This window comes from Drosophila novamexicana, unplaced genomic scaffold (assembly GCF_003285875.2).
Source record: "Drosophila novamexicana strain 15010-1031.04,08,12 unplaced genomic scaffold, DnovRS2.1 tig00000434-arrow-pilon, whole genome shotgun sequence".
Lineage (NCBI taxonomy): Eukaryota > Metazoa > Arthropoda > Insecta > Diptera > Drosophilidae > Drosophila > Drosophila novamexicana.
Genome location: NW_020824802.1, coordinates 4,518,582 through 5,084,451, shown reverse-complemented (window position 1 = coordinate 5,084,451; position 565,870 = coordinate 4,518,582). Strand labels below are relative to the sequence as shown.

At 39.1% G+C, this 565,870-nt stretch overlaps 7 protein-coding genes, 3 long non-coding RNA genes and 1 other non-coding gene across 30 annotated transcripts in view; 5 read left to right on the top strand and 6 right to left on the bottom strand.

Annotated features, from left to right (window-relative positions):
* Positions 1-71,146: 71,146 nt before the first annotated feature.
* LOC115760403 (V-type proton ATPase subunit F 1) lies at positions 71,147-80,429 on the top strand. Its single transcript, XM_030701702.1, has 4 exons — positions 71,147-71,271; positions 71,369-71,450; positions 80,071-80,276; positions 80,338-80,429. The coding sequence occupies exons 1-4, from the start codon at positions 71,218-71,220 to the stop codon at positions 80,368-80,370; spliced, it is 375 nt and encodes a 124-aa protein (XP_030557562.1). The 5' UTR covers positions 71,147-71,217; the 3' UTR covers positions 80,371-80,429.
* A 7,300-nt stretch (positions 80,430-87,729) lies between these two features.
* On the bottom strand, positions 87,730-88,218 carry LOC115760378 (transcription elongation factor 1 homolog). Its single transcript, XM_030701673.1, has 2 exons — positions 87,968-88,218; positions 87,730-87,902 (listed from the first exon to the last, which is right to left on the bottom strand). The coding sequence occupies exons 1-2, from the start codon at positions 88,081-88,083 to the stop codon at positions 87,770-87,772; spliced, it is 249 nt and encodes an 82-aa protein (XP_030557533.1). The 5' UTR covers positions 88,084-88,218; the 3' UTR covers positions 87,730-87,769.
* Positions 88,219-151,735: 63,517 nt separating this feature from the next.
* Positions 151,736-151,818, top strand: LOC115760424. The gene has a single exon (XR_004017649.1). It is a non-coding gene; the product is annotated as a small nucleolar RNA Me18S-Gm1358 (small nucleolar RNA).
* Positions 151,819-151,976: 158 nt separating this feature from the next.
* Positions 151,977-152,833, top strand: LOC115760393 (60S ribosomal protein L15). Its single transcript, XM_030701693.1, has 2 exons — positions 151,977-152,303; positions 152,468-152,833. The coding sequence occupies exons 1-2, from the start codon at positions 151,995-151,997 to the stop codon at positions 152,771-152,773; spliced, it is 615 nt and encodes a 204-aa protein (XP_030557553.1). The 5' UTR covers positions 151,977-151,994; the 3' UTR covers positions 152,774-152,833.
* Positions 152,834-161,661: 8,828 nt separating this feature from the next.
* On the bottom strand, positions 161,662-168,907 carry LOC115760345. 4 transcript variants are annotated; one of them, XR_004017601.1, is made up of 5 exons: positions 168,804-168,907; positions 168,696-168,710; positions 167,818-167,944; positions 164,437-167,762; positions 161,662-162,147 (listed from the first exon to the last, which is right to left on the bottom strand). It is a non-coding gene; the product is annotated as an uncharacterized LOC115760345 (long non-coding RNA). The 4 variants fall into 4 exon arrangements; XR_004017600.1 differs by having other exon boundaries at positions 164,491-167,762; XR_004017598.1 differs by lacking the exon at positions 161,662-162,147 and having other exon boundaries at positions 164,365-167,762; positions 168,804-168,904.
* Positions 168,908-169,158: 251 nt separating this feature from the next.
* LOC115760343 (calreticulin) lies at positions 169,159-171,020 on the top strand. The gene is made up of 4 exons (XM_030701623.1): positions 169,159-169,289; positions 169,345-169,449; positions 169,512-169,984; positions 170,370-171,020. Exons 1-4 carry the CDS (start codon positions 169,205-169,207, stop codon positions 170,919-170,921), a joined length of 1,215 nt encoding a protein of 404 aa, XP_030557483.1. The 5' UTR covers positions 169,159-169,204; the 3' UTR covers positions 170,922-171,020.
* Positions 171,021-228,710: 57,690 nt separating this feature from the next.
* On the bottom strand, positions 228,711-230,082 carry LOC115760375. Of its 3 annotated transcripts, none has more exons than XR_004017615.1 (7): positions 230,002-230,082; positions 229,782-229,944; positions 229,666-229,709; positions 229,540-229,590; positions 229,280-229,463; positions 229,204-229,224; positions 228,711-229,146 (listed from the first exon to the last, which is right to left on the bottom strand). It is a non-coding gene; the product is annotated as an uncharacterized LOC115760375 (long non-coding RNA). The 3 variants fall into 3 exon arrangements; XR_004017616.1 differs by having other exon boundaries at positions 229,309-229,463; XR_004017614.1 differs by having other exon boundaries at positions 229,204-229,463.
* A 2,420-nt stretch (positions 230,083-232,502) lies between these two features.
* On the top strand, positions 232,503-514,989 carry LOC115760348 (autophagy-related protein 2 homolog B). Of its 6 annotated transcripts, none has more exons than XM_030701631.1 (20): positions 232,503-232,733; positions 243,373-243,694; positions 275,308-276,437; positions 278,098-278,372; positions 279,990-280,152; positions 308,895-308,974; positions 310,788-310,927; positions 326,595-326,715; positions 359,321-359,625; positions 371,394-371,557; positions 388,230-388,334; positions 401,225-401,307; positions 423,355-423,487; positions 437,922-438,506; positions 461,838-462,064; positions 469,163-469,996; positions 491,542-491,669; positions 495,656-495,810; positions 501,104-501,247; positions 514,697-514,989. In XM_030701631.1, exons 1-20 carry the CDS (start codon positions 232,569-232,571, stop codon positions 514,925-514,927), a joined length of 5,490 nt encoding a protein of 1,829 aa, XP_030557491.1. In that variant the 5' UTR covers positions 232,503-232,568; the 3' UTR covers positions 514,928-514,989. The 6 variants fall into 6 exon arrangements, 5 of the variants coding, with proteins under 5 accessions (XP_030557491.1, XP_030557490.1, XP_030557493.1 ...); XM_030701630.1 differs by having other exon boundaries at positions 310,788-310,933; XR_004017603.1 differs by lacking the exons at positions 469,163-469,996; positions 491,542-491,669; positions 495,656-495,810; positions 501,104-501,247; positions 514,697-514,989 and adding an exon at positions 459,250-460,808 and having other exon boundaries at positions 310,788-310,933; positions 461,838-461,911.
* On the bottom strand, positions 239,365-242,160 carry LOC115760349. 5 transcript variants are annotated; one of them, XR_004017604.1, is made up of 4 exons: positions 241,970-242,160; positions 241,676-241,914; positions 239,645-239,809; positions 239,365-239,581 (listed from the first exon to the last, which is right to left on the bottom strand). It is a non-coding gene; the product is annotated as an uncharacterized LOC115760349 (long non-coding RNA). The 5 variants fall into 5 exon arrangements; XR_004017608.1 differs by having other exon boundaries at positions 241,676-241,788; XR_004017606.1 differs by having other exon boundaries at positions 241,738-241,914; positions 241,970-242,159.
* A 13,174-nt stretch (positions 514,990-528,163) lies between the features above and the next one.
* Positions 528,164-529,995, bottom strand: LOC115760359 (acetylcholine receptor subunit alpha-like 1). Its single transcript, XM_030701648.1, has 3 exons — positions 529,939-529,995; positions 528,464-528,766; positions 528,164-528,387 (listed from the first exon to the last, which is right to left on the bottom strand). The coding sequence occupies exons 1-3, from the start codon at positions 529,993-529,995 to the stop codon at positions 528,190-528,192; spliced, it is 558 nt and encodes a 185-aa protein (XP_030557508.1). The 3' UTR covers positions 528,164-528,189.
* A 10,514-nt stretch (positions 529,996-540,509) lies between these two features.
* Positions 540,510-565,870, bottom strand: part of LOC115760416 (acetylcholine receptor subunit alpha-like) — a 405,819-nt gene continuing 380,458 nt past the window's right edge. For all 6 annotated transcript variants that reach the window (XM_030701721.1, XM_030701719.1, XM_030701722.1 and 3 more), the window contains 2 exons: positions 542,095-542,341; positions 540,510-542,018 (listed from right to left, as the gene is read on the bottom strand). In XM_030701721.1, coding sequence (XP_030557581.1) covers positions 541,821-542,018; positions 542,095-542,341 — 445 coding nt within the window. In that variant the 3' untranslated portion in view covers positions 540,510-541,820. The remainder of the gene's footprint in view (positions 542,019-542,094; positions 542,342-565,870) is intronic.

Below are 565,870 nucleotides of genomic sequence, written 5' to 3'. Positions count from 1 at the left end.
TCCAACTATTCAGAGGTGGAGTTATATTTAACCCTTGCACGATTTCGGTTGCATAAATATGCTTTGACAGCCGACATTTCCTCCGCCCCCTTTTTGGCCATACGTTGCATATTTTAACTAGCAGAACTCTACGCAGAATCTCACCCAATTGCTTCTCATGTCATCAAAAACGATTTTTATGTGGATGATATGCTAATAGGGGCAAATAGTTTACAAAAGCTCGAGATTATTCACAAACAAGTTGGAGGTGTCTTAAAACTTGGGGGTTTCAAGTAAGCCAAATGGGCCACAAACCACAAAAGTTTGCTGGATGGAAGTAGTGAAGAAAAGTCGCTAGAGTTTGATCCTTCGGCATCTGTTAAAACTCTTGGAATGAGGTGGACCCACAAAACTGATGCGTTCCATTACTCTCAGGAGGACTCGTATAATTTATAAAAGCCAACTAAGCGCAATATTCTCACAGTTACATATCGATTGTTTGATCCGTTAGCATTGTTGTCTCCTTTGATTACTAGAGCAAAAATTTTACTTCAAGACTTGTGGCATATGAAGTTGAATTGGGACGAAGCTATTCCCATAAGTCTACACATAACCTGGGAAAAATGTAAACAAACCCTATTAGAATTATTTAAAATTTCCATTCCTCGATATGTTTTCTAATCCAGAACGTACAAATTCATGGATTTGCGGATACTTCTAGCCCCACGATATGGGGAAAATAGTTGCGAAGTTATTTACAGCAGAGTCTCGTGTGGCTCCCCTTAAAACCAAGTCGATTCCACGACTAGAATTATGCGCTGCTCATCTGTTGGCAACATTGTGGTCTCAAATCGCTTGTCTCTTTAAGGAGTATGAGGTGGTGAGCGTTAACTTTTGGTCAGACTCTTAAGTCACCCTTTATTGGCTTAAAAGAGACCCCAGCTCATTAGCAACTTTCGTAGCCAACAGAGTAGCAGACATACAAGAACTTTCTGTTGGTGTTCACTGGCGGCATGTGTCATGCGGCATGCGAATCCAGCTGATCTAGTTTCCAGGGGCAGAGATGTGGACGATTTGGTTGGTCCGCTCTGGTTTAATGGTCCTGAATTTTTACGACAATTTCCAAGTGAATGGCCACAACTCTGTCAATTTGAAATATCACTGGAAATGCAATCATCTGAGAACAATAAGACAGTGACAGTACATTCCGTAGCATTGCAGAACTCTAAACGCTGATCGAACGGTGCTCCTCGTTCACTAAATTGGTGCGTATCATGGCATACATCAACCGTTTTCTTCAAGCCAAAAAGCTGCGACTCGCCTACTTAAAATTGACACAAGTGGTGCAAACGTCTGAGCTTGGTTACGAAAAACCTTAGCATCTTCGAAACATACATCTAAACAATTACCATGCCGGCGTTAAAGTTATGGTCTTAATTTTAAGACAGCAAATCTGGCTCATTAACGCTTGAGAAGCATGCAACATAATTGTTAAGGGATGCGTGCACTGCTACCGATTCAAGCCAAAACTGCAAGGCCAAATTTTGGGCAATTTACCAGCTGATCGACTGTGGGAAGCTCGCTCATTCTAAATTTCTGGCGTAGATTTCTGTGGCCCATTTTATGTGAGCCTTAAGATTCGCGGAAGAGCCCCAATCAAAACTTATGTAGCCATTCTTGTTTGTTTTGCGTCTAAGGCAGTTCACCTGGAACTTGTTGCTGATCTTCCCACTGGCTGTTTTCAATCCATATTTAAAAGGTTCATCGGTAGACGAGATCTCCCTCAGAAGGTCTACAGCGACAACGCCACCAACTTCGTGGAAGCAGCGAACGTCCTGAAGGACTTCCAGGCGGCATTCAACGGCCAGAAGCAGTAAATGCAAAAATACGCAGCGGATCGAGGTGTCGAGTGGGTGCTCATCCCACTGAAGGCGCCCCATTTCGGAGGGCTATGGGAGGCCGCCGTGAAGGCCGCCAAGCATCATCTGGTTCGAGGAGTCGGCAATGCCAGATTTACACGCGACTAGCTGGCCCTTTAGGCCTTCAATGGGGCCGGAATGTCGAAACAGCTCAAAACCAAGTAACTAATAAATAATGCAAACATGCAGAGTGCAGCGATAGTTCACGCACGCACTTAAATAAGAGACGCTCTTAACAGTTGATCATAATTAATGTAAAGAGCACTGTTTAACGTTGATCTTGTCGTTGCTCATCTTAGCAGCAGCAAGCCTCTCCGATTTTTGTAAGCAGCAATTGTTTTCGAGCTCTGCAGAAAGGCAGAAGCAATAAAAGTGTAAAGGAAATAAGATCGTTTTCTTGTATTTGTCACCAGGAAAGATAATAGTTAAATAAGTTAACTAATTAAAAAATTGTTGGATTATTATCCGTGACAACCCTCGCGAAATATTCATTATGTTTTACTGCGCAGTTGGATGGGGCGCAAATTCCAAGAATTTCTGTGTACATGTAAACATACCATATTCATGCGAGTCTGCCTCGATTCGATCAACAGCACTGCAATTGCGATTGTTTTCTGTGCTGATATTTTAATTCGTTTTTTTTTTTGTCAATAAGACTAATTATTGGTGTGGCTGCTGAGCAGAGGCACAGCAGTGCGGTCTGCTACGAGTTCGAGCCCTACCGAGGAAACTTTTTTTTGTGGCTAGTCTGTCTGTTAGGTAGAATCGTCAGCAAGTAACGCGGCCGACAGCCGATGAGTTCTTCACATTTCTGGAAAGGCGTAGTCAAAGACTGGAGAACGTGCAACATGTCATGTCATCCCATATAACCAATTATCAGGTGGGTAAATCCAACCATAAAACTAACCACAGCAAAAGAAGGCTTGTAGCTGAGACTAACCAAAATGGATGCAGTTTTTGTGATGCATCTGGTCACGGGATCTACACATGTAGTAAATTCGGAGATTTGTGGCACAAGGAAGTCAAGAAACCTTTTTTATAACTGCCTAAGGAAGGGACACCAACTCGGTCATGCAGTAGTAGTCATTGTCTCACTTGTGGAGGAAGGAATCATAAACTGTTTCATTTTGCTACTTTAAGAGAAGCTAAAGCGTCGACACCATTACATACATCAACTGATTCGGGCGCCGCCACTTCTACAAATTCTCACTCACTACCTCTCTTGCTGTCCAAGGTCTTCAGTCTGGTGTTGTGCTCCTGGCCACAGCAGTGGTACTGGTAAAGAATAGTTCTGGTTTCTTGATTCCCTGTAGGGCCTTTTTAGACTCAGGCTCGCAGTTGCACATGGTCACATCCCGTTTCGCATAGAGACTTCACTTAAGGAAAACCAGGTCGTCGACAGTCGTCATGGGTCTCGGAGACACAAGCATCTCTACTGAAGGATCAGGATTCACATGAATTCATGAGACTCAGATTATTCAGCCAACTTTGATGCTCTTGTGACTCCAACAATTACCGATAGTCAGCCCAGCTTCGTCATCGATACATCTAACTGGAAAATTCCATCGAGCATAAGGTTGGCTGATCCTGCGCTTAACAAACCACAGCGAGTGGATCTCTTAATTGGAGCGAGCCTCTTCTATGAGCTTTTGTCTGTTGGGCAAATTGTGCTTTTGCCAGGACTACCTCTTCTGCAAAAAACTCGTCTTGGCTGGGTCGTGACCGGGGGTTTTGTGAGACTGCGCAGTACCTCGTTGTTGGCTGCCGGCCTTACTCCTGATAGTGAACCTGGTCAGTTGGACGACCGTCTGGATGAGTTGGTTTGGTGTTTTTGGGAAGTTGAAAGCTTTGAAGAGCCTACAGTAAAAGCCACCAAATGAGAGTCGGAATGCGAGCAGCATTTGCCAATAACTTCTCCCGCTTACCATCCGGCGAGTATTCAAAGCGGTTGCCTCTGAAGCGGAGTGCAGAGCTTCTAGGAGAGTCTTATGGCCAGGCTTATCGTCGATTTCTCAGTCTTGGGCGAAAATTGGGTCGGAATTCTCATCTGCAGGAGCAGTATACGGCATTCATCAAAGAGTTTCTGGATCTAAATCACATGTCGCGAGTTAGTCCAGAGTTGTGTGGCCGTTGTAAGTACTTCCTCCCACATCATTGCGTCTTGAAGGAAGGCAGCACCACAATCAAGTTGCCTGTTGTGTTTGATGGCTCTTAATGATGTACTGATGGCGGGACCAATCATTCAACCTAAGTTGTTTCATAATCTGATTCGCTTCCGCACATATCATGTTGCTCTGACAGCTGACATTTGCAAAATGTATCCCTGTGCCCGAGTGCCTTCGCCTGATAGTTACTTCCAGTGCATCCTGTGGAGGGATTCGCCTCAGAAGGACATCGAAATCTTTAAATTGGATACAGTAACATACGGGACCAAATAAGCATCATTTCAGTCCGTGCGCGCAATGCACCAGTTGGCCTTTGATGAGCGTGACGCATTTCCAATTGGATCGGATGCCATCAAGTTTTACGTTGACGATTTCATATCCGGAGCCAACTTAGTTGCTGAAGCAAAAGAGAAAATTCGTCAGACGGCCGGGATACTGAAATTTTAAACTTCGAAAGTGGTGTTCTACTGTTAAACCCTGCAGGCGATCAGTTCTTTTTATTGTTACCCGTTTTTATGATCCGCTTGGACTTTTGTTACCAGTCATAACTAAGGCAAAGATATATCTTTAACAGCTTTGTAAGGACAAATTAACTTGGGATGAAAGCTTGTCGATTGGACGTGATACGACCTGGAGGAAGCTATGCAGCAGTTTTCGCAGCATTCGCCGTCTATCGTTTTCCATAGTGGTGCTCTTCAAAGGAGCTGATGTTGAAATGCATGGATTTTGCGATGCAAATGTGGAGGCCCATGTAGCCTGCATCTACGTGGAAGAAGTCCACTAGCCACAAGTCGTATCCTTTGCTCCAAGTCTCGAGTTGTGCCATTAAAAACATTGACTGTCCCAAAACTGGAATTATGTGGAGCGAAGCTGTTGGCTAATCTGATGCATGAAGTCAGGCGCACAGGCATCTTTGTCAGCCAGTTTCATTGCTTGTGCGATTCGTCCGTTGTCCTATCCTGGATAAGAGATGAGTCCTTCAAATTTAACGTTTTCGTGGCAAATCGTGTGGCTGCCATACAAGAACTCACTGACAGTATGGAGTGGCGATATGTTCCGACGGATAGAAATCCAGCTGACATTCTTTCTAGAGGCACAGTTCCCGACGTCCTAGCCCAATCGGAGCTCTAGTTTATGATCCATCGTATCTATTAGATGGTCGCCTAAATTGGCCGGCGTCCTGTCTGCCTGCAACTCCAACCATTGAATTGAGGAAAAGAGTACCATTTAATTAAGTCTCCACATGCAGATTTAACTCTGGGATGCAAGTACACAAACTCATTTGGATCCATGTAGCGCATATTCGGCTATGTGTACAAATTCATGAAACGTATAAGGCATTATGGACTCACTGTTACAGACATCAAGGAGATTCATTCTCATGGAAATGTGATAAAATTTAGCTCCTTTGCATCTCTTGCACAATTTCTGAATGAAGGTGACCTCCTCCATGTGGGTGGACGGTTTTGCAATTCGTCCCTGGACTATGGGTGCGCAACATCCCATTATACTGCCTCGGATTGAGAACAGTCTCTAAAGCAGTCAGCAGATGTGAGAGGTGCTTCAGAGAGAGGTCTATTTCCGTCGACCCTGTGAAGGCAAGTCTTCCGCGTCTAGAAGTCGTTCGGGCTTTTACCGTAACTGGAGTCGATTATTACGGACCTTTCTTCTATAAGTCGGATGTTTGTACGAGGCCGTGTATCAAGTGCTACGTCAGCGTCTTTATTTGCTTCACCAGCAACGCAATGCACCTAGAGCTAGTCAAGGACCTATCGACTGCTACATTTTTGAGTGCCCTAAAGCGATTCATCGCCACGCGTGGCAAACCCAGTCAGATTTGGTCCGACAACGCAATAAACTTCGTTGGATCGAAGAATGAGCTGGTTGCTTTGGTTCTTGCTTAGCGATCCCCAGATGGAAGCAGCTCGGCAGTTCTGCTTCGCCGACGACATCGATCGGAAATTCATCCTCCCCCGTTCTCCGCACTTTGATGGACTATGGGAGGCATACTCTTCGTACTCTTGCTTTCCAAATCAAAGCTATTGTTAACTCACGCCCATTACTCTCGCTTTCAGATAACCCAGCAGATCCAGATTTCCTGAATCCTGCTCATCTACTGCTTGGTGGTCCTTCAAAAGCAATCATCGAGCCAGACTTGACCAAATTAAACTACGACTGTTTGGATGGCTGGCAGCGTGTGATGCAGGTACAATGGGTGTTCTTGGCTAGATGGCGTGAAGAGTACCTCACCTTACTACAACAGCGAGCTAAATGGCGCACTCAAAAACAAGCGTTGTGCATCAACGACATGGTGCTCGTTAAAGACGAAAATCTGCCTCCCATGCGGTAGCCGCTTGGTAGGGTAAATAACTTGATTCCTGGGAAGGATGGAGTAAATCGTGTGGCTGATCTGAATACCACGGCTAGAATCATCCGAACAGCCGTAAACAACTGTGTCTGCTGCCCCTTAAGGATTCTGTTGAAAGTCAGGCTTTAAACGGGGGGAGTATGTTGGATTCTGCAGCAGACGCATCAAATCAGCATAAGCAAACATTCATGTAAACATAAGAAGAGTTCGTAATCTAAGTCTAGTGTAACAGCTGTTTATTATAAACAAGGTTGGCAAGCCTCTCTTTTATCCCTTTTTATCTTGGTCAGTTGTTTGTTATCGATCGAGGCGAAGCGAAGAACTATTTCTATTTAGAGAGTTCTCAATTGAGAGGGATTGACGTGTTTTACTTGTGCTCCAAGATTTTTATATATTTTTGCGCTTTAATCCTGCTTTTTATTTATAAATCTTGCATTTTTTGGTGCTTAATTTAAAAAGCTTTTATAAACTGTGCAAAGTGTTATCTGTTGTGCAGCGTAAGTCTGTTAATTATTGCATTTTATAAAATCAGTTCCGTGTTGTTGTTATTGCCTGTTTTGATTCTTTTGCTTTGGTGCTCCCCTGTGCATACACTTGTTTGTGCGTGTGTTCGCTGCTGGATATTTCCTTTCCTTTATCTCCTGCTTTACTTCTTGGAAGGTGATTGGTAATAAAGGGAGTGCCGTTTGGAGCGGCGCCTCAAGGATTTGCGCGACTCGCTATATCCTTCTATGCGATGCGGTCTCAAACGGGTTGAAACGCTCCTCCAGGTTACAGGCGAAGGCTTCGGCTCTTTCCATTGGCGACCTGGCCCAGGTGCCATCGGGAAGTCGAACGGGAAACTTTGGTGCAGTTTGCCGATTGTATCGACTGGTAAGTTACCACAGTGCGAATTTGCAGCTCTCGTCTGCCGTTGCTTCCTCCAGCACGGTGTCTGTGGCTTTTCTTCTCAGTAAGGTCAACATCTTTCTGACTCTGTTGGCGATACGACGATAGATCCTATCGATTATGGGGTCCTGGGTCCGGACGTACTCCCTCCTCAGTCGCCTTTTCAGGCAAAGAAGGCCTTCAACGATGGGGGGAAGCGTCCTCGTAGGTTGGCTTGTAGGCGTAAAATACATTTGTGCTGGCGCAGCGTTTGCAACCGCGGTATGTACTTGATACAGCAGGGTTTGAACTGCAGCGTCGGCATCCTCGGCTGTCAAGATTGGCATGCTTAGATCAATCATGCCATTTAGTTCAGCTTTGAAGCGTTGTATGTTCGACTGGGGGGTGACAAGCCTTCGCTTTTTTACAGTCCTTTGAGCAGACGTAGATAAAGTTGCAAGTAGTGGTAGATGGTCGGATGAAAGCTCATACTCTTCGCGAACTGATATTAAGCTGTTGGGAATACCCTTGTATATATAAAAGTCAATGCACGAAGGAGTACTTTGCCTGTTATACGGGAAGTGGGTAGGTCTCCCGTTGGCCAAGACCTGGGCTGAGCAGCTGGTGAGCGCTTCATGTAGCGCAATGCCTCTGTTGTTAGCTCTGTAGCTTCCCCACAGCCGGTGTTTGGCGTTGAAGTCATCTCCAACGATGAATTTATGACCAAATTGATCAAGGAGAGAATCGAATCCAGCTCGGCTCCAGGATAGATTTGGTGGTAAGTACACTGCAGCTACAGGTATTTCGCCCAAAGGAGTCCCCACCATAATAGCAGCCATTTGTGTTGCGCTGGAAGTCGCCTGAGGTAGTTGGTAGTGCACCAAGTTCTGCTCGCCTGAGGTAGTTGGTAGTGCACCAAGTTTTGCTTGACAAGCACCGCAGCACCTCCTCTGGCTCGATTTGCTGGGTGATCCGCACGGTCGCAAACATATCCCTCCATGGTAAAGTACAGGCCGGCGTGTAGGTTGGTTTCTGAGACAAGCATGATGTCTATTTCATGTTTTCTCAAAAACAGTTTGAGCTCGTTTGCATTTTGTATGATGCTGCGAGCGTTCCACGATCCGAGGCGCATCTGGGCAGCCATTATTTGCGGTAAGTGGGAAGACCGAGATGTGGAGCTTGCGCGTCCTTCAGCTCCTTGATGCTGACCAGGATACTTGTGACTGCTGCATTAAGTGCTGCGATCGACTGCTGGAGTCCTTGAAGGATACTTCCGAGGGACGTGTCTTGCCCCTGAGATCCATGCTGGAGGTATTGGGGCTGCATTGTTGTAGCGGTGGGCTGATTGCACACAGGGGGTTGGCATGCTTGTGCATTTTGCTGGTACGTGTTGCGTCCTGGCCGCAACGCGTCAGCATACGACAGGCCTTGTTGCACAATTCGGGAGGGCACGAACTGCGAGTTGATGCGCCGTGCAGGTTGCTGTTGGTTGTGTAGTGCCGGGAGGGCAACATTGATGGCCGGTTGTCGGGCATTCAAGCGCTGCTGGAATGCTTTGCATCCTTTATAATAAGCAGCATGGTTCCCATCACAGTTTGAGCATCGCAGGTCTGCCACCGTTTTGGCCTGACATTGCTCCGAGTTCGTCCAGTGGGGTTGGCCGCACCGTCCACATATTGGCTTTTTGAGGCAATAGTTTTTGTGTGGTCGAACTCATAGCAGCGATAACATTGCCTGACGCTTTTATTTTTTCTCGGAAGCTCAAATTGGACCCATTGACGACCAACCTTGCTAATTCGAAGCGCGTTCCTGTTGTTTGGGGCCTGCTTAAGATCTACGAACCAGTAGTTGCGATTTGGCGAATCGTTTGCGGGGTCAGCATCAGCGTCACTTGTAGGTAGCCTGGTCCCCGGGTTGTATAGATTTTTTACAACGTGGCCGTGCATTGCAAGGGCATTTTCGATTTGGCTTCTGGGAGTAGAAGCGGCCAAGTTTTTGACGACTACGCGATATGGTCTGTCCTCCTTGAGACAGAAGTGCGTGAACTGGACCCTGACCTCAGTGAGTTTGCGAATAATGGCCCTATGAGTGTCGGAATCTTTCGCGTATATTCTCAGCGTGCCGGAGGGAGAGACCTGTTCCGTTGCGACGATGTCGTTAACTCCAGGCAGTGTTATGGGCCTGGGCTTAGGGACCTTTTTTGCTGGATGAGGTTCGGGACGAGCTGGCGGAGCTTCGTCTGCAATTTCTATCTCGTCGTCTTCGATGTCAGAGGCTTCTTCCAGAGGCGCAAGTGGAGCATATCTCTTCCCATTTGTCAGGGAGGCACTGGGAGCAGTTGAACTTTCTCCTTCCCTTTTTTGAAGGCTCCGGCCTTTAGTGTTGTTCCTTGTCGTTTTTTTGTTTTAGTCGTTTGCCAATTGACCAGCGCTTCTTGCAAGGCTGGCATATTACCTTTGCTCTTTAGAGGGTGCAGAGCAGGGATTTGGCTGCAAAGAGCGCTGCAAGACGCAGCTGCCGGGAAGAGCTCTGGCCACTATATGTTTCTACCGGGATAAGCTGGAAAGCTTCATTGGTGCTTTTGCGGTGTGTTCCAGAGGGTTCCAGAGCGGCACAGCTTGCACCATTGGAGGCAGAGGTCCTGCAGCCGGGGACACGGTGGTTGTAGTTGTTGTGGTTGCTGTTGTGCACACAATGTCGTGTTGTTGTAGTTGTAGCTGGTGCGACTGTCTCCATCCCTCAGGAGTGTACATGTGAACCTCGTTCATGTAATCAGGTGAAGATCTACTTGCTACAGTGAGCGGGGCTAGAAGACCGTGTACTTGATTGCAGTTGACTTCGGGGTTAGTTGGCGGTGGGATATTGCTAAACACTGCATGACTGGAGCAGGTGTTACTGCGTGTGTTGTATGCATGGGTGGCAAGGACGTCATCGTTTTTTAAGTTTTTATTTGCCATGGAAGCCTGAACGTTGTTTAAACTGGGTGCTATTTTTGTAGGCAACTCGGCATTGTCGTTGGCAGCACTGGCTTTGACAGGGTATAAGGGTATATTGTATATGTGCAAAATCCAAATGAATGTAACAGGCAGAAGGAAGCATCTCCGACCCCAAAAAGTATATATATTCTTGATCAGCATCAATAGCTGAGTCGATCTAGCCATGTCCGTCTGTCTGTCTGTCCGTCCGTCCGTCCGTCCGTCCGTCCGTCCGTCCGTCCGTCCGTCCGTATGTATGAACGCAAGAATCTTAGAACCTATAAGAGCTAGAGAAATTTTAGATGTAGATGCCCCTAGTTCCCGCGCAGATCTAGTTTGTTTCCGATAATCGATAACTTACTCCGTTTCCAAGCAATCGATAAAAATCGATATCGACATCCTGTATTTTTTAGCAAATTGGTTAAATAATAGGTGCTAGAGCCACCAAACATGATATGTTGCTTCTAGAATATTATAGATATTTCAAGTATCTTTCATTTCATACCTATCGCCACCTCCCCGCTACCACCCCACAGTTATAAATCAAGTTAATAACCCAACTTTTATTGCCAACCAATTTAAACCACAATTTAAATGCAATTGACTTTTTCAGAATACACAAATATTCTATGGTACAATACTGTATAAAATTTCATAAAGATCGGTTAAGAAAAACCAATTGCAACTGCGCAATTGAATGGGGCAGCAGCTTTAAAAATTTCTGTATACATGTACACACACACATTCATGCGCGTCTGCTTCGCATTCTAACAGCATGGTAATTGCATCTTTTTTTGTAATGTTATTTTAGATCCTTTTTTATCATAAGTTCTTAATTGTTGGTGTGGCTGCTGAGTAGAGGCATTGCAAGTGGTGAGGTCTGTCGCGAGTTGGAGCCCTACCGGGGAAAGTTTTATTATTTTTTTTTTTTGCTGGTATGGCTGTTGAGTAGAGTCGGCAGCAAGTATTGCGGCAATATAGGCTGCCAATGACTCAGAAGTGGTGTCCGACGAAAGTCGAGACACAAAAACTTGCCTACGAGGGGCAACTACCGTTAAAGTAGGCGCTGATGGGGCTGTAGGTAATACAGGAGTTGGGGGAGCTAACGAGGCACAATGATTGTTTTTAACAATCTGGGCAAGATTGCGCGCAGGTCTACCTTTGCGGCCAGGAGCTGATGGGGCTGAGGCAGTTTGATTAATTGGGACGGGATCAGGTACGGGCTCTACTACGGGACTAGTACAGGGGTTGAAACAGGGGTAATTGGACAGTCGCTTGGAGAAGGCGATAAAGAAAACATTGGAGATACATCCAAGTTGCTAGGAAGGGACAAGAAAGGCGTAGGTGTCTGAACAGACGTAGAGGGCAATTGCAAAAGTTGAGGCTCCAACCGGCGATTGGTTGGGGACTCAAATTTATATTTGCCAAGCAACTCGAAACTCGAGTCAAAATTACTCGAGAGCTGCTTAGCCACATTATTTAATTTTAAGAATTGATTTCTCACAGAATTATACATTCTGGAGATATCAATTTGCTTGTCGATGCGTTCTGGGCACGACCAACGCAAGCCACCACAGCCCTTCTTGGCAATAGCAGCGATCTTGTCGCAATCACGCCCAGTGAGACCTGCACATTAAGCATGCATCATATTCTCACACATCCAGCAATTAACAAATTGCGGCAGTGCAGAATCACGGCACGTGCACGGTTTTTTACAGCACGACATAATTATTAAATGCGTATGCAAGTTGCGAGAGCGCAGAGCAAAACGAAAACGGTGCACAAGATAGAGCAAGTAATCACTCAAAAAACAATTATTCGTACACAAACAAATTGCTTGAAGCGAAAAGCAATAGACAAAATTTGCGAGAGCTCGATGCACAAGCAGAAAGTATGCAGCGAACACACGCACAAACAAGTGCATGCACAGGGGAGCACCAAAGCAAAAGAATCAAAACAGGCAATAACAACAACACGGAACTAATGCCGCGTTTTATAAAATGCAATAATTAACAGACTTACGCTGCACAACAGATAACACTTTGCACAGTTTATAAAAGATTTTTAAATAAAGCACCGAAAAATGCAAAATTTTGAAATAAAAAGCAGGATAAAAGCGCAAAAATATATAAAAATCTTGGAGCACAAGTAAAACACGTCAATCACTCTCAACTGAGAACTCTCTTGCGCGTCTGCTTCGCAATAGCATAGTAATTGCAAAAAAAGTTGTAATGTTATTTTAGTTCCTTTTTTTATCATAAGTACTTAATTGTTGGTGTGGCTTTTGAGTAGAGCAATAGCAAATGGTGCGGTCTGTCGCGAGTTCGAGCCCTGCCAAGGGAACTTTTTTTTTATTAATTTATTTGGTGTTGGAATAAGAGGGTTCAGGGTATCCCCTAGTCGGGGGCTCCCGACTAGAACCTCTTACTTGTTTTTGTTTTGTATAAGAATTTCACCTTTGTTGTTTTCATTTTATTGTAGTTCCAGCTGTTTATGTTGTTAATTTATCTGTAGTTCTAGATGTAAAATGCTGTTTATTTTTGTTGTTCGCTTTTCTATAGTGTTGTACAGATGTTTAAGGTAGCACGCTGATATTGATGGTGCTGACTGCAGGCCAGGGATGGAATTACCCCTTGAGAACCGACGAGCCAGACGGCGCGGTTTCTTCACATATATAATGCATATTAATTTCAATACACGATGATAAGCCGATATACAGTACTTCTTTTAAACTTTCTTAAACACTCTAAAAGACATAAAGATAAAGATAAAGATAAAGATAAAGATAAAGATAAAGATAAAGATAAAGATAAAGATAAAGATAAAGATAAAGATAAAGATAAAGATAAAGATAAAGATAAAGATAAAGATAAAGATAAAGATAAAGATAAAGATAAAGATAAAGATAAAGATAAAGATAAAGATAAAGATAAAGATAAAGATAAAGATAAAGATAAAGATAGATAAAGATAAAGATAAAGATAAAGATAAAGATAAAGATAAAGATAAAGATAAAGATAAAGATAAAGATAAGATAAAGATAAAGATAAAGTAAGATAAAGATAAAGATAAAGATAAGATAAGATAAAGATAAAGATAAAGATAAAGATAAAGATAAACGATAAAGATAAAGATAAAGATAAAGATAAAGATTAAAGATAAAGATAAAGATAAAGATAAGATAAAGATAAAGATAAAGATAAAGATAAAGATAAAGATTAAAGATAAAGATAAAGATAAAGATACAGATAAAGATAAAGCTAAAGATAAAGATAAGATAAAGATAAGATAAAGATAAAGATAAAAGATAAAGATACAGATTAAAGATAAAGATAAAGATAAAGATAAAGATAAAGATAAAGATAAAGATAAAGATAAAGATAAAGATAAAGATAAAGATAAAGATAAAGATAAGATAAGATAAGATAAAGATAAGATAAAGATAAAGATAAAGCTATAAAGATAAGTAAGTTAAAGATAAAGATAAAGATAAAGATACAAGAAAAAGATAAAGATTAAAGATTAAGATAAAGATAAAGATAAAGATAAATATAAAGATAAAGATAATAAGCTAAAGATAAGATAAGATAAAGATAAAGATAAAGATTAAAGATAAAGTTAAAAGATAAAGATAAAGATAAAGATAAAGATAAAGATAAAGATAAAGATAAAGATAAAGATAAAAAGATAAAGATAAAGATTAAAGATAAAGATAAAGATAAAGGAAAGATACAGATTAAGATAACAGATAAAGATTAAAGTAACCGATAAAGATAAAGATAAAGATAAAGATCAAAGATAAAGATAAGATAAAGATAAGATAAAGATTAAAGATAAAGATAAAGATAAAGATAAAGATAAAGATAAAGATTAAAAGATAAAGATAATATAAGATTAAAGATTAAAGATAAAGATAAAGATAAAGATAAAGATAAAGCTAAGATAAAGATAAGATAAATAAGATTACAAGATAAGCTAAGCTAAAGATTAAAGATAAAGATAAGATAAGATAAGATAAAGATAAAGATAAAGATAAGATAAAGAATAAAGATAGATAAAGATAAAGATAAAGATAAAGATAAAGATAAAGATAAGATAAAGATAAAGATAAAGATAAAGATAAAGATAAGATAAAGATAAAGATAAAGATAAAGATAACAGATAAAGATAAAGATAAAGATAAAGATAAAGATAAAGATAAAGATAAAGATAAAGATAAAGATAAAGATAATAAGATAAAGATAAAGATAAAGATAAAGATAAAGATAAGATAAAGATAAAGATAAAGATAAAGATAAAGATAAAGATAAAGATAAGATAAGATAAAGATAAAGATAAAGATAAGATAAAGATAAAGATAAAGATAAAGATAAAGATAAAGATAAAGATAAAGATTACAGATAAAGATAAAGATAAAGATAAAGATAAAGATAAGATAAAGATAAAGATAAAGATAAAAGATAAAGCTAAAGATAAAGATAAAGATAAAGATAAAGATAAAGATAAAGATAAGATAAGATAAAGATAAAGATAAAGATAAAGATAAAGATAAAGATAAAGATAAGATAAAGATAAAGATAAAGATAACGATAAAGATAACGATAAAGATAAAGATAAAAAGATAAAGATAAAGATAAAGATAAAGATAAGATAAAGATAAGATACAGATAAAGATAAAGATAAAGATAAGATAAAGATAAAGATAAAGATAAGATAAAGATAAGATAGATAAGATAACTAAATAAAGATAAGATAAGATAAAGATAAAGATAAGATAAAGAAAAGATAAAGATAAAGTAAAGATAAAGATAAAGATAAGATAAAGATAAAGATAAAGATAAGTATAAAGATAAAGATAAAGATAAAGATAAAGATAAGATAAGATAACAGATAAAGATAAGATAAAGATAAGATAAGATAATAGATAACGATAAAGATAAAGATAAAGATAAAGATAAAGATAAACGATAAAGATAAAGATAACGATTAAAGATAAGATAAAGAAAAGATAAAGATAAAGATAAAGATAAAGATAAAGATAAAGATAAGATAAAGATAAAGATAAAGATAAAGATAAGATAAAGAAAAAGATAAAGGATAAAGATAAAGATAAAAGATAAAGATAAAGATAAAGATAAAGATAAAGATAAGATAAAGCTAAAGATAAAGATAACAGATAAGATAAAGATAAAGATAAAGATAAAGATAAAGATAAAGATAAAGATAAAGATAAAGATAAAGATAAAGATAAAGATAAAGATAAAGATAAAGATAAAGATAAAGATAAAGATAAAGATAAAGATAAAGATAAAGATAAAGATAAAGATAAAGATAAAGATAAAGATAAAGATAAAGATAAAGATAAAGATAAAGATAAGATAAAGATAAAGATAAAGATAAAGATAAAGATAAAGATAAAGATAAAGATAAAGATAAAGATAAAGATAAAGATAAAGATAAAGATAAAGATAAAGATAAAGATAAAGATAAAGATAAAGATAAAGATAAAGATAAAGATAAAGATAAAGATGAAGATGAAGATGAAGATGAAGATGAAGATGAAGATGAAGATGAAGATAATGATAATTATTTGATCGATGAGAGAGCTCTCAGTTGAGAGTGATTAACCTGGTTTACTTGTGCTCCAAGATTTTTATACCCTGAACCCACATTTATGCAAAATCCAAATGTATGTAACAGGCAGAAGGAACTATCTCCGACCCTATAATGTTAATATATTCTTGATCAGCATCAATAGCCGAGTCGATCTAGCCATGTCCGTCCGTCCGTCCGTCCATATGTATGAACGCAAGGATCTCAGAACCTATAAGAGCTAGAGACTTGAAATTTTAGATGTAGGTGCTCCTAGTGCCTGCGCAGATCGAATTTGTTTCCGATAATCGATAACTTACTCCGTTTCCAAGCAATCGATAAAAATCGGTATCGACATCCTGTTTTTTTAGCAAATTGGGTAAATAATAAGTGTTAGAGCCACCAAACAAGATATGTTGCTTCTAGAATATTATAGATATTTCAAGTATCATTCATTTCATACCTATCGCCACCTCCCCGCTACCACCCCACAGCTATAAATCAAGTTAATAACCCAACTTTTATTGCCAACCAATTCAGAATACATAAATATTCTATGGTACAATACGATATACTGTAGAAAATTTCATAAAGATAGGTTAAGAAAAAACCAAAGTTATATGCAACTACGCAATTGAATGGGGCAGCAGCTTTAAGAATTTCTGTATTCATGTACACACACACATTCATGCGCGTCTGCTTCGCTTTCTAACAGCATGGTAATTGCGATTTTTTTCTGTAATGCTATTTTAGTTCCTTTTTATACCCTGAACCCATTAAAAATGGGTATAAGGGTATATTATATATGTGCAAAATCCAAATGTATGTAACAGGCAGAAGGAAGCATCTCCGACCCCATAATGTATACATATTCTTGATCAGCATCAATAGCCGAGTCGATTTAGCCATGTCCGTCTGTCTGTCCGTCCGTATGTCGGAAGGTCCGTCCGTCCGTCCGTCCGGATGTATGAACGCAAGGGTCTCAGAACCTATAAGAGCTAGAGAAATTTTAGATGTAGATGCCCCTAGTGCCCGCGCAGATCTAGTTTGTTTTCGATGATCGATAACTTACTCCGTTTCCAAGCAACAGATAAAAATCGATATCGACATCCTGTATTTTTTAGCAAATTGGTTAAATAATAGGTGCTAGAGCCACCAAACATGATATGTTGCTTCTAGAATATTATAGATATTTCAAGTATCTTTCATTTCATACCTATCGCCACATCCCCGCTACCACCCCAGAGCTATAAATCAAGTTAATAACCCAACTTTTATTGCCAACCAATAAAAACCACAATTTAAATGCAATTGACATTTCAGAATACATAATTATTTTATGGTACAATAAGATATACTGTAGAAAATTTCATAAAGATCGGTTATGAAAAACCAAAGTTATATGCAACTGCGCAATTGAATTTGGCAGCAGCTTTAAGAATTTTTGTATACATGTACACACACACATTCATGCGCGTCTGCTTCGCATTCTAACAGCATGGTAATTGCATCTTTTTTTTTGTTATGTTATTTTAGTTCCTTTTTTATCATAAGTACATAATTGTTAGTGTGGCTGCGGATTAGAGGCATAGCAATTGGTGCGGTCTGTCGCGAGTTCGAGCCCTACCGGGGAAAGTATTATTATTTTTTTTTTTTGCTGGTGTGGCTGTTGAATAGATTCGACAGTAAGTAATGCGGTCAGTTGCAAATTCGAGCCCTGCCAAAGGAACTTTTTTTTATTAATTTATTTGGTGTTGGAATAAGAGGGTTCAGGGTATCCCCTAGTCGGGAGCTCCCGACTAGAACCTCTTACTTGTTTTTGTAATGTTTTTTTAGTTCCTTTTTATCATGAGTACTTAATTGTTGGTGTGGCTGCTGAGTAGAGGCATAGCAAGTGGTGCGGTGTGTTGAGCCCTACCGGATAAAGATTTATTATCTTTTTGCTGGTGTGGCTGTTGAGTAGAGTTGAACCTGTTACTCGTTATTACTAAATTTTGCATTTCTTGGTGCTTTAATTAAAACGCTTTTATAAATTGTGCAAAGTGTTATCTGTTGTGCAGCGTAAGTCTGTTAATTATTGCATTTAAAAAACGCTGCGTCAGTTCCATGTTGTTGTTATTGCCTGTTTTGATTCTTTTGCTTTGGTGCTCCCCTGTGCATGCACTTGTTTGTGCGTGTGTTCGCTGCTGCATATTTCAGCTTGTGCATCGCGCTCTCTCAAATTGTTGCTATTGCTTTTCGCTCCAAACAATTTGTTTGTGTATAATTGTTTTTTGAGAGTTTATTTGCTTTATTTTTGTGCACCGTTTTCGTTTTGCTCTGCGCTCTCGAACCTTGCATACGCATAAAATAATTATGTCGTGCTGTAAGAAACCGTGCACGTAAAAGCAGGCTGATCTCATTGGGCGTGATTGCGACAAGATCGCTGCAATTGCCAAACAAATTGCTTTCTCCAGAATGTATAATTCTGCGAGAAATCAATTCTTTAAATGGAATAATGTAGCTAAGCAGCTCTCGAGTAATTTTGACTCGAGTTTTGAGTTGGTTGGCAAATATAAATTCGAGTCTCCAACCAATCGCCAGTTGGAGCCTCAACTTTTGCAATTGCCCTCTACGTTTCCCTGTTTCAACCACCACTTCTGAGTCATTGGCAGCCTATATTGCTAGCAAATCTTCTGCTAGCGTGTCAATAACCAAATTTAATTTCTCCACCCCTCGTGAAATATCATCATTCAAAATAAATGTTTCACATAATATGTTCCCAATTATTTGTGATCCCAAATTTTGGCCTCCACACATGATTGTTCACGAGTTCAAGCCTAATAAGCGTAACCAGCCTGTCACCCTTCCAGTCCCTTCAATACAGGGTACCATTTCTGCCCCAAAAAACTAGCTTCATCTTCTGACCAAATCTTTATTCATTATCAGAATGTCAGAGGTCTCATTTCAAAGCTTAAAAATCTTTTCATGGCCAGCACTTCCTTTGATTCGGATATAATAGCATTTTCAGAAACATGGTTAAACTCAACCATATCTGATTTTGAGATTTTACCGAATAACTTTATTTTGTTTAGAAATGATCCGCCGACTCGAGGTGGTGGGGTGTTAATTGCCATTAAAGCCACTCTCCAGTCTGAACTATTCTCTTTTAGTACGCCTACTGACGCTGAGATTGTCTCAGTTAAGGTGTCTTTTCCCACACGGAATATCTATGTAACATGCTCTTATGTCCCACCTTCTTCTGATATTCAAGTTTATATGAAACATATTACTTGTATTAAAGAAGTTTCTTCACACGTGCGTGATAATGACCTATTAATTGTGTTGGGTGATTTTAATTTGCCGAACATCTCTTGGTCATTATTCACTGCTGAAAATTATCTAGTGCCCTCAGCACACCACGATTTTATTGACTGCATGCTTGATCTTTCGTTGTTTCAAATCAATTCAATTTCTAAACATTTGATTAGAACACTTGACCTTGTATCTGTTAATGACTACCTTATTTCTAATGTGTCTAGGTCCCCTCCTTTATCTCTTCCTGAGGATGTCTATCATCCAACTTTAGAGATTGCAATGCTAAATTGTAATCCTTTCATTTCGTGCTCATCAGCCAATAAGCCCCGCTATTGCTTTCGCAAAGGAAATTATTCTTTGCTGAATCAGCTTATTTATTCAACCGATTGGTCTTTCTTATATGACTCAGTTGATATGAATACAGCCATTAATTTTTTTTACATCATCCTTATCTCCCTCATAGATGTGTGTATTCCTAAGTCAATTCCTTCGACTACTTTTTCAAAACCACCCTGGTTTACTACCAGATTATCACATCTAAAAAATGTAAAATCCAAATATTTTAAAAAGTTTAAAAAGTCTGGTTCGTATACAGACTTGGCTTAATATTCCATAGCCAAGTCGAACTTCTTTCTTCTTAATTCTCAATGCTATGAGAATTATCTAACTCGTTGTTAAAGGCAATTTGCCCGAAATCCGTGACAGTTTTATAATTTTGTAAACTTGAAGCGTAAATCTTCAAGTTTGCCATCTCTTTTTTTCTTGGCTTGGATAAAGCTAGCAATGACACTGATTCTGCTAACCTCTTTGCTAATTTTTTCTAATCAACTTACTCTTCAGTCTGTCATAATACTAATTCTTACCCTTATACTATTTCTTCCGCTATTTCTATACCTCCTCTCATTATTTCACACTCCTCTCTCCTATTAGCTATAAACTCTTTAAAGTCTTCTTACTCTCCTGGGCCGGACAATATTCCTAGTTGTCTACTCAAGGAGTGTAGTTATTCCCTTCTTTATCCATTGCTAAAGCTTTTTAATCTATCCCTTGTCTTTCCATCTCTTTGGAAAGAATCTTATATCATTCCTCTTCACAAGAAAGGTGGGAAATCTGATATACGAAATTACAGGGGCATTGCAAAACTGTCCGCTATTCCTAAATTATTTGAAAAAATAATCACTTCGAATTTGCAGCATTTCTGCAAATCAGTTGTTTCCCCTGTTCAACATGGATTCGTAAAGAATCGGTCAACTACGACCAATCTGCTTGAGTTTACTTCCTTGGTAAATGATGCTTTCCTTTCGAAAATGCAAACTGATGTCCTTTACACTGACTTCAGTAAGGCGTTTGACTCTGTGCACCATGACATTTTACTTTTTAATCTTGACCGAATAGGTTTCCCTCTGTCCCTTTTACTTTGGATTAATTCTTATTTAAAAGGTAGGACCCAAAGAGTAATACTGAGGTTGACTACCTCTAAAATGGTTCACGTTACTTCTGGTGTTCCTCAAGGTAGTCATCTTGGACCTTTACTCTTTACTCTTTTTATAAATGATCTTCCCTCTGTTATATCACATGCCCGTGTACTCATGTATGCGGACGATGTCAAACTTTTTCTATCATACACTAACCCCCTACATCATTCTCGTCTACAAGACGATTTGAACGCTATGCAACTTTGGTGTTCGGCCAATCAACTGCATCTAAATTGTTCAAAGTGTATGTTTATGACATTTAATCGTACTACACCTTATCTTGTCCGTTATACAATCGTCAATATCCCTTTGCAACGTATACTAACAGTAAAGGATCCAGGCGTTATTTTTGATTCTAAACTCTGTTTCAATCTTCACATAGAAACCATTGTTACTGAGGTAAAAGGTGTACTTGGATTCATTAAACGATGGTCTAAAGAGTTTAACGATCCTTTTATAACAAAACTTCTGTACGTCTCTCTTGTTCGCCCTATCCTTGAATACTGCTCTTGCATCTGGTCTCCACAGTATAACAATAGCCAGGATCGTATTGAATCTGTTCAGAAGCAATTTCTGCTTTTTGCCTTACGAGGTTTAAATTGGGACCCTAATCTTCGGTTGCCGTCCTACTCCAGCAGACTGCTTCTTCTCAACCTTCCGTCGTTAACCAACCATAGGACAATTCTCGGTGTTGTCGTTCTACATAAGTTGATTATTGGCGACATAGATTCTCCTTTTCTGCTAGGGCGTCTTCAATTTTCTGTTCCGGCTAGACCAACCAGAAATTATCGCCCCTTTTTACTATCTACGTGCACAACAGACTACGCTATGCACAATCCTTTTCGCGTGCTATGTAAAAATTATAATAGTTTGCATTACGTTTTCTCTACCGAACTGTCTCTACCCCTAATAAAATCGTTGCTTTCAGGATACCTTCGGGAAGTCGCTGACCATTCCCAGCTATGAGCAGGGGCATAGCTTGCCGGACAGGCTGAAAAATTTTCCCCCACCGGGTCGGTGATTTCCCATTACTTTTCTCTTTGTCCTATCTACTTAACACTCTTTATCTAACTTACATTGCTTTACTTTTTTAACAATCTTCTTACTTTCATTTTTCTTATTTATTGTATTTTCTTTATTAATATAGCAAATTAAGATTATTTTAATTTTACTTGAGAACACTTTTTTCCTACTTACAACCTTCTGCTTAGATGTAGGCTCTAATAGCGTCACTGACAAAATTAGCTGTAAAAAGAGGCACAGATGCCCGGACTGGCAAATAAAACACCTCCATCGGTCGGTGATGCTATTTAGAAAATTGTATCCTTTAACTAGGCTTTTAGCATATAATTCTATTGTATAATCTATTGAATAATGAGGAAGACACGCGTTTTGTCGACCATTAATAAATAAATAAATAAATAAATAATTGTAAAAATGAATGTGTGTATACAGAAGTTCTTAAAGCTGCTGCCTCATTCAATTGCGCAGTTGCATATAACTTTGTTTTTTCTTAACCGATCTTTATGAAATTTTATACAGTATTGTACCATAGAATATTTGTGTATTCTGAAAAAGTCAATTGCATTTAAATTGTGGTTTAAATTGGTTGGCAACAAAAGTTGGGTTATTAACTTGATTTACAGCTGTGGGGTGGTAGCGGGGAGGTGGCGATAGGTATGAAATGAAAGATACTTGAAATATCCATAATATTCTAGAAGCAACATATCATGTTTGGTGGCTCAAGCTCTTATTATTTACCGAATTTGCTAACAAAAACATAATGTCGATATCGATTTTTACCGATTGCTTGGAAACGGAGTAAGTTATCGATTATTGGAAACAAACTCGATCTGCGCGGGAACTAGGAGCATCTACATCTAAAATTTCAATAGGTTCTGAGATCCTTGCGTTCATACATACGGACGGACGGACGGACAGACAGATCGACTCTCTAGATCGACTCGGCTATTGATGCTGATCAAGAATATATATACTTTATGGGGTCGAAGAAGCTTCCTTCTGCCTGTTACATACATTTGGCTTTCGCACAAATACAATATACCCTTATACCCATTTTTAATGGGTTCAGGGTATAAAAAACACTATTCCGGTTCGGACGATTCCCTCACTTCGTCGTCGCCCTCATATTAGCCACTTGTTGGTCTACATCAGCTGGTGTCGGCAGTCATGCCTTCTTCTCCCCGTCAACCGAACATTTCTTCTTTTCAATATTGGCGTATAGTTGATTGCATTATCTTATATTAATTGACAATATTAACTTTCTTATTTACTTAAATTTTTGTTTGCACTAAAGGGAAATAAAGAACCCACATAAATAAATATATACGTATATGTGCCAGAATGATCATGTAGATGGCGTGAAAATATGCTAAATCGTTTAATCTACCTAACCCCGCCCAAAGATCTCTCTGAGGTTGGTGAAGGGCGATGGTGAAAATGTATTTTTGTGTACATATGTATATTAGTGTGTACTGCTCGTGTGCATGACATAAAAATATAAAAGTTTTTATGTTATTTGGCCGTGGCAATAGCTCTTGGGGCGTTCCCTTACAATTCATAAATTATTATACCCTTGGAAATGAAAATGTACATTTACATAAAGGCATATAAAAAAACTAAATCTAGTAATTTATTGTATGCGTTGCAGGAAAGGAAAAGCGCACTGAATCGGAGAACTCTCCGGGCTCTCTGACCTCTGGATTTAGCCTTCGGTTGGAATGCACTCACTTGGTCTAGGGATTCTCGCTGTCAGAGTCCTGCCTTTTGCCGCTCGCGTCTTTGTCTCTCCTGTTGCGACACTTAGGCTTGGTTGTACTTAGGGTTCCTTACGCGTGGCGCGCAGTCATTCCTCTTTGGCGGTTTAGAATTTTTTTAACGATTTAAGTTTCCATCGTTTGAATTTCCGGCATACGAAATAGACGGTTGCCTTCAGTGCATACTTTTATTAAACGTTTTACACTACTCATTATCAACAAAATTTTAGTTGTGGTCAAATATCGTTCAAAATGTATAAACGAAAATCTACGGGCAGTTTAGTTATACACCGAACCAAAGGGTATAATGGATTTGTGCAAATGTATGTAACAGGCAGAAGGATATATTCTTGATCAGCATCACAAGCCGAGTCGATCTATCCATATCCATTTATCCGTCTGTCCGTCCGGCCGTATCTATAACAGCAAGGATCTCTGAACTTATAAGAGAGCTAGCGACTTGAAATTTTAATTGAAGGTTCTCCTGGTGGTCGCGCAAAAGTTTGTTTCCGATATACAATAAATTGCCCCGCTTCCAAATAATCGATAAAATTCGATATCGAAATCCTGTTGTTTGAGCAATTTTGCTAAATAACAAGAGCTAGTGTCACAAAACCTGACATGTAGCTTATAGAAGAGTATATATATATTGAGTATCTTTCATTTCATACCTATCGCCACCTCATCGCTACCACCGAAAAGCTATAAATCAAGCTTATAACCCGACTTGTACTGCCCACCAATTTAAGCTACAAATATTCTATGGTACAATAAGATATACTAAAGACAATACATTAAGATCGGGTGAGAAACACAAAAATGTATGTGTTTTGGATACGCACGTGTTAGCAGCAGCCAGCGCAACTTGCAAGAATTTCTGTATGCATGTACACATTGCTTCTTCTTTGAATTCCATCAACAGCATTGTAATTGCGATTGTTCGTTTGGTTGGTTTGGCGCCAAAAATTGAATTTGGCTTAGTAGAAATATAATATAATTCAAATAAATTTATTAGACACTTCTCAGTGTTCGAAGTGAACGGACGTACGCTTTGCAAGCCCGCACAAAGATTGCTAACGCCTCTACGCCGCCGAGCACCTCAATGCTTAGCAGTCGCTTAGCAACAGCTGCCAATAAATTCTCCGCGCTGATGTCTGCAAGAAGTACTTCAGTCTCACCTTCCTACCCTTTAATGGACTCCGAAGACCCAGGCATCAGCCCACGTGCTGATGCTAGTGTGAATAGCCGAGCTATCGAGAGGTTGGCAGAAATGCAACAGCCGGTTTCGGGTATGCAACAGCAAATCCTTATTCTTTTAGCAGCGTTACTATCCAAATGAACCCACCACTAAAGGTGCTAATCTGGAATGCCAATGGCATTTCAGGTAAAGTACTAGAGCTGGAGGCGCCGTCCTCATCCGGAGTAACTTGGTTCATTTCCCGCATTTGAGTATTGCTAATCGTGTATACCAATATTCGACTGTGGAAGTCTCTACTGATGCTGGTAGCACTATATTGCGCTTTGGAGCACTCTATTGCAGGCCAAATGAGCAGACGTCAACTAATGATTTCATCGTCATACTCGACTCGGCTGGAAGCAGATATCTGGTGGAAGACGACTGGAATGCACATCAGTCTTCCCGCACCCTTTTTTTTACTTCTTCATTCGAAGTCAAAGTCAGGACAGCAATCTCTCCTGTTCGCAATATGAAGGCGGGTGTCCCACAAAGCACCGTAGTGGGCTCTTTCTCTACAATTTGTACACGGCAGACATCCCCACTCCGGATGTCCGAGCAATGACGTGGCAATATTTTACTCCGCCCACTGTGAGTACGAAGCCACTGACGGGGCCCAGGTATACATCCACTTGCTTGAGAGCTGGGCACGCAGTTGGAACATCAAGCTCAATGCTTCGAAGTGCCAGGCGGTCAACTACACACTGAGGCGTGGACAGGCTCCAGCAGTCCTGATAGATGGCAGCCCCCTTCGCCCTGACATAAGTGCCAAGTATCTTGGAATTGTACTGGATAAGAGGCTTACCTTTCGTGTCACTTTAAGATGGCTACTAAACCCAAACAGCCCATTGCCACTTCGCTGCAAACGGGAAGTTTACAACGTCCTGGTGGCGCCAGCTTGGAGATACGGTATCCATGTTTGGGGCATTGCATCTCGAACAAATCGAAGACGGATTCATACACTCTAAAACTTAGCCTTGGACAGAGACATCAAAATGGAGACTATTGACAGCCTGGTCGCATAATTCGCCAACCGATACAACAAACGCTTGCAACGACACTGCAACCGTGTAACAAGAGACCTCGGTGGAAGGTGTGTAGTTAGGAGGCTCAAGAGAAGATCCATCAAGGACCTGCTCCAACCGTGACATAGGAGACGCCCCAGAGCGCCCCGACTACCTACGTGACGATGCAGCCTTATTAAAAGAAGACACCTTTGACTATTGTTCACGATAAGGCCTGAGGACCCAACCATGCTTAACGAAATATCAACTAAGTCAATTGTGTTGTAATATAATTTGATTCCATACAATAAACATATATAAGTAAAAAAAATATTATTATTGTTACTTACTTACATTATTATTACTTTAGTCATTATTATTATTTAATCTATGGGGTTCTATGAGTTGCGATATAAAAATATTTTGATTAATAATTTAATTTAAGGAAACACATTCATATGTGAATAGTATTCGCTAAACACAAATTTGGGATGGTTAGCTCTAGAGAACTAACAAAATTTATTTCTTTGGCAGTAAAAGCCAGTGCAGTGAATAACAATACATATGCCTATTCGCATTTTGATGTTCGCATGTATAGTTCACACATACAAACATAGGTGCTTGCATGCTATTGGCTGAGACAAGAATTTCTTATCAGCATGCACCGTGCAAACATAAGTATAATCAATTTACCTTGGCTATTTTTTTAATATAGTTATTGCACAAGGTGCGCTTTGTGATAATATTATTTAACATTTAATTTTCTCAATAGGACTTAGGGCAATATATTTTTCATATAAAGCATGCATATCATAAGTAAAGCAAAAGTACTATGCGTCGATCGTAAATTTAAAACTTTTTCGCTTAATGTATTTCGATAATTAAGCGACTCAAAGTATCATCAACCGCTTTGCTGAAGGCAGCCTGCCTACTAACTTCGTTGCTCGTGTCAGCATAAGCAATGTGCGACTTCGGCATTCGTTCGCCTGGCTTTTGCAGAGCAAGCAAGCAGTCTGCAGGCATGTCGTGTGAATTAGGAAAAGTCAGATGTGAAGCCAGGATAGAAATTTTATGTCGCATTCAAATTTATGTGAGTTACTCATCTTAGTGTTTTACATTGTCTTTGGTTCAGGGAAGCTCCCGACTAGAGCATCTTACTCGCTTTCTCATAAAAAGCGCGGAAATTGCTATGATTGCATACATGTGGGTATACATACACGCATACATACAAAATAACTGCATAGGCGTGCGCACTGATGGAAGGAAAGAGAAAAGAAGACAAAACAATAATAGCCTTTGAATTTTGGGCAACGGCCTTAGTAGCTGTGGATAGCCGGATTTTGTGTTTGCAACCTTGGTATCTCATCAAGTATTTTGCAAAAGAGCTTTTGATTCAAAAGCCCTCTCTGTCTATTTATATATAATATATACATAGATGCTTCATATGTTAGAATAATCGAAACATGAATTTTGAATGCGATTGAGCCCTATGACTGCTTGCGACCAATTTGTTAAAGTCTCAGCAGTCGCTGAGAGTGGTAGCCAATCGCCGGCCTCGAGAGCCGAACAAGAATATATGTACATATGTTTGCTTTAAGTTCCATACACCCCACAGAAATATGCGTGCATGCATGTGCAGAGTGCGTCTCGTTCACACTAATTGCTTTCTGCACTTGTGTGCAGCGCATTCTCCCTGTATAGCTTTTGGAGCACTGACAGTATGTCTTCGCTTTCGAGTAAGCAGTTGTTAAAATTAAAATTAAAGACTTTAATTTAAATGTGATAAAGAAAAAATGCAATTTGATGTATGTATATATGTAACAGGCAGAAGGAAGCTTCTCCGACTCCATAAAGTATATATATTCTTGATCAGCATCAATAGCCGAGTCGATCTAGCCATGTCCGTCTGTCTGTCCGTCCGTCCGTCCGTCCGCCCGCCCGTACGATTTTGTTGCCGATAATCGATAGCGTACTCCGTTTGCAAGCAATCCATAAAAATCGATATCGATATCCTGTTTTTTGGGCAATTTTGGTAAATAATAAGAGTCACCAAACTTGACATATAGCTTCTAAAATAGAATATACTTATATATACTTATATATATATATTTGATGTTGGAAGAAGAGGGTTCAGGGTTTTCCCTAGTCGGGAGCTCCCGACTAGAACCTCTTACTTGTTAGAATTCTTTCACAAGCCTACGATGAATTATTCAAAGATTATTATTTTCAAAGATCTTTGTGAGAATTTATTGGATATGTTCTTGGGTGGCAAATGCGGGTTAAAGGATTTAAAAACGAAAGTTTATTTTTCAGCTTCAACATTCTCACCGCAAGACTAACATGGGCGGAAACCGTGATTCCAACACTTCGTTCTTTATTCGATGCATTCGACATATTTTTAGCTAGAAGAGATCAATATGGCTAGGTTTGTACTTAGTGGAGCGCTTATATCTAAAATTGTTGGCACTAGTATATATATAAAGAAAGATATATATATATATATAAATACACCAATTTTCGATGATTTGCCAAACATTGACGCATCGTCAAACATCGATGCATCGACTTAAGAAAAAAGTTGTCGATTCACGATGTATCGATGTTTTTATACCCAAAACCACTAACCATACAATCACTAACCAAACAACATATAGACTGGACATCACATACTGGGAAAGTGGGCAAAAAAATATCTGTGGCATCTGGTCCAAAATCGCGAGTAAGGGAGTAAGATATACATATATGATGTATATCGCTCGCACTTACTCTCAGTGCTCTCTCATGCCGATTAGCAAAAATGCGCACAAATTAAATTTTTCAAATGTCGCATGCATTTTTACCCTTTTGAAGGCACGAGTAATATGAAATAGAGAAAGGGCTTGCCACGTCTCTCATTTTAGCTCGTTATCGTTGGTAAGGGTAGCTAAGCTTGACATGTGTGCATTTACGATTATTTGGACTTGCTGTATTCACGCACAGTTGCTTATTTTGTACATGAATAGAAGCATTTATGTGCATGTGTGCCTGTTGCTTGTCTGCCTGTCTGTCCCCGATGCAAATTTGACAAGATGACACACACACACACACACACACACACACACACAAATGTCTGTGAATTTTTTTCATTTTCACTACCTGTTAACAAGGGTGTGCCTTTTGCAGCCGCAGGCATGCCAAAAAAAAAGACCGTGTCAGTCGTCCAAATTTACGCACACATTGATGAAAATATCTGTGTCTCACGACAAACCATTGATCAGCTAATTCGCACACATTGTGTGTGTGTATATATGTGTGTGTATCCAACTCGAAATTCACAAATGCCAAAAACTTCAAATCTTGTCAAATTTGCATCGGGCAGGCAGGCAACCAACCAACAAACGCATAAATGCTTCCACCCATATAGAAAACTGTGTAAGTGTGCGTGGTTGGCCGACCTGACATGCACACATGCCAACGTTCAGGTTCCCCTACCTTCACAACAAGCATGGAAAATAGAAATTTTGCACATGAACAGGCCAAACCCTTCAATATTATCACACAACTGCTTACTCGAAAGAGTGTGCGTCAATTTTTGAATGACAACGAATTGCCCTTGCAGAAATACGACTTAGATATTTTTGTATTTTAAGCAATTAGTTCAATTAATTGTGCATTAAATAAAATTTGAGTGCCTATTGCTACCACAGGCACACATTGAAGAAATAACCTCTGGCTTGCGACAAACGCCGTGATCTACTTGTGCGCACATCCACACAACACAAACATATGTTTGTCAACACATAAGAATTTTACTTCATATTTAGGTAATAAGAATGCAAGAATGTTGCAGTGCACTTTGCTTACATTGCGACTTTCTGCTGACGCATAAGTTCAGTGCCCGGCCACTGCGCCAGCAGCGGTAACCTGACACTTGCCTATGTCGCAAGCGACAGTGTTGGCGTATGCTGATTCGGCTTGCCGGATATATCAGCTGAGACTTATGCGCCTAGCCTGAAACTTATGCGCCTAGCCTGAAACCTGAATTTAATTCAAACTGCTGAATACAGCAAAAGTGTACTGTAAATTTATATAGCCATTCTTAAAAACACAAAACCACATATAAATGTTTACATTTGTGCTTCATACTTAAGCGGTCTATGTTAATTAGTGCATTTCGCGGCAGCATCAAAATTTCGTTGTAAACGAGAAGCGCATATGAGCTGGTTAGAAGCGGTAAAAAATATTAAAGCAGAGTGCGACAGTGAAACAGACTGAACATAGACTTTAGTAATAGCCACACACAACGCGAAATGAATGTAAATCATGTACAAGAGCTAGTGCAGAACGCTGTTAGCCAAGCATTGATGCAGCAGGAACAGAGATTCCAGCCACAGTTAAGTGAGATGAGCGCAAGAGTTAGCAATTTGTGCATTCAAGCGTCACAAGTGGAAGATTATCGGAGAATTTTGGTGAGCTCAGAAATCATATGCGATATTCCTCTCGATATAATAAAATTAGTTCCGAGTTTAGTCTGACGAATAGGTACCATGGAGACAATCCACCGTAGACGCGTACGAGCTGTTCAAACCATTTAATGGCAGCTGCACGCATTACCAAGCGGTAATGATCATCAGAAATAAATTAGTGGCGCAGCTAGGGCAGTGCTGGTGTCTCACAATACAGTCCTTAATTTCGACGGAAACATAGCTAGCTTGCTTAATCAATTTCATCAATTTCCCAAGGCCCCAAACAGGTGGCGAACACGCCCAAAAAGGCCAAACACGTCAGATAGGGTAACAGGACCAAGGCGGCAGCGACTGAACAACGTTGTTCAGAGCGCCCCAGATTCGCAAGAGACAGAATATCAAAGGTCGGCGCAGGCCGCTGCAATCGAAATCGAAGACGACAACGAGATGGAGTCCTATCCCAAGAGGGCAGACCTATTTCCATGATTTCACGCACGCTAAAGCAAAGCGAGACACACTACTCCATGAATGAGCGAGAGTTGTTAGCTATTATCTGGGCTCTAGGTAAACTTCAAAATTACCTCTATGGGACAAGAGAAATAAATAAATTCACTGATCATCAGCCCCTTACTTTTGCTGTATCAGATAGAAACACGAATGCAAAAATCAAACGATGGAAGGCATTCATCGATGAACACAACGTAAAAGTGTTCTACAAACCAGGCAAAGAAAATTACGTGGCGGATGCCCTGTCTCGTCAAAATGTAAACGCATTACAAACGATATACAGCCAGACGCTGCAACGATTCACAGCGAAATGTCATTGACCTACACGATCGAAACAACCGAAAAGCCTTTAAACTGTTACAAAAATAATACTCTTTGGCCAAAAACTACGCCACCTTATAAACTTCACAGACAAAAACACAAACATGGTTCCAAAAGATACGCTATTTTGACACCAGCCGACAACAACGAAGACATGGAGACTGACGAATCTGAGGCCGAGCAGATAAACTCAGCCCAAGAAGGGAACTTGCTGCCTCACTGACTCCTCAAGTTGGGAGCGGTAGCCAGCCCAACGCTGTCGCCCATGCAAGCACCAGCTCCTCCGTGCCAGAAAAAAGGGCCAACAACAATGCCTCCACTGGAGAGACATGAAGGACATGAGCCGAGCTAGCGAGAGGTTGGCAGAAATGCAACAGCAGGTTTCGGGTATGCTACAGCAAATCCTTATTCTTTTAGCAGCATTTGAGTATTGCTAATCGTGTATACCAATATTCGACTGTGGAAGTCTCCACTGATTATTCATATGTAAATAGTATTCGCTAAATACAAATTTGGGATGGTTAGCGCTAGAAAGCTAACAACATTTATTTCTTTGGCAGCAAAAGCCAGTGCAGTGAATAACAATACATATGCGTATTCGTATTTTGATGTATGCGTGTATAGTTCACACATACAAACATAGGTGCTTGCATGCTATTGGCTGAGACAAGAATTTTTCACCAGCAAACACCGTGCAAACATAAGTATAATCAATTTACGTGGGCTATTTTCTGAATATAGTTATTGCACAAGGTGCGCTTTGTGATAATATTATTTAACATTTACCTTTAAAATTTCTCAATAGGACTTAGGGCAATATAGTTTTCATATAAAGCATGCATATCATGAATAAAGCAAAAGTACTATGCGTCGATCGTAAATTTAAAACTTTTTCGCTTAATGTATTTCGATAATTAAGCGACTCAAAGTATCATCAACCGCTTTGCTGAAGGCAGCCTGCCTACTAACTTCGTTGCTCGTGTCAGCATAAGCAATGCGCGACTTCGGCATTCGTTCGCCTGGCTTTTGGAGAGCAAGCAAGCAGTCGGCTGGCATGTCGTGTGAATTAGGAAAAGTCAGATGTGAAGCCAGGCTAGAAATTTTACGTCGCATTCAAATTTATGTGAGTTTACACTGTCTTTGGTTCAGGGTATCCCCTAGTCGGAAGCTCCCGACTAGATCATCTTACTTGCTTTCTCATAAAAAGCGCGGAAATTACTATGATTGCATACATGTGGGTATACATACACGCATACATACAAAATAGCTGCATAGGCGTGCGCACTGATGGCAAGAATAAGAAAAGAAGACAAAACAATAATAGCCTTTGAATTTTGGGCAACGGCCTTAGTAGCTGTGGATAGCCGGATTTTGTGTTTGCAACCTCGGTATCTCATCAAGTATTTTGCAAAAGAGCTTTTGATCCAAAAGCCCTCTCTGTCTATTTATATATAATATATAAGTTAACACATAGCACTTAATATAGGATATTTCATAAGTTATAATCAGCCCTCGCTATCGCGTGCTTCATAAGTTAAGGAACAGCCCCCGCAATTGCGACACTGCATACTTTGTATCAGCGCGCAATAGCTGCAATGGTCAGCGGTGGTAACCGGACACTTTTGTTTTGCTACAAGAGTTTCCGTTATTGCCTAAGATTTTGCTGAGTCGGCTTGCCGACCATGACATTGTGGCGTGATGCGATTTTGGCTTAGCTTAAGTAAAATTTTGTGTGCATTAAGTTTTCAGTTTTGTATTTGACGTTTAAGAATAAACTTGCACTACTCCGGCACGCTGCCGTAAATATCATTTGTTATATATTACAAAAACATTGCTGAGCCACAAGGCCAGTGATTAGCAAAGAGAGTGAAGTCAAACTCTCCACCATAATCGTCCTAATTATCATTGGACCAGCAAATCGATTTAATTGGCGCCCAACTAGTGGTCAGACTCCACAACCAAAACAAGTAAAACAGCAGCACAGGAGCTGCAACAACCAACAACAATTAAGACAGCAGCGCGGGAGCTGCGAGTGACCAATTTTATAAAGAAAATTTTTTTGTGTTAATTGAATCATGTAAGTGGATACTCTAGCCAAAATTTTTCTTCAAACACAAATTTTTTTTTTTTCTTTAAAAAATTATTTAGTACTAGTGAGTATTTTATCTTGCAACAGATCATATAACATTTTTTTTTTAAAATAATAATAATCAGAACCAAGTTTCTGAAACACGTGAGAGTGACTGCTTCGAGAATTTTAGTTAAAACAATTTATCACCCAGATCGTTAATAAAATTACTTTGTGTTACTTTCTATGTGTCTAAAATTGTGCTATAACAATACATACAGTTCTCGTGGTTCGGAGCTGCGACATAATTCGACCCATCTTTTGACGGCCCGTTTTATTTTTCGCAGCCACTGGCCTGCGCATGTCACGGTTCAGCCAATATAGAAACCCTCGCAAGCAGTCTAGCGACTCAGATTCCGACTGTGACATTCGCATCAGAGTCCCGGCTACAAGACTTCTCCCTGCAGTTCCCCCACCATCAAGTAAAATGGATCCAGATCAGCTTAGCGAAGTAGTAAGGACGGCTATCAGCAATGCTTTAGCCGAACAGGCCGCTGCAAACCAGCAGAGGGAGCAAGCGTTGACTCAAAGAATTAATGAGTTAGCTGAACAAATAGCAGCAGCAAACGTTGCCGCCCCACAAGTAGTAGCATATGCTGCTATAGGAATTAGAAACGACATTCGCTGTGACGAGCCGCTAGATGCCGTCAAGTGCTTACCTGAGTTTGCAGGAGTACAGGAATCTTATGTATCTTGGAGAAAGGCAGCATTAGCCGCTTACGAGATCTTCAGACCACATAATGGCAGTTCTCGTCATTATCAGGCTGTTATCATCATAAGAAGCAAGATTAGGGGCCCCGCAGACGCGGTGCTGGCCTCATTTGGTACTGTATTGAATTTTGATGCGATAATAAATCGCCTAGATTTCACATACAGTGATAAGAGACCAATTCACGTCATTGAACAGGAATTAGGTACCTTGAGGCAAGGTGGCCTGTCCCTGCTTCAATATTACGATGAGGTAGAGAAGAAACTCACTCTTCTCACTAACAAAGCTAACATGTCATATGAGGCGGCTTTAGCAAAGGCCCTATGTGAAAAATTCCGCGACGATGCGTTGCGTGTGTTCATATCGGGTCTCAAGCGCAGTCTTACAGATGTGCTCTTTGCAGCAAAGCCCAGAGATTTGCCTTCAGCGCTAGCTCTCGCGCAAGAAGTCGAGTCAAATCATGAAAGGTGCGCATTCGCGGCTAATTTCGCAAGAAGTCAAGAAGACAAAGAGCGCAAGCCACATGGAAAAGCGCAGGGTCACCAACAGGAGAGGCATTCGCAACAAGCCGAAGCACAAGCTATCGGTACAAAGAATCCGCACTTTAGCAAGCAAAGCAAGGCCCCAGTGCAGACTGACCAACGAAGCAGCAGGCAGCACAATAATAATGGCGCACCGGAGCCCATGGAGGTCGATACTTCCTTCTCAAGGGTCTTGCAGCCCACTCAGGCCCCTGCTTACGCGAATAGGAAGCACCCCGCATCGGACCGCACAGGCGGTCAGAGAAATCAACAGAGGTTGAATCACGTCACGCAAGACGCGGGACAGGGGGCAGAGGCGTATGCTAATGCCGCCTCCAGCGCAGCGGCACAAATCAATGACGATGCTAGTTATGACTCTGATGCCCTCAATTTTTTAGGAGCAAATCCCTGCTGCCCGTCATCAGACGAAGAGTAGTAGGGACTCACATGCGATTCCTCATAGATACGGGCGCGGCCAAGAATTTCATTCGGCCACATGAAGGGTTGACCGTCCGCTCGGTAGAGTCCCCCTCCAAAATTCATTCCATTCACGGCGAGACACAAATTACACACAAATGCTTTATTTCAATGTTTGGGTTAAAGGCAACCTTTTTTATTCTGCCGGACTTGTCAACTTTTGATGGGATTGTAGGCCTTGACCTGCTAAAGCAGGCAGCTGCTTCGCTTTGTCTAGCTTCAGAAGTGGGGTACGGAGGTCGAACAAATCACCTTCCACACGTGCAAAAATGTAAATTTCACAAATGTAGACTGTGCAGAGGCATCCCCATTAGCTAGAAGTTCTTTTTTGAAAATGCTAAAGACCAGACAAAAGGCCTTTGCAGACCCAGACGAGGCGTTGCCGTATAACACATCAGTCGTGGCTACCATTAGGACCACAGATGAGCAACCGATCTATGCCAAGCTTTACCCATATCCAATGGGAGCAGCGGATTTCGTTAATAAAGAAATCAAGGATCTGCTAAAAAATGATATAATTCAAAAGTCGGTCTCTCCCTACAATAACCCAATATGGGTAGTAGACAAGAAGGGCACTGATGAAGCAGGCAATAGGAAAATGAGGTTGGTAATGGACTTTCGTAAACTTAACGAAAGAACCGTGCCTAACAAATACCCTATGCCTAATATATCAATGATATTGGGGAATTTGGGGAGAGCCAAATTCTTTTCAACATTAGACCTCAAGTCTGGTTATCACCAGATCATACTCGCTGAACGCGACCGTGAAAAAACCTCTTTCTCTGTGAACGGGGGGAAATACGAGTTCAAAAGACTCCCCTTTGGATTAAAGAATGCACCAAGCATCTTCCAAAGAACCATCGACGACATACTGCGAGAGCAGATTGACAAATCTTGCTATGTTTATGTCGATGACGTAATCATCTTTTCAGAAGATGAAGAATCCCACATTAAACACGTGGATTGGGTCCTAAAAAGCTTACTCGAAGCAAACATGAGGGTCTCCGTCGAAAAGTCACGTTTTTTTAAGAAAAGCGTGAACTTTCTTGGTTTCATAGTCACCAGCACTGGCGCCACGACGGATCCTGAAAAGGTTAGGGCAATACAGGAGTACCCAGAACCTAAAACTCTGTTCGAGGTCAGATCATTTCTAGGCCTCGCAAGTTATTACAGATGTTTCATTAGGGACTTCGCCGCGATAGCAAGACCCATCTCGAACATCTTGAAGGGTGAAAATGGAACAGTCAGTAAGCATAGGTCCAGAAATATAAAGGTTCAATTCTCTGAAGTGCAGCAAAGGGCGTTTCAGAAGTTGCGCGATATTTTGTCATCCGAGAATGTAATGCTCAGGTACCCCGATTTTAAGAAGCCATTCGATCTAACGACCGATGCTTCGGCTCACGGCATAGGTGCAGTTTTGTCCCAAGAGGGTCGTCCTATAACAATGATTTCAAGAACATTGAAGGACAGCGAGGCTAACTATGCAACAAATGAGAGAGAGTTATTGGCCATCGTATGGTCACTTGCCAAGTTAAGGCACTATTTGTATGGGGTGAAAGACATGAATATCTTCACTGACCATCAACCCTTGACCTTCGCAGTTTCGGAATCCAATCCAAATCCAAATCCACCAAAAGGTGGAAAGCGCGCATTGACGAGTCTAATGCACGTATCTTCTATAAACCTGGCAAGGACAATCTGGTTGCGGATGCCTTGTCAAGACAGCAGCTCAACGCTGTAAATGAAAAAGAAGATGAGTCCTGCGCAGCAACGATCCACAGTGAGGTATCTATCACCAACACCATTGAGACAACAGACAAACCCTTGAATTGTTTTCAAAACCAAATAGTGCTAGAAGAGGCGCGTTTCCCCTTAAAACGAAGTTTTATTCTTTTTGGAAATAAGAAACGCTACCTGATCAGCTATACTTGCATCGAATCGCTGCTAGATGAGCTCGAAGATGTAGTTTCACCCAAATGCGTAAATGCTCTCCACTGTAATTTACACACGCTTGCAATGATACAAGATGCATTGGTTCGAAGATACCCGGCCACAAAATTCTGGCACTGCAAAATCCGCTTAGTGGACATATTTGCGGTTGGAGAAAGAAGGGAAATCCTCACAGCCGAGCATAATAGGGCCCATAGGTCTGCACAGGAAAATATTAAGCAGGTACTCTCGGAGTACTACTTTCCAAAGATGGCAAAAATAGCCAATGAAATAGTACAAAATTGCAAAACATGTGCTAGGGCTAAATATGATAGACACCCCAAAAAACAAGAGCTTGGGGAGACACCGATCCCCTCACATGTAGGAGAGATGTTACACATAGACATTTTCTCCACTGACAGGAAATACTTTCTCACTTGCATCGACAAGTTCTCTAAGTTTGCTATTGTCCAACCGGTCCCTTCAAGAACCATTGTGGATCTGAAGCCAGCTTTAATGCAAATAATGAATTTTTTTCCAAAAGCCAGATCCATTTACTGTGACAATGAACCGTCATTGAATTCAGAGACCATCGTGACTTTGCTCGCAAACAACTATGGGGTCAGCATTTCAAATGCACCACCATTGCATAGCATCTCGAATGGACAGGTTGAGCGCTTTCACAGCACTCTGTTAGAACTAGCCAGATGCCTAAAGATCGATAAAGGCATAAGTGACACCGTAGAAGTCATTTTACTGGCTACAACGGAGTACAATAAGTCGATCCATTCGGTCATCGACCAGAGACCAGTCGATGTGGTTCAGGCGCACCCAGATGAGCCACAAGAAAAGATACAAGAAAAGATCAGAAAAGCTCAGACGACGCTCAGAGCTAGGGAGAACGCAAATCGGCAGAATAGGGTCTTCGACGTTGGTGACAAAGTTTTGGTCAAGTCCAACCGACGGCTCGGAAACAAACTCACACCTTTATGTGATGAGAAGGCCGTGGAAGCAGACCTGGGGACCGAGGTCCTCATTAGAGGGAGGGTGATCCACAAGGACAACCTAAGGTGACTCCCGTGTTTTTTCACACCTTTTTTTTAGCCACTTGGCATAGTTTTTATAAAACATTTTTGGTGGTGGGCAAACCTCTTAAAAAAAAAAAAAAAGAAAAACAAAAAAGTTGCTAAAAAGAAAGAAAACAACTTCATTTCACAGGTTTGGATCCATATTACTCCTTTCCTTATCAGTGGCTTCGGCTCATGTCACCGACTACTCGCGTGCCAAGTACATTCCCATCGTCGACGGTGAAATCTTGGTATGGGAAGAATACGCCTATGTTAGGCACTCGGCAAACCTCTCAGAGTACGTGCGAATGGTGGAAGAAACGGTCAAATTAATTGACATGTTCCCGCTATCCCACATGAAAAAACTTCTAAGTGTGGACACGGCACATCTACAAGACCTATTAGAGGCGTTAGGCACACACCATAGAGTCGCCAGGAGTTTAGATTTCCTAGGATCCATACTGAAGGTTGTGGCGGGTACACCCGATGCCGGTGATTTAGAGCAGACTAGGTTCACTGAAAGGCAACTAATAAATGCCAACAATAGACAAGTAGAAATAAACACTAGAGTTCAAGACCAGCTTACCCAGCTAACAATCACTGTCAATAAAATTCTCAAGATAACCAAAAACTCACAAGTTGACACTAGCCATTTATTTGAAATACTACTGACTAGAAACAGAATGCTGATGATGGAGTTGCAAAATTTAATGCTTGCTATTACTCTTGCGAAGGCTAACATTGTTAGCCCAAACATTTTGGACCACTCAGATTTGAAATCAATTTGGCTAGAGGAACCCACCAACACGCCCATAGGAGATCTTATGTCCGTTGCGTCCGTAAAAGTTCTTCAATCCATTAACACTATACATTTTATTATTAAATTCCCAAAGATTAAAAAAGCTTGCAGAAAAATTACGATTTATCCTGTCGTCCACAAGAACTTCATATTGCGATTGTTTGACAACGTCATAGCCGAATGCGATGGCGAAACCCACACACTGCAGAGTTGCGCCGCTTCACCTGGAGCCACATTTTGTCGTCTGGCATTAGAGAGTTCATGTGCCAAAGAGCTCCATGCAGGTGGCACGGCACACTGCGAGATCCAGCCGAGCAACCTGGAAATAATCACCCATGTAGATGACGGAATCATCATCCTCAACGACGGGTCCGCAAGGATTCAGGTGGACAACGGCACTGAGATCCAGGTACAAGGCACGCATCTCATCAGCTTCGGAGACCGAGTCGCAATTAACGGGACTCTGTTTTACAATCACAACAACGTACGCAATAGAGTCCCGGGTATTGCCAATTCCCCCTTGCTGAACATTACTGCCAGCCAAGATGTCCTCAGCCTCCCTTACCTTCATCGTTTGAGTGAACGTAATTTGGAGGTGATACAGCAATTCCAGAAAGACGCCGGAACTGATCAAGCTTATCGTGTGGCATTCATCATTGGAGCCATATGCTGTGCTTTAATCTGCATTGGCCTCACTCTTCGGCGGACCATCGACGCAAAGAAGTCTGCGAAGCAGTTACGAGAAGTCGTCGCCGGGATTGGGTCGGCCGAGGACGGCCTTATAATTGAAGGGGGAGTAGTTAACACATATCACTTAATATAGGATATTTCATAAGTTATAATCAGCACTCGCTATCGCGTGCTTCATAAGTTAAGGGACAGCCCCCGCAATTGCGACACTGCATACTTTGTATCAGCGCGCAATAGCTGCAATGGTCAGCGGTGGTAACCGGACACTTTTGTTTTGCTGCAAGAGTTTCCGTTATTGCCTAAGATTTTGCTGAGTCGGCTTGCCGACCATGACATTGTGGCGTGATGCGATTTTGGATTAGCTTAAGTAAAATTTTGTGTGCATTAAGTTTTCAGTTTTGTATTTGACGCTTAAGAATTAACTTGCACTACTCCGGCACGCTGCCGTAAATATCATTTGTTATATATTACAAAAACATTGCTGAGCCACAAGGCCAGTGATTAGCAAAGAGAGTGAAGTCAAACTCTCCACCATAATCGTCCTAATTATCATTGGACCAGCAAATCGATTTAATTTATACATAGATGCTTCATATGTTAGAATAATCGAAACATGAATTTTGAATGCGATTGAGCCCTATGACTGCTTGCGACCAATTTGTTAGTGTCTCAGCAGTCGCTGAGAGTGGTAGCCAATCGCCGGCCTCGAGAGCCGAACAAGAATATATGTATGTTTGCTTTAAGTTCCATACACCCCACAGAAATATGCGTGCATGCATGTGCAGAGTGCGTCTCGTTCACACTCATTGCTTTCTGCACTTGTGTGCAGCGCATTCTCACTGTATAGCTTTTGGAGCACTGAGAGTATGTCTTATCTTTCAAGTAAACATTTGTTAAAAGTAAAATTAAAGACCCGTGCTTTAATTTAAATGTGATTAAGAAAAATTTCAATTTTTGATCGTTTTTAGAATTCTTTTATAAGCCGACGATGAATTACTTCAAAGATCTTTGTCAAAAATCATCTTGTGGATGTTTCGCTGTTATTTTTCGCTGTTTATTTTTCAGCTTCAACATTCTCACCGCAAGACTAACATGGGCGGAAACCGTAATTCCAACCCGTCGTTCTTTATTCGATGCACTTAAAACATATTTTTAAATAGAAGAGATCAACATGGGTAGGTTTGTATATTTCACGGGCGTGTACTTAGTGGAGAGTTTTTGGCACTTGTATATATGTGGGGTTTTATTTTGGATAAGTTTATACAAATATTATTGGGATGTTTAAAGTTACAAATAGTTGAATTAAGTGATAGAGTCAGCAAATCGTCGTCTTTTCTCGTTTGGGAAGCAGTTCTCACAACCTTTCTAGTCTAAGGCCGAACTCCAACTCCCGTCTTCGTCGTTTTTGGCACGCTGCTCTTCTTTGCATCGTGCACGTTTTCGTCTGCTGTTTTAGCGGCTTCGCCGACTGGTGAATTCGCCTTCGTTGTGTCTTGAATGGTTGTTGTCTAGGGATCTCGTTGTTGTTATGAGTACGTCGATGTGGACAATGGCCTGCCTTGAGTAATACACACCCACATTCGGCCATCCTGCTTATGTATTCGCCTCGAATACATTGTCGTCGTCATCGTAGTTTTCGGGAATCGACCATGGCTTTAGATACTCTGCACAAGTCGAAGAGTTATTTGGCCATCGGAATTACCAACTTTTTTTACATCATAGGCAATGTTGTGCTTTACTTTACGGTCCCCAAAAACTTTGGTTTCAATTTGAGGCCACTTCCAAATTGTGTTCGCTTAATGGCAACTAAGTCGCCAACGTTGTATTTTCTTGCTGCTTTCCGTCGTAAGTTATACGTCTTTTTATTTTCGGTTTGTAGATTTAAAATTTTTGTTTTCGCTTTGGCTCTTAATTCGTTGCGGACTTCGTTGAATGCAATTGTGGACTCTTTTCTTAACATTTCATACAGTTGGCGATCATCTTTAGTTCGCATCTTGACCAATAAAAAGATCAAAAGGAGTGGTGTCAATGCTCCTGGTATACGTCGAGTTTATAGCCCTTTGCACCTTTTCTATATGTTTATACCATTTCGTTGGGTCTTTGATACTTAGTTTTGACAGTACAGATATAATAACTGCATTAAGTCGTTCCACTTGTCCATTCACTCGGGGTAGTCCAGTAGTCAACTTGATGTGTTTGATATTTTCTTCGACACAGTATCAAAAAGTCTTGAGCTGTAAATGCTGAGCCGCGGTCAGAAATTATACAGGCTGGATTTCCAAATACTACGCTCTGGCAGCGCAACTTCGAAATGACTTCATTTGCTGTAGTCGACTTTGTGGGATAAAGCCAACAAAACTTCGTAAAAGCATCGATTACAGCTAATATGTGCTTATAATCCTTTTGTGTCGATTCCAATGGACCCAAAAAATCAATGTGATATGTTTGCAATGGGACATCTTCTTTTTGCAGTGGATGTAACAAACCTTCTTGTTTCCCTCGCTTAAGATTTGTAAGAATGCAGGGTATACAGCAGTCAATATATTTCTTAATTTTTTCTTCAACATTCGGTATAAAATACTCTTTGCATATCAACTCTTTTGTCTTTTTTATGGCGAAATGCCCTCTATCGTGAGCTTTACTGATAATTTGTCTTTGCATATCCCTTGGAACTACCATGAGTTCAACATCGTCGACTAGCTTGTAAAGAATGCCTGCCTTTATAAAATAATCTTCATAATTCTTCTTTTCGTCATCGATTATTTTTATGATTGATTTCAATTTGTCATCTTGTTTTTGTGCATTCCCTATCCGAATGGATATGCTTTCATCATTTATTGACATTATTGGATATCTCGAGAGCGCATCTACATGTTTCATGCGTGATCCGGGTCGGTGCTCGACTTCATAGTTAAACTCTTGTAAAAACAACACCCACCGGGCCACCCTTGTGCACAGATTGTGCTTTTCTAACGTCTTTGTAAATGCATTGCAGTCTGTGATCAACTTAAATGGGATGCCTAAAGGTAAACTCGAAACTTGTTTAACGCTTCGATGGCAGATATTATCACAAGCTCATAACTTGAATATTTTCGCTGTGCGTCCGTCGTTTTCTTACTCAAGGAGTATACTGGATGCAACTGTCGATCGTCTGGTGACTTTTGCATGAGCACAGCTCCAAAACCGTCTATTGATGCATCAGTATGGACTTCGGTCTCGTATTTTTGATTGTATATAGCTAATACTGGGTCAAACATTTTTTCAGGGCTTCGATAGCGCTTTCTTCTTTAGAACCAATCATAAATTTTGTGTTACATTTTGTCAAATCTGATAAGGGCTTTGAAATAATGGCATAGTTCTGGATAAATTTTCGGAAATAACCAGTAAGGCCTAAAAAACTTTCAAGCTGCTTTAGTGTCTGTGGCGTCTTAAATTTTGAAACAACTTTTTGAATTCTATAATATGACCCAAAAACTGGATTCTGGTTTGTAAAAAATGACACTTTTTTAAATTCAGCTCAAGACCGTACTCTTTACAGGTATTTATAACTTCTATCAGATTTTCCAATGCCTCTTTTTTGTCTTTAGCCGGTATGATTACGTCGTCTACGTAGGGTAGTGCAATATTTCTACGAGATAGCGTTCTAAAAATTGCATTAATGTGCCGTTGGAATATTCCAGGTGAATTTGATAAGCCAAAAGGCACTTTGCGGAACTGATATTGTCCGCTCTGCGCAACAAATGAGGTGTACTTCTTACTGTCCTCGGCTACTGGCACATGGAAGAAGCCATTCCTCAAGTCGATCGTGCCAAATATCAAATATGCAGGCGATCGAGCTGATCATCTATTAGCGGCAATAGGAAATGATCTTTTATGATTACCTTATTTATTCTTCTGTAATCGATACAGAGTCGTGGTGTGCCATCAGTCTTTTTTACGAGAACCACTGGACTCGTAAACTCCGAATCTGACTCTTCGATAATACCATTTTTCAGTCATTCATCATTATCATCATCATTATCAATTACCGCATTACACCGTTGCGATTAAATGATATTTCCGCATACAAACAAAGTTCTTCTCCAATTATTAGTTTAACGTCCATACAACTTTGCGTTACCACGTAAAAATTCAAAACATACTCATTTTTATCAATCTGAACCGTATAATTAATCTGCCCAATCGGCTTTATTTTATTCGCAATACGAAAAACCAAAACCAATCAAATACACGTTACAGTCTTTTAATTTTGGAAGGAAAAGTTCCTTATAAAGATCTTCACGTAAAACATTAAACTTGTATTAAACGGTATCAAACAATGCTAAGCACTTCTTGTTTTTAAAAAAAAACTTCTTTTGACGTTAGCGCAGTTTTGTTCTTTACAACACGATATTTGATTTGATTTCATTTTGATTATCACATTTTTCCTTACAATATTTCGATATGTGTCCGAATTGGTTACAATTAAAACATTTTCTTCCTTTTTGTTTATTCATGCAATTGTTGGCTAAATGCCCCTTTTCTCCACAACTAAAACAATTGACTTTTTTTTTCTCCCTGTGCGTACCACTGTGCATCATTTGCACCTTTTTCTCTTTGTCAATTTTATCACTTTTCTTATTTTTCCACTCAATTTTTCATAGTCTTTTAATTTGTTTTTAAACTTGTTCATGTTTTTTGCACCATATAAAATCGATTTGTTATTGGAAAAATCATCTATACCATCGATCACGTATTGCATTAGTGCTTCGTCCTCCACATTTCCACGAGATGCAATGTCTCTCATGCGATAGAAATATTCGTAGGCGCTCTCACCATTTCGACGCTTGCTCTCAGTCAACTGTGAGTGTATTTGCTTGCTGTTCACTCCAGATTTGAATTCGCTCAACAATGCACTCTTCAGAGCAACCCATGAATTGAGATGCTTTTCGCTCAAAACAAATAATTTCGCAATGCCTCGCAATGATTTCTTTGCGAAAATGAGCATTTGCAAATCACTCCAACACATAAGCAAAGCTTGTTCTTCGAATTCTGCCAGCCATACTTCTATAGACATTTCTTCACTACCATCAAATACTCGAACGGTCTCTTCCACGCCGCGGAAACTTATAGCAAAGCGTTGTGTTTGCAATTCGTTGACGCGTTGTCGGCAATCGTCGTTCCGCTTTGTGTTTCGAGCTGCGCTTGCTCGTTCGTTTTCAACTGTTGCTTCTTCTGCTACTTCTTCTTCGTCGTGTGCGAAATCGTCAAATCCCTACGCGCCGCTCTCAAGGTCTTCATTTTCTTCATCGCTGCTTCCCTCGTCTGCGTTATTGTTGTGCCGAAGCAGTTGTCCGGCGAGCAAATTTCGAAAAATATGTAACGGAATGTTTTCAACGCTGTGGTTTATTCCCAACACTGTGCAAATCGATACAAGGTCATGCTCAGACAATTTTTCTTGTATGTAAATTAAGTCTTCCGTCGTAACTTCGTTGTCTGGCGACGATGTGTGGTTGGTCGGACGGTGGTGACTTCTTCTCTTTGTGATGTGGTGATGAATTCAACAGGTGATTCTTCTCCTTGTGAAGTGGTGATGAATCCAACAGGTGACTATTGGAACGATGTGATTAGGTTGTGGGAACTTTCCCAGTTGCCCGTCTTGGACGTGGTCAACTATGATTAATAACCCAAATAATGTTTATTGACGGCAGTGCCGGAGTTTAATCATTCACTCGTCTTATAATGTTGCGATCTAGATTGAGACTAAAGGCTACAGAAATGTTCAAGCTTAAGTTTGCCAATGCATCACGCCATACGCTAGAGTCGGCATGTCGACTCAGCATTCTTGCGCAAGCAGCACGGGTGTCCGTTTTCAGTTGCTGTGCGCAGAACTCTTGGCAGCGGGTCAGCATTGTTTACAAGAATACTACTTTGTTGCTGAGGGCAACCAAAATGCTTAAGGCTGTGTGTTGTTGTATTTGTTGCTCAGGGCAACCAAATACTTATGATTGTGTATTGCGTACTTAAATGTATGACTGCGAGAGTGTATCTTATATGTTTAGTTGTTAACTACCACCCCCCCCCCCCCCCCCCCCCCTCAGGATAATGGCCGTCCTCGGTCATATTAAAGTTGTCCAAAGCTTTCTGTATCCTTAATGTAGCTCGCTTTCTCCTTAGTGCCATAAAAAGGACGAATGAGCCAATTAGTCCGACGTTCAGGACCGCACCAACCGCGAACCAGAATTTAGGCGAGCCAGCCGCAATTACCTCCTCCTTGAAATCTCGAATTGATTGCAAGTTGTTGATGTTCATACGATGCAGGAGTGGTATGCTTAGTGCCGGGTCATGTCCGATAATGTTTAGGAGCGGTGACCTCACGGTGCCAGGCTGCTTGCTTGGTGATTTGCGCAAGTTTACAAATTCTGTGCCATTGATAGCTGCAGACCGTTCGAAAGTTATTTATTTATTTATTTATTTATTTATTTATTAATGGTCGACAAAACGAGTGTCTTCCTCATTATTCAATAGAATATACAATAGAATTTTATGCTAAAAGCCTAGTTAAAGGATACAATTTTCTAAATAGCATCACCGACCGATGGAGGTGTTTTATTTGCCAGTCCGGCCAGCTGTGCCCCTTTTCACAGCTAATTTTGTCAGTGACGCTATTAGAGCCTACATCTAAGCAGAAGGTTGTAAGTAGGAAAAAAGTGTTTTCAAGTAGCATTAAAATAATCTTAATTTGCTATATTAATAAAGAAAATACAATAAATAGGAAAAATGAAAGTAAGAAGATTGTTAATAAAGTAAAGCAATGTAAGTTAGATAAAGAGTGTTAAGTGGATAGGACAGAGAGAAAAGTAATGGGAAATCACCGACCCGGTGGGGGAAAATTTTTCAGCCTGTCCGGCAAGCTATGCCCCTACTCATAGCTGGGAATGGTCAGCGACTTCCCGAAGGTATCCTGAAAGCAACGATTTTATTAGGGGTAGAGACAGTTCGGTAGAGAAAACGTGATGCACGCGAAAAGGATTGTGCATAGCGTAGTCTGTTGTGCACGTAGATAGTAAAAAGGGGCGATAATTTCTGGTTGGTCTAGCCGGAACAGAGAATTGAAGACGCCCTAGCAGAAAAGGAGAATCTATGTCGCCAATAATCAACTTATGTAGAAGGACAACACCGAGAATTGTCCTACGGTTGGTTAACGACGGAAGGTTGAGAAGAAGCAGTCTGCTGGAGTAGGATGGCAACCGAAGATTAGGGTCCCAATTTAAACCTCGTAAGGCAAAAAGCAGAAATTGCTTCTGAACAGATTCAATACGATCCTGGCTGTTGTTATACTGTGGAGACCAAATGCAAGAGCAGTATTCAAGGATAGGGCGAACAAGAGAGATGTACAGAAGTTTTGTTATAAAAGGATCGTTAAACTCTTTAGACCATCGTTTAATGAATCCAAGTACACCTTTTGCCTCATTAACGATGGTATCTATGTGAAGATTGAAACAGAGTTTAGAATCAAAAATTACGCCTAGATCCTTAACTGTTAGTATACGTTGCAAAGGGACATTGTCGATTGTATAACTGACAAGATAAGGTGTAGTACGATTAAAAGTCATAAACATACACTTTGAACAGTTTAGATGCAATTGATTGGCCGAACACTATAGTTGCATAGCGTTCAAATCGTCTTGTAAACGAGAATGATGTAGGGGATTAGTGTATGATAGAAAAAGTTTGACATCGTCCGCATACATGAGTACACGGGCATGTGATATGACAGAGGGAAGATCATTTATAAAAAGGGTAAAGAGTAAAGGTCCAAGATGACTACCTTGAGGAACACCAGAAGTAACGTGAACCCGTTTAGAGGTAGTCAGCCTCAGCATTACTCTTTGGGTCCTACCTTTTAAATAAGAAATAATCCAAAGCAGAAGAGACAGGGGGAAACCTATTCGGTCAAGTTTAAAAAGTAAAATGTCATGGTGCACAGAGTCAAACGCCTTACTGAAGTCTGTGTAAATGACATCAGTTTGCATTTTCGAAAGGAAAGCATCGTTTACCAAGGAAGTAAACTCAAGCAGATTGGTCGTAGTTGACCGATTCTTTACGAATCCGTGTTGAACAGGGGAAACAACTGATTTGCAGAAATGCTGCAAATTCGAAGTGATTATTTTTTCAAATAATTTAGGAATAGCGGACAGTTTTGCAATGGTTCCTGAGACGGTTACCTCTGCGCCATCATCTGTTCGGCGCTGTCGCTTCGTTGATAACCACGACGCCGTCGTCTACAGGCATTATCGCTTTCAGGTGGCTAGGTTGAGTGTGCCAGTTGGCGATGTTTCTCGCGTGAAGGGAGCTAGCACAGGTTTCGCGCCGTGCTCGTTCGCAGAAGGTGTTATGCGTAGTTACGGTGCATCCAGTAACTGCAAAGGTATCTTTTTCGCATTCCGCCAACGTGACTTCGACGAGTCGCAGAATGGTTTGTTGGTGTGAAACGGGGTACACGGAGACCTTTTGGCACCAAAACTCAACTTTAGGGCAAGCTATTAATATGTGGATAATATTCTCGGACTGAAGGACCTTAATCTTAGAAGCTTCTATTAAGGTTGGGGTATCTTGTTCGATAAGTGATTTCAGATCGGTATGATCAAGGATTGTAGGATTTACTATGTTTGCTTTTGCCACCGTTATGGTGAGTATTAAATTTTGAATTTCTGTGTTCAGTATTCTATTTCTTGCCAACAGTGTCTCGAATAAATGAGGAGTGTCAACCAAATCGCCTTTGCGGGAACTGATAATTTTATTGATAGTGTCCGTCAGTCTGTTTATTTGTTTTTGAGTTTCGGAGCTTATTAGTATCTGTTTGGAGTTAGCCTCCACCAACTGCGTCTCTGTAACGCGGACCCTTAGGAAATCTGAAGCATCAAGGGTGCCAGCAACAACCTTCAAGGCAGTGCCTAAGAAATCGAGGCTTCGTGCAAATCTGTGATGCACTTGAAGAACGGACAACAATGTTCTAAGGTGATCTGTATCTACGTCTAGTAGTTTGCGCATATGCGACTGTGGAAAGGAATCGGACAGTTTTTCCGTCTCGTCTACCATACTAACAAATTCAGAAATGTTACTTGAGTGCCTCAAGTAGCTACGTTGATCGAACACCAGTACTTCCCCGTCTAAGACCGGAATGTAGTTGGCATGCGAGAAGTCAGAGATCCGAGCATTTACCGCTGCTAGTGCCACAAGCAAAGTGAGTGCAAACCTGAAATGGACGAACAATATAAGACGGTGTTCTAACTCTAAGTTGGCTTACTAGCTAATTGTGGAGGAAAACTTATTTCAGGTTGTCCTTATGGACCACCCTCCCCTTAATGAGGACAGACGTTCCCAGGTCTGCTTCGACCTTTTGTTCTGAGCATAAGGGAGTTAACTTGTTCCCTAGCCTCTTATTGTTCTTCTGGAACACCTTTTCTCCTACCTCGAAAACGCGGTTTTGCCTGGATGCATTGCACCTTTTGATATTGTCTTGCTGTGCCTTAATTAGCCTGTCTTTGACGTTCTCGCGACGATCATAAGCTGCGGCATGGACGACCTCAATTGGTTTCTCGCGGGTTACTGAGTGCAAACTTTTGTTGTACTCTATCGTAGCCTTTAAGATTAATTCTGTAGTGTCGCTGATTTTCTTGTCTAACTTGAGGCATCTCGCAATTTCGGTCAGGGTGCTATGAAAGCGCTCCACCTGGCCGTTTGAGGTGCTGTAAAGCGGAACCGCATTCACAATGCAAATGCCGTAGGCGTTTCGGATCATCGAAGTGATGGTCTCGGAATTGAAGGCCGCCTCGTTATCGCAATAAACTGTCTTGGTTGCGGGGAAAAGGTTAACAATTTGCAGTAGAGGGCTTGTGACATCGATTATCGTTCTGGATAATATCGGTTGGACGACTGCAAATTTGGAGAATTTGTCTATGCAGGTCAAGAACTGTTTCTTGTCAATATGCAACATTTCAATATGCAACATTTCGCCAGTATAGCTTGGTATAGGCGTATCCCCGAGTTCTTGTTTCTCCGGATGCCTATCGTACTTGGCTTTAGTGCAGACCCTGCAACCACTTCTTTGGCCAAACTGGCCATATTAGGAAAATAATAGTCACGAAGTACTTGTTTAATGTTTTCCTGAGCTCTGTGCGCTCGATTGTGCTCGGCAGTGATGATTTCTAACTGCTCGTTTTTGTCCGTTATATCTTGCACAAGATTTTTGCAATGCCAGAATTGGGTGGCAGGGAAGTGCAAAATCAGGTCGTGTTGGAAACTTGCCAACGTGGGAAGATCGCAATGTATTGCATTAACGACTCCAGAATTCACAACTTTTTTGAGAGTTTTGAGAATTGTGCTCTTGTCAGTGTAACTGATTAAGTGGCGTGTTTTGCTGCGAAACAGCAACAAGTTTCGCTTTAGCGGAAAACGCGATTCCTCTAGGACAATCTGGTTTCTAAAGCAATTTAAAGGTTTGTCTGTTGTCTCGACCGTGTGGGTCAGGGAAAGTTCGCTGTGAACGGTTGCAGCGTCCGAACGGGGCCCATCTTGCAGAGCATTAATGTTTTGCCTTGAAAGGGCATCCGCCACCAGATTCTCTTTGCCCGATTTATAAAACATTTTGGCATTGTGCTGTTCAATGTAAGATTTCCATCTTTTAATCTTGGAACTCGTGTTCTTGTCCGACACAGCGAACGTGAGCGGCTGGTGGTCCGTGAAAATGTTAATTTCCCTAGAACCGTACAGAAAGTTCTGCAGTCTGCCTAAAGCCCACACAATGGCCAGCAATTCTCTTTCGTTAGTGGCATAGTTTTGTTCGGCCTGTTTTAAGGCGCGAGAAATCATTGTTATTGGCCTATTGCCTTGGGAAAGAACCGCGCCAATTCCACTGGCCGAAGAATCAGTGGCTTTAACTTTTTTGGGATCGGATGTTGCTCAGTCTTTGGTTACAATGAAACCCAGGAATTCGATACTTTCCTTGAAGAATCGAGTCTTTTCAGGGCCTACACGCATGTTGGCGTCGATTAGACATTTTAACACAATGTTAATGTGTTGAAGGTGTTCCGTTTCGTTTTAAGAAAAAATTATGACGTCGTCTACATAGACAAAGCAAATCTTTCCTATATGTTCCCTCATGATATCGTCTATTGCCCTTTGGAATATGCTGCTTGCATTGCGCAGGCCGAATGGTAGGCGACAGAACTCGTACTTGCCGCTGCTTATTGAAAACCAAGTCTTTTCGCGGTCATGCTCCGCAAGGTAGATTTGATGGTACCCAGACATTAAGTCGAGGGTAGTGAAGTATTTCGCCTTTCCTAGATTTGCTAAGATCATGGGGATGCTCGGCATAGGGTAACGGTCCGGTATGGTTTTTTCGTTCAGTTTCCTGAAGTCGATTACCAACCTTTTTTTTGGGTTACCGTATGAGTCAGTGCCTTTTTTATCAACCACCCATGTTGGGCTGTTGAAAGGCGATCTGGAGGGCCTGATTATGCCATCGTCCAGTAATTGTTTGACTTCTTTGTTTATGAAGTCAGAAACACCCATGAGACTCGGGTATCTTGAATACACAGGCTCGTTGTCTACTGTTCGGATTGTAGCGATGACAGCAGTATTAAAAGGGAGAGCTTCATCTGCATTTGAGAACGCTCTTTTGTTTCTGAGTATCATGTCCCTAAACTCTTTCTTTACGGAAGGGGGGACTACGATGTCGTTGACATCGGTGAAGTTCACATCAGCACATTGATAGTACTGGAGTTTTTCGGATGTACTCTGGTATTCCAGAGTGTTTTTTGCCAAGTTCAATTTGACTCCGGCTTGTGTTAGCAAGTCGAAGCCTATGATGGCGTTGAAAGAACTTAGGGTATCGAGGAGAAAAAACGGGGAAGTATGTTGGAAAATATTCATCAAGCATTTGCGCTTGATTTCGGTAGACCCGTGGATCGAGTTTACTGAGAATGACTTGGCGACCGGCGTTATGGTCTTTAGCTTTGTTAAGGGCTTCACATAATTTTTTGCCGCGCCAGTGTCAATCAACGTCTTCAAAGTTCTCCCAGCCAACCGTCGTTCAATGTACGGAAGCCGGGAGTGTTCCCTAAAAAATTTATCGAGTCGTCACCAGGTGCGTACTCGTTCTCACTCTCTAGTTGTTCAACTGCCTTTTTGGCCGCTTTCTCGAATTCTGTTACGGCTTCTTTGGAATCTGATTGTACGACATTGCTAACGCGTTGTCGTCTTTGACCTGTTGAACGGTCTGACGAATTCTTGCGGCTTGGTGCGTTGGACTCGTTAGCCTGACGCTTGCTGTAGTCGGTTTTTTGTCTAAATCTAGAGGAAGAGTCAACTTCCATGGGCTGTGTAGCCTCGGTTTGATTGTCTTTAGGGGCCTGGGGCTGGGGACTGCCCTTTTGGCGTTTCACAAAATGGGGATTTCTCTCCTGATTTTGCTCATCTTTGTTAAATCTGGTTTGTTTGCCTTGGGCACGGTTTTTGTTACTTTCAGCAATTTGCACTCGGTCTTGCAAGGCTTTAGCGTAAGAGTTCGCGAACATGCTTCTCTCAATGCTAGCTTCTGCCTCTCTGGCAAGGGCCAGTGCGGATGGTAGATCTTTTGGTTGTGCCGGGAACACAACCGCTCTCAACGGCTTTCTAAGACCGAAGATAAAGGCGTGCAAGGCGTCGTCTCTGACCTCCCGGTTGAGCAAATCGGCGCCTTCTTGGTTGTGAGACATTACAATTTTGTTAGTTACGAGCGTGAGTTTCTTTTCGACGTCATCGTAGTATTGCATTAGGGACATTTCGCTCTGCGTAACTAACTCCAAGCATTGTCTCAACAAGCGCAAGGATGTTTTATCCGAGTATGTGCAATCTAGCCTAGCTAGCGCTTGTCAAACGCAGAGGTAAATTTTCATCAAAAAACAATAAAAATTGTGTACCATTAAATTTATAATTTTCGTGAAAAATTAATAAGAAAAAAAACAACATTGAGCCAAACAACATTGGGCATGGATGTTAGTGCATCCACGCCCTCTCAACCGAGAGAGCTGCGACCAGAATTCGCTAAAATGATGAGAATTGCTGGCGCTACACCTGCGGAAATTCGTGAAATGATTTCCCTAAATACTGTAAGTGCTTCAAATACTGTAATTAAGTGCAGTAGTAGCAATTTTGCAGCAACGACATGCACATTGACGTCGACAAACTCCAACTACGCGTCTACCTACACTGTCACAACTTCAAGTGGAGGAGTGTGCACCATCCCAAATATTAACTACAAAAGTGTAGTTGCAGGCGCATCAGAAAATAATATCAATGAACTAGGAAAGTCATCAGCGAAATCACTCAGCTGGATGACGACCAAAATAAAACGTAAGCTGCCTTCAAGCTTTCCAAAAGCAAATGGTAAAAAAGGGAGGTTAATTGCATCTCAGATATCGATGGACAGACGTCTAAAGGAGATCCCAATAAACTCAAAAAACCAATTTGCAATACTGGATAATGAAGAAAACGATGATCCTACAGAGGAGGAAATAGCCCATGCCGAGGCACTGGCAGAAGAGATGGAAGTAGAGCTGAATGCGGAAAAAGAAGCCAGAGTACCCAGATCCAGGAAGCCACCCCCATCTTCATTGAAAATGTAAACAATGTGACCCGGATGGAGGCAGAGCTTGATACAGTCATTGGGTCAGATAGTTATACCCTCCACGTTGGAACACAAGGAAAAGTAAGAGTTCACGTTGAAAACTCGAATTCATATCGAAGCCTAGTGCAGTTTCTCAAAGAAAATAATGCCCATCACTTTACATACCAACTGAAGGAAGACAAAGCCTTCAGGCTTATCGTCCGCAATTTGGCTAGCACCACCCCTGAAGATAGCATTAAAGAGGAGTTTATGCGATATGGACACAATGTCCTTCGTATCCACAATCCTCGTCCTCGTAAGGCCCAACAACAGGAAAACGGTGAAGCTATTGAGGAACTAATACAAAATAATTTCTTTTTCATTGATTTGGCTCGCGAGCCTAATAATAAGGATGCGCTGAAAATCAAGCAAATAGGGCGACAAAGAGTCTTGGTTGAAATACCAAAGAAAAATTTGAATGCCATCCTGTGCCACAGATGCCAAGGATTTGGACATACAAAAAACTACTGTATGAGGCCTTATACCTGTGGAAAGTGTGCTCAAAATCATCCAACAGCTCAATGCAAAGAAACCTTGGTTGAGAATCTTTGCTGTATCAACTGCGGTGGAAACCATGAGGCTTGGCATAAGGGATGCAATGTGTTCAAAGCTAGAACGCAAGAAAGAAGACCAAAAGTAAGTCTAGGATTTAAAAGTAATGTCAGTGGCAAAAAAGACCGTCAGCAACACATTCCAGCAACCTTAGTGCGAGGAAATATTTCGTACGCCGATACTCTGCGTACTGGGCTGGAAAAGTTCAATAAAGAGACGTCAATTAGGAACCCTACCCCCAAGCACCAAGATACTCCACCCCACAATAGTTCAAGGCTGGAGGCTGCAATAGAAGCACTCACTGTGAAAGTCGACACTCTACAAGCTATGTTTAAGGAACTTCAGGAGACGAATCAGTTCCTAAAACAAATGTGTCTGAGTCTATTGAACGCCAAAAAATGATGCACAGTTCACTAAGCCTCGGATTGTGGAATGCCCGTGGTATCTCTGGGCATGTGGAGGCGCTTAAGCACTTCCTAACTGAACATAATATTGACGTGATGCTAATTACAGAGACCTGGCTTCAGACCGGTGTATCCATCTTTATTCCAGGCTACAAAATTCACAAAGCGGATCATCCTAGCGATAGAGCAAGAGGAGGAGCGGCGGTGTTTATTAAGCAGGAGATCGAATATTTCCAAAATGAACCGGTAAGGATGGAGAAATTGCAAATGGCCAGCATCCAGATTGCAACTAGCAGGGGTGAATTAACCATTGCTTCGGCATATCTCCCGCCGCAACTGTCGTGGTCAGCAATGGAATTCCAGCAACTTTTTAGCGGACTAGGAAGAATGTGCCTTATAGGAGGCGATTTTAACGCCAAAAACAGATGCTGGGGTTGCTTTAGAGCTAACGCAAGAGGCACCTGCTTACTGGACGCGGTGCAAAACTCATCATCTGAAATACTAGCGACTGGGCAAGCCACTCATTTCCCGTTTGCCCAAAGTTACACGCCGAGTGCCATTGACTTCTTTATTTATAACGGACTTCACCCAGATGGCTTAAGTATAAGGCCTGAGTTTCAGCTATCCTCTGATCATATCCCACTAGTAGTTGGTTACGACTGTATTCCAAAGGGCATTAAAGGTCGTCTGCTGCCTCCTGGAGCCAACATTGCTGCTTTTCGACGAGATCTAGAGGAAACTGTAGACCTAAACTTGGAAATACTTGCACCAGAAGACATCGAAGATGTATATGCGCTATTCCTGAACAAGGTTCACTCGGCAGCCCTCATTTCTGCGCCAGTAAGCCGATCAGAAAGCTCACGACCACAAGTGAGACTTCCGCCAGCAATCCATACACTACTGCTGATTAAGAGAAGGATTAGAAGGCAGTACTGTCGAACCGGAGATCCAATTGTGGACAGGATCTACCGTAGAGTGTCGAACCGTGTCAAAAAGCTGCTGCAGCTGAATAGACAAAGGGAAACCGACCGTTTTTTGGAAAATGTTTCTCCAGATGAATCCTCAAGTCACTCCCTATGGAGACTGACGAGAAGGCACAAACAGCAAGTGTCCCCCAAATTTCCGATCAGAAAGCCTGATGGATCTTGGGCCAGATCCCCAAAGGAACGGGCTGATGCATTTGCCGAAGACTTGGAGGATCGCTTCAAGCCTTTTAATACAAGATCGGCAAGCATGAACAGAAGGGTTCAACTCACACTGGAGAGCCCAGGCCAGCTAAGCCTCCCAGTTGCTTCAATCACTGTCAACGAAGTATCAGACCACATAGCAGCACTTAAGACAAGAAAAGCTCCTGGCGATGATGGCATCGACAACATAACACTAAAAGCATTGCCGGTCAGAGCAGTCCTATTTTTAGTGTTAATCTTTAATGCGGTATTGAGATTGGGGCATGTTCCAAGCCAATGGAAAAAGGCGAGAATATGCATGATCTATAAGGCTGGAATGAGCCCCTCGTCCCTAGACTCATACAGGTCTATTAGTTTGTTGCCCACGATCGGAAAACTATTCGAACGTTGTCTGCTTACGAGACTGCTGTCTTTGGACAGAATTAAAGAAAAAATTCCGCCCTTTCAGTTTGGGTTCCGAAAATCTCATGGCACACCGGAACAGCTAAATAGGGTGGTGAATTTTATCCTCGAGGGTTTCGAAGCCAAAGAGTACGTAGTGGCAGCGTACTTAGACATAAAACAAGCCTTCGACAGAGTCTGGCATGATGGGCTACTCTGCAAAATTAAGCCCTTACTGCCACCTCAACTATATTTAATTGTGCAGAGTTATTTGACAAACCGGTCATTTTCGGTAGTACTCGATGGAGTTGAGTTCAACATGAAGGCCATCGGGGCTGGCGTTCCTCAAGGGAGTGTGCTAGGGCCCACGCTCTACACCCTCTTTACATACGATATGCCCACTGGCTCTACAATTGAAGTCGCGGACCCCCACGACCTTACAATCGCCACTTTTGCAGATGACACAGCCATCTTGTCAAGAAACGAATGTGTCTACGAAGCTACCGACGTCCTGCAGCAATATCTCCACCAATTTGAAATGTGGGCCAAGCGCTGGAATATTGGCATTAATTTAAATAAATGCGCCAATGTGACCTATGCGCTACGGAGGGACATGTGTCCGGGAGTTTTCTTGCGCGGCCAATTGGTGACGCACTTCAACAGCCACAAATACTTAGGTGTGCACCTAGACAGACGCTTGAACTTTAACAAGCACATCACAAGTGTTTCAGTAACCCTAAAGAACAGAATAGGAAAACTAAGATGGCTTCTGAACAGTAGAAATGCGCTATCTTTGAAAAATAAAGTCACCATTTATAAATCCTGCATAGCTCCCGCCTGGCGTTATGGTATCCAGGTATATGGCATTGCTGCAAAGTCCAGTCTTTCAAAAATCAGGGTGCTCCAAGCAAAAACGCTCCGATATCTGTCTGGTGCCCCCTGGTATATGAGAATCTCCGACTTGGAAAAAGACTTAGGAGTGCCCAAAGTCGGGGACATAATAAATATACAGGCCGCAAATTATATAGCGCGACTGAGAAGTCATCCTAATCGACTGGCTAGGCGTCTTCTGAATAGGCGCAGAATTGGAGGACTCCGAACGCGGAGGAGACTACGAAGGTCTCACCCAATAGATCTCCCAGATCGATTTATATAGTTGACACTGTAAATTTGTATATAAGACTTACCAGTAGAATAAGTAGATTGTTCAAAAATCAGGGTGCTCCAAGCAAAAACGCTCCGATATCTGTCTGGTGCCCCCTGGTATATGAGAACCTCCGACTTGGAAAAAGACTTAGGAGTGCCCAAAGTCGGGGACATAATAAATATACAGGCCGCAAATTATATAGCGCGACTGAGAAGTCATCCTAATCGACTGGCTAGGCGTCTTCTGAATAGGCGCAGAATTGGAGGACTCCGAACGCGGAGGAGACTACGAAGGTCTCACCCAATAGATCTCCCAGATCGATTTATATAGTTGACACTGTAAATTTGTATATAAGACTTACCAGTAGAATAAGTAGATTGTAAATATTCATACAAATTTAATTTAAGTTGTTCCAGATAATAACAGAAAAATTAAAATAAAGCTAAACTTAATAATAATAGGGTCATCTCTTAAAAAAGTAGATTGTAAATATTCATACAAATTTAATTTAAGTTGTTCCAGATTATAACAGAAAAATTAAAATAAAGCTAAACTTAATAAACTTAATAATAAAAGGCTAAAAAAAAAAAAAGCCTAGCTAGTATTGCATCGAAATTTAGGACAGTGTTGTGAGACACTAGTAAGGCTCCAGCTGGGCCTTTGATTTTGTTCCTAATGATCGCTACCGCTTGGTAGTGTGCAGTGCTCTTTGGATATTTCTTGAATAGTTCGTATGCGTAGATGGCTGCTTGCCTCCACGCTACATACTCATCCTGTACGCCGGAGAAATCCGGCACAGATTTAATAATGTCTAAGGGAATATCGCATTTGGCGTTAGGATCGTCGGATATTTTCTCGTATGTGACGATTTGCGGCGCTTCCACCTGCAAACTCTGTACTTGTGAAGCTAAAGCGGTTATTTGTGCTTGAAACTGATTTTGTTGTTGCGCTAAAGCTTGCCTGATGGCACCCTCAATGAGAGTCTGAACTTGAGCCGGCTCCATTTCTTCAGTTACAACGGTATCTGCAGGAGTAGGATCTACTGAGCAATTGATTTCCCCCTCCCAGCTATCGTCACTATTATATTCAACTTTTACCTCCCTATAATTCCAACTCATTGCCTTATGGTTGGCACTTTTCAAAACTTAGGCCGATCGAGAAAGATCGGCAGGTAAAGCTGTTGGCAATAACCGAAACTGGTGTATCTTGGGGTATGCAATATTTATTATAAAAAATTGTTAAGGGTATGCAGCAAAAAATATAATGCTGCCGAAAGTATGCAATAATTATTCGTTTAAGGTATGCAATGCTTTATTGACAAGGAACGCTGGTAAAAGTATGCAACAATTTTTATTAAAAGTATGGAACAATTTTTATAAAAGTATGCAATGATTTAAAGGAATGAAATGCTGGCAGAAGAAAGCAGCTATATTTACTTTACTTAACACTTTTTTTTTTTTTATAAAAATCACACGTATCGGTACGTGGCGTTCGTGAAAAATTTCTTCAAAACTGAAATCACTTATGAACTTACATGGTATGGGTTCCTATTTATTGGTTGGGCGCCAATTAAGTCTTCCGTCGTAACTTCGTTGTCTGGCGACGATGTGTGGTTGGTCGGACGGTGGTGACTTCTTCTCTTTGTGAGGTGGTGATGAATTCAACAGGTGATTCTTCTCCTTGTGAGGTGGTGATGAATCCAACAGGTGACTATTGGAACGATGTGATTAGGTTGTGGGAACTTTCCCAGTTGCCCGTCTTGGACGTGGTCAACTATGATTGATAAACCAAATAATGTTTATTGACGGCAATGCCGGAGTTTAATCATTCACTCGTCTTATAATGTTGCGATCTAGATTGAGACTAAAGGCTACAGAAATGTTCAAGCTTAAGTTTGCCCTGTGAAGCCAATGCATCACGCCATACGCTAGAGTCGGCATGCCGACTCAGCATTCTTGCGCAATAAATGTAGATATATATCGGTCAAGCCGGAGTAGTGCATTTATTACAAGATTATTCGCTATACGCTTGATGCAAACTAAATTTTCAAACATAATAGAATTGAAACTTAAGCTATGGGCGGAAAAGTAGTTGGCTACAAAATATCATGCCATGAAGTCATGGTCGTCAAACCGGCATAATCAACATAACCATAATGACAACTCAGCACTTGCGACATATGCAAGTGTTTGGCCATCGTTCCTAATCGTGTCAGCATTGTGCACGAGGGGTTTATTAACACATGGCGCGAGAGTTGCTTATTAACTACTCACCACTCAAGATCATGGCCGTCCTCGGTGGTGCTAAACTCATATTTAAATATAAAGGCACGGAAGAAGAGGCTGACTGCAATTCCAATTGCTCACCAGATCAATACCTGGTCGTACCCCTTGATATTCAGTAGGGTGCAGCCGCGATGTCTGGGACTTTGCCTATAGCTTAATGATGGTTCAAATATATAGTGTTCTTTATTATGGCTATGAGCTCAAAGGTGACGCTGCGCGTCAATCATCTTACTATTTTCAAAATCCGAACCGTACCTAGGAAATCCAACTTCTGGCTATTCTATGGTGTATCATTAAGGCTAATAATAAATTTTGAACATCTTCTATATCTACAACTAACATTTTTCGCATAAGCGATTGGGGAAATAATTTGGAGATTTTATTATAATAGTACAGTGGCTTTGAAGTCGGTTAAGTTTGTCGAATGTCTTACATTACTACGTTGTTCCCATACTACCGTCCAACAAGTGGATATAATTTGCACGTGTAAAATCGGTGATTCTGGCAATTGTTGCGGTTAGAAGTGTGATAATTATTCCAATAAAGCCGGCAGAAGACAATTAAGCCAATCTATATTATTCACTTCCGTCACTAATTTTAAAAGAAAAATAATATCATTGCATTGGGTAACCGGAATTATTTTTAACTTGGTTTTTTGTGGTTGGTTGGTTGGTTGGTTTTTTTTTTTGTGATGTTTGTTACCATATTTTTAAAGTGTCAGAATTTAGTTTTTGGAAATTGTAACTTGTAACTCCTGTTAAAAAAAGGCCAGAGTTGGAAGGTCACAATAAATCGCATTTACAACGTCAGGGTTCACTATAGGTTTTGGTGTTTTTATGACATTGTCCGTGGATTGTACTATGTGGTGAGGCTTACCACCAATCATAATGAGTCTTCACCTCAAAGTGTAACATGCCTCTTCTAGAATTACATGATTTCTAAGGCAATTTAAAACGTTTTCGGTTATGCCAATTGTTTAGGCCAAAGAGAGCTGACTGTGAATGGTGGCTGCATCGATCTGCAGTTCGTCTTGCAAGGCATTGATGTCTTGCCGGGATGGGGCGTCTGCCGTGAAGTTTTCTTGCTTTCAATGAAAGCCTCCACCTATGCGTTAGTGTTCTTTTTAGACACAGCGAAAATGAACTGTTGATGATCTGTGAAAATGTGTAATTCTCTGGTAAAAAACAGATAATTCTGCCGTTTACAGAAGACCAATACATAGATAGAACTGCTCCAATACCACTCGCGGAACCGTCAATGGATAAGTCGAAGGGCTTTTTAAAGTCCGTACAGTAAGTTCCAGTAGGGCCAGTATGTTTCTTTAACGCTCGAATGCTTCGCGTTTTACCAACCGTCCCATTTTCACTTTTCAATATGTTGGTTAAAGGTTTTTTGGCTTAACATAATATTGGTTCGCCTTGTATTACTGCTGAGAGTGACAACTAAACGCCGAGCCTCGAGAGCGGATCATTCGGTAGAAGGATATATCTCGCACAGTGTACAACGTCGCTGCGGCTGATGTTCTTTCAGAATATATGTATGTTTGCTTTGAGTTCCTTACAGCCCACAAACATATGCGTGTATGCATGTGCAACTCGCTCTCACTCATTGCTTTCTGCACTTGTGCGTCTAATTCTGCATATCTTTCAAAAAAAAACCCGAAATCTACAAACATACATATGTTTGTATTGTGTGGATGTGCGCACAAGTAGATCACTCGCAGGCCAGAGATTTTTGCTTCATAAAATACCTCAGAGCATATAAGTTTTTTGCTTCAACATATTTATGGATCGCCTTGACCTTTGAGATTGGTTTTCGCCCCTCCTTTAGTTACGAAATAAATACTCATTACTTTCCTTAAAGAATTTCGATTTTTCTTTAAAAACTCTCCTGTTAGTGGCGTACAGGCGCTGCAGTATTTTTTCAATGTGTCGGACATGTACGGCTTCATATTCTATTCTACGTCATCTCGTATACATAATATATCTTGCCAAATTGTTCTTGTAGAATATCGTCCATTGCTCTGAGAAATATGTTCCCGTATCCTTTCAGCCAAATGGCAAATGACAGAATTCGTATTTTTCGCCATATACTGGTAACGACGTTCGCTCGTTTAGTTTTCTAGTCAATGGCGATTTTCATTTGTTTGAATTCATACCTAACGACAAGAAGGACTAATATGTCATCGCCAAGCATAAAGTTCAAGTTGTTACAAAAATGGTGTTTCAGTGGTTTTGATATGTTGCCGTACAATATTGTTATTGAGTAGATCTAATATAGCAACCGCCTGCGTTCGCTGATAGATTCAAAAGTATCGATGGTGTCTAAAAAGAAAAATGCGACAACTTTTCTACAATTTTCATTTTGCATTTCTCTTTGATTTTACTGACCCCACAGACACATGCATGAATACATGTCTCGCTCGCACTCATTGCTTTCTGCACTTGTGTGCATCGTATTCTCCCTGTATTGCTTTTCAAAAAGCCCAGAGATCTATAATCTCTATATATAAAACTGTTTGTCCTGACTGACTGACTGACTGATTAGTGATCAACGCACAGCCCAAACCGTAAGAGCTAGGAAGCTGAAATTTCATACGTATGTGTGTATTGTGCAGATTTGTGCACAAGTAAATCACGGCGTTTGTTGCGAGCCAGAGATTTTTGTTCAATGGGTTGGCGTTTTCCTTCGGTTTTTTGAGACAGTTACGTGCCTGTGGTAGAAAAGGCACACACATGAAATATTTATACTATATATTTTAATTTTGCTTGCTGAGGGGACTTTTTTCGCTCAAAAAAGGGACAGCCCCTTTAAAAATTTCACACACCTGCCCACTTTAAAGCGAAGACATACTCTCAGTGCTCTCATTGATATCATATCAACGAAATAAATGTTTGTATGTGTGCGTGTGCACAAGCAAAGCGCAAAATTTGAAAATTTTTAATTCTTGTACTTTTGTGAATTGTTCAACAAACCAACGATTCGTTACCCTTGCAGGAATACAACTCAGTAGTTTTTTAATTTTCAGCAAAATAGGTCCCCATATATTCTGAAAGAACATGAGTCGAAGCAACGTCTTGCTAATGAATGCTCGGCTCTCGAGGCTCGGCGTTCGGCTACCACTCTGAGCGGTCTTATTCTCTCTGTACACAGCAAAATGGTCGCAAGCACTCTTGGGGCTCACTCTCATTAAAATTTATTGATTCGATTATTTGTACGATTGAACCCCCTATATATTGTATGCCTAGTGGTGCAATCCAGTCTAGCAATAATTGCGCCAAAGTTAAGTACTGTGCTGTGACACGTTAGCATGGATCTTGCTGCGCCGCAAACTTTATTTTTTCATAAAATGTAAACAGCTTCGTAGTCAGCTTCATTGCTGAAGTTTTCATATACATCCACGGTGGACTGCATCCAAGATACATATTCGTCTTGAGTTCCGTGAAAAGTTGGGACGGAGTTCACAATGTCTAACCTCACTTCACACTTAATATTTGGGTCACCGGTTACTCTGATACACTTCTACTCTTGAAGTGCCAACTTGATTACTCACCGACTCAAGTTCCGTAGGAGATTCTTCTTTAAAGCGAGGTTCTTGATAAATAATAACGCTTTTAGGAGTGCCGGATCTATTTCTGTATATTTTAGGTTTGGGGTCAGAAACATACCTCTTGGCTTTCATCGCCAACGTACTCGGTTTTAATATCCCTATATGCCCAACTCTGAGGAGAAATTCTAGTATTTTAAAACTTGCCAAGTTGTTCAGCAAATAGTTACGCCCAGTATTTTATTTAAATTTCCCATCACAAACGCGTTTTCCTTAATGTGGGGCTCAAGAAAGATACACAGCTGCAGCCTATGTTGTCTTTCTTTAATGGTAACGACGCGTCCAGCTGAATTCTGAGCTGCGCAGCAGTGACAGCCCTAGTTGGTGCCAGCCTGTGACGACAATTGCGCCAGTCAAATTAGTAGAAACAAGCAAATGGCAACACAAAATTACACAGCAACGCTTAAAGCAAATGGAAAATATGCTTGCAGTTACTTACGGAACAACACTATTAATTACAAAAACAAATCCGACCAGTTGCAGTATCATTACATTCACTTCACAGATGTGAATGACTAAATAGTGCATGCATACGTCAAAAAGGAATTCAAGAGCATGATTTAAAAAAAAAAGAATAAACGTGTTTTCGACCTCTAACGAGGCGTTCCCATTCAATACCTCAGTCATTGCTACAATCACAAAATTATACCCTTACCCAATGGGAGTTTCAGATTTCGTAAAAAACGAAATTATGCAGTTACTTAATATACAACATACAACAGCCTAGCATGGGTTGTTGACAAAAAAGGACTTGACAGCAATGGCAGCAAAACTAACTATTAGTGATCGACTTTAAGAAGCTAAACGAGCGAACTATAGCCGATCTATACCCAATGCCGAATATTCCATTAATTCTAGCGAATCTAGGAAAATCAAAATTGTTTACGACTCTAGATTTAAAATCGGGGTATCACCAGAAAACGTCATTCGCAGTGAACGGCGGCAAATATGAGTTTTGCTGTCTGCCTTTTGGCTTGAAAAACGCAGGAAGCATTTTTCAAAGAGCCATCGATGACATCCTGAGGAAACACATAGGAAAAATATGGTACGTTTATGTGGCTGACGTAATAAACTTTTCTAAAAACGAAACTGACCATGTGTTACATATTGACACAATTTTAAAGGCCTATGCCAACATGAGTGTAGCACAAGAGAAAACCAAGTTCTTTAAAGAGAGCGTGGAATTCTTAGGCTTTGTTTTGACCCAAAACAGGGAAAAAACTGACCCTGAAAAGGTCAGGGCGATACAAGAGTATACTGAGCCGAAAAATCTGTTCAGCCTGCGATCATTTCTGGGTCTATCTAGTTACTACAGGGGGTTTATTAAGGACTTCGCAGCAGTAGCAAGGCCTCAAACCAATGTTCTCAAAGGAGAAAATGGCTCGGGGAGCAAGCATATGTCCAAAAAGGTCACGATTGAATTTGACGAAAGTCAATGTAATGCTTTCGAAAGACTGAGGAATATCCTGGCATCAGAAGATGTCATACTTATGTACCCAGACTTCAAGCAGCCCTTTGACCTAACTACTCACGCCTCAATGGATGGCATCGGTGGAGTCCTATCCCAAGGGGGAAGACCTATTTCCATGATTTCACGCACGCTAAAGCAAAGCGAGACACACTACTCCATGAATGAGCGAGAGTTGTTAGCTATTATCTGGGCTCTAGGTAAACTTCAAAATTACCTCTATGGGACAAGAGAAATAAATAAATTCACTGATCATCAGCCCCTTTATTTTGCTGTATCAGATAGAAACACGAATGCAAAAATCAAACGATGGAAGGCATTCCTCGATGAAAACAACGTAAAAGTGTTCTACAAGCCAGGCGAAGAAAATTACGTGGCGGATGCCCTGTCTCGTCAAAATGTAAACGCCTTACAAAACGATATACAGTCAGGCGCTGCAACGATTCACAGCGAAATGTCATTGACCTACACGATCGAAACAACTGAAAAGCCTTTAAACTGTTTCAAAAATCAAATTGTTCTTGAAGAAGCGAAATTCCCATTGAAACAAGTTGGCCAAAAAATACGCCACCTTATAAACTTCATTCGAAACAATCATGCTACTCATGAACACACATGCGGTAAACGCAATACACTGCGATATAACAGCACTAGCCAGTATACAACATGATTTGGTGCTAAATTTTCCGGCAACCAAATTTTGGCACTGCAAAAATATAGTGGCCGACATTACAGATAAAAATAAACAAATCGAAATTGTTACCACCGAACATTAACGCGCGCTTAGAGACTCCCATGAAAATACTAAACAAATCCTTCGCGATTATTATTTTCTTTTATTTGGCCAATGAAGTAGTAATAAATTGCAAAATATGCACTAAGGCAAAGTACGATAGGCATCCCAAAAAATAAATACTTGGTGACACACCAACTCCATCATACGCTGGAGAAATACTCCACATTGATATCTTTTCAACTGACAAAAAAATATTTCTTTCTTGCATTGACAAATTCTCGAAATTCGCTGGCATCTCGCACAATAATGGATGTAAAACCGCCCATCATCCAGCTGTTGAATTTATTTCCACAGACCAAGACAATTTATTGCGATAACGAAGCTTCTTTTAATTCAGTAACTATCAAGGCGCTGTTAAAAAACGGGTACGACGTCGACATTGTGAACGCGCCACAACTACACAGTTGCTCAAATGGCCAAGTCGAAGGTTTATCAGCACACTCGCAGACATAGCGAGAGCATTTAGCCTAAAAAAAATGTCTGACGATACAGTCGAATTAATACTAAGGGCAACAATCGTGTACAACCGATCCATACATTCAGTCACCGACCAAACACCCATCGACATAATACACGCAGCGTCTAACGAACTTAGGGAGGCCATTAAAAATAAAATTGCAAAGGCCCAGCACGATAGCGTTGAAAGATTCAACCCGAATAGACAAAACAGGGTATTTGAGGTAGGCGAAAAAGTTTTCGTAAAAAAAAAACAGAAGTTTAGGAAATAAGTTAACACCGCCTTCTTATTAGAGGGAGGGTGGTCCATAAGGACAACCTCAAATGATTGTTGCTCTCAAGTAAAAATCACACTAGCATTTTAAGAGCTTAAGCGCACAACAATTTCCATTCTTTGCTTATTTTATTTCTACAGGATTGGACTTGCAATTCTACTGGTGTTAGGAGTAATACATGGTCGGATTATCGACTACTCCCACTCCAACTATATCCCGGTAATCGACGGAAAGGTACTGGTATGGGAGCAACGTGATTTTCTCAAGCACTCAAGCAATTTAACAGACCTCACTAGCATAGCAGATGAAACAGTAAAATTAACCAAATTATTCCCTCAGTCGCACATGCGAAAACTGCTAGACGTGGATACAGAGCATATCAGTAATCTATTGTCCGTAGTAAAAGTGCACCACAAAATGGCAAGAAGAAGAAGAAAAAATTTCACTTCATATTTAGGTAATAAGAACACACTTTTCTTTATAAGAACACAAGAATGTTGCAGTGCACTTTGCTTACATTGCGAAATTCTGCTGACGCATGAGTTCAGTTCCTGGCCACTGCGGCCAGCATCGGTAACCTGACACTTGCCTATGTCGCAAGCGACAGTGTTGGCGTATGCTGATTCAGCTTGCCGGATATAGCAGCTGAGACTTATGCGCATAGCCTTTGGGTTCAGATCCAATTCAATGTTCCAATTCCAGTTCACTTTTGTATCCAACTTTGTAAGAACAACTTCTTCAAATATACTGCTCCGGCACTTGCCGTCATCAATCCGTTATACTAATTGTTTCATTGCTGAACCACAAGGCCAGTGATTTGGAAAGCTAGTTGCTTTCCGAACATAATCTACAAGGAATATTACCTTACCAATCCAGCACCTGTGACGGGGATCTGAATATACATCAACATTTACAACTGAGAAACCAAATAACTTGTATGTTTGTAGATCTCGGGGTTCTGTGGGAAGCTATGCAGAGAGAAAGAATGTACACAAGTGCGCAAAGCAATAAGTGAGAGCGAGGCATATGCATACACAAATATGTTTTTGGGTAAGGATTTAAAACTAGCATAGCTTTATCAAAAAAAAGCATCAGTCGCAGCGACGTTATGCGCTGAGCGAGATGCGGCTTCATACTGTACGTTCGGCTTTCGAGGCCGACGTTCGGCTGCCACTCTCAGCAGTCTTGCTCTGTTTGGGCACACTAAAATGGCCGTAGGCACCCTCGGGGCTCCCTCGTTGCAATTTATCGTTATTCGATAAAAATGCTGTTTGGTATGTCTGTTTATGGTACATTAGTTATACTGTAGAACATTTCATTAAGATCGGTTACTGCGCAAAAGAATGGGGCAGCTAGCGCAAATTGCAAGAGTTTCTGTATACATGTACACACACACATTCTTCGAATTCTTTCAACGGCATTGGAATTGCGATTGTTTTCTGTGCTGCTATTTTAATTCGTTTTTTATTGGTATGCGTTCAGTTGCGAGTTTGAGCGCTGCCAAGGTAACTTCTTTTTTTTTATTTTATCTTTATTACTTCAAACGAGAGCGTTGCGCGAACTACATTTGGTGTTGGAATAAGGGTTCAGGGCATTCCATAGTTGGGAACTCGCGACTAGAACCTCTTACCTATTTGTAATATGAAATAGAATACCGAGTGTTCAGGCTATTCATTTTACCTTTCCACCTCAAAACGGACCGTTCGGTGTCCGTATGTCGGTGTTAGAGAACCGTTAAACTGTTTGAGGTCGATATTCAAACGCCGCTGCTTTCGATGATATAGATGTATTTTGAGGTAGCCGGTTCAAGGTTAGTGAAGATCACGTGGCAATAAATGTAGATATATATCGGTCAAGCCGGAGTAGTGCATTTATTACAAGATTATTCGCTATACGCTTGATGCAAACTAAATTTTCAAACATAATAGAATTGAAACTTAAGCTATGGGCGGAAAAGTAGTTGGCTACAAAATATCATGCCATGAAGTCATGGTCGTCAAACCGGCATAATCAACATAACCATAATGACAACTCAGCACTTGCGACATATGCAAGTGTTTGGCCATCGTTCCTAATCGTGTCAGCATTGTGCACGAGGGGTTTATTAACACATGGCGCGAGAGTTGCTTATTAACTACTCACCACTCAAGATCATGGCCGTCCTCGGTGGTGCTAAACTCATATTTAAATATAAAGGCACGGAAGAAGAGGCTGACTGCAATTGCAATTGCTCACCAGATCAATACCTGGTCGTACCCCTTGATATTCAGTAGGGTGCAGCCGCGATGTCTGGGACTTTGCCTATAGCTTAATGATGGTTCAAATATATAGTGTTCTTTATTATGGCTATGAGCTCAAAGGTGACGCTGCGCGTCAATCATCTTACAATTTTCAAAAGCCGAACCGTACCTAGGAAATCCAACTTCTGGCTATTCTATGGTGTATCATTAAGGCTGATAATAAATTTTGAACATCTTCTATATCTACAACTAACATTTTTCGCATAAGCGATTGGGGAAATAATTTGGAGATTTTATTATAATAGTACAGTGGCTTTGAAGTCGGTTAAGTTTGTCGAATGTCTTACATTACTACGTTGTTCCCATACTACCGTCCAACAAGTGGATATAATTTGCACGTGTAAAATCGGTGATTCTGGCAATTGTTGCGGTTAGAAGTGTGATAATTATTCCAATAAAGCCGGCAGAAGACAATTAAGCCAATCTATATTATTCACTTCCGTCACTAATTTTAAAAGAAAAATAATATCATTGGGGTAACCGGAATTATTTTTAACTTGGTTTTTTGTGGTTGGTTGGTTGGTTGGTTTTTTTTTTTGTGATGTTTGTTACCATATTTTTAAAGTGTCAGAATTTAGTTTTTGGAAATTGTAACTTGTAACTCCTGTTAAAAAAAAGGCCAGAGTTGGAAGGTCACAATAAATCGCATTTACAACGTCAGGGTTCACTATAGGTTTTGCTGTTTTTATGACATTGTCCGTGGATTGTACTATGTGGTGAGGCTTACCACCAATCATAATGAGTCTTCAACTCAAAGTGTAACATGCCTCTTCTAGAATTACATGATTTCTAAGGCAATTTAAAACGTTTTCGGTTATGCCAATTGTTTAGGCCAAAGAGAGCTGACTGTGAATGGTGGCTGCATCGATCTGCAGTTCGTCTTGCAAGGCATTGATGTCTTGCCGGGATGGGGCGTCTGCCGTGAAGTTTTCTTGCTTTCAATGAAAGCCTCCACCTATGCGTTAGTGTTCTTTTTAGACACAGCGAAAATGAACGGTTGATGATCTGTGAAAATGTGTAATTCTCTGGTAAAAAACAGATAATTCTGCCGTTTACAGAAGACCAATACATAGATAGAACTGCTCCAATACCACTCGCGGAACCGTCAATGGATAAGTCGAAGGGCTTTTTAAAGTCCGTACAGTAGCCAGTATGTTTCTTTAACGCTCGAATGCTTCGCGTTTTACCAACCGTCCCATTTTCACATTTCAATATGTTGGTTAAAGGTTTTTTGGCTTAACATAATATTGGTTCGCCTTGTATTACTGCTGAGAGTGACAACTAAACGCCGAGCCTCGAGAGCGGATCATTCGGTAGAAGGATATATCTCGCACAGTGTACAACGTCGCTGCGGCTGATGTTCTTTCAGAATATATGTATGTTTGCTTTGAGTTCCTTACAGCCCACAAACATATGCGTGTATGCATGTGCAACTCGCTCTCACTCATTGCTTTCTGCACTTGTGCGTCTAATTCTGCATATCTTTCAAAAAAACCCCGAAATCTACAAACATACATATGTTTGTATTGTGTGGATGTATGCACAAGTAGATCACTCGCAGGCCAGAGATTTTTGCTTCATAAAATACCTCAGAGCATATAAGTTTTTTGCTTCAACATATTTATGGATCGCTTTGACCTTTGAGATTGGTTTTCGCCCCTCCTTTAGTTACGAAATAAATACTCATTACTTTCCTTAAAGAATTTCGATTTTTCTTTAAAAACTCTTCTGTTATTCTTATTTTCTCTGTACACAGCAAAATGGTCGCAAACACTCTTGGGGCTCACTCTCATTAAGAATTATTGATTCGATTGCCTAGTGCCTAGTGGTGCAATCCAGTCTAGCAATAATTGCGCCAAAGTTAAGTACTGTGCTGTGACACGTTAGCACGGATCTTGCTGTGCCGCAAACTTTATTTTTTCATAAAATGTAAACAGCTTCAGCTTCATTGCTGAAGTTTTTGTATACATCCACGGTGGACTTCATCCAAGATACATATTCGTCTTGAGTTCCGTGAAAAGTTGGGACGGAGTTCACAATGTCTAACCTCACTTCACACTTAATATTTGGGTCACCGGTTACTCTGATACACTTCTACTCTTGAAGTGCCAACTTGATTACTCACCGACTCAAGTTCCGTAGGAGATTCTTCTTTAAAGCGAGGTTCTTGATAAATAATAACGCTTTTAGGAGTGCCGGATCTATTTCTGTATATTTTAGGTTTGGCGTCAGAAACATACCTCTTGGCTTTCATCGCCAACGTACTCGGTTTTAATATCCCTATATGCCCAACTCTGAGGAGAAATTCTAGTATTTTAAAACTTGCCAAGTTGTTCAGCAAATAGTTACGCCCAGTATTTTATTTAAATTTCTCATCACAAACGCGTTTTCCTTAATGTGGGGCTCAAGAAAGATACACAGCTGCAGCCTATGTTGTCTTTCTTTAATGGTAACGACGCGTCCAGCTGAATTCTGAGCTGCGCAGCAGTGACAGCCCGAGTTGGTGCCAGCCTGTGACGACAATTGCGCCAATCAAATTAGTAGAAACAGCAGTTCGTTAGCGTGTTGCTGATAAAAACGGCTTATTGGAAAATGTATTTTGCCTTAATACACAAAGAGCCAGCGTCGAAAGTTGAACAGAGCATGAGTGGCTTCGAAGCGTTAATACGTACATTTTTGGGTATTGACAACTACCAAAGACAATATAAACACTAAGATGTGTAACGCCATACAACAAAATGCTAATATGCAGTTTGAGGAACGAAAACGAAGTAGCGTCATTGCGCTCTTACAGCTGAAGAGCGAAAACGGTAAAAATAGAATGTACTCTCAGCTTCTTTGCCAGCACAAGCTAGTGTAGTGGATAAAAACACATATACATATATGTATCTCGAACCCGAACAAAAACAAAAACGACTTTGGACCTGCCTACAAAAACAATGCATGATCCTATTATTTTACTCTAGTTGTCCAGTCTATATATTCTATGGTTAGTGATAATCGTTAACTTGCAGATTGGATATTACAAAGTCCCGTGTTTTGCTGCATTTTCGTCCGAAAAGAAAGCTTTATACAAATTTTAGTCTTTAAACTCTTACCAAGAAATTTCCAAGGCTTGAAATCTTGATTTCTTTTAAATTTGGCATAACGGTAATATAATAATATCCAGTACGATACGTACATACTCAATAGTATTACATCTTATCTCGATTCTAATAATACCGTATAGTATTCATCATGCATTAATTATGGTCAACGTACTACGCATTGTTTAATACCAGCCCCTAGGGGGACCGTGTATTTTTTATGTGGTAAGGCGTTTTTAGGTGTTTTTATGTTGTCGTCTCGTGACTTTCGTCAGCTGACATTTTACTTGATGTAAGACCTTACACTGATTTACTCACATTAAACGTAAATAAGTATAATGGCTTTGCATTCGGCAATCAAAGGAAAATTAATCTCTGTTATAGGGGACGAGGTGAGCAAATAAAGTTTTTAAAGCCCTATGCAGTAGTAACTACATTTGCATATGTGTATGTACATATAATAATATATGTGTTTAATTATTCTTTCAGGACACTTGTGTGGGATTTCTTCTTGGTGGCGTTGGTGAAATCAATAAAAATCGTCATCCGAATTTTATGGTCGTTGATAAAAGTAAGCAAAGTGCTTATATACATACTATGTAACACAATATTTTGTATCGTGACTTTACTTATCGATAGAACATGCTCAGGCACATCCATATGTAAGTAAGTTATTACCATTTTTTGGTAACAAAAATCCTTCCGAAAATCCATATAGAGCTGTTCATTTCCTACAAAACTCACTGAAAATTTTGTATCTAGCTTAATTTTAATTTTTTTCAATTATTGTATAACAACCTCCAAACGTTATCTCATGGAAAAACCCAACCTTTTGGTCATTTCCTCCCCGATAATTCTCCAATTTTTCTGCAATATTTTCTGCTGTTTTATTGGAAATGGACCGTTTTTCAATAACCAATATTCAAATTGGCTTAGATTGAAGATTGTATGCTAGCCACATTTTAACATTATTATTTGGTTTTGCGACACATTGAAGTCTTGCCATCTTTCGTCAGATAACTTTGCAGAAATGCCCCTTTCTGTTGCACGCAGTACATATGTCGGAAACGGCTCGATCGGACCACTAAATCATATAGTGGCATAGGAACGATCGGTCGAAAAGTAGGTTCTTATATGAAAAACTTTTTTGTTTATATATCTTAACCAAACTCGCCACTTATTAGTTTTTCAATGCTTCTCATATATGTATATGCAAAATTCTATCAATATCCCACCACTATATTATATAGCTGCAATAGAAACGATCGGTCGAAAATTAAGTTAATGTATAGACAAGTTTTTTGTTTTTCTATCTTGACCAAAGGGCAATTATAAATTTTACTGTTCTCTCTACATTAATGCAAAATCTTACTTACATCGGATCACTATATCATATAGCTCCCATAGGAGTGATCGGTAGAAAAGTAGGTTTTCGTATGAAAAACTTTTTGTTTTCCAAGATATACAAACCATACTCGTCATTAACTATTTTCCCTGTGCTTATTAGATACATTCAAAGCATTATAAATATTATGAAAAGGTTAGATCGGCGTGCCGAAGATAGCCCACTCGTTTTATGTATTTTTAATTTTCGCGGGGACTTATTTGAAGATTTCCGTTGATTATGCAACCATTAAATTATTTTTCGTTAAGATTCCGAGGTTTCTTTATGCTTTGGACTCACATTTCACATTATTTATTGTTAAGGCCACAAAATGGAATTCTAACTTAATAATTATCTATGCTAATAGCGTTTTTACAAAATGGGTAACAACTATAAAATAATTCGAGTAAAAACCTTATTGTGCCAGTAAATTGTCATATTTTATTTAATTAATTTATTAAAGTTACTAATTCGCTTTTATTACTGAGTTTTATAAAAAATTAGTAGGGTAGAAAAATGATTTCAGAAGTTTGCTTGTTACCGAATAAAGACGCAAAAATGGATGTAAAGTAGAAAATAATTAATGTGTGTGCCTGAAGATGGAACATAAGTATAAAAAATTAAGCACTTGTTTTTTTTTCGTGAGACAGTCCCTTACCGTCTAGCGAAATTTTCCTTTTTCTTGACATATATGTCCATTTTATACGCTCAAAACAATTTTCGGCACAGCCACATAGCTCCGCCGACATGTCTGCGCCCACTAAATTTTGCCGGCGTAATTATGTCGCATTTTTTCTGACGAAAAGTTTCCATAAACCCAATTGAAAATTTGTGGGCTTTCCTAAAGAAGGGCGTAGGGAAACGGAGCCCAACTAATAAAAACGTTCTCATCAAGGCCATTCAAGAAGAATGGATAAAAATACCCGAAATCTATGACCTAGATAACCTTATTCACTCAATGTCACGTCGTCTGCGGGCTGTAATGGATGCTAATGGCCAATATACCAAAAATTAGTACCACCATAGCTATAGTTTCCTAGATTTAGTTATGTATATAGTAATATTTTGCATTTTGCAAAGAATTAATTGACAGCGCAAAAATTGCCTCATTTTAGTTTTGTCTGTTTTTTTTACATTTGCGTTTTGAATTTTGTTATGTTTGTGCCTTATATCTATGAAGAATGCTTAGAATAATAATTATATGCAAAAAAAATTAAGAAGAAATAGTTTAAATCTGTAAAATATAAGTTTAAAAATGAATTTGTGTGCTGTTTTTCATTTTGCAAACAATTACTTGACAAACTGTATGTATGTATATTCAAATTTATGTTTGTATTAGTAAATGTTCATATGCAAGTAATTACGATCGTAGTTATTGTGTTTTCATTATACCCTGAACCCATTAAAAATGGGTATAAGGGTATATTGTATTTGTGCAAAATCCAAATGTATGTAACAGGTAAAAGGAAGCATCTCCGACCCCATAAAGTATATATATTCTTGAACAGCATCAATAGCCGAGTCGATCTAGCCATGTCCGTCTGTCTGTCCGCCCGTCCGTATATACGAACGCAAGGATCTCAGAACCTATAAGAGCTAGAAAAATTTTAGATGTAGATGCTCCTAGTTCCCGCGCAGATCGCGTTTGTTTCCGATAATCGATAACCTACTCCGTTTCCAAGCAATCGATAAAAATCGATATCGATGTCCTGTTTTTTGGGCAATTTTGGTAAATAATAAGAGCTAGAGTCACCAAACTTAACATATAGCTTCTAAAATAGAATATATATATGCATTTGATGTTGGAAGAAGAGGGTTCAGGGTATCCCCTAGTCGGGAGCTCCCGACTAGAACCTCTTGTTTTTAATTGTAAATAAAAACATTGCGTATTGCCTCTTCCACTTCTAGTTTACAGCTCGCACACTTAGGTTTAGTTTTTTCATTTAAAGAACCATCTTTTGATTTACACAAATATTTATATGATTGCATGGGAGAAACAAAACGGACTTTAGGATGTTTAAGTATACATTGCATGAATTCATTCATTTTAACAATTGATGTATCGGACAGTTGACTTAAATTTAAAGCATTCGAGAAAAGTGTGGTTGAAGATTTCAATTCCGACGACATTCTAGAAAATTTGATTCAGCATCATTGTCTAAAACAGGTCCTGCTTTAAAAATCGTACGTTTGGGAAACAGAGCGTGACAAAAACCCCTTTATATCGATTTCCCCCTTGTCAAAAAGAACTATGGCGTCCATGTTCTTGTGTGAGCAACCCTGATAATTCAGTATCTCTTTTGAATTCATTGCTGACGGTCGCACTGCACTAATTACGAAATCAATCACTGTTGTTGCTCTTTTTTGCATCTTACTGTGTGTTATCTTAGCACACGTTCTAATTTAGAAGATTGTCTTCAGCGGTGTCGGCATCGGTAGCGCGGAAACTATAGCACCAAATAAAAAGCTGCTGTCGATAGTGTTGTGCTTGCCCACTGGTCAAGACAAAAGCTCTGTGCGCAGTTCCATACGTGGGGTAATAAAACTTTGTTCAATGCTTGTCGCTTAACCTCTTATCAGCAATTTCATAGTTGGTTTTGGTTGCGCTAACGATTGTTCGCAAAGGCAAACTAAAAGAAACTGTAGCAAGCGTTATGATCGCTCGTAAACCATGTAAGAGACAAGGAACATGCGCATGTTTCGATCAGTTGTTAGAACGTTAACTCAACTAAATTGTAAGTTTTGGCACCACCAGCTGCGGGATGATAAACCTTATAGACTGGTACTAAGTACTTTTAAAGTCACAATGTGAGTACCAAACGAACGTATTCCCGGCTGCAGTTGTCCAAAACCACTTTTCTTAAGCTGACATGGCAAGGTCAGGTAACTTAGTATATAAAAATACTGCAAAGAAAAATGTCCCCACAATAAATAATCCCCTACGCTTAAAAGAAGAAATAGATGATCGAGGATTCAGTAAAAAGTTCCACTCATATGAGAAAAATTAATTCAGGAGACGATGGAAGCAAACAAAGCTTTTCGTGACCTGGTTCAGCATCTTATCTATCTAAAATCCAAATGACCAATCCGCATGAGTAAAATTCTTAGAAGGATATGTAATGCTCCTGGTATATGCGTACTATGGAAATCGTGAGAGACCTAGGAGCTCCCAAAGTTTCGTCTCGCGCCTTGCTTCTACTGGAAGAATAAGAATTAGGTGCCCCATTACTGGAGTTTATTTCTCTAGGGAAAAAAAGAGAAGATTTCAATGTGCCATTCACAGGATCTACCTAACAGGATTCCATAAGACATAAATCATTGATAAAATATATAATATAATAATTAGCAGAATAAAAAACTTTTCGCTTAAAGCCTTATCCTTTTACACCTTAGACTAAGTAGTAGTAAGTCTTGTTAAGTTTGTTTTCCCTCATATACAACTAGCTTAAGCAGCCAATATTGGGTAGTAGTGATCTTGTTAATAATTAAATATATATAAATTTAAAGAAGAAAAAATATTTGCGTAGTTCATTTTTTGTTCCGTGGTCGTGCAATTATCCGCACAGTTTGAGCAAGCAAAATCAAATCATATCAACCAAAAACGAAGATCAGTGCAATGCACCTCATTTTTGGCACGCGCCCGGGAAACTATGACTATTACAAAGAAATAAATTATCTATGTACAAATTTTATCAGTCCGTTTTTATTTATTTATTTATTTTTTTTTTTTGAGTACAGCACAGATTAACTGCTTTTTTATATTTTAAAGAATACTAACTTCGTTCATTGTTACTTAAACATTTTATTAGCTATGATGCATAATAGCCTACAAATTTCTGAGAGTGCATTTACCATTTAAGAAACGGCCGAGAGTAAAGAAGTATTTTGATAACGAAGAATAGAGGAAAACTCATCATACAAAATCAGTGGTTGTTAGATCAAACTATGTGTGTTGTAATTTTTTTACAGATTATCTAGTCATATGCCAATCCCTAAATAAAATATTATATTTATTTTAAGCATTGTTAAAATGTGATTAAGAGAATCTAAATCAGACATCTTTGATTTTCTGCGAAATAATTAATTACTGTTTAACAAATCTGGTGACAAATACGAAAAGTAATTTGATGGGGTCTGTCATACATATGAATGTATGCAGATATACAAATTCGAAAGGAATTGAGATGGACAAGGGTATATATGTATGAAAATACATACATGCATATGTAAGCTTGTGCATATGAGCGCACAAGCGTACATATATGTACATACGTCTGCAGAAGCCTAATGGGTAACAGGAAAATACATATGTGCATTTTCTACCCCAAATAACAATATTTGTATTTCTTCTATTTTTTTTGGAGGTTTCGTCTGTATTACCTTTATTGGGCATTGCTAAAATTAAATAATGCAAATTAATTCACAATCCAAGTTGCGAAGCTCCGAAGTTACATACGTATGTAACTTCGCCGTCTAGAAACAACAAATATGCATATGTATGCAGAGATATGAAAACAACATAACTCCGCCGTTGATCATGGCGAGATTATGTCGTTTTAAAGCAACGTAACACCGCCGCTCTACAGACGACATATCTCCGTGTGGAAATTTAATGCCGAGATATCTGCCCATAGACAATCGGTTACTTTTAATTATAATCATTTCAATATTATATTACTAAGAAAGTTTTTGCATAGCCCGCTTAGAAATTCTAACCCAGCCTCCTGAAAACAAACTTTATTATTTTTTTTTAATAGACTAGAAATTTACTATGTTCTCTTGAGCGAAAGTTAAGGTTTTTTATACCCTGAACTCATTAAAAATGGGTGGAAAGGGTCTAATGTATTTGTGCTAATGCATGTAACAGGCAGAAAGAAGTATCTCTTATCCCACAAAGTATAAATATATTCTTGATCACTATCAAAAGCCAAGTCGATTTACCCATGGCCGTCTGTCCGTATGTATGAACGCAAGGTTATCAGAAACTTAAGAGCCACAGAATGTAGGACCTCCTAGTGACTGGTTATTGCATTCGGAACAGGAACATTTTGCGAAGATTACATTGGAATCCAATATAAAAAAAGAATGAGGTTCTAGTCGGGGGCTCCCGCCTAGGGAAAACCCTGAACCCTCTTATTCCAACAGCAAATAAATTGAAAAACAAGTGAGAGGTTCTAGTCGGGAGCTCCCAACTAGGGGATACCCTGAACCCTCTTCTTCCAACATCAAATGCATATATATATATATTCTATTTTAGAAGCTATATGTCAAGTTTGGTGACTCTAGCTCTTATTATTTACCAAAATTGCCCAAAAAACAGGATATCGATATCAATTTTTATCGATTGCATGGAAACGGAGTAAGTTATCGATTATTGGAAACAAACTCGATCTGCGCGGCTCTAGGAGCACCTACATCTAAATTTCAAGTCTCTAGCTCTTATAGGTTCTGAGATCCTTGCGTTCATACATACGGACGGACGGACAGACAGACGGACATGGCTAGATCGACTCGGCTATTGATGCTGATCAAGAATATATATACTCTATGGGGTCGGAGATGCTTCCTTCTGCCTGTTACATTCATTTGCATTTTGCACAAATACAATATACACATTTTACCCATTTTTAATGGGTTCAGGGTATAAAAATTAATAATTATATCAAACAAATTAAAAGTTTTCGAACATTTTAATATATTTCACACGAACCACACTTGCTTATTTCATTCAAACGCTACAGAAAGCTTGCCATTTTCTACTATTTGTTTAAAAGTAGAAAAGAATGAAGCAAATAAAATAAAGCGACTTTCAATAGGTGGGGTTTTGACCTTTCAATAGGTGGGGTTTTGCTTCAACGTAAGCGACAATGAAATATGGAAATAATGGAAAATCGAATCTCAACATCATATTAAATTGCGTATGTTTATATAATTATATATTTGTATGATTCTATTTCTTATATCAGGTAATCTTACTTCTTACTTCTTCTTCGCCCGATGCCATAGTTTCTTATTGGCACATAATAAGACAATTATTTGAAATCGAGACAACAAATTAAATAGAACTTTGCCCCAAACAACGAAGTATCCTTTAGTATCAGTATCCTTTAGTGCACCCGAAACAAAATTCAGCAGTGCCGTTCTGTCACACTCTTTTGTTCTCTGAGCAAACTTCCATGTTGCCAATATGACCACACACATCCTTTAATAGCTTATGTGTTTTGTGTTGTGTAGAATATTTACAAAAAGAAAAAATCCTGTAGTTGCCATTTCTAAAAAAAAGTTTCGTTGTTGATTTACATCTTTTACATGGAAATGGGAAACTTATACAACGAAGATGTGTTCTTCTACGGCGCCACATTACACTGAACCAAAACAATGCGCAGAACTATCGCCCAAACTACTGGTGGGGTCAACTGTGCCGTCAACTCGAACTGACAAAAATGACATGAATTTCGCGAATTGTGGTTGCCCTTCCACATCGGCCCATTGAATCTCCCATACAGATAAACGAAAAACGGACATGGCTACGAGTGCTCTTGCACATAGTCATTTAGCACTTTATAATTGACTTCCGCGTTGGCTAATAATTGCACTTATAGTGCTGACACAGCAAATGTTTTAGGTAAGCGTCCTGATCACAACGGTTAGCGGCGGTAACCAATCATGCAAGAGATACATGTGTTGCAAGAGCAGCGTTATTGCTTATGCTAACTCGGCTTTGCGTATGTAGTTTTATAGCTTATCCTTCTGTGTTGCTTATGCCTTTTTGGTAGCTTATGCCTCAGTTGGCTGGTGGCTTCAGTTTTAGTTCTGTTCTGATAGCTTAAGTCGACATTCGACCTGTCAATAAACGTGCTCAGGCAATTTCCGTAAAATCATTATTTTCATCGATTCACCATGAGAGCCCACCACCGGGAAACCAACATCAATTAATTGAGCAATGGATTGAATATTTGCTTGTAGGCGCACACTGCATAATTTATTGCTGAGCCACAAGGACAGCATTCTACACAAGTGAAGTCGAACATCGATTCACACTGAGAGCCCAAGGGCGGGACACCAATACCTTTGGATTGAGAAAGAAGCCACCGACGCTCGCTATTGGATTCATGGTAGAATAACCTGAATAATTAATACGCAATACAATCCCAATTGAATTTTAAATAGAACCCGCTCATATAAATGTATGTATGCACATGCATACAGAAAATATCTGCGCTTTAAGTTAGCTGGCAATATAACCGTTTACTTTAATAACTTCCACTAAAGAACACAGGGCAATGAGTGAAAGCGAACTACACTCTGCACATGCATATGCTTCCATTAGAATTCAAAAGAAAACATTCTTACATACAGCAAGAAAATCAGCCATGCCAACGTTGTGCTCGAACGGCGAAACGGCTTAGGCTCTGCGTTCGGCTGTTATATTGCTCTTGCACCTCATAAAAAATTTAGAGCAAGCTGGGAAGCTTGCTGGACAAAAAACAGACAGGTACTTTTTGTCGATTTGACTCTATGTAAATTATGCTTATATCTATGCGAATAGATTCGTCAAAATGCATACATAGCGTTCATATGTACAGCGAGACAGACAGACGGGCATGACTGAATCGATTCGACAATTGATGCTAACCAAAAAAGTTAATACTTGAGCGGTTGGAGATGTTCAGTTCATACTTAAAGGTGCATGACAGAGTAGATGTGTATTTCTGTAAATGTATATGAAGAAGGAGGGTATCTCATAGCGGGTCTTGCTGATTACAGTTCTATTGCTTAATGTTTCTATTTTTCTTGTTTTATTTAGATACTGCAGTGAGCGAAATTGAAGATTGTTTTAAGCGTTTCTTAAAACGTGATGACATCGACATAATCTTGATAAATCAAACATATGCTGAGCTTATTCGTCACATAATCGATGCACACACTTCACCAGTACCAGCAGTTCTTGAAATCCCATCAAAAGATCATCCCTACGATGCCAGTAAGGACTCTATTTTACGACGAGCACGTGTAAGTTGTTTTTTCTCGAAACTTACCATTGAAAAACTTATTTTTTTTTTGTAATTGACAGGGTATGTTTAATCCTGAGGATTTGGTGCGCTGAATTGTAGCGCTACATATATTTAAACTTGTTCAATGTTCAATAAAACGTAAAAAAATAAATTTAGTAAATGTGTGTTTATTCTATTGAATAAAAAAACTGATACCGACGATGTAGGACCGCACTAATTTTATGGCTAAGCTGTCCCATCAATATGTTGTATGTTGTATGGAAGCTGACACAATACAATTACAATCGGAATTACATATAAATGAATGTGTGCACATATTTACAGAAATTTATGCACATTGCGCTAGCTGCCACGGTGCTTGACAACATTTTCCTTGATAAATTATGTGTCTGTGTCTTCTATGGGCTCTGTGTTCAATGCGTTGTTACATTCGGAGAAATGGACAGAAAGTAGTAGGACTATCTCCCATGTTTGGCTTAACTGATAAAATCTTTTAAATTTTATTGAGCATTAGGATATTCACAAAAATCCCCTAGTTGCCATTGCTAAAATAGTGTGTTGTCTCAGATCTCAGCTCATTGCATTCGGACGTGCGCGCTTGACAAGTTAGTTTCGCAAGTGATCAACACAATCTCTTTACCTCTTATCTCTTTGTGCTCTTCTTGCACTGTTTTTAGCCACTGCTTGCGGTGGCGGCAGCTTATTGCGGTACTTTACCTAAGATAAGCCAGACTTAAACGGTGCTTAGTTTGCCCCTCGCCCTGCGCGCTGCGCAAGCGAGAGGTTGGTTCCGTTAATTCTTATCTTTTGATCTGGAAGAGTGGACGACAATTGCATTATTTGACTCTAAATAATAACAATTGACGGTATGGACAATAACTCATGGAATCAGTCGCTACCTAGTAATAGGCAAGCTGTACTAGAGGAGATGAGAAAAGCAGCAGGGGTAAGCCCTGAAACTCTACGCTCTCAAATCCGCGGTAGCGTAGCATCCATTTCTGCAGAAAACAACAGCTTATTGCCAAATCGGGTGATAACTGGGCCGACAGTAACAACAAGCACTGATACCAGCGTTACCTGCACTATCTCTATGTCGCAAGCAAGTTTGACATCTACATCTATGTATACTGTAGCGGCAACTGTGGGGCCTAACATTTCCTCGACTACGTCACTTGACAACACATTAGGTGAAATCTTGTCAGCTGCAACTCGTAAGACGAAGTGCTCGTTTCAAGACTGCGGCCTGCCTGCTAGTAAAAAACATAAAGGAGTTATAAACACTTCTAAATCTATACAGAAAGCTAAGCCGAAGCCCGCTGAGCTGCACAAGGAAGTAGCCAAAGACACGGCATCCACCTCGACTGCAGCAGCACTGAGTAAAAACAGTTTTGCAGCTCTGGACGAAGAAGCGGACAACATGATGGAGCAAGGATTGTCAGAAAGCGATTCTGACGGCGAAGATGAAGCTCGTGCTGTTGGCAACGGAAACAAACAATCCTCAAAAACGCTCTCAAAGTCTCCAGCAATATGTGTACCACAAGTCAACAAATCCTCAGGCATGGAACAAGCACTAGACTCGTGCGTGGGTGCCAACAACTATAGCATTCGCACCTCTAAGTTCGGCGTATCACGGATATACACCGCAAACTCTGACGCTTTCCGAGCAGCTGTAAGACATTTGACAAAACTTAACTGTAAATTCTGGCACCATCAACTTAGGGAGGAAAAGCCTTACAGGGTTGTCGTCAAGGACGTTAATGCCAACGTCCCCAAACCACAAATTGCGCAAGCTTTTACTGACCAGGGTTTCGAAACTCTCAATATATATTGCCCAAGAAAGGCAGATTGGCGTAACGTTCAGGTCAACGAGACAGACGATGAAGCGACGATCAACTACAAGACTAGGCAAAATCAATTTTTTGTCAATCTAAAACAAGGACCCAATGTGTGTAATGCTTTGAAAATTACACAACTCGGCAGATACAGAGTCTCAGTGGAGCGTGCTCCTCGCAGAAAAGAAGTTCTACAATGCCTGAGATGCCACATCTTTGGTCATTCCAAAAATTATTGCCTTCAGGACCCAATCTGTGGCAAATGCGCTGGCTCTCATATGACTGGTTCTCTGCTTTGCACGAGTGAAAATTTCCTGTGCGTCAATTGCGGTGGTGATCGACCGACAAAGACTGCCCCGTCAGGATTAAGAAAAGCAAACAAATGAAACCGATCCCAAGGCTCCCTGCTACTGGCAACACTGCCAGGCCAAAACATAACCAAGGCCCTTCACGTGGATTCATCCCGGCTGAGACTGTCAGATGCAGTATGTCTTACGCCGACGTTGCTCGGCCCAAAAGGGCGGAATCTGGTCCAAATGCAAGTTGGTTCAAGAGACTATGGAGGCTAACAAGGCCTTTCGAGAATTGGTCCAGGTTCTCATTTCAAGTATCCAAAAATGATGCAACCGATCATTAAAATCGGATTGTGGAACGCACGAGGACTAGTTAGGGGCTCTGGAGAGCTCCGGCTGTTTCTTAGTGCAAATAATATAGATGTAATGTTTGTCACAGAGACACACATGAAAGAGGGACAGCGTGTCTTCCTGCCAGGCTACTCCACCTACCATGCCTTCCACCCCAGCGGTAACAGCAGAGGTGGCGCCACAGTCATTGTGCGCTCCAGCATGTGCCACATTCCTCAGCCTCCCATCTCAACAAACAACATACCGCTAGCAAGAGTGAATCTGCAGACATCGGAAGGGCCCGTCGGTCTAGCATCTTTGTATCTTCCTCCCAAAGAGCCTTGTACTAAAGCGGAATTTGAATCCCTGTTTGCCATGCTAGGTAACAAATTCATTGCAGGTGGTGACTACAACGCCAAGCACTCATGGTGGGGCAACTCAACAAATTGCTCCAGAGGCAAAATATTGCAGGATGTAGTGGCGAATGATCGGTACCAAATTCTTGCCACGGGTGAGCCTACATACTACTCATCCAACTCCCTAGTGTCAACATCAGCGCTAGATTTTTTTGTTATTAATGGTTACGCAATGAGCAGGCTTAACGTGAAAACGCTTCATGATTTACACGCCACTCCGATAAACAAGTCACAGCGCTCTTGTTTACTAGCACGCGGTGCTGATATAGAAATTTTCAGGGCCCATCTGGAGCAGCTGATTGATCTAAATATGGAAATTCAAGACGCAGATGATATTGATAACGCAATCGATATTTTTATGAGCAAGCTGAAAGATGCTGCAACAAGTGCCGCTCCTATGAATCAACAACATCTGCATGGAGATAGATCGCCTCAGCTTCCTTCTATAATCGTTGAGCTCCTGCGTCTCAAGCGTAAAGTAAGAAAGGAGTATGCAAGAACAGGAGATGCCCGAATCCAACAGATTCACAACAGGCTGGCTAATCGTCTTCACAAAGTTCTGGCTCGCAGGAAAAGAATTCAAACTGACAACATGTTGGAAAACTTGGGTTCCGATGTTTCTACTAATTTCTCTCTGTGGAAAATTACTAAGAGTTATAAGACATTGGCAACACCGAAATCGGCTATTAGGGACCCTTCAGGGAGCTGGTGCCGCACTAGTCTTGACAAAACGGAAGTATTTGCAAACAATCTCGAGCAACGATTCAGGCCGCACTACTTTGCACCTGAGAGTCACTGCAGGATAGTTGCGGAGGCATTGGAAACACCGTTTCAAATGGCTTTGCCTTCAGATACTGTGACACTGGACGAAGTGAAGCAGCTGGTGTCAAAGCTTAAACCCAATAAGGCCCCTGGCGAAGACTTACTCCATAACAGAACCATAAGACTCCTACCAGATCAAGCACTGTTGTTTTTGGTGCTTATTTTCAACAGCGTCCTACGTGAGGGATACTTTCCGAGAGCCTGGAAGTCGGCAAACATTATTATGATCCTCAAGCCTGGAAAGCAACCAACTGATGTGGACTCTTATAGGCCGATCAGCCTTCTTCCTTCACTGAGCAAAATAATGGAGAGGTTGATTCTAAACAGAATGCTGGACCTCGAGACTGTTACCCTTGCGATCCCTAAATTTCAATTCGGATTTCGCAAGCAGCATGGCACTCCAGAACAGCTGCATAGAGTTGTCAACTTTGCGCTAGAGGCCATAGACAAGAAAGAGTATGCGGTCGCTGTCTTCCTAGATATACAGCAAGCTTTCGACAGGGTGTGGCACCCTGGACTTCTTTACAAAGCCAAGAGACTCTTAACCCCCGAGCTGTTCCAGGTTATAAAGAGCTTCTTAGAAGGGCGCACATTCCGAGTGGCTGACGATGGGTGCAAGTCCTCCAATAAATCAACCGAGGCTGGAGTTCCCTAGGGCAGTGTTCTAGGCCCCACACTGTACTCGATATTTTCAGCGGATATACCAAACCATATGGCAATCACCTCAGTCGACAAAAGCGATACTCTAATAGCGACCTACGCCGACGACACTGCGGTGCTCACAAAAAGCAGTTGCATACTACTAGCCAAAAGTGCACTGCAGGAGTTTTTGGACGCATTCCAGGAATGGGCATCGATATTGAATGTGTGCATAAACGCAGGTAAATGTGCAAACATGACTTTCACAAATCGAGTGCAGAACTGCCCAGTCGTATCACTCAATGGAAGAGTACTGGATCATTCATTTGCGCACAGGTACTTAGGTGTCATCGTAGACAGAAGCCTTACCTTCGAAAGACATGTCACGTCACTGCAGCACTCATATAGAGCCAAATTAAACAAGATGTCCTGGTTACTCTCCGCCAAAAACAAATTGTCGCTGGAGAACAAGGTCAAAATATATAAGTGCATTTTAGCTCCCAGCCTATTCTATGCCATACAGGTGTACGGTATTACTGCCAAGTCGCACCTGAATAAGATCCGTGTGCTACAAGCTAAGACCTTAAGGATGATCTCTGGGTCTCCATGGTACATAAGGACACGTAACATTGAGCGCGCCCTTAAGGTGCCCAAAATAGGTGACAGAATTCAAGTGATTGCCCAAAAATACACGAAGAGGTTAGGAGCTCATCCAAACTGTTAAGCTAAACGCCTAAATACTGCCTGTCACCGTACAAGAGTAAGGAGGAGACTCAAACGCCATCACCCTTAAGACCTCCTGAACCGGGTCTTGACATAAATATCTCATACTAAAATTTAGACGATCTCCCCATTATCACCCCTTAAGCCTCCCCCTTATAAGTTATCTTTAATTCATTGTCATGTTCTATCATGAATTATTTTGTTATTTTTAGTTTAATTTTCTGATTAGTTTAAGTTGCCTTGCAGGGTAGCAGCACACTTATCTTGTTAAATAAATTTCACTATTACCTTTACAAAAAAAAAAAAAAAAAAAATGGTGTATCGTTGTTAATTTATATCGATAACGGTAATTTTTGTTATACACAGAGAGAGTAAGACTGCTATGAAGTTGCATCTCGTTCAGCGCACAGCGTCGCTGCGGTTGATGTTTTTTCTTAATATACTTATGTATGTTTATTTAAAATACTTACAGCCCAAATACATATGTGTGTATGCATGTGCAGAATGTGCCTCGCTCTCACTTATTGCATTGCGCCACTTGTGTGCATCTAATTCTCCCTGCATAGCTTCTACAAACAAACATATGTTTGTGTTGTGTGGATGTGCGCACAAGTAGATCATTTAATAAAAGCTTAAATGACCTAAATGAAATATTAATATATTATATTTAAATTTGTTTTGTTTACTGTGGGTACTAGTTCGTATATCTGCAAGGGTAATTCATCATCGACTTGTCGAAGAGTTCTAAGAAAATTCTTAAAATTGAAAATGTTTTATTTTTGCGACTTGCTGCAAATTGAAATTGTTAAAGGGTTTGGATTGTTCATGTGCATGGTATTTTCCATGCTTTATGTTAGTAAGGGCAAAGACAATATAAACACTAAGATGAGTAACGCGCATACATTTGAATGCGACGCAAAATTTCTAGCCTGGCCTTTCATCTGGCCTTTGAGGCTTCGAACGGCATGCCTGCCGACTGGTTGTTCGTTCTCCAAAGACCAGACGAACGAATGCCGAAGTCGCGGCTTGCTGATGCTGACAAGAGCTACGAAGTTAATCGCCAGCCTGTCTTCAGCAAAGCTGGTCGATGCTGCTTTGCGTCGCTTCGTTTTCGAAGTACATTTTAGAAGTTACGAGCGACGCAAAGTGCTTGTGTTTTATCCATGAAATGCTTGCTTTATTTAAATGATGATACAGGAAAATTGAAGAACTTTTATAATTTTTACACAAGGCGCTTCTTGCGCAATAACTATGTTAAGAAAATAGCACACATAGATTGATTTCAGTCTTCTTTTTGGACAGTGTATTGTCGAGAAAAGTTCTTGTCTCAGCCAATAGCGTGCGTGCACCTTTCGTTGTATGCGTGAATTATACATGCATAAGAACTATAAAGTATGTATGTATGTGTTGTTATTCACTGCTCTGGCTTTAGCTGGCAAGAAATTAATTTTGTTAGTTTTCTAGCGCAGATCATGACCTATCCCAAATACATAAATATTTGCATCGACTTAAAAATACATATTTTGTACGGAGCCAACCTCAGTACACAAAATGCATTCATATATCAACAGATATTTTGGGTAGGCCGTGATCTCTGCTTAAAAACCTCGAAAATTGTTTCTTTGCCAGCCAGAGCAGTGGAAAGCAACACATTCAAATATGCTTCTATGTATGTATATTCACACGCATACAAACATAATTGCTTGCACGGCCCTCATAGAGCCTAAGCTTAGAGCACATTCTATTTTTAGCTTTTTCGTTCTCTCGGCTGTGAGAGCGCAATGCTACATATTTCGTTTTCGTTCTCAATTTTCAAAAAATCAAGCTGTATAGTAGCATTTTGTTGTATGGCGTTACTCATCTTAGTGTTTATATTGTCTTTGGCTTAACATTGTAGCACTTGCCTCTGGCAATGCAATAGGAAATGTGTGTTCAAACATATTTAAAACGATAAATATCCGCTGTATAAGACTATGTTATATGGTTAGTGGTATGATTAATAAATACCGAGTTTGCTCAAAGTAGCTTAATTAACAAAAAGCTTTTTCTTACACCACTATAACTTTCGATCCATCGCTTCTATAGTAGCTATACGATACAGTGGTCCGATATTATTTAGGGAGCATAGTAAGCCTTAAATTTTAGTCAAAATATATTGACAAAGTTTTTCATATAAAAACATAAATTTCGACCGATCATTCCTATGGCAGCTTCGTAATATATTGGTCAAATCAACCAGTTCTTACATACATACATATGTAGCGCTTCCAACAGAAATACAAACCTTTGCAACGTTTCAAAATAGCTTTAAAACTAAGAGAATAGTAGTTGGTACAGGCAGACATGGCTATTACAAATTATAATACCCTCTACACGTGTATAAATATAATATTTAATTGTTTTGCCTACTGTATTTTAATTGTTTATATAATAAATTTAATTTGCGGTTTCACACGCATCCACCCAATCGTTATATACATCAATAGGCTCCGACAGAAAGTTTATCCCAGTTTGAAAATCCTCCAGACAAACGCGACATGTTATTTTAGCAGTGTTCCGTCCTTTATCCCTGAAATAATTACATGGAGGCATTAAAAGAGTTGGACAATTTCCGAAATCATACGTACAAATTACATTTTTACTTCACATGACTTTTCATGATTACAAAATGGGCAGTTAAATTGTTGATCCAAAGGCTCAATATTTTTTCTTTTAGGTGGAGGTTTTCTTTTAGATTTTCTTCTTCCCATATTTAATCAGAATCAACAACTGGATATTAAGATCGGCAAGAACTCGAATTGTGGATTATTTTAGAAATACATGAGACAACAAGACATCAAAAGACACATTTTTTTAGACGACCACAGAAACCTTTGGTGTTTGCGATGAATTGACAATGTATCGATATTTTCCGATAATTTCAGTCACCACTGTTTTAACACTTATGTTGTGACACATACATTATTATAAGTATGCTCATAACAATTTTTTTTTTGCAAAATACCTATAAGCAATTTAAGAAATAAAAACCTAGTACATAATAATGTTGGTTACTCAAAATTGGAAAAATGTTCAAATAGCTTTAGCACTGCTTATTATTATGGAAACAACAAATTTCTTAAATTGTATCTTCACATATATGTCGGAGTGCGAGTATTATTATTTATTCTATAAGGCTTCAGAGCGAAGCGAGTTTCGATGTGTACGCTAGGCGTCTTCGGAAGCAACAGAACTCAACGTTCCTTGTCCCTTTGTATCCCATCAAACCATCAAACTCGGCGACATTGTCGCCTCGCCTTGGCAGTTGTAAGCAAAGCGACAATAATGCTTCTAGAACAGTCGCAACATACAACTTCATTTGCCATTCCCAATCATTGTGAACTACCAAATATTTTGACATTCTACGTGCAACCACACAGACATTCCTTACATCCCTGCGTCCACATATACTTTATGTTTCTTTTTTTTTAATTTACCACGTATGTGTCTTTAAGACAGAACACATAGAGTCAAAAGAATCGGTTACGAATTTCGGTTACTTTTGGAACACACCATCGGCTAACCTGTAAATATACATAAGGTGAACCTCTGTTAAGGTTCACCACAACGGTCACCTGCCAACACCCAAATCCTGACGTGCACCCGCCTTACACCCTTATCTCACCCACCAATAACTTGCTACTTCAATTTTACTTACGCAAATAAAATAATAAATTAATACTTATCATTATTAACAATTTCATATTACTTTTCATATAATAAGTAAATATGTTATAATATTATCTTTAAAAATAAATATAAAAAATAAATAAGTTTAAGTTGGGCCCGCTTGCACTTGGCCGCTACCTTTAAATATTGACAATTTCCTATAATTAACAATATATAGTAATAATATATATATTATTCCAAATAATAAAAATATCATATGTATAATATATCACTATACATATAATGCATAAATACGTCAAAATCCGAATAATTCAAATATGATAATCGAAACGCGATAAATCGCAATGAGGGAACCCCAAGGATGCCTGCGACCATAATTGTGTGCCCAGAGAGAGTCCGACTGCTGAGAGTGGCAGCCGAACGCCGGCCTCGAAAGCCGAACATTCAGTATGAAGCCGCATCTCGCTCAGGGCACAACGTCGCTGTGGTTGATTGCCTTTTAATAATATATGTATGTTAGTTTCTAATTCCAAATTATGCATGTGCAGAGTGCACCTCGCTCTCGCTCATTGCTTTTCGCACTTGTGTGCTCTTTTTCTCCATGCATAGCTTCTCAAAAAACCGCGAAATCTACAAACATACATTCATATATATATTTGTATTGTATGGATGTGCACGCAAGTAGATCACGGCGTTTGTCGCGAGCCAGAGATGTTTCTTTAATTGTATGCCTTTTGAACCCGTTGATAATTGTGCATATGTAGCAAGTCTCAAAAATGTGGGTTCCCTCGTTGCGATTTATCGCGTTTCGATTAAAAAGACCGATTTCCACTCATGTTTAAAGGACAAGCATCTAAGCCGGAGTGTGGTGTTACGACCAGCGATATATTATAAAAAAAAGAATTCTACAACAAAACAATTTGATGTTGCTTTGATTGCCCACAGATGATGGGCATCGATAAATGAAGAAATATATCGATAGATTCAAGGCGTGCGCAACTATTGGAATCACAGGTTAATAAGTGTGACTCTGGGTATTTTTAAAAAAGAGAACGGTGTTTGTTGTAGTGAGATCAAAAAAAAAATAAAACAGAGCCAAGTGCAAACCGACTGCATGTGAGAAAATTAAAACTAAAAAAAAGGGAAAAAAGCGGTAATTTAAAAAAAAATATATATATTAATCTGTATAAATTCTATCAGGTACTCCGATCTGCGTGAATATATATATATGATCGCGTTATAATTACACCACTGCTGTAGTCGTCGCGTTTTGTTTCACTCTCAGCCAGACGAATTTGGAAAAGTGATCAAGCTCTATAAAAGGTGCGGGTCCATATACAACTTTTGTATTGTTCTTTCTGTGTTGGCATCTTTACCTATAGTAACATAGTCGTGTGTTTTGTCTTTTTACAGGTTCCGCAGTTGGTGATGCTTTTTCACTTCATACGGTCTAGACAACACTCTTGCCATAATATTGTCTTTGCGATTGCGATGTTCGATGTTAAAGTTAAATGCTTGAAGAGCTGGTGACCACCGAGCGAGTCTCCCACTGAGATCTTTCACTGTGATAAGCCACTGCAGACTGGAATGGTCCGTAATTACTGTGAACGGCATCAGTTCTACATATGCGAGGAAACGTTTGACTGCTTCGGCTGCCAAGCATTCCTTATAGTTACGCTAAAATTTCGTTGTGCTCCATGCATTTTGGCTCGTGCACTTGTGAGTGCATTCTTCTTAGGCAAGAACTAGCCTCGTATTCAGGACAGAAAAGTCTCGGATGAATTCGCTGTACCATCCCGCTCTCCGTAAAAGTCCATCTGCAGTATGGCCGGTAAGGTCGGTTCGCTGTGTACCGTCTCTAAACCCAATAGTTAAATTTGCATTTTTTCAGGCAATCGCTGACTTCTTTCAGCAGCTCCCGGTGCTTCTCAAACGTTCTCGGGATGATTAGTAAGTCATCCGAGTAGGTGAATACTCGATTGAACAATCATTGTCAATCTGCATAATCTCTGAGCAGCGAATTATAGCCCTTATGCCCGAATCATTCGGAACTGACAGAGAGGCATGCCGGTGAATGCTGTCTATTCGCGACTCTTGGTGTCCAACTCTACCCGCCAGAGCGCATGCTTCAGATCCATGCTACTGATGTATATGGTGCCGTCAACTCTGTTCAGTGTTAACACGGTGTTCTGCAGCGGGTATGCATCTTACGGGCATCCAGACAAAGTCGGTTCTTTCCGGGCTTCCTATTGAGCGTCATTTTCTTGTTTCACGAACTCTCGCGCGGCTCGATGACTCCCAGTCTGACCAAGCATTCCACTTCTGCAAGCTATAATTGCTGCACTGCTCCAAAAATAGGTATACTCGCTCTTTGACTGGGACTGCATCTTCCACAAGTTGAAGAGTTTCCTTTTCCATGCTTGTATGCCCCAATCCTCGACACCTAATCGTGTTCTTTCTGCGGACTCTTTATAGATTATTCGTGCTCGAGTTTTTCATATTCTGCTTCACTTCTTTCAAGTGGCTTACGTTCTGTTGATATAATGTAAATATTTCGTTTTGTTTTACTTTTAGTAGATTATATTTAATAATTTGTGGAGGCATTTAAACCGTATAGTGGCGGCTTGGAGTGCGACTCTATTGCTTGCGTTAGGCTCTTCAGGCTGATTTCTGCCTAGCAGTTCGAATATTTGGGAAGCACAGCGCGTGACAGACCACATTTATAACGAAACCTTGGATTCGCACTCCCAAAATGTGTGTCCTCTCTGGGCACATTTCCAACAGGTTAGTTTCTCGCTACCTCTCTTGCGCAGCCGATAGAAAGCCTGAAGTCGTTCCTCCTGTTGCGCTTCGAATCCTGGATCTTCATCCAACGCATATTTCTTATGTACTTGGTTTCTGCTTTTGACTTGCTGTGCCTGATCTTATGCCGCATTGGCTGGCTTCCATCGCGTTTTTAGCAGGCACTCTGTATTATGGTATTATGACACTCTTCGAACAACCTTTCCTTGTAATGTATATGGGGTACATAATTTTGGAACTCATTTGCCTGACTCTCAACTAAAACGTGGAAGTCGCACAATACTTCTCTCCATGGAACCTGGTAAGTCTGCATGCATGCCTGCATGTACTCCAAACGAAAAAAGAATTCGAGAATCGGCATACTCCCCCTACTTCAGACGATCGATAGGTTGGTTTCAGGTGGTGACAAGTCTATTTCTACTGATGTAAAATTTAAACTATTACTATACGTTTTCATAATATTTTTTGCAGATCGTCTCCTGGCTATAGCAAAGGAACAATGCTGGAAAACGATTGCATGCGGCATTCTTTTTTCCTTGGCAGACCGTTATTGACTCCAGGCTGGGAGTAGTTCAAGCTATTCATTTCAATCCGCTTTGGTTTCTTTGAATTTTGGTTGCTCGAATTTTTCTGATGTTTTATGGTCGACATTTCAGTCATGAGACTATAAGATCTTTTCAACGGACAGACTTTACAAAACAACGTACGACTATTGCATATTAAATTTATAACTGTCTGTACACTCGACTTCACACAGAATCCCTATTTCCTTTGGCCGCCATTTGTTGCGATCCGACTTGTTCTTTTTCGATGGAGCTGGTGTGCTGACGTCGTGTCTCACACTTCGACGGCGTAGATCCAGATAGGCGTCAGCATCGGTTTTATAAGCAGTGCCTTCGTAGAGATTTACAGCTTGCTTTGCGATTTGAATAGCTAGTCGAGATTTTGAAGCCGTTTCATGCAACTATATGCGCGTAGCGTGAAGGTGACGCAGCCAGTCCTGCACCTTGTAGGGACTCATGCGAATCCAGGACGGCCGCATCAACTGCGAACGTTGCCACCAGCAGCCTGGAAGTTCTGATGGCTCCGCTGTTTTCTCCTAGAATGCTGAATTCGGCCGCGCACAGCGTGTACAGCACACTGCTAAGGAACTACTACTACTACAACTAGGAATTGTTTGCCATTTAATCTGAGAATTCCCACACACACGTTCATTTCAATCAAAGTGACAGCATCAGCATCGGCAACATCTCATTCCAGGATGCTGTCTAGAAGCTTTGGGTCCGCCTTGACAAAATTTTGTGGACGTATAGCCTCTTCAGACGCGTTTTGTCTGCAAGGAGACTCCTGACTTCTGGGCTAAGTAGGGAGCTCCCAAAAGTCTGGGTGGGTGGCGGAGTTTGTGGAGCTTAACGGAAAATAAAAGTAATTTCAGCAAGCTTTTTACCCGGAGCTCTTCTTGCCTGAGTCCTTTGTAAAGCCCGAAGTCGAGTGGATTTGCAGTAGCTTTTTTTGGATAGAACGTTGCCTATGTTTGTAATTTTAATTTGAGTAATTGTGGATCAATTTAGTCGAAGAGGACTTGAAAGTGGGCTTTATCACTCTCAAGGCCGGTGGACTATAATGTCCGAGACGGATGGTGGGACAATGACGACTTAATCAGCATTGCTGCTCCTCCATGTTGGCACTTGTCTGGGTGGTTGGCAGTGTGGACAGTGTAGTCTGCCACTCTGGTGGTGAGACGGAAACAGAAGTGGGTCTCCGTGAGTAGAAACATGCCGATATTGTGGAGCTCGATAAAGGCACAGATTTAATTCACTTTCGGGAAGACTGCGCTGGCATTCCATAATGCTACTCTCGTTACGAAAGATAATTGGTTTATGGGCAGCAACTGGATAGAAGCGATTGGCTGTGTTCCTTCTGCGGGAAGAGGAGCGAGCTCTTGACTACCACGCAGGACGCATGAACAAGATTGTTGACAGTGAGTGAAGCTGAGGGCAGCAGATGTTACTTGGAAGCAGCTTGCGTCTTAACCATTCCTTGCGCTGGTTAGTCTGCTGGAAGATGTACTGCAACTATGAACTCTTAGAAGTTTACTGAGTGCGATTCGCCACAGTGATAGCCACACCTAGCGTCATGGTTGCCAAATGTGTACCCCCTCGTTGGATGATTGTAGCTATACTCCTTATACACATAGTGTCTCGAGCTGTAGAGCTGCACTGTGCCTGACGTCTTGCGAGGTTTTTCCCATGACACTTTGTATCTGCTTAATACACTTAACGACTTTATAGTGTTTTTGTTGTCAGCCTTTTTCAGGTAAACAAATTTAAATTTTTTGGGATTCCTGAATTTCTAGCTCTACATACACAGTGTTTTTTATGTTTTCATGCTTGGTTGGCTGAATGCCCGTTGTGAGGTGCGGGTTGGGTTATATTCCCGCTTCTTTATTAGAGCTTTGAAATTTAATTTTTAAATTATTTTTTGCTGGTCATACAATTGTATAAGCGATCATTCACTTGACTTTTATATGCAAGTGCAAGTGGGAGCCAAGCGTTCTCCCTTTCTGCCCAACGGGCTGCTGCAGGTAATAAGGAATCAACAGTCAATTTCCAATCCAAGTCCGAAATCATAAAAAACACAAACTCCCGGCAGTCACGTGCCGTAGCGAAATCCGCATTTTCCAGCCACTGGCAGCGCTTCTCAATATAGGCTGTAAGCCGATCACTGGATGATATGTCGTATCATCTTCCCAGCTAGCTTGCGTCTATCTTTTGCAGCAACATGTGTACTTTGATGCAGTCCGCAATTTGTATCAAACTGCCCATCGATTTTAGCGCAAGTATGTGAAAGTCGCACTCTTATCCACCCTTCAGAAACACAAAATCTCAGCGGTGTGTGCGTGAAAAATACAACGATTTTTATTGAAACGTTATCTTTAATAAACGTTATCGTTAATTAGCGTTTGACATTTATAATACGCGAATTGTATCCAGTGCTCTTCTGGAGTTTGTGCTCGAGTTTTTATTATTGGTCAAACCCGGATCCTTATCAATGACCGTGCTGAACATGCTCTGTGCAGCCTCTACTCTGATAATTAAAGTTAAGGCTGTCGAGAATAGTTTGCAACAACAAAATTAGAGCGCGAATCACCGGTTGAGGCTGAACCTTGTTCCGATTTCCGCGTTCAAATAAAATCTAAAACCTTATTTAAAGAACAGCAGCTTGGCTTGATTGGCTGATGTCGCCTCTACATTGCACTTGCACTTGAAATTTCATAAAACATTATAAGCACACACAACAAGGTTCAAACAGCCGATCTACATTGCAATTCTGCTGGTTCGTTATTTAGTTGCGCAAGTGTTAACTGCAATTTTGATTGCTACGTTAGCAAAATAACAAGCCTAACAAGCCACTTGTTTACAGAAAATAAATATTTGTTGAGGGGCGCAGTACTTAAACAACGAGTTGTGTGTTTAAACAAAAGAAATAATAAAATAAGAAAATATCACGTCGGGTTCCCCAAAACATGTAGTTGCAAGCCTTTTTTCAACTCGTATTAATTATGCCTAAATTGCGATCAGCGAATTACTTCTTTTTATACGATTCGTCCGTCCGTCCGTCCGTATGTATGAAATTTTAGATGTAAATGCTCCTAACTCCCGCGCAGATCGAGTTTGTTTCCGATAATCGATAATTAACTCCGTTTCCAAGCAATCGATAAAAATCGATATCGAAATCCTGTTTTTTTTTAGCAATTTTGGTAGATAATAAGAGCTAGAGTCACCGAACTTGATATTTAGCTTCTAATATAAAATATATATGCATTTGATGTTGAAAGAAGAGGGTTCAGGGTCTCCCCTAGTCGGGAGCTCCCGACTAGAAACTCTTACTTGTTTTAAATCCTAACAGCCCACTCATTGCTTTGCGCACTTGTTTGCATCTCTTTCTCCATGCATAGCTTCCCACAAAACCCCGAGATCTTCGAACATACATGTTCCTGTTGTGTGGATGTGCGCACAAGTAGATCGCGGCGTTGGTCGTGGGCTAGAGGTTAGTTATTTAATTGTGTGCCTTTTGTGCCTGTGGTAGCAATACGTACTTACATTTAAATGGTCTATCATGTATTTCTTCGTCCAGTCAGGCATAATGAGAAGAATTCTAAGAAAGACTAAAAATTGACGCACACTTTTTCAAGTAAGCAGTTGTGTGATATTATTATTATTCATGTGCAAAATTGATATTTCCCATGCTTGCTGTAAGGGTAAGGGTACATGATCGCTAGCATGTGTGGCGGCTTCATACTGAATGTTCGGCTTTCGAGGCCGGCGTTCGGCTGCCACTCTCAGCTCTGTCTGGGCACACTACAATGGTCGCAGGCACCCTCGTTGCGATTCATCGTTATCCGATAAAAAGGCCGTTTGATATGTCTATGCATTGTATGGTTAGTGGTTGAATTTACATAGGAAGAGCTCAAAACTGTAAGCCCTCTACCCAGCCACAAACAACACAACTTTTTTTACCTAAATAGTAATTAACAAGTAAGAGGTTCTAGTCGATAGCTCGGGAGCTAGGGGATACCCTGAACACTCTTCTTCCAACATCAAATGAATATATATATTCTATTTTAGAAGCTATATCTCAAATTTGGTGACTCTATCTCTTATTATTTACCAAAATTGCCCAAAACACAGGATATCGATATCGATTTTTATCGATTGCTTGGAAACGGAGGAAGTCATTGATTATCGGAAACAAACTCGATCTGCGCGGGCACTAGGAGCACCTACATCTAAAATTTCAAGTCTCTAGCTCTTATAGGTTCTGAGATCCATGCGTTCATATATACGGACAGACAGACAGACGGACATGGCTAGATCGACTCGGCTATTGGTGCTGATCAAGAATATATGGGGTTTATGGGGTCGGAGATGCTTACTTCTGCCTGATACATACATTTGGATTTTGCACAAATACAATATACCCTTATACCCATTTTTAAAGGATTCAGGATTCAAACAAAAGAAAAGAGCTTTCTTCCTTGCAGACCCAACTTTTAATGCTTTGAAAAATATTCAAATAGCTTTAGCACTGCTTATTATTATGGAAACAACAAATTTCTTAAATTGTATCTTCACATATATGTCGGAGTGCGAGTATTATTATTTATTCTATAAGGCTTCAGAGCGAAGCGAGTTTCGATGTGTACGCTAGGCGTCTTCGGAAGCAACAGAACTCAACGTTCCTTGTCCCTTTGTATCCCATCAAACCATCAAACTCGGCGACATTGTCGCCTCGCCTTGGCAGTTGTAAGCAAAGCGACAATAATGCTTCTAGAACAGTCGCAACATACAACTTCATTTGCCATTCCCAATCATTGTGAACTACCAAATATTTTGACATTCTACGTGCAACCACACAGACATTCCTTACATCCCTGCGTCCACATATACTTTATGTTTCTTTTTTTTAATTTACCACGTATGTGTCTTTAAGACAGAACACATAGAGTCAAAAGAACCGGTTACGAATTTCGGTTACTTTTGGAACACACCATCGGCTAACCTGTAAATATACATAAGGTGAACCTCTGTTAAGGTTCACCACAACGGTCACCTGCCAACACCCAAATCCTGACGTGCACCCGCCTTACACCCTTATCTCACCCACCAATAACTTGCTACTTCAATTTTACTTACGCAAATAAAATAATAAATTAATACTTATCATTATTAACAATTTCATATTACTTTTCATATAATAAGTAAATATGTTATAATATTATCTTTAAAAATAAATATAAAAAATAAATAAGTTTAAGTTGGGCCCGCTTGCGCTTGGCCGCTACCTTTAAATATTGACAATTTCCTATAATTAACAATATATAGTAATAATATATATATTATTCCAAATAATAAAAATATCATATGTATAATATATCACTATACATATAATGCATAAATACGTCAAAATGCCGAATAATTCAAATATGATAATCGAAACGCGATAAATCGCAACGAGGGAACCCCAAGGATGCCTGCGACCATAATTGTGTGCCCAGAGAGAGTCCGACTGCTGAGAGTGGCAGCCGAACGCCGGCCTCGAAAGCCGAACATTCAGTATGAAGCCGCATCTCGCTCAGGGCACAACGTCGCTGTGGTTGATTGCCTTTTAATAATATATGTATGCTAGTTTCTAATTCCAAATTATGCATGTGCAGAGTGTACCTCGCTCTCGCTCATTGCTTTTCGCACTTGTGTGCTCTTTTTCTCCATAGCTTCTCAAAAAACCGCGAAATCTACAAACATACATTCATATATATATTTGTATTGTATGGATGTGCACGCAAGTAGATCACGGCGTTTGTCGCGAGCCAGAGATGTTTCCAAGAAGAGACCAATTTCCACTCATGTTTAAAGGACAAGCATCTAAGCCGGAGTGTGGTGTTACGACCAGCGATATATGATAAAAAAAAAGAATTCTACAACAAAACAATTTGATGTTGCTTTGATTGCCCACAGATGATGGGCATCGATAAATGAAGAAATATATCGATAGATTCAAGGAGTGCGCAACTATTGGAATCACAGGTTAATAAGTGTGACTCTGGGTATTTTTAAAAAAGAGAACGGTGTTTGTTGTAGTGAGATCAAAAAAAAAATAAAACAGAGCCAAGTGCAAACCGATTGCATGTGAGAAAATTAAAACTATAAAAAGGGAAAAAAACGGTAATTTAAAAAAAATATAATATATGAATCTGTATAAATTCTATCAGGTACTCCGATCTGCGTGAATATATATATATGATCGCGTTATAATTACACCACTGCTGTAGTCGTCGCGTTTTGTTTCACTCTCAGCCAGACGAATTTGGAAAAGTGATCAAGCTCTATAAAAGGTGCGGGTCCATATACAACTTTTGTATTGTTCTTTCTGTGTTGGCATCTTTACCTATAGTAACATAGTCGTGTGTTTTGTCTTTTTACAGGTTCCGCAGTTGGTGATGCTTCTTCACTTCATACGGTCTAGACAACACACTTGCCATAATATTGTCTTTGCGATTGCGATGTTCGATGTTAAAGTTGAATGCTTGAAGAGCTGGTGACCACCAAGCGAGTCTCCCACTGAGATCTTTCACTGTGATAAGCCACTGCAGACTGGAATGGTCCGTAATTACTGTGAACGGCATCAGTTCTACATATGCGAGGAAACGTTTGACTGCTTCGACGGCTGCCAAGCATTCCTTATAGTTACGCTACAATTTCGTTGTGCTCCATGCATTTTGGCTCGTGCACTTGTGAGTGCATTCTTCTTAGGCAAGAACTAGCCTCGTATTCAGGACAGAAAAGTCTCGGATGAATTCGCTGTACCATCCCGCTCTCCGTAAAAGTCCATCTGCAGTATGGCCGGTAAGGTCGGTTCGCTGTGTACCGTCTCTAAACCCAATAGTTAAATTTGCATTTTTTCAGGCAATCGCTGACTTCTTTCAGCAGCTCCCGGTGCTTCTCAAACGTTCTCGGGATGATTAGTAAGTCATCCGAGTAGGTGAATACTCGATTGAACAATCATTGTCAATCTGCATAATCTCTGAGCAGCGAATTATAGCCCTTATGCCCGAATCATTCGGAACTGACAGAGAGGCATGCCGGTGAATGCTGTCTATTCGCGACTCTTGGTGTCCAACTCTACCCGCCAGAGCGCATGCTTCAGATCCATGCTACTGATGTATATGGTGCCGTCAACTCTGTTCAGTGTTAACACGGTGTTCTGCAGCGGGTATGCATCTTACGGGCATCCAGACAAAGTCGGTTCTTTCCGGGCTTCCTATTGAGCGTCATTTTCTTGTTTCACGGACTCTCGCGCGGCTCGATGACTCCCAGTCTGACCAAGCATTCCACTTCTGCAAGCTATAATTGCTGCACTGCTCCAAAAATAGGTATACTCGCTCTTTGACTGGGACTGCATCTTCCACAAGTTGAAGAGTTTCCTTTTCCATGCTTGTATGCCCCAATCCTCGACACCTAATCGTGTTCTTTCTGCGGTCGCTTTATCGATTATTCGTGCTCGAGTTTTTCATATTCTGCTTCACTTCTTTCAAGTGGCTTACGTTCTGTTGATATAATGTAAATATTTCGTTTTGTTTTACTTTTAGTAGATTATATTTAATAATTTGTGGAGGCATTTAAACCGTATAGTGGCGGCTTGGAGTGCGACTCTATTGCTTGCGTTAGGCTCTTCAGGCTGATTTCTGCCTAGCAGTTCGAATATTTGGGAAGCACAGCGCGTGGCAGACCACATTTATAACGAAACCTTGGATTCGCACTCCCAAAATGTGTGTCCTCTCTGGGCACATTTCCAACAGGTTAGTTTCTCGCTACCTCTCTTGCGCAGCCGATAGAAAGCCTGAAGTCGTTCCTCCTGTTGCGCTTCGAATCCTGGATCTTCATCCAACGCATATTTCTTATGTACTTGGTTTCTGCTTTTGACTTGCCGTGCCTGATCTTATGCCGCATTGGCTGGCTTCCATCGCGTTTTTAGCAGGCACTCTGTATTATGGTATTATGACACTCTTCGAACAACCTTTCCTTGTAATGTATACGGGGTACATAATTTTGGAACTCATTTGCCTGACCCTCAACTAGAACGTGGAAGTCGCACAATACTTCTCTCCATGGAACCTGGTAAGTCTGCATGCATGCCTGCATGTGCTCCAAACGAAAAAAGAATTCGAGCATCGGCATATTCCCCCTACTTCAGACGATCGATAGGTTGGTTTCAGGTGGTGGCAAGTCTTTTTCTACTGATGTAAAATTTAAACTATTACTATCCGTTTTCATAATATTTTTTGCAAATCGTCTCCTGGCTATAGCAAAGGAACAATGCTGGAAAACGATTGCATGCGGCATTCTTTTTTCCTTGGCAAACCGTTATTGACTCCAGGCTGGGAGTAGTTCAAGCTATTCATTTCAATTCGCTTTGGTTTCTTTGAATTTTGGTTGCTCGAATTTTTCTGATGTTTTAGGTCGACATTTCAGTCATGAGACTATAAGATCTTTTCAACGGACAGACTTTACAAAACAACGTACGACTATTGCATATTAAATTTATAACTGTCTGTACACTCGACTTCACACAGAATCCCTATTTCCTTTGGCCGCCATTTGTTGCGATCCGACTTGTTCTTTTTCGATTGAGCTGGTGTGCTGACGTCGTGTCTCACACTTCGACGGCGTAGATCCAGATGGGCGTCAGCATCGGTTTTATAAGCAGAGCCTTCGTAGAGATTTACAGCTTGCTTTGCGATTTGAATAGCTAGTCGAGATTTTGAAGCCGTTTCATGCATTTGGTGTGGTTGCTGTGATGTGGAAACCCCGATGAACCTGCGGTCGAGGTAGAAGCCAAGATGCAGAGAGCTTATGTGCTCGATGGTTCCTCCATCGAACCGTAGTCCCTAGCAACTATATGCGCGTAGCGTGAAGGTGACGCAGCCAGTCCTGCACCTTGTAGGGACTCATGCGAATCCAGGACGGCCGCATCAACTGCGAACGGTGCCACCAGCAGCCTGGAAGTTCTGATGGCTCCGCTGTTTTCTCCTAGAATGCTGAATTCGGCCGCGCACAGCGTGTACAGCACAGTGCTAAGGAACTACTACTACTACAACTAGGAATTGTTTGCCATTTAATCTGAGAATTCCCACACACACGTTCATTTCAATCAAAGTGACAGCATCAGCATCGGCAACATCTCATTCCAGGATGCTGTCTAGAAGCTTTGGGTCCGCCTTGACAAAATTTTGTGGACGTATAGCCTCTTCAGACGCGTTTTGTCTGCAAGGAGACTCCTGACTTCTGGGCTAAGTAGGGAGCTCCCAAAAGTCTGGGTGGGTAGCGGAGTTTGTGGAGCTTAACGGAAAATAAAAGTAATTTCAGCAAGCTTTTTACCCGGAGCTCTTCTTGCCTGAGTCCTTTGTAAAGCCCGAAGTCGAGTGGATTTGCAGTAGCTTTTTTTGGATAGAACGTTGCCTATGTTTGTAATTTTAATTTGAGTAATTGTGGATCAATTTAGTCGAAGAGGACTTGAAAGTGGGCTTTATCACTCTCAAGGCCGGTGGACTATAATGTCCGAGACGGATGGTGGGACAATGACGACTTAATCAGCATTGCTGCTCCTCCATGTTGGCACTTGTCTGGGTGGTTGGCAGTGTGGACAGTGTAGTCTGCCACTCTGGTGGTGAGACGGAAACAGAAGTGGGTCTCCGTGAGTAGAAACATGCCGATATTGTGGAGCTCGATAAAGGCACAGATTTAATTCACTTTCGGGAAGACTGCGCTGGCATTCCATAATGCTACTCTCGTTACGAAAGAGAATTGGTTTATGGGCGGCAACTGGATAGAAGCGATTGGCTGTGTTCCTTCTGCGGGAAGAGGAGCGAGCTCTTGACTACCACGCAGGACGCATGAACAAGATTGTTGACAGTGAGTGAAGCTGAGGGCAGCAGATGTTACTTGGAAGCAGCTTGCGTCTTAACCATTCCTTGCGCTGGTTAGTCTGCTGGAAGATGTACTGCAACTATGAACTCTTAGAAGTTTACTGAGTGCGATTCGCCACAGTGATAGCCACACCTAGCGTCATGGTTGCCAAATGTGTACCCCCTCGTTGGATGGTTGTAGCTATACTCCTTATACACATAGTGTCTCGAGCTGTAGAGCTGCACTGTGCCTGACGTCTTGCGAGGTTTTTCCCATGACACTTTGTATCTGCTTAATACACTTAACGACTTTATAGTGTTTTTGTTGTCAGCCTTTTTCAGGTAAACAAATTTAAATTTTTTGGGATTCCTGAATTTCTAGCTCTACATACACAGTGTTTTTTATGTTTTCATGCTTGGTTGGCTGAATGCCCGTTGTGAGGTGCGGGTTGGGTTATATTCCCGCTTCTTTATTAGAGCTTTGAAATTTAATTTTTAAATTATTTTTTGCTGGTCATACAATTGTATAAGCGATCATTCACTTGACTTTTATATGCAAGTGCAAGTGGGAGCCAAGCGTTCTCCCTTTCTGCCCAACGGGCTGCTGCAGGTAATAAGGAATCAACAGTCAATTTCCAATCCAAGTCCGAAATCATAAAAAACACAAACTCCCGGCAGTCACGTGCCGTAGCGAAATCCGCATTTTCCAGCCACTGGCAGCGCTTCTCAATATAGGCTGTAAGCCGATCACTGGATGATATGTCGTATCATCTTCCCAGCTAGCTTGCGTCTATCTTTTGCAGCAACATGTGTACTTTGATGCAGTCCGCAATTTGTATCAAACTGCCCATCGATTTTAGCGCAAGTATGTGAAAGTCGCACTCTTATCCACCCTTCAGAAACACAAAATCTCAGCGGTGTGTGCGTGAAAAATACAACGATTTTTATTGAAACGTTATCTTTAATAAACGTTATCGTTAATTAGCGTTTGACATTTATAATACGCGAATTGTATCCAGTGCTCTTCTGGAGTTTGTGCTCGAGTTTTTATTATTGGTCAAACCCGGATCCTTATCAATGACCGTGCTGAACATGCTCTGTGCAGCCTCTACTCTGATAATTAAAGTTAAGGCTGTCGAGAATAGTTTGCAACAACAAAATTAGAGCGCGAATCACCGGTTGAGGCTGAACCTTGTTCCGATTTCCGCGTTCAAATAAAATCTAAAACCTTATTTAAAGAACAGCAGCTTGGCTTGATTGGCTGATGTCGCCTCTACATTGCACTTGCACTTGAAATTTCATAAAACATTATAAGCACACACAACAAGGTTCATACAGCCGATCTACATTGCAATTCTGCTGGTTCGTTATTTAGTTGCGCAAGTGTTAACTGCAATTTTGATTGCTACGTTAGCAAAATAACAAGCCTAACAAGCCACTTGTTTACAGAAAATAAATATTTGTTGAGGGGCGCAGTACTTAAACAACGAGTTGTGTGTTTAAACAAAAGAAATAATAAAATAAGAAAATATCACGTCGGGTTCCCCAAAACATGTAGTTGCAAGCCTTTTTTCAACTCGTATTAATTATGCCTAAATTGCGATCAGCGAATTACTTCTTTTTATACGATTCGTCCGTCCGTCCGTCCGTATGTATGAAATTTTAGATGTAAATGCTCCTAACTCCCGCGCAGATCGAGTTTGTTTTCGATAATCGATAATTAACTCCGTTTTCAAGCAATCGATAAAAATCGATATCGAAATCCTGTTTTTTTTTTTTAGCAATTTTGGTAAATAATAAGAGCTAGAGTCACCGAACTTGATATATAGCTTCTAATATAAAATATATATGCATTTGATGTTGAAAGAAGAGGGTTCAGGGTCTCCCCTAGTCGGGAGCTCCCGACTAGAAACTCTTACTTGTTTTAAATCCTAACAGCCCACTCATTGCTTTGCGCACTTGTTTGCATCTCTTTCTCCATGCATAGCTTCCCACAAAACCCCGAGATCTTCGAACATACATGTTCCTGTTGTGTGGATGTGCGCACAAGTAGATCGCGGCGTTGGTCGTGGGCTAGAGGTTATTTATTTAATTGTGTGCCTTTTGTGCCTGTGGTAGCAATACGTACTTACATTTAAATGGTCTATCATGTATTTCTTCGTCCAGTCAGGCATAATGAGAAGAATTCTAAGAAAGACTAAAAATTGACGCACACTTTTTCAAGTAAGCAGTTGTGTGATATTATTATTATTCATGTGCAAAATTGATATTTCCCATGCTTGCTGTAAGGGTAAGGGTACATGATCGCTAGCATGTGTGGCGGCTTCATACTGAATGTTCGGCTTTCGAGGCCGGCGTTCGGCTGCCACTCTCAGCTCTGTCTGGGCACACTACAATGGTCGCAGGCACCCTCGTTGCGATTCATCGTTATCCGATAAAAAGGCCGTTTGATATGTCTATGCATTGTATGGTTAGTGGTTGAATTTACATAGGAAGAGCTCAAAACTGTAAGCCCTCTACCCAGCCACAAACAACACAACTTTTTTTACCTAAATAGTAATTAACAAGTAAGAGGTTCTAGTCGATAGCTCGGGAGCTAGGGGATACCCTGAACACTCTTCTTCCAACATCAAATGAATATATATATTCTATTTTAGAAGCTATATCTCAAATTTGGTGACTCTATCTCTTATTATTTACCAAAATTGCCCAAAACACAGGATATCGATATCGATTTTTATCGATTGCTTGGAAACGGAGGAAGTCATTGATTATCGGAAACAAACTCGATCTGCGCGGGCACTAGGAGCACCTACATCTAAAATTTCAAGTCTCTAACTCTTATAGGTTCTGAGATCCATGCGTTCATATATACGGACAGACAGACAGACGGACATGGCTAGATCGACTCGGCTATTGGTGCTGATCAAGAATATATGGGGTTTATGGGGTCGGAGATGCTTACTTCTGCCTGATACATACATTTGGATTTTGCACCCTTATACCCATTTTTAAAGGATTCAGGATTCAAACAAAAGAATAGAGCTTTCTTCCTTGCAGACCCAACTTTTACTGCTTTACACGTATCTTAGAAGCACGGCTTAAATGCTTAATGCAGAGTATGGTTAAGAAATCTTTTCCATTCAACAATTTAATTTTCCACCGATCGCTCCTATGGCAGCTATATGATATGGTAGTCCGATGTAAATTAGATTTTGCAAAAATGTAGGGAGCATACTAAAACTAATAAATGCCGAGTTTGGTCTAGATATCTTAAAACCAAAAGTATGTTACAAAAAAAGAACTTAAATTTCGACCGATTGTTGGCAGCTATATGATAAAGTGGTCCGATGTTGATAGGATTTTGTCTATATAAGTTAACAGGTAACCCTTGCTCCCCAAATTAGTCGAGCAGACCTCGCACTGATAACGCTGACACATCAAATACCAGCGTTCAGTGCCGTGGTCAGCGCGGTAACCTGTAGCGTGTGCGTACTGAGGAGATAGATTTTATCTCGCCTACTTGTGCATAGCGGAATCAGAAGTCGTGCACTTCTAGCCTTCTTCTTTATACTTAGCTCGTCGGATGGGGTATGGGTTCTTTCTTCATCCTGCTATGCTACATACTAGCACAATGGTAAGTGCACTTTCACAAAGATAAAAATACAAGTTAAAAAAAAAAAAATGTTGAAATTGGGAACGGTAACCGGTATTATGTCAGTCGTTGGCGGCTCAGTCGTTGTGGGGTAACAAGGATGTTAATTTACCCCACGGTCTGTACCCACCCTACCTTGGTGGCACGGTGAATGTCACGGCCCCCCCTTGTTCATTAATTTACTGGTTTGCACATTTTTAATTTCTTAAGGTTCTGGCGACGAACCATGAAAGTTTTTAGTTAAACATATTAATTTCGATTTCCATATTATTTATTGCCTATTTGTTTCGTATAGGACATGTTTATGTGGAAAGCACTAACGATCAGTCAAAACTGTATCAGGGCTACAAGATAAACTATATAACTGATTATAACTCTATAAGATAATAAAAAAAATAACACAGAAATCATACTGCCTGGCAACTGATAATGGGCTTTGGAGACGGTACATTCAAATTACATGAGATTCCTATATCGGGTAGTGCTGAAGGCTCGCCGATTTACAAGTATCATTTTATACTTCAAACTCTTCTGCTGGCTTATGTAGCCATTGCATACTCACAAATTGAAACAAATAAATTTATCGATGCGTACGTTGGGCCCATCGTCAGCATTGTGGTAATATCTGCGGAGCACTTAACATTAGTTAATCTATTTACAAATAATTTGCGATATACCGTGCACTTGTCGCCTAATTCTCATGGCACATAGATTTCAGTTTACTTTAAGTTTAACATTCTTACGTTAGCAACATATTTTTAAAGGTTATCTTTCAAAATTACAAAATAGCTTGGCTCTATTGTTTTGCCAAAGAAAGGAAGTTTCTAAGACAGTCGCCTTTCATACTGTTATAATTTCATTTAAGCAAAGCAAAAATGGTTTTTAAAATACTAATTGATTAGCATTTAGATCGACGCGGGTACACAAAAGAAATCCAACCGAACACGTTCACGCTCACTCAAAGTGCGAACTCCTTGAGGCCATTCCCTTGGCAATTTGTATTTGATCTTGGTATGCGGACACCTAATCGGTTCAATTCCTTGCCAGCGACACTCCGTTCATCGGGCTGGAACGGTAAGTTTGACCAGGAGGTAACTTGGTCACAAATGGATAAGTGCGGGGTGCAGGCTCAGCCGCAATGTACTGGTGTGGCCGCAGCCTTTGTTTGTAGCGATCCCACAGAAATCTTAAGTCCTCTTGACCTTCTCCACTCCCGTAGGGCTGTCGCTCCCTTGGGCGGACGTATGCTTTAAAAATGTCCAAGTTGGCTATGACCGACCAGCCGCGCTGAATTTGTATGTATATATATATAAGAATACACTATGGCGGAAAACTTCTTAGCGTGGAATTATGAACACTGGAGACTTGAAATTCGTTGGGCTTAATATGCCCTAAACAAGCCGAAGCTGTGTACAGCCTCTGCCCTTTTAATTAGTAAAACTTATGCGCACTCAAAATATGCGTCTTGCTTGTTCTGCTGTCAAACTAAAAAGAACGCAGCGTGGCAATCGGACCTTCTGTCGAATTTCATATTTCAGCAAGAGCACACCTACAAATACAATTGTATTTCACCACATCTAAATTATAACGGTGATATGGCCTGATATATGGAGCATTCCTTCATTCTCGCGTTAGTGCGAGCGAAGCAACGCACCGTCGCTGAGATAACGCATTTTGCAGCATCACGTAAAAGCAAAAAGCGATTACCATGGGATGAATGCATACATTTCTGGTGACTTTTCTGACTCTTAACGGGTGCTGGTCCCTACAACGCAGTTACGTCGGCTAAGATTTTCTTTAGAGGACGTTAACTGAAAAAAGAGCAGCTGGTAATCCAGACTCAAGTTTGTATATCCTTAAGATGATATACACCCAAAATTTTTCCTGACTCATTTCCTAATTCATAATAAGACTGACCAAGCTTTCGAACAACTGTGGCTCTATTAAATACAGGTGCTAATTTACTATTGAATTTCTTTTTGGCATTGCTCTGAGCAAAACACTATCTCCAACCCTCAGTTCCTTAACGCGACTTCGCAAGTTATATTTGCCAGCATTCGTATCATGGGTTTCGGCTATCTTCGATTTCGCTGCCCTACGCGCTAGCTGCATCAGACCAGTCCGATTTAAAATGGTATCGTCGCTCACCAGATTCAGTTTACGCAAAAGTGCGTAGTCGCAACCGTCTAGGATCATATTCTGGCCGAAGCATTAGAAGTATGGCGAGTAACCAGTGCTACGGTGTATGGATGCTCTTAAGGAACCGCTTATCTCATCAAGATGTAGGTCCCAATTTGAGTGATCCGTACCTGTGTACGCTCGAATGGCTGCCAAAACCGACCGATTAAGACGCTCACATGCGTTGGCTTGTGGCGAATGTATAGCCGTATAAAGTTGCGAGACACCAAACCGAGTCAAGAATGCCTTAAAATATCCGGACTTAAACTGCGATCCGTTATCCGTCAGCACACTTTCTGGAACCCCGAAAGTGTAAAATATAAACTGTTCCAAATATGTACAAATCTGAGGAGCAATAAACTTTTTCAAAGGGTGCAAAAAGAAATTTAGTGTTGTGATCAACCACAATCAGGAGCCCAATATTTCCATTCTTGGTGCGAGGGTATGGCCCCAATAAATCTATATACAGCTTCTGAAAGGGTCTCTCAGACGACATCGGTTTACCCATAGGCGGTCTCAAAACACTATTTGGGTTTTTAGTAGAACGACAAACTGAACATTTTGACACATAGCTTCTGATTTGCGAAACCATTCCTGGCCAAAAGAGAAATCGTTTGAGACATCAATTTGCCAGTTCCGCGGTGTGCCGTATCTGGAGGATCATGTGCACGCTGTAAAACGTCAGCCACTAGTCCAGAGGGTATCCAAAGTTTCCATGAGCCCGATTCTTGAGCTTCATCTCCTTTCGCATGCTCCAGTCGTTTATATACGAACTTCTCTACTATTTTAGATCCTTGATTGATTTTGCTCGACTTGTTCTATCAATTTAATGTACTCCTGCGATTTGAATTCAACAGACGATAAATCTACGATCTGACCAAGATCTGAAAGCTCATCGACCGCAACTTCATCGCGTCTCGACAAGGTGTCGGCGACGATGTTTTGCGAGCCCTTGCGATGTTTAATCAAAAATAAAAAACCTTGCAGACGAATGGACCATCGCGCTAGACGGCCAGAAAGATCTTTCTGTCTCATTAACCATAACAACGATGCATGATCGGTAATGTAAAGTCTTGTTCTTCTATGTACGCTCTAAACTTTTGGATGCCTTTAATCACCGCCAAGCACTCCAGTTCTGTCACTGTATAGTTACGCTGCGCTTTCGACAACTTCACCGACATATATGCTATGGGCATCTCCGAGCCATCATTGCTTTCTTGAGCTAAAACGCAACCAAGTCCATGTAGACTTGCATCACATATCAACAAAAATGGCTTGGAGAAGTTCGGCGAACTTAAGACAGGAGCCGAGGTTAACTTTGCCTTAAGGTGGTCAAATGCGTGCTGAGCTGAACTATTCCAAACGAAAGGCTTGCTTTTTCTCAATTAATCAGTTAGCGGCTCGCTAACACTAGCATAGTTCTCTACGAATCGACGGTACCATCCCGAATCTTCGAAGCTGTTTTACTGTCGAGGGAACTGGAAAGCTTTGAATAGCGCTGACCTTATCAGGATCAGTACGCAAATTTCCATAGCCGATAATGAACCCCAGATACTTAATCTCTTTCATGCAAAATTTTGATTTAGCAAAGTTGATGGTCAAGTTCGCTTTTCCAAAACACACAGCCACTTCGGTTAGAAGACTAATGTGAGACTCTAAATCATCAGAAAGGAGAAGCAGATCATCTAAGTAGACGAAAACTCTTGTTCGAAGGTGAGGCGGAATGACACGATCCATTAAACGACATAGCGTCTGCGCGGCGTTGCACAATCCGAACGGCATCACCCTGTACTGATACAGCGGACGGTTCGGGATCGTGAACGCCGTACATTCGCGAGACTTTTCTTCTAAAGGAATCTGCCAAAAAGCATGCTTCATATCTAGCCCCGTAATGAAACGAGCAGGAGGAAGTCTGCTTAGAATCCCGTCGATATGCGGAAGCGGATATACATCTTTTCGAGTGAATTTATTGACTTCCCTAGAATCCAAACATAGACGAACTTTTGCTCCTTTTTTAACCAGAACACAGTTGCTGCTCCATGGACTTTTGGACTCCTTAATGACTCCAAGAGCCAACATGTGGTCAATTTCTGCAAACATGTCCTTCCCCTTAGCTGGAGAGACTGGCCAATGTCGCTGTTTAATGGCGGTGGTGTTGCCAATATCGATTTTATGTTCGATCAAATCAGTGCGCCCTAATCCTTCCTTTTCGAAGGATGGTATCTTGCATATAGCATTCATTAGTATTTGTTGTTGATGCTCGTTCAAAATGTGTACTTTCGGTATCTCTTCCTCATCTCTACCAACATCAAGTTCTTGTATGTCCCCGCTATTGTCCATTATCTTACTCAACAAACCAAAATTTTTCCAAAAATCAACGCCAAAATATACGTCTTGCTTGAGGTCAGGTATTATGTAAAAGTCGATTACTTTAGTGATGCCGCGATATGTCACGTTTGACAGAAGACGACCCACTACTAGACACTCTGAATTGTTTGCGGTTCGAATACGACCTGAACATCTCTTGAATTTTGGATGCGTCACTAACTGTTCCGCAGCCTTAGCGCCTATGCAACTAATCGTAGCGCCGGAATCTAGTAAAGCGACATAATCATGACCTTCTACGCAAATCTGGGTGAAAATACGATTGTCAGAACAGTGTAGTATTGAAGACACAAGTTTCTCGCGACTGGAACGCATCTCTTTCCAGAATGATCGCATTCGCAAGGTAGAACGTCTAGGTGGTTTGAATTGCCTAAATTGACTAACTTCTCCAAAGATTCGATTTCGAGCAGCCATGTACTGCGCTAGCCGAATGTGGTAAGGTAGACAAAAATTATTAGTTGGCTTAGTTTGACCAACAAGGTTCCGAAACGCCGGTGCGATACGGAAAACTATTCTTTTGGACTGGCAGCTTCTGCTGTCTACAGAACGGCTCATGGGTGCGTATTTCCTCTCTCAAACGGGATAGGGTGCCAATGCCCAGGTGCATAAGCTCATATCTAAGCGAAGTTTGCGCATTCCGAATTAAGAGTCGGACTATCGAAAGTTCGGAAATTGAATTACGCAACCTCCCTACTAATAATTCCACAGAGAATTGATATTCTTCAAAGGGTTCTTTCTCTCCTTGCCGTTTGGAGTTAATCAATTCCCAGATATCCATATCGGTATCGCTGTCTTCGAATTTCTTACGAAAATCAACACAAAACTGTTTCCATGTGAAGCTTGGATTGGCTTGGTTTCCAATACCAGTCGTTTGCTTTGCCCCCAAAAGAAGATGCAAATGGTCACATAACAGGCTATAATCTCCTTGCAAATTCTGCTTAGTCAACGCGCGAATCCTGTAAAGGAATTCTTCGGTCAGGAGACCGTCTTTGGAACCTTCAAATTTGACACGCCAGCCTTGGATAATATTACCAACTTTCTCAGGTGGGATGGGACCGCGACTGGTGGTGTTTCGACTACTGTGAGCAGTATCATTAGTCTGCCCTGCTACTTGAGCTCTGGCCAATTGACCGGATGGTTTAGCCTGTCCCGTTGAGTCATTAGAGTCCGAACTCCTAACTTGACTCGTGGATAGCTGCGTTTAAATCAAGGACGTCAATTGTTGCATCAGTACTTGCTGTTGATATTGCACAGCCTCTTGAACGATTTTGGTAATCTCGGCTGGTCCTGTTCACACGAAATATTTACTGATCTATTGCCAGTGGCAGCGTTGTCGCTATTATTTGCCATAAGACTTCTATTAGTATTTCTAGTCGACATTCCTCTCCGTAGACTATTCCATTTACTCCGAGTTTCACTTCTACTGCGGACATTTCTACTGGAAGTTTGCATTGGTTGGGGATTCACTGATTGTCTTGATTGAGCTCGTGAAACTGTAGGCGAGGTTGTTATTGGACAGTGACAATTGTTGTGCCGTGCAGGCTTGCTTGCAAACAGGACAACTATTTGTACTTTGCAGCGCCTCTGTAATGCAACGATGGTGGAATTTGTGCTTGCAAGGTACACTGCCGTGAGAACATTAAGAGAAATAATTTTATAGCAAACTCCGCAAAAAGATTCTTGCTCCTGAAGAGCGGTAACTAAATCTTCACTACTACGGTGGACTGCTATCTTTTCTTTTCACTGTTTTTAACAAATTTCGAATTTTCGAGTATAAACTTAGGTTCGTCACTTTCCCCAAATGAAAGAAAATAATGTGCAAAACAATAATCGAAACTCTTTACCGTCGTCGGACTGACTGATAGGCTTATCTATTTATTGATCTGAATTAAACCCTGTCAGATGCATTGGTCAAGCTCCCAAACGCTTCTCTAGGTGCTTGCAACTCCAAATGCGAAATATCAACAGACTTGGGTTATGAATTGCAGATTTCTTACGAAATTGCAGAAATATGTAACAGACTCTATCTGGTCGACCAATCCGTATATAGAATCGAATTGAAGTCGCTATTCCGAGATACGAGATTCTGAAAGACAAACTACATTTAGTAAGATTCTACTCTTCACTTTAAATGGGCTTCATTTTAGGACGTTAACGTCAATGTTGTGAGATGGGTTCGTTCTCTGGTCGACCAATCCGCAGAATAGAATTGATGTCGCAATTCCAAGAGTTAGATCTCCCTATCCTCTTAACGTCAAGTCGAGAAACTTGAACATTTTGAAAATACAAATGGGTTAAATAAATTTGGATGTATAAGAAGAACCATTTCCGTGAGACTGACTGACTTTCTGCATGTTAACAAAAAAATCAGTTCGACCCCACGTTGGGCGCCAATTATGTAGCGTGTGCGTACTGAGGAGATAAATTTTATCTCGCCTACTTGTGCATAGCGGAATCAGAAGTCGTGCACTTCTAGCCTTCTTCTTTAGACTTAGCTCGTCGGATGGGGTATGGGTTCTTTCTTCATCCTGCTATGTTACACACTAGCACAATGATAAGTGCACTTTCACAAAGACAAAACTACAGGACGATCAGGCAAAACTGTATTATGGCTACAAGATAAACTATATAACTGATTATAACTCTATAAGATAATAAAAAAAACACAGAAATCATACTGCCTGGCAACTGATAATGGGCTTAGTAGACGGTACATTCAAATTACATGAGATTTCTACATCGGGTAGTGCTGAAGGCTCGCCGATTTACAAGTATCATTTTATACTTCAAACTCTTCTGCTGGCTTATGTAGCCATTGCATACTCACAAATTGAAACAAATAAATCCATCGATGCGTACGTTGGGCCCATCGTCAGCATTGTGGTAATATCTGCGGAGCACTTAACATTAGTTAATCTATTTACAAATAATTTGCGATATACCGTGCACTTGTCGCCTAATTCTCATGGCACATAGATTTCAGTTTACTTTAAGTTTAACATTCTTACGTTAGCAACATATTTTTAAAGGTTATCTTTCAAAATTACAAAATAGCTTGGCTCTATTGTTTTGCCAAAGAAAGGAAGTTTCTAAGACAGTCGCCTTTCATACTGTTATAATTTCATTTAAGCTAAGCAAAAATGGTTTTTAAAATACTAATTCATTAGCATTTAGATCGACGCGGGTACACAAAAGAAATCCAACCGAACACGTTCACGCTCACTCAAAGTGCGAACTCCTTGAGGCCATTCCCTTGGCAATTTGTATTTGATCTTGGTATGCGGACACCTAATCGGTTTAATTCCTTGCCAGCGACACTCCGTTCATCGGGCTGGAACGGTAAGTTTGACCAGGAGGTAACTTGGTCACAAATGGATGAGTGCGGGGTGCAGGCTCAGCCGCAATGTACTGGTGTGGCCGCAGCCTTTGTTTGTAGCGATCCCACAGAAATCTTAAGTCCTCTTGACCTTCTCCACTCCCGTAGGGCTGTCGCTCCCTTGGGCGGACGTATGCTTTCAAAATGTCCAAGTTGGCTATGACCGACCAGCCGCGCTGAATTTGTATGTATATATATATAAGAATACACTAAGGCGTGGTTGCGCAATGGCTGGCCGGTAGCTAAATAAGATTGTACCCACTGATGGCGGAAAACTTCTGAGCGTGGAATTATGAACACTGGAGACTTTAAATTCGTTGGGCTCAATATGCCCTGAACAAGCCGAAGCTGTGTACAGCCTTTGCACTTTTAATTAGTAAAACTTATGCGCACTCAAAATATGCGTCTTGCTTGTTCTGCTGTCAAATTAAAAAGAACGCAGCGTGGCAATCGGACCTTCTGTCGAATTTCATATTTCAGCAAGAGCACACCTACAAATACAATTGTATTTCACCACATCTAAATTATAACGGTGATATGGCCTGATCTATGGAGCATTCCTTCAATCTCGCGTTAGTGCGAGCGAAGCAACGCACCGTCGCTGAGATAACGCATTTTGCAGCATCACGTAAAAGCAAAAAGCGATTACCATGGGATGAATGCATACATTTCTGGTGACTTTTCTGACTCTTAACGGGTGCTGGTACAATGGGACGGGTTAATGAATATTGTGTCAGCTAGTCCCTACAAACCTGATTCTTTGATTGGCCGCAAGAGCAGTGTTATCATTTATGCTGAGTTGATATACATTCATGTAGATTAAGTATTTGTAGTTTTGCCTTCTGTAGCTTTTGCCTTCAGCTTTAACTGGCATTCAATTTAGCGTTGATTTTGTATTGATTCTAATAAAGAGCACTTGGTGCGTTCGCATAACTCCGGCCAAGCCAAAAAACTTATAATTTTACATTGATGAGCCACAAAGCCAATAATAAGGGCAGTCACCCTCTCAATATAATATTCAACCCCATCCAGTTTTATTCAATTGGACAGGACCACAGAAGGACCTAACAATTTCGTGCATCTTAAGCTTATCCGCAACCGGAGGCATCGAGAAAAGGGCAGACATGGGTTAATTGGCGCCCAACCAGAAATAGGATTTACACGTAGATTAACGTAGATCAAAAAATGTAATATAAAATAATAAACAAGTAAGAGGTTCTAGTCGGGAGCTCCCAACTAGCGAATACCCTGAACCCTCTTATTCCAACACCAAATAAATTTAAAAAAAAGCTTTCCTTCTCAACAGCCACACCAGCAAAAAAAAAACTCGCGACAGACCGCACCACTTTCTATGCCTCTACTCAGCAGCCACACCAATTATTAAGTACTTATGATAAAAAAAGGAACCCTATTCAATTATGGGGCAGCAACTTTAAGAATTTCTGTATACATGTACATACACACATTCATGCAATTGCGATTTTTTTCTGTTATGCTATTTTAGTTCCTTTTTTATCATAAGTACTTAATAATTGGTGTGGCTGCTGAGTAGGACATAGCAAGTGGTGCGGTCTGTCGCGAGTTCAAGCCCTACCGTGAAAAGTATTTTTTTTATACCCTGAGCCCATTAAAAATGGGTACAAGGGTATATTGTATTTGTGCGAAAGCCAAATATATGTAACAGGCAGAAGGAAGCATCTCCGACCCCATAAAGTATATATATTCTTGATCAGCATCAATATCCGAGTCGATCTAGCCATGCGCAGATCGAGTTTGTTTCCGATAATCGATAACTTCCTCCGTTTCCAAGCAATCGATAAAAATCTATATAGATATCCTGTTTTTTGGGCAATTTTGGTAAATAATAAGAGCTAGAGTCACCAAACTTGACATATAGCTTCTAAAATAGAATATACTTATATATATATATATATATTTGATATTGGAAGAACAGGGTTCAGGGTATCCCCTAGTCGGGAGCTCCCGACTAGAACCTCTTACTTGTTTTTTTTTTGCTGGTGTGGCTGTTGAGAAGGAAACCTTTTTCATTCAATTATGGGGCAGCAACTTTAAGAATTTCTGTATACATGTACACACACGCAGTTGCTTATAACTTTGGTTTTTTCTTCACCGATCTTCATGAAATTTTCTACAGTATATCTTATTGTACCATAGAATATTTGTGTATTTTAAAAAAGTCAATTGCATTTAAATTGTGGCTTAAATTGGTTGGCAATAAAAGTTGGGTTAAGTTAAGATTTATAGCTTTGGGGTGGTAGCGGGGAGGAGGCGATAGGTATAAAATGAAAGATACTTGACACATATATAATATTCTAGAAGCAACATATCATGACTCTAGCGCTTATAATATTCCAATTTACTCAAAAATCAGGATGTCGATATCGATTTTAATCGATTGCTTGGAAACGTAGTAAGTTATCGATTATCGGAAACAAACTCGATCTGCGCAGGCACTAGAAGCACCTACATCTAAAATTTCAAGTCTCTAGCTCTCATAGGTTCTGAGACCCTTGCGTTCATACATACGGACGGACGGACTGACAGACAGACATGGCTAGATCGACTCGGCTATTGATGCTGATCAAGAATATGTATATACTTTATGGGGTCGGAAATGCTTCCTTCTGCCTGTTACATACATTTGCATTTTGCACAAATACAATATACCCTTTTTACCCATTTTTAATGGGTTCACGGTATAAAAAGGGGCACAGCTAGCCGGACTGGCAAAGAAAACAACTCCTCCTCCAAACACCTATTTAGAAAATCGTGTTCTCTAACTAGGCTTTTAGCATATAATTTTCATTATGTATGTATAATTAATTATAATAATATTGAATAATGAAGAAGATACTCGTGTTGTTGACCATTAATAATAAATAAATAAATACAAATTTAAAAACGCCCACTACCAATTGTGACTCGTACATTGATTGACCTTTTTCTAATCTCTCCAGTGAGGAAATTAGCGGTAGGACACTCGAGACACTGTATAATTATCACAGTGGAATCTCCAGCGCAAACCGCCAGAATTTCTGTGTACATGTTCAAACACATATTCATGCGGGTCTTTAATAAATTGTATCAACAGCATTGCAATTGCGATTGTATTGTATTCTGTGCCGTGTGTATGTGTTGCTATTTTAATTCGTTTTTTCGCGGCTATAGTCAATTGGTGGCATGGCTGTTGAGTAGAGGTGGTGGCAAGAAGAGGGAAACTAATATTTATTTTTTTTAATTTATTTCAATTACTGCTAAAGCAAACGAGCTGGTAAGGCGGGCTGCATTTGGTGCTGGTAAGAAGAGGGTTCATATTATCCCCTAGTCGGGAGCTTCCGACTAGAGCCTCTTACTTGTTTTATTATTTTTACTTATCTTTTGATACCATTGTATTACTAATTCAGAAACATTTATGTAAGATTTGTAATATTGTATTGTTTATTTAATTGATAATAGTCATAGCACAAGGTAGAACGTTCTTTTAATAATAGTCTTAGTGAGTCAACTTCACGCTGCTGTAGACCAAAATCGATTAGCTGAGAACAGACGATTCGTGTGTGCTTATCGAATGATCGGGTCATGTTAATTAATAGGATTGTGTTAACTCCTTCCTTTACTTTCGGCTCTCCTGATCGTCCTCATTTGTCACAGATGATAATATTTCATCATTCTCGGATATTTGGTCCCTCGACGTGTGCTACCTTTCTGACGTCATAGCAGCCATTACGTTTGACTTTGGTAACTTCATATGGCCCTAGATATACGCTGGCCAACTTACGTCTTGCGACGAACTGCGTCCTCTTGATCGCTACTAGATCTCCCACTCTTTATCCGTACTTAGCTCGACGTTTTTTATCATAATTGCGCTTATAGTTTTTTTGCGCCATCTAAATGTTCTGCTTCACTTGGTCAAGCAGCTTTTGGCGCTCATCGTTAAGTTGCGAAACTAACTTCTCGTTGAGTACCTCTAACAGTCGACCTTTAGCTTGGCTGTGCATTTTAGTTCCAAACATAACTTCGAATGGTGACGCTTTCAACGTGGCATGGCACATGCGAATTAATCGCTTTTTGGCGATCCACTTTGTGGACGCCTTGACAACTTCGCGATGATACTCAAAATTGAACGGTTTACTCGCTCAATCTGGCCATTACCCCTCGCCACACCTGTCGTTAAACACACATGTTCAACTCTGCTCTAGTTGAGAAACTCATTGAAAGCGTTGGATGAAAACGCTGCTCCTCTGTCGCTGATTATGCGCATAGATAAACCAAACACGAACGATCAGTCGCTAAGCCTCTTGATAACTTCCTCGTGACCAGTTGATTAAGTTGGGATCAGCCATACAAATTTGGAAAACGCATCTTCCATTGCAAAAATGTATTTGTATTGCTCAGCTGTTGCATCCATTGGACCCAAAAGATCGACGTGCAGCATGTGTAGTGGCCTGTCACCCTTGTCTATGCAGGGAATATAACCCTCTTGTCTGTCCAACTTTTTACTAAAAATAATACAATTAGCAATCAAGTTTGATACCTTGCTTTCAAGGTGCGGAATCCAGTATTACTACTGGATCGAGTGCATTGTTTTGGCTGTTGAAAAATTACCATCTTCGTGCGACCCTTGAATCACTTCTTATTCCATCAGTTTCGGAACAGCAAGTAAGTCATTGCCATCGACGACTTTGAACAGAAGATCACCTTTAAGTATATAATCTTGGTATGGGCGTTGCTTCAAGATCTCTACAATGGCTTTCATGAAGTCGTCATCTTGTTGCGCCCTCCTTATGCGAGCTGTTAACTCTGTCGTCACGAACATGCACGTCTGCGGAAAATGGCTGACACAGTTCAGAGTTTATGAGCATGGTGCTGATCAGATCACGCAAACAAAAACCAGGAGAGCCCTTTGCTTTATTTTATGAGAATGTGGTCTCCATGATGGATAAAGCTGCCGTTAAAGTAGATGTTAAAGTAATTATCGAAATTTTAAAAAAAATGTTTCAGATTTTATTGTACTAGCCAGTTCACTGTCTATGGCATTTACGTCATCTTGTATGACTACTCGGCGTTAGAGCGCCCATGTAAGCTCACTTGCTCGAACTGCAATGAGCAAGGGCACACCTGGGAAAATTGTTCAGCTGTACGTCGGATGACCCTCGTGCGAAAGCTACCACAAATAATCGGCTGCACCGAAATCATAAGTGCTTCCCCTATTAAAATTGTTAGTAGTGTATTTCCATCAACAGCTGAACCTATTCAACTGTAGCCTAAGCCGACTACTGAAGTATCACTGAATTATCGTCCATATGAAGAATGCCTTCAATATTGTAATTTAGTAAAAAATCGAGCACAAGGATTTCCAGATTGAAATCCCATCCCGAGACCAAAAATGACTGGTTAACGATTATTAATCATTCCAAGGACTTATGCAGCTATGCAGAAGTGTCATTTCTGGATTGCACTGAACTTGGACTATTGAACACAAGAGGTAACATTAGCTGCATTGGCTCGATACTGATTGTTAAAGAGCTTTCAAAATTTGCTCAGTTTAAGTCTCTGAAGTGTTGCGCAAGAACAGCAGGAGGCGAAAATCAATAGATTATCAAGATATTAATCGTCGACATGACGAATACCATGCCTATGAAAATTTATTTCATTCCCTCTTTCAGCAAAAACTGCTTTTAGATTATGATTTTGGACGCTTGCCTAAATTAGCCCAATTACTGTCCGATTCTCTAACTGATTTTGAGGTGCTCTTGATGCATGATGAATGTATATATTTGCTGTTGTAAAGCAATTGTCTCCCAGTAAACAACATATGGACTTGGAAGACGCGAAGCTTATTGAGCAGGGCTCTCTCCCCGCGGTGGAATAACTACTGTTCGACGAAAGAGATCGCATGCTCCAGCTGGATGCTATTGCCCTTGAAGCTCTCCGATGTGATTGGTGATCAATCCCAAAAAAAATCGTTTTTGCCTTGATACCCACAAGCATAACGATGCTAACAAAAAGAACGCTTACTTTTTGCCAAGCTTGATTGTCACTTGCTAACATTACATCTAAGCTGGACATAAAATATGCCAGTTGGCAGATTCAGCTTTGCTAAAGCAATACAATGTGTCGTCCGATGGGCTAGATTATCCCGCCAGTTCTAAAACACGGCTGTTTAGACGACTAATGCAACATCTCAAAAGATTTTTCTTCCATCCTGACATTGTTTGTTCGACTGGCTAAGCCACTCCTCAAGCCAATCTCATTTCAAAGGTTTCCAAAAGTCAGTTTTGTGTCATCCGCATAATTTATTTGAGTTATGTTATTGGTAGTGGCGGAATTTGTGCATTGTTAATTGGCCTCCCCTTAAAAATTTTAAACCTGTTCGAGGTTTTCTAGAACTCTGCTGATGGTATTTACAACCTTGTCGACGTTGATCTTAGATAAACTATAGAGTTACTAAGCGTGAATGCTTTGCCGTCTTACTCCGGATAGAAAAATTCAGACGCTTCTTAACTAACTTGCTTTGGCTTATGCGGAAGCAGAATGTGGATTTTTCGCCTTTTATCCAGGCTTTGTGAAATTTATATCACAAAATTGGATGTTGGCCTTGTGATAAATCTCGAATAAAGTATAAAGTGCTTAGACCATACCCCCGTAGCAAAAATGGTCATGAACTTTAAAAAGTATAATTGGTTACATCCCTTAAAATAATTGATATCCGTTTACATTCTCCAATTTCTATTACAACAAATCGTTCACTGATTTGGCGGGCCTGAAAGAATTGTGACAACGGCATCTAATTTAAGACACACGATTTCAATGCGTTTTTGAGCACGCTTGGCATTAAGCATGTGTATACTGCTTTATTCTCCCCAATGTGCCTAAGCGCGTCAATCGCTCATTGCTCGGCACCGTTCATTCCTATCTAAAGAACGACCAGACTAACGAGCATTTCATGCTCGCTCAGATCGACCCTGCATCAGTCCATCGGATGATCATGCATGGGTTGGATTACAACGTGTTGGAAAAGTTGTCGCTACTCGAGAAACCTGTGATCTCCATGTAGCAGTCAGAAGCGCGAAGCTGATAAGTTTCTGTTTTTTTTTACATGCGTCTTAAACTTATCAGGAACTATTTACGTAAAGCCACTAAGCTTTTGCTGGAGCTAGCCGTGCTAGAAAGCTTGTTTCAGTTCCGGCTGCCACTCTACTTTTTTAAGCCTTGGATAATGAGTTGCAGCTCGCAACGTACAAAAATAAAACAAGTAAGAGGTTCTAGTCGGGAGCTCCCGACTAGGGAATACCCTGAACCCTCTTATTCCAACACCAAATAAATTTAAACAAGTAAGAGGTTCTAGTCGGGAGCTCCCGACTAGGGGATACCCTGAACCCTCTTATTCCAACACCAAATAAATTAATAAAAAAAAGTTCCCTTGGCAGGGTTCGAACTCGCGACAGACCGCACCACTTTCTATGCCTCTACTCAACAGCCACACCAACAATTAAGTACTTATGATAAAAAAAAGGAACTAAAATAACATTACAAATAAAAGATGCAATTACCATGCTATTAGAATGCGAAGCAGACGCGCTTGAATGTGTGTGTGTACTTGTATACAGAAATTCGTAAAGCTGCTGCCCCATTCAATTGCGCAGTTGCATATAACTTTAGGTTCTCTTAACCAATCTTTATGAAATTTTCTACAGTATATCTTATTGTACCATGGAATATTTGTGTATTTTGAAAAAGTCAATTGCATTTAAATTGTGGTTTAAATTAGTTGGCAATAAAATTTGGGTTATTAACTTGATTTATTGCTCTGGGGTGGTAGCGGGGAGGTGGCGATAGGTATGAAATGAAAGATACTTGAAATATCTATAATATTCTAGAATCAACATGTCATGTTCGATGGCTTTAGCTTATTATTTACCCAATTTGCTAAAAAAAACAGGATGTCGATAACGATTTTTATCGATTGCTTGCAAACGGAGTAAGTTATCGATTATCGGAAACAAACTCGATCTGCGCGGGAACTAGGAGCAACTACATCTAAAATTTCAAGTCTCTCGCTCTTATAGGTTCTGAGATCCTTGCGTTCATACATACGGACGGACGGACAGAAAGATGGACATGGCTAGATCGACTCGGCTATTGATGCTGATCAAGAATATGTATATACTTTATGGGGTCGGAGATGCTTCCTTCTGCTTGTTACATTCATTTGGATTTTGCACAAATACAATATACCCTTATACCCATTTTTAATGGGTTCACGGTATAAAAAGGGGCACAGCTAGCCGGACTGGCAAAGAAAACACCTCCTCCTCCAAACACCTATTTAGAAAATTGTGTTCTCTAACTAGGCTTTTAGCATATAATTTTCATTATGTATGTATAATTAATTATAATAATATTGAATAATGAAGAAGATACTCGTGTTGTTGACCATTAATAATAAATAAATAAATACAAATTTAAAAACGCCCACTACCAATTGTGACTCGCACATTGATTGACCTTTTTCTAATCTCTCCAGTGAGGAAATTAGCGGTAGGACACTCGAGACACTGTATAATTATCACAGTGGAATCTCCAACGCAAACCGCCAGAATTTCTGTGTACATGTTCAAACACATATTCATGCGGGTCTTTAATAAATTGTATCAACAGCATTGCAATTGCGATTGTATTGTATTCTGTGCCGTGTGTATGTGTGGCTATTTTAATTCGTTTTTTCGCGGCTATAGTCAATTGGTGGCATGGCTGTTGAGTAGAGGTGGTGGCAAGAAGAGGGAAATTGAAGGAATGGCCTGACGCAAATAAAATGCAACCGTTCTTGTGCGCGTCACTTTCAGAATGCCGTCGCAGATCATTTTATTTCACCATCGTTCTCGATTTTCTTATGCTCGTGTCAGAGCGAGAGTAAGAGCATCGAATGTTTCGCTCTCTGAGCGAAGCCTTCGATGTGATTACAGTTATATTTTCAGTGGGACCCTTAATGTTATATCACAGTAGAATTTTACATGCTAATTATTACTACATTTCGGCCGTTCTGACGTTGAGTATCTCCTGATACTCGTTGACATACTTCTAGTTACAATATTACTTTGGCCATATTTACTTAGACAATTTTCTTTTCTTAATTTATTTTCGGTATAGTTTTGCTTGGTTTCATTTTTAGTTTTGTCATTTTCATTACATACATTATTTGCATTATTGTTTTCTAAATTTATTTCTTCAGTATCACTATCTGAACTGTTTTCTCCTTGTGTGTTGTTGTTTACAGTATTTTTTCTACCGTTGAGCCAAGGTTTCATATTGTGTACTGCCCAAATTTCTGAATATGGTGTTTGTGTTTGTTGAACACTTCTACGTCTTCTATAAAGTATCTATCATTATCTAACACCCTTGACACTACATATGGTCCTTTGAATTTAGGAATCAGTTTGCTTGATACTCCAGGTTGTGAATTAAAGTTTCGGACAACTACATAATCTCCTTTTGAGAATATTTTGGGATTCTGACGTTTTGCATCTATGTAACTTTTATTGTAGTCTTGTGTCTTTTGTTGGTTGGCTTCTGCTTTCTTTCTTATTTCTCTTAAGTTTCTTTTTGCTGTTTCTTGATTTTCTTCTATAACATTTTCGCTTAAGCTATCTATGTTAGTTCCTCTCTGTTTGACTCCAAATAACATGACGCTGGGGTATTCATTGATACTTCGATTCTTCGTGTTATTCATCGAGTGTTCTACTTTGTCCAACACCTTATGCCATGGTTCACTATTCTCTACATTTATTAGTTTTGCCATCATTGGGCCTAGATCTCTGTTCACTCTTTCCACTTGTCCATTGGTGAGGCTGTAGCTATTTTTGTATGCCAAATGTTATTTTCCTCGATGAATTCATCAAATTCTTTGGACGTAAAACAGCTTCCTCTATCAGATATAATAATTTTTGGCCTACTATACGCTTTGAAATAATCCTTTAATGCTTCAATTGCTTCTTTCGAACTAGTTGTTTTTGTAGCAGCCTGACAAATTTAGTGCATGCATCTATTATTACTAGTATATGTTTCTTTTTCGTGCCTTTGCTATTGACTGGGCCATAGTGATCAATGTGAACTACTTCAAAAGGGTTGGTTCCCTTTGGTATGGAATGTAGGAAACCTTCAGTTTTACCGGACTTGTTAGAAAAGGCTATACACTTAAGACAGTTTTTTATATGAACTTCTACTTTTTTCCTTATATTGGGAAACCAATAGCTTTTATTAACCAGATCAGTTACTTTATCAACTCCTACATGACCCATTTCGTCATGGTATTTATATAAACTATTTTCTTCCATGGATTCGGGAACACAAAATACTGGTCTATCACTTTTCTTTTTATATATAACACCATTGCGCATTTCATACTGTTCACTTTCTTTTTCTGTAAGCATTTCTTTGAGCCTTTTTATTTTTTCATCTTTTCCTTGGCATACTATAAGATTTTCTTCGAACGTGTTAGTTTCAATTATTAGGATATTGTTGGTGCGACTTAATGCATCTACATGTTGCATTCTCTTCCCTGACCTGTGCTCGAGATCATAATCGTAGTTTTGCAGTTCAAGGGCCCATCTGGCAATACGTGGATTCAATTCTTTTTTATTTAGTGTTAGTGTTAATGAATTGCAGTCGGTTACTATCTTAAATTTAATGCCTTGTAAATAAACTCGAAATCTTTTGAGCGCATTTATGATCGCTAGGGTCTCTAATTCAAAGCTATGGTGTCTTGACTCTACTTCTGTTGTTCGTTTTGAAAAGTAGAAAACCGGATGGAGTTTTCCATCCTTCTTCCTTTGTAACAGAATCGCCCCGTAGCCTAGAGAACTTGCATCACAGTGTAATTCCGTTTCATCTCTAGGGTCATATATTGCTAATATCGGTGCTTCTATTAACTTATTTTTTAGTGCATTGAAAGCATCTAGTTCTACTTCTTTAAACTCAAACTTTTTATCTTTCTTTGTTAGATCATACAATGGCTTTGCAATTAGTGAAAAATCTTGAATAAACCTCCTAAAGTATGAGCATAGGCCGATAAAACTTTGAACTTCATGGACTTTTGTAGGTATGGGAAAAGATCGAATTGCTTCTAGCCCAGCTTCATTAGCCTTTATGCCATTTCCAGTGACAGTATAACCTAAATAATCAACTGAAGACTGCAAAAATTCACACTTATCGAGTCTAAGTTCTAGTTTGTTGTCTACAACACGTTTAAAAACCTCTCTGAGAATTTATAAATGCTCATTTAAATCTTTTGTAGCAATCATAATGTCATCGAGGTAGATCACCACTTTTCCTGTCCTCACCATTTCTGCAAATATTTTGTTAATATATCTTTGAAACGTTGACGGTGCATTCGTTAATCCAAATGGCATTCTAAGGTATTCGAATTGTCCTAGTGGGGTAGTGAATGATGTGTACTTTACCGATTCTTTATCCATAAAAACATGGTGAAACCCATTTTTTAAGTCTAACTTTGAAAACAATTTTTTATTCGCTAGTCTTTCTAGTAAATCATCTATCAGTGGAATTGGATAGTTATCTTTCACTGTTACTTTGTTAAGCCTAGTCTACGATAGTCTACACACATTCTGAGCTCTCCTGTTTTCTTTTTTACAAGGACAATTGGTGACACATACTCTGACTCACTTGGTCGTATGTATCCTGGAGCAAAGTTTTCGTCCAGTATTTTCTGTACTTCTATCTTTTCTGCATATGATAACCTTCTTGGGGAACAGCGAAACGGTTTTTCGTTTTCAATAGTAATTTTCATTGAGTTCTTTATTTTAGGCTCCGCAGGTCTGTCTGGTTCTACATAATATTTTTCGAATATCTTTTCAAACCTTTCCAAACTATTTTGACTTATTTCCTTTCCTACTTTGTACTTTTCTTTGTCTGTGCCTATTACGTTTATTGCCAACATTTGTTTTTTCTGTCTCGTATCTTTCTCCTCTTTGCTCGTTGTAACCTTGTTCTTTATTATCCATTTCGTTCTTTTTTATGTTTACTGTATTGCATTCTGCTTTTTCCCCTACTTTATTCTCTACTTTTTCCACTTCTTTGATCTCTTCTGTTTTCACTACTTTGCTCTCTACTTTTTCCACTACTTTGCTCTCTACTTTTTCCACTACTTTGCTCTCTACTTTTTTATTTTTCACATTTTCATTTTTTGTATTTTTATTGTACTTTTCTTTCTGCATCAGCGTTGGCTCAACGTTTTTGCTCATGACTTCTTCGACTTCAATTATTTTAAAATTACTTAGAAATAGAAAATCTCTACCTAACACCATTGGGTACCTCGTAGATTCATCGTTCACAACAAGAGATTCAATTTTCACATTTTTATTTAAAGTTTTGATTACACAACACATTTTTCCAACTATGTTTAATTTACTTCCATTTATTCCATAATAACATAAATTTAGATTTTCATTATTTGTTTTAACTCCTTTTGGAACGGTTGATTATCTTAAAAAAGTGATTGGGCTACCAAAATCTATTAGGCACTCTATGGAGGATGTAACATTTAAATTATTTTTATCAAGAAAACTTACATCCAAATATCTTACATAATCGTCGGTCACCTTGTTTTTCTTGTAAAGTGAGCACTCTTTAGCCAGATGTCCAAGTTTGCCACAGGCAAAGCATGCTCCTTCAGCTCGTTTTGGCTTGCGACAGTCTGCGGTCAGACGTCCAAAGCTGTGACAATTGAAGCACTTGTTGACCTTCTGTTCCGGGGTTCCACGCGTTGACGTCAGAATGTTTTTTATTTGGGGCTTGCCAAGTCGAGCCCTCGGCTGATCAATGTCTTGGAAAGCATCCAGAACTTCGGACGGCGCAGCAAAGCGTTGTAATTTAGCCTGATTTTTCAGCTGCATACCGGATATTCCATCAATCAAGTATTGTACCATTTCGTCGTTTCCCATTTTCAGCTCGTTTGCCAGGGTCATTTTATCAAAATAATACACTGCAAATTTTTCATCAGGTTTCCACTTTCGGCTTTCAAACCTGCGGCGAATTTCAAGGACGTTCTCTTTGGTGCCAAAGATGATCCTTAACTGCATTAAAATATTATCGATGTTACCTGAGAGAAGTGTTGGACGAGACAGCAGCCAAATGTTTGCTTTGCCCTTGAGGCGAGCACATAATAGTGTACGCATGACGTCATCAGACACTTTGAACACATCTCGAATATTTTTTACTAACTCCAACCATTCATTGATGTTGTTTTCACCATTATATTCTGGTACAAACTCTATCACAGCATTAAGGTATAGTTCAGACTTGTGGTTACGCAGATCTATGTTTTCGCACCGTAAATTCCACACCGTACGCTCCATGTCTTCGTAATTTTGTTGGAAAACACTGCTGTTAGGTGCATTGTTTACGTTTCCATTCACAGTGCTGCCACTATCAATGTTTGGCTCAGCATTGGCAACTTCGATGTTATGTGGAGCGTTGCCAGCATCAGCGTTTGGATCAGCATTGGCAACTTCGATGTTGTGTTGAGCGTTGCCACCAAGATCGCAGACCGGTACGTCATCGTTTTCCTCATTTGCTATGCCGCTGTTTTCGACATCACTGCCGCCAATTTCTGCCGAAATGGAAAAGCCGTTATGGCTGGCCGCCTCTTCGTCACCAGAGCTGTTGCTGTTGTTGGCTGGTGTTAAATCGATCAGCTCTTCGTTGGAGTCTAGCATGTCCAAATGGAGGTTTGGAGCACTTGCTGACGGTAATGCAGCATTGAGTTGAGCTAATAAAGCAGCTTTGGTGCCTCTAGTTGGCAAACTCAGTTTTTCGCACCACATTTTTAGGTCGGATAGGCTTAGATTGCCAATGTTCACACGCGATTCCATAATCAAGTTATTTAATAACAAATATTGATAAGTTTGAATTGATAATATTTGAATAATTTTGTAGGTTTAATTCCGTGACCACTTCTGAATTTGTAGGAATGGCCTGACGCAAATAAAATGCAACCGTTCTTGTGCGCGTCACTTTCAGAATGCCGTCGCAGATCATTTTATTTCACCATCGTTCTCGTTTTTCTTATGCTCGTGTCAGAGCGAGAGTAAGAGCATCGAATGTTTCGCTCTCTGAGCGAAGCCTTCGATGTGATTACAGTTATATTTTCAGTGGGACACTTAATGCTATATCACAGTAGAATCTTACATGCTAATTATTACTACAAAACTAATATTTATTTTTTTTAATTTATTTCAATTACTGCTAAAGCAAACGATCTGGTAAAGCGGGCTGCATTTGGTGCTGGTAAGAAGAGGGTTCATATTATCCCCTAGTCGGGAGCTTCCGACTAGAGCCTCTTACTTGTTTTATTATTTTTACTTATCTTTTGATACCATTGTATTACTAATTCAGAAACATTTATGTAAGATTTGTAATATTGTATTGTTTATTTAATTGATAATAGTCATAGCACAAGGTAGAACGTTCTTTTAATAATAGTCTTAGTGAGTCAACTTCACGCTGCTGTAGACCAAAATCGATTAGCTGAGAACAGACGATTCGTGTGTGCTTATCGAATGATCGGGTCATGTTAATTAATAGGATTGTGTTAACTCCTTCCTTTACTTTCGGCTCTCCTGATCGTCCTCATTTGTCACAGATGATAATATTTCATCATTCTCGGATATTTGGTCCCTCGACGTGTGCTACCTTTCTGACGTCATAGCAGCCATTACGTTTGACTTTGGTAACTTCATATGGCCCTAGATATACGCTGGCCAACTTACGTCTTGCGACGAACTGCGTCCTCTTGATCGCTACTAGATCTCCCACTCTTTATCCGTACTTAGCTCGACGTTTTTTATCATAATTGCGCTTATAGTTTTTTTGCGCCATCTAAATGTTCTGCTTCACTTGGTCAAGCAGCTTTTGGCGCTCATCGTTAAGTTGCGAAACTAACTTCTCGTTGAGTACCTCTAACAGTCGACCTTTAGCTTGGCTGTGCATTTTAGTTCCAAACATAACTTCGAATGGTGACGCTTTCAACGTGGCATGGCACATGCGAATTAATCGCTTTTTGGCGATCCACTTTGTGGACGCCTTGACAACTTCGCGATGATACTCAAAATTGAACGGTTTACTCGCTCAATCTGGCCATTACCCCTCGCCACACCTGTCGTTAAACACACATGTTCAACTCTGCTCTAGTTGAGAAACTCATTGAAAGCGTTGGATGAAAACGCTGCTCCTCTGTCGCTGATTATGCGCATAGATAAACCAAACACGAACGATCAGTCGCTAAGCCTCTTGATAACTTCCTCGTGACCAGTTGATTAAGTTGGGATCAGCCATACAAATTTGGAAAACGCATCTTCCATTGCAAAAATGTATTTGTATTGCTCAGCTGTTGCATCCATTGGACCCAAAAGATCGACGTGCAGCATGTGTAGTGGCCTGTCACCCTTGTCTATGCAGGGAATATAACCCTCTTGTCTGTCCAACTTTTTACTAAAAATAATACAATTAGCAATCAAGTTTGATACCTTGCTTTCAAGGTGCGGAATCCAGTATTACTACTGGATCGAGTGCATTGTTTTGGCTGTTGAAAAATTACCATCTTCGTGCGACCCTTGAATCACTTCTTATTCCATCAGTTTCGGAACAGCAAGTAAGTCATTGCCATCGACGACTTTGAACAGAAGATCACCTTTAAGTATATAATCTTGGTATGGGCGTTGCTTCAAGATCTCTACAATGGCTTTCATGAAGTCGTCATCTTGTTGCGCCCTCCTTATGCGAGCTGTTAACTCTGTCGTCACGAACATGCACGTCTGCGGAAAATGGCTGACACAGTTCAGAGTTTATGAGCATGGTGCTGATCAGATCACGCAAACAAAAACCAGGAGAGCCCTTTGCTTTATTTTATGAGAATGTGGTCTCCATGATGGATAAAGCTGCCGTTAAAGTAGATGTTAAAGTAATTATCGAAATTTTAAAAAAAATGTTTCAGATTTTATTGTACTAGCCAGTTCACTGTCTATGGCATTTACGTCATCTTGTATGACTACTCGGCGTTAGAGCGCCCATGTAAGCTCACTTGCTCGAACTGCAATGAGCAAGGGCACACCTGGGAAAATTGTTCAGCTGTACGTCGGATGACCCTCGTGCGAAAGCTACCACAAATAATCGGCTGCACCGAAATCATAAGTGCTTCCCCTATTAAAATTGTTAGTAGTGTATTTCCATCAACAGCTGAACCTATTCAACTGTAGCCTAAGCCGACTACTGAAGTATCACTGAATTATCGTCCATATGAAGAATGCCTTCAATATTGTAATTTAGTTAAAAATCGAGCACAAGGATTTCCAGATTGAAATCCCATTATGTACAGATAAAACGAGACCAAAAATGACTGGTTAACGATTATTAATCATTCCAAGGACTTATGCAGCTATGCAGAAGTGTCATTTCTGGATTGCACTGAACTTGGACTATTGAACACAAGAGGTAACATTAGCTGCATTGGCTCGATACTGATTGTTAAAGAAATTTCAAAATTTGCTCAGTTTAAGCCTCTGAAGTGTTGCGCAAGAACAGCGGGCGGCGAAAATCAATAGATTATCAAGATATTAATCGTCGACATGACGAATACCATGCCTATGAAAATTTATGTCATTCCCTCTTTCAGCAAAAACTGCTTTTAGATTATGATTTTGGAAGCTTGCCTAAATTAGCCCAATTACTGTTAGTTTCCGATTCTCTAACTGATTTTGAGGTGCTCTTGATGCATGATGAATGTATATATTTGTAGTTCACTACAGCTTCAACAGCCTGCTGTTGTAAATCAATTGTCTCCCAGTAAGCAACATATGGACTTGGAAGAAGCGAAGCTTATTGTTCGACGAAAGAGATCGCATGCTCCAGCTGGATGCTATTGCGCTTGAAGCTCTCCGATGTGATTGGTGATCAATCCCAAAACAAATCGTTTTTGCCTTGATACCCACAAGCATAACGATGCTAACAAAAAGAACGCTTACTTTTTGCCAAGCTTGATTGTCACATGCTAACATTGCATCTAAGCTGGACATAAAATATGCCAGTTGGCAGATTCAGCTTTGCTAAAGCAATACAATGTGTCGTCCGATGGGCTAGATTATCCCGCCAGTTCTAAAACACGGCTGTTTAGACGACTAATGCAACATCTCAAAAGATTTTTCTTCCATCCTGACATTGTTTGTTCGACTTGCTAAGCCACTCCTCAAGCCAATCTCATTTCAAAGGTTTCCAAAAGTCAGTTTTGTGTCATCCGCATAATTTATTTGAGTTATGTTATTGGTAGTGGCGGAATTTGTGCATTGTTAATTGGCCTCCCCTTAAAAATTTTAAACCTGTTCGAGGTTTTCTAGAACTCTGCTGATGGTATTTACAACTTCGTCGACGTTGATTTTAGATAAACTATAGAATTACTAAGCGTGAATGCTTTGCCGTCTTACTCCGGATAGAAAAATTCAGACGCTACTTAACTAACTTGCTTTGGCTTATGCGGAAGCAGAATGTGGATTTTTCGCCTTTTATCCAGGCTTTGCGAAATTTATATCACAAAATTGGAGGTTGGCCTTGTGATAAATCTCGAATAAAGTATAAAGTGCTTAGACCATACCCCCGTAGCAAAAATGGTTATGAACTTTAAAAAGTATAATTGGTTACATCCCTTAAAATAATTGATATCCGTTTACATTCACCAATTTCTATTACAACAAATCGTTCACTGATTTGGCGGGCCTGAAAGAATTGTGACAACGGTATCTAATTTAAGACACACGATTTTAATGCGTTTTTGAGCAGGCTTGGCATTAAGCATGTGTATACTGCTTTATTCTCCCCAATGTGCCTAAGCGCGTCAATCGCTCATTGCTCGGCACCGTTCATTCCTATCTAAAGAACGACCAGACTAACGAGCATTTCATGCTCGCTCAGATCGACCCTGCATCAGTCCATCGGATGATCATGCATGGGTTGGATTACAACGTGTTGGAAAAGTTGTCGCTACTCGAGAAACCTGTGATCTCCATGTAGCAGTCAGAAGCGCGAAGCTGATAAGTTTCTGTTTTTTTTTACATGCGTCTTAAACTTATCAGGAACTATTTACGTAAAGCCACTAAGCTTTTGCTGGAGCTAGCCGTGCTAGAAAGCTTGTTTCAGTTCCGGCTGCCACTCTACTTTTTTAAGCCTTGGATAATGAGTTGCAGCTCGCAACGTCCAAAAATAAAACAAGTTAGAGGTTCTAGTCGGGAGCTCCCGACTAGGGGATACCCTGAACCCTCTTATTCCAACACCAAATAAGTTTAAAAAATAAAGGAAAGGTTTGAACTCGCAACTGACCGCACTGACGACTCTACTCAACAGCCACACCAGCAAAAAAAAATTGTTTTCCCGGAAGGGCTCGAACTCGCGACAGACCGCACCAATTGCTATTCCTCTACTTAGCAGACACACTAATAATTATGTTTTATTGAGAAAAAAACGAATTAAAAATGCAGCACAGAAAACAGTCGCAATTACCATGCTGTTAGAATGCGATAGAATGCGAAGCAAACGCGCATGAATGTGTGTGTGTACATGTACACTGAAATTTTTGAAGTATTCGCTAACTGTCCCATCCAATTGCGCTGTTACATATAACTTTTGTTTTTTCTTAACCGATCTTTATGAAATTTTCTACAGTATATCTTATAGTACCATAGAATATTTGTTTATTCTCAAAAAGTCAATTGTTTATTGTATAGAATCAAAAATAGCATTTATTTTTATTTCAACACAGTTAACTTAGGTGGTATTTCGCCAAGCCTGGTTGGGTCCTCAGGCTTTATAGTGGGCAAACGTCAAAGGCGTCATCTTTAAATAAGGCTGCATCGTAACGTAGGTAGTCGGGGGCTCTAAGGGTTGAAGGAGTTCCTTAAAGGATCTTCTCTTGAGCCTCCTGACTACATACCTACTAGCGGGGTCTCTTGCTACCCGGTTACAGTGTCGCTGCAAGCGTTCGTTGTATCGGTTGGCAAATGCTTCGACTTGGCTGTCTATAGTCTCCATTTTGAGATCTCTGTGCAAGATAGAATTTCTGACGTAGTCATCACCGGTCATTCGGCGCAAGACAAAGTTTTGGAGTGACTGAATCCGTCTTCGATTTGTACGAGATTGTACGAGAGCAATTCCCCAAACCTGGATACCGTAACTCCAAGTTGGCGCCACCACGACGAAGTGGCAATGGGCTGTTGGGGTTTAGTAGCCAGTTGGCCTTGGCCATCTTAAAGCGGCACTGATTGAGAAGGCCGTCGATGTACGCCCGAAAGGTAAGCCTCTTATCCAGTACAATTCCAAGATACTTGGCGCTTATGCGAGGGTGAAGGGGGCTGCCATCTATCCAGACTGCTGAAGCCTTGCCACGCCTCAGTGTGCAATTGACCGCCTGGCACTTCGTGGCATTGAGCTTGATGTTCCCCCTGCGAGCCCAGCTCTCAAGCAAGTGGATGTCTTCCTGGGCACCATCAGTGGCTTCGTACTAACAATGGGCGGAGTAAAATATTGCCAAGTCATCATCAAATGTGGCCATCAAGTGTTTGCCTGGGGTGGCGAACTCATGTAGGTCATCCGCAGTGGGGATGTCTGCCGTGCACAAATTTTAGAGGAAGTGACCCAGTAGGCTGCCTTGAGGGATACCCGCCTTCATATAACGAACCGGAGCGATTGCTGTCCTGACTTTGGCTTCAAACTTACGCTCCATAAGATAAGAGCGCAAAAGTAGAAAGAAGGGGGCGGGAACACTCATCCTGATTTTCTGGAGCAATCCATCTATCCAGACTCGATCGAAGGCCTGTTTAACGTCTACAAAGATTCCATAGCAATAGACTCTGTCGTCGTAAGCCTTAAGAATATGGTTAATCACGTTGTGAACCTGTTCAATAGTGCCATTCCGACCCCTGAACCCAAACTGGTGATCAGGAAGAATGGCCATTTGATCCATAAGCCTAACAAGACGGGCGACAATCAGTCTTCCCCAAACCGGCGACAAGGAAGGCAGGAGACTGATCGACCGATATGACTCAGGATCATATTCCGGCTTGCCCGACTTATGGATCATATGGATCCTCGCTAACTTCCACTGGGCAAAGAAGTGTTGCATCCTTAATATGGCGTTGAAGAGGAGCGCGCGCATTGGCAGGGCCTTCAGAGTGGTGTGGCATATTCCATCACGGTGCTTTAGCCCTGAGAAGGGCTTTGACGACGTTGATCACCTCCTCCACGCGGATGGGGCCGGTAGGTGGTGACATCTGAACCGGAGTCTCCAACGCTCGGGTAGTCTCATCGAGCTCTTCTGGGGAGGCCTAATCGAAAAGTGTAAGCCGTTCCTCCAGGTGGCTGGCGAAGGTATCAGCTTGCTCTTAGTCTGTAAAGTATGTTCCATTGTGGCGAAGAAGGGGAACGGTTCTCCAGGCGTCCTCTACATCCCATCCAGTGCCAATTTCAGTATTGAGGTGTATACTATCACTCGTCTGTCTCTGTTGCCTCCCACTAGATATCTGCTTCCAGCCGAGTTGAGTATGACGTTGAAGTCTTCGGTCGACGTCTGCTCATTGATGGCAGAGGAAAGTCCTTCCCCGTTTCCAGATGTCTGCTGTTGCTGTTCTTGTGCAGTCAGCCTCTCCTGTTGCTGTTCCCTCAGCAATCTATGTAGCCTAGCTTGCGCTGGTCCTTTTCGCTGGCTAACGCTGGGTACATTGTTCTCTTTGCTGAATGCAGCTAGTCCTCTTCTGGTGGTAGCGGCGTATGAAAACCCTTCTACTTGTTCAGTGGGTGCTGTACGAAGGAAGTCAACTACTTTATTGCCAATGAACTTATTGCTGCGGCTACTGTTCGCTTGATTCAGTGGGAGATTTTGCATTTTGGCGGGCTTTGGGGCTCCCGCACGCTTTGTATATTTGGTGAACCAATCGCAGCCTTTATAATTGGCAGGGTGGTTATCACCGCAGTGGGTGCATGTTGCCGGAACTTAGTCGGGCCGTGTGAAATCGGCATTGCGATGATTGAGCCCGCACTTTCCGCATTTGTATTGTTTTGTGCAGTATGTGGCTGTGTGCCCGTATTCCTGGCATCTATGGCATTGCACCACGTCCTAGTTTCTTCGCGCAGTCTCCATCTTGACCACCTGTTGTTGTTGGCCGCCGGCTTTAAGTTAATGAAGTGGATGTTCATGGGGTCCTTGGTGGCTTTGCTGTTCGGATTGTGCACTTGGAGAGCGGTATGGCCCTGGATCCGCAGGTCGTCGATGAGTTCTCGGTTGAGTATGGAATGGTGAAGGCCTTTGATGACAATGCGGTAGGGCTTCTCCTCCTGCAGCTGGTATGAATAGAATTTGCCGCCCTCAACCTGAGGCGTCGTTGAGGCATGCAATTTTTCTTATGGGTTGAGCTTATCTGCTCGTCCTCAGATTCATCAGTCTTTGTCGTTTTCGGGTGGCGCCAAGAGAGCATATCTATTGGATGTATGTATTTGAAGTGGACTGGTGTCAGTCTTGTTCTGTTTTCGCCACGCGGCAGGTGGCGACCTGCTATCTAAGACTTTGCGCTTATCGGCGATGTTTTTTCTACGGATAAACAAGATTTTCTAACATGCATCTATACATTTTCTAAGTTTGCCAGAGTCCAACCTATTGATTCAAGAGCGATCGTAGACATCAAAGCACCGATACATCAATTAATAAACATATTTCCAATAATAAAGACCATCTATTGTGACAACAAAAAGTCACTCAACTCTGAAACCATTAGATCCATTCCAAAAAATTTCGAAATTCAAATTTTCAATGCACCTCCCTTAAACAGCCCTTCAAATGGGCAAGTCGAAAAATTTCATAGTACTCTTGCGGAAATTGCACGATGTATGAAGATCGATCGGAAGGTACACGAAACCATAGACCTTATCCTACTCTCAACTATAGAATACAATAGAACAATACACTCGGTCATAAACAAAAAACCAGTTGAAGACCCATGCAGCCCCAATAGAATTTGAAACACATATCAGGGACAAAATTCGAAAAGCTCAGGATGAGAAGTTAAGGCAAACAAACTCGTACAGAAGTAACAGGGAATATCAGGTTGGCGAAAAAGTTTGGTTAAAAACGAACAAACGACTTAAAAATAAATTGATATCGATATGCTCGGAAGAGGTTACAGAGGCTGATCTGAGCACGACAGTTCTTATTAGGGGGAGGGTGATCCATAAGGACAGCATTAAGTAAGTTTAACGAAATTACAAACTCCTTAAACGCCATTCAGAAAACAGACAGTCTGGACACGGAATATTTGTACGAAACAATTCTTGCAAAAAATTGAATAATAATAACAAATTTAGAAGATTTAATACTAATTACTTTGCCAAAAACTTGATCAGCCTTATAATTCTGGATGATATTGGTGTTAATGAAATAAACACTTCACGAATGCCAGTGTAGCAGATATTTTAGAAATTGCTAACATCAAAACATTCCAAAAGAAAATTTATTGTATTTTCTTATTAAGGTTCCAAAACAAAAATTAGTTTCCAAAAAATGCCAGTGTAGCAGATATTTTAGAAGTAGCTAACATCAAAACATTCCAGAAGAAAATTTATTGTATTTTCTTATTAAGGTTCCAAAACAGAAATTAGTTTGCAATAAAATTAAGTTTATCCAGTCCAGCATGATAGCCGAATATTGAATTTCGATGAAGGCACTATGGTCGCTGAGTGTGGTAAAAAGACCTTCGCTGTCAGCGATTGTGATCCAACAGTTAGCACTATTTTCTGCAAAAGGACGCAGATGTCAACCTGTGCTCAACAACGGGTCGACGAGGGGATGATTATTATCAATGAAGCAACCATAAACGTTGTAGATAGTAACGGGATCGGCCAACAAGTCTTCGGGACCTACCTGCTAACTTTTGAGGACAAGATCTGCTTGAACAACACGTTGTATGCGAACAGCTACGGGGCATTGAAGAAAAAACCAGCGGTATCCGGCACGAGACAACGTTGCTAAGCATCTTGAACGGCTGTTTACCCTCTATTCATAAACTGAGCATTACAAATCTCCAGCACATAGATAACCTACAGATCAAGTTGCTAGCCAGGCCAATATTGAGCAGCTGCACTACCCCGGCCATAGTTTCCTTGCTTTATATCATCATCTGTCTTGTTCGCCGTCGTCTGAAAATCAGACACTAAACCGAGCTAGCCGATGCATTGACTTTATCATTTCAGAAATCCGAGGACGGCCTTCATTTGACCAAGGGAGGAGTTAACACATATGATTCACAGAGTGTCGGAGCGGATATGTGCGCTACAAAATAACAAACGATGCAACTTAGCGATCGACATAATCTGACACAGGCATGCGCGCAAGTTAATAACCCAACTTGTATTGCCCACCAATTTAAGCCACAATTTAAGTACAATTGTTATTTGAGAATGCACAAATATTCTATATATAAGATATACTGTAGACAATTTCATTAAGATCGGTTAAGAAAAATCCAAAAGCTATGTGTTTTACTGCACGATGGGATGGGGCAGCTAGCGCAAATTGAAAGAATTTCGGTATACATGTCATACACATTCATGCGCGTCTGCTTCGAATTATATTAACAGCATTGCAATTGCGACTATTTTCTGTGCTGCTATTTTAATTCTTTTTTTTTTCTCAATAAGACTGAGTTATAGGTGTGGCTATTGAGTAGAGACAGTGGCACATGGTGTTGTCTGTCGCGAGTTCGAGCCCTACTGGGGAAACAATTTTTTTTGTTTTTGGTTGGTGTGGCTGCTGAATATTTCGGTATTAGCGAGTTCAAACCCTGCCAATGGAACTTTTTTTTTAATACCCTGAGCCCATTGAAAATGGGTAAAAGCAAAGACAATCTAAAGACTAAGATAGTAACGCCATACAACAAAATGCTACTATGCAGATTGATTTTTTGAAAATTGAGAACGAAAACGAAATCTGTATCAATGCGCTCTCACAGCCGAGAGAGCGAAAAAGCTAATAATAGAATGTACTCTCAGCTTCGGCTTTATGAGAGCCGTGCAAGCAATTATGTTTGTATGCGTGTGAATATATGTACATACATAACAGCATATTTGAGTGTGTTGTTATTCACTGCTCTGGCAAAGAAAGCTTGCAAAGAAATAAATTTTAGTTACATTTTTTTATTGTAATTTAAAAGTACAAATGTTCTTAAAGGGAGAATAAAAATAATATTAATTTAATTTAAAGAAGTTGTATATGAAAATATTTGCATCGTCTTAAAAATACATATTTTCTACGGAGCCAACCTCAGTACAAAACATGCATTCATATGTCAACACAAATTTGGGATAGGTCATGATCAGCGCTTAAAAACTAATAAAATTTATTTCTTATCAGCTAAATCCAGAGCAGTGAATAACAACACATATGTATATACATATATTGATGTACTTGTGCATGCATAAATCACGCATACACACAAAGGTGCTTTCACGCCATTGGCTGAGACAGGTACTTTTCTGGAGCATACACTGTCCAAAAACAAAAGTGAAATTAATCTGCTATTTTCATGACATAGTTATTGCACTAGAAGCGCCTTGTGTACAAATTAAATAATTCTTAAATTTTTCTGTAAAATTAATCGTTAGTATCTAGGGTAATATATCATTTAAATAAAGCATGCATTTAATGAATAAAGCAAAAGCACTTTAGGTCGATCTTAAGTTCAAAACTTTTTCGCTCAATGTACTTCGAAAACGAAGCGAGGCAAAGCACGATCGACCAGTTTTGCTGAAAGCAGGCTGGCGACTGGCAAATCGTGCGAAATCGTAAAAGCCACTTTAGGAAGCCAGGCTAGAAATTTTGCGTCGCATGCAAATGTATGGACGTTACTCATCTTAGTGTTTATATTGTCTTTGGTAAAAGGGCTTAATATTTTTAATTTTAATTTATCTTTATTAATTCAAACGAGCGCGTAGCTCGTACTGAATTTGGTGTTGGAAAAATAGGGTTCAGGGTATTTGCCTTCATATATTTTTTCCTCCCTTGTTTCTAAATTATTTACATTTAAAAATAATATAGTTACTTAAGGTTATTATAATTTATAATACTTAAGGTTATTATATACAAATTTTTTACCACTAATACCTTTCTTCTTAGCTGTAGACTGTTATAAAGTCACTGACAAATTTAGCTGTGAAAGAGGGCATAGATAGCCGGACGAACAAATAAAACACCTGCATTGTGTCAGTGATAATCAATATATTTATATTCCATTTAGGCGTTTAGTTATAAACCTGAACGCATTAAAAATGGGTAAAAAGGGTATAATGTATTTGTGCAAATGTACGTAACATGCAGAAGGAAGTATCTCCGACCCCATAAAGTGTATATATTCTTGTTCAGCATCAACAGCCGAGTCGGTCTAGCCATGTCCGTCCGTCCGTCTGTCCGTGTGTTCGTCCGTCCGTCTGTCCGTATGTATGAACGCAAGGATTTCTAAAGCTATATGAGCTAAAGAGTTAGCTGCAGTGCCGCGCAGATTGAGTTTGTTTCCGATATTCGATAGCTTGTCGCGTTTCCAAGAAATCGATATTGAAATCCTGTTTTTTGAGCAAATTGGGTAAATAATAAAAGCAGAGTCACCAAACTTGTCATGTAGCTTCTAGAATATTATATATATATCAAGCATCTTTTATTTTATACCTATCGCTACCACCTGATAGCTGTAAACCAAGTTAATAACCCAACTTATATTGCCCACCAATTTAAGCCACAATATTAATGCAATTAACTTTTTGAGAATACACAAATATTCTATGTCACAATAAGATGTACTGTTGAAAATTTCATTAAGATCGCCTGAGAATCACAATTGTTGTGTATTGCCGGCGCACGTGTCAGCAGCAGGCGCAAATGCCAAGAACTTCTGTATACATGTACACACATATTCATGCTTTGAATTCTATCAACACCACTACAATTGCTATTGTATTGTTTTCCGTGCTGTTATTTTAATTCGTTTTTTTCTCATTGAAAATTAATAATTGATGCTTGGTAGAGGTGGCGATAAGTAGTGCGGTCTGTTGCGAATTCGAAACCTACCAAGGAAACTTGTTTTTTATTTATCTTTATTACAACTAAAGCAAACGAGCGTGTAGCGGGGTGTTGGAATAGGAGGGTTAAGGGTATTCCCTAGTCGGGAACTCCCGACTAGAACCTCTTACTTGTTAATTACGCTGTTCTAATGTTTTAAATACTTAGGTTGACATAAGTAAAGAAATAAAATAAATAAATAAATAAGGGAATAATTAAATCTCAACTCAATATAGGAAAACAACAAATGATTATTTTCGTTTAGAGAAACCGCCGGTGTGGCATATCAAGGAATATCTGTGGATCCGAACGTCAGATGTGAAATACCATTAGATATAATTAAATCAGTTCAACGACAGTTAAGGCGGATATGTAGCTTATCGGCAATCCGCCACCGATACCAACTTAAAACCGTATGAACACAGTACCAAACATATTAGAGCTGTTAGTATTATAAGAAACAAAAATTAGGGGAAAAGAAAGAGTATAACTGGTATCGCCTAACATGATTCTCAACTTTGATGCTATCATAGCCAGAACGGACTGCCGCCGACAATCGCTAATATTAGTCTTGAAATGTGACTGCAGCCCCATGCAGTACCATGACGAGGTTTATTGAAAGTCGACTCTCATGAATAAAATTTGTATGATCATCGAAATTGTTTTGGTACTGTAGGCATTTAGTAACCAACATAACAAAAACAAACAAAGCGAGCAAAGGAAAGGGCCACACAAGAAGTGTGGTTAATTGCCAAATCTGTACGAAAGCTAAATATGGCAGACATCTGAAGAATAAGCTTTTCGGAGAGACCCCAACACCATCTTACCCTGGCTTAATGATACATTGATTTCGTTTGAACCCACAATAAACAATTCCTGACGAGTATCGACAAGTTTTCAAAATTTACAATGATGTAACCAATAGTATCACAAGCGATAGCAGGTAGGAAATACCCATACCAAAATACCCAATACTAGGATAATAAGGCATCCATTAACCCCAAAACTAGCACTTTCTTGCTAAAAAAAAGAGGTACGGAGTATATGTTTTAAGCGCACTAGCTGTCGAACTACCTTAGAGTACCGACCACTGCACTCCGTGAAAGGCCGAAACCAATCGAAATAATTTACGCATCTAGCAATGACGTCAGGATATTGATAAAATGTAAAATCCAGAAGAATCAGAAGCCAAACCTGACACCCTTGTGCTCGAAGGAAACTATTTAAGCAGACCTAGGAAAGTCTATTCTTATTGCAGGAAGGGTTGTTTTACCATACCATACATTGTCCATAACAAACATTCCAGCTGAATGCGACAACGACGTCCTAGCAGACACCAACTATGCCACGAAAACCTTCTAATCATTTTGCAAACCCGCGATACCTGCGCTCGTGGCTTACACCCCGAAGGCACGGCAATCTGAAACATTCCAGCTACCGGAAACCCATCATGATCATGAATGAAAACACACCTTGAATAAGCACTGTCAAAGGTCCAGAAGCAACAATCAATGGCTCGCAACTCGTCACTTTTAAGCACTTAGCCGTCATCAACAATACCAATAATGTAAATCGACGCGAGGCCCTAAATAAAACCCCAGGCATAGCGGCTTCACCGTTACTAAACATCATTAGCCATCGACGACCACAATCCAAGCATTATCCTGGCTTGCGATCGGAGGTCAGGCTCGCTTACTTCGGCTCGATCCTCCTCTGCAAAGGTCTGAGGAGAAGATGGTTATAATAATCTCTGCATTGGCTAACAAATCATGTTGCTGACGCAGTGAATACTTCGGCGGTAACCTGATCGCTTGCATCAGTCGCAAGACCAGCGTTATCGGTAATGCTAAATCTTATGCTTTAGTTTTAGTTCTGTATGAATAGCTTAGGCCATATAATAAACATTGCTCCGGCACTTGCCCTTATCATTTCTTCAGCATTCTACGAAAGTGAAGTCGAACATCGATTTACACTGTGACCTCGCCACCTGGACACCAAGAACATTATATTGAGCAGGACACCCATAACTTTATTCATCGTAGAGGCAAGCGGCATAATTTCCATACACTTTTTATGAGGTCGGAGGTGATTCGCCTGTTACCTTATATTACTTTCAATGGGCTCAGGGCATAATTTAAAAATGACCGTTTCCCATTAAAAGAAAGAATCCTACGATTGTAATTGAATTTTTTTTAAATTAAATTATGAACACAATTTGAATATTCGGCTATAATGGTCTTTCTAACAAATGTACTGAACATTTTGAACTATATCAAATAAATTTTGATTTTTAATTTTTATCTAATTTAAGATTACTCATTCCACATTTGTATACCCTGAGCCCATTGAAAATGTATACCATAAGAGCTAGAGACTTGAAATATTAGCTGTAGGTCCTCCTAGTCCATGCGAGGATCGAGTTTGTTACTCCGTTTCCAAGCAATCGCTAAAATCGAGATCAGTATCATGTTTTTTAAGCATATTGGGTAGGAGCTAGAGTCACCAAAAGTGATATGTTTACTCTAGAATAGTACATATATATATCAAGTATCTTTCATTTTATACCTATCGCCACCTACCCGCTACTACCTCATAGCTATAAATCGAGTTAATAACCCATCTTCTATTGTCCACCAATTTAAGCTACAATTTTAATGCAATTAACTTTTTGAGAATACACAAATATTCTATGTGACAATAAGATATACTGTAAAGATAAGATCGGTTTTTGTTTTGTTTTTTTATTCTTTTATTTTGACTACGCACGTGTTTTCGACGCACATTCAAAGAATTTATGTATACATGTACACACACCCATTCATGCGCGTGTACTTCGAATTCAACTGTATTGTTTTCTGTGCTGCTATTTTACTTCGTTTTTTCTCAATAACACTTAATTATAAATGTGGCTGTTAAGTAGAGTCATTTGAGAGTGGCGCGGTATGCCGCGAGTTCGAGCCCTACTGAGAAAACTATTTTTTTTTTTTTTGCCTGATAAGTAGCGCGGTCTGTTGCGTATTCGAATCCCTTAGAGGAAACTTTTCTTTTTTGGTTGGCTGGTATGGCTGTTGAGTCGAGACGGCGGCAAGTAGTGCGGTTAGTTGCGAGTTCGAACCTGCGCAAGAAACTTTTTTTTTTCAATTTATCTTTATTTCTTCAAACGAGCGCGTTGCGCGAACAGCATTTGCTGTTGGAAAAAGAGGGTTCAGGGTATTCCCTACTCGGGATTATTACTTGTTTAAGTTAAATACAAAGTATATATTTATTGAAATATTATACGCAAATGCTATATGTTTTCTTCTGCCGGCCTTAGCACGGCATTATACTTCTAAATGTATTGAATCTTTGATCAAAATATTTAAAAAGAAAGCCGTTTATATTTAACAGCAAGAACATGCTTTACTCTAAATATTCGTTAATTTAGCAATTTAATTCATTTTAGGTATTGGGTTATCTGATGTACATTTAGGTGTGCATCAAACATTAAAAAGTTATTTAAATAAATGTGACGTATCCAAAAAATATGATATTTAGAGTTAAGTTCACTAATAAACAAAAAACATAAAATATATTAACAGTGCCACATATAAACGCTTGTGTCCTGGTATTTTCGAATAAGACATGTATTTGTACATGCTATATTTAGGAATGGATTTGACAGTAACGTATATTAACAATGCACCATGTGTTCACATTCCTTCAAGTCCAACTTATAAATATTCGTAAGATATATATTTTAATAAAATTTTAATACATTTTCGGCGAACGAAGGAAATTTATTGAAGATGTAAAACTGCTACTCGCATTGGGAACACTTTACATCTAGCATCTCCATAAATGACAGACATTTAGACTGTTGCAAAAAACAGCAAAAATATGAATTTTGAAAATATATTAGGGACATTTGCAGCTCTTACCAACAGCAACAACGTTTTTTGGAAAACCTGGTTGACCTTGAAAATAGTAAGGATTATCAAGAGTTCAACGACGACGATGATGCGATGCTTACTTTAAATCTCAATGAGCACATGCCACGAAGTGTTTGGATGTTTGTAAGTTGTAACCAACGAACTATTAACACAAGTAATGGCTTAATATATTATAAAAGCGGCTTGAAGTATTCTGGGTAAAGGACGTGTGGAAAAGTCTTCTTTTTTATGCTTGCAATCGCTTTCAATATATAATTATAAATATATATATATGTATATATATATATATACATCTGGGGAACCAATGTTAACCTAGATGAATTTGTTACCGGATATCTACTAGAGCAAATGATACCATATACCATATATATATGTATATATATATATATATATATATATATATATATATAGATATATAAGTTAAAAGAGGCCAACGACACCAGCTCCAGATGCAGATATAGCACTGAGCCGGATGTTCTTACGAGCTAACAGGGGTCAGCAAAATGCAACATAACACCAGCCGCAGATGCTGACATAGCTCTGTGCCGAATGTTCTTGCACGACGGCAGCGCACGAGGCGCAAGCTAAGCATTCTAGCGGCCGTTGTGAAAGCACACAATAGCTTAGGTATTTTTGATTAATCTTTTGTAAATTTAGTTTTTAATTCGACTTTCACTGCGGCACATCGGCCCAGCGACTTCGCGTTTAATTTAACTCACTCACTACGGCGTGTCGGCCTAGTGTTTTAGAAATCATTATCCAAATAAAGTTCAATATAGATAATCCCCGAGGACTAATTATTTAAAATCCTGATTGGCGCCCAACGTTTTTCGGACCATTTTGTTCCATAATTATTTTGTGTGCTGTGCAGTGTAAAGAACTAACCTACCAGTGCAAATAATAAAAGCTGTGCCTGACCTACATCAACTAACGTCAGCAGCACAAGCACAATAAAAACCATTTGATACACCGAAGCCGCTGGAGCTCTTCGGCCAGTGACTTGTCACCAAATCAGCGCGCAAGCGGGTTTGGGCGGCGACGTAAACCAACACCACAGACTTCAGCGAGGGATAAAAAAAAAAAAAGCATTCGCGACTGCAGCGTGGGAATCAGTAGTCTTATACGTAGAACATACAACCTCTCTAGGATCAAATAAAATGTAAGTGGGCCATCATTTGGCACAAATTTTGTTCAATTTGCGTGATTTATTTAAAATAAAATCATAAACAAATAAAAGTAGAAATATTAAAATTGCACTAATTGTGTTCCCAACTAGCTTTGAGTAACACAATTTTGCGTCCATCAGCAATTTTCAATAAACTCTCCTCTGTCAGCATTCATTTAATTTACAGTTGTTGATTTGCCCTTGAAATTGTGTTGTTTTTATTGTTGACAAGTTTAGTCCATGAACAGCTCGTTTCTCAGGTACAGAGACCGCTCTGCGAGGGGATCTGAGTCAGACGACTCCACCACCTTAGATAGGGAAGCCGTCCAGCAAAAAATCGCTGACAACAGGTGTAAAATAGGAATGGAGCCTGAGCAGCTTAGGGCCTTGGTGCAGGCCGCAGTGGCCTCCGCCTTAGAAGCACAGAGCGCAATATTGAGGCAAAGAAATGCAGAGCTGAGGGCTTCCTTAGACGCTCTGATACAAGAATTGGTAGGCAGAATATCTACCAATAGTATAGAAACACCGCCGGTCCAGGCTATTGAGCCGGTGGAAATCAGAAACGACGTCCAATGTAATGAACCATTGGACTCCGTTAAATGCTTACCAGAATTTACGGGGGTGCCAGAGACGTTCGCCTCTTGGAGACAAGCTGCGATAGCGGCATATAAAATTTACAAGCCATACGACGGCAGCTCACGCCACTACCAGGCGGTCATTATTATAAAGAGCAAAATTAAGTTTTTTATTAATTTTCTTTTCTTTTCTACTATAAAAAAAAAAAATGTTTAATGGCTAAGAAAAATTTCGATTTAACTCCCCAATTCACCACAAAAATAAATATGTGTAACGAACTTATAATTATGTGCTAATTCGCCTTATTTATGTTGGAGCCATGCGTCGTCGGAATGTTAGGGTAATGTAATTTGTGTTGTTTTAGGGATCACCTACCATTTGTCTGGTCAAGCGGCCCCGGTGATCATGGTAGTTAACGGGGGGATGTACGAATTTTGTCGACTTCCCTTTGGGTTGAAGAATGCGGCCAGCATCTTCCAAAGAACTGTTGACGACGTACTGCGTGAGCAAATTGGCAAATATTGCTATGTCTACGTTGACGATGTCATCGTCTTCTCAAAAGACGAAAGTTCTCATGTCCAACATGTAGAGTGGGTCTTAAAGAGTCTGTACGAGGCAAATATGAGAATCTCCAAGGAAAAATCGAGTTTTTTTAAGAAAAGCGTAGGTGTTCTTGGTTTCGTGGTAACCAGTAATGGAGCTACAACGGACCCTGAAAAAGTCAAAGCGATTCAGGAGCTCCCAGAACCAAAGAATATATTCGAGATCAGATCATTTTTAGGACTGGCTAGTTACTATGGGTGTTTCATCAAAGACTTTGCCTCAATAGCAAAACCCATTTCTGATCTTCTAAAGGGCGAGAATGGGTCAGTAAGTAAACATAGATCGCGAAACATCCCGGTAGAATTCTCTGAGATTCAGGTTCACGCATTCCAAAAGCTACGCAACATTTTGTCGTCAGAAAATGTCATGCTCATATACCCTGACTTTAAGAAGCCGTTTGATCTAACGACAGACGCTTCAGCTTACGGCATAGGGGCAAGAGGGTCGCCCATCTCAATGATTTCCAGAGCATTGAAACCCCCGGAGGTGAACTACGCCACCAACGAGCGGGAACTTTTGGCTATAGTTTGGGCCCTTAGCAAGCTACGGCACTACCTATATGGAGTAAAAGACATTAACATTTTCACGGACCACCAACCGTTAACTTTTGCCGTTTCTGAGTCAAGCCCGAACGCCAAAATTAAAAGATGGAAGGCGCGCATTGATGAAACGAATGCGCGAATATTTTATAAGCCAGGCAAGGAGAATTTAGTTGCTGATGCGCTATCGCGACAACAGCTCAACACTCTTGACGAGGTGAATACTGATTCCTGCCACAGTCCACAGCGAGCTGTCCTTGACCTATACAATTGAGACGACCGAAAAGCCGCTTAATTGTTTCCAAAATCAAATTGTCATTGAAGAGGCACACGTCCCCACCAAACGCAACTCCATTCTTTTCGGGGACAAGAGGCATCATGAAGTGGGCTTCACTGATCACACAGCCCTTTTAAATGAACTGCTTGACTTGATTAATCCAAATGCGGTCAATGCCCTCTATTGCAACCTGCACACACTAGCACAGGTGCAGGATGGCTTAGTTCGCATGTTTCCAGGCACAAAGTTCTGGCACTGCAAAAACCGAGTTGCAGATGTCTTCAATGATGAGAGGAGATGAAATTCTCGTTGCCGAACATAATAGAGCGCACAGAGCAGCTCAAGAAAATGTTAAGCAAGTGTTATCAGAATACTATTTCCCTAAAATGGCGAAGAAATTGCGGAAAATTGTAGAATCTGCTCAGCAGCCAAATACGACAGGCACCCGGAAAGACAGGAGCTGGGAGAAACTCTGAGGCTCCTGGATAATTGCTACAAATTGATATTTTTTCCACGGACAAAAAATTTTTTTGACCTGCGTTGATAAGTTCTCTAAATGTGCAGTCGTACAACCAATTCAGTCGCGCACTATCGGGGATTTAAAAGCTCCACTACTGCAGCTCACGAATTTCTTTCCACGAGCCAGAACAATTTATTGCGACAACGAGCCTTCGATGAACTCTCAAACGATAAAGACCCTGCTGTTAAGCAAATATGGAATTGTTAATGCGCCGCCGCTCAATAGCACCTCCAATGGCCAAGTCGAGCGCTTCCATAACCTTCTAGCCGAGCTGGCACGTTGTCTCAAGCTGGAAAGAAACATCAGTGACTCAGTCGAAGTCATAATGCTAGCCATGATTGAGTATAACAAGACAATACATTCGGTCATCAACAAGAGACATGTTGATGCCCTCCATGTGCCCTCAGGCGAACCCGAAAGGGAAATATCAGCAAAGTAAAGAAGTGCACAAGATGCGTTCCGTGCTAGGTTGAACGACCAGCGACAGAATAGAGTCTTTGAATTAGGCGAAAAAGTTCTAGTAAAAAGAAACCGCAGGCTTGGCAATAAACTCACGCCCTTATGTGAAGAACGGGTCGTAGAGGCAGACCTTGGTACGACCGTTCTCATTGGTGGTCCACAAGGACAACCTTAAGTAGGGCGAGAGCTGAAATAAAACATCGATTATATGCATCTTGAATTTTACTATAAGTTTCAACATTTGTGCCACTAGGCTTCATCTTCAAGTTTTAAAATTTACGCCACTTGGCATTTCCTTTAGGAAGACACGTTGTAATAGTTTAGTCCGTTTTGTCTGTCTTCCGCAGGTTCGGGTTTCTGCTATTTCTATTTTTTGCAAATGCGGCAGCGCGTGTGGCTAATTACTCACACTCCAAGTATTCCCATTGTTGAGGGCCAAATTCTGGTCTGGGAGGAATTCAATTTCGTCAGGCACACAGCAAACATCTCTGAGTACGAGAAAATGGTAAACGAAACAATGGAGCTATGTGAAATGTTTCCGCAGTCACACATGAGAAAGCTTCTAAACGTAGAAGCGTCCCACCTCAGAGATCTGTTAGAAGCTCTTGGCGTGCACCACAGGGTGGCAAGAAGTTTAGATTTCTTGGGCACAGCCCTCAAAGTAGTTGCGGGAACACCTGACGCCAGTGACTTCGAGAAGATCAAATTCACTGAGTTACAGTTGGTGAACTCTAACAACTGACAGGTAGCTATCAATACAAAAGTTCAGGAACAAATCAATCAACTCATTACAAGTGTCAACACAATACTAAAAGCTGCAAAAAAGAATCAGATAGATTCCGGGCATTTATACGAAACTCTTTTAGCTCGGAATAGAATGTTGCTGATGGAAATGCAGAATTTGATGCTCGCTGTTACCCTTGCAAAAATTAATATCATAAGCCCAAATATATTAGATCACGCAGATTTGAAATCTGTTTGGGTCGATGAACCCACAGGTACTTCAATAGCTGACCTTATGTCCGTTGCGTCCGTGAAAGTATTACTATCTGTTAATGCCCTTCACGTTATCATTAAGTTCCCGAAAATCAAAATGGCTTGCAGAAAGGTGATGCTGTATCCAGTTACACATGAGAATGCTGTGCTACAAATTGACGACAACATTATAGCTGAGTGCGGAGATCAAGTGCTTGCCCTAAGAATTGCACTTCCACGCCGGGAGGAACCTTTTGTCAACTTTCACCGACCAGCTCTTGTGCCAGAGAGCTGCATGCTGGTGGCTTGGAAAACTTAGACCACTTAGACCCGATCACATGGGTCGATGACGGAATTCTGATCATCAATAACCGGCCTGCTAAAGTTTGCGTTGACAACGGTACTGAGACTTGGGTTCACGGAACAAATCTAATCACGTTCAATAATTGGGCTCTGATCAACGAAACTAAGTACTTGAATCGCAACAACGTCCAGAGTAAGTTTCCCGGCATCGCGGCATCTCCCCTTCTGAACGTCACCGGCCACCAAGACGTGTTGAGTCTCCCCTACCTTCATCGCCTGAATGAACGTAACCTGGAGATCATCAAGGAAGTCAAGGACGATATTGGAAGCGTCGACAGCGTGGTAATAGCCTTCTTGTTGGGTGCTGTGTGTTGCACTATTATTTGCGTCGGAGTCACCTACCATCGGTTCACCAAAAACATGGCATCGGCCAAGGAGATTAAGAAGGTGATCGCCGAGATAGGAACGGCCGAGGGCGGCCTTAACTTAAAAGGGGAGCAGTTAACAGAGGCCAACGACACCAGCTCCAGATGCTGATATAGCACTGAGCCGGATGTTCTTACGAGCTAACAGGGGTCAGCAAAATGCAACATAACACCAGCCGTAGATGCTGACATAGCTCTGGGCCGGATGTTCTTGCACGACGGCAGCGCACGAGGCGCAAGCTAAGCATTCTAGCGGCCGTTGTGAAAGCACGCAATAGCTTAGGTATTTTTGATCAATCTTTTGTAAATTTAGTTTTTAATGCGGCTTTCACTGAGACACATCGGCCCAGAGACTTCGCGCTTAAATTAACACACTCACTAAGGCGTGTCGGCCTAGTGTTTTAGAAATCATTATCCAAATAAAGTTGAATATAGATAGTCCGCGAGGACTAATTATTTAAAATCCTAATTTATACATACATTATAATTACAAAGGTTGGTATCATTTGCTCTAGTAGATATCTGGTAACAAATTCATCTAGGTTAACATTGGTTCCCCAGTTCGATGGAACGACTGACGAAATATTATATATGTAATTATAACGCTTCAAAAGCCAGATGGCCATTTGAAGCAAAGATTTCGACGCATAGGGAAAGGACCTGAAAATTACCCAACAAATATAGTCGCCATAATAAAGACATGCTGCATTCCAAAAGTCTATAACGGCAGCATCATAACAGTGACAATTAAGAAATCGCTTTTAACGAGGTACGTGAGAAGCCACACGGAAGTCATACATCTAATGATAATAATCATGGTGCCGAAGAAATAAGATCGGCCACTAGCTCAGTTTGGTGGTAAATGATAGAGCGCCTTGATGCAGAAGCCACGACAGTGCTGTTGCTGCTGACTGATATTTCGGGGTCAAATAAATTCGGGTCATTTTCAATGTACTCATTCATATGTCCTTAATTTAATTCGCATATCAAAAAAATAATTAAACACTATGATTACAACGTACTTCAGTTATCCACCGTGACTCCAGCATGGTTCTTAAGCAAGACCAAAATGTTGTCTATTTTTTGTAAATGAACTCTAATCAGTACATATCTTTGTTTTTTTTTTTTGTTAAAAAATTTTAATTTATTTATTTCGGCGATACAAAAATCTGACTTTTATTTTCGGTTTAGATGTAGATATAGACATGCCAATTTTTCCACGCACTTCGTCAGCGACTTAGTGTTCTTTTTGCCTTCTAATGTGTTATTTATATTATATAAACTGAGAATTATATTCACTGTCTTCATACTTACTTGCGCGCTTGTCAGACAATTTAAGTAAACTTTTTTATATGTTTTAATTATTAACACATTCGTTGAGAATAGCAATTTGGGTACAGATGGCATAAATATTGTATGAAACACTGTGGGATAGAAAAATCTCTCAGATAGGTTAAAATAAATGTGAAAATGTTGGCACGGCAAAACCTTAGGCAGCATCTTGACAGAAAATTGTATATATTTTAATATTTGCTCTGTGCTAATTAATTTTAAAGCAAACACTAGTATGAAATTGCTTGTTTCAGAAACGTGACTACTCCTCATTAAAATATACATATGGAATTGGTCGTGTATTAATAAAATTGGAATTCTGTGTTCCGTTTCCAGAGTTTAAGAATCCTTGCTAATTTCACATTCTGGCATATTCGATCCCAATATTCAAAGCATCTCTACAGAGAATATCCACTGGCAATATAACAAACTTCCGTCTTTTGGGTTTTGGTCGGCTTCTAAGGTGGGTGAAATACGCATAGTTCTCAAATAGAATTCCCTACCTTGTAATACGATCACTTAACGTTTCGATAATATAGCTGTTTTTCTGTTTTACAGGTATGTGCAACCATCGGGTGTATATTAAATTAAAATCAAATTTGAAACTGATGATATTTTCCATGCACCACTCTTAAGCTTTTGTTGAGCAATGTGCAGATTATGGATATGCTGACGCATTTGTAGCTATAAATTGCAGTATTCAACCTTTTTTTGTATTGTATATTAATAGCCACTTATTTTACTTTTATATTTAGATGACTAAAAAAAAATTGTTTTTTTTAAAAGACCAATGATGTGACACGTTATGTCTAGCAATAACATTTCATTTGTTACTAGGTCTATCAATCGTTGGATATGGGTGCCTACCGGTATATGCAGGAATTGTACAGGAAGAAGCAAAGTGATGTTATGCGCTATTTGCTTCGCATCCGTGTTTGGCAGTACCGTCAATTGACAAAATTGCATCGTTCACCCAGACCTACTCGTCCCGATAAGGCACGTCGTTTAGGATACCGTGCAAAGCAAGGCTTTGTTATATATAGAATTCGAGTCCGCCGTGGTGGTCGTAAGCGCCCAGTGCCAAAGGGATGTACATATGGAAAGCCTAAAAGTCATGGTGTAAACCAACTAAAACCATATCGTGGATTGCAGTCTATTGCTGAAGTAAGATATAAAGTATTTGGTAGATGGTTCACTTGTTTTGTGATGATAGTTACATAATTCCTGAAAGATAATGAGTACTAACTTCCTTAGATGTCTGAACCTAATCAAATTAAATTTTTAAAGTGTTATATTACGAAATATTTATTTAATTGTTTGTATTTCAGGAGCGTGTCGGTCGGAGGCTTGGTGGCTTGCGCGTACTAAATTCTTACTGGGTAGCACAGGACGCTTCCTACAAATACTTTGAAGTTATTTTAGTAGATATTCATCATAATGCAATTTGTCGTGACCCCAAAGTAAATTGGATTTGTAAGCATGTGCATAAGCACCGCGAACTTCGTGGGTTAACCTCTGCTGGTAAAAGCTCGCGTGGAATCGGAAAAGGATATAGATATTCGCAAACTATTGGTGGATCTAGACGTGCAGCCTGGAAACGGAAAAATCGCGAACACATGCATCGAAAGCGTTAAAAAGAAATTCGTTTCAGAGAAAACATTACAAATACATGCTAAAAACTGTATACGCATATATATTTGTTGTGTTGTCTTTTTAGGCATTGGCTAAAACTAAAATTATGATTTGCGGGGAGGGTCATATCGAATCATAAATGGGCTAGATGTATATTTTTTGCGGAAGGGTCTGTAACATGCAGAAGGAAACATTCCCGACCCCATTAAGTTTATTCTATATTGAATATCGTCGACTAGACTTAAAATTTGTAACGTTTTCTTTTCGAGCAGTCGAATTCGCCAATTCTCTAGTCACGGAAAAAGAATGTCCAAATGAATCGGGGTGGTGCCTATTTCATGTTTTTTCTGAGGATTCATTTTTCGGTATAGGTATAGGTATTTTATTTAATATAAGCAATAAAAAGCTGTCGATATGGGTGCGGCACAATTGTCCTGTGTCGTGCAGATACGATACTATACGATGAATTTTCACTATTTATGAACTATCGTTAACACTTTTAGATGAGCGAATGAGAGATGTGCGTCAAACTAGCGGCGGTGACTTAGCGTTGATTTTTGGTACTTGGTATCAGAAAAGGAATCGGTCACTTTTAAGTGCATTTATTTATGTTTTAAAGCACAGAACCTAATATATTTAAATGCAGAATTGCAAACAATTAAATTATTTACTGTCTGTATTCATTTGTTTTTCAATTATAATATTTATATATTTATAATATAGATAAACCAAGGGGCTTAAAAATTAGATGTTCACCATTCTTTAAATATCTTAATTTAGGGATAATGGCCTTGAAAATAGCATATACACGATTAAAGCCAATAGTTTCACCTAGCCAACTGTGAAAATTTGATTAAAATCGTGGGAACCATTTTTAAGATAATTGGAAAAAAGTGCAGCAAACAATATTGCCGCCTTTTTTAATGTTAATACATAATATTGCCAGTTTGTGTTTTTTGCATTAACATAGGATATAATGAGAGAAATAGTAAAACGAGAATTTCTCAAAATCTGTAGCAATGATTTTCATGAAATAAATAACAATATGATAGATAAATCGTGCTCTACATGCACAACTTCCGTGCATTTGGGGCCATTATCGAAGAAATAAAATAATAAAGGTTGAAATATTGCTGCCATTTGACAGTATGATATATAATATTGCCAGCTTGTTTTTTTGCATTAACATAGGGTGTAATGAAAAATGTGAAAAAATGCAATTTTCCCATAAGCTGCGCCATTAAGTATGATTGAATACTTCTCATCTAATTTGCTTCGACTTATTAACTTAATTATTTGTGAGTCCTTTCTGTTTTATCATGAATACATATAATTCAAATTGATTAGGTTCCCGCCCAATGCTGTTTAAAATTGTTCAACACTGACTCCAGGCATTGATTCAGTTCGCGTAGGAACTAGCAGTTCGATAGACTACGAATGAACTATTTTTTATATATACTTTATACTTTAAACTGTTTTTATGCTCTTGAATTTAAAACAAAATTGCCTAGTGTATATTATACGGTTTTACTAGAAACCATACAATACATAGACATGCCAAACAGCAGAATAATCGAAACACGATAAATCGCATCGAGGGGACCCCAAGGGTGCCTGCGACAATTTAAGTGTGCCCATATAGATTAAGACTGCGGCAGAACTTCGGCCTCAAAAGCCGAACGTTCAGTATGGAGCCACATCTCGCTCAGCGTTTGACGTCGCTGCCGCTGATGCTTTTTCTTAATATATGTATGTTAGTTTTAATTTCTTACGGTCCAAATACATATGTGTGTATCCATGTGAAGGGTGTGCCTCGCTCTCACTCATTTCATTGCGCACTTGTGTCCATCTCTTTAGCGCTGCATAGCTTCTCACAAAGCCCCGAGATCTAGAAACATACATATGTATGTTTGTGTTGTGTGAATGTGCGCACAAGTAGTTCACAGCGTTTGTCGCGTGCCAGATACTTTTTCTATAATTGTGTGCCTTTTGTGCCTGTGGTAGCAAAAGGCATACGCATTCAATAATAAGAAGAATGGTTGTATGGTTAGTGGCTTTTCCCAACTCAGACATTTGAATCAAATTTAAAAAAATTAATTTTCCATTACCATTCCCGCCAGTCGACCATTAGTATCTTCCCGCACTACAATAAATCCGAAGTATTTTATATATATTTTTTTAAAATGAGTTTGAAGTCAATTGGCCGGTAAACAAAAAGTATTATGCAACGGTTCTCCGAGATTCTTCTAGACTCCCCACAGGGTAAAAATTAAATATTATAATTATAATTTTGCTCACTTTCTTTTCGGGAATCAAAAAAGAATTAGATCATTATTCATTATCAATATACATACGTTAGTCAAATTCCTTAGGGATCAATTAATTAATATTGTAATTAGGTCAATGTCAAAATATATTAGTAATAATCATTTATGCACAGAACTCTAACAGAGAGGGCTACTAAATATATAATTAATGATAAATTACCTATGCAACTTTAATTCAAAAACTAAAAGTATGATTGCATGCTTCGGGATATGCGGAAAAAATATATCATTTAAGGACTTTTTTGTGCCTGAAATAAATACTCCAATTTGAATTTGCTCAGTATTTGACGTTAAGAAAGGTAGCCAAGGTGCCGTCGTACGTTATCGTTGTCTTATTAATGTGGGAGTTACTTTTTGAACTTATCGTAGTATTATATTTGTCGAAGCGGCCGTAGGGTCAGAATTTTTTACATTTTGAGCAGCGAGTCCCGGCATCTTTGTTGGTGGCATTCGCTTCTCTTTTCTAAATTTCACAGTGCACAATCACGTCCGTTCGCTCAGACCATTTACTTCTGTCTGTTCACATCAATCCTTTGCCTCGCAACGCCACGAATAGTAACGAAAACCAGCGGTAAAACCGCTTTTGCTTCTTGCAACGCATCAAAAACCAGCCGTAACCGCTTTTGCTTCTTGCAACGCATCGAAAACCAGCCGTAACCGCTTTTGCTTCTTGCAACGCAACGAAAACCAGCCGTAACCGCTTTTTCTTCTTGCAACGCTTTCTTCGTGTCCTTACACGAATCACCTTACAATGAACTGCACGCACACCAACAACTCTATGCACGGGTCTCACTCAGTGAGAGAATTAACAGTTAGTCCTCTCACCGACTCTCAGTGATATAAGAAATACAAGTCGACAATGACAGTTACTCTGTTTTCTCTATTCTTCTTTCTTTTAATTTCGACACATACAATATTCATGTTGCTGTACTTAAATTCGAATAACAATAACAATAACAATAGCAATGCTCCGACATATTATTATCAAATTTCATTGAGTTGATAGTTCGTTTATAGACTTCAAGTCAAGGAAGATACGTTGCGTGATGTCCAAAAGGAAGGAGGATTTGATGTCTTTCGTCATAGCCCAAAGGCGCAGAAGCTCTCACATAGTCTTATGACTTCATTGTGATCAAGGAACGAACTGAGATTAATGATGAGACTTGAGGTTGGTATAAGGTGCTCGTCGAGTAAACACTGATAGTCATTGCGTTGAGTATACACAACTAGCCGCTCTTGAGCTTCGGATAGCTAAATACTGCTGATATCATTTGGAAATTGAGTTTCAGGTTACGGACACCGCTTTATAAAACGATACTTTTAAGCAACGACTCTAAGTGCCTTGCTGAATTCGGAGAATCTACGATGTTCGATTTTGGAGGCAACTTTGCTAGGTTGCATTTCACGGGACGTAGCTTTTCATCAGTTTTATGGAAAGATTCGATAGAAGTTGGCCATTGAGATCATGGCAATTATAGCCGCTTTGGTCCGTGCCACTATAAATGTACGTGAGACCATTTGCTGGAGTTGGTGGTGGCGCAATCTTGGCAACTATTAACCGCAAAAGTCGTCCACTTGCATGGTGGCTTCCTAAGCCAGGCTAGTACTATTGTTGAGTCGGTCCAGCAGAAAAGACAGTTTCGCAAGCAGGACAGCGCCACACAGCTCTAAGCAAGGAATAGAGATGGTCTTCACAGGAGTGACCCTGGTTTTCGCTGTCAGCAGGTGGACTGAAATATAATGCGTAGTTTCAATCTGGGTATAAATTGCTGCTCCGTAAGCGTTCTGAGACGCATCGCAAAAACCAAGGAACTGCAATTTGTTCTTAGAAGAAGATTGAACCCATCTGGGGATGCGTATCTTACTGAGAGTTGCATAACTCTCGAGGAATTCTTGCCACCTTTGTAGGAGTTGGTTTGGCAAGGATTGTTCCCAAAGCAGATCATGAAGCCAGCTCTGAAGAAGAAGATCTGAGCTTGAACTACGAATGGAGCTAACCATCCCGCTGGATCGAACAGTTTGTCGATTTGTAGAAGCACCTCACGTTTTGTGTGGGATTGCTTCACTTTGATGTCGGAGGGGGCGAAGAGGAACTCATCGGTTTCTGATTTCCAGCGTATACCAAGAGTCTTCGCCAGACTTGCTCTTCAATCTCCAAGGAATCAACTCGGAGTAGAAGTTTCGGAAGATTAATGAGCACAGCCTTGTCGTTGGAAGTCCGTTTGAGCAATGGAAATACAGTAGTGCCCAGAGCTGTGCGTAGCTCGTCGATGACTCGGACGACACAATTTTTAGTGTGTGCCCCGCAAGCACGTCGTCGACGTACATAAAATTGAAAAGGCGTCGCTTGCCAAAGGAATTCTTCTGTGAATTGGCTGAGATGGCTTGACTTAAGCCGGTCACTTCTGTTCGGACTGGATAGAACGGAAGCTTAATCAGATTGAATTGTCGTTCGGAGGTCAACTTCGCTTCCGATCCCGAATCAATGAGTGCACGTGCTGTGTAACAATTGCCCAAATGTCAAATGTTAATAATAGCCGTATTTAGGAGCGAAGCTTGTGCTTGTGGCAAAATAGTTTGACCCTTACCCATGGAACAAATTTGTTGACTCGGGCAATCTTTTAATTGATGCCCTCTCGCGAAACAGTTCTGGCAGAGTTGTTGCTGTTTGATGTAGTTGGACCTATCACCAACAGACATCTGCAGAAAACGGGGGCACAAGCGCACTGGATAGTTTTCTTTTGAGCAAAGTTTGCAAGATTGGGCTTTAACACTAACCTTGGCTTCATTTTTTAATTATTTTTGTAGTAGGCTCTTATCAAGCGTGTCTGGAGTGCACTTGTGCTGGGCTTCATGACCTTTGTCGCCTCTAGAGTGCGAAAGTTGAACAACGACTGTTCCCACAGCGAAAGTGTAGATGGGGAGTGGCGAAGATGAAGTTGCCGCCAGGATGTTTTGGGATGAGGAATTAGTTTCGGTATCTTGAGAATTGTGTAAGCATTTAGAAATGGAGTGGCCTGCGTCTTCACAAAAGGCAAATGCACTCGTTCCATTCTTAGTCAGTACAAACTTTCTTCTGATAATGTTGTTCTGGCCCACCTGGGATCTAGGCGTGAACATTGCCGTAGCGGGATTCGCATTTTCCAGCCAGCAACGCTTCTTAATGAAGGCTGTAAGACGCTCGCATGATGATATGACGTCCAACGGTGCATCATCCTCCCAGCTAGCTTGCATAGCGGTATCTAGTTTTTGCAGCAGCGTGTGTACTATGATACAACCGGCGATCTGTTCTATACTGCCCATCGGTTTTAACGCACGTAGATGAGAGTTGACCTTATCTGAGAATTCGCACAGCTGTGTCGTCGCACCCTTATCTACCTTTTTTTAGCGATGTGTGCCAGAAAAACAAAATGCTTGTTATCAAAATGCTTATCAAGCAGTTCAAAAGCGGCAGCATAATTAGTATTTAACATTTCCAACGAGCGAGTTGTATCCAGTGGTGTTCGTTTGAGGCATGACCGTAGATGCTAGAGTTTTTCAATTTTGGTCAAATACGGATTCTTATCAATCGCCGTGAACATGTTCGAAAAATCGGCCCATTCTTGGTAGCCTCCACTAAACTCCGGCAATATAAGTTGCGGCAATCGAAAGTGGCTTAAGACAACAAAGATAGAGCGCGGATCATCGGCTGCTGCTGAATGGAAAGTGAAACAATGTGGAATCTGCTGAACCCTGCTTAGATTTCCGCGCTCGTGTTGAAATGACACCCAATGACTGGAGATCATCTTCAAAGCTGGCCTGACTCACATCCAACAAACTATCATAGATGTTGTAATCTTGCAACTTAGAGTCATCAACATCGCGAAGTCCCGCGGAATCAAGTCAGATGACAATCTATTGAGTCGATCACTTAAATTCTTTATCTTTATTTTAAGAACAGCAGCCTGTGTTCCAACCGCCGCTTGATTTGCTGATGTCGCTTCACCATTTTCAGTTGCACTTGCACCTTAATTTAACATTGTGAATGTAGAGCCAAACAAGGTTCACGCAGCCGAACTACAATACACGTCTGTGCGCACAAGTGTTCGTTCGAACGAGATAGCGTATAGCTGGTTATCGCGCGCAACGATTAACGGCGATTTCGCTACGGCGTTTATGTACAACGACGAACTGTATGCAGATGCGCAAGCGATTTATTGATTAAGCAATCCATTTTATGTTGATGCGCGTAGCACATAACGAACGACTGGAGCTTGCAGTTACAAGTTACGCAACGAAATTGTAAAATAAAAGTAAATGCGAAAAGAGCGAAAGAAAAATCACGTCGGGGTCAAGTCTTTTTACAACGTTGTATCTATCGTGGTATAAGACTTTTCTCGACAACTTAGATTGACAGCATGAGTCGTCTCACGACTTGTCGGCTTGTAACGCCCTGAGACTATCCAACAAATAAGTGTCTTTTGCAGATTTGGACAATTCGAACTTTGTTTAATCTGACCGACAGAGAGATGTTTAAAGAACGGATCAGTTCTGATGAAGATGTGGATATTCTGTGGCTTGTGAAAATATGAATCAGCCAATTGCAGGTTCTCAGAGATCACTGATATTGCCGCATATTCTGAGCAATTCACTATTGAATGGTTTTCGGAACCGCAACACAAACATTTGGGTGTCACCTGATCATTTCTTATACGAACATCTATTATTATTTTTGAAATAGCCTTTGAATCTGAATTGGAGTCATTGGACGAAACTTTGGCTGAATTTTCAGCAAAAAGGTGTTGATACTTACGATTTAAGCTGTTTCGTAATCACTTCATAATAGAATGATTGCATAATCGAATTGCTCCTCTCATTTTCGTCTGGTCATTGAGTCAACTTTGTTCATAAGGAGGTGAATGAGAATTGCATTAGAAATCTTTTTGTCATCACCTAATGACAGGAGCCAGCCATTGATGACAGAGACAATATCAATCATTGATCTCGATGATGCCGGTAAAGGCTAAAGAAAGCCGAAATATGTTCATTGAATATTAGACATTCGTTGTCGTACACTTTCCTTAGGCTGTCTAATGCTTTTAAATAATTGTCTCACACGATCGCATGATCGTATGAACAAGAGTTTCACACAAGCTAATAAAATTCATGAACTCCGAGTATTTTCCACTAAACTTGGGAAGAGCCAGATGAGGAAGACTTGTGCGTGGAACAACAACGGGTATGCCTGTAGGCATTAGCAGCACTTTAAGATTTTATAACGGACCTTAAACCAGATTTTGTCGGGCTTGACAAAATAGATCATCACATAGGTCAAAAAATTCTACTCGATTCTGATATATTTTTAAGCTGTATCTACATGTAAGGCCAGCATTTCTAATGTACATTAGGTTTAATTAACTCTTTATTATTTGATCATTTCAACGCATTATGGGCATATTGCATTTGCTTTTTATATCGTCAAAAGTTACCTTAGTTGCCATATTTGGCTCTAAAGTCGATTTATTAATTATTAATTTAAATTGAATATCGAATTTGCCTAACGAAATCAAAAAAGGCACGTGCCTGATCAATAAAGAGTAGGGGAAAGAGCGTCTCTTGGCCGAAACGCGCCAACGAAAGTGCGTACAACAACAATTGCACAGCACAAAGCGGAACGAAAATAAATGGACTGCAGCTGGCTTCCTATGAACGTGCATGTATGAGTGTACTGCACTTATATAAAAGCGCTTGGCCTTCAGCAACTGTATAATTTAAAGTGGTTGCGAGTGATGGCAAGAGGAAGGAAACGACAACCACTAAGCGAAATGAAATTGTAATGACAATTAATTTTTGACAATTAATTAACATTCGCTCAAAAGCGCTACAGATCGCACAAATATGATATTATATACATAATTTCCAGCGGCTATTAAGACATTACCTGCGGTTCAAGACGTTGCACTTTAGATGCAACTTTCCTTGGCATTGTGATGACAGGAGAATAGATTAATTTTTGAATTGTTTCGGGCCGACGCGATTTTATTTTGTTTCTCAATTTAATTAACTCGCGATCCCCAGCTAGTTGCACTTTAACCACTTTTATATGCAAAAATTATCCCGTGGGCGCCTTGAGCTATTCATGCTGATTGGTTTTTGTATAATTCGACAACTGAACACTTTCAACTTCTTTAGGCTAAATTAAGCTTAACTGCAAAGCGAGGCTCATTCGCTCCCAGATCGAGTGACAAAGCTTTGTTGCGCTTTCACTCCGCCCTAAAACTAGCATACTATAGACTTCAACTTTTTTTTTATCAATTTAATTATTGAATGCGCAGATCGGCGCCAACAAAGCGTTTATATTGTTTTTCCGCCTCCCGTACTCCGGACTAAGGCAAAGCTTAGTAAAAGCGATGATTGGTAAATTGAAAAAAAAAAAAACACAGAGTGTATAGCTTTCATTGCTTTTTTTATCATCCAAACCAAACATCAAAAATAGGTATCAATATATTTTTTGGCATATTTATTGGAGAATAAAACGCAAATCCTTTGTTTATAAAATTTATATGTAAATCTTGCAAAATTAATCTCTAAATAAACACATTAAATTGTTTTTGTATTTGGGTTTAACAAATACTACTAATAAACTAATACTTATAAGAATAACTGAATTGGTTTAAAATTTTGTGGATGCTAATTAAAATTCATCATTAACCTCCGATTTGTTTTTTTGACTCGACGTTGTCATCGTTATCATCCTCATCATACTCGTAGTGACTCTTTTCTTAATCTTCTTCATCTATAATACGTCATATTTTCACCAGATTGTATATCTTTTACCCTAGCCCCTGGCAGCCGCCAACTCAATGTGGTTTATCATGAATATTAAATTTTTGATTATTAATTTCAGGTTAATACCAATCTCTTTTATTTGGGATTGGCCAATTGTTTTGGTTGCCCTCTCCTTTATATTCTGGATTATCCACCATAGGAGTTCCCATTCGCCATTCATTTCACCATTCCACTCCTCCGGTTTGGTAGCATTAGGGTTAGAAATCAGTATCAAGAATCCTCTGTAAAGGAAAATAAAAGATGTGATTGCAGAAGACGTGCTGCCAGACCTACTAGTTCTACATCTAAAAGTGCAGCAACGCAGTACACATTTTTTGTTCTCCAAATACTGAAGAATTTTTCTGACCATACAACGGACTTGCTCTAGGGAAACACCTGGGGCCGTCAGCCTATCTCTTTATATAAAACTGTTTGTCCTGACTGACTTATTGACTGACTGATTGGTGATCAACGAACAGCCCAAGCCGTAAGAGCTAGGAAGCTGAAATTTTCACTGTAGTTACCTTATGTGATGAAGGTGCACGTTAAGACGGGGTTTCGGGTAATTCCACTCGCAAGTATGGAAAAATCGTGAAACACGTTTGTATGAATCTTTTTGGTTTACCCTCCGATTGGCCTCAAACTCAATTTCTAAGTTCCTTGTTCAATTTAATTTGAGGGGTGTTTCACACTTTACCAAAAATGTATTCGTCCTCGGTGGATTTGGTGGATGACGTTTCGCCCTCAAATTCATTTTCAAGGATCTATATGGAAAATCATTTGAGACGTGTTTCACATTATCAGCAAATTCTAAGCTCCTTCGGTAGAAATGCGATTCAATGATTTTTTGGGCGAAGTTTTAAGTGGTGTCCGATTTGCTTCAAACTTATTTTCAAGGTTTTACATTAGAACTTAATGAACACGTGTTTTAGCGATTTGGGAAAGTGGTTAATTAACAAAAAACGTTGGAATGAAACTTTTTTGTTAACCATCGAATCGGCCTCAAACTCATTTTCATCTTTGGTCAATTTCATTTGCGGGGGTCAAAGATTTGGGAAGTGTCGTTTCGCGCTTAAATTCATTTCTAAGTATAGGAAAAATCATTTGAGACCTGTTTAACATTTTTTGCAGGATTAAATCATCCTCGGTAATTCGAAGATTTTTTTGGTGACGTTTTAATTTTTTTCCGATTTGCTTCAAAATTATTTTCAAAGCTCTAAATAAAAACTTAATGAATACGTGTTCCAACGATTTGAGAAATTCCCCCCGCAACAGTGGCAAATTGGCGGAAAACGTTTGTATGAAAGTTGTTTATTTACCGTCTGATCAGTTTAAAAATCATTTTCAACGCTTTTTGAGAACATTTATTTTATACGTGCCAAGGCCGGGTTATACCCGCTAGTCCAACAATATTTTCTTGAATATTTATAGTAGGCGGAAAGTCTATAATTCACTAGCATTTTCTACCTTTTATTGATTAGGGAAGCATCATTAGCAAGAATATCTGACTGGCACAGCTGTAATAGCGCATTTCAGAGCTCACGTACTCTACTCGCAGGCTCTTGACTTATAGTAATAATAATAGTGTAATATGGCGAAAATCGAAAATTATGTTGTCTGCAAGCACACGCCTTATCATCATAGGAAAAAGGGATATGCGGCTGGCGGAGGTTGGTCGGACGGAACCTGCCGCCCCCGCTAGGAACAACCAAATGGTTTTGCTCTATCTCGTTTTCAGAGTCTCCTGACTTAAGGGCGGCTTGTTAAAGTTGCGCTATTGTTGTTGACCTGGAGCACTAACCAAATATACATACGCATGTCATTAATGAAATTATCTTTTGCGCCCATGATCTGCCTATTCACACACATTTGTGTGTGTGTGTCTGAGTGTAGAGGTCGAAAATCAGAAATTCAAAAATCTTCTCAAATTTGCATCGGACAGGCAGGCAAGGTACAGTCACACAAGCGCTTCATATACAAAATATATACTATCTTCTTAGATATCTGTTATGCTGATATTGGTAAGATGTTCATTTCTTATTTCATCAACATCAATGTAAATTTTTGTGATTAATAAAGATGGCCTTGAATTTATGTATATATGAAAAAGTGTCAAAGTGTTCAGTAATGCCTCTATTTGTCTGAGGTCCTATGTGATGTTGTGTTCTTTAAAAAAGAAGTCCAGGGTATTTCTATTACGTCGGCATACATTTTGCACGTTTTATTTTCCAAGAAATGTGTCAAAAGCAGACCTGAATGTCGTCAAAAGTATTTGAAGTTTTTTACTTAATAAACCCTAATACTTGATTTCCTAAAACCTCTTCGCTTCTCTTCTCTACCCCTTCTTAGCATAGCGGTGTAACAACCTTTCCTAGTAGTTTGATTGTTTTTCGAAATTATCTGCAATTGATCTGCTGGATTTCGAGTTGACTGACCTTACTTTGTCACAATAGAAAGCCTTTATATTTCGCGAATATTTTTATTAATTGAAGAATCAATAGGTCGGACTATGGCAAACTTGAACAACTTACCGATTCACGACAGAATTTGGCGGAATTTGATGTGATAGGAGATTTTCTTAATACCTGTTTTGTTTTTTGGTGGCGGTTGTATATTTGCATGGAACAAGTGTTGCGATTTCCGGCTATTTCCGACGCTAAGTGGCTCGCTTTGGGGAAAATAGTCGTGAAGTACTTGCTTCGTAATTTCTTGCGCTGCTAGGTGGGCTCTATGTTGTTTTCCTGTCATGATCGCTGTTTGCTCAGCTTTGTTGCTAATATCTAGAACGAGATAATTGGTGAGCCTAAATGATGGGAATGAGTTAACTAACTTATGTTGGATGGAATCCAATATCGGAAGCTCGCAAAATATCGCGTTCACGACATCCAACTTTGCTATATATTATAATGTTTGGAATTGAGATTCGTGGTTTGAAAATCGACAATGTGTCCTGCTTTATTTTTGGAAAGCATGACAGTTTTTAAGAAAGCAAATCTGATACCTCAATTACAATTTGATTCCTAAAGTAGTTGTTAGTTTAATCTGTAGTTTCTCTGGAGAACTATGACTTTTAAATGAAGTTTAAAGAAATTATTTAAATATTTGCATCGACTTAAAAATACAGATTTTCCACCAAGCCAATCTTAGTACATATGTGAATACAAATTTGGGATAGGTAATGATCAGCGCTAGAATACTAACAAAATGTATTACTTTACCAGCGAAAACGAGACTAGTGATTAACAGCACAAATGTATATAGATATTTTAATTTACTTATGCATGCATAATTCACACATACAAATAAGGTGTATGCACGTCATTGGATGAGGCAAGAACTTCTCTCCTGCATATACAGTCCAAAAACAAAAGTAAAATCAACATATTTGTACTATTTTCTGACCATAGTCATTGCACAAGGAGCACTCTGTAATACAATTATTTCACTTTTAAATATTCCTGTAAAAATTATCATTAGTGTCGAGGGTTATGTATCATTCAAATAAAGCAGGCATTTATTGGATAAAGCAAAAGTACTATGCGTCTATCGTAAGTTCAAAACTTTTTCACTCAATGTTCTTCGAAAACAAAGCGACGCAAACTACCATCGACCAGCTTTGCTGAAGACAGGCTGGCGACTAACTTCTTGGCTCGTGTCAACATCATTCAATTGTATCGGCGTTATTCATCTTAGGGTTTATATTGTCTTTGGTATCACACGATTGCGAAGAATTTAGTAGTCAAATTTCACTCGCTGGGGGCGAGTTTAATTGTTGTCTGCAGCATTGTTTGTTGAATATTTACCTCTATCAATAGCTAGGCTCTAGTATTGCTTTTTTTTTTTTTCAATTTTAATTTGTTTTGTCGCAACGTTGGCAGGCGATTATTGTTTCTAAGCTAAAAAGCATGTCGCAACCACTGCCAAGGATTTCAGACTAATTACAGGGGCACCTTGGAGGACCGGGCCCTGGCAAGGGAAATTAAGGTTCTCTTAGTAAGCGACCTCTTACGACAGCAGTTCACCAGGTGCGTGGCCCGCCTCTCTGTTCACCCTTATATCCTGGAAAGAAAGCTATTCAGAAGAAAACGAGGAAGACCTCGCAGGATCCCATCGATCTCCCAAACCGGGTAGTTGGATATAGGTTAACCGAAACAATGAAAACAACGTACAAGACTTAATAATTAATGCTAAGGATGTTTTTCCCAATATTGTATAGAGGTTAAGCTAGTAAGGCAAAGTATAAACAAATTAACTTATAAAAAAAAAAGTATAGTAAAAATTATAAAAATCGCTTGTGGCGACGTAGGCTCTAGATTTTAATGCTGTTAAATTTCTTTGATCGCTATGCTGCGTCATTCAGCTGTTGTTGGCATATGCGGTCTTGAGACACCTTCTGTTTGTTTAACCTTATAGCCTAGACACATATCCCGATTACATTTATCCAATGGATAAAAATACCACGTTTTGTGTTAGTCAACGTAACAGTTAGGATTAAGCAAGATAGACCCCATAAGTTATATATTCGCTTTATCAGAACTACGGGCTGAATCGATCTAGTCATGTCTGTATGTCAATTTATGAAATTACAAAAGCTAAAACAAACTTAAAAATATAAATTCTCCTCTAATTCATAATTTCTTGTCAATTCTTGTGCCACCTCTAATATAATGACGGAAACTATGGTAAATAGGCTTATATATTTGGTATAAACACACACATGAAGCTAATAACCTCTGTCCACTGGCTTAAGAAATGTCACATTTTGAAATTTCACATATTTAAATTTCTTATTTAAAGTTGCCGCTTGCCTTCGGTGATATGCCACCTGTTTACGGTTAAAATACTTCCACATTTTCAAAACATCGATAGAAATTTCGACTAATCATCGCAAAAAAAAAAATGTTCGGGCCGAATTTACACATTTTTCAGAAATGTGACACTTTTAAAAAATGTGTGAAATATGTTTTCTTATGGGAAAACGCACAGGCCGCATTTTACACATTTTGCAAAAATTTGACATTTTCAGAAATGTGTTCAGTGGACAGAGGCTATAACTCTGAAGTTAATCACGAACACATAATATGCCCAATTGCATTGTAAACTGTGTTTCAAGCAACACCCGTGCACGAGTGCATTTGTATGTTTGATATTGTGTATGTAGAATGTTTGCAAAGAAAACCCGGCGAGGGGTATTTAACTTATGCATACATGTATATACTACAGGGTATTCCACGACTTTGCACGTGTCAAGTTTTGTTTTCCAAATTTTAGGTATAACTTTTTCACCCATTTCCAGTATTTATCATCCAAGAGTGTGGATTTTACGAAAAGTGTGTGACACCACAAATGAATTTAAGGGAAGATCTTTGAAGATAAGTTTGATCGAATGGTAAACAAAAAAGTTGCATACGACCGTTTTTCACAATTTTATGGATTTGGCTAAGCATTGATCACCAATCCGTTAGCCAAGCATGACAAACATATTTATATATAAAGAAGATATATATATTTATATGGGCAAATATTCCACTTGCGCTCATGAAAGTAATTATAACCATTTGTTATTGCGACTGTGAGCAGTGGCCTTTGGTTATGTTCTTAGTCTCTCATTTATGTAATTTCCAAATATTGAAGAATTGTTTTCCTTTACAAAAAAATAGATGAGCTAAGAATTAATATTTATTGTCATATGCCATAAATTATTATGAGAGGATGTCCGGCGAATTAATTATCGAAAGGAGGCGTATGACATCTACGCAAGCTTAGTAAAGCCCGTTATATTGGTCAACATGAGGAGGGCGAAGTAAAGCTGTTCGTCTCATGATGGGTGAGTACGCCTGATCATTGACCCGGGTTACTTTTTGGAAAAAAGTGAACTGCTGTCGTTTTGTTTATATTTAATAAATTCTTACCATTTTTGTTATTCATTAGTTCCAGCTGTTTATGCTGTTCATATCAGTGGTTAGTTTTTACTGATTTATTTAACCTTTCGAATCTCTTCAATCGTGACAGTTGAGCACATAACAACCAATCGATTTTCTTTTTATTGCATATGCCAAAGAAAAACAAAAATTTATTGCTATTATGTGCATTGTTTAGTAATAATAAGAGTGTGCGAAGTGCCCGGCAAGGGGATCCCCTGAACCCTGAAAAAATATAATGCCCGCACAGGTCTCGAACGATCAATTACTTTCAACCAACCAAACTACTTGCCTCACACATCACAGGCATTCCAAGAATTACGTTTTAATGAAAAACCTATCTGAAAGGGCAACATATACAGCGGACAACAACAATTAGTAATACTTCACTAATTGTTGTATTGTATTGTAGCACAAATTCTTCAATTATTTGATGAAAAAATCATAAGGTCTGTAAACGCCATCAATTATATCACAAATTAACAAAGTTCTTCAATCGATCTTAAAAAAAAAAAATATTTTTTAGCGTGTGCCTATTTTGATTTGCGACGGTACCAAAAAAAAAAAAACCCCCCAGCTAATAAATATATTTTGTGTGTGGCGCCGATAACGATTAGGGTTTTAGTTTATATACCAGTGCTCCCAACTTTTGACGATCAAATAATTAATTTGAATTGTTTTTCTGGTTAAAAATAACGCATTCGCTAGATAGTTTATGCAGACTTATATATATATATATTTAACCTTTCATCGCTTAGATTCGTATTACAAACCCTTCTACTCATTCATTAATTGTATAACTTATTATTTTTCAACTGAGATCTAATGATAGTCCGCCATATAAAATATTTGTTTTATTCGATACTCACTGACTGTCCTAGAGACTAAACGATAATATTTGTCCATATTTAAATAAAAAAAAGGGTTAAAATTAAAAAAAAAAAATGTATAAATGAATAAGTAGTTATGTAGTTTACCTGAGAAATCAACTCAAAATTTTCTGGTCATCTTGATGATTATATAACATCTGATTCTAATAATCGCATTATTAACAATAATTCAAATTCCTGTTCGGCTATTCACATTGAGCTCCGTACTAGGCTCATGAATTTGAAATCGAAATTTAATTTCGCCCATCGAATCGATTTCAATGTTGTGCTATTTTTCAACACTCTTAATACGTAGACAATTTTGATTGGTCCACATATGTCCAATCAAATCGTTCCACCCATTTTGCTAAGTTATATTTTCATCTCTTTTTAACATTCTCTATATTCAGTCTAAATAACCTTTCTCATAGCCGGCATTTGAACAGTAGTATACAAATTGCTCAGTTTGTAGAAGTTCGTTACTAAAGTTTTTTGAAGTAACACGCGTTATGATGTGTTTTATAGCAATTATTGCATTATTAACAATAGGCGTTACAAGTGCCGAAGTATTTTTTGAAGAAAAATTCGAAAACGGTAATTTTTTAAGGGAGTAATTTCGTCACGTTTTTAAGTCTTATATATTTTATAGAAAATTGGAAAGATGATTGGATTTACAGTCAACATCCTGGGAAAGAATTTGGCAAATTTATACACTCTGCTGGGTCTTTTTTTAACGATGCTGAAGAAGATAAAGGTATGTGACCAATATTAAAACAATCCAATACCAGAAAATATTAAATAAAATATTACGTTTAGGCATTCAAACATCGCAAGATGCTCGATTTTATGCCTTGTCTAAAAGATTTGATGGATTTTCGAATGAAGCTAAGCCATTGGTAGTTCAATTTTCTGTAAAACATGAGCAAAATATTGATTGTGGAGGAGGTTATGTGAAACTTTTTGATTGTTCCCTAGACCAAACTGACATGCATGGTGAATCGCCTTATGAAATTATGTTTGGTCCGGATATTTGTGGACCTGGTACAAAAAAAGTTCATGTTATCTTAAGCTACAAGGGCAAAAATCACTTGATAAACAAGGACATAAGATGCAAGGATGACGTATATACCCACTTCTACACCCTAATTATTAAGCCAGACAACACATATGAAGTTTTGATAGACAATGAGAAAGTGGAATCTGGAAATCTTGAAGATGATTGGGATTTCTTGGCACCCAAAAAAATAAAAGACCCAAATGCGAGTAAACCAGAAAATTGGGATGATAAGGTACGATGTCTATATTTGTTTGTATATATATTATATATATTTTACTTTATTTAATTCATATGTATATTCATACCTGTGCCCACACGCGTCAATTTTTTTTATATTATTTTTGTACCAAAAGTATGGTCTTTAAGTATTTTCCTAGGCCTGCATCAAATACTCGAGCCTTGAACGATTTTTACTCATTTTAATGATTTTTAATGCTAGTTAAATACTTTTTATTACGTATCACATAGAATTTGGTATCAAATTATTTATATTTAATGATGCTGACTAAATAGCTTATTAATAAACTTGTTTTACTGCATAGTACAACATTTGAAAAGTTTGGTCCCGATTGATAAATTTTGCCATCAGCTTAAAATTTTAAATCTTCTTTACACAGGCGACGATTCCTGACCCTGATGATAAGAAACCCGAGGACTGGGATAAGCCACAACACATTCCTGACCCTGATGCTACCAAGCCCGAGGACTGGGATGATGAAATGGATGGTGAATGGGAACCCCCAATGGTAGATAATCCCGAATATAAAGGAGAGTGGCAGCCGAAACAATTGGACAATCCCAATTATAAAGGAGCTTGGGAACATCCGGAAATTGATAATCCAGAATATAGTCCTGATGATAACCTTTACCTTCGAAAAGAAATTTGCACTTTGGGATTCGATTTATGGCAAGTGAAATCTGGAACAATATTTGACAATGTTCTTATTACTGATGACATTGAACTGGCAGCCAAAGTGGCGGCTAGTGTAAAGGATACACAATCTGGTGAAAAAAAAATGAAAGAATTACAAGATGAAGTACAAAGAAAAAAAGACGAAGAGGAGTCAAAAAAAAATACAGAAAATCACGATGAGGAAGATGACGATGATGATGATGAGAATATCGAGTCGAAAAACGAATCAGAAGACAATGGGCACGATGAATTGTAATAATGATAAATAGTTATTAATACAAGTATAAACGAATTCATTTGTCCCTATTCAAGTGGTTTGACAAATATAAGCAACTTTTATATTGTTTATGTAGAATTACAATTTGCAAGACTTATAATATAATTTATAAATAAAGGATTTGCATATTATTCTGCAATAAATTTATTTATTTATTTATTAATGGTCGACAAAACGAGTGTCTTCCTCATTATTCAATAGATTATACAATAGAATTTTATGCTAAAAGCCTAGTTAAAGGATACAATTTTCTAAATAGCATCACCGACCGATGGAGGTGTTTTATTTTCCAGTCCGGCCAGCTGTGCCCCTTTTCACAGCTAATTTTGTCAGTGACGCTATTAGAGCCTACATCTAAGCAGAAGGTTGTAAGTAGGAAAAAAGTGTTCTCAAGTAACATTAAAATAATCTTAATTTGCTATATTAATAAAGAAAATACAATAAATAGGAAAAATGAAAGTAAGAAGATTATTAATAAAGTAAAGCAATGTAAGTTAGATAAAGAGTGTTAAGTAGATAGGACAAAGAGAAAAGTAATGGGAAATCACCGACCCGGTGGGGGAAAATTTTTTCAGCCTGTCCGGCAAGCTATGCCCCTGCTCATAGCTTGGAATGGTCAGCGACTTCCCGAAGGTATCCTGAAAGCAACGATTTTATTAGGGGTAGAGACAGTTCGGTAGAGAAAACGTGATGCAAACTATTATAATTTTTACATAGCACGCGAAAAGGATTGTGCATAGCGTAGTCTGTTGTGCACGTAGATAGTAAAAAGGGGCGATAATTTCTGGTTGGTCTAGCCGGAACAGAGAATTGAAGACGCCCTAGCAGAAAAGGAGAATCTATGTCGCCAATGATCAACTTATGTAGAAGGACAACACCGAGAATTGTCCTACGGTTGGTTAACGACGGATGGTTGAGAAGAAGCAGTCTGCTGGAGAAGGACGGCAAGCGAAGATTAGGGTCCCAATTTAAACCTCGTAAGGCAAAAAGCAGAAATTGCTTCTGAACAGATTCAATACGATCCTGGCTGTTGTTATACTGTGGAGACCAGATGCAAGAGCAGTATTCAAGGATAGGGCGAACAAGAGAGATGTACAGAAGTTTTGTTATAAAAGGATCGTTAAACTCTTTAGACCATCGTTTAATGAATCCAAGTACACCTTTTGCCTCATTAACGATGGTATCTATGTGAAGATTGAAACAGAGTTTAGAATCAAAAATTACGCCTAGATCCTTAACTGTTAGTATACGTTGCAAAGGGAGAATGTCGATTGTATAACTGACAAGATAATGTGTAGTACGATTAAAAGTCATAAACATACACTTTGAACAATTTAGATGCAATTGATTGGCCGAACACCATAGTTGCATAGCGTTCAAATCGTCTTGTAGACGATAATGATGTAGGGGATTAGTGTATGATAGAAAAAGGTTGACATCGTCCGCATACATGAGTACACGGGCATGTGATATAACAGAGGGAAGATCATATATAAAAAGAGTAAAGAGTAAAGGTTCGAGATGACTACCGTGAGGAACACCAGTAGTGACGTGAACCTGTTTAGAGGTAGTCAGCCTCAGCATTACTCTTTGGGTCCTACCTTTTAAATAAGAATTAATCCAAAGCAAAAGAGACGGGGGGAAACCTATTCGGTCAAGTTTAAAAAGTAAAATGTCATGGTGCACAGAGTCAAACGCCTTACTGAAGTCAGTGTAAATGACATCAGTTTGCATTTTCGAAAGGAAAGCATCGTTTACCAAGGAAGTAAACTCAAGCAGATTGGTCGTAGTTGAGCGATTCCTTACGAATCCATGTTGAACAGGGGAAACAACTGATTTGCAGAAATGCTGCAAATTCGAAGTGATTATTTTTTCAAATAATTTAGGAATAGCGGACAGTTTTGCAATGCCCCTGTAATTTCGTATATCAGACTTCCCATCTTTCTTGTGAAGAGGAATGATATAAGATTCTTTTCAAAGAGATGGAAAGACAGAAGTTTCAAGGGATAGATTAAAAAGCTTTAGCAATGGATAAAGAAGGGAAGAACTACACTCCTTGAGTAGACAACTAGGAATATTGTCCGGCCCAGGAGAGTAAGAAGACTTTAAAGAGTTTATAGCTAATAGGAGAGAGGAGTGTGAAATAATTAGAGGAGGTATATAACTTGCGGAAGAAATAGTATAAGGGTAAGAATTAGTATTAGGACAGACTGAAGAGTAAGTTGATTGGAAAAAATTAGCAAAGAGTTAGATAATTCTCATAGCATTGAGAATTAAGAAGAAAGAAGTTCGACTTGGCTGTGGAATATTTAGCCAAGTCTGTACACGAACCAGACTTTTTAAACTTTTTAAAATATTTGGATTTTACATTTTTTAGATGTGATAATCTGGTAGTAGAAGTAGAAGAGATAAAGGAGGGGACCTACACACATTAGAAATAAGGTAGTCGTTAACAAATACAAGGTCAAGTGTTCTAATCAAATGATTAGAAATTGAATTGATTTGAAACAACGAAAGATCAAGCATGCAGTCTATAAAATCGTGCTGTGCTGAGGGCACTAGATAATTTTTGGCAGTAAATAATGACCAAGAGATGTTGGGCAAATTAAAATCACCCAATACCATAAATAGGTCATTATCACGCACGTGTGAAGAAACTTCTTTAATACAAGTAATATGTTTCATATAAACTTGAATATCAGAAGAAGGTGGGACATAAGAGCATGTTACATAGATATTCCGTGTGGGAAAAGACACCTTAACTGACACAATCTCAGCGTCAGTAGGCGTACTAAAAGAGAATAGTTCAGACTGGAGAGTGGCTTTAATGGCAATTAACACCCCACCACCTCGAGTCGGCGGATCATTTCTAAACAAAATAAAGTTATTCGGTAAAATCTCAAAATCAGATATGGTTGAGTTTAACCATGTTTCTGAAAATGCTATTATATCCGAATCAAAGGAAGTGCTGGCCATGAAAAGATTTTTAAGCTTTGAAATGAGACCTCTGACATTCTGATAATGAATAAAGATTTGGTCAGAAGATGAAGCTAGTTTTTTGGGGCAGAAATGGTACCCTGTATTGAAGGGACTGGAAGGGTGACAGGCTGGTTACGCTTATTAGGCTTGAACTCGTGAACAATCATGTGTGGAGACCAAAATTTGGGATCACAAATAATTGGGAACTTATTATGTGAAACATTTATTTTGAATGATGATATTTCACGAGGGGTGGAGAAATTAAATTTGGTTATTGACACGCTAGCAGAAGATTTGCTAGCAATATAGGCTGCCAATGACTCAGAAACAGGGAAACGTAGAGGGCAATTGCAAAAGTTGAGGCTCCAACCGGCGATTGGTTGGGGACTCAAATTTATATTTGCCAAGCAACTCGAAACTCGAGTCAAAATTACTCGAGAGCTGCTTAGCCACATTATTTAATTTTAAGAATTGATTTCTCACAGAATTATACATTCTGGAGATATCAATTTGCTTGTCGATGCATTCTGGGCACGACCAACGCAAGCCACCACAGCCCTTCTTGGCAATAGCAGCGATCTTGTCGCAATCACGCCCAGTGAGACCTGCACATTAAGCATGCATCATATTCTCACACATCCAGCAATTAACAAATTGCCGCAGTGCAGAATCACGGCACGTGCACGGTTTTTTACAGCACGACATAATTATTAAATGCGTATGCAAGTTGCGAGAGCGCAGAGCAAAACGAAAACGGTGCACAAGATAGAGCAAGTAATCACTCAAAAAACAATTATTCGTACACAAACAAATTGTTTGAAGCGAAAAGCAATAGACAAAATTTGCGAGAGCTCGATGCACAAGCAGAAAGTATGCAGCGAACACACGCACAAACAAGTGTATGCACAGGGGAGCACCAAAGCAAAAGAATCAAAACAGGCAATAACAACAACACGGAACTGATGCCGCGTTTTATAAAATGCAATAATTAACAGACTTACGCTGTACAACAGATAACACTTTGCACAGTTTATAAAAGCTTTTAAAATAAAGCACCGAAAAATGCAAAATTTTGAAATAAAAAGCAGGATAAAAGCGCAAAAATATATAAAAATCTTGGAGCACAAGTAAAACACGTCAATCACTCTCAACTGAGAACTCTCTAAATATGTCAAAAAATATATTTTTTATACCTCTCACTGATCTTTGATGCGGGTGCTAAAAAAATATTTTTTTTTTTTAAATAAGGAATACATGACAGTTGTGCGATAACACAAAGCATTACAAACTGTGTTTTCTTATTTCGTCGATCGCTACTTTTTCTGAGCCACAGGTTCGAATTGGAGGCTTTTTAGGTGGATTTTCGCTCTGCAAACGTCGCACCAGCCGAATGGCTTTTCACTCTTAAGCGGGTACATGCATAATTTAAATTGGCTTTGTGGTGATGCGAGAAAATTAACTAAAAAGCTTTGTAAATACATGTATGTTTAAATAAGAATTATATATTACCTTAAATGTAATTGTTAAATTTACAAAGCAAATATAGTTTCTAGTTTTAATATGGCATGCTCACATTATCAAAAAGTTAGTTTGTCCCAATTATTGGTAATGCTGATACAAATACAAGTCAAGACATCCGGCCAACCCTAAGTGTTAATTATTCAGAATAGAACATTTTGGCAATGACCACCAACCTTAGCAGACTCCTCGTGTGCGTCTAAAACTATGTTGACGTCAGCTTTCCCATGCATTGGCTGTTCGCTTGGACGAATTGCTGTATCAACGAATAAAGGTCACAGGGCTAACTTCGCTTTCAGAATACTCAAAAAACACAATTTTTCCATATTTGATGGCAAATATTCAGATCATAGATCAGATCGTTATATTAGCGCATTCGCAAATCTCAGATCACATAATTCTCCTAAATAAAATAACTTTTTTTTTAAATATCTGCAATAAAATGGTCGCCTTTGTCATAAGGTTCTGAACAGGATATCATGAATTTAATCGTGATTCATATCATGATGGCGAAAGCTGATTATGATATGTATTATGTACACTAACCATACAACATATGGACAGGATAACGGGCAGCTGGAAGGAAAGTTTATTTTGCATCTGCTTATTCACACACATTTGTGTGTGTGTGTGTTTTTATATCCTGAACCCATTAAAAATGGTTTTAAGGGTATATTGTATCTGTGCGAAAGCCAAATGTATGTAACAGGCAGAAGGAAGCAACTCCGACCCCATAAAGTATATATATTCTTGATCAGCATAAATTGCTGAGTCGATCTAGCCATGTCCGTCTGTCTGTCTGTCCGTCCGTCCGTCCGGCCGTCTGTCCGTCCGTCCGTATGTATGAACGCAAGGATCTCAGAACCTATAAGACCAAGAGACTTCAAAGATGCTCCTTTAGATGTAGATGCTCCTAGCTCCCGCGCAGATCGAGTTTATTGCCGATAATCGATAATTTACTCCTTTTCCAAGCAATCGATAAAAATCGATATCGATATCCTGTTTTTGGGCAATTTTGGTAAATAATAAGAGCTAGAGTCACCAAACTTGACATATAGCTTCTAAAATAGAATATATATATGCATTTGATGTTGAAAGAAGAGGGTTCAGGGTATCGACTAGTCGGGAGCTCCCGACTAGAACCTCTTACTTGTTTTTGCTTACGGATGTGCAAATCATTGTAAGGTACTGATGGCACCTACATACTAAACTCACCCCCCCACTCACACACCACATTTCCCGCGGTATCACCGCAAATTATTACTTCGCGGGGATGGGTTGCCTATTTGAGGCAGTCTCCATTATTCGTCGCCCCTTTTCGCAACGTCCCAGATCCCTCTGGATGCCTATTATGAGCTTGCTTATATTTCTCCAGTTGTCCTCTCCTTCCAGCATGAACGTTACCAAGCTCTCCGGTGGAGGTACAGAGCCCACTACATCTCTGTACCTCGAGTATTGGTACAGCACGGGTTCCGAGTCTTTGTCCATATGTGGGCCGATCGGGCACTCTGGAGTGTTGCCATTCCTGAACCTATGGAGATACTTCCTGTACACGCCGTGTCCAGTAAAAAACGGTGTTAGGTGGAGTTTATTTCTCCATTCCGTCTCCTAATCCATTGATCTAGATTGGGGATTAGTTTATGTGTCCATCTCCCCTTGTTCTCCGTGTTACATCTCTCCTGTCAAGTTGCTATTGATGTTGCTCTCTCCGACCGCCGGATAACGTCTATTGAGAAGGCGTCTCCCGTGGCTATTCGGGCTATGTATATTTTCTCCATTTCCTTGGCCAATATATCTACTGGCAGCATTCCTGCCAATACTGTGTCTGCCTCGTCCGACACCGTCCGGAATCCAGGTACTGACATCTTCCTTCTGAGGCCTTTCTGGCTTGCAACCATTTGTTTTATGGCCTGCCAGCTCCAGGCTAGCGCCACGCATACAGCTGGCCACGTTCCTTATGGCTCCATTCGCCGCCGCTTCTACTTCTTCTATTATGCTTCAAAGGAGTGGTCCCAGGAGCGAGCCCTGTGGGACCCCTGCTGAAACAATGTAACTCCTAGCACCGTCATTCGTATCATAACTCAATTCCCGATCGGATAGGTAGTTGAATTTTATACGGAAAAGGGAGGACAGTATCCCTATTGGGTGTAAGGCTTCCAGTATACACGACCAGCTTGCTGAGTTAATTACCGCGCAATACTCCTTGTCTCCCCGCAATATCTACCACCGCCTTAATTGCGTTGACCGTAGACCTTGCGAAATCCGTATTGCTGTTTAGTCAGGGCCTCCTTTCCAGGACCTTACCCGCCGTGTCCAGTAGGCAGATTGGCCTGTTACCCGAGGGTTCCTATTTTGGCTTGACCTCTTTCGGTAGAAGGATTAGTTTCTGCCGCTTCCATCTCTTAGCAAATACACCGTCTTGTAGACATCTAGTATATGTCTCGGCGAAGGCGTCGGGTTTCATTAGCATGTTTAACTTTAGCGCCTTGTTTGGCACCGCATCTGGTCCTGATTCCTTGTTTGCGCCTTCTAGCACGCAGGCAGTGTGTGTGTGTGTGTGCTCAAAGTTTAGATATCCCAAAAACATAAAATCTTGTAAAATTTGCAGCGGACTGGCAGGCAACCAAAACTCAAACGCATAAATGCTTCTTTCTAATGTACACATGCCAACGCCAAGGTACCTTTACCAACACTAAAGAGATGAAATGCATCTTGATGCTACCAAGGCCGAGGACCGGGATGATGAAATGGATGGTGAATGGGAACCCCCAATGGTGGATAATCCGGAATATAAAGGAGAGTGGTAGCCGAAGCAATCGGACAATCCCAATTATAAAGGATCTTGGGATCATCCAGAAATTGATAATCCAGAATATAGTCCTGATTTAACCTTTTTCTTTAAATACAGATAATAACGATGAGGAAGGTGACGATGATGACGATGAGAATGTCGAGTCGAAAGACGAATGTTGCATTTGACATTATCGGCAGCCTCGATATCTTGTTTTGTTGGTTGCGTCCGATATTATCGGCCCCGTCGATACATTTTCGTTGCATGGTCAGGATATTTGGGGGTGATGTCGAGCGTAACAGTGGCGCCCAATTAACTGGAGGGTGGCAAGACTCGTCTTGCGATCCACTGCGCCGAGAGGGGAACGAGAAGAACGATTGCGAGTGGCCACCCGATTCGCTCATAAAGAGATTAGAAGGAGAGAGGATCGCATGTTCTTCATTTGGGCCGTTGAGCCAAAAATGTAGCTGTGCATATAGGCAGCAACCATCCTCACCCTGAGCAATAGGAAAAGTCAGAAGCAGAGGCAGATTTAAGCCCCCTGTAAGAAAAAAGATTTTGCGATTATAAAACTTAGTTTTTGTTTGCTAGCCTTATGTGTACATACGCATATACATATATGAAAATTTATGTCTATTATCTTTTAAGGAAAAACTCCAGTAATCTCCGACAGTGGAAGGCCCCAAAAGTTATTGCGTCTGCAAGATAAATAAAAAAATAGATTTTTGTTAACTTTTGCACGGACAATGCCCACTTACATACTAATGTGCCATATGTCCAGTATATCACGTCTTATCGCCCTTTCCGCCCCACCCAGAGATCTCTTTAACCGCATCATAAGTTAACACATAACACTTAATATAGGATATTTCATAAGACCTTATGACCTCTGACCTTATGTCCGTTGCGTCCGTGAAAGTATTACTATCTGTTAATGCCCTTCACTTTATCATTAAGTTCCCGAAAATTAAAATGGCTTGCAGAAAGGTTATGCTGTATCCAGTTGCACATGAGAATGCTGTGCTACAATTGACGACAACATTATAGCTGAGTGCGGAGATCAAGTGCTTGCCCTTAAGAATTGCACTTCCACGCCGGGAGGAACCTTTTGTCAACTTTCACCGACCAGCTCTTGTGCCAGAGAGCTGCATGCTGGTGGCTTGGCAAACTGCCAAATGCAGCCGAATCACTTAGACCCGATCACTTGGGTTCACGGAACGAATCCAATCACGTTCAATAATTGGGCTCTGATCAACGAAACTAAGTACTTGAATCGCAACAACGTCTAGAGTAAGTTCCCCGGCATCGCGGCATCTCCCCTTCTGATCGTCACCGGCCACTAAGACGTGTTGAGTCTCCCCTACCTTCATCGCCTGAATGAACGTAACGTGGAGATCATCAAGGACGAAATTGAAAGCGTTGACAGCGTGGTAATAGCCTTCTTGTTGGGTGCTGTGTGTTGCACCATAATTTGCGTCGGAGTCAGCTACCGTCGGCTCACCAAAAACATGGCATCGGCCAAGGAGATTAAGAAGGTGATCGCCGAGATAGAAACGGTCGAGGGCGGCCTTAACTTAAAAGGGGAGCAGTTAACAGAGGCCAACGACATCAGCTCCAGGATGCTGATATAGCACTGAGCCGGATGTTCTTACGAGCTAACAGGGGTCAGCAAAATGCAACATAACACCAGCCGCAGATGCTGACATAGCTCTGGGCCGGATGTTCTTGCACGACGGCAGCGCACGAGGCGCAAGCTAAGCATTCTAGCGGCCGTTGTGGAAGCACACAATAGCTTAGGTATTTTTTATCAATCTTTTGTAAATTTAGTTTTTAATGCGGCTTTCACTGAGGCACATCGGCCCAGAGACTTCGCGCTTAAATTAACTCACTCACTACGGCGTATCGTCCTAGTGTTTTAGAAATCATTACCCAAATAAAGTTAAATATAGATAATCCGAGAGGACTATTATTTAAATCTTAATTTATACATACCACTTGACAACATAAATTTTTTGTGTGGCATATTTATATACATATTTGTTTCAACGGGTACTTGTTCCCCAATTGGTGCAAGAATTACCTTTTATTCGAGTCGATCTAGCCATGTCCGTCTGTCTATCCGTCTGCCCGTCCGTCCGTATGTATGAACGCAAGGATCTTAAAACCTGGAAGAGCTAGAGACCTGACATTTTAGCTGTAGGTCCTCCTAGTCCATGCGCAGCACGATAATCGATAACTTACTCCGTTTCCAAACAATCGATAAAAATCGATGTAAAAATCCTGTCCTTATAGTCACCAAATTTGATATTTTGCTTCTAGAATAGTGTACATACATGTATTAAGTATTCAACTAGACTGTTAAACGTGAGTACTTGTAAGATACTGATTTTATTCTTACGAATCCTAGATCTTATATACTAACAGAGTGTCTTATTTTAGGTCTGCTGTCAATGCATTATCGGCAGCAGCGGTGATAAACTATGGTGTTTAATTAGTGTTTTTTCCTCACCCTTGCTACTTATTATTTTAACATGATATTTCTGAGCGTAGGTCACTTATATAATCTTAAGCGACCACATGTGCGCTATCTCATTTTATGCTGCTGGCTGCAAATGTACAATATGGTGTGAAATATATTTTTACGTGCTAATGTGTGAACATTCTGCGGAGAGACGGCAAAGGTGATGACCTGCATTATTTTGTACAGTTATTTTTCTTATAAGATATATGTATAATAATAATAACGACTAAAATTAATGCAATTATTTCTGGTGGTATTTTTTCGCAGTGGATCCTAGCTGTGGTGTTACTCAGGTTCTTAAAGAGCCAACTGCTTTTGCGTTTAAGTTCTACCCAGTATTTTTTTTTGGCTGTTATTATAGATCTATAAACACAATTCGATGGTCTGTTTGGTTTAAAAGGTGAAGTTTCGCATGTGTTATCACTAGCACTACTCCAAGGCCAATTTCGTTCACACACTCGCTTGTTTGATTGCCATTTTTGGCATTTGTTTAATGTTGATTCAATCAAAAAATGGTATGAATCCATCTCAAAGTTATATACTAAATATTCTGAGCTTAACTGTATCATTATCATTTATCCCTCTTTATACCCTGAACCCATTGAAAATGGGTAAAAAGCGTATATTGGGTTTGTGCAAAATGTAAATGTATGTAACAGGTAGAAGGAAGCATCTCCGACCCCATAAAATATATATATTCTTGATCAGCATCAACAGCCGAGTCGATCTAGCCATGTCTGCTGAATTGGTGTTTCTCTCTACAGAATATACAAGTTTTGTTGATCCTTTCAACATTAATCTCCCGATACATTTTTATACCCTGAACCCATTAAAAATGGGTAATAGGGGTATAATGTTTTTGTGCAAAATGTAAATATATGTAACAGGCAGAAGAAAGCATCTTCGACCCCATAAAGTGTATATATTCTTGATCAGCATCAATAGCCGAGTGGATCTAGCCATGTCCCTCCGTATATATGAACGCAAGGATATCAGAACCTATAAGAGCTAGAGACTATGAAAATTTTAGCTGTAGGTTCTACTAGTGGCAGTTCGAGTTTGCTTCCGATAATCGATAACTTACTCCGTTTTCAAGCAATCGATAAAGATCGATATCGACATCCTGTTTTTTGAGCAAATTGGGTAAATATTAAGAGCTATATATATCAAGTATCATTCCTTTCATACCTATCGCCACCTCCCCGCTACCACCGTAGTGCTATAAATCAAGTTAATAACCCAACAAATACCCAGCCAATTTAAGCCACAATTTTTATGCAGTTGACTTTTTGAGAATACACAAAAATATTCTATGGTAGAAAAAGATATATTGTAGAAAATTTCATTAAGATCGGTTAAGAAAAATGTTATGTTTTACTGCGCAATTGGATGGGGTGCAAATCCAAGAATTTCTCTATACATGTACACACACACACATACATGCGAGTCTGCATTACGAGCATTGCAATGGCGATTCTTTTCTGTGCTGCTATTTTAATTGGTTTCTTTTTTTTCTCTCAATAATACCTAATTATTGGTGTGGCTGTTGAGTAGAGGCATAGCAAGTGGTGTTGTCTGTAATCAGTTCAAGACCTACCGAGGAAACTATTTTCTTTTTTTTTTTTGTGGCTGGTGTGGCTGTTGAGTAGAGTCGTCAGCAAGTAATGCGGTCAGTTGTGAGTTTGAACCCTGCCAAGGGAAATTTTTTTTAAATTTATCTTTATATCTTCAAACGAGCGCGTTGCTCGAACTGCATTTACTGTTGGAATAAGAGGGTTCAGCGTATTCCTTGTCTTGGGCGCTCCCGACTAGAACCTCTTACTTGTTTCTATATCTGCAGAGACGGTAAGCTGCCACTTTCGCCATTTTAATACAACGTTGAAATTATATTTTTGGACTCTGGGTCCCACCCACTTTATGTCATATAAACTTGTGTTGTTCGTGGTTTTTGCGGATACTTTAAAAACTGCTTTCAACTTTGTTGTGAGATTAGAGTCTCTTAACACTGCCTGATGAGGTAAATAATACCCCCCCTTTTCGTTGGACTCGACCATATGTCCTAAGTCCATATATTCTTTTAAGAAATTGCTGCACCTTTCCTTTAGCTGTGTATTTCTTTTGAATTTTTTTTCCAAGTTTAGAAATCGTGCCATTGCTTGTGGTCTTGATTTCCCTAATTCTTTATCTTCCCTGAACGGAATGGTAATATCTATCTGATTCTTTTCTCTTTGTTTCAATAAAATTTGTCTCGCAGATTTCTGCTTCTGCATCTTCTTGATCTTCTTCTTCTATCTCCCAAAAATTTAACGTCAATGGCTACTATTTTTTCCTCCTCTTTGGATTTCGTGCACCCAGACACTATCCACCCGAATTCAGTGTTCAATTGCATCTACTGTAATCGGCTTCTTTTTTATTTCTTAGGCATCCACACATATTTTGATCTTATATTTTGATACACTACACTCTGTTGAGGATACTCCACTCATTTTTGTGGTCGGCCTCCATCTAGGTAACTTTGGTATCTGGACTGACTCCTCAGATATTATTGTCGTTTGCGACCCACTGTCAACGAATGCCCGCAATTTTTCGATCCCCCAGTAGCTTATTTTACCATGACAATTGCTGTCGCTGATAGCTCTAGCCTTTCAGTCACGAATGGGTTCACTTTTTCTCTTCTATCAATGTGTTTGTATAGTGGTATTTGTTGCATTTTGTACATAATATTTTACTCGTGCACCTCTTGGCTCTTGAATGTTTTAAGCATTTTATACATCATTGTGCCTTTCTTGCGGCTTCTGCCCTTTCCACTGTGCTCATGCCTCTAAATTTAGAGCATTGTAATGCATAATGCCCTGCTACTTTGCAAATTGGGCAATTTTTCGAAAAGTACCTATTGGGTTTCGGTTTCTTCTCCTCATCCTTCAATGAGCATAGATCATTCAACCTTTACTCTAACTACACCATTACATTGGACAATTTGTAAACTTCTTTTTTTATCTTCACGTTATTTTCATAATATTGCAACGTTTCTCTAATAAATTTGCGAATAATCATGTGTGCAAAAATTACATCAACGTCTTCTGGTAAGCCCGTTTTCAATTTTATTAAATTAATTGATTCATTAATTAAATCAATTAACGCATTAATGTGCCTTGCTGAATCACTGTTCAGTCCTGGCAACTCTATAAGCTGATTTAATTGTTCGAAAAATATTTTCCTTTTGTTTTCATAACGCTTGGTTAGCAATGCCCAAGTCGCACTTAAATTTTCTGCGCAGCCTATTAGCAAATACCATGCATCTTGCTTTTCCTTTTACTGCCGTTTTTAAATAGTTAAATTTAAGAGCTGGACTCAAATCCTCTCTTGATTGAACCAACTCTGTAAACAACTCGGCAAAGGAATCCCACTCTTTGGAATCCCCATAGTACGTGGGTACCTGAATTTTCGGGAGCATTGTTAGCTCCACTGTTTTGACATGGCAGCCCCCTATATTTGATTGACACTTGTCTTGCATCTGTCCTTCTTCTATCGTGTTCTGTACATCGATTCCTAGCGTTTTATTAAACGTAACGTTGTTGTCAAACTTTTCTTTAAAGAATTGTATTTCTTTTTGTATTTCTTCCTAAAGAAATAATATCTTCTTTCTCCTCAATCCAAACATTTTACTGTTGTTTTCCCTAATGACCACCTGCGTTTCATCTAAATAAATATTTGTTCAATACATCTACCTGCCTGTCGCTTCCTCGACCACCCTCTATTTCCCTAATCCTGCCAACTAATTGTGACTGCTTCGTCAACAGTTCTATAGTTTTATCTGACATCATTTTTTTAACAAGTTACTTTTAATTTTAATTTTAATATTAACTTCTATGGACTGTATGTGAATATGTTTAATCTTATAAATCTTGTATATATTTTTATTGCGAGGCGATCTTGCCGCCGTTTTCTCATTTTATTTTTTTTAATTTTATATGTTATTTGATGCTCAATTGCATCTTTCTTCCGCCACAGCTTTGTGGCTTCTCCTACGCTGGTGGAGTTTCGTTCTTTGGCCTCCTTCTCTCTTGGGGGACAGGGCATATGGTATTGCCACTAGTTTTTCTTCATCTGCTTTCCGCACTGCTTTGGCCGCCGGTTGCCTTGCCGAATATTCTTCTGTGGACAATGGCTTTAGTCCTGATTGCGGTTCTTCTTCTTCTTCTTTTTGATAAGCGCTACTTATTTCGCCTCGTCCTTTGGTATGCGATGTTGGTTTCGCTGGACTTAGTGGTCTATTGACGACGGATGTAGACATCGTTTAGTTGTTTGGACCCCTTCTTGCTTTTCCGACGTCCCGTTTAGAAGTGCACCTGGTGTGGGCGGCGTGTCACCTTCTTTAAAAGTTTGCCCTCTGGGTGGGCCTTGATCCTCCTCTGGAAGGCTCTGTCAATCTGGTCTTCTGGGCTGCTCGTCTTTTTCCTGTTTTGGCGTGCTGTTGTTACTGCATTGCTCGAAACTTCTTTTTTGTTCGGCGTGCCGTTGTTACCGCACTGTTTAAAATTGTTCGGCGTGACGTTGTTACTGCACTGCTCGAAGTTTGTTTTACTCGGCGTGCCGTTAGTACTGTTGTGCTCTAACAAATTTTTTTGTTTCGGTGTGCTGTTAGAACTGCACTGCTCGAATTTTTGTTTTTCGGCATGCTGTTGTTACTCCACTGCTCGAAGGACCACTTATATACTAACAGAGTGTATTGTTTTAGGTCTGCTGTCAATGCATTGTCGGCAGCAGTGGTCATAAAATATTGTGTTTAATTAGGGTCTTTTCCTCACCCTTGCTACTTATTATTCTAACATGATATTTCTTAGCGTAAGTCACTTATAGAATCTTAAGCCACCACATGTGCGCTTTATATTTTTATGCTGCTGGCTGCAGTTGTACCCTATGGTGCGAGTATACTTTTACCGAACGTCAAAGTGAGACTCGGTGTCACGTGTTCTTGTGTGAACAAGTATCTTTAACTATAAACCTATCGCCACCTCCCCGCTACCACCACAAAGCTATAGATCAAGTTAATATCCCAACTTGTATTGCCCACCAATTTAAGCCACAATTTAAATGCCATCGACTTTTTGAGAATACATAGATATTCTATGGTACAATATGATATACTGTAGAAAATTTCATTAAGATAGGTTAAGAAACACACAAAAGTTATGTTTTTTGTCTGTGCACGTGTTAGCAGCAGCTAGCGAAAATGGCAAGAATTTCTGTATACAAGTTATTTATTTCCCAATTGTAGATGTTGATGTTGTATATTCAGATCCTCGTCACAGGTGCTGAGATTGGTAAAGTTATATTCCTTGTAGATTATGTTCGGAAAGCAACTAGCTTTCCAAATCACTGGCCTGGTGGGTCAGCAGTGAAACAATTAGTATAACGAATTGATGACGGCAAGTGCCGGAGCAGTATATTTGAAGATGATGTTCTTACAAAGTTAGATACAAAACTAAACTAGAATTGAAAAATTGAATTGGATCCGAACCCAAAGGTTTAGGCGCAAAGGTCTCAGCTGCTATATTCAGTAAGCCGAATCAGCATACGCCAACACTGTCGCTTGCGACATAGGCAAGTGTCAGGTTACCGCTGCTGGCCGCAGTGGCCGGGCTCTGAACTCGTGCGTACTGCAACATTCTTGCGTTCTTATAAAAAAATGTGTGTTCTTTTGATATGAATATGAGGTGAAATTCTGATGTGTTAACTACTCCCCCCTCAAGCTTTTGACCGTCCTCGATTATTTTATAGCTGTTAATGGCCTTCTGTACTTCCTTCGATGCTTGCCTTCTCTTTACAATTTGCCAAACGATGATAAAGCCAATGCCAACGGCACTGAGGATGATGCCTGCTGCAATCCAAATCTTATGTGACCCGGCGTCCTCGAAACTTTGGATGACGCACAGATTGTGGTTGTTCACCCTCTGCAGTTGGGGCCTGCTTAGCACTGGATACTGAGCAGAGGCGACCCTGCCACGCCTGGCGATCTAGTTAACATCTCACGCTGCCGTTTTGTGCCGTTGATTGTGGCCGAAGAGAGGAAGGTAACGAGGTGTGTCCCATTGTAGTAATCTCTGGACCATCGTCTGTGCTGACCTTGGCAGCACTCTCGTTGATAATGATAATACCGTCATCGACCTGTATGATGGGCTTTAGGTGGCTTGACTGCTTGCGGCAATGGGCTGTGCTGCCTGCGTGCAGTGCTCGTGCGCAGGAGACTTGCGCTGCCATATTACAGACGGCGGCTTAGGTCGTCTTAAGCATTCATTGACCGCTAGAATGTCATCGTCGCATTCGGCTATCGTATCATCTTGTAGCTGTAGTGTGACGTGTTGGTGTGCCCCCGGGAAGATGGTAATTTTCTTGCGATGAGCTTGACCCTAGGAATCGCTATTAATATATGGACAATGTTCTCGGACTGGAGGACCATGATTGTAGACGCTTCGGTTAGGCCACCTATGGGAATTTCGACAGGGTGTTCATTTATAATTGATTTAAAATCATCGTGGCCAAATATTGTGGGATTTATTATACCTGCTTTGGCTAGTGTAATTGTGAGTATCAAGTTTGATATTTGATTTATTAGTATTCTATTTCTTGCTAATAGTCTTTCATATAAATGCGGTGTGTCAACCAATTCATTTCTTTTAGATTTAATTATTTCGTTCACCGTGTTGGTGAGTTTATTAATTTGTGCCTGTGTTTGTGATTTAATGACTACCTGCCTATTGTTCGCATCAATTAAATTTAACTAGGACCACCTACCTTTTTTTAAATCAGAGGCGTCTAGAATGGCTGCTATTACCTTGAGTGCTGAGCCCAAGAAATCTAAGCTTCTTTCCATTCTGTAGTCCACTTTTACTACGGACAATAGATTTCTGATATGCTCTGTATCCACGTCTAGCAGATTTCGCATATGCGACTGAGGGAATAATTTGGTTAATTTTACTGTTTCATATGCTATGCTAGCGAGGGCTGTTAAATTGCTTGGGTCCTTCAGAAAATCACGTTGCTCTAATACCAGTACCTTTCTGTCGATTACCGGGATATAGTTGGAGTGGGAGTAGTCGATAATCCGACCATGTATTACTCCTAACACTAGTAGGATTGTAGGTCCAATCCTGTAGAAATAAAAGAAGCAAAGAATGGAAATTGGTGTGCGCTTAAACTCTTTAAGTGCTAGTGTAATTTTTACTTGAGAGCAACAATCATTCGAGGTTGTCCTTATGGACCACCCTCCCTCTAATAAGAACAAACGTTCCCAGGTCTGCTTGAATTGTTTCTTCTGTGCAAAGCGGTGTTCACTTATTTCCTAATCTTCTGTTATTTTTTACGAAAACTTTTTCGTCTACCTCAAATACCCTGTTTTGTCTATTCGGGTTGGATCTTTCAATGCCATCGTGCTGGGTCTTTGCAATTTTATTTTTAATGGCCTGCCTAAGTTCGTTAGACGCTGCGTGTATTATGTCGATGGGTGTTTGGCTTGTGACCGAATGTATGGATCGGTTGTACGCGATTGTTGCCTTTAATATCAATTCGACTGTATCGTCAGACATTTTTTTTAGGCTAAATGCTCTCGCTATGTCTGCAAGTGTGCTGTGAAAACGTTTGACTTGGCCATTTGAGCCACTGTGTAGTTGTGGCGCATTCACAATGTCGACGTCGTACCCGTTTTTTAACAGCGCCCTGATAGTTTCTGAATAAAAAGAAGCTTCTTTATCGCAATAAATTATCTTGGTCTGTGGAAATAAATGTAACAGCTGGATGATGGCCGCTTTTACATCCATTATTGTGCGAGATGCCAGTGATTGTACTGCGGCGAATTTCGAGAATTTGTCAATGCAAGTATGAAATATTTTTTCTGTCAGTTGAAAATATATCAATGTGGAGTATTTCTCCAGCGTATGATAGAATTGGTGTCTCACCAAGTATTTGTTTTTTTGGATGCCTATCGTACTTTGCCTAAGTGCAGATTTTGCAATTTATTACTACTTCGTTGGCCAACTTCGGCATTTGTGGAAAATAATAATCGCGAAGGATTTATTTAGTATTTTCCTGGGCGTATCCATGCGCGCGTTTATGTTCGGTGGTAACAATTTCGATTTGTTCATTTTTATCTGTAATGTCGGCTATTATATTTTGGCAGTGCCAGAATTTGGTTGCCGGAAAATTTAGCACTAAACCATGTTGTGTAATGGCTAGTGCTGGTAGATCGCAGTGTTTTGCGTTTACCGCATCTGTGTTCATGAGTGGCCTGATTGTTTCGAATAGGGTGTTTTTGTCCGTGAAGTTTATAAGGTGGCGTACTTTTTGGCCAAAGAGTATAATAACTCGATTCAATGGGAATTTCGCTTTTTCAAGCACAATTTGATTTTTGAAACAGTTTAAAGGCTTTTCAGCCGTTTCGATCGTGTAAGTCAATGACATTTCGCTGTGAATCGTTGCAGCTTCTGACTGTATATCGTTTTTTAAGGCGTTTACATTTTGACGAGACAGGGCATCCGCCACGTAATTTTCTTGCCTGTTTTGTAGAACTCTTTTGCGTTGTGTTCATCGATGAATGCCTTCCATCGTTTAATTTTTGCATTCGTGTTTCTATCTGATACAGCAAAAGTAAGGGGCTGATTATCAGTGAAAATATTTATTTCTCTTGTCCCATAGAGGTAATTTAGCAGTTTACCTAGAGCCCAGATAATAGCTTACAACTCTCGCTCATTCGTGGCGTAGGCGAAATAGGTCTGCTCCCCTGGGATAGGATTGCACCCATGCCATCCATTGAGGCTTCATGAAGTCTGGGTATATAAGTATGACATCTTCTGATGCCAGGAAAATCTTTCGAAAAATTCAATCGTGACCTTTTTGGACACTCTCTAGGCTGAATATTGGCTTGAAGCATAGCTGCTCCTCCATTTATCACTCGAAGGTAAGGATTTCTCTAAGTACAAAACTGATTGAAGAAAAGACAGGAAGTTTCTAGAAAATTGAGGTTTCTTCGAAGCGCCGCACATTTTTGGTAAAAACCCAATTTGCGAAAACACTTGTATACAATGATTTGATTAGAACTGCGTATCCTGTTGCACAATGTTCGAGCGCATATTATCAGAAAAGATATACAGTTTGTCAAGTAATTGTTTGCAAAATGAAAAACAGCATACAAATTCTGTAGTGGTGTGGGACTGCATATCGTCGAAAGGTGTTGGTGAGCTGCGAATTTTTAATGATGTGATGACGAAAGAGTTTTACTTGGACATTCTAAAGAATTAATTGTCAAGGACCGCAATAAAGTTTGGCTTCGTAGACCCCCAAAACCCCAATAAACAGAGGTACAAGCTTTATCAGGACAACGACCCCAAACACAAATCGTTTTTGTGCAGGACTTGGCTACTGTATAATTGCAGCAAAGTCATTGACACCCCTGCCCAGAGTCCTGACTTAAGCCCAATTGAAAATTTGTGGGCTTTCCTAAAGAATCGCGTGGGGAAACGGAGCCCAACTAATAAAAACGTTCTTATCAAGGCCCTTTAAGAAGCATGGATAAAAATACCCGAAATGTATGACCTGCATAACCTTATTCAGTCAATGTCTCGTCGTCTGCGGGCTGTAATGGATGCTAATGGCCAATATACCAAAAATTAGTACCACAATAGCTATAGTTTCCTATGTATATAGTAATAGTTTGCATTTTGCAAAGAATTAACCGACAGCGCAATATTCGCCTAATTTTAGTTTTGACTGTTTTTTTTTAACATTTGCGTCTTGAATTTTGTTATCTTTGTGCCTTATATCTATGAAGAATACTTAGAACAATAATTATATGCAAAAAAAAAATTAAGAAGGAATAGTTTAAATCGGTAAAATATAAGCTTAAAAATGAATTTGTGTGTTGTTTTACATTTTCCAAACAATTACTCGACACACTGTATGAAAAGTTCAAATTTACATACGCTGATTTTCTGAATGATTATCTTTCACTAGTGTGCACGACAGCCCTTCGTACCCTACGTCAATATCTTCCCCATTTATTTATCCCATTGCATGATACCGCCTTAGAGCTTGCCGAACAATTAGTGTTTTGGAGAAAAAATTCCAATGATGCTGTTTAAGTGTGCCAATTAAGTAAAGTAAGTAGTAGTAGTAGTAGGTTATTCCACCTCAACTTTCTCGCAGTTCGTTGTCTTTATTATAGGTCTTTATTATGTAAGCTTAAAACATAATGAACAAATAAATACAATTGTGGAAAGGGCAAACCCTAAGCTTAAGCTAAATTCCTTAAACCATCAAATTTAATTGTAACTCCGAAGGTCTCATAAAGTCTTTCGCAACCGAGGCCGAAACCGAATTAAAGCTGACGAAGATGTAGTTTTGGAAGTAGAATGAGCAACTCTACGTAAAAAACAACAGCTTTTATCGATAAGATCTCATAACAGATTCACCCGTAACAAAGAGACTTAAACTTTTAACCATGGCAAGAATTTGTAATCCAATTTTCAACCGATACAAAATCCTTTTTCAAGGCTTGAACCTTGGCTGGATCGACATTTGTAGAAGATGTCATTTTAAGTCATGACACCTACATGTTTTTTCTGATTTCCTAGAATTGATTATAATTTTGTCAAAAAATGTGATGTGTTGCGTAGTTGGTTGATGGACAGCGCCGACCAGCCAGTACTCTCAATAAAGGGGCATACCCTTGCCCGCTGTCACGAACAAACGCACAGGAACTAACCCAAATCTGCACATCACTTAATAGCTGACTCCAAAATGTACACAAAGACCAGCAGCAAAATTATGCAAAAAAAGGTAACAGAACTAATAAAACTCAATAAGAACAAATAAGACATCAATCAGTGGTTTCGCTGTTGTGGCTATGGCGCTCCCGCCCATCCTATGGTGTTTATAATTAATTCGCATTTCACCACTCTTTAATTTCAGATGTAAAACGGCACTTATCCGACGACGTGGATATTCTCCTTCCCTCCATCAACCAAATTAAATGGCCATAATTCTTTGTATTAATTATGTATATGTTGGCATCAATTAAGACAATTACAATGATATACATTTTTAAAGCTTCATGTTTTTTTTTACAAAATACATTGCTACATCAAATCAAAAGGAACAGAACCCAAAAGTACTGCCAAAAATTATTGCCAGTCGCCGCAAAAAAAAAAAGCAAGCACGATAATCATCGTGAAGCAGATACTGATGTGTAAAATCGCGTTATCTACCTTATTTAAGCTTTTATATTTACTGGGCAGATTCAGTAACTCGTGCAAGTAACCAATTTTTAAGCTTTTATATTTACTGGGCAGATACAGTAACTTTTGGGTCGTTCCCTCGTTGTTCGCACTTCATGAAGTTTTTTTTAAGTGAAACTAGACAGAAGTATATGCGTACGTACATACAAAATTAATGAAAAAAAAACGTAACTTAACAATCGCTAATATCTTTTCTCTTTATCGGAGTTCGACTATAAGTCTGATTCTGACTTTGCCTATTGCTCGGGGTGAAGATGGGCATTGTAAAACGGACTCACTCGGTTGATGGGGGCTAGGTCTCACCCGTTGTCGCTTGCCTCCTGATATATCCTTCTGGATAACATCAGCAAAAAAGGCGCCAAAGATATAGCTGACGTGCGCCGCTGTGTTGGCTCATCACTCAACACAAACTTTCTGCTATCCTTATTTAGCATTTTGGCTTGAAATATCTTTTTTCTAAGTATTTTCTACATATTTCGTGAGGAGCTAAATGCCTAGATAAATGTATACCCTTATTCCTACAAACTTCTTCTGGGCGCTCGGCTTTCCCTTAAAACACACACTCTCCACCGCTCTATCTGGGTCTGTTCATGCGCCTCTGATCTGAGCGCACTTCTTCACGATCTAGCTCTGGCTCTAGCATTTACCATGGGTTTTTGCCCTACTGGTCGGCTATGACTTCCGAAATTGGCTTCCACCTCGTTGACCTCGTCCCTTTATATGTCGGTAGGATAATGGCTTCTGAGGTTAAGACGCTAGTTGTCGTATGACATGGATATAATAGTCTACCCCTTCTCCAGGATTTTGCTCAAGCTATAGCAGTTCATGCATCCGGTCATGCTCAGACCACTGACCACGAAGTCTGTGAAGCACCGCCCATCTCAAAACTGGGCAGCTATTTACTTTTGATTCCCTCACATGCAGCCAATACCAATCCCTATTCTTTCCAGTCAAGAGCGTGTTAAAGCTTCTTCTCCATGTGCCTTGATATTGGTGCTGAATGAACTCTAGAAGGAACACGAAATTTTAGATCGAACTGTGAAAACTCTGTCGAACGAAACTCCCCATCTCTCCACCATACAAGAGTGGGTTGCCCCCTGATCGAGATTCGTGTTGAGATGGTCGTACTGTTCCTCTCCCTCACGGGAGACCTGCTCGACTACACATGGGTAGCTGCTCGTCAGTCATCCACATCGGGACTGCTCATTCTGTCCTCTGGGCTACTATGCACTTGCTTGGTCGCCATAAGTGGCCCCTCAAAACGGGTGATGTTTAAATGGTTTTTGGCTATGGTATTAGTCTGCCCTGCAGATGGAACTGCCTTTGTCCGAACTGACGGGGCTTCAGAGCTTTCAGTCTCTTTTGCAGTTGCAGCTTATGACGAAGCACTTCATTAAGCAGTTGCAGATCCGGCCTTGATCTCCTCCCTAATCGCATTACTTATACCCTTAGAAAATTATTGTCTATAAGTGGCCTGTGCTTAAGCCAATGCCACATTCACAGCCGACTTTTCTGCGAAACCTAACACTAGCGGTAGCGGTTAAAATCCTGCCTGTCCTTCTTCGTTATTTCTTAAAGGGGTGCGGGGAAACCCGACAGCTGTAAACGGGTGTGTTACTTGTTCCGTACTCTCGTCCTCACTCAACAAGCCAGTATCTGTTTTCCGGCCCCTAGAACGGTGACCATGATCACCTTGACCACGGTCAGTCCGAAGAAAATAAATAAAACTACAACTGAACGCTTAAACAACTATCCCAAATATTTTTTTTTATTACAAAATATTTCCGTACAATAAACTTCAAAAATTTGTAAAATGCCATGATTTTGTTTGTCTAATTACCATTTACTAGCTTTAATTGTCGTTGCTCAGGTCATCCCTGTCGTGGATGACCGGCAGTCGAGAATTATTACCCGCGTCTAATAATCCGTGTCGTTTCTTCACCCGTAATATCTGCGTATTTTACCCAGACAGGGAGTGCAACCACTAACCATACAATGTATAGATATAGAAAAAGCCCTTTTCATCGAAACACGATAAGTCGCAACAAGGGAACCCCAATGGTAGAGTTGTGTCGTTTAGTTCAAACCAGGTTCGATTGAATGGGTCATTAAAATGAACTATTAAACTTATTCAGTGATTAGTGAACTAAATCGGTCATTTAGTTCACTCGTTCAGCTATTCAGTCGGTCATGAACGATGTAATCTGTACTCGTTCAGTCGGTCATGAACGATACATTCTTGATATTCGTTCAGTCGGTCATGAACGATGTATGCAACTCAATAGTTCAGCCGTTCCTGAACGATACATTCTTTTGAGATGTTCAGTTCTTAATAAACATAAAAGATAGCAGGATTCTAATTTCACATTTGATTTGTTGAGTTTTAACTTACAACTTTTAAGTATCTATTATCAATGGTGCAGTATAATAAGTAAAAAGTATAACACTTTTTTTTTAAACTGAAAACATGAAAAATAACTGAACAGAAATATAATCGCGCATGATTGACTGCATAACTGAACTAAGCGAATAGTTCATGACCGACTGAACAGCTGAACGAGTGAACTAAATGACCGATTTAGTTCACATCCAGAAAATGAACGAGTGAACTTATTCAGCAAATTGAACTAGAAATTCCCACTCTACCCAATGGTGCCTGCGACCAGTTTAGTGTGCCCAGACAGAGTAAGATTGATGAGAGTGGCAGCCGAGCACCGGCCACGAAAGCCGAGCGTTCAGTATGAAGCCGCATCTCGCTCAGTATGCCGTTTTTTAAACCTACAGCTCAAATACATACATATGTGTTTATGCATGTGCAGAGTGTGCCTCGCTCTCACTTATTGCTCATTGCGCACTTGTGTGCATCTCTTTCTCCCTGCATAGCTTCCCTCAAAACTCCAAGATCTACAAACATACATACAGACACGGACAAAAGTATTGGCAATTTATATCATTTGGTTATACCCTGAACTCATTAAAAATGGGTGTAGGGGTATATTGTATTTGTGCAAATTCCAAATGTATGTAACAAGGTAGAAGGAAGCATCCCCGACCCCAGAAAGTATATATATTCTTGATCAGCATCAATAGCCGAGTCGATCTAGCCATGTCCGTCTGTCCGTCCGTAAGTATAAAGGATCTCAGAACCTATAAGAGCTAGAGACTTGAAATTTTAGATGTGGGTGCTCCTAGTGCCTGCGCAGATCGAGTTTGTTCCGATAATCGATAACTTACTCCGTTTCCAAGCAATCGATAAAAATTGATATCGTCATCCTGTTTTTTTTTTTTAGCAAATTGGGTAAATAATAAGAGCTAGAGCCACCAAACATGATATGTTGCTTCTAGAATATTATAGATATTTCAAATATCTTTCATTTCATACCTATCGCCACCTCCCCGCTACCATCACAGAGCTATAAATCAAGTTAATAACCCAACTTTTATTGAGAACCAATTTAAACCACAATTTAAAAGCAATTGACTTATTCAGAATACACAAATATTCTATGGTACAATAGAAAAACCAAAGTTATATGCAACTGCGCAATTGAATGGGGCAGCAGCTTTAAGAATTTCTGTATACATGTACACACACACATTCATGCGCGTCTGCTTCGCATTATAATAGCATGGTAATTGCATCATTTTTTTTGTAATGTTATTTTAGTTCCATTTTAATCATAAGTTCTTAATTGTTGGTGTGGCTGCTGAGTAGAGGCATAGCAAGTGGTGCAGTCTGTCGCGAGTTCGAGCCCTGCCAAGGGAACTGTTTTTTATTAATTTATTTGGTGCTGGAATAAGAGGGCTTAGGGTATCCCCTAGTCGGGAGCTCCCGACTAGAACCTCTTACTTGTTTTATTGTCGGTTTTGTCTAATATACCGTCCAATCATTTTATATTTTTTATACGATTATTAGCTATTTGTGCAATCCATACAATTATTAAGCCCTGAACCCAAAAATGAAAATGGGTAAAAAGGGTATATTGTATTTGTGCAAAATGTATGTAACAGACAGAAGGAAGCATCTCCGACCCCATAATGTATAAATATTCTTGATCAGCATCAATAGCCGAGTCGATCTAGCCATGTCCATCTGTCTGTCCGTCCGTCCGTCCGTCCGTCCGTCCGTCCGTATGTATGAACGCAAGGATCTCAGAACCTATAAGAGCTAGAGACTTGAAATAGTAGATGCTCCTAGTTTCCGCGCAGATCGAGTTTGTTTCCGATAATCGATAACTTACTCCGTTTCCAAGCAATCGATAAAAATCTATATCGATATCCTGTTTTTTGGGCAATTTTGGTAAATAATAAAAGCTAGAGTCACCAAACTTCTAAAATAGAATATATATATGCATTTGATGTTGGAATAACAGGGTTCAGGGTATCCCCTAGTCGGGAGCTCCCGACTAGAACCTCTTACTTGTTTTGTAATATATTTGGTATTGGAATAAGAGGGTTCAGGGTATTCCATAGTCGGGAGCTCCCGACATGGTTAATTTTTAATAATTATTTAATTCCAAGTACCCGTAATTTTATAGGGCCAAAAGTATTGGAAATGTTCAATATAACGTTGTTATTTGAGTGTTATTTTTGATATGGTCACAATTTTCTATGCCAAAATGCAAATCTTTAAGCACCGTTATTTGAATCTAAAAGAATTACTAAAACAAAATTGTTTAAAGATTAATTTATATATTATTTTGCAAAAATGGACGCACTCATTTCGAGCATTTACTAATCGAAAAGATTGGCATCTGGCAAAGACTTTAACTTACTGGAACGATGTACCATTCTCCGACAAAAGCAAGGTCAATATTTATCGCTCAGAAGACCCAATTAAGGATGGAGAAAACCCCATACGGCACACAATGAACCACACCGCAGGCATCACAACAAAACAAAGACTGTGCCAGCCGCCTAAATTTACGCACCAATTGATGAAAATATATCTGTCTCACGACAAACCCTTGATCAGCGCATTCGCACACATTTGTTTGCTTGTGTAGAACTCGAAATTCAGAAATGCCATACATCACAATATTTTATCACAGTTTCGTTCATATCACTATCTATCACCAAGCAATGTGCATATTGGCGGACAGTTAAAAAACAAAAGAAAGCGAAGACCCAACATTCCCCAATGGGACGTGAACTCTGCCGGATAAACAAAAACAATTCCTGGAGCAATGGGCGCCTCGATCTTCTTAGCCGCGAAGGCCTTCAGATTCTAAACTTTTCCTTAAAAAGTCAGCTATACGTTGGAATACCCTTTTGAGCAGACTCAGCCCGCACATTTACAGTGAGACTATTCGCCTGTCAAGTCGCGGTTTTGCCGTGGGCCGAAGCTTACCTCCAGCAAAAAAATTGCTTGGGCTCCATATTATTACTTGTCGGTTTGTTAAACGATGTGCAGCGCCGTCCAGCCAGTACTCTCATTAAAGAGGTATACACGTACCCGCCGTCACGAATAATTGTACAAAAACTACACCAAGTCTGCACATCACTAAACAGTTAACTCCAAAACGTTCACAATGGCCAGAGACAAAATTACGCAAAGGTAACAAAACTAATAAAACTCATTGTCAACTACTTAATAGGACATAAATCAGTGGTTTGACATTGCGCTCCCGCCCATCATATGGTGGTTATAATTAATTCGCATTGCGCCACCTTTTAATTTAATGGACATTCTCCTTCCCTCCATCAACAAAATTAACCGGTCATAATTCTTTGTATTTGTTATATATAACTGTTGGTAATAATTAAGACTATTACAATAATAAACATTTTTAAGGCTTCATTTTTTTTACAAAATATATTGCTTAATCAAATCAAAAGGAACAGCACCAAATGCGCAGCCAAATATTATTACCAGTCGCCAAAAAAAAAAAAAAAAATTAAATTAGACAAATTAAAGGTAATTATTTCACCAATGGAGATTAAGATACCCACGCAAATAACGTATAAGCGGATAAGTTCCGATAATCATAGTGCAGAAGGTCGTTTATGTGTAAAATAGCCTAATCCTTACCTTACTCTACCTAAAGACCTCTCTGTGGGTCGGTAAGGGGCGATAGCAAGGGAATTTGAAGGTATGTATATTTATATATATATGTAGGATGTATGTGGGTATTGTTCGTGCAAGTAATCTTAATCAATTTTAAACGGACTACCCATACATTCATATTTTCGGTCATTGCTACCCGTAGGCAGGATTGGCATGGGTAAGTCAACAACCGAGCATATTTCATAGAATATTCATTAATTTATAATTTTGTTTTGCAATTTATCTATCAGGTGGCCGCCTGAGGGGAGGTGAGCTCGTCGTAGTATCAGCAAAGTTTTCCTTCTTAGCCTCCTGATGGAATGCGCCCTTGAAGGTTGCTAGCGAGTCTGTTGACGCGCTGTTGGTGCTTATTTCAACGGGTTGACGAGCCAACTTGTGGATCGGCCTTTTTCGCCAGTGGCCATCCTTATTTCTGCCTCTCCTGCGTGCACCGCCGTCACTCAGCCGATCAACCACTGCTGAGCGGCAGATTGTCCTCGTCGACGACCACCAGCTCTCCCACGATGACGTTTGGCAGGCGATGGTGCCACTTGCTCCGCACTTGAAGTCCTAGCACATACTTTGACCATCACCGCCAAAACTGTTGCATGAGTAACGAGACAACTTGCCATCGATTCAAGCAGGTGAGACCCTGCAGACCATAAATCTAGACATCCTAAGCCTGGTTGAGGCGAAGGAAACCGAAAAAATGGATAATGAAATTCAAGAAGGTTGCAAAAAACAGCAACTGTTAAGAGACCAGACTGTTAGTGAGCAACTGTTAAGAGGCGAAACTGTTAGTGAGCAGCTGTTAAGAGGCGAAACTGTTAGTGGGCAACTGTTAAAAGAAAAAGCTGTTACTGAGCAACTGTTAGGAAACCAGAAGACTGTTGAACAACTGTTAAGCGATCAAACTGTTAGCGAGCAGTTGGTAAGGGATGCAGCTGTTAGTGAGCGACTGTTAAGCGATCAGAAAATTATGAAGCAAACAATGCACAACGAAATAGTTAGTACAAATAAGTCATCGAATAATGCGACCGACAAACGCGAATACTTTAATGACAACTTTAGAAGAAAAGCTAAGAACGAGCATATTTTAAATGAAGTTACGAAAGAGAATTTTGACAAAGATATGTTTTGCATAAATGTAGAGGATGATTTCCAGATTACAACAAGATTTAAGCTATGAAATGAAATGTCGATTCATAGAAATGTTTGAGAAAACTTATGTGAACATAAAGAAGCCAAATGGTCCAATCGTTAAATGCGAAATGAAAATATCGTTACAAAATTATAGGCCCTTCAGTTGCTCACTAAGACGGTACTCATACACGGAAAAAGACAAGCTCCAAAAATGTTAGACGAAAACCTAGAAGCCGGAATCATACGTCCAAACGATTCAGAGTATGCTTCACCCATAGTATTAGTTAAAAATAAAACGGGTGATTTGCGATTATGTATTGACTTCCGGAAATTGAACAAATTGTTAATAAAAGACAACTATCCGTTGCCTTTGATAGATGATCTGTTAGACAAGCTCGTTAATAAAACGGGTCTGTTAACAAAGATTCTGTAAAATATACGTCCTTCGTGACCCCTTGGGTCAATATGAGTTTTTGAAAATGCCGATGGGTATAAAAAATGCTTCCACTGGATTTCAACGTTTCGTTAACAAAATTTTTGCAGATTTGATCAGAGAAAACAAGGTTATCGTATACGACATTATGGTTGCAAGCAGAGATATTGAGGAACATTTAGACACACAGGGAAGTCTTCGAAAGATTGGTTCGAAATAAGCTCGAGTTACGTTTAGACAAATGCGAATTTTTGCAATCGAAGATAAAATAATTGGAATTTCTCATAACAAGTGAAGGCATTAGGGCAGACGACAAGGGAATAGAAGCGATCAAAAATGTTCCAGTACCAGATAAAACACTGACAGTACAAAGTTTTTTAGGTTTGTGCTCATATTTTAGGCGTTTCATTAAAGATTTTTTAACAATAGCTAAGCCATTGTATGACCTTTTAAAGAAAGAAAAACAATTCGCATTTAATGAAAAAGAATTGGAATGCTTCGTCACTCTTAAAGAAAAACTTATACAAGCACCAGTGTTAGCAATTTATGATTATAAAGACAAGATTGAATTACACTGCGATGCTAGTTCTCTTGGCTTTGGAGCCGTGCTAATGCAAAAGAAAGAGGATGGCAAGTCGCATCCAATATTTTACTTTTCTAAACGAACGACTGAAGTTGAATCAACGTACCACAGTTTTGAACTGGAAACGTTGGCAATCATTTATGCACTCCGAAGATTTCGAATTTACTTGCAAGGGAAACGTTTTAAAATAGTCACAGATTGCAACTCTTTAACGGTTACTTTAAACAACGACGAACTGAATCCTAGAATTGCCAGGTGGGCGTTTGAGTTATAAAACTCCGATTACGAATTAGTGCACAGAGCTGGGAACGAAATGCACAATGTAGATGCTCTAAGCAGATGCATGAATGTCTTAATAGTAGAAACAAATTGTTTTGAGGACAATCTAATCATTTGCCAGCCAAAAGATTTAAAACTACAAAAGATAAGAAAGCTTTTACAGAAAAATGAACACAAGATGTTTGAAATGAGAAACGGGATTATTTACAGGAAAACGAACGACAGATTACTGATTTGCGTGCCAGACGATATGGAAAACTAAGTATTGCATAAGTATCACAATGAGTTGGGGCACATAGGCAGAGACAAGATGATGGATACGATTTCAAAGAGTTATTGAATAGCGAATGCCAAGGAGAAGTGCACTAAATACATTGAAAACTGTCTTAAATGTGTTGAGTTTTCACCAAAAAACTGCAAAGCGGAAGGATTCTTACATTGTATACCCAAAGGAGATAAACCGTTTGAGTGAATACATGTAGATCATTATATATTTAATATATATTTGAGATAGTCGACGGGTTCTCCAAGTTTGTCAGACTTTACACTACCAGAACCACAAACCCAAAAGAAGCCATAAAAGCACTAAGAGATTATTTTAGTGCATACAGCAGGCCGAAATGCATAGTTTCAGACAGGGTCAGTTGTTTCACGACCAGGGAGTTCAAACAATTTTGGTCAGATTCCAACATAAAACACATAAAAATAGCCACAGGCTCTTCACAAGCAAACGGACAAGTTGAGCGTATAAACAGGAGTCTAGGTCCAATGATCGCCAAGCCTACAGAGCCTGAAAAAGGAATCTATTGGGATTCGGTTATCGAACAAGTAAAACATTCTTTGAACAATACTTTACACCGTAGCATCGAAAATATACCAAGTAAAGTACTTTTTGGAGTAGAGCAAAAGGGCGAAGTTATAGATGAACTGAGGGAAAACTGGAAGAAGTCAATGAAGCACCTAGGACGAAAGAAAGTTTAAAGGAAATTAGAAAAGCAGTCAAGGAGAACCAATTACAAGCACAATCTTACAATGAATCATATTATAATAAAAAGAAGAGAAAGGCAACAGCTTATAAGAAAGGACACTACGCCATGGTAAAAAACTTTGATAGTACTGTAGGAGCTGCCAGAAAACTAATTCCTAAAAATAAAGGGCCATATGTAATAGAAAAGGTATTGCGAAATAACAGGTTTCTGTTGAAGGACGTCGAAGGTTTCCAAGTTTCTCGAAATCCCTACAAGGGTGTATGGAGTGCTCAGAACATAAGACCATGTGTAGGAAATAAGAAATAAACTAAGAAACATTGTAATATTATTCTAGCTTTAAGAATCATAAAAAAAAACCCAACTAAGATCAGGGGATCTTAATCGTCAGGATGGCCGAGTTGTGGTAGGATAAATACATGTATGTACAGACATACATACAGACAGACACATAGTCAAGGCCATCTACGCAACAATATCCCGTTTGTCTTAAGTTCGCTCAACTCTAACATTCCTGTTTACTCTAGTTCATGTAAGAAGAGCTCGACAAGTCGAATCACTCCATGTCTCGCTTATACATGCATAAACTGATTGTCTATTCTCCTTTAGTCAGTAAGCATAAAACGAACGCGGAGTCAGTCGCGATCGTACAGTCGAATAAAGAAGACGTCTCGAAATAATTGTGTGTTTTACTTTGCAAGCGACATTTGTCTTCTACACAGGCAGAAGGAAGCATCTCCGACCCCATAGAGTATACATATTTTTGATCAGCACCTATAGCCGAGTCGATCTAGCCATGTCCTTCTATCTGTCTGTCCGTCCGTCCGTATGTATTAACGCAAGGATCTCAGAACCTATAAGAGCTAGAGACTTGAAATTCTAGATGTAGATGCTCCTAGATCCCGCGCAGAGTTTCTTTCCGATAATCGATAACTTACTCCGTTTCCAAGCAATCGGTAAAAATATCGATATCCTGTTTTTTGTGCAATTTTGGTAAATATTAAGAGCAAGAGTCACCAAAATTGTTATGTTGCTTCTAGAATATTATATATATATCAAGTATCTTTTATTTTATACATATCGCCACCTCCCCGCTAGCACCGCAGAGCTATAAATCAAGTTAATAACCCAACTTATATTGCCAACCAATCTAAGCCATAATTTTAATGCAATTGACTTTTTGAGAATACACAAATATTCTATGGTACAATAAGATATACTGTGGAAAATATCATTAAGATCGGTTAAGAGAAAACCAAAGTTATATGCAACTGCGCAATTGGATGGCACAGCTAGCGAAAACATCAAGAATTTGTGTACACATGTACACACACACATTCATGCGAGTCTGCTTCGCATTCTAACAGCATTGTTATTGCGACATTTTTCTGTAATGCTATTTTAGTTTGTTTTTTTCTCATAAGTACTTAATTATTTGTGTGGCTGCTGAGTAGAGGCATAGCAAGTGGTGCGGTATGTTGCGAGTTGGAGCCCTACCGGAGAAAGTATTTTATATATTTTTTTTTTGTTGGTGCGGCTGTTGAGTAGAGTCGACAGCAAGTAATGCGGTCAGTTGCGAGTTCGAACCCTGCCAAGGGAACTTGAATGTACCGACCAAACTATACCTCTCTCTCTATGTTCACACCACCTACTCTACCGGGCCGTAGCCTCGTACCAACTCCACTACCGGGCCGTAGCCTCGCACCAACTGCACTATCGGGCCGTGGCCACGCACCAACTACGCTATCGGGCCATAGACTAGCTCCACACTTTATTCACTTCTTCATTGACTACTACCCTACTGTGTTTCCTGAACTAAGGTCTGCCGCACTGTCTTGGAGCCCGCCTCACAACTGTATGTCTCTAAATGAACAGGCTTGTAGTAAGGGTTTTCCTCTCTTTTATTTGTTTAGATGATCAAGTCTGAACACGTTGAACTCTTTTAGTTCATTGTTTGTTGAAAAATAAAGCTCCTCGTCGTTTGACGATCAAGGTAGTTATTTGCGGTCTTGTCCTTAAGTTCTATTTCAATATTATAGTTATTTCTTTGCTTGCTTAGTATATTAGTGTTTTTGAGTCCTCCAAGAAGTCTCTTCCTAATAGAATATCAAAATTCTCAAAAAACTTATAAATGTAAGATTTTTAATGGGTGGGACAGAGTTTGCTTGGTTTTATCGAAGTACTTTACTTTAATTGTACACACCATGCCACCTACGTGAATGAAAATTTTCAGTGTCAATTTTCATCTGTCCACGATGTCTTTTTACGGACTAATTAGGAGCATTAGATGAGGTATGCCATTGTTGGTCCTAATAGGGTTTTGCACTCTACATTGATGTAATTTTGTGCGATTCTGACGTTTTTAATATGCATTACTAAATTGTGGGCGTGCCACATTTTGAACATTTTGAAAATTTTCTTTCGTTTATGATTTCTTTTTTTACCTTGAACCTTTTAAAAAGGGGTAAAAGGGGTATAATGATTTTGTGCCAATGTATGTAACAGACAGAAGGAAGCATCTCCGACCCCATAAAGTATATATATTCTTGATCAGCATCAACAGCCGAGTCGATCTAGCCATGTTCGTCTGTCTGTCTGTCCGCCCATCCGTCTGTCCGTAAGGATATCAGTACTTATAAGAGCTAGAGACTTGAAATTTTAGCTGTAGGTCTTCCTAGTGCCTGCGCAGATCGAGTTTGTTTCCGATATTCAATAACTTACTCCATTTCCAAGTAATCGATAAATCCTCTTTTTGAGTAAATTGGGTAAATAATAAAAGCTAGAGTCACCAAACATTATATGTTGCTTCTAGAATATTAAATATATATTCGTTTTATACCTATCGCGTATAAATTGTACGTTGTTGTCGTACACGAGCCTCCTGGGTACGCCGAACCTTCTTAGAATCCTCTCTCGGAATGCGGTCTGCAGGTGTGCCGCCACTTTGAAAAGGCATGTTGCCATGTTTCGACCGTGGAAGGGGCCCGACGAAGTCGGCGCAGAGTTCTACCACGGGCTCTGCTACCTGCCTCGTCAGCATATGTCGAGCCGGTATGAGTTGCTCGCTCTTGAACTTCTGGCAGATTTCGCAACACTTCACGTACTTGGCGGCGTCGCGGAACATACCTGGCCAGTAGTATCTCTGGGCGAATCTCGATACGGTTTTCCTCACGCCTTGATGTCCGGCCGTGGGAGCATGATGGCATTCCCGCAGTACCCTCTGACGCTGATTGCTAGGCCGTTCGGTGACCCAAATGCCTATACAGTTGCCCATTCTCTTCTATGTAGTCCGGAAACTTGGCGGGCTCCTCGGCGATTCTAGCTTGCATACTCGCGACCCACTTGCACTACCACTGCTTGTTGACAGGTCTCTAGAGGATGTCTGATAGTGCATCGGCAAAGACGTTAAGCTTCCCTCGACGGTAGTGGACGTCGAATTGGAACTGTTGTAGCTCCAGTGCCCATCGCGCGATTCTTCCTGAAGGGCTTTCGATCGAGTTGAGCCACTTAAGTGCTAGATGATCCGTTATCACGTCGAAGCGCTACCCCTCTAGATAGCAACGCAGCTTCCGGATCGACCATACGATTGCTAAGCACTCCTTCTCGGTGGCAGAATAGTTGACTTCCGCATTCAGTAACTTCCGGCTCGCGTACGCTATCACTCGCTCCTGTACTCAACGTTTTTACTCGCGTCAGTGTGCAAGACGAATTTGCCGGAAAAGTCCGGACAAGTCAACACTGGGACAGTCGTCAAGCTATCCTTCACTTGACGCAATGCCTCCTCCTGTTCTTGTCCCCATTCCCATTTCCGACCCTTCTTTAAGAGCACTGTCCGCGGCTGTACCTAAGTCGCGAAGTTGGGAACGAAGCGCCTGGACCATGACGCCATCCCGAGACATTGACGCAACTCCTTACAATTTGTCGGGGCCCTCAGGTTACGTATCGCCTCCACCTTCTCTGGATCGGTAATTATTCCTTCCCCGCAAAAGACATGCCCAAGGAAGACCAACCTCTCCCTGAAGAAACTGCACTTCTTTCAATTCAGTCTGAGATTGGCGACCCTTAACCGGCGGAACACCTTCCTTAAATTCTCTACATGTTCTTCTCTCGTTGCCCCTATTACCACAATATCGTCTAGGTAGCCAAACGCATAAGGTTCCATCTCTGGTCCTATTACTGTGTCTAAGGCTCGTTGAAAAGTTGCACATGCCGAATGCAACCCAAATGGCATCACGCGCCATTGGAACAGACCTCTTCAAGGGACTGTGAATACCGTGCAGTCCTGACTATTGGCTGCCATTGGTATCTGCCAGTACCCGTACTTCAAATCCGGAGTAGAGATGAACCGGGCGTGACGCAACCGCTCAAGGATGTGGTTGATCCGGGAGACGGGATAAGCATCCGGAACGGAATGCGCATTGAGCTGCCGGTAGTCGATGCACATGCGCCACTCGCCAGTCTTCTTCTTTACGAGGACGATTGGGGCGCTGTGCGGACTACGCGACGACTCGATGGCACCTGCCTGGGTCAGCTCATCTGACACAGGTCTACAGGTCGAATCCTGCGTGAGACCCCTTCGACGTTCCCTTGACCTGTGAGGCCTTCCTTCGGTCCCTTCTTGGTATCCTTTCTCTGTTGCCGAGCAGGTGCTCCCCTTTCATGACCATGGGAGGCCTTCCTTCGGTTCCTTCTTGATATCCTCTCTCTGTTGCCGAGCAGGTGCTGCCCTTTCATGACCTGGGAGGCCTTCCCTCGGTTCCTTCTTGGTATCCTCTCTCATTCCGTGCCCCGCGACCGATGGCGTCGCCGTCTCTAGGTCCAACTTCGCATTGCCACAGTGGATTGTAGTGCCCATCGCACCCAAGAAATCCATCCCCAGGATAACATGGTCTAGCATCGAGCGCATGATAAGCATCAACATGCTGATCGTTTTCCCCGCTAGGCCAACGTCTAACCTCAAGGCTTTTCCTACTTCGAGGGTAGACCCATCTGCCAGCCTAATGCGCGCCTGTACGTCCTCCGCTCTTCCCGAATCGCCCACGTGCGTACGCAATCTTCGCTCATGAAGCTGCGAGTGGCCCCGGTATCGATGGTAGCAGGTATCGTTAGCCCGCCAATCTCCACCGTAGCGACGATTCGGCCACCGTCCACCTTCAGTGTCCCGTGTCCCGTGTGTGTCGGTGCCGATCCGATCCCGGCCTGGGCGACGCCGTTGCCCGGTTCCAGCCTCCGTGCGGCGACAACAATCCTGACTACTCATGCCCGGGCTCCCACACCCAGCAGAATTCGACAGGTGCCTTAGGACCGACCTTGACCACTCCGCACTAGTGATCACCTGACTCTCGGACCTGCTTTCCGAGTATTCCGCTCACTGTCTCATCACCGACTCGTACTCTACAGCCAGCTGGGTCAGCTGTGACAGCGTGGAAAAATCTTGCCGACGCACGTAGAGTTTGTTTGTCCGGTGCAACTCCTGTGCCGGTTCGTATCTGGCGTAATGCAGCTTTATCAGGTACTCCTTGACCGGATTTCGTCCTCACGCCTTTCGATATGGTGTGGGGGCAGGAAGAACTCCAAGAAACCCCTCCGACCCACCGATCATGGCACATCTCTAAACCCACTGCTCAAGAACCACCAAGCGGCCCTGTCGCAGAACACCTCACTCATTGCCCGGGGCAATCTATCGAGGGCGATACCATACGTGATGGCGCGTTCCTCTAGGTCCTCCAAGAACCCGAGGGGGCCGGAGCGGCCATCGTATCTCATGCCCCACTTCCGAACTTGTTCCGGAACGTTTGTGAAAGGCCTAACCTCCGACCGAGAATATGGCTGGGGAGCGTAGGGGAGGTTAGTAGGCTCGATCGGGTTCCGCCCCGCAACTACGTTGGTCGTGGTTGCTCGGCGATCTCCATTTTCCCCGGAATCGTGAGCCCCTTCCACCCCCGTGAAGGCCACGCTAGGAATAGGCGACTGCGGACTCCCGTATAATTGTGAGCTCCTAAGATCAGCTCTGACTTTTGGCGCGGTCGTCCAGCCACGTCAGATGGGACGCCCTGGATAGCGGTTCTAACTTTTTCGCGAATTGAGACTCAAGCTCGGCAAGCCAAGCCCAGATCTCAGACGAATGGCCGCCCTCCTGCACGTAGGTGGATAGCCGCCTACGCAGCTCTTCCACGCGCCCTTTCCTTTCCAGCCCGAACTCTTGGGCGATGGCCACCAGCTCCTCCTTGCGCCGCTGGTGGATCGCACGCCCACCCCCGGGTTTTGGCACTCACTTAATTCCATTTTGAGCTTTCCACTAACTCTGAGTTTTTGGTTTTGACTTCCCTTTTTGACCGACCGTAACTTGCGATCGGTGGACACAACTCCCATTCAGTAGGTTAAATCGTCTTTCCTGTTCCTCGTCGATTTCACAAAGCTAACAACCAAGAAAAGCATTTAATATTGTCAAACTTCGACCATCCTTCACTTTGTTCGTTGGCTTCCTTTATTATTATTATTGTTGTTATTTATTGTTATTATTAATTCCTTTTTTTTTTTCGTTGGTCACTCCACCAAAAAATAGAACAAAATAATTCACTCTATCTTCCCTCAACCTTAACTTCACATTCCTTTAACTTGTCTTGCGCTTAGTTGTTTTTTTTTTTACCTTTTAACTCAATTTCTTCGTTTGACTTTAAACACACCCGTTTCATTTCTTGCGCTGACTGTACTGACGAATTCAACTTTTCACCGCACTCAACTTCAACTTTTCAACTTTTCTCGCTGTCGCCTGTCTAGCGCGCGCGCGCTGTGCTTTTTCGATCGTCGTTATTTATCCGATATTCACTCTGTGTGCTCGGTTCTGCACACATTTTTGGTCGCCTAGATTGTGCAGGTGTTCATTTCTGCCTACCACGGGGTATGAAACGAATTCTCTAGGGTATGATCGACTACTCAATGCCCTATTCTTGTCATTTGCCCATGTGCGACGCATTATTTGCCTTTACCCTCTACCAGGGTACCCACACTCTAGGGTGTGCACGACTGTAAACATTGTTTTGTCACTAGGTGGGGGGGTGTGAATGTATGGGGGGTAGTGAACTATACCTTTCTCTCTATGTTCACAACAACTACTACACCGGGCCGTAGCCTCGTACCAACTCCTTTACTGGACCGTGGCCACGCACCAACTACGCTATCGGGCCGTAGTCACGTTCCAACTACACTATCGGGCCGTAGCCTCGTACCGACTCCACTACCGGGCCGTAGCCTCGCACCATCTGCACTATCAAGCCGTGGCCACGCACCAACTACGCTATCGGGCCATAGCCGCGCACCACATGCTGCCACTCTAGGTTAGGGTGAACATCGGCTTTTCCCGATCTTAGCACAAATATGACCGGCCGAGAATACAAAGATTAGCAATTTTCTTCATTGACTTCCTTATTCTCACTTTATTCACTTGTTCATTGACTACTACCCTACTGTTTTTCCTGAACTAAGGTCTGCCGCACTGTCTTGGAGCCCTAGCGCTCCGCTGCACTCTTTGCACTTCGTCGCTCACACTTCTATTCGCTGCACATCTTCTCACCCTGATAGTCGTTCTTTCGCAACTTCGCCTCGGAGCTTTCGATCTTCGCCTGCGAAGCTTTCGATTGATGCAACGACCGGCGGTTAAATTCAAACTTAATTCAAACTGGGCTCTTTGCCCTTAACTAGCTTCAATACATCGACACCTTGCCTTAATTACTAACACAATGTTTATATACTATACAATGCTTATATCCTATAATTTTAATAATGAACTGTGGGGTGGCTACCTTAGTGGCCGCCTCACAACTGTATGTCTCTAAATGAACAGGCTTGTAGTAAGGTTTTTCCTCTCTTTTATTTGTTTAGATGATCAAGTCTGAACACGTTGAACTCTTTTAGTTCATTGTTTGTTGAAAAATTAAGCTCCTCGTCGTTTGACGATGGTGCATCAAGGTAGTTATTCGCGGTCTTGTCCTTAAGTTCTATTTCAATATTATAGTTATTTCTTTGCTTGCTTAGTATATTAGTGTTTTTGAGTCCTCCAAGAAGTCTCTTCCTAATAGAATATCAAAACTCTCAAAAAAGTTATAAATCTAAGATTTTTAATGGGTGGGACAGAGTTTGCTTGGTTTTATCGAAGTACTTTACTTTAATTGTACACATCATTTATGCCACCTACGTCTAGTTTGGTGGTTTCGATTGGGAAACAGTTAAATATTATTCATTTTTATAATTATGTATGGACTTCCTCATCTTATTCTAATGCCGAGTCCGTGGCAGGTTCCTGAAAATTTTCAGTGTCAATTTTCATCTGTCCACTGGTACTTTCACGATGTCTTTTTACGACTAGAAAATTGCTGTGCTGCACCGCTTCTACTAAACAGACACACAAATAATTAAGTCTCAGTAAGAAACGAATTTAAATAGCAGCACAGAAAATAATACAATCACAGTTACAATGTTGTTGATAGAATTCGAAGCATGAATGTGTGTGTGTACATGTATACAGAAATTCTTGGAATTTGCGTATCTACAGTACATCTTATTGGTGTATTCTCAAAAAGTCAATTGCATTAAAATTGTGGCTTACATTGGTGGGCAAAATAAGTTGGGTTATTAGCTTAATTTATTGCTATCAGGTGGTGGCAGGTAGGTGCCGATAGGTATGAAATGAAAGATACTGCATATATATTTAATATTCTAGAAGCAATATATCAAGTTTGGTGACTCTAGCTCTTAATATTTACCCGATTTGCTCAAAAAACAGACTCGATCTGCGCAGGCACTAGGAGGACCTACTGCTAAAATTTCAAGTATGTAGTAATTGGCCGACCTATCAGCCACCAAACCATTCTTGAATTCTTGGATGACTCGTAGGTTGTGTTCGTTCATCCCGTGTAGCAATGGCAGACTTATATCCAAAACTCCATCATCACATTCCGGCATGGTATCGTCCGGCAGTTGTTGTATGGCATAGTTGTGGGCCTCCGGGAAAATAACGACCTTATATTAAAGTTTGGGTTATTCTATTAGTAGAAACACGTATGTCTTCATTAAACTAACTATTGGGACTTTTGTCAGTTGTTTAGTGAAAATTGACTCCAAATCATTATGATCGAAAATGGTGGGACTTATAATTTTTGACTTGGCAAGTGTGATTCTAAGAATTAATGTTGTATTTTAGCGATCAACATTATATTTCCGGTCAAAAGCGCCTCATATAAATGGGGTAGCGTCAAACAAATCGCCCTTTCTTGCTTTAAGAATTTTGTTTACCGTGTTGGTAAACCTGTTTATCTGTCTTTGAGTTTTTGTATTAATCACCTGTTTATTGTTTGACTTTATTAACTATGACTTGGACATCCTAATCGTTTAGAGTCAGGAGTGTCCGGAGTGCCCGTAATGACTTTAAACACATAGCAACAGACTAGGAAGTCCCGACTTCTGGATAATCGATGGTGTACTTTCAATACGGACAAGAGATTTCGAATATGTTCAATATCTATCTATCTGTACTTGCAAAATCGGTCAAGTTACTTGAATGTTTTACATAGCTATTTCCTGCTGTTACCATACCAGAACCTTGTTGTCTAAAACGGGAATGTAATGGGCAGGGGAGTATTCGGTGATGCGAGCTTTTACTATGTCTACTAAGGTGAAGAGTATACCACCGAGCCTGTAAAGAATGAGTAAACTAAATTATAATGTTGTTTAAAATTCTGTCTAGCCTAAAAAGAAAATATAATATATTGGGTTGTCCTTATGGACCACCCTCCTTTTAATGAATGAGTAATAGCCTCTGTCCACTGGTTTAAGAAATGTCACATTTTCCAATTTCACATATTGGTGTTCCACCGGTTGGCGGTAACATGTGAATGCAAAAGTACTGCTTCTTTAAATAAACAGCTGATCGAGCTGCTTTAATTTACATAAGCGCCGTAAAGTTTTTCTTCCAAAACTCAAAAATTGCGCTCTATAAGTAAGGGCTCCATTTTAGGAACTCTTTTCGACATTTCGCCGTGTTTAAATTTAAAACAAGTAAGAAGTTTTAGTCGGGAGCTCCCGACTAGGGGATACCCTGAAACCTCTTTTTCCAACACCAAATAAATTAATAAAGAAAAGTTCCCTTGGCAGGGCTCGATCTCGCAACTGACCGCATTACTTGCTGTCGACTCTACTCAAGAGCCACACCAGCAAAAAAAAAAAAAAAAATAATGCTTTTCCTGGTAGGGCTCGAACTCGCGACAGACCGCACCACTTGCTATGCCTCTACTCAGCAGCCACACAAGCAATTAAGTGCTTATGATAAAAAAGGAACTAAAATAACATTACAAAAAAAGATGCAATTACCATGCTATAGAATGCGAAGCAGACGCGCATGAATATGTGTGTGTACATGTATACAGTGGTGGTAGCGGGGACGTGGCGATAGGTATGATTATCGGAAATCGATTATAGGAGGTGGGATGCAGTACGTTGCATCGGGATTCGCGTTAAAAAAAAAAAACTCGATCTGCGCGGGAACTAGGAGCATCTACGTCTAAAATTTCAAGTCTCTAGCTCTTATAGGTTCTGAGATCCTTTGACTCATACATACGGACGGACGGGCGGACGGACAGACAGACGGACATGGCTAGATCGACTCGGCTATTGATGCTGATCAAGAATATATATACTTTATGAGGTCGGAGATGCTTCCTTCTGCCTGTTACATACATTTGGATTTTGCACTAATACAATATACCCTTAAACCCATTTTTAATGGGTTCAGGGTATAAAAATATATAAAAAGTGCTAGACCGTTTTTTTTTTGTTGACCCAAAAGACTAAAAAGCACTTTTATTTCAACCTGTCTATTGCAGGTATGGCGCTTCGTAATTTTCATATCAACAAGTGTAATGAGACATTATAGTCTTTCGATTATTATTCTTCTGTAATGCTATGGAATGGAACTTAACCATTTTTATCAGAAATACTTTATTATTGGTGTGGCTGCTGAGTAGAGGCATAGCAAGTGGTGCGGTCTGACGCGAGTTCGAGCCCTACCGGGGAAAGTATTTTTTTTTTGCTGATGTGGCTGTTGAGTAGCGCAGACAGCAAGTAATGCGGTCAGTTGCGAGTTCCCTGCCAAGGGAACTTTTTTTTTAAATTTATTTGGTGTTGGAATAAGAAGGTTATTTTTATATTTAGTTTTCTCAATTAATTATTGCGACCAACTGGCGGCTGAGAAGTGGTTCATCGTTGCGAGCACTTAGATATTTTTTTTAAAATTACTTCTATTAAAAATGATACTTCCGAAAATACTTTTTCTCAAAGGTTAAGCGCGATTGTAAATTGGCGCACTTTCTTATTTTTTTTTGAGTCAACCTTTCTCCACGGTGGACCAAAGGTAAAAGAAAGATCTTAGCTCCGATCGCCTTAAGGAAAGCTTACAGCGACACCAGGACAGACGCCATTTCCAATTATCAAATTAACATTTCTCTACTATTTTTGTTCTATTTCACTCGTTACAAGCGATATTACGCCCGGGTTAAGCCATAGATGGCGAGATCTACTAGGGTAATCAAGGTACAAGACCTTGGCTGGATTTGCATTGTCTATTTTTGGGCTGTTTATTTAAACTCAAACAAATTGTTCTGGCTTCAAGCGCCACTACAATTCCCCTCCGCCAAAACCGGACTTTGGGGGGCTACATATCTTATTTATTTGAAACCACCAAAGTGCGATTCGCGCTTGGAGCGAATATTTTTTCACCATTTAATTATTGTTTTATATCTTTCGCATGGTACTTTCCCACGAACTGCCCTTGTAGGTTCTCCAACTCATAGTAACTATTACCAAGCTTACGTAGTATTCTTGCCTTGATAAAAGTAGGAGCTAGCTTATCACTAAAACCTTGAGAGAGAATGCTCTGTTGGAAGTTCCTTCGAAAAACATTTTGTCCTACAGTAAACAATACTGGACTACACCTTAGATTGTAGGAGTTTTCATTTCGTACATGCTGCTTTTGTGTAGTTTTGGCAGCCTGATTTCTCATTAAATCAAAGGAATCATTTCTGCTAAATTGCACTGTTCGATCTTCCAATAAATTCAAGTCTCGTAATAACTTATATGTTGACCCATTGGTAATCATATTCTGACCAAAAGCCAAACGATACGGACTATGGGTATTAGCTGAATGCCAACTGGATCGCAGTTCATCCCAATTAGACTGATTAGGATTTATGTAAGCTTTCATGGCTGCTATAACAGATCTATTGACACGCTCGGATGCGTTTGCTTGAGGTGCGTGAACTGCAGTGTACGAGTGGTACATCGAATACTTTTGAAGTATACCGTTAAATATTTGTGATTTAAATTGAGCACCGTTGTCCGACACTATCACTTCTGGAACCCCGAAGCAGTGAAACAACTCTTGTTCCAAAAACGGTAGAATAGCATCTGCTGTCAATTTGCGAACAGGTTTCAAAAAAGGGAACTTTGTGAAATGGTCGAGCACAATAAATATGCCAATATGACCAGCCTTGGAACGGGGATACGGTCCAAGATAATCAACATAGAATTTCTGAAAGAATCGATGAGTTTCTCCACTTTTTCCCATAGGAGGTCTCAAAACACGATTCGGATGTTTAGTCGCTTTGCAAATTTCACATTTATTAAAGACTCTTTCACGTCTGAAACTAAATTTGGCCAATAATAATATCGTCGTAATCTCTCTAGTGTCTTATTCATTCCACAATGCAAGGGATCATCATGAGCTAATTTCAAAGCATTGGGAACCAATTCTTTGGGTAACCACAATTTCCAAACCATGTCAGCGGCAACTTTATCTCCTGAGGCATGCTCGGACCTTCGATAAATAAAGCCATCGATAACTTTGACGTCCGACATTTGAATTTGATTTTGCAAAACTTTAGACTTCAACAACTCATAACCCTGGGATTTAAAATATGGAGACTGCATATCAATAAAGTCATCGACATCTAAAGCCGATAAATCCTCCGTGTGAGTACGGGATAAAGCATCTGGTACAATGTTCTTACTGCCCTTCCGATGTTGAATAGAGAATGTATATCCTTGAAGCTTGAGAGCCCATCGAGCTAGACGACTACTGAGATCTGCTTGATTCATGAGCCATTTAAGGGATGCGTGGTCGGTAATAACAGTAAATGGATGGCCTTCGACGTAAGCTCGAAACTTGCGGATGCTTAAAATTGCTGTTAGACATTCCTTCACCGTAACTGAATAATTACGTTGGCACTTGTTCAACTCCCGCGACATAAATGCTATGGGGACCTCGTCACCTGTATCATTAATTTGGACGAGAACACTACCCACTCCAGTGTGACTAGCATCACAATGTATGTAGAAGGGAGCTTCAAAGTTAGGTGTATGCAACACAGGGGCGTTGCACATTTTAGTTTTAAGCGCCTGGAAAGCTTGCTCTGCCGCTTCTGACCATTCAAACTTTTTTCGAGTTGTCAGGGCGTCAGTCAATGGCGAAACTATAGAAGCGTAATTTCAAATGAACTTATGGTACCACCCAGTCATACCGAGAAAGCGACGCAATTGTTTAAGCGAGCGAGGCGCTGGATATTCGGTAATGGCAGATATTTTATCTGCATTCATCCGAATAATACCCTGATCAACAACATGACCAAGATAATTAACTTCCTTTAGACAAAACGTGCTTTTTTTAGAGTTAATTGTCAACCCGGCATCCTTTATTTTTCCCGCTAGTTCACTTAACACGGCAAGATGACGGTCGAATGTATCAGACACTATAAAAAGATCATCTAAATATATAGACACTTCTTTTCTTAAGTAAGCTGGAATTATCCTGTCCATCAATTTGGACATCGTAGCAGGGGCGTTAGACAAACCAAATGGCATTACCGTATATTGGTAAAGGGGTCTACCTGGTACTACAAACGCTGTTTTGTCACGAGAACTGGGCTCTAGGGGTATTTGCCAATAAGACTGGTAAAATATTCAGCCTTAGGAAGACGACTAATAATTCCATCAATTAGGGGCATCGGATAAGCATCCTTTCGAGTAACCTCGTTAACTTTTCTGCAATCAATACAGAGACGAACCTTTCCTGGTTTACAAACGAGAACGAGAACGAGAAACCAAGAACTCTCCGATTGTTCAATAACGCCAAGGGAAAGCATACGATCAATTTCTTTGAACATTAATTTCTCCCTTGCAGGAGATACGGAATAGTGTCGTTATTTGATAGGAATTGCGTTACCTACATCTAAAACATGAGACAGTAAGGTGGTTTTTCCTAACCCTTTTTCCGCAAATGAAGGAAATAGCTTCACACTTTCTGCAAGACGTTGCTGTTGGTGTGCAGTTAAAGCTCGTAGCGGATCCTCAATGCATGCAATACTTGGCTGCAAAGCTGGCCTTAACAAGCATGGAGGCAACAGCTCAAACGTGGACCAAAAGTCTATGCCCAAATAAAGCGGTTGAATAAGAGAAGGGACTATATAAAAAGTAATTCGTTTAACCTTTCCACCATAATAAACTTCTGTGCGTAACCGTCCCAATATTTGTTGGGTTTTTCCATCGGCGGTTTTCACCTGTGAAGTAATCGGTTTATACAGTACATTTGTATTCAACAATTCCACAGCGAAACTACCACCAAAACAACAAATCGACGCACCGGTATCCAATAATCCTGTAACAGTTTTTCCCAATACGGTTACTTCAGCGTAAGGCCTTGAATCGGTACACACGATCGCTGACACGAGAGCTTGTTTCTCGATCTTAGATCGCTTAAAGAAATTTATTCGACGTAATCGCGCTCGTAATATCTTGCGACTGACAGAAGTATTTTTATTAACAGATTGAGATTGCAAACGAGTAGGTAAGGTAAATTCTGGGTTAAATGACAAGTCAGGTAAAGATTGATTAGAGGATTCTACTTCTCCCTCTAGTCGGTATTTGTTGCCTTGAATGCAACTGGTTTGAGTGTTCCGGTCAATGGTACACGAGACAGGTAGTTTTTTGGCACATTATTACACTTGGTACAAGTTGGCTTGTAAGTGTTTGTCTGACCACAGCCATAACAAAACACTTTGCGTTCGGCGAAACAATCTTGATACCGATGACCAGATTTCCTGCAGTTCCAGCAGACTAGATTGATGGCTGATACATCATTATCGAGAACGTCTATCGCATCGGACTCTGCTTCGCTTTCAGTTTGTACTTCTATAGCGTGCAATGAGCGACGAGGCGCAGGGCGGGGTGTAAACAGTCGAGCTTTAGAAATTGACTGAATAAAACCTTCCCGCTTTCGCACTAAATGTCTAAGTTGCGCGATAGAATGTATGGGCTCATAAAGAAGCTCGTTCTGAATTTCGGGCAGCAAATTAGAGCGCAACGATTCCAGCAAGGAGGAATTCGATAAGGGTAGAGACAGTTTGTCGGTCAATATAATATTTGCACATAATTCCGACTATACGATAATTGGGACCTCTTATGGTAGCGCCAGAATCAATCGTTAGCGCTGCCTTCAAATAGATGGCTTATATGAGGAGCCAACAACTCATTATTTCCATCTAGTGTCTCGGCTGTTAACGCATCGACGCGATAGATAAACTCATCGATCAGAAAATCTAAGTTTCCAGTTACTGATTATTTGGCTAAGTCGGTCTGGACGCAAGTTTTCTAACATTGGAGATCTCCTAGTTCTAGACTCGTTTCATATAGAATTAGCCGGTCTGGGCTGAGGATGATCGACAGTACTCATGTTCAAAGTTGGTTGCTGAGCTGTGGAACTGCCAGGTTGAGCTGTAAAAGCAGCCAAAAGATTTTGGAATCCTGACTGTAAAGTTTGGGTCAGGGAGGCTGTTTGTCTTTCTGTGGCTGCGGCCATTGAATCAGAAATTGACTGCTGTATTTCGCTTACCGTGGAGGATACACGAGAGCATGCATCTTGCTCGGCTGCCAAAAGCGGAACACTTGGCGGACGAGGATTCTTCGACATGGTGCCTTGGGACAAAATCTCTTCTAGGGGCCCTTGACTTCGGGTTCCAATTGGCATAGCAACTATCGTCGGTTGCTTGGCGAGGGCGTCGTCCACCACACTTGGGTTAGACGGTGAAATTGTTGTTTTGCAAACAGGACAATTATTTTTCTTTCCTACTCTGGTATTATAGCATGCATGATGAAATACGTGCTCGCAACTGGTAGCTACTAATTGTGTAGAAAACTCAATCGTTTTAAGGCAAATATAGCACTGTTCCTTATTAATCGAAGCAGCTGCTAAGTTTTCGCAACTACGATGTATGGACATTTCCGACCTACGCTTAAAATAAAATACTAACAAGAATTAAAATTACAAAAAAAATTAAAGGTGCAAATCGATAAACAGATCGAAAATATAGAACAATATTTCATAAAATTGTGTGGATGCCATGCAGTCGTTTTCATGAAAGGTTATTATCTGCATCAGCTTCAAAACTGATCAACTAATACAAGGAAGGGTATAGGGATGAGAAAACGAAAATTAAATAATTAAGCGGCAAGTGCCAGTTCTACACCAAGTACACTTGACTCCAGCAGTAACCAATATCTTCTTTGCTTTCTCAACAAAAGATAATGGTTAGGTTGAGATCCGGCTTACTCTTATGATGTGACCAGTACGAGATCAAAAAGGCGAAAGACAACAGTTTGATCCACTTGGTATAACATACGTCAGGAAGGCTTCAGAAGCTCTCTCATAAGGAAATAAAATAAAGATTAGGATGCAAGGGAGCCGTTGCCTAGGTAACGACTTAATATGAGAGTAGTGTTAGCTCCATAGAGCAACAGAAGGGTATAATTGAATCGGTGTAACAGTAAACGGGATTGCCGCTGCACATTTCTCCGCGTATAACAAATATCCAAAGTCTGCTACGCACGACCAAACAATCATACTGGGATTTACATTGTTTTGTAATTATAGATCACGGAGTTATAACAATTTAAAGTTAAAACGCATCCAGTAACTCAAAACGAAACATGTGTTATTCGCTATAATAAGTCTTGAGTTACACTAATTCAAAGCTGCTCATCAAAAAAAAACGTATTGCAAATAACAGGACAATGGTTAGTGACGAAACAAATCGATCTAGCTGAGTATTGTCAGGTATTGTTGACAAATGTAAGGAGTTATTAGTCGGGACCAGCCAGAGTGGCTGCTTTATGCCCCTTAGTTGGGCGCCAAATATATAAATATGTAATATATACTGTAACATACAACGTATGTAAGCGAGTTGATGTCCGTGTAGCGTCTAGCGAAGCACGCGCTGGTTCCGGCATAGTGAAGTCGGCTGGGGAGGGTTGACTCATAAATGGCTAAGCTACCTACTCGCAAGCTCTTATAATTATGTATAAAAATTTCGCGTGCTATTAAGATTCCAGTTCGATTGTACAAACAAAATTACGGGGGTTAGGGAAAATCTACAGAGTTACCGAAATTGTATTTGATTGATTAGGGACCGTAGCTGTATATGTTGTTGTTATGCTGCGCTGGTATCAATGCGACAGCTGTTGCCCACCCTACCATGATCACCGGGGCCGCTTGACCAGACAAATGGTCGGTGATCCCTAAAACAACACAGATTACATTACCCTAACATTCCGACGACGCATGGCTCCAACATAAATAAGGCAAATTAGCACATAATTGTAAGTTCGTTACACATATTTATTTTTGTGGTGAATTGTGGAGTTAAATCGAAGAATTGTTTAGCCATTATACTTTTTTTTTTTATAATAGAGTAAAATAAGATATTTAATAAAAGACTTATATTACACATAGATAAAGAATTTTTCTAGGTGAGGTTATAATTTGGTCTATGACCCGAATTGAAAAAAGAAATTATTCCTTTCTTCTTTTTTTTTTTGTTTTTGTTCGGCAGCAATTCATTTAAATTTTTAATTCATTTAGCGAAAGCTTTAACGCTCACTTGAAGTAGAATATTCTCTTAACGTTTTCTCTTTACCGATTTGATTGCTCTTTAACGCGGCATCAAATTATCCATTAAATTATTATTAGGCCATTCTCTTTTGATTTTCTTCGGAAATTAAGTGCAACTAAAAATAAAATTTAAGAGTTTTTTGCTACACTTACATACATTCACTTCATCTCCGAAAGCGCTTCCATCAGTGTAATGTTCGATGATCTGCTGAAAAAAAATTACTTCGATTTGCACACAAAAAAAAATTTAGAAAAAATAAAAAAAGAAGGCACTAGATAACCAAATTTTTTTTCGAACTTCATGTAACTTGTATTCTCTCTCATTCTCTTAACACGAATCTTTTCGGATTTGTTTAAAATCTGGCTCTCACTAGCAATATAGCGATACGAATTTCGGAGCATGGAAGGAGAGAAGGAGAAAAAAATAGGCCAGTGGAAAGAATATGTAGGGCAAGAAAAAAAAACGGAGTAAAAGGAAAAAAATGCGGAATAAGAATTTGACCATGCGGTTGCACTCTTTTGCCGAAAAAAAAAAGAAACTCGCACATAACTAATGTAAAAATTTTAAATTATGCGCTTAAGGCGACTTGACTACGCCCATGGCGTTCACAATAGGACTTATTCAGTTTTTTTTTTCACTTTTTTTGTTAGCTAAACTAATTATTCATTTTTCCAGTAAAAAAAAATAACACTACAAAAAAAAAATAAATAAGATTTCGTTTCGCATATATATAAGAAAAATAATTGCGCGACTAAGATAAATGTAGCTGGTTTTGACGACGTCAGCCACCAGGAACGATTTCCAACTAATTTTTGGAGTTTCGGCGACGGCGATCGTCTCTTAATAATTCGTCTTTCGAACTCCCATTTTCGATTAGGCTAGAGAGCATGAAACGAAACAACGAGATTTGACGAAATGCGATAAAGCTGGACGCAGCTGATTAAGCTATTTGCGACAAGGCGAATTAAGGATGACAATTACAGGCGCTCTGCATATTTTGGGCTTCGGCAGGAAAAAAAAAAGAAATGTTTGCCGCTGCTAATTGCAGAAAGTCGAAAGACGAAAGATGAGAATATTACGAATATTACCTGCAATAGACAGGTTGAAATATAAGTGCTTTTTAGTCATTTGGGTCAACAAAAAAAAAACGGTCTAGCAAAAATCTAACTTACCCCTGATGGCACTTTTTATATTTTTATTTTTATATTTAGTTTTGTCAATTTATTATTGCGACCAGCTGGCGGCTGAGAAGTGGTTCAAAGGTAAAAGAAAGATCTTAGCTCCGATCGCCTTAAGGAAAGCTTACAGCGACACCAGGACAGACGCCATTTCCAATTATCAAATTAACATTTCTCTACTATTTTTGTTCTCTTTCACTCGTTACAAGCAATATCACGGCCGGGTTAAGCCATAGATGGCGAGATCTACTAGAGTAAGCAAGGTACAAGACCTTGGCTGGATTTGCATTGTCTATTTTTGGGCTGTTTATTTAAACTCAAACAAATTGTTCTGGCTTCAAGCGCCATTACAAGCTCTTATAGGTTCTGAGATCCTTGCGTTCATACATACGGACGGACGGACAGACAGACGGACATGGCTAGATCGACTCGGCTATTGATGCTAATCAAGAATATATATACTTTATGGGGTCGGAGATGCTTCCTTCTGCCTGTTACATACATTTGGATTTTGCACAAATACAATATACCTTTATACCAATTTTTAATGGGTTCAGGGTATAAAAAACAGTGGGATTATTCTAATATAATTTTTCTTATTTAAAGTTGCCGCTTGCCTTCGTTGATATATCAGCTGTTTATGTTTACGATACTTTTATATTTTTCACAACATCGATAGAAATCTCGATTAATCATCGTAAAATGTTCGGAAATGTTTTTCAAAAATGTGCCTTTTTTGAAAGATGTGTGAAATGTGTTTTCTTATGGGGAAACGCACAGGCCGCATTTCACACATTTTGAAAAATGTCACATTTTCAGAAATGTGTTCAGAGGACAGAGGCTACAAGCTAAATTATAATGCTGTTTAAAAAACTGCTGTCTATCAAAAACAATATATATGTATACAATATATTAGGTTGTCCTTGCCGTTGCTAGTTATGAATGGAGAGTTTCCGCAAAAGGGGGTTAGTTTGTTTCCTAGCCTTCTGTTGGTCTTGGCAAAAACCTTTTCGTTAACATCAAATACCCCGTTCTGCCTTTTTGGGTTGTTTCTCTCTAACTTTATCTGTTGAGACCTATCGATCGCTTCCCTGAATTCATGAGTGAAATGGCCGATTTTACTATATGGTAACGTGTAAGATTAGTTCGACAGTATCGTCGACTCTTTTTTAAGTTTAATGCATCTTGCGATTTCCTGCAAGGTTCCATGAAAACATTCTACCTGTTAGACCGTTAGAGGAACTATGCAGCGGTAGCATGTTTACAACATCTGCTCCATACCTGTTTTTCAACAAAAAGGAGATGGTTTCGGAGTTAAAAGATGCCTCATTATCGCAGTATATGATTTTAGTTTCGGGAAAAAAGTTCATAAGCTGGACGATAGGGTTTTTTACGTTTGATAAGGTACAGGAAATTATTGGCTGCACCATTGCGTATTTTGAACAAATTTCGATGCATGTCAGAAATTTTTTCTTGTCGGTCCAAAATATGTCAATGTGAAGCATTTGCCAAAATAGAATTCCCGCCAAACGTAGAAGCGTAACTCGCAAAAGGGCCGAAGTTCGCTCTCCCAGTCAGCAAAAGAGACATTCCTCTCTTAAAATACATTGCAGTCGGGGAAAAGTTGGTCCAAACCATTAAATAAATAGAAATATAAGAGTCAGAGCGTACAAAATTCTCTTTATTAGTAAAAGAGCATAAAACCAAGAACAACCAGAACAACAAACAGACACGAAAATTATTGAAAGAAAAAAAAATTATGAAAATTCTATAGTCGGATAAAGGTAACAAAACCGTAGCAATAGATGTGGACGATTATGAAAATAAAATGAAAAATCTTTTAGACAACTTATGCGCGTATAGAACTGTAAGACAGGATCCGACATCAAGACTACAGACAAAAAATAACAACCTCGTGGCACAACTATTCAGGATGGGTTTTATTTCAAAGGACGAAAAAAATAAGATGACTACAATAACAGCGATACCTCCGAGGATCTACACACCACCAAAAATACATAAGCAAGGAACACCACTGAGACCGATATGATCCTCAATCGGATCTCCATTATACTGGCTGTTAAAATACATAATAAAAATATTTAAAAATCGTACAATGAAATCTAGGTACAACAATAAGAACGCGATAGATCTTAAAGACAAAGTTAACAGTTCCCACATTAGAGAAGAAGAAGCATTAATATCCTTTTTCCCAGCATTCCCATGGAATTAGCACTTGACACAATAAGACAAAAATAGACCAAATTGGAAGAGCACACTAGTATACCAAAACAACTAGTAAGATCCTGCATTTGGGAAAACCGCTATTTCGAATACGAGGACAAAATAAACACACAACTAAAAGGAATGCCAATGGGATCACCGGCCTCCCCAGTAATCGCAGATACAGTAATGGAGGAACTGTTGGACAATATTACAGATAAATTGAAAATTAATCCAAGACTTTTGCCAAAACAGAAAAAACATTAATACACAAAATTTTAAAAGAATTGACAAAAATATTAAATTTACCATGGAATAAGAAAAGGACGGAAAATTACCAGTTTTAGAATCTATAATTAACAAATTGGACAACACACTCAAAATCAAGAAACCCATGGCCTCCGGACGAATACTCAACTTCAATTCAAACCACCCAGGGGGTATGATAATCAATACATCACTAGGCTGTATAAAAAGAATGATACACATATCGGATATAACATACCACAAAGAAATTAAACATGAAATTAAAAAACTCTTGACGATAAATTATCAAAACATTATTAAAAAGACGCCAAATTAAAAGGATCAAGACAACAGAACCTACCAAAATATACAAATGCCTAATATATGTACCGCTACTATCAGAACACCTCACGAACTCAGAATGTTATAACAAAAAAGAAATAAAAGTAGCACACAAACCTACGATTATATTGCAGAAGTTCTTAAATAAGATAAAATCAAAAATCCCAATGATTGACAAAAGCAACGTAGTTTACCAAATACCATGTGTGGGGAAAACAACAACAAGTCCTATAGTGTTTACATAGGTACAACAAATCCGATATTTTATTATCTATCAGCTTATATATTTGCTGAGCAGCGTTGCAGAGCCGGAATGACATATGACGGAGCTGGCACAGTCTCCATCTGCTTTTTTCCTTCATGTCAATCTCCTAAAACGTAAGTTCTGGTTCTATAGAGATGTAGTGTGTTTCTTCAATGCGCGACTCGATCTCCTGCATTGCCGGTTTAAAAGGATAATGACTATTCCTTATCGTTCTGCCCTTTAAGTTCGGTTTTTTCGATTAGCTGTTGAGCTACTCCTTGCTGTAGCCCTTCATCGTTCTTAGTGACCGGCATCTTTTTATATTATTTTTTTTTAGCACAAGGCCGCAGTAAAGGGCTTTCTTTTGAATTTTATATATATTTTTCATTAATTTTTTATTGCGCGATGAAATTTATTTATCTTTTTCTTGGCACAATTTATTTTTAAATTTAACAAATGTTTATTGCTGGCTTAAGTTTCATGTTGGATCTGTCGAAAATTGAGTAAAACTCCCCTTCGCTTTGGGCAGCTAAAGGCTATATGCCGACACTGCCCATATGAGCAATTGCATCATTTGAATCTCCAGGGAACCACGGCTCTCCTGTATCCACTCTGAACGAACCAGGCGCGCAGCCGCTAGCCCTCTCTTATTCCACCACCACAGAGAGTGCAGTAAATCGCATTATGGAGTTGTCAATTTGGCAATTTGTGCGATCCAAAAAATTGTTGTTATATATTTTATTTATTCGAAGTTTTGAGTGTCAACGTTGTGCTCAAAATTTAATTCTCTTAAAATTATTAAAACAATCGTTTAACAACCGCCCCTATTGGCTAGAAGCACGCGTGCTTACCAACTCATTCGCCCGCGAGTAAGTTTGCAATTAAGACTAACATAGACAAACAAATAAACTAGCAGAAAATAATCGCGTCTTGATTGGTACTGGCTAGCTGGGTAACGTTCAACATGACGCAATGCTACCGCTGTCGAGGGTTTGAGCATACCCAAAGATATTGCCGTCTTGTATATAGATGCGTCAAGTGCGGCGATAAACACAGCTCAGCTGACTGCACTAAAAGTAAAGAGGAACCAGAGTACTGTGTACACTGTGGAGGCGACCATGCTGCTTCATAAAAAGGCTGCACCGTTTTTAAAACGGCCAAGGCGCAGGCGTTCCCAAATGCTTCTCGTCACCGAAATGCCAAAGCCAGGCTTACTTTAGGAGCACCATCTGCTAAAATCGACCCACAAGTCAGCTTCTCGGTCGCGCTTAGAGGAGGAAATAATAATTCACAAAGCCATGGAAGCCATGGTTACTCGATTGGAGTTGATGATGGAAAAAATTATGTAGAAATTATTTAGCCAGATGATGCAAGTGCTAGCTACCGCTGTTGGTAAGCTATGCAAGTAAAACCTCACCATCTGGAATGCGAACAGCCTGTGCAATAGCAGGCCAGAGGTCGAATACTTCGTGAAGACCACCAACACAGATATACTCCTAATATCAGAAACTCACTTCTCCCAAAGATCTTTCTTCTCCATCAAAGGCTCTGATATTATTTACACCAACCACCCAAACGATAGAGCCCGTGGTGGAGCTGCAGTGCTCATCAAACAAGGAATAAAATATTTTGAACTGCCAGCATACCAACAAGATTGGGTGCAGTGTGCCCAGGTCAGGCTGCCCAGGCATAACGTAAGGGACAACGAGCTTAGTCATCTTTTGGAAAGCCTTGGCCCCAGGTATATAATTGGTGGCGATTTCAATGCCAAACACGTCTGGTGGGGCTCGCGAACCAACAATCCCAAAGGCCAAGCTCTTTAGCGTTGCATTCAGAAAAAAGGACTTAGCTGCCACTCACCTGGTGAACTCACATACTGTCCCACAGATCTGCGTAAAGCTGCCACTCACCTGGTGAACTCACATACTGGCCCACAGATCTGCGTAAGATCCCTCATTGCTATCTCCAAAGGTATAGCTTCCAATAAAATAGAATGCAGTGTCAACGAGAACTTATTCTCCGACCATACAGCTGTAACACTACATATCAATACCCCGGTCGAGAAAAAAGCGGCGCGCAAAAAGCTGATTAATAACTAAATGGACATAGACAGATACAAAACACGGCTGCTTACCAGGATCAACCCTAACGCCACACTTTCCTCCGCTGACGACAGTGACAGTGTAGAACCAGGCCTAACCCAGGAAATTCACAATGCTGCAGAGATAGCTACCCCGAAAAACCGCTTCAACCATGGAACGCCAGCAAGAGACCTTTATCTTTGGACTCCAGAGGTAGCAGCTCTCGTTGCGGAAAAGAGGCGACTCAGGCGTTGTTTTCTACCTCAGTTTTCTACAGGTTTTCTACCCGCAGCCCATGGGATAAAAACCTCCTTAATAGAGCCACAAAGCACCCAAAGAAGCTACTACAAAACTTGAGAAAGTGCGCTTTTGATAGGTTCCTCGAGGATCTCGAACCATGAGACCCATCAAATAGCTTATGGCAGGTCACACGCCATATTAAACGGCCTATAAGAAGGGCAGCTGTGGTTCGAAAAGCAAATGGGGACAGGTGCCGATTAGATCAAGTAAGAGCAGACGCCTTTACAGAGCACCTTCATGACTCATTCACACCGTTTGATCGCTGCTCATTGGCGGATAAAGCGGAGCTACCAAGTGTGGGTGACGCACGGATCGCATCAGCATCCCTGAACGAGATTGAGAATGAGGTTGCTCTGCTCAATCCAAAAAAGGCGCCTGGACACGATGGCATCGACGCAAAGGCAATAAAAATGCTTCCCAAAAATTGTATCCAGTTGCTGGCGAACGTTATTAGCCGATGCTTTGAGATTGAGATTTTTGTACGTAGAGTGCCGCCAGTATTGAATGAGCCTAGTTTGATCCCAGACCATCAGTTCGGCTTCAGGCACCTCCACGTAACACCGGAACAGTGCCATAGGAAAGTAGAGCGAATAATGCGGGCATTCGAAGAAAAGAAGTACTGCTGTGCGGTCATGCCCAACGTGAAGCAAGCCTCTGATAGGGTATGGCACCCCGGTCTACTGCATAAAGTTAAAGCAAACTTACCAGCATCCTACTTCAAATTTCTTAAATGCTACATCTCCTGCAGACAGTTTTACACTAAGTGCGGTGATGCTATCTCATCTATAAAAAACATCAGAGCCGGAGTCTCACAAGACAGCGTTCTGGGACCTCTGTTATACACGGTGCACACAGCCGACATGCCTGTCAGCCCTGAGCAGAGCCACGTACGCGGATGATACTGCTTTTCTAGCAACGGTCAACACACCGCAGTATGCGTCCTCCATTATGCAGCGTCAATTGGACTCTGGACAGCTGGCTGAAAAGGTGGAACATCGCGATCAACCAAGAAAAGTCCACCCATACCACCTTTACGCTGCGTAAAGGGAACTGTCCTCTAGTTTTCCTAGACGGAATACAGATTCCGGTGACCACAACGCCTATTTATCTAGGCATCACACTCGACAGACGGCTGAAATGGCGCGAACATATTGTGCGCAAAAGGAAGCAGGCAGAAAACAAGCTGAAAAAATATTATTGGCTGATCGGCAGGCAGTCCAAATTGAAGCTTCGCGTCAAGCTTTTAATCTACAAAACAATTATCAAGCCAAAATGGACTTACGGCATTCATCTTTGGGGTACCGCCAGCTAGAGCAACTTGAGCATTATTCAGCGGTTTCAAAATAAAACTGCGTATTTTATCAAATGCGCATGTTTACCATAAAAATAAGGTAATTCACAGCCAGCTAAATCATCCCCAGACTAGGCAACCACCCAAATAATCTTGCCTGTTTGACACCAGCTCAACAACAAGACGGCTTAAAAGTCAACACCCAATTGACCTCCCCCAAAGAGTCTAACACAGAAACATTTAATTATTGGCCAATAAGGGGCAAATCGTAAATAAATAATAATAAAAATAATAAAAATTTTAGCATTTTATATCATTCAATTGTGTTGTTTGTATTTGCAGTAGTGTATATATATCTATTATAAGTGCGTTCGCTACAGATGATGTATGAGCAGTTTTGTACAGGTTTTTGAGCCAGCCGGCAATAAAACTAATTGAAAATTATAAATATCAATTATAAATATAAAAGATATCTGAACACATCAGAAGTTTTTAAAATATGTATAGCAATTGTTATTAGTTTTAACTACGGTTGCTTCTAAGTCCAAAATTAGCAAACACACAGTCTATGTTCGCTTGATTTGTGCATTGTTTTCAAATATTGAGCAATGATATTTTCTCTTTAACACAAATTCTGAGTTTTTAATGTGTCTTGCTGTAAAAAAAATCACAGCAAAATGTTAGAGAATGTAATCTGGCTGTGAAAAATAGCGATTTACTTAAAAAAGGCTTTGCTGCTTCTCTATGACAGCCATAAATTTTCTGCTGTTAAGCTATTTATAAAAAGGATCGTAAGCAACGTTTAAAATATGTTACATTTGACGTTATCGGCAGCACCGAGGGTTTACTTAGTTGGTTGCGTGCGATATTATCGGCCACGCCGATATCTTTTTGTCATGTGGTCAGAGTATGTGGGGTGAAGCTGGCGGAGCCCAAATTCTTGAAGGGTGGCAACGCCAGACTTGCGATCCACGGCGCCAAAAGCGACGATTGCTATTGGCCGCCCGGTTCGCTCTTTAAGAGAATATGAGGAGAGTGGATCGCATGCCCTTGGATATGCCCTTGGCCGTCATTTGAGCCATTGACCCAAAAAAATTCAGCTGTGCAGATGGGCAGCAACGGTGCCCGCCTCGCCAATGTATGCGTGTGCCGATATTCGGCACTGATGATGTTGCTGCCCAAAAGTACGAGGAGTTCGACTTTGTCAGCGGACGTACCGGTTCGCAGTTAAAAATTTTGAGGTTGGATATTTTAATTTGCCGGCCACGGAGCATGTGCTTAACCAAAAAGAAAAAATCTAAGGGCATACATTTGTTCATGACGGGCTTTCTTTATTAGTTTATTGCTTAGTCCAGGCACCAGAGAAGCCCACGAAACATACCAAAGGCCAGGATTTGGCTCAGCAGCGCACACCAGTCATATCAGCGACGCCGCCAGCCAAGCGTCGGCGCAACCCTGAAGGCGACGAGACGAGCCACGACCGGACGCCAACAACGAAGAAGCGGCCACAGGCGAGACCACGCCCACATCCTCCGAGTAAGTCCGTTCCCTTTTGCCCATCCTCGTTCGAGCCCTTGGCAGAGAAATGATGGAGACTCCTGACCGTACTCCCTGAAAAAGAGCAGATTTTTTGTCGTTAGATTTAGTTTGTTAATTATATCTATGCATACATAAGCACTTACGCCGAGTTTCACTTTAGAGTGCGAACGGAGAGGGAAACTCCAAAGGTGATGCATCTGCGCCTGTAGAAGATAAAAATTAAAAGTTAACACTTGCGCGAACTATGCTCACATACTTACCCTTACCACCCCCAGAGAACTCTTTAGGTAGTGTAAGGTAGAATTAAGCGATTTAGTACAAATTTATATCATCTACCTGTTGCACGACTGATTATCGTGACATACCCAGTTTTACGTAGTTGTGTGGGCACATTGTTCCTAAATTGGCGCAACGATTGCCTCAAAATTGCCTCCGTGCGTGTTTCTTTTGCGGCGACTAGCAATATCTTTGTAATTCGTCGCCTGTTCCATTTAGTGCTGTTAAAATAAAAAAAGGAATTCTAGAAGATAAGAGAAAAATTTAGGCATTAATACACTTTGTCCATAAGTATAAATATATGCAACATTAATACGCACCAGGGGAAGAAATGTTCACGTGCATGAACACTAATTCATCTGAACGGAGACCTTATGCAAATTAGAAAGAAATAAAAGAAATATTAATGCCAATAATTATAAGAATACACAAACCATTATACGCACCTGTGAAGTTAACCAAATATCCACTTGCATGAGATTCTAAATAGCTGCAAAGATAAATGCCATAAGCGATGATTATAATTTTTATAAATTTTAGGAAAACGCAACCAATTATATACCATATCTGAAGAGAGAAATGTCCGGCTAAATTTTCTTAAATGGGAAGAGTTGGCATAACAGCCGGCACAGGCTGATGGCCATCTAATGGACAAAATGTGGGAGACGAGTGGGTGATCGTCTCATGGTTGGGCGGTTATGCTGGGTCCGGAACCGGGGCCCGATCTGGAAGAGTAAGGTGGATAAATAGTGTTTTTTGTTAATTTATATTGAGTGTCTCACCTTTGTTGTTTTCATTTTTTAATAGTTGTTACAGCTGTTTATTTTGTTCATGAGTTAGAAGTTCCGATTGTTTGACGTTATCGATTTGTGGTTCGCTTTGAATAGTGCCAATAACCATACAATGTATAGACATACCAAATGGCACTTTTAATCGAAACATGAAAAATCGAAACGAGGCGACCCCAATGGTACCTGCAACCATTTTAGTGTGCCCAGACAGAGTAAGACTGCTGAGAGTGGCAGCCGAACGCCGGCCTCAAAAGCTGAACGTTCAGTATGAAGCCGCATCTCGCTCAGCGCACAACGTCGCGGCTGATGCGTTTTCTTAATATATGTATGTATGCCATTTTTAAATCCTTACAGCCCAAAAACATATGTGTGTATGCATGTGCCGCGCTCATTGCTTTGCGCACTTGCGTCCATCTCTTTCTCCCTCCCCGAGATCTACAAACATTCCTAAGTTTGTGTTGTGTGGATGTGTGCACAATTAGATCGCGGCGTTTGTCGCGAGCCAGAGGTTATTTCTTCAATTGTGTGCCTTTTGTGCCTGTGGTAGCAATAGGCACTCACATTTTCTGCAAGGGTAATTCATCGTCGGCTTGTCGAAGAATTTAAGAAATGACCAAAAATTGACGCACACTCTTTCAAGTAAGCAGTTGTGTGAAATTATTAAAGGGTTCGGCCTGTTCATGTGCAAAATTGCTATTTTCCATGCGTGTTGTAGGGGGAAGGGTACCTGATCGCTGGCATGTGTGCATGATAACTTTTTGGATCGGCCAACCACGCACACTAACACACTCTATATGGATGGAACTATTAATGCGTCTGTGTGCGTGTTGGTTGCCTGCCTGCCTGCCCGATGCAAATTTGACAAAATTAGAAGTTTTTGGCATTTGTGAATTTCGAGCTCTACACACACATATACACACTCACAAACAGACACTTACAAATGTGTGCGAATGAGCTGATCAATGGTTTGTCGCAAGACAGAAATATTTTTATCAATGGGTGCGTAAATTTGGGCGACTGGCACGGTCTTTGTTTTTTTGGCATGTCTGCTGGGCTTGAATGAAACAGGTGGATCGCACTTGTCGCTCGTTTGCACTTTGATATGGAAAAGATGCAAGTAATCTTTTATTGGCCTTATTATAATCTTAGGTTAAAGGGTTTTATGACAGGCAATTAACGATCAGAATGTATAGCATGCGTCTGGATCCATACCATTTTCATTGCCTTTATATACATTTGTGCCTTTTGCGGCTGCAAGCCCTCCGCAGACATGAAAAAAAAACAAAGATCTTAAATTCTTCGACAAGCCGACGATGAATTACCCTTGCAGAAATACGACTTAGATATTTTTGTATTTTAAGCAAAATAGGTCCCTACAGTAAACAGAAAATAAATATAAATATTTCATTTAGGTCAATTAATTGTGTATTAAATAAAATTTGATCAAATTCTTCTCATCATGCCTGACTGGACGAAGAAATACATGATAGAGCATTCAAATGTGAGTGTCTATTGCTACCACAGGCACAAAAGGCACACAATTGAAGAAATAACCTCTGGCTCGCGACAAACGCCGCGATCTACTTGTGCGCACATCTACACAACACAAACTTAGGAATGTTTGTAGATCTCGGGGAGGGAGAAAGAGATGGACGCAAGTGCGCAAAGCAATGAGCGCGGCACATGCATACACACATATGTTTTTGGGCTGTAAGGATTTAAAAATGGCATACATACATATATTAAGAAAACGCATCAGCCGCGACGTTGCGCGCTGAGCGAGATGCGGCTTCATACTGAACGTTCAGCTTTTGAGGCCGGCGTTCGGCTGCCACTCTCAGCAGTCTTACTCTGTCTGGGCACACTAAAATGGTCGCAAGTACCATTGGGGTCGCCTCGTTTCGATTTTTCTTGTTTCGATTAAAAGTTCCATTTGGTATGTCTATACATTGTATGGTTAGTGATAGTGCTGTGTAAGTCATTTGCTACAGACATGTAGCTTTGTTGTTATCGATTGTGCGGACAGCGGGTCAGTGATGGGACTACACCCAGAGAAACCGATGAGCCAGGCCCACCGAGAAACAAGCAGTTCCGTAACAAATAAATTAATTTAAAAACAAGAATTAATTTTAAAATTTAAGTTAAAATGCCGCTGCCACCGCTCATATCCAATGGACTCTCTGCAATATAATTGCACCTTATACAATTTCAGTTATGCAAATGCTTGTTTTTAAGAGCAGCCAGTAGAAGCAGGATTAGCTGAAGTGGATTTATTTGGCAATAGAAAGGGAACAACTGCTAATTGGAAGTGGAAATGGACGCGAAATGTTTTACAAAACACGTTGGATTCCTATCGATATTTTTGATGCAATTGTCAAATGCTGTAACATATAGACATCCTATAAAATGAGAATGCACTATTTTTCATATCTTTTCAAAGATCTCATAATCGATTTTTCTTATCGAAAAACTGACGTCAACAACGAATCCGCAATGCAAAACAATAACAAAAGACTAAGTACAAACGATTTATTATAGTATTAAACCAAGTTATCACGATGTCTTGGTTTAATCTCTGGGATGGACTAAAAACAAAGACCTGTAGATACCTGCTACAAAGGTATTTAGGTCAGTTTTTTGAAAATAATCTTAACTTGGAACAGTTAAAAGTTGATCTTTATAATGGAAAAGCTGTTGTGGAAAATATTTCGTTAAAGGTTAAGGTAAGTAGTATATAAATCTCTGACGTAGGTCAGAGGATTTTGAATAATTATTTTATTGGATATCTAATGAATGTATACGTTTACTAGTTAACAAAGTAAATGTGATGTGAATCTATGTATATACATACGTTTATTAAAATAAACGCATTATCATTCTTGTAATTTCTGTGTTTGTGTATGAAAACGTATGTCGAATTGGAAAACTCTTGTGCTTGGATATTAAATATGAACCACACTTACTACTTATAAATACACAAGAGCTCTCTTAGCAACAACTCAATGGGTTAAGAATAATTTATTATACTTAAGGAAATACTTTAAAAGTTAACACCAATAGGCACATTAAGTAGCATATTGTACCCAACGATTATTACTGTCTTTATATTGTTCCTGAACTCATTAAAAACTGATAAAAAGCGTATAATAGTTTTGTGCAAATGTAACAAGCACAAGCAAAGTATGTATGTATGTATATTGTTGATCAGAATCAACCGCCCAGTCTAGCCAGCCTTGCCTATTTTACTGTCGATCCGTCCGTATGAGTACGTCGCGATCTTAGAGCCTATGAGAGATAGGATCTGGTTTTTCTAGTAGATTCAGGGTATCGCGCAGCTATATATTTAACTTTTACTTGCATTTTTATACCCTGAACCAATTAAAAATGTGTAAAAAGGGTATATTGTATATGTGCAAAATGTAAATGTATGTAACAGGCAGAAGGAAGCGTCTCCGCCCCATAAAGTATATATATTCTTGATCAGCATCAACAGTCGAGTCGATCTAGCCATGTCCGTCCGTCCGTCTGTCCATATGTATGAACGCAAGGATATCATAACCTATAAGAGCTAGACTTGAAATTTTAGCTGTAAGTCCCCCTAGTACCTGCGCAGATCGGGTTTGTTTCCGATAATCGATAACTTGCCCCGTTTCCAAGTAACCGATAAAATCGATATCGTCATCCTGTTTTTTGAACAATTTTGGTAAATAATAACAGCTAGAGTCATCAAACTTGACATGCAGCTTCTAGAATAGTATATATATTTGCATTTGGTGTTGGAAGAAGAGGGTTCAGAGTATCCCCTAGTCGGGAGCTCCCGACTAGAACCTCTTACTTGTTATTTATGTATTTTATTTAGTAATATTTTATTCAATAAACAGCTAAGAGAAACGGAAAATAAATTTTATTAGCAAAAGGCTAAGCAAGATTCGTTGTGTGATCTGTTTCTGGTCAGTGTTTATGTGTATGGGTGTGTATATGAGTATGCAATTATTAATAAATACAATTACGCATGCATTTCCAAGTTTCCTCAACTAAATAAGCATTTATTTGAAACATCAGTTGACAATATGGCACGCGCAGATCAGGTTTGTTTCCAATCGATTGCCTGGGCGGCATACCTGTTCTGGTTTTTAGTAGAGGAAGGATCTCCCCGACTAGACCACTGTTTCATGTTAACATTGCAATAGCACAACTGATGCTTTTTTAAAGACCGAGCTTACAACATAGCTGTGAATTGTATTCGATAGATTTATTCAATTAGTTCTCAATTGTTCCCTTAATGATAAAACTGTTACCTAAGGAATCGAAATAGTTTTTATTTGTTTCCAGGTTGGGAAAGATAATCTAGCTAAGACGATACGGACACATGTTTCGTGGTTGTTGTCACAGTTCTTCTTTGACCAAAGAATATGTTAGCTTTTCAAATTTTCTCGACGGGCAGGGAATTGCAAATTATACAGGAAACATATATGTACATACATATGAACATGTACATATGTATATTAGCACTTAAAAGTTCAAGTTCGTCATCAACAATTGGAAATTGATATATAGTGTTCCAGTGATACAAATTTAAGCCAACATAAAGCGACGCATAGTCAATGTCATATAATTTGTATAATGTAGGGTAATGTTATAAATATTCTAAGGGCACTAATCTTGTTATAGATCCGAATTTTACATTGACAAGCAATATATCTAAAAGTGGTTAATCTCTTATTAAGTTGCAGGGCCGACAAAAGAAATTATATATCTAAAGCAAATATAGAAAATATTGTTCGCAGTAAAGAATTTAAAACCAATATGGAAATTGTGTTTATTAAACATACATACACTGCCGCTCACTCGAATAGCGCCCCTAAATCTTTCAAAGTAAAGCAAGATTTCTCAATAAAATAATAGCTTTCAGGTTTCATATAATTTTGTTTAATTATAATTAAATATTCACCAAATAACAGAAAATAACAATGACAGTTTACCGATAACAATATTTAAAAAATATGTTGTTTGAGTATTCAAAATTGACGCTACAAAAATTGGCTCACTAGAATAGCACACTTCTCCTAATTAGAGTTGGATATTTGATATTTACTGACTAAGCTTAGTAAGTTTAACATGAAATAAGTTATTTTAAACCGATTTAATTATAATTAGTAATGATTAGAGCCCTCACGATTCAGGATAACTTAATATATCGTGTTTGGTAGGGAATATTACAAGCGCTTCATATAATTAAGCGATATTCTTGACCAGGCCTGTTGGAGCGCCTCAATAAGCTTCGATTTTGTAGAATATTGTTTCTCGGATTTATATATTTTCCTTGCTAGCCATTCCCGTCTATTTTCTATAACATTTTAGTCAGGGGAGTAAGGAGGACAGCTTATTAAAGTGATGATCCAGCCAAGCTTTGACGACAATTGCGGCGTGGATCGGGGCGTTATCAAGTTGAAAGTTCCACTGCAAGGTTCCAAACAACTCTCTCACTTCACTTCAGGATAAGTCTGCTCCAAAACGTTTTCGGTGACACTGCGTTCATTTTGGTAGTCGAAAATTGGAGTTGGAGCGTCCCATAATATGAAATTGCTCCCCAAACCATTATACCGCCCAGTCGACTATGCAATCGGTCAAGTTGATGCTCTTCCTTCCTTAAATCGTGAAAGTAATAGTTATACCCATCCGGGCCCTTCAAATTACATTTTTTCCCGTCGGAGAATACAACTCGGTCCCACTCCCGCTGCATGGTCATATTGCCCGAAATAAAACGTTCAACTGTAGAAACACTGGCAACACCAGCCGATTTTTTCACGTCCAATTTTGGGCTAATTTAAATAATATCAACCCATACAATGGAAGTCTTTAAGTTAGTGTACTTGTCGCTTTCGAAACTGAGCGTAAAGGGAATATGAGAAAGGGGGCGCTATTCAAATGAGCCAAATATTTTGTGCGTTTTTTACGCAAGCTATTAAAAATCCGGCGAATTTCCAAATGATACTTATTTTCTACAAGTAGAAGTATTAGGAACAAAATGAAAAAAAATTTTACAACTAACTGCATGAATCTGTGATCTATACGCATTTTCACTTTTCAAGAAAAGGGGCGCTATTTAAGTGAACGGCATTGTATGTATCTCGTTTCCCGTATTCTCCAGGTTGGGAAAATGGTATTTTTGGAAGTATGGTCTTGATTCTTGATTTTTTTGAATGACTTTTTTTTTTTAAGTTACTTTTATTTTTGCTAATTTGTATGACAACAACCAAATGTAAATCACGAACACATTTCTAATCTTGTGGGGCTAAGGGTGTAACGGTAGAGCCTTATCGTGGCGAACGTGCTTTGTGTGTTTTTGGGTATGTATATAAAGAAGCTGGAATGATTGTAACGGGCGTTGGGCGCTGAGCTTTTCAAAGAGATCACTCTAAAGTTTCCCATTCAAATCATGCATTTTTTCCGTGTTTTTACTTATCGGTACAGTGATGCGTATAAGATAATGCCGACAGCTTACTCATGTCTAATTCCACATTCAAGATGTACACAACGCGTTCTTTGGACATATTAATTCGTCCAGCACCATTTGGTGATCATCGTCTTCAAATCACGTTAAAGATCATAATTTAAAATATAAAAATTTTTCAATCGTGTGTTAAAACACTAGCTAAACAACATATGGACTGGACATCACATAGAAGAAAATTGGGCACAAAAGTATCGGTGGCATCTGGTCCAAAATCGCGAGCTAGGGAGTAACATATACATATATTGTCTTTTTATTCGCTTACACTACAGGAAACTGCTTGGCTTACTCTCTTCCATATGATTTGTTCAAAAGAACGGCAACGCCTTTTATTTTTATCTCGGTCGCACTTACTCTCAATGCTCTCTCATGTTTAGAGATTGCTTAAATGTGTGTGTATGTGACCGCACAAGCAAAAATGCGCACAAATTCAATTTTTTCAGAGGTTGGTGGCATTTCTACCACGGTTGGGTTTGACATGTCGATGCGAAATTCTTGCATTTTAGCTCGTTATCGTTGGTAAGGGTACCTAATCGTTGTCATGTGTGCATTCACGATTCTTTGGACGTGCTGTATTCACGCACACTTGTATATTTTGTATATGAATACAAGCACTTATGTGCTTGTGTGCCTGTTGCTTGCCTTCCTGCCTGTCCCCGATGCAAGTTTGACAAGATTTTGGAATTACTGATTTTCCTCTACACCTCTACACAAATCGTTGTATATAGCAGCTACTTTACTTTTATTGTGTTTTGGGAAATATATTTGTTTCAACTATTTTTAGCTCAAAATAGGTGTAAAAATAGCTGTGCTATTCAGAACATCGAGTTTTTTGCTAAACGAAACGTGACTGTTTTTTTAATTTTAAATTTTCACTTTTTTAATTGTGTGTTTATTGTTGTAATAAACTCAATAAAAATGGGTAATAGAGGTCGACGTTTATGGGTTGCCTTTTTTCCATCATTTCCCATCATATAAATGAGAAAGTTCAACAGATTTTTAGATGAAAATCCAAAATTTGAATGATGGTGCTTGTTTTGAAGTATGGGCAATTATTGTGTCAATTACTATCAAAATTTGGCAATTCAGTTGACAGTTAAACAGACTCTAATATTATTAAATTTGGAATTAGGTACAAACACTGCATTTTTACATTTTATTACATTCCGTGTTGAATAATTATGTTTCCTAATTTTTTTTAAAGGTTTAATAAGTAATAATGAGTTTATAGTTATCTTTATCTGAATGTCACTACCGCCATTAAATTTGTTAGTGCCTCCAAAATGAATAGATTCTACTGTATTGTTTTTTCTTTAAAAATGTTGCTTATAATTTTAGTTTGTTCTTCGGATATATCAGTGTTAACTATGTTGTGTTTCGACAACAAGATGGTAAAATTTATTTTGCGTCAATCTTCCATTGATTAATATATTTGAATATTTTGAAAGTTTTTTTCTTTCTGTTAATTTGTTTACTTTTTCTATTGTAAGCTGTTTTGAAAATTGCAAAAAGAAATTGCGATTTTGTCGTCAAATCATGTTCCGGTATTCGCAAATCGCAAGATTACTGCTGTTTAAAAACGGCTATGAATTCGCGATTTCAAAAGTAAATTACACATAAAAATTAAAAAAAAACTTTTGCTTGATTCTCTGATGCTATCAAATTATTTGTATGACCAATATGCATTAAAATATATTTTTAATAAATTGTTTATTGATTAATCCATTTGAAAATCACTGAAAGCTTCAACAATTTGCAATTTCGATGGGTGACAATTTTTTATACCCATAAGTTTATATGGGTTGACAAGGTGCACGGAGGAACGTGAAGTGTTTTGAAAAACTAGTTTAAAATAATTTAAGTAATATTAAATATAAATATATAACAAATAAAATGAGCTTTGTAAAAAAGTCAAAATGTGTTTCTATTTAAAGCTAAATTTAAATCGTGTTTTTTTTAAATCAATTACTTTGGGTAGCAGCTTAGTAAGCTGTTCAAAAAGACTAAAGTTGTTGACAAAATAATCTCTATGTATAAAACTGTTTGTCCTGACTGACTGATTGAGCTAGGAAGCACAAATTTTCACTGTAGTTACCTTTTGTGATGAAGGTGCACGTTAAGACGGAGTTTCGGGAAATTCTACCCGCAAGTAGGGAAAAATCGCGAAAAACATTTGAGTGATACTTTTTTGCTTACCATCCGATCGGCCTCAAACTCAATTTCAAAGTTCTTAGTTCAAATTCATTTGAGGGGCGTTTCACACCTTTCCAAAAATGTATTCCTCCTTGGAAATGGAAGCTATTTCCACAAAAGTGGTTAGTTAGCAAAAAACGTTGGTATGAAACTTTTTGGTTAACCATCGGATCGGTCTCAAAATTCTTTTCAAAGATCCTTCCTCAAATTCATTTGAGGGGTGTTTCGCACTTTTTGGAAAATCTATCCCTCCTTGGTGGGTGACGTTTTTTGATTTTTGAGATTTTTTTGGTGACGTTTTAATTTTTATCCGATTTGCTTCAAAATTATTTTTAAAGCTCTACATAAAAACTTAATGAATACGTGTTTAAACGGTTTGGGAAATTCCACCCGCAACAGTGGTAAATTGGGGGAAAACGTTGGTATAAAAGTTGTTTGTTTACCGTCCGATCAGTTTCAAAATAATTTTCAAAGCTTTTTGAGAACATATATTTTATACGTGCCACGGGCAAGGCCCGTCTAATATATAAAAAAAGGTTTGTTAAAGGATACCGTGTAGCTGTGGAACGTGCTTAAGCTAGACCTCCAACTAAGAACACCTCAGGGTGAAAGCAGACATATATTGTACGTATTGCCAAGATTATTATATTTGTTATATTTTTTTTAAAGGTGTGGTCGGAAAATGACCACTCACATAATATGAGTACAGAATATGCAAGGAATTAAAAGTACACCCAAATTGCAATCCAGCTGATTAGGGACGAAATAGCACGATTGTATGGTCTTTTTTATGGCATAAGAGGCACAAGAAGCACAAGCAGAAGGGTTTCCATATGAAGGAGGTCCACGAGGAGGCGCCAGTGACTATTAATAAATATATTTAAACATTGGTTCACAAATAAGTGGGCGCTAAAGGCATGCGTTCACCAATATTTTGAGCTGCATAATTTTGTTTATTAAAGTTGCTCTCTTTCATAAATCTGCCAAAATAAAACTGGCGTCCAATCCATTTCAGATGCCCTTGCCTAGCTCTTTCTCCAAACAATGAAGTCATGGCAAGATCCTGGGAATCTCCACTTTATAATTGCATACCTGTAAGGAAGCCAAAGTAAATCTACATATATATATCGCCCATTTTAAATTAATTTACTTATCACATAACACTGACTTTTAAAACAAAAATATTAAAAAATACTATCTCATACCCCACCGCAGGCTTGCCAAAAAAAACAAAGTCCGTGCCAGTCGCCCAAATTTACGCACCCATTCTTAAAAATATCTCTGCCTTACGACAAACCCTTGATCAGCTCATTCGCACACATTTGTGTGTGTGTAGAGTTCGAAATTCACAAATACCAAAAGCTTCAAATTTTGTCAAATTTACATCGGGCAGGCAGGCAGGCAACCAACACGCACACAAACGCATTAATGCTTCCATCCATATAGAAAAGTGTGTTGGTGTGCGTGGTTGGCCGACCCAAAAAGTTATCATGCACACATGCCAGCGATCAGGTACCCTTACCCTTACAACACGCGTGGAAAATTGCAATTTTGCACATGAACCCTTTAATAATTTCACACAACTGCTTACTTGAAAGAGTGTGCGTCAATTTTTGGTCTTTTCTTAAAATTCTTCGACAAGCCGACGATGAATTACCCTTGCAGAAATACGACTTAGATATTTTTGTATATTAAGCAAAATAGGTCCCTACAGTAAACAGAAAATAAATATAAATATTTTATTTAGGTCAATTAATTGTGTATTAAATAAAATTTGATAAAATTCTTCTCATCATGCCTGACTGGGCGAAGAAATACATGATAGGGCATTCAAATGTGAGTGCCTATTGCTACCACAGGCACAAAAGGCACACAATTGAAGAAATAACCTCTGGCTCGCGACAAACGTCGCGATCCACACAGCACAGACGTATGAATAATTGTAGATCTCGGGGTTTTGTGGAAGCTATGCAGTGAGAAAGAGATGGATGCAAGTACGCGAAGTAATGAGTGAGAGCGAGGCACATGCATACACACATATGTTTTTGGGTTGTAAGGATTTATAAATGGCATACATACATATATTAAGAAAACGCATCATCAGCCGCGACGTTGTGCGTTGAGCGAGATGCGGCTTCATACTGAACGTTCAGCTTTTGAGGCCGGCGTTCGGCTGCCACTCTCAGCAGTCTTACTCTGTCTGGGCACACTAAAATGGTCGCAGGTACCATTGGGGTCGCCTCGTTTCAATTTTTCTTGTTTCGATTAAAAGTGCCATTTGGTATGTCTATACATTGTATCACTAGTGGTATCACTAACCATACAATGCATAGATACACCAAACAGCATTATAATCGAAACACGATAAATCGCAACGAGGGACAAATGTGATCTGATCAGAAGAAGCAACAATGTTAATTCCTTTTTAAAACCTAATAATGATTTATGTATGTATGTTTTAGACAGTCGGAAACATCTTAGACCCCATAAAATAAATATATTCTTAATCAGCATCAATAGCCGAGTTGTTCTAGCTTTGTCAGACAACCTGTTCGTAAGAACAAACCCGTCGATATCCGAACCTTTGAGAGCTACAAGCTTGGATTTTTTAACTTGACTCATCCTAGTGCCAACGCAGTATTTAGTTTCCAAGCAATTCATATAAATCTATATGAAAATTCGTTGAGCAGAAGCTAAGGTTTGAGATTCAGAGACACCACATTTGTTATGTTGGACGGTCGTAAAATATACACATAGAAGAATATTTGACTTTTTAGATGCCTCCCCCCATCCTCACGAAATTAAAAAAGAAATGGATGCTCTTAATATTTTGTGCGAGTATGTGTATCTCCTAGTAGTGCACTCTCGACTAGAGCAGTCTTACTTGTACTTATACTTGTACAGTAAAACTTAATGGGATATTAATATGTTTCATATTTTCTGCTCAAATTGTTGTACCATGCCAATATGCAATCGCGCATTGCTTCAAAAACACGTATTTAAACGCCATACACACGTACACGTACAGACTACATCGCATATGATTTGAATGCGCACTGATCCCGAGGCGTCTAAAAAAACATTAAAATAAATCATGAATTAGACCAGCAAGCATATTCTCATAAGTATAGGCCAGTGCAAACTTTTGATCGGTACTTTTACGGAGGTTATTGAAAAATACATAGAAACTTTGCGAGCTGAGACAAAAATGTGAAATGTTATAAATCAAAATTCCGGTGCTTGACGACTTACCAAAAAGAGCTGTTACAGTTTAACAAAATGTTTGTTGATGAAGACGACAACTTAGCGTCAAATCCTTACTAATTCTTCACAAACAGTGGGAGCTTTCTTTGCGATTATAGTTGGGTAGCTACATTCTACAAAAATCGGCGTTCAGCAATAGTTATTTATTAATTTTTTTAATTAAATTTATATTTTAAATACAAAAAAAAAAAAATGTTATTGTGTCAAAAAATCATAATGAATTTCAGTTGGCTTCTTACTGGGCTACTATTCTAGAAAAACCACCTTGAATAAAAGTGTCTAATATTTTATGTTATTCATTTCGATAAGCTATTACAGCAACTGCCGCAATGCGTTGTTTGGCTACTTGTTATTCCCTGAACCCATTGAAAATGGGTAAAAAGGGTATATAATATATTTGTGAAAATGTATGTAACAGGTAAAAGGAAGCATCTCCGGCCCCATAAAGTGTATATGGTCTTGTCAGCATCAATAGCTGACTCGATCGTCTGTCCGTCTGTCCGTACATATGAACGCAAGGATCTCAGAACCTATAAAAGCTAGAGACTTAACATTTTTATCATAGGCCCGCGCAGTACGAGTTTATTCCAAGTAATCGATAAAACCCAATATCGAAATCATGTTTTTTGAGAAAATCTTGTAAGTTATAAGAGCTAGAGTCACCAAGCTTGGCATATAGCTTTTAGAATGGCGTATGTATCAAGTATCCTTTATTTTTTAACTATTGCCACCTCAAAGCTACCACCACATAGCTATAAATCAATAATAAATCAAATAAACCAACTTGTATTTCCCACAAATAAAAAACACAATCTTCATGCAATTGAGTTTTTAAGAATAAATAGTACAAGTAGATTTAGATATAGTACATCAAAATCGGTTAAGACACACAGAAACACACAAAAATTGTAGTTATATATATGTTTGTTGGCCACGTGTCAGCGGTCGAGTCCTATATTGGAAAACATTTTTTTTTTTGTTTTATAAATTTATTTTTATTACTAACGAGCGCATACCGTCAGCTGCATTTGGTGTTGGTAGAAGAGTGTTCGGGTATCCCCTACTCGGGAGCTCCCGACCAGAGCCTCTTACTTTTTCTCTATTTAAAAAAAACCAAAAGTGTTTAACTTAATTAATGTTGGTTAATGGATCGAGGTAAATGTTGGTCATAACAACCAAGGAAAACAAGGTACAAATATCAAGAATAAGCAGGCATGCCTATTTGAATACCCTCCCTCCTATGACAGACTTTGTCACCGACTCTAGATTTGCAATATTTTGTTCCCAGCCCGAACGTTTATAGCTTATGGAGTAGACTTTGGTTTTACTTGCATAAATATTTTAACAAATTATTTTAATTTAAGTCCTTTTTGAAAATATTTATGTTCTAGGCTCTCAATGATTTGTTTGAAGACCAAGGCTGGGCTTTTGAAGTGATTTCCGGGCATATTGGATGTTTAACGGCAATGGTACCGTGGAATGCTCTTATGACAAACGATAGCTCCCTTAATATTTCAAACTTGACAATAACTTTGAGACCAGTCACACGTTGTCAAAGTGGAACAACTATGTTAGAGTCTATGTGGTCTTCCGTTAGTAGTTCAATGCAAATGGCGGAAGAATGCATGAAGCAAATTGATGATGACGTACCATTTTTAAACCACAACAATACCTTGATTGGCTTAGAAAAGTTTGCGGAGACCATTGATAACGGTGAGTTATAGTTCATCTCAATATCTTAAGATAGTTTAAGCGCAGCATATACTTAATTTTTAATTCGTGCCTGTAATAGCTTAGGACTAAATTCTGTAAAAATATAATAAGCTATGTTCGCAAGGAGATCACAAGTGAACTATTATTATTTACTTCACTTGGCTAAAATCAGCCTGCGGTGTAAGTGATCCACACAGCGCCGAACCACTGCGCTGTAGGGTACATGGCTTAGTATGGACCAAGTATTATAAGCTTTAGAATTAATAATACTCTAGTCGGGTGTCGCCGACATTTTTAGAGAATAAATATAGAACTTAAATGTATGTTTTTACGGATATGAAAGGCTGTTGCTTTTATCCAAAATTTGAAAAATTCCGTATCTGTGTACAATGTATTATCTGTACAATGATTTATTTTTAGTTATGCAAGAAGAACGAATTCTTAATATTGATTTTTATTTATATTATGGAAATAACACGGAATATTCTCGTAATGAGAACATATATTTTAAATTTAAAATCTGTAGCTCATATAGACTGGTAGAATTTAATGGAAAGACGCAGCTCGTCAACCTGTTCAAGAATAAACATTCTTAATCGGGTCGCAGATACTTTCCTTTGCCTATAATCGCAAAACCATTATACTCGTTTTACCCATTTAAATTGGTTTAGAGTTTAAAAACCGCTTTGGCTATGAGTAAAGGAAATTCATCTTTGGCAATGAGGCTTTATCTTGACGGCAACCAGCTAGTACCGATATAAAACTGGTTCAGAAATAGGTTTAGGCTTCGATGCATAGGGCGACCGACAATGCTAAATCTAGTAGGGTTTCATCACTCGGAATATCAAATCTGCAACACCATTGGTAACACTGTTGGCAACCAGTGAAGTACCACCTTAAAATCTGATCAAAAAACAATTTCTTCTAAAGGCACATGCAAAATGTGTCTATTTTTGGCACCCAACGCCATGGCACCGGTTTTAGCTTTCAAGGCGCAAATTTTGATAAAGCCAACAAACTACAAATGTGGTCCTTTCCGTTTTATTCCAGGCATATAAGTAACACCCATTTTGACAATTGGTGATCTTCTAAATGTCGATGAAACGTGGTATGCGGATTGACTTTAACTTTTTAAAAGATTTTGTTATATTTTGTAGTCGGTTAAAAAATAAGAGTGAGTTTGATCATTCAATGCGAACTATGACCCGCTAATTTCCTTCATTAAAGCATTATTATTCGGGTCGTACAGACGAGAAACAGATGACAATATGTCTGTCGAGTACTTAAAAGCCTTATCGCGAGAACATCAAATGAGCACTAATGTTTTGGGGTCCTTCTGTTTGTCAAGGTTATGACGAATGGTTGTAGGACAGCAATCAACTCTTTATGCAAAACGTGCACAAACAGAAACTGTAGTTGAGGGTCTTCACTAGATATCAGGTCATCCACGTAGAAACCACTTCCTGTCGTTTTCGAAGATGGTCGATGTTACTCTGCCCTAAAAAGTCTCTTAAAAGCATTCTTGCAGTCTTCCCAAGCAGGAAGCTTCCTGTAGTCAAGGGTACACTATGTCTGCTTTGCTCATAGTAAAGTGTTTCAGATTATAGATTTCCTGATTGTCCAATGATAATAAATCCTCATAAATAGCCATAACATTAGGAAGTAAGCGGAAGTCAACTTTAGACAATTTTTTCATAAAATTTGCTAATAGCTGCCAATGCCTTCTTGTATTTATCATTTGTAACCTGATGAAACTAAATCGATTTAAAGGGTTGTCTGCAAACAGGATGTCATTAGTTCAACTTTTCTTAAGTTTATTATGCTTTCCCAAAAATCGCTAAAATGAGATACTTAACAGGCATATGATTTCTTTCATTTTTATACCTTGAACCCATTAAAATTGGTATATGTATATTTGTGCACATGTATGTCACAGGCAGAAGGAAGCATCCACGACCCCATAGAGTATCTATATTCTTGATCAGCATCAACAGCTGAGTCGATCTGTTTGTCCGTCCGTCTGTCCGTATGTTTGAACGCAAGGATCTAAGAACATATAAGAGCTAGAGACTTGAAATGTAGATCCTCCTAGTGCTCGCGGAGAGCGAGTTTGTTTTCGATAATCGACAACTTGGCCTGTTTTCAATTATTCGATAAAAATCAGTATCGAAATCAAGTTTTTTGTGCAAATTGGGTAAGTATTAAGAGCAAGAGTCACCAAACTTGATATGTTGCTTCTAGAATATTATATATATATCAAGTATTCGTTATTTTATACTTATCACCACCTCCCCGCTAGCTCCGCAGAGCTATAAATTGAGATAATAACCCAACTTGTATTACCCACCAATATAAGCCATAAATTAAATGCAATTGACATTTTGAGAATACACAAGGTCTCTATGGTACAATAAGATATACTGTGGAAAATTTCACTAAGATCGGTTAAGAAACAAAAGTTATGTGTTTACCGCAGCAAGCGTTAATTCCAAGAATTTCTGTATACATGTTTGCACATACATTCATACGCGTCTGCTTCGAATTCTTTCTACAGCATAGCAATTGCGATTGTTTTCTGTGCTGCTATTTATTTTAACTCTTTTTCCTCAATAGGACTCAATTATAGGTGTGGATGTTGAGTAGAGGCAGTGGCAAGTGGTGCGGTCTGTCGCGAGCTCGAGCCCTACGGGAGAAACTATTTTTTTGTGGCTAGTATGGCTGCTGAGTAGAGTCGGCAGCAAGTAATGCGATCAGATGCGAGTTCGAACTCTCCCAATAAAACATTTTTTAAAATTTATCTTTATAACTTCAAACGATCGCGTAGCTCGTTAGCATTTGGTGTTGGAATAAGTAGAGAAGAAGACTAGAACCTCTTACTTGTTTTCTTGCCAGTAGTGCTGTTTTGTTGGTTACTTGTTTTAAATATATTTTTATTTTAATTCAGTGGTGGAAAACTTAAGATTAATTTTTCTAACTTCAATATATTGGCAATGTTTCGGTAGCTGTTCTGAGAAGACGTAATTCTCCTCGCTATACGATGATGATGATGAGAAGTACGATCCCCAGAACTTCCATAATAAAAGAGTGCCGCTTTTTAAACCGATTAGTCCTAAATGGGGCGTTTCTGTAAATTGATGCACAAGTAAATAATATGGTAGAGTATGTTGGAATTAGTTAATATTAAGGTGGATGGCCGATCGGCTGAGTAAAATCGTATATTGATTTATTTTCGGGTCGGTTGACTCGATGCTGTCGCAGTGGCCAGAAATGCGGCGTAGGCGCCTTATGCAGGTGTCGTAATTTTCGATGACTGCTGTTTGTGTCACTGATCGCCGAAAACGCGGCGAAAACATTTCTTCATGGTAGCGTAGCTAACACCTAAGTTATCTAAAATAACAACATATAGGCATTCTACTTTCCAACATTTGGTTCCCGCACGTGGCTAGTCAACGTGCCAGGAAAAGCTGCACCACTTTAGGTGCATACGAGGTCAACGCACTCGTTAGGCAGCCAACTGTGGGATCGCAAATTCGGCATTATTGCATTGTTGTGAAATCAGCGGAACCAAGAAAGTTCGTTGGTTCCCAAGAAATGCGAACCCCTGCGAAATGCAGAATTGGTGCATTTCCGCAGACACAACAACACCACTTCGTTGGACTGAGGTTTTATTAGGTATTAACTAAGATGCAAAATTTAGTTTGTAATACCAACTAATTGTAACCACATAGTGCTGCTAATAAATAAATAAAAGGTTTTTTTTATAACTTATAACCGAATTGGTTAATTAGCGCCTGAGCAGGCACTGGCGAAACTACTAAAAAACAAAAGGACCATAAGAAGTCCGTTCGTGTAAAGTCTAGAGGCTAAAGTTTTCAAAGTTTTCGCGAGTTTAACGTGTAACAAGTAATTGGCCCCTTAGTAGGCTAAAAGTGCAAGTGCAGTGCAACAAAAAGGGCGTCCTAGTCCTAGCCACCTCGTGTACACATAATATAAAAAAATTCACATAGTGAAGAAAAACACAACTAATCGCATAGTAAACAATACAATATCTATTCAAGAGTGACCACAAATAAAAAATAAGTGCACATAGTGAATACAAACAAATCCTATCAAAATAATGATTACAAATAGAACAAAAAAAGAAGAAGGTTCATATAGTGAAGGAAAACAACTCCCGATCAAGAAAGATCTCAAATAAAAGGCCACTTCGTGAATAAAGTCAATTCATAAGAGGAGCAACAAAAAGAAAAATTACACCAACCAGAAGAAGTAAAAACAAAACAAAACAATATCAACAAGTAAACATCAACTATTGTATTTGTAAAACGGTAAAATCTTCAAAGAAATAAGAAATACTACTTATAAGAAAAAAGAAAAAGAAAACCCTAAAAAATAGAATTTATATGATCGCGGAAGATCTAATAATAGAATACTTTTCAGCAATGCCACTAAATAATGTGCCCAATACTACTAACCCCTCTGGTCCCTCTCCACTAACTCGTTTTTCCAAATCCCAAAAAGTAGAACTAACCAATTTGATTTAACAGGCAGTTAGGAATACTATTAATCTTAGAAGATTTTGAGGCACAAATAGATTTTAGCAGAAATCTGTCGGATTCTGAGTAGGTACCAAACATTGTAAAATGTCTCAGGGAATTTTCGGGAAAAGCAAATGAGCTTAACTCATGGTGAAAATCAGTTGACAGAATATTAAAAATGTACGTAAGCCAAACCAAAAATTCACCGAAATATTTTGTTATTTTGCATACAATCAGACATAAGATTATCGGAGAAGCCGATACTGCCACAACACTAGAGTCGTATCGTACATCTATCAACTGGATAAAATTAAGATATTGCCTTTTGCAACATTACACACTCAAACGATTGGTACTTTAGAATACCAATTAAACACACTAGTTCAAGGCAGAGATAATATAACTACCTTCTATCAAAAAAATGTACAAGATTCTCTCCAATATCCTGGACAAGATCGACTTGCAATGACTCATTCTTATAGAGGTAGGGCATTAGACACGTTCAGACGAGAATTAAATGGCAATTTGCCAATGAAGAAGCCTCGGCTTATACGCACTTTAGGCATCGGCTGTGCCCCTTTTCAATCGTATCGGCGGTAATTGTTCAATCGTGTGAAATTTGTAGAGAATAAATATGGCACTTAAATGTGTGTCTTTACGGATATGAAAGGCTGTTGCTTCTATACAACATTTGAAAATTCCTTATCTGTGTACAATGTATTATCTGTACAATGATTTATTTTTAATTATGCAAGAAGAACGAATTCTTAATATTGATTTTTATTTATATTATGGAAATAACACGGAATATTCTCGTAATGAGAACATATATTTTAAATTTAAAATCTGTAGCTCATACAGACTGGTAGAATTTAATGGAAAGACGCAGCTCGTCAACCTGTTCAAGAATAAACATTCTTAATGGGGTCGCAGACACTTTCGTTTGCCTATAATCGCAAAACCATTATACTCGTTTTACCCATTTAAATTGGTTTAGAGTTTAAAAACCGCTATCCTTTGGCTATGAGTAAAGGAAATTAATCTTTGTCAATGTCTTTGGCAATGAGGCTTAATCTTGACGGCAACCAGCTAGTACCAATATAAAACTGGTTCAGAAATAGGTTTAGGCTTCGATGCGATGGTAGGGCGATCGACAATGCTAAATCTAGTAGGTTTTCATTACTCGAAATATCAAATCTGCAACTCCGTGGGTAACACTGTTGGCAACCAGTGAAGTACCACCTTAAAATCTGATCAAAAAACAATTTCTTCTAAAGGCACATGCAAAATGTGTCTATTTTTGGCACCCAACGCCATGGCACCGGTTTTAGCTTTCAAGGCGCAAATTTTGATAAAGCCAACAAACTACAAATGTGGTCCTTTCCGTTTTATTCCAGGCATATAAGTAACACCCATTTTGACAATTGGTGATCTTCTAAATGTCGATGAAACGTGGTATGCGGATTGACTTTAACTTTTTAAAAGATTTTGTTATATTTTGTAGTCGGTTAAAAAATAAGAGTGAGTTTGATCATTCAATGCGAACTATGACCCGCTAATTTCCTTCATTAAAGCATTATTATTCGGGTCGTACAGACGAGAAACAGATGACAATATGTCTGTCGAGTACTTAAAAGCCTTATCGCGAGAACATCAAATGAGCACTAATGTTTTGGGGTCCTTCTGTTTGTCAAGGTTATGACGAATGGTTGTAGGACAGCAATCAACTCTTTATGCAAAACGTGCACAAACAGAAACTGTAGTTGAGGGTCTTCACTAGATATCAGGTCATCCACGTAGAAACCACTTCCTGTCGTTTTCGAAGATGGTCGATGTTACTCTGCCCTAAAAAGTCTCTTAAAAGCATTCTTGCAGTCTTCCCAAGCAGGAAGCTTCCTGTAGTCAAGGCTACACTATGTATACTAAAGTCTGCTTTGCTCATAGTAAAGTGTTTCAGATTATAGATTTCCTGATTGTCCAATGATAATAAATCCTCATAAATAGCCATAACATTAGGAAGTAAGCGGAAGTCAACTTTAGACAATTTTTTCATAAAACTTGTTAATAGCTGCCAATGCCTTCTTGTATTTATCATTTGTAACCTGATGAAACTAAATCGATTTAAAGGGTTGTCTGCAAACAGGATATCATTAGTTCAACTTCCTGAGTTTATTATGCTTTCCCAAAAATCGCTAAAATAAGATACTTAACAGGCAGATGATTTCTTTCATTTTTATACCTTGAACCCACTAAAATTGGTATAATGTATTTGTGCACATGCATGTCACAGAAAGAAGCATCCACGACCCCATAGAGTATCTATACTCTTGATCAGCATCAACAGCTGAGTCGATCTGTTTGTCCGTCCGTCTGTCCGTATGTATGAACGCAAGGATCTTAGAACTTATAAGAGCTAAAGACTTGAAATGTAGATCCTCCTAGTGCTCGCGGAGAACGAGTTTGTTTTCGATAATCGACAACTTGGCCCGTTTCAAGTAATCGATAAACATCAGTATCGAAATCAAGTTTTTTGTGCAAATTGGGTAAGTATTAAGAGCAAGAGTCACCAAACTTGATATGTTGCTTCTAGAATATTATATATATATCAAGTATTCGTTATTTTATACCTTTCATCACCTCCCCGCCTGCTCCGCAGTGCTATAAATTGAGTTAATAATCCAACTTGTATTGCCCACCAATATATGCCATAAATTAAATGCAATTGACATTTTGAGAATACACAAGGTCTCTATGGTACAATAAGATATACTGTAGAAATTTTTCATTGAGATGTGTTAAGAAACACCCAAAAGTTATGTGTTTTGACTTCATGTGTTTGCCGCAGCAAGCGTTAATTCCAAGAATTTCTGTATACATGTACGCACATACATTCAAACGCGGCTGCTTCGAATTCTTTCTACAGCATAGCAATTGCGATTGTTTTCTGTGCTGCTATTTTAATTCGTGTTTTCTTCTCAATAGGATTCGAATATAGGTGTAGATGTTGAGTAGAGGCAGTGGCAAGTGGTGCGGTCTGTCGCGAGTTCGAGCCATACTGGAGAAACTATTTTTTTTTGGCTAGTGTGACTGCTGAGTAGAGTCGGCAGCAAGTAATGCGATCAGATGCGAGTTCAAACTCTCCCAATAAAACATTTTTTTAAATTTATCTTTATCACTTCAAACGATCGCGTAGCTCGTTAGCATTTGGTGTTGGAATAAGTAGAGAAGAAGACTAGAACCTCTTACTTGTTTTCTTGCAAGTAGTGCGGTCTGTTACGAAATCGAGTTAAGACTCGAATATAGGAGAGAGAGTACTAGATTTGATTGTTAATTTGTTTTGATTAATGCTAAAGCAAACGAGATCGTAGCGTCTGATGCATTTGGTGGTGGTAGAAAAAGGTTGGTTATTTGTTTTAAATATTTTCTATTTTAATTCAGTGGACGAAAACTTAAGATTCATTTATCTAATTTCAACATATTGGCAATGTTTTGGTAGCTGTTCTGAGAAGACGTAATTCTCCTCGCTATAAATGGTGATGATATTGATTATATTGATTTATTTTCGGGCCGGTTGACTCGATGTTGTCGCATTGGCCAGAAATGCAGCGTAGGCGCCTTATGCAGGTGTCGTAATTTTCGATGACTGCTGCTTGTGTCACTGATCGCCGAAAACGCTGCAAAGACGTTTCTTCATAGTAGCGTAGCTAACATCTAAGTTATCTAAAAAGACAACATTTAGGTATTCTACTTTCCAACATTTGGTTCCCGCACGTGGCCAGTCAATTAAGTTCGTTGGTTCCCAAGAAATGCGAACCCCTGCGAAATGCAGAATTGGTGCATTTCCTCAGACACAACAACACCACTTCGTTGGACTGAGGTTTTATTAGGTATTAACTAAGATGCAAAATTTAGTTTGTAATACCAACTAATTGTAACCACATAGTGCTGCTAATAAATAAATAAAAGGTTTTTTTTATAACTTATAACCGAATTGGTTAATTAGCGCCTGAGCAGGCACTGGCGAAACTACTAAAAAACAAAAGGACCATAAGAAGTCCGTTCGTGTAAAGTCTAGAGGCTACAGTTTTCAAAGTTTTCGCGAGTTTAACGTGTAACAAGTAATTGGCCCCTTAGTAGGCTAAAAGTGCAAGTGCAGTGCAACAAAAAGGGCGTCCTAGTCCTAGCCACCTCGTGTACACATAATATAAAAAAATTCACATAGTGAAGAAAAACACAACTAATCGCATAGTAAACAATACAATATCTATTCAAGAGTGACCACAAATAAAAAATAAGTGCACATAGTGAATACAAACAAATCCTATCAAAATAATGATTACAAATAGAACAAAAAAAGAAGAAGATTCATATAGTGAAGGAAAACAACTCCCGATCAAGGAAGATCTCAATCAAAAGGCCACTTCGTGAATAAAGTCAATTCATAAGAGGAGCAACAAAAAGTAAAATTACACAAACCAGATTACTTCTACAAAACAAAACAATATCAACAAGTAAACATCAACTAAATTACAAGTTATAATATCAATGTAAGTCGTTATCATTTGAATTGTAAAACGGTAAAATCTTCAAAGAAATAAGAAATACTACTTATAAGAAAAAAGAAAAAGAAAACCCTAAAAAATAGAATTGATATGATCGCGGAAGATCTAATAATAGAATACTTTTCAGCAATGTCACTAAATAATGTGCCCAATACTACTAACCCCTCTGGTCCCTCTCCACTAACTCGTTTTTCCAAATCCCAAAAAGTAGAACTAACCAATTTGATTTAACAGGCAGTTAGGAATACTATTAATCTTAGAAGAAGATTTTGAGCCACAAATAGATTTTAGCAGAAATCTTTCGGATTCTGAGTAGGTACCAAACATTGTAAAATGTCTCAGGGAATTTTCGGGAAAAGCAAGTGAGCTCAACTCATGGTGAAAATCAGTTGTCGGGAGCTCCCGACTAGGGGATACCCTGAACCCTCTTCTTCCAACATCAAATGCATATATATATTCTATTTTAGAAGCTATATGTCAAGTTTGGTGACTCTAGCTCTTATTATTTACCAAAATTGCCCAAAAACAGGATATCGATATAGATTTTTATCGATTGCTTGAAAACGGAGTAAGTTATCGATTGTCGGAAACAAACTCGATCTGCGCGGGAGCTAGGAGCATCTACATCACAGACAGACGGACATGGCTAGATCGACTCGGCTGTTTATGCTGATCAAGAATATATATACTTTATGGGGTCGGAGATTCTTCCTTCTGCCTGTTACATACCTTTGGCTTTCGCACAAATACAATATACCCTTATACCCATTTTGAATGGGTTCAGGGTATAAAAATGTACGTAAGCCAAAACAAAAATTCACCGAAATACTTTGTCATTTTGCATACAATCAGACATAAGATTATCGGAGAAGCCGATACTGCCACAACACTAGAATCGTATCGTACGCCTCTCAACTGGATAAAATTCAGTCAACATTACACACACAAACGAGATATTGGTACTTTAGAATACCAATTAAACACACTAGTTCAAGGCAGAGATAATATAACCACTTACTATCAAAAAATTTTCAAGAGTCTCTCAATTTTCCTGGGCAAGATCGAATGTCTAGATTATAAGGAGGAAGCACTGCTTGCATTAGACACGTTCATAAGAGGATTAAATGGCAATTTGCCAATGAAGAAGCCTCGGCTTATACGCACTTTCGGCATCGGCTGAGCCTCAATTTTTCAATCGTATCGGCGGTAATTGTTCAATCGTGTGGAATTTTTGATGCGATGGTAGTGCGATCGACAATGCTAAATCTAATAGGTTTTCATTACTCGGAATGTCAAATCTGCAACTCCGTGGGTATCACTGTTGGCAACCAGTGAAGTACCACCTTAAAATCTGATCAAAAAACAATTTCTTCTAAAGGCACATGCAAAATGTGTCTATTTTTGGCACCCAACGCCAAGGCACCGGTTTTAGCTTTCAAGGCGCAAATTTTGATAAAGCCAGCAAACTACAAATGTGTTTTTTCCGTTTTATTCCAGGCATATAAGTAACACCCATTTTGACAATTGGTGATCTTTTTAATGTTGATGAAACGTGGTATGCGGATTGATTTAAACTTTTTAAAAGATTTTGTTATATTTTGTAGTCGGTTTAAAAATAAGGGTGAGTTAGATTATTCAATGCGACCTATGACCCGCTAATTTCCTTCATTAAAGCATTATTATTCGGGTCGTACAGACGAGAAGCAAATGACAATATGTTTTTCGATTACTTAAAAGCCTCATCGCGAGAACATCAAATGAGCACTAATGTTTTGGTGTCCTTCTGTTTGTCAAGGTTATGACGAATGGTTTTAGGACAGCAATCAACTCTTTATGCAAAACGTGCACAAACAGAAACTGTAGTTGAGGGTCTTCGCTAGATATCAGGTCATCCACGTAGAAACCATTTCCTGTCGCTTTCGAAGATGGTCGATGTTACTCTGCCCTAAAAAGTCTCTTAAAAGCATTCTTGCAGTCTTCCCAAGCAGGAAAGCTTCCTGTAGTCAAGGCTACACTATGTATACTAAAGTCTGCTTTGCTCATAGTAAAGTGTTTCAGATTATAGATTTCCTGATTGTCCAATGATAATAAATCCTCATAAATAGCCATAACATAAGGAAGTAAGCCGAAGTCAACTTTAGACAATTTTTTCATAAAACTTGTTAATAGCTGCCAATGCCTTCGTGTATTTGTCATTTGTAACCTGATGAAACTAAATCGATTTAAAGGGTTGTCTGCAAACAGGGTGTCATTAGTTCAACTTTTCTTAAGTTTATTATGCTATCCCAAAAATCGCTAAAATAAGATACTTAACAGGCAGATGATTTTTTTCATTTTTATACCTTGAACCCATTAAAATTGGTATAATGTATTTGTGCACATGCATGTCACAGACAGAAGGAAGCATCTTCGACCCCATAGAGTATCTATATTCTTGATCAGCATCAACAGCTGAGTCGATCTGTTTGTCCGTCCGTCTGTCCGTATGTATGAACGCAAGGATCTTAGAACCTATAAGAGCTAGAGACTTGAAATGTAGATCCTCCTAGTGCTCGCGGAGAGCGAGTTTGTTTTCGATAATCGACAACTTGGCCTGTTTTCAATTAATCGATAAAAATCAGTATCGAAATCAAGTTTTTTGTGCAAATTGGGTAAGTATTAAGAGCAAGAGTCACCAAACTTGATATGTTGCTTCTAGAATATTATATATATATCAAGTATTCGTTATTTTATACCTATCACCACCTCCCCGCTACCTCCGCAGAGCTATAAATTGAGATAATAACCCAACTTGTATTGCCCACCAATATAAGCCATAAATTAAATGCAATTGACATTTTGAGAATACACAAGGTCTCTATGGTACAATAAGATATACTGTAGAAAATTTCACTAAGATCGGTTAAAAAACAAAAGTTATGTGTTTTAACTTCATGTGTTTACCGCAGCAAGCGTTAATTCAAGAAATTTCTGTATACATGTCCGCACATGCTTCGAATTCTTCCTACAGCACAGCAATTGCGATTGTTTTCTGTGCTGCTATTTTAATTCGTTTATTTTCTCAATAGGACTCAATTATAGGCAGTGGCAAGTGGTGCGGTCTGTCGCGAGCTCGAGCCCTACTGAAGAAACTATTTTTTTTGACTAGTGTGGCTGCTGAGTAGAGTCGGCAGCAAGTAATGTGATCAGATGCGAGTTCGAACTCTCCCAATAAAACATTTTTTTAAATTTATCTTTATCACTTCAAACGATCGCGTAGCTCGTTAGCATTTGGTGTTGGAATAAGTAGAGAAGAAGACTAGAACCTCTTACTTGTTTTCTTGCCAGTAGTAGGGTCTGTTTGTTGGTTACTTGTTTTAAATATTTTTATACCCTGAACCCATTAAAAATGGGTATAAGGGTATATTGTATTTGTGCAAAATCCAAATGTATGTAACGTGCAGAAGGAAGCATCTCCGACCCCATAATGTATATATTCGTGATCAGCATCAATAGCCGAGTCGATCTAGCCATGTCCGTCTGTCTGTCCGTCCGTCCGTCCGTATGTATGAGCCAAAGGATTGCAGAACCTATAAGAGCTAGAAACTTGAAATTTTAGATGTAGATGCTCGTAAGTCCCGCGCAGATCGAGTTCGTTTCCGATAATCGATAACTTACTCCGTTTCCTAGCAATCAATAAAAATCGATATCGACATCCTGTTTTTTTTAGCAAATTGGGTAAATAATAAGAGCTAGAGTCACCATATATATATATATATATATATATATATATATATATATACATCTGATGTTGGAAGAATAGGGTTCAGGGTATCCCCCAGTCGGGAGCTCCCGACTAGAACCTCTTACTTGTTCATTTTAATTCAGTGAAGGAAAACTTAAGATTCATTTTTCCAACTTCAACATATTGGCAATGTTGCGGTAGCTGTTCTGAGAAGACGTAATTCTCCTCGCTATAAACGATGATGAAAAGTCCGATGCCCAGAACCTCCATAATAAAAGAGTGCCGCTTATTAAACCGATATAGTCATAAATGGGGCCGTTCCAACAACACTGTGAATAACTCACATATGATTCTGTAAATTGATGCACAAGTAAATAATATAATAGAGTATGTATACATTAGTTCGGTGGAATTAGTTAATATTAAGGTGGATGGCCGATCGGCTGAGTAAAATCGTATATTGATTTATTTTCGGGCCGGTTGACTCGATGCTGTCGCATTGGCTAGAAATGCAGCGTAGGCGCCTTATGCAGGTGTCGTAACTTACGATGACTGCTGCATGTGTCACTGACGGAAAACGAAAACATTTCGTCATGGTAGCGTAGCTAACACCTAAGTTATCTAGTATAACAATATTTAGGCATTCTACTTTCCAACATTTGGTTCCCGCACGTGGCTAGTCAACGTGCCAGGAAAAGCTGCACCACTTTAGGTGCATACGAGGTCAACGCACTCGTTAGGCAGCCAACTGTGGGATCGCAAATTCGGCATTGCATTATTGTGAAATCAGCGGAACCAATAAATTGGTGCATTTCCTCAGACACAACAACACCACTGAGGTTTTATTAGTTTTTATTTGTAATACCAACTAATTGTAACCACATAGTGCTGCTAATAAATAAATACAAGTTTTTTTTATAACTTATAACCGAATTGGTTAATTAGCGCCTGAGCAAGCAGCGGCGAAACTACTAAATAACAAAAGGACCATAAGAAGTCCGTTCGTGTAAAGTTTAGAGGCTAAAGTTTTCAAAGTAATTGGCCCTTAGTAGGCTGCAAGTGCAAGTGCAGTGCAACAAAAAGGGCGTCCTAGTCCTAGCCACCCCGTGTACACATGATATAAAAAAATTCACATATTGAAGAAAAACACTACTAATCACATAGTGAATAATAAAATATCTATTCAAAAGTGACCACAAATAAAAAAGAAGTGCACATAGTGAATATTAACAAATCTAATCAAAATAATGATTACAAATAAAAACAAGTAAAAGGTTTTAGTCGGGAGCTCCCGATATCATGAACCCTCTTCTTCTAACGCCAAATGCAAATATATATACTATTCAGAAGCTTTATGTCGAGTTTGGTGACTCTAGCTCTCATTATTTACCAAAATTGTCCAAAAACAGGATATCGATATCGATTTTGCTTGGAAACGAAGTAAGTTATCGATTATCGGATTCAAACTCGATCTGCGCAGGCTTTAGGAGCACCTACATCTAAAATTTCAAGTCTTCAGCTCTTATAGGTTCGGAAATCCTTGCGTTCATACATACGGACAGATGGACAGACGGACGGACGGACATATGGACAGACAGACGGACGGACAGACAGACAGACGGAAATGGCTAGATCGACTTGGCTATTGGTGCTGATGAAGAATATATATACTTTATGGGGAGATGCTTCGGAGATGCTTCCTTCTGCCTGTTACATACATTTGGATTTTGCACAAATACAATATACCCTTATACCCATTTTTAATGTTCAGGGTATAAAAAAAAAGGAAAACAACTCCCGATCAAGGAGGATCTCAAATAAAAGACCTCTTATCGAATAAAGTCAATTTATCAAACAAAAAAAGGTCTTACAACCTAAGAGGAGCAGTAAAACGAAAAGTACAACAAACCAGAAAAAGTAAAAACAAAAACAACTATAATACGAAAGCAAAAAAGAGAAACAATATCAACAAATAAACATCAGCTAAACTGCAAGAAGATCAATTCCATTTCAGTAATTCGCCCTAAGAAGACAACCAAAAACACCCTCATGGATTTCAGGATAGTTATAACATCAATGTAAGTCGTTATCATTTGAATTGTAAAACGGTAAAATCTTCAGAGAAATAAGAAATACTACTTATAAGAAAAAAGAAAAAGAAAACCCTAAAAAATAGAATTGATATGATCGCGGAAGATCTAATAATAGAATACTTTTCAGCAATGTCACTAAATAATGTGCCCAATACTACTAACCCCTCTGGTCCCTCTCCACTAACTCGTTTTTCCAAATCCCAAAAAGTAGAACTAACCAATTTGATTTAACAGGCAGTTAGGAATACTATTAATCTTAGAAGAAGATTTTGAGCCACAAATAGATTTTAGCAGAAATCTGTCGGATTCTGAGTAGGTACCAAACATTGTAAAATGTCTCAGGGAATTTTCGGGAAAAGCAAATGAGCTTAACTCATGGTGAAAATCAGTTGACAGAATATTAAATACCGAAATACTTTGTCATTTTGCATACAGTCAGATATAAGATTATCGGAGAAGCCGTTACTGCCACAACACTAGGGTCGTATCGTACGCGAGGTATTGGTAGTTTAGAATATCAATAAAACACAAGGCAGAGATAATATAACAACTGACTATCAAAAAATTTACAAGATTCTTTCAATAATCCTGGACAAGATCGACTGCATAGATTATAAGGAGGAAGCACTGCTTGCAATGACTCATTCTTATAGAGGTAGGGCATTAGACACGTTCATAAGAGGATTAAATGGCAATTTGCCAAGTCTGTGAGTGTTCAAAGGCCGAAAATCTTGCCAAAAGCCTTTAACATCTGCCTTAAGTTGGACAACTTAAAATATAGGGCGAATTATGCTAACCATGGACATGGTCCGCAGCCAACATATTAAAACAATGAAGGCAGACAAATACCTCAAAGACCAGTACGTAACCATTACTTTTCCCAGAATTAGCACATTTTGGACAGGGTCAGACTAGATTTTTACAACAGAAATAATAATTCCCACCCTCATTACCGCGAAGACGTCAACCCACCCACTGTTATGGAGGTAGATAGTTCCGTGCAAACGCGTCAAGCTAACTACCAAAATAGATTTCAAATAGCAGTTAAGCGTCCAAATACTATTCAACATAATTATAGACAAACAGTTCCGCAAACTAGACAGAGTAATCAGGCTCTTCAGCAAACGAACCGACGCCTCTCTCAACAAAGTTTATAATGCAGAAGCCAACGTAGAAAACAAACAGGGTTATGAAGAAGAATAGGATTTGAACGAGCAGGAGAATGCTATGATGGAAATAGAGACCCCAGAATAGTACGAATATGAAATAGCCGATATTGTCAATTTTTTGACGATGTTCATCCTCATTACATTTCTTAGAAGTTAAAATGAGGAACGAAAAAAAAATAAAATTTTTAATAGACACCGGCTCCAATAAAAATTATGTAAAACCTTCACTCATTCGGAGGAAAGTCCAATATATGCGAAATACAATTTTTCCTTTTGTCGGAACTAGGTACTTGTGATGGTATCATAGGTCACGATATTATGAAAAATACACATGAAAACTACATATAAATACACATGAAAACTATTTCCCTCTGTTAGGAAAATTCAAATACTTAACAAAGGAACTTTTAATGGGACTTACAGCTAACATAGAAAATATACTTTCTCATTTTGAAACTAGCCAAATAATAGGTGCAATAGTTTAAGAATACCCGGCTCTCTTTGACGAACCAAACAAAAAACTCACTTTCGTTACTCAAGTTAGTGGGGAAATAAAAACTTAAACCGACAATCCTGTCTATTCCAAACTGTACAGCTACCCTATGGCATTAAAGGAAGAAACAGATAGCCAGATAAAAGAACTATTAGCTAAAGCATTATTCGACCGCCGCGTTCCCCATACAGTTCTTCGGTTTTCATTGTACCGAAAATTGAAGACGCGTTAGAGATGAAAAAATACCGCATAGTAATTAACTACAGAAAGTTAAACGAAATTACCATTCCTAACAGGTATCCAATGCCAGAAATAAATGATATTCTATCAAGTCTCGGTGGGAACAACTTCTTCACCACAATAGCCCTCAAAGGCGGATTTCATCAAATCGCGTTACGACTTTGAAAAGACAGCCATTTCTATCAATAATGGCAAATTCAATTTACTCAATCCAGACCTGTACCTAACCAAAAATTTTTTGCAGAATAAGTAAATTTTTAACAGGGTCAGCCTAGATTTGTACAACAACAACAACAATTCCCAACCTCATTACCTCCAAGGCGTCAACTTCCACCCACTTCGATTTAGGTAGATAGTTCCTTACAAACGCGTCAAGTTAACTACCAAAGTAGACCTCAAATAGCAGTTCAACGCCCAAATACCACCCAACAAAGTTATAGACAAGCAGCTCTGCAAACTAAGCAGAATAATAAGGCCCCTCAGCAAATGAAACAACCTCTTTCTCAGTTCACACACCACCTAACAAATAACAGACATTTTACAATACAGAAGTTATCATAGAAGACGAACGGGGTTATAAAAAAGAACAAGATAATAACGCGCAAGAGTATACTAAACTGGATAATCGAGAAATAGCGGCCCCAGAAGAATACGAATATGAAACAGCCGATGATGTCAATTTTTTAGACGAGGTTCATCCTCATTATCTGTCTTAAAGGTTAAATTGAGGAACGAGAAAAAAATAAAATTCTTAGTAAAAACCGGCTCTATATGATTTGCCGCAAAGTTTATAGGATGCAAGACTAATATCAATCATTATATAAACATAGATATTTTCGGTAATGGGATAGGCAAAATTCAATATTTCCTTTTGTCGGAACTGAGTACTTTTAACGGTATCATAGGTCACGACACTATGAACAATTTAAAGACCATAATAAATACGCATGAAAACTAATTCAACCTGTTAGGAAAATTTAAATACAAACCAAAGGAAATTTTAATGGGACTTAAAGCTAACATAGAACTTAGACATTCTCACTTAGATGACCAAACTACCCAAATAATAGATTCAATAGTTAAAGAATGTCCAGGTCTCTTCGACGAATCTGGCCGAAGACTCACTTTCGACACTCAAGTTAGAGAGAAATAAAAACTTAAAGCGATAATCCTGTCTATTCCAAAGCATTAAAAGAGGAAATAGATAGCCAGATAAAAGAACTATTAGCCGATGGCATTATTCGACAATTGTGTTCCCCATATAGTTCTTCGGTATTCATTGTTCCAAAAAAAGAAGACGCGTCAAAGAGGAAAAAATACCGCGTGGTAATCGACTACAGAAAGCTAAACGAAATTACCATCCCTGACGGGTATCCAATGCCAAAAATAAATAGTATAACAATAGACCGGATTTCATCAAATCGCCCTTAAAGATTCAAACATTGAAAAGACAGCTTTTTCTATCAATAATGGCAAATTCCAATTCCTTAGAGGTCTCTTCGGGCTACGCAACGCCCCAGCCATTTTTCAAAGAACTCTTAACATATTAAAGGAACACATAGGAAAACGATGATATGCTAACATAGACGACATTTTAATATTCTGAAAAACAAAAAACATTTAAACAACTAACGATTCGTTTTAAAGACGCTCGAGCGTGCCAATCTTAAAATCCAATTAGACAAATGGGAATTTACGAAAGATAATTTGTAATTTTTTTTTAGTAATCAGCAAAGACCGTTTAAAAACCAACCGAAAAAAAAGTAAAAGCAATAGTCAACTTTCCTAACCTAAAAACAATTCGTGACCTTCGTTCATTTTTAAGCATGTCTGGATATTATTGCGGGTTCATCAAAGGTTACACAGAAATAACAAAATCATTAACTATGCTACTTAGAGGAGAGGATGGTAGAGTCTCAAAAACAATTTCAACAAGTAAGAGGTTAAAGTCGGTAGCTCTCGAGTAGGGATTACCCTAAACCGTCTTATTCCAACAAAAATGCAGGTCGCGCTTGTTTGTAGTAGTTAAGATAAATTAAAAGATTAAAAAAAGAAAGTTCCCTTGGCAGGGTTCGAACTCGCTACTGACCGGATTACTTGCTGCCGACTCTGCTCAACAGCCACACCAATAATTGAGTCCTAATGAGATAAACATGAATTAAAATAGCGGCACAAAAAATAATGCAATCGCAATCGCAATGCCGTTGATAGAATTCAAAAGAAGACGCGCAGGAATGTGTGTGTACATACAGAAATTCTTGCAATTTGCGCTAGCTGCTTTTAACACGTGCGCATCCAAAACACATAATTTATGTGTTTCTTAACCGATCCTAGTGAATTCTACAGAACATCTTATTGTACCATAGAATATTTGTGTATTCTCAAAAAACAAAATGCCATTAAAATTGTAGCTTAAATTGGCGGGCAATTTAAGTAGGGTTATTAACTTGATTTATCGCTCTTGATATACTTGATATACATATATGAATTTTGGTGACTGTAGCGCTTATTATTTACCCAACTTGCTCAAAAAACAGAATTTCAATATCAATTTTTATCGATCGTTTGGAAACGGAATAAGTTATCGATTATCGGAAACAAACTCGTACTGCGCATGGACTAGAAGGACCTACAGCTAATTTTAAGTCTCTAGCTTTTATAGGTTCTGAGATCCTTGTGTTCATACATACGGACGAACGGACGGACGGACGGATGGACAGACAGACGGACATGTCTAAATCGACTCGGCTGTTGATGCTAGTCAAGAATATAGATAATTTATGGGGTCAGAGATGTTTCCTTCTGCCTATTACATACATTTTCACAAAACACTATAACCTTTTTACCCACTTTCAATGGGTTCAGGGTATAAAAATAACTCCTTTATTAACTTAGGTGCAACATAAAGAAAAGCCTTCAATAATGTAAAAATTTGTCTCATTTCCGAAGACGTTTCCAAATTCACTGAACCATTAACTTACCACAAACTATGCCGCTGTCCTTTCACAAGGAGGCAGGCCAATAACCTTCCTATCACAAACACTTAGTTTGTGACAATGAATCCCGCCTTAGTGACAATGAACCCCAAATACTCCAAGCTTTCCTTAAAAAGTGTGGTTTCCCCTTGGACACCCTCATGTTAGCGTCACAAAGGCTCTTTACAACCCACTCGATGTGTTTAACGTGGTCAAATTCATTTTGTGAACAAATTATGAGGTCGCCAAAGAATGTCCTGCCGATTTGTTCACTAAGGACAATTACTTGGTTTTTGGAATATGCTACCCGCCATCTTCAGTCCGAACAGCCCTCAATTTACTGAGAAGGAAATCTTCTCAGGATCTAGTTCTGCTAGTAAATCTGGTGGTAACCGGATTTAAGATCTAGAGTCGAAGTATTTGGCCTTCCCTGTATTAGCTTATAAAATGGGGATACTTGGCATGGGATACCGATCTGTAATGGTTCGCTCATTTAACTTGCGGAAGTCAATAACTTACCGCTGTTACTTTAATAATCGCAGCTTCTCTTATCAACAATACGAGTAGGGTTTTTTAAGGTTATCTAGAAGACCGAATAATTTTCGCTCTCTGATTTATTTTTAACAAAATGGGTTACCTCCATGGGGTGTGACTAGACCGTGTTCTGGCGACGACTGACATATTGAAAAGTGGGAACGCACTAGAAGTGGAAAATGCTTCGACACAGGTCAAAATCATCTATTTGAATTCTGCTCTCACAGAGTCCGGTGCCACTATATCGAGTACACTGGTATTATTGACGTCATCACAGCGTAATCTAAAGAATTGGAATACATGTTCAGCTTTTCTCCTACCTGATATAATAGCAGTTGATATGAGTTTCGTTAGAAACATGAACCATGAACTAATGGTGAAGGATGAGTCGACCAGTTGTTGGAGTGCTCTTTGTCGTCTTTTCGATGTAAGAGAAATCTAGTCTAGCGATTATGGCCGTAAATGTAGCACCGTGTTGTGCGAAGCTAAATAGGCTTTTGCTACACCCATATTTTTTATTTTTTAATAAATCTCTATATATAAAACTGTTTGTCCTGACTGACTGACTAATTGGTGATCAACGCACAGCCAAAACTGTAAGAGCTAGGAAGTTCAAATTTACAGTAGTTATCTTGTCTGATGAAGGTGCACGTTAAGTTGGGGCTTAGGGAAATTCCTCCCGCAAGTGAAACTTGAAACTTTTTTGCTTACCATCCGATCGGCGTCAAAATCATTTTCAAAAATCGTTGTTCAAATTCATTTGAGAGGTGTTTCGCACTTATTGGAAAATCCATCCCTCCTTGGTGGAAATGGTGGTCAAAGATTTGATGGTTGATGTTTCGCCCTCAAATTAATTTCCAAGGATCTACATATAAACTCCATCGGTGGAAAGTGCATTTCAAAGAATTTTTTGGTGAATTTTAAGTTGCGTCCGATTTGCATCAAACTTATTTTCAAAACTCTACATAAAAATATAATGAATACGTATATAAGCTATTTGGGAAATTCCACTCGCAACAGTGGTAAATTGGCGGAAAACGTTTGTATAAAAGATTTTTGTTTACCGTCCGATTAGTTTTAAAATCATTTTCAATGCTTTATTTTAAATTTTTATAATTTACGTGCCACGGGCAAGGCCGTGTTATATCCGCTAGTATACACATATACGTAGTATATATACATACATGGGTATACTATTCATGAGTACCATATAAGAGTACATAAGTACTTTCGCTGCCGGTAGGATACCTTCCCGTGTTTAGAAAAAGACGGTTCGGGAGTTGAAATTAAATCTATCCGTGTCAAATAATACAGAAAAATTAAATTGGGCTTGACTTTTAACATTCTACGATTAAAAGTTTAACGACCAACAATCACAAACCAAACTTTAATACAAATCACAAGCAAAGCTATTATTAACAGGATAGCTATTAACAGACACCTGCATGGGACATCAATTGTATCCGACAATTTCAGCTTTTTGAAGGTCAACAAGGCCACCTCAGCGGTTTTATCCGATGTATTAAATACAACTGCTATTTTCAGTGCCATAGAGGGATTTTTTTTTGTGGAGAGGCGCTATAAATAATTCAACTAGCGTCACTAAATATATAGACATCCCCAAATGAAGCGCTGATCGACGAGTAAAAGCCACATACGCTGATTGAAAGAGCTGCTAAGACGTCTTCATAATACCAACTGCACTGCGAATGTTCTGTGAAGAATTCGACTACAAATCATCCATTATTCTGAATAAGTTAGATTAAGAAAATGACATTAATTACAAAGTAGTGTATATTAAAATTATGCACAAAACCTTTAAAACGTGCATACAAAAAAAAAATTATCAGACCGTTTGCTTATCACACTTGTGATTTATAATGTATATCTAAGATAACCAAATTGATACAAGCTGCCTAAGATGAAAATCTTAAGAAAGAATATTTTACAAGAACCGAATCAAATCTCAAATTTAAAAAAATATCAATAAAAGAAATGCCAACCCGAAACAACATTTTTACCCTTTTAATCAATGTTATAACTTAAATAGAATCATTTGAAAAATTTAAACTTAATTACCAATAACCCAATATTAGCATACCCGGATAATCATAAATAAAACTACAGTTCAATAGAGAAAGGAACAAATAAGCGACCATTCGCTTTAAATTTGGTTAAGCAACTTTGAATACGCAAATTGCAAACTCCAACATTAGAAGATCAAATTAGGCGAATATGATTTCAATACTAACAAGTAAGAGGTTTTAGTCGGGAGCTCCCGACTAGGGGATAACCTGAACGCCCTTCTTCCAACATCAAATGCATATATAAATTCTATTTTTGAAGCTATACGTCAAGTTTGATGACTCTAGCTCTTATTATTTACCAAAATTGGCCAAAATTGGCCAAATAGATGCTCCTAGCTCCCGCGCAGATCGAGTTTGTTTCCGATAATCGATAACTTAATCCGTTTCGAAGCAATCGATAAAATCGATATCGACATCCTGTTTTTTTAGCAAATTGGGTAAATAATAAGAGCTAGAGCCACCAAACATGATATGTTGCTTCTAGAATATTATAGATATTTCAAGTATCTATCATTTCATACCTATCGCCACCTCCCCGCTACCAGCTATAAATCAAGTTAATAGCCCAACTTTTATTGCCAAACCACAATTTAAATGCAATTGACTTTTTCAGAATACACAAATATTTTATGGTACCATAAGAAAAACCAAAGCTATATGCAACTACGCAATTAAATGGGGCAGCAGCTTTAAGAATTTCTGTATACATGTACACACACACATTCATGCGCGTCTGCTTCGCATTCTAATGGCATGGTAATTGCATCTCTTTTTTGTAATGTTATTTTAGTTATTTTTTTATCATAAGTACTTAATTGTTGGTGTGGCTGTTGAGTAGAGGCATAGCAAGGGGTCCGGTCTGTCGCGAGTTCGAGCCTTGCCAAGGGAACTTTTTTTATTAATTTATTTGGTGTTGGAATAAGAGGGTTCAGGGTATCCCCTAGTCGGGAGCTCCCGACTAAAACCTCTTACTTGTTTTTTTTTTTGTATTTATATATATATTTTTTTGTTTGTATGGCCATACTACAAAAATCATTATGTATTAAAATTTTTTTTAACCTATCCTTATGTACTATTTGTTTTCTATTTTTATTATCTGTTATTACCATATTATCTCTATCTTCTATACCTGTGACCTTATATCGTCCAATATAATTAAAATCTAGCTTATGACCTGTTTCGTTTCTTAATAAAACTTCATCTCCTAATTTTAATTCAAAGTTTACGACTTTCTTGTCATATAAGAGTTTGTTTCTATGTTTATGCTGTCCTCGCTCTTTCATATGCTATTTATAGTCTATATTTCGATTCCTTAGCGAAATCATCTATATTATAAAGTGGTTCTATACTATCTTTGCTATTAAAATGTTTTGGTAGGTTATTTGTTTTACCAAATACTAGCTCGTATGGACAATAAGTATGTGCCATAGAGAGGGTCGTGTTGAAACAGTAAAGGAAATATTGATATGTATGATCTTATGCATTCGTTAAAAGTCCTGGTGGTGGGTTGCTGTAGATGTTATATTATTAATTTTTAGATATTTGCACAAGTCATTTATGATTGAATTCTTATATTCTGTTCCCATGTCCGTAATGAACGGCTTCATTGGACCGTACTTCAGAATACAAGCTTCAAATATAGCTTTAGCAACAGTGTTTGCAGTTTTTTTGGGGTCGAAATGGCAACTAGGTATTTTGATAAATCACAAATAAGTGTAACTGCATACTCGTTACCCTTCTCTGATCATGGTAATGGACCTATAGTGTCAACAATTACCCTGTCGAAAGCGTTTGTTGGTGTTTCAGTTATAATCATAGGTGTCTTAGTGTGCTTTATTGTTTTAGCTTTTTGACATTTCGTATGACGTGTCATATTTTTCCAATAGTAAAGTCTTTTTATTTTTGCTAGCGTTTTTGAAATGCCTATGTGAATGTAGACATTATTGTTTCTTTTTCTGTTTCTTTATTTATTTGGGTTACCTTACAGTAGCCTTGAGTAGCGCTACTCTTAAGTTCTTTAAATATATATTGTCCATATTTTTGAAAGTATCCATTGAAATGTTTTCAAAGATCTTTTCGCTCGGTACCACTTTAAGTTGGCTGATTCCTAATATACCGGATTCTTTTTCAAGCCTTTGGTAAAATTGACCTAAATCGATAGTTCCATTAGTATAAAGGTCGCTAATCTCAATTCTTACAACAACCTTTTTACCATGTCTTAAAATACATAGCATATTTGTTATGTGCAAGGTTACTTTATTTCGCATACCGTCGTTTTTAATGACGTCGTATACGTTGGGCTGAGAAGCTTTATCAAGATTTTGCCTTGGCAAAATTTCTTGTTCTCTTCCTGCGCAGGATATATTTTGTCTACATTGTTGTCTTGTAGTGACTTTCAAGACATTTGTACTTTTACTTTCCTTTTTCTGGATGTAATTTAAGGTTGTGTTGCCTACACAAGCCAAAAACGTTAAGTTTTTTAAGTTTTTGATCATGTGGTTTTCGGAACAACCGATGACGATTAAGTCGTCCATGTACAAGAATGCTTGTCAAGGTTCTAATCCGAAAAAGCGATGGTCATCATTCTTTGAAAAGAATTAGGCGCTATTTTAGACTATATGGTAATCGTGTAAAACGATAGGTCCATTGCTCGTTGAAAGAGACGTTAAATTTCTCGAATTTCCTTCTAATTCTTTTTGGTGAAAACCGGAGTTAAATCTAGTTGGTCAAGAATATCATCTATTCTTGGGAGTGGAAATTTGTCAGACAGGAGTTTTTTTGGTAATTTGACGATAGTCTATATGAGGAGTCCTGTAGTTCTTTTGCTATTGCCTTTTATTGATTCTACTTATGCAGACGCACTAAGTCAATTGATGTCGGCCTAAGAATCGGATGCTCGCCATTAATTGTTTTTATTTTGACGTAGGATAAGGTCGACAATATTATTCCACACTCTTTTTTGTAACATGAATAGAGTGGGCTTGTTGTTGTGTTATATATTTCTATATATTCGGGTTCGAACTTATATACTGATATGAATTCTCTATGCCTTTGCAAAATTTGTATGGCTCGCATACGAAAATCTGTGCAGTCGTTGTATACTTTGCTATTTTTGTCTTCAATCATGACTAATAGTAGAAGTTTTCTTATCCGTCCACCACGATTCGTTTTCTTTGGTGGTTTCTTCACTTATACAGTACAGGGCCAGACTGTACTCAGCTACTGTGAGTGGGCGGGGTCCATCGTTTGGATACACCTCTAAAGCCTCAGCCAGGTTCGGTGCATCCCTTTGCTCAACTGGAGCAGTATCCTCCATGCTGACGGCATCCACTTTGTTAGTTTAAATGTAAAGGTTAATTTAACCTATTATATTCCTTTTTTTTCTGCTGCAGTAGTCCGGGGCCTATGAGCTCAGGCGGTGCCGGTGCTGGTCATCATACGACCTGTGCTTGTATTCGTCATGCACGTTGAGTTGATTGCTCCACTGAAGAGCGGTTCAGGGCAGTCGTTAGGGCATGTTTGTTTAATCTTTGGGATCTGAGACGGCGGTGGTGGTATTATTACTTGTTTCTTACATATATTACTGAAAGAGTGCTGATTTGCGTCAATGGAAGTCTTTTTTTATCGGGTTAGATTTTAGGAAATCTAATTCTGCCTGTAACTTTTGGGATGTTGCTCAAGCAGGTGGTGGTGATTTTGTGTATAATAGCCACTTAATGTAGGCTATTCTTTTATTTATTTTAGTTTTCTGACCACCCCTGTGTTTTCCCATTGGCGCACTCTACTCACTCAGTAATTTGTAGTTTTCCGGTCCACGATCCTCGTCATCTGCCTCCAGGCTGGGATTTATTTATTCTCTTGTCTTTTTATTCTACTGTCTCCAGGCAGGGAATCGTGACCATATCACGGTCGCCATGTGGAAATAACTTTATAAATGAATTGTTTTATTCATTGGAGCTTCTGCTCCACTGCTTTATTGTTTCGTCTTTGAGATCTTAATAATGAATAATTCTTACAATCTTTACATTAGCAACTTCTTAGCTAGGACCGCGCGATCTGCGCTGCCAGCGACGCCGGCAGCGGAGCGGCTATATTATATACTTATATATACATATATATGTGCAGCATTGAGAGCCGCGCTGAGAGAGTGTATGTTATGTGTATTGTTATGTATTGTGGTGCGCAGCCGGCCTGCGTGGGAAACGCTGACGCTGCGTTGTTGCCTACACACATATACATATGTGAGGTCATATTTCATATGTATGCACTTGAAATGTACATATGTAAAAGTGTTACAGTGTAACAGTTTGATATATTTTGAGTACAGTGTGTACTCTATATGTGCGCATATCACAATAGAAGTAAATGAAGATGCCTCTTCAAATGAAAATGTAAAAAATTTCGCTTTTCATCATACGGAGAGGCCAATCTAGCTATAATCGTCAAAATACCGCCGAAATATGAAAGCGTGTTGATACCCGTGTCCTATAAAAATTAGCATCGTCAGAAAATGGCGAGAGGCCCCTTTATTGGCGCTTCGGTCCAAATTCGAGTTTTGTCTAAGAGTACAACCGCTTTCAGTGTCTCATTTTTATACCCTGAACCTATTGAAAATGGGTAAAAAGGGTATATTGTATTTGTGCAACGTGCAAATGTATGTAACAGGCAGAAGGAAGCATCTCCGACACCATAAAGTCTATATATTCTTTATCAGCATCAATAGCCGAGTCGATCTAGCCATGTCCGTCTGTCTGTCCCTCCGTCCGTATGTATGAACGCAAGGATCTCAGAACCTATAAGAGCTAGATAAATTGTAGATACAGGTGCTCCTAGTGCCTGCGCAGATCGAGTTTATTTCCGATAATAGATAACTTACTCCGTTTCCAAGTAATCGATAAAAATCGATATCGACATCCTGTTTTTTGAGCAATTTAGGAAAATAATCGATGTTGCTTCGAGAATATTATATATACAGTTGAGAAAAAAATAATAGTTTCCACACCCACATTTTTAACAGGAAGGAAACTTGAAGCACATTTTTAGAAAGGGAAGACTTACAAACATGGGAATAAAAAGAAAATCATCCTATTGTTCAACGTTCTTAATTTATTTAAGAAACTTTGCTAAAATTTATTAAATTAGGCGCAAAAAATATAGGCACCACTTTTCAAAAATGATTTAAAATAAAAAAAAATGGATAATAAGTGAGGAAATCATTAGCTAACTATTTGGAACTATTAATACTTTTTCTATATTCATCTAATATTTGGTACAGTGTCCTTTATTAGCAATAGCAGCTGCACAGCGTCTTGGCATGGTATCAACTGAGTCCTGGCATCGTTTTAGGGGAATTTTGGACCAGGACTCTTTTATTTCTTCCCAAAGTGATCCGATAGTGGTTGGTTTGGAAGCAGCAACTGCCTTCTTGGACGTCTAACGTATGGTAGAGATCTCTTCCCACCAATCATAGCCACCTAGGACACATCTGACCATAGAATATTCCGCCATTGTTGGGATGTCCAATTTGCATGATCCCTGTGTAGCATATCTACCCTACCATTATTAGAAATTAAAGGGTATAACAATCCGTTAATACATTGTGACACTGTCATAATATAAACAAATATACAAATATCCAAAGTACATTAAAAGACCGCTTAGAATTACATAAACATTCCAGTGCACAAGCAATACGATCCATGCCTTATGCATAAGCCGATCGTGGCGCGTGGGAATGCTGAGCATGGACTTTGCAGCTCAATCGGTCAAACCATACACAACATTTGCATACCTTCTGCATCCATATGTATATACCAACATACTTATACATACATATAAACACATACATATAAGCATTGCATGTTTCGGGTTAGTTAGAACCCAACATTAACATAACAGAACAATTCTCAAAAAAGTAACAGAACGGAGCAGACGCTCCAATCTCAAACGGTCTGTGTTCGAACTTATTATTTCAAAGTTATTACATGTCGATTTTGTCAGGAGTTATCACACCTGGCAAACTTCATGCGCTTAGTAATAGGTGTCGCGTTTAAAAGTGGTACCTTTCTTGGCTTGCAGTCTTTTAGGTTATGTTGCCTAAGATATTAGCGAACTGTTTGTTCCGTCACATTTATGTTAAGCTCTTGTTTAAGCTCGGTAGCAGGCTTGAAGGGATCCTTCGTGTTCTGACGAATCAATCTTTTGACATGAAGAAGGGTCATAGATCGTTATCGTCTGCGTGTTTCAATATTTTTTTGATAGTTTAAGATGTTTTTAATTATTTGTTTTGGAGTATCCTACAAATTGACTATCTTCTCTATAAGTTTTTCCGTCCAATATCAATTTTTTGATAAGATCGCGCTTCTCTGCAGTGCAATGCATTCCACGTTCCATCGTAATGATTATTATTAACTTTTATGATAGAAAAAATATCTGTTAAAACTAATAAGCACGTTCATTCTGCAAAGGCAATTCCGCGATATAACGAGGACCTACTAAGAAAAGGTCTAATGCTATTGTTCTTCTGCATTTTTGGGGGATTCTTCCTAAAATCCTCCCAAAAAAAATTATAGACAGAAATTGGAAGGGCGCTAACACTGTTTTTGTTTATGGGGAATACTAAACAATACAAAAAAATCAAATTTCAAAAAAATCGGAACAGTAATCGTATTTTTTTTTCACAGCTGTATATATCAAGTATCTTTCATTATATACATATCGCCAGCTCCCTGCTACCACCGCAGAGATAGATATCAAGTTAATAACCCAACTTATATTGCCCACCACTTTAAGCTACAATTTAATGCAATTGACTTCGTCTGCTTCAAATTCTATCAACAGCATTGCAATTGCGATTCTATTGTTTTCTGTTCTGCTATTTTAATTCGTTAATTTTTTTTTCAACACAACTTAGTTGTGGCTGTTGAGTAGAGGCATAGCAAGTAATGCGGTCTGTCGCGAGTTCGAGCCATACCGGGAAACTATTTTTATACCCTGAACCCATTAAAAATGGGTATAAGGGTATATTGTATTTGTGCAAAATCCAAATGTATGTTACAGGCAGAAGGAAGCATCTCCGACCCCATAAAGTATATATATTCTTGATCAGCATCAATAGCCGAGTCGATCTAGCCATGTCCCTCTGTCTGTCAGTCCGTCCGTCCGTCCGTCCGTCCATCCGTATGTATGAACGCAGGGACCTCAGAACATATAAGAGCTAGAGACTAGAGAAATTTTCGATGTAGGTGCTCCTAGTTCTTCCGCAGATCGAGTTCTTTTCCGATAATCGATAACTTACTCTGTTTCCAAGCAATCGATAAACAGCGATATCGATATCATGTTTTTTGGGAAATGTTGGTAAATAAAACAAGTAAGAGGTTCTAGTCTAGTCCCTTGGCAGGGCTCGAATTTGCAACTGACCGCATTACTTACTGTCGACTCTACTCAACAGCCACACCAGCAAAAAAAAAATAATAATAATACTTTCTCCGGTAGGGCTCGAACTCGCGACAGACCGCACCACTTGTTATGCCTCTACTCAGCAGCCACACCAACAATTAAGTAATTATGATAAAAAAAAAACAACTAAAATAACATTACAAAAAAAAAGATGCAATTACCATGCTATTAGAATGCGAAGCAGACGCGCATGAATGTGTGTGTACATGTATACAGAAATTCTTAAAGCTGCTGCCCCATTCAATTGCGCAGTTGCATATAACTTTGGTTTTTCTTAACCGATCTTAATGAAATTTTCTACAGTATATCTTATTGTACCATAGAATATTTGTGTATTCTGAAAAAATCAATTGCAATTAAATTGTGGTTTAAATTGGTTGGCAATATAAGTTGGGTTATTAACTTGATTTATAGCTCTGCGGTGGTAGCGGGGAGATAGGTATGAAATTAAATATACTTGAAATATCTATAACATTCTAGAAGCAACATATCATGTTTGGTGGCTCTAGCTCTTATTATTTACCCAATTTGTTAAAAAAAAACAGGATGTCGATATCGATTTTTATCGATTGCTTGGAAACGGAGTAAGTTATCGATTATCGGAAGCAAACTCGATCTGCGCGGGAACTAGGAGCATCTACATCTATAATTTCAAGTCTCTAGCTCTTATAGGTTCTGAGATATTTTGGCTCATACATACGGACGGACGGACAGACGGATAGACAGACGGATATGGCTAGATCGACTCGGCTATTGATGCTGATCAAGAATATATATACTTTATGGGGTCGGAGATGCTTCCTTCTTCCTGTTACATACATTTGGATTTTGCACAAACACAATATAGCCTTATACCCATTTTTAATGGGTTTAGGGTAGAAAGAACTATAGTCACCAGTTTTGACATATAGCTTCTAAAGTAGAATATATATATGCATTTGATGTTGGAAGAGGGTTCAGGATATCCCCTAGTCGGGAGCTCCCGACTAGAACCTCTTACTTGTTTGTCTTGGCTTACTTGTTGTCTTGGCTGCTGTGGCTGTTGAGTAGAGTCGTCAGCTTACTTGCTTGCAAGTAATGCGGTCAGTTGTGAGTTTATTTATTTTTATTACTTCAAACGAGCACGTTCCGCGAACTGCATTTGGTCTTGGAATAAGAGGGTTTAGGGTATTCACTAGTCGGGAGCTCCCGACTAGAACCTCTTGTCTTAAATAAGTATTTATTTCTGCGAAAGTGAACGGGCTCGTAGCGTCATCTGCATTTGGGGTTGGTAGAAGAGGGTTCAGGGTTTAAGATTTGCTAAATGTTATCTTCTTGGTTTATCATCTCGAATTCTTCTACGCCAATGCGTTAGTCGCCCTTGGACTGTGTCGACCATGCCCAAAGCTGACCTGTATTTTTGCTTTAATATAGCTCATGGTTGCTTGGGGCTCGTTAATTAATAAAAGCTTTTTTTTTTTTAAGGAATTTGTTTGTTTCTAGTTACTTGGGTATTGTTTTACTGACACTATGCTGCAACACCGGATGCCGTGCAGCATAATGCTGAGCTTGCAACTCGTGCAAGACTTATATTAGAGCCCTTTTATTAGTTTTAATTTTATTATTATTATTATTGCAATAAAATAAAAAATGTTCGCGATCAGATGTATTCATGTTGCTGATCTACCAAAAAATGCAATATTAATCTTATAATGAACAAACTTTAAATTAATATTTTAAAATAATTTTAATTTTTTCCAGTTCTAAATCGTATTCATGCAAACTTAACTAATACAACGATTAACATTGAATGCAATTTGCCTAAATCTGCAAGACAACTTATTATATCATTTAAAGCAAATCATATCGAATATAAAAATCAAACTGGATATGGAACTAATGCTTCTTCAAATGAAGAATCAGGGAGTAATAACCATATCACCGATCAAGGTTCTAATTTCACATCATTACCGATGATTGCTAATCATAATTTAGTTACCAATGAGTTAACGATTTATACTTCAGAAATATTTGACAGCAAAAGTAATAAAGCAGGGATGGTGTCTGTTGGGCAACTTTGCAAAATTGTGGAATTTAAGGGATGTCAAAATTTTAAGATAAGCGTGAAACAAACTGAAAACGTATCTGGTCCGAAAATTAACCTAGAAGTTTTAATAGACGACATTTATTTTATGTTAACCCCTCGCCAAACACACCTGTTAATCCGTATATTCAAAGGATTTGATAAAGTGCGCCCAAAAGAAAGGATGAAACAAAAATATTCTGATTTGACAACTGAAATAAAAAATGCACCATTTAACACAAAAATGACTGGCATTGTTGAGAAAGACAAGGATTGGTGCACTGAAACAGATGTTTATAGGAAACCTCAACATATATATCATGATAAAATGTCAAAAAAAAGCGAATCAGTTATGTCCTCGACATCTACAAACAGCATAACTACGTCGTGTAGCAATGCCCAGATAAAACAGGAATCCGATGAAAAATGTGGGGAGATTTTAAAGTTTAAGTTGCAAATATTTAAAATTGTATGGGTTATCCTACATAATGATATTCTGTTTGAAAACAATACAAACGATATTCAGCCAAATTGCATATACACTAATGAAAGTTTCTCGAACTATTTGGAAATTGCCAATATTTTTTTTCAAGCAACAAACAGGGAAAATGTTGTGGAGGAATGTTACATTCCAATACCCAATAATACCTATCTGTTGTTGATAGTTTCATCATTATTAGTCAACGGAAATCAGCAGAGATTTTGTAATGAACTGTCTCTAAAGACAACATTATCAGCAACAACTTTGGACTTCAGTGAAATCCTTGACAACGTCAACAATCATGTAATTTTGTTCGACCGGAAAAACGTGAGTATTTATATTATTTAATTATTAAGTTTAGTATCAGTCAAAATGACAGTTAAATGAAAAGTTTGTATATCAACGATCGGCAAATGGTCACTTAAGTGCTATAAATAGCCGCTAAAGAACATTTTTATACACTGAACCCATTAAAAATGGGTATAAGGGTAGATTGTATTTGTGCAAAATCCAAATGTATGTAACAAGCAGAAGGAAGCATCTCCCACCCCATAAAGTATATATATTCTTGATCAGCATCAATAGCCGAGTCGATCTAGCCATGTCCGTCTGTCTGTCCGTCCGTCCGTCTGTCTGTCCGTCCGTCCTTCCGTCTGTCCGTCTGTCCGTCCGTCCGTCCGTCTGTCCGACTGTCCGTCCGTCTGTCCGTCTGTCCGTCCGTCCGTCCGTCCGTATGTATGAACGCAAGGATCTCAGAACCTATAAGAGCTAGAGAGAAATTTTAGATGTAGGTGCTCCTAGTGCTCGAGTTTCTTTCCGATAATCAATAACTTACTCCGTTTTCAAGTAATGGATACAAATCTATATCGAAATCCTGTTTTTTGGGCAATTTTCGTAAATAAACTTGACATGTAGCTTCTAGAATAGTATATATATTTGCATTTGGTGTTGTAAGAAGAATGTTCCGGGTATCGGGAACTCACGACTAGAACCTCTTGTTTGTTTATAAGATATTGTGACCAAATTCGGCATTTATTAGTTTTTAGAAAGAAAGGAGGTTTTGAAAAAAATTGAACTAAAATCATTGTTGACAACCAATACATAATACACCAGTAACGTGAACCGTATTTGAAATAGTGAACAGAACTTTAATAACTGCTTTTTAGATAAAAGGTAACCTATCCCGGAAATGATGTATTCAAATGCTTTCCTGAAATGGGCGTATATCATATAATTTGATTTGTATTTTCGTGAAGATAACAGTCAAAATGATATAAATATACCTACCGTGATACCAGCCCAGTAGTAAATAATTTAGTTCCCGGACACACAAATCGTCAAGCGTTTCATTTATGTATTATAAAAGGATATTGATAAGCGTTTGCTGGAGTGCTTGGAATATTGGGATTCATTTCCTTCCAACCCTTAGAAATTTACCCAGTCAAAAGACTCCCCTGATGATCTTCATTAGCCATGAGGATTTCAAGATAACTGGCCATATAAAAGCTGAACTGAACTAAATTTTTAATACTCTTGTAGGGGTATAACAATTTTATCAATTAATTTGTTACACATAGAAGGAGACATCTCTGACCCCAAAATGTGTATATATTCTATTTCAACAGCGCTATGTCCGTCTCTACCTCCGTGACTATGGTATGGTAGTTTACCATCCATTTGGCCATGTCCGTCTCTTCCGTGACTATGATATGGTAGATTACCATCCATTTGTCTTCAAAATCATTTTCAAAAATCTTGTGAAAATTTATTTGAGACTAGCGTCCATGAAGGAATTTTAAATAGAAGTCGAAATCAAGATTGTAGATTTAAATTTTCCGCGCGTGGGAACTGGATGAAAAAGTAATTATTTTTAATTTTTGCCACAAAGCCTAATACCCGGTAAGGCCTGGGAATACACGCTAGTCGCATTATATTTTGAAACCGTAAGTAATTTGAGTTAAATAATAAGATTATATCATATTTTCAGAATTGCAGTGACGGATATCACACTCGGCCCGAAATTGTTCTCTCCCATATTTCGTCGTATCTTTTTAAACAAAACCACAACAGAAGTAGCAATAAAATTGAATGCACTTTAGACGACTGCACTACAGAGCTTGATATTTCAATTTATGATAGATTAAAGGCTTTATTTAACGTATCTCCATTCGTGGAAGATGATAATGTGGATGAGAAAATAATGGAAAATGACAATGTAATGGATATGCAAATTAAATGCAAATCATTAAAACTAAATTTAAGGTAAGTTTTTTTCATTAGAAACACCTAAAGTAATATAACTTACGTGGCATTAAGAAACTCAGTTCGCATAATATATCTAGGAGATTTTTCCGACCCCGTAAAGTGTACATATTCTTAAGTAGCAACAATAGCCGTCAGATTGTTTATTCGTCTGTCTCTCATTTTGTATGAACTCGTCGATATCAAAGAGAGGGCAAGGAGATAAATTTTGGACGAAGGCCTTCTAATGCCTAAAAATATAAAATTTGTTCAATTTCATCGATAACTCGAGCAGTTTTCCAAAATATATATAAAATAGATAGTGGTATCTCGGAGCTTAAGAGATTTGTCACTTAGACCCGAAGATTGAACACGCGTATAATAAAGTACTTTCTTCGCCAATAATCAATGTGTTCATTCGTTGCGCGAAGAGAATGTCTTAAGGCAGCGCGTTAACGCGGGACAAGCACTTACAAACGATGCATTTCTATTTCAATGTGCCTAGCCACCGTAGCTGTACATTATGAAGTCACACGCTTATCAACAACGCGCTTTGCAGAGGTTGACTGGATTTACCGGACGGCGAGGTTCAGGTCAATACATGTATAGTGATAACGCAAAAGCTTTGTTAAAGCAATAAAGGGCCTTAACAAATTTGAAGCAGCGCACAAGGAAGTTAACAAAACGCAGTTCAGCAGTTTCTTATCGGAGGCATCTGGCAACATCACCTGAGAGGAGGGCTTGCAACCACAAGCAAACTTTCGTGGTAGCTGAACGCATATAATTTAATGATTGAAGCGTGCTTGTATCCGCGAACCGATGACCCTGTGGACCTGGCTGTACTTACTCCAGCACATTTTCTTATTGGCGAAACTGTGTAGTAAGTAATAAAGCAAGACACTCTAATGTTGGAAGCAGTTAAGCCGGGATTGACTGGCGCATTGGCGTCTTAGTTATCGTTGTAACCGACTACATGTCCCCAGCTCAGTGGATCCTTCGGCGTATAACAGAGCTAAGATTCGCTCATCCGATTGGTCACACTAAAAACAAAACAATGCAGTCAAAACGTTCAATCTCAAAAACCTTTCCTCTAATGTTCACATCGAAAATGTAAGTAAATCTGCCATTGCTTTGTCAGCCCATTGTCCTTAGAGAACACCAAGCAATCAAAGATATTATCATGCTAGAAGTAGCATTGATGGTCTCCATGCTCAATTCCACTTTTTAAAAACATGTTAATTATAATAATTAATTGTAACCTACCAGCACTTATTTATCGCCGACAAGAGCGTGATAGGCTTGAGAATAAGTGGAGTATGGCGACTCACACAAAACACGGTACAACTCTACGATCGCAAATGACTAAAGAAAATATTGTTTGAAAGTCAAACGAAGTGTAAAATATTAAATTGTTTTTAAATGTAAAGTTGAGTTTATTCTGTTCATTGATTTATTCGGTAAGTAAGGGGAATATTTTTTAATAACAACTTCAGCAGGTTGTTATAACTGCATAGAGCGTATTTCGGGCGAACTGTTTTCTTAGTAGTTATTTATCTATATTCAAGAATAATATAATTTTGTAAACTTAGCTCACAACGTTTTTAAGTCGCAACAAATAATTTTCATTTACACTTATAGGTTTCCAATAGTCGATGGAGGCCTGCTTTACAACCGCGAAAAAATCGCCTCTTTGAAAAAAAATATAAGAAGGGACTATCTCTCATTTGATTTCCGAAATATACTAATTCAATGTAAATCATATATTTGTGTAATTGTGGACGAAATCGACGGATATTATTGTGTAAGTATTTTTATACCCTGAACCCATTAAAAATGGGTATAAGGGTATATTGTATTTGTGCGAAAGCCAAATGTATGGAACAGTCAGAAGGAAGCATCTCCGACCCAATAAAGTATATATATTCTTGAGCAGCATAAATAGCCGAGTCGATCTAGCCATGTCCGTCTGTCTGTCCGTCCGTCCGTCCGTATGTATGAACGCAAGGATCTCAGAACCTATAAGAGCTAGAGACTGAAATTTTAGATGTAGATGCTCCTAGTTCCCGCGCAGATCGAGTTTATTTCCGATAATCGATAACTTACTCCGTTTCCAAGCAATAGATAAAAATCGATATCGACATCCTGTTTTTTTTTAGCAAATTGGGTAAATAATAAGAGCTAGAGCCACCAAACTTGATATGTTGCTTCTAGAATATTATAGATATTTCAAGTATATTTCATTTCATACCTATCGCCACCTCCCCGCTACCACCCCAGAGCTATAAATCAAGTTAATAACCCAACATTTATTGCCAACCAATTTAAACCACAATTTAAATGCAGTTGACTTTTTTAGAATACACAAATATTCTATGGTACAATAAGATATACTGTAGAAAATCTCATAAAGATCGGTTAAGAAAACCCAAAGTTATATGCAACTGCGCAATTGAATGGAATGGTATATGTACACACACACATTCATGCGCGTCTGCTTCGCATTCTAATAGCATGGTAATTGCATCTTTTATTTGTAATGTTATTTTAGTTATTTTTTTATCATAAGTACTTAATTGTTGGTGTGGCTGTTGAGTAGAGGCATAGCAAGTGGTGCGCTCTTTTGCGAGTTCGAGCTCTGCCAAGGGAACTTTTTTTTATTAATTTATTTGGTGTTGGAATAAGAGGGTTCAGGGTATCCCCTAGTCGGGAGCTCCCGACTAGAACCTCTTACTTGTTTAAGTAATTTCCATTCATAAAAGTGTTTGTCATGAGGGTCGACTGATTGGTGATTAACCCACAGCTCAAACTGTAAAAATTATGATGCTGAAATTATTACTGTAGTGACATTATTTGAGACGTGTTTCACGCTCCTCGTGAAATTGTAACCACCGGGCTTAAATCAGTGCGGATATGATGATATGTAATACCACTCCAAGTCAGTGATGAGCTCCTGGATGACTGCGATGCGATTGGCAACGAGAACATTGAATTTTTAAGAATCTTTATGAATCCAGTATTGGTTGAGCGAATATCTGGAGGAGTAGTACTTGCAATGGCCCAGTGGAGCAAAGATAACAAGCGATATATAACTTAAGTCCTTAATGAATGCGCGACTGATTATCGATAATGATTGTTGTAATCATCGACAGGGTGTATGCTGAGCACTCTGACACTCGAGACTGTATGTTGATGATGATCAACCATCTGAGGCAAATGTTGCATCACCAATGACAGATACTACTGCTGTCGATTTAAATTTATGCACCAGGAGCTGATGAGCAAGACGAGAGGTAATAATGCACAGCTGCCACCCAGAGTCGAGCAGCACATGTTGGGGCACCAAGGAGTCAGCGCAATTTATACATTGATGACTACATTGAGCAGTATGACATCATCGTGCTTGAAATGCTGAGCGGTGGTGGCTGCCGAAGATAAAGTTGTCGCGAAGATGTTTTAGGATGCGGATAGCAACGACATGCACCAGACTGTGCTTGCTACCAATTACTGGAGCCGCAGACTTTTGCAAGTAATTTAGGCACAGAGCAGGCCTCTTGGCTTCGTGAAGGCAGAGCGAAGACAAAAAGCCAAAATAATACATTTGTAAACTAAATGGCCTGCGGCGTTACAAAATACACAAACACTCGATCCACTCTTAGTGACATCAAATGTTTTTTAAAGCTGTTGTTCTGCTCTTCTTTGGAGCTAGGCGTGTTTATTGCTGTAGCGTCTCGATGAAGGCTGTAAACCGTTCGAATCATCGCGAATCATCGGTCGTGGCTGAATTAAAAGTAGAACAATGCAGGTGCTGAGCATTGCTCCGATTTCCTATAAGGACACCCGTAGCTGACTAAATGTTAACATTAGTTTTTATCTTTATTTTTAAAACAGCAGTGTAGCTTACATTCATCACATCATAAAATATAGCCCAAATGAATATTAAATTGCTTATGCAGGTTCTTATAGATGAATTTAATACAATGTTGAATTACTTAAATGTGGCATAAATGAGGCACAAAATTTGTGTATAAATTATGAGCGATTAACAGCTTTTTGTTGTTCCTGTGGTGTATTTTGACTAGCTACCAGAGTAATCTGGGCTAGTGGGGGTAAGAATTGTAGTGCCGGCCTCACGCTCGACAATCAAGCAGATCGAGTTTGATAACGATATTCGATAACCTACCGCGTTCCAAAGTTATCGATTAAAAGTATATTGAAAGCTTGTTTTTTGAGCAAATTGGGTAAATAATAAGAGCTAGAGTCACCAAACTTGACATGTAGCTTCTAGAATAGTATATATATATCAAGCATCTTTTATTTTATACCTAACGCCACCTCTCCGCTACCACCTCATAGCTATAAATAAAGTTAATAACCCAACTTATATTGCCCACCAATTTAAGCCACAATATTAATGTAATTGACTTTTTGAGAATAAACAAATATTCTATGTCACAAGAAGAAGATGTACTGTTGAAATTTCATAAAGATCCCTTGAGAAGCACAATTGTTGTGTTTTCCCGGCAAAGTGTCAGCAGCAGGCGAAAATTTCACGAATTTCTGTATACATGAAACACACACATTCCTGCGCGTCTGCTTTAAATTCTATCAACAGCACTGTAATTGCGATTGTATGGTTTTCTGTGCTGCTATTTTAATTCGTTTTTATACCCTGAACCCATTAAAAATGGGTAAAAGGGTATATTGTATTTATGCAAAATCCAAATGTATGTACCAGGCAGAAGGAAGCATCTCCGATCCCATAAAGTATATATATTCTTGATCAGCCCCAATAGCCGAGTCGATCTAGCCATGTCCGTCTGTCCATTCGTCCGTTTGTCCGTATGTATGAACGCAAGGATCTCAGAACCTATAAGAGCTAGAGACTTGAAATTTTAGATGTAGGTGCTCCTTGCGCCTGCGCAGATCGAGTTTGTTTCCCATAATCGAAAACTTGCCCCGTTTCCAAGTAATCGATAAAAATCTATATCGCAATCCTGTTATTTGGGCAATTTTGGTAAATAATAAGAGCTAGAGTCTCCAAACTTGACATATAGCTTCTAAAATAGAATATTTATATTCATTTGATGTTGGCAGAAGAGGGTTCAGGGTATCCCCTAGTCGGGAGCTCCCGACTAGAACCTCTAACTTGTTTTTAATTTATTTGGTGTTGGAATAAGAGGGTTCAGGGTATTCCCTAGTCGGGAGCTCCCAACTAGAACCTCTTACTTGTTTTTTCATTGAAAATTAATAATTGGTGTGTCTGCTTGGTAGAGGTGGCGATAAGTAGTGCGGTTGGTTGGCTGGTATGGCTGTGGAGTAGTGACGGCGGCAAGTAGTGCGGTTTGGTGCGAGTGCGAAACCAGCTAAGAGAATTTTTTAAAATTTATTTTAATACTACTAAAGCAAACGAGCGCGTAGTGCGAGCTGCATTTGGTGTTGGAGTAGGAGGGTTCAAGGTGTTCCCTAGTCGGGAGCTCCCTACTAGAACCTCTTACTTGTTTTTATTGCTTTAATTAGAACGAACTGTTTTGCGATGCCTATTAAATAGTTATATCAGACTTAACACCTGTTATATAGGTAGGTATGATTTAAGTCATCCTATAATAATTTTCAAGAAGTTGAAAATGTAAGACTAATGGGATAGATTTAATACTTTTTGCAATGGGCAAAGAAGGGAAACATCACACTGCTTGACTAGACATCCAAAATTGTTGTCAAGCTCATAAGACTAAGAAAATTTTGAAGAATTTATAGACAAATGAAGAGAGGGATGGAAACCGGCAAATATAAAACTAGACGAAAAAATATTTTAAGGATAACACATGCTATTAAGGGAGGTAGACGAGTACATATCAAATAATGCAATGGGAGTCTTACAAAAGAGTGTGGGTGGCGACATATGGATCAATACAGTCAATAATGTCTGGGCTCTCTAAAAACGCATGAGTTGCTTGATGTCCCTTATAAAGGGGAGACGTCCTCTTGGGGAATAAGCTCTGATCTATCTTTTAATCTGTTATAAAAGATAATATTATGTATAACGAGAAAGAAAGGCTATCTTCGGCATGTCGAAGATGTAATACCCTTGCAGACCCAATCTTTTCATAATGGTTATAGTGATTTGCCCGTGTCTAAGAAGCACAGGGTAAGTAGTTAATGCCGAGTTTGGGCAAGATACCTTGAAAAACAAAAAAATTTTTTAATCAAAAACCTAGTTTTCGACCGATCGTTCCTGTGGCAGCTATATTATATAGTGTACCGATCTTAATACGATTTTTCATTTATATGAAGAGCATAGTAAAGTTAAGATATCTTGAAAAACAAATTGTTTTTGTCATACAACAACTTAATTTGCGACCGATCGTTCCTATGGCAGCTATATGATATAGTGGTCCGATCTGAATAGGATTTTGCATATATATGGGGAGTATAGTAAAACTAATAAATGCCGAGTTTGGTCAAGATGTCTTGAAAAACAAAATGTTTTTCATACAACAATTTAATTTTCGACCGATCGTTCCTATTACAGCTATATGATATAGTGGTCCGATCTGAATAGGATTATTCATATATATGAGGAGTATAGTAAAACTAATAAATGCCGAGTTTGGTCAAGATATCTTGATAAACAAAATGTTTCTTCATACAAAAACTTAATTTTCGACCGATCGTTCCTATGGCAGCTATATGATATAGTGTTCCGATCTTAAAATGATTTTGCTTATATATAAGGAGTATAGTAAAACTAATAAATGCCGAGTTTGGTCAAGATATCTTGAAAAACAAAATGTTTTTCATACAACAATTTAATTTTCAACCGATCGTTCCTATGGCAGCTATATGATATAGTGGTCCGATCTTAATAGGATTTTGCATATATATGAGGAGCATAGTAAAACTAATAAATGCCGAGTTTGGTCAAGATGTCTTGATAAACAAAATGTTTTTTCATACAAAAACGTAATTTTCGATCGATCGTTCCTATGGCAGCTATAGGATATAGTGGTCCGATCCAGCTGGTTTTGACATATGTGCTGCGTGCAACAGAAAGAGGGAGTTCTGCAAAGTTTCATTAAGATAGCTTTAAAACTGAGGGACTAGTTCGCATAGAAACAGACAGACAGATAGACGGACAGACGGTCAGACGGACAGACGGACATGGCTATATCGACTCGGCTGTTGATGCTGATCAAGAATATATATACTTTATGTGGTCGGAGATGTCTCCGTCTATGCGTTACACATTTCACGACAAAATTATAATAATGAATTTGTCAACCACCAGATACGGTGGATCCTCATGTGTGAATAACGACTAAAGTCACCGCTTCTTTTTATAACCTGAACCCCTTGAAAATGGATAAAAAAAGGGTATAACAGGCAAGAGGAAGCATCTCTGACATATTCTTGATCAGCATCACAAGCCGAGTAGATCCAGCCATGTCCGGCGGTCCGTATGTATGAACGCAAGGATCTTAAAACCTAGAAGACCTACAGACTTGAAATTTTGAACGTAGGTCCTCCTAGTGCCCGCGTAGTACAATTTTGTTTCTGATAATCGGTAACTTGCACCCCCTTCCAATCAATCGATAAGAATCGATATTGAAATACTGTTTATTGAGCAATACTGTCTCTTAGGAGTTAAGAGCTAAAGTCACCAAATTAGGCATATAGCTTCTTGAATAGTATATATATTGTTATATCTACTTTCTTTCAATTTATAGATTTGGCCACCCCTCGCCTACACAATGTTGCTCTAAATTAAGTAAATAAATCGATTGGAACTTCAATTTGGGAATATACAAATATTTTATATGACAATAAGATTTACTGCTAAAATTTTCATCAAGATCTGTTAAGAAACACATACGTTATTAACGTGTGATTATTTTTATATATATTGGAAGGCCACGTATCAGCGGCAGCTAGCACAAGAGTTTCTGTATACACGTGCACACATGCAAACATACATATACACAAAAAGAATTACAATTGCGGTTGTATCGTATGTTGCTTTGTATGTATGTATGTGCTGTATTTTTTCACTGGGTGCCAAATCTTAGTATGCCTGCAAGGTGGAAAGCGTCGGGAAGGAGAATGCTACAACGCTGTTACTATATCCTTGAACATAATAGTCTATGTTATACACACATACGTTTCAGGCTTAGGCTTAATCGGTGCATATACATATCTCTATATACAAAACTGTTTGTCCTAACTGACTGACTTATTGACTGACTGATTGGTGATCAACGCACAGCCATAACCGTAATAGCTAGGAAGCTGAAATTTTCACTGTAGTTACCTTATGTGATGAAGGTGCACGTTAAGACGGGGTTTCGCGAAATTCCACCAACAAATTAAAGCATCCCCGGTAAAAAGTGCGATTTTAAGACCTTTTCTTGTGAATTTTTACTTTTTTTCCGATTTGTTTCAAACTTATTTTTAGAGCTCTACATAAGAACTTAATAAATACGTGTTTCAGCGATTTGGAGAACTCCACCCACAACAGTGGTTAATTAGCGTAAAACGTTGGAATGAAACTTTTTGGTTAACCGTCGGATCGGCCTCAAACTCGTTTTAAAGATTTATGCTCAAATTCATTTGGGGGGTGTTTCGCACTTTTTGGAAAATCCATCCCTTCTTGGTGGAAATGGATGACAAAGATTTGGTGGGTGACATTTCGCGCTTAAATTCATTTCCAAGGATCCATAAGACAAATCATTTGAGACCTGTTTTTAATTTTTCGCCAAATCACAGCATCCTCGGTAAAAAGTTCAATTCAATGATTTTTTGGTGATGTTTTAATTTTTTTCCGAGTTGCATTAAAATTATTCTTAAAGCTATGCATAAAAACATAATTAATACGTGTTTTAACGATTAGGGCAATTTCACCCGCAACACTGGTAAGTTGGCGGAAAACGCTTGTATAAAAATTGTTTACCGTCCGATCGGTTTCATAATCATTTTCATAGCTTTTTGAGAAAATTTATTATATACGTGCCACGGGCAAGGCCGGGCTATACCCGCTAGTATGTACATAGATATGTATTATTTTCTTTCCACAACTAGTAGTAGACCCTAAAGTGGAACTCTTCAGCACTTTTACTATGAAACTCCGCGCGTTATTCTAGAATTATATTTAATCAATATTCTAATTATATGATTTACAAAATTTATAATACTGCTTATGTAAAATTAGTAAATAGTCCTAAAGAGGTTGAATGAGTTAATAAATATTATTGATCGATGTGTATATAACATGTGATTCCAACAATAAATTGAGTAGCGCGCGTATTTGTATATCAAATCGTGGTGGTCGGGGGTGAAGAATTTTCCAACACTCCTACTTCAAATCTACTCAGAAGTAGCTATAATCGATGTACTATGTAGTTTTCACACTTTAGATTTTTTTGTGTGGGCTTGGGCCTGGGCCCCCGCAGTACAAGATTGTGTCCGATAATCAATAAAATTCCCTAATTCCAAACAATCGATTTTAAGAGCTAGAGTCACCAAATATAGCTTCTTAAATAATATTGTCGAGTGCCAAACGAAGGTGGAGTTGTAATTTGAACACTGCAAGGTGTACGCCTGGCCCCTGGCCAAATGCAAAACCTTCTAGTGCAAGTGCCTATGCAAGTGTTTTATTCTGAACGGATTATATAGGTTAGAACTTAGATATATATTCCCTCAGAATCTTTCCGCAGTCTTTCCAACAAGCCAGATATAATGTGCCCGCAAATTCAGAGCGAAAAAATGGAAGTCAGCCGTGTATGGTGGGTACAGCACCGGACCGAGCACACTGCTTTACAGCTTTGATGTTATTTTTGTCCTTGGAGGCTACACTCAAGGTAGGCCCTGTTAGGAAAGAGCTAAAAATGTAAAAAGTAGGGCGGTGGGAGATGAGACTTCAGCTTGAAGAGAAGTCCGTTGTCTCATACCTTATTGAATGTTTGATTGGCATCAAATTACACTCCAGCAGAGAATTCTTTATGCTCGAACGATTGGAATATGTGTTTCACAACACGGTGGACCTTCCCAGGGCAGAGGTGGGACAACAAAACCCAAATTGGGTTCATTACCCTTATCAGAACGAGAAATTGATGGTGCCTTCAAGCCAAGCTCATTCGAGGATGGTGTCGATTTTTTCCTGCACAAGTTAGTCAGTTGATGGTTCACGCCAGTCGGTCGTGCTGACCATTTCATCCTTGACAGAGAGGTCGTCATATCGGATGTAATCGCAGGGTATTGAGACGATAATAAAATTCGACACACTTAATGTTGAGATTAAGGTAGATTATCCCACGTGCTTTAAGCTGATCAAATTATATTATACTTTATCACCTGAACCTTTATTTGCAACTTCTTTAACACCTTGTTGTGGCATTTATAGATAAGTTTTTAGATCCGTGCATTAGCATAATTCTGATGGTGAGAGTACTAAAAAAAATTCGAAAGTAGTTATTTCACCATGCACGCTTCTACCAATTAAACATGTTTTCCCAACGATATTATCGATGTCAAAAATCCCGGAGTAATATTTCACATTAAAATTCGGATAAAAAGGAATTTATTTTATTTTTCGCATTTCTATATTGTTACATAACTTCATTCATTGCGTCGCTTAAGACATTCCCGGACGGATTTGTATGCATATGCATAAGTTTGGTAATTAGCACATATTTTCATCTGAAAGTACTACGTGAGATTATTTGAATCAATAAATAAGGAATTTAATTTGGATCACAGGTAAAGTTGATATTTTGAGTATCGATATATAATTTTTCACATTGAGTTGGCTAATCTTATGTATTCTGTTTTTAGATTTTGAAAAAATTGACCTAGGACAAGAATCCCATTGGTATATATATTTCTGATCTCAATTCTTGCTATATTTTTTTATACCCCGAGTCCTTTGAAACTGGGTAAAAAGGGTATAATATATTTGTGCAAATATATGTATAACAGGGCGAAGGAAGCATCTCTGACCACATAAAGTATATATATTCTTGGTCTGCTGGAGGTAGAGACTTGAAAAGCTGCGCAGTTTATAGTTATTGCCCGCTACAACCGCAAAGCTATAAATCAAGTTAATAAACCAACTTTAATTGCCTACCAATACAAGCCACAATTTAAACGCACTTGACTTTTTGAGAATACAAGAATATTTTATAGTACAATAAGAGGTTCTGCTGAAAGCGTCATCAAGATCGGTTAATAAATACAAAAGAAAACATGTTTTGGTTGCCCAACTAGCGGAGATTCCAAGAATTTCTGTATACATGTACATACCATACACACATTCAAGAGCGTCTGCTTCGAGTTCTATCAACAATATTGAAATTGTGATTGTATTGTCATCTGTGTTGCTATACATGTATACACACACAATCATAAGTGTCTGCTTCGAGTTCTATCAAGAGCATTGCAATTGCGATTGTATTGTCATCTGTGCTGCTATTTTAATTCATTTTTTTTTTTACTAAGAATTAATAATTGGTGTGGCTGTTGGGTAGAGGCGGCCACAAGTAGCGAGTTGCGAGTTCGAACCCTACAGAGGAAACTATTATTTTATTTTTTTTGGTTGGTGCGGCTGTTGAGTTGAGGCGGCAGTAAGTAATGCGGTCAGTTGAGAATTCGAACCCTGCCAAGGGAACTTTTTTTTTAAATTTATCTTTAATACTACTAAAACAAAAGAGAGCTGCATTTGTTCTTGGAATAAGAGGGTTCAGGGTATCCCCCAGTCGGGAGCTCCCGACTAAAACCTCTAAATTGTTTACCATGTTTAGATAGTGATAGTGACTGTTAAAACATGAGGCTGATGCTACTGGTAGATGTCTACCATTGTGTTTTGCTGTTATGCACAATTTTTCGCTAAAAGCAGGGTATCGTCGCAATGATGGCCTTATTAATTATCTTTTTAGGTATTCAAGAGCTGATAGGTGTCCATTCAAATTTTACATTCTAATTACATGTTATAAAGAACATCTGTAATAATTGCAAACTGCAACAAATATTCTAGCGCTATCTGCGTCCGATGGGACTAGGTATTTCTCAATGACATCGTTTTTTTTTTGTCATCTGGTTCGATACATTTGTCAGAAAAGTGATTCTATAATTTTCGATGTATACAGACATCTTTTGATCTCAACTTTTGTTTGTAAAAGTTATTTGTTGAAATTTTGTCGGATTCTAGTCCGAAAATGTCGCTATATTCACTCACGAGAGAGTTTTCAATTGAGAGTGATTGGCGTGTTTTATATATTTTTGCGCTTTAATCCTGCTTTTTGATTCCAAATTTGGCATTTTATGTGCTTTATTTTAAAAGCTTTAATTACTTGTGCAAAGTTCTATCTGTTGTGCAGCGTAAGTCTGTTAATTATTGCATTTATTAAACGCGGCGTCAGTTTCGTGTTGTTATTATTATCTGCTTTGATGCTTTCGTTTTTCGCTTCCCTGTGCAAACACTAGTTTGTGCGTGTGTTGCTGCATATTTCTGCTTTTGCATCGCGCTCTCACTAATTTTTGCTGTTGCCTTTCGCTCCAAACAATTTGTTTGTGTAGGAATATTTGCAATGCAGCCTCATTACGCCTTCCCCAGCGATTGTCGTAATTTTACCCCTGTGGTAACTCCTGGAGTAGTCTCAGTAGACCCTGTGGTTGATCCTGCCCCAGTCAGCGAAACTCGTTTTATAAGTGATCTCCCTTCTCTTATATCTCATGCCCATGTACTAACGAAGTGAAACTTATTCTTTCATACATTGATCCCTACATCTCGCACGTCTACAATATGATTTGAACGCTATGCATCTTTGTTGTTCGGCTAATCAATTGCAAGTGAATTGTTCAAAGTGGATTTTATATGACATCTAAATTATTCAGTGTATGTTTATAACCATAAATCGTACTACACCTGTCTGTTTCAATGTTCATATAGCTACCATCGTTAATAAGGCCAAAGGTGTACTTGGCTTCATTAAACGTTGCTCTAAGGAGTTTAACTATACTTTTATAAAGAAACTTCTGTACATCTCTCTTGTTCGCCCTATCCTTAAATACTGCTCTTGCATTTGGTCTCCGCAGTATAACAATTGATAGGATCATATTGAATCAGTTCAGAAGAAATTTTTGTCTTTTGACCTACGAGGTTTAAATTGGGACCCCAATATTCGGTTGCCATCCTACTCCAGCAGGGTTCTTCTTCTTGATCTGCGTTGTTAAGAAATCGTAGAATATTCGTCGACGTTCCCACTTAAGTTGATTGTTGGCGACATAAATTATTTTTTTTAGGGCGTCTTCGATTCTATGTTCCGTCCAGACCTACCACGAATTGTCGCCCCTTATTCCTACCTACGTGCACAATAGATTACGCTACGTTTTCACCACCGAACTTTCTCAACCCCTAATAAAATCGTTCCTGTCAAGATACATTCGGGAACTAACTGACCATTCCCAGCTACGAGTAGGGGCATAGCTTGCCGGACCGGCTTTAATTTCCCCCATCGGGTTGGTGATTTTCCATCACTATCTCCTTATCCTATCTACTTAAGACTCTATATGTCTCTATATATAAAACGGTTTGTCCTGATTGACTGATTGGTGATCAACGCACAGCTAGGAAGCTGAAATTTCACTTGAAGACGGGGTTTCGGAAACTCCACCAACGTTTGTATAAAACTTGTTTGTTTACCAATGGCCTTAAATTCAATTTCAAAGATCTTTGTTCAAATTCATTCACACTTCCAAAAATGCATTCCTTCTTGGTGGACGTTTCGCGCACTAATTATTTCAAAGGATCTATATGAAAAATCATATTTCGCAAAATTCAAGATTGCTCGGTGGTGAAGTTTTAAGGTTTGTCCGATTTGCTTCAAACTTATTTTCAAAGCTCTACATAAGATCTTCATGATTTCGTTTTTCAGCGATTTAGAAATTTCTACCCGCAACTGTGTAAATCCGGCGGAAAAATTTAGACTATTTTGGCTTAAAATTAATTCGTTTATAAATCTAATTTCTTTTTCGGATGGTATGAATTTGGGTATTATATTCAATTTGGTTAGCAGAATACTTTCTGCTATATTATCTATGTATGTGGCTGTATAATACATCTATATTAAAATTTCTTCTTGTTATATACTGAAGTAGGTGTATTTCATTATGTTCTACGTTTAAAGTTTTGTAAATGTTATTTTTATAATATTTTTTAATGAAATTATTAATTATAACCTGTTCTTGGGTGATATATTCGGTAATGTTTTGAAATCTTAAAATAATTTCTTAATTAAATATTTGTTTGTTGACATTTTCAGTAATTTGGTTTTCGTTTTCTTTAATAACATTGAATTTATCGGCAATAGATTGGGCGTCTTTTGCGTCCATATTTTCTGTTAATACTTTTATTACACTACTAAGACCATTTATTAAACGTCTCTTTTCCCTTTTTTGGTGTGTTTATGCGTTTAGCTTAGCTGTTCTATTTTTGCTTTTATACTGTCTATAATTTCTCCTGAAAACTTTACTTGTCTTAGGTCATTTAATGCTGTTTCGAATTTTTCTGTGTTTTCTAACAAGCTTTGTGTGTTGATTTTGTGCGAAAGGTGTTTTTATGATATTATAACTCTTGCGTTCCCCAGGTTTATTATTGCGAGTCTGTCGTGCTCCTCCAGCTGTTGTACTTTAATAATCTGTGTTATCGCACAGGAGAATCTGTAAAATATGACTGTAATTACTATTTTGTCTTTTTTTTAATTTTTTATTATTATTTTTATTATTATTTATTAATGGTCGACAAAACGAATGTCTTCCTCATTATTCAGTAGGTTATACAATAGATAATAGAATTATATGCTAAAAGCCTAGTTAAAGAATACAACTTTCTAAATAGCATCACCTACCGATGGAGGTGTTTTATTTGCCAGTCCCCTTTTCACAGCTAATTTTGTCAGTGACGCTATTTGAGCCTACCTCTAAGCGGAAGGTTGTAAGTATGAAAAAACGTTCTCAAGTAAAATTAAAAATAATCTAAATTTGATTTATTAATAAAGAGTATACAATAAATAAGAAAATAGAAAGTAAGAAGATTGTTAATAAAGTAAAGCAATGTAAGTTAGATAAAGAGTGTTAAGTAGATAGGACAAAGAGAAAAGTAATGGGAAATCACCGACCCGGTGGGGGAAAATTTTTCAGCCTGTCCGGCAAGCTATGCCCCTGCTCATAGCTGGGAATGGTCAGCGACTTCCCGAAGGTATCCTGAAAGCAACGATTTGATTAGGGGTAGAGACAGTTCGGTAGAGAAAACGTGATGCAAACTATTATAATTTTTACATAGCACGCGAAAAGGACTGTGCATAGCGTAGTCTGTTGTGCACGTAGATAGGAATAAGGGGCGATAATTTCTAGTTGGTCTAGCCGGAACAGAGAATTGTAGACGCCCTAGCAGAAGAGGGGAATCTATGTCGCCAATAATCAACTTATGTAGAAGGACAACACCGAGAATTGTCCTACGGTTGGTTAACGACGGAAGGTTGAGAACAAGCAGTCTGCTGGAGTAGGACGGCAACCGAAGATTAGGGTCCCAATTTAAACCTCGTAAGGCAAAAAGCAGAAATTGCTTCTGAACAGATTCAATACGATCCTGGCTGTTGTTATACTGTGGAGACCAGATGCAAGAGCAGTATTCAAGGATAGGGCGAACAAGAGAGATGTACAGAAGTTTTGTTATAAAAGAATCGTTAAACCATTTATACCATCGTTTAATGAATCCAAGTACACCTTTTGCCTCATTAACGATGGTATCTATGTGGAGATTAAAACAGAGTTTCGAATCAACAATAAAGCTTAGATCCTTAACTGTTAGTATACGTTGCAAAGGGATATTGTCGATTGTATAACTGACAAGATAAGGTGTAGTACGATTAAATGTCATAAACATACACTTTGAACAATTTAGATGCAATTGATTGGCCGAATACCAAAGTTGCATAGCGTTCAAATCGTCTTGTAGTCGAGAATGTTGTAGGGGATTAGTGTATGATAGAAATAGGTTGACATCGTCCGCATACATGACTACACGGGCATGTGATGTAACAGAGGGGAGATCATTTATAAAAAGAATAAAGAGTAAAGGTCCAAGACTACCTTGAGGAACACCAGAAGTAACGTGAACCCGTTTAGAGGTAGTCAGCCTCAGCATTACTCTTTAGGTCCTACCTTTTAAATAAGAATTAATCCAAAGCAAAAGAGACGGAGGGAACCTATTCGGTCAAGTTTAAAAAGTAAAATGTCATGGTACACAGAGTCAAACGCCTTACTAAGTCAATGTAAATGATATCAGTTTGCATTTTCGAAAAACTCAAGGAGATTGGTCGTAGTTGACCGATTCTTTACGAATCCATGCTGCACAGGAAAAACAATAGATTTGCAGAAATCCTGCAAATTCGAAGTGATTATTTTTTCAAATAATTTAGGAATAGCGGACAGTTTTGCAATGCCCCTGTAATTTTGTATATCAGACTTCCCACCTTTCTTGTGAAGAGGAATTATATAAGATTCTTTCCAAAGAGATGGAAAGACAGAAGTTTCAAGGGATAGATTAAAAAGCTTTAGCAATGGTTAAAGAAGGGAAGAACTACACTCCTTGAGTAGACAACTAGGAATATTGTCCGGCTCAGGAGAGTAAGAAGATTTTAAAGAGTTTATGGCTAATAGGAGAGAGGAGTGTGAAATAATGGGAATAGCGGAAGAAATAGTATAAGGGTAAGAATTAGTATTAGGACAGACTGAAGAGTAAGTTGATTGGAAAAAATTAGCAAAGAGGTTAGCAGAATCAGTATCATTGCTAGCTTTATCCATCCCAAGAGTAAAAGAAGATGGCAAAGTTGAAGATTTACGCTTCAAGTTTACAAAATTATAAAACTGTCTCGGATTTTGGGCAAATTGCCTTTTACAGCGAGTTAGGTAATTCTCATAGCATTGAGAATTCAGAAAAAAGAAGTTCGACTCGGATTATTTTGATAGAACTTTATTTTGATAATGATTATAATACACTAGGCCGACACGCCGTAGTGAGTGAGTTAAATTACACACAAAGTCGCTGGGCCGATGTACCGCAGTGAAAGTCGAATTAAAAACTAAATTTACAAAAGATTGATCAAAAATACCTAAGCTATTGTGTGCTTTCACAACGGCCGCTAGAATGCTTAGCTTGCGCCTCGTGCGCTGCTGTCGTGCAAGAACATCCGGCCCAGAGCTATGTCAGCATCTGCGGCTGGTGTTATATTGCATTTTGCTGACCCCTGTTAGCTCGTAAGAACATCTGGCTCAGTGCTATATCAGCATCTGGAGCTGGTGTCGTTGGCCTCTGGTAACTGCTCCCCTATTAAGTTAAGGCCGCTCTCGGCCGTTCCTATCTCGGCGATCACCTTCCTAATCTCCTTGGCCGATGCCATGTTTTTGGTGAACCGACGGTAGGTGACTCCGACGCAAATTATGGTGCAACACACAACACCCAACAAGAAGGCTATTACCACACTGTCGAAGCCTCCAATTTCATCCTTGACTTCCTTGATGATCCCCAGGTTACGTTCGTTCAGGCGATGAAGGTAGGGCAGACTCAACACGTCTTGGTGGCCGGTGACGTTCAGAAGGGGAGATGCCGCGATGCCGGGGAACTTACTCTGGACGTTGTTGCGATTCAAGTACTTAGTTTCGTTGATCAGAGCCCAATTATTGAACGTGATTACTTCGTTCCGTGAACCCAAGTCTCAGTACCGTTGTCAACGCAAACTTTAGCAGGCCGGTTATTGATGATCAGAATTCCGTCATCGACCCATGTGATCGGGTCTAAGTGACTCGGGTGCATTTGGCAGTTTGCCAAGCCACCAGCATGCAGCTCTCTGGCACAAGAGCTGGTCGGTGAAAGTTAACAAAAGGTTCCTCCCGGCGTGGAAGTGCAATTCTTAAGGGCAAGCACTTGATCTCCGCACTCAGCTATAATGTTGTCGTCAATTTGTAGCACAGCATTCTCATGTGCAACTGGATACAGCATCACCTTTCAGCAAGCCATTTTGATTTTCGGGAACTTAATGATAAAGTGAAGGGCATTAACAGATTGTAATACTTTCACGGACGCAACGGACATAAGGTCTGCTATTGAAGTACCTGTGGGTTCATCGACCCAAACAGATTTCAAATCTGCGTGATCTAATATATTTGGGCCTTAGATATTAATTTTTGCAAGGGTAACAGCGAGCATCAAATTCTGCATTTCCATCAGCAACATTCTATTCCGAGCTAAAAGGGTTTCGTATAAATGCCCGGAATCTATCTGATTCTTTTTTGCAGCTTTTAATAATGTGTTGACACTTGTAGTGAGTTGATTGATTTGTTCCTGAACTTTTGTGTTGATAGCTACCTGTCGGTTGTTAGAGTTCACCAACTGTAACGCAGTGAATTTGATCTTCTCGAAGTTAATGGCGTCAGGTGTTCCCGCAACTACGTTGAGGGCTGTGCCCAAGAAATCTAAACTTCTTGCCACCCTGTGGTGCACGCCAAGAGCTTCTAACAGATCTCTGAGGTGGGACGCATCTACGCTTAGAAGCTTTCTCATGTGTGACTGCGGAAACATTTTACATAGCTCCATTGTTTCGTTTACCATTTTCTCGTACTCAGAGATGTTTGCTGTGTGCCTGACGAAATTGAATTCCTCCCAGACCAGAACTTGGCCCTCAACAATGGGAATATACTTGGAGTGTGAGTAATCAGTCACACGCGCTGCCGCATTTGCAAAAAATAGAAATAGCAGAAACCCGAACCAGCGGAAGACAGACAAAATATGACCAAACTATTACAACGTGTCATCCTAAAGGAAATGTTAAGTGGCGTAAATATTAAAACTTGAAGGTGAAGCCTAGTGGCACAAATGTTGAAACTTATAGTTAAATTCAAGATGCATATAATCGATGTTTTATTTCAGCTCTCGCCCTACTTAAGGTTGTCCTTGTGGACCACCCTCCCTCCAATGAGAACGGTCGTACCAAGGTCTGCCTCTACGATCCGTTATTCACTTAAGGGCGTGAGTTTATTGCCAAGCCTGCGGTTTCTTTTTAATAGAACTTTTTTCGCCTACTTCAAAGACTCTATTCTGTCGCTGGTCGTTCAACCTAGCACGGAGCGCATCTTGTGCACTTCTTAACTTTGCTGATATTTCCCTTTCGGGTTCGCCTGAGGGCACATGGAGGGCATCAACAGGTCTCTTGTTGATGACCGAATATATTGTCTTGTTATACTCAATCGTGGCTAGCATTATGACTTCGACTGAGTCACTGATGTTTCTCTCCAGCTTGAGACAACGTGCCAGCTCGGCTAGAGTGCTATGGAAGCGCTCGACTTGGCCATTGGAGGTGCTATGGAGCGGCGACGCATTAACAATATGGATTCCATAGTTGTTTAACAACAGGGTCTTTATCGTTTGAGAGTTCATCGAAGGCTCGTTGTCGCAATAAATTGTTCTGGCTCGTGGAAAGAAATTCTTGAGCTGCAGTAGTGGAGCTTTTAAATCCACGATAGTGCGCGACTGAATTGGTTGTACGACTGCAAATTTAGAGAACTTATCAACGCAGGTCAAAAAAAATTTTTTGTCCGTGGAAAAAGTATCAATGTGTAGCAATTCCCCAGGAGTCTCAGGGATCGGAGTTTCTCCCAGCTCCTGTCTTTTCGGGTGCCTATTGTATTTGGCTGCTGAGCAGATTCTACAACTTTCCGCAATTTCTTCGCCATTTTAGGGAAATAGTATTCTTATAACACTTGCTTCTTGAGCTGCTCTGTGCAGTGCCAGAACTTTGTGCCTGGAAACATGCGAACTAAGCCATCCTGCACCTGTGCTACTGTGTGCAGGTTGCAATAGAGGGCATTGACCGCATTTGGATTAATCAAGTCAAGCAGTTCATTTAAAAGGGCTGTGTGATCAGTGAAGCCCACTTCATGACGCCTCTTGTCCCCGAAGAAAATGAAGTTGCGTTTGGTGGGGACGCGTGCCTCTTCAATGACAATTTGATTTTGGAAACAGATAAGTGGCTTTTCGGTCGACACAATTGTATAGGTTCCTCAATGCGCGCCTACCATCTTTTAATTTTGGCGTTCGGGTTTGACTCAGAAACGGCAAAAGTTAACGGTTGGTGGTCCGTGAAAATGTAAATGCCTTTTACTCCATATTGGTAGTGAGGTTGCTTGCTAAGGGCCCAAACAATAACCAAAAGTTCCCGCTCGTTGGTGGCGTAGTTCACCTCCGGGGGTTTCAATGTTCTGGAAATCATTGAGATGGGGCGACCCTCTTGAGAAAGCACTGCCCCTATGCCGTAAGCTGAAGCGTCTGTCGTTAGATCAAGCGGCTTCTTAAAGTCGGGGTATCTGGGCATGACGTTTTCTGACGACAAAATGTTGCGTAGCTTTTGGAATGCATGACGCTGAATCTCAGAGAATTCTACCGGGATGTTTCTCGATCTATGTTTACTTACTGACCCATTCTCGCCCTTTAGAAGTTCAGAAATGGGTTTTGCTATTGAGTCTTTGATGAAACACCTATAGTAACTAGCCAGTCCTAAAAATGATCTGATCTCGAATATATTCTTTGGTTCTGGGAAATTCTGAATCGCTTTGACTTTTTCAGGGTCCGTTGTAGCTCCATTACTGGTTACCACGAAACCAAGAAAACCTACGGTTTTCTTTAAAAAACGCGATTTTTCCTTGGAGATTCTCTTATTTGCCTCGTACAGGCTCTTTAAGACCCACTCTACATGTTGGACATGAGAACTTTCGTCTTTTGAGAAGACGATGACATCGTCAACGTAGACATAGCAAGATTTGCCAATTTGCTCACGCAGTACGTCGTCAAGAGTTCTTTGGAAGATGCATTCTTCAACCTAAAGGGAAGTCGACAAAATTCGTACTTCCCCCCGTTAACTGCAAAGGCTGTTTTTTCACGGTCACGCTCTGCTAGCGTGATCTGGTGATAGCCGGATTTTAGGTCTAATGTCGAAAAGTATTTAGCATTGCCAAGATTCCCCAAAATCATTGGAATGTTAGGCATAGGGTATCTGTCTGCGATGGTTTTCTCGTTAAGTTTGCGAAAATCCATTACTAGGCGCATATTCTTGTTACCATACTCGTCCGTCCCCTTCTTGTCCACCACCCAAATGGGGTTGTTGTAGGGGGAGACAGATTTTTTGATGATACCGTTCTTCAGAAGGCTTTGAATCTCTTTATTAACGAATTCCGCTGCTCCCATGGGGTAGGGGTACAGTCGGACATAAACTGGTTGTTCATCAGTGGTCCTGATGGTTGCCATCACTGATGTGTTATAGGGAAGTGGTTCTTCCGGATCTGCGAAGGCCTTATGTTTGCTTTTTAGCATCTTTAGGAATGCATCTTTTACAGCATCGGGCGCGTCGGCGCAGTCAACATTGATAAAGTTAACATCCGCGCACCTGTGGAATTCGATTTGTTCAGTTTCTGCGCCACTCCTGCGAAACTCCTGCTTGTGTGAGCAAGTCGAGGACCACAATTCCATCAAATGTGGACAGGTTTGGGAGTAAGAAAAATGTGGCAGTTTTGCCGAACAGAGATGTAAGGCACTTATGAGTGATCCTCGTGGTGCCGTGTATAGAATGGGTAGAGAAGGGAGAATTTACTGGGCACACACCTTTTAGATTTTTATGTGGTCTAATATAATTCTTGGAAGCGCCCGTGTCGATGAGAAACCTCATCTGGATCCCTACTACTCTTCTACTGATGTAGGGCAGCACGGATCTTCCCCTAAAAAATTGAGAGTGTCTGAGTCATAACCGCTACCATTGTCGTCGGTAATTTGCTGTTCTGCTGCTGCTGCAGAGCTAGCATACGAACCTGAATCTTGATCCGGCTCGTGAGCTGTGTGATTGACTCTCTGCCTCCTCTGTCCGCTTAAACGCCCAGACGTGGCCGTTCTTTTGTAGGCTTGAGGAGCGCTAGAGTTAACGTAGGCTGGTGCTTGCGATGGTTGTAGAATTTTAGACACAGATGGATCGACGTCCATAGGTTCCTGTGACCCGCCACCTTTGTTCCACCAGCCACTCTGTTGCTCAAATTGACTTTGCTGCTGTTTCTGTTGTTTAGTGAATTGAGGATTGAATTGATTTGAAACAACGAAAGATCAAGCATGCAGTCTATAAAATCGTGCTGTGCTGAGGGCACTAGATAATTTTCAGCTGTAAATAAAGACCAAGAGATACTCGGCAAATTAAAATCACCCAACACCATAAATAGGTCATTATCACGCACGTGTGAAGAAACTTCTTTAATACAAGTAATGTGTTTCATATAAACTTAAATATCAGAAGAAGGTGGGACATAAGAGCATGTTACATAGATATTCCGTGTAGGAAAAGACACCTTAACTGAGACAATCTCAGCGTCAGTAGGCGTACTAAAACAGAGAAGTTCTGACTGGAGTGTGGCTTTAACGGCAATTATTACCCCACCACCTCGAGTCGGCCGATCATTTCTATACAAAATAAAGTTATTCAATAAAATCTCAAAATCAGATATGGTTGAGTTTAGATATGTTTCTGAAAATGCTATTATATCCGACGAAGGGAGTGCTGGCCATGAAAAGATTTTTAAGCTTTGAAATGAGACCTCTAACATTCTGATAATGAATAAAGATTTGGTCAGAAGATAAAGCTACTTTTTTGGTACCCTGTATTGAAGGGACTGGAAGGGTGACAGGCTGGTTACGCTTTTTAGGCTTGAACTCATGAATGGAGGCCAAAATTTGGGATCACAAATGATTGGGAACATATCATGTGAAATATTTATTTTGAATGATGATATTTTACGAGGGGTGGAGAAATTAAATTTGGTTACTGACACGCTAGCAGAAGATTTGCTAGCAATATAGGCTGCCAATCGAGACACAAAAACTTGTCTACGAGGGGCAACTACCGTTAAAGTAGGCACTGATTGGGCTGTAGGTAATACAGGACTTGGAGGAGCTAAAGAGGTACAATGATTGTTTTTAACAATCTGGGCAAGATTGCGCGCAGGTTAACCTTTGCGGCCAGGAGCTGACGGGGCTGAGGCAGTTTGATTAATTGGGACGGGATCAGGGTTCAGGGTATCCCCTAGTCGGGAGCTCCCGACTAGAACCTCATACTTGTTTTTACTGTGGCTTTGGCTTTATGTTGTTGTGTCAAGGGTTTAGTGATTGCTGCGAAAAATTTTATGAACTTTCTATAGTAACCGAGCAGTCCCAGGAAGGATTTGATTTGTCGTCTGGTTTTTGGCATAGGGAATGCTTTAATGGCAATTAACCTGTTGGGGTTAGGTTTTAGTCCAGAATCGTTTACTACGTGTCCTAGGTATTCGATTTCTATTCTGAAAAATTTAGATTTTTCTGGTTGAAGCTTTAAATTTGCTCTATTTAACCTGTCGAATACTAACTTTAGGTCATTGACGTGTTCTTGGAGTGAAGATGAAAAGTCTATAATGACGTCAAGATAGATTAAACAACAATTGCCGCTAAGGTCTGCTAAGATGTTCTCTATCACCCTTTGGAAGGTGGCTCTGGCGTTGGAAAGTCCGAAGGGCATTCGCACAAATTCAAAATGTCCTATTGCCGAAAAGGCTGTTTTCCTGTGGGTCCATCTCAACTTGGTGGTATCCACTAGCTAGATCTAAAGCCGTAAAGTAGTTGGCTCTACCTATCTTGTCAAGAACATGGTTGATGTTTGGTATAGGGTACTTATCTTTTACGGTTTTTTCGTTTAGTTTTCTATAGTCGATCACTAGTCTCCATTTCTTAGTATTTGAAACGTCGGGTTTCTAGGAAAATTGGTGCGCTCTAGGGGAATGAGTGTGTCTGATTATGTCTTGTTCTAAAAGTTTTGTGATTTGTCTCTGAATTTCTTGTCTTTCTATAAGGCTGTATTGGAATGGTTTTGTATGCAATGGGATTTCGTCGGTAGTTTGACCAAGTTAGTGAAGGTGAGGTTGTCTCCCTCTCGATGAAAAAGTTTAGGGAATTTTTAGCAAAGGTCTTATAGCGCTGTTAACTCTTAGGCGTTTAGATGGTCTGTCCGCAGTTGAGTAAGTATGTTGATACCGTCCTTTGGTTTATTATTATTAATTTCGGACTAAGATCTCAACTAAGATCTCTCTCTTGTGTATCTATTGATTTTTGTGTGATATAAATAAACATTAGACCATTTTCCTGCTTGACTTTATGTTTAGTGAATCTAGGCGTTATTTTATTTCTCCTATTTTCGTTCCTAAAAACTGTGTCGCCTTCATTGAGGGTTTCTGGAGAATCTCTGTTTTCGTTCAGTTTTGTTATTCTATTTTTCATTTTGTTTTCTATGCTCTCCTTTATCTCGGGGTAGATGATATTTCGGAATTCGTTAAGTTTTTGGAGATAATCGTGTTCGTTATTTGGGGAAGCGTTTTGCGTTAGTATGTGCGGTCTTCCGTGGAAGTAGAGTTATTGTATGTTGTCAGTGTCTCGAAGAAAATGTCTTCATGGTCGCAGTTGAGTTTTTCTATTTTTCTTTTGTTTAAAATTATTCTGTATATCTCTGTCAGAGACGAACGGAGTCTTTCCACTGGGGAATTACTCGAAGATTTTTGAAATGAAGTAAAATGCACTAATATGGTATATTGTGCACAAAAATCTTTAAAAAGTTTGTTAGTAAATTCGGAACCTTGATCACAAATAAGTTTTTTCGGGATTCCGAATGTAGAGAGGACATTCCTCATGGATTTAACTATGTTTAAACTATCTCTGGTTGAATTGTATAGCCTGAAGCAAATTTTGAGAATTTGTCAATGATGGTCAAGATGGTTTTTCCGTTAATTGTATAAATGGCTGTGTGTATTATCTGCATAGGGCATGACGAGGTTTCAATAGTTTTAAAAATTTCGCCAGGTGCAAAAATAGCGCATTTTTTGTAAGTTTTAAGGATCTTTTTCAAAATATTAGTCGTATTTTTTTTATCGTACTGTGTTTCTGATATCGTTCTTCTGATTATATCCTGAACCCATTGAAAATGGGTAAAAAGGGTATATTGTATTTGTGCAAAATTCAAATGTATATAACAGGCAGAAGGAAGCATTTCCGACCCCATAAAGTATATATATATTCTTGATCAGCATCAATAGCAGAGTCGATCTAGCCATGTCTGTCTGTCCGTCTATCCGTTTGTCCGTTTGTCGTATGTATGAACGCAAGGATCTCAGAACCTATAAGAGCTAGAGACTTAAAGTTTTAGATGTAGGTGCTCCTAGGGCCTGCGCAGATCGAGTTTGTTTCCGATAACCGATAACTTACTCATTTCCAAGCAATCGATAAAAATCGATATCGATATCCTGTTTTTTGGGCAATTTTGGTAAATAATAAGAGCTAGAGTCTCCAAACTTAACATATAGCTTCTAAAATAGAATATTTATATTCATTTGATGTTGGCAGAAGAGGGTTCAGGGTATCCCCTAGTCGGGAGCTCCCGACTAGAACCTCATACTTGTTTTTACTGTGGCTTTGGCTTTATGTTGTTGTGTCAAGGGTTTAGTGATTGCTGCGAAAAATTTTATGAACTTTCTATAGTAACCGAGCAGTCCCAGGAAGGATTTGATTTGTCGTCTGGTTTTTGGCATAGGGAATGCTTTAATGGCAATTAACCTGTTGGGGTTAGGTTTTAGTCCAGAATCGTTTACTACGTGTCCTAGGTATTCGATTTCTATTCTGAAAAATTTAGATTTTTCTGGTTGAAGCTTTAAATTTGCTCTATTTAACCTGTCGAATACTAACTTTAGGTCATTGACGTGTTCTTGGAGTGAAGATGGAAAGTCTATAATGACGTCAAGATAGATTAAACAACAATTGCCGCTAAGGTCTGCTAAGATGTTCTCTATCACCCTTTGGAAGGTGGCTCGGGCGTTGGAAAGTCCGAAGGGCATTCGCACAAATTCAAAATGTCCTATTGCCGAAAAGGCTGTTTTCCTGTGGGTCCATCTCAACTTGGTGGTATCCACTAGCTAGATCTAAAGCCGTAAAGTAGTTGGCTCTACCTATCTTGTCAAGAACATGGTTGATGTTTGGTATAGGGTACTTATCTTTTACGGTTTTTTCGTTTAGTTTTCTATAGTCGATCACTAGTCTCCATTTCTTAGTATTTGAAACGTCGGGTTTCTAGGAAAATTGGTGCGCTCTAGGGGAATGAGTGTGTCTGATTATGTCTTGTTCTAAAAGTTTTGTGATTTGTCTCTGAATTTCTTGTCTTTCTATAAGGCTGTATTGGAATGGTTTTGTATGCAATGGGATTTCGTCGGTAGTTTCACCAAGTTAGTGAAGGTGAGGTTGTCTCCCTCTCGATGAAAAAGTTTAGGGAATTTTTAGCAAAGGTCTTATAGCGCTGTTAACTCTTAGGCGTTTAGATGGTCTGTCCGCAGTTGAGTAAGTATGTTGATACCGTCCTTTGGTTTATTATTATTAATTTCGGATATGGCATTTATCTCAATGCAATCGTTCTCGATGTATTTATTGACTTGTAATTCTGAGTCGAGGCATACTTTTTGTTTGTCTTGTGAGTAATTGATTACTTCCATAAGACTGAAATTGTTTTTGGCTTGGTACAGTCCTCCAGATATGAGGACATCTTCGGAAATCTTTGGGGGTGGAATTGAAATAAGATTAGTTGTATTATTCTTTTACAACAAAACAGGGGTAGCATTGTTTATTGATGAAGGGTATGTACTTGAGTACTGTTTTCATTGAAATTGGGTTTGTTAGGGTGATTTGGTCTGAATCAGTGACAATTTTTGGGCTTATGAATGACAAGGTTGCACCTGTGTCTATTAGAAATTTTAGGGGGTATCTGGATTTTAAATGGATTACAATGTATGGTTAAGGTGAACCTGGTTTTTCTTTAACTAAGTATCCTGTTTGTTTCTCGAGGCATTTCGTTGTAAATTTGAGTCCTGTTGTTGGATTACAATGTATGATAAAGGTGAATCTGGTTTTTCTTTAACTAATTCTCCTGTTTGTTTCTCGATGCATTTCGTTGAAAATTTGAGTGCTCATCTATATTGTGTAGTTGAGAATTTTGCGCATAATCCGTAGAAGTCTGTTCCATGTTATATACGGTACTTCTGGTTGCTTTGGTTGCTCTGATATCCCTTATGCTGTCCGTCAGATTGGCTATTCTGTTTTCTGTTTCTAGTTTCTTGTTTCAACCTATTTTCTTGGAAGTAAATGTCCCTTTCTTTAATAGCCAATTCGAAGGCTTCCTGAAGGTTAGTGGGTCTCATCGATCTTACTGCTAATCCTAGTGGACCTCTGAGCCCTCTTAAGAACGTATATGAACAAGTGTTTGCGAACAATTCTTTCTTTGTTTTAATCAATATTGATTCTCATTCTTTTGTATCTGTCAATTTGAAAAGGGCTGTTCCGATATCGCAAATTTTTTCAAATAAAACTTGTATTGGGTATTGAGCATAAGCGAGGCTATGTAATTCGATCATGAAAGTTAGTTTGTCTCGCTGTCGGAACAATGCAGAATTAAAGCATCTTTGATCTCATCACAATTAAGGCCGGCTCCAGATGTGTGGACCACATCATCAGCCTTGCCATCGATTTTCTGCCTAATTGCCCTTAGGAGCATTTGTCCATATGGGGTCTTATCCGTTCCTCTAATTAGAAGAAGGATTTCCTCTACATTATTAATAAAATCGCTTAGTTTCTTAGGACTACCGTCATAAGGAGGTAGGAAGCGGATCACGGCCGGGATTCAAAGGGACGAAACTAAGTCCATATGGTTTGCTGTTATAGCAGCTTGGTTGGGCGGAGGGGAGCTTGAACTCGACGTCATTGACGGTGTTGAGGGTATTCTTGTTACAATTTGTAGTTGTTTGTCGGGATCTTATCTAATGTCCGATAAACTAGTGCTAATCCTGATCCTACTCTTGATGTTTGGGATAAGTTTCTTAACTTTCCCAATAGTAGACATCTAACTTTGGTGGGTATGAATGTTTAATTTTGAGTTGGTTCTTGGTTTTAGCTGTCTGATGTTAATTAATTAAATTGTTTGTTTCTAAAAGAAGTTATGTTATTTAACTAAATTCGACTTAACGATACTTATATATAGTTGTGTGTGTAATGTGGTAAGTGTTTGTTGTAAAGCTTATTTATATAAATGTGAGTGTGGATTAATGTAGCTGTAAACGCTTCTTTTCCTTGAATTCGTGTAGTTATGTATTAATATCTGTAATTATTTGTGACAGTATTAATTTTTCTTATGTATTTGTAACAATATTTATAAGTTCTGTTTCAGCTTTTGTACAATCTTAAATAGCATTGTGTGTATATCAAAAATGGAAAAGGTGAATATGCATTTGCATTATTTGTTTGTTTGTTTTATTAATTTATTGCATTTGTTGGAGAAATTTATATTTTTTTTTTTTATTTATTTTGGCAGTATTGATTATGTGACGTGGCTATGAGCGTACGCTTCAGTGACCTATGCATCGAGCGTGTCGATGCATATGTCGACATGCCTCAGTGACCTTTTCAACGTGAACTGCTTCACGTCCAGTGTTTCGATGTAAATCGCACTTGTCAATTATTATATATATATATATATATATATATATATATATATATATATACATCGAATATATATATATATATATTTTCCTTTCTTTTCTTTTTGTTTTTGTTTTTTTTTTTTTTTATTTTAAATTTTTATCGATTTTAAATTTATAAGATTTCCTTGCCTTTATTGGCTGTCGTTTTGTGTGAATATCATTATTGTTCTTGTTGATTTTTTTTTTGACCACTCTATTCTGTTGGATCACACGTAGTATGACGTGGCTGGGCCACCTTCATGTTCGGGCGATTTACAGATACAGGCGTTGGACCGCCGCTTTGAGTATTACCGAACGCTTCAGTGACCTGCTCGGACCAGTTAGTGTTGCGTCCAGCATGTCGATGTGATCGATCAACTTGCTTCCGTGACCTCTTCAACACAGAACTGATCCGTCCAGCTGTTTGATGCAACTCGCGGTTGTCACTTAGCCACGCGGCTGGCTATGCACCAACCATTTGCCACCATTGCTGTTTGAACGCAACGAACCGCAAACGTTGCTGCGACCAAAAGGCTGCATCGAACAAGTTGTTTGGTTTGATACGTATATACAGCGATGTGTGGGCGTGTGGCCTGACGCTTCGTTAAGCAGAACGTTTGATTGTTTGTATATATTTTGCGCATTCTTATTTCTTGCTTTGATTGTTGGTATTTATTTGTTGGTGTATAATTTGTTTGCTTTATATCAATTTATTTATGATAAAATTTTTCTTGGTTTTATATTTTTGTTTAAGCATAGTCTTAACTCGAATATTTTTGAATATTGTACAACAACTTTCAGCGCACTCTCACAAGGTGATCACGTAATGTGATCTCGATTACTTACAAAATTAGACTTAGTGTAAGGTTCATCCGAAGTGCTTGGTTTTGGGTTTGTCTTCGGGATTGTAGTTGTGTCCGTAGAGCGGCTATATATGAATATATTGATTTGATGTAAAATGAATAAGAATTTAATAAAGACTGCAACGTTTTCTTTGAATGTTCCAAACTGAACTGATTATCTATTTATTCGGAACTTCAGTAAAGCTAAATGTATACAATGGGTTTCTTAAAAGCTAGCAACATTTATCTGACAAATTGCCGTTACAGCAGTTGTGCTGGATCAGCATTGCAACATAGTGTCACAATGCTGTGCTGCCGCCGCAGTTTCTCGGCGGCTTGGCGGGTGGGACCGAATCATATATACCCTGTATGGTATATTCGGTAACTCGGGCACTTACGTTCAATTTTTCTAGCTCATAGGTTCTGAGATTTGCGCGTTAATACATACTTGATCATACATGCTGATCAAGAATACATACACTTTTTGGGGTCGGAGATGCTCCATTCTGCCTTTTACATACATTTTCACAAAACATTATACTCTCGCATTTTCAATGGGTTCAGGGTATAAAAATATGTTTATAAATGACATAAATAAAATGTTTTAATTTATTGTTTTTGCAGATATATGAGAATTTCAGTGAGAGTGAATGAGAATACACATCTCGTAGCTCGTAAGTGCTCAGTTTTATAGAAATATCTTGTTGCCTATGGCAGCTATATGATGGTCCGGTGTTGACTGGCATGGTGAAACTAATAAATGACGAGTTTAACTAAGATATCATCATAAAACAAGTAAGAGGTTCTAGTCGGAAGCTCCCGTCTAGGGGATACCCTGAACCCCTTTTATTCCAACACCAAATGCAGCTCGCTCTACGCGCTCTTTCGCTTAAGTAGTAATAAAGATTAAAAAAAATTTCCTTGAAAGGGTTCAGACTCTCAACTAACCGCAATACTTTTCACGACAAAATTATAACTCCCTCTGCAAGGGTATTAAATCTAATATGAAAGTCTTCCACCAATTTTCTTAATGTATACTAATTTTATATTTTAGGATGATGCTAACGAAAAAGACATTAAAGTCTTACAATGTTCGTACCAAAACAAATCGGATTGCTTAACTGAGAACGACAAGTAAGTTTCAACTTGCAATTTTACAAACGTTTTTTATTTACTTTGTTTATATAACCTGTTAGTGAATGGTAACCACCGCACTTAAGCACGAAGGCGTAGCTGTAAAACCTAGACAAGATTTAAGTGGACATGACAGTTTTCGTATTTACATTTTTATTTGTAGTGCAATGGTAACTAATTGATCGCGTGGGGGTCTGGAGTATGATTTTCGAATTAAACAGACAACTTTGATAGCACTTGAGTTTTCAACAATTTTCTTTCTTCGATGACGGTTAATATTTTGTATATGTACATTTTATATATAAAATACAAAGTTAGGGTCATTATTTATGTACTACCATTACTTTGTTAAAAAAAAATAAAGTGAAAAATATAAAAAAAAAATTGTATAAAGACCTTCAAGAATGTAATAGATGTTTTAATTTATAATATATTTGAATTTCTGACAATTATGTTTAAGTTGGCGCTCATTACAGCTTGCGCATGGAAATTTTGTTTTATTTTTTATGCAGTACAAACTACGATTATATGTACGAATACAAATAAATAATAATAATAAATACAAACAAGACTATCTACTTGCTAAATAGTTTAGAATAGAAAACTTTTTACGAGGAAGAGAAGAATCCGAGCAGAATACACTGTGATTCATGTAATCACAGACAACCCTGAACGGTCCATGCAAGTCATAATAAGTCGAGCAAAAGTAAAGCGATAAGGGTGTAAAATTACGTGCTAGTCTAGTAAGGATAGAGAAATTTAATTGGCTAATCAACACAAAAGATTTGCTTTCACAAGTAATTATTTTATGAATAAATATTACAACAAGCATTGTTGTACGATTACTTAGGGAAGGAAGATTAATCATCAGATGTCTGCTATAGTGTGACGGTAACTGTACACGAGGATCCCAATTTGAAACACGACGGGCAACAACAATAATTGTTTCTCTAGAAATTAAATTCTGTCTTGATGGTTAGAATATTGTGGCGAACGGATACATGAGGCATACACAAGCTTTGGTCGTACCAAAGATTTATAAAAACCCATTATAGTGCTCGGATCGTCAAACTCCGTCGACCGTCGCTTGAATAAACCCAAAATAATTCTGGCCTTATTAAGGAATTAACATGAGAGTTCAATTTAAGTTTATGATCAAGAATGACACCTAGATCATTAACTTCATTACAAGTATTATTGGCACGCTTATGCAGTAAGCTCAAGGAGGGCTTTTATAGAAAGTTTAGAGCAGTTTAGATTTAAGAGGTTGGCAAGACACCAAGTCTGAAACGCATCAATGTCAGCTTGTAAAAAATAACATGAAGACATATCCTTATATGCCAGGCAAAATTTCACATAAATAGAATACATTAATTCTCGAGTGTGAGACAGTATCGAGGGACGGTCATTGCTGAAACGAGTAAAGAGTAACGGATCAAGATGACAATCTTGAGGAACACCGAAAGTCACCTCGAATTTCCGAAAAAAACCTTTTTGGCTCTGTTTCGCAAATACAGAGTCGAAAGCATTACTCAAATAAGATAGATAACGTCAGTCTACTTTCTTTTTTTAAACCCATCAATTACAAGCAAAGTCTGCTATTGATGCTGATCAAGAATAAAAGAATGTATATACTTTAAGGGATAGGAGATCTTTTGCCTGACATATATTTGCACAAAAGCCTTATTACTTGATGGGCAAATGTCTGGGACTACTTTTGGCGAAGATATTATTCAAATCAGGTCACCCTCATTGTCGAACATTGCCTGCTACAGCTTACAAGTAATAATATGTGTGTTTTTCTATTTTTCAGGATTTGTTTTTATATCTATAATTTTATGAAGGATGAGATAAGAATGACTTCCCAAAAGCGCACAAAAGAGAAGTTTAAATCGCCGTTTAGTTCGAAATGTTCATATGGCTATTCAACTCATATTGAAGGATTTCACGACAGTACGGGTAAACATTTATTTACTTGTTCACAAAATAATAAAAAAAATAGATATATATCTCTATATATATGTTAGAACTGTTTGTCCTCACTAACTGATTATTGATCAACGCACAGCTCAAAACTGTATTCACTGTATTTACCTTATTGATAAGGACGCACGCTAGGACTGGATTTTGATAAATCCACCAACAAGTGTAAAAAAATCGTAAAGAATGTTTGTATGAAACTGTTTTGGTTACAATTCAATCCTTAAATTCACTTTCAAAAATCTTTGCTTAAATTTATTAACTGGGTTCCGAAAATTTTGATGGGTCTGTTTTGGGTTTATATTATTTTCTGAGAATCACTATGAAATTTTATTTGAAACGTGCTTAATACTTTTTGCAGAATTAAAGCTTTCTCGGTGGGAAGTGAGGTTCAAAGATTTTTTGAGCGAAGTTTTACATTTTTATCCTTATTGCTTGAAGCTTTATTCGAAGCCCCTTAAAATAACTTTATGGAATCGTGCATGCTATCCACAACTATGGTAAATTGGCGGAAAAAATTTTTGTGATCATTAATGTGATACGTTTTAAGCAAAGTTCACTGGTCTTAGATGGACAATGCGGGTCAAATATTTAATGAATGAACATTTATATCTCGGCTCCAAAATTCTTTCCACAAATAGAAGTGAAGTATAATAAGACGACTTGCAAATTGAATTAGCTCCCGCCACATTGATTAAAGTCGATATCCACAAAAGTTGACAAGTAGCTTCTATAATAGTATATATTAAAATAAAATCGTTTGATTATTATTGTAATATTTATTCGCCAATCAGTCTGAATTATTTCGTGGATATGAGAAAACTGTTTTTACAATTATATCTTAAGTTATAATTAAGCCGCGACGTTTCCCTTGACCGGCCGGCACTGCACTGACAGCGTCTTCTGCTATTGTCGCTACATTGTTGCGACGGCATCCGGTCGCCCAGTCGGACTAACTGGTGATAACTCCTCCCTCAGCTATGTGAAGGGCCTGCTCGGACATTCGCCACCAATGCAGTCTGCCACTTGTGTTTAAGACGAACCATGGGAATAACGACTAGACATATGAAGATTAGGGCCAGGGAGGTACCGCTGTTGACTCCCGGTACTCGGTAACATTGATCTGTGTGACGGCAGACACAACTGGCTTCTTCCTAAGGACTCCATAGCTGTTGATAAATTTGTTCTTATTTATCATCGAAGGTATCTAGAAAAGTCCCGGAAAAAGATTGTTGTGCGCCAGCAGTGCCCGTGATAGTGACGGTCGCATCATTAATGATGATAGCGCCGTTATCTATGATCTAAGATCTAAAATTCTTTTTGCATGTTGGACCAGAATAATGTTGATTTTCTTACAGGCTAATTCAGCATTTGGGATTTAATTAGGAAACGCCTTAATGCTAGCTACTTCTAATATCTCTGCTACACTAGCATTTGTGAAGTGTTTAAAGGTCATTTCTTTTATATCAATTTTATCCCATATTGCTGGGCTGATCAGATTTATTTTTGCCAGAGTGATGGCGAGGATTAAATTTTGTAAATCTGTAATTATCATTCTAGTTTTTGCCAAAAGTTTTTCGAAGATGTTATCTGTAGCGGTCCCGTCAGTTTTATATATCGAATGTAGGGTCTTTGTTAGTTCGTTGAGTCTCGTGTGTAGCTTCGTATTTATTTTTTATATGACTGGTTTCCGAATCTGTTAACTGCATTTGCTTGAACCTTATTTTCTCCCAAAAGTCGGGAGTTCCTGCTACTACCTTTAAAGCTATTCCTAAAAGATTTATACTGCGAGAATGTCTATGATTAACTTTTAATGTTACTATTAATATGTTGTGTTATTATGGCCTGTTTAACCGGGAGACGGTTATACTTTTCTTTTAAACAGATTTAGCAGTTTGCGGTAATTTCCGGAGCTAGTCTGTGATAACGGTGATAACAATTTCCCTTTGTTCGGTTTGGTCGGTTATATCCGCAACTAGGTATTTAGAATAGTTTTTGCGGGAAATGTCTCTACTAGCTTGCGTTGGATAAAAGTTAGTATCGGAAGTTCGCAGTGTAATGAGTTGACTACGTCAGTTTTGACCAAGTCCTGTAGTATCTACCTCTCTGATTGTGAATCGGACCACATGCCTTCGTTTGTCCTTGAAAAGGATAAACGTTCTAACCAAGGGGAATTGTGCTTCCTCAATGAGGATTTGGTTTCCGAAACAGTTTATTGGTTTTTGTGTTATTTAAATGGTGTATGTTAGGGACTGCTCACTGTGCATTGTGACGATATTTAAATCTTCTTCCGTATGTGAATCGGAAACGTTGTTTAAAGCGTTCAGGTTTTGGCGAGACAGGACGTCAGCCACTTGATTTTCTTTACCTGGTTAATAGATGATATTTGCGTTGTGTTCCTCGATAAAAGCTTTTCAGCGCTTTTTCTTTGCGATAGAATTTGTATCTGATACTGCAAACGTTAGTGACTGATGATCTGTGTAAATGTTGAGGTTCCTAACACCATACAGGTAATTTCGTAAGTTTTTGAGGGCTCATACTATTGCCAAGAGCTCCCGTTCGTTCGTCGCAAAGTTTATTTCATTGTCCCGTAGTGTCCGGGAGATCATTGTGATCGGTCTACCATCTTTAGCTAACACTTCGCCTAGGTCGTGTGCCGAAGCATCTGTCGTTTAGTCGAATGGTATATTAAAATCTGGGTATATCAGAACAACATCTTTGATGCCAATATGTTCAGTTTGATGAATACATCTAGCTGTGTGAGCTTAGATTAATCGGAACCATCCTGGACTGATTCGCATTTATTTTACCCTTGTCCCCTTTTACATGGTCCGTTAGCGGTCTCGCAACGGTGGCGAAGCCTTTTATAAAGCACCTGTACTAGCTAGATAGGCCCAAAAAGGATCTAAGACCGAACCACGTACTTGGAGAATTGAAGTTCTTGATTGCTTGAACCTTTTCAGGCGACGTTGTTATTCCACCTATTGACACAACAAATCCAAGGTATTCTAAGTTTTTTTTTCTTAACTTGTATTTTTCCTGAAAAACTCTCATTCCTGCGTCAAATGGACTTTTAAGGACCCAATCAGTGTCTTTGATGTGGTCTTCCTTATTGTCTGAGAAGATGATTAAGTCACCAACCAACAGGTCTTCCCGATATGCGCGCATAGGACGTCGTCGATCGCACTTTGGAATATGCTTGGGACATTTTTCAGGCCAAATGGAAGTCTACAGAATTCGTACTTGCCTTTGTTTGCCTTTCTCCGCCAGCTCAATCTGGTGGAAATCCGAGCACCAATGTTGTAAAATACTGAGCCTTACCCATATTTGACAGTATTGGCGAAATGGTGGGTATGGTATTTATCGTCTAAGGTTTTTATACCCTGAACCCATTAAAAATGGGTATAAGGGTATATTGTATTTGAGCAAAATCCAAATGTATGTAACACGCAGAAGGAAGCATCTCCGAAGCATCTCCCCATAAAGTATATATGTTCTTCATCAGCACCAATAGCCGAGTCGATCTAGCCATGTCCGCCTGTCTGTCTATCCGTCTGTCCGTAAGTATGAACGTAGGGATCTCAGAACCTATAAGAGCTAGAGACTTGAAATTTTAGATGTAGGTGCTCCTAGTGCCTGCGCCGATCGAGTTTGTTTCCGATACTCGATAACTTACTCCGTTTTCAAGCAATCGATAAAAATAGATATCGATATCCTGTTTTTTGGCCAATTTTGGTTAACAATACGAGCTAGAGTCAACAAACTTGACATATAGCTTCCAAAATAGACTAAATATGCATTTGATGTTGGAAGATTTTGGTTCAGGTTATCCCCTAGTCGGGAACTCCCGACTAGAACCTCTTACTTGACTAATTAAACAAGCATTGTTTTGAGCTACTCGCTCGTTGGAGCTGGTTATTTTCCGGATTGTTTGCGGAATTGTTATTATTAGCTTGGCTTTTGTTAAAATGCGGGTTTTAGCCATGATAATTAGAATTATTATTAGATTGTTGTCTGTCGTTCTGATGCCTGCCCTAGGGCTGTTGGTCCCCGGGTTTGCCGCAAACGCATAGCGATCATTGCTTACATCTGCATCCTGTGCAAGGACCAGAGCTGATGGCAAATTTTTTAGTTGGGCTGGGAAAACCGCCACCCTAAGTGACATCTTGAGTCCGGAGACGAATGTCTGCAAAGCTTCATTTCTATATTTTTCATTCTAGACGGCTGCTGCCGCTGGGTCGTATGACATGAGGGTCTTATTTGTCAGAAGCGTAAATTTCTTTTCAATTTCATCGTAATATTTTAGTAAGAGCATCTCGCCCTGCCTCAATGTACTCAGATCTTGTTAAATGACGCACACATGTGCCTTTGTTGCTTATAATTGAAACTGCCTGGTAATGTTTAGAGCTGCCATTGTACGGCTTGAAAATTTCGTAGGCATCAAGCACTGCCTGTCGCCAAGGCACATAGTCTTCTTGTTTGCCATAGATATCTGGAATATATTTTACTATATCTAAAAGTTAATCACTCCTGATTCCCTCGATAACTTGTATCCTTTGGTAAACTTCTACTTGGTGGTATTGACTCTTACGGAGTTAAATTGCTCTGTAATTATTTTGAATTCTTCTTTAACAGTTGTTGTCTGTTGTGTGATAGCTGATAATTCAGCTTTAAAAAGTGCCGCTTGGTCTGTAAGGGCGGAGTTGACTGCCGCATCTATTAGAGTAACAATTTCTTGTGTGTTCATCTTAGCCTGCCATCACTGGTAATATGTCTTCGTCACTACTATCGTTGATGGTCGGGAAACAGTGCATTTGTTCGAAACACTAGTTTTTTTTTTTGGTTCTACTTTTTACAGAAAACACAAGACAAATTATTTATTTTCTTTGTTTTTATTATTTTCCAAATAACTCTGATCATATTGCTATATTGCTGGGCTGATCAGATTTATTTTTGCCAGAGTGATGGCGAGCATTAAATTTTGTAAATCTGTAATTATCATTCTACTTTTTTCCAAAAGTTTTTCGATGTTGTGATCTGTAGCAGTTATACAATCGACAATATCCCTTTGCAACGTATACTAACAGGGATCTAGGCGTAATTTTTGATTCTAAACTTCAATCTTCACATAGATACCATCGTTAATGAGGCAAAAGGTGTACTTGGATTCATTAAACGATGGTCTAAAGAGCTTAACGATCCTTTTATACCAAAACTTCTGTACATCTCTCTTGTTTGCCCTATCCTTGAATACTGATCTTGCATCTGAGCTCCACAGTATAACAATAACCAGGATCGTATTGAATCTGTTCAGAAGCAATTTCTGCTTTTTGCCGTACGAGGTTTAAATTGGGACCCTAATCTTCGGTTGCCATCCTACTCCAGCAGACTGCTTCTTCTCAACCTTCCGTCTTTAACCAACCGTAGAACAATTCTCGGTGTTGTCCTTCTACATAAGTTGATTATTGGCGACATAGATTCCCCTCTTCTGCTAGGGCGTCGTCAATTCTCTGTTTCGGCTAGACCAACTAGAAATTATCGCCCCTTATTCCTCTCTAAATGCACAACAGACTACGCTATGCACAATCCTTTTCGCGTGCTATGTAAAAATTATAATCAAATATCACGTTTTCTCTACAGAACTGTCTCTACCCCTAATAAAATCGTTGCTTTCAGGATACCTTCGGGAAGTCGCTGACCATTCCCAGCTATGAGCAAGGGCATAGCTTGCCGGACAGGCTGAACAATTTTCCCCCACCGGGTCGGTGATTTCCCATTACTTTTCTCTTTGTCCTATCTACTTAACACTCTTTATCTAACTTACATTGCTTTACTTTATTAACAATCTTCTTACTCTCTTTTTTCCTATTTATTGTATTTTCTTTATTAATATAGCAAATTAAGATTACTTTTAATTTTACTTGAGAACACTTATTTCCTACTTACAACCTTCCGCTTAGAGGTAGGCTCTAATAGCGTCACTGGCAAAATTAGCTGTGAAAAGGGGACTGGCAAATAAAACACCTCCATTGGTAGGTGATGCTATTTAGAAAATTGTATTCTCTAACTAGGCTTTTAGCATATAGTTCTATTATCTATTGTATAACCTATTGAATAATGAGGAAAACACTCGGTTTGTCGACCCTTTGTTCGGTTTGGTCGGTTATATCCGCAACTAGGTATTTAGAATAGTTTAAAATTTTTGCATGAAATGTCTGTACTAGCCTGCGTTGGATAAGAGCTAGTATCGGAAGTTCGCAGTGTAATGAGTTGACTACGCCAGTTTTGACCAAGTCCTGTAGTGTCTGCCTCTCTGATTGTGAATCGGACCACATGCCTTTGTTTGTCCTTGAAAAGGATAAACGTTCTAACCAAGGGGAATTGTGCTTCCTCAATGAGGATTTGGTTTCCGAAACAGTTTATTGTTGTTTTTGTGTTATTTAAATGGTGTATGTAAGGGACTGCTCACTGTGCATTGTGACGATATTTAAATCTTCTTCCGTATGTGAATCGGAAACGTTGTTTAAAGCGTTCAGGTTTTAGCGAGACAGGACGTCAGCCACTTGATTTTCTTTACCTGGTTAATAGATAATATTTGCGTTGTGTTCGTCGATAAAAGCTTTTCAGCGCTTTTTCTTTGCGATAGAATTTGTATCTGATACTGCAAACGTTAGTGGCTGATGATCTGTGTAAATGTTGAGGTTCCTAACACCATACAGGTAATTTCGTAAGTTTTTGAGGGCTCATACTATTGCCAAGAGCTCCCGTTCGTTCGTCGCAAAGTTTATTTCATTGTCCCGTAGTGTCCGGGAGATCATTGTGATCGGTCTACCATCTTTAGCTAACACTTCCCCTAGGTCGTGTGCCGAAGCATCTGTCGTTTAGTCGAATGGTATATTAAAATCTGGGTATATCAGAAGCGCATCTTTGATGCCAATATGTCTTTCAGTTTGATGAAGACATCTAGCTGCTGTGAGCTTAGATTAATCGGAACCATCCTGGACTGATTCGCATTTATTTTACCCTTGTCCCCTTTTACAAGGTCCGTTAGCGGTCTCGCAACGGTGGCGAAGCCTTTTATAAAGCACCTGTACTAGCTAGATAGGCCCAAAAAGGATCTAAGACCGAACCACGTGCTTGGAGGATGGAAGTTCTTGATTGCTTGAATCTTTTCAGGCGACGTTGTTATTCCTCCTATTGACACAACAAATCCAAGGTATTCTAAGTTTTTTTTTTTTAAACTTGTATTTTTCCTGAAAAACTCTCATTCCTGCGTCAAATGGACTTTTAAGGACCCAATCAGTGTCTTTGATGTGGTCTTCCTTATTGTCTGAGCAGATGATTAAGTCACCAACCAACAGGTCTTACCGATATACGCGCGTAGGACGTCGTCAATCGCTCTTTGGAATATGCTTGGGGCATTTTTCAGGCCAGTTGGAAGTCTACAGAATTCGTACTTGCCTTTGTTTGCCTTTCTCCGCCAGCTCAATCTGGTGGGTATATTGTATTTGAGCAAAATCCAAATGTATGTAACACGCAGAAGGAAGCATCTCCGACCCCATAAAGTATATATATTCTTGATCAGCATAAATAGCCGAGTCGATCTAGCCATGTCCGTCTGTCTGTCCGACCGTCTGTCCGTCCGTATGTATGAAAGCAAGGATCTCAGAACCTATAAGAGCTAGAGACGTTAAATTTTAGATGTATGTGCTCCTAGTGCCTGCGCAGATCGAGTTTGTTTCCGATAATCGATAACTTACTCCGTTTCCAAGCAACCGATAAAAATCGATATCGATATCCTGTTTTTTGGGCAATTTTGGTGAATAATAAGAGCTAGAGTCACCAAACTTGACATATAGCTTCTAAAATAGAATATATATATGCATTTGATGTTGGAAGAAGAGGGTTCAGGGTATCCCCTATTCGGGAGCTCCCGACTAGAACCTCTTACTTGTTTGCAGTTGGTGTTGATAGAAGAGTTGTTTAAAATTTATCTTTTTCTTTAAATAAAAAAGTCGCAAGTTCCCAACTGGTGCATTTTCTTATATTTCTATTACCGTACCGACTTCCAATGGGCTTAGAGTAAATTTAGTTAAAAGGTACATCGATTACCACATCCCAAGCTAGGCATGAATTCGTTGATTGAATAAGTTGCTTAATTTGAAAATGCAGACGCATGTATGTTCATTAATACAGTAATTATCGAATGTACACATACATTCATGTACATACTTAAACACTAATTGGTAAAAGATATTAATATAAGCTCGTTACACAGGCTTAGAACTAGATTGCTTTTTTTTTTACATATTTAATGGGTATACGGATAAATTAAAAAAAAAAGTGTTGTCCTGCTGGACTCTGCTTCATCGCCGCATTGCTTTAGAATCAAAATGATTTGAATAAATACGACTGTATGACTAGACTGAAATTCTTGCGCTAACAGTTTCCGATATAGCCGTTTCTGTGTTTCCATAATATAATATATGGAATTTTATTTCTGTTATTTTGCGAAATACAACACTGTATCCAGACAAAAAAAAGTTACTTGATCTGTGTTTACTTTTCGAAAGCCCAAGTACCTCTGACTAGCTTAAAAACCTACCAGATAAGCTCAACAAAGTTTGATTCAATAGCGATCGATATTCATTGCGCGGACCCAATACGATCTCAAAATTTCAAGAAACCAACTCTTATCGGTTCAGAGATCGACGCGTTTATGCATCGGACGGACAGACAGACCATCATGGTTAAATCGACTCAATTTGTAGTATCTCAAGTGATTTATCCGCGCGTCGCCTTTTTAATAAAATATTTTGGATTTTCGGTAGTGCTCAGTTTTGTCAATATCTTTATTTTTGTACCCTAAACCCATTAAAAATGGTTAAAACGTGTAAAGTGCTTATGAGCAAATGTAGTTAACAGGCTAACCCGCAATACGTGTTTGTTATCGATAATCGATCACTTTCCCCGTTTCTAAGCCATCGATAAAAAATCTATATCAACATCCTGTTTGAGCAAATCTCTTAGATCTCTCTTAGTTAGAGTGGAAAGTTTCAAGAGCAATCGATAGTCCGAGTCGGATAAGGGTGAGAGCCTTAAGTTAGTTTAGAAAGCAGCAAATTTCTCAGGGATCCTTGTATGCTGTGCAAACGTGTGCATCGAATTTTTTGCTGACCAAGACAAAAGGAAAAGTTTGATTTAAGTTGCGGTTAAATACGATCGAGCTGTACGCAAACGCACCTTTTTAAAGTTTGTTGATGGCGGGGATGGGAATGTCCATTTTGATAAGTACCATATGAAATCTGGAGAATGGAATAAATTCTTAGCATTACAGTATGGGTGTAAGCCATGGCAAAAACAGCAAAGCCAGCGATTGACGTCCGGTTTGGCCTCGAAAGATAAACCGATGCGTAACAAGATCCACCAAACTTGACATGTAGCCTCTAGAATAGTATATATAGATAAAGTAAGTTTCTTTTTATAGTTTTCGTCAGCCTCCGCCTTCAACCCCTTAGTTATAACTTTCAAAAATAAATCAATTGGAACTACCCATCAATGTATGCCAAAATTTTAATGCTGTTGTCATTTTGAGAATATACGAATATTGTAAGCACAATAAGATATACTGTTTTAAATTTACAAGATTGGTTAAGAAACACCTATGTTATTAAATAAAACGGCTGGTTATATATTTATTGCCAGGGCCCGTGCTTGCAGCAGCTAGTGCAAATATTGTTTGTTGTCTTGTAGAGTCATATTTTTCCACTTTAAATATCTTTTAATGTTTGCTAACATTTTTAAAATACCTTAATGACCACCTTGCAAAGGATCATCATGAAATATAGACAATCTTGCTTGAGTGACCGACTTTACTAGTGCTTAACTTTAAAAATATCTATCAAAATGTTTTCAAAAATCGTATAGCTTGCTGCCACTAATCTAATCTAATCTTCTTTATAAGGTCTTCTATCTGAAGCCTATGAATGAATTAACAGGTCGCGTATTCCGTTGGTATATAGATTGCTAATCTGAATACTTTCTATAACCTTTTTATCATTTCACAATCTATAGGTGCTAGAAATTTTGGTGGGTCCTCCAAGTGCCCACGCAATTCGAGTTTGTTATCGATAATTGATGACCAGCCCGTTTCCAACCAATCGATACAAATCGATATTGAAATTATATTTTTGAGCAAATCTCTTTTATGAGCTAGAGTCATCAAATTTGGTATTTTTATACCCTGAACCAATTAAAAATGGGTATAAGGGTATATTGTATTTGTGCAAAATCCAAATCTATGTAACAGGCAGAAGGAAGCATCTCCGATCCCATAAAGTATATATATTCTTGATCAGCATCAATTGCCGAGTCGCTCTAGCCATGTCCGACTGTCTGTCCGTCCGTCCGTATGTATGAACGCAAGGATCTCAGAACCTATAAGAGCTAGGTGCTCCTAGTGCCTGCACAGATCGAGTTTGTTTCCGATAATCGATAACTTACTCCGTTTCCAAGCAATCGATAAAAATCAATATCGACATCCGAATTTTTTTTAGCGAATTGGGTAAATAATAAGTGCTAGAGCCACCAAACAGATGTTGCTTCTAGAATATTATAGATATTTCAAGTATCTTTCATTTCATACCTATCGCCACCTCCCCGCTACCACCCCAGAGCTATAAATCAAGTTAATAACCCAACTTTATTGCCAACCAATTTAAACCACAATTAAAATGCAATTGATTTTTTCAGAATACACAAATATTCTATGGTACAATAAGATATACTGTAGAAAATTTCATAAAGATCGGTTAAGAAAAACCAAAGTTATATGCAACTGCGCAATTGAATGGGGCAGCAGCTTTAAGAATTCCGTATACATGTACACACACACATTCATGCGCGTCTGCTTCGCATTCTAACGGCATGGAATTTGCATCTTTTTTTTGTAATGTTATTTTAGTTATTTTTTTATCATAAGTACTTAATTATTGGTGTGGCTGTTGAGTAGAGGCATAGCAAGTGGTGCGGTCTGTCGCGAGTTCGAGCCCTGCCAAGGGAACTTTTTTTTATTTATTTATTTGGTGTTGGAATAAGAGGGTTCAGGGTATCCCCTAATCGGGGGCTCCCGACTAGAACCTCTTACTTATTTATTTTACAGCTGTGGCCATTCTAAGAACATTGCAATTGCGATTGAATTGTTTTCTGTGCTGATAATATTTTAATACTTATAATTTAAGGATACAAATGGTTGGTATGGCTGTCAAGTAGAGACAATAGCAAGTACTGCGGTTTGTTACGGGCTCGAGTCTAATTGGGGAACAATATTTTTAAGTTAATTTGTATACTGCGAAGGAAAACAATGTCGTAACGTCAGCTGCATTTGGTGTTGGAAAAAGGGGGCTTAGGCAAAGACAATATAAACGCCATTTGAGTAACGCCATACTCGAAAATTGAGAACGAAAACGAAATCAGTATCATTGCGCTCTCGCAACCGAAAGAGCGAAAAAGGTAAAAATAGAATGTACTCTCAGTTTCGGCTCTATTAGGGGCTGTGCAAGCAATTATGTTTGTATGTGTTGTGTGTTAATATACAAACATAACAGAATATTTGAATGTGTTGTTATTCACTGCTCTGGCATATGCTGGTAAAGAAATAAATGTTCTTAGTTTTCTAGTGCTGATCATGACCTACCCCAAATTTGTGTTGACAAATGAATCATGTTGTGTACTAAGGTTGGCTTCGTAGAAAATCAGTTTTTGTAAATTGATGCAAATGTATACATATATAGTTTCTTTGAATTTTTAAGCGTTGGCAAAGTGCGTCTCACTCTCAAACAATTGTATGCATCTCGTTCTTACTGAAAAGTTTTGAAAAACAACCCCAAAGCTCACATACATACATTTGTATGTATTGTGTGGTCAATCATTGCGTTTGTGGCGAGCCAGAGATATTTACTTCAATGGGTTGGTAGACCTATTTGTGCCTGCGACACACAAGAATCTGAATTAATTTTTTTTAATAAACCCTTAAATGACATAAATAATATAATTATATTATATATCATATTTAGGTTGATTTCTGTGGGTTATTAGCATGGTTCCAGGATCCTAGCTCTACCGGTTTGGGCTGAGCGTTGATCACATTTTTATATATTGAGATTTATATAAGTTAAATAAAATGTTTTTTTATTCACAAAAATATATATGTTTCCTAACGATACGGAATTCTTAAGCTTTTTTTTGGAGAACAGGGTTTTGATTGTTGTCTGAAGGTTATCCAGTCGTTCAATACAATATGCAGCCCTTGTAGGGATTCTAAGAATGTCGTTTAGTCTCCTCTGAATTATAGCTGTGCCCGATATCATGATTGAAGTTTTCAAGTTGATAAATGCTTTGTCGTCAATGACTCATTCCGGAAATTGTTGAGGTAACTATCGATTAGGGTTTTCGTACTATCAAAGTCGCTTTGAAATTGTAATGCGTCACGAGTCCATTCCCATTGCCTAGGAAAACATTCAACGCGAATCCCGATGCAACGTACTGCATCCCAATCGCAATCGTATTACGTACGACACGAAATGAAAATTAAATAAGAAAACAAATAATAAAAAAAATATTTAAAAAAAAAAGAAACGATACAAACTACGAGTTTGTGCACAAATACAATTAAAAATAAAAATAAGACTGCTAAATAGTTTAGAATAGAAGACTTTATAGGAAGAGAGCGGAATACTTTGTAATGCTTGTTATAGTCATCACAGAGAACCCTGAACGGTTCATGCAATGAATAATTAGTTGAGCAAAATTGAAGCGATAGGGGTACAAAATTACGTGTTAGTCTAGTAGGGATAGAGAAATTTAATTGGTTCGTCAACATAGAAGATTCAATTTTATCAGTAATTAGCTTATGAATAAATATAACACCCAACATGATTCTACGATTATTCAAAGAAGGAAGGTTAATCATCAGAAGTCTGATGGAGTATGACGGTAACCGCACGCATGGATCCCAATTTAAACCACGAAGGGCAAACAACAAGAATTGTTTCTGAACGGATTCAATTCTGTCCTGGAGGATGGCATATTGTCATGACCAGATAAATGAGTCATACTCAAGAATAGGTCGTGCTAAAGATATATAAAGTGTTTTTGTCGTGTACGAATCGTCAAACTCCTTTGACCATCGCTTGATGAAACCCATAACTATTCTGACCTTATTGACTAGGGTCTTAACATGAGAGTCGAATTTAGGTTTTTATTAGTTTTACTAAGCTCCTCATATATATGCAAAATCCTATTAAGATCGGACCACTATATCATATAGCTGCCATGGGAACGATCGGTCAAAAATTAAGTTTTTGTATGAAAAAACATTTTGTTTATCAATATATCTTGACCAAACTCGGCATTTATTAGTTTTACTATACTCCCTATATATAAGCAAAATTATATTAAGATCGGACCACTGCTGTTAGCTGCCATAGGAACGATCGGTCGTTTATTAGTTTTACTTCACTTCTCATATATAGGCAAAATCATATTAAGATTGGACCACTGTATCATATAGCTGCTATAGGAACGATCGGTCGAAAATTAAGTTGTTGTATGAAAAAACATTTTATTTTTCAAGATATCTTTATAACGTTTACGATTTGGTTTTTAATATTATATATTATTCCATACAAATTGTTTTTATTTGACATATTGAGCTTGAGGTTGTTTTTGATATTTGGAGTTTTTATTACATAAAGATCAGTTTTATAATGTAGAATAGATGCATAGGAAAATTCTAAAATTTTTCCTATTGATAAAGGAGGTGTATCCCCAACTTTAATTATTATTTTGTCTACTTAGTAAGTTTAGGTTTCTCCAAGCAAAAAGTTATCAATTACATTTAATTGTGCTTACAATAACTTGCTTGTTCTAGTTTGAAATAATTCTATTTATATTTTCTTCTACTATGATGAAGTTATCGTGGTCTGGGCTGCCTGCCACGTAGTTTCATGCTGTGCCCAACAGGTTAATTGCCTTGTGTTTGTTCTTTTACTAAAATCTGAAGTTATAGTGCCAAAAATTGAATATGTCTGTCTGATTTCATAATGGAGGGAGTATTAAAGACTATTAATTTTAAGGTCGTGTTGTGAATGTTAATTTAGCCGTCAAGCTTTATCTATTTTGTTCAAATCTTCTTTGTAGATGGTCAAAGTCTGTGCATTTGTATAATTAGTTTTTATTATAGTCCATATCAATATTCTCAAATGAAACCAGTTTAATCTGTTTCCTGGCTGATATAATTATAGAGGTTTTTCTTGTTGTGTTATTCCAGATCTTTGTTTTTATACCCTGAACCTATTAAAAATGGGTACAAGGGTATATTGTATTTGTGCGAAAGCCAAATGTATGTAACAGGCAGAAGGAAGCATCTCCGACCCCATAACGTATATTTATATTCTTGATCAGCATAAATAGCCGAGTCGATCTAGCCATGTCCGTCTGTCTGTCCGTCTGTCCGTCCGTCTGTCCGTCCGTCCGTATGAATGAGCCAAGGGATCTCAGAACCTATAAGAGCTAGAGACTTGAAATTTTAGATGTAGGTGCTCCTAGCTCCCGCGCAGATCGAGTATGTTTCCGATAATCGATAACTTACTCCGTTTCCAAACAATCGATAAAAATCGATATCGACATCCTGTTTTTTGAAAAAATTGGGTATATATTATGAGCTGGTCACCAGTAATGTTCAAGAATAGTATATATACATATATCAAGTATCTTTCATTTTACACCTATCGCCACCTCCTCGCTACTACCTCATAGCTACTACCTTATAGCTCACCAAAGTTATATGCAACTGCGCAATTTGATTGGGCAGCAGCTTTAAGAATTTCTGTATACATGTACACACACACATTCATGCTCGTCTGCTTCGCATTCAATCGCATTCTAACAGTATGGTAATTGCGACATATTTCTGTAATGCTATTTATGTTCGTTTTAAGTACTTAATTATTGGTGTGGCTGCTGAGTAAAGGCATAGTAAGTGGTGCGGTCTGTCGCGAGTTCGAGCCCTACCGGGGAAAGTATTTTCCTTTATTTTTTTGTTGGTGTGGCTTTTGAGTAAAGTCAACAGCAGGTAATATGGTCAGTTGCGAGCTCGAACCCTGCCAAGGGAACTTTTTTTTTTAAATTTATTTGGTGTTGTAATTAGAGGGTTCAGGGTATTCCCTAGTCGGGAGCTCCCGACTAGAACCTCTTACTTGTTATCCTTAAGATCTTTTGAATATAATCAGCAATTATGGACTTGCCTATTCCAGGACATATCTACAAAACGTTTAAAATCTAGCTACTATTTCATATGGTATGTCTTCTATAGAAACAATAGGTTGGAAGCTTTGGGTATATTATCTTCGGTTTGTCAAAGATAGCCGTCCTTTTTTTTGTGTATATGTTAATATATTATCGAAATGTTTATTTAAATGATCTACTACGACTTCTATTGTATTGTTATTATAAAGTAATTCGGCTAACACATTTTACTATTTGATAAATATCTACGAATATTGTTTCTTTATTTAAAAAAATTTAAAAAGACATAGTATTGTTATTAAAAGTAATATGCATTTTTTTGGTTACTTTTTAGATAAAAGCGATTTCTTTTTGCCTGGAGATACTGACGAAATAAACGAGTTCTGTAAAAACTGCAAAGAGTCATCTAATATACAAATTTCGGCGCTGGTTCCAAACGTTAAAATTGTTATAGAGTAAGTAAAAAAAAAAAACTGCGCATTCGCGGCACACTGACAGTTACGTTTGACTTTGGTAACTTCATATGCACCTAGATATTCGCTGGCCAACTTACTTCTCTATGCGTCCCAAATGATCGAAGTGCAGTGTTTGTAGTGGCCTCTCCCCCTTGTCTATGAAATACAGATATCCCTCTTGCCCAATTGTTTACTGATAATAATACGACTGATACAGTTAGCAATCAACGTTGATTCCATGCATTTTTTGGTTTGTTTTGGCTGTTGAACAATGACCATCTTCCTGCAACCCTTGAGTCACTGCTCGTTCCATCAGTTTCGGAACAGCAAGCAACTCATTGCCATTGACGATTTTGAACCTTTAAACTTATAGTCTTGGCATGGCTTTGATAAAGTTTTCTTTTTGAGCCCTCTTTATTTAAGCTGTTTACTCTGTCGTCACGAACATATCTATGGACAACGATAACCTGGACGACGTAAGGTTTTGAATGTGAAGGTTCCTTATACCGGATCCACTAGTAAACTTCTCTCGGTATGTCTGCTCTAGCTGTTGTCTGTTTAAACGCTACACAGGTAAGATTAAATTGGATCCCCAACAGATAGTGACTTCTTTAGTACGAAGTATGCGCAGATCCAGTTTGTTTCCGATAATCGATAACTTACTCCGTTTCCCAGCAATCGATAAAAATCGATATCGACATCCTGTATTTTAAGCAAATTGGGTAAATAATAAGACCTAGAGTCCCCAAACATGATATGTTGCTTCTAAAATATTATATATATATTTCAAATATCTTTCATTTTGTATCCATAGTCAAGACACTTGTTGGTGTTCGAACTAAACGGACGTACTCGCGGAATAAAATCGAAAATCGAAATTCGAGTGCACTTCCAAACGGCCAAACGCGGCTTTTGCAATTCCGCACAAAGATTGCAACGCATTTATTATTGTGACCCAATAACAAACAGAAGAAAAGTAATTTTTGCTGACAAAGTAATTTTTTTTTAGTGAGCAAATCCTCTTCGCTGCCTTGCTGACATGCACCCAGCAAGTGGCAATGCCAATAGAGGTGTGCCCACATACAGGGCCATCATAAAGAAACTGGAAGAACAAAAAATCCAATTCTATTCATATCGGATGCAGGAGGAGAAGCACTACCGCCTAGTCATCAAAGGCCTTCACCACTCCACACTCAACCGAGAGCTCATCGACGACCTGCAGTGCCAGGGCCATACCGCTCTCCATGTACACAATCCGAACCGCAAAGCCACCAAGGAACATTCACTTTATTAACTTGAAGCCGGCGGCCAACAACAAGGAGGCTCTTACCATCAGGAAGCTGTGCAGGCAGGTGGTCGAGGTGGAGACTGCACGAAGAAACCAGGACGTGCTGCAATGCCATAGATGTCAGGCGTACGGGCACACAGCCACGTACTGTAGAAAGCAATACAAATGCGTTAAATGCGGGCTCAATCATCGCAATGCCGATTGCATACGGCTCGACTCAGTTCCGGCAACATGCGCCCACTGCGGTGGTAAGCACCCTGCTAACTATAAAGTCTGCGAGTGGTTCACCGAATATACAAAGCGTGCGGGAGCCCCAAAGTTCGCCAAAATGAAAAATCTTCCACCTACTCAAGCGAACCGAAGCCGCAGCAATAAAGTTTATGGGCCTACATCTGTTGACTTTCCCCGTACACCACCCACCGTACCACCGTACCACAAGTAAAAGGGCTTTCAGCAAAGAGAGCAATGTACCCAGCGCTAGCCAGCGAGAAGGACCAGCGCAAGCTAGGCTACATAGATTGCTGAGGGAATGGCAACAGAAGGCTGACTGCGCGAGAAGAGCAACAGCAGACATCTGGAAATGGGGAAGGTCTTTCTTCTGCCATCAAGGACATGAGCCGAGCTATCGAGAGGATGGCAGAAATGCAACATCAGGTTTTTGGTATACAACAGCAAATCCTTACCCCTTACCGTTTTGATCGCCTTGCTATGCAAATGAACACACTACTGAAGGTGTTAATCTGGAATGCCAATGGCATTTCAGGTAAAGTACAAAAACACGATATTGGAATAATTCTGCTGTCAGAAACTAGACCCACCGCTCCTACATTCCCCAGAATCATGGCTTTGAGGCGTACCCTGTACACTGGACTCAAAATCGCTCAGCTAGTGGCGGCTGAGCACTTCCCGCAATTGAACATTGCAAATGGTGCTTACCAATATTCGACTGTGAAAGTCTCCATTGATGCTGGTAGCGTGGACTTTGGAGCAGTCTATTGCAGGCCAAATGAGCAGACGTTGACTGTTGTCTTCAACGTCTTACTCAACTCGGCTGGAAGCAGATATCTAGTGTGAAGCGACTGGAATGCACATTACTGGCTGTGGGGCGTAAATAGCAGCAATGCGCGCGGCCTTCAACTATGTAACAGCCTAGCGCATCGTCAAACGAAGGTACTGGCCACAGGTTCTCCCTCAAGGTACCTGTACGACAGCAGAGGCACTCCGTCTTGCATAAACATCGCCATCTAACAGGGAATCCTGACCACCTCCTCTTAATCGCTGATGTCAACCTGTTAATGCCGATGCTGATCAACGCACGCACTGATCTCGGTGTCTTCCAGAGACAACACCGAACACCGAAATCAGCACTCGACTGGATGCTGAGGACGCCATTGAGCTGCTCAACGCTAAGACTCGCGCATCAGCAGCCGAAACTAGCCCCCCACCAGTTGCCAGGCTGGACAGTGCTAGCAACGGACTGCCCGCGGATATAGCCAACCTGCTCAGGATCAAGAGGCGGTGTAGGCGCAAGTTCCAGGTGACTCAGCATCTGTGGGACAAGGCGGAGTGGCGAAAAGCGGAGCGGTAACTCAAGGAGGCCTTTTGTAGACGCAAAGAAGCATCCTTCTCCAGAAGGTTGGAGAGCGTAGACTATTCCCAGACTCAGGATACTCGCTCTGGCGCAACTAAAAACCTGAAGCGCCAACCCTGGAGAACTGTTCCCCTTCTTCGCCACAATGGAATATACTGCCTTACAGACAAAGAGTAAGCCGATACCTTTGCCAGCCATCTGGAGGAACGGTTCTCACCTTTCGATTTAGCCTCCTCAGAAGAGCTCGATGAGACTAACAGAGCGTTGGAGACTCCGCTTCAGATGTCACCACGTATCTGTCCCATCCGTGTGGAGGAGGTAATCAACGTCGTCAAAGCCCCTCCCAGGGCTAAAGCACCGGGCCACGATGAAATATGCCATCTCGTTTCCACTTGAACGCAATTCCTGTCTCTCCGTGTCTTGTATTTTCTCTTTCGTACTATTTACCGCCGTTTTCTTCATATTGCGCGTCTTTTTCTGTATGTACTAGAGTACAAGAATAACAGTAACGCTGTTGCGCGACTTCGAATTTCACAACTTTTCAACTAATTTACGCCATTATCGTTTTTTTGTTTTAAACCGCGTGTTTGCTGCTATGCTCATTTTTCAACTTAATGTTTCTAGCCACTTGTAACAACTTTACAACTTTCAAGCAGTATTTAACAATTTCAGCAATTTTTACGAGATCCTGCTCTTGCGCCAGCTAACATTTGTTCGAAAATTCACCTTGAACTCTGTATTTGACACTTACGAGCCCTAAATGAAAGATTTACAATAATAATATGTATGCTAGATTTGCCGACCCTTCCTTTTATTTGTTTAGCTGGCTCGAGCTCCGGGGTTTTTATTCAAAACAAAACGGAAAAACAACGCAGTTATGTTTAAATTATCACCGATATATTTCGGCTGCACTTCGGCAACCGTCACAAGTTAGAGTTCAAAGACAGAGTGAACAACGCCATTATCAGGGAAGACGAAATATTAGTATCTTTGGACGTAGTATCCTTGTTTACCAGTATACCAATGGAATTGGTACTGGACAAAATAAGTCAAAAATGGAGGTAATTAGAGGAACACACAACTATACCCAAACTATTATTTATGGATATAGTTAAATTATTTATTCAAGAAACAGTTATTTAAAATATGACAGAATATACACACATTTCAAAGGAGTGCCAATGTGATCACCGGTCTCTCCAGCAATAGCCATACTAATGAAAGAACTTTTGGATAACATTACTGATAAATTGACAACGAAACCAAAACTTTTGACAAGGTATGTGGATGAGCAGAAGTACAAAATTCTAAAAGACTTGAACTCGTTTCACAAACACATCAAATACACAGTGGAACTAGAACAAGCCGGAAAGATACCATACTTAGACGCATTGGTAAACAGAGAGGACAACTCACTCAAAATTAAGTGGTATAAGAAAACCATAGCCTCTGACGAATACTAAACTTTAACTCTAGGCACCCAAAAAGTATATTCAGAAATATAGCAGCTGTATGAAAAACATGACAAACATATCGGACACAATATACTACAAAAAATTGAACACGAAATTGAAAAACCATAAATGACCATAAATGATTTCCCGAATAATGTAATTAGAACATTATTCAAAAGACAACAAATCAGAACGAAAAATCCAACAGAATTTACCAAACTATACAAATTTCTAACATATTTACCACGATAATCAGAACGCCTCACAAACAACAAACAAGAAATAAAAAAAGCCCAAAAGCGCAAAGCGAAAATACCAATGATGGACAAAAGTAACGTCATTTGCAAAATACCATGTGGCGGGGATAACCACAATATTTGCAAGAGCGCATACATCGGCACAACAGAATCTAAGCTAAGAGCAAGACAACACAAATCAGACTTCAAAATTAGACATGCAAATAATAAACAAACAAGTAACAGGTTCTAGTCGGGAGCTCCCGAAATTCTTGAATCTTCGCTAGCTGTCCCATCCAATTGAGCAGTTACATATAACTTTGATTTTTTCTTAACCGATCTTTATGAAATTTTCTACAGTATATCTTATTGTACCATAGAATATTTGTGTATTCTGGAAAAGTCAATTGCATTTCAATTGTGGCTTAGATTGGTTGGTAATATCAGTTGGGTTAGTAACTTGATTTATAGCTCTGCGGTGTTAGCGGGAAGGTGGCGATAGGTATAAAATGAAAGATACTTGCTATATATATAATATTCTAGAAGCATCATATCATGTTTGGTGACTTTAGCTTTTATTATTTACCCAATTTGCTCAATAAACAGGATGTCGATATCGATTTTTATCGATTGCTTGAAAACGGAGTAAGTTATCGATTATCGGAAACGCGTCAGACGCGTGCCAAAATAGAGATTTTCTTTTGCACCCATGATCTGCCCATTCACACACATTTGTGTGTGTGTTGAAAATCAGAAATCCCAAAATATAGTCAAATTTGCATCGGACAGGCAGGCAGGCACCAACAGGCACAACAACTTTTTTTTTGTGCCCATTTTGCTTCTACGGCACGTCCCATCTATATGCTGTTTGGTTAGTGGTAGTGTGATGGCTATCGCAGGCTACAGACTAAATCGATTACTGCTTTTTGTGAGCACATTTGAAGAGAGAGTGTTGGGAAATATTCACTCTCCTACCACCACGATTTAGTATACATATCGAAATGCGCGCGCTACTTAGTTTATTATTATAATAACATATATAATAACATTAATCTAGTACATTAGCAGCATTAAACATGATTAAACCCATGTAACTATAATAAATGTTTACGAAATAAAATTCTCAAATTGCGCGCGCAGATTTTTAGTAACAGTGTTGAAAAGTTCCACTTCGTGGTCGTCGACTACTTGCGTGAAGAAAATAAGGTGTACAAACACACATATGTATGTAAATTATTATAATGTATATACGTATGTGTATATGCACTGGTTAGGCGTAACCTAAACTAACCTGAAATAGCTCGCACTACGCACCTGCCAAGATTACTAAGGCTTTAACCAAAAAAAAAGCATTTTCTTGACTTATTTCCGTTTTTAATGGGTGAAGCAATAAAACTAACATCATTAGAAAAAAAATAGTCAAAAAAATTCTTTCTCCCCATTGGAATTGAACTTGCGCCCGCGACCAACTGCTTCCCGTGGGTTTTTACCTTGCAGCCATACCGAAAGTTGCTACTAATTAAAAAAAACTGAACTAAAATAGGACCTCATATGTACATAAAGCATACGATGCAATCGCAATTGTAATTCTTTTTGGATTGTATGTATTAGTGCACATGCATACAGAAATTCTAGCACTTTGTGCCAGCTGCCGCTAACTCGTGGCCTGCCAAAATATATGTACTTAAACATATAACCAAATGGCTTCTTTAAAAACTTCTACATATGTATCTTAACCGATCTTGATGAAATTTTCTACAGTGGGGCGGTAGCGGGGAGGTGGCGATAGGTATAAAATGAATGATATTTGACATATATATAATATTCTAGAAGCAACATATCATGTTTAAAAAACAAGATGTGGATATCAATTTTTATCGATTGCTTGAAAACGGAGTAAGTTATCGATTATCGGAAGCAATCTCGATCTGCGCAGGCACTAGGAGCACCTACATTTAAATTCAAGTAATAATTTCAAGTCTTTACCTCTTATAGGTTCTGAGATCCTTGCGATCATACATACGGACGGACGGACGGACGGACAGACAGACGGAAAGACAGGCGGACATGGCTAGATCAACTCGGCTAGTGATGCTGATCAAGAATATATATACTTTATGAGGACGGAGATGCTTCCTTCTACCTGTTACATACATTTGGATTTTGCACAAATTCAATAAACCCTTTTTACCCATTTTTAATGCGTGCAGGGTCAAATAAAATTCCCTTCGCAGGGCTCGAACACGCAACTGACCGCATTATTTGCTGATGACTCTACTTAACAGCCATACCAGCTTTAAAAAAAATATAGTTTCCCCGGTAGGGCTTAAACTCGCGACAGACCGAAACACTTGCTATGCCTCTACTCAACAGCCACACCAATAATAAAGTGTTATTGAGAAAAAACGAATTAAAATGGCAGCACTGAAAAGAATCGCAATTGCAATGCTGTTGGTATATGTAACTCGAATAATAGAGAAATTCTTGGACTTTGCACCCCACCCAATTGCGCAGTAATACATAACTTTGGATTTTTCTTAACCGATCATAATGAAATTTTCTACAGTATATCTTATTGTACCATAGAATATTTGTGTATTCTTAAAAAGTCAATTGCATTAAAATTGTGGCTTAGATTGGTTGTCATTATTAGTTGGGTTATTAACTTGATAGGTATAAAATGAGAGATACTTGATATATATATAGTATTCTAGAAACAACATATCAAGTTTGGTTACTCTATCTTTCAATTACCCAATTTGCTCAAAAAACAGAATGTCGATATTGATTTTTATCGATTGCTTGGAAACGGAGTAAGTTATCGATTATCGAAAACAAACTCGATCTGCGCGGGAACTAAGAGCACCTACATCTAAAATTTCTCTACCTCTTATAGGTTCTGAGATTCTTGCGTTCATACATACGGACAGAAGGACAGATGGACGGACGGACGGACAGACAGACGGACATGGCTAGATCGACTCGGCTATTGATGCTGATGAAGAATATATATACTTTATGGGGTTGAGTTCAGGGTATAAAAAAACTGTTCCCTCGATAGGATCTCAGAACTTATAAGAGCTAGAGACTTGAAATTTTCGCTGTAGATCCTCTTAGTCAATGCGCACTACGAGTTTGTTGCCGATAATCGTTTACTACTCCGTTTCCAAGCAATCGATAAAAATCGAAAACCTGTTTATTTTAGTAAATTGGGTAATTAATAGCTACAGTCACCAAACTTGATATGTTGAGTCTGTAGAAAATTTCATTAAGATCGGTTAAGAAACACAAAAGCAGCTTACGCAAATTGCAAGAATTTCTGTATACATATACGCACATACATTCATACGCGTCTGTTTCGAATTCTATCAATAGCATTGCAATTGCAATTGTTTTCTGTGTTGCTATTATAAACGTTTTTTTTTCTTTTTTCTCAATAAGGTTCCAATAAGCGTAAAATGGTTAAAAGTCACTACGAAGCAATAAATTAAATACATTTGAATTATCTACCAATTTAAATTACATTTTTAAATCAATTGTCATTTTAAGAATATACGAATATTCTATAGCACAAGCAACTATACTGAAAATTTGGTCAAAATCGGTTAAGAAACACAAAGAAAACGTGTTTTGGATGGCGTCGTGCTTGCGGCAGCTAGGGGAAGTTGCAAGAATTTCTATACACACAAATTCATACGCGTCTTTATTGAATTTTATCGAAAACGCATGTACACACACACACCTACGCGTCTTTATGGCAATTTCGGTTGTATTTTCTATGCTGATATTTTAATCCGTTTTTTTTCCTCTTTTATACTCAATTCTTGGTGTGGCTGTTAAGTAAAGGCCTCGAGACCTATCGACGGAACAGTTTTTTTATACCCTGAACTCAACCCCATAAAGTATATATATTCTTCATCAGCATCAATAGCCGAGTCGATCTAGCCATGTCCGTCTGTCTGTCCGTCCGTCCGTCCATCTGTCCTTCTGTCCGTATGTATGAACGCAAGAATCTCAGAACCTATAAGAGGTAGAGAAATTTTAGATGTAGGTGCTCTTAGTTCCCGCGCAGATCGAGTTTGTTTCCGATAATCGATTACTTACTCCGTTTCCAAGCAATCGATAAAAATCTATATCGATATCCTGTTTTTTGGGCAATTTTGGTAAATAATAAGAGCTAGAGTCACTAAACTTGACATATAGCTTCTAAAATAGAATATATATATGCATTTGATGTTGGAAGAGGAGGGTTCAGGGTATCCCCTAGTCGGGAGCTCCCAACTAGAACCTCTTACTTGTTTATATATATGGTCTTGGAATAAGAGGGTACAGGGTGTTCCCTAGTCGGGAGCTCCCGACTAGAACCTCTTACTTGTCTTAATGTATTTTTATTACTGCTGAAGAAAACGAGCCCGTAGCTCGAGCTACATTTGGTGTTGGTAGAAGAGGGTCCAGGGTATTCCCTAGTCGGGAGCTCCCGACTAGAGCCTATTATTTTTTCGATGAATTTGCTATGGAATTGCACTTTATTTGTTTAATTTTTAAGTAAGTAGCTTAGGCACTACAATGAATTCAAAAAGTCCAATGCACCGAAATAAATATTTTGTTTTTATTATTAACAAAGTAATGCATTTCCATGTCCATGTGTAAACTCAATCTTCGCAGACTGTACATATATTGATCAGCATCAATTGCCGAGACGATCTTACCATGTGCGTGTCGTATGTATTTCCGTTTGTCTGTCCATACTTATGAACCAACTGACGGAAAGATCTCTGTCAGTTAAATGTTTTAAAATAACTGTTTCTACCACCCACTAGAAGAAGTAAATTATTTTTTGTAAGAGTGATCTTGCTTACTGAAAAACAAATATTTTTCTTTCATTTCTGCTACCCTGTTCTTATTTTAGAGAGAACAAAATACTCCATATTTGGTCTGGTATCTATAACAGTTTTCGCTTTTTACCGATCAACAGAAAATAGAAATACTCCTAGAAAAAAAAAAAAAACACAGTAAGAATCCTATTTTTCTTGAACACATGTCAGCGAGAATCATGTTCAAAATAAATGGAGAGAGTTACTTACGATCACTATTATAAAAGCGTCCAACTCCGAGATCCAGAGATAACAGCTTGACTAGAGCGATACAATTTGGTATGCTTACACAATATTTAAGAATATTTCATTTTTCGGGTATCTCCTTCCGTTCCCCCCTAATTGTAAAAAGCTCATTTGTACAGCACAGTCTTGGAACTTTGGAATATTAAATAACATTTTGATGTCCTAAAAATTCCATAAAAATAAGACAACATCGTTGAAGAATTTCATTAATGCATTTGTTTAGTGTTTGTGCTGAGGAATATAATATACTTGTTTTATTTTTGTTAAAAAATAACGGAACAATTATATTGGTAGGTAGGTAGGTATTTCTACTCGCGGGACGCATAAAATGGTGCAGTGAAGCTTTGAAATGACCATGCCCAATCAACAATTTGAGAAAAAAGTCAACGTATCTATACCGCCGGAGTATCCTTATGTTAAAGATAATAAGATAGTTTATTCTACCATATCGCGCGCATCCCATATAGCTTGCCATTGCTCTATAGTGTTTTCCTCCTCATGCCTGCCGCACTGTGCGATACTGTGCGCAGGAATGCTAGGAGCAGACATTATATGCCGCCTTGCTCTTCGGCTGCAGAATTTAACATCGACTGGGGAAACCCAGAGGGTTGATATGTATAGAATTGTTGCAGTTACCACACCAGAAATTATCATTCATCATTCGGCTAATAGCTGTTCTAACCAATAAACAATAAAACAATCAAGTCTGCGTGCTGTTGGTAAATCAGCCTGTAATCTATCAACTTTTCTTGTGTAAGTGTAGGTATAGAATGAACCTATGTTTTACCGACATGCTCATTTCATAATTAATAAATTAATTAATTAATTAATGTTTGGTGTTTTTTATACCTTGAACCCATTAAAAAAGTATATAGTGTAAAGTATATATATTCTTGATCAGCACCAATAGCCGGGTCGATCTAGCCATGTCCGTCTGTCTGTCAGTCCGTCATTCGGAGTATTCTTTTTCTTGTATACTATGACTGCGCCCCTCGGTCTGTTAGGCGGGAGGTGTGGGATATAGGACGTTGCTTCGGAATTAGCGTGGAATTATTATACTCTGAACACATTGAAAATGGTAAAATAAGTATAAGACAGGCAGAAGGAAATGTCTCCGTCCCTGTAAAGTATATTTACTCTTGCTCAGCATTGGCAGGCGACTCGATCTATCCATGTTCGTCAGCGGTTTTTTCATTAGATAAAAGATCACAGACTTTAAATTTTAAAAGCAATTATTCATATGCCCCATGCTTCAAATCATTGATAGCTTGCCCCGTGTACATGCTTTTTATACCCTGAACCCATTGAAAATGGGTAAAAAGGGTGTTATGTATTTGTGCAAAATGTAAATGTATGTAACAGGCAGCATCAATAGCCGAGTCGATCTAGCCATGTCCGTCTGTCCCCGTCCGTCCGTCCGTCCGTCCGTATGTATGAACGCAAGGATAGCAGAACCTTTAAGGGCTAGAGACTTGAAATCTTAGCTGTAGTTCCTCCTAGTGCCTGCGCAGATCCAGTTTGTTTCCGATAATCGATAACTTACTCCGTTTCCAAGCAATCGATAAAAATCGATATCGACATCCTGCTTATTGAGCAAATTGGGTAAATAATAAGAGCTAGTCACCAAACATGATCTGTTGCTTCTAGAATATTATATATATATCAATTATCTTTCATTTTATACCTATCGCCACCTCCTCGCTACCACCGCAGAGCTACGAATCGAGTTAATAACCAAACCTATATTGCCCACCAATTTAAGACACAATTTTAATGCAATTGAATTTTTGAGAATACACAAATATTCTATAGTACAATACTGTATGAAACAGTACTGTAGAAAGAAAATTTCATTAAGGTCGGTTAAGAAAAACCAAAAGTTATGTTTTACTACGCGATTGGATGGGGCAGCATGCTAAAATTCCAAGAATTTCTGTATACATGTACACAGACACATTCATGCGCGTCTGCTTCGAATTCTATCAACAGCATTGCAGTTGCGATTGTTTTCTGTGGCCATACATACTGCTATATACCCTTTATTTGTTTTCTGTCCGTGAGTTTTTGAGCATCTAATGTTGTATGGTCCTGCATACCTATATTTAAGAACGGAAGGGATTCTGTTCTATATTTTGGGAGATTTCCCATTATTTGTTCCACTGTGTGCTGCTATTTTCCTATTTTTCTTGAACACATGTCACCGAGAATCATGTTCAAAATAAATGGAGAGAGTTACTTACGATCACTATTATAAAAGCGTCCAACTCCGAGATCCAGAGATAACAGCTTGACTAGAGCGATACAATTTGGTATGCTTACACAATATTTAAGAATATTTCATTTTTCGGGTATCTTCTTCCGTTCCCCCCTAATTGTAAAAAGCTCATTTGTACAGCACAGTCTTGGAACTTTGGAATATTAAAAACAATTTGATGTCCTAAAAATTCCATAAAAATAAGACAACATCGTTGAAGAATTTCATTAATGCATTTGTTTAGTGTTTGTGCTGAGGAATATAATATACTTGTTTTATTTTTGTTAAAAAATAACGGAACAATTATATTGGTAGGTAGGTAGGTATTTCTACTCGCGGGACGCATAAAATGGTGCAGTGTCGATAAAAAGTCAACGTATCTATACCGCCGGAGTATCCTTATGTTAAAGATAATAAGATAGTTTATTCTACCATATCGCGCGCATCCCATATAGCTTGCCATTGCTCTATAGTGTTTTCCTCCTCATGCCTGCCGCACTGTGCGATACTGTGCGCAGGAATGCTAGGAGCAGACATTATATGCCGCCTTGCTCTTCGGCTGCAGAATTTAACATCGACTGGGGAAACCCAGAGGGTTGATATGTATAGAATTGTTGCAGTTACCACACCAGAAATTATCATTCATCATTCGGCTAATAGCTGTTCTAACCAATAAACAATAAAACAATCAAGTCTGCGTGCTGTTGGTAAATCAGCCTGTAATCTATCAACTTTTCTTGTGTAAGTGTTTTTGAATGAACCTATGTTTTACCGACATGCTCATTTCATAATTAATAAATTAATTAATTAATTAATGTTTGGTGTTTTTTATACCTTGAACCCATTAAAAAAGTATATAGTGTAAAGTATATATATTCTTGATCAGCACCAATAGCCGGGTCGATCTAGCCATGTCCGTCTGTCTGTCAGTCCGTCATTCGGAGTATTCTTTTTCTTGTATACTATGACTGCGCCCCTCGGTCTGTTAGGCGGGAGGTGTGGGATATAGGACGTTGCTTCGGAATTAGCGTGGAATTATTATACTCTGAACACATTGAAAATGGTAAAATAAGTATAAGACAGGCAGAAGGAAATGTCTCCGTCCCTGTAAAGTATATTTACTCTTGCTCAGCATTGGCAGGCGACTCGATCTATCCATGTTCGTCAGCGGTTTTTTCATTAGATAAAAGATCACAGACTTTAAATTTTAAAAGCAATTATTCATATGCCCCATGCTTCAAATCATTGATAGCCTGCCCCGTGTACATGCTTTTTATACCCTGAACCCATTGAAAATGGGTGAAAAGGGTGTTATGTATTTGTGCAAAATGTAAATGTATGTAACAGGCAGCATCAATAGCCGAGTCGATCTAGCCATGTCCGTCTGTCTGTCTGTCCGTCCGTCCGTATGTATGAACGCAAGGATAGCAGAACCTTTAAGGGCTAGAGACTTGAAATCTTAGCTGTAGTTCCTCCTAGTGCCTGCGCAGATCCAGTTTGTTTCCGATAATCGATAACTTACTCCGTTTCCAAGCAATCGATAAAAATCGATATCGACATCCTGCTTATTGAGCAAATTGGGTAAATAATAAGAGCTAGAGTCACCAAACATGATCTGTTGCTTCTAGAATATTATATATATATCAATTATCTTTCATTTTATACCTATCGCCACCTCCTCGCTACCACCGCAGAGCTACGAATCGAGTTAATAACCAAACCTATATTGCCCACCAATATAAGACACAATTTTAATGCAATTGAATTTTTGAGAATACACAAATATTCTATGGTACAATACTGTATGAAACAGTACTGTAGAAAGAAAATTTCATTAAGGTCGGTTAAGAAAAACCAAAAGTTATGTTTTACTACGCGATTGGATGGGGCAGCATGCTAAAATTCCAAGAATTTCTGTATACATGTACACAGACACATTCATGCGCGTCTGCTTCGAATTCTATCAACAGCATTGCAGTTGCGATTGTTTTCTGTGGCCATACATACTGCTATATACCCTTTATTTGTTTTCTGTCCGTGAGTTTTTGAGCATCTAATGTTGTATGGTCCTGCATACCTATATTTAAGAACGGAAGGGATTCTGTTCTATATTTTGGGAGATTTCCCATTATTTGTTCCACTGTGTGTTGCCTGTATCTAGTACATTTAACACATTCTTTTAGATGTTTTTTTAATAAGTTTTTATTATCTTTTATATATTATTTATGTAAGTAAGAATAGCTTTGACTTAAATATTGTATAATCCTACTTCCGAAGTTTAATAATATTGTACTGACTATTATCATATCTTCGATCATCTGTTCGTTTGGCCAATTTTCTTTATTTATTTATTTGTTCATTTGGTGATGGTCGAAAGAATGAGTGTCTTCCTCAATATTCAATAGATTATACAATAAATAATGGAATTATATGCCAAAAGCCTAGTTAAAGAATACAATTTTCTAAAAAGCATCACCGGCCGATGGAGGTGTTTTATTTGCCAGTCCGGCCAGCTGTGCCCCTTTTCACAGCTAATTTTGTCAGTGACGCTATTAGAGCCTACATCTAAGCAGAAGGTTGTAAGTAGGAAAAAGGAGTTCTCAAGTAAAATTAAAAATAATCTTAATTTGCTCTATTAATTAAGAAAATACAACAAATAGGAAAATAGAAAGAAAGAAGATTGTTAATAAAGAAAAGATATGTAAGAGTGTTAAGTAGATAGATCAAAGAGAAAAGTAATGGGAAATCACCGACCGGTGGGTAAAAATTTACAGCCCGTCCGGAAAGCTATGCCCCTGCTCGTAGCTGGGAATGGTCAGTAACTTCCCGAAGGTATCCTGAAAGCAACGATTTTATTAGGTGTAGAGAACGTTCGGTAGAGAAACGTGATGCAAACTATTATAATTTGTGCATAGCGTAGTCTGTTGTGCACGTAGATAGGAATAAGGGGCGAAAATTTCTGGTTGGTCTAGCCGGAACAGAGAATTGAAGACGCCCTAGCAGAAAAGGAGAATCTATGTCGCCAATAATCAACTTGTGTAGAAGGACAACACCGAGAACTGTCAAACGGTTGGTTAACGACGGAAGGTTAAGAAGAACCAGCCTGCTGAAGTAGAATGGCAGCCGAAGATTAGGGTCCCAATTTAAACCTCGTAAGGCAAAAAGCAGAAATTTTTTTCTGAACAGATTCAATACGATCCTGGCTATTGTTATACTGTGGAGACCAGATTCAAGAACAGTGTTCGAGGATAGGGCGAACAAAAGAGATGTACAGAAGTTTCGTTATAAAAGAATCGTTAAACTCTTTAGACCATCGTTTAATCAATCCAAGTACACCTTTTGCCTCATTAACGGTGGTATCTATGTGAAGATTGAAACATAGTTTAGAATAAAAAATAACGCCTAGATCTTTAACTGTTAGTATACGTTGCAAAGGGATATTGTCGATTGTATAACTAACAAGATAAGGTGTAGTACGATTAAATGTCATAAACATACATTATGAACAATTCAGATGCAATTGATTGGTCGAACACCAAAGTTGCATAGCGGCCAAACAGTCTTGTAGACGAAAATGATGTAGGGGATTAGTGTATGATAGAAAAAGTTTGACATCGTCCGCATACATGAGTACACGGGCATGTGATATAACAGAGGGGAGATCATTTATAAAAAGAGTAAAGAGTAAAGGTCCAAGATGATTACCTTGAGGAACACCAGAAGTAACGTGAACCTGTTTAGAGGTAGTCAGCCTCAGCATTACTCTTTGGCTCCTCCCTTTTAAATAAGAATTAATCCAAAGCAAGAGACGGAGGGAAACCTATTCGGTCAAGTTTAAAAAGTAAAATGTCATGGTGCACAGAGTCAAACGCCTTACTGAAGTCAGTGTAAATGACATCAGTTTGCATTTTCGAAAGGAAAACATCATTTACCAATCATCTCTGCAGATTGGTCGTAGTTGACCGATTATTTACGAATCCATGTTGAACAGGGGAAACTACTGATTTACAGAAATGGTACAAATTCGAAGTGATTATTTATTATTTAGAAATAGCGGACAGTTTTGCACTGCCCCTGTAATTTTGTATGTCAGACTTTTCACCTTTCTTGTGGAGAGGAATGATATAAGATTCTTTCCAAAGAAATGGAAAGACAGAAGATTCAAGGGATGGATTAAAAAGCTTTACCAATGGATAAATTAGGGAAGAACTTCACCTTGAGTAGACAACTAGGAATATTGTCAGGCCCAGGAGAGTAAGAAGATTTTTAAGAGTTTATAGCTAATAGGAGAGAGGAGTGTGAAATAATAAGAGGAGGTATAGAACTAGTGAAAGAAATGGTATAAGGGTAAGAATTAGTATTAGGAAAGACTGAAGAGTAAGTTGATTGGAAAAAATTAGCAAAGAGGTTAGCAGAATCAGTGTCATTGCTAGCTTTATCCAAGCCGAGAAAAAAAGAAGATGGCAAACTTGAAGATTTACGCTATGAAAAGATTTTTATACCCTGAACCCATTAAAAATGGGTATAAGGGTATATTGTGTTTGTGCAAAATCCAAATGTATGTAACAGTCAGAAGGAAGCATCTCCGACCCCATAAAGTATATATATTCTTGATCAGCATCAATAGCCGAGTCGATCTAGCCATGTCCGTCTGTCTGTTGGTCCGTCCGTCCGTTCGTCCGTCCGTCCGTCCGTCCGTCCGTCCGTATGAATGAACGCAAGGATCTCAGAACCTATAAGAGCTTGAGATTTTAGATGTAGGTGCTCTTAGTTCCCGCGCAGATCGAGTTTGTTTCCGATAGTCGATAGCTTACTCCGTTTTCAAGCAATCGATAAAAATCGATATCGATATCCTGTTTTTTGGGCAATTTTGGTAAATAATAAGAGCTAGAGTCACCAAACTTGACATATAGCTTCTAAAATATAATATATATATGCATTTGATGTTGGAAGAAGAGGGTTCAGGTTATCCCCTATTCGGGAGTTCCCGAGTAGAACCTCTTACTTGTTAGATTTAGAAAAGAGGTGAAGCGCATTCCGCTCTAAAGAAACAGTAGTCCGACCTTATTGAAGAATAAAACAATCTGGACGATTTGGAAATAACATTGGCCGCTACTCTAAAGGACATTTTGTACTTTATGCCCCATCGTCCTGTACTCAGGGCGGAAAGTTTTACGACCAAATTGCGCGTCATATTTGCCTCTTCTTGCAAGGCCAGTAACGGCGTCTCAGTAAACGACAATATGCTTGTTGGGACGAGCTTGCAGCCCGATCTTTTTGATACGATGACTAAATAACGATTTTATAGGTTCGACCATTAGGATATAGCCAAGATATATAGGCAAGTTTTAGACACTCATTCTCATCACAACTTTTCGGCATATTGTGGTGGTTTGTCAATAACACACCCATGGTGCGTAACAGGTTAGTTACCTATGGAACAAATTGTACTTCATTCCAAGCAGTGCGCTGTCAGTTTTATCAATCAAAAAAATATGGGAAAGAGTATCCACACGCAGCTAAAGTGATTAGACGTAGTTTCTACTTGGATGATATTTTGTGTGGTGCAGACACCGTAGCAAAGCTTGAATAATTGAAACAGCAAGTGTTTGCGCTGTTAGAACATTGCAGGTTTAATCTGCACAATGGCGAAGTAATTGCCATGAAGCCCTCAGCAATGGGGATGACTAAGAGCCTTTAATGCTCCAGACTGATAATGCAGCCAAATCACTTGGAGAAGGTTGGGTGACTTAAAGCTACCAATTTCAGTTCTCGTTTAATGCTCCACAACTATTACGAAGCGAACCGTCCTATTAGAATTAGCCCTAGTATTTCATCCTTTGGAATTTTTGAGTCCTATACTGATTCTAGACGAGATATTCGTACAAGAGTTATGGTTGCTGAAGCACGACTAGGAGGAAGCGCTGCTGTCAAGATACGCGGCTCAGTGGCAAAGATACGGAGAGGAACCGATACTCATAAATCATTATACGATGCCAAGACCAGCGCTACGTTTATGTTCCCTATAAAAGCAGAAAATTATAGGGCATCATCAGTCTAACCTAACTGCAGACGAAATTGGTGGAGGCTTTCGCTATATAATTTTCAATTTAAAAAATGTAAAACTGCGTTCAGAATTCTTTAGGTTAAAAAATAAAAAACCTATTTGGTCTAAAAAATTCCATGCTTGAATCCCTTCATTCGCGAGTGTTAAAGGCCGATTTACCAATTTACACAAAGCATCCTATTTTAATAGCTTAAGATTATAAAAATGCACTTATTAAATTACACTCATCCAAGCAATTTACATGCAGCGGCTCAATCGTTATGCGCCTTCTTGCTGCAGAAATATTAGATCATCCATTGCAGGAAATCGGCTCACATTGCGTTACGAATTTGCATTATCTGCGAGTGTCTTCCTCATTATTCAATAGATTATACAATAGAATTATATGCTAAAAGCCTAGTTAAAGGATACAATTTTCTAAATAGCATCACCGACCGATGGAGGTGTTTTATTTGCCAGTCCGGCCAGCTGTGCCCCTTTTCACAGCTAATTTTGTCAGTGACGCTATTAGAGCCTACATCTAAGCAGAAAGTTGTAAGTAGGAAAAAAGTGTTCTCAAGTAACATTAAAATAATCTTAATTTGCTATATTAATAAAGAAAATACAATAAATAGGAAAAATAAAAGTATGAAGATTGTTAATAAAGTAAAGCAATGTAAGTTAGATGAAGAGTGTTAAGTAGATAGGACAAAGAGAAAAGTAATGGGAAATCACCGACCCGGTGGGGGAAAATTTTTTCAGCCTGTCCGGCAAGCTATGCCCCTGCTCATAGCTTGGAATGGTCAGCGACTTCCCGAAGGTATCCTGAAAGCAACGATTTTATTAGGGGTAGAGACAGTTCGGTAGAGAAAACGTGATGCAAACTATTATAATTTTTACATAGCACGCGAAAAGGACTGTGCATAGCGTAGTCTGTTGTGCACGTAGATAGGAATAAGGGGCGAAAATTTCTAGTTGGTCTAGCCGGAACAGAGAATTGAAGACGCCCTACTAGAAAAGGAGAATCCATGTCGCAAATAATCAACTTATGTAGATGGACAATACCGAGAATTGTCCTACGGTTGGTTGCTGGAGTAGGATGGCAACCGAAGATAAGGGTCCTAATTTAAGCCTCGTAAGGCAAAAAGCAGAAATTGCTTCTGAACAGATTCAATACGATCCTGGCTATTGTTATACTGTGGAGACCAGATGCAAGAGCAGTATTCAAGGAAAGGGCGAACAAGGGAGATGTACAGAAGTTTTGTTAAAAAAGGATCGTTAAACTCTTTAGACCATCATTTAATGAATCCAAGTCCACCTCTTGCCTCTTTAACGATGGTATCTATGTGAAGATTGGAACAGAGTTTAGAATCAAAAATAACGCCTAGATCCTTAATTGTTAGTATACGTTGCAAAGGGATATTGTCGATTGTATAACTGACAAGATAAGGTGTAGTACGATTAAAAGTCATAAACATACACTTTGAACAATTTAGATGCAATTGATTGGCCCAACAGTTGCATAGCGTTCAAATCGTCTTGTAGACGAGAATGATGTAGGGGATTAGTGTATGATAGAAAAAGTTTGACATCGTCCGCATACATGAGTACACGGGCATGTGATATAACAGAGGGGAGATCATTTATAAAAAGTGTAAAGAGTAAAGGTCCAAGATGACTTACCTTGAGGAACACCAGAAGTAACGTGAACCCGTCTAGAGGTAGTCAGCCTCAGCATTACTCCTTGGGTCCTACCTTTTAAATAAGAATTAATCCAAAGCAGAAGAGACAGGGGGAAACCTATTCGGTCAAGTTTAAAAAGTAAAATATCATGGTGCACAGAGTCAAACGCCTTACTGAAGTCAGTGTAAATGACATCAGTTTGCATTTTCGAAAGGAAAGCATCGTTCACCAAGGAAGTAAACTCAAGCAGATTGGTCGTAGTTGACCGATTCTTTACGAATCGATGTTGAACAGGGGAAACAACTGATTTGCAGAAATGCTGCAAATTCGAAGTGATTATTTTTTCAAATAATTTAGGAATAGCGGACAGTTTTGCAATGCCCCTGTAATTTCGTATATCAGACTTCCCACCTTTCTTGTGAAGAGGAATGATATAAGATTCTTTCCAAAGAGATGGAAAGACAGAAGTTTCAAGGGATAGATTAAAATGCTTTAGCAACGGTTAAAGAAGGGAAGAACTTCACTCCTTGAGTAGACAACTAGGAATATTGTCCGGCCCAGGAGAGTAAGAAGTCTTTAAAGAGTTTATAGCTAATAGGAGAGAGGAGTGTGAAATAATTAGAGGAGGTATATAACTTGCGGAAGAAATAGTATAAGGGTAAGAATTAGTATTAGGACAGACTGAAGAGTAAGTTGATTGGAAAAAATTAGCAAAGAGGTTAGCAGAATCAGTGTCATTGCTAGCTTTATCCAAGCCAAGAAAAAAAGAACATGGCAAACTTGAAGATTTACGCTTCAAGTTTACAAAATTATAAAACTGTCTCGGATTTCGGGCGAATTGCCTTTTACAACGAGTTAGATAATTCTCATAGCATTGAGAATTAAGAAAAAAGAAGTTCGACTTGGCTATGGAATATTTAGCCAAGTCTGTACACGAACCAGACTTTTTAAACTTTTTAAAATATTTGGATTTTACATATTTTAGATGTGATAATCTGGTAGTAAACCAGGGTGGTTTTGAAAAAGTATTCGAAGGAATTGACTTAGGAATACACACATCTAAGAGGGAGATTAGGGTGATGTAAAAAAAATTAATGGCTGTATTCATATCAACTGAGTCATATAAGAAAGACCAATCGGTTGAATAAATAAGCTGATTCAGCAAAGAATAATTTCCTTTGCGAAAGCAATAGCGGGGCTTATTGGCTGATGAGCACGAAATGAAAGGATTACAATTTAGCATTGCAATCTCTAAAGTTGGATGATAGACATCCTCAGGAAGAGATAAAGGAGGGGACCTAGACACATTAGAAATAAGGTAGTCATTAACAAATACAAGGTCAAGTGTTCTATTCATATGATTAGAAATTGAATTGATTTGAAACAACGAAAGATCAAGCATGCAGTCTATAAAATCGTGGTGTGCTGAGGGCACTAGATAATTTTCAGCTGTAAATAATGACCAAGAGATACTCGGCAAATTAAAATCACCCAACACCATAAATAGGTCATTATCACGCACGTGTGAAGAAACTTCTTTAATACAAGTAATATGATTCATATAATCTTGAATATCAGAAGAAGGTGGGACATAAGAGCATGTTACATAGACATTCCGTGTAGGAAAAGACACCTTAACTGAGACAATCTCAGCGTCAGTAGGCGTACTAAAATAGAAAAGTTCAGACTGGAGAGTGGCTTTAACGGCAATTAACCCCCACCACCTCGAGTCGGCCGATCATTTCTATACAAAATAAAGTTATTCGGTAAAATCTCAAAATCAGATATGGTTGAGTTCAACCATGTTTCTGAAAATGCTATTATATCCGAATCAAAGGAAGTGCTGGCCATGAAAAGATTTTTAAGCTTTGAAATGAGACCTCTGACATTCTGATAATGAATAAAGATTTGGTCAGAAGATAAAGCTACTTTTTTGGTACCCTGTATTGAAGGGACTGGAAGGGTGACAGGCTGGTTACGCTTTTTAGGCTTGAACTCGTGAACAATCATGTGTGGAGGCCAAAATTTGGGATCACAAATGATTGGGAACATATCATGTGAAACATTTATTTTGAATGATGATATTTCACGAGGGGTGGAGAAATTAAATTTGGTTATTGACACGGTAGCAGAAGATTTGCTAGCAATATAGGCTTCCAATGACTCAGAAGTGGTGTCCGACGAAAGTCGAGACACAAAAACTTGCCTACGAGGGGCAACTACCGTTAAAGTAGGCGCTGATGGGGCTGTAGGTAATACAGGAGTTGGAGGAGCTAACGAGGCACAATGATTGTTTTTAACAATCTGGGCAAGATTGCGCGTAGGTCTACCTTTGCGGCCAGGAGCTGATGGGGCTGAGGCAGTTTGATTAATTGGGACGGGATCAGGTACGGGATCTACTGGGACTAGTACAGGGGTTGAAAAAGGTGTAATTGGACAGTCGCTTGGAGAAGGCGATAAAGACAACATTGAAGATACCTCCAAGTTGCTAGGAAGGGACAAGAAAGTCGTAGGTGTCTGAACAGACGTAGAGGGCAATTGCAAAAGTTGAGGCTCCAACTATTAAATTTATATTTGCCAAGCAACTCGAAACTCGAGTCAAAATTACTCGAGAGCTGCTTAGCCACATTATTTAATTTTAAGAATTGACTTCTCACAGAATTATACATTCTGGAGAAATCAATTTGCTTGTCGATGCATTTTGGGCACGACCAACGCAAGCCGCCGCAGCCCTTCTTGGCAATTGCAGCGATTTTGTCGCAATCACGTCCAGTGGGACCTGCACATTTAGCATGCATCATATTCTCACACAGCCAGCAATTAACAAATTGCGGCAGTGCAGAATCATCAGCCTGCTTGAACGTGCACGGTTTCTTACAGCACAACATAATTAATTAATGCGTATGCAAATTGCGAGAGCACAGAGCAAAACGAAAACGGTGCACAAGATAGAGCAAGTAAATACACAAACAAATGGTTTGGAGCGAAAAGCAATAAAAAAAGTTTGCGAGAGCGCGATGCACAATTTGGATGCATTTTAATATACGAGGGATGCGCCAGCCAACGTGGTATGCCAACGAAGGCATACCATATAGAGATCTTGTCAGACTTGAGTGCCAGCTCCGTCATAGCGGCACTTAAATGTTTTTTTGCCGGACGTGGTATAAGCTCCGACCTGCTCTGCGACAACGCCACTAAGTTTGTAGGCGGTTCAAGACAGCTGGGCAAAACATTCGACCAGTCGGGCCAAGCTTTAATCAACGACACGTGCAGTCAACGGGGGGTCAATACTCATTTTATCCCAACAAGCTCACCTAACTTTGGAGGGTTATGCAAGACCGCATTGAAGGTTGTAGAAGCACTAACTCATGGCTACTTTTTGGTTGGCCGCCCAATTATTGCTCTAGTGGAACCATTTGACGAAGCACTGGTCAAACCATCGCTGACCAACCGCCTGGACAATGGTTACTAGGAGGAGTGTCAGAACTACATCCCGGATTCGATTGCGCAGTGTATGTCGGGACTCTCGAGACCAATACGGGGTTTCTTAAACGAAATATACATAGAACCTGCCCCTTGGCACTGGAGTTAAAAGTGGATGGTGTTTTGGAATGAGCTTCCAAGGTGGGAAGTATGTTCGCGCCATAAGTTAATGTATAGTATTTACCAACGATGTTAGCACTTTTTAGTATTATTGCTTACATTCCTTTAATTATTAATTTCAACGCTCGTGGAGGACTCTAGCTCGAACACAGGTCGCACTTATAAATATAGTTCATATGTACATTTTTAGGAAAGCTATTTGTCGCATTTATTGACTCTAGCTATTGAAACTGAGATATGCAGACAAAAATGATTTTGATATCGAAACTAATTAAGTTATCGACGATTTGAGACAGACTCGTACTGCGCGGGCACTAAGTTCAACTCTCTAGCTCTTATAGACTCATACATATGATATCTGTCGTCCAGACAGACATGGCTTGATTGATGCTGATCAATAATATATATTCTGAATGGGGCGGATATACTTCCTTCTGCCTTTTTCATACATTTGCATAAAACCATTATCCCTATTCATCCTGAACCCATTCAGGGTATTAAAATATTAGATTCACTTTTAGAAACTCTTAGCATTCACCATATACATACTAGAAGCATTAATATTCTGGGAACTTTCGTAAAGTTCGTTGCTGGGTCTCTCAGTTTTACAGAGTTTAAAAAATAAAATACTATCAAGCACTGAAGGGCAAGAAAAATGTATAAATTTATCTAAACAGTAACTACCATTGTCTAGGTAACAAATGATAAGCAAAGCGCCATATCTTTCAAAAATTCTCGCAAGAAACAAAATTTTTATTTTAGAACTTGACACGGTAATGTTATCCCGTCTTTGTCTTATTAGGTCAAAAGTATTATAAACAACATATGACTAGACAACACCTACGGCTTTGTAAGCTGCTGCCCACTCTCCTTCGTTGCCCGATGCTCTGATCGGTTTTGGAATTGTGTTTCGTCCTTATAAAGCCTTATAAATTCTAATATGTGCCCTGCGCGGCAAAATAAATACAATAAAAACAAAATTTAACATCCTTGAATCTTGCTGCACAAAAGTAGTGAAAATTATTTATCTGCAAAAAGGCTTGCGACTACACGACAGGATCTTTCTTTTTTTATTTACTTTTATGATACACTTTCGTTACATTTACAAGCACAAATCTTTCTTTAAGTGCTACGCGCCTCAACATAAAATATATTTTAAACAAGTTACTCTACAACAAATGACCCTAATCAAGTGGCGGTTGGAACCCAGGCTGCTGGTCTTAAAAGTGATCGACTCAATAGATTGTCCTCCGAACTTGATCCTGTGCGACTTCGCGATGTTGATGACTGCAGGCTGCAAGATTACATAAGCACGGCATGTCATGCCTCAAAGGAACAGCGGAACAACAACAAAGGAGCAACGGATACAAGTCGCTCGTTGTCAAACGCTTATGCTTCCGCTTTAGAACTGCTTGATAAGCGTTTAATAACAAGCGTCTTATTTTTCAGGCACACATCCCTGAAATTTTGGGTTTAGGAAAGTTGGATAGGGTGCGACGAATTCTCAGATAAGATAAACTCTCATCTACGTGTGTTATAATCGATGGGCTCTGTGGAACAGATCACCGTTTGTATCATAGTACACACGCTGCTGCAAAAACTAGATAGCGCTACGCAAGCTAGCTGGGAGGATGATGGCCCTTTAGACGTCATATCATCATGCGTGCGGCTTACAGCCTTCATCAAGAATCGTTGCTGGCTGGAAAATGCGAGTGCATGTGCATTCTGTGAAAACGCAGGCCACTCCATTTTTAAATGTTTACAATTCGCAAAATTATCGCACTCGCCGCGCCTTCACGAAGCCAAGCGGCTTGCGCTGTGCCTAAGTTGCCTGCAAAGGGGATCTCAGCTGAGAGTCTGCGACTCCAGCACTTATAGATTTTTTGGAAGCAAACATCAAGGCCTGTTGCATCTTGGCAACCGAAGCACACACAATCCTCAAGATACCGAAACTAATTCCTCATCCCAAAACATCCTGGCGGCAACTTCATCTTCGCCACTCCCCATCGACCAGCATCTCAAGCACGATGTTGTCCACTGCCAATTGCTACTGTCGTCATCAATGTAAAAAATCGATGTTTAATCTCGGGTGTCGGAGTACTCCATATACATCCGGGCGTTGATTGTACCATCCTTCACCGATAATCAGCCTGGCTTCACTCTTGATCTGTTGAAAGGCTTGCATCTGCAGCAGAATGCACAGATTAACGAAGGATTCCGTCATATTTTGGACCTAGAATGCTGCACCGAGCCTGAGTCCTCACCAAACAAGGAAAAGCGCTAGTGCGCATTTCCAGGCCAATTTTGAGCATCTGCCGACTACTTTAAGCTGCGAAAATGGTGTTATAGCGACACACCTGTACTGCAAAACATACTGGCAGAGGATACAGAATCGTTGCTTAAATTCGACGATGGCAGCGACATCACAAAAACGTTGGGTCTTGTTTGGGATCCTTCCTCAGGCTGTTTCCATTTCCCCTCTCTCCATTGAAGCTGTCTTCGAGGCTGAAAAAATCAAGATCAATCCCGTCCGCATTTACTTTCTTTTACGACCCCTTTGTTCTTATTGGTCCTGTAATAAAAACATTTTAATTTATCCTCATAAAATGGGCCAATGACCCAAGTGTTCTTAGCAAGGGAAAGGAAGGGTGGCCTGACTCCTGTGTACCCATCGAATCCTCGCCAGAACTTCAACACAAGGTATTACTCGGAACTACAGGCCAACTTGATCTTTCGATTGGCTGCAAGTTCAAGCTGCAACGGGTCTTTGCTTATATTTTCAAATTTGTATATCGAATACGTAGAGCAGAACTAACTATAGACCACATGCATCATGGCACATATGTGTCTGCGGTCAGTTCAAATGGCTCCTCTTGGTGGCAATGAAGGAAGCAAGGCAGTTCAACTTGTCTAGCTCAATGGCCTCACTTACGCTATTCATTGACGAGTTCGGTCTATTTCGCATCGGTCGGCGGCTGAGAAACTTGTCGTTGGACTTCTCAACGTGACATTTGATTATATTGCCCCGTCGGTATCCTGTGACGCAAGCAATCATAGTTTACTTACGCATCTTATTGTCTTCGATTTTTCTCCAGTACTGGCCCATTGGCCAAATGCACAATTTGTTTTCGTGCCAAGCCGCGACTGACAGAGCCAGCTGATCGTCTCGACACATCGTATCCCTTTATGATCACTGGCATTGATTACTGTGGACCATTTTTCTACAAGAGTGAAGTACGCAACAGGCCACAAGTGAAATGCTATATCAGTGTAATCATATGCTTTGTTACAAATGCGGTCAATTAGAGCTTGTGCAGTACTTATCTACATTATTTCTCATCGCCTTAAAACGGTTTATCCTGATTCGCTCTCGACCTTAAAGAATATGGTCTGTCAATGCTACAAACTTTGTGGGGACCGAGAATGAGCTGGCAGATCTGGGGCAATTGTTCCTGAGTGACGCGCTTGTAACGGCTGTTCACAAATTTTCCCTATTCGAATCAATTGAATGGCCGGTCATCCCTCCTCGCTCTCTAACACGGCTCATCTCCAACTAGTATTTTGGGTAGGTTGGCGCGAATAATATTTAAGGCTTCACAAAGAATAGCCGATTATATGTAGCCATGCCAGTCTGCCTTTATATACGAACTAGTCCCAAAGTTTAAAGGTTTCGTCTTAAAATTTTCCAAAGGTCAGTTTTACTGTGGCTGGACGTATGTTTGTACCGGATCGAACAACTGTATAATATAGCTGCCCCAAAAACGATTGGTCGAAAACTAAGTTTTAGTACAAAGAACTTCTTGTTTATTTAGATGCTCCTTAAGGAGGAAAAGAGGAATCTCCATACATATAAACAAAATTCTATCAACATCGGACTGCTATATCATAGTGAAGACATAAGAAAACTTTTTTGTTTATAATGCGAAATCGGTCATTTATTAAGGCATATGTAAATAGTTTAAGTTCAAATGTATGGGACATTCGGAAGGAATCAACTCCAACCCCATAAAGTGTATATATATTTGATCAGCATCTATAGCCAACTCGATCACGCCATGCCCGTTTGTTTGTCCGTCTGACCGTTTATGTGGACGCAAGATTTTAGAACCTATAAGAGCAAGAGAAGAAAGATGGATGCAAGGTTTTAGAACCTATAAGAGCTAGAAAAATCAAAAACATTTAACACTTTTTAACAATTTTCTATGGTTTCGGGGTAAGATAAGTATGCTTGCTTTGAACTTTTTTAAAACCGATTTAATTCCATCCAATATCCCATGATTATCAGTTGAGACATAAGCTTGAGAGAGACTCTACTTACAAGCGCGTGCGCTCGCACACCCAGATTTTGAGATTTCGTGCATAACACTTACGTGCACTAAAGTGGACGGTAAAATTAGGGACCAACACTCTCTCTTTTTTCAGACATACATTTATATGCGTACGAATGCACTTACATAATAATACGATGTCAACTAGCTGCACGTCGATTAATCTGTCAATCGTTTCCCCCATTCAAAGGCCACTTCATACAATTTTTAAATCGAATCTCAAATGTCAAAAATAAGGTCAGTCATTGACCGATTCTCCGCATGTACAAATGCCCGTGCCTAATACCAAACAACTAAGAGGTTCTATTCGGGAGCTTCCGACTAGGGAATACCCTCAATCCTCTTATTCCAACACTAAATGCAGTTGTTACTTTGATGTTTTCGCTAGCTGCCCATCCAATTGCGCAGTTACATATAGTAAAGTCAATTCCATTTAAAATGTGGCCTAAATTGGTTGGCAACATAAGTTGGGTTATTAACTTGATTTATAGCTCTGGCGGCGATAGGTATAAAATGAAAGATACTTAATATATATATAATATTCTAGAAGCAACATATCAAGTTTGGTGACTCTGAATCTTAATACTTACCCAAATTTGAACAAGTAAGAGGTTCTAGTCGGGAGCTCCCGACTAGGGGATACCCTGAACCCTCTTCTTCAGACAGGCGGACATGGCTAGATCGACTCGGCTATTAATGCCGATGAAGAATATATATACTTTATGGGGTCGGAGATGCTTCCTTCAGCCTGTTACAAACATTTGGCTTTCGCACAAATACAATATACCCTTATATCCATTTTTAATGGGTTCAGGGTATAAAAAATAACAGCTTGCTGATATAGATTTTTATCGATTGCTTGAAGACGGAGTATGTTATCGATTATCGATTTGCGCAGGCACTAGGAGGACCTACATCTAAAATTTCAGATCTCTAGCTCTTAAAGGTTCTGAGATGCTTGCGTTCATACATACGGACGGATGGACAGACAGACGGACATGGCTAGATCGACTCGGCTATTGATGCTGATGAAGAATACATATAATTTATGGGGTCGGAGATGCTTCCTTCTGCCTGTTACATACATTTGCATTCTGCAAAAATACAATGTACCCTCCTTAAGGTAGTCTTTGTCACGCAGACCTGTAAATAAGGTACATTTCTGCATTTGTTCGCATTGCTTTTCGCACCAAACAATTTGTTTGTGTACGAATAATTGTTTTTTGCGTGTTTACTTGCTCTACTTTTGTGTACCGTTTTCTTTTGCTCTGCAGTCTCGCAACTAGCATATGCTTGTAATAATTATGTCGTGCTGTGAGAAGCCCTGCTCGTTCAAGCAGGCTGATGATTCTGCACTGCCGCAATTTGTTAATTGCTGGCTGTGTGAGAATATGATGCATGCTAAATGTGCAGGTCCCACTGGACGTGATTGCGACAAAATCGCTGCAATTGCCAAGAAGGGCTGCGGCGGCTTGCGTTGGTCGTGCCCAAAATGCATCGGCAAGCAAATTGATTTCTCCAGAATGTATAATTCTGTGAGAAGTCAATTCTTAAAATTAAATAATGTGGCTAAGCAGCTCTCGAGTAATTTTGACTCGAGTTTCGAGTTGCTTGGCAAATATAAATTTGAGTCCCCAACCAATCGCCGGTTGGAGCCTCAACTTTTGCAATTGCCCTCTACGTCTGTACAGACACCTACGACTTTCTTGTCCCTTCCTAGCAACTTGGAGGTATCTCCAATGTTGTCTTTATCGCCTTCTCCAAGCGACTGCCCAATTACCCCTGTTTCATCCCCTGTAGTAGTCCCAGTAGAGCTCATACCTGATCCTGTCCCAGTTATCCAAACTGCCTCAGGCCAATAAGCTACTGGCCGCAAAGCTAGACCTGCGCGCAATCTTGCCCAGATTGATAAGAACTATCATGGTGCCTCTTTAGTTCCTCCAGCTTCTGTATTACCTACAGCCCCACCAGCGCCTACTTTAACATGGCCAGCACTTCTTTCGACTCGGATATAATAGCATTTTCAGAAACATGGTTAAATTCAACCATATCTGATTTTGAGGTTTTTCTGAATAATTTTATTTTGCATAGAAATGATCGGCCGACTCGAGGTGGTGGGGTGTTAATTGCCGTTAAAGCCACTCTCTAATCAGAACTTTAGCTAAGATTATCTCAGTTAAGGTGTCTCAACACAGCATGATTTTATAGACTGCATGCTTGATCTTTCGTTGTTTCAAATCAATTCAATTTCTAATAATTTGAATAAAACACTTTACCTTGTATTTGTTAATGACTACCTTATTTCTAATGTGTTTAGGTCCCCATCTTTATCTCTTCAACCTACTTTAGAGATTGCAATGTTCAATTGTAATCCTCTCATTTCATGCTCATCAACCAATAAGCCCCGCCGTTGCTTTCGCAAAATTATTCATTGCTCAATCAGCTTATTTATGCAACCGATTGGTCTTTCTTATATGCCTCGGTTGATATGAATGCTGCTATTACTTTTTTTTGATAACTCCCTCCAAGTCAATTCCTTCGAATACTTTATCAAAACATGCTGGTTTTGGGGCTTACACCCAGATTGTCACATCTTTAAATGTAAAATCTTAATATTTAAAAAAGTTAAAAAGTCTTGTTCGTGTACAGACTTGGCTAAATATTCCATAGCCAAGTCGAACTTCTTTTTTCTGAATTCTCAATGCTATAAGAATTATCTAACTCAATGTAAACGGCAGTTTGCCCAAAATCCGAGACAGTTTTATAATTCTATAAACTTGAAGCGTAAATCTTCAAGTTTGCCATCTTATTTTTCTCTCGGGATGGATAAAGCTAGCAATGACTCTGATTATGCTAACCTCTTTGCTACTTTCTTCCAATCAACTTACTCTTCAATCTGTCCTAATACTAATTCTTACCCTTATACCATTTCTTTCGCTAGTTCTATACCTCCTCCTATTATTTCACACTCCTCTCTTCTATTAGCTTTAAACTCTTTAAAATCTTCTTACTCTCCTGGGCCTGACAATATTCCTAGTTGTCTACTCAAGGAGTGTAGTTCTTCCCTTCTTTATCCATTGCTAAAGCTTTTTATTCTCCCCCTTGAATCTTCTGTTTTTCCATCTCTTTGGAAAGAATCTTATATCATTCCTCTCCACAAGAATGGTGAACAGTCTGACATACAAAGTTACAGGGGCATTGCAAAAGTGTTTGCTATTCCTGCAGCATTTCTGCAAATTAGTTGTTTCCCCTGTTCAACATCGATTCGTAAATAATCGGTCAACTACGACTAATCTGCTTGAGTTTACTTCCTTGGCAAATGATGATTTCCTTTTGCAAATGCAAACTGATGTCATTTACACTGACTTCAGTAAGACATTTGACTCTGCGCACCATGATATTTTACTTTTTAAACTTGACCGAATAGGTTTCCTTCCGTCGCTTTTGCTTTGTTTTTTTAGTTCTTATTTAAAAGGTAGGAGCCAAAGAGTAATGCTGAGACTGACTCTCTAAACAGGTTAACGTTACTTCTAGTGTTCCTCAAGGTAGTCATCGTGGACCTTTTCTCTTTACTCTTTTTATAAATGATCTCCCCTCTGTTATATCACATGCCCGTGTACTCATGTATGCGGACGATGTCAAACTTTTTCTACCATACACTAATCCCCTACATCATTCTCGTCTACTAGACGATTTGAACGCTATCCATTTTGCTGTTTGGCCAATCAATTGCATCTAAATTGTTGAAAGTGTATGTTTATGACATTTAATCGTACTACACCTTATCTTTTCAGTTATACAATCGACAATATCCCCTTGCAACCTACACTAACAGTTAAGGATCTAGGCGTAATTTTTGATTCTAAACTCTGTTTCAATCTTCACATAGATACCATCGCTAATGAGGCAAAAGGTGTACTTGGATTGATTAAACGATGGTCTAAAGAGTTTAACGATCCTTTTATAACAAAACTTCTATACATCTCTCTTGCTCGCCCTATCCTTGAATACTGCTCTTGCATCTGGTCTTCGCAGTATAACAATAGCCAGGATCGTATTGAATCTGTTCAGAAGCAATTTCTGCTTTTTGCCTTACGAGATTTAAATTGGGACCCTAATCTTCAGTTGTCATCATACTCCAGCAGGCTGCTTCTTCCTAATCTTCCGTCGTTAACCAACCGTAGGAAAATTGACGGTGTTGCTTTGTACATAAGTTGATTACTGGCGATATAGATTCTCCATTTCTGGCCAACCAAAAATTATCGCCCCTTATTCCTATCTACGTGCACAATAGACTACGCTATGCAATCCGTCTAATAATCCTTTTCGCGTGCTATGTAAAAATTACAATAGTTTCCATCACGTTTTCTCTACCGAACTTTCTCTACCCCTACTAAAATCGTTACTTTCAGGATACCTTCGGGAAGTCACTGACCATTGACAGCTATGAGCAGGGGCATAGCTTGCCGGACAGGCTGTAAATTTTTCCTCACCGGGTCGGTAATTTCCCATTACTTTTAGAGAAAAGTACAAAGGACAAGGAGTGTCCTATCTACTTAACACTCTATATATCTAGCTTACATTTCATTACTTTATTAGCTATCTTTTTACTTTATTTTTTCCTATGTATCGTATTTTCATTATTAATATAGCAAATTAAGATTATTATACCCTGAACCCATTGAAAATTTGTAAAAATGGTATATTGTATGTGTGCAAAATGGAAATATATGTTACAGGCAGAATGAAGCATCTCCGACCTCATAAAGTATATATATTCTTGATCAATATCAATAGCCGAGTCGATCTAGCCGTGTCCGTCTGTCTGTCCGTCCGTCCGTATATATGAACGCAAGGATCTCAGAACCTATTAGCGCTAGAGACTTGAAATTTTAGCTGTAGGTGAGTTTTGTCGATCATTAATAAATAAAATAAATAATTAAATTTCACATTTATTTCTATCACTTAATTGCGTCATTAAATTATTAAATTTTTTTTTTAGATCTAAAAAACTTTATGAAATCATATATAACCGTCTAAATGGTGACCTTTTTATGTGGGAACCACAATCTGCTACAATAAATGATGATATCAACGTGTGCTCCTTTGAATTATGCGTTAAGGAAGGAATATGCATAATTTATACTAATGTTCAAGAATTAGAAAAGACAGATCAACTATCTCCACGTGGAAAATTACAATGGAATTTAAAAGACTTCCGAGCATTTACGGTGGCTGCATTAAATAACGACAAGAATTCGGGATATTTTTGTGTTCAATTAAAAGATATCGATGTATATCACTGTGGTAAGTTTACTTATAAATATAATTGATTATAATCGATGCTAAACATTGTTCGAAAATTATTTAAGGACATTACATAAACATTATCGATTTAAAAATACTGGTTGTCTACCAAGCAAACCTTAGTATACAACATACGTAAGTGTATACAAATTTGGGATATACCAAGCTCAAAGCAAGAAAACTAACAAAATTAGTTTCTTTGTCAATAGCAACACATACAAATATGCTTGACACAAACATGCAAACGTATTTGCTTGATTGGCCCTCACAGATCCAAAGGTGAGAGTACATTTGTCAATCATGTGAAAATTAGGCTGCCACGTCCAAAATGTTAAGGCTCTTTTATATATATATATATATATATACACGTCCAAAATGTTAAGGCTCTTTTATATATATATATATATATATATATATAAAAGAGCCTTAACATTTTGGACGTGGCAGCCTAATTTTCACATGATTGATCTTAGAACCTATAAAAGCTAGAGACTTGCAATTTTAGCTGTAGGTCGTCCTAGTCCAGCGCAGATCCGTTTCTAAGCAATCGATAAAAATCACTATCGAAATTCGGTTTTTTGAGCAAATTGTGTAAATAATAAGAGCTAGGATCACCAAAGTGAAATGTTTACTCTAGAATAGTATATATATATCAGTGTGTTTCGCGTTTCGACCAAACTACACCTAGTGGTTTTCCTACAACGCCTACCCTACCGGGCCGTAGCCTCTCACCGCCTTCACTAGCCTCGCACCTCATGTTCCCACTCTAGGTTATGGTGAACATCGGCTAGTCCCGATGTTAGAACAAAGAGGGCTAGCAGAGAATAAAAGAATTAGCAGGTTCCCTTCATTAATCTTATTGTATTCACTTTTATTTACTTATTCATTATTCACTCCCCTACTGTACTTCCTAAAATAAGGCCCTGTCGCACTCCTTTGGAGCCCTAGCGCTACGCTGTACACTTTCACGTTTTGTCGCTAGCGCTCTTTTTACGTCACACGTCTACTCACCCTGATGCTCCTTTAAAAAGTGCTGGTACGGTCGCTAGCGAGCCGTGCGCTTGCATCGGACGCTCAACTTCGCCGCGAGCTTCCGCAACTTCGCCTCGGAGCTTTCGCTCTTCGCCGGGGAAAGGCTCGGTGTCTCCTGCTACCGCCTTCGTCAGACAAGATTGTGCTGATTTCGGGTTCCATCTGCAAATTTGACGGGTGTCACTCCCGCCTTTCGCCTACTCGTAGGCCCTGGGCTTTCCCCTTCGTCGTCAGTCACCTCTCGGTGGAATGGCTTTAGCTGCGAGCTATTGGCCACCCGCACAATATTGGGAGATATGAATTCGACGAGTCAATGGGGGCCATCAAATTTGGGTGCCAATTTCGCGGCGACCCCTCAGCGGCATTGGATAGTTGGTGCTACCGTAACAGGACCATTGAGTCCAACGAAGGCCGCCTTTCTCATCTCCACAGGTTGTAGTGTCTGCTCTGGTCCTTTGATTCGCGCTGGAGAATTCTGTGGACGATATAAAAGATTTCTTTTAACTTATCCTTCTTTGTCCTAGGGTCGAACGCACTAGTTGCAAACCTCGGAGTCACCTGATCGTACACAGCGGCAAGCAATCGCATCAGAAAAGCGGGACTGAATCCGGCCGAGTCCGCTTTATTTGTATTGACCGCTAGCGATATCTGGCCCTCGCTAAATTGCGCTATCATGGTCTTAACAGCCCGGTTGGTCCTCTCGGTAGGATTCTCTTGCGGACAGTACGGGGCGGTAAACTGGACCTCTACACCCAGGGACTCCAAAAACGACTTGAAACTACGGGTCGTAAACTGGGCTCGTAAACCTACTCAGAATTCTCTCTCGGAATGCGGTCAGCAGGTGTGCCACCGTGGCCCTCCTAAGAGGGATCAATTCCACCCATTTGGAAAAGGTGTCGTGGAACATGTTTTGTGTTGCTATGTTTTGAACGTGGAAGGGGTCCGACGAAATCGGCGCAAAGTACTGCCATCGGCTCTGCTACCTGTCTCGTCAGCATACGTCCAGCCGATTTGAGTTGCTCGCTCTTGAACTTTTGGCAGATGTCGCAGTACTTCGCGTTCTTGGCGGCGTCGCGGAACATACCCGGCCAGTAATATCTCCGGGCCAACCTCGACACAGTTTACCTCACGCCTTGATGCCCGGCCGTGGGAGCATCATGACATTCCCTCAATACCCTCAGCCTCTGATAACTAGTCACACATGGCTTCCAGAGAATGTAATCTTCGTCGTCCGTCCGATGACCCAAATGCCCATTTTCTTCTGTGTAGTCCGGGAACTTGTCTGGCTCTTCTGTGATCCTGGCACGCATACTCGCGACCCATTTACATGGGGCCTAGGTCACCACTGCTTGCTGACAGGTCTCTAGAGGATGCCTATAGTGCGTCGGCCACGACATTGAGCTTCCCCCGACGGTAGTTAACGGTAGTTGAACGTTAAATTGAAACTGTTGTAGTGCCCACCGCGCGATCCTTCGTGAAGGGCTCTTAATCGAATTGAGCCACTTGAGCGCCAGATGATTTGTTATCACCTCGAACCGGTACCCTTCTAGGTAGCAACGCAAATTCCGGATCGACCATACGATTACCAAGCACTCTTTATCGCTGGCGGAATAGTTCACCTCAGCCTTCAGAAACTTCCCGATCGCGTACGCTATCACTCGCTCTTGTCCCTCAATCGTCTGCGTCAGCACTGCGCAGAGGCCATACTCACTCGCGTCAATCTGCAAGACGAATTTGGCGGATAAGTCTTCAAGCTATCCTTTAATTGACGCAACGCCCCCTCGTGTCCTTGATCCCATGCCCATTTCCGCCCCTTCTTTAAGAGCGCTGAGAGCGGAACGAGGCGCCTGTACCATGACGCCATCCCGAGACACTGCCGGAACTCTCTACATGCTGTTTTTTCGTTGCCCCTGTCGCCTATATCGTCTAGGTAGGGTCCATCACCAGCCCTATTACCGTGTCAAAGGCTTGTTAGACAGTCGCCTTAAAAGGCACCTGCCTGGATCGGCTCATCCACCTGTTCGTCAATCACTCCCTGCATGGTTGGATTCTTCGGATAATATCTCTGTTTCAATGGCTTGACATCCTTCAGTCGGATCCTGTGCTCTGCGATCTGCGAGACTCCCTGCAGCCCCTCGAAGAGTGCCAGTTCCGACTACAGGAACTCCCTAAGTTCCGGATCCAGATCCGCTGGGCACTCTGCCTCTTCGATGGTGGGTTCGCCTGGCATCTCGCCTCCTCCAGTCACCACTACGATTCCAGATAGAGATCCACAATCGCTCGCATCTGGTAGTCGTTCCTGGCCCCTGTGTCCGGGTGGGCTCTAGCCATTGCTCCTGATCCCTCCGTTTTCTGGCTCATATCCGCTGTGCCGCCTCCATGACTATCTAATATCCGCCTTTGTAGCTCTACTCGCCGCCTCTTGGGCTCTTCAAGCTCTCGATACGATCTCGGTCTCGCTTGCTTCTCCTTGTCCTTTTCCGTCGGTTGCCGAGCAGGTGCCCCCCTTTCATGACCTTTCTTCGGTTCCTTCACCAATTCTTTTTCAATTGGTTGCCGAGCAGGCACTCCTGGTTGACGCGTGAGGCCTTCTTTCGGCTCTTCCCTTGTCCGAGGCCCTACGGCCGGTGACGTTGTCGTTTTTAGGACCAGCTCCGCCTCGCCGCAGCGTGTTGTAGTGCCCATTGCGCCCCAGAAGTCCATTCTCAAGATAACGTGATCTAGCATCGAGGGCATGATGAGCATCATCATATACACCGGCTTCCCCGCTAGGCCGACGTCTAAACTCAATGCCTTCCCTACTTCAAGAGTGGACCCATCTGCCAGTCGAATGCGCACCTGTACTTCCTCCGCTCTACCCCGAATCGCCCACTTGCGTACGCAGTCTTCGCTCATGTAGCTGCGAGTGGCCCCAGTATCGATGGTGGCAGGCATCGTTCGCCCGCCAATCTCCACCGTAGCGACGATCCGGCCACCCTCTACCTTCAGTGGGTGTCCTATTAGTGTGTCCCGTGTGTATCCCATTAAAAATGGGTATAAGGGGATATTGTATTTGCGCAAAATCCAAATGTATGTAACAGGCAGAAGGAAGCATCTCCGACCCTATAAAGTATATATATTCTTAATCAGCATCAATAGCCGAGTCGTTCTAGCCATGTCCGTCCGTTTGTCTGTCCGTATGTATGAACGCAAGGATAGCAGAACCTTTAAGGGCTACAGACTTGAAATCTTAGCTGTAGTTCCTCCTAGTGCCTGCGCAGATCCAGTTTGTTTCCGATAATCGATAACTTACTCCGTTTCCAAGCAATCGATAAAATTCGATATCGATATCCTGTTTTTGGGCAATTTTGGTAAATAATAAGAGTTAGAGGCACTAGACTTGACATATAGCTTCTAAAATAGAATATACATGCATGTGATGTTGGAAGAAGAGGGTTCAAGGTATCCACTAGTCGGGAGCTCCCAACTAAAACCTCTTACTTGTTATACCCTGAACCCATTAAAAATGGGTAAAAAGGGTATATTGTATTTGTGCAAAATGAAAACGTATGTAACAGGCAGAAGGTAGCATCTCCGACCCCATAAAGTGTATATATTCTTGATTAGCATCAATAGCCGAGTCGATCTAGCCATTTACGTCTGCCTGTCTGTCTGTATGTATGAACGCAAGGTTCTCAGAACCTATAAGAGCTAGAGACTTGAAATTTTAATTGTAGGTGCTCCTAGTGCCTGCGTAGATCGAGTTTGTTTCCGATAATCGATATCTTTCTCCGTTTCCAAGCAATCGATAAAAATATATATCGACATATTTTTATTTTTTTTAGCAATTTTGGTAAGTATTAAGAGCTAGAGTCACCAAACATGATATGTTGCTTTTAGAATATTATAGATATTTCAAGTATCTTTCATTTTTATACCTATCGCCACCTCCCCGTTAACACCGCAGAACTAAATCAAGTTAATAACCCAACTTTTATTGCCAACCAATTTAAGCCACAATTTTAATGCAATTGACTTTTGAGAATACACAAATATTCTATGGTAAAATATGATATACTGTAGAAAATTTCATTAAGATCGGTTAAGAGAAAACCAAACTTATATGTAACTGCGCAATTGAATGGCACAGCTAGCGAAAAAATCAGGAATCATTCATGCGCGTCTGCTTCGCATTCTATCGCATTCTAACAGCATGGTAATTGCGACATTTTTCTGTAATGCTATTTTATTTCGTTTTATTCTCAATAACACTTAATTATTGGTGTGGCTGTTGAGTAGAGGCATACCATTTTTTTTTTGCTGCTTTATCTGTTGAGTAGTGTCGTCAGCAAGTAATACGGTCAGTTGCGAGTCCGAACCCTGCCAAGAGAACTTTTTTTTTGTATTTATCTTTATTACTTCAAACGCTTTGCGCGAACTGCATTTGGTGTGGAAATAAGAGGGTTCAGGGTATTCCCTAGTCGGGAGCTCCCGACTAGAACCATTAACTTGTTATCCTTTGCCCATATGCGAGGTATTATTTTTTTCCTTAAGTAAGTAAGTGTTTCGGCCAAACCATACCTCGTGCTTTTCCTACAACGCCTACCCAACCAGGTCGTAACCCCGCACTGCCTACGCTATCGGGCCGTGACCTCATACCAACTACATTATCGGGCCGTAGCCTCGCAACAACTACACTCAGCTACACTACCGGTCCGCAGCCTCGCACCACATGTACCGACTCTAGATTTTGGTGAACAACGGCTGATGTAAGAAGAATTAGGGCTAGCAGAGATTAAAAGAATTAGCAAGTACCCTTTATTAATTTAATTGTATTCACTATTATTAACTTATTCATTAATAAAATAAGGCCCTGCCGCACTGCTTTGGAGCCCTAGCGTTCCGCTGTACACTTTCACGTCTACTCACCCTGATGCTCCTTCAGAAAGTGCCGCTACGGTCGCTAGCCAGCCGTGCGCTTGCATCGGACGCTCAAATTCGTCGCGAGCTTCCGCAACTTGGCATCGGAGCTTTCGCTCTTCGCCGCCAAATTGAAGTTTCGCTCTCGAAGGCGGTGTTGAGCAACTAATTAGCAACGCACGGTTGCTGCGACGGCCGGTGGTTAATTTCAAACTATAAGGGGCTCCTTGCCCTTAACTATGCGCTTATTCTAATAATGCACACGACATGAACTTTAAGGTTAACGGCTCATTGCCTTTAACCCAATAATGTTTACTTAAATTAGTTATAAAATTGATGGCTCCTTGCCTATTACACAGCTGCTGCCTTATCCTAATAAAGAAAATACTTGTAAACTAAGAAGACTATTAACTTATACTGTTAACGGCTCCTTGCCGTGGATTCAAAACTGGGGAGGCTGATCTCGGTAGCCACCTCACAACTGTAGAAAATTGCATTAAGATCAGTTAAGAGACAAGTGTTTGGAGCACCAGCGCAAATTGCAAGATTTTCTGTATACAAGTACATACACATATTCATGTGCGTCTGCTTCGAATTATATCAACACCATCGCAATTGCGTTTGTTTTGTTTTCTGTGCTACTATATTAATTCGTTTTTTCTCACAAAGATTCAATTATTGGTTTGGCTGATTGTTAGAGGCGGTGGCAAGTGGTGTGGTCTGTCGCGAGTTCGTGACCTACCATTTTTTTTTTTTGTGTCTGGTGTGGCTGTTGAGTAGAGACGGCGGCAAGTAATGCGGCTAGTTGCGAGTTCGAACCCTGTCAAATCAACTTTTTTTTTTATACCCTGAACCCATAAAAAATGGGTATAAGAGTACATTGTATTTGTGGAAAATCCAAATGTATGCAACAGGCAGAAGGAAGCTTCTCCGACCCCATAAAGTATATATATTCTTGATCAGCATCAATAGCCAAGTCGATCTAGCCATGTCCGTCTGTCTGTCTGTCCGCCTGTCCGTATGTATGAACGCAAGGATCTCAGAACCTATAAGAGCTAGAGACTTGAAATTTAGATGTAGATGCTCCTAGTTCCCGCGCAGATCGAGTTTGTTTCCGATAATCGATAACTTACTCCGTTTCCAAGCAATCGATAAAAATCGATATCGATATCCTGTTTTTTGGGTAATTTTGGTAAATAATTAGAGCTAGAGTCACCAAACTTGACATATAGCTTCTAAATTAGAATATATATATGCATTTGATGTTGCAAGAAGAGGGTTCAGGGTATCCCCTAGTCGGGAGCTCCCGACTAGAACCGCTAACTTGTTTTAATTTATCTTTGTTACTACGAAAGCAAAAGAACAAAAAATTTAAATTATGCAACAAATACCCATCTTTATTTTACAACGACCAAGAAAAACTAACATTTACCAATCTTATAAATACGACATTCCGACAACAGAAAACATACTAATCTACCCAAAACCATTTAGATACGGACATTTCGAAAGAGCAAAGGTGGTCGAAAGACAAAGAAATAAATTATTAGACCAAAACATTATAAGAAGCAGCCATTCACCCTAGAGTGCACCAGTCTGGTTGGTTCCAAAAGAACAAGATGTCTCTCTAGAGACTAGAACATCTTACTTGTTTATATTAGACTTTTCACCATACTTGTGAAGGTGCATGATATAAGATTATTTGCAAAGAGATTGAAAATCAGAAGATTCAAGGGATAGATTAAAAACGCGGATGAAGAACAACAGAACTACACTCATTGAGTAGACAACTAGGAACATTGTCAGGCCCAGGAGAATAGGATTTTAAAGAATTTATAGCTAAAAGGAGAGAGGAGTGTGAAATATTAGGAGGAGGTATAAAACTAGAGAAAGTAATAGTATAAGGGTAAGAATTATTATTAGAACAGACGGAAGTAATTTGATTGGAAAAAGTCTGCAAAGAGGTTAGCATAATCAGAATTATTGCTAGCTTTATCTATTTTGAGAGAAAAAGAAAATGTTGAAGGAATCGAATTAGGAATGCAAACATCTAAGAGGTAGTTCAGGGTGTTATGAAACACAATTAGTAGCAATATTCATATAAATCGAGTCATATAAAAAGACCAATCGGTTGCAGGAATACGTTGATTAAGCAAGGAAAAGTTTCCTCTGCGAAAGCAACGTCGGGGCTTATCGGTTGATGAATGATAAATAAGAGGATTGCAATTGAACATTGCAAACTCTAAAGTAGGACGATATACATCGTCAGGAAGAGATAAAAGAGGGGACCAAGATACATTAGCTATAAAGTAGTAGTTAACAATATCGAGAGTTCTATTCAAATGATTTGAAATTGAGGGTACTAGTTAATTTTCGGAAGTGAATAATGAACAAGAGATGTTCGGCAAATTAAAATCACCCAACACTTTAAATAGGTTATTATCACACACGAGTGAATAAACTTCTTTAATACAACTAATATGTTTCATAGAAACTTGAATGTCAGAAGAAGGAGGAACATAGGAGGGAGCATGTGATATACTTACATACATACATAAATGCACATAAATATAACGCGATGGAAAAGTCACCTTGACTGAGACAATCTCAGCGAAAGTAGGTGTAGTAAAATAGAAAGGTTTTGACTGGAGATTGACATTAACGGCAATTAATACCCCACCACCTCGAGACAGCCGATCATTTCTATGCAAAATAAAATTGTTTAAATTTAACCACTAACCATACAATGTATAGACATACCAAATGGCACTTTTTATCGAAACATGAAAAATCGAAACGAGGCGACCCCAATGGTACCTGCGACCATTTTAGTGTGCCCAGACAGAGTAAGACTGCTGAGAGTGGCAGCCGAACGCCGGCCTCAAAAGCTGAACGTTCAGTATGAAGCCGCATCTCGCTCAACGCACAACGTGATGATGCGTTTTCTTAATATATGTATGTATGCCATTATTAAATCTTTACAGCCCAAAAACATATGTGTGTATGCATGTGCCTCTCTCATTGCTTGCGCACTTGCGTCCATCTCTTTCTCCCTCCCCGAGATCTACAAACATTCCTATGTTTGTGTTGTGTGGATGTGCGCATAAGTAGATCGCGGCGTTAGTCGCGAGCCAGAGGTTATTTCTTCAATTGTGTGCCTTTTGTGCCTGTGGTAGCAATAGGCACACACATTTAAATGCTCTATCATATATTTCTTCGTCCACTCAGGCATGATGAGAAGAATTTGATCTAATTATATTTAATACACAATTAATTGACCTAAATGAAATATTTATATTTATTTTCTGTTTACGGTAGGGACCTGTTTTGGTTGAAATACACAAATATCTAAGTCGTATTTCTGCAAGGGTAATTCATCGTCGGCTTGTAAGAATTTTCAGAACATATCAAAAATTGCTAATGTTCAAATTTTGCGACTTGCTGCTTGTGCACACGCACACTCTTTCGAGTAAGCAAAATGTGTATGTGTAATGTGCAAAATTGATATTTTCCATGCTTGTTGTAAGGGTAAGTGTACCTGATCGCTGGCATGTGTGCACGATAACTTTTTGGGTCGGCCAACCACGCACACTAACACACTTTTCTATATGGATGGAAGCATTAATGCATTTGTGTGCGTGTTGCCTGCCTGTCCGATGCAAAGTTGACAAAATATGAAGTTTTTGGCATTTGTGAATTTCGAGCTCTACACACACACAAATGTGTTCGAATGAGCTGATCAAGGGTTTGTCGTAAGGCAGAGATATTTGTATCAATGGGTGCGTAAATTTGGGCGACTGGCACGGTTTTTGTTTTTTTGACATGCCTGCGGTGGGCTTGAATGAAACAGGTGGATCGCACTTGTCGCTCGTTTACACTTTGATATGGAAAAAATGCAAGTAATATTTTTTTAAATTTATTGGGATTATTATAATCTTAGGTTCAAGGGCTATATGACAGGCAATTATTAACAATCAGAATGTCTAGCATGCGTGTGGATCCATACCATTTTCATTGCCTGCTAACACATTTGTTCCTTTTGCTGACGCAAGCCCACCACAAGCATGCCAAAAAAACAAAGACCGTGCCAGTCGACCAAATTTACGCAAAATATCTCTGTCTCACGACAAACCCTTGACCAGCTCATTTGCACACACTTGTGTGTGTATCGTGCTCGGAATTCACAAATGCCAAAAACACGCATATAAACGCATAAATACTGCCATAGATAGAAAAATGTGTTGGCCGGCCAAAAACAGGCCAAACCCTTTAATAATATTACACAACTGCTTACTCGAAAGAGTAGCAGAGTAGCGGCAAGTCGCAACAATTGTACATTATAAATTTTGTGTCTTTTCTCAAAATTCTTCGACAAGTCGACGATGAATTACCCTTGCAGAAATAAGACAGATATAGTTGTATTTTAAGCAAAATAGATCCCTCCAGTAAACAGAAAATAAATATAAATATTTCATTTAAGCCAATTCATTGTTTATTTAATAAATATAGATCAGATTCTGCTCATTATGCCTGGCGGGACGAAAAAATACATGATAGAGAATTTGAATGTGTGTGCCTATTGCTCCCACAGGCACAAAAGGCACACAATTGAAGAAATGCGCACATCCACACAACGCAAACATGTGTTTGGTGATCTCGGGGTTTTGTGGATAGCTATGCAGGGGAAAGAGATGCACACAAGTGCACAATGAGCAATAAGTGAGTACGAAGCACACTCTGCACATGCATAAACACATATGCATATATTTAGGCTGTAGGATTTAAAACTGACTATATTAAGAAAAAGTATCAGCCGCAGCCACGTCGTGCGCTGAGTGAGATGCGGCTTCATACTGAACGTTCTCCTTTCGATGCTGGCGTTCGGATGCCACTCTCAGCAGTCTAACTCTAGGCACTCTAAAATGGTCTCAGACTCCCTTGGAGCTCACTCGTTGCGATTTGTCGTGTTTCGATTTAAATGATGTTTTGTGCATCTATGCATTGTATGGTTGGTGCTGTTAATCAAAAAAAGAGTTCGTCAAAATAAATTTGCCAACCCCTTGAGCCTTGAATGTCGCAAACCGAAAAATCAAGCAGTGCAGAGAGTTTTTTTTGTTTTGTTATAGCACAGTTAACTTAGGTAGTACTTCGCTAAGCCTGGTTTGATCCTCAGGCTTTATCGTGGACAAACGTCAAAGGCGTCTTCTTTGAGTGAGGCTGCATCGTCACGTAGGTAGTCGGGGGCTCTGGGGCGTCTCCTGTGTCTAGTATTAAGGAGGTCTTTGAAGTATCTTCTCTTGAGCCTCCTGACACCACACCTACCAGCGAGGTCTCTTGCTACCCGGTTGCAGTGTCTCTGCAAGTGTTCGTTGTATCGGTTGGCAAATGCTTCGACTTGGCTGTCTGTAGTCTCCATTTTAAGGTCTCTGTGCAAGGTAGAATTTCCGACGTACCAGTCAGCATCGGTCATTCAGCGCAAGGTAAAGTTTTGGAGTGTCTGTATCCGCCCTCGATTTGTACAAGTTGGCGCCACCACGACATTGTAAACTGGGCAATGGGCTGTTGGGGTTAAGTAGCCAGTTGACCTTGGCCTTCTTAAAGCGGCACTCCCAATGAAGGCCGTCGATGTGCGCCCGAAAGTCACCCAGTACAATTCCAAGATACTTGGCGGTTGTGCCAGGGTGAAAGGGGCTGCCATCTATCCAGACTGCAGAGTGTACAGTAGCAGCATGTTTTTTTCTCAGCTTACATTAGCCTACAGCCTACCATTATTTACAAATTACTTATGTAACAGATTTAAATATTTCTTTTTGGTATTATATCTATCTATATTATAGGACAAACCGTCGAAGATTACGAAACTGCGTGGAGTGATGTTATTGACACAAATTTAATACGGATAATTTTCAATATTCCCAAGGAAAAAAGGGTGACAAATAATCGAGCTGAAATTATATCGGTTGTCGCTGAATTGAAAAAGCAGCCAGATAAACGTTTAAAGGTAATTTTACAAATTTTATGTAGCATTTACTTTTGGATTTATATAATATACTATTAACTGTTAAAAAATAAGTATTTAATACAATTTTAACACCGAAAAGCCATCAATAATTATACCCGAAACTATTCAAAAATGGGTATGGGTATAATTGCCGACCACATGAAGTATATATTTTTCCCAGATTGCTGCATGGATGTGTGTGTACGCTTGATTTTATGTACGAATGTGTAGAAGGATGCTGGAATGCTTGCCACTTGGCGAAGGTTTCAGGGTACAGCGAATCGGACACTCCCCCAGAGTACTTTGATTTGCTGGCATACCCTGAACCCATTCATATTGGGTAAATGCGTATAATGTATTTGTACAAATATATGTAGCAGGCAGAAGGAAGCATCTCCGACCCCATAAAATATATATATTCTTAATTAGCTTCAGCCGAATCGATCTACCCGTCTGTACATCCGTCGGTATGTATGAACGCAGGGATCTCAGACTTGAAGTTGAACGTAGGTTATCCTAGTCCCCGCGCAGTACGGATTCGTTTCCGATAATCGATAACTTGTCCCGTTTCTTTCTCGTTTTTTATACCCTGAACCCATTAAAAATGGGTATAAGGGTATATTGTATTTGTGCAAAATCCAAATGTATGTAACAGGCAGAAGGAAGCATCTCCGACCCCATAAAGTATATATATTCTTGATCAGCATCAATAGCCGAGTCGATCTAGCCATGTCCGTCTGTCTGTCCGTCTGTCCGTTCGTATGTATGAGCCAAAGGATCTCAGAACCTATAAGAGCTAGAGACTTTAAATTTTAGATGTAGATGCTCCTAGCTCCCGCGTTTCTTTCATTTCATACCTATCGCCACCTCCCCGCTTCCACCACAGAGCTATAAATCAAGTTAATAACCCAACTTTTATTGCCAACCAATTTAAACCACAATTTAAATGTAATTGATTTTTTCAGAATACACAAATATTCTATGGTACAATAAGATATACTGGTCGGTTAAGAAAAACCAAAGTTATATGCAACTGCGCAATTGAATGGGGCGGCAGCCTTAAGAATTTCTATATACATGTACACACACACATCCATGCGCGTCTGCTTCGCATTCTAATATCATGGTAATTGCATCTTTTTTTTTGTAATGTTATTTTAGTTCCTTTTTTATCATAATTACTTAATTGTTGGTGTGACTGCTGAGTAGAGGCATAGCAAGTGGTGCGGTCTGTCGCGAGTTCGAGCCTTACCGGGGAAAGTATTATTATTTCTTTTTTTTGCTGGTGTGGCTGTTGAGTAGAGTCGACAGTAAGTAAATGCGGTCAGTTGCAAATTCGAGCCCTGCCAAGGTAACTTTTTATACCCTGAACCCATTAAAAATGGGTATAAGGGTATATTGTATTTGTGCAAAATCCAAATGTATGTAACAGGCAGAAGGAAGCATCTCCGATCCCATAAAGTATATATATTCTTTATCAGCATCAATAGCCGAGTCGATCTAGCCATGTCTGCTGTCTGTCCGTCCGTCCGTCCGTCCGCCCGTCCGTCCGCCCGTCCGTATGTATGAGCCAAAGGATCTCAGAACCTATAAGAGCTAGAGACTTGAAATTTTATATGTAGATGCTCCTAGTTCCCGCGCGGATTGAGTTTGTTTCCGATAATCGATAACTTACTCCGTTTCCAAGCAATCGGTATCAACATCCTGTTTTTTTAGCAAATTGGGTAAATAATAAGAGCTAGAGCCACCAAACATGATATGTTGCTTCTAGAATATTATCGATATTTCAAGTATCTTTCATTTCATACATATCGCCACCTCCCCGCTACCACCCCAGAGCTATAAATCAAGTTAATAACCCAACTTTTATTGCGAACCAATTTAAACCACAATTTAAATGCAATTCATTTTTTCAGAATACACAAATATTCTATGGTACAATAAGATATACTGTAGAAAATTTTATAAAGATCGGTTAAGAAAAACCAAAGTTATATGCAACTGCGCAATTGAATGGGGCAGCAGCTTTAAGAATTTCTGTATACATGTACACAAACACATTCATGCGCGTCTGCTTCTAATAGCATGGTAATTGCATCTTTTTTTTGTAATGTTATTTTAGTTCCTTTTTATACCTTGAACCCATTAAAAATGGGTATATGGGTATATTGTATTTGTGCAAAATCCAAATGTATGTAACAGGCAAAAGGAAGCATATCCGACTCCATAAGGTATATATATTCTTGATCAGCACCAATAGCCGAGTCGATCTAGCCATGTTCGTCTGTCTGTCCGTCCGTCCGTATGTATGAACGCAAGGATCTCAGAACCTATAAGAGCTAGAGAAATTTTACATGTAGATGTTCCTAGTTCCCGCGCAGATCGAGTTTATTTCCGATAATCGATAACTTACTCCGTTTCCAAGCAATCGATAAAAATCGATATCGATATCCTGTTTTTTGGGAAATTTTGGTAAATAATAAGAGCTAGAGTCAGCAAACTTGACATCTAGCTTCTAAAATAAAATATATATATATGCATATGATGTTGGAAGAAGAGGGTTCAGGGTATCCCCTAGTCGGGAACTCCCGACTAGAACCTCTTACGTGTTTTATTATTTATTTATTTATTTATTAATGGTCGACAAAACGAGTATCTTCCTCATTATTCAATAGATTAAACATACATAATGAAAATTAAATGCTAAAAGCCTAGTTAGAGATCACAATTTTCTAATAGCATCACCAACCAATGGAAGTGTTTTACTTGCCAGTCCGTCCAGCTGTGCGCCTTTTCACAGCTAAGTTTGTCAGTGACGCTATGACAATACGTCTAAGAAGGGTGGAAGTAGAATATAAGTGTTCTTAAGCAAAATTAAAAATAATCTTAACTTGCTATATTATTTATGAAAATACAAAAAATAGGAAAAAAGAGAGTAAGATTGTTAATAAAGTTAAAAATGTATGCTAGATATGTAGAGTGTTCAGTTGATAGGATAAAGAGATAGTAATGGGAAATCACCGACCAGGTGGGGAAAAATTTACAGCCTGTCCGGCAAGCTATGCTGCAAGCTAAGCTGCTCATAGCTGGGAATGGTCAGTGACTTCCCGAAGGTATCCTGAATGCAACGATTTTATTATGGGTAGAAAAGGTCGTTAGAGAAAACGTGACGCAAAATATTGTAATTTGTACATAGCACGCTAAAAAGATTGTGCATCGCGTAGTCTATTGTGCACGTAGATAGGAATAAGGGGCGATAGTCTCTGGTTGGTCTAGCCAGAACAGAGAATTGAAGGCGCCCTAGCGGAAAAGCAGAATCTATATCGCCAACAATCAACTTATGTAGAAAAACAACAACGAGGATTGTCCTACGGTTGGTTAACGTCGGAAGACTAGATGCTTCTGAACAGATTCAATTCGATCCTGGCTATGGTTATACTGCGGAGACCAGATGCAAGAGCAGTATTCAGGGATAGGGCGAACAGAAGATATACAGAAGTTTCTTTGAAATGTGAACAGCAGTGTCAACAGCTGTCACCAAATACAACGTCGCACAAAGAAAAAAAAAACAAGAGAAAAACATAACCTTATCGGTCGCAGTCGGCGCTGAGAAATGACAGATATGCGCAGTATTTTCCAACATAAGCAGCGATAGGCTGGAGCGCATTTGAATCTTACAATTCAGTCAACCGAACCAGCGAGCGACAGGTAATTCGAATAAGAAATGGCGCAGTTTTTAATGCCGGCAATTAGAACCTGCTAAAACTCATACAGGACGCCATGGAGCCCCGAATGCTGAACTGCATGCACCCCTCTCGCTTTTGAAGTACCAAGGATTGAGTTGGTGAGTGTTTATTGTGCTAAGCTTGAAAATTAAGTGTAGGATTATACACGTGGCCATTTTAAGGTTTACTGAGTTTTGGTGCGGTTTCACAAAAAGTGTGCAGACATGTAGAATAATGTAAAATGTTAATATATAGAGAAAGAGTGAAATAGCCGTAATCAGCAAGTAAAAATATTATACCAAATACCCTAGCCCATGAGAGCCGGACTAAGCAGCCACCGTTAATGCACCCATTGACGATGCTAAAAGGCACGCTTTGCTTGGTTTTCTCGGACGTGCTTTACAGCATACGCCTTGTATGCTAGCTGCCATGACCCCCGTTGTAGTAAATCGCCGTTGGCGTGTTCTATCGGCTTACACCCCAAACGCCGAGCCTTTTGCTATAATTTATTTGCGTTGGTGAACTTTATGCACATACCCTAGCGTAAAAACCTGCTTGTCAGTGTTCGCTACAGCGGGTCGTGTTCTTAGCGGCCACGCGTTTCATACACATAGCCAGACATCAGTGTATATTCGCCATCCAATTGTCGTATTTTACTGGTTTACTCGAAATAGATTTGTCCCCCTTAGCGGATATTTTAAAATAATAATGATTATACGTATAGTCCATCCATAAAGAACTAAAATTTTGAGGCCGTTTGGACGATCCTTAAAAGTTACCCCTTATTGCATTTCACTAGAATTTAGCGGATATTTAAAAATAATAATGATTATACGTATAATCCATCCACAAAGAACCAAAAGTTTGGGGCCGTTTGGACGATCCTTAAATGTTCCCCCTTAAAACCTTTCATCAGAAGTTATTACCCGAGAACTGCGGGTTTTGCGAGAATTTTAAAGCACTTCTCAGATGCATTTTTACAAAGACATTTAAAAACAAGTAAGAGGTTCTAGTCGGGAGCTCCCGACTAGGGGATACCCTGAACCCTCTTCTTCCAACATCAAATGTATATATATATATATTCTATTTTAGAAGCAATATGTCAAGTTTGGTGACTCTAGCTCTTATTTACCAAAATTGCCCAAAAAACAGGATATCGATATCGATTTTTATCGATTGCTTGGAAACTGAGTAAGTTATCGATTATCGGAAACAAACTCGATATGCGCGGGAACTAGGAGCACCTTAAATTTCTAGCTCTTATAGATTCTGAGATCCTTGCGTTCATACATACAGACGGACGGACGGACGGATGGACGGACGGACGGACGGACGGACGGACGGACGAACGGACGAACGGACGGACGGACGAACGGACGGACGGACGAACGGACGGACGGACGGACAGACAGAAGGACATGGATAGATCGACTAGGCTATTGATGCTGATCAAGAATATATATACTTTATGGGGTCGGAGATGCTTCCTTCTGCCTGTTACATACACTTGCATTTTGCACAAATACAATATACCCTTATACCCATTTTTAATGGGTTCAGGGTATAATGACTTTGCAACTGATAATCAACAAACGCCATTAATATACGTTTGAGGTCTATCAGACAGAACTTAAATCTTCGAGCCAAATACCGATAATCAGCACTTATTATCAAAAAGAGGGGAATTTTCTTAAATGAATTTTGATGCCGATCGGATGGTAAATGTAAAATTTGTATACAACCGTTTTCCGAAAATGTTCCATAGTTGCGGATATATTTTCCAAATTTGTTGAAACACGTATTCATTAAGTTCATATGTAGCGCTTTGAAAGTAAATTAAGGACGACCTGATCAGATATGTTAAGATTTCACCCAAAAAATCTTAGATCTGCATTTTTTATCGAAAAGGCAAGCAAAAAGTATAAAATTCGTCAAAAATGATTTGTTTTTTAAAAATTTTTGCGAATGAACTTCGATCTAAAACTTAGCCCATTTAACCTTGACCCGCGTTTATCATCCAAGACTTTGCGAACAGTGTAAGATTAATTTTCAAAAAGACCTTTAAAAATAGTAATCAAAAACTTTATTACAACCCTTCTTTGCCAATTTACCACTGTTGCAGGTGAAATTTCTAAAGTCTCTGAATCACGAATTCGCTAAGCATATTTTAAGTTGAAGCAAGTAAGAGTTTCTAGTCGGGAGCTCCCTGAACCCTCTTATTCCAACACCAAATGCAGCTCGCGCAACGCGCTTTTTGCGTTAGTAGTAATTAAGGTAAAAATAGTTTCCACGGTTAGGTTTGAACTCACAACGCCTTTAATCAACAGCCACACCAATTATTATTTCTTTATAAGAAAAAAAACGAATGAAAATAGCAACAAAAAAAACAATACAATCGCAATTGCAATTCAGTTGATAGAGTTCGAAGCAGACGCGCATGAATGTGTGTGTTGTACAAGTATACAGCAATTCTTGGAATTTGAGCTAACTGCCGCAGCACGCTTAGCTTCGCGTTCAAATTTATTTCCAAAGATCTTTACAATAATGATTTGAGACGAGTTTCAGACTTTTGGCTTTCTCCAAACACCCTGAATTTACTCCTGTTGCAAGCAATCGATAAAAATCGATATCGAAATCATGTTTTTAAGTCACCAAACTTGATAAGTTTGTCTTTTCATCTATCGCCACCTCCCCGCTACCACCACAGCGCTATATCACGTTAATAAACTAAATTATATTGCCCACAAATTTGAGCAACAACTTAAATGCAATTGATTTTTTACAAATACACAAATATTCTAATAATAAAATGTATTGTAGAAAATTTCATCAACTTTAATAAAGAAAACGTGTGAAAACGTGCAAAATCCAAGAATTGCTGTATACATGTACACACACACATTAATGCGCGTCTGCTTTAATTTGTATTGTATTGTTTTCTGGGCTGTTATTTTAATTCGTTTTTTCTCATTAAGAATTAATAATTGGTGTTGCTGTTGGGTAGAGGCGGCGACAAGTGGCGCGGTCTGTTGCTAGTTCAAACCCTACCGAGGAAGCTATTTTTTTTTATACCCTGAACCCATTAAAAATGGGTATAAGGGTATATTGTATTTGTGCAAAATTCAAATGTATGTAACAGGCAGAAGGAAGCATCTCCGACCCCATAAAGTATATATATTCTTGATCAGCATCAATAGCCGAGTCGATTTAGCCATGTACGTCTGTCTGTCCGTCCGTCCGTCCGTATGTATGAACGCAAGGATCTCAGAACCTTTAAGAGCTAGAGACTTGAAATCTAAGATGTAGGTGCTCCTAGTTCCCGCGCAGATCGAGTTGTTTCCGATAATCGATAACTTACTCCGTTTCCAAGCAATCGATAAAAATCGATATCGAAATCCTGTTTTTTGAGCAATTTTGGTAAATAATAAGAGCTAGAGTCACCAAAATTGACATATAGCTTCTAAAATAGAATATATATATGCATTTGATGTTGGAAGAACAGGGTTCAGGGTATCCCCTAGTCGGGACTTCCGACTAGAATCTCTTACTTGTTTTATTTAATCTGACGATAATCTACTACGAGTGGCCATCTTTTGTCAGTGGCTCATGGTAAAGGTTTTTTGGGAATCAGTAAAAAATTATTTTCAAAGTACTATTTCATTAGTATTACTTGTGTTTCATATTCGGATGTGTTTGTTGAATCTGTCTTTTGGTCTATGTCGTTATAAGTGAACTTGATTTTAAAATATAGTGACCTTATTTCCTGTATTCTAATATTTAACGGTTATAAATATACTTTTACTCAGATTGAGAATATGAATTTTCGTTCTGTTTAATTTCTTTTACTCCAAGGATGTTTCTTGGTTTTCTTAGTTACTTTGTGTAACTTGAACATTATTGCTTCTATTATTGTCGTAGGTTTGCCTACCGCGCAGGTTTTTCCACCATGATAGCCATTACTACCTCTACCTCTGTTAGCGCTTCTGTAACGACCGCGGTTTCTGTTGTTGCATGCACGATAGTTATTGGTCGGCCAGTTGCATCGGTGCAGCTGTTGACAAATTTCGAAATGGGCTTGTTCATGTTATTAAATTGAACGGCTTTAATTTTAAGCTTTTACGCGTCTATTGAGTAATTTTTTACCATGGCTTTGACAGCTTATGAAGTGGAATATTTGTTTTCTAAGGTCGATGAAATACCATCAGCAATGTATGCCCCTTCCCCTTCCAGTGCTTTGGTCAATTGCTCTATTTGTTGGGTGTAAATATTTGCCGAATTTGCTTCTGCTGAAGGTTCATCAATATCGCGTTCAGTACAGCGTGATTCGCCTTTTACTGATGATCTTAGCTTGCTTGATATAGCTGTAACTGTTGGTTCAGCTTCTATCAAGTTTCTAGCCTCTTCCCTCTAAGTGTCGTTTTTATAACAGATATTACCAAACTTTCTTGTGTTCCCTTGGACGAATCTTGGAGAAATATTCCAGTGCGTCGACAAAGCTCTGTATATTCTCGTGCTTTCCGTCGAATGCCGGAATAAGCCTTCCGACTTTCTCTGCAAAGTCTATAGATGATTGGGCAATATTTACTATGTTAATTGATCCTAGTTTTTCGTCGTCCGTCGACTATGCCAAAAGTGACTTATCAAACGATGGCTGTAGATTATATTTTTTTCGTTTTAGTTTACCAGATTATCCATTACACGTTGTAAAGTGTCGTAAGGTTGGACTCTATGTAAACTTGTGAGTTTAAGTTAAAATTCAAACTTCTCATTTCATTTTATTCATATACAACGATCTCAATGTGTTTTATTAAGGCATTTATATGATTTTTCGAAGTTTGACCTTTGCAATTTTATTCTCTCAACTATTTAGGAGCTTCCCCTAACAAGGTCCAAGTTGTTAATTTAAGGATTCTCAGATGCAGATGATATATCTCCAGAAGAATAATTACTGAGTCTATTACAATTTGTATAATTAGCAGTATGTTTGTTAACTGTCTACAACTTCTACTACGATTTTATTACATTGGCAGTGTTATCTGCCTTGGAACGAATCCACCCATTTTTATTATACCATTAAAAATGGTAAAAAGCGTATATTGTATATGTGCAAAATGTAAACGTATTTAACAGGCAAAAGCAAACATCTCCGATCCCATAAAGTATATATATTCTTGATCAGCATCAAAAGCCGAGTCGATCTAGCCATGTCCGTCTGTCTGTCTGTCCGTCTGTCTGTCAGTCCGTCCGTCCGTATGTATGAACGCAAGAATCTCAGAATTTATTAGAGCTAAAGACCTGAAATATTAGATGCAGGTGCTCCCAGTGCCTGCGCAGATCAAGTTTGTTTCCGATAATCGATAACTTACTCCGTTTCCAAGCAATCGATAAAAATCGATATCGACATCTTGTTTTTTGGGCAATTTTGGTAAATAATAAGAGCTAGAGTCACCAAACTTGACATATAGCTTCTAAAACAGATATATATATATGCATTTGATGTGGGAAGAAGAGGGTTTAGGGTATCCCCCAGTCGGGAGCTCGCGACTAGAATCTCTTGTTCTATTTAAGGCATTGTAATTACTTACTGAAACTGCCTAAATTTTTTATGCGTCCTTTTGGGACTTTATCTACCAGAGCGAGTGCCAGAAGTGCTTCGCCCTTACAATATTTGTAACAGTTTTGAAAAAAATATCTTTTTTGTATATATGGCTCCCTTAAAGCGTAGCTATATAAAGTTCCCGCGCAAACGTCGGGGCACTTCGCATTCAGCTCAGGTATCTCCTTTCGGATTTGAGAATTTATTATTCTTAAGCGGCTATCCACTTTCGTGCTGGATGGCGGCCATACATCTGAAATTTGGGCTGGGCTTGCCGAGCTAGAATCTCAGACCGCCAAAACATTGGAGCCTTTTCCCTGGGGCACCCTACCCGACCTTGGCGGACGGCCGTGTCAAAAATCGGAACCAGACCTGAGGAGCTCGCAACTGTACGAGCGTCTGCAGATTCCGATCCATTGCTTAGCCGTCGCGGGTGTAGGGGAAGCTCATGAGGTGAGAAGCAGCGGAGCTCTCCGGACGACAGCGATTTCTGGAGAACCTTGAGGAGCGCGCCATTACGTGCGGTATTGCCCTCGATCGATTGCCTTGGGCCATGAGCGAGGTATTCTGCGACCGGGCTGCTTGTTGGTTCCTCCAGTGGACTGAGGTTCGTGCCATGGTCGGTATTTAGGAGGGGTTTCTTAGAGTTCTTTCTACCACCCCGCTGGCAGCGTGTGGGGGAAAAGTTTAAAGAATACCTAATGGAGTTGACGGCTTTGATGCATCATGGCAGATATGAGCCGGCGCAGGAGTTGCACCAGATATATGAGAATGCCGCCCCCGAATACAGGCTTTGCGTACGAAGGCAAGATTTTTCCACCTTGTCCCAGCTGACTCAGCTCGCTGTGGAGTACGAAACGGTGATGAGACAGCGAGCGGAATACTCCGGAAGTAGGGCGTCAGGTGGTCACGAGGTCAAGTAGCGCGGAGAGGGAAAGGACGGTACAGCCCCCGGGGGGGCACCTTAACCCATTCCGGTCTACTACCATCGGATCCGGAGCGATCGTTGTGGATAGACAAGTCTCCGCCCCGCCGGCAACGGCCCCTGCGGAAGTGGCCCGTCAAATGATGATGTCGCAGGTGCGCACAGGAGAGGCACTTTGCCAGGAAATATCCCAATACGCCCGTTTTGTTTTGTTGGGTATGTGGGCACCAGGACAGAAGTAGACAGGATTGTTGCGCCGCATGGAGGCGGGAAACGGGCAACGGCGTCGCCCAAGTCAGGATCGGGTCGACGCCGACACACACGGGAGTCGGTAGTAGTACACCCGCTTAAGGTGGAGGTTGGCCAGATCGTCGCCACGGTGGAGATTGGCGGGCGGATGATGCTGGGGACGGCATTGAGGATAGACGTAGGCCTAGCGGGGAAGGTGGTTAGCATGTTAATGCTTATCATGCCAGCAATGCTGGACCACGTCATCCTGGGGATGGACTTCTTGGGTGCAATGGGCACTACGATACGCTGCGGCAAGGCGGAGCTGGTCCTAGAGGCGGTGACGTCTCCGGCCGCGGGGCCTGGAACCAGGGAAGAGCCGAAAGAAGGCCTCACGCGCCAAGGAGCGGGAGTGCCTGCTTGGCAACCGATGGCAGAAGAGACGAAGAAGGAACCGGAGAAAGCCCTCCTAGGTCATGAAAAGGGAGCACCTGCTCGGCAACAGAGTAGAGAGAAGTCGAAAGAAGCCCTCACGCATCAGGGAACGGGAGTGCTTGCTCGGAAAATGCCGGAAAAGAACGAAGAGAAATAAGCGAAAGATGGGTCTACTCGGGATTGGACCGAGAGCTTGAGGAGCCCAAAAGGCGGCGTGTAGACTTGCAAAGGTAGATTTACGCTGGTCATGCAGGCGGCACGACGGAAGTGTGCCAGAGAACGGAGGGATTGCAGCGGATTTGGATCCGGAACTTAATGGGTTGCTGGAGTCGGAACTGACACTCTTCGAGAGGCTGCAAGGAGTCTCGCACATAGCAGAGCACAGGCGCCCCAATCGTCTTAGTCAAGAAGAAGACTGGCGAGTGGCGCATGTGTATCGACTATCGACAACTCAACGCGCATTCCGTCCCAGATGCTTATCCTGTTCCCAGGATTAATCACGCCCGGTTCATCTTCACTCTGTCGGGAACGCACGGCATTCACATTCCCCGGAAGAGGTCTTTTTCAGTGGCGGGTGATGCCATTTGGCATACACTCGGCGTGTGCTATCTTCCAGCGAGCCTTAGACACGGTCATAGGGCCGGAAATGGAGCCTCATGCGTTCGCCTACCTAGACGACATCATGGTAATAGGGGCAACTAAAGAGAATACCTACCGATCCAAAGAAGGTGGAGGCGATACCTAACCTGAGGGCCCCAACAAATTGTAAGGAGTTGCGGCAGTGTCTCGGGATGGCGTCGTGGTACAGGCGCTTCGTTTCCAACTTCGCGACTCAGATACAGCCGCTAACAGTGCTCTTAAGAAGGGGCGGAAATGGGCATGGGATAAAGAACAGTTGGAGGCATTGCGTCAATTGAAGGACAGCTTCACGACTGCCCCTGTGTTGGCTTGTCCAGACTTTTCCGCCAGATTCGTCCTCCAGACTGACGCGAGTGAGTACGGCCTCGGCGCAGTGCTGACGCAGACGATAGAAGGGCAGGAGAGGGTTATAGCGCACGCGAGCAAAAAGTTGCTGAAGGCCGAAGTGAACTATTCGGCCACCGAGAAAGAGCGCCTGGCAATCGTTTGGTCGATACGGAAGCTGCGTTGCTACCTAGAAGGGTACCGGTTCGACGTGATAACGGACCATCTGTAACTCAAGTGGCTTAATTCGATAGAGAGCATGTCAGGAAGGATCGCGCAGTGGGCATTGGAACTGCAACATTTTCAATTTGACGTTCACTACCGACAAGGGAAGCTCAACGTCGTGTCCGACGCACTATCAAGATCCTCTAGAGACCTGCCAGCAAGCAGTGGTAGCCGAGTTACCGCCAGCAAGCAGTGGTAGCCGAGTTACCCTGCAAGTGAATCGCGAGTATGCGTGCCAGGATCGTCGAATGCCATGATGCTCCCACGGCCAGGCATCATGGCGTGAGAAAAACTGTGTCGAGGCTAGCCCAAAGGTACTACTGGCCGGGTATGTTCCGTGACGCCGCCAAGTTCGTGAAGTGTTGCGAAACCTGGCTGGACATATGCTGACGAGGCAGGTAGCAGAGCCGATGGCAGTCCTTTGCGCTGATTTCGTCGGACCCCTTCCACGGTCAAAACACGGCAACACCATGCTACTGGTGCTCCAAGACGCCTTTTCGAAGTGGGTGGGATTGGTCCCTCTCAGGAGAGCCACGGCGGCACACCTGCAAACCGCGTTCCGAGAGAGAATTTTGAGCCGATTCGGGGTGCCCAAAAAATTCGTGTGTGACAACAGGGTACAATCCAAGCCGGAGTTTCAAGGCTTTTCTGGAATCCCTGGGAGTAGCGCTCCAATATACCGCCCCGTACTGTCCGCAAGAGAATCCTACCGAGAGGACAAACCGGACTGTGAAGACCATGATAGCGCAGTTTATCGAAGGCTATCAAAGTTCATGGGACGAGCTCTTGCCGGAGATATCGCTAGCGGTCAACACAAGCGTGGCGGACTCGATAGGATTCAGTCCCGCTTTCCTGCTGCAGGGAAGGGAGCCGCGCTTGCCAGCTGCTTTATATGATCAGGTGACTTCGGGGTTAGCAACTATTGCGTTCGACCCTAGGACGAAGGCGGATAGGCAAAAAGAAATGTTTGATATCGTCCACAGCAACCTCCAGCGCGTACAAAGGACCAGGGCAGACACTACAACCTGCGGAGACGAGGCGTTCACTAAGGTAGCCACAACACAGTTCATAATTATAGTTATAGGGTATAAGCATTGTATAGTATATAAGCATTGTATTAGTAATAAGGACAGTTAAGTCAAGGTGCCGATGTATTAACGCTAAGGGCAAGGAGCCCAGTTTGAATTTAACTGCCGGCGGTCGCAGCAACCGTGCGTTGCTGATCTGTTGCTCAACACCGCCTTTGAGAGCGCAACTTCAAGTCGGCGGCGAAGAGCGAAAGCTCCGAGGCGAAGTTGCGAAAGCTCGCGGCGAAGTTGAGCGGCCGAGGCGAACGCATGGCTCGCAATCGAGCGTGCCGGCACTTTTTGGAGAACTATCAGGGTGAGTAGACGTGCCGAGAAAAGGAGCGCGAGCGATAACAGTGAAGTTTACAGCGGATCGCTAAGGCTAGTGAATAAAGTGAATGTAGTCAAAGTAATGAAGAGAAATGCTAATCTTTGTATTCCCGGCCAGTAGCTCCTATACACATTTCACGACAAAATTATAATACCTTCTGCAAGGGTATAAAAAGCCCAAAAACAAATTTCGGTTACCGATTTTATAACAAAATTCTACTATTGACGCCTTTACTTTAGTTACAGCGTTAAAATTCTAAAAACATTTTTTTACTCTTACCTATGCAAATGTAAGAGGTCTAAGAGATAAGGTAGATGGTGAGGGTGCTCTTTCAATGAGCACTTCGAAGAGAAAACTTGGTGTCATTTGGTAGGTTTTCTTTCTTTTTCATGTTCATATATTCCTCCACAGTCTGACTCTGTATGAACTGCGCTACAAGCATGTGTCTGAGTTTGAGGCTGCTAATTCGCGGTCGAAGGCTGTCATTTGAAACGGCAAGTTACAAGCAGAGACTTACCTTAAGGTTTTAGTCCACTGAACTAAGTATCCAAGAATGTAAGTCTGCTGCATTAACATAGGGTCACAGCATCACTTATTATGCCTGTGCAACCCGCACATTTTAAATGCACTACGTAATATATTTGATTTATTTAGGCTATCTGTTTTTGGCAAATTTCTTAAACTTGAGCTCGCAACTACCTTTAACCGACCAAGCTATATAAGATCATACCATAAATTGAGTTGTGATGAAAAAACTCGGTAAATAATACGATTGGAACTTTAATTATATTATAGAATTAAACAAGTAAGAGGTTCTAGTCGGGAGCTCCCGACTAGGGGATACCCTGAACCCTCTTCTTCCAACATCAAATGCGTATATATATTCTATTTTAGAAGCTATATGTCAAGTTTGGTGACTCTAGCTCTTATTATTTACCAAAATTGCCCAAAAAACAGGATATCGATATCGATTATCGGAAACAAACTCGATCTGCGCGGGAACTAGGAGCATCTACATCTAAAATTTCAAGTCTCTAGCTCTTATAGGTTCTGAGATCCTTGCGTTCATACATACGGACGGACGGACGGACAGACAGACGGACATGGCTAGATCGACTCAGCTATTGATGCTGATCAAGAATATATATACTTTATGGGGTCTGAGAAGCTTCCTTCTGCCTGTTACATACATTTGGACTTTGCACAAATACAATATACCCTTATACCCATTTTTAATGGGTTCAGGTTATAAAAACACTTTAATAATTGTCAGGCTCCTTTTTTAAGCGACCATGTTTTTTTTGTACGCTTAGCAGCTCATCTCTTTTGTAACTCTGGTCGCTGTGAGGTCTGCTGTGACATAAGTTCAATTCTGCAATGTTTGACAGTACGAAAAAAACCAATCGTTGTATCCGAATGTCCGTTTTCATAAAAGTTCCTACAGAGCGTTAGCAACAAATAAATTTATAGTGGCCGCTAGAAGGCTCGTCGTCCGGACTATCGGCTGTTGTAGAGATATACAGCTGATAGTGTTCCCACTATCACACCTGTGGTGACTAAGCCTCTAATAGGCCTTCCACCAAAGAAGCATATTTTTATTTCCAGGCTTGCCCCTCATTTCACATTGTAGACGTAAAAGTCTTCATATTGGCAAAAATTCAAGCCCCACGCACAAGAAAAGTTTACGTTTGCCTATGAGAGGAATACTTTATCATTATGAGTGACTCTTAACACAATCAAGCCGATATACTGTCCGGGCCCTGATGGTATTTGCCCGTGTGTGCTCAGCAACTGTACTGCATTACTATGTAAACATGTCTTAAAACTTGAGATATTGTCTGTTAACACCTCACCTTTCCCGACCATTCGGAAAAAATGCATTGTTGTTCCTCTCCATAAAAAAAGGAGAAAATCCGATGATAACTCTGAAGGTTTTTCCAAACTATCCGCTAAAGAATGCAGATGACGTCATCTCTACTGATTTCAGTTAAGGCCTTCGACTCTGTCAACCACCTTACTGCTTCATAAATTATGCCTACTCGGCTTATCAGCCTGAACTGGAGCTCAGGGATTTTGCGTCACAGAACCCAAAATGTTGTTCCAAGGTAGGCTTCCTGGCCCGCTATGCTATTCTCTTTTCATCAGTGACTTTCTCGCGGTACTGTCTCACTGAAGTTATGCCTTGCATATAAAGTTATGACACCATGTAACTTTTTACAAGTCCACCTTGATACCTTTTAGTCTTTATAAATTTTAGTATGTTCACTAAATTTATGCAAAATCTTATTTATATCTGGCCGGCATGGCTGCCATGGAATCAATCAGTCGAAAATTAAGATGTATAAAAAACTTTTTGTTTTTATAGATATCTTGAGCAAACTCGGCATTTATAAGTTTCAGTATGCTCCCTACATTTTGCTTTTCGAGATACCGTGATCAACCTCGGCATCTAAAGTTTCACTATGTTTTTGCAAAATCTTGTTTACATCGGATTACTAATGGCTGCCATAGGAACGATTGATCGAATATGAGGTTCTGGTATGAAAAACGTTTTGCATTTTTTACATTTTTCCCAAGAAATCTTAACCATACTCGGCATTAAATATTTTCTCTGTGCTTCGTAGATACATGCAAAGCACTATGAGCATTATGAAAAGGTTGGGTCTGCAAAGGAAATAAATCTTCGGCGTGCCGAAGATAACCAATATTTCTCGTTTCTTTTGTTAAGCGTCTTACTAACCGTAATAAAATTGGATGTGTTCAATTTTTAAATATATATGTATGCTGTGACAGAGAAATTAGTTCGTTTTACTTCCTGAAAGAGACTCACTCGACTTATTCACTGCCCGTAGGTGGTCTTCTCCTGGTCCACCTTCCCACCGTGCTGAAGATTGGCCGTGTATACGGCCGACTTATCTAATAGCTTATTAGGCCACAATTCGTGTTTGAATTGAACGAAACCGATTGTTAGGTGCTGATGTATCCATCTATATCTGATCATTCGTTCTTATAAGCTATTGTAACAATGAATTGTAATCTATTCATGCATGCACATTGTAATAAATTTTTACAATCATGAACATTACCTTTTTTTTTTAATTAGAAATCTATATAAGATGAAAAAGGCAAAAAAAAAATAGTTTAAAAAAAAAAACAAGTAATCCTTTTTTTTTATAGAGAATTAAGCTTGCGTTTGGAATAAACGGAGTCAATGTATTGCATAAACCTGTACACTCAATACATAATTGGATTTATCAACTACTGGATTTCCTTAATATAACAGTAAGTACAATTTTTCCTCAATTGATGGAAACGTATTTTATTTATTTAGTGGCTCTGTTCACAAAATTATTAAACTGAAATTTTTGAAGGTAGTTGGTATTTACGCTCATTTGGATGCCAATTTTTGCTTCGAAATTTCAAAAAGATCTGAAAGTAAATACCCAAAAATTTGATTTTCTAAAATTGTGGGGCAAAATGAAGAATTAAAGCCGCATCGTAAACAACGCAACATACATAACAACCAAGCAGCAGTATGTATAGAAAGAATCTACAATGTTTAGAATTGATGCTCGGCTCTGGGTTAAAGGTATCTCTTAGTCGAGCATTTCCGACATAACCAGGATCATTTATTTTTAATACTTTAACTTTAAATTTTCTAATATACCAAAAAATATCCTAATAGAGACTCCCATTAGGAGACTACCCTTCTTTCACACACTTTCTCTCCAACCATTGTGAATCAGGTCATACTGATTCACCTCTATTAGGCGGAGACTCGTCTTGATAACTGAAATAAACAGGAGTTATTCAAATTCGAACTAAGGGAACAAACCACCTCCCAATGCACGATTTAATTTAAAATTATCGCTAACATTAACAACATTTCGATATAGATAACAAGTAAGAGGTTCTAGTCGAAAGCTCCCAACTAGGGGATACCCTGAACCCTCTTATTCCAACACCAAATAAATTTAAAGAAAATGTCCCTTGGCAGGGTTCAAACTCGCATCTGATCGCATTACTTGCTGTCGACTCTTCTCAACAGCCACACCAGAATAAAAAAACAAGTAAGAGGTTATAGTCGGGAGCTCCCGACTAGGGGATACCCTAAACCCTCTTCTTCCAACACCAAATGCATATATATATTCTTTTTTAGAATCTTTATGTCAAGTTTGGTGACTCTAGCTCTTATTATTTACCAAAATTGCCCAGAAAACAGGATATCGATATAGATTTTTATCGATTGCTTGGAAACTGAGTAAGTTATCGATTATCGGAAACAAACTCGATCTGCGCGGCCACTAGGAGCGCCTACATCTAAAATTTCAAGTCGCTAACGCTTATAGGTTCTGAGATCCTTGCGTTCATACAAACGGATGGACGGAGAGACAGACAGACGGACAGACAGACGGACGGACGGACGGACAGACGGACGGATGGACGGACAGACAGACGGACGGACGGACGGACGGACAGACAGACAGACGGACATGGCTAGATCGACTCGGCTATTGATGCTGATCAAGAATATTTATACTTTATGGTGTCGGAGATGCTTCATTCTGCCTGTTACATACATTTGCATTTTGCACATATACAATATACCCTTTTTACCCATTTTCAATGGGTTCATGTATAAAAATCGACACCAAAATCGTGTTTTTTACTAGCAAGTTTCGTAGGTTGTAAGAGCTTAAGCAGTATAAACAGATAATGTTTAAAGGTGGTAATTAGTTTGAAATCGTCTCCAATTTCTATTGCAGCCGGTGGGCTAAAGCTTGTGCAGTGAGCTGCTTATGGTAATGGAAGAAAAAGCCTCAGGAATGTTGATTCTCTGGTAGTTTTGATAAAAAATATTAAGCTTTTGACCCGTTTCTTCGATGCAATGTTTTCTGGCGGTACTTTCCTTAAAAAGTAAGGGTTTTACTTACCACGCTAATTTTCGATCCAAACAAAAGTTTTTATTTAAATTTTGCCTAGCGGAAAATTTTGGATTTTAATATTTGGATCACCAAATTTAGTTTGCAGGTCAACAAGACCTTAAAACATGCTGCCCGCTAAATTATTTGATAAACATCGATCTTTTGGATTTTTCAGTCCACGAATGTTTGAATTGATCTTTGCAGATGCTTATCATTAGTATTAGTTTATGCGGTCTAGCTCTAAAACTAAGGGGACTTTAATTTGAAGAGTCGGTAACCGTTTCCGTTTTAAGCGAGGCACTTACAGTTGAAGATGTGCGGCGTAAAAGTCCCAACTTTCTGAGCTCTTTCTTAGCTCTCGTTTTTTGCACAGGATAAAACCCTGCTGTTTTCGTAAGGCTGTTTTCTATATGCTTAACGATCTTATTCTGCAAGTTGAATAGTCCGAACTGTACAATTGTGCAGACACTGACATTCCATTAAATTATTTTATGAAACCCAAGTCTGATGGGGCCCTCTGGTTATCAAAATTAGAACACATTTTAAAAAAGGTTCCCGAAACATAGATCTGTTACCAAAAACCTCCCCGTGATGTGAAGGATATGGCTTTTTATACCCTGAACCCATTAAAAATGGGTATAAGGGTATATTGTATTTATGCAAAATCCAAATGTATGTAACAGGCAGAAGGAATCATCTCCGACCCCATAAAGTACATATATTCTTGATCAGCATCAATAGCCGAGTCGATCTAGCCCTGTCCGTCTGTCTGTCCGTCCGTCCGTCCGTCCGTATGTATGAAAGCAAGGATCTCAGAACCTATAAGAGCTAGAGACGTTAAATTTTAGATGTATGTGCTCCTAGTGCCTGCGCAGATCGAGTTTGTTTCCGATAATCGATAACTTACTCCGTTTCCAAGCAATCGATATCGATATCCTGTTTTCTTGGGCAATTTTGGTAAATAATAAGAGCTAGAGTCACCAAACTTGACATATAGCTTCTAAAATAGAATATATATATGAATTTGATGTTGGAAGAAGAGGGTTCAGGGTATCCCCTAGTCAGGGTATCCCCTACTTGTTTAAATCTATTTCAAGCCGACACTGATGCATTTTACACTTGTGTTGTGGTTAATCTTTTAGATCTTAATTGCTGTTGTGTGTTACAGGACTGCGCTTCCGCCTAGCAATCACGATCGACCCGTTGCCGGTTCGACATAGCAGCCATTCCCCATAATGATAGTGTTGTATACTGTTCTCATACCGCATGAGGAATTTCGGTCTATTGCACAGTTTAAAGCTGCATTAGAGCTGAGTAAGCTAATATTCTAACTGTGAAATGATATCTGACGGGTGATTATGTTAAGATTGCCAGAATCGTTAAATAGGGTTCATAATGTTTGTTTCTTATTTATGTATTATAATATGTATCGATGGTTTTGGCGACCTTTCCACAATTAATATATTTATTGGCTGGCTCGAGGTAAAAACAAAACAGTGAATAAAATTTTAATTCATTTTTCCAATATATTTCGTTTGCTCATCGCAAACAGTCTTCAGGGCACTTACACGAAGATACAAAAAACAATAAACAATTAGATTACATTAAGATGCAACATTAATTTGAACAAGTAAGAGGTTCTAGTCGGGAGCTCCCGACTAGGGGATACCCTGAACCCTATTATTCCAACACCAAATAAATTAATAAAAAAAAGTTCCCTTGGCAGGGCTCGAATTTGCAACTGGCCGCATTACTTACTGTCGAACCTATTCAACAGCCACACCAGAAAAAAAAAAAATAATAATACTTTCCCCGGTAGGTCTCGAACTCGCGACAGACCACTTGCTATGCCTCTACTCAGCAGCCACACCAACAATTAAGTACTTATGATAAAAAAAGGAACTATAATAACATTACAAAAAAACGATGCAAATACCATGCTATTAGAATGCGAAGCAGACGCGCATGAATGTGTGTGTACATGTATACAGAAATTCTTAAAGCTGCTGCCCCATTCAATTGCGCAGTTGCATATAACTTTTGTTTTTCTTAACCGATCTTTATGAAATTTTCTACAGTATATCTTATTGTACCATAGAATATTTGTGTATTCTGAAAAAATCAAAATTTGTGATGAACTTTCGGTAAAAATCGCAAAGTCCTAAAAATGATTTGATTCCTGGTAAGGTTTACCACCTTCTGTGGTGTTTATGTAGCCTAGGAATTCAGTTTCTTTCTTCACGATTTCGCATTAATCTAACTGTAGTATTAGATTGGCCTCCATTAGCTTCGTAAACACCCTTCTCAATGGCAATATGTATCCCTCCAATGAAGTGGAGTACACAATTATTTCGTCCATATAGATCAGAAAATCTTTGTAGATCAAATCTTCCAAAGGGTTATTCGTGCAGAGATGGAACTTTGCAGGTGCGTTTTTAAATCAAAACGGCATACGAGTGTACTCGTAATGTCAATTTTTCGTCGAAAAGACGTCCTTTGGAATTGAGCTTTCATTCATTTGAATCTGGTGAAAGCCCTTCGCGAGGTCAATGGTAGTAAAGTATTGACACTAACCCGGTTTTTCAAGAATACTATCCATTGCAGGGAATGGGTATTTGTCAATGACTATCCTAAATCAATGACTATCCTTAATTTTTGTTTGCCTGATCCGAAGCGTAAGGTGACTTCGACTTGCGAATTATCCCTTGTTTGATCATATCTTTAATTTGGCTCTTGGCTTATTTGTCGAATGTTTGAGCGTATTCAGAAGGTTTTTTATATATAGGGTTCTCATGTTTAGTTTGTATGACATATTTGACACTACTAGTAAAAGTCAAAATTACACTTTCTCGGTACTGCATTATGTGTTAAAAATGGGTAAAAAGGGTATATTGTGTTTGTGCAAAATGTAAATGTATGTAGCAGGCAGAAGTAAGCATCTGCGACCCCATAAAGTATATATATTCTTGATTAGCATCAAGAGCCGAGTCGATCCAGCCATGTCCGTCTGTCTGTCTGTCCGTCTGTCCATATGTATGAATGCAAGGATATCAAAAACTATAAGAAATTGAAATTTGAAATAGCTATGGGTCCTCCTAGTGCCTGCGATTCGTTAGCGATTTGTTTCCGATAATCGCTTACTTACTCCGTTTCTAGGCAACCGATAAGAATCGATATCGACATTATGTTTTTTAAGCAAATTGGGTAAACAATAAGAGCTAAAGTCATGTTGATATTTTACTCCTTGAATATTCTATTAAGTATCTTTCATTCTATACTTATCGCCACCTCCACGCCACCACCCCAGAGCTATTAATCTAGTTAATAAAATAAAAAATAAATTGACTTTTTGACACTTCTTGGTGTTCGAAGTGAACGGACGTACTCGCGGAATAAAATTAAAAATTGAAATTCGAGTGCACGCCCAAACGGCTAAACGCGGCTTTTGCAACCCCATACAAAGATTGCAACGCATCAAGTTTGTGACCCAATAACAAACAGAAAAAAAAAAACAACGTTAAAAATGAAAACAAAACTACTTGCTGACAAAGCAATTTGTTTTAAGTGAGCAAGTCGCTGCCTTGCTGATATGCACCCAGCCACTGGAAATGCCAATAGAGCTACCATTCCAGAAAGTGCTGAGAACAGCAACTCGAACTAACGAGGTAGGCCAACTATATGCTGACGCCGCTACGCCGCCGAGCACCTCAATGCTGCCAATAAATTCCCCACCATTCTCCAGACATCAGCGCGTCTGCACGCAGTACTGTAGTTTCACCTTCCTACCCTTAACTGTGCATTTAATAGATACCACCAAATCCAATTCACCCGCTGCAGCTGTGGCTCGCCTGATTCAATCACAGGCGAAAAAAAAAAAAAACGCAACCGAAAGCGGCGAAAACATAACAAGACTGACACCAGTCCATTCCAAATACATGCATCCAATAGATATGCTCTCTTGGCGCCACCCGAGCAGATAAGCCCAGCCCAAGTAGAGAGCTTGCCTGCCTCAGCGACTTCTCAGGTTAAGGGCGGCAGCCATCCCAACGCCGTCGCCCATGCCAGCACCAGCTCCTCCGTGCCCCTAGAAAGGGGCCTAGCCAATGATATGCCCACATACAGGGCCATCATAAAGAAACTGGATGAATATAAAATCAAATTCTATTCATACCAGCTGCAGGAGAAGAAGCCCTACCGCATAGTCATCAAAGGCCTTCACCACTCCACACTCAACCGAGAGCTCATCGACGAACTGCAGTGACAGGGCCATACCGCTCTCCATGTGCACAATCCGAACCGATAAGCCACCAAGGAGTCCATGAACATCCACTTCATTAACTTGAAGCCGGCGGCCAACAACACGGAGGCTCTTACCATCACGAAGCTGTGCAAGCAGGTGGTCGAGGTGGAGACTGCACGAAGAAACCAGGACGTGCTGCAATGCCATAGATGTCAGGCGTACGGGCACACAGCCACGTACTGTAGAAAGCAATACAAATGCGTTAAATGCGGGCTCAATCATCGCAATGCCGATTGCACACGGCTCGACTCAGTTCCGGCAACATGCGCCCACTGCGGTGCGCCCACAACCTGCGAACTATAAAGGCTGCGAGTGGTTCACCGAATATACAAAGCGTGTGGGAGCCCCAAAGTCCGCCAAAATGAAAAATAAAGTTCATGGACCTATACCTGTTGACTTCCCCCGTACAGCAACCACTGAACAAGTAAGCTTTCATACGCCGCTGCCACCAGAAGAGGACTAGCTGCATTCAGCAAAGAGAACAACGTACCCAGCGTTAGCCAGCGAGAAGGACCAGCGCAAGCTAGGCTACATAGATGGCTGAGGGAACAGCAACAGGAGAGGCTGACTGCGCAAGAACAGCAACAGCAGACATCTGGAAAAGGGGAAGGATTTTCTTCTGCCATCATGGACATGAACCGAGCTATCGAGAGGATGGCAGAAATGCAACAGCACGTTTTTGGTATGCAACAGCAAATCCTTACCCGTTTGACCGCGTTGCTATCCAAATATACACACCACTGAAGGTGTTAATCTGGAATGCCAATGGCATTTCAGGTAAAGTACTATTGAAGACCCTAGTACAAAACACGCTCTTGGAATAATTCTGCTGTCAGAAAATAGAACCAACGGTCCTATTTTCCCCAGAATCTTCGGCTTCGAGGCGTGCCCTGTACACTGGACTCAAAATCGCTCAGCTAGTGGCGGCTGCGCTGTCCTCGTCCAGAGTAACTTAGTTCACTTCCCGCAATTGAGCGTTGCTTATCGTGTTTACCAATATCCGACCGTAAAAGTCTCTACTGATGCTGGTAGCGTGGACTTTGGAGCAGTCTATTGCAGGCCAAATGAGCAGACGTCGACTGGTACTCAACTCGGCTGGAAGCAGATATCTAGTGGGAGGCGACTGGACTGCACATCACTGGCTGTGGGACGCAAACTAGCGCGCGCGGGCTTCAACTAGCTAACAGCCTGGGGCATCGTCAAGCCTAGGTACTGGCCATAGCTTCTCCCACAAGATACCCGTACGGCAGCAGAGGCACTCCGTCTTGCATAGACATCGCCATCTACCATGCAATCCCTGACCAGCTCCTCACAATCGCTGACGATTGCGATCTCCCAAGCGACCACCTGGCACTTTTAGCTACCCTAGAGAGCATGGCCAGCGCAATGCCGATGCTGATCAACGCACGCACTGACTCCGGTATCTTCCAGAGACAGATAAGTGAAAGTATTCACCTCAACGCCAAAATCAGCACTGGACTGGATGTAGAAGACGCCATTGAGCTGCTCAACGCTATGACTCACGCAGCAGCAGCCGAAGCTAGCCCCCACCTGGTGCCAGGCGGCTGGATAGTGGACGCGGATATAGCCAACCTGCTTAGGATCAAGAGGCGATGCAGACGCAAGTTCCACGCGACTCAGCATCCGTAGGACAAGGCGGAGTGTCGAAAAGCGAAACGGTAACTCAAGGAGGCCCTCGCAGACACAAAGAAGCATCCTCCTCCAGAAGGTTGGAGAGCATGGACTTTACCCATAACTCGGGATACTCGCTTTGGCGAGCAACTAAAAGCCTGAAGCGCCAACCCTGGAAAACTGTTCCCCTTCTTCGCCACAATGGAACATACTGCCTTACAGACGAAGAGCAAGCTGATACCTTCCCACTGTGAGTACGAAACCACTGATGGAGCCCAGGAATACATCCACTTGATCGAGAGCTGGGCACGTAGGTGGAACATCAAGTCCAATGCCTCGAAGTGCCAGTCGGTCAACTACACACTGAGGCGTGGCAAGGCTCCAGCAGTCCGGATAGATGGCAGCCCCTTTTACCCTGGCACAACCGCCAAGTATCTTGGAATATTACTGGATTAGAGGATTACCTTTCGGGCGTACATCGACCGCCTACTCAGGGAGTGCCGCTTTAATATGGCCAAGGCCAACTGGCTACTGAACCCCAACAGCCCATTGCCACTTCGTTGCAAACGATCAATTTACAACGACGCGGTGGCCCCAACTTGAAAATACGGTATCCAGGTTTGGGGCATTGCAAATCGACAAATCGAAGACGGATTCAACCACTCCAAAACTTGGCCTTACGTCAAATGACTGGTGCTGACTGGTACGTCAGAAATTCTACCTTGGACAGAGACCTCAAAATGGAAACTATTGACAGCCAAGTCGGATCATTCACCAACCGGTACAACGAACGCTTGCAGCGAGGCCTAATTGGGAAGTGTGTAGTCGGGAGGTTCCAGAGAAGATGGTTCAAGGAGCTCCTCTAATCATGGCAAATGAGCCGCCCGTTAGACACCGACTACCTACGTAACGATGCAGCCTTACTCATAGAAGACACCTTTGACGTTTGTCCACGATAAAGCCTGAGGACCCAATTTGTGGCAAAATATCTCCTAAGCAAACTGTGTTGTAATAAAAATGTATACTATTTTTCATTCAATACAATAAAAGAAAATAAAATTGACTTTTTAAGAATACACAAATATTCTATGGTACAATAAGATATACTGTAGAAAACAAAGACATATACCAATTATTGTACGTATTTTAATTGGGAAATTTAAAAGGTTTTGTTTCGTTATGTTGATTATGTCGATGAACCCGTATCGATTACGCGCTTAAATTTAATATTATTTATTTTTATACCCTGAACCCATTAAAAATGGGTATAAGGGTATATTGTATTTGTGCGAAATCCAAATGTATGTAACAGGCAGAAGGAAGCATCTCCGACCCCATAAAGTATATATATTCTTGATCAGCATCAATAGCCGAGTCGATCTAGCCATGTCCGTCCGTCCGTCCGTCCGTATGTATAAACGCAAGAATCTCAGAGCTAGAGACTTGAAATTTTAGATGTAGGTGCTCCTATTGCCTGTGCAGATCGAGGTTATTTCCGATTATCGATAACTTACTCCGTTTCAAAGCAATCGATAAAAATCGATATCGACATCCTGTTTTTTAAGCAAATCGGGTAAATTATAAGAGCTAGAGTCACCAACCATGATATGTTGCTTCTAGAATATTATATATAAGTCAAGTATCTTTAATTTCATACCTATCGCCACCTCCCCGCTACCATCGTGGAGCTATAAATCAAGTCAGAAACCCAACTTATATTGACAACCAATTTAAGCTACAATTTAAATGCAATTGACTTTCAGAATACACAAATATTCTATGGTACAATAATATATACTGTACGAAATTTCATAAAGATCGGTTAAGAAAAAAACAAACTTATATGCAACTGCGCAATTGGTTGAGGCAGCAGAATTTCTGTATACATGTACACACATACATTCATGCGCGTTTGCTTCGCATTCTAACAGCATGGTAAATGCGACTTTTTTCTGTTATGCTATTTTAGTTCCTTTTTTATACCCTGAACCCAATAAAAATGGGTATAAGGGTATATAGTATTTGTGCAAAATCTAAATGTATTTAACAGGCAGAAAGAAGCTGCTCCGACCCCATAAAGTATATATATTCTTGATCAGCATCAATAGCCGAATCGATCTAGCCATGTCCGTCTGTCTGTCTGTCCGTCCGTCTGTCCGTCCGTCCCTCCGTATGTGTGAACGCAAGGATCTCAGAACCTATAAGAGCTTGAGACTTGAAATTTTAGATGTAGGTGCTCCTAGGGCCTGCGCAGTTCGAGTTTGTTTTCGATAATCGATAACTTACTCCGTTTCCAAACAATCGATAAAAATCGATATCGATATCCTGTTTTTTGGGCAATTTTGGTAAATAATAAGATCTAGAGTCACGAAACTTGACATATAGCTTCTAAAAAAGAATATATATATGCATTTGATGTTGGAGGAAGAGGGTTTAGGGTATCCCCTAGTCGGGAGCTCCCGACTAGAACCTCTTACTTATTATTTCTATGAATGACGCAAATTTTGAGTAGATATCAATGCAAGATAAAAATAGTTTATCTCCTACTATGTAAAAATCCATTACACATTTTTCTCGGATATTAGCGATTTCCGGAGTTATTTCGAAAGTTAATTTTGTATCACTGTGTTCTGTTTTTGCCATATCGCAAATCTCACATTCGTTTATTAGATTTTGAATTAAATTTTGATAATCTGGGAAATAATGGGGTTCTTTGAACCAATTGATAATTTTTTCAATTCCAGGACGTAATAATTCTTTGTGTTTTTTATACCCTGAACCCATTAAAAATTGGTGTAAGGGTATATTGTATTTCTGCAAAATCCAAATGTATGTAACAGGCAGAAGTAAGCATCTCCGACCCCATAAAGTATATATATTCTTGATCAGCATCAATAGCCGAGTCGATTTAGCCATGTCCGTCTGTCTGTCCGTCCGTATATATGAACGCAAGGATCTCAGAAACTATAAGAGCTAGAGACTTGAAATTTTAGAAGTAGGTGCTCCTAGTGCCTGCGCAGATCGAGTTTGTTTCCGATAATCGATAACTTACTCCGTTTCCAAGCAATCGATAAAAATCGATAGGTAAATAATAATAGCTAGAGTCACTAAACTTGACATATAGCTTCTAAAATATAATATATATATGCATTTGATGTAGGAAGAAGATGGTTCAGGGTATCCCCTAGTCGGGAGCTTCCGACTAGAACCTCTTACTTGTTATGATTAGGTATGGGTTTACCTTCTTCTTCAAATTCTTCGCTGTCTACTTATGGATAGATTAGGAGCATTAGATGACGTCTGCCATTGTTGGTTATTTATGGGGTTTTGCACTTATCTTGGTCCATATTTCGTTTGAACTCTTGATGCAAATGATATCCTGTGCGATTCTAAGGCTTTAAATATGTCTTATTGAAATTAGGGCTTACCACATTATAAAAATTTTGATTATTACATCCCATGTGAAGTTGGCGGACTATCAGAATTATTTTGATCCTTTGGTCTCGCGGACAGTGTGGTTTCATAGACTCGTTCTTGCTGAGCAAATTGTTGTAGCTTAGTTATAGTGGCAATATTTGCTTCTCTAAGGTCATGAAAAGCCTATCTGGAAGCTCGCGCATTTTTATTCAGACTTGTAGCATTATTTGTTTTTGATTTTTGTTTTAATGGTTTTCGTTGGTTTCACGCACGATTTTCAATGAGTACGATTTGCAGTAATCTAAAGATATACAAGACCTGGGGCGCACTCACTGTTTAGTAGTGAACAGAATTCGCTAAAATTTATAGTGAGTCTTAGTCCTGATGTAAAAGCCCTGACGTGAGCTGAGAAGACAAACTATAAGCCTAAATGCTTTCACCTATCTCAAGTAATGGCATGAAACATTGCATAGTCGATTCGTCTGCCTCCAAGCAGAGCCTACACTGAGGCAGCGGAGTGATGCAAATAGTCGACTAATAGAAGTCTTAATTATTATATATTATGTTTATGGGATATTAAAAATGCGCTATAGCCCAATCTGTGAGCTCGTCTACTACCAGCCGAAGATACTGGTACAATCAGGCACCATCTGACAGCGTGTTGTCGTCGATAATCTACCAGCTTGCCACCTACTTACTTCCGCTAGTCAGGGTAATCCGCTGGTTCGCACAGCAGCTACGAGCTAATCGGGTTGAAATCCTCGAACTGATTGGTGATGCTATACTAGTGGCTGCCTTGGGCGGCTGTTGCGTTGCTGGCTTACCGGCACTGTACAGTCTATGAGTTCTGACTTCCAGGTTCCTGAGACCAGACCCAATTGGCACCATCCTTTTTTGCGTTGAAATAAAGGCCACACGCTTGGAGTTCTAAATGTTTAATAGATCGCGGCTTTCAGGTTTGCGATATACGCAGCTGAGAAAGGGCACGATCCTTCAGTCGCTTCCACCTTTTAGCTACGAACTATTGTCTAATATCGAACCGGACCCATACCATTTTCGCCAAAAGGATCCTCTTTGCCCTGGCATCGGTGAGAGGCGCTGTTGCGTTTGAAGACTTCAAAACCTTCTTTTCGAAGTTCGATTTCTTTGCAAAGGCTTTTTTAGCGTCAAGATGTTGTGCTGGATTCTCTTCAACAACTGGGGTTAAAGTCTCTGAGGACATTGGGTCAAGCTGGCAACGACCTTTCAAGGTTCGTCTTCCGTCTGATCTCACATAGAGATTATAGTCGCACTCGGGATAGATATAATTACGTACATGTGAATGATCCGACAACTGCATGTTGTCAGTTACAGCTAAATTTCTTATCTATCCGCTATCTGTTTCATTTACCTGTTGTGCTAAAAATAGCTCTGGAACATTGATAAAAAAAAAGAGTTACCAAACACCCAGTGAAAATACTCATGGTTGGCCCTACTGTTGATGCTGCTCATGAATATATACATATACTTTATTAAGTCAGCCTGTTACATACATTTGCATCAAACCAATATAACATATTTTACCCATTTTCAGTGGGTTTTATTAATAAGAACAAAAACAACATCGCTCGCTGTTGCCAGCCAGTTATAGAACATTTTGAATGAATTTGCAAACAGTAACACGAATGCACAAAGTAATATTGCAAATAACAAATAAATGAAATAAAAATGTGGACGAGTATATTGGTCTTGCTGCCCGCCGCCTGTCTGCATGAATACATATTTTTTTCATATTTAATATTAGAGACGGGCGTCTGATAAAGTCTTCAGTTTATGTGAGTAAGCTCGCTGATAATGTTGTGTTGTGAAAATTTCCAAATATGACAATAAAATACCAATAAAGTATTTAATCTTTGCAGGACTATCCTATTGAAGCATATGAGCCATACGCGCTTGTGTCGGAAATCCAGGGCCATGTGTGGAATTTGGCAATGGAATATACGTAAGTGTATTGGTTTTGTGCAACGTTCGTCCATGCCAGATAAAGTGTAAGAAGCTATTTAGTTTACTGTAGAAACGCAATTATTTTCCGGTCTAAAGAAAAAAATGTGGGTAATATAGTCGTGTATACCCGCTTGTAAATATTTAATGAAAATGTCTGAGGTAAGGGTGGCCATTCGGTTATTCTATAATTTTGCATTTTGATGATCTCTGTGAAACTTCAAACTATGAAGTTTACCGCTTCAAATCGTGAAAATCGATATCTTCGAAAAATTAACAACTATGGTAATCACATTTGAAATAAAGGCTATCGATGTGTGATTTCTGGCAAATAGCATCTGTTCTGCACTGCAACCCACAAGAAATCTTAAGTGATGATGATTTGACATGAAGACTTAACTATATATGCCGGTTAGATAAAGCGGAATACTAAGATTAATGATTCTAGTCGGGAGCTCCCGACTGGGGGATACCCTGAACCCTCTTCTTCCAACATCAAATGCATATATATATTCTATTTTAGGAGTTACATTTTAATTTTGTGACTCTAGCTCTTACTATTTACCAAAATTGCCCAAAAAACAGGATATCGATATCGATTTTTATCGATTACTTGGAAACGGAGTAAGTTATCGATTATCGGAAACAAACTCGATTTGCGCGGGCACTAAGAGCACCTACATCTAAAATTTCAAATCTGTAGCTCTTATAGGTTCTGTGATCCTTGCGTTCATATATACGGACAGACGGACAGACAGACGGACATGGCTAGATCGACTCGTCTATTGATGCTGATCAAGAATATATATACTTTATGGGGTCGGAGATGCTTCCTTCTGCCTGTTACATACATTTGCATTTTGCACAAATACAATATACCCTTATACCCATTTTTAATGGGTTCAGGGTATAATGATGGACCTTTATTCCAATTTAAATATATTTTTTTTCCTCCTTTTGCATAGCTGCCCATGTTGTTTTTTCTCAGCTATCCTCCTAATAGAAGGAAGGACGCATACCCGAAATATTAAGTATATTTTTTTATATCAGTATCAACAGCCGAGTCGATAAAGCTACTTTGTCTGTCTGTCCGTATGCCTCTTTCTATGCAAACCAGTGTCTCAGTTTTAAAGCTATCGTCATAAAACTTTGCATAGGTCCTTTTTTTGCTGGCGTTACATATCCGAACCAGCGGATCGGACCACTGTATTATATATAAATGCCACATAAATCAAATTCGGAAGTATAAGAAATTGAATGAAACTTCCTTTATTTTGAAGATAAGTTAACCAAACCCGGCATATATTAGTTTTACTGTAATTGTTCGGTCATATATACATAAGTTAGGGTATCAATAGCAATGTCAAAGCAGATTATGTTAAGATTATCCTAACTCTCTTCTATTTGAATGTCATAAGCACTCATACACATATACAGTCTCGCTCTTTTTCGGGCTCTGTAATTGCTCGGTCCCTTTAATCTTAAGTTATGTTAAAAAATCAGTTCTGTAAGCAACATCATAGAAGTCAGTCGTGTTCATCAGTTTATAAAACCATCATTAAAACTTCATACCATCCACACACACCCACTTGAGATAAGATTCTTCAAAGGTCAAAAAAACGATTTTGATCCAACATTTTGGCGCACAACGTGATAGCTAGTGTGTGGAAATTGGCGGCATATCGTTGCCCCCCATCATTTCGTTGGAGAAAGGTTTTATCGAACTCTTCGCAAAATACAAAATCGACAGCAAGATTTGGCCAACTGTATTGTCTTTCGGCATTTGGAGCCGTTACAAATTGCCATTCCTTCAATCTCGCTACCTTCGCTTCGCAGCTGCATTCTCGCTTTCGTTACTTCGTGCTGGATACGCTCTGACTTTGATTGCTCAATGCCTTTGCTTCACAGCTTCTTTCCCGTTGCCCTTACTTCGTCGTTGGAAACTCGCTGCCTTCGCCTTGCTGTTGCATTTTCGTTGCCGTTGGTTCGTCGCTAGAAGCTCGCTGCCTCTGTTTGTTCACTGCATTTGCTTCATCACCGCAAGCAACTCTCACATCGGTGAGCGCAACATTTACAAGTCTTAGTTGTTCTGTTAACAGTTGGAAGCATTTGAACTGTCACTCGCTCACATCGCTCACACAATGTGACGTCATCACAGTCCGGCTGTTAGCATTTTGGAATATCAGAACTATGGCTAACATTTTTGGAGTATCAGAACTGTCGCTCGGTCCCATCGGTGATCACAACATTCTGGATACATACTGTCAACTCTTGAAGCAAACTTACGTAAGCGAGGAAACATAAAACGATGGCAGTGAAAAAAGATTGTTATACGGCGAGCTACAATTACGCTTGGATATGTTGGAGATGTTGGAGGCTCAGTGTCCTTCTAACAACCGTTGTCGAAGCTGCAAGCATCGCCATCACCCGTTTCTGAATTTTGGCCAACCGCCTGCATCATCATCGTCTACATCGCCATCATCCATAGCGCAAATGTCCTCAACAACGACTCCTGCTGCAACTCACTCGCATATGAATCAATCGCCAGGCGGACAAATCATTCTTGCTACTGCAAAGGTACTAGTGCGTGATTCATCAGGAACGTATAAACAAGACAGACCATTGCTTGACTCATGTTCCCATGTCAATTTCATAACGGATCAATTCGCTCAACGGCGGCATCTGCGCCGTGATAAGCATCAGTTCGAAATCCGCAGCATAGGGGACTCGTCGACTAAAATTAACAACCGTACCATGACTGGAATTAAATCTCGTTTGTCACGATTTGAAGTAACACTACAGTTCTGCATAACGTCTCACATTAACTACCAACCGGATTCGGAAATCGACACGTCAGATTGGAGGTAGCCAGCGAATACGCCACTTGCAGAGGAAACTTTCCACAGGTCAAGTAGGATTGATCTCCTTCTCGGTACCGATGCATTTTTCGAATGCCTGGCTGTTGGACAGATCAAGCTCGGAGACAATTTGCCAGTCCTTCAGAAAACGTTGTTTGGATGGGTTGTGTCTGGCAAATATCGTCATCAGTCAGCTAAGCAGTCATCAACGTGCTTGCTTTCTGTGGAGGAGTCAATTGACAAAAATCTTCAATTACTTTTGCGCATTGATGACAACACAGATGAATAACGGCAGGATTGTTGTGCGTCTTCCTTTCAAGGGAGATCCACACCTTGGCAATTTAAGTGTTTTTGCACGTTGTCGTTTTTTACCGCTCGAGAGGCGAATCAGTCAGCAGCCTACTGTTCAATCGCAATGTGTAAACTTCATAAAAGAATATGAGGATCTTGGCCATATGACTTTAGTGATAAATCCGAGATTAAGTGAGCCACACTTTTATATACCTCACCATTGTGTTTTTAAACCCAGCAGTTCATCAACGAAGTTACGAGTCGTGTTTGATCTGTATATACTTCTCCTTCGTTTTCGATTGGTTCGTTACGCCATCATAGCGGACATTACGACAATGTATAGACAAGTTTTAATCAGCCCAGTGGATCGGAAATTTCAATATATATTTTGGAGAGCATCCCCTGATGCTGATTTGCAGACATTTGAGCTAAATAGATTGACGTATGGAACGGCCTCGGCCCCATACTTAGCAGTTCGCAATTGCAATATCTAGCAGATCTGCATGTGAACTAGTTTCTCATTGCCGCATCCATTGTAAAATCATCATTTTATTTTGATGATCTGCTATGCGGAGCAAACGAGCTCATCGAGTTGCAGAACATTAAACACGAGGTCACCGAGATACTTTGCCGAGGACACTTCCCATTGGTTAAGTGGCACTCCAATCATCCCGCCGTCAGAGACGATAAATCAGTTGAGGGTTTAAACTTGGATGAAATGCTGTCACTAGCGCACTCGGCGTAGCTTGGGATCTACGTCGTGACGTGCTTCTATTTGAATTAAAACCCAAAAAATGGTATTCAACAGCTACAAAGAGGACTATTCTCTCGACTGCGTCTTCTCTGCTCGATCCATTAGGATTGCTGGCACCAATCATTATCGTCTCGAAAATCATCATACAGGAGCTATAGCTGCTAAAGCTCGCCTGGGATGAATCTGTTCCGCAATCACCCATACAAGCATTGAAAAATTGCGTAACGTCTCTCAAGGAATTGTGGTCGATTTCAGTGCCCCGTTGTTGCTTGCAAGCTGGGCTCACAGACATACAACTGCACGCTTTCTGTGACGCATCAATACGTGCTTACGGCTGCTGCATGTATGTGCGTTCCTCGGATTCGTATGGCAATGTCCAGGTTCAGCTTTTGACTGCTTAATCCCGGGTGGCTCCTGTCAAGAAGCGGAGCTCAACTCCTGAGTAAGTTATCTACAACTCTCAAAAACAAATTAATCGGCAAGCCGCACAGCGCGCATTTTTGGTCTGATTCGCAGATTGTATTGCACTGGCTGCAACAACACTCTAATCACATTGTCGACATTTGTAGGAAATAGAGTATTCATTATACAAGATTAGACAGCAGATGGAAAGTGGAGACATGTACGTGGATGTCCAGCTAATGAGCTCCAGGAATAAATTTGGTTTACAGGACCTGCATTTCTGCGTCATTCCGAGACTCAGTTTCCCTGCCAACAATTCGACAATGATTTGGACATGGACACTATCGATGCTGAAAAACGGAAGTCTACATTTGCGGTAACTATCGAAAGTAATTATATTCTGGAATGGCTGAACGGAACTAGTTCATACATTCGGGCGCTTCGAGTTATGGCATATATATTTCGGTTTTAACATATTGCCAAAAAGGAACACCCTGTCGAAAGTTCGCAGCCAGCTCCAGAAGAACTTCGCCACGCGTTGAACTGCATCATCTGGATCATCCAACAGAACTATTTCAAAGAAGATTTTCAATTGCTAAGAAAACGAAGAAATTTGAAAAGCAATCTGAAATTTCTCAGCCCCTTCATAGATGACTCCTCTGGATACGAGCTCATCAAGGTTGGCGGCAAACTCGAGCATGCTGATATCCCCTCCCGTCAAAGGCATCCTTTACTCGTTCCCAAGGAATCGCAATTTGTCCACAATTATGTTCGGCATCTTCACTTGCGCAACTACCATACCAACGGCATTAGTTATACTGCTGCGGCTTCAATTCTGGGTCGTAAACGCAAGAGCTTTAGCACGCAGCATTGTACGTTCCTGTATACACTGTGTCAGATATCGTCCAGTTTTACTTCGTCAAATCATGGGTTACCTGCCACCTGAGCGCTTGTCCACAGAAAAACCATTTCGCCACGCTGGAGTCGACCTCTGCGGTCCAGTGAACACCTATCTTCGAATACGTGGAAAGGGTCACACAAAATCTTATATCGCCATATTTGTCTGCATGGCCGTAAAGGCCGTTCACATTGAAATCGTGTCAGATCTTTCAACGAACAAGTTTTTGGAATCGTTGAAACGCATGGTTGCCCGTCGGGGACCAGTATCGCACATCTGATGTGACAACGCCACAAATTTCGTCGGAGCATCCAACAAGCTACTCTTGCTGAAGAAGATCATGTTCAACTCTAGCACTCAAGATGCTATCCTATCATATTGTTCATCTGAAGAAATAACCTTTCATTTCATTCCACCTAGGGCTCCACACTTTGGCGGTCTTTGGGAGGGATTCTTTGGCTGGTAGCAAGTGCACACACATATTCATGCCCGTCTTCTTTGAATTCTATCAAGAGCCTTGCAATTGCGATTGTATTGTTTTTTGTGCTGCTATTTGAATTCGTTTTTTTTTTCATTAAGACTCAGTTATTAGTGTGGCTGTTGATTAGAGGCGGTGGCAAGTAGTGCGGTCAGTTCGAGCCCCCTACAAATTATTTGTATACCCTGAACCCATTAAAAATGGGTAAAAACGGTATATTGTATTTGTGCAAAATGCAAATGTATGTAACAGGCAGAAGGAAGCATCTCCGACCCCATAAAGTATATATATTCTTGATCACCATTAATAGCCGAGTCGATCTAATCATTCCGTCTGTCCTTATGTATGAACGCAAGGATCTCAGAACCTATAAGAGCTAGAGACCTGTGAGAATTTTAGATGTAGGTCCTCCCAGTGCCTGCGCAGAAACTCCGGTATCAAACAATCGACAAAAATCGATATCGACATCCCGTTTTTTTTTTTAGCAATTTTGGTAAATATTAAGAGCTTGAGTCACCACACTTGATATGTTGCTTCTAGAATATTATAGATATTTCAAGTATATTTCATTTTATACCTATCGCCACCTCCCCGCTAACACCGCAGAGCTATAAATCAAGTTAATAACTCAATGCTCAATGCATTTTAATGCTACAATAACAATGGTACAATAAGATATACTGTAGAAAATTTCATAAAGATCGGTTAAGAGAAAACCAAAGTTATATGTAACTTCGCAATTGGATGGCACAGCTAGCGAAAACATTAAGAATTTGTGTATACATGTACACACACACATTCATGCGCGTCTGCTGCGCATTCTATCGCATTTTAACAGCATTATAACAGCATGTTCTAATTCTGTTCTTCCGAAAGCTCAGCAATCAGTGACTTTGCAGTTCTCATCACACTTCTGAAAATTCCGCAAGTCACAATTCTTTAAGGGTATTTAATCTTCGATTTGCTGAAAATAAAATTTTTTCTTATAATACACTGAACGTTTGAAATTGTGAAATTTGTAACAGGCAGAGGCATTTCCTACCTCAGAATAAATTATTAGTTTCTCAGCATCCGCCCAGTTGTATGAATTCGTCGAATTTTGAGTCTATTTTAGCGAGAGACTTGATAGAGCTTTCGAACGTAGTTCTACGTAGCCTATTGCCCGCGCAAGACACGCGACAGCTCCTCAAAGCTTGTAATTATATATATGCATAAAACTAAAAAGGGAGCCAAAAAGAAAAAATACAGAAAAGCAAATTAAAATTCCGCAGGCTAGGCAAACGCAATAATGCAAAGGTCAGAAGATACACATAAACGTGGTCTATTTTAAATGTATTATTTGTTTTTTTTTTTAAAGGCAAAGACAAAAATTTTATCGAATACAAAAATTTGGTTGACCGCCAAACAGGATAGAAACGTGTATGTATTCGAAGCGACAACGGTCACGAATATACAAATAAACAATATATTGGCCGTTTAAAAGCAAATGGAAAAGCAGGAGAACTGTCAACAGCGTACACTCGGCCTAAAAATGGTGTTGCCGTGCGCACCAATCGAACAATAGAGGTAATGCAGAAGATCTAGCTTTACAACAAAATTCGTCAAATGTATTACATAAACACAAACGGACGACGATAAGAACAATATAGGGAAAACTCATAGACGTAACCAAGAAGTAACAATGGCAATAGACTATTTACCATAGGTCGTAATAGACAGAATCATAACAATCAAAATAGCCCTCAACCACTAAAATCAAAATTATTTAACTCATAAATTAATTAGAAATAGCCACGCATGTCGATTTAAATATTAGCAAGACCTTTTTTGTCATGTTCAATTTTCAGAATGACTTTATTCATGATCTTCGGTTATATTTTACATTAAGCTGTTCAGCAGTGTATATGTCAGAACTCCATCTTCTATCAATGTTTTTTTTTTTTAATAAATTCGCATATACACTGCCGCTTACTTGAGTAGCGCCCCTTTTTATGAAATGTTAAATGCGAATGGCCTTGAATCTACGAGCTATCAGTTGCCCATCCATTACAGGAAAAATAATATTCCAGCTTGTGAATTTACCAGACTTATAATAGGCGATTCCGATTAAATTTCGTCAGAAATTCACAAAATTTGTAGCTCATTCAAAAAGCATTCCCCAATCATACTTTCCGTTCAGTAACAAATGCGATATGTGCACTTACCTGAACAATTCTTTTGTTTGGATTGATATTGAGTAAATCAACCAAAAATTGGACGTGCAACAATAAAGAAAAAGGCGAAACAAAAGCGTTCAGGGAGAGCGTTCCAACCAAACCAATTTTTTACGGGATCCACATGGCTAGTTTCACGTAGATAATAAAGCACATATTTTCCTGTGTGCATCTTATTTGCATGACTCTGCCGCTAAAAAAAATTAAAAATCGGGTGTAACTGACAGTGTCTTTACGGTTAAAAGAGTTATTTGAAAGGGAGGCTCCGCTCCAATCCCAACCGCGAAGAGTCCTCCTGCGTGTTTACTCTATTCTCAGTAAGAAGCTTTTTCAAAATGTCAGCAGTATTCTTTACTGCTATTTCGATTCTGAATTTTGCTTTAGTTTTAGTTAACTCTAGTCAAGTCAAGTCTTACTATTGTACCACAATTTGGTACATATTTTCTAAAATAGCCTCTCAATACCAAGTATCATCCTAACTTATGCTTATTATATTTCTTCTATTTTTTGAGTTGTAAAATACAAACAGCGCTCTAAGAAACGAATATTATCCCTGATGTGTCACAAACGAAGTATATTTTCTACTTGATGTTGCCACTGGTAGGTTAAAAATAATTTTTTTAGATTAATGGTGCTAAAAATATTAGCCTATTAAAATCGATTCTGAATAAGTGGTATGGGAAAATAAATACCTATTTAGTTTTTACAAACTAGATCGTCGGATGGGGTCTGGGTTCTTTTGTGATAAGTGCACTTTAACTAAAAGAAAGGGTCAAAAACTAAGAGTCCAGCAATGTCGTGGCTGCGAATGGTAACGGGTGCTATGTCAGTTGTCGACAGTTAAGAGGTGCGATTTGGTTGTAGGGTACCAAAGATGTTAGTTGCCCTACGGTCAGTACCCACCCTACCTTGGTGGCACGGAGAAAGTCACGGCCACCCCTTATTCGAACCTTTTGTTGGTTAAATGATTGTTTTGCATATATTTAGTTTCATAAGGTACTGGCGACGAACCACGAAAGTTTTAGTTAAGCATATTAATTCCAATATTCATATTATTTATTGCCTATTTGCTTCATATAGGACGTGTTTGAAACCAATGTATAAAGATCATAAAAAGAAGACTTATATTAAGAGCACTAACGCTCGGTCGACACTGTGTCGTGGTTACAAAAGAATATATATATTGAACGTAATCCTAATAGATGATCGAAAACAGAAATCATGCTGCTTGACAATAAATAATGGGCCTTGGAGACTGTAGTTTCAAATTACATGCATTTCCTATGTCGGGTAGTGCTGAAGGCTCGCCGATTTACAATTATTATCCAATATTTTAAACTCTTTATGGATTATGTGGCCATTGCATACTCACAAAATTGAACAAATAAATCCATCGATGCGTACGTTGGGCCCATCGTTAGCATGGTGGTAATATTTGTGGAGCAATTTAAATTATTTTATCTACTTACAAATAATTTAAGATATACCTTACATTTATCGCCTAATTGCCATGGGACTTAGTTTTTCATTTAGTTTAAGTATGACATTCTAACATTATTAAGTTACTTTAAATGGTCGATTTCAAAACTTATAAAATACCACAGATCTCAACCATCATGACTTGGTTAAAGAAATTAAGTTTCTTATGCAGCAACTTTTATATTACTTTCATAATTTAAGTAAAACGAAAGAGGTTTTTAAATATTAAGGCATGAGCATTTAGAAGCGTGTACGCAAAAATTCGAACCAATCGCCTATCTACGTATATCCGATCCCGATCTGCGGACACTTTCTCCTTTGATCAAAAAGGGGCCGCAAAGTAGAAGTAGATCAGCAAGTAGCTTGGTTATCAATGGCTAAACACACGGTCGCGGGGTGTAGACTCAGCCTCAATGTGCCGGTGGTGACTCAGTGTTAATCTGTAGTGATCCTTAAGAAATCCATGGCCCTTTTGATATTTTTCACTCCCATAGAGCTGTTGCATCTCCCAAATTGGCTACGACCGACCAGCCACGCTGAATTTATATGTGTATATATATATGAATACACGAAAGCGTAGTTGCGCAATGGCTGGACGGTAGCTAAGTAAGATTTTACCCACTAAAAAAGGGTCGATTCAGAATTACGCACTTGATTAATTTAAAGCGAATATCACCTTGTGGCGGAAAAGTGCTGAACGCGAAATCTATTAGCACTGGAGACTTTTGAAAAGAGTTAGTTAGAGTAGCAATCATAATTCACCACATCTTAATTATAACGGTGAAGTGGCCTATTCTATCGAACATTCCTTCATTCTTAAGTAAGTGCGAGTGAAGAAACACACCGTCGCTGAGATAACGAAATCATGCAGCATCGTGCGAAAGCAAATAGCGACTACGATGTGATGAATGCATAATTTTTCGGTGACTTTTCTGACTATAAACGGGTGCTGGCACAATGGGATAAAATTATGATTTTTTGTGCCAGTTGGTCCCTACAAAATCTTGAAGGGAAGATTAATCGTAAAAGAAGCATGCATGAAGGACTGTTACATCCACTACAGAAAGAATAACACTTATCACATCGATTTCTTGGGTTCACTTTACTCAACACATAAAGACTACAAAACATATGGCAATTTCCGACTCACTTACCAAATTTTCTTTGCGGTTTTTAATGAAATCTACAAATGCAAACAATGTCAAAATTATCCAGGCTAAGCATTATATTTAGTAGACCCGGCCTGCGAAACAAGAATTTGTAAAGTTTGTGGTTGAGACAACTACAAAAGTAAATTGCACTTAAATTGTGGCTTAAATTGGTGGACAATACAAGTTGGTTTATTAAATTGATTTATAGCTTTGCAGTGGTTGCGGGGAGGTGTCGATACCTATAAAATGAAAGATAATTGATATATATATATCGATTATTGGAAACAAACTCGTACTCCGCATGGACTAGGAAGACATACATACCAAATTTCAAGTCTCTATCTCTAACAGGTTCTGAAATCCTTGCGGATAGACAGACAGACAGACGGACTTGGCTAGATCGATTCGGCTGTGATGCTGATCAAGAATATATTATATATACTTTATGGGGTCAGAGATGCATCCTTCTGCGTTTTACATACATTTGCACAAAAACATTATACCACTTTTACCCATTTTCAATGGCTTCATGGTATAAAAATTGGTACACACATGTCAACCTAGTGCAGCAGGCGATCAATTTCTCGTATAACGTTGGTAATTAAAATGCCATTAGCCGAACGCAATTTTTGTGTTTTAAGTAAAATTATGCTAAAAAAGTTAGAAAATCCAATTGCCCAATAAACTTTTCGAGTTGTGCGGATTTGCCAAAGCCATAGTTCACTCCCGAAGAAGATAATGACGTTGACAATGAAAATTTACAGCTATTTATATTGAAAAATCTTGCTTCTACTTTAAAATATTTGTGGAAGTATCAAATGCTCTCCCATGAGGAGGTACATAACTTAAATCGGACAAGCGGCGGTCGATGGCTCGCTAGTGACTAATCATAATACGCGGTTTGGTATGTACGTATGAATTTATGTATGTTAAAACATGTGCATCTAAAAGTTAAAAGGCATGCTTAAACCGGTTTGCCATATAGTATGAGTATGCTATAATACACTGAACAATTTTCATGCAATTGATTGGCTGACCACCACATTACAAAAAGTTCGAATCATCAATAAAGCTTTTCGGTGCTCATCAAACAGGCTGTGATATCAACGCATTAACAGACAAAAAAAGATTTGCACTCAATTCGAAGAGGAACATTGTATAAATAACTGAACTTCAAAAAAAAATGTTTGTGCAAATAAAAAAATTTTATAAAGAAAGTTTAATATAATGACCTTATGTTTGTTGCAAAGGTTGGTACCCCAAAATTGACTTCAATATCCATAGATCTAACGAGAACTCTATGCAATTGATTCGCTACTTCACCACTTTATGGATCTCCTTTTTTCCTTGAATTTTGCATTGAGCCTTACTAAGTAAGCTGATTCTATCCTTTTCTCTACGCTGCTGCAATCGTTGTGCTAGCTCGTCGTGTTACATAATTAATTTGTGATCCAAATCCAACTTTAGCTTTTACGAGAACGAAATCACCACTTCTGCTGCTGCAGAGCAATTTTGTATCTCGAATATTATTATTTTGGAGTCACCTACCTAGTCGTTTCTTAGACTAGCCACGGAATAACGAAAATGAGCGTTGATTATTATTATTTTTAGAAACAGCTCTTAGCCCCATATTGGAGCCATCGGATGAAACATTAGCTGATTATTCAACAGACAGATGCTGATCCTACGGTTCAAAACTGTTTCGCAATGCATAATCGAGTTGATCCTCCCATTTTCGACTGGTCCATGGGTACAGTTTGCTGGTAACGAAGTGAACGAGAATTGCTTTGAAAATCTTTGTCATAACGTATTGACAGTTTACTTCACTAGTATTTTATGGGTTTAAGAAGAGAATTTAGACTAACGTCATTCACACTGATTTCAGTAAGTTTTTCGACTCCGTTAATCACTGCTTACTGCTTCAGAAATTCGATTTGATTTTCATGTCGAAGGTGACACGACTGCGCCTCTCGGTTGGTAGGGCGTTAGGTGGGCCAGAGACAGTGTCAATCACTGAGTTTAACGGTGCAGCATAAGGTTAGGCGATCTTTGCCAGGCTAAAGAGAGCCGACATATTCTCATAAAAGTTGGTATTCCTTGTCGTATACTCCCTTTAGGCAATCTAATGCTTTCAAAGAATTGCCTTCGGTGACTTGAAATATAGTACCTAGAACTCCACCAGAGCTTTTACCCGAGAGACATGAGATCAGATTAAATGATTAAATCTTCTCTATATTTCGAATCGTATGCTCGTTATGAAGGACTACAGGACTACAGACTTTACAACGGACTTTAAACGACTTGTTCGTAATGTAAAATACTTCGCCACGTTAAAGATCATCTGGGTAAAAAGTTTCTACCCGAGTCTAATACTTGAAATCTGTGAGACCAACATATCTAATCTAGATCCATACTTTATAGATCCTAGGTTTAATTTACCCTGAATTACTTGGTCATTAAAGCGCATGTTGGGCAAATTGCATACATACATGCATATTTTGAATCGTCAAAACTTTCTTTAGTTTCCATGTCTAAATTTAAATTCGATTTAATAATTATTAATTAAACTAAGATAATTTAAAACGTGAACAATAATGTGCAGGGTAACTGAGCGTCTCTTGATCGAAACATGCCAACGAGGCTGAAACAATTGCATAGTCACTTTTAAACACAGAGTTGAACGAAAATGACTGCAGATGGCACGCAATGTGCGTGTGTATGTATCCGCGTACCTTACTTACATACAAGCGCTAGGTCTTGAGCCTTTGTATAATTTACAAAAATCCACCTTTCTTTTTCTTTTCGACAGCGATGAATAAATTTAATAATAACAAGTAATAGGTTCTCGGGAGCTCCCGACTAGGGAATAGGGTAGTTTTTGTACTTTTGAGCTTCCGACTAAGGAATACCCTGAACCCTCTTATTCCAACAACAAATGCAGTACTCACAACGCGTTCATTTGAAGTAATAAAGATAAATTTAAAAAAAGTTCCCTTGGGATGGTTCGAACAACTGACCGCATTACTTGTAGACGACTCTACTCAACAGCCACACCGGCAAAAAAAAAAAAATTTTCCCCGATAGTGCTCGAGATCGCGACTGACCGCAACACTTGCTATGCTTCTACTCAACGCCACACCAATAATTAAGTATTATTTAGAAAAAAACGAATTAAAATAGCAGCGCAAAAAAAACGCAATTGCAATAGTGTTGGTATATTTAATTCGAAGCAGACGCGCATGAATGTGTGTGTGCACATGTATAGAGAAATGCTTGGAATTTGCACCCCATCCAATTGCGCAATGAAACATAACTTTGTTTTTTTCTTAACCGTTCTTAATACAATTTTCTACAGTATATGTTATTGTACCATAGTATATTTGTGTATTCTCAAAAACTCAATTGCATTAAAATTGTTGCTTAAATTGCTGGGCAATGTAAGTTGGGTTATTAACTAACTTTATAGCTCTGGGGTGGTAGTGTGGAGGTGGCGATGGGTATAAAATTAAAGATACTTGATATATATATATAATATTCTAGAAGCAACATATCATGTTTGGTGACTCTAGCTGGCTTGGAAACGGAGTAAGTTATCGATTATCGGAAACAAACTCGATCTGCGCAGGCAATGGGAGGACCTACATCTAAAATTCTCATAGGTCTCTAGCTCTTATAGGTTCTGATATCCTTGCGTTCATAAATACGGACAGACGGACATGGCTAGATCGACTCGGTTATTGATGTTGATCAAGATTATATATACTTTATGGGGTCGGAGATGCTTCCTTCTGTCTGTTACAAAAATTTACATTTTGCACAAATACAATATACACTTTTTACCCATTTTTAATGGGTTCAGAATATAATTAGTGAGAAATTTAAATCCACCCATGTCATCTTGATAGTCACTTCTATTTAAAAATATATTAAAAGTGCATCCCATATAGAATGTATAGTAGTGGTTGCGCCGGGGTTGTAAAACTCAATCATCCTAGATCCACTCTACTAGAATTTTGTTTGCCGAGACGCATTTCTGAAAGGGGGTTAAAGAGCTGTAGGGTTCGCTCCGCCACAAAGTGATTAGTTTTATGAAAAAGATGAGGAAACCGCTGGGATCTTTCGCCGCGGCTTGGGTTAAGGTTGCTCAGCGTGATGGGTGCTGCTGGTGCTCGATCGCCGAATTGCTGGCAAAAATATAAATGCAAAAATATAAACACTTTGTGTATAATCGCTCCTATTTATTTCGTCAAATTCTATGGCCCTGTCGCACCGTCAGTTCTTGACTTCTCCTACTCCAACCTCACGGCTGTCTGCGGTCTCGCTTATTCTCTTTGTTGCATCCACACGTCCGATACTCACGCTTGCCGAATAAAGAGTAAAATTGCGGATCAGCCTCAGTATCTCACGCCGCTTTTTCGCAATTTCCGCCGTGCGGCAAAAACTCTCTCTCTAGCCTATTCGTTCATCTGCTCCTCTATTAACATTTTAACAGTCAGAGATGTTTCTAATTAGATCTAGCATATAATAGATATCCTATATTCATTTCGTTTTCTTAACCTCAATAAAATAAAATAAGTATGTTAACTCTGATAATTCCATGTATTCTACCGCGTGAGAAGAATCAAATGTTGCAAACAACGATTTCCGCCCGCATTTTTCTTCCAAGAGCAGTTTACTCTGCAATAACCTAATCTTTGAAAATAAGCTTGAAACCGATAATGAGAAAACAAGTTGCATATTTTCCGGGTGGAATTTCCAAAACCGTTGAAGCACTTATTCATTAAGTTCTTATGTAGGGTTTTAAAAATAACTTTGAAGCCGATCGGCCGGAACCTAAAACATCGCCCTCATCATCCAAGAAGGACGGATTTTGAAAAACATGTCTTAAAGTAGGGTCTCCGTTATGAGGACCATGTCATACATTAATCCTTTTTTCCAAAGCCAAAGTAGACTATGGGCTATTATTTTTTTAAATCTATATAATGGTTTTGTGTAAATGCAACAGTCAAACGAAAGAAAGCTGTCTGTCATACAGACAAACATACATGTGAACGCGTTGATTTCCGAGAATTCAAATTTTACAGAGGTCCTTTTAATCGTCCTAGTAGACCTAGTATTCTTCGACAGTAACATCTGGACAAACGAAATTTTCGAATGTGCCGGACGCTTGAGATGTAACTGGTGTCTTACATCAATACTAATATTTGGGATTATTTCTACAACGAATATAGTCACCTTGGCTATTTTTTACTGCAAGTATTTTTTGTTGGAAATAAGCAGCTTACTACGCATTCTCTTTGAATTGCACATATCTCTAATTTAGCTACTTCATAATGTTTTGCTTGCTCTCTTGAATACAGTTTACTTATTTATTTACCAATATACTCTGAAAAACTTTACTTATATATTTTTAAATATATTTCCTTTATTTCTTTATTGAACATTCTTGATTACTTATAGTGAATCTTCACTAGCCGTCTCTTGAGTAGTCGACCTTATTGCTGGTAAAATGGGTTCATGAAAATAGATGATTAATATATTGAAGGATTTGTCATATGTATGTAATAAAACTATATTAAATACGGGTGTAACGCTATTACTCATTAAAATAATGGATCTCGTTTCTGTTAGACCTCCATACAAATAATTTTGTTTTCATCAACAGGATCTGAGCTAAAATTTGGTGGACTGTATACAGTTATATTTTTTTTCGTTGTACTTTTTTATAGGATGTAATGCTCGGCTATTTTATTGCACATGCTTCAATTCATGTCTTCCTTTCAGTTTTTACTCTATTTAGGAAGGTCTTTTAGTTTGTCATTTAGGATGCATAATGCATGTGCACAATTATATTTAATTCAAGCTTTGCCCCTACTCTGAGCTGGGAATGGTTAGTAAGTTCCCGAAAGTATCCAACTTTTTGTTAGGGGAAGAGAAAGTTCGGTTGAGGAAACGTGGTACAAACTAGTGTAATCTTTGCATAATACACGAAAAGAGTGTGCAGAACGTAATCTGTTGTGCACGTACTTAGGAATAAGGGGCGATAATTTGTGGTGTGTCTGTCGGAGCAGAAATTGAAGACGCCCTAACAGAAAATTAGAATTTATGTCGCCAGCAATGAACTTTTGTAGGAAGACAAAACCGAGGATTGTCCTAAGGTTGGTTAACGACGGAAGATCAAGGAGACGAAGCCTGCTGGAGTATGATGGCAAACGAAGATTGGAGTCCCAATTTAAACCTCGTATTATTTTACTGCGGAGACCAGACTCAAGATAGGGCGTACAAGAGAAATGTATAGAACTTTGGTTATAAAATAATCATAAATTTGCTTAAACCAACGTTTAATAAATTCAGGTACATCTTTGGTCTCATTAACAATGATAGCTATATGAAGATTGAAGCAGAGTTTAGAATTAAAAAGAGCACCTGGGTTTATGTTGGTATACGTTGCAATGGAGTATTGTCGATGTATAACTGACAAGATAAGGTGTATTACGATTTAAGGTAATTGACCGAACACCAAAGTTTCACAGCGTTCAGATCATCTTGTATAACTGATAAAATAAAGTGTATTACGATTTAAGGTAATAAAAACATACTCTTTAAACAATTTAGATGCGATTAATTGACATATTGTAGACGATAGTGAGTGATCAATGTATGAAAGAATAAGTCTCACATCATCCGCCTACATAAGTACATGTGCATGTGATATAACAGAGTGGAGATTGTTCATAAAAAGAGTAAAGATTAAGGTTCCTGATGAAATCAACTACCTTGCTATACACTAGAAGTGACGTAAACCTGGTTCGAGGTAGCTCACCCCATCATTACTCTTTGGGTCCTACCCTTTAAATATAAAGAAATCCAAAGAAAAAAAATGAAAAAAAAGAGACGGAGGGGTATGTAAGCGGTCAAGTTTAAGGAGCGAAAGTTCATGGTGCACAGAATCAAACGCCTTAGTGAAGTCAGTGTAAATAACATACATTTTTATTCTAGAAAGGAAAGCATCATTTATCAAGAAAATTAATCCAAGCAGGTTGGCTATAAATGACCGAATCTCAACGAATCCATGTTGAACACGGGCAACAACTGACTTACAGAAATGCTGCAAAGTCGAAGTGAGAGACAGAGGATTCAAAGGATAGATTGTTTTGCCAATCTAAGAGGAAATTCAGGAATTGAAAAAAAAAAACCAAGAGAAATATTCATCGAAAAGGACCAGTCGGTTGTATGAATACGTTGATTAAGCAGGATATTGTTACCTTTGGGAACGCAACGGCGGTGTTTAGTGGTAGTTGGTGAATAAGAAATAAGAGGATTGCAATTATACATTACATCCTTAGGAACAGATAATTGAAGGGACCTGGACACATTAGCAATAAGGTAATCTTTGACAAATTCGAGATCAAGTGTTCTGTTCAAATGATTAGAAATTGAATTGATTTAAAACCACGACAGGTCTACCATACAATATATTGTCATGATGTGATGAGGGTACAAGATAATTTTTGTCGGTGAATAATGACCAAGAGCGTTAGTAGACGAAAACAATAATGTAATGACTGGAGAGGCCGATCATTTCTATGAACAGTGAAATTGTTCAAAAACTTTGCAATCAGATATGGTGGAAACTAGAGTTGTGTCGTTTAGTTCTGACCATGTTCGATTGAACGGGTCATTAAAATTAACTACTGAACTAATGCAGTGATTAGTGAACTAAATCGGTTATTTAACTAAATCGGTTTAAATTGGGTATTTAGTTCACTCGTTCAGCTATTCAGTCGGCCATGAACGATGTGTTCTGAACTTGTTCAGTCGGTCATGAACGATACATTATTGATACTCGTTCAGTAAGTCATGAACGTTGTATGCATATCAGCAGTTCAGCCGTTCCTGAACAATACATTCTTTTGAGATGTTCAGTTCTTAATAAACATAAAAGATAGCAGGATTTCACTTTCACTTTTGATTTGTTGGATTGTAATTTACAACTTTTAAGTATCTATTATCAATGGTACAGTATAAGTAAAAAGTATAAAATATTTTTTGCAACTGAAAACATGAAAAATAACTGAAAAGAAATATAATCGTTTATGATTGACTGCATAACTGAACTAAGCGAATAGTTCATGACCGACTGCATAGCTGAGCAGATTTTATCATTCATGACCGACTGAATAGCTAAACGAGTGAACTAAATGAAAATGAACGAGTGAACTTATTCGGCGAATTGAACTAGAAATCACTCTAGTGGAAATTAACCATTTTTATACCCTGAACCCATTAAAAATGGGTATAAAGGTATATTGTATTTGTGCGAAATCCAAATGTATGTAACAGGCAGAAGGAAGCATCTCCGACCCCATAAAGTATATATATTCTTGATCAGCATCAATAGCCGAGTCGATTTAGCCATGTCCGTCTGTCCGTCCGTCCGTCCGTCCGTCCGTCCGTATGTATGAACGCAAGGCTCTCAGAACCTACATATAAGAGCTAGAGACTTGAAATGCAGGCGCTCCTAGCTCCCGCGCAGATCGAGTTTGTTTCCGATAATCGATAACTTACTCCGTTTCCAAGCAATCGATAAAAGTCGATATCGACATCCTGTTTTTTTTTTAGCAATTTTGGTAAATAATAAGAGCTAGAGCCACCAAACATGATATGTTGCTTCTAGAATATTATAGATATTTCAAGTATCTTTCATTTCATACCTATCGCCACCTCCCCGCTACCATCCCAGAGCTATAAATCAATTTAATAACCCAACTTTTATTGCCAACCAATTTAAACCACAATTTAAATGCAATTGACTTTTTCAGAATACACAAATATTCTAGCTTAAGAAAAACCAAAGTTATATGCAACTGCACAATTGAATGGGGCAGCAGCTTTAAGAATTTCTGTATACATGTACACACACACATTCATGCGCGCCTGCTTCGCATTCTAATAGCATGGTAATTGCATCTTTTTTATACCATGAACCCATTAAAAATGGGTATAAGGGTATATTGTATTTGTGCGAAAGCCAAATGTATGTAACAGGCAGAAGGAAGCTTCTCCGACCCCATAAAGTATATATATATTCTTGATTAGCATAAATAGCCGAGTCGATCTAGCCATATCCGTCCGTCCGTCCGTATGTATGAACGCAAGGATCTCAGAACCTACATATAAGAGCTAGAGACTTGAAATGTAGGCGCTCCTAGTTCCCGCGCAGATCGAGTTTGTTTCCGATAATCGATAACTTACTACGTTTCCAAGCAATCGATAAAAATCGATATCGACATCCTCTTTTTTTTAAGCAGATCGGGTAAATAATAAGAGCTAGAGTCACCAAATATGATATGTTGCTTCTAGAATATTATAGATATTTCAAGTATCTTTCATTTCATACCTATCGCCACCTCCCCGCTACCACCCTAGAGCTATTAATCAAGTTAATAACCCAAATTTTATTGCTAACCAATTTAAACCACAATTTAAATGCATCTTTTTTTTGTAATGTTATTTTAGTTCCTTTTTTATCATAAGTACTTAATTGTTGGTGTGGCTGTTGAGTAGAGTCGACAGCAAGTAATGCGGTCAGTTGCGAGTTCGAGCCCTGCCAAGGGAACTTTTTTATTAATTTATTTGGTGTTGGAATAAGAGGGTTCAGGAGCTCCCGACTAGAACCTCTGACTTGTTCTAAGAATGCGATTATATCCAAATCGAATGAAGTGCTGGCCATAAGAAAATGTTGAAGATTAGAAATAAGGCCTCTATCATTCTGTTGAAAAATGAAGACTAGGTTGGAAGACGAAGTTAGTTGTTTGTGGCTGTTACAGTAGGACCTTGTATCGGAGTGACCTGAAGGGTGACAAGGAAAGGCTGGTTTCGCTTTTTATACACTGTACCCATTGAAAACGGTAAAATTGGTACAATGTTTTTGTGCAACTAGTAGAAGGAAGCATAAAGTATATATATTTTTGATCAGCATCAAAAGCCGAGTCTATCTAGCCATATCAGTCTGTCTGCCCGTCCGTCCGTTTGCCCGTCCGTATGTATAAGCGCAAGAATCTAAGAACCTATGAAAGCTAAAGACTTTTAATTTTAGCTGTAGGTCTTCCTAGTGCCCGCGCAGTACTAGTTTGTGTCCGATAGTCGAGTAGAGAAATTAAATTAGATATAGAGATGCTAGCAGAAGATTTGTTGGAAATATAAGCACCCAATGAATAGCAAGTAGTGTCAGCAGAATGCCGGGACACAAAATCCTTCTTACGAATGGTAACAACAGTCGAAATAGGAGCCGACTGGGCTGAATATGAAATAGGAACTGGCCCATGAGGCACCGTGATTGCTTTTAACCATCTGGGAAACACTGTGCGCCAGGAGCTGACGGTGCAAATGCAGGTTCTAATACAATGTCTTCAGGGATTACTCCAGGCGATACCACAAGGGTAATATTCGGATAATCGCTTGGAGAAGGCGATAAGGACAGCATTGGCAATAAATTCAAGTTGTTAGGAACAGACAAAAGTGGCGTAGGTGTTTGGACAGATGTAGAGGGCAAATTGAAAAATTTAGACTCTAACGGGCGATTAGCGGAGACTCAAATTTATATTTGCTAAGCAACTTGAAACTTGAGTCAAAGTTTTTCGAGAGCTGCTTAGGGACATTGTTGAGTTTTAAAAATTGATTTCACTCAGAACTATACATTCAGGAGAAGTCAATTTGCTTGTCGACGTATATTGGGCAGCGCAATCCGTCGCAGGAAAATTTCTGTTCTGTTTCGTTAATTAAACCTTTGACCCACAATTTCCTCCCAAGAGCGGTTAACTCTGTAAACAATTATCACACTAATTCTCACAAAGATCTTAAAAATTGAGTTTACAGTCGATCGGACCGAAATCCAAAATTCAAAATTTGCTGGAATACGTATTCATTAGGTTCATATGTAAAAATTTGGAGGTACGATTGAAGCCAATTGGACAAACCTTAAAATAAATTTGAGTCTCACGGCGAGTTCAGTTAAGTACTGCTAAATTTTTAAGGACACACGTAAAAGTGCTTTAGTCCGGAATGCCCTACAAAGGGATACCCTGAACCTTCTTCTATCAAAACTAAATTCTTTCGTCTGGCACTCCTTTGCAATATGATTAATAAAAATAAATTAAAAACAAAATACTTTCCCTGGCGAAGTCTACCTCTCAACTACCTTCATCCTTATCATCCTCTCATACTTCAGAGCCATGGGACAATGCTAGGCTTATGATGCTCATCCAGAATTTATAATTTCTGCCTGCAAAAATTAAATTTTGCCAAAAACATATTATACCCATTTTACCCAGTTTCTATAGGTATAAAAAAATTTCCGTACAACTGACTTGGATTTTCTTGAGTGTATCAAAAATGCGATTTTTCTTTTTCAAAAAATCACATATTACACAAATCCGTAGCATTTCATTGTGTAGATTGATTGTCTGCCACTTAGATACCAAATATAATAACTGATATTTTGTCTTTATATTCAAAATTGCAGGCCAAAATACTTATCCTATCGGGCATTACTTGACATCGGGTATTGTTCATTTAGTAGCAACATAATATATCCTATGACCGGATGTACTTTACGACTGATAAGCGAAGATTGTGTTCTGTCAATTGGCCAAACAGTAAGTACATTATAAAAAATAGGAATAAATATACCATGTAGTATAAAAGCAATTATATTGTCAACCTGAAATATTATGAACAGTAGTTTTTTAAGTAAATTTATTTTAAAACAAGTAAGAGGTTCTAGTCGGGAGCTCCCGACTAGGGGATACCCTGAACCCTCTTCTTCCAACATCAAATGCATATATATATATTCTATTTTAGAAGCTATATGTCAAGTTTGGTGACTCCAGCTCTTATTATTTACCAAAATTGCCCAAAAAACAGGAATCGTATCGATTTTTATCGATTGCTTGGAAACGGAGTAAGTTATTGATTATCGGAAACAAACTCGATCTGCGCGGGCACTAGCACCTACATCTAAAATTTCAAGTCTCTAGCTCTTATAGGTTCTGAGATCCTTGCGTTCATACATACGGACTGACGGACAGACAGACAGACGGACATGGCTAGATCGACTCGGCTATTGGTGCTGATCAAGAATATATAACTTTATGGGGTCGGAGATGTTTCCTTCTGCCTGTTACATACATTTGGATTTTGCACAAATACAATATACCCTTATACCCATTTTTAATGGGTTCAGGGTATAATAATAAATAGAAGTGGACCAAGACAGCTCTCGTTGTGCACCCCAAAACTTGCGACTTGGGATACAGACAATGTATTATTATTGTGTGCCCGATAAAAGCCAGCTGAGTAGATAAACGTAAAATTTGCCAATCTTTTCATGGCGAGTAGTTACTTTATTTATACCTGTTTTCGCTGCATCCGTTTTAGCTGCGGAAGATATCCCAAGTTTGACTCACTAAATTTATACTCGGTTTGCCTGAACCGCTCAGCTTGGATGATATAATTTTATTCATATTCGTTTGCAACGACTGTTTGAGGTCGACATATCTTAAGGACTTAATTGAGACATTACTATTACTAGCTAATCCGACTGTCGTTCAGCATAATGCTAATCTTGCGCCTCGTGCCAGACTCATACGCTTCCGAGACGATTGCAGTTGCCAAAGTTCACAACCAGTTCACAATTTAATTGCAGCCAATAAATCTGACTGTGGCGCTTAAAATGGCGGCCTCATAAAAATCATCGGCTAATTTTGTTGTTATTTACATTAAAAATGTTAGGGATCAAAAAACTTAGCAAAAAGAAGTTAGCTTTACCAAGGTCAGTATAATCTAACAGTGCTTGATAGTTGACGACACAGAAGAGGTTTAATTTTGTGGGAAATTATGAACGTCCTCAAGTTTTTGCGAAAGTCATAATACTTTTCTCCATTTTTAAACTGTACTGGTTACAGACAAATTTATTCAAATATGCAAATTAAAGCTTACGTTGAATATATCCCAGGCGACGAGTCTACAATATTTACTAATAAAATCAGAAGAGGACACCATAAAGTTTATATATTATCTATTAGGATTACGAACTTACTAAATTTTGCCATGCCCGTCTTTCTGTACGTCTATATGCATCGATTTCGGAATATAACAGAGCTAAGAACTTGAAATTTGACATATATATATTTTACTATATTATACGCAAAATAATATGTTAAATATTGTCTCGCCATATTTCCAAAATATCGATAGAAACGATTTTGAACTTTGTGTTACAAAATTTTTTTTTTGCAAATACATTCAAAAATTTATTTTAAATAACTAAACAAAAAATGGCTATAATCGTCGAATGAGTCCTGTACAAGTGTGCTAATGAGAAATAACACTTCAGTGGTTAATGTAAGAATAGGTTTCAGCTAAGACTACCTGGCGCCCTCCAGTCTGTTTTGTTTTTTAAATGAGAGAAAAAATTGAAATTTATGAGCGGTTTTAGATACAAAACAGTTTGTCATTAAATTGGCAAATGAAAGTGATTACTATATTTACATACATTACAAAGCTTACACCGTTACACGTCGTTTATTCTCGGCTGTTCGCCGTTTAGCGACTTCGCCGTCCTCTTAGTTCGTTGTCATGATCGTGTTAGTCGTCTTTAACTATTTTCGTTGCCCAGTGATTGTTTTGTCGCTTCTGTACAGTGCGATTTGGGTACGCAGCACGAACCCAACCCACATTTATTTATGTGTAACTTGTTTTTTCCAGAAATTTCGTTAAATTATTTCACACAGAGCTCGTTCATTTTCAAAAATGCATCAGCCTTTCTATTGCCATTTAATTTTTGGCATTTCTTTGAAAATCGAGAAAGTGTTGTCATTAAAATACACAACCAACACAACCAAGCGCTAATGGTTGCGAAGAGAACATTATGCCACAAGAACTGATGCAGTTGAGTAATGTCGTGGGAAATGTATAAGATTTAAGATGATAGGGTTCTTCTAAGGTATAAAATATTATGCAGCAGATCGATACAATAAAATAAGATTGTTTCTAATGATGATAATAACCTCAACCCTATTATTCCAACACCAAATGCAGCTCGCGGTTCGCGCTCGTTTGAAGTAATAAAGTTCCCTTAGCAGGCTTCGAACTCGCAACTAACCGCACTACTTGCCACAGTCTCTACTCAATAGCCACACCAATCATATTATTCCAACACCAAATGCAGCTCGCGGTTCGCGCTCGTTTGAGGTAATAAAGTTCCCTTAGCAGGCTTCGAACTCGCAACTTACCGCACTACTTGCCACAGTCTCTACTCAACAGCCACACCAATCATTAAGTCATAATCAGAAAAAATAGTTAAAATAGCAGCACAGAAAACAATACTATTGTAATTGCAATGCTGCAATACTGCAATTCGAAACAGACGCGGGAATGTGTGTGTGTGCATGCATACAGAAATTCTTGGAATTTGCGCTAGCTGCCGCAAGCCCGTGTTTCTTATCCGATATTAATCTTATTGTACCAAAGAATATTTGTGTATTCTTAAAAAGTAAATTGCATTTAAATCGTGGCTTAAATTGGTGGGCAATACAAGTTGGGTTATTAACTTCATTTATAGCCATTAGGTAGTAGCGGGGAGGTGGCAATAGGTATAAAATGAAAGATACTTGATAGATATACACTATTCTAGAGTAAACATAGCAAGTTTGGTGACTCTAGCTCTTAATATTTACCCAATTTGCTCAAAAAACGGGATGTCGGTCTCGATTTTTATTGATTGCTTAGAAACGGAGTAAGTTATCGATTATCGGAAACAAACTCGATCTGCGCAGGCACTGGAAGGATCTGCTTCTAAAATTTCATGTCTCTAGCTCTTATAGGTTTTTGACAGACAGACAGACGGATATGGTTAGATCGACTCGGCTATTGATACTGATCAAGAATATATACTTTATGGGGTCGGAGATGCTTCCTTCTGCCTGTTACATACATTACATTTTGCACAAGTACATTATATCCTTTTTACCCATTTTAATGGGTTTAGGGTATTAAAGCAGTTACCGATTGACCGCCGTTAGACGCACGTCACTTAGAAACAGTCGCCCCAGATCTGCCAGCTCATTCTTGTCACTTACGAAGTTTGTTGTTTTGTCAGACTACATCCTGGAAGGTCGACAGCGAGTCAGGATAAACCGTTTTCGGGTATTGAGAAATAATGTTATAGATAAGTGTTTCACAAGATCTATATGCACCGCAATTGAAGCGAAGCATATGACAGGCTGTTATAACACCTCACTGGTAGCCTGTTGCATACTTTGCTGTTGTAGGAAACTGCGCCACAGTAATCAATGTCAGTGACCATAAAGGTATACATTATATCGAGATGATTAGGTCTGCCAAATTATGTTTTACCAATCATGGCTTGGAACGAAAACAAATTGTTATTTGGCAACAGCAGGAGAAAGTTTTGCGATCGCCAACGGGTCAGTATGTAAGTTCCGTTTATGAAAGTAATCAATCATTGCTTGTTTCTCAGGATGCCTATAATCTGATTTCGCGCAGAGAAGTTCTTCGAAGCAATGTGGGCCAGCGCAGTCTCGCAGGAATGGTGCGAAAGGCCATTGAGCTAGACGATTTGACATGCCTTCCATATTCTGAGCTTTGTAGATATCATCAAAATAGTCATTTGAACTAACTAGTGTGTGCCATGGTACACATGTGTACAGCTAGTTTGGCTCCTCGGATTCGATTTACAAATTTGTACATATAAGCGGAAATCAATTGCAGCTTGGAGAACGAGTTGAATAGCTTACAGCTAATTAGCTGTAATTTCTCAATTGACATTTGACATATATATATTTTACTATATTATACGCAAAATAATATGTTAAATATTGTCTCGCCATATTTCCAAAATATCGATAGAAACGATTTTGAACTTTGTGTTACAAAATTTTTTTTTGCAAATACATTCAAAAATTTATTTTAAATAACTAAACAAAAAATGGCTATAATCGTCGAATGAGTCCTGTACAAGTGTGCTAATGAGAAATAACACTTTAGTGGTTAATGTAAGAATAGGTTTCAGCTAAGACTACCTGGCGCCCTCCAGTCTGTTTTGTCTTTTAAATGAGAGAAAAAATTGAAATTTATGAGCGGTTTTAGATACAAAACAGTTTGTCATTAAATTGGCAAATGAAAGTGATTACTATATTTACATACATTACAAAGCTTACACCGTTACACGTCGTTTATTCTCGGCTGTTCGCCGTTTAGCGACTTCGCCGTCCTCTTAGTTCGTTGTCATGATCGTGCTAGTCGTCTTTAACTATTTTCGTTGCCCAGTGATTGTTTTGTCGCTTCTGTACAGTGCGATTTGGGTACGCAGCACGAACCCAACCCACATTTATTTATGTGTAACTTGTTTTTTCCAGAAATTTCGTTAAATTATTTCACACAGAGCTCGTTCATTTTCAAAAATGCATCAGCCTTTCTATTGCCATTTAATTTTTGGCATTTCTTTGAAAATCGAGAAAGTGTTGTCATTAAAATACACAACCAACACAACCAAGCGCTAATGGTTGCGAAGAGAACATTATGCCACAAGAACTGATGCAGTTGAGTAATGTCGTGGGAAATGTATAAGATTTAAGATGACAGGGTTCTTCTAAGGTATAAAATATTATGCAGCAGATCGATACAATAAAATAAGATTGTTTCTAATGATGATAATAACCTCAACCCTATTATTCCAACACCAAATGCAGCTCGCGGTTCGCGCTCGTTTGAAGTAATAAAGTTCCCTTAGCAGGCTTCGAACTCGCAACTAACCGCACTACTTGCCACAGTCTCTACTCAATAGCCACACCAATCATATTATTCCAACACCAAATGCAGCTCGCGGTTCGCGCTCGTTTGAGGTAATAAAGTTCCCTTAGCAGGCTTCGAACTCGCAACTTACTGCACTACTTGCCACAGTCTCTACTCAACAGCCACACCAATCATTAAGTCATAATCAGAAAAAAATAGTTAAAATAGCAGCACAGAAAACAATACTATTGTAATTGCAATGCTGCAATACTGCAATTCGAAACAGACGCGGGAATGTGTGTGTGTGCATGCATACAGAAATTCTTGGAATTTGCGCTAGCTGCCGCAAACCCGTGTTTCTTATCCGATATTAATCTTATTGTACCAAAGAATATTTGTGTATTCTTAAAAAGTAAATTGCATTTAAATCGTGGCTTAAATTGGTGGGCAATACAAGTTGGGTTATTAACTTCATTTATAGCCATTAGGTAGTAGCGGGGAGGTGGCAATAGGTATAAAATGAAAGATACTTGATAGATATACACTATTCTAGAGTAAACATAGCAAGTTTGGTGACTCTAGCTCTTAATATTTACCCAATTTGCTCAAAAAACGGGATGTCGGTCTCGATTTTTATTGATTGCTTAGAAACGGAGTAAGTTATCGATTATCGGAAACAAACTCGATCTGCGCAGGCACTGGAAGGACCTGCTTCTAAAATTTCATGTCTCTAGCTCTTATAGGTTTTTGACAGACAGACAGACGGATATGGTTAGATCGACTCGGCTATTGATACTGATCAAGAATATATACTTTATGGGGTCGGAGATGCTTCCTTCTGCCTGTTACATACATTACATTTTGCACAAGTACATTATATCCTTTTTACCCATTTTAATGGGTTTAGGGTATTAAAGCAGTTACCGATTGACCGCCGTTAGACGCACGTCACTTAGAAACAGTCGCCCCAGATCTGCCAGCTCATTCTTGTCACTTACGAAGTTTGTTGTTTTGTCAGACTACATCCTGGAAGGTCGACAGCGAGTCAGGATAAACCGTTTTCGGGTATTGAGAAATAATGTTATAGATAAGTGTTTCACAAGATCTATATGCACCGCAATTGAAGCGAAGCATATGACAGGCTGTTATAACACCTCACTGGTAGCCTGTTGCATACTTTGCTGTTGTAGGAAACTGCGCCACAGTAATCAATGTCAGTGACCATAAAGGTATACATTATATCGAGATGATTAGGTCTGCCAAATTATGTTTTACCAATCATGGCTTGGAACGAAAACAAATTGTTATTTGGCAACAGCAGGAGAAAGTTTTGCGATCGCCAACGGGTCAGTATGTAAGTTCCGTTTATGAAAGTAATCAATCATTGCTTGTTTCTCAGGATGCCTATAATCTGATTTCGCGCAGAGAAGTTCTTCGAAGCAATGTGGGCCAGCGCAGTCTCGCAGGAATGGTGCGAAAGGCCATTGAGCTAGACGATTTGACATGCCTTCCATATTCTGAGCTTTGTAGATATCATCAAAATAGTCATTTGAACTAACTAGTGTGTGCCATGGTACACATGTGTACAGCTAGTTTGGCTCCTCGGATTCGATTTACAAATTTGTACATATAAGCGGAAATCAATTGCAGCTTGGAGAACGAGTTGAATAGCTTACAGCTAATTAGCTGTAATTTCTCAATTGAAATTTGACATATATATATTTTACTATATTATACGCAAAATAATATGTTAAATATTGTCTCGCCATATTTCCAAAATATCGATAGAAACGATTTTGAACTTTGTGTTACAAAATTTTTTTTTGCAAATACATTCAAAAATTTATTTTAAATAACTAAACAAAAAATGGCTATAATCGTCGAATGAGTCCTGTACAAGTGTGCTAATGAGAAATAACACTTTAGTGGTTAATGTAAGAATAGGTTTCAGCTAAGACTACCTGGCGCCCTCCAGTCTGTTTTGTCTTTTAAATGAGAGAAAAAATTGAAATTTATGAGCGGTTTTAGATACAAAACAGTTTGTCATTAAATTGGCAAATGAAAGTGATTACTATATTTACATACATTACAAAGCTTACACCGTTACACGTCGTTTATTCTCGGCTGTTCGCCGTTTAGCGACTTCGCCGTCCTCTTAGTTCGTTGTCATGATCGTGTTAGTCGTCTTTAACTATTTTCGTTGCCCAGTGATTGTTTTGTCGCTTCTGTACAGTGCGATTTGGGTACGCAGCACGAACCCAACCCACATTTATTTATGTGTAACTTGTTTTTTCCAGAAATTTCGTTAAATTATTTCACACAGAGCTCGTTCATTTTCAAAAATGCATCAGCCTTTCTATTGCCATTTAATTTTTGGCATTTCTTTGAAAATCGAGAAAGTGTTGTCATTAAAATACACAACCAACACAACCAAGCGCTAATGGTTGCGAAGAGAACATTATGCCACAAGAACTGATGCAGTTGAGTAATGTCGTGGGAAATGTATAAGATTTAAGATGACAGGGTTCTTCTAAGGTATAAAATATTATGCAGCAGATCGATACAATAAAATAAGATTGTTTCTAATGATGATAATAACCTCAACCCTATTATTCCAACACCAAATGCAGCTCGCGGTTCGCGCTCGTTTGAAGTAATAAAGTTCCCTTAGCAGGCTTCGAACTCGCAACTAACCGCACTACTTGCCACAGTCTCTACTCAATAGCCACACCAATCATATTATTCCAACACCAAATGCAGCTCGCGGTTCGCGCTCGTTTGAGGTAATAAAGTTCCCTTAGCAGGCTTCGAACTCGCAACTTACTGCACTACTTGCCACAGTCTCTACTCAACAGCCACACCAATCATTAAGTCATAATCAGAAAAAAATAGTTAAAATAGCAGCACAGAAAACAATACTATTGTAATTGCAATGCTGCAATACTGCAATTCGAAACAGACGCGGGAATGTGTGTGTGTGCATGCATACAGAAATTCTTGGAATTTGCGCTAGCTGCCGCAAACCCGTGTTTCTTATCCGATATTAATCTTATTGTACCAAAGAATATTTGTGTATTCTTAAAAAGTAAATTGCATTTAAATCGTGGCTTAAATTGGTGGGCAATACAAGTTGGGTTATTAACTTCATTTATAGCCATTAGGTAGTAGCGGGGAGGTGGCAATAGGTATAAAATGAAAGATACTTGATAGATATACACTATTCTAGAGTAAACATAGCAAGTTTGGTGACTCTAGCTCTTAATATTTACCCAATTTGCTCAAAAAACGGGATGTCGGTCTCGATTTTTATTGATTGCTTAGAAACGGAGTAAGTTATCGATTATCGGAAACAAACTCGATCTGCGCAGGCACTGGAAGGACCTGCTTCTAAAATTTCATGTCTCTAGCTCTTATAGGTTTTTGACAGACAGACAGACGGATATGGTTAGATCGACTCGGCTATTGATACTGATCAAGAATATATACTTTATGGGGTCGGAGATGCTTCCTTCTGCCTGTTACATACATTACATTTTGCACAAGTACATTATATCCTTTTTACCCATTTTAATGGGTTTAGGGTATTAAAGCAGTTACCGATTGACCGCCGTTAGACGCACGTCACTTAGAAACAGTCGCCCCAGATCTGCCAGCTCATTCTTGTCACTTACGAAGTTTGTTGTTTTGTCAGACTACATCCTGGAAGGTCGACAGCGAGTCAGGATAAACCGTTTTCGGGTATTGAGAAATAATGTTATAGATAAGTGTTTCACAAGATCTATATGCACCGCAATTGAAGCGAAGCATATGACAGGCTGTTATAACACCTCACTGGTAGCCTGTTGCATACTTTGCTGTTGTAGGAAACTGCGCCACAGTAATCAATGTCAGTGACCATAAAGGTATACATTATATCGAGATGATTAGGTCTGCCAAATTATGTTTTACCAATCATGGCTTGGAACGAAAACAAATTGTTATTTGGCAACAGCAGGAGAAAGTTTTGCGATCGCCAACGGGTCAGTATGTAAGTTCCGTTTATGAAAGTAATCAATCATTGCTTGTTTCTCAGGATGCCTATAATCTGATTTCGCGCAGAGAAGTTCTTCGAAGCAATGTGGGCCAGCGCAGTCTCGCAGGAATGGTGCGAAAGGCCATTGAGCTAGACGATTTGACATGCCTTCCATATTCTGAGCTTTGTAGATATCATCAAAATAGTCATTTGAACTAACTAGTGTGTGCCATGGTACACATGTGTACAGCTAGTTTGGCTCCTCGGATTCGATTTACAAATTTGTACATATAAGCGGGAATCAATTGCAGCTTGGAGAACGAGTTGAATAGCTTACAGCTAATTAGCTGTAATTTCTCAATTGAGAAATCAAGTTGCTGTGAAGTTTCGATGTTCATATTTACCTCCTCTATCTAACTTGTCTACCTATCAAACCCATCTTAATGCTATTAAATTTATCTCCTCACTACTATCTGATGGAGACCTTTAAGTAGTTCTTGGGGACTTTAATCCTCCAGATGCCGAGTGGTCATCGCCATCAGACTCAAACTTTCTGTTGCCATCTTCAAATTTATTGATGGTCTACATGAAATTTCCTTACGACAGGTTAATCGTGTGCGCAATTCAAGAAACAGATCTCTTGATCTAATTTCCGTGTTGGATTCGTTCATCAGATTTGTGCACAGGATCAATCCGCTTACACTTCCTGACGACCCTTTTCATCCAACTCTGGAAATGGTCATTGATTTACTAGTCCGAGTCCCTAACCAGGAATCCGATTTAGCTGAACGTGTGCGTTGTTTCCAAAAGACTGATTTTCATAAGCTAAATGATCTTATTCTGCAAGTCGACTGGTCCCAACTGCTCAATTGTGCAGACATTGATGTTGCCATTAAACATTTTTATGAAACTTTGTACTCGATTTTTAATGACTGCGTCTCTTTTGATCACCCACCGAGGCCTAATATGCCTCCCTGGTTCTCAAATGAACTTACGAGGTTTAAATACGTGAAGTCGAGGTGTTATAAAAAGTTTAAGAAATCGGTAAATCATTCTGATTTCTCCCGTTATGCAGTTGCCCGATCGAATTTTTCCACTCATAATTCCACTTGTTGCCTTCGGCGCTGTCGCCTTCAATTTTCACATAATCCTAAGCAATTTTTTAACTTTGTCAATTCTGAACTAATTTCTATTTTGCCCTCTTCGGTTAAGTTTGCAGATGAGAGCGCGAACACTGATCCAGGCATAGCCGATCTGTTCGCAAACTTTTTTTTAACTACCTACTCCTCTTCTAGTTACAATAACAAGTAAGAGGTTCTAGTCGGGAGCTCCCGACTAGGGGATACCCTGAACCCTCTTATTCCAACACCAAATAAATTAATATATAGGTTCTGAGATCCCTTAGCTCATAAATACGGACGGACGGACGGACGGACGGACAGAAAGACGGACATGGCTAGATCGACTCGGCTATTGATGCTGATCAAGAATATATATACTTTATGGGGTCGGAGATGCTTCCTTCTGCCTGTTACATACATTTGGATTTTGCACAAATACAATATACCCTTATACCCATTTTTAATGGGTTCAGGGTATAAAAATCCGTATCCCTATTAGTTACAGAGGTCAAACAGCATCTTAAATCCCATTATTACCGAAAGTTCGCTTCTTAGCGACCTTAACACTACCAAGCAGGTTTACTCACTAGGCCCTGATGGTGCTCCTGCTTGCGTGCTTAGATTCTGCGTTGCAGCCTGCCTGCCTGTTATATTTGTGAATGTATTGCTTACTCTCTTGCTGTCTGAGCGCGCGAGCGTGTCTCGAACCCGAACAAAAACGAAGACGACTTTTGACCAGCCGCACAGAAAACGAGTGGCCTCATCGCCGTCCTCTGATTGTCCAGTCCATATGTTGTTTGGTTAGTGGTTCTACACAGCCCATGTGCTAAGCGCACGTAGGTGAGAGTTGACCTTATCCAAAAATTCGCGCATTTGTGTCGTCGCAGCCTTTCTTAAACCAAACATTTTTGCGATGGTAAGCGTGTTTTAAATAAGCGAATTGTATCCAGTGCTGTTATTGGTTATCAATGAACGTAGTGAACATGCTCGAGAGCCGTATCGATAACCCCTATCAGCTTAATAGTTCACTTGAACCTTGACTGAAGATCTTCTTTAGCGCTTTAATGACTCACATCTAGAGAGCTATTATAAGTTTGTGTCAAATTTTGACTAAAGTCAGTTTCCACCTTTCACTTGATTTTCTGATGTCACCTGCACTTGCACTTTCATCGAACATTATAATTGTAGCGCACAATAGGGTTGACGTAGCCGAAATAAAATACAAGTTTGCGTGCTCAAGTATTCGTTAGAGCGAGATATCGTATAGCTAATTACAGCGCGCAATGATTAACGATGATTTTGTTATGTAGTATATCTACAAAAAACAAGTGTATGTAGCGGGAATCCAAACGAAAAGCATGGTAAAGTCACTTGTTAACATAATTTAATTTGTGTTTAGGCGGGCAGCACTTAAGGAACGACGTATGTAAACAACTCATTTATAATCACTATTTGTGTGCAACAAAAATTCAAACAAGTTTATTTCTATTTCAATTATATTTTACAATCGCGTAGGTCACTATTTAGTAATTATAAAATTAATGATGATCAGAAAATGGAATTATATTTTATACAGGTACCCGGCTAACTGTCGAGCTTGCGTATAATTGTTTGTATCCTGATGCCTTAAATTCTCTGTTTGTAGTTGATATTGTATTTGATGAAAAAAAAAACAGTTCTGTTTTGATCATACAAGTTTAAATACTCGTTTAACTTACCATAGATTATATCCCTTAAAGTATATATATTCTTGATCAGTATCAACAGCCGAGTCGAGATAGCCATGTCCGTCTGTCTGTTTCTATGCTAACTAGTCTCTCACTTTTAAAGCTATCTTTATGAAACTATATCATATATCTGCAATATGAACGATTGGTCGAAAATTAAGTTGTAGTATAAAAAACATTTTTGTTGATTAAGATATCTTGACTCAGCATTTATTAGTTTTTCTATGCTCCTCATGTTTGTGCAAAGTCTTATTAAAATCGGACCACACTATCATATACTTAGCTGACATAGGAACGATCGGTCGAAAATTAAGTTGTTGTATGGACAAATTTTTTGTTTTTCACGATATCTTGACCAAACTCGGCATTTATTAGTTTAACTATGCTCCTCATATATATGCAAAATCCGATCAACATCGGAACATTATATCATATAGCTACGATCGGTCGAAAATTAAGTTGTTGTATTGAAAACTTTTGGCATTCAAGATATTTTGTTAAATGTCGAGATTTCACTATGCTCCCTTTATTTTTGGAAAATTTTATTTAAATCGGACTACTATATTATATAGTTACCATAAGAACGATCGGTCGAAAACTAGGTTCTTCTATACAAAACTTGTTTGTTTATAAAGATATCTTGACCAATGTAGACATTAACTATTTTCCCTTTGCTTCTTAGATACGGGCAACGCACTATGAGCATCATAAAAACGTTGGGTCTGCAAGGGTATTAGATCTTCGACGTGCCGAAGATAGCCCTTCTTTCTTTGTTTGTTATTAAAATTGTATTTTACAAAATCCCCAGTTTAGTATTGGTAACAAAACCTCCAACTGGCTTATATTAACTTTAAAATTTGTAGTAGTTTTTGTACTTTTGAGCTTCCGACTAGGAACTACCCTGAACCCATTTCTTATTTCCACCTTTACCAAATTGCTACGAGTTGCGGGGCACCGGAGCTGTCCACTTGGTGGAGGCTGTCGGTGGAGTATTTTCTGCAGACATTCATTTGTTGAAGCGGATGGCGTGATCTAACTCAACACATGTACATTGAAAACAGTCAATGTCGAATCAGCGCTCAGAGGAGCTAACAAAATGCAGCTCGGTCTAACAGTGTCTAAACGTAAATTTCTGGGCGGTTGTCACCGCCTCAATGTCACCCACACATCGCTATGAAGAATGGTGTTATTTTGGTATAAGGCAAAGCCTGCTCGTGTCATTATCTACAATTTGCAGTTTTCACAGGTGCTGGCGAAGCCAGTTTTTGACATTATTTTGACATTCGTTGGTTTCTTGTGAAGTGACAACAGGAATATTTTACTATACTTTATTCGCGGGGATAAATGCCATATATGCTCTCTGCGTTTCCTTATAAATCATTTGACTTGTTTATTAGAATCCCATTATGGCGTGCTACCCAATATATTTTTACTTTGCTCATCGAATTTAGGTTCTCCACATTACTCTTTTGTCGCTGCCTAACTGTCTAAGAAGACTACTTTATCCCTATGAACGTAGTTTTTGCTTAGGTTGAAGGAGGCACACATGATTGCATTTTCTCCAGACTAATGGGTCCGCCGACGGCCAGCTTTCGATTACTCTTCTGTACTTACTCTTCTTCAGTCACACTTAGCTCTGTTCTAAAGTTCTTTTGGAAAATTAAATTAGCCTCTTACTCAAAAGGCGCTCAACCATTCCGCCTCAGTACCAATATTACTGTTGCCACATACAACCAAATCAATGTGTTCTGAGGTGCCCCAACGTCCTACTAGATGATGTTCTGCATTTAAACAGAGCAAGATTTGACTTGACTTATAAGCTGCTCCAGTTGTTGTTTTCATTTGAGTCTTTGAAATCCGATCACTTCCAGATACTCCCTCATATAGCAATATTTAAGCTGGATTTTTTTTACCTTGCGAAGAAACGTATGCACATTCCTTTCACTAACCTGTCATAGCAATTTTGCTAGAAGTTTCGTTGATCGTTTAAAGATTGCAGACGAAGTATAAAGTATTTAGCTGCTATGAAATGAGCAGATTCTATATTTCAATGACAACTTTGCAGCATTAGCAAGGCTTCACGCTATTAGTTGTTGCTATTGAAAAAGTTTCGTTCTTTAGCCGTATTGAATTTTCTGTTCTGCTCCTGCATGCTCAACATAAATTATTTTCTTTCTGTTTCGTTAGGCTCTTGCTTATCCTTGTTAAACTTCATTTGCATACGACATTGTTCCCAGACTTGTTGTGTGACCATACTGGGCTGTAATTCACTTGCACTTTTCATAATTAAGCGTTACCAGTAAATATCCAAAACGATCATACAAAATATAATAATAGAAAAATACAAATATGGTTTTGCGGAATATTAGCAATTAAACAATTTTAATAATTTTCTTTCTTTATTTGTTTTTTATAGGCTAAAGCTGCCAACAACGTTGAGGAGTTTATGACTCAAATTAGCGAAACTGGCTTAGTACCTGTTTTGAATGTTGGATTACTTAATTTTTCTATACATCTTAATGAGAAGAGTGAATCACACGCTAAGATAGACCTGAGATCTTCAATTCATGATATGCATTTAAAAACATGTTTTGATTCAGCGGATGCATTAGCACAACTTATTGCATATATTGCTAATGATAAAGATTTAAAGTCAAAAGATAATAGCTTCGACGACTTAAAAAAAACTGATAGCACACCACTAAGAAATTTTGACCATAATAATGACGAAACACTGAATCATATTAATAATCTTATGGCCGACGCAGTGAAAGATGTCAGAAACAGTGAAACTAATGAAATAGAAAAAAAAAGTTTTGATGTCAGTAATATTTTAGATTTTGAATCGAACGAATTTTTTGAATCAAATTTAAATTGCGACATAAGTGAAAATTCTCTTTCACAAGTCCAAGCGGAACTTGGAGCAACATCATCACTTAATGCATCGATAACAGAGGAAAAGGAGTATCACGTAATACATGACGAAGACCTTTTTTTTATGGTAAGCTTACGAATAAATAATACAATTCGCAACAAATAAAATGTATAATGCATTTTTCTATTGCAAACTGTGAAACCCAAGGATCCAACCAAAACCAGGGCACTACTTAACATCATAGACATCAATAAGTAGGCCAGTATAAGACAATGATTAAAGAGTAGCAGTCGTAGATAACTTCCTTGGGATCTCAGAATTAACCCGAATGCAATTGGAATATGAATGCTTAAAATGCGCCTAAAATCAGTATAAAAATGTTAGTTTTAATTTCGTTTTTAAGCCCAAAATACTTGGAAAGGCAAGGTTAATAGCTACGATGTTATGATTCTCTGAAAGTCTTTAGGAAAAGCAGAAAATTAAGAAAGACTTCAATAGTTATCGCCATCTTATATTCTATATTCTTGTCATGATGAGAAATGATAAATTATTCCTATCATATGGCAGGAAAGGATAAGGTCTTAACACAATAACGTAAAATGTTGAAAGATAATTTCACAAAGTGCTTCTCCACAGTAGCTAAGCACGCAAAACCCGGAACTTCACCCATTTAACTGTCGACCCGCAATTATTATATAAGAAGAGTATATTTTGCGAAAAATATGATACACAATTCAAATTAATTTTCGCAAAGATCTTAGAATTGATTTACAAGTGAGGGGGCTTGAAATCTGTGAATCGTGTGACGCATATCTTCATCTGAATATCTTTTGTAAAGATATTTAAAAATTAATTTTAGTTGAAACTTTATCAAAAATCGTTCTTCTTATTTCTACCAAGGAGGAATGGATTAAAAAAAAAATTGTGGTAGACCCCTTAAATGAACTAAAGCAAAGATCTTTGAAAATGAGCTGATGGCCAATCTGTCGGTAAACAAAAAAGGTTCATAAATTGTTTCTCGCTATTTTGTTCCACTTGCGGGTGGAATTTCTTAATTAGTCACCAATCAGACAGTCAGTCAGTCATTACAAACAGTTTTATATGTAATTTATATAGAGTCTTGAGCCTTACTAAGCTCAGGCTGTCAGCATTATAATGATGTTGAAAATGCGAGAGCACCATAGGGGATGATACGAGCTTTACTTAATGTTTTCATTGATAGCGAGGCTACTTGACGGTAGTCCAAAATGTACTGTTATGTCTCTTTCCTACTTATAGCCATGGGATATAAAAAAGGTCTTTCTGAAATTTCCAATCTTGAGCTGGCTAAATAATCGGGTAGTAGTAGACCCCTTGGAGAGAACCTTTTGGCAGCACTGGGTCAATGGTGAGCAGACAAGCAGTCAGCAATTCGGATCAAATTTATCGAAAAGACTGGAAAATTTGGGGGACTGTAGATCGCCGCTAGTATTTTTTTACCTTGATCGTTGGCTACACTGACTGCTGAACACTGCACACTTGAAATCGTGCACTATAAATTATACTTCTTGTACGACATAATAAGAACGGCAGGTCCAGGCTTTCTGCCTCTTATTTTTGGTAGGGTTTTCAAGGAATTATGGAGCAAGAGCGCAGTCATCAGATCGACTTCTGAAATTTTAAAATTGATTAACTTTAAGGTTCGTTACAAAGCTAATAATTTATTCAATATTTGTATTCCGATGCCCAATAAAACCGAGCGATAAGAACGCTCCTTTTAGGGTTTGCCAAGAATTGTGCGGTATTTTTGTTTGTAGAAAAAGATCCTAGAGCCTTCTTTATTTAGGCGTCTCATCAACCTGAACTAAGACAGGTTGTATACCAGCAAACTGCTATCTACCGGATACAGTGATGCCAATTTTATTCTTACGCCTGAATTGGGGAACACTATCCTCATTTTCAGTAACAGCCGAAAAATTCCGGGCGACTAAGGTTCCAAAAACTGTAATTATGCTGTTTGACAGCTGAAAATGCCATACCAGCCATAGGCTCAATACTGCGGACGACACTAGAGCCGAATGTGAATAAGAGAAAGAATCCGCTCAGTAACTGAAAATAGTTGTCGACATTGTGACTGTGGTTGCTGTTTAACTTAAGTCCGTCTGTCCGTCCGTATGGATGAACGCAAGGATCTTAGAAACTATATATAATCGATAACTTACCTCGTTTCCAAGTGATCGATAAAAATCGATATCGTAATCCTGTGTTTTGAGCAAATTGGCTTAATAATAAGAGCTAGAGCCACCAAAAGTGACATGTTTACTCTAGAATAGTATATATATATCAAGTATATTTTATTTTATACCTATCGCCACCTCCCCGCTACTACCACATAGCTATAAACACTAACCATACAATGTATAGACATACCAAAAGGCACTTTTCATCGAAACAAGAAAAATCGAAACGAGGCGACCCCAATGGTAGCTGCGACCATTTTAGTGTGCCCAGACAGAGTAAGACTGCTGAAAGCGACAGCCGAACGCCGGCCTCAAAAGCTGAACGTTCCGTATGAAGCCGCATCTCGCTCAGCGCACAGCGTTACGGCTGAAGATGCGTTTTCTTAATATATGTATGTATGCCATTATTAAATCTTTACAGCCCAAAAACATATGTGTGTATGCATGTGCCTCTCTCATTGCTTGCGCACTTGCGTCCATCTCTTTCTCCCTCCCCGAGATCTACAAACATTCCTATGTTTGTGTTGTGTGGATGTGCGCACAAGTAGATCGCGGCGTTTGTCGCGAGCCAGAGGTTATTTCTTCAATTGTGTGCCCTTTGTGCCTGTGGTAGCAATAGGCACTCACATTTAAATGCTCTATCATGTATTTCTTCGTCCAGTCAGGCATGATGAGAAGAATTTGATCACATTTTATTTAATACATAATTAATTGACCTAAATTAAATATTTATATTTATTTTCTGTTTACTGTAGGGAACTATTTTGCTTAAAATACAAAAATATCTAAGTCGTATTTCTGCAAGGGTAATTCATTGTCGGCTTGTCGAAGAATTTTAAGAAAAGACTAAACATGGACGCACACTCTTTCAAGTAAGCAGTTGTGTGAAATTATTAAAGGATTTGGCCTGTTCATGTGCAAAATTGCTATTTTCCATGCTTGTTGTAAGGGTAAGGGTACCTGATCGCTGGCATGTGTGCGTGATAACTTTTTGGGTCGCACACTAACACACTTTTCTATATGGATGGAAGTTTTTGGCATTTGTGAATTTCGAGCTCTACACACACACATATACAAACACAAATGTGTGCGAATGAGCTGATAAAGGGTTTGTCGTGAGGCAGAGATATTTTTATCAATGGGTGTGTAAATTTAGGCAACTGACACGGTGTTTGTTTTTTTGGCATGCCTGCGGTGGGATTGTTGCAGTTAAAATTGTTGCAATTGGCACAAATTTCTTAGCTTAGTCAAATATGGGTCCAATTGGAGAAATGAGAGACCCTAAAACCTTATCTCTAAATTAACTCTAATTCCTACATGAGATTATGGAAAATGGAATGTGGAAGACTGCTAAAATCATCTGTTCCATAATTCCATATTCCATAATTAACAAGCCGTTAAGGTTATTGCGTTTCGTGAACATTAAATCTGGCCTTTGTAATACTTGGCTAAATCATGGATTATTTTCTAGCTGACAGACTGCTCTCATTTTATGTGTGCTTTAAGATTTGAGGGAGAGCTCCAAACAAAACTTTAGTAGCCGTGATTGTCTGTTTTTGTGAAAGCGGCGGAAATCCTGAAGAATATTCAGTTGGTGTACGACAGGTAGAAGCATCGGGCTCAGGAATACGCTGCGAATGCTGTTGGCGCTCAATGCGTTCAAACCCAAGCCACCCGAAATCGCACGATCAAAGGGCGTTGCTGCTAGTGCAGTCGCTTGCATTGATTTGCTGTCTTTCAGCTGTCTCCGAAGTCCTTCGATATAGCTAAGCATTCATCTTTCTCTCACAAAGAGCAGGCTGGTCGTTGAAGATCAATTCCATCGTACAATTATTTTGTAGGGGAAGTTTCACGTTTTAATTAATTTTCAAAGATTCCAAAAAATCCTTTGAGACGCGTCTCACACTTTTAGCAGATTCCAAGCAAATTCGGCGGAAATGCGAGTCAAATATTTGTTGGGCAACAATTTAAGTTTTGTCCGATTTGCTTCAATCTTATACGTTTGTTAGCGTTTTGGAAATTCCACCCGCAGATATTAAGGGCTGTTTTTCAATTCCTTCTTTTTTAGTTTATTTTATTTTATTTTTTTATTTATTAATGGTCGACAAAACAAGTGTCTTCCTCATTATTCAATAGATTATACATTCAATAAATAATGGAGTTATATGCTAAAAGCCTAGTTAGAGAACACAATTTTCTAAATAGCATCACCGACCGATGGAGGTGTGTTATTTGGCAGTCCGGCCAGCTATGCCCCTTTTCACAGCTAATTTTGTCAGTGACGCTATTAGCGCCGACATCTAAGCAGAAGGGTGTAGGTAGGAAAAAAGTGTTCTTAATCAAAATTAAAAATAATCTTCATTTTCTATATTAATTAAGAAAATACACCGAATAGGAAAAAGGAAAGTAAGAAGATTGTTAATAAAGAAAAGAAATGTAAGCTAGATATATAGACTGTTAAGTAGATAGGACAAAGAGAAAAGTAATGGGAAATCACCGGCCCGGTGGGGGAAAATGTACAGCCTGTCCGGCAAGCTATGCCCCTGCTCATAGCTCATCTATCGCCGATAATCAACTTATGTGGAAGGACAACTTCAAAAATTGTCCTACGGTTGGTTAACGACGGAAGGTTAAGCAGCCAGCAGCCTGCTGGAGTAGGATGGCAACCGAAGATTAGGGTCGCAATTTAAGCCTCTGAATAGATTCAATACAATTCTGGCTATTGTTAAACTGCGGAGACCAGATGCAATAGCAGTATTCAAGGATAGGGTGAACAAGAGAGATGTACAGAAGTTTCGTTATAAAAAGATCATTAAACTCTTTAGACCATCGTTTAATGAATCCAAGTACACCTTTTGCCTCATCAACGATGGTATCTATGTCAAGGTTGAAACAGAGCTTAGAATCAAAAATAACTGACAAATGTCATAAATATACACTTTGAACAATTCAGATGCAATTGATTTGCCGAACACCAAAGTTGCATAGCGTTCAAATCGTCTTGTACATACATGAGTACACGGCCATGTGATATAACAGAGGGGAGATCTTTTGTAAAAAGAGTAAAGAGTAAACGTCCAAGAAGACTACCTTGAGGAACAACAGAAGTAACGTGAACCTGTTTAGAGGTAGTCAGCCTCAGCATTACTCTTTGGGTCCTACCTTTTAAATAAGAATGAATCCAAAGCAAAAGAGACGGATGGAAACCTATTCGGTCAAGTTTAAAAAGTAAAATGTCATGCTGCACAGAGTCAAACGCCTTACTTAAGTCAGTGTAAATGACATGAGCTTGCATTTTCGAAAGGAAAGCATTGGTCGTAGTGAACCGATTCTTTACGAATCCATGTTGAACAGGGGAACAACTGATTTGCAGAAATGCTGCAAATTCGAAGTGATTATCTTTTCAAATAATTTAGGAATAGCGGACAGTTTTGCAATGCCCTGTAATTTTGTATGTCAGACTTTCCACCTTTCTTGTAAAGAGGAATTATATAAGATTCTTTCCAAAGAGATGGAAAAACAGAAGATTCAAGGGATAGATTAAAAAGCTTTAGCAATGGATAAAGAAGGGAAGTACTACACTCTTTGGGTAGACAACTAGGAATATTGTCAGGCCCAGGAGTGCAAGAAGATTTCAAACAGTTTATAGCTAAAAGGAGAGAGGAGTGTGAAATAATGGGAGGCGGTATAGAAATAGAGGAAGAAATAGTATAGTAGAACTAGTTGGAAAAAATTAGCAATGAGGTTAGCAAAATCAAAGTCTAGCTTTATCCATCCCAAGAGAAAAAGAAGATGGCAAACTTGAAGATTTACGCTTCAAGTTTACAAAATTATAAAACTGTCTCGGATTTTGGGCAAATTCCCTTTTACAACGAGTTAGATAATTCTCATAGCATTGAAAATTAAGAAAAAAGAAGTTCGACTTGGCTATGGAATATTTAGCCAAGTCTGTACACGAACCAGACTTATTAAACATTTTAAAATATTAAGATTTTACATTTTTAGATGTGACAATCGGGGAGTAAACCAGGGTGGTTTGAAAAAGTTGTCGAAGGAATTGACTTGGGAATACACACATCTAAGAGGGAGTTTAGGGTGTTTTAAAAAAAATTAATAGCAGTATTCATGTCAACCGAGTCATTTAAGAAAGACCAATCGGTTGCATAAATAAGCTGATTCAGCAATGAATAGTTCTTGATTTCGCCAATGTACCGCTCGTTGTCTATACTCAGTCCTTGTAAATATGGTAGACTAAATATTTCTTGGTGGCCCTTTATATTGAGTAATGTTTTCTATACTTCAGATTTTGTATGTATGGTACCCTAAAATTTCTTGGTGACCTTTTATATTGAGTAATATTGCCGCCGCTGAGCCAGGAGATTTTTTCACATAGCTCTTTAGGTTAGGATATAAAGTACCATTCACCAAGACTTCTTTGTCGATCTTACTTTCGGCTAACCCGACTATATACAGATCGCTCACGACTTTAAAATTTTAGGTGTACAATACATATTACTTATTTATATGATCTTGGGTTATTTATAAGTGTAGATTAACGACATACATCTCGTGTCTTGAGCCTAGCTAGCTCTAATTCACATTTCACACTTAGCTCTAGACTATTCATTTGCTGCTTTACTATGTAGCCTTGCCTCCTGTTGGGTCAAGGCTTGGTTGATAGCTCCAGCATTTGGCTAGAGTCCGTATCTTTTGTGTTATTGTTTTGCGTCAGGAACTACTCTCTGGATCTTTGTCCCACCCGTCTTCACTATTTAATTCTATCTTGACCTCTCTTAGTAGCTCATCAGCGTTTACCAAAGCAAACTATCTGCTGACACCTCACATACGGGTTTTGTTTATTAGGGCCGAGTAAACACAATGGGCTATAGGCACAAATTTGGAACTTACTCTTATTCCTCTGTGCTTTATTACAATTAAAATGCAGCAATTCGATTTGGAATTAGGTTAATATTAAATACATTTCTTTAAGCACTTTTTTCTCTTATTATAATGAATGATTCTAAAGCAAGTGCCGAAGCAATGTTTATTAATAGCTCGGGTATCGACTTAAGCTATTCCTACAGAACTGAAAATGAAGCCAACAACGAGCTGAGACATAAGCTACCAAAAATACATAAGAATCAAAGAAGCATAAGCGATAACGCTGCTCTTGCTACACCTTCAAGAGATCAGCCTATCGCCGCTATCCATTGCGATCAGGGCGTTAAACTCAGGCACCTCTGCGTTAGCACCATGCCTATGCGGTGGTCACTTATAAAGTACTATGTTATTACGTGCGAGGGACACTCGTTAATTTATAGGTGAGGAAGACCAAGAGGATTCCGGTTGTTATTCCGAAATATTTAAGGGCGGTTGTTGTGAAACTGGCTCTCAAAACACATTTTTGAAAAAAACACTTTTATTTGTGCAAAATCCAAATGTATTTAACAGGCAGAAGGAAGCATCTCCGGCCCCATAAAGTATATATATTCTTGATCAGCATCAATAGCCGAGTCGATCTAGGGGAAGCATACGGAGATTCACTAGGTCGAATGACCTTCTGATTTAAAAGGTCCTCTATAACTTCTGCTACTTCGTCTCTCTTATGATAAGACAAGCGTCATGGATTGCAGTAGAATGGTGTTGTGTCCGTTACTCTAATAGTCATGTTGTATTTAGGGGGGCACTGTTAAGTCGCACTCTCGATGCAGATAATGAGTTCTAATTAGTTCCTTACATTTTCCTGCCCATAATTTGCCAAACTCTTCACCCACGTTAATGGTATCATTATCTGCGATTTTAATACTAGCACACAAATCACTAAATCACCTTGCTCCTTAAAGTATTGACGACTACTATTAATTTGGTTGCATACCTCTTCATTAAGTACTTGATTACTGAACTTGCTACTCATTTTTCAATTACTTAATGTAGGATTGCTTACATTATTATACAATAATTGATTGAATTGCTTATCTCTAATAATTCGTTGGTTACTGGTGAACAAAGATGCACAAGTCAAATAAACGGTTTCATTCTATATTGAAATGAATTATTGGGTAAGCGATATTTAGGATTAATACTTCAAGGAGTTTTAAAGCCTCTCTTTCCAATATACATAATGAATTCAGATTTTAACTTAATTTTTGTTGGTATTAATGGCTTATGAATAACGTTTACGGGACTCCCCATATCAAATAAACTAAAAACACTTGTGTCTCTTTTTTCCCCAAACTGTATTACTGATAACTCGTTATTATTCAGCTAACCCGTACCCGCGTTGCCTTGCACTGCTGCAATTGTTGTTGCAGTATTTAGCTTAGGACACCGCGCATACTGATGATCCATACTCCAGCACTTAAAGCACGTCCCATCTGGCCTCCTTGGCTGGCTGCACTCGTTCGTCATATGACCAAAGCCACGGCAATTAAATCAAAGCATTTCACTAGGTTTTCTGCTGCTGTCTTGCTGCATTACTTCCCGTTGCTCGACCTCTAGGCATTTCGCTGCTACGACGAGACACATTAGCTGATGCTTTCGAACTTTCTCGTATACAATCATCTTGTCATGCAGCTCATCCAAAGAACGGGAATATAACATGGCTGCTGCTGCGCTAGTCCTGCAGGCCGTCCAAAATGAATTTGATCACATCGCTTGTAGCCATGTCTGCTTGCGCTGCTATGCTGCTGCTATGCCGCTTAACATCTGACATAAAGGCGCACCTTTGGCGCAATCTGCAAGTCAGCCACCTCATTTTTAGCTTTTAATATACATAGCTAACTGCAACTCATTTTCTACTTTCCAATAATTTCGCCATCTCTTGCAATTGCTGAATTTTGTGACCTTCTAATATTTGCAGAGCGCGTTGTGGTGAAATACTTTCAGCCGTCAAGGTTGTGCGTACATTATTCGAAATTGCGTCACCATGGTTGTCTCTTTCTTTCTCACATTTGCTTGTGCTTCTGAGTCGTCCCCACCTAACGTTTTGCTATCTCCCTCAAACAAATCCAGCATCCAATCTCCTCCTGCGGCTCCGACTCTATTCACGGGATCGTTCACGATTGCTTTTAGGGCTGAGCGCAATTGATGAATTGAGACGCTTACTCCAATCTTGACGCTATGAGCGCTCAATAAGGAAATTAATTCGCACCTTAATTCTTTTAATATTTCGTTGTATTTCATTGCCAATGATTTGCAATGTTATTTGGATATACCCCACACCTGATTTGTAAAATAAAAACGGCCGTTGGCTTTATTTTTATAATTTTCGTCCGTTCCGTACGGGTCAGATTCCAGCATTTAATTCTTTTTTCTTCTTTTTGATTGGCTTGAAGTATCGATATCGTCACAATAGTAATAAGATCAAAGAAATAATCAATGAAAAACAAGGAATAACAAGAAGTTACAAAATAATATATATTTTTTATAATAATTATTTTGTAAGGAACGAGACATGAAGTCAAACAAGTTAACAATATAAATCTTGATACGATGAATACGCTATTTGGTGTATCTAAGTTATTCAGAGTTGATTATCCCGCGAAGAACCTTGCCGGTGTCACTCTGAGATGTAATCCGTTCTCAGGATGTAATTTGTCTTCAGCCGAAGACAAGGAATAAGGTGGGAATTCGAATTCCTATTTCTTGCCTTGTGGCTCAGTAATTCAGCAAATGATATTTATATTTTCACGTCAATTACCGGAGCAGCAGTGAGCTCTTATAATATTCATACTTAAACAAAGAATGTCCAGTGGAAATTACTGGCAAGTGACTCCTCCCACAAATCCGTAGTAGCTTATTCAGCAAAATACGCAATAAGCGGGTGCGGCCTGCATTGCGTCAGACGAAACGTTATATGAGCGTGGGTTGCTCTTTAACTTCGTCGTTCGGGTCTGCGAGGATAGTTCAATGTCTACTTGGGAGTGACGCTCGTTAACTTCTATGCATTGTATGGCTAGTGATATTAGTCAGAATTAGAGTAATTTTTACATTGATCACGCCAGTCTGACATTTTCTAAGACGATATGCTTCCACATATGGTAATTGCGTGATTTGACAATTTTCTATATCTTAAAATGTATCGGTCATTAGGGTGCACCTTTTTAATACAAAAGGAGCCCTTGTACTTATTTAGCAATAAATTTATTGTTTGTGCCAATGGTGGTATCAATGCTTCTCATGACTACAAAATCTCCTGCAGAGAATTTTATATGATTTTTATGAATTTTCTCAAAATAAGCACATTTTCGTTTAATATTTTCTGTTTTGTCGGAAGCCGTCTTTCGAATATTTATTGAATCAGGCATCTAAGTACTCAGTCAATGTGTCTACTTCACTACCTCTCTGCTTAACTCCGAACAATATGACTGAAAGCATATTTCCTGTTCCACATGAATGGAATTATTTATAGCATATTTAGCTTTGCTCAGTAATCAGAATGCTGAGTTGGCTCAGTTACTTTTGCTAACATGGATTTTAAGGATTTATTTACTCGTTCAACTTGACTATTCGCTTGGGGCAATGCTGTGACTATCTTAATATGCTCTATGTTGTTTTTCAATATAAAGTAACTAAAGTTAATAGTTTTTTTAAATAACGGACGGAAGTGGTCCAAATGTGTAATCAAATGGTATTGGGTGTTTGGGTATACTGTGCAAATTTCTATTATTTGCAAGGCAGGTAGTAGTGAATACACATTAAACAATTTCGTATAAGAGATTCAACTCTGGGAGTCTTATTTGGGAACCAATAATGTTTCTTAATTTTATGTACACACTGATCTGTTCCGAGAGTGCACAGCTTTTGATGTACTGCTCTAATTAAATTAGTTTCCATTTCTTCTGCAACATACAATAGTTCTATATTATTTCCTAATCGCCTATAAACAATGCCATCCTCTAATGTGAAGTTCTTAATAGGACCATTTTCTAATTTTTTTTATTTTTCTATCTCTATTTTGAGTTAATTGAAGCTGAAAGCCAATATAATCACTATTTATCAACTCAACTACTTGATTTTTATGTTTATCCTTCTGTTGCTACTTGCGGTTTATATATAAATTCTTCACTTAATAAAGTGTATATGCCTAAAGCATCAATATGTGTCAATCAATATGTGTATAATTATAGTTTTAGAGTTGTGAAGCCTATCTATCAGTTCTAGCATTAACACTCTTACGATTCAAGTTAATATTAATGAGTTACAATCAGTGATTGTCTTAAACGTAATTTTCTCTAAATAAATCCTAAACTTGTTCAACGCATCGAAATGCAATTATGTTTCTTTATTCGGGTTGTACAGGGATAACATTGGTGCAGAAACTAATCTTTCCCTTAAAAATTCAAAAATAGCACGAGATTTTTAATTAATTTTATATTTGGGAATTAATTTGATTAATTCATTTGATGGCTTTACTATCTTTGAATAAGAAGGTATAAAACGTCTAAAAAAATAAAAAACACCTAAACATTTCCTCATTTCACTAAAATTTTCGGAGTTGAGAGGTGCTTAATTGCGGTAATATTTTAATTGTTAAGGCTAATTCCATGTTTGTGTACTGAGTAGCCTAAAAATTCAATACTTCTAAAGCAAAATAAACATTTACTTGATTTTGTTTATAACCTATTTTCTGCTAAAAGCCTACGCACTCTACTGAGCGTTTCTAAATGTTTCTCTATTATTTTTTTTCTTATAGCAGTATCTTCTATATAGACAAAAACATTACCTTCACGAATTAATGGTTTCAATACTGAGCTTATAAATATTTGAAATACTGCTGGTGCATTCTGCAGACCAAATATCGACTTGATATATTCGTACTGGCCACTTGGAGTAGCAAACGCGGTATACTGTAGCGAATTTTAAGCCATTTTTACCTGATGTATTCCAGATTTCAGGTCCAAAAGTGAAAAGTATTGGTTGCCTTCCATTCTTTCCAAACAATCATTTATAAGCAAGCAATCATTGACCATTAATAAGAGGATATACATTTCTTCGCTCTCAATACTTAATATAATTCTATTAATATTTATATTTTTAACAGATCATAGTTGCTTTCCATAAAGTTATCTATTTCCGAGGCATCAAATTTACTATTCAATACTATTACTAATTCATATAATAATATTCAATCTCTTTTCCCTTATTCTTATTATTTTTAACGGATCACTGTCGCTATTCAATTTGTTTTCACTAATTCTTACTATTTCGAATGGATCACTGTCTGTTGGCGTCGAGAGTCGTGCCGGGGCGCGTATTTGGCAGGGATTTCTAGCGTCGAAAAGAAACAACATTCGATTCGATGTACGATACGATACGATTCGATACGCCACGTAAAATTGCTGAGATCTTTATTATCTTTAATTATTTAATGATCTATATTTAACAAGTTTATGAGACTTCCATTCGTGCTCAGCACGCGCTTATCTTCTCTTACACTTCTGCTCAGCTGCAAGCACAAAACGAAAGTGAACCTCGACGAAAAGGCAAATTGTGCAGCTTCGTGATATCGACATTTGTATGTACAAACTAATTCTAACGGTGTGCTTCCAGTGTAAAAAGCGACCGCTGCTTAAAGAAAATTCGAGACCCAGTAGGACTTAGTGACAATAGACATTTTCACTTCGCCCCGTAACATTCCCCACCCTGTATCACGCACCGTATACAGGGCTTGCCCGCGCACTGATTTGCGCAGATGTCAGCGGGCCATTCCAAGGCGTCGCAGCATTAGAATGTACATTATCGAATTGCTGCCGCGGCGCGTGCTCTTTCGATCTATTAATTGCTCCCAGACCTGTGTGAGCCACGTACACGGCAGTACTGGGCTCCGTAGCCCGGTTAAACACCGCCGTGTTTGCTTGATATGGCAAACTAGGGTCTACACTCCAATTAGCCGCAACCTGTTTCTGCTTGCAGATCACGTTCTGGTATCCCAACGGGTTGAAGAATGCTCCCTCTTTCTGAGTTCTTTGCTGCTTCGGTGTTGAACTTTCCCTTGGACCAGTAGCTGCAGACGAGGTAGACGGACAGCCGCTATAAATTTCTATGTTTGCTGTTCCGCTACCCTTTTCAACGCCGGCGACTTTATCTTGAACTCCATTAGGGACAGGCGATACGTCAGCCTGTCCCGTTGACCATGCCGTTACAAGCGTTGCATCTTGTTCATCACCGTCGGCCATCTCGCCAAACCAATACTGTGAAGCTCGCTTTGAGGTTATGGCAACACGTGTCTCTATAGACAGCTGAGGTTGTGACTTTGCAAGTCGCTTCGCAGAAATCTCCGCCGTAGCAGAGAATACCTTAGACACTCTCTGCAGCAGAGAATATTTCCGATTGTTGGCGCCGAGAGTCGCGCCGGGGCGCGTATTTGGCAAGGATTTCTAGCGTCGAAAAGAAACAACATTCGATTCGATGTACGATATGGTACGATTGGATACGCTACGTGCGATTGCTGAAATCTTTATTATCTTTAATTATTTAATGATCTATATTTAACAAGTTTATGAGACTTACATACGTGCTCAGCACGCGCTTATCTTCTCTTACACTTCTGCTCAGCTGCAAACACAAAACGAAAGTGAACCTCGACGAAAAGGCAAATTATGCAGCTGCGTGGTATCGACTTCTGTATGTACAAACTAATTCTTACAGTGCGCTTCTAGTGTAAGAAGCGAGCGCTGCTTACAGAAAAATGCGAGACCCAGTAATTCACGAACGTCCGTACAGTGTGTTACCAACTTTAATGTCAAGCTTAGCTAGCTTGACAGCGGGGCGAGTAATAATTCCATCGGCGGTTCGCACCACGGCGCTTCGGACCTGGCCTTCTTTCGAACGGTGCACGTCGACTACCACTCCTCTTGTCCAACAATTTCGTTTGGCACCATCATCCACTATTATGACGATGTCGTCGACTGATATTGGTTCGATTGGTGGTTGGAACCGCTTAGCACGTCTGGTGAGTGTGGGCAGATACTCGCTCAACCATCTCTTACAAAGTTGGTCAGCCAATTGGCTGACGACCCGGAAGCCTCGTGCCAAGCTAGCTCCGTTCCGCTCCCGTGAGTCTCTCCCACGGATTGCTTGAATGACCTATAAGAAAATGGTTCGGAGTCAGGGCTTCGGACTCAGAAGTCTCCAAGGGAACATAAGTGAGCGGCCTTGAGTTGAGCATGATTTTTACGTCTGCAAATGCTGCTCGTAGCACCTCCTCTCGTAGCCCAGAGTGCGGCAGAATCTCCGACAGTATTGACTTTGTAGAACGCACCATTCGTTCCCACGATCCTCGCATGTGGGGTGATCCTGGTGGGATAAAGGTAAACTCCAGTTCCGGGTATTGTCCCTCGATCAGCGCCGGCGATATACGTTGAATTTCATATTTATTATTAATAAATTAATATTCTGCTAGCGCCTCTGAAATTTGTGCCATTGTCCGACAGCGTGCGGCGGGGGCAGCCGCGTCTGACCACGAACGACTTCAGAACGCATAGGTATGAGTCAGTTGAGAGCGACGTGGCTATATCTAGGTGAACGGCGCGTACCGTGAGGCATGTGAACAGCACACCCCAGCGCTTCTCACGACGCCGTCCAACAACAATGTCGTAGGGTCCAAAGTAATCCACTCCAGTATATGTGAACGGTGGTGTATAAGGCGATAATCGTTCGATTGGCAGGTCGCCCATCTCTTTGGGCGGGCACGTCGTATACGACACGCTGGACAAGCACTGGAGACTTCTCTCAGCAAAGCTCGCAAGCTACAAACCCAGTACTGCTGACGCAGTTCATTTACGACGATTTCGTTGTGCAGGTGATGATATTTGCGTATATGTCCCTTTCCACCTTGCAAACTGGAGAAAGATGCATAATTTTAAGTGCTCCAACAATGTTCTAAAATTTCTGTTTGCAATTTAATCCAAATATAAATTAGAAACAATATAAATCTCTCTGTGGCGGTCGAGGCGAGCGGACGTGTTTGTGGACAGCAAACGACGAAAAGGTAAATTGTGCAGCTGCGTGTTATCGACTTCTGTATGTACTAGTTAATTCTAACGGTGCGCTTCAGTGTAAGAAGCGAGCGCTGCTTACAGAAAAATGCGGAACCCAGTAGGACTTAGTGACAATAGACATTTTCACATCGCCCCGTAACACCGTCACTATTCAATCTGTTTTCACTAATTCTTACTATATCTTAAGGATCCCTGTTACTATTCAGTTTGCTTTCAATAAAGTTCGCTGCAATCACAACACTGGCAATGCTTTACAAAATACAATAAGGTAATGTTATTTTGCTTACTTCATTATTTTTGTTCTTTCAATTTTTCGTACAAAAGAAATGTTCATCCCAATAGCACGTCTGTTGATAAGTAGTTATCTGGGACAACGTAATACAATGAAAGTTCAGTAACTTTATCAAACTTAACGTAAAATAAATTTTTTCTTAATGTTATTAATTGAGATTTATTAATACCACGATATTCACTTGGGTATAAGGTTTATGTGGTGCTATTCTTATTGGGCAGAGCGTCGATAAGGTTAATGGAAGTTCCGGTGTCAAATATTGCAGAAAAAATTTTAAATAAGACGTGCCATTTTTCAACGTACATATATACTCGTACCTTATTTATTATCGATACAACTACGTGCTCGTCATTGCTCATCTGTGATATCTACAAAGTTCGACCCTTTTACTTTTTATTGCTCATAGTCCTTTATCATGTGCTCATCCACATCAGCACATTAGCCCTTTGCACGTTTGGGCTCAGTACATGAAGAAGCATAGTGAACAAAGCCTGTAGCGTACCTCGTGTCTGCCACTAACAGTGGATAGGGGTTGAGTGGTCAGCACAGCTTATCTGGCCGGCGGACGGAGAGTTTTGTTGCTTAGTTCAACATACCTATGCGAAAGATCGTTGAGGTCGTTAATCGTCTGGGCAGAATACAATATGGTAATACTATTTGAATTGTCCTGCAATCCATCTATTATCATCTTCACAGTTTGCTTCTCATCAATATTAGGACGTGATACGATTTCCCGCATCTGAAGTTTATATCTCATGCCAGAAAGCGTGCGTGGCGGATACACTATTGCCTTAAATAATGAGAAGATTTCTGCCACTGCATGCTGATGGCCGAAGGTCCTCGGGAAATTGCATTTAAGATCGGATAGGTTGCCGACTGATAAACACTTATAAACAAATCTCCTTCTGAATCAGGCTTTATCAACAAACGTACGCAGCGCAGCGTAAAGGCATTACTGCCGTTAACTGCATCAAAGTCCTGAATCCACTTATGAGCATCGTACGTCTCCGATTTAGCAAACGGAACAATGCTGAACAGAATATCTCTAACGCCGTTTCTAGAATGGTTGACCGTAATATTTAAGTTTTCTGTTAATTCTGCCAATATCTTTTTCTTCTTAACTACTCTAATGTCGGCATCCAATTCATCTTCTTTTGCTAGTGTCTGCGTACAAACTTTCAAATTTTTCGATGTATAGGCTTCAATGTGACACGTGACACTCAACGTCTGACAGCTGCTGAAATTAATCCAAATCCCCATTAAAAATGGGTATAAGGGTATATTGTATTTGTGCAAAATCAAAAGCCATGTCCGTCCGTCCGTATGTATGAACGCAAGGTTCTCAGAACCTATAGAGCTAGAGACTTGAAATGTTATATGTAGGTGCTCCTAGGGCCTGCGCAGATCGAGTTTGTTTCCGATAATCGATAACTTACTCCGTTTCCAAGCAATCGATAAAAATCGATATCGATATCCTGTTTTTTGGGCAATTTTGGTAAATAATAAGAGCTAGAGCCACCAAACATGATATGTTGCTTCTAGAATATTATAGATGTTTCAAGTATCTTTCATTTCATACCTATCGCCACCTCCCCGCTACCATCCCAGAGCTATAAATCAATTTAATAACCCAACTTTTATTGCCAACCAATTTAAAGCACAATTTAAATGCAATTGACTTTTTCAGAATACACAAATATTGTAGCTTAGGAAAAAACCAAAGTTATATGCAACTGCACAACTACACACACACATTCATGCGCGCCTGCTTCGCATTCTAATAGCATGGTAATTGCATCTTTTTTATACCCTGAACCCATTAAAAATGGGTATAAGGGTATATTGTATTTGTGCGAAAGCCAAATATATGTAACAGGCAGAAGGAAGCTTCTCCGACCCCATAAAGTATATATATATTCTTGATTAGCATAAATATGCGAGTCGTTCTAGCCATGTCCGTCTGTCTGTCCGTCCGTCCGTTCGTCCGACCGTATAAATGACTTGAAAGATGTAAATGCTCCTAGCTCCCGCGCAGATCGAGTTTGTTTCCGATAATCGATAACTTACTCCGTTTCCAAGCAATCAATAAAATTCTATGTCGATATCCTGTGTTTCGGGCAATTTTGGTAAATAATAAGAACTAGAGTCACCAAACTTGATATATAGCTTCTAAAATAGAATATATATATGTATTTGATGTTGGAAGAAGAGGGAGAACCTCTTACTTGTTTGTATATAAGTTAACAGAGGCCAACGACACCAGCTCCAGATGCTGACATAGCTCTGGGCCGGATGTTCTTGCACGACGGCAGCGCACGAGGCGAAAGATAAGCTTTCTTGCGGCCTTTGTGTAAAGCACACAATAGCTTAAGTAATTTTTAACAATCTTTTGTAAATTTAGTTTTTAATTCGGCTTTCACTGAGGCACATCGGCCCAGCGACTTCGCGCATAAATTAACTCACTCGCTGTTTTATAAACCATATAACATTAATTCATTTTGTGTTACCCAAATAATAAAATAATCAAAACAAAGTCTTGTAACGAAAATCCGCGAGGACTTCTTATTTAAATCTTAATTGGCGCCCAACATTTTTCGGACCATTTTGTGCCATAATTATTTTGTGTGCTGTGCAGTGTAAGGAACTAATCTACCAGTACAAGACACTTCGCGCTGTGTAAGATCAATACCAAACCTACCAGTGCAAACAATAAAAGATGTGCCTGAACTACATCAATTTACGTCAGCGGCACAAGCCCAATAAAAAGCCATTTGATACACCGAAGCCGCTGGAGCTCTTCGAGCGGCGACTTGTCACTAAACCAGCGCGCAAGAGGGTTTGGGCAGCGAACTAAACCAACACCCATAGACTTCAGCGAGGGATCATAAAAAGCATTCGCGACTGCAGCGTGGGAAGCATCAGTTTTAGTTTTCAAATAAAATGTAAGTGGGCTATCATTTGGCACAAACTTTTTTCAATTTGCCTGATTTATTTAAAATAAAATCTTAAAATACATAAGTGAGAAATATAAAAAATTGCAGTAATTGTGCTCCAAACTAACAATTTTGCATCCATCAGCAATTTTCTATAAACTTTCCTCTGCCAGAATTCATTTAATTTACTGTTGTTGATTGAAATTGAAATTGTGTAATGTAATAAACCATTGGACGCCGTTAAATGCTTACCAGAATTTACGGGGGTGCCAGAGACGTACGCCTCTTGGAGACAAGCTGCGATAGCGGCATATAAAATGTACAAGCCATACGACGGCAGCTCACGCCACTACCAGGCGGTCATTATTATTAAGAGGAAAATAAGAGGGGCAGCTGACGGCGTTTTGGGTAGTTTGGCACAGTAATGAATTTTGATGCCATAATAAACCGCCCCGATTTCACATACAGGTATAAGAGCGGCATTCACGTCATAGAGCAAGAGATGAGCACCCTAAGACGGGGCTCATTAACAATTTTACAATACTATGACGAGGTTGAGAAAAAGCTTACTCTTCTCACCAATAAGGTCAACATGTCCAATGAACCAAGCATGGCGCAAGGGCTCTGTACGAAGTTCAGAGATGATGCGTTGCGTGTTTTTGTCTCATGCCTATGTCCGATGTCCTGTTCGCGGCCCCAGCTCTAGCGCAAGAGATAGAGGCAAACCATGAGAGGTACGCCTTTGCCGCTAGCTTCGCTAAATGGCAAGAATATAGGGAACGAAAAGTGACCCCGAGACCGCAGGTCCGCCAGCAAGATAGGGTTCAACAGCATCCGCAACCCAGCGGATCCTTACCTCACTAAACAACATAAACAGCAACAAAGTCAATTTGAGCAACAGAGTGGCAGGTGCAACAAAAGTGGCGGGTCACAGGAACCAATGAATGTCGATCCATCTGTGTCAAAAAATTCTAAAACCATCGCAGGCACCAGTCTACGTTAACTCTAGCGCTCCTCAAGCCTACAAAAGAACGGCCACGTCTGGGCGTTTAAGCGGACAGAGGAGGCAGAGAGTCAATCACACAGCTCACGAGCCGGATCAAGATTCAGGTTCGTATGCTAGCTCTGCAGCAGCAGCAGAACAGCAAATTACCGACGACAATGGTAGCGGTTATGACTCAGACACTCTCCATTTTTTAGGGGAAGATCCGTGCTGCCCTACATCAGTAGAAGAGTAGTAGGGATCCAGATGAGGTTTCTCATCGACACGGGCGCTTCCAAGAATTATATTAGACCACATAAAAATCTAAAAGGTGTGTGCCCAGTAAATTCTCCCTTCTCTACCCATTCTATACACGGCACCACGAGGATCACTCATAAGTGCCTTATATCTCTGTTCGCCAAAACTTCCACATTTTTCTTACTCCCAGACCTGTCCACATTTGATGGAATTGTGGGGCTCGACTGGCTCACGCAAGCAGGAGTGTCTTTGTCTTTCTTCTGGCCAACTCAAATGTGGCGCAGAAACTGAACAAATCGAATTCCACAGGTGCGTGGACGCGCCCGATGCTGTAAAAGATGCATTCCTAAAAATGCTAAAAAGCAAACCTAAGGCCTTCGCGGATCCGGAAGAAGCACATTCTTATAGCACATCAGTGGTGGCAACCATCAGGACCACTGATGAACAACCAGTTTATGTCCGATTGTACCCCTATCCCATGGGAGCAGCGGAATTCGTTAATAAAGAGATTCAAAGCTTTCTGAAGAACGGTATCATCCAAAATTCTGTTTCCCCCTTTAACCACCCCACTTGGGTAGTGGACAAGAAGGGGACGGACGAGTTTGGTAACAAGAATATGCGTCTCGTAAAGGATTTTCGCAAACTTAACGAGAAAACCATCGCATACAGATACCCTATGCCTAACATTCCAATGAGTTTGGGGAATCTTGGCAAAGCTAAATACTTTTCGACATTGGACCTAAAATCCGGCTATCACCAGATCACGCTAGCAGAGCGTGACCGTCTTGCAGGCAAGGAGAATATAGTTGCTAATGCGCTATTGCGACAACAGCTCAACGCTCTTGACGAGCTGAATACTGATTCCTGCGCAGCCACAGTCCACAGAGAGCTGTCCTTGACCTATACAATTGACTCGACCGAAAAGCCACTTAATTGATTCCAAAATCAAATTGTCATTGAATAAGCACGCGTCTCCACCAAACGCAACTTCATTCTTTTCGGGACAAGAGGCGTCATGAAGTGAGCTTCACTGATTTCACAGCCCTCCTAGATGATATTAACTATAAGTTTCAACATTTGAGCCACTAGGCTTCACCTTTAAGTTTTAATATTTACGCCACTTGGCATTACCTTTTGAAAGACACGTAGTAATAATTTGGTCATATTTTGTCTGTCTTCCGCAGGTTCGGGTTTCTGCTATTTCTATTTTTTGCAATTGCGGCAGCGCGTGTGACTAATTACTCACACGCCAAGTATATTCCCATTGTTGAGGGCCAAGTTCTGGTCTGGTCAATTTCGTCAGGCACACAGCAAACATCTCTGAGTACGAGAAAATGGTAAACGAAACAATTGAACTATGTGAAATATTTCCACAGTCACACATGAGAAAGCTTCTAAGCGTAGATGCGTCCCACCTCAGAGATCTGTTAGAAGCTTTTGGCGTGCACCACAGGGTGGCAATATCTTTAGATTTCTTGGGCACAGCCCTCAAAGTAGTTGCGGGAACACCTGACGCCAGTAACTTCGAGAAGATCAAATTCACTGAGTTACAGTTGGTGAGCTCTATCAACACAGAAGTTCAGGAACAAATCAATCAACGCACTACAAGTGTCAACACATTACTAAAAGCTGCAAATGCAGAATTTGATGCTCGCTGTTACTCTTGCAAAAATTAATATCATAAGCCCAAATATATTAGATAACGCAGATTTGAAATCTGTTTGGATTGATGAACCCACAGGTACTTCAATAACTGACCTTATGTACGTTGCGTCCGTGAAAGTATTACAATCTGTTAATGCACTTCACTTTATCATTAAGTTCCCGAAAATCAAAATGGCTTGCAGAAAGGTAATGCTGTATCCAGTTGCACATGAGAATGCTGTGCTACAAATTGACGACAACATTATAGCTGAGTGCGGAGATCAAGTGCTTGCCCTTAAGAATTGCACTTCCACGCCGGGAGGAACCTTTTGTCAACTTTCACCGACCAGCTTTTGTGCCAGAGACTTGCATGCTGGTGGCTTGGCCAACTGCCAAATACAGCCGAGTCACTTAGACCCGATCACATGGGTCGATGACGGAATTGGGATCATCAATAACCGGCCTGCTAAAGTTTGCACTCACAACGGTACTGAGACTTGGGTTCACAGAACGAATCTAATCACGTTCAATAATTGGGCGCTGATCAACGAAACTAAGTACTTGAATCGCAACAACATCCAGAGTAAGTTCCCCGGCATCGCGGCATCTCCCCTTCTGATTGTCACCGACCACCAAGACGTGCTGAGTCTTCCTTACCTTCATCGCTTGAATGAACCTAACCTGGAGATCATCAAGGAAGTCAAGGATGAAATTGGAAGCGTCGACAGCGTGGTAATAGCCTTCTTGTTGGGTGCTGTGTGGTGCACCAAAATATGCATCGGAGTCACCTACCGTCGGTTCACCAAAAACATGGCATCGGCCAAGGAGATTAAGAAGGTGATCGCCGAGATAGGAGGGGCCGAGGGCGGCCTTAACTTAAAAGGGGAGCAGTTAACAAAGGCCAACGACACCAGCTCCAGATGCTGATATAGCACTGGGCCGGATGCTCTTACGAGTTAACAGGGATCAGCAAAATGTAATATAACACCGGCCACAGATGCTGACATAGCTCTGGCCCGGATGTTCTTGCACGACGGCAACGCACGAGGCGCAAGTTAAGCATTACAGCGGCCGTTGTGAAAAGCACACAATAGCTTAGGTAATTTTGATCAATCTTTTGTAAATTTAGTTTTTAATTCGGCTTTCACTGAGGCACATCGGCCCAGCGACTTCGCGCATAAATTAACTCACTCGCTACGGCGTATCGGCCTAGTGTTTTATAAATCAAATAACATTAATTAATTTTGTGTTACCCAAACAATAAAATTATCAAAATAAAGTCTTACAATGAAAATCCGTGAGGACTTCTTTTTTAAATCTTAATTTATATGTAGGTTAGCGTGCCAAGTGAGCATAACATTATACTAACATATTGCAAATTACTTTAATTGTGGCTTAACATTTTTATGGCAAGCTATCAGGGGGTTAATGGCGGATACATTTGAATTAGATGTGGTTTTATACCATTGTCAAATAAATTTTTTTTAAATTAATATTTTGAAAAAGACGTGATACAAACCAACTGGCATGAGCTTTTACTGGCTAAACTAAAAGCCCGCAAGTATCTTAAGGTTATTGCAATAACGAAGTGATCCCACTCCACTTCGCAATAAGGACATTTTTGAAATTTTGTTCTCTTTTTATCATTCCTAGGGGCCAAATATTTTAAATCAAGTAATTAAGGATATATTGGGCTCGCCACAAATTTAATACACTTGTAGACATTTTCTTTACGGTGTATATGAAGAGTTTTTTTGAAATTATTTTATTAAACTAATTTTTGACCGATCGTTCTATAGCAACAATATTGTGGTGATAAGATTTAGCATGCATAATGCATTAGATCGTTCCAATGGCAGCTATATGATAAAGTTGTCCTATCCAGCCGGATCCATAGCTTGAAAACTGAGAGACTAGTTCGCTTAGCAACAGACAGACGAAAAGACGGACATGGCTCTATTAACTCGGTTGTTGATGCCGACCTAGAATAAATATGTATATTGTATGGGGTCATGGATATATCCTTCTAAGCATTACACATCTAATGACAAAATTATAATACCCTCTACCAGGGTATAAAAACACTGAAGTGTAATTATTATTGTTTATTTCTTATTTTCTTTTGAAGGATAATTTTGGTATCGAGGAGATATACGTCTCCGAAGACCCACTTCAAATAGTTGACAATCACTTCAGCTTACCCAGTGAAAAAATTGATCTCCTACGACCTCAATCCTGTTTCCCAGTACCTGAGGAAAGCTATACATTATGTGAAATGACATTTACTTGGCATCTGTTTGGAGGAAAAGATTTTCCAGATTTTATTATTAGCCACAAGTCAACAGATAATAAGAGGTATGTAAAATGTCCTTAATAAAATATGTATAAACATAATATTAGTTTGGGTACGCACAGTTGCCTACAAAAAAACCTAAAACAAACAAGTAGGAGGTTCTAGTCGGGAGCTCCCGACTAGGGAATACCCTGAACCCTCTTATTCCAACACTAAATAAATTAAAAAGAAAGTTACCTTGGCAGGGTTCGAACTCGCAACTGACGGCATTAGTTGCTGTCGACTCTACTTAACAGCCACACCAGCAAAAAAAAAAAAAACAAGTAGGAGGTTCTAGTCGGGAGGTTCTAGGGGACACCCTGAACCCTCTTCTTCCAACATCAAATGCAAATGTATATACTATTCTAGAAGCTATATGTCAAGTTTGGTTACTCTAGCTCTTATTATTTACAAAAATTGACCAAAAAACAGGATATCGATTTTTATCGATTACTTGGACACGGGGCAACTTATCAATTATCCGAAACAAACTTGATCTGCGCAGGCACATGGAGGACCTACATCTAAAATTTCTCTAGCTCTTATAGGCTTTGAGATCCTTGCGTTCATACATACGGACGGACGGACAGACAGGCGGACATGGCTAAATCGACTCGGCTATTGATGCTGATCAAGAATATATATACTTTATGGGGTCGGAGATGCTTCCTTCTGCCTGTTACATACATTTTGATTTTGCACAAATACAATACACCCTTATACCCATTTTCAATGGGTTCAGCGTATAAAAATAAGGCATAGATATGTCATTAATGTTAGACTTACGAAGTTAGTATCGGAAAAAAACCGCTTTTATAATATACAACATTAAGTCGTTTTATTATTTATTAGAATTTTTATTGGGAAAAATACCAGTGTATGTAAAAAAAAAAACTGTTGAACATTCGAATTATGTCAGTTATTAAAATTTACAAATGCAACAAGAAAGAAAGAAAAGAAAACCCTGAACCCAATGAGAACAAGTAAATAAGCTATAATGATTTTGTGGAAATGTATGCAAAAGACAGCAAGAGGCAACCGCGACTCCACTAGGTATATAAGCTAACGAGTGCCCCTCGCATCTATCTTATCGCTTTATCGCTTATTCTGAGTCGGCAGTACTTTGATAGTTTATGCTTCTTTAAAGCCACACTCGACCTATTAATCATCGTGCTCCTTCACTTGTCGTTCAATCATTTATGTTATGACTGTGCCACGAGGCTAGCATTATACAGGTAAAATCGAACATCTATTCACGCTGAGAGCCCGCTTCTGGTACACCAACAATATTGGATTAAACAGGACGCCTACCGATACCGTTACTGGATTCATCGTAGACGCAACTTTCATAATTTATACACATTCTTTTTCAGCATCAATAACCGAGATGATCAAGCCATGTCCAAATCTCGGAATGAAATTAATGAGATTGAATATTTTTTATTAGAGAAACAATTAACACATACGTTTCTAATAACTGATATAAAGTATATAAGTTCACATGAAGCGCTTTGAAAGTAATTTTTAGACTAAAACTTTTTGGACTTCAGCGCTATATATCAAAATATTATATTGACTAAGGCGTACAGGCGAGCACAGTCGACAATAACGTTCTTACGGGTTCTTTTTGGATTTGTGCTCTCTTACAGTTAGATGTTCAAGTCAGGTCGTTTATAATCGTTTTTGAGAATATATATATATTACAAATTTTTAGGGTTCGTAGGTACCGATTGGTTACTGTGGTATGTGTGGACGGAGCACTTTGCCATGAGCGTTATGGCCACTTAAATTTTCGGAGCCTGATTGACTTGACCAGAAAGAAAATGGTGCGTGGGATGGAAGGACCTTCATTTTTCATCCAAGGTGTCAAGTAAGACATGTATGCTGAGCAAAATGCACGTTTAACTATTTCCGCTTTCAGCAGAAAACAGAGCGAGTAAACTTTTGGAACTTGTTCAATCTATTGTGTGCGGTCCATTTGAGACCAAATTACCTGGCAAAAATCGGTATTTTCTATCATTTGTTGATGATAACTTGGAGCATTTTTATATATTCTCTAAAAGGGAAAGATGCAGTTTTCTCAAGGTTTATTGAATTTAAGCATTTGGCGAAATATCAAACTGGTTGACAGATAAAGTGTATCGCAGCGACAAAGGTCGCGAATACGTGGACAAAACATTCGAAGAGTAGCTTAAAGCCAAAGCAATTGACAATACCGTATACGCCACAGCAGAACGGCGTGGCTGAGAGGGCGAACCGTAACTTGGTTGAAATGTCACGATGCCTGTAAATTTTGTCTTAAAAGGGTCTTTATGGGCAGAAGTAATATCTACTGTGGCTTATTTACGCAACCGATCACCCACGAGTGCGCTTACAAATATGACGCACAGAGAAGCATGGAATGGTACAATACCTTCTATTTGTCACTTTTAAGTTTTTGTTGTTGTGCAGTGGCTTTGGAAAAGGGTAAGCGGCTAAGCAAATTCAGTGCCAAGGAACACGAATATTCAAAAGGATATCGTCTGAATAATTCGAGCTCTGGACAAGTGGTCGAGAAGAGGGATGTGCTGTTCGTTGAGCAATGCGACAAAAAAGGGCGATACTGGACCCTGACTGACTGACTTATTGACTGACTGATTGGTGATCAACGCACAGCCCACATTTGCATTGCAGTTACCTAATGTGATGAAGGTGCACGTTAAGACGGGGTGTTGGGAAATTCCATCCGCAAATGTGGAAAAATCGCGATACAAGTTTGTATGAAACTTTTTTGTTTGCCTTCCGATCGGCCTCAAACTCATTTTCAAAGAAATTTGTTCAAATTCCTTTGAGTGGTGTTTCGGACATTTTGAAAAATAGGGGTCAAAGATTTGTAGAATACTGTAGAATATTTAATTTAGATAGGTAAAGAAACCCAAAGGTTATGAAAGAAAATGTGTTTTGGGTGGCCCCTTGTTTGAGACAGCTAGTGCAAATTGCAAGAATTTCTGCATATACATGTTCACACACACATCAATGCGCGTTTGCTTCGAATTCTATTAACATCATTGCAATTGCGGTTGTATGTGCTGCTTTTAATAATTCGTTTTTTTCTCAATGAAGATGAACTGTTGGTTTGCCTGTTGAGTAGGGGTGGTAGCAAGAAGTGTGGTCTGTCGCGTGCTAGAGTCCTATTTGGGTACCTATTTTTTCTTAAACCCTGAATCCATAACAAATTGTTAAAAGCCACTACGTAGCAATAAATCAAATACACTACGTAGCAATAAATCAAATACATTTGAACTACCCACCAACTTAAGCTACAATTTTAAATCAATTGTCTTTTTAAGAATATACGAATAATCTAAAGCACAATAAGAAACACAAAGAAAACTTGTTGCCTAGCTGGCCTCATGTTTGCGGCAGTTAGGGCGAATTGCAAAAATTTCTGTATACATGCACACACACGTTTATGCGCATCTGTTTTGAACTCTATAAACAGCATTGGAATTGCGACTGCATTGGTTTCTGTGCTCAATTAAAGCTCAACTATTGGTGTGGATGTTGAGTAGAGGCGGCGTCACGTAGAGCGGTCTTATGCGGGAGGTTGCATGATCTCACTGTCTGCCGACTGATTTCATGTGCGTTTGTTACCCAAAGTCGCTCACAAAGAAGATTCACAAGTGCTCTTGGCCCAGCATGAAAATTCGTCAAATGCAAGTATCTAATGAAGTTTTTAGCGAATTGCGAGCTTTTATTCAGAAGAAGCGGAAACTTTGCATCATACGAAAGAGTAGCATCGATAGTTTCCAAGATATCTGGTCAGTCTACCATAGCTGCTAGTCCAACAGATGTGTTGCGTACTTCTAAGGTACGCATCTCATTTGCCATCATATGTTGGTTCACCAGTCAGGTTACTCTTGGTTCATTCAAACTTGAAGGCTCGTCGAAACCACGGCGCCATCCAGCGTTCTCTGTCGCCCAGCCTAACTTGGTAAGCCAGAGCTCTCGAAGAAGGATTTTTGCCTTGATTATCAGGTCCAGCGGGTCAAATAGATGTCACGATATCACCGAGAGAATGTTCCGTTTTGTCGCTCTGAGACCCATGAATGAATCGTAAAGCTTGAATTTGCCATTCGGCAACCACATCACATTTTGATCGCGCAGAACTTAGACAAATATTTGGTTAGTTCGAAACCTGCGCTTTAAAGTATACAGCACCAATCAGTCGTCGACATACAAGTCGCTTCGTTAAGCACCGTATTGCTAAAAACGGGTCAGGCGCAGTGCCTTAATTTACAATGTTTAATCTGAAGGACCTCAAAAAGTCAGGTGGGTTCTTTAACCACACTACGAGCTAGAAATGTCAATCTACATGCACCTACACATCATTTTGATGTCAGCTGTCAATGCATATTTATGGAGTCTAAATCCAAGCAGAGTCGAATGGTGGGTCATCACCATATTCCTCATTCCTGTTACAGTTAGTGTTTCTCATCTACAGGTAGTTGCTGTATCCGTCACCACTGACATTCTAATTGTCGCATTTGGTGCTGTCTATTAAACTCTCCACAATGTATATATTTTATCTGGGTCTAGCCTTCGAGTCCTGGCCACAGGAGGGCGCACACACTTTCCGAGTGACGCCAGCCGTTGTTCTTGGTACCCCGCCATATTTAGTATTCAGATATGTCGTTGGATCATATCTTACTGCTAGTCTATTTTTGTGTAGTAGCCCATACGATATATAGTTAGCTGACAATCTACATATTTTATTTAAAGAGATCCTTAGTGCTCTTGATCCGGACTTAAGCGAAGGATTTCGAGGTGCACCCACCGCCTCAAGCGACAGCTTCTCCATAGGTGCCCTTTACGCCGCTGCGATGGGAACTGGGCCCGCTCGGACGTTGAGATTCTGCCATTTATTTTTGCCGCTAGCCAGGAAGTGCGTACCACAATATGCATGTCTGAGCTAGTTTTTGGAACAAGGTGCCAGAGCAGAGTAAAAATATGTGGACGGCAAGGTAGCTAAGCCGCTGTATTGGCTTTTTAATGCGGATCTTGCTATTGGCCACTGTACTGCTTCATGGAAGCGAGTCCTTGTCGTCATGGTGCTAAATGAGGAAGCATTTTAAACATCCGCGGAGCAGTGGATAAGTGCCTGCAATATCGAGTTCCCCATGCTGGGTTAGGTTTGCGCTGCTCCTGGTCGTTTGTGCCGGCTGTGGCTGGACAAGAAGAGAATCAAGCTGCATCACCTATCTTGGTGTGTATCTTGACAGGCCTGCTCCCAACTCTAAATCGGGGCATTTCGTGTTACGGAACTGATTGACCGATTCGCTGTGGTTCTTTTATATTACCACACCCCAGTCGAATATTTTACATTTTAGTAAGCCTATTCTTTTTTTTGTAAGGGATTGGGTTAATGCAAGCGACCAAGAATCTAGTTGGACTAAGTATATCAGGTAATTTGAAGCCGTAAATAATTAAACAATTGTTTTTTATCAATTCTTGCATAGTAGTAGTAAACAATTGAAAGCGTGTGGCCATGTGATCCCATATATATTTTTATACCCTGAACCCATTAAAAATGGGTATAAGGGTATATTGTATTTGTGCAAAATCCAAATGTATTTTACAGGCAGAAGTAAGCTTCTCCGACCCCATAAAGTATATATATTCTTGATCAGCATCAATAGCCGAGTCGATCCTTACTTGTTTGAGTAGAGTAGACAGCAAGTAATGCGTTCAGTTGCGAGTTCGAGCCCTGCCAAGTGAACTTTTTTTATTAATTTATTTGGTGTTGGAATAAGAGGGTTCAGGGTATTCCCTAGTCGGGAGCTTCCGACTAGAACCTCTTACTTGTTATATATATCAGAGCGGTTAAATTATCCTCATTAAATATATATCATTTAATTATCTAACACTTGTAAGGCACTACTTGTGCTTTTCTTATTCTGTAATGGACTGTCTTTCAGAACTGTTTGTGAACACGTTCAATACTAAATATTTGGGCTTAGCTCAGCAGAGACTGTCTTATTGCTTTCAGCAGCGGAAACCCAGTCCGCACATAAACTTGCGTTTGCTGCAGAAATAATAAAATTTTCCTTTGCACCCATGATATGCTCATGCACCCACATTTATGTATATGTGTAGTACTCGAAATTTTGTAATCCCAAAAACTTAAAATCTTGTCAAATTTTCATGGGACGGGCAGGCAACCAACAAACCCAAACGCATAAATGTATGTGAATGAGCATATCATGGGTGCAAAAGAAAATTTATTATCTCTGCTGCAAACGCAGGTTTGACCGGCCCAAAAAGTTGACATGCACACATGCCAACGTTCAGGTACCCTTACCAACACAAGCATGAATAATAACAATTCTGCACATGAATGGGCCAAACTCTTAATAATTTCAAGCAGCTGCTCACTCGAAAGAAAAGATAAACTCCATGTGCTCTCACTGATATCATATCATGTATGAAATTTGTATGTGTATGCGTGTCCACAAGTAGCAAGACGCAAAAATTGAATATTTTCATTTTAAAAATCCGAAGGCAGCGCCAGCTCATTAAAGAAAAAATCTCTGGCTCGCGATAAGCGCCATGATCTACTTGTGATCTACGTGATCCACACAACACAAACATATGTATGTTTGTAGATCTTTTTTTGTTTTTTTTTGAAAAGCTATGCAGGAAGACTGAGATGCACACAAGTGGGCAAAGCACATACGTATTTAAGGACTGTAAGGATTTAAAACTAACACACAAATATTAAGGAAAAGCATCAGCCGCGGCTTCATACTAAGCGTTCGGCTCTCGAGGCCGGCGTTCGGCTTTAATTCTCAGCAGTCTTAGTCTCTCGGGGCACTCTTACGCACTCATGGGGCTCACTCGTATAAAATATCTTATTTTGCAGTTTGGCGTATCTATATTTATTCGTAATAATAATATAAGATAGTAAGCCTGATTGGATGTATCCTACAAGTAAACACAAACACTTATACCTCAAGTAGCGTACTTTTTGCATTAGATGTTGTCTGTTGTTTTTTTATTAAAAAAATATATATTGATGCTTTTTTTTATGTACGTAAATGTTAATTGTTGGAAATATTAAAGTTATCCTCTTCTTATTTTAGTTTCACAACTGACATTGGAATGTCGGAAACGTATAAGCACGGTGTGTCGCAAACACTTAGCAGGGGCCAAGCAAAGAATATGAAAATAATAAATGACGAATTAAAGACATCTCGCAATTCAGATGTACTTGTAGAAATACAATTTTCGAAAATACGTTTCTCCTACGATGCTTACGCCAATGACTCGATATACTCATCCCGACAGGTATTGGTTATATCGGATATAGAGATGCGGGATCGTTTACTTTCATCAGATATTAATAAGCTTCTTTACCACGCTAATAAAAACAACATACCACCAAGAAACGATTTAAACATGGTTACGGTGAAATCACTAAGCGTACGATCAAATGCTAAAAAAAACCGAGCAAAGGAATGTTCATTAAAAGTTTCGATTTTACCTATCAGACTAAATATTGACCAAGACACTTTATTGTTTTTGGAAGAATTTTTTTCTGCTTTAGTTAAGAGATCGACGAATGAAGACACGGAAAGTAAAAGTAATTTAGAATTCATAGAAAATGAAAGATTACCTATGATGACTATAAATGATATGTCAATTGGTTCGCATGATTTCAAATGGAATGAACGAAAAGATTTCTATGACTCCACTAAAATAATGGCTTTAGAAACTGCACAGCATGCTGAAGATTCTTTTCAAAATGAAGCTATTCCTATTTACTTTAAGGAGTTTATATTCAGTCCTGCATTACCGATATGTTTTGACTATCATGGTCGAAGAGTTGAATTATCCCGGGGTCCAATAACTGGCTTAATAATGGGGCTCGCCCAGCTACAGGGATCTGGAATATGTCTACGTGAAGTTATTAATCGGTAAGCTCACACCTATTATTTTCTGTTTTTTGCTTTTATTCTTTCATAAATAGCAGCTCGCGCTGAATTTAAAATAAAATTCAGTTCCCCTTTGTGGATTCGAGCTATTAACTACGTTCGACCGATCAAACTACTACTACTACAAACTCATACTCCAGCTCAAACGAAAAAAATATTTTAAATAGTCAGTAAAATACAATACAATTGCAATTGAGTTTCGTTATATAAATGTTGACCAAGAATATAAAATTGTGTTGTCGGAAATGCTTCACTCAGTCTATTACTTAGATTTGCACAAAATCAGTTCATATGCAACGAATAGAATACTCATTTAATTTATTTATTATATTATATACTATTTACCTAAGCGCCGCAAAGTTTTCCTTCCAAAGGTCGAAGTAGGGGCCCCATTTAATTGTCTCTTTGCGAGATTTGGTCATCTTTAAATGTTAAAAACTTTGGGATTAGTAAAATTTAAAATTATAATTTAAAGTTACCGATTACCTTCTTTTTGTAGTTATGTTACTTTTATATTTTCCATATAATCGATACGAATTTCCATAAATCATCGCAAAAAGCACAAATTATTTGGTGCGTAAATTTCACGGCTTCTTGGCGGAAAATGGAGGTGAAAGATTGTTAATGCGAAGCTTTAAATACCGTCCAATCGACTTCAACCTTATTTTCCAAGGTTATTAAAAAAATTAAAATGTGTTTCAGTGATTTTGGCAATTCTATAAAGAATGGGTCATCTTATTTCGCCGCTCGATCTTGCTGGTTGTCCAAATCAACTTCGGACAATCATCCAGGGTCACCACGAGGAGGCCACTTTAATAATATATGTAGGGCACATTCGACGAACGGACAGACAGACGGACATGGCTAGATCGACTTGGCTATTGATATATACTTTATGGGGTCGGAGATGCTTCCTTCTGCCTGTTACACGCATTTGTACAAATACATTATATCCTTTTTACCCATTTTCTATGGGTTCAGGGTCTAAAAACATCCATACTTCCATAAAAATTTATAGCCAAATTGTCTGCTTGCCGAAAGCTTATTAGAGCAAATCAATAAGTCCTACCAAGTCGGCTATGTATGTGATAATATTATGCATTCCTAGTTAAATATGCCATCGCCCTATCAAGTGGTGTGAACCACAGTTGCGACTTCTGTTGACTCTTCGAGCCATATAATGTCTAGCTCTTGCTACTTGTCGGTGCCGACTACCCTTTATCCCCGACTGGAACTCACCATCCAACAACTCCGATTACACATCAGCTCGTCTCTTTTACTATTGCCACTAAACAATTCTTTATGGCCACTGTTTAATCTTTCATATCCCACCTGGGGTGCCTATGTACGTAGTAGAAGTTCCATCAAAAAACCATATTTTGATTCCAGGCTTGCCCCTTATTTCTCACCCTGTTGCGTCGAGCCTTTGCTGCAACATTTTGTATTCTGCGTGTTCCGTGCGGATCAGTGCAAACTTTACTGTAAAAACAACATCATATATATTTGACACAGGCAAAAAAATATATATAATAAAAACATAGAGTTGGAAGGAAATGAGATTCTGTTAGAAAAATATTGTGGAATAATAAGAGAACAAGACATTACGATTCATAAATTTTATAAAGAAGAGAATAATTAAAATGAAATGAGTTTCATGTCCGTGCTAGGCCATACCATAAAATTCCGGCCACGCCCATCCTTAGATTTATTTTGTATTATTAAAAACTAGACAGCTTATACCTCCAACGTGACAATGGCACCGGTAATTTAGTTAATGATCAATGTCTCATTACGTTACCGACTTAGTTATCATTATGTAATCAGCAAGACAGAATTGAAACTATATAAAAACAATTCTCGAATTTTGTCCTCCTGGATTTAACTGGGATTCTTGTGTTCGATTGCTTTAATATTCTAGTAAGCCCCTCTCATTTAATGATCTTTGGATTATCCTTGGTGTAATATTTATTTAATAATTATTTTTCATACAAAAACGATTTCACTAGATTATTTAGCCAAATATTTATCTGTTTCTATTGGACTAATACCCTGTCACAAAATGCCACCACCTTTATTACGTTACCATACAGCTTTATCTCTTAAATCTTGTCCATGGCGTTTTTTGCTGTCTAGTAAAAATTTCTATATTGTCATTTTTACTTATCATTCTGCCAGTCATGGCAGAGGACAACGTTTACTAGATACAAGTGTGTGATTACCTTAAAATGTGGTAGGGCAAATTTGGAAAACCTGGGAAAGAACGGTCCCTGGTGGATTGATTACAATAAGCATTGCAGGACATTATATTCAGAGACGTGTCTTGTTTGTATTCAATGTTTTCTTGTGTCCGTTAGCGAATGTCCAGCTGCTCTCGACCGCAAGCAGAGTTACACTCAACGGGCGAGACGCAACCGCTATGATCAATATTTTATAAGCAAGAGTACTGTTCCCTCTGTAAGAGGCATCCAAAAACCCAAATGGTGCGAACGTAACTACGATGCTCTTCGTTCCAATCGTATATTCGTAGTATATACAAATAATTTTCCGATCGCTTTATATCATTAACAAATTTAAAGAATTGTTCATTAGAGCACAATCGCGATTCTTTAAATTTAAAAATCGATGTAATGCAATTTGTCAAGTGTCAACCAAAATCATTTTAGGTTTCTTGAAAGGACCCGCAACAGAAAAATAGCTAACTTTGCCTGCCTTTTTCTGACATTGATTCTCCTGCTGCTTATTTGTAAAAATATTTGTAAATGTGAGGCAATTTTTGCAACTTCAGAACCGTTGTTCCACATATAGCTGCTCGTTAGCTGTAGATTGGCCTTAAGCTTAATTAACTGACAGTGGAAAGACATGATCACATACGATAATTTATCGTCTAGTTTAATAAATTCTTAGACAATCAACTTAAGGAATAACAGCAAATTTATTATGTATTTATTTATTTATTAGCCAATTAGTTTTAAAGAAATACTTCTTTAAGCTTATGTTTAATATGAGCACTATTGGCAGAAAAATTAAAATGCATTTCAGTTGGAAGACTGTTATAAAGCTTTAATGATTTGTTCATAGGCTTGTTACTTGCATAAGCAGTTCTATAAGTCCCTACAGAAAACGGCAAATGGTATCGCAAAGATCTGCTCGGCACATTAAAGTTAGCGCGTGCTAGAAGGGAAGGGCAGTCAATAATTCCTGCAACTAAATTGTTAAGAAAAAGCAACGCAGATATCACTCTTCTATCTTCCAGAGATGACAAATGTAGTAATCGACACCTAGCTCTAGATGCCGGTAAGGGGTCAGCAAAGTTAAGAGAATGTAAATTAAATTTTGAATATCAATCCTATTTGTGTTCCCAATTGCGTATGGGTCCCAGATATAAGAGGCATACTCTAATATTGACCGCCTTAACAGATCTTTAAACAGGCTAGAATTGCGCCTAACAAAACCAAACACCGCGTACACTTTAGGCATAATATAAGTAGTTTATATGCTAAATGAATAAGAACTTGGAGTCGAAAATTATGAGTAAGTTCTTGCCCGTTAATAAAATTGGATGAAAGAATGGCACAAAAATATTTGCTAAATGTGATTTGATAGCATTTAACTAAATGTCTACACCATTCAGACAAGTTGTGTAAGTCCTTCTCAAAACCAGTACCTCATGCTGAGACGCAATGCATTTAAATATTTTAAGGTCATCGGCAAATAATAGATAATAGATAATCGGACCAATGGAAGCAACTCCCTAAATCAATAATAAACAAGTTGAATAGAAGCGGACCAAGAAAAATCCCCTAGGTATCCCCGAAGATGCGAAATAAAGTGTGGACAAAGTATTGTTGATGCGTATGGTATAATAATGATCAGACAGATAGGATTTTAACCAGGCTTTAGAAAAGTCAGTATACACTACATCAACCTGACAACGACGCTCAAAGCTCTGGATGCAAAAATTGTAGAAAATCGCTAAATTGGTCATATGTTTGACGACCATACGCTCGAATAATTTTGAGATATTACTTAATTTTGCAATGCCCCTATAATTACGAATATGGCATTTCCTACCAACGTACAAAATTGGCGTAATTGTAGCATCTTTCCACTTTTAAAAATACTCCTGCAGAGAGGGATTTGGCAAAAAGAATTTGTAAAGACTCATAGAGAGATGTTATACAGTTTACAAAAAGTGCTGATATACCATCACAGTCCGATTGAGAAGAGTTATTAAGGCATCTAGCGGCTGCATAGAAATCTTCCTTTGAAAATAAAATATTTCCAACATTTTAAGTGTTAGTGATGGAGCTAAGGGAAGAGCCCTCGTCGCAATTATACCATTTTTGAAAGTTCGAGCTAATATATCTGGCAAAAAGATAAGATAAGAACATGATGAATGTCATATATAATATTTACTTAAATCAAAATAAACGTCTAAATTCAGAGAAATTAGATATAATATTTTATGCAATTGATTGAAAATTGTATTAATTTGAGATAAACTCATACTAAATAATTCATTAATAACAACAATTTTGTGTGGATGATGAATATTGAATGGCAGATAATATGTGGAATTAGGAAACGTTCACCATGCTAGTTTGCCAAGGTTGAAATCTCCCATAACACATAGCGACCATCGGGCACACAGACTTTGGTGAATAATGCGAATGTTGTCCATGTGCGCTTTATATAGATAGAACGAGCTATTAGGCACTATATATGAGACACAGCACTGGCCGCCGACCTTGTGGTCGGCACGGCCAACTGGTCCACGGCCACTGGTCACATCGCAATGTGTGTCGCACAGCTATTATAAGACCACCTCTTTCGAGCGCTGTTCCTTCTCAGCGTCTCTGTCTTTACGAAAGACATGAAAGGTTATGCTATCAAAAAATGTAGCGTGATAGAAATCCAAGTTGAGCAATGTCTCAACTAGTTTTAGGCCAAAAAAAATCACATTGGGATGTTGCCATGTGAAGCACTTGAGATTTGCTTCGCATTCCAGACATGTTCTGATAATAAATCTTGAGTCTAGCAGAAGCTTTATTTGAATCCAGCATTAACGCAGCCGCAATCGAATGGTGTGATGGTATTAAGGAATTATTTCCCAAAACGTAAAGGGTATCAGAAGACCGACTAGCTAGTTGCCTCACTGGCGCCGATAAAGAACAACAAATCTAAGCCCAAGCAATGCGCTCCAGAACTCCAAAGAATCCAACGCAAGGGAGCAGTTGGCCTTGTAAGATAATTCTTAAGCCTCTTACTGATAGTGAAAACGCAGTCCGGTAAAGAGAGCGCAACTTGAAGATAAGGGCGCTCTGATAAAGAGAGTGTGTAAGGAGCAGCAACGTCAATCACTGGGGTTTTTTTGCGATAAGTGAACTGTTATCGAAAACTTGCTTGATCGGCGATCGAATAGCTGCTTCCAAATTTATTGCAGAATCATCGTTCGCAGCTTTGGGTCTGTGCGCGAATCTAGACACTTTCACTGATAAAGGCCAAAACCAAGTGTGAGAGACTTTCGCAAATAACGGTTTAGGAAACCCCAGCTTAAAGTTGACAAATATTATATTTTTGCTTATCACTTTTTATGACTCGCTGTTGAGTCTTGGTATTTATTATGTTCTTAGGAGCAAGATTAGGAATAGTTTTGACAATGCAGTTCTGCTCTGTTGTTGCTTTCAGACCTTTATAAAGTTCTTCAAGGTTTAACACTTAAGCACTAAGTTCATCAATTTTCGTTTGAAAATCATTAGACTCGACACAGTAGTCACACTGCCATAGTAGATTTGGTAAGTTTGTTTAAAGCCTTAAGGCCTCCGTTGATAACTCAATGCACGCAATATGAAAAACTCTGTGGCAAATCGAAGAGCACTGGATAGCACTAAAGTTTCTTAGCTGAGATGCTGATAACTCAGTACTGCACTCAATGCTAATGCGAAACGGCATAGCAGATTAAAATAACACGTCCGAAAGCAGCGATAACTGAAGATTGAATGAGTATCAATATTTTGTTAAGGTGGATAGCATAACACAAAACTTGCCGCAAAATTTGTAATACTTAACTTGCCGATGAATTTACCTCACGTCAACATTGCAATGCCTCTTTCGCTAAGTCGCATGCCTATGTCGAGCATTTTTATACCCTGAACCCATTGAAAATGGGTAAAAAAGGTATATTGTATTTATGCAAAATGAACATGTACTTAACAGTCAGAAGGAAGCATCTCCGACCTCATAAAGTATAATATTCTTGATCAGCATCAATAGCCGAGTCGATCTAGCCATGTCCGTCTGTCTGTCCGTCCGTCCGTCCGTCCGTTCGTCCGTATGTATGAACGCAAGGATCTCAGGACCTATAAGAGCTAGATACTTAGATGTAGGTGCTCCTAGTGCCTGCGCAGATCGAGTTTGTCTCCGATAATCAATAACTTACTCCGTTTCCAAGCAATCGATAAAAATCGATATCGACATCCTGTTTTTTGAGCAAATTGGGTAATAACAAGAGCTAGAGTCACCAAACATGATATGTTGCTTCTAGAATATTATATATATGTCAAGTGTATTTCATTTTATACCTATCGCCACATCCCCGCTACCACCCCAGAGCTATAAATCAAGTTAATAACCCAACTTTTATTGCCAAACAATTTAAGCCATAATATAAATGCAATTGACTTTTTCAGAATACACAAATATTTTATGGTACAATAACTAATACTGTAGAAAATTTCAAAAAGATCGGTTTGGAAAAAACAAAGTTATATGCAAGTGCGCAATTGGATGGGGCAGCTTTAAGAATTTCTGTATACATGTACACACACACATTCATGCGCGTCTGCTTCGCATTCTAACAGCATGGTAATTGCGAATACACAAATATTTTATGGTACTATAACTAATACTGTAGAAAATTTCAAAAAGATCGGTTAGGAAAAAACAAAGTTATATGCAACTGCGCAATTGGATGGGGCAGCTTTAAGAATTTCTGTATACATGTACACATACACATTCATGCGCGTATGCTTCGCATTCTAATAGCATGGTAATTTCTGTAATGCTATTTTAGTTCCTTTTTATTTATTTTTATTTAATCATTGGTGTGGCTGTTGAGTAGAGTCATAGCAAGTGGTGCCGTCTGTCGCGAGTTTGAGCCCTACTGGGGAAAGTTTTTTTTTTTGTTTGCTGGTGTGGCTGTTGAGTAGAGTCGACAGCAAGTAAGGCGGTCAGTTGCGAGTCCGAACCCTGCCAAGGGAACTTTTTTTTTTAATTTATGTGTTGGAATAAGACGGTTAAGGAAAGACAATATAAACACTAAGATGAGTAACGCCATACAACAAAATGATACTATGCAGCTTGATTGTTTGAAAATTGAGAAGGAAAACGAAATCTTTAGCATTGCGATCTCACAGCCGAGAGAACGAAAAAGCTAAAATTAGAATTTGCTCTCAGCTTCGGCTCTCTGAGGGCCGTGCAAGCAATTATGTTTGTATGCGTGTTAATATACATACATAACAGCATATTTGAATGTGTTGTTATCCACTGCTCTGGCAAAGTCTCTGGCTGGCAAAGAAACAATTTTCTTAGTTTTCTAGCGCAGATCACGACCTACCCAAAATTTCTGTTGATATATGAATGCATTTTGTGTACTGAGGTTGGCTCCGTACAAAATATGTATTTTTTAGTCGATGCAAATTTTTGACATTCTCGAATACTTTATATATAGATATATATGCCTAGTACCTTTCATTTTATAGCTATCGCCACATCCCCGCCACAACCCCAGAGATGAAGCAAATAAATAGAGCAATTTTAACTAATTTAAGCTTTAATTTTAATGCAGGTGTCTTTTAAAGAATATACGAATATTCTATTGAACAATAAGATCCTCTGCTGAATATTTTATCAATATCGGTTAGGAAGACATACGTTTTTAAAGAAAAGTGTACCTTTATTGAAACGTGTTTGTGGCAGCTAGCGCAAACTGCAAGAATTTCTATATTCATATTCACACACATTCATGCGTGTTTTTATTGAATTCTATAAACAGCATTGCAGTTGGGATTGTGTTGTATGCTGTGTGGCAGCTGCGTGACTTTGATTCGATTCCGATTGCAAGAATGTTTTTGTTTTATTATAATATTAAGCCTATGCAGGGGTTACTCATAAAGTACTACGTTATTACATTGATGGGTAATTATGGACTTTTATTTATTATCATCATACTCATATGTTATATGTTTCAAGTGGCTGGGTACGAGGTAGGTTGTTGTGTCACAGCTCGTAACTGCCAGGACATCGCTGACGCATTCAGATACGGTGTCATCTTGTAGTTGAAGTACTACATGCTCTCGAGATACCGGGAAGATGATACCCTTTCTACATATAAACCTAACCTTGGGATGTTCAATTATTATATATATAATGTTTTCGGACTGGAGACCACTATGTTTGATGCCTCCAACAGGCTTACTACGGGACTTCTGTGGGATGCTCAATTAGAACAGACTTCAAATCTTTATAGTCAACACCCGTAGTATTTAATATGCAAGATGTAGCAAGAGTGATTGTGAGCATTCAATTTTAAATTTTGGTTATTGACATTATATTTTTGCCTCGTATAAATATTGGGTGTCCAGTTTATTTTTTCCTTGCTTTAATTATCAGATTAACAGTATTGATAAGGTGATTTATAAGTTTCTATGATTATTTTTTACTTTAATTTTTCGAAATCTTTGGCATCTGGTGTACCTTGGTGCTCTGCCTAAAAAACTGTTGACTCTATGTACCTTTAGTCTGGACAACATTCTTCTAATGTGATCAACGTCAACATATAACAGCTTTTTAACAACCGTTTTTTGTAATGAGAGTTGTGGCCCTCCCCTTTTTGAGAATGGACATTAGTTTCCTCCGTACATAAGGGGGCCAGATTGCTTCATAATCTTCAGTTGGTCTTGGCATATACCTGTCCTCCTACATTAAATACCCTATTCTGCCTGATCGATTTGCTTCTGTTTAACTGTGTGCGCTGAGTCTTCTCGATATTACACCTAATCGCTTTCCTAAATGCATCGGTATATGTATCTATTATTTCGACCAGTTTCTCGCTCATCACGCAGTGCAGTTATCGGCTATACTCTACGGTAGCGTGTGAGATTAGTTCGACAGTGTCGTGGATCTTCTTCTCAAGCCTAAGGCATCCTGCATCCAGTAAGGTGATAAGAAAACGTTCTATCTGGCCGAACTGTAGACTTGTGTTGCGTGTACAACATCTACTCCGTACCTATTTTTTAAAAAGCAAGGTGATGATATCGGACTTAAGGGATGCCTCATTATTGCGGTATATGATAATATTGGAAAAAAGTTATATATTACGGCTGCTATCGTAAGTGACCTAGTGATTGCACCTTTGCAAATTCGGAACATTTTCTCCAAATTTTGCAGATTTTTAAGTTGGCCACAATTTGCGTAGGTTTTTCATTTTTGGAAAGTAGTATTCCCAAGATCTGTTTAATATTTTTTTGTTTGGCTCTGTGGGCGCGAATATGTTCCAAATTTTGTCAATGGAAAACTTTTTATTATAACATGTTGGATGCTTGCCGGTGTCAGCAGATTTTAGGTCGTTCGGGTTGACTATCGCTTTAACCTTATCTAAGGTTTCACTCCTATTTGTAAAATGGATTATATGGCGTATTTTCTCACCGATCAGTATAAAATTTCGCTATAGATGAAAATGTGCTTCCTTTAAAACGTGTAGGTTAACGATAGTTGACTATGGATTGTGGCTGCGTCGGATACTATTCCATTCTGCAGAGCGCTAACATTTTGACGGGAAAGAGCGTCTGCGACATGGTTTTCTCTTCCTGGCTTATATTGGATTCTTGCGTAATGTTGTTTGTTACGTGCACCGTATAAGTACTGTTGTAGCTTTCCTAGAGCCCTGACTATAGCCAATAATTCTTTTTCATTCGTAGCATAGTGTGCCAATTCCGCACCAATACAATACGCCATAGCATCGGTCGCACGATTGAATGGTTTCCTAAAACCTTCTTCTTAATGTGAGTTTGTCCTAAAATGTTTTTGCTGATAGATTCACTTTCACCTTTTAGCAGGCTGTCCATAGTCATGCGATTGGTGCAAAGTCTATAACAGAATACAGAACAGAATTGACCGGCATGAGATTTCTTAGTTCGGACCTTAAATAATTCTTAGTCGACCCTGTGTCTATTGGTATTCCTATTTTTCTACCAGCTAGCTGTCTTTCGATAAACGGTAGCCGGGAGAGTTCCCTAAAAAATGTTTCAAATCATTGTCATATGTGTTGCCGCGTCATTGTAGTCTTGGTCATCAGAGGGCTACAGTAGTGTTGTAGACGCGCTGACGCCTTACCTTTGGTCAGACGCATTTTGTCTTTTTTGCCCTATACATTCAGCCTGTGTGTTAGGGACTTGGCTTTTTCCAAAGTACGTGAGATGCCTTATCTGTGACATTGAGGGGTCTATGTCCATGGGTCTTGACTTCTGATCGTGATCTTTTTTTATTGTTTTGTTTGAAAAAAAGATTGCTTTCTTTCTTCGTTATTCTTTCCCTATCTGTCTTGTGAGTGTATTTGGTTTCTTTTGTATGTTTGGTGATTGTGCAGCAAACATACTACCTTTGATGCTTGCTTCCGCATCCCTAGCCAAAGCGAAAGCGAATGGTAGATCCTACGGCTGAGCCGGAAATATGATTGATTTCAAAGATTTCTTATGCTCTGAGACAAAAGCGTGCAATTCATCGCCTCTGACCTTTTCATTGGGCCGCATAGCGCTTCAGATTTATGACTCAAAACAATCCTATTTGTCACGAGAGTCAAAGAAGCCAAAGGTTCGACTTCGTCATAGTAGTTTAAGGCTGTTTTCGCCCTGGCCGATCATCTTTAGCCCCTGTCGAAGGAGTAGTTCTAATGTTTTGTCGGCATAGATGAATTCTGGCTATAATGGTAGTATATATAATATAATATCATAGTTAAATACCGTATTATGATTTTGTTCCTAATGATAGTAACAACTTGATAATGAATTCTGCTGCCTTCGAACGGCCATACAGGTTTGTATGCATTGGTGGCGGATTGCCTCCAAACGACTTAGTTATTTTGAGTGCGCAGGGACTGATATATATATATGTCTAATGGTATTTCACATCAACACTTAGCTCTAGACTATTCATTTGCTGCTTTACTATGTAGCCTTGCCACCAAAGAGGAATACATTTTTGGAAAAGAGCACCCCCTTAAATTAATTTGAGTAAAGAACTTTGAAATTGAGTTTGAGGCCAATAGGATGGTAAACAAAAAACATTCATACAAAGGTCTTTCGCGATTTTTCCCTACTTGCGGGTGGAATTTCCCGAAACTCCGTCTTAACGTGCACCCTCATCACATAAGGTAACTACAGTGGAAATTTCACCTTCCTAGCTCGGTTTGGGCTGTGCGTTGATCACCAATCAGTCAGTCAGTCAGTCAGTCGGTCAGTCAGTCAGGACAAACAGTTTTATATAAAGAGATATAAGTTGACACGCGCGAGACAATAAAAGCTGATAACGCATTTGGGCCGGATGCCGTTGCAACAGAGTTGCAGACGAAATTTGACACTCGCACGCCCAAGTGGCCTGATCGATCGCAAGAGACACCGACTCAACATTCTGCCGGCTTGCCTGCCTGCAGCGGCGGCTTCGCGTGTTCATTTAAGTTACTTTAAGTTTAGTTTTTAATTTATTGCAAATAGTTCAAACGACCTGCAATCAAAAATAAATACATTATAATCTTGAATGCAAATCGGTCTTGTTTAATTTATATACATAAATGTAAATAAATTGTATGTATCAATGTACAAAGTGGATACAAGTGGACAGAAGTATTATGACATTAGCAAAATAAGATTGTTGCGGCGATTTCCTATAATTTAATTAGTTTATAAATTTGACCGACTTTTAATTTTCTAAATAAAATATTAAGCTTCTTAAATGAAAAAATTGTAATATTTAATAAACCAGTTTCGAAGAAATGGTCCATCTCTAATAAATGTTGGTGGTCAACAGTATTTTGACAATTCAATGTTATTAAGCAGAATGAGATAAAAAGCTAATATTTTTGATAGTAACAACAATATTTATAAAAAGTAAACCTTCCTTTTATATCAATGACCTTTTCTAAGCGTCCAGGAATTGAATCCACCAATTTTTTGAGCGTCTCTCATGGAATATCCTGTAAAAGTCCTTGAACTTCATCCTCGTTTGTGAAAAAAGTATTATACATTTAAATTTTCCTGTAAAATGTATCATTAGAAAATAGGCTAATGTTTCATTCAAATAAAGCATGCGTTTCATGGATAAAGCAAAAGTACTATGCGTCGATCGCTCAAAAACGATGCGACGCAAAGTACCATTGTAAAAAGAGCACTCTTTAAAATGAGCAAGTAAGAGGTTCTAGTCGGGAGCTCCCGACTAGAGGATACCCTTAACCCTCTTATTCCAACACCAAATAAATTAATAAAAAAAGTTCCCTTGGCAGGGCTCGAATTTGCAACTAACCGCATTACTTACTGTCGACTCTACTCAACAGCCACACCAGCCAAAAATAAAAATAATAATACTCTCCCCGGTAGGGCTCGAACTCGCGACAGACCGCTATGCCTCTACTCAGCAGCCACACCAACAATTAAGTACTTATGATAAAAAAGGAACTAAAATAACATTACAAAAAAAAGATGCAATTACCATGCTATTAGAATGCGAAGCAGACGCGCATGAATGTGTGTGTACATGTATACAGAAATTCTTAAAGCTGCTGCCCCATTCAATTGCGCAGTTGCATATAACTTTGGTTTTTCTTAACCGATCTTTATGAAATTTTCTACAGTATATCTTATTGTACCATAGAATATTTGTGTATTCTGAAAAAATCAATTGCATTTAAATTGTGGTTTAAATTGATTGGCAATAAAAGTTGGGTTATTAACTTGATTTATAGCTCTATGGTGGTAGCGGGGAGGTGGCGATAGGTATGAAATGAAAGATACTTGAAATATCTATAATATTCTAGAAGCAACATATCATGTTTGGTGGCTCTAGCTCTTATTATTTACCCAATTTGCTAAAAAAAAAACAGGATGTCGATATCGACTTTTATCGATTGTTTGGAAACGGAGTAAGTTATCGATTACCGGAAACAAACTCGATCTGCGCGGGAACTAGGAGCATCTTCATCTAAAATTTCAAGTCTCTAGTTCTTATAGGTTCAGAGATCCTTTGGCTCATATATACGGACGGGCGGACAGACAGACGGACATGGCTAGATCGACTCGGCTATTGATGCTGATCAAGAATATATATACTTTATGGGGTCGGAGATGCTTCCTTCTGCCTGTTACATACATTTGGATTTTGCACAAATACAATATACCCTTACACCCATTTTTAATGGGTTCAGGGTATAAAAAGCCAGCACGTCAGTTTTTATAATGTTCGCTTAGCCTATGGATATACATATATACTAATGCTGTTATTCGTTAACGGCTACAAAGAGAGGGAGAGTGAGTAGCTCGAATATGCCTGTATTAGTGAGCATATGTATTGCTCACGGAATGCGCTCAGACGGAGCGCGGGATATGCAGCATAAGCATAAACGGTCAGCTAGTGAGGCTAGTGAACCGCGCTGCGTAATATGAGACCGAGCCAATACATAATGTGGCTCTGGGCTCGTTTACTATATTATTGTTATTGTATGCAACAAAGTGCTGCGTACTTTATATTTAAGTACAGGGTATTCTGTAAGAGCATACACTCACTACACCTCCCCTTTTAGAGAAATAACGTAACATTATGAATGTGTAGTTATTAAATGAACTTAATTATTGAGGTTTTCTTCTTTATTTTTGTAAAAATTGAACAATTTTTTTTTGGGTATATAATAAGAAACTTAAAATGTTGGAGTATAAAAATACAAAATATTAAAGGTATACAAATTTATAATTCGTTTATTTGTAAAAAATTTTTTTGATCAGGCCGTCATATATTTTTATTTTAATTTTTATTTTATTTTTGTTTTTGAGTTCGAATTCATAAAGAGAATTTTGGATTATTAAGAATTAAAAATTTGTTATCTATTCTTATGAACTTTTTGTTTTTTTATCTTTACTATCTTTAATAAAAATGTTGTCATTATCTTTTATTTTCTCTACTATATGTGTTTCCTTGTTTCGTTTCTTATAAGTACTTTATCTCCTACTTTTAATTCAAAGTTTTTTGTTTTTCGTCATATGCTAATTTCCTATAAGCCTTGGCTTTTTCTAACATAATTCTAGCTAAACTTTATTTCCTTAGAATAGTCATCCAAATTATAAATAGGATCTATGTTATTAGTTTTGTTTAAATCTATGAACTGTTTCGGTAGTCTGCCAAATACTAGTTCGTATGGACAATACTCATGCGTTGCTGATGGTGTCGTGTTGAAACAATAAGTGAAATATTGAACCCAGACATCCCAATCAGATTTGTCTGCAGAGATGTATGAACGAATGTATTCATTAAAAGTTCGATGACTTCGTTCTATTATCCCTAATGTTTGATGATGATATGCAGTAGAGAAGAGATTCTTGATCTTCAAATACTTGCATAAATCAGTTAAAATCTGGTTTTTATACTCTGTTCCCATGTCCGAGATGAACGTCTTCATCTTCATCTACGTATGTACTCTTTTATATGACGTGTCATATTTTTCCAGTAGTAGTGTCTTTTTATTTTCGCTAACGTTCTTGTTATGCAGCTATGACCTCCTTGAATTGGGTCGTCATGGTATGTAGACAATATTTGTTGTATCTCTTTTTCATCTTTTATTTGGGTCACCAGCTGGAGTAGCGCTACTCTTAAAGATTTTAATATTTTATGCCCATATTTTTAAAAGAATCTATTGAAACTGATTCAAAGATCTTTTCGCTCGGTGCCACCTTGAGTTGGCTGATTTTTAATATACCGGCCTCTTTTTCGACTCTTTGGAAGAACTGACCTAGGTCGAGAACTCCATTAGTGTATAAATCGCTAACTTCAATTCTTGCGATAATTTTATTTCCATGTTTAAATAAACATTTAGATGCTGTTATGCGCAAGGTCACTACTTTTCGTACTTCATCATTTGTAATGACTTTATGTACGTTGGGCTTAGATACATTTCATAATTTTCTACTGTACAGTTTTTATTTTGTCTACTTTGTCGCCTGGTAGGGACTTTCAGGACTTTATGTCGCAAATCTTTGAGTTCTTTTATATTAATACGCAAAAGTCCGTCTGCTACGAAATTATCTTTCCCCTTTAGGTATTCTACTGTGAAGTCGTATTCTTCAAGCTCTAGCCGCATGCGAGTGAATTTAGAACTGGGATTAGTCATAGAAAAAAGATATGTCAATGGTCTGTGATCCGTTTTAATAGTAAAGTTTTTGCCATAAATATATGGTCTAAAATGGGTAATTGCCCGATGAATTGCCGCTAACTCTTGTTCTGTTGTGCTCTTATTGCTTTTCCCTTTTGTAAATGAACGAGATGCATAAGCTATTGGGAGCTGAATTCCGTCACGGTTCTGAGTTAGAACCGCTCCGCAAACTTGTTTACTAGCATCTGTTAAATTGCAAAATTCTTTGCGAAGATCAGAATATTGTAATAATGTGGGATGCATAAGCTTTTCCCTAAGGTATTGGAATGCGTTTTGGCATTCACTTGACCATTCAAAAGGGACATTCGTTTTACATAATCTAGTTATATGTCGTGAATAATCGGCGAAGTTTTTTATAAATGCTACAAAGCGTCTCGCGCTGTCCACATCATGAGGGACAGGATAATTTTTGATGACGTCAAATTTTTTGTCATCTGGCAATTCTCCTTTCTCAGTGCATTTGTGACCTAAAAATGTCACTTCATGCATGAAAAATTAACATTTTTCTGGATGCAACTTAAGGTTATATTTCCTACATACATTAAAAACATCAGTTAAGTTTTTAATCATGTGCTTTTCTGAACATCCTATCACCATTAAATCATCCATTTAAAGGAATGCCTGAGAGGGTTCTAAGCCCGAGAATGCTATTGTCATCATTCTTTGAAATGAATTTGGTGCTATTTTAAGACCAAATGGTAATCGCGTGAAGCGATATGAGCCATTGCTCGTTGAAAAAGATGATATACTCCTTGAATTTTCTTCAAGTTCAATTTGGTGAAAACCTGACATTAAGTCAAGACATGAAAAGTATTTGGCTCTGCCCAGTTGGTCTAGAATATCATCAATTCTGGGAAGCAGGAATTTGTCAGAAAGTAATTTTTTGTTGATTTGGCGATAGTCAATTACTTATCGCCATTTCTTTTCTTCCGAATTTGGTAATGATTTTTTCGGAACTAACAAGAGTGGGCTGTTATACTCGGATACAGACGGTTCTACGATTTTGTCGTTTATTAATTTCCCTACTTGTTTTTGGATTTCCTCAACTTGGCTATGCGGGCTTCTGTAGTTTTGATATAAATGGGTTCATCATCTTTAAGTCTTAATGTTTGTTTATAACAATTATTTTTTGCTATTGGTTCGGTTTCCGGTCCGAACGCATCACTATACTTGGTGCATAATTCTGTTAATTGATTTCTGAATTGTTCTGGAAAATTTTTCTTTAATTTTGAAAGTACTTGTTCGCTTCTATTTTCTGGATTAGTGCTATGAATGTCGTAATCTTTTAAATTTTCATATTGGATTTTGTTTACTTTGACCAATTGGTCGAAATTAGTTGTGTTTAGAAGGCGAATGTATACATGTTTGGATGCTGCTATTGTATTTGCAACATAAATTCCATTATGTATTTCTTGATTAGGAACAAATATGTAATCATTTACTGTATTAATGTCTATTTTTTGTATTACTTGGGATCTGGCTGGCAAGAGAACTGTGTTGTTGCCAGCACTATATGTTATCGGAACATGAATTGGATAATTTAAATTTTGAGGTCTAATTATAAACCAGTCTTCACTTGGTTTGAAATCTAATTGACAATTGAATTTTTTAATAAAATCAATGCCTATTATTCCATCACACGGTATTGAAAAATCGGAATCTACTAAATGAAATTCGTGTGGAATAATATATTTTGTGGATTGAAGTTCTATTGAAGTTGTTCCTTGAGATTTTATTACACCTTGGCCTATGCCTTGGATATTTATAATTTTTTCTTCCTGAATTTTGAAATTGTCTGAATTTATTTTTAAAAGTGAGATATCTGCACCAGTATCTATTAGGAATGTGAGTTTATTTTCAGTTGAATGATTATAAAAAGTGACAAATATATTAAGACTGTAATTGATGGAATGAACCTTTACATTTACTGGTTGTTTCCTAAAGGGTTCTGAGAGTTTTCTGGCGTATTTTGCGCCATTCTCACATGGTTACTATTATAAACTTGGTTGGAGTTACCTCGGCCTCTTCCTCTATTTTGGCCTCGTCTTCCTCCACGGTTATTGTAATTATTGTTATTGTTGTTACTGCCTCGGTTATAGTTGTTGTGGTTGTAATTTCTGCCATGATTATAACCTCGGCCTCCTCTATTATTATTGCTTGCACCTCGTCGATAATACAGGACAGTGTTACTTTGACCTGTTATCTCCGTGCAGCTATTGACAAATTTGGATACGGCATCATTCATATTTGTGAATGTGCCTGCCTGCATGACAAGTTTTACCTTATCAATCGAACAATTTTGGGTCATAGCTTTTACAGCTGTTGTAGTGCTGTATTTGTTTGCAAGTGATTGGCTTAGACCTTCACTGATATAGGCGCCTTCAAGGGCCTTTGTCAGTTTTTCCACCTCTTGGGTGTATTGGTTAGCCGTTTTGTTTTTCTGTTGCAGATTAAGTAGCTTGGCAGATACAACTTCTACCGATTCTCCTTTTACTGCATTTGACAGTTGCGTAATGATTGCAGCAATTGTCTGCTCATACTTATTAGATTTCTTGCATGGCCTTTTAGTTTTGTTTTTATAAGGCTTATGGCCGTTAGCTCATGTGTGCCTTTTAAGGTTTCTAATAGATTCAGAGAATCTAGAAAACTTTGTAGATTTTCCGGCTTACCGTCAAACTCTGGTATTAGAGATGTGGCTAGCTTGATAAATTCTACAACTGTTTGTGCCATGTTTACTAGTTTTGTATCTTCTATTTGGTCGTTTGTCAGTAGTGACTTATCAAATGTTACTGGTGTATTTAACACAGATGGTAGATAAAGCTAGAGATCATACTTTTTATTTAAGTTTACCAGATTATCCCTTAGACGCTGTAAAACGTCTGAAGTTTGGACTCTGTGTAAACTTGTCAGTTTATTTTGACACTCGGTAACTAGACTCCTGATTTCATTGTACTCACATACAAGGATCTCAGTATGTTTAATTATGGTGGGTCTTAAAACTGGTGCGCTTTTATTAAGGCACTTGTATGATTTATCGAAATTTTCCCTATGCCGCTTTATCTTTTCTACTATTTGGGACCAGTCCATGTAAGCTTCCGCTGGCTTAGACCTTGTCTAAGTCGTTGGCTCGACTCATGTAACGCTTCCTCAGTGATTTTTTATGAAGAAGATAAATCTTCAGAAGGATGATTTACTGAGGCTATTACAATGAGTATTATTAGCAGTATATTTGTTAACTGCACATGGGGAGTGGTGTCTACGACTTCTACTACGTTAACTACATTGGCAGTGTTATCATCTGCTTTTGATTGTTTTCCCCCATATTCCTATATAAATACTCTTGCTTTTTGATTTGACTACTACCTATGCAGACGTACTAAGACAATTGTCTGCCCTAGAATCGGATGCTCGTCAATAATTGTTTTTATTTTGACGTAGGGTAGTGTAGACAAGATTATTCCGCTCTCTATTTTAGAACATGAATAGAGTGGACTTGTCACTGTGCCGAATGTTTCTATATATTCGGATTCGAACTCATATACTGATATGAATTCTCTAGGCCTTTGCAAAATTTGTATGGCTCGCATACGAAAGTCTGTATAGTCGTTATATACTTTGTTAATCGTGTCCTCGATCATGCTAATTCTTGATCATAATGTTGAATTACCTAATGAGACAAACGGAGCACATATTTCTTTATATTCCAACTGAACGAATTATAACTTTTTTATTTCCTCTTTTCAATTTAAAATTCTTGTACATTCTCAAAGTTTAGTAATGTTTTTGTACTTATGTACAATTAGATATATATATATTTTTTTCGGTTAAATTTAGGCAGAAGACCATTTTTTTTTTTTTTTGTGTTAAGCCTTTTTTTTCTTTTAATATTAGTGTTCATATATAATATAGGATCATACATAAAATTAAATGGGAATTATCTTAAAAAATATACAAATGCGTAATGTTCAATTTGTTTTCGTTTACTTTTACAAGACAAGTTGTTGTTTGTATCGTTCATTTTGAGGTTTTATTACATATAATTATTGAATTTGATGATTTTATTGTTTACAAGTCGGGTTTCGTTTTGCTTGTTTGTTTTCTGCTTGAAACGCATCTTAAATTTTTTTTCTTTTTTACAATCTGTATTTTTCCTACCTATTGTTTCGAATGGCTGTACGGGCCAAACGTCTTGCTGGTCGACTAAATTGTCGTCGGCATTACAATTTTTAAGTTTTATTTATTACTATTTAGTTTAATATGTTGGGCGCTGCCGGTACTGTTGTTATAGGGTCTTCTTCTTCTTCCCACGTAGGCATAAGGGGCGGTTTGGCTCTCATGCAACTCGTCTTAGTTGCTTAGTATTCCCTCGTAGGCATAAGCGGCGGTTTGCCTCTCATGCGTTGGTTGACTCTGCTTCCTTAGTGCGGCAGGTGCCCTCGCAATGGTGGCTGTAGAGGGGGCTCTCACAATCTGGTGGGCATCTGCGTGCTGGTATCTGTCTTGGCGGTGGACGATGATTCTTTGTTAGTTGTTTTATATTTATATCTGAGGGACAGGGCTCGCTCTTTGATTTTAATAACGACTCGAGATGTTCGAGTTCGTTATTTAGTTTCACTGCAGTGTCCCATGGGAGGGGATTTTTGCATTTATAAAGGAGTCTTACGATTTCAGACTTTCTCCGTCTGATTCGCTCCTTAATGCCACTGCATCTTGGCTTATTTTTTGCCTTAGAGCTCATGCCCTGTACTCACTCAGTATATATATATTTTTTTTTGTCCAGCTCCAGTCCAGCTCCAAGACGGTTCTAGTTATTATTTGCTGTGTGTGTGTGTCTACTCTATGGTGGGCATGGCCACGGCCGCTTGAGTGTGGGTGACATCGGTTTCACGCCAGAGCTGGGTAACGTTCTTGGTTTGTGTGAAGAATTAGGCTGTTGCTGCTGCCGCTGCTGCACCTCCGGTTTCCAATTTTATATTTTATATTTATTTGCACTATTACTTTTTAACATGTTCGTGACATCTGTCACGGTCGCCATGTAAAAAGAGCACTCTTTAAAATGAAAAAGCCAGCACGTCAGTGCTGTTTAATATATTGGTTCACCAAAAATAAAATGAATTTATTCAGTTTTTATAATGTTCGCTTAGCCTATGGATATACATATATACTTATGTGTTATTCGATAACAGCTACAAAGAGAGGGAGAGTGAGTAGCTCGCACATGCTTGTATTAGTGAGCATATATATTGCTCACGGAATGCGCTCAGACGGAGCGTGGGATATGCAGCATAAGCATAAACGGTCAGCTAGTGAGGCTAGTGAACCACGCTGCGTAATATCAGTCCGAGCCAATACATAATGTGGCTCTGGGCTCGTTTACTATATTATTGTTATTGTATGCAACAAAGTGCTGCATACTTTATATTTAAGTACAGGGTATTCTGTAAGGGCATATACTCAGTACACCATCGACCAGCTTTGCCGTAAGCAATCTGGCGACTTACTTCGATGCTCGTGTCAGCATAAGCAAGCCGCGACTATGGCATTAATTCGTCTTGGAGACCAATCAGCCGGTCGGCTTGCTTGTCGTATGACGTGGGAAAAGCCAGAAAAGAACCCAGACTTAAAATTTTGCGTTCTAGTATTATTATTGTCTTTGGTATAACCCACTGTATCTTACAAATTAAATAATCATAACACTAACATGCCTTCTGCAGCCGAATTCAAAGCACGTTAACAACAGCAAAATTCATTAAAGCCTTCTGCAGCCGAGCTAAAATAACGTCAACAAATTTTTTATAAACAAAAACTGACCAATAGAAAGATGACAGCAATATTTTAAAAGTATAAACAAGCTACTGTCCCTTTGCAAGAAGTCAAGTACTCCTGACTTATTGACTGACTGATTGGTGATCAACGCAGCGCCCATACCGTAAAAGCTAGGAAGCTGTAATTTTCACTTTAGTTACCTTATGTGATAAGGGTGCACGATAAAATTGGTAACTCAATAATGCATCGTTGATCTTTTTGTAAATAAAATGGATTTTTAATCTTTTTCTTTCAGACGAGGTATTCTTGGCTGGAATAAATTATTTGAGTTTGTAAGTAAGGAATGGCTAAAAGACATAAAGAGAAACCAACTGCCAAATATATTAAGTGGAATCGGACCAACTAATGCTGTAATACAATTGTGTAAGTATTATTTATGTCAGTCCGAAATTAACATCTAATTTTAATATAAAAAAAACCACAATGGTAACAATCGGTGCCCGACTAATCGGATCACTTAAATTCGATGCATTAACGTTTCCTACAAATTAGGAACTATTTAAAAAAATTGTAAGGTTATAATTCACGTGAATTGTAATCAGAAATAATCTTTTATCATTTTGAAGCTTTATTATTACTTTTTCAAGCACTAAAACGAAAATTATTTTAAATAATTAGAGGCTACGGCATTTATTTAAAATGTTGCCTAAAAGCTAGAAATGCGTTTTAAGTGCAAGATTATGCAATCCACAAAAAAAAGCAAGTAAGAGGTTCTAGCCGGGAGCTCCCGACTAGGGGATACCCTGAACCCTCTTATTCCAACACCAAATAAATTAATAAAAAGGGCTCGAACTCGCGACAGACCGCACCACTTGCTATGCCTCTACTCAACAGCCACACCAACAATTAAGTACTTATGATAAAAAAAGGAACTAAAATAGCACAAAACTAAGATGCAATTACCATGCTATTAGAATGCGAAGCAGACGCGCATGAATGTGTGTGTGTACATGTATACAAAAATTCTTAAAGCTGCTGCCCCATTCAATTGCGCAGTTGCATATAACTTTGGTTTTTCTTAACCGATCTTTATGACATTTTCTACACTACATCTTATTGTACCATAGAATATTTGTAGTCTGAAAAAGTCAATTGCATTTAAATTGTGGTTTAAATTGGTTGGCAATAAAAGTTGGGTTATTAACTTGATTTATAGCTCTATGGTGGTAGCGGGGAGGTGGCGATAGGTATGAAATGAAAGATACTTGAAATATCTATAATATTCTAGAAGCAACATATCATGTTTAACGGCTCTAGCTCTTGTTATTACCCAATTTGCTAAAAAAAACAGGATTTCGATATCGATTTTTATCGATTGCTTGGAAACGGAGTAAGTTATCGATTATTGGAAACAAACTTAATCCGCGCGGGAACTAGGAGCATCTACATCTAAAATTTCAAGTCTCTAGCTCTTATCGGCTCTGAGATCCTTGCGTTCATACATAGGGTCGGGCGGACGGATGGACGGACGGACGGACGGACTGACAGACAGACGGACATGGCTAGATCGACTCGGCTATTGATGCTGATCAAGAATATATACATTTTATGGGGTCGGAGATGCTTCCTTCTGCCTGTTACATACATTTGGATTTTGCACAAATACAATATACCCTTATACCCATTTTTAATGGGTTCAGGGTATAACAAGTAAGAGGCTCTAGTCAGGAGTTCCCGACTGAGCATACCTTGCCCTCTCTACCAATACCAAATGCAGGTATGTGCTCGTTTGCTTAAGCAGTTATTAAAACTAATTTAAAAACTCAAAAATATTCCCTTCAATAGGACTCGAGCCCGTAACAAACCACTCTACCTACCACCGCCTCTACTCAACAGCCATGACACCAATTGACTCCTAGAAGGAAAAACGAATTGAAATAGGAACACATACACACAGCTTGATATACAATTAAGTCGCAATCGCAATGCTGTTGAGCTACCCTAACACATTTTTTTTAATAACTTCTGTGTTTCAAATTGGTTTATTCACTTGACTTATAGCTATGTGGTGGTAGCGGGGAGTTGGCGATAGCTATGGTATGAAAGATACTTGACAAATATATAATATTCTAGAAGCAACCTATCATGTTTGGTGACTCTAGCTTTAAAAACCTAAGAGATTTGCTTAAAAAGCATGACTTTTTTTTATCGATCGCTTTGAAACGGGACAAGTTATCGATTGTCGGAAACATTATCAAATCGCGCAGGCACTAGGAAGACCTTCGTTCCATTTCAAGTCACTAGCTTTTATAGGTCGGACGGACGGACAGACAGTCGGACATGGCTAGATCGACTCGGGTATTAATGCTGATCAAGAATATATGTAGTTTATTGGGTCGGAGATGCTTTCCATTTTTAATGGGCTCAGGGTATAAAACAAATGCGTTTGAATGGTACTGGACTGACCGACGGAAAATTTTTTCACAAAGGTTAAAGTTAAATAGTACACATAGAATTATGAAGAGCTTCTTATAAGATTAAGAAAAAATTTTTTGGCCACTCCCGTACCTCAAATCGTCAAAATTAATAAGGGTTGTCATGGTGGCTGCATATTTGTTCACATGCTCGCTTGCTGATTTTTTTTTCAAAACAACCACAAAATGTATTGGGAATTTCCCAGTTTACTTTAAAAATTTTTTAAATATTTATCTTGTTTGATGCTGATGCTTATGGAATATATTTTGGTTTGTAGATTTGATTGTTTTATTGCAAAGTGAGATTTCATGTGAGTCTGTTCTGTTAATAATCTTTGGTCTTGAAGTTTCGAGTGAAGACTCGAAGACTTGACAGATTTACGCAGTCAGTTCGCATACGTGCTACTATACCGATCCTACAATCTACCTCCAATGATCCGCGTCTACCTACATCTCGAAGAATTGGAGGTTATTTGCTGACAGTAGCAAGGACTAAGGGCTAAAAATTCCCAAATCAAAATCAGAAATCCAACATCCATATCTCCCATGCTGTGTTTATATGAAATTATTCATATATAAAAATTTATGAAACAATGTCAAAGCTGTGTAGTAGAACGTCAGCTACAGTTTAAGAGTTATAGCCACATAATCTAGATTGTAAGATGGAAAATAAGTGTTGCTGCTATAAAAAAATACATATTTATCATTTCAGATCTAACTTTCGTACGAATTTTTACGGTATTTAAATTCATAAATTCACTTAATTTTTCATTCTAACCACGGTTGGACAATTTTAAAGTAAAGTTAATAGTAGTATCATTAAGTGTCAGGTTCGGTTGTGTTGCTTACGGGAGAAGAAACAATAAACTTATTAATTTTGCTATAACTAAACAAACGGGAGTTTGTATTGTATAAGGTATTTCAGCCCTAAAAAAAGGTCTTAAACCATTGTATACGCCACAAGTTAGTATATAGTACTAAGTACCAATATCAGCGCTATTATGAAAACAAAGCAATCTGCCATGAAGGTGAGCAGGTTTCTAGCCGAGGGAGTTATAATCTGAGCTGGTGTTAAAAATGTAATACCCAGATACTGTTTTGTAGTCCGCTCTACAAAGCCTACAACGAAGTTTTGCGGAGAAGTTACCTCGCATTTTGTCCTGTCAGCTAAGCAATTAGTAGTCTGAGGTCCCGCCTGGAAAGTTTAAGAAGATGATTTATTTAGAAAGGGGCAAAGAAGCTCTTTAGCCTGACTCATCTCTGGCTAGTCCGTCGACTTCTACGTTATCGGCTACAGCACTCGAGGGACCTAGCAATGTTCTAGCCTTTTCTAGAAGAATGAGATCAACTTGGAACTAATTATCCGCATAGAATTTTTCCATGCGGCTGCTTGGCTATACCTTGCAATGAGAAGCGACGAGCATATTTCCAAGGCGTATCTTAAATTTAAAAAACTGTTCGAGGTGAACATTGCAATCCAGATCAGGGAACCACTTCAAGTTCAAAGAAAAGTTGCACGGATTATTGTTAACCTATTCGTTGCGGTCTGGGATACAAATTTTAAATTCTATTGCAGATTTCCTTTAATGAAAATATCATGACCAGATGACTAGCCGCCTTTCTTTATGTGGGCGTTGGAGAGTCAGACCTACCCCTACTTGTTTATCATTCTCTTTTTTTTTAAGCTGCATAGCTTTCCTGAGTTGGTGTTCTGAAGACCCAGAAATCAATGGACTCTGAAATGAAAAGTATATGCTTTTTTTTACATGTTTTCGTATTGATTTTGATAATACATACCAATTATAGCAGGATAAAAGTGTTTAAGCGTTTTAATTATATATTCAGTAATCTAAAGGCTATAAACTGGTGTTATTTATAAGTTATAAATATCTAACGTTTTAATAATTAATATATTTATTCAAATATATGTTTCAGTTCAAGGTTTCTTTGACTTGTTTAGACTTCCCTTGCAACAATATAATAAGGATGGAAGAATTATTCGTGGTTTTCAAATGGGTGCACAAAGTTTTAGTGCCCGCACTGCGTTCGCTGCACTTGAGATAACTTCTAGGATAATTCATTTACTACAGGTAAATATTTGGTTGTTTTATTTTTATAAATTATAACAAAACCTGAATTTATAAATAATCAGGTAAGCCATTTTTATTTTGCATGTGGCACGTGCACAAAAATTTTAATTAGCAAGTCACTTTTAACTTTACTTCCGTTAATTAAAGAACTGTATGCTTCTCGGTACTGATTTTATGATTTTTCTGATTGCACATATAACTGTATATTTCAGTAAATTGTTTCTTAAACCCTTGATTCATTAAGTACATATAATTTTAGTATCAATAGCTTAGTCGATGTAGATATGACTGTCTGTTTGTCCGGTCGTCTACGATCTACTTTATTAAAAGACTGTGATGTTCTCTTATGATCCGGCTTTTCACGCCGCTCGATATTTACACCATGAACCCATTTAAAATAGGTAAAAAGAGTATATTGTATTTGTGCAAAATCCAAATGTATGTAACAGGCAGAAGGAAGCATCTCCAACCCCATAAAGTATATATATTCTTGATCAGCACCAATAGCCGAGTCGATCTAGCCATGTCCGTCTGTCTGTCTGTTCGTCTGTCCGTCCGTCCGTCTGTCCGTCCGTCCGTATGTATGAACGCAAGGATCTTAGAACCTATAAGAGCTAGAGACTTGAAATTTTAGATGTAGATGCTCCTAGTTCCGCGCAGATCGAGTTTGTTTACGATAATCGATAACTTACTCCGTTTTCAAGCAACCGATAAAAATCGATATCGATATCCTGTTTTTTGGGCAATTTTGGTAAATAATAAGAGCTAGAGTCACCAAACTTGACATATAGCTTCTAAAATAGAATATATATATGCATGTGATGTTGGAAGAATTACTATTACTAGTTGTCTGCTCAAGGAGTATAGTTCTTCCGTTCTTCGTTAATTTTAAAAGTTTTTGAATCTACGATCCAGCTTAGCTGAGTTATATTTTGTTGTGTCTCTTTTGCGCTGAGTCGAAGTTTTGAGGGACCTTGCTCTTACAAAAATTTTGCCGTTATCGCTAAATATTATAAATTATATTATACAAATACACAGATTTGGTTTTCAAGGGCCTTGCTTGCTCTGAAAAAATTTGTGCCGTTATCGCTAATATGACTGCTTCCATAGCTTTGACACGTCTGGTTGCGTTGCTTAGCTCGCCGGATGGGGTGTGAGATCTTGAAACTAACAAAACTCATAGCCTAGGAATGCTACTGCTACCGAAACAATAAATAACAAATACACGTGTCAAGACTGGTGCTTATAAAGCGGTACTAACTGAAAAGCGGACAGACGTTATCGTTCACGATAGTTTTTGGCTCAGTTGGATGGCATAACTGAGGCTACACACTTAATTTTCCCTCCCTATAAATTGCTCTGATCAAAGCAACGCCATGACAATCCTCGTGTGTAAAATTATATGAGATTGTCCCTTTTAGTGCTATTTAGTTACATTTTAAACTTCTACCCCGTCTTTATACTTCCACATCTGCATGCCTCAAATGAGATTTACAACAAAGTGAATATCATTATATTACTGATACATTTAATGAAATATTAATGATCTTGTTCTTGATCATTATATCAACGCTTATACCGACTATTATATTTAACAATATATGTTTTCTTTCTCAAACGAACTGCTGTTTAAAGTTTTGAAACTTTATATGCTAGAAGAGCATGCTATCTTGATCATGTCTTTAATTAACTTGTTTTTGCTCATTGAGGATACGATACAACTTACGTGCGAATATAGCGTTTTACACATGATGAAGGATGAATTTTAAATGATGTCGGTGAAAGATGATTTAGGAAAGTGATGTTTGAGCTCAAATCAGCACCATCTGTAATTGAATAAGACTTTAGTTTACGTATATATATGAATTAGCTTATATTCCAAAAGCAAGTATACCGTTCCTTGCAAAAATCATTAAAAAAAAAACATGATCAGTTAATATATGTTTAACTTGGCTTACAAAAAAAAAATTATATATACTAGGAATAATTCAAGGGGAGCGCTCCAATTAAAAGTACATCCCGTCATTCGTTCTTCTGGATCTACTGTCTGGTCGGTCCACGCTGCACCATTAAGAATTTGGATTTACGAAGATCTTATTTTGAAATCGCTGTTAGTTTTCTTTAGCATATTTCATAACGAAGGCAGGGCTGCTGCTTATATATGGCTTGGCAGAGTCCATTTTCACATTGGCGTTCCGAAGATATAGGTTATGTGGAAGCACGCGTGGTCACCAAAAAGTCTACATCTGAGCATTGAGGCTATACGCGAGGCCATACGTGCTTGTTGCTCCTTTCACAGTGAAATTTAAGCTGTTACTGTGGCCGTCGAAGCTATTTATGCCAACAGCATTCCGTCGAAATTTTCGCCTTTCCGTGGATAGAAAAAGTTCTTCTAGAATTCCACACTCGTGGTGGCCGACTCTCACGGTGGACTTCACACCCGTGGCTATGGCCACACGGCCTAAACTTCGTCGGCTGTTATATTGGCCTTCTGATCCGTACTCGGTTGGTGGTAATTTCTTCCACGTGTCTTTAGACAACCGGTCTTCTCGACTTGCAAAAGATTACTTGATGTAGCTCTTAAAGGTACGTCTGCTTCGTAGTGCCGCCGAAATTAAAAAGAGATCACGCCACGCGCTTTGGTTTGGTCTCAGCATCGGTATACAAAAAAAAGCTCTCCAATCAACGGGATCCTTCCAATGCTTTTGACATCTAGCGTTGCCACATCACCCGATTTACAATTTTCTCTTACCAGATAAGGTTGCCACTTAAATGTAAATTATTAAGAATCAGCTGACACTTTCTGACTACACTAAAACAAACAAACATACTTTTCGTATTTTACAAGGCAGCCGTAACAGTTATTATGAGGATTAGGCTGGATTATTGCTTGCAATTCAAGGAAAGATATATTGTAAGGATGTTGGGTTTTTGTTTGATATCTGATTGAAACGTTTTGGCCCGTGTCCAGTTCCTTGGTGAATAGATGCCCGATATTTCGTTTCACGAGAGCGTAGGCATTGTGTCAAAAACTCAGTATTTACGTTGTGACTCGTATCAATGTATTAATATAAATATGGGATCGATGTAGTCAATGTCCGATGTCGAAGTGAGCAAATTAGAACGATACTGTAGGTCCTACCTTACATAAACGATTTAGACCTCTTCGGTGTATTATATATTATAAATGCATGGGAATATTTTCCTAAGCTCAGACCCTACTCTACTGTTGCACTTCAGTGGCGACGCCGCCATAATGCTGACTTTGCATTTCCGCAAGCGTCGCAATGCCTCGGCTGGTTGGTCCGTTTATTAGCGGTTGTGGCAAGTGGGTGTTTCCAAAATCGCTAACATCACGCACGCTCCGCTCGCATGATCATTGCCGGGCCTCTGGTTTTAACTGCGCTCCCACAATAATGAAGGTTGCTTAAATCCTGTTGGAGCGTCTACACCTGAAGAAGAGTAAGGCCGCGACAGAAGTCAATCCGATAGAAAGGCATGTCATGATAACCAAGATTCGGTTGACTGAGTTTCTTATTTTATTAATCTGATCTGTGGTTCTAGTTTTGATATCAAACTGTCTATTGTTAGCTTCAATGGGCTGTTTTTCTATTAACCTGGAGCCATATCATGGTCAGAAGTGCTGGCTATAACCCTTAAGGCTAAGAAAGCTACAACTCTGGTGAGAGCTTAACGAGGACAACAATATCTTTCGCATATGCGACTGAGAGACATAATTCAACAGTATGCAACAACTTCAACGGCCGGCTTAGACATTTTGGGGAAATAGTGTTCGCACATTATCTGTTTGACGCTTTCGTATACTCTCTGTGTGCACGGTTATTATATATAATATTATCGGCAACGTCATAAACCATGCTTTTGCACTACCAAAATCTAGTTAATGGGAAAAATTTTAAATTATAAGTTATATTCGCATTGTCATCATGCTTATCACCTACTCAATAGGTGCTGTGATCTTATGATTTGGGTTTCTGTCTGGTGGTCAGTAAAGACATTAATATCTCGTATACCGTGTAGGTATTATAAAAGTTGTGCCAATGCTCACACTACAGCTAGCCGCTCTCTTTCATGGGTGGCATAATGGATTTCGTTATCTTTCAGCGTTTTAAAAATCATTGCGATTTGCTTGCCACCTTATGAAAGCACTGCACCATTAACTCTTGGATCGCTTTCACATTTTTTGGGTCATTCTTTGTAGCTAATACCACAAAGATACTTGGCATGGTATACACATCTGCGATAGTTTTATAACAACTATAGGGTGATCTGGAAAAGGCAAGAGACGCATCTCCGACCCCATAAAGTATATATATTTTCGATCAGCATCAATAGCCGAGTCGATTTAGCCATGTCCGTCTGTCCGTCCGCCCGTCTGTCCGTGTGTATGAACGCAAGGATATCAGAACCTATAAGAGCTAGAGACTTGAAAAATTATCTGTAGTGCCTGCGCAGATCGGGTTTGCTTCCGATATTCGATAACTTGTCGCGTTTCCAAGTAATCGATAAAAATCGATATCGACATGCTGTTTTTTGAGCAAATTTGATTAATATTAAGAGCTAGAGTCACCAAACATGATATGTTTTTTCTAGAATTGTACATATATATATCAAATATCTTTCAATTTGTACCTATAGCAACCTCCCCGCTACTACATCATAGCTATAAATCAAGTTAATAGCTTGTATTGCCCACCAATTTAAGCCACCATTTAAATGCAATTTATGTTTTGAGAATATACAAATATTCAATGATACAATAAGATATACTGTAGCAAATTCCAAGAGTTTATCTATACATGTAAACACACACATCCGTGCGCGTCTGTTTCGAAGTCTTCCTACAGCATTGCAATTGCGATTGTTTTCTGTGCTGCTATTTTAATTCGTTTTTTTCTCTTTAAGAATTAACAATTTTCGTGTTTGTTGGGTAGAGGCAGTGGCAGGTGGTGAGGTCTGTCGCGAGTTCGAGCCCTACCAAGGAAACAATTATTTTTTTGCTGGTGTGGCTGTTGAGTAGAGTCGGCAGCAAGTAATGCGTTCAGTAGCGAGTTCGAACCCCGGAAGGGAACTTTTTTTTTATTTATTTTTATTACTTTAAACGAGCGCATAGCTCGAGTTGCATTTGGTATTGGAATAAGAGAGTTCAGGGTATTCCCTAGTCGGGAGCTCCCGACTAGAACCTCCTACATGTTTAAATAGTAAAAAATATTGAACAAGATTTTATTGCTAAAAGTTTTGTTTAACCAATTGTTTTCTAACCATATTCTAGCTTACGGCAGAAACTACATTTGACATGTTGTCTGCTGGACCATCATTAAGCAAGAGTCGGAAATTGAAGCAAGATAGAAAACGACAAGGCCAGCCAAAGGATTTACGTGAAGGTGTTGTGAACGCGATTACAATCGTAAAAGAGGTAATTCCACATGCCCCGTATTTGTAAATCTTTCTGCAAATATAATTATACCCTGAACCCATTAAAAATGGGTTTAAGGGTATATTGTATTTGTGCAAAATCCAATTGTATGTAACAGGCAGATGGAAGTATCTCCGACCCCATAAAGTATATATATTCTTGATCGGCACCAGTAGCCGAGTCGATCTAGCCATGTCCGTCTGTCTGTCTGTCCGTCTGTCCGTCTGTCCGTATGTATAAACGCAAGGATCTCAGAACTTATAAGAGCTAGAGACTTGAAATTTTATATGTAGGTGCTCCTAGTGCCTGCGCAGATCGAGTTTGTTTCGATAAATTACTCCGTTTCCAAGCAATCGATAAAAATCGATATCCGGTTTTTTTGGGCAATTTTGGTAAATAATAAGAGCTGGAGTCACCACACTTGACACATAGCCTTTAAAATGGAATATATATATATATATATATATATGCACTTGATGTTGGAAGAAGAGGGTCCAGGGTATCCCCTAGTCGGAAGCTCCTGACTAGGACCTACTGCTCGTTTATTTTTATATAATATAATAAAACGCCCTTCGTAAAAGACACTCCATATGAATACGCTCGTAAGGAAGCTGCTTGCAATCAACGAATGGTCCTCTGTTAATACCATACCAATACCATACAAATATTATTAATATAGGCAACAACAACCTGATTTATATCAACCGGCTTAAACTGAAGAATATGGCGTATTAGTCTATTGTTCTTGAAGCATTAAGCTTATGCTGCTAGTGGCATATGCAGCATAGTTTGCCCCAAAAGATCCCGCCCTTTTAATGCTATTTCAAATAGAAGTCCTTGGTTGCTTACCAAGTGGGAAGTGAGATGCCTGCACATTGGACTTAACTGGCTGAAAATTTCCGAGAGGGCCTATCAAAACACTGTGTTCTGCACCACCGCGAACGTCTTGGCTGGGGACCAAGCCCGAGCAGATTATCTGGTGATATAAGCCAAAACGATGTTTTCCAGTTTGCTCCGGGTGTTTTCTTATTAGGTTTGAGAGAGGTATGAATCTAAAGTTGATTCTCCGTCTTCAAAATAACTTCAATTTTCTTGTTCTTGTGATAAGCACCAAGGGACGGATAACCTGAGGGCCGTTACCTAGATGCACCAGTACACCAGGCAAAACACCTCTATGCTCTTGCCCGTGATGTACCCGGCGCAGTGGATGGAGAGCGCTGAGAGGAGCGAGTTCTGGTCGTTGATGCATATGGGACACCCGACCTTGCGTTGCCTTCACGTATCTGATTAATTTCCTGTGATGATCCCACAGGATGCCGATCCTGCTGCCGAGCTACATGCACCGAAAAGACCTAAGAGAGTTCTCGTATGCTAGGCAGTTGGGGCAAACTAAACATTAATATTGCCCGGAGACGCTTCTTACGGTTCAGGAAACATTGGCACTTTCGCAGCGCTTGCACTCTGTCGATAACTCTTCAAACGTGTACTTGAAGGAAGAAGTGGAATGTTAAAAGAGCGTTTTGAAGCTCTTTACTCCGTTTACTTACTCTACGCCATCTATAGGAGTGACGCTAGGAGGGTTGAAGCGCCTGAAGAAATTTCGATGGCTGTAAGTGAAAGAAATACACCGTTATTGGAGAACATTTGTTGGGGGTACCCCCGTCAGAATTTTTCGTTCGATAAGTCCAACATTTTGCTAAATGTATGGCTCGTCTACTGAAGCATACAGAGACGCATTCATAGCCCTATTTAATTATGTACGCCCGACCGGTCCAGGTTAGATGGAATATGTGGTCTTCACTAGATTCCTGAGGTGTGGAATCCAGAACTTGCACTGGAAAATGCGGATCAATAACATGGATCTACCATGGAGTGAGCTAGGATGCGAAAACGGAACCTGATTTATTTTGCATTTTTAGTTTTCGCCCTGAAATTCAAATAGAATCGCAACTGTTCACATTATTCACGTCGTGGTTATGACTAGCGGGTATTTCCCGGCCTTACCCGTGTAACGTTTTGTGCTTAATATTTTAGATATTTCCTTTCCTAATACTACACGCTCGTGGAAAATTGAAATCTACCCGTAACCTTTTGGTCTCCACTTCTATTTAAAAATAAGTAAAAAGTGAATCGATTAAAAAACCAAATGTTGGAATCAGAGGTTTCCGCCCTTATTAGTTTTTTGGTCAAGTGACCGGTAGAGATAACAGCAACGGCTGCGTGCAGTAACAGCAGAAGACAATATTCATAATTACAGCTTAAGTGCAAATGATGTTTGCTCTTTGTAAGTTGCTGCCTACTCTCTTCATCGGCCCTTGCCTCCTGCATTGACGCCCGCTGCCCATCGTTCTGAGCGGAGCTCAATTTCGTTCGTTTTGCATATAGATTTTAGTTTTTCGTTTAATCGCAAGCAAGGCACAACTATTTCGAGCAAACTGCCAAGCAACATTATAACATTTCGTAAATTATAATAAGTGCCCTGTGCGGCAAATAAATACATTCGAAATAAATATATAATTCTTCGAATTTCGTTGCACCCAAGCAGTGCTAATTAATTAGTTGCAAAAAGGCTTGTCACTATACATTTTGGTGACCCCGACATGAATCTTTATTAATCTTTCGTTTCGTTTCGTTTCTGTTCGCATTTTATTTTATAATTTCATTGCGTATATTACAAGCCACAGTTGTGCGTTAAGTGCTCCGCGCCTCAACATAAATTGATTAAATTAACCAAGTCTCTCTATAACTGTACTTAACCGCATGCTTGTGCATATGCATACAGTTTGTCATTGTACATAGACGCCGTAGCAAAATCACCATTAATCGTTGCACGCTTTAATCAGCTATAAGCTATCTCGCTCGAACGAACACTTGCGCGCCAAATTTGTATTGTAGTTCGGCTGTGTGAACCTTGTTGTGCGCTACATTAACAATGTTTGATGAAGGTGCAAGTGTAAATGAATATGAGGCGACATCTGCTAATCAAGTGGCGGTTGGAACACAGGCTGCAGTTCTTAAAGCAAAGATTAAGAATTAAGAATTAAGAATTAAGAATTAAGAATTAAGAATTTAAGAGATCGAGTCAATAGATTGTCCTCTGAACTTGATCCCGCGCGACTTCGCGATGTTGATGACTACGAGCTGCAAGATTACATATGCATGGCATCTGACTTGCAGGCGAAATTTGAAACAATCTATGATAGTTTTTTGGATGTGAGTCAGGCCAGCGTTGAAGAGGATCTTCAGTCAAGTTTTGAGTCAACTATTAGGCGGCTACGAGTGTCCCTTCAACGCGAGCGCGGAAATCGAAGCACGATTCAGCAGACTCCACATTGCTCGACTTTCAATTCAGACACAGCCGATGATCCGCTCTCTACTTTTGTTGTTCCAAACCACTCTCAACTTAAATTGCCGGATTTTAGTGGAGGCTACACAGAATGGTCTGACTTCTCGAATATGTTTACCACGGGCATTGATAAGGAATCGTATTTGACCAACATTGAAAAACTTCAGCATCTACGGTCATGCCTCAAAGGAACAGCGCTGGATACAATTCGCTCGTTGGAAATGTCAAACGCTAATTATGCTGCCGCTTTAGAGCTGCTTGATAAGCGTTTTAATAACAAGCGTCTTGTTTTTCAGGCACATATTGCTGAAAATTTGGGTTTAAGAAAGGTGGATAAGGGTGCGAAGGCATAACTGCGCGAATTCTCAACTCTCATTTACGTGCGTTAAAATCGATGGGCAGTGTGGAACCGCCGGCGGCATCATAGTACACACACTGCTGCAAAAATTAGATAGCGCCACGCAAGCTAGCTGGGAGGATGATGCGTCGAAGTACGTCATACCATCATGTGAGCGGCTTACAGCCTTCATTGAGAAGCGTTGTCAAAGGCTGGAAAATGCGGATAACGCGACGGCAATGTACACGCCTGGCTCTCAGGTGGGCCTGAACAACAGTAGTAGAAGAATGTTTGTGGTGACTAAGAATGGAACAAATGCATGTGTATTTTGTGAAGCCGCAGGCAACTCCGTTTATAGATGTTTGCAATTCGCAAAATTGTCGCCCTCGCTGCGCCTTCATGAAGCCAAAAAGCTTGCGCTGTGCCTTAATTGCCTGCAAATGGGAAATTAGCTGAGAGTCTTCGGTTCCAGCACTTGCAGAGTCTGTGGAAGCAAACATGATAGCCTGTTGCATCTTGGCAACACAAGCAGCCACAGCGTTGCTTCTAGCTCACACAATGTTCAAGAAGCCGAAACTTATACGTCATCTCAAAACATCCTGGCGGCAACTTCATCGTCGACACTCCCCATCGACCAGCATCTTAAGCACGATGTTGTCCTACTTGCCACTGCCGTCATCAATAAATCGCGCTGGCTCCTTGGTGCCCTGCCGTGCGTTGCTCGACTCTGAGTTGCAATTGCAAATTATCACCTCTCGTCTTGCTCATCAGCACCAGCTGCGCAAATTCCAGTCCACAGCAGTCGTCTCTGGCATTAGTGATGCAGCGTTTTCGTCAGATGGTTTTTTGGTAAACATCAATATCCAATCTCGAGTGTCTGAATACTCCACATGCATCCCGGCATTGATTGCACCATCCATCACCGATAATCAGCCTGGCTTCACTCTTGACCCTGCATCATGGAACATTGCGTCAAACATACAACTAGCTGATCATGAATTCTTCAAATTTCAGCAAATCGATCTGCTCTGCGTTGGCCAGATTAAACCAGCTGCTGGACTGCCGATACTGCAAAAGACTCGCTTTGGTTGGGTCGCGACTGGAGGTGCTCCACGTGCAGAAAAATCATCGCTCGTGGCTAGGCGATTAGTGATGAATCCAGATCTGCTGGTAGACTCGCATCTGCAGACGAATGCACAGATTGACGAATTAATCCGTCGGTTTTGGGATCTGGAATCTTGCACAGAGCTTGAGTCATCAGCAAACAGTTAGGAGCGTGACTGCGAGGCACACTTTCAGGCCAATTCTAAGCGTCTGCCGACTGAATATCCCTATGATCTTAACGTCTTGACACCGGCACACTTGCTGGGTACAGCGCCATCATCGTCATACATTGAACCTGATCTAAGAAAGCTTTATTTCAATCGGCTTAGCAAACAGCTACAACAAGTATTTTGGGCCCGTTTGCGCGAAGAGTATTACACGCTTCTTCAACAGCGCTCCTCAGCCAAGACTCTCCATCAACGATGTCGTCCTTCTAAAAAATGAGAACCTACCGCCGCTGAAGTGACCATTAGCTAGAGTTCTAGAGCTGATCTCGGGATCTGATGGGGTATCTAGAGTTGCAGTGCTTCAGACTGCGACTGGAGTCATACGCAGAGCAGTACGAAAGCTGTGTTTGCTGCCAAAACAGGATGATGTTGAAAGTCCTTTGCCTTCCAACGGGGGGAAGATGTTTGGTCAAGTAACCGGTAGAGATAACAGCGACGGCTGCCTGCAGTAACAGCAGAAGACAATAATCATAATTACAGCTTAAGAGCAAATGATGTATGCTCTTTGTAAGTGGCTGCCTACTCTCTTCATCGGCCCTTGCCTGCTCAATTTCGTTCGTTTTGCATATAGTTTAGTTTTTCGTTTGATCGCAAGCGAAGCGCAACTATTTTGAGTTGACTGCCAACATTATAGCATTTCGTAAATTATAATAAGTGCCCTGTGCGGCAAATAAATACATTCGAAACAAATATATAATTCTTCGAATGTAATAATTAATTAGTTGCAAAAAGGCTTGTAACTACACACTTCCTTCTGCCTGTTACATACATTTGCACAAAAACATTATACCATTTTTAGCAATATTCAATGGTTTCAGGGTATAATAATACTTTCTCCCCATTGGAATTGAACTTGCAATTGTTTCCAGTGGCTTTTTAGCTTGCAGCCATACCGAAATTTGGTACTAATTGAAAAAGAACTGAACTAAAATAGGACCACATATTTACATAGAGCATACGATGCAATCAAAATTGTAATTCTTTTTGTGTGTATTTGTGCACATTTATACAGAAATTCCAGCGCTTTGTGCCAGCTGCCGCTGACTCGGGGCCTGTCAATATGTATATATGTATATAACCACATGGTTTCTTTAAAACTGTAAACCGATCTTGATCAAATTCAGCAGTTGATATTATTGTACAATATTTATTGGATAGTTTCAATACATTTACTTAACTGATTTATAGCAATGGGGTGTAGGCGGAGATTGGCAATAGCTTTAAAAATAAAGATACGTGATATATGTAAACAATTCTAGGAACCAGATGTCAAATTTGGTGACTAGCTCTTAAGACAAATAAAATTTGCTCAAGAAAAGGGATTTTGATATTAAAATACAAAGTAATGGTTCCATCGATAGGACTTGAACTCGTATCTCACTCTCTTGCTACTGCCTTTACTCAACAGCCACACCAATAATTAAGTCATAGTCAGAAAAAAACGAATCAAAACCATTCAGGAATAAAAATTGGAAAACCCGTTTAAAGCAAACAAAAACGTAGAACAGACAGAATCTGATCAATTTAAAATAACTAATAAAAATAGAGTCACCCACTACTACAAAACACAGTTTAAAAAAGAAAGAAATTTTATCAAATCCCAATACCACAGGTCTCTGGAGTACAAAATCATGTTGCTTCCATTAATCACCAGATACCCAAGTTAAAATAATTAATTTGACAGAAATTGATAGTATAACTAACTATTTTGGCAATAGAAAACCGGAATAACCCCAAAAAAATAGACCGAAACGAGGTCTGTTTAACATAATATGCTCAGCATAAAAATATCGAGTGGAATTTCAGAAAAATTTAGAGACCGTTGCACAAAATTCGATTCGATTCATGAGTTAAATGACGTAATACGAATGATGGAATGCAAAAATATACAACAAAAACTAAAAATAAAAATGTATACCAATTTGTAACTATACCAATACAAACCACAGAAATTATTAAATATTATAATACAATTGTAATTAGGAACCTAAGTCTAATTGTCAAAAGCTAAATAATAGAAATAGATTTCACACATCTATACGCACCTCTTGAATTAACACAAATAAATATCATATCATTGTTCAAATAATTTTCGAAAATAACTTATTATACTATACTTATACCTAGCATTTGTAACATTAAATCCAATTAAACTTTTGTAAAATGATGCAAAGAAAGGTGCAAAACAAAGGTAAACCACAAGATGAAATGTTAACCAAACAAACTACCTGTATTGTACCACTGGTACATACTTCTCTATAAGGGAAGGGAATTGACATATTCGCACATATGCACAGTTATATTAACAAATATAAGAAGGCAGCATAATTTCAGCTGCGCATCTGCGCTACTACAGTTAAGCAAAGCAATAAAAACAATATTCAGATAATTGCAGCTTCATCCATACAGATAAGCAAAGCAATAAACACCTTACCTAGATAATTGCAGCTGCACTTGTATAGTTACGCAAAGCTGCGCGTCTGCAAGTCTACTGAACTTTTAGTCTTAAGCTGATCTTCAATTAAACACCTCGCACACAATTTGCTCGCGTTGTTATTTAAGAATTATTTCGGCGTTGACCTTAGTGATATTATCACGCGTCATTTATTCGATTCAAACAAACTATTTCAGCATTAACATCCTGCCTTAATGCTGATGATGCACTTTTGGCTGACTTCGCAACATTGTGCTATACTGTTGTGTAGGACATTCTAGGAAATTACATACTTTTTTGGCTAAAGTCACCACACAGTAGAAATTGCATAAGCTGCAATAACTAATTGCGGCTTACACGGTGAACAGGCTGAGATGGCGACTCGTTCGTTATGTTCCACTAATTTTTTTCAACCGGCCTAAACTACAAAATATATCGTCTATCGTCTACTGCTTTTAAAACTACAAGCTTATGCTGCTGCTTCTGTAGCTTGGAGGCAGCAAGTCGGGAGGACAGCCTATCATAAAGTGCAGACTTAACTGACTACCTTTGTCACTTGGAAGCAGCGGACGAGCCCGTGTTTTCGGATATGATCGCCTGTAGTTTTTAAACTTGTTACGCTAAACGTCATAAAACATGAACCAGAATACTTTTAATGTGTAGGGGACAAGCCTGTACATTAAGATGCCTACAAATGTTTGAGTATTTCATAATGTTGTGAAATTTAATAATCTGACGAATCGTTGACCCTTTGACAAGCACGCAAAGGACCATATTAAAATATATGTATATCAAATTCTAATGGTAGATAAGACGGTCACCCAATTCGAGCAATCGTTAACACACAAAATTAAAGAATTTAAAATTCTCCTAAAAAGGCGATGAAAATTATCTGTTCGCACCTGCCCATAATAAAGCCTACCTACATACTCGAAATTGTAAAATAACGATCAACATAGTCACCTGTATATATATATATATATATAGAAACAAAACAACAAAAAGGGGCTAATGACAAAAAAATGTGATTCGACTGTCGAACTATGTCGATTTTTGCACGTATTTTGTATTGCTTTCGATTATAAACGAAGTATTGTTATTCATGACATTCATGTTTAAGGTCAGTTACCAAGAATAAATATATTTGATTGTTTTGCCGATGGACACACCTTGCCTTTGTATGTGCTCTCTGTTAAACCGGATGGTCGAAAGTAAACAATATGACTGGAAATTGGAATATTCTATTTTAAAGCAAAGTTTCCACTTCAACACTTTTTAATGCAGTCGGCACTCAAATTAACAGAAAACAAGTAAGAGGTTCTAGTCGGGAGCTCCCGACTAGGGAATACCCTGAACCCTCTTATTCCAACACCAAATAAATTAATAAACAAGTAACAGGTTCTAGTCGGGAGCTCCCGACTAGGGGATACCCTGAACCCTCTTCTTCCAACACCAAATGCAAATGTATATACTATTCTAGAAGCTATATGTCAAGTTTGGTTACTCTAGCTCTTATTATTTACCAATATTGCCCAAAAAACAGGATAACGATATCGATTTTTATCGATTTCTTGGAAACGGAGTAAGTTATCGATTATCGGAAACAAACTCGATCTGCGCGGGAGCTACGAGCACCTACATCTAAAGTTTCAAGTCTCTAGCTCTTATAGGTTATGAGATCCTTGCGTTCATACATACGGACGGACACACAGACGGACATGGCTAGATCGACTCGGCTATTGATGCTGATCAAGAATATATATACTTTATGGGGTCGGAGAAGCTTCCTTCTGCCTGTTACATACATTTGGCTTTCGCACAAATACAATATACCCATTTTTAATGGGTTCAGGGTATAAAAACGAGGTAGATTCGGTTTCGCTTTCCATAGTACATTTTATTTCGTGCGCTTGTGTACTAGTTTCGTGCTTTTACTTGAGCAATGCCGCTGTTATGTCTAACAGTAAGATATTAACATGACACAACCGGTCGGTTGCACAGAAAATGTGCCTATCGAAAAGTGTCCTTTTTTGTTGTTGTCGTGTGATGATATCAATGAAAGCTTGAGCGAGAGAGAAAAAAAGTGCACGACATAATACAGTTATGCATTTAGGCAAGCTATTTTATATATATTCAAAGTTATAAGAAAACACCTATTAAATAATTTATAGTTATTTAATATATGTTTATGTGTATGTGTATATTAAGAATTAAGCGGCGTGGCCAACACATCCTGTGCAAACTCACTCAAGAAAGGTGATTTCATTATCGATTTCTGAATATATTGTTGCCAATTTTTCAGATATTGGCTCTGCTTGAATTTGGGTTACAGTCTGCATATTATCCAAACATGCAGAAAACAGTGATGTTTCTCCTGAAGCACTCGTATCAGTCGAGGATGACAGTTCTCCCTCAACTAAAACTGTTCGATCTTTAGAACATTTACCCTCATTCCGATTGGTACCATTATTGACATATAAAATAAATATGCAATCGTTATTATGATTTAATTTCATTTAATTTTATATATCAAACGTATTAGATTAAGACAAAGATAACTTTACTTGTTAAAAGCATTTATTCTAAAATACAAAGCTTTGCCTGCTATGTAGCAAGCAATACTTGAGGACAATAGAAAGGACCCGCACTTCAATGACACTTATACCCAAATTTGTTTTGTCTTACTTGCTTTAGTTAAAAAACCGAAGTGCTATTTTTTTTAAATTTTGTTTTGTCAACATTTTTTGTTGGTCGTTTAGAGTTCAATTATTGCGGCACTCCATATAAATCTCAGATAACAAAGCTTTGATATCCAGTAATTTACGTTCGCGATTTATAAGTTCCGCTAATATTTTCTTTGTAAAGTAGTCTTGGCTTTTGTCGCACTTTAACTTTAGCTCCATCCATACTATAAACAAGTAAGAGTTTCTAGTCGGGAGCTCCCGACTAGGGGTTACCCTGAACCCTCTTATTCCAACACCAAATAAATTAATAAAAAAAAGTTCCCTTGGCAGGGCTCGAATTTGCAACTGACCGCATTACTTACTGTCGACTCTACTCAACAGCCACACCAGCGAAAAAAAAATAATAATACTTTCCCCGGTAGGGCTCGAACTCGCGACAGACCGCACCACTTGCTATGCCTCTACTCAGCAGCCACACCAACAATTAAGTAATTATGACAAAAAAAAGGAACTAAAATAACATAACAAAAAAAGATGCAATTACCATGCTATTAGAATGCGAAGCAGACGCGCATGAATGTGTGTGTGTACATGTATACAGAAATGCTTAAAGCTGCTGCCCCATCCAATTGCGCAGTTGCATATAACTTTGTTTTTTCCTAACCGATCTTTTTGAAATTTTCTACAGTATTAGTTATTGTACCATAAAATATTTGTGTATTCGCAATTACCATGCTGTTAGAATGCGAAGCAGACGCGCATGAATGTGTGTGTGTACATGTATACAGAAATTCTTAAAGCTGCCCCATCCAATTGCGCAGTTGCATATAATTTTGGGTTTTCTTAACCGATCTTTATAAAATTTTCTACAGTATATCTTATTGTACCATAGAATATTTGTGTATTCTGAAAAATCAATTGCATTTAAATTGTGGTTTAAATTGGTTGGCAATAAAAGTTGGGTTATTAACTTGATTTATAGCTCTAAGGTGGTAGCGGGGAGGTGGCGATAGGTATGAAATGAAAGATACTTGAAATATCTATAATATTCTAGAAGCAACATATCATGTTTGGTGACTCTAGCTCTTATTATGTACCCAATTTGCTAAAAAAAAAAACAGGATGTCGATATCGATTTTTATCGATTGCTTGGAAACGGAGTAAGTTATCGATTACCGGAAACAAACTCGATCTGCGCGGGAACAAGGAGCATCTACATCTAAAATGTCAAGTCTCTAGCTCTTATAAGTTCTGAGATCCTTTGGCTCATACATACGGACGGACGTACAGTAATATTAAAATAACGTTATATTGAAAATTTTCAATGCTTTTGTCCCTATAAAATTACGGGTACTTGGAATTATATAATTATTAAAAATTAACCATGCTGCCAATGCTTATAAAAATAATTGGATTGCTTGGATAAATAGCTAATAACCGCATAAAAAAATATAAAATTATTAAATATTGGACGGTATTGGACAAAATCGACAGTAAAACTAGATGATATTAAATTGCCAATACTTTTGTCCGTGACTGTATGTACAGACATATACACAAAAGACACTTTGGCAGCTATTTATTTTATTCAGTGCTCATGGAATAAGAAGGAAAAAACGACGAAAAGTGTCTTTGTTCGTGCCTAGAGCCTGCTGCGTAGAAACAGAACTTTTTGTGTTTTCTTTCTCCGTTATTCATTCTGTTCTACAAAAACGGTTGACTGTTATTTGCGAAATATCTTTTAAAGTCAACGAAATTGGATTCGGATTGTTTTCATCTACTTTTCATTGTCAGGTTGGCTTAAGTCAACTTGAAGAGCACCTATTGGGTCCCTGCATTTATCAATTTTCATTTGGGTGGCCACTGGTCGGACCGTCCTTACATAGTCTTATGAGATGATTAAAAAAAAATAATTATTTTAAGAATTTGATGGTGCCAATTTTGTTCTGACAGTTTATATTAAAAATTTGTTTTTAAACAAAATCTCAACATTTAACTGATCGTTCTTATGGAAGGTTATCATTTACCGATAGTCCGGCGTCGGACGTAGTCCGACGTTGAGACTTTCCTTATATATTGTGAGCAATTTTAAACTTAATTTTACAGACTTTTTCGAGTGATTTTTAAAAACAAATTAACAAATCTTCTTTCTTGGCTGATTTTTCCTAATGTGCAAAAATGAAAATCTTAATCGGATACACTTTTTTTAAATGTATTTATACGTAAGAAAACGAATTAATGTCGAGTTGCATGGATATATGAACTTAGTCATATTCAATAGGAAACATATATTGTTTATGGGATTGGTGATGTCCCATTTAACACGTTAGACATTTGTCGAATAAATATAGTGATATATGTACTACTTATAATGAGGACTTAACATAAACACAATATTCTAAGCCGAACTCCAAATTCCCAATTCTAGCATTCCGGACATAAGCATCCGCCACAATTATTCCCACAGTCACAAAAATAGTACAAAAATGTACAAGGAAGAACGAGTAAAAACAAGTAAGAGGTTCTAGCCGGGAGCTCCCGACTAGGGGATACCCTGAACCCTCTTCTTCCAACACCAAATGCAAATGTATATACTATTCTAGAAGCTATATATGTATTTGGTTACTCTAGCTCTTATTATTTACAAAAATTGCCCAAAAAACAGGATTTCGATGTAGATTTTTATCGATTACTTGGACACGGGGCAAGTTATCGATTATCCGAAACAAACTCGATCTGCGCAGGCACTAGGAGGACCTACAAATAAAATCTCTTATAGGTTTTGAGATCCTTGCGTTCATACATACAGACGGACGGACGGACGGATGGACGGACAGACAGACGGACATGACTAGATCGACTCGGCTATTGATGCTGATCAAGAATATATGTACTTTATGGGGTCGGAGATGCTTCATTCTGTCTGTTACATACATTTGCATTTTGAACAAATACAATATACCCTTTTTACGCATTTTCAATGGGTTCAGGGTATAATTATGTCTAGAGAAAACCTCATAACCCAGGTTTGATAAACGACGGCTTCAGTTCAATAATTGAGTCTTATTTGGTATCTGATTGTGATTCGATAATTCGTTTTCTGTACAAAAAACGCTTTTTGATTTATTTATAAATTAAACCCGAATATTAAATGATATGAATGTTTTTATATCAATCAGCAGATTTCTCTGAAATTTTTGATGTAGCACTGTTACATTAAACCATGCAACTACTAATCATATGTTTTAGTGATAATTTTTAATATACAATTTTTAAAATTTTAATAATGTTTATTTATTACATTTTTGTACCTTCAGGGAATAAATGAATCGGCGAACACACTTTTGGACGCAGCAATTGTGGAGCATGACCAAAAAGGGTATAGTGCTGCAGTTGGGGCAGTTGTCAGGCAAATACCTCAGCTAGTTGTGTGCCCGGCTGTTTTGGCAACTCAAGCAACTACAAACATTTTAGGAGGAGCTAAGAGTTCTCTTGTCCCGGAAGCGAAACGTGAAGCTACAGACAAGTGGAAGCATGCAAAAAAATAAATTTTAAAAAAGGGATATCCATTAATATCAGTGCATTTTTATATCTAATTTTATTAAATAAATTAGCATCATAGCATAGCTGACTATTATTATTATTAATAATATTATGCGGTCGGGTGTTTTGTCTATTAATACCTTAAACATCTCACCGCCTCCATGTAACGCTTTTAAGAGCTTATAGCTGTTTCTACTGGATGGCTTAAAAGATGGTTTTTCTGTTTTTTTCAGGAAGATAATAAAGAAGAATCGACCGCTAATAACTAAAGCATTGAAACACCCCAGATTGAAGCTTTTCAAAATGACAGGGTTATTGTTAATCGTTAAGTCGGTGAGATAACTTCTGTTTAGCATCCGGCCTTGCTCTGAAAACAAGCATCTGTAAAGTCTTACGTCAGCTCACGCATGAAAACCACTCCTTGCAAAGGCGCCCATGGAAAAATCAGGGACGAGTCTACATATGAAAAGATATAGCGACAGAACTTTGGAGCTCTTCAGCATGAATACACGAAATCAAAATCAACATAATAAGGGTAAATTACACAGCGTATATTGAATAATGGTAAGTTTGCAGGACAGGGAGTATGGTTGAGGCAAAGCACTTACTGCCGGGTGGAAGTACACTGATAAAAGCGAACCTTCAATCAGTGCGATGTCAGTTCTAGACAGTAACTGATACTCAAGATTTTTAATTTACATAGGTTACTTGAAACTGCGAAACCCGAGAAAACCCACCAACACATTAAAAAAAAACTGAGATTTATAACCGAATATTTAAATTAATTTATAACGTTTTTTTTTTACATTTTACATTTTTACATTCTTCAAATGCCTCAATGTCCCCAAACGTAGCGATTGGTGAAATTGGCAGCGGCAATCTCGCTTTATGAACTTCTCCGCAAACTCGTGCCTTTATAATTGAAATTTGATTCCATAAAAAAATAATTTCTTCTTAATGATCAATTTTTGAGATCTTATTAATTTGATTTAAACCTTGTTTTCGTAGCTTCAATATTTCGGCAAATATATTAAAAAAATCGATTGCCTTACCAGAATAATTGCACTGATTAATTTTAAGAAAAAAATCTTTTAAGACATAGAAAAAAGAAATATATATATACATTTTTCATTAAAAAACTAGTAAGAGTCGAAAGTTCCCGCCTAGGGGATACCTTAAACCCCCTTCTACCAACACCAAATGCAGAGAGCGCTACGAACTCGTTTGCTTTAACAGCAATAAAAATAAATTTAACAAAAATTGATTTCCCTTAATAAAACTCGAACTCTTAAAGGCCGCGCAACTTGCCACCGCCTCTACTCGTTAGCCATACTACGTCTTATTATAAAATAGCAGCACATACACAAAACACAAAAAAATACAATCGCAATCTTTATAGAATTCAATAAAAACGCACATGTATGTGTATGTGTACAATGTTTGGCTATGTCATAATTTTGTGAAATTAAATTGTAATTAAATTAAATTAAATTGAAATTGTAAAAATAACAATCAAGACATTGATTATTATTAAGAAAAGGTGTATGTATAAATTAGTGAATTTATAAATGCAGTTTTATTGTTTTGGTTATTTGCATTTAAAAATGCAATTGTGTTAACTAAGAAGAGTAATTTATGCAAAGGAGCGGTACGCTACGCCTGATAGCCTTTGTCCACTGAAAACATTTCTTACACATTTCTGAAAATGTCACATTTTTGCAAAATGTGTGAAATACGGCCTGTGCGTTTTCCCATAAGAAAACACATTTCACACATCTTTCAAAAAAGGCACATTTCACATTTCGCCTAGGACATTTCGTGTTTTTTGCGATGATTAATCGAGATTTCTATCGATGTTGTGAAAAATGTGAAAGTATTGTAAACATACACACCTGACATATTAACGAAGGCAAGCGGTAACTTTAAATAAGAAATTTGAAATAAGAATAATCCCACAGTTTTTAGAATTTAAACATGGTGAAATATCGAAAAGAGTACCTAAAATGGAGCCCTTACTTCGAGAGCGCAATTTTTGAGTTTTGGAAGAAAAACTTTACGGCACTTATGTACATTAAAGCAACTCGATCAACTGTTTATTTAAATATGCGGAACCGCTAACCGGTGGAACACCAATATGTGAAATTGGAAAATGATACATTTCTTAAACCAGTGGACAGAGGCTATTATTCTTATCCAAACTAAGACAAATTACACATTATTTTGGTGACAATAAGCAAAACTAGCCTGAGTCGCCGTCTCTGCCGCGGAATCGCCGTCGCCGTCGCAGAGCCGCCGCCACTATCCCCAAGAGTGCAGCGTTAGCGTTTCGTTATAGTCGGAAGTGTGTGGTGTCAGATGACCATCACGGCTTTCAACACAGTTACGACATATCCGCCGCGACCATGACTCTGGTAATTGGCTTCCCCACAGCGCTGGGTGAGCAAATACCAATAGTCAGTGGTTAACTACTCCCCCTCTCGAAGACCAACCATCCTCGGTTGCGTTTAAGTCTTCCAGTAACTGCAAGATTTTTTGGGAGCTTCGGCGTTTAATCACCAGCTGATGAAGCCAGTAGACTCTACCCCACAGCACAAGCTAACAACATTATGCCAAGGGAAATTTCCGTTTGTTTCCGACTGCGACACCGTCTTTAAACTCTTTGATGTACTCAAACGATGAATGTAGGGAAGGCTGAGCACCGTATCGCGCTTTCCAGCGCATTATTTTTGCATTGGGATTAATCTTGGATACCGAGAACGTAAGAGGCTGATGATCTAATCCCGTAAAGAAATCGTCGGTGTTTGCCCAATGCCCAGACGTTGGCAAGCAACTCTCGCTCGTAGCGTAGTTGGCTTAACTATCTTTTAACTACCGGTATATCATCGTTATGGGGCGGTCATTCTGTGACATAACTGCGCCAATGCCGTAGGCTAAAGGGTCTATAGTCAAATCAAACGGTTTGTTGTCCGGGTACATTAGTATAACGTCTTCTGACGCTAAAATGTTTCTAAGTTTCTGGAACGCATTGCGTTGAGCCTCGTTAAACTGTACTGGTACCCTTCTAGACTTGGACTTGCTGGAGGACCCGTTTTCTCCCTATAGGATATCGGAGATCGATTTTGCTATTGCCGCAAATAAAGCTTTGATAAAGCAGCTTTAAAAGCTTGCCAAACCCAAAAAAGATCTTACACCGAATAATGTAGTCGGCTCAGCGTATTGCCGGATAGCTTTTACCTTTTCTGGTTCTGACTTCGCACCATCCTTAGTCACTATTTGTTTTGAGGTTGAGCTTCCTAAAATCTATCACTAGACGTTTATTTTTTGTTGACCACCCACAATCTGCCTTCACCGCAGGTGGTGCCTCGATTTTTTGTTCTTCGTGTGATTGACGTTCGTACATTTTTAATACTGCAACGTCTCCAAAGTCGCACCATATTTTAAAATGCCCTCTTTAAAGCGCTTGAGTCCAGAGACGAATACGCCGAGCGCGTCACCCCTAAATTTCTCACACATGCCCGTTGCCACAGTCATGTCATAAGTCATAAGGGCCTTGTTTGTGAGCAACGTGAGTTTCTTTTCAACCTTGTCGCTATACGTGTAGTCCAATCTTACTATGACGGCCTCGAAGTTTAACGAAGTGTTAAACGAAGCGAGAACCGCGTCCGCCGAACCTCTGATATTACATCTAATTATTGAGATGGCTTGGTAGTGACGGAAGCTTCCGTCGCATTTTCTGAAAAGTCTGTAGGCGCCATGCCCTGCCTCCTAGATACGTAAGTGTCCTAAGTCCCATGGAACTCAGCAAGGCACTTTACTGCGTCAAAGGGCTCGTTGCATTCAGCCCCCTCTATGATATCGGCCTATTTGTAAACTTTCCAAGATGTTGTGTTTGACACTTGCGAAATGTAGTGTTCAAGCTCCTGCCTTAGCTTAGCTTTCCTATTAACAGATTCCTGCGCTTATGCTGCGAGCACGTTCTGCACTGTGGTATCAATTATCATGCGCATCTCCTCCGGATTCACAGCTTAATCTGCTTCTGTGTCTGGTTCAGTCGGAATATCACACCTTGATATCTATGAAGTGTCAAATCCTCCTATTAAACGTTCATCAAACAGTGATTTAAAATTTTTCAAATTGTTATCAAAAAAATTCTCGAAATAGGTTTCTTTTTGCTTATTATTGCGGCGAATTAGATTTAACATATTGTTGACGTTTTTTTTATATATCTCAAGCAGCGAACTAGCGCATCGGCTTGAAATTATATGTCTTTTTTCACGTCGAAAGTCACTTACCTGATTCTATGGCTAATCTAAGTAACGATAAACTCCCTCGCTGCCGTCACAAAAGTATTCATCGCTGAACGTTATATTGTGGTTTTATTGCATTCTATTGCATTTCGCAACTTGTGAAGAAGAGTGTTTTATGCAAATGAGTGGTACGCTACGCTTTATTCGTATCCAAACAATAAGCAAAGCTAGCCTGAATCGCCGTCTCTGCCGCGGAGTCGCCGTGACTTTCGCAGTCGCATAGCCGCCGTCGCTATCCCCAAAAATGCAGCGTTAGCGCTTCGTGTGTGGTGTCAGAAGGCCGTCGCGGCTGGCAACATAGTTGCGACATTTCCGCCGCGGTCAAGACTCTGGTCATTGACTTCCCCAGAGCTCAGCAAATACCAATAGTCAGTGGTTAACTTATATATTAACTAGAACTTATACACACGCACAGTTAAAGCAGGCTAAAGAAAAAAAAAACAATGTGATTAGACTATCTAGCTACTTGCACGTATATTGTATTGCTTTCGATTATAAACATAAAATTGTATTTCATGTTTGCCATGTTATCGATCGTTTAGTTCAAATACCTTTCCAGCATTTATTATTTTTGATCGTTGTGCCGATGGACACACCTTGTTTTGTAAGCGGTCTCTGTTAAACGGAATGGTCGGAAGTAAACAATATGACTGGAAATTGGAAAAATATAATTTAAAGCCGACGAAATGGGATTGCTTTTGCCTACTTTTCATTTTCATGTTGGCTTAAGTCAACTTGAACTGCATTTATAAATTTTCATTTGGATGGCCACTAGTCGGACCGACCTTACAAAGTCTTATGGGATGATAAAAATAAGTAATTTAAGAATCTGGCTGGTATCCATTTTGCTCTCACAGTGTGGGTGGTTGTTAGGAGTTGATCATTTAAAACAAATCAAGGAATATTTGAAGTAGTTGATATCGTCCTTGTCTTTAAAGTCCACTTGTCTGGTGTAATTGTCTAAGTTTTCTTCCAAAACCTTCTGGATCTTATATTATTCTGTGTTTGTCCGTCTATACTCTGTCATATTATAATATGTTTGGGTTTCAGACACAACAATAGCTAGAGACTTGATATTTGAAATATATTATCTCGTACATCCGACGTACAATGAATTTATTATTTTTTCAAAATCTCTCCTTACATCTCAAATAAGGATTAATATCGATTTTGAAGTTTGATGTGTACATCTTTGGTTGCTACAGATACTGAAGTGCTTAACATTAAGTAGATGACAGCGAACCTCTTTATTATTAGGAATTATGAAGTAAGAGAAATATGCAGCTTTCGTTCCTTTTATTTAATAATGCCCTTATTATTAATTTCTTCTGTTATAAAAAATAGCTTCTTTCCACATTTTATTGATCACCATTCCAATCCGTCTGTCTGGATACAGTTTTTAATTTTGATTCGTTTAGGTAGTTGGGGGAAATTGATAGAAAACCAGAAAGGTTTTTTTTCCCGGTGATGAAGACTAAATTACGCACAAGGCCATATTTTTCAATATATTACATTTAATAATATAAAGTAATGGTGTGTGTAAATTAATACTCAGTTATCTACAAAATATGTTTTTAAACAACATCTCAACATCTGACTGATCGTTCCTATGGAAGGTTATCATTTACCAATGGTCCGACGTCCGACGTAGTCCGACGTTGAGACTTTCCTTATATATTGTGAGCAAAGTTGAACGTATTTTTATAGACTATTTCGAGTGATAGTTAAAAGCAAACTAACATATATACGTTTTTGGTGGATCTCTCCTAATGTACAAAAATAGAAATCTTAATCGGATACATTTTTTTAAATGTATTTATAAACTTATTCATATCCAAGAAGACACATATATTGTTTATGGGATTGGTGACGTACCATTTAACACGTTAGACATTATTGGTCGAATAAATATAGTGACATATGTACTACTCATAATGAGTACTTAACATAAACACAAAATTCTAAGCCAAACTCCAAATTCACAATTCTAGCATTCCAGACATAAGTATCCGCCACAATTATTTCCAAAGTCACAAAAATACTACAAAAAGGTACAAGGAAGATCAAGTAAAAATTATGTCTAGAGAAAACTTCATAGCCGAGGTTTGATAAACGACGGCTTCAGTTCAATAATTGAGTCTTATTTAGTATTTTATTGTGATATTATAATAACTTCGATAGTTCGTTTTCTGTACAAAAAACGCTTTTTGATTTATTTATAAATTAAACCCGAATATTAAATGATATGAATATTTTTATATCAATCAGCAGATTTCTCTGAAATTTTTGATGTAGCACTGTTACATTAAACCATGCAACTACTAATCATATGTTTTAGTGATAATTTTTAATATAACATTTTTAAAATTTTAATAATGTTTATTTATTACATTTTTGTACCTTCAGGGAATAAATGAATCGGCGAACACACTTTTGGACGGAGCAATTGTGGGGCATGACCAAAAAGGGTATAGTGCTGCAGATGGGACAGTTGTCAGGCAAATACCTCAGTTAGTTGTGTGCCCGGTAGTTTTGGCAACTCCTGCATCTACAAACGTTTAAGGAGGAGCTAAAAGTTTTCTTGTCCGAGAAGCGAAAAGTGACGCTACAGACAAGTGGAAGCATGCAAAAAAAATAAATTAAACAAGTAAGAGGTTCTAGTCGGCAGGTCCCGACTAGGGAGCTCTAGGAAGCCCTCTTATTCCAACACCAAATGCAGTTCGAGCAACGCGCTTGTTTGTAGTAACAAAGATAAATTTTAAAAATATCTCGCAAATGGCCACATTACTTGCTGACGACTCTACTCAACAGCCACACTCAACAGCCACGCCAAAAAAAATAGTTTCCCCGGTAGAGCTCGAACTCGCGACAGAATGCACCAGTTGCTATGTATCTACTCAACAGCGAATTAAAATAGCAGCACAGAAAACAATCGCAATTGCAATGGTGTTGATAGAATTTGAAGCAGACGTTTAAGTTTTTTTTTCTATTACATGCTCTTATGTTCCTCCTTCTTCTGATATTCAAGTTTATATTAAACATATTACTTGTATTAAAGAAGTTTCTTTACACGAGTGTGATAATGACTTATTTATGGTGTTGGGTGATTTTAATTTGCCGAGCATCGCTTGGTCATTATTCACTGCCTAAAATTATCAAGTGCCCTTAGCACAGCATGACTTTATCTTCTTCTGGGGATGTATATCATCCTACTTTAGAGGTTGCAATGTTCAATTGTAATCCTCTCATTTCGTGCTCATCAGTCAATAAGCCCCGCCGTTGCCGTTGAATCAACTTATTTATGCAACCGATTGGTCTTTCTTATATGACTCGGTTGATATGAATACTGCTATTACATTTTTTTTGAACACCTTAATCTCCCTCTTAGATATATATATTCCCAAGTCAATTCCTTCGACTAATTCTTCAAAGCCACCCTGGTTCACTCCCAGATTATCAAACCTACAAAATATAAAATCCAATTATTTAAAAAAGTTTAAAAAGTCTGGTTTGTGTACAGACTTGGCTAAATATTCCATAGCCAAGTCGAACTTCCTTCTTCTGAATTCTCAATGAGAATTATCTAACTCGTTGCAAAAGGCAATTGCCGAAAATCCTACAAAGTTTTACAATTTTGTAAGCTTGAAGCGTAAATCTTCAAGTTGACCACCTTCTTTTTCTCTTGGTATGCATTAAGCTAGCAATGACTCTGATTCTGCTAAATTCTTTGCTAATTTTTGCCAATCAACTTATTCTTCAGTCTGCCCTATTAAGAATTCTAACCCTTATACTATTACTTCCTCTAGTTCCTCTCTCGTTTTAGCTATAAATTCTTCAACTTTAGGACAATTCGCGGTGTTGTGTTCCTACATAGATTGATTGTTGGCGATATAAATTCTCCTTTTCTGCTAGGGCGTCTTCAATTCTCTGTTCCGGCTAGACCAACCAGAAATTATCGCCCCTTATTCCTTTCTACGTGCACTATAGACTACGCTATGCACAATCCTTTTCGCGTGCTCTGTAAAAATTATAAAAGTTTGCATGACGTTTTCTCTAATGTACTTTTTTTACCTCTAATAAAATTGTTGCTTTCAGGATACCTTCGGTAACTCAGTGACCATTCCCAGCTTTGAGCAAGGGCATTTTTCGCCGGGCAGGCTATAAATCTTCCCCCCACCGGGTCGGTGATTTCCCATTACTATCTCTCCATCCTATCTACTTAACACTTTATATATCTAGCACACATTTCTTACCTTCATTAACAATCTTTTTATTTATTTTTTCCTATATATTGTAAATTTAATTATATAAAAAATTAGGATTATTTTTATTTTATTATATTACTTAAAAACAATTTTTTTCTACTTGCACCTTTCTTCATAGCTGTAGGCTCTAATAGCGTTACTAACAAAGTTAGCTGTGAAATGGTTCACAGCTGGCCGGACTGGCAAATTAAACACCTCCATCGGTCGGTGATGCTATTAGAAAATTGTGTAGTCTAACTGGGCTTTTAGCATTTGACTTGCATATTGTCATATTGTTCATATTTGTCGACCATTAATAAATAAATAAAATAAATAAACTATTTTGAACAAGTAAGTGGTCTTAGTCGGGAGATCCCTACTAGGGAGTACCCTGAACTCGCTTATTCCATTACCAAATAAATTTAAAAAAAGGTGTTCCCTTGGCAGGGTTCGAACTCGCAACTAACCGCATTTCTTGCTATCGACTCGACTCAACAACCACACCAGCCAAAATAAAACAAGAAAAAGGGTGTAGTCGGGAGCTCCCGATTAGGGAATACCCTGAACCCTTTTATTCCAACACCAAATAAATTAAAAACAAGTAAGAGGTTCTAAATGCAAAATGTAAATGTATGTAACAGGCACAAGGAAGCATCTCCGACCCCGTAAAGCATATATATTCTTGATCAGCATCATCAGACGAGTCGATCTAGTCATGTCCGTCTGTCCGTCAGTCTGTCCGTCCGTCTGTCTGTCCGTGCCTGCGCAGATCGAGTTTGTTTCCGATAATCGATAACTTGCCCCGTTTCCAAGTAATCATTAAAAATCGATATCGACATCCTGTTTTTGAGCAATTTTCGTAAATAATAAGAGCTAGAGTCACCAAACTTGACATGTAGCTTCTAGAATAGTATATACATATTTGCATTTTGTGTTGGAAGAAGAGGGTTCAGGGTATCGGGAGCTCCCGACGAGAACCTCTTACTTGTTTTGATTTACGAGAGCCCTGCACAAATGCATATGTACATGCATATGCTAGCAGCTGCTTCAAAAAAACTCAACGACATTATTTATTTGATACCAAACATGTTTGTCCAAACAAATAAAACAAAGCGCAAAGCTTAAATCATACTCGTTAGCCTCGTATAATGCAGCAAGATTAACAAAATGGGATATGTCAATATCATGCCAGTTTTAAGAATAGTCATTGCTTCTAAATTTAGATCAGTAATTGTGTTCCTTGGTCTCCCCTAAGTTATTGCTTATCTGTCTGAAAGTTATTTAAATTTTTATCATGTTTATTTATTTATTTATTAATGGTCGACAAACCGAGTGTCTTTCTTATTATTCAATAGGTTATACAATAGATAATAGAATTATATGCTAAAAGCCTAGTTAAAGAATACAATTTTCTAAATAGCATCACCGACCGATGGAGGTGTTTTATTTGCCAGTCCGGCCAGCTGTGCCCCTTTTCACAGCTAATTTTGTCAGTGACGCTATTAGAGCCTACCTCTAAGCGCTTATTGGCTGATGAGTACGAAATGAAAGGATTACAATTGAGCATTGCAATCTCTAAAGTAGGATGATAGACATCCTCAGGAAGAGATAAAGGAGGGGACCTAGACACATTAGAAATAAGGTAGTCGTTAACAAATACAAGGTCAAGTGTTCTAATCAAATGATTAGAAATTGAATTGATTTGAAACAACGAAAGGTCAAGCATGCAATCTATAAAATCGTGCTGTGCTGAGGGCACTAGATAATTTTTGGCAGTAAATAATGACCAAGAGATGTTGGGCAAATTAAAATCACCCAACACCATAAATAGGTCATTATCACGCACGTGTGAAGAAACTTTTTTAATACAAGTAATATGTTTCATATAAACTTGAATATCAGAAGAAGGTGGGACATAAGAGCATGTTACATAGACATTCCGTTTAGGAAAAGACACCTTAACTGAGACAATCTCAGCGTCAGTAGGCGTACTAAAACAGAAATGTTCTGAATGGAGAGTGGCTTTAGCAGCAATTAACACCCCACCACCTCGAGTCGGCTGATCATTTCTATACAAAATAAAGTTGTTAGATAAAATCTCAAAATCAGATATGGTTGAGTTCAACCATGTTTCTGAAAATGCTATTATATCCGACGAAGGGAGTGCTGGCCATGAAAAGATTTTTAAGCTTTGAAATGAGACCTCTAACAGTCTGATAATGAATAAAGATTTGGTCAGAAGATAGAGCTCCTTTTTTGGTACCCTGTATTGAAGGGACTGGAAGGGTGACAGGCTGGTTACGCTTTTTAGGCTTGAACTCGTGAACAATCTTGTGTGGAGGCCAAAATTTGGAATCACAAATGATTGGGAACATATCATGTGAAACATTTATTTTGAGTGATGATATTTCACGAGGGGTGGAGAAATTAAATTTGGTTATTGACACGCTAGCAGAAGATTTGCTAGCAATATAGGCTGCCAATGACTCAGAAGTGGTGCCCGACGAAAGTCGAGACACAAAAACTTGCCTACGAGGGGCAACTACCGTTAAAATAGGCGCTGATGGGGCTGATGTAGGTAATACAGGAGTTGGAGGAGCTAAAGAGGCATAATGATTGTTTATTTTTATAAATTATATTATACTCAAAAAACAATTATTCGTACACAAACAAATTGTTTGGAGCGAAAAGCAATAGAAAAAATTTGCGAGAGCGCGATGCACAAGCAGAAAGTATGCAGCAAACACACGCACAAACAAGTGTATGCCCAGGGGAGCACCAAAGTAAAATAATCAAAACAGGCAATAACAACAACACGGAACTGACGCATCGTTTTATAAATGCAATAATTAACAGACTTACGCTGCACAACAGATAACACTTTGCACTGTTTATAAAGGCTTTTTAAATAAAGCACCGAAAAATGCAAAATTTTGAAATGAAAAGCAGGATAAAAGCGAAAAGATATATAAAAATCCTGGAGCACAAGTAAAACACGTCAATCACTCTCAACTGAGAACTCCTGTTTTGTGTACGGTTCTAACAAATGGGATTATGAATCTATGTTATATTCGCTCAAGAAAGTTAACACAAATAAAACAATGTCTCGTTTTTTATTTTGTTCGGATTTGCGCTAGGCCTTAGTTATGCTATATAAATATTTATATCGATCTTATTTCACCCAAAAATTATTCAAGAATGCACATTCCACCATATGAAATGATTATAAACTGTATCTTCTACATTTAATGAACTAGTGTTATAAAATTTAGAAGAAATACTACTGATAAGCTAAAGGAGACATATCTTAGGAAGTAGTTTGGATCGTTTGAACTGAAAACGGACTGCTCCATACAGTACAAGCATTATAATAATGGTTCCCAATTGGATTCAGTGGATGAATTTCTTTACGAGCTAGAACAAATTAGAAAAAGTAAAAAGACTTAATGTTTAATAATAAATATTTAAACAAGTAAGAGGTTCTAGTCGGGAGCTCCCGACTAGGGGATACCTCGAACCCTCTTATTCCAACACCAAATAAATTAATAAAAAAAAGTTCCCTTGGCAGGGCTCGAATTTGCAACTGACCGCATTACTTACTGTCGACTCAACTCAACAGCCACACCAGAAAAAAAAAAAAGTAATAATACTTTCCTCGGTAGGGCTCGAACTCGCGACAGACCGCACCACTTGCTATGCCTCTACTCAGCAGCCACACCAACAATTAAGTACTTATGATAGAAAAAGGAACTAAAATAACATTACAAAAAAAAGATGCAATTACAATGCTATTAGAATGCGAAGCAGACGCGCATGAATGTGCGCTGCTGCCCCATTCAATTGCGCAGTTGCATATAACTTTGGTTTTTCTTAATGGATCTTTATGAAATTTTCTACAGTATATCTTATTGTACCATAGAATATTTGTGTAATTTGAAAAAGTCAATTGCATTTAAATTGTGGTTTAAATTGGTTGGCAATAAAAGTTGGGTTATTAACTAGATTTATAGCTCTGTGGTGGCAGCGGGGAGGTGGCGATAGGTATGAAATGAAAGATACTTGATGCTAATCAAGAATATATACACTTTATGGGGTCGGAGATGCTACCTTCTGCCTGTTACATACGTTTTCATTTTGCACAAATACAATATACCCATTTTTAATGGGTTCAGGGTATAAAAAAGAGGAATTATTTTTGCTGCCTCATTTGGACGATGTCGTTAATGTTGCCGCGTGCATTAGTACTGAAAATAATTTTGTCGTCAATTTCCTTTAAACCTAAAGCAAATGGAGGTACTTGCTATGTTGAAAGAGTTGAAACTAGTTGTAAACAATATTGTGTATCTATTTTTCGGCTTACATTTTGACATTGACTTAGTCATCATATTCTGTGCATGAAAAAAACGGCTTAAAACTGTACAATAAGGCTGTGTAAATAAGAGTTTTTGGCGGGATGCAAATCTTAAAAGGTGTAAGTATTTGATATTGACAATAACAGCCTAGTAAATCTAGCCATGCCAGAAAATACTTTAATATTTGTATAGTTTTCTTTTATGGTTTGAATTTATATTAGCTATTACCGACTGAAAGAAAAATATTAAATATATTTGTTTTGCTATTGAGCTGATGCTACGTTTACAAAAAACGTAATAAACCATGTTAATAATTTAAATAGGGTCAGGTCAACATTATGTAGGTTATATTAGTATAAAAACGCTATTGCGCTGGTCTACATCGTCCGGCTGAAGTTCCAGCAAACTCCAAATCTTTCTGTTCGATTATGGGAATCCGATCATCGTACAAAGTTGGCGCTTGTAAAATTATTCCAGCTGTACCCGCTAAAACAGCTAATGTAAAGATCCATAAAAAGAGTCTATCCAGCACCATTGCGACATATTTCCAATCTTCTTTAACCTTTTGTATAAAATGAATATAGGTTTTACAATAAAAATTATATTTTGTAGTTTCGAATTATTATTTAATTACTAACTTTAGTAGAATCCTCCTGCATTTTAGTATGTTCTGCAATAAATCGTACACAAAAGCAGCTCCGATGAACTCGAGGTGGGCATTTTGAATGAGAGAAGGCGGGGTTGTTTAATATTGGGCTCTTCATTCCCGAATTTCCAGAATCTACATCAGAAACAGCTGGTAAATCGTCTGAACTAGAATGCGTAATTTGGGGCAATGGTCCATGAACTTGACAGCTGCCACCGAAAGGTCCTGTGCCGGTTAAACTATATTTTTTAATAAAAAAATAAAAAGCTAGTTTTATAAGTGAGATATATAAAAGCTTTGGATAGGAATTTTTATCAGCTTAAGTTTCACCAATATGATTAACGTAACTGACGAAACAGAAGAACAAAACATTCTAAAAAAACTGACCTATTTTTACAAGCACACTAACTTTACAACGGAACTAAAAAGACGGAAAATGGCCATTTTAGACTTTATAGTTGTTGTCGCAGATCCGCGCATTCAGTTAAAAAATTAATTTTAAAAACATGAAGTATAGTGTAAGTTAGGTTTACGGCGGAGCGACAGCGCAATAAAGCTTTATCCCTCGCTTTGGAGCGAAATCGCCTCGCTTATGTTTAGTTGTCGAATTATATCAAAGCGATACTCACTAAACCGCATAGCAATCTTTTAAAGCCACCACAAAATTTAATTTTAATTAATTTAATTTTAATCAAAAAAGAACAGATTTCTACGCACGAGACACTGGGTCCGAGCAAAAATACTTTTCGTTCGTTTTTTTCGCACATGTTCTTTCACGACCACTGAACAGAAAAAAACTGCCAAAGTGTCTTTTGTGGATATGCATGTTTTTTTTGTTCTTGTTTTAGTCAAACTAAATTGTATGCAAAGCAGATATTCATTCATTCGTTTTATACTACTCGAGTGAGTTTGACGTTTTTAATTGATTTAATTTTATCTTGCGCAAAAATGGGGCGGGATTCAAACAAAAGTGTGCGATTTTTTTTTAAGTTTGATAACAATTCAAATAAATCAGTATGCAACGTATGTGGTGTTTTGTTAACCGACAAGCATATAACAAATTTAAAACGCCAATTGCTTGGAAAGCATAATAATATTTATGAAAATTTTGGCACTCTTGACATTGTTGAGCAAAAAAAAGAAAGAAAAAAAAACATTTCTTACAAAACAAGTGAAGAGACATTGACTTCGTCCATAATTAAAATTGTAACAACAGATGGCAGGCCGTTTCTGTTTTTGGACAGCGAAGGGTTTCGCGAAATTTTGAACCCAATATATAGTGCTTTGTCCATGTCGCCTATTTCTTCCCGGAACATAATGCAATTTGTTAACATTAGGGAACAGTCTATCAAAGCTGGTATATAGCGATTAGTGCAAGGCAAACTTGCATCTTTAAAAATTGACGTAGCCACTCGAATGGACAAAGCTATTTTGGGCGTGAATTTGCAAATTATTCACTCGACTTACGAGACTTCCAAAATCGTTGTGAAAACTCTTGGAATGATGCAGCTGTTTCAATCGCATACTGGATCATACATTAAGCAAAAGATTGCAGAGATCATTCAAGAATAGGGCCTATATCTGGATCAGATTTTCAGGTAATGGTTTTATAAAATTCTGTTGTTTTAATTATTAAAGAATAAATCCTTTTCCTTTAGCATAACATCTGATAATGGCAAGAGCATGGTTAAGGCCATCGAAAGGCTTAATAATGATGCGACAGAAGAGTCTTCAGTCGATGAAGACACAAGCGGAGACGAATTTATGGAAAAGCTTGAGTCCATTACTTTTCCAAATATTCATCTTCTGCGATGTGCTGCGCGAGGTTGACGAGAAAATTTGTACTTGTCGAAAATTGTGCAAAATTCTGCGTTGTGGTAAACATAGGTAAGTTATCATCTTCTTTCTTTAATGTTATAAGTAAATACATATTGGTGTATTACAACATTAAACTTCCACAGACGTACCTTAATTGAGCACAATAAAAGCTTACCATCACTTGATGTTGTGACTCGATGGAATTCCACATATGTGATGATGGTAAAATTATTGAATTTAAGGGAGTTTCTTGTCACACAGTGTTTTGATGGGAATATTGACTGGGACTGGGTAGAGCTGTATAAAGATGCCTTTAAGGATATATATGAAGTTACCTTTAAACTGCAACTAGAGCATCTTCTGTACAGTGATTTTTAATATTATGGATGGAGCTAAGATTGAAATTCGAAAAAAGCCAAAACTACCTAACGAAGAAAATATTAGCTTAACTTATAAATCGCGAAAGTAAGTTACTTGAAAACAAAGCTTTGTTATCTGCGATTTATATAGACCCACGCATTAATTTGGTCCTAAACGACCAACAAAAAATGTTAGCAAAAAAAAATTTAAATAAAATAGCACAGCGTATTTTTGATTTAAAGCAAGTAAGACAAAAATAAAACAAATTGGGTATACGTGTCACTGAAGTTAAAGTCCCGTCAATTGTCCTCGAGTAATTTATGTTATATAGTAGCAGACAAAGTTTTGTATTTTAGAATAAATGTTTTTAACAAGTAAAGTTGTCATTGTTTAAAACTAATACATTTGATATATAATATTAATTTAATCATAATAAGGAATGCACATTTATTTTATAGATCAATGGTACAAAACAGAATGGGGCTACATGTTCTGAAGCACTACCAGTTCTAGTTATGGCAGAACAATTATCCTCCACTAGTACGAGTGCTACAGAAGAGGCATCGCTATTTTCTGCATATTTGAATAATATGCAGACAGTAGCCCAACCCCAAGAAGAGCCAATGTCTCAAAAATTGGCGGAAGTATATTTAGAAATTGAAAATTTCGATATGGCTCATGGTCGTTTACCACTTGATGCAAATGTATTGGATTTTTACCAACAAATGATATTAAAATCACCTTTCCTGAGTGAACTTGCACTGGTTGTGCTGGCCATACCGGCAACTCAGGTATCAGTCGAAAGAACATTCTCGGCTCTTAACTTTATTTTAAGTGAAAAGCGTAGTGTGCTAAGCGCTCAAAATATAAATTCATTGTTATTAGTTAAGCTTAATACACAATAAAAATACACTTACTCATAAACATATATAAACAAACTATTAATTATTGAATGGGTGTTTGCTTATAGCTTTAAATATATACATGTACACATATACATCGGTCCCCTTTTTCTCTCTCTCTCTCTCTCGATCTAGCTTTCATTGATATCGTCTCACGACAACAACAAGAAAAGACACTTTTCGCTTCCACCTTTTCTTTGACAGACACTTATTTTCTGTGCGATCGGCCGAATGTGTTCTGTTTAGATGTTACTGTTAGACAGTAACAGTAACAGTGTGCATTGCTCAAGCAAAAGCACGAACAGAGTACACAAGCGCAAAAAACAGGATATCGATATCGATTGCTTAGAAACGGAGTAAGTTATCGATTATCGGAAACAAACTCGATCTGCGCAGGCCCTAGGAGCACCTACATCTAAAATTTCAAGTCTCTAGCTCTTATAGGTTCTGAGATCCTTGCGTTCATACATACGGACGGACGGACGGACGGACGGACAGACAGACGGACATGGCTAGATCGACTCGGCTATTGATGCAGATCAAGAATATATCTACTTTATGGGGTCGGAGAAGCTTCCTTCTGCCTGTTACATATGTACATCTGGATTCTGCACAAATACAATATACCTTTATATCCACTTTTAATGGGTTCAGAGGATAAAAAGTGTTATATGGAGGCGGAACAGAATCTGCCTTGTTTTTTTCGGTTTTTTTGTGTTCAGATCGCATTGAAAATAAGTGTTGACTGTTACACTATACAGTTGTCCGAGACTAAGCGCTTGTATATATGTGCAGTACACGCATACATATACACGTACAAAGCAAGCCAGCTGCAGCCAGTTGATTTTTGCTCCGCTTTGTGCTAAGCGGTGGCTGTGCAATTGTATTTGCACGCATTTTTCGTTGGCGCGTTTCGGTCAAGAGACGCAAGCTCTCCTACGCTTTATTGATCAGGCATATCAGTTTTTGAATTCGTTAAGCAAATTCGATTTTAATTAAAACTAATAGTTATTAAATCGAATTAAGAGTCAAATATACTACCAAGAAAATTTTGACGATTCAAAATTTTATGACATATTGCATTTCATATGTCCGTTATTAGCATAATGCGTTTAAATGATCAAATAATAAAGGGTAAATTAAACCTAAAGTCTACCGAGTTAGAATGTAGATAAGAAATGCTGGCCTTGAGTTGAAACTTATAGCCCAGATGATGAGTATCGTGCCGAGCTCGAAGATTTTGTATAACGACAAAGGCTTGTCTAAGGTCCGTTATCAAGACATTAAGTCCTGCAACGCCTATAGACATATCCGTTGCGGCTCCACGCAGACGGGTTCCGCATCTGGCACTTCCCAAATTTAGTGGAAAATACTCCGAGGTAAAGAATTTTATTAGCCTGTTCGAAACTCTTGTTCATAAGGATCATGCGATCTCGGGCATCGACGGCGGTGGTATTCGTTATCAACTGGTTTTATAATCTATTGCAAATTATCCGCTCATTCTCACTCCACTTGCTAAGTAGCACACATGTTTTAACAGAAAACTCCGGTTATCAAAATCCATCGCAAAGGGAATCGAATGCGATTAGTGTTCGATGACGAGAAGCTAGCTAGTCAGACCAGCTCTACGCTACGCTACGCTTTGATCTGCCAGTTGAGCGCTTAACTCCTGGTGCACCGTTCAACATTCCGCAAAAGGGAATCAATTGCGAGGGGGTACTGCTGCAACGCACGCACACACACACGCACACAGACACATTCACGCACACATGCGGAATTTCCTGTTATGTGGGGCAGTCCAACACGTCCCATTTGGCCCAAAGAGCATCAAAATGTGATTAAGAGCAGCAAAAAGCACGCAGGCGGCAGGCAGGGAAACGATACACGCAGCGAAAGAGATCTACTTGTTGTCGTCGTGATCATCATTGTTCATGTTGTTGTTGTTAGTGGTGTGTATACATTTTTTCAGTTTATTATGTACTTACATGAGCATACAATTAAGTATGTATCTTCCTATAGAGGCAATCCTCTAACTCCAGGCTGTTTAAACGAAACTCTTCTGGCCATGGGCCGTAGTCTACTAAGAATGAATGTCTATTGTACAGCCCATGTTAATGTGCTATAACATGTTACTTTGTAAACAATTGTATAAACCCGATCTTGGTATTGTAAGACGATTGTATTGTTATAATTGTAAAACTTTGACATGTACATATTTGTGTATGGCTTAAGAAACGTAACAGGGACTCGTTCACTGAAGAATTCGACTGACGAGGGCCCGCTGATGTTCAACCCCACCCCTTAATATGAGAGTGATGGAGCGACTTGCAAGAGGCTACTCCATTGCGCTCTTAAGGCGGGCCTGGCCATGACACTTATGTATCCATCTCCAGGGGCTTGCGTTGGTGATGTACGCGAGCGGCAGAGGGGACAATCAACCGTTCAAATTGGCTGGCAGAACTAACTTCAACTCTGCGAACTCTTGATTACCTGGTCGTCGATTCGCCAACCGCCATTCCATAGGCAAAGATTGAATCTTTCGAGCTTCCTAATTTTTCGACTCTGATGTCGCATCATCGCTTCAAATCCCTAAAACTTAAAAATCAGCCATTTTCTGTCGTAAGAGGTGGAGCTGCAGCCGACCAAAAACCGTCCATTACGGCATCGACGCTTCATGTCAAGAGAGATCTGCACTTGAACTGGAGGTCTTCGTGTTCGTAACTCCACATCTTAGCACGTCCTGTCGATCTAACATTTCATCTACTATGTCACTGCATCCAGTCCGAGGCTAATAGACAGATTCACAGATTTACTGCCAACTACAACTCAACTACTACATATTCAGAAAGCAACCAGCACATCATTCTCATCGACACGTACGCCTGCAAAAATCATTTTTGGCTTTGTCCGCTGACTAGGACACACCACACATGGGATAATTTTTTGGCTCCAAGATAAATCTTGATAATCGATCTTCTTCACATCGACAACATACACATATTCCTCTCCTGGCCCGCTGGCGGCTATAGGATCCTACTCAGATCGTTTTCTTCTTGTCTTCTGCCGTTCGTTTCTGACGTTTTCTGAAAGGACTTCGATTCTGGCGATTAAGATTTTTTGAAGGATTTTAAATATTTTCTAAAATTTCGGACAATTGGGCACAATTTAAATACGTTTTCAAACTGACGGCAGCGAGGGATAATAGTAAATATTTTGACAGCAGCGTGGGATGATACCAAAATTGACGGCAGCGGGGGATACCAAATTGAAAGAACGGCGTGGGATTCTCTTTCGTTTTCTTCGTGGGACTTATAGGGCTTCGGTTAGGAGATGTCGCTAGGTGCAAGGCTTCATTATTACGACAACTGTGAAGGGGAGCTCTTCGTTTCGTCGGCTTTGATTTCTCTATGATCATCGTCGGTATTCCCATGAGGCGCAATTTAAGCAAAATTCATACGTTCAAAGCTAATATACCACTTACATTTTGAAAGCTATGTGCAAGCTAAACAAGCGTCATCCATATAGATCCGTATCGCCTTAGTTGTTTATTAAACATCAATAACCCGCACCCTTGACCTAATAACCTCATGACTGGAGCCTATTGTCATTCCAATCAATATTTTTTGTATATAAACACGTTCCTGGAATACCGGAAAGCAACTTAACACGATGATCTAGATAATCCCAATGCCAGATGCCTATAAACGGATTATCTGCAGAATAAAGATAATTTTTTGAAAAAAGAAAAAAGCTCTAGGCACTGTTAGAGCGTTTCAAGTCATCGAGGACAATTATTTAAAAGCAGTGGACAACCTAAAGAGAGTATACGACAATGAATGTGTTATATTTAATGAAAATATTTCGGCTCTCTTTAGCCTGCCAAAAATGACGCAGCTTTCTGCGGCATCAATGATTGACACTGACACTCCGCCATCTATGGCTCGCTCCTGTCAATAGGTGATGACAAAAAGATTTCTTACGCGATTCTCATACACCTCGTTATGAACAAAATTGACCCAATGACCAGACGAAAATGGGAGGATCAACTCGATTATGCAATCATTCCACTGTGGAGTGATTGTGAAACAGCCTTGAATCGTAGATATCAACACCTTTCTGCTGAAGAATCAGGCACAGCTGCGTCCGATGGCCCGAAGCCGAGATCCCAAGATTAAGCGCATGTACTTGGAATTCATGGACGAATATTTAATTTTAGGTCACATGTCTAAAATAGTACTCCACACTACTTCATTCCGCATCAGTGTGTTTTAAGACCACAAAGCACATCGACGAAGTTATGAGTTGTTTTCTATGCGACCTGTCCGACATCGTCTCAAATTGCTTTAAATGACCTTCTAATGGTTGGACCGACCATTCAAGAGGAGCTGTACTCGACTCTGCTTCGATTTCGACTCCACAAATATGCGTTGACATCTGACATCAAAAAGATGTATATGCAGGTCATGGTGCACGAATCAGATCGAGATTTCCAGCTCGTAGTGTGGAGAAAGAACCCATCTGACTCTTTGAGGTCCTTCAGGTTAAGTTACGGCACTGTGCCTGCTCCGTTTTTGGCAATACGGTGTTTAACAAAGCTATGTGAGATGAGCGAGTCATCACACCCTAAAGCTGCCGACGTTATCAGGAACGACTTTCATGTCGATGATTTACTAACTGGTGCTGCATGCGTAGAGAACTTAAAGACAATTAAGTCTGCAGTGTCGCAAATACTCAAAAACGCAGGTTTCGAACTAACCAAATGGTTTTCGAATTCTTCTGAGTTCTCCGCAACAAACGCAGATGCCTTTCAATTCAAGATTGACGATTCATTCATGGGTCTTAGAGCGATAAAACGGAACACTCTCTCGGTGACATCGCGGCTATTTGACCCGCTTGACCTGTTAAGCCATCTGATTCTCAAGGCAAAAATTCTACTCCAAGAGCTCTGGCTTCAAAGCGTCGTCTCAAAATCTACTCTGATTCAGTTGCAAGGAATAAAGTTACCATGATACGTGTTTACAGAGCCAACTTCACTGATCGAGATACATGGTTTCGCCGACGCCTCAATAAAAGCGTTTGGCGCATGCGTATATATACGCAGTCATGCTGCAGAAGGTTGTCGTATTTCACAGCTGTTGGACTAGCAGCTATGGTAGACCGACCAGATATCTTGGAAACTATCGATAATTTCTCATCGCATGCCAGGCTGCTGAGAGTGCTTGCTTATGTGTTCCGCTTTATTAAAAAATTTAAAAATTGAGAAGTACAATTTGAGAGTATCCCACGGCGCTCGAAAGGAAAGAAGCTTTCGAGAAAATAGTTGAAGTCGTCCAACGATTTGAATTTAATGATGACACAGATAGAGTTCGAGAGGGCACACGCGTGGGTCATAGTGTCTCAATCCATTTATAGATGAGTATAATGGATCTTGGTGCTCCTTTTCCCTGTTGCGAGTAGGGGGACGACCTGTAAATGCACCTTTCTCATATGATGCCAAGTTTCCGTTACTTTTATTTAGATACCTGCATTTGACGAATTGTCCTGCTGGTCCAAGAGACCTCGTGAGTCTTCTTCGTGAGCGACTTTGGCTAATCAACGCTCAAGAGGTCTGTCGTCAGACAGTGAGATCATGTATCCGTTGCTTTAAATGCAAACTTCGTCTACTAACACAAATTATGGAAAATTTACAAGCAGATCTACTTCTAGTGCTCCGCGCATTTTCTATCTGTGGCGTCGATTTTTGTGGCCCAATTAGCAAGACTTTTCGAATGCGTGGAAAGCCTACGTATAAGTCGTACATAGCACTGATTGTTTGCTTCGCCTCCAAAGCGGTTCATTTACAACTGGTATCTGTCTCATCCACTAATACATTATTAATGGTTTTTCAAAGATTCGTGGGCCGTCGAGGAGTCGCACAGAGTCCATTGCGACAACGCGACGAACTTTGTAGGAGCAAGTCGTGTTCTCGAATCGAGGAAAAGGCGGACACCATTCGATTCGATTTTGCATCAAAAAGCGGATACGAATTTGCGTTCATACCGCCAAGAGCTCCGCCCTTCAGGGTCTGTGGGAGGCAGGTGTGAAGTCTGCAAAGCACCTACTCCTACGGACGGTAGGCAGCCTGCTTGTAATGACAGTGGAAGCCGTCCTTAACTGCATGCCAATGAGAGCAATAAGCGAGGACCCAAGCGATGACGAGGCTCTAACGCCAGGACACATACTGGTGGGAGGCCCATCTAGGGCTCTGTCAGCAAAGGGGACGCCGGACCAGCAGGGTCTCACCTGCTTAAATTGATGGCGAGCTGCCTCGTTGTTCAAAAGTCGTCGTGGGAGAGCTGGTGGTCGTCGCTGAGGACAATCTGCCGCCGAAGCAGTGGCTGATCGGCAGAGTGACGTCAGTGCACGCAGGAGAGGACGGCGTTCTTAGAGTGGCAGACATAAGGACGGCTAGTGGCAGGAAATTTTAAAAGGCCGATCCACAAGTTAGCTCGGCTACCCATGGAATGAAGCCCCCAAGCGCTTCATGGTGGCCGGCACATAAAATTGTGCTCATTTGTATAGACACTTATTGACAGCCAAATGTCCACGTGTTAGTATCCTGAAAACGCTTGCTGATGTGCAGCCGAAATATATCTGAATATATGCTTTCAGGATACCTTCGGGAAGTCGCTGCCCACTCCCAGCTATGAGCAGGGGCATAGCTTGCCGGACAGGCTGAAAAATTTTCCCCCACCGGGTCGGTGATTTCCCCTTACTTTTCTCGTTGTCCTATCTACTTAACACTCTTCTTCTAACTTACATTGCTTTACTTTATTAACAATCTTCATACTTTCTCTTTTTTCCTATTTATTGTATTTTCTTTATTAATATAGCAATTTAAGATTATTTTTAATTTTACTTGAGGACACTTTTTTCCTACTTACAACCTTCTGCTTAGAGGTAGGCTCTAATAGCATCACTGACAAAATTAGCTGTGAAAAGGGGCACAGCTGGCGGGACTGGCAAATAAAACACCTCCATCGGTCGGTGATGCTATTTAGAAAATTGTATTCTTTAACTAGGCTTTTAGCATATAATTCTATTATCTATTGTATAACCTATTGAATAATGAGGAAGACACTCGGTTTGTCGACCATTAATAAATAAATAAAAATAAAAAAAATAAATAAAAAAATAAAACTTAAAGCAGAATTGTCTTCAATTTTTGTTTTTAATAAGCCCCAGACCTGAGACAACTTTACTAAAATTTAATAAATAATTAAATTGAAATAAATAAATTAAAAAATAAATAAATAACAAGTATGGTCAGATTGTGTAGGTTATGTTAGAAAAATCTATTGCGCTGTTCTACATCGTCCTAGTGAAGTTCCAGCAAAATTCAAATCTTTCTGCTCAATTATGGAAATCCGATAAGTTGGCGCTAAAACTTTACCCAAAAAATCTTTGAATCACATTTTCCACCAAGAAGCTTGGGTTCTGAAAATAGTGAAAATTCATTGTTTATTGTTCAAATTCAATTGAGGGGGGTTTCACACTTTGTGGAAATGGTTTACGGCGGTTGACGTTTGGTGCTCAAATTTATTTCCATTTGAGACGTGTTTCACACTTTTTGCAGGCTCCAAGTTCTTTTGTTAAATTGCGTATAATTAGTGGAAAGGTAATATATTAAGTTTTTAGCTCAAAATGTGCCAAGGACAAGGACGTGCAATATCCACTAGTATATATTAGTGTTTAATAATTTAAGATCCAATAACGTCAAACCATTAAAATAATTTTAATTTTTAACTTTATTGAGTAACAAATACCTACTTTAAACTAATATTTTACCTTATATATTTTAATGTTAACTTTCTATTTCACATTTTGTATTTTAATCTACAGTATCGAGCACATGCATACATTGTGCATGTGTTATAGAATTAAATATACTGTAGTATAAATTAGGTCTTGGTTACAGTTTGCTGTAAAGATTTGAAAAATCTTTAATCATAATTTATGAAGTCTCACGCACACTAACAGTGCTATGATTAGATGCTGCATATATTACTTATTATTATAATTTTATAACCTCATACATATGTACCAATGAATATTTATAACATATACTAACTATTAATTATATATTCTGTGTCTAAAGGGATTCGGAAATGTTTTAAATGCCTGACATATGTGTGCATGTACCTGTAAAATATAAATGTTAAAAATTGTGAAATAAAGTTTTGAACATGTAACAACAGCCATAAGCAGACATTTCCGATCCAAATAGATACATACATACGTACATATGTATGCATATGAACAAAAATTAAGTAACTAATGCAAGCCCTACAAATATGTATATATTACAAATACTGGACTACATACACCGCAATTATAAAAATATGCTTAGCCCTCAAAATTTCAAAACTTTTGGACAATACACATAAAAGTTAATCAAAAAGTAGATTATAAAGTATTGGGCCAAAATAAAATATCACTTGCGCAGCGCACAAGCTTCGTTTATTTTTTATACCCTGAACCCATTTAAAATGTGGGTAAAAATGGTATATTGTATGTGTGCAAATTGTAAACGTTTGTAACAGGCAAAAGGAAGCATCTCCGACCTCGTAAAGTATATATATTCTTGATCAGCATCAATAGACGAGTCGATCTAGCCATGTCCGTCTCTCTGTCCGTCCATCCGTCCGAGCATCCATTTGTCAGTCCGTCTGTCCGTATGTAAGGATATCAGAGCCTATAAGAGCTAGAGACTTGAAATTTTAGATGTAGGTCTTCCTAGTGCCTGCGCAGATCGAGTTTGTTTCCGATAATCGATAACTTGCCCCGTTTCCAAGAAATCAATAAAAATCGATATCGACATCCTCTTTTTTGAGCAATTTTGGTAAATAATAAGAGCTAGAGTCACCAAACTTGACATGTAGCTTCTAGAATAGTATATATATTTGCATTTTGTGTTAGAAGTAGAGGGTTCAGGGTATCTCCTAGTCGGGAGCTCCCGACTAGAACCTCTTGTTTGGATTGTGTGTCGTTTAGTTCAGACCAAGTTCGGTTGAACGGGTCATTAAAATGAACTACTGAGCTTATTCAGTAGTTCTTAAATCGCTCATTTAGTTCACTCGTTCAGCTATTCAGTGGGTCATGAATGATGTATACTGTACTCGTTCAGTCGGTCATGAACGATACATTCTTTTGAGATGTTCAGTTCTTAATAAACATAAAAGAAAGCGGGATTTTAATTTCACATATGATTTGACTGCATACTAAGCAGAATTCATCGTTCATGACCGACTGAATAGCTGCACGAGTGAACTAAATGACCGATTTAACAAATAAAACTAAACGCGAAGCTTAAACCATACTCGTTAGCCTCGTATAATGCAGCAAGATTAACAAAATGGGATATGTCAATATCATGCCAGTTTTAAAAATAGTCATTGCTTCCAAATTTAAATAAGTAATTGTGTTCCTTGGTCTTCCCTTAGTTATTGCTTATCTTGTTTGAAAGTTTTTTAAATTTTTATCATGTGTACGGTTCTAACAAATGGGATTATGAGTCTAAGTTATATTCGGTCAAGAAAGCTAACACAAATTAAACAATGTCTCGTTTTCTATTTCGTTCGGATTTGCGCTAGGTCCTTGTTATGCTGTATAAATATTTATATCGATCTTATTGCACCCAAAAATTATTCAAGAATGCACATTCCACCATTTGAAAAGATTATAATCTGTATCTTCTACATTTAATGAACTAGTGTTATAAAATTTAGAAGAAAGACTACTGATAATCTAAGGAGACATATCTTAGGAAGTAGTTTGGCTCGTTTGGACTGAAAACGGACTGCTCCATACAGTACAAGCATTATAATAATGGTTCCCAATTGGCTTCAGTGGATGAATTTCTTTACAAGCTAGAAAAAATTAGAAAAACTAAAAAGACTTAATGTTTAATAATAAAAATTAAAAAGAGGAATTATTTTTGCTGCCTCATTTGGACGATGTCGTTAATGTTGCCGCGTGCATTAGTACTGAAAATAATTTTGTCGTCAATTTCCTTTAAACATAAAGCAAATGGAGGTACTTGCTATGTCGAAAGAGTTGAAACTAGCTGTTAACAATATTGAGTATCTATTTTTCGGCTTACATTTTGACATTGACATTGACTTATACATATGTGCATGAAACAAACTTTTACAAAAAACGTAATAAACCATGTTAATAATTTAAATATGGTCAGGTCAACATTATGTAGGTTATATTAGTATAAAAACGCTATTGCGCTGGTCTACATCGTCCGGCTGAAGTTCCAGCAAACTCCAAATCTTTCTGTTCGATTATGGGAATCCGATCATCGTACAAAGTTGGCGCTTGTAAAATTATTCCAGCTGTACCCGCTAAAACAGCTAATGTAAAGATCCATAAAAAGAGTCTATCCAGCACCATTGCGACATATTTCCAATCTTCTTTAACCTTTTATATAAAATGAATATAGGTTTTACAATAAAAATTATATTTTGTAGTTTCGAATTATTATTTAATTACTTACTTTAGTAGAATCCTCCTGCATTTTTGTATGTTCTGCAATAAATCGTACACAAAAGCAGCTCCGATGAACTCGAGGTGGGCATTTTGAATGAGAGAAGGCGGGGTTGTTTAATATTGGGCTCTTCATTCCCGAATTTCCAGAATCTACATCAGGAACAGCTGTTAAGTCGTCTGAACTAGAATGCGTAATTTGGGGCAATGGTCCATGAACTTGACAGCTGCCACCGAAAGGTCCCGTGCCGGTTAAACTATATTTTTTAATAAATAAAATAAAAAAGCTAGTTTTATAATTAAGATATATAAAAGCTTTTGATAGGAATTTTTATCAGCAATAATTAAGCTTATTAACATGAACTCATCTTGTTCATTTTCCAGTTTTTCACCCAAATTGACTAATGTGGCAAATTGGCTTATTTAAGCTATTGTGCAAGCGTATGTTGTTTTGAATTTGAACTACAAAACAAATATAAAATTAAGCAAATTAAAAAAAATATTCCTTTATATTTTTTTGATCAATCTATTTACGGTGATGTAACTTAATTATATTGCGTATTTTATATAATATAATGAATAAAAAGTTGCCGATAACGCAGCGGTAGCACAATTGAAAGTTGTCGCCCGTTAATCATACTACTTGACGATGAGTTTTCGATAAATAACCGGCGGTGACTTAGCGTCGATTTTTAGTAGTTGGTATCGGAATAGGAATCGGTCACTTTTAAATGCATTTAGTTATGTTTTTATGCACGATACCAAATAAATTTAAATGTAGAATTGCAAAATATTAAAGTATTTACTGTCCATATTCATTTGCTTTTGAATTTTAATTTATAATAATGGTAAACCAGGTGGTTGTAAAATTAGGTTTCCACCATTTTTTAAATATCTTAATTTAGGGATAATGGCCCCGAAAACCGCATATACACGATTAAAGCCTATAGTTTCACCTAACCAATCTTGAAAAAATTGTAACAATCGATCAGCCCGTTTTAAAAATATATGTACAACATAGGAGCAGCCCCGTTGCTAGTCCCATACAGAACGACTGTAAAAAATTACCCTTGCACTTGAATCCTAATATCTTTTCTCAGGGATAATGGCCCTCAATGAACGGTATACCAACTTGAAGAAACATGTTAAAGAAAGCTTTACGCATTAATTCTAAACAAAGCGATAAACCAGTTTTTTAGAAAAATAATTAAATGTAAACACACTTCATGTTTTTCATTCAAAAGGCCTATCGAACTACTAGCTCCAACGGGAAACGAACCACTGCTCGGAATCAGTGTTGAACAATGTTTACAGTATTGAGCGGGAGCAAGATTATTCAAAATATTTGTATATGGAAAAGAAATGCGGTGATAAAGGAAATAATTGGCATTTTACAATAAAACATAACTTTGTGTTATGATTGACTTTAATTTAAGCTACTATCGATATATATATATTCTTAGCATGTAAGTTATCGCCCGACTGAATTGCGATCTCTAGCATCTCTCTCTTATGATGAAATAGCTGAACACGAGTATTGTGAAATTACCCAATTTAAATAAAGACGAATTAAGAACACAAAAGTGGTGTCAGAAGTGGTCAAAATGAGCATTACTATCGACCAACTACGAGATGTCATCAGTTCACTGACTAGCGCCATTCAGTCAGCAGTGCAACAAGCAGGTCAAAATGCATGTGGGGCAGCAATCTCTACGAAAATACCGCCGTTTGCAATGCCAAACTTCAAGGGCGGAGAAGACTACAGTGCAAGTTTACTTCCAACGATTCGAATGTGCACTGCAACTGAGTAAAATTCCATATGCCCCCATTATGCAACGGTGCATATTTTATTTATTTATTAATGGTCACCAACCGAGTGTCTTCCTTATTATTCAATAGGGTATACAATAGAAAATAGAATTATATGCTAAAAGCCTAGTTAAAGAATACAATTTTCTAAATAGCATCACCGACCGATGGAGGTGTTTTATTTGCCAGTCCGGCCAGCTGTACCCCTTTTCACAGCTATTTATGTCAGTGACGCTATTATAGCCTACATCTAAGCAGAAGGTTGTTAGTAGGAAAAAAGTGTTCTTAAGTAAAATTAAAAATAATCTTAATTTGATATATTAATAAAGAAAATACAATAAATAGGAAAAAAGAAAGTAAGAAGATTGTTAATAAAGTAAAGCAATGTAAGTTAGATAAAGTGTGTTACGTAGATAGGACAAAGAGAAAAGTAATGGGAAATCACCGACCCGATGGGGGAAAATTTTTTCAGCCTGTCCGGCAAGCTATGCCCCTACTCAAAGCTGGGAATGGTCAGCGATTTCCCGAAGGTATCCTGAAAGCAACGATTTTATTAGGGGTAGAGAAAGTTCGGTAGAGAAAACGTGAAAACTTTTATAATTTTTATATAGCACGCGAAAAGGATTGTGACCAGATGCAAGAGCAGTATTTAAGGATAGGGCGATATTCAATAGGGCGAGATGTACAGAATTTTTGTTTTAAAAGGACGGTAAAATGTTTAGACCATCGTTTAATGAATCCAAGTACACCTTTTGCCTCATTAACGATGGTATCTATGTGAAGATTGAAACAGAGTTTAGAATCAAAAATAACATCTAGATCCTTTATTGTTAGTATACGTTGTAAAGGGATATTGTCGATTGTATAACTGACAAGATAAGGTGTAGTACGATTAAATGTCATAAACATACACTTTGAACAATTTAGATGCAATTGATTGGCCGAACACCAAAGTTGTATAGCGTTCAAATCGTCTTGTAGATGAGAATGATGTAGGGGATTAGTGTATGATAGAAAAAGTTTGACATCGTCCGCATACATGAGTATGGCTTGTGATATAACAGAGGGGAGATCATTTATAAAAAGTGTAAAGAGTAAAGGTCCAAGATGACTACCTTGAGGAACACCAGAAACACCAGTGTAAATGACATCAGTTTTCATTTTCGAAAGGAAAGCATCATTTACCAAGGAAGCAAACTCAAGCAGATTGGTCGTAGTTGACCGAATCTTTACGAATCCATGTTGAACAGGGGAAACAACAGATTTGCAGAAATGCTGCAAATTCGAAGTGATTATTTTTTCAAATAATTGAGGAATAGCGGACAGTTTTGCAATGCCCCTGTAGTTGTCGAAGGTATTGACTTAGGAATACACACATCTAAGAGGGGTTTAGGGTGATATAAAAAAAATGAATGGCAGTATTCATATCAACCGAGTCATATAAGAAAGACCAATCGGTTGCATCAATAAGCTGATTCAGCAATGAATAATTTCCTTTGCGATAGCAACGGCGGCGCTTATTGGCTGATGAGCACGAAATGAAAGGAGGTAACTTGAATATCGGAAGAAGGAGGGATATGAGAGCATGTTATATACATATTCCGTGTAGGAAAAGACACCTTAACTGAGACAATCTCAACGTCAGTAGGCGTACTAAAACAGAAAAGTTCTGACTGGAGACTGGCTTTAACGGCAATTAACACTCCACCACCTCGAGTCGGCCGATCATTTCTATACAAAATAAAGTTATTCGATAAAACTTCAAAATCAGATATGGTTGAATTTAACCATGTTTCTAAAAATGCTATTATATCCGCATCGAAGGAAGTCCTGGCTATGAAAAGATTTTTATGCTTTGAAATGAGACCTCTAACATTCTGATAATGAATAAAGATTTGGTCAGAAGATGAAGCTAGTTTTTTGGGGCAGAAATGGTACCTTCTATTGAAGGGACTGGAAGGGTGACAGGCTGGTTACGCATTTTAGGCTTGAACTCGTGAACAATCATGTGTGAAGCCCAAAATTTGGGATCACAAATGATTGGGAACATATTATATAAAACATTTATTTTGAATGATGATATTTGGTTATTGACACGCTAGCAGAAGATTTGCCAGCAATATAGGTTGCCAATGACTCAGAAGTGGTGTCCGCCGAAGGCCGAGACACAAAGGGGTAATTGGACAGTCGCTTGGGGATGCGATAAAGACAACATTGGAGATACATCCAAGTTGCTAAGAAGGGACAAGAATATATTATATTTGCCAAGCAACTCGAAACTCGTGTCAAAATTACTCGAGAGCTACTTAACCACATTATTCAATTTTAAAAATTGATTTCTCACAGAATTATACTCTCACAGTACGACATAATTATTAAATGCGTATGCAAGATGCGAGAGCGCAAAGCAAAACGAAAACGGTGCACAAGATAGAGCAAGTAAACACTCATAAAACAATTATTCGTACACAAGCAAATTGTTTGGAGCGAAAAGCAATCAAAAAATTGTTGCGAGAGCGCGATGCACAAGCAGAAAGTATGCAGCGAACACACGCACAAACAAGTGTATGCATAGGGGAGCACCAAAGCAAAAGAATCAAAACAGGCAATAACAACAACAAGGAACTGACACCGCGTTTTATAAATGTAATAATTAACAGACTTACGCTGCACAACAGATAACACTTTGCACAATTTATAAAAGCTTTTTAAATATAGCACCGAAAAATGCAAAATTTTGAAAAAGAAAGGCAGGATTAAAGCGCAAAAATATATAAAAATCTTGGAGCACAAGTAAAACACGTCAATCAACTCTCAACTGAGAACTCTCTCTGATGGATGATACCGAGGTTGCACACACAGCGCTACGTATTCTGATAAGTCCGAGGCAACCAGCGACAGTACAATTCAGCGAGATTAAGGAAGTGCTAATTAATCACTTCGATGGCAAACGAAACAAATGTTTATTGTTGCGTAAATACGCAGACAGTTTTAAAATTCCGCCAACTACACCAGGAGCCAGAGGAGTCCCTATCAGCGTTTGTTTTACGCTTAAAACAGGCAGCATCATTTTGCAAGTACGACTCGTTTGTAGACAGAATGCTTACAGAACAAATGCTTTTCGGCATGCAAAATCACAGCACTTGCGATGAGGTAATCGCAAAACAGCCAACAACCTTTGCAGACGCTTACGAGGCTGCATATTCCAGGGAATTGTTACTACGATCAACAAAAACGGTTAATGGCAACCAAGCTGCAGATACAGAGCCTACATGCAAACTGGTTTCTCGCCAATCAAGAGGAAGTCGGCAAGCAGAGTGAAGCAGGCAAGCAATTGATACGGATGTGGACGCCAACACGCAAAGATTGCAAATTCAAAAACGAGAAATGCTACGTGGGTGGTAAGGTAGGGTATCTAAAAACGAGTTGATTACTCAGAATGGACATCCACTACACTTGTGGTAACGAAGAAAACGGGAGGTATACGAATGACTGGCATCTACAAATCGACTGTAAATGCTCAAATGATAATTGATGAGCATCCGATTCCGAGGACAGAGGATATATTCAACCAAATGAAAGGATGCACGGTGTTCGCACACTTGGATGTGTCTGATCCATATTCACATTTGCGCATTGATGACGACTTCGCACACGTACTAACATTTAATACGGCAACACACGGACTCATTCAACCAACTCGTGCAGTGGCAGAGGGCAATGGAGGCCACATTGAAAAATATTCCTAACGTCCGTAACTTCTTTGACGATATTCTAATATTTGCACAAGATGTTGATGAGTTGCTAAGAACCTTAGAAGCAACATAAGAAAAATTACAGAGGCTGGGATTTAAATTGAACAAATCAAAATGTTTATTCGCCGCATCTTCGGTTGAGTTTCTGGGACACAAGATTTACGCAGAGGGTATACATAAATCAACTAAGCATACTGAGCCCATCTTAAAAGCATCGAAACCATCTTCAATTGAACACGTGCAGCTGTTTCTTGGGAAAGCAGCTAACTACTCAAAGTTCATACCAAATCTGTCAACTTTAGAAAGACCGCTGCGCGATATACTCAAAGGACGACAATTCTACTGGTCAGAAGAGACGGTATTAGCTTACAACAGAATCAAACAAATTCTAGTTTCACAGCAGGTGCTGATGCCTTATAAACCAACACTTCCATTAGTGCTAGCAACGGACGCCAGCAAAATAGGTAAAGGTGCTGTACTATCGCATGGTTTGGAAAATGGTAGCGAACGCCCAATTGCATACGCAAGCCGTACAATGAGTCCCACAGAACAGCGATATACCCAAATCGACAAGGAAGCTCTAGGAATTGTATGGGCGGTACAGCGATTCTTCAAATATTTATACGCCAGAAGTTAGACATTAGTTACCGATAACAAACTACTCGCACAGATATTACACCCTACCAAATTATCTAGGATGGCAAACAATGCAAATATTTTAAGCAACTTCAATTTCACAGTAATTACCAAAACATCAAAGGAAAATGTAAATGTAAAACGAGGAATGATATCCGTTTTAACACAGCAAATCGGGACGAATTCAATAATTTTATAATACGACAAATAAATCGGCTTCCAGTTACAGCTTCGCTAGTTGCTCGAGAAACCAGAAAAGACCAGCATTTGGGCAAAATCTTGCAAATACTGGAGTGCGGCCAATGTCTTGCAAGAAATGGATACAAATCACGAGAGTGCAAGTATGAGATATCATCTGGCTGCATTTCTTTCTAACATAGTGTGGTTATCCCAAAAACTGATCCTCGACGAACTACACAGGGCCCAATTGGGTATAGTAAAAATGAAAGGTATTGGATGCTCTTTCATCTACTAAGCATGAATCGATAAGGACATCGAGAATGCGGCAAGAACATGCGAGTTCTGTTCAAAACATGCGAATCGACCTCCAAAATGCACCGATCACTAATGGAAATACCCTAAGTAGCCTTGGGAGCGCATTCACGTCGACTTCGCGGGACTATTTGAAGGAGCGATGATTTTGATTGTTACGGATGCATACTCAAAGTGGTTGGATGTTAATATCACAAAGTCAATTACGGCAACAACAAGAAGCGAATTACCAGATGTCCCCCTTATGGTAGTGTCGGATAACGGGACAAATTTCACTTCGGCCGAATTCAAGCAATACCTCATATCTGTTGGCGTCAAATACCACAAGCTATCAGCACCCTATCACCCCGTAGAAAGAAATGTGCAAACGGTAAAAAGTGCGCTAAAGGCAATGGGAACGACACCCAGCGCACTTAAATGAAACGTAAACGAATTCTCACAGCAATATCGGAGACTATTAAAAATTTAGTTAGAAATATATTGAAATATTCCCACATTTTTGTTATTATACTGTGTATAAGTACATAAATGCATAGTTGTCTTATTTAGCATCAGTCTATTTTACCAAAGATAATGTTCTATTGTAAAATGCCAATTATTTCCTTTATTACTGCATTTCTTTACCATATACAAATATTTTGATCCCGAGCAGTGGTTCGGTTCCCGTTGGAGCTAGTAGCTCGATAGTCCTTTTAAATGTACAGCATGAGGTGTGTTTACATTTAATTATTTTTCCAGAAAACTGACTGAGCGATTTGTTTAGAATTAATGTGTTAAGCTTTCTTTAACATGTTTCTTCAAGTAAGAATACCGTGCATTGAGGGCAATTATCCCTGAGAAAGGATATTCGGGTTGAAGTGCAAGGGTAATTTTTTACGGTCATTTTGTATGGGACTAGCAACGGGGTTGCTGCACTGTTGTACAAATATCTTAAAAACGGGCTGATCGATTTTTAAAATTTTTTTCGAGAGTGGTTAGGTGAAACTATAGGCTTTAATCGTGTGTAAGTTAACAAATACGAATTTCAGTTCATATTTATGTCATAAGAACACACTTTTGTTTATAAGAACGCAAGAATGTTGCGGTGCTTTTTGCTTACATTGCGACATTCTGCTGACGCATGAGTTCAGTGATCGGCCACTGCGGCCAGCAGCGGTAACCTGACATTTGCCTATGTCGCAAGCGACAGTTTTGGCGTATGCTGATTTGGCTTACCGGATATTGCAGCTGAGACTGAGCGCCTAGCCTTTGGTTTGTATCCAACTTTGGAAGAACATCTTCAAATATACTGCTCCGGCACTTGCCGTCATCAATCCGTTATTGTTTCATTTCTGAGCCACAAGGCCAGTGATTTGGAAAGCTACAAGGAATATAACCTAACCAATCTCAGCAACTGTAACAAGGATCTGAATGTACAACATCAACATCTACAGTTGAGAAATCATAGAACTTATATGCAGTTTTCGGGGCCATCATCCTTAAATTAAAATATTTAAGACGTCGGAAAAGCAAGAAGGGGTCGTCAAAAGGTCACAAGGGCCAGCAAACCAACATCTTGGCGACCATTGTGGAAAATCTTGTGCTAAGGCCCCCAAAAAAGATGAGCGATCCAGAAGAACAGACTGCAAGGGAGATTGATAGAGCCCTGCGGAATATGATCAAGGCCCATCCTGAGGGCAGACTCTTCAAGAAGTACACCCCCCACTACCCACGTCGTCTGCGCTTCAAACGTGAGGACCAAGCAAAACTTCGCTTTAAGAAATTAAAAAAAAAAAACAAAATTAAAAATAATAAAAATTGTTTTGTTAGAAATAATTATGCAAACAAAATATAATAAATTTTTACGTATTTAAAAATGTGCTAAAAATAACAATAGTTAGATCAGGGATAATAGAGAAGAGGGCAGATGATTTTGACAGTCAGGTAAATGTGTTGAACAAATTTTTAGAGGAAACAATAGTAAAATGTTTAGGCTGAGAAAATGAAAGATAGTTTATCTTTGGAGTAAAATAGAGAAAGAAATATTGTTAAAGATTTGGGAAGCGATATTACCTTCAATAGGAAGGTTAAAACGCTAGAATTCGATGTACAGAACACAATAGAAAAACCATACCGAAATTAGAATTATGCGCAGCACATCTGTTAGCAAAATTAATGAAAAGAATAAATGAGTCACTAACAACGGCAATGCAACTATATGCATGGAGTGACTCTACAATTACGTTAGCTTGTATAAAAAACAGTACAAGTAAAAACAAGTCTATAAGAAAAAGAACTGAAGAAATTAAAAATACAAATATAAATTAGTGTCATGTAAAATCAGAAGATAATCCAGCGGATGTGGCCTAAAGGGGAGTTTGTCCAAGTAAATTAAGAGAGTGCCAAATTTGGTGGAAAGGACCAGAATGGCTATCAATGTCCAAAGGATATTGGCCAAAAGAACAGATGGCCGAAGATGTGATAATAGTCAATACAATATTATTAAACTTCGGAAGTAGGATTACATAAAATTTAAGTCATAGCTATTCTTGCCTGCAGAAATAAGAAAGGACAATAGCTTATATAGTAAGATTTATTGCAATAAAAATTTCAAATATCAATTTATAACAAGTATCAAATATCAATTATAACAATATATAACATATCAATTTATAACAGAAATTAATTGCTTACGTCAGAAAAAATAAGTAGAAATAAACAGTAAAATAGTCCTACTATTTTAACTATTTTAACCCATTTTTAGATCAAAATGGGAAATGGGAAACTCCTTAAAGAAACATCTAAAAAAATGTGTTAAATGTACTAGATGCAGGCAACACACAGTGGAACAAATAATGCGAAATCTCCCGAAATAAAGAACAACAGAATCCTTCCCGTTCTTTAATACAGGTATAGACTATGCAGGACCATACAACATTAGATGCTCAAAAACTCGGGGACAGAAAACATATAAAGGGCATATAGCATTATTCCGACAATGTAACTTATTTCGTAGGAGCGTCAAGGTAGGGCTAGATTTAGATTTTCTAAAAGCGATCCGAAGTATCAATAAGATTGCCCCGATACTAGAAAATGCAAAAATCTTGAGGTAGAGATAGAGTTTGTGAGAAACTTCATGGGTTTAAAGATCAGTGCAACTTAATACTCTATAGCACACAAAGACAAATTGAGGAATTAGAAGAACTATTTTCAACCAAAAGCCCAATAAGAGCAAGTAAGAGGTTCTAGTCGGGAGCTCCCGACTAGGGAATATCCCGAACCCTCTTATTCCAACACGAAATAAATAAAAAAAAAGTTCCCTTGACAGTGCTCGAACTTGCAACTGACCGCATTACTTGCTGTCTAGTTTACTCAACAGCCACACCAGCAAACAAAAAAAAAAACATACTTTCCCCGGTAGGGCTCGAACTCTCGACAGACCGCAGCCACACCAATAATTAAGTGCTTATGATTAAAACGGAACTAAAATAGCATTACAGAAAAAAGTCACAATTACCATGCTGTACACGTATACAAAAATTCTTTAAGCTGCTGCCCCATTCAATTGCGCAGTTTCATATAACTTTGGTTTTTTCTTAACCGATCTTTTTTACATTTTCTACAGTATATCTTCTTGTACCATAGAATATTTGTGTATTCTAAAAAAGTCAATTGCATTTAAATTGTGGCTTAAATTGGTTGGCAATAAAAGTTGGGTTATTAACCGGATTTATAGCTCTGCAGTTTGCACAAATACAATAAACCCTTTTGACCAATTTTCAATGGGTTCCGGGTATAAAAAGGAGTTCACCATTACATTTAATAGGTTCCCTATATCACATTTTGTTTGTTATAATGGAAGCCGACGATAGGGATTAATGGCGGAAAATATGAAAACATTGCTTCAAAATCAACACAATTTTAACGAATTGCAGAAGAAAACAGACGTCAGTCATCGACTCAGCAGCAATCTTCGGCACGCCGAAGATCTAATACTTGCAGACCCAACCTTTTCATAATGCTTATAGTGATTTGCCCGTATCTAAGAAGCACAGGGTAAATAGTAATTGCCGAGCTTGGGCAAGATATCTTGATAAACAAAATGTTTTTTTATACAACTTTATTTTCGACCGATCGTTCCTATGGCAGCTATATAATATAGTGGTCCGATCTTAAGAGGATTTTGCATATATATGAGTAGTATACTAAAACTAATAAATGCCGAGTTTGGTCAAGATATCTTGAAAAACAAAATGTTTTTTTATACAAAAACTTAATTTTCGACCCATTGTTTCTAAGGCAGCTAAATGATATAGTTTTCCGATCTTAATAGGATTTTGCATATATATGAGGAGTAAAGTAAAACTAATAAATGCCGACAAGTAAAACTAATAAATGGTCAAGATATCTTGAAAAACAAAATGTTTTTTTCATACAACAGCTTAATTTTCGACCGATCGCTGGTCCGATTCAGCTGGTTTTGACATATGTATGTGCTGCGTGCAACAGAAAGACGAACTTCTGCAAAATTTCATTAAGATATCTTTAAAACTGAGAGTCTAGTTCGTATAGAAACAGACAGACGGACAGACGGACATGGCTCTATCGACTCGGGTGTTGATGCTGATCAAGAATATATATACCTTATGGGGTCGGAAATGTCTCCTTCTATGCGTTACACATTTCACGACAAAATTATAATACCCTCTGCAAGGGTATAAAAAACAACAGAGGATATAATTTAAGCTATAAATAAAATGAATCAACGAATAGAGAACATGAGCGAACCTCTCAAGGAGAGTTATTATGTTTATAGGGAGTCTATTAGTTTCTTCATAATAAATTAACAACTTAGCTTCTTAATTGATGAGTGTGACATAAATCATAATTGACATAAATCATGGGCGACTCAATAAAAAATTTTAAAGCCAAGACAATTAAGGAACAAAGTCTCCAAGATAAAAGATAGCCTATCCGAAAAATTAGTACTTCCAGGGGTCAGCATCGGTAACCTGAGTCTTTGCCTGCGTCGCAGCAGCAGCTTAGTCGGCTTGCCGACTGCTGGTGCAAAAGCTACATTATAATTATTTTTATGCACCAGCCGTTGTTGCTTCTCATCTTAAGATTCAGGTCTGCTCATACATTCAACAATCGCACTGCTTCTGAAATACATTAATATGGCTTTGCCGCATTTTATATCATATATATTCATTGCAGTGGACTAAATCTTCAGAGACTCGGCCACTGGACTGCCTCTGAACTTTTGCAATATCGCCAGCAACGCGACATCTCGAGGAAGTGACGGCGCACGCAGGCACTCGTAATTTGTATGTTTGTAGATATCAGGTTTTTTAAGATGCACAAGAGATGCACACAAGTGAACAAAGCAATGAGTGAGAACGAGGCACACTCTGCACATGCATACACACAGATGTATTTGGGCTGTAAGGATTTAAAAGTAATATACATATATTAGGAAAAGCAGCAGCCGCACCGACATTGTGCGCTGTGCGAGATGCGACTTCATACTGAATGTTCGGCTTCGAGCCCGGCGCTCTACTGACTCTCTCAGCAGTCTTACTCTCGCAGGGCATAACAAAATGGTCGCAGGTACCCTTGGGGTTCCTGCGTTGCGATTTATCGTGTTTCGATTATTCTGCTGTTTGGTATATCTATGCATTGTATGGTTAGTGTTAGTTTACCCTTCAACCATAACAATCTAATTTAATTAGTATCTTCACGCACTGTGATGAACTTGATTAAATTTATATTACATAGATATTAAGAAATGAGTTTAAGTTTATTGAGTTTTCCAAAGCCCCGACTTAGCGTGCATTTACAGTATCACTTACAGTTCTAATAATAATAATAACATTATAACATCATTATTTAATTTAAATAAATACATTATTGTTTTTTTTTTAGGCCTAAGGCTTTTTTGATGATACTTTAACTCATTTTTTTTATTTTGCGCTGGAATCAGTCAGTACCTTATGATCTCTACCAAGCGAATGAATGAGGGAAGAAGGTGGTATTCAAGTATTTAACTTATAGAGTGATATTCACAATGATGTGATATTTACAATGAAGCTATTTAAATAATTTGCATTGTACAGAGTTCGCCGTGGTGTAGTCTTTAGAGGCGCTCTCTCTGATGGGTCAGCTGGGACCCTGGCGACCGCGTTCGGATGCTGCAGCAGCCTGTCGAGGTAAGGGCTGCTGAATAAGTTTATCTGATGTCCCACCTTTGTTAGGCGGAGATCGCGTTCGATGGAGTTTTCACGTGGTATGGCAGCCTAGCAACCATGCGTGCTGCCTTGGCTAGGACTAATCCTATTCGACGCAGCTGGTGTGTTGACGCCATGCCCCAGATTTGGACAGCGTAAGTCCAGATGGGCATTAGCATCGCTTTGATGAGCAGTGCTTTCGTGGAGATATGCAACTTGCTTTGAAGTTTTCATAGCCAGTAGAGTTTTGGGCGCCTTCTAAAGCATTTTGCTCTTGTTGCTGTAATGAACCTACGGTCCAAGTGGACTCTCAAGTAGCAGAATGAGCTGAAATACTCAATAGTCTCTCTATGAAACTGTAGCCCTCGGCAACTGTCCAGTTAGGTGTTCCAGTTATCTATCCAAGTTTCGACCAGCAGTAGCCGGTCCTGCACAGATTTGTTACATTCTGTAGGTATTCGTGCGAAGCTAGGAACGCGGTATCATCCGCGTACAGTGACTGCTGGTGGTGGCAGTCTCGCAGGGCTGAGGGCTGCACTGCTTTGCTCGTTTTTGGGAGATCGGCCGAGCACCAGGCCAAGGGCACTGCCTTGTGGGACACCTGTTTTGATGTCTTTGACACCCGAGCTTTGGTCTTTTAGGGCTTTCATTTTGAAGAAAAAGCCATCGTGACAGACCTTGTCAAACGCCTGTCCGACATCCAAAAATAGTCCAACGCAGTATTCCTTCTGTTCGAATGTCGCCAGCATATTGTTGACTACCCGGTGGACCCGCTCGGGACCCGCTTCCCAAAGCCAAACTAATGGTCCGGGACCTGGAGCGTGACCTTGTCGAGCTCCAGAACTCGACTTTGTAGTAGTCGCTCAAAGACTTTAAAAAGCGTTGGTAGCAGGCTTATAGGCCGGTAGGATTCCAGCTGTTTAAGCTGCTCACCTGCTTTGGCGATCATGATGATTTCAGCACGTTTTTATTGATTCGTGAAGAGACCGCCATGATGCCTTTGCATGGGAGTGCCTTGGCTGCTCTGTTGTCAATTTCGTCGCACCCAGGGGTCTTCTTCGAGCGCTTTCAGCTCTGTCCAGATTTTCAGAAAAGCTGACCAGGTCTTACCGTCGGGTCCTAGCGGAGCCGGCTGGATGCGCTGACCATTTCCGCCTTGGCAGACGGATCAGCGTTGCGAATGTATAGCCTTGTAGTGTGTATATGCATTAAATAACAGCCTATGCTTAAATACATAAGTATGCGACACTTTGCTGCATACAATAACAAACATTAAGCCAAAAGCGCAGAGCCACTTGAGTTTATTGACTCAGGCTCCGCGGACTGCTAGTACTCTAGCTGGCCGTTTAGCTGCCGGCGCATATCCCACGCTATGCTTATTTAGCGCAAGCCAAGAGTACTATATATGTACTCAATGCACATAACACACACTCTCTCTCTTTTAATTATGCTCTGCTGCGACAGAGAGATCATAAATTAATATCCATAACTTAGGGTTTGAAGCGGACAGAGTTCCGAATAAAGAACATTGTAAAACCCCTACTGAATGAAAACAGTCGTGTTGTTTCTTGTGACATATATCATGGCGACAGTGATAAGTGCAAAATGAATTATTGAACGAGCAAACAACTATCCAACTATACCGTCGCCTGGCAACGAAGCAATCAGCAAACAAAGCAGCGCTTGATATGAATTAAAAATTCACACATAACATGCACCTACCAAGCGCAGCCACAAAAACAACAACAACAAAAACAGCAACAACGTCACATGGCCAATAAGGAAACAGAAAAACTGACGTTCCAAGAGGGAACGCCAATAACGCAAACCGGTGCGGCAACTTTAAGGAAGTGCTGGCGCTAGCCCGAAAGATGGGTCCAGGCCAATAACAATAGAGGAGTACAAAAGGACTGCTGCGAGGGAGCGTAAGCGTGCCAGCACCGGCAACGCCAAGCTGACGCCGAGGAAACATAAACAGGAAGCATCTCGTTATCATGCTGTTGAATGCAAGGGTCGAGGACAAGGCCCACCAACAGTGACAAAAGGACGAACTCAAGCAGATCAACACCCTGTTGCAAAACAGGAAGAAGCGGGCTAACAAACGTTAGCGCCTCGCTTAATTCTTTTAAGTACGTACATCATAAGTACATCTTGCGCTTGCGCTAGGTACGAAAACCCGTTACTGAACGATACATTCCTTTGAGATGTTCAGTTCTTAACAAACACAAAAGATAGCGTAATTTTAATTTCACTTTCGATTTATTGAGTTGTAACTTACAACTTTTAAGTAACTATTATCAATGGTACAGTATAATAAGTAAAAAGTATAACGTATTTTTTGCTACTGAAAACATGAAAAGAACAGAAATATAATCGTTTATCATTGACTGCATAACTGAACTAAAGGAATAGTTCATGACCGTCTGAATAGCTGAGCAGAATTCATCGTTCATGACCGACTGAAACTAAACTAAATGACCGATTTAGTTTAAGGCTAGAAAATGAACGAGGGAACTTATTCAACAAATTGAGAATCCCCAGTCTAGTACCTATGCGTTGCCATGTGTGCATTTAAAATATTTTGGACTTGCTATTCACGCATACTGGCATATTTTGTATATGAATAGAACAATTTATGCGCTTATGTGCCTGTTGGTTGCCTGCCTGTCTGCCCCTTGCAAATTTGACAAGACTAAAAGTTTTTGTGGTTTATGTATTTCGGGCGCTAAAAACACACACACACCGTAGCCAGGGAACAACCCGTGTGACCTACCTTACCCACTATACTTGAGGCACTGTTCCCCCAACATCCACAACGGGAAGTAGTCAACTTGTCAAGTAGCACAGAGCTAGTGCACCAGGTGTCGACAGACGAAGTGTTAGTGGCAAACAAAAAAGTAGGCGACCAAAAGTCTCCAGGACCAGATGGAGTGCCAAACAAGGCGCTAAATTTAGCCATGCTAACGAAACCCGACGCCTTCGACGAGACATATACTAGATGTCTACAGGACGGTGTATTTCCTAAGAGATGGAAGCGGCAGAAACTGCCTACTGGACACGGCGGGCAAGGTCCTGGAAAGGACTGTGTACAGCCGACAGCTTAGTGACGTCGAAGAGAAAGAGGCCCTGTCCAAACAGCAATACTGATTTAGCAAGGCAAGGTTTACGGTCAACGCAATTAAGGCGGTGGTAGATATTGCCGTTAAAGCAATAGAGGGAACCAGATAGAGGTGGGGAGACAAGGAGTATTGCGCGGTGATAACAACGCAATGCCTTTAACTCAGCAAGCTGGTTTCGTATACTGGAAGCCTTAGACCGCATAGGAATACCGTCCTCCCTTATCCGTATAATATCCAACTACCTGTCTTATCGGGTATTGAGTTATGATACGCATGACGGTGCTAGGTGTTACATGCTCTTAGCAGGTGTCCCACAGAGGTTGGACCTGGGACCACTCCCATGGAACATAATATACGACGAGGTGTTCAGAGTGCAATTTCCCCAGGGATGCAGAATCATAGGATTCGTAGATGGCCTAGCTCTAGTAGTGGTGGGCAAAGAAATAGAAGATTTTCACCTACGTGTAAACAAAAAAAAAAAAAAAAAACACACACACAAGTTAACTGATAAGTTACGATAATAAATGTTTGTTGGGTTGCCTTCAGCAATCACGGCGTTTATAATTGTTTGTTGGGTAGCCTTAAGCAATCACAGCGCAAAACGTCTGCATCAACGCTCTGCCGCTGCAATGGTCAGAGACGGTAATCGGGCACTTTTGTTATTGTCGCAAGACTCTTCCGCTTATCGACTACGATTATGCTGAGTCGGCTTGCCGACCATGACATTGTAGCGTGATGTGAGTGCCAGACTTGGCTTTAGAGTTTAGCATTCTTGATGTGGACTTTTAGTTTTGTGTCAAACATTGTTTAAGAAACAATAAAGAATTCACTACTCCGGCACACTGCCGTAATTGCTTTTGTTCTAATTGAATCATACTGCTGAGCCACAAGGCCAGTAAGTCAAAGGGTAAAACCAAACATCCACCCTAATCTTCGTAAGAAGTTAACAAATAACCAAACGCAATCTTTGGATGAGCAACGTGGGATTCACGCACGCATCATCAGACATAGCATTTGTGTATTTGTTTTACGACGAGGGATCCACTCACACATCACTAGATTGAGTGTTTTGTAGCTACGCGGGACTTACGTACTAATACTTGGATCACAACGCGGGACTCCGCACTTAGTCATAATTGGCGCCCAACATACTAGAACCCACTCTAAATCATGTAAGTTCAAATAAAGGCTTCAACTAAGTGGAAAAATAAAGAAATAAAGGAAAATAAAAGTTAAAAGAATTTATTAAAAAACATTTTTCTCTGTAATCACATTCTACGTTTTATGCCAACGCAGTGCAAAAATAAAAAAAAAGTTTTGCAGTTACATTTTATGTGGTACCGATTTAACACAATCGGCAAAACAAAATAAAATAATTTTTTTTTGCAATTACATTTTGTGTGGTACCGATTTAAAGCAATCGACAAAACGAAACATTGAATTAATTTGACTTAAGCCGCTGCGTTAATCGCTTGTTTGAGTTAAATGTTTAATGCTTCATATTAATGCGATCAAAGTTAATAAATTGACATACAAAAATAGCAGGCATATGAGCCGCTTTGATTTAAATAGACACATAAAGGTGGAGTGCGATAGTGGTAGCGACATAAGCTGGGAAACTGAAAATAATAGCCGGACACACAACCCAGTGTCTCACATTAGCCAAGTACAGAACCACAGTTGTAGCCAAGTGCTGACCCCTGACTTAAGCCCAGCACACAACCAAACAATCATGAACGCAGATCAGATTCAGGCGATAGTGCAAGCATCAAGTGACTTTTCGGGCAGAGCTGCAAGCAGTTCAAGCCCAAATCACCACTTTGCGCATAGATGCCCCTCAAGTAGAAGTTTTTGAAAGAATTCGTGTCGACCCAGCAATTAGGTGTGAAATTCTGATTGACCTTGTTAAATCTATCCCAGACTTTGACGGGGCTCACGATGACTACGTGGCATGGCGGCAGCCCGCTACTGATGCATACGAGCTTTTCAGGCCGTACAATGGTAGCACGTCACACTATCAAGTTGTGACTATAATCAGAAACAAGATCAGAGAGTCCGCGAGTGTCGCACAATACGGTGCTAAATTTCGATGCAATAACAACAAGGCTAGATTGCACATACTCAGATAGGACATCACTACGCACCTTGCGCCAAGCGCTTGAGAAGGTCAGACAAGGCGACTTCGGGTTAATGGAGTATTACGATACTGTCGAGCGAAAGCTTACCCTGGTTACTAACAAAATTATCTTGTCTAACGACCAAGAAGGCGCTGACTTATTAAGCGCTGACATATGTAAAAGCACTTGAAGAAAAAGCCCAGGCTACTGAAGACGGCAGGGCTCGTACCCAGTACAAGCAGGGGAAGAACAATAGGGATGAGCGTCAAGAGAAAAAACACACTTTGTAGATGAGGATAACGAATCCGTATTTGAAGTTGACTCATTGAATTTTTAAAAGAGCGCTTGCGGCTGCCCGTCATCGAAAGACAGTTGGCTGGGAGGAGTTAAAAAACATAATGCCAGTAGCCAAGTCTTTCACTGTGAGCTCCATACTCCAGTAAAATCACCAATAAATGTCTCATGTCGGCAAGTGTCTCCGTTTTTCATACTAGACACGCTTGGCACCTTTGATGCCATAATTGGCTTCGACCTGTTAACACAGGCAGGAGTAAAAATTAATTTAAATAAAGGTATTCTTGAATATAAAGGTACAGCGGAAAAGTTACAGTTGTACAACTGCGATAGTGTGAATTTTACACACGTAGACGATATTGTGGTCCCAAATTCCGTCAAGAAGGAATTTAAAAAGATGATCTTAAAAAGATTAAAGGTGTTTTCGACCTCTTGCGAGGCTTTACCCTTTAATACTTTTTCGTCGCCACAATTCGAACAGAAACAAACGAACGAGTGTATTCTAAAATTTATCCACACCCAATGGGAGTAGCTGATTTCTTAAACAACGAAATCAAACAGTTACTAAAAGATGGCATAATAAGACCATCAAGATCCCCATACAACAGCCCAACATGGGTAGTTGACAATGGCAACAAAAACAAAACAAACGACTGGTTATTGACTTTAGGAAACTAAACGAGCAAACCATTCCTGATAGATACCCTATGCCTTCCATACCCATGATTTTAGCAAACATGGGAAAAGCTAAGTTTTTCACAACATTCGGCTTGAAATCAGGGTATCATCAAATCCAAAAAAGTTGTTGAGCCTAAGATCATTCCTCGGCTTGGCTAGTTCGTTAAAGACTACGCCGCGATTGCGAAGCTGTTAACGGACATTATAAAAGGAACAGTTAGCAAACACATGTTCCGAAAAGTCCCGGCAATGCGTTCGAATGATTAAGAAATATTCTGGCATCAGATGTCATTCTTATGTACACAGACTTTAAACAACCTTTTGATCTAACCACCGACGCCTCGGCTAGTGGCATCGGGGCTGTACTATCCCAGGGAGGTCGCCCCATTACAATGACCTCGCGAACTTTAAAGCAATGCGAGCAAAATTCCGCTACTAACGAAAGAGAATTAATAGCAATTGTATGGGCTCTAGGTAAGCTGCAGAATTTCCTGTATGGTACCGAAGATATAAAAATGTTCACTGACCATCAGCCTTTAACCTTTGCAATTTCGGAAAAAACCACCAACGCAAAGATAAAAAAGTGGAAGGCTTACATTGACGAACATGATGCAAAAATGTTCTACAAGCCAGGTAAAAAAAATTTTGTAGCGGATGCTTTTGTCACAGCAAAATGTTAAAGCTCTACATGACGAACCTCCTTCCGACATCGCAACCATACACAGCGAACTGTCATTGACATACACTGTCGAAACAACCGAAAAGCCTATAAACTGCTTTGGGAACCAAATAGTTTTAGAAGAGGCATGTTTCCCACTAAAACGGAATTTCATACATTTTGTCAGCAAGACTCGCCATCTAATTAATTTCACTGACAAAAACACTTTTTGATACACTTAAAGAAGTGATCAACCCAAACGTTGTAAACGCAATTGCGATCTTCCAAAACCCGCCAGTTTCCAACACAACATTGTGTTAAATTCTCCATCAACGAAATTTTATCATTGTAAGAACTTGGTGTGCAAATTGTAAACTTTGCACCAAAAAGAAGTACGACAGACACCCCAAAAAACAAGAGCTCGGAACAACTCCAATTCCCTCTTATCCTGGGGAAATGCTTCATATTGACATATTCAATACGGACAAAAAACAGTTTTTAACTTGCATCTACAAGTTCTCAAAGTTTGCAGTCGTCCAGCCATTAGTCTCTCGTACAATAATCGATGTCAGAGCTCCCATATTGCAGTTAGTGAATTTATTCCCGAACATTACAACTATTTATAAGTAGCAACAACTAGGAAGGTTTTGAGTCAGAAACGATAGCATCGCTCCTAAAAAACAGCTATGACATTGACATTGTAAATGCTCCTCCGCTCCACAGTTTTTCAAACGGTCAAGTAGAACGTTTCCACAGCACCCTAGTCGAAATCGCAAGGTGCCTGAAAATCGACGACACAACTGAGCTAATAATGAGAGCAACTGTAGAATACAACAAAACGCTACACTCAGTTACGGATCTAAAACCGGTAGAAGTCATTCATGCGCCATCCGAAAATCTCCGACAGGCTATAAAAGAAAAAATATCAAAAGTCCAGAAAAACAATATAGAGCGATGCAACTCGAACAGACAAAACAGGGTATTTGACGTAGGCGAAAAAGTGTTTGTAAAAAAGAACAAGAGACTGGGAAACAAATTAATCCCTTTAGAGGAAACAGTTCAAGCATACCTGGGAACGTCTGTTCTTGTTAAGAGGAGGGTAGTCCACAAGGACAACCTCAAATAAAAATCTACCTTTTGCGCACCAAACAAATAAGTTAGTGATAGACATAAGATGCACCGATTTTTTATCTTTCCCATTCTCCTCTGTATTGCAAGATTTGTGTTACCTTACTACTTGTACTGGTGACAATAGTGAACGGTCGGATCACCGTATTCGCACTCTAGTTACATTCCTGTAATAGTAGGCGATGCGTTAGTATTCTGATTTTACAGCAATTGCAGACGAGACAGAAAGATTAGCTAAACTATTCCCGCAGTCACACATGCAAAAATTACTAGATGTTGATACAGATCACATTAGAAGTCTTTTATCCGTTTAACAAATCCATCACAGAATAGCCAGAAGTCCAAACTTTCTAGGCACACCACTTAAGGTAGTAGCGGGCACTCCAGACGACTCAGATTTCGCGAAAATCAAAATGTTCGACATTCAATTAATAGAATCAAACAATAGACAGGTGGTAATTAACTCAGAGATTCAAAGACAAATTAATCAACTCACAGATAGCATCAATCAAATATTTCAAGCAAAGAAAAATGATTATGTTGACACCCCACATTTATACGAAGCACTGTTGGAAAGAAACAGAATGCTTTTTACAGAAATTCAAAATTTTATTTTAACAGTTACTTTGGCATAGTCAAATATAATAAATCCTACCATATTTAACCATGATGTTTTGAAGTCTCTAGTTGAACAAACGACATCGACATACCCGTAGTTAGCTTATTAGAAGCATCTAATATTAAGGTCTTTCAGTCCGAAAACATTAATCATATATTAATCGCATACCCTAGAATACTGTTTACTTGTAAGAAGCTCACTATATTCCCCGTATCACATCAACACACAATATTGCAACTTCAAGATGACATCATAGCCGAGTGTAAGGATGAAGTCATAGCAGTTACGGTGTGCACCACAACAACCTATTCCACGTTGTGCAAACTGGCAGCACATGATACCTGCGACTGGAAGCACTGCTCTTTGCCACACGCAGCCCAGCCATTTGAATTTAATCACATACGTAGATGATGGTGCAATAATCATCAACGAAAGCCCGGCAAGCGTCAGCGTTGACGGTGGCCCTGAAATATCAACAAACGGCACGCACCTTGTCACTTTCGAGCGCCTAGCTGTCATCAATGGCACCAAGTACGTGAAGTCTTGAGTACAACTCCAGGCATAGCGGTATCACCACTTTTGAATCATCATAGTTAACAGGTAAGTTACGATAATAAATGTTTGTTGTGCTGGCTTCAGCAATCACGGCGCCTATAATTGTTTGTTGGGTAGCCTTAAGCAATCCAAGCGCTTATAAATGTGCGTTGGGTTGCCTTAAGCAATCACAGCGCAAAACGTCTGCATCAGCGCTCTGCCGCTGCAATGGTCAGAGACGGTAATCGGACACTTTTGTTATTGTCGTAAGACTCTTCCGCTTATCGCCTACGATTATGCTGAGTCGGCTTGCCGACCATGACATTGTAGCGTGATGTGAGTGCCAGACTTGGCTTTAGAGTTTAGCATTCTTGATGTGGACTTTTAGTTTTGTGTCAAACATTGTTCAAGAAACAATAAAGAATTCACTACTCCGGCACGCTGCCGTAATTGCTTTTGCTCTAATTGAATCATACTGCTGAGCCACAAGGCCAGTAAGTCAAAGAGGTAAAACCAAACATCCACCCTAATCTTCGTAAGAAGTTAACAAATAACCAAACGCAATCTTTGGATGAGCAACGTGGGATTCATGCACGCATCATCAGACATAGCATTTGTGTATTTGTTTTACGACGAGGAATCCACTCACACATCACTAGATTGAGTGTTTGTACATATGTATAGCAACGCGGGACTTACGTACTAATACTTGGATCACAACGCGGGATTCCGCACTAAGTCATAATTCACACACGGACACACCCACACACAGAGGAGAAGAGTGAGAAAGGACGCGGTGCGGACGCGTATTCTGTGATGCTCCGGCTTGCGCCCTCTTCTGCGGCTCCTGCAAGGGAGAAACGTCTATTAAACTACGGGCTGAACGACAGACTCAACGTACCTGGAGCTGGCGTTGTTCACCAACTGGATACAGCAGTGGCGGCAGTGATCCGGGCAGGTCTCCTCCGTTGGGTAAGTCAACAACAACACCACTCATTTGTGCGCTTGGAGTACATTGAGTGAAAAGCTTTCCAATATCTCAGGAATTGTAAAAGTCATGCAGACGACGTTCAGCTGCTACAAGCTAACGATGGCAATCTGCGTAAGCGCAGCACGAGTGCTCAAAACCGCAGACAAACATTTATACCAACGCGACAAATAAATGGCGCCACTACAGGACGGGATGTAAATATCTAGCTGCCCGCCCCCTAGATAGCGCTAGTAGTACACAAAGCATTAAGAAAAGAAAAGAAAATGCAGGATGCTGAACGCCCAACAGGGTCAACGGGTACAGAAGACCGTGGATCTGGCTAAGCGATCCCCACCGCTCCGGCGGCGTACCCACAAACGGGGCTCTGACGGCCGAGTCGGGGCGGCATAACTCCCATCGACCAACGCTGCGGAGAAACTTGTACGTGGGACGTGGGACGCGCTGCGGGACAACCTCTCACCAGTTATTTTCCGTGCACAGCGGATCCCATAGGATCCATTGAGACCATAGACCAGTAAGGTCTCAATTACGGCATACTGGCAGCCAATTACATATTCGACGATACCGGGCTGACAGGCGGCAGTATTCGGGCACCTTAGTAAACCGAGTTAAATCAAGTGGAAACGGCTGCTAGGCTAATGATTCTCCTGCCTTTGCCGCGTTAAAACCATATCAAGGCCTCAAGAAACGCTTGTTGTCCGTGCAGGATCATTTAACATTGTCCTGACATAAGAACCCTCGCGTGGACCT

What these genes read in the sequence shown, in the direction of transcription:
- LOC115760348 (XM_030701630.1), top strand. Translation starts at nt 232,569, where the DNA reads ATGTCTTGGTTTAATCTCTGGGATGGACTAAAAACAAAGACCTGTAGA. An exon ending in TGGATTTCCTTAATATAACA is followed by an intron (nt 388,335 to 401,224) that starts GTAAGTACAATT and finishes TAATCTTTGCAG; the next exon opens with GACTATCCTATTGAAGCATA. An exon ending in GGATAATTCATTTACTACAG is followed by an intron (nt 495,811 to 501,103) that starts GTAAATATTTGG and finishes ACCATATTCTAG; the next exon opens with CTTACGGCAGAAACTACATT.
- LOC115760343 (XM_030701623.1), top strand. Translation starts at nt 169,205, where the DNA reads ATGATGTGTTTTATAGCAATTATTGCATTATTAACAATAGGCGTTACA. An exon ending in TGAAGAAAAATTCGAAAACG is followed by an intron (nt 169,290 to 169,344) that starts GTAATTTTTTAA and finishes TATATTTTATAG; the next exon opens with AAAATTGGAAAGATGATTGG. An exon ending in CGATGCTGAAGAAGATAAAG is followed by an intron (nt 169,450 to 169,511) that starts GTATGTGACCAA and finishes TATTACGTTTAG; the next exon opens with GCATTCAAACATCGCAAGAT.
- LOC115760378 (XM_030701673.1), bottom strand. Translation starts at nt 88,083, where the DNA reads ATGGGAAGAAGAAAATCTAAAAGAAAACCTCCACCTAAAAGAAAAAAT. An exon ending in AAGTCATGTGAAGTAAAAAT is followed by an intron (nt 87,903 to 87,967) that starts GTAATTTGTACG and finishes TAATTATTTCAG; the next exon opens with GGATAAAGGACGGAACACTG.
- LOC115760403 (XM_030701702.1), top strand. Translation starts at nt 71,218, where the DNA reads ATGGCTTTGCATTCGGCAATCAAAGGAAAATTAATCTCTGTTATAGGG. An exon ending in TCTCTGTTATAGGGGACGAG is followed by an intron (nt 71,272 to 71,368) that starts GTGAGCAAATAA and finishes TTATTCTTTCAG; the next exon opens with GACACTTGTGTGGGATTTCT. An exon ending in CTATTTTACGACGAGCACGT is followed by an intron (nt 80,277 to 80,337) that starts GTAAGTTGTTTT and finishes TGTAATTGACAG; the next exon opens with GGTATGTTTAATCCTGAGGA.
- LOC115760359 (XM_030701648.1), bottom strand. Translation starts at nt 529,995, where the DNA reads ATGCGATTGAAACAGCTGCATCATTCCAAGAGTTTTCACAACGATTTT. An exon ending in ACAACGATTTTGGAAGTCTC is followed by an intron (nt 528,767 to 529,938) that starts GTAAGTCGAGTG and finishes TCCTATCCAAAG; the next exon opens with CTTTTATATATCTCACTTAT. An exon ending in TGCAGGAGGATTCTACTAAA is followed by an intron (nt 528,388 to 528,463) that starts GTTAGTAATTAA and finishes TTTATACAAAAG; the next exon opens with GTTAAAGAAGATTGGAAATA.
- LOC115760393 (XM_030701693.1), top strand. Translation starts at nt 151,995, where the DNA reads ATGGGTGCCTACCGGTATATGCAGGAATTGTACAGGAAGAAGCAAAGT. An exon ending in GATTGCAGTCTATTGCTGAA is followed by an intron (nt 152,304 to 152,467) that starts GTAAGATATAAA and finishes TTTGTATTTCAG; the next exon opens with GAGCGTGTCGGTCGGAGGCT.